This window comes from Homo sapiens, chromosome 2 (assembly GCF_000001405.40).
Source record: "Homo sapiens chromosome 2, GRCh38.p14 Primary Assembly".
Classification (NCBI taxonomy): domain Eukaryota; kingdom Metazoa; phylum Chordata; class Mammalia; order Primates; family Hominidae; genus Homo; species Homo sapiens.
In genome coordinates, this window is record NC_000002.12 from 148849934 (window position 1) to 149309112 (window position 459179).

Genomic DNA, 459179 nt, shown 5'->3' on the forward strand with positions numbered 1-459179 from the left:
GTGAGAGTGATCTACAGTCTGGTATTCTTGGTTTTCTACACCTGGCACAGGTCCTCCATCCTATGGATTAAGTCTGGATGGAAGAATAGAAGAGAGCTCATCAGGAATTTAGCTTCTTCAACTTGCAGTTGGAAGGGTTGAGAAATGCTGGTGGCCTGCCTTTTCCAGTGAGATATGATAACCATTGACTAGGCAGTGAGAGAAGAGGGAGCCCTGTCTTCTTGACCACATCTATTTGCAGTGGAGTTCTCATGGAGCTGAAATGGGGTAGAGAGAGGAAGGGCGACAGGAGACAGGCAAGGCTCAAATGCTACAGATTCTTATCGTTCTTATTGAGTTTTAACACATTTCTTTCAATAAATATTTCTTTATTTGTTCTATGCCCTTAGGACAATTTCCGGAGGCTTTAAATGGTTATTTTTCTGAAAATAGTTTTCACCAGCTTTGCTTGTTTTGCTGGAGAATGGGTCTGCAGAGCTCTGCATGCTACCAAACTGGAAGTGGCATTTCTGTCCAATCCTCCATTTTATCCTCCACTGATGAGGTGGTTTTCTTTGGGGCATTTGGATTGATATTGTTACTTTGTTTAGAAACTTTCAGAATTCCTGTGCCAGGAACCACTAGTTGAGATTTAATATCTATTTTCCCCTTCCTTCTTAAGCACAGAATCTCAATGTTATTTGGGACAGCAAGGTACCCAGCTAGAAGACTACAGCAGTGAGGTGTGCTTGTGTGAGTGAGTTCTGGCCAATGAGTTGTAAGGGGAAGTGTTGCCTGCATTTTGGAGGGGGCTGCGGAAAGGGAGCTGATTAGGTAGGATTGTGGCCCTTTGCCTTTCTTGTTGCCTAGCATGTGACCTTGAAGGCTGGTGTGCTAACAGTCATCTTGGACAACGAGGCAACCTTGAAAATGGAGGTTGCGCACTCAGGATGGCAGAGCAAAAATATAGAAAATCTTTTTGCATTGATTACTAGGTTCTTTGGGGGATGCCTGGAGATGCCATATCAGTCCTGGATCATGTTCTTATAAAGAGTATAAATCCTTCTATGTTTAAGCCACTATTTTTTCTGAAATGTCACCTCTCCTATGAAGTAATGCCTTATCTCTTGACAGTTAGAAATGGTTCCTTTGGCTTTTGAATTGTCATAAGTTACCTCTAATTCCCCATGGTACTGCTATATAACATTCTCGCTTGTATCGATGCTATTTGGATTTATGCTGTTAGGGAACCAGACGGCTAGCCTAATAAAATCTAGTGCAGATCCTCCAAGGCTGGCTCTGGGAGAGGAATCACCGAGTAGGGAGTGCTGGCTGGACCTCAAAGCCCTGACTCCTACTCTCAGTAAATGCTCCTACCACCTACAGGCTGGCCTCAGGGACCCTGCTTTACTTTTGAGGGTTCAGCCCAAGTACTATGACATATAACTCTTTACTTAATTCTATTTGACACAACTGAGAATAAGCTAGGAGATTATTGAAAGCTCAGGGTACAAGAGGGGGAAATAAACAAAGACAGTAAAATAACACTAGGTAATCAATCTTACTAGTCCTCTTTGGCTTGGGGTCCCTGCTGCACCCTTTACTGCTTCCACATAGCAGATCCCTTCTGTGCCTTGTCATCTCTAGATTCAGTGGCAAAACTGTTCAGATGAAGCCACCACATTATCTGAAAGCCTTCGGAATATGAAAATAGTGGGCATCTGCATCTGGCATGCCCAAGCTGAAACCTGGATCCTAGTACTTTTGAAAACTTGGTAATTAAGAAGATAAAAACAAGCAAACAACTCCTCTCATCTAAAATCTCCCTTCTTGAGGTAATTTATTTGGTCCTGGGATTCCATTCAGGGGGAAATTTTAGTTATGCAAATGTAGAGCAAAGATCCTCTTCTAAATGAAGGTGTTTGAGACTAGTTCCAAGGAGATAAACTTTCCTAGACTTTAAGATAATAATGTTGTCTTTGCAGAATGCTGAGTTGTGTCTTTGCAGACTTTTATTGCTTTTGGAGAAAATACTCTGAACTAAGGAGGGGGTCAGTAATGATGGAAAAGCTAGCACAGTGCCTGGGCCTTGGACTTATACAGAACCCCTATATTAATCAAAGGAATGGGAATTAGAAGATAATAGAACTGTTTTCATGGAAGAATTTGTGACACTCAGGGTTTAAGACAAATTTTTAGGGCAGATGACAAAGAGAGAGTAATAATAGCAATATATAATAATAATAGCGTGATGGTTAATACTGAGTGTCAACTTGATTGAATTGAAGGATGCAAAGTATTGATCCTGGTGTGTCTATAAGGGTGTTGCCAAAGGAGATTAACATTTGATTCAGTGGGCTGGGAAAGGCAGACCACCCTTAATGTGGGTGGGCACCACCTAATCAGCTGCCAGTGTAGTTAGAACATAAAGCAGACAGAAAAATGTGAAAAGGCTAGACTGGCTTAGCCTCCCAGCCTACTACGTCTTTCTCCCATGCTGGATGCTTCCTGCCCTTGAAAGTCAGACTCCAAGTTCTTCAGCTTTGGGACTCGGACTGGCTTCCTTGCTCCTCAGCTTGCAGATGGCCTATTGTGGGACTTTGTGATCATGCGAGTTAATACTGCTTAATAAACTCCTATATATATCCTATTAGTTCTGTCCCTCTAGAGAACCCCTACTAATACAAATAGCAAACACTTCTATAGTGCTTATTTCTTGCCAAGCATACTCTAAAACTTTAGGTATGTTAGCTCATTAATCCTCATAGTAACTTTGAGGTAGTACAAAGATTATTATCTCTATTTTACAGATGAGCAAATTGAGGCACAGAGAGGTTAGATAGATTGCCCAAAGTTACTCAGCTGTGCAGAAGTGGATCTGGGATTCAAACCCATGCAGCCTAGCTCCAGAGACTGGGCCTTTACTCTTCTGACTGTTCACTTAAGAAAAGTATCCCTTTCTCTCCACCTCTTTGTGAAACCCTGAATGTCTTAGTTTGTTTGGGCTGTTATAACAAAATACCATAAACTGGGTAGCTCATAAATAACAGAAATTTATTTCTCACCATTCTAGAGGCCAGAACATCCAAGATCAAGGCACCAGCAGATTTGGTGTCTGGTGAGGGCTTGCTTCCTCAAACACAGCGCCTTCTGTCTGTGTTCTCATATGATACAAGGGGCAAACAAACTCTCTTATGCTTATTTTATAAGCACACTAATCCCATTCATAAGTACTCCACTTCCATGACCTAATCACCTCCTAAAGGCCCCAGCCCTAACAGTATCACCTGGGGATTAGGTTTCAAATATGAATTTTAGGGGGATGCAGACATTCGCATTATAGCACCGAGGACTGACAGCTCTTGTCAATGGCATTCCAACTCCCTTATGAATATTCCTGATGAACAGAACGGCAGATGGTTTTCATCTATTTATTTTTCACCTGGTCACCTTATTGAACTCTCATATTAATTCTATTTGTCTTTCAGCTAACTCTCTGTGATTTGCAGTGGTGATGGAGGTAATCATCTTTCCCGCAATTATGCATAATCTGGCTTCCATTTTTTCCATAGCTGTGCCTCCCATTTCTGTTTGCTACCTTAGCACACCAGCTATAATTTATGGAATAATAAAAATGGAATTGGGTTTTCCAATGGTTCTCAACAGGATAAATATGACATCAGAGAATATAGGGGCAGAGTAAGTGGTGGAGAAGAAATTACAGTCATTTAGGTGTGATGTCATGATGGCTTAGTCTGGTATGATTGCTCAGGACATAAAAAGGGGGGATATACGGGAAAGATGCTTTAGATAAAGAAATTACTAGACTTGTGATGTGGGTGAGCAATAAAATAAATACATCTTCCCCAAAACCCACTGCTATACTGATGGTAACAATTTGTAACAGATGTTAGTATCCGTTGAAAACATATGGCTGGTCATCAACAGGAGGTAAGAGGAAGTAAATGAATCACAAGTCTCAGTTTTTGAGAGTATTAGTATATATATATAAAATCAAATCTCCATGGTGTGTGTGTGTGTGTGTGTGTGTGTGTATATACATATACATATATATATTTATTTATTTATAATCTCCATGGTTCATTCTTCACTTCCTGAGCTATTCAGTCCCATTCCTCTCTGCCTGCTCCAGACTCAAATCTTCTGTTTTTTTCCACAAAACCCACTCAGGGCCTTTGTGCATTCTGTTACCTGTTCTTCTACCAATCTTGGTTTAATGGCCCTAGTTCAGGGAGTCCTAGATTTCTTCAGCTCTTGGACCAGTACCAGTGGTGTCTTTTAGCATTCTGCACCCTTCTTTCCAAAGTACTCACCACAGTTGCGATATCTGCCACAGGTCCACTCCTCCGGATATTTGTGTCATTGTGTAATGTCTGTTTCCCTCACTGGACCATCAGCTCCAGAAGGGCATGGAGCAAGGCTGTATTAGTTTCTGCCATATCCCTTGTGCCTAGTACAGAGCCTGGCATACAGTACATAATCCATAAATGCTTGTTGAATGTACTCATTCAAAAACCTATCTTAAATAATTAGCACTTACACAGTGATTTTCTAGCTTATATACAGTAACATTTCATGTCTGCTGTGCCTCACCTGGTCCTGTGCATCAACTCTGTGAAAAATACAGATATGGGACATTTAGCTGATGTCTTATGGATGTATGGTATTTTCACCTGTGTCATCTCACTTAGTGCTCACTGAGACCCTTGCAGTTTATAGCCCAGCAGCCCTAAGCTCTGAATATGACATGCTCCTTACACATGTGGGTCCTTGTCTCTGCCGAGCATGTCCCACCATTGCAGATGTCATTGTGCCCCACCCAGACAGCCTTTCCCAGCCTGTGCACCTCTCCCCTAGCTGCTGGGAGCATTGACTGTTAACAGCTCCTAGCCGCTCCCTTCTCTAGAGAATTGTCCTCCACCAAAGAGCATAGAATGAAGTATCCCACCTGGGAGGGGGCAGCACATAGTCCATGACTGACTGACACAGGGGTACAGAAAGCCATCACTTGGCCTCGAGGAGATTGCTATGGTTTGAATGTGTCCCCTCCAAAATTCATGTGTCGAAACTTAATCCCCATTGTAGTGGTATTAAGAGGTGGGGCCTTTGGGATGTGATGAAGTCATAAGGGTTGTGCCTTCATAAATGGATTAGTGCCTGTGAAAGAGCTCAAGGTTGAAGGGATCACCCTCTCGCACTTTTGCCATATGAGGACACAGCATTCACCCCCCTTTCTTTGCCTTTCCATCCCTTCTGCCATGTGGGGACACAGCAAGAAGGCCCTTACCAGACACAAAACCTGCCAGTGCCTTGATCTTGGACTTCCTAGCCTCCACAACTATAAGAAATGAATTTCTGTTCCTTATGAATTACCCAGTCTGTGATATTGTGTTTTAGCAGCACAGATGGACTAAGATAGTGGGGAGCTTCCTCCTGGGCCTCCTGGAGAGCCCACACCCTCCCTGCCCTCTCCCACACTCCTGCTTCCCTGACTCTCCAATAGATGTCTCTGCAGGAATCCCCTTCTCAGGCTCTGCTGCTAGGAAGATCAACCTAAGATACATTGCCTTGTCCATCGTATGCACCTCTTGCCTGCCTGTAAAGCTTTCTCTGGCGATGTAAGACTGGCAAGTGCAGACAACATAGGAAGCACCCGGGGCCAAGTGGGTTCCTGCAGTCTGGCAGGTATGGAGGGAGTGCCATAGAGTGGGCATATATGAAAGCCACTCTGCCAGGGCCCAGAGCTGAGGAAACCAGCGCATGGCCTTCCCTGGGGCACTCAGGCATACACCACCACTCCTTGGTGAGCTGGCTCTCCTGATGCCAATACTCACTCCTTAGCCTTCCTTCCTTACTTCTAATGCCAGAAGAAAAAGTAGGGGGAGGCTTTGGGCTTTGGGTTCTATAGGGGCTTACAACAACAGGGCTTCATTTTCTCAAGTCCCACGGCCACTGGACCCTTGAAGTTTGGGCTTCTAGAGTGGCCCAGGGAGAAGGTGGAACTTTCTCCCACCTGCCCAAGGCTCACCTCCCTTTTCCAGGGCACTGACAGTAGACATGTGTGCCCCCTTCAACCCCACCACTCCCAGGGGACACCCTGCAAGTTTCCTGCAAGGTCATGGCCTTACCCTGTGACTGCCACAGGTCCACTCCTCCAGATATATGTAGGAAAGCCCAGAATTCATCTCAGAGATGAACACATACAATTTTTCCCGTCTTTGTTCCTGCACTAGATGGTAAACTCCAGGAAGGCAAGAATCATGTCTTGCTTACCTTAGTAGCTCCCATGGTAGCAAGAATATAATTTATTTTTCTGAATTGGAAGAGTCCTTAGAGAAATGTGGTATAATTTCCTAGGGCAAAGTCTTGTGCTCAATCTCATTAAATGAGTGAAGGCACATTTTCTTTTGAATAGGATCTTGCAATAACTTGAGTCAAAGCATATTAAAGTGGCTTTTTAGAGTCAATTTATATTTTTATGTATATTTTAGGGCAGGGAAGCCTATAGGTATCCTCAAACTCTATTAAATGAGAAGACACCTTTTGATGCTCTCTCTTGCCACTCTTACTCAGTATAGTATTGGGACAGGCAACAGAAAGAAATAAAGCACATCCAAATAGGAAGAGAGGAAGGCAAATCATCCCTGTTTGCAGTCGACATGATCCTATATATAGAAAACTCCACAGTCTTGGCCCAAAAGCTCCTTAAGCTGATTAACAACTTCAGCAAAGTCTCAGAATTAAAAAAAAATCAGTGCACAAAAATCACTACCATTCCTATACACCAACAATAGTCAAGCCAAAACAATTCCATTCATAACTGCCACAAAAAGAATAAAATACTAGGAATACAGCTAATCAGGGAGGTGAAAGATTTCTACAATGAGAACTACAAAACACTGCTCAAAGAAATCAGACAGGACACAAACAAAAGGAAAAACATTCCATGTTCAAGGAGAGGAAGAATCAATATTGTTAAAATGCCCATACTCCCCAAAGCAATTTATAGATTTAATGCTATTATTTTAAAAATAACATTGAGATTCCTTATAGTGCTAGAAAAAACTGTTTAAAAAATTCATATGCAACCAAAAAAGAGCTTGAATAGCCAAGGAAGTCCTAAGCAAAAGAGCAAAGCTAAAGACATCAGGTTACCTGACTTCAAACTATGCTACGGGGCTACAGTAACCAAAACAGCAGGGTACTTGTATGAAAACTGACACACAGACTAATAGAACAGAATAAAGAGCCCAGAACTAAAGCCACACACCTACAACTATCTGATATTTGGCAAATCTGACAAAAACAAGCAATGGGGAAAGCACTGTCTATTCAATAACTGGAGCTGGGATAGCTGGCTAGCCATATGTGGAAGATTGAAATTGGACCCCTTCCTTACACCATATACAAAAATTAACTCAAGATGGATTAAAGACTTAAATGTAAAACCCAAACATATAAAAACCCTAGGAGACAACCTAGGCAATACCATTCTGGACACAGGAATAGGCAAAGATTTCATAATGAAGACACCAAAAGCAATTGCAAGAAAAGCAAAAATTGGGATCTAATTTTCTCCAAAATTTTGTCTAAAAATTAGACAAATGGGATTTAATTAAACTAGAGAGCTTCTGCACAGCAAAAGAAACTATCAATAGAGTAGACAGAAAACCTACAGAATGGGAGAAAATTTTTGCAAACTATGCGTCTGATAAAGGTCTAATATCCAGCATCTATAGGGAACTTAAATTTACAAGGAAAAAACAACTCTGTTGAAAAGTGGGCAAAGAACATGAACCAACACTTCTCAAAAGAAGATACATGCAGCCAACAAGCATATGAAAAAGCTGAACATCACCAATCATTAGAGAAATGCAAGTCAAGACCATAATGTGATACCATCTCATGCCAGTAAGAATGGCTATTATTAAACAGTAAAAACAAAAAACAAAAAACAGGTGCTGGCGAGGTTGTGGAGAAAAAAGAAATGCTTATACACTATTGGTGGGAATGTAAATTAGTTCAACCATTGTGGAAAACAGTGTGGTGATTCCTCAAAGACCTAAAAACAGAAACACCATTTGACCCAGCAATCCCATTACTGGGTATATACCCAAAGGAATATCAATCATTCTATCATAAAGACACACCCACACGTATGTTCATCAGAGCACTATTCACAATAGTAAAGACCTAAGTCAACCTAAATGCTCATCAGTGGTAGACTGAATAGAGAGAATGTGGCACATACACACCATAGAATACTATCAGCCATACAGAAGAATGAGATCATGTCCCTTGCAGGAACATGGATGGAGCTAAAGGCCATTATCCTTAGCAAAGTAATGCAGGGAACAGAAAACCAAATACTGCATATTCTCACTTATAAATTGGTAGCTAAATGATGAGAACACATAAACAGATAGAGGGGAAAAATACACATTGGGGAGTTTCAGAGGGTGGAGAATGGGAGGAAGGAGAAGATCGGGAAAATAACTTATGGGTTCTAGGCTTAACACCTGGGCGATGAAATAATCTGTACAACAAACCCCCATGGCACAAGTTTACTTACGTAACCAACCTGCACATGTACCCCTGAACTTAAAAGTTAAATTTTAAAAAAGACATATTTTAAAAAAATCTATTACTAAGGCTTGCATGAAATTTTGAGATAGGAAGAGAATAGGCTACAAAGAGAGTACTGCAGGCAGAACCAGAACCTTTCACACAACCACCTCCCCATTACCCCTTCTGTTTTCCTTCCTTCCTTTTTTGCTCCCTCCCTCCCTCCCTCCCTCCCTCCCTCCCTTCCTTCCTTCCTTCCTTCTGTACATAGTTGCATGGATGTCTCCCATAAATGGTGTCCATGAGTCCACACCTGTTTTAGTCTGCTCAAATTGCCATAACAAAATATCTTCGACTGGGTGGCTTAAACCAAAGGAAGTTATTTTCTTACAGTTTGGGAGGCTGGAAGTCCAAGGTCAAGGTGCCAGCATGGTTAGTTTCTGGGGAGAGCCCTCTTCCTGGCTTGGAGAAGGTACCAGCTCACTGTGTCCTCACATGGCATGGAGAGAGAGAGGGAGCTTTCTCTCTTCTTATAAAGCCACAGCCCTATTAGATTAGGGCCCTTCCCTTAACTCATTGAACCTCAATTACCTCCCGTGGCTTGAAGATTAGGACTTCAACATATTATTTTAGAGGGGGAACATAATTTAGTCCATAACAACATCCTTTGCCCTAAAACTTTGTGGCTTGATTTGGCCAGTGTCAGCAAATGCAAAGCAGAGGTGTAAATGGTACAAGCACATTCCCACTTGACCTCCTGCACACTTGGGCTTGCTCACTCCTGCACCTCTACCTTGCCATGAGAACACATCTCAGCCAGCCTCATTGAGTGATGCGAGAGACATGTGGAGAAGAGCCAAGATCATCTTAGAACAAGCTGACGGGCCAGCTGATCCCCTAAAATGTGAGTGAGCCCAGCCAAGGTCACCTGAGCTGGGGCTTCTTCAGCAGAACTGCCCAGCTGACCCATGGATTGGTGAGAATAAAAAATGGTTGTTTCAGGACACTGAATTTTGGAGTGGTTCGTTACACAGCAATAGCTAACGAATATCCTTTCTCTGTTCCTTCTTTTTCTTTTTCAAAATATGTTTATGTGTATGTGTACCTTTTTTCTACATTTCTTCTGTTAGAGTTTAAGGACTGAATCATATCTCCAAATCTCCTTTAATTCCTGATCACCTGAACTAGAATGCTACCCTTAGTCCTCTCTAGCCTTTCACCTTTCTTTACTTTTCTTCATGGCATTTTTTGCCGCTTGACATACTATGTCATATGCTTACTTGTCCATTGTTTACCTCCTCCAGTAGAATGAAAGCCACATGAGGGCCTGGACCATGTCTGTCTTGTCAGTGTTGCATTCCCTGCATCTAGAACGTGTCTGGCACTTAGTAGGCACTTTATAGGTATCTGTGGAATGAATGAGTAAATGAGTGAATACATTTTTGGAAACACTAAAACAATGATATTTATTTGAGATGTGCTTGTATATGTTTATGTATATGTAAACTGAGTCCTTATGGCATGGATTAAATAGAGTAAAATAGAACCTAGGATTTAAGTTTTGGGGCTGGTGCTAGCATTTTGCTGAGGTACCGAGACGCATGCCAGTAAAAATTGACAAGGAAACAGCACAAACAGTTGGCTTTCACTAACCAGAATGAAGAGGATGAATGTTGCCAATGTGTGTATTGTAGGAGTAATAAGTCCTTCAAACGGGGCTGGGGAATTGTTTGCCAAGTGGGTTCAAGCTGTGGCCTTACCCACAACTATGTGCTTGTGTTAGCAGAATCTGGAAGCTTCACTATTTATGAAAGGATTGGGCTTTTTAAGTATTATTTATAACAATTCATCTCTTTTCTGAGTTAGAGTGTCTTATCCAATTAATTCATTGGTAATTCAATTACTCCCTCTCCTCTTAAAAGGGAGTGGGTCAGGCTGGGCACAGAGGCTTATGCCTGTAATCCCAGCACTTTGGGAGGCAGATCACTTGAGGCCAGGAGTTCAAGACCAGCCTGGCCGACATGGTGAAACCCCGTCTCTACTAAACATACAAAAAATTAGGCTGGGCGTGGTGGCTTATGCCTGTAATCCCAGCACTTTAGGAGGCTGAGGTGGGCAGATCACTAGGTCAGAAGTTCGAGACCATACTGGCTAACGTGGTGAAACCCCATCTCTACTAAAAATACCAAAAATTAGCCGGGCCTGGTGGCGGGCGCCTGTAGTCCCAGCTACTCGGGAGGCTGAGGCAGGAGAACCTGGGAGGCGGAGCTTGCAGTGAGCCGAGATCGCGCCACTGCACTCCAGCCTGAGCGACAGAGCGAGACTCTGTCTCAAAAAAAAAAAAAAAAGATACAAAAAATTAGCAAGGCATGGTAGCACATGCCTGTAGTCCCAGCTACCTGGGAGGATGAGTCGGGACAATGAGCTGTGATTGTGCCACTGCACTCCACCCTGGGCGATGAGACCTTGTCTCAATAAATAAATAAATAAATAAATAAATAAATAAATAAATAAATAAGGGAATGGGTCATTTAAGGGAAAATAAAGTCATGTTCAGAGTTCCAAGCCATCTGCAGTGCAGTGGGGCCAAGTGGTCAGCTGGCTTCCAAAGCAGAGGCTGCTGGTGGCAGGCTGGCCAATGGCCATATTAACGTTCTATGAGATCTGGATGTTACTGGCTGTCAGTAAGTAATTTGTGTGTGTCTTTGGGAGGTAGGGAATTGGCAGGGAGGAGTAGAAAGTAGGGGCATTCGACTCTGGTAGAATTGAATATGAAATGAGTGATATGGAGGACACCAAGTATTGAACGTTGCTGCATCAGCATCTGTTTCAGGAAGAATTCCACAGGGGAGAGGATGAGGTCTCTTTCATGCCTCCATTAATCCCCAAGTTTCATTCACAGCAACACCATGGTTGTTTTCCCTTTTCTGGACCTGCCTGTCCACCCTCCCCCAGCCCAATTCACTTGGTTAAACGAGTACTCATGACAGCCATGATTGCTGAACACGATTTTGCTCTTGGTTGGAGTTCATTTGTCCAACAGCGGCACCTGACCTGGGCTGAGACCATCGGAGTCCAGAAGTAAAACTGAAACTGAGAGAGAGAGAAAGAGAGAGCACACGTGCCCTTTCATAATTCTCCAAGGGGATAATTATCAGCTTTTTTTTTTTTCTCCTGAGCTCAGTTGCAGTCCAGCCTATTTCTTCAAGAATTATAATTAACTCCTCTCTGTTTTTTGCCTTAGCTAGCCTAAGTAGATTTCTCTTGTTTACAACCCAACACACCCGTATTATGCCCCTCCGTTGTTGCCATTCATGGTATACCAGTTCCATGCCCTGTGGGAGGTGCTGTCTCTGGCTTGAAAGCCAATGGGCCTCAAGTGTCAAAGAACAAAGGAGCCCAAAAGGCTGGAGCTATTCACCCAAGTCTCCAATTGGTAAGAAGGGCTACCTGCTTGGCTTTGCTGGACAGTGAGTCCAAGGGGAAGGGTCAGAGATCCCATGGAAAGAGTGATCAGAATCTCTCCAATTCTGTCCTTGAATTTCCAATCTCATTGGTGTTTCTAACTGTGCTTAGTAATCTTCATTTACCTGAGTACTCTTCTATTTACAAACTTTTAGTGACTTCCCACTGCTGGCTGAAGGCCACCCAGACACTGTGACCTGCTGTTTAAGGCTCTCAATGATTTGGCATGATTTTTCAGTTTTACTCCCTAGATGTCTCCACACAAATTTGTACCACTTTACCCCTAAGAGAACAAATGCTTGCATACCTGGTCCCTTTGCCATTTTGGGCAAGAAGTCTGTACCTGTAAATTTTTCAGGATTTTGATTTATGTTGCCCTCTCAGAAAAATTTTACAAACATACCCCGCTACCATAGGATAAGAGAAGGCTGCCTTCCTGGTATACTTTAGAACATCAAGCACTATTCTTTGTAATCTTTGCCAGTGGAATGGGTATTCCTTTGGTTACTAATGAGGCTGAATAGTTATTCATGTATTTCAGGATAATTCTTTTATGTATTGTGTTTTAATGGTCTTGGCTAGTTTTTCTACTGTGAATTTACAACTGTCATTTTTCTTGTGAGAATTCTTTTTTTTTTTTTTTTTTTGAGACAGAGTCTCTCTCTGTCACCAGGCTGGAGTGGAGTGGCATGATCTCAGCTCACTGCAAGCTCCGCCTCCTGGGTTCAAGCGATTCTCCTGACTCAGCCTCCGGAGTAGCTGGGATTACAGGCATGTGCCACCAAGCCCAGCTAATTGTATTTTTAGTAGAGGCGGGGTTTCACATGTTGGCCAGGATGATCTTGATCTCCTGACTTCGTGATCCACCTGCCTTGGCCTCCCAAAGTGCCGGGATTACAGATGTGAGCCACTGCGCCTGGCCGAGAATTCTTTATTAAAGATATCAACTCTTTGTCACATATGTTGCAGAAGCCATCCTTAACTGATTGTCTTATTTTACTATTGTGTATGGTTTTTGATGTATAGAACTTTATATTTTTAGGAGGGGTAATATATTGCTTTTTTCCTTTGATGGTTGCTATCTTGGGTTTTTGCTTAGAATGGCTGTTATTTCTCTTTTAATTTTGCTACAGCTTATCTTCCAGCTAGACTGAGGCTTTTTGAGGGAAGGGTTTATTTTGTTTCCAAAGTTGTATCCTTTGACTCTACTCTCTGCTCTATTTCAGTGTAAGTGATCCAGAAGGAACAACTAATTAACTTATTGGCTGCTGTGGCAGGCAGCTTTTTAAGATGCCCTGGATGATACATGACTCTTATTATTTACATCCTTGTGTGACCATTTCCCTCTGAATGTGTGCTAGACCAGTGACTTGCTTCTAATCAATGGAATATGGCAAAAATGATGGATGAGATTAAGCTATGAAGAACTGTGGTTTCTGTCTTATTCCCTTTTTTTTTTTTTAACCATGCAACAAAACGCTTATTAACATTTTGAGCAGGTTCAGCTATTACCGAAACTGGTAATTTATAAACTTAAATTGGGGCAAATGGCTTTAGTGCAGAGTAGTGCCATCACTTGTCACTACGAATGCAAGACTGAAGAATTAATAGCCACCCCTCAGATGGAGGACCAGGTGCAGGGCTGACTCTTTCTGAATGTTGTAGTCACAAACAGTGCAGCCATCTTCTAACTGCTTGCCTACAAAGATGAGACTGTGCTGGTCAGGGGGGATGCCCTCTTTAACATGGATCTTGGCCTTCACATTTTGGAGGATGTCACTTGGCTCCACCTCCAGGGTGATGGTCTTGCCGGTCAGGGTTTTCAGGAAGATTTGCATTTTGACCTCTTGGAGGATGCGAGGAAGCTGCAGATCACCAATCACATTCAGCCACTGGAATGCCTCCAGACGCTCGCCATTCAACAAGGCCATTCGCCACTCTGTTCCCTCTTTCTTACTTGTTCCTCATGATGCCTACAGCTGTGTGAGGCCCACATGATGAAGAACAGAGGGCAGCTTCTAGCCAACCCCCAGTGAGGAACTGAATTCTGCCAACAACCACATGAGTGACCTTGGAAGCACATCCTTCCCCTGCTGAGCTTTGAGACGACAGCAGACCTGGCGGCATGAGAGAGAACCTGAGCCCCAGGACCCAGAAACATGGTGCCCAGATTCCTGACCCAATATGAAATAACAAATGTTGTTTTAAGCTGCAAAGTGTTGGAGTAATTTGTTACATGGCAATAGATAATTAATACAAGTGTTTAGTTCTTCTAGTCTTTGGGTATTTTTCTTTCACTTCTGTTGAAGAAAACCCCATTCCATTTACTGCTTCAAAAAGTAAAGTGGAATCTCTACAGGGAACCCCATCAACTTTGGAAATCTCAAGTGTCTTTATGGAACATATTTACAAGCAACTGATTTGCTGAGGTTGCGGCTGTGTATTGCCATTGTGGGTAATGGAAAACATGTTTCTATTCATTTTTCCTTCCCACAGCCTCTGAGGAGGATGGAGCTGGTGACTACAGGAGACCCTTTAGTTTTGCTGAACACAGTGATAGGTTTGGGGCTGCAAACTTGGACAGAGCTGGGATACATGGACTGGCTCTGTCTGCATCTGGGAGGAAGAGTCCAGGGGAAGTCAGGACATGGGAGAGAAGAGTGATGTGGGATGTCAGGAGAGAAAGGGACCTTCTGTGGCTGCATGATGGGGATGGGACTCTGGAGACTGTGGGGTGTGCGATAGAAATCCCTCATCTGTGTTTCCTGGTGCATTTTAGTAAGTTTACATGACTTCTTAATACATCCCTGCAAGTGGATGTTTAGAAGAGCTACCAATGTTGAATTCTTATCCAAATGGGGGCATGAATGAATTAGACACAGTTTCTGGAAGATGAGGGAATAGCTGACATGCAGGTCATGCGGGGTCAGCCCTGAGGCAGGCAGGGGGCTTTGAAGCCCCTTGCCTCCTGTATCTCAGCTCCTCACTGGGCCCAGTGCCTCGTGCCTGCATGCTGCCCTGAGATTGCCAATGCTCATTCACAGGTGCCCTCACCCTACCACCAGGACACAGAGCTTGGCTTTTCTCCCTCCTTTCCTGTCCCTCCTTAGACTCAATGTTTTGCCGTCTTATTTTTCCAGAGCCCTGACTTTTTTTTTTCCAGTAAGAATGACTACCAAACTGGAGGTTTAATCTAGCAACATGAATCTCAGTCAATGTGTCAGCTCTCCTGGAAGAGAAAGGGCTTTTTCTTTCTGATCAGCTAACGTCATGCTAAAGGGATGTGATAATCTTTACTTCTTCCCCACTGAGGCTGGGTTATCTGGCCGTCTTGAACTGAGGTGACAACTTTTGAAAGACATCCAGATTTTCTACTCTATGGCAACAGATTATTTCTGCAAGTTTTAAAGGCATTTTTAAACATCTTTAAAACCATTTTTTATCTGCTCATTTGGTTTTTAATCTTCACTAGGGTCAGATATTTTTTGTACTTATAGGAATGGCGCTGGGCCCGGGCAATCAGAAATGATTAGACCCACATGGTAACCTGCAGACCCCAAGGTTTGAGTTAAATGGCTATCCCAGAGGCTGCCGAAGATGGGGAGCTGATGTGAAAATTGAAGCAATTACCCAGATCACTCAGGCAGAAGAATGTCTGAGGCTTTTTTTCCCTTGAACAATCCAGATAATTGCTTCAATTTACACTTCTTACTGGTGGTGGAGATGGGTACAGACATAGCTCTCCAGGAATGGGCTGAATAGAGGGAAACGGTGCTTGGAAAATGAGTCTGATAACTCAGGGGGAGAAAACACTGGGAAAAATTCACATGCTTCGGCCTTGATTTCTACCAGCCTCAAGCAAGTCAAAGTGAGACTGTTCATTGTTGCCTGAGTGATCTAGGTAATTCTCTATTTTGTGTTTCATCTTCACAACGAAGCTTTTCGGGCCGTGCAAGTGTTGCTGGTGGAGACAGCTGAATAAATCATGGCTGGGAACTTCAGGTTTGAGACCCTTACCCTGTGCTGGCTGGTGAGTTTCCCAGTTCATTAACCACTCTTGAAGGACCTGCAAATCCTTGCTGTGAGGAGGCCTTACAGGTCAGGAAGGAGAGGGGGCAGGTAGGCGCTCTCCTTGCAGAGCTTACTACACCTGTTAATGTAACTATGAGTAAAAATCAAGGTAGCAGGACTTCATGATTCCCTGAAGCAGATGGTTCATTTACTGAGACCCTCAGGGATTCATTTCTGCAACCGAAAATCCACATTTGTTAAAACAATGGAATGACGAATGTATCAAAGATTTATTGAGTTGCTACTTTGTGCCTGGCATTATGCCAGACCTTGGAATAATCACATAATTTCATATTAATACAGGATTTTTGTTTTCTTTTCTCGTGTTTTCTTGGTGGGGGTAGGGGAATGATTCGTTTGATCTCTTTACAGCCTCTTCCAGACTTTATTTCCAATGCATTTTCTCAAATATTTCTCTTTTCATTCTCACTTATCAAGAGTAGATAATATTTTTAGCACCGTTTCAACAGATGGGATAAAAAAATAAACATTCAGAGAAGTTCAGTACATTTTCCAAAGTCACAAAATTTGTTAGCAGCTGACCTGGAATGAAAAATAAAGGATCCTGAACCAAAGGCTCCATCTGCAATGCAACATCATTTCTTTCAGGTTCGTTACTGATTCATTTGTCTTTGCCATTATCATGATTGTGATGGATATGGATTGATCATCCAGAAAGTATTTATCAAGCATGTAAATAAGATATGATACCCACAACATAAAGAAGCAAGATACACACACACACACACACACACACCCCAACAGCATGAAGAATACTGTGAGGTGAAAAGAACTAGAGAAGAGTATTGGACAATATGAAAGTGATTGCAGGGCAGGCAGAAATCAGATGCTGAGTCACAGGGACCAACGACTTGAGAAGAAAGAGAGCCCTGTGGGCTAGAGCTGTTCAGAAAGATTCCTTTAAATTCTATTTTTTTTAAATTGTGGTAAAATACACACAACATAAAATTTACCGTTTAACCATCTTAAGGTGCACAATTCAGCGGCATTAAGTACATTCGCAACATCATGCAACCATCACCTCTATCTAGTTCCAGCACTTTCTCATTACCCCAGATGGAAACCTCTGTAATCAGGAAGATTTTGTAGAAAGTTTGGTAGAATCTTGAGGGATAGCTAAGATTTAGAGAGGCAGACAGGTGAGAGGAAATCCACAGGGCATATTAGAGTGTGAGCTGATAGCACATGTACAGTGTCTGGAGCATGGTGAGGACTGCAGGGCTTTGTGGAGGAGAGTGCTGTGCAGTAGGTTTGGGTGACTCCCATGGACTTTCCCTGTATAACAGCAGGTTTGCCTTTCCCTTTCTCTTTCAGGATCACCTTCCTTTAACATGTTCGGAGGAAGAAGCGTTGGTCTCACATCCTCCCAAGGGAAGCCCACCTCTCCTCTGTGGTTGCATTCAAAACCCTCTTTCAGCTTTGCTGTGGAATGGCTACTCTGTCTGATCTTATCACTGCTGCATCTCTGGGATTCTGGTCCTCCTGCAACACGATGCTGCTGTTGCTGCTGGCACCGCTGCCATGTCCATCTCAGCCAGGAGCTGGTGGGGCAGGAGACTGTTTTTGTCTTTGCCTTGGGCTGTAATTCCTTCAAGCACCACTGACAGACTGAGGGGTGCAGAGACTTCACTGGAGGAGACTTTATCATGGGGGAAAATCCTCAAAACTAGGTTCCATTTTTCACTTTTCCCAGAGTCCAAGGGTCCAGGATCATCCACAAGACACAATACTCCTCACCAGTACATTTTCTGGATGTTATTTATGGACCAATAAATTTTGAATTGACAGTGGCATCTAGATCAGTGCTGTTCAATAAAAATATCTCATGAGCTACATATGTAATTCAAACATTTCTGGAAGTCAATGTAAAAAAGGAAAAAGAAACACAGGTGATGTTTTATTCAATTATTTAATATATTTTATTTAACCCAATATATCCAAAGCATTTCCATTTCAACATGTAACCAATAAAAATAATTATTAATGAAATATTTTACAGTCATTTTCACACTGTCTTCAAAGTCCTGTTTGTATTTTACACTGACTGCTCATTTTGTTATGGACATTAAATTTTTATTAGAAATACTTGATCTGTGTTTAGATTTTATAAAATTTACAGTTGAAAATGTGGATTTACCAAGTTGTTCTAAACACACTTAAAAGTTTCCAATAACTCAATCAGGTATCACCTTCTAAATTTAAATTGTAATTAATTAAATGAAATAAAATGAAAAATTCAGTTTCTCAGTCATACTCAACCCATTTCAAGTGCTCAGTAGCTATTTGTGGCTAGTAGCTATTGTCTTGGACCATGCAGATCTAGAAAGTCTAAGACCAACAGCACCAACTAATTGCCACGATTATTTGATTTGCTTTGTGTCCAAAGATGATTCCAGGTTAGTCCAATGATAAAAATCCTTGGCTTGACCGTCAAGTTTTTTGCATGATTGGATCCTAAATTGCCTTTTGACTGAATTGCTTATTAATTCCACTCTAGTCACTCAGGCTTCCTCACTGTTTTTGGGCACGTAAACTTAACGTGCACTGTGACTCTTGCTGTCCTCCACCTTCAAGATTTAAAGAACAGGCAAGTTTATTGGCTCATGAACAAGAAGTCTAGAGCACAGTGGGCTTTGGTTTTGGTGGATCCCAGTGGCTTGATCATGTCACCAAGGACCCAGCCTCATGGTTTTTGTCATATGCATCTTTGGCTTCATCTCTGGTCTAGTTTTCCAAGAAGTCATAGAGTATTTCCTATAGCAATTGGAGCTGGATGTTATCCTCCAGCTGGAGATGGAAAGGCAGAGTAACACAATTTCTTTCCAAAAATTTGGCAAACTTTTCCTTTTGTCTCCTTGACATTTATCTTGCTCATCCCTGAACCAGTCACTGGGAAAAAGAATGGGGTGGTCACGTTTGACTGAGGCTAATCAAGACCCATTCTTGTATTTGGGAACAATTCTCCAAACCACATTCTTCCTACACAATAGGAGAAGGGGGAAACACATCATCTCAATAACCAAAACACCTCTTTTTGGTTTTTCACTTCTTTTATCTTTTTTTATTGTGGTAAAATAGATACAACATAAAATGTACCATTTTAACCATTTTAAAGTGTACGGTTCGGTGGCATTAACTATGATTACACTGTTATGCAGTCATCACCATCATCTATCTCTAGAATATTTTCCATCTTCCTGAACTGAAATTCCATACCCATTAAATAATAACTCCCCATTCCCTCTCCCTCCCGTATCCTGGCAACCACCATTCTACTTCCTGTCCCAGGAACTTGACTACTCTAGGTACCTCATGTAAGTGGACTCATATAGCATTTGCCCATTTGTGACTGGCTTATTTTCACTTAGCATAATGTCTTCAAGCTTCATCTATGTGGTAGCATAAGTTAGTACTTCTTTTTAGGGCTGAATAATATTCCATTGCATATATACACCACATTTTGTTTACCTATTCATCAGTTGATGGACATTTGGGTTGCTTCCATCTTTTGGCTATTGTGAATACTGCTGCTATGAACACAAGTGCACAGATACCTGTTTGAGTACCTGATTTCAATCTTTTTGGGGGTATATACCTAGAAGTAGAATTGCTGGATCATATGGAAATTCTATTTTTAATTTTTTGATGAACCACCATACTTTTTTCCATAGCAGTTGTACCATTTTACATTCCATTAACCATGCACAAGAGCTTTTATTTCTTCATGTCTTGGTCAACACTTCTTTTCTTTTCTTTCTTTCTTTTTTTTTTTTGGTAGTAGCCATTCTAATGGGTGTGAAGTGGTATCTCATTGTGATTTTGATTTGCATTTTCCTGATGATTAGTGATATTGCATACTTTTTATGTGCTTATTGGCTATTTGTATATCTTTTTTGAAAAAATGTCTTTTCAAGTCCTTTGCCCATTTTTTTTTAACAACTGGCGATCAATTTATTAAAATAGTTGACTTAAGCATCTCCAATGATGACTTCCACCTCAACTCCTGGCTCCATACTGATGGAAGTAATCTGCTTAATCTCAGAAGGGCTGTGCAAGTCAATGAGTTGCTTGTGGATTCTCATCTGGAAATGATCCCATGTCTTAGAACCTTCACCAAAAGGAGTTTTTCTTGTAGCGATTCTCGAAGTCTTAGTAGGCATTTGAACTGGTCCTTTCACTTTGAGATTCCTTTCCTTTGCTCCTCTGATCAAGTCAGCACACACCTCCTCCAGGGATTTTAAGCTGTGGCTCATAAACAGTGATTCGAATTCAGTGAATTGCCACCTCCGGCTCCAAGGGTGTTTTTCCAGTATCTTTAAAAGCCACAGCTGCTGCGTGGCTTCCTGACCGACTGGTTCCTTGGCGAGAGCAACAGCAGTGAGTCAGGAGCAGGAGCAGAAGCGGGCAGACCACAGCTCGGCACCACTTTCGACGGTGTCTTCCTCAAAGAGCTCTAACTTTTTTTTTTTTTTTTTTTTTTTTTTTTGAGACGGAGTCTCCCTCTGTAGCCCAGGCCGGAGTGCAGTGGCGTGATCTCAGCTCACTGTAACCTTTGCCTCCCAAGTTCAAGCGATTCTCCTGCCTCAGCCTCCCGAGTAGCTGGGATTATAGGCATGCACCACCACACCCGGCTGAAGTATTTTTAGTAAAGATGGGGTTTCACCATGTTGGCCAGGCTGGTCTGGAACTCCTGACCTCAAGTGATCCGCCCACTTTGGCCTTTCAAAATGCTTGGATTACAGGTGTGAGCCACTGCACCCTGCCCAAGAGCTCTAATTTTTAAATAGCTTATTTACAAAGCACTCTATGCTTCAGGTCAAACATTTGTCAAGCATCTGCAATATGCCAAGAACTATACAGATTTCATTACCTAATTTTAAAATTAAATTAAGACCCAGAGAGGTAATAGGATCTATATAAGAATGCTCGAAATAGTGAAAATAGCCCTGTATCTGGAGGTTTAGCTCTGCCACTATCATGATTTCTACTGTACAATATACCCATGCAAGTCACTTTAAATTATTTCATAGGTTAAAGGCCTTTTTACTAAAAAAGAAAGAAAAAATTTTAAATTAAGTCCTTACTCGTGCCAGGACCTGTGCTAAAGTGTGTGTGTGTGTGTGTGTGTGTGTGTGTATATATATAACGTTTCTCATTTAAATCTCCTGAAACCTCTGTAAGATAGGTTCTGTTATTATCCCCATTTTACAGATGGAAACATGAGCTTAGAAATGCTAAGTCACTAGCTAGAAATAATGCAGCTAGTAGGTGACAATTATTTGAATAGAGTCTGACATCAGAGACTGTACTCTTTAAAGCACACACACAGTATTTGGATACTCTTGTATCACAGATAATATAGGGAATTTCAACATGTAAAACAATTCAATTAGTTCACAATTTTAGTCAATTTGGTACATATCATTCACATGCTTATAAACAGAAAATAATAGGAAAAATCAGTCAACAAACACCTGGGGAGAGAGGGAAAAGGCAACTTCATTTCTCTTTTGATAGGATTCTAAATACCACAAATAGGAGAAAACAGCCAAATCAAAAGTTAGGAAATCTGTAACTTCAACCTTCATAAAGCGTAAAGTGTGTCTTTAAGAAGCAAAGATTTAGGGAAGTGCCATTTGGGCACCTCTCACTCTCAAAAATGAGAGAGCTGTTCTCCTTTTTCTTTTTTTTTTTTTTTGCGACAGAGTCTCATTCTGTCACCTAGGCTGGAGTGCAGTGGTGCGATCTTGGCTCACTGCAACCTCCGCCTCCCGGGTTCAAGTGATTCTCCTGACTCAGCCTCCTGAGTAGCTGGGATTACAGGCGCATGCCACCATGCCCGGCTAATTTTTGCATTTTTAGTACAGACAGGGTTTCACCATTCTGATCAGGCTGGTCTCAAACTTCTGACCTTGTGACCCACCTGCCTCGGCCTCCCAAAGTGCTGGGATTACAGGTGTGAGACACCGAGCCCGGCCCTGTTCTCCTTTTTCTTTCTTTTGCCTATTAAACCTCTGCTCTTAAAACGCACCTCCCCCTCTGGCCCTGCCCCCCCCCAAAAAAAGAGGCAAAGATTTAAAAAGTTAACAGGAAAAGACTACTTTATCACATTTAGCTTGAATGCTAAGTAGTAACATTTACTAAGGTCCACAGTTTACTGCTTACTACACAGTTTACCACTTTACTACACAATAACCCACCCTGGACTGATGGCTTCTTCAGGAACACTGAGAGAATGTAAAATACAGGAATCCTGATAATTCTGCATTCTTCGAGCAATCATTATAATCAAGCTGATGTTTTTATCCGTCATCATTGTGTATAGTTCCTTTGTTGTAATTGCTCCTTTCTCTTTGGTCTCACATTTTTTCACTCTTTTCACCATTGCTCTTTTGGGTTTTGTCTTTGGAATCCAATACATTCTCCAAAGAAACTTTAGCCAATGTGCCACCATCCTCTCTTCCTGTTTCCTGCCTTTTTTGTTGTAGTTGCTGTGCTTCCTTCTGCCTGTCCTTTTCCTCAAGTTATTTCCGGACTTCAGCTTCTTTATATCTTAGTTTAAGGCTCTCAGAGAGTCTTTCAGCTTCTTCAATGGCTTTTTTGATGTTTGCAGTTCCAAGTATTGAATGGACGTAATCCTCTTAGTGCTTATTTTCTCTGGTTTAACTTCTGTCTTCTTATTGAGGTCTTTTAGTGAAGAACTCAGGTAGAGTTCTTTAGGAACTAAAGCCACAGCAGGCATGGTGAATTATCTTTACTTTTCCACGTTCACGATAGATGCTATATTTCCTTAAAAGTAGTTTTTTCCGTGGCGTCGGGTGCGCTTCACTAACACCAGCCTTCTTGCCAAAGGCCCATCTCCCAAGAACTCGAGGGAGAATTAGCCTTGGCTACCAAGATGGAATCCAGCCCAGCTCATCATCCTTTGCCCATTTTTAAAATTTTTTTTTGGTTGTGAGTTATAGGTATTCTTTATATATTCTGTATATTAACTCCTTATCAGATGTATTATTTGCAAATTTTTTCCCATTTCATGAGCTGCCTTCTCACTCTGTTCATAGCATCCTTTGATGTGCAAAAGTTTTAATTTTGATGTAGTTAAATTTATCTGTTTTTTCTTCTGTTACCTATCTTTTTTTTTTTTTTCCCTGAGATGGAGACTCACTCTGTCGCCCAGGTTGGAGTGCAGAGGCACAATCCTGGCTCACTGCAATCTCTGCCTCCTGGGTTCAAGCGATTCTTCTGCCTCAGTCGCCAGATTAGCTGGAATTACAGGCACGTGCCACCATGCCTGGCTAATTTTTGTATTCTTAGTAGAGACCAGGTTTCACCAGGTTGGTCAGGCTGGTCTCAAACTCCTGACCTCAAGTGATCCACCCATCTCAGCCTCCCAAAGTGCTGGGATTAACATGCGTGAGCCACGGCGCCCGGCCTGTTACCTATCTTTTGGTGTCCCTTTTCAATTGTTTTGAATCCTACTTAGCCCATTTCCTATATTAAGCCTTCTCAGACAACACTGAGAACTTCATCCTCTGTACTCCCACTAGTTTCTAAGCTGCCTGAGGGCGATGACTTATTTTGCAACCTCCCTTCAAATGAGAGGCCCTACGTTATCTCCCTTGAAAAGGGTTCACTTAATAAATCTAAGTTTACAGAGTGACAGCAAATGCCATTTGCTCAGTTAATAGCTGATGAATGAACAGATGAACGAATGAATGATGACTGAACACAGTGACACACAGATACGTCTCTGTCCACTTGAGATAATCCTGACCTCCTCAGATAAACCAGTGTATGCAAGGTTCTGGGCATCTTCTGGTGGGCTCAGGGAAACTGAGAATTGGATTGTCCTCTCTAGTATATTATGAAGTTGATCATTTAAGATGATGGGTCTCTGAGCCAGAGCCTGAGAATTACTTAATTTAAAAACAGATGAGAAGGTGGCACCTGGGTCTTTTTAATCTACTTCCACTGCACATGAGGAGATGAAATAGAACTGGTACTACTTACAAGGGTTTATAAAAGTTGATTTTAGTAGGTCTGTCCTCTCAGCTAGGCAGAGAACACTTGTATTTTCAGGTATTACCCGAATTTAAGCAACAGATGTGTTCCTAAAATTAACTAACTTATTTGTTTTATGATCATTTGTTCAGCACCCAATAACATCTAACTTTCAAGAGCTTATCCTATATACATGTCAGGCACCGTGCTAGGTGCTTTAAAAGCATCTGTCTTTTAATTCCCCCAGAAATCACAAGATGATATTATTCCAATGACAGAGATGAGGAAACTGAGTCTTAAGGAAATTAAGACTTCTTAATTTCCTCCGCTCTTAATTTCCTCCGCCTGTTGGTCATACATCTAATAAGTGGCTGAGGTGGGATTCACACTCATGCATTGCTTCTTCCTAGGGTAGAATCCTTATTCAGTATGCTGCCCACTATGTGCTAGATGCTACAGACACAAAGATATCAAGCAGATATCACCACCCAAGTGCAGTGCTAGAGACAGGCACAGCAGATTAGGGGAACATCAAGGAGGGCCACCAACTCTTTATAGGTGTTTAGTGAGCTGGGAAAGTCTGAGGAAGGAGGGTTGAGCTAGGTCTTAGAGGAAAAGGAAGTTCTGGAAAAATAGAGTGGACACTCAGTTGTTCTGCCAGCCCGGCACCATGTCTGGGAATACCATCCCTCTTCTTTTGGGAACCTTCCCACCAAGGGATTCCTCCATAATCTTACAAAATCCCTGATTCTGGTTGATTGGTTTAGCACTAGATGCCAACCTAAACCAAGGCCAATCAAACCCAAACTCTGAACAGACATCCATCCTTATCTAGTGGTAGAAGTTGAAGGATGAAACCCAGGGGCTATTGGGAGCTGTTTCCCAAGTGATTTTCTTTTGGGATCAGGATGATCCAGACCCAGTTATCTAGAGATTTTAACCGGAAATATTGGATATGACCTCCATCCGGTTCCGGCTTGGGCAGCCAGACCGGACTTGCAGGCTCTTGGAGGTCGCATCCTGTCCTTCCCCCGGCAGGTAGAGTGACTACAAGTCCCGGGATGCGCAGCGCTCGGAGTCGGGCGGGGGCCGGGCGGACCTCTACGGTGACGTCACCGTCCCGGGGCGGGCCAGGGGAGGGCGGGGCGGAGGGGCGGGTCTCAAGGCGGCAGAGCGCGCTGGTGCTGATGCAGGATGGCTGAGCGCGCAGGAGCCCGGGAGGTCTGAGCCGGGCGAGGCTCGCTCCCTGCGCATCGCCTCCTCCGCCCGCCGCGTGGTCGCGGGCAGGTGGGCCGGGGGGCGCTGGGCAGGGGCGGGGCAGGGCCAGGGCAGGCCGGTCTGCAGCCGGAGGGGCCGGAGCGGAGAAGCTGCCCACCTTCCCGGGCTCGGAGCGGCCGGGGCTGCTCAGCCGGCCGGGCTCGCGATGACCTGCTGAGAAGCGTCGTCGGAGGCTGCAGGAGGCGGCCTAGCTGTGGGCGGTGCAGCTCGCGGCCTCCTCCCTCGTCGTTCCCGGCCCCGGCCCCCCACCCATCCCCGTGCCCCCTCCCTACCGCCGGCCGAGATGGCGGATCCAGCCGAATGCAGCATCAAAGTGATGTGCCGGTTCCGGCCCCTCAACGAAGCGGAGATCCTCCGCGGGGACAAATTCATCCCCAAATTTAAAGGCGATGAGACCGTGGTGATCGGGGTAAGTGGCTGGGGCGTCTGCCTTCCCTGCTGCTCCGCGCCGCAGCTGGGCGCCCCGACGCCCCAGACGCAGCGGAGGTGTTTAGGCCGCCCCCTCGGACATTCCCGCGGGGCTGGCCTCTCGGGTGGACCTGACCAGAGACCCCTCGCCCCGCGCACTATGGTTCCCTCCCGGGCGGGTGGAGAGGCGGCCGGGAGCGGCGGGCCGGGCGGGGGTGGCGGGGGTGGGGATGGGGGGCGAAGACGGGCTCGGCGCCGCCATTGTTCGCCGGGTGGGGGCCCGGGTGGGCCCATTGTTCCCCACGCTCGCCTCGCCGCGTGGGTAGTGTGTTCGGGTGACCCTCAAGCCGGGTGCCCAGGCCCCCTTTAAAGTGTGAGCTCTGCAACCCGCAAATGCTTCTGGGCATCAATCAATTCGATTTACCAAACGCCTTGCCTCTTCTTCTCACGACCCTAGCAAAAAAGAAAGAAAAAGGGGTACAGGAAAATTTCTAGTCGCGTCTCGGAGCTCCCGCGGCAGTGTAGACGCGGCTCCCCGCGGTGTTACACCTGGCTCCGCGCGCGGAAGGCGGAGGGTTGGGGGAGTACTGGTGGCCTCGGTGTCCCCTGGAGGCCTGGTGTGTCTCCCGCTTCCTCTCACGCCTGGCTGCCCTGGATGTGGAGTCCCGGCTTGATCCCTCCCCTCTGGGATGACCTCCCTCCCATGTCTGCAGACCCTCTGATGCGCCTCACGCTGGGTGGAGAGGAGGCTGTGTCCACATCTGTGGGGCGAGGGGGCTCAGAGCGCAGTAGCCCCCTGTGCCAAGAGCAGAAGTTACTTCGTGCGGCTCGGACCCCCCTCCCTCTCTATCTCCCTTCCCCACCTTTTCTCCCCCACCCCCTCCCCCTACTTAGCTCCCTCTCTGCAGCTGGGGCTGCTGGTAGGGGGAGGGAACACCAATGGATTGTAGTTCTTAAAGGAATCTGTCAGATGAAACAAACCAGCTCGGTCCCCCGCCCCTTCCCCGCCCGCTGTCCGTAGCGTGTGTGGCTGATGGTGCCCCCTTTGTATGCGAGCCGCGTGGGGAGGGACCGAGTTAATGGGAGCCTCCCGGTCCCCGCTGACACGTTCCTGGCAGCCTGCTCCAGGCTGCTGATGCAGCCTTCCCGTCCCCAGCATTGATTAAGTGATGTCATCCTGATCACTGAGCATGCTCCGACTAACCCCCTCCTCCCCTTCCTCCAGTGGCTGGTGTATTTAGGTCAAGTGATTGACAGGTGACAGTTTACCGAGGGTATTGCAGGAGTCCGCCTGGCCTTTCTCAAGCGCCAGAGGCCGACGTTTTCCAGCCCGGGCGGTCCCCAGCATCTTTGCCAAGGTTGTCTGCCGCAGTCGCAGCGAAGGGCCCTGGGGACCAGCAGGTGCCAGCTGTACCGTAAGGCGGGAGCTCTCCACGCTAGAGGAGCCTGGGCAAGGCTCTGGCCTCAGGGCTTTAACCTGTACCTGGCTTTAAAAGGCTGCTCCCTTTGACGACCTCTTCTCACCTCCCCATTTTCACAGTCATCAGGAACGTCTGACCTCCAAACGCTGTGTGGATGGGCGATCATTCTGCGAGCTGACCTATGAGGGCAGGAAAGCGGGGTTTTCTCTCTGTTTAGTGTTAAACTTGCAGAGAAGATATAAGCTACGATTATTGATGAGGAAGGAAATTCTGCAGTTAATGGCAGATAAGTGTTAGTGACATATACATAGGCAGTACCTGGGGCAGTTAGTGACTTATTTGGTTTACAGCTCTCAGCCAGTATCTGCCTACAGCCTGATCTGCTACTTTCTGAGCCAGGCTGTGGTTTAGATAGAGTGGGAGTTACTGGGGACATCTAGTCCCTGCCCCTTGGCTTGTAACAATTTTTAAACAAATAATTGTGCAGTACTGGAACATGTTCTGGCAACCCTATTTTTTTCCCAGAGGTTTTGAAGAGCCTGAAGAAGTTTTTCTTCTCCCCTCCTCCCTCCTCCCCCATCCCCTTTCCCCTCTCCCCTCTCCCTTCTCCTCCTCTTCTTCTTCCAGAACCAATGAAATGAAGTAATAAATCATCTTCCTTGACCTGTATGCAAGGCAGAGCTCCTTAATTTTAGAATTATCCTTCTTTAATATGACATTGCTATGAGTATATATTTCCTTATCTAAATAAACATATATTAGTGGCTAAACAAATTAAAACCAAGTCACCATATTAAATAAGAAGTTTAAATAAAAATCATAGATGTGAATATACACATTGCTTTTCAACCGTAAAGTAAGTTTTGCTCATCCTACTATAATCCTTTAATACAACAGTTTTCAGTTTTTCTAAGGTAAACTTTTTATTGAAATGAAGCATTCATATAGAAAACTGTTATCATAAGTATACAGTTGGATGACTTTTCATAAAGTAAATGCTCCCTGTAACCACCTCACAGACTAAGAAACAGACATTTTGGGACCCTAGAAATCCCCCTTGTGGCCCTTCCAGTCCCTAAATCCCCCTGCTTCAGGGTAACCATGATTCTCACTTCTGATGCTATTAGTTTTGCTTGTTTCTTTTTAACTTTATATTACATAAAACCATAGAGTATGTTCTCTTTTGTGTGTGGTTTCTTGGGATTAAGTGTTATGCTTGTCAAATTCATCCTCATTGTTTTGTAGTATTCCATGATATGAATATACTACAATTTGTCTACTGACTGTTGATGGATATTTGGATAGTTTCCGGTTTGGGGCTAATATGGCTAGTGCTGCTATGAACATTCGTTTATGTATATTTTGGTGAGTGCATGTACAGAATAGAAGACTGCCAGATACTGAAGGGTTTGGGAGTTGGGTTGGCATGTGCCAGGATCCTTCCCATTCCTAATTGATAATGTGGCACTAAAGGAAATGAGGGTTCTGGCAGTCTGTATCATGCCATATGCAATGAGTAGAATGGTCCCAAGTCAATTCAGTTGGAGCCGGCTGACATGGCTCAGTTGCAAGTGAAAACTGTCTGAGATGTACACAACCTTCCTTAGTTCTAGGGGCACAGACTGTGGATGACCAAAGAAGCCCAGATCATCCAGAAATATGTCACCTTCAAACAGAGACAAGTAAAGAATGAATTTTGGTGGAGTTATCTGTTAGTCCAAATTCAGAATCCCAGAAATTCTTTGTGTTTTTGAAACTGGGGTCATTTTTTCCCTTAAAGTTCTGTTTGTTATGGAGATATATTCCAAGAAAGAGATTTTACAGGTGGAGTTTCTAGATTTCTCTTTTATGAAAATGTCCTGTTTGGGAGAAATGTTCTCCATCACTCCTGCAGTTTTTCAGCTTTGTGCAAAGCTGTCTTTCTCTGACCACACCAGCCACAGTCTTTCCCCACTTTGAACTCCTATAGCATTTGTTTTGTATATGATCTCCCAAGTTTTTTGCCTTGGATTATTATTAGCTTTGGTCATATGCCTAATGACATTGTAAGCCATGTTTAGAGACAAGAACTGTGCATGTTTTGCTCCTTTATACTTCCCAGGGCTTTGTCTGTAGAAGGCACTTAGTAAATATTTATCGATCTCTCTGTGAATTCTGGAAACTTTACTTTGGTATATTTAACATAGTTTACAGAGTTTTTATTGGCCGTAGGCTGTGGGGAGTAGTTAAAAAATAATTTTAAAGATAAGTGCTGTTTCTCTGAGTGGGCCTGGTAAGATAGCATATATAATACTTAAAATGATATAAGAAAATTGGGAAAGAACTGCATTCAGCTTTGGCAAAAATTAGAAGAGCTAAAGATGCTGATGGTGAACTAGAAGTAGAGGGTGGGGGTGGGTAAGTGATTAGAAAAGAGGCTCCCTCCCATAACACATTAATTTTTCAGCAAAAATATTGGATTTACAGCATTTCTCAGAGTACTCCATTAGCTGCTAAAAGTCCTGGTGAGTCATCCATTACTTTGGGTTCTGCCTATTGGTTTTGAAGCAACTGTATTAATGGAAGCTCTCTGACATGGTGAGTTCTCAGTAAAGTTCTTTGAAATGGATTTTCACACTTCACTTTCCTCTTATTGGGCTTTTCTCTTGTTTGCAGTCCTGAGAAAGCAGGTCTTGTTAAAGATGAGTGCTTCCTCCTGAGGGCCTAAGAGCCAGAGCAAAACATCAGCCACAAACCCTAAGCTGGAAAGTGGCCCCAGTCTTCAGAAGCTTAGATTATTTCTTGGCAGTAGATGGATGGGGAAGGGGCCTGGAGACCAAATCCGCGCCTGAGTTAGGATTTTAGAGATTAAGTGAAGAAATACAGCTACACCTTAAAACTTTTCTTCTTTCCACAGTAATGGTCTTCCAAAGCAATAACATTAAAACAATTTTTTCAAATTTACACGCAGTAATACCACTTTTTTTTTTTTCTTTGAGACTGAGTCTTGCTCTGTCACCCAGGCTGGAGTGCAGTGGTGTGACCCTGGCTTATCGCAACCTCTGCCTCCTGGGTTCAAGCAATTCTCCTGCCTCAGCCTCCCAGGTAGCTGGGACTACAGGCGTGTGCCACCACATTCAGCTAATTTTTGTATTTTTAGTAGAGATGGGGTTTCACCATGTTGGCCAGGCTGGTCTTGAACTCCTGACTTCAGGTGATCCACCTGCCTTGGCCTCCCAAAGTGCTGGGATTATAGGCATGAGCCACCATGCTCGGCTTGTTTCCAGTTTGGTATGATTATGAATAAAGCTGCTATAAACCTTTGCATATAGGTTCTGTGTGAGTATACATTTTTATTTCTCTTGGGTAAATATCCAGGAATGGGATTGCTGGGTTGTAAAGTAACCATACGGTTAACTCTGTAAGAAACTGCCAAACTGTTTTCTAAAGTGGTTGTACCAATTTGCATTTCCATCTAAAAGCAGTAACATTTTAAACCAAAGTAAGTTTATTTAGTCACTTTGTCTAAGTGCATTCTAGTCTAGTAGTGTCAGGATGTATCAGTTCTTCATTCCTCTGTGCCCTAAATTCAGAGATGTTTATATCACCTGAAATGGGTTAGTGGTTTCCTTCACATGTACCCTGTGAAATCATGGACTGAGGGAACATCATAGAGAGCTGTAATCTGGCGTGTGTCACTGAGGCCACTCACTATTCACAGTAGGCACACAGTCAGTGAATGGGGTGGGTAGAGGTAGCAGGAAGGGTGAGACAAAACCGAGTGTAGATTCACTAGCTAAAAAAAAACCTAGTTTTTTTTTTTTTTTTTCAAGTTGCTGAGCTTTCCTGGGCATGAGTTTTCTTGTATTGAAAGTGCAGATAATAATTACTTACCTCACAGGGTCATTTGGATGAAATGAAATGAAGTGGTGAGAGAGTGTCTGGCACAGAGAAAATGCTCAATAGGCGCTGATTACCTCCTATGTCTCCTGTTCCCTTGGTGACCTTCCTCATGTCAACATTAGCTTTGGCCCCACAAATTAGTGCCCCTTCTGGCTATCCCCTGAAAACCCTTCTTGCATTACCATTTCTTAGGCATTTGTTCACCCCATTCTCCTGGTTGGAATACCCACTGTTTTCATCTATTTCTGGTATTTCTAACTATCCTTGAAGGCAAAACTCATATTTCATTTAGCTCTAGACTACGTTAGCTGTTCCTTTGTGATCATGCATGTTTGTGTGTGCGTGTGCGTGTGTATATCTTCCCATGTAGCTTTTTCTTTTTCTTTTTTTAATTAAATTTTTGTCTCCTTTACTGTAGTTGTGTAATTGCTTAGTAAATGTATCTTGACTGAAGGTTTTTTTTCCCCCTTTCCCTGCCTGAAATCACGACTCCATAAATGCCAATTTCTGCATTTCTGTAAATAACTTGGGTATCACTGGAGACTTCCCTCTGCCTCACCTGTGCTTGTCTGGCCCGACTCCCCTATTTAATGATGTTTTCCATTCTCAGCTCTTCTTCCCATTCACAGTTGGAAACCTCCCCCTACCTTTGATTTCCCTTTAGTCCTTACCTCTAAATCATCGTGGTGATTTAGAGGGTGAACTCACTGGAATGGGGATGCTTGCATGTGTAATCTTACTAAGAGCTAATAGAAAGGCTAGGACCAAACCTATTTGTTTATGGGGTGATGTGAGCCCGTCTAAACAGTTTCCCACCTGTGTCTACTTATGTAAAAAAAAGCAAAAACAAATTGCCTACTCCCTAATGGTTTCTCTTGAGTTCAAAAAAATAAAGCCCCTTGACAGATCCAGTCTCACCTTACTTTCTTCCAGGTTTTTTTTCATAAAGTTCTAATTTTGTGGCTGAGAAAGCTCTCCCCATAACCCATTTGCTGCACGTCAACCAAGTTCCTCTTAGTAGGAATTGAGTGGTTGAGTTTGAGGTTGTTTGTAAATATCATGGAGAACTCGGGAGAAAACTATTTTAGATTCACCGTGGCGTCTTCACAGCACCGAACCTGAGGGTGAGTCAGATAGCCAGGATGAACTCTGAGCTCTGAGCTCTGCCACTTCTTATCTGTGAGAACTTGGGCAAATTCCTAAACCACGCTGAGTTCCAGTTTTCTCACCCGTAAAATAGAGATAACAACACTCTCCACTGTCTAGGGCCGTTGTGTGCTAAGCCCAGTGGCTAGTCCACGGCAGGCATCCAGATAAGGCCCAGTAGTGCTTACTTCTCTACACTGTTGTCCGGCTGATTAATCTTGGGAAGGTGCAGACCCTTCAGAGGTTCCCCTGTGCCCTCAGGTTGGAAACCAGATGCTTCAGTAGGGGCATTCCAGGCCCTCCATACTGTGGGCCTGCCTACTCCCTAGCCTTACTCCTCACCCCATATTTCATCTGTGCTTCTGTTCCCCCTCAAGAAGATTAGGCTGCTCAATGCCCATCCCTTTTCCCTCAGCTGCTCACATCAACCCAAATGCCTGGGGAGACTGTCCTCAAAGCTCACCTGCATGGCCTGTGAGCTTTGGAAGGGCATCCATTCGCCTTTAGACTCTCAGCCCACAATACCTCCTCTGACACTTTTTCTGATCAGCCCCTGTCTCCCCATTCTGCCAGCCAGGTGGAATCAGCCCCTTCCCCCTAAGCATCACTGTACTTTGCCCTTCCCCAGTAGAGCATTTCATTTATTTGGTAAATCTGTCCTTTCCTCCAATTAGGCTGAAAACCTTGAGGGCAGGAAATTGTGTCCCATTTATTTCTGTCTCCAAGACCCGGAACAAGGCCTAGAACAGAGTAGTTGCTCAGTATAAGACGTCTTTTGAAAAAAGTGAAAGGGTGCTGACCCTCCTTGGCTGTCAGAGTTTGGGGTTATTTGCTTGGATTGTCACTTTGACCTCTGTCCAGCTCTGGCAATTTGTCTTTCCTCCTTTAGACATCTTTATGGTTTTGTTATTATTCTCTTAAAATAAATAGCTTCTTTTTGTATATGTGGGGGTCCCAATATGTTGCCTGCTCAGTGAAGAAAATTTAGACCATGCAAAAAATCATAAAGAAGGTAAAAATTACATTTTGGCCAGGCGCAGTGGCTCACACCTGTAATCCCAGCACTTTGGGAGGCCGAGGTGGGTGGATCATGAGGTCAGGAGATCGAGACCATCCTGGCTAACATGGTGAAACCCTGTCTCTACTAAAAATACAAAAAATTAGCCAGGCATGGTGGCGGGCACCTGTAGTCCCAGCTACTTGGGAGGCTGAGGCAGGAGAATGGTGTGAACCTGGGAGGTGGAGCTTGCAGTGAGCTGAGATCGTGCCACTGCACTCCAGCCTGGGCGAAAGAACGAGACTCTGTCTCAAAAAAAAAAAATTACATTTAATTTTACTAACCAGAAAACACGATAATTAACATTTTATTGTATATTCTAGTTCTTTTCTATTCTTACAACACACTTTGTTTTAAAACAAAGATATTTTATAAAATCTATTTTAAAACTGTTTTACTTAATAGTATAGTATACTAAACTAAATGCTGATGTCTGAAGTCTAATGTACTATACTTTTTCAGCATTCTAAAAGTTGCATATAATTTCATTATATGCCTAATCAATACTTTATTTCCTACTGATGGACCTTTGTTTTTCTGTTGGTTTTTTTTTCCTATTATAAACAAAGGCATGATATAAACAGTAGTCCACATACCTCCTTGTGGACTTGCCCAATTATTTTGTTAGAATACATTCCTAGAATTGAGATTACTGGGTAAAAGGATATACGAGATGATTTTAAGACACCCACCACAGTTTTTGAGAGGGAGCAATTTAGAAATAGCAAATTGTCTTCTGTTTTATAGTCTCACTTCTCTGCTCACCCCATGGAACTGCTGCCAGTTTGTCTCATAAAGCATCCCTTCATATTCGAGCTAAATTAAATTCTTACTGAGGGTATGTGCTTCGTCATGCACTGTTAACCCCCAGATCCGGAACATGGCAATGCCTTCAGACTTTTAATGTAAACCATAGGATTTTGTAGGCTGTCTTTTGTCAGTTTCAATATCCTAAAGGATGTTGTTTGTTGGAGGTGATCAAAAGCTAAATCTCTCTCTGGAGGCAGACAGAGACAGAGGCCAAGACTGTAGTCTTAGAGAAAAATAGGATGGATATACCCTTTCTTCTTGGTGCTCACATTGAATGGCCTGTGATATCTTCTGGGCAATGGTAAGCTGAGAAAGGAAAAAAACAGCCCCCTCAGAGAAGCCTTAGACAGGACTGCTTTTTCTCTCCCCCCTTGATTCCTAGACTCTTTTAGAAAATTTATTATATAAAATTTCAAACATACACCAAAGTAGAAAGAATAAAAAAAGTACTTATCAACCAGTTTTAACCATGATCAGCAAATGGCCAATCTTATTTTTTGTATACTCTCCTAACCTTTCTCTCCAACCTCACTAGATTGCTTTAAAGCGAAATCTTAACATCTCATATCTTTTGATCCACAAACTTCAATATGTATCTCTTTAATTTTAACATAACCACAATAACACTATCACACATAAAATATTAACAGTAATTCCTTACTATCAAATACCCAGGCAGTTCTACTTTTCTTCTTGCAGTTGGTTTGTTCAAATCAGAAGGCTAGGTACTGTTCATTTCCAGCAAGGAGAAAGAAATGCTCATACATGTTGACCTTGAAACAAGAGGAGCCTTTTGCCATGATAGACTTGTCTAGTGTAGAGTCAGGTGTGGTGGTAGAAGCACACACGGGGCCATCAGGGCTAAGCAAGATTCCCAGCCTATCCCCCCCTCACAATGGCCATGTCCTAATTGTTTTTTTTTTTTTTTTTGAGACGGATTCTCACTCTGTCTCCCAGGCTGGAGTGCAATGGCACGATCTTGGCTCACTGCAACCTCCGCCTCCACTCACTGCAACCTCCGCCTCCCAGGTTCAAGCAATTCTCAGCCTCCCTAGTAGCTGGGATTACAGGCGCGTGCCATCATGCTTGACTAATTTTTTGTATTTTAGTAGAGACGGGGTTTCACCATGTTGCCCAGGCTGGATTCAAACTCCTGAGCTCGAGCAATCCACCTGCCTTGGCCTCCCAAAGTGCTAGGATTATAGGCGTGAGCCACCGTGCCCGGCCCAGTCATATCCCAATTATCCTTTGTAATCCACCAGTGCCAGTGTGTCAGGGTCACCTGGAAAGCTATTTAAAGAGCTTCCTGCTCTGTGGCCTTCTCCCTGCTGCTGCTTCACCTTGCCTTAGCTTGTGTAAGCGTCAGGGAAACAGGCAAATGCGTCTCATTTGTCTTCAGAACCCTGTCTTATTAGATCGCCATCAACTACATTTGGAGCAATCCTCTTAAGTGTGTCTAGGTGTATTGCATATTACCTTTTCCGCCAGTGCATACCCATCCTTGATGTGAACTGAACGCTGGAAAATACGTCCACAGAGCTGAAAAGAAAGCATATATGTGAGAGCAGAATTCAGCACAACACAGTATTTTAACGAAAAAGGTTTGTAGTTCTCTTTTTATGTTTCATATTCCTCTTCTCATTAAAGAAAAACTTTTGAAGGGAGATGGAGTTGGAGGAAAAGTGCAAATAAAAAACAAACCCCGGTGATTTATGCCTTTAGCATCTTTGGCTGCAGGGTATGTTCTTAAGAGCTGCAGATCACTAATAGTATTTTAGAAGCATTTTATTTGAAGATGTTCGTTACACAATTCTGTATTGACACATGGTGGGACTCTTCCTTTGTCAGGCTTAGTCTTTTACTGGTCTCTCCCATTTCCAGGTCTTATTTTGCCAAGCAGTCGGCTTCAATTCTCTGAGGAGATTATATCATAGTTTTTCTCTGAACAACCTGTCTGGCACCTCACTCCTAAGAGATTATTGATTTTCACCTGGGAATCTGGGCACATAACAACTCCATCGATATTAGAAACTTTGGATAGTCATGGGGGAAGGGACTTTTGTTCCCCTTTTACAGCCACCTCTTGTCCCATAGTCAGGGACAAATGCCAATCTGGTCAGTATCCAAACCTCTTCCAGTCCTGGTTCCTGGTGGGCAGGATCCCGAGTGAGGCTGTCAGTTCCTTCCTGCATCTGCCCTCTGTGACAGGCTGACCTCTGTAGGGTCTGGTTTCCTGGGATGGCTTCCAGGGCCGACTTTTTTCTCTCCTCTCTGAATGCTGCTGAGGGGATAAGTTCAGCTGGCTCCACAGATTCAGGCCCAACTGGGCTGGTCTTAAGATTTAGAATAGGTTAGGCTGCAGGATGTTGGGTGGGAAGGTAAGGAAATGGGAAGACTCCACATAAGCCTCCTCACCTGGGTCTTTGGCCAGGTTCCGTATTGGGATGACAGGTTTGGGTGACCTACCTAGGTGGTGCTTGGATACCTGGAGTATCACTATTCTTGTGTAGATCAGACTTGCCCACCCAGCATGGAAGAGGCTGTTAGGGGAGGCTTCTGGCACTGGGTCCCTGGTACTAATGTCATCATGATAGCATCAAATCCCTCTAACTACTAATTGTTTGTTTATATGATATTTGTTGTAAAGTAGACTTTAGAAGGGAAGGAAGTAGTTAGCTGTTCCAGAATAATTAATTACTTCACTAAAAAACACAACCTGCTAATTATCTGTTCAAACAAGCGGGAGAAAAAACACCCAGACTCCCCTAGGATATATCCTAGAGTAACAGCACTTGCTTGCTCATGTGTTTTTTAAAATTTTCTTAATAAATATGGCTCTTGGTAAAGACTGGCTTGAGGATCTGTTTGAAACAATGTTTTCTGGTCTAGACATTTATCCAAAAGAGTTTGAAAGGGGGAAAATATACACCTCTTTGATAGCTACTTCCTTAGTAACATTGCGCTGTCCAAATGGTAGCTGCACGTGACTACTGGGCACCTGTAATGTAGGTAGTCAAATTGGGATAAGCAGTAGGTATAAAATAGCCATCAAATTTCAAAGACTTAGTACACAAAAAGTAAAATATTTTACTAATATTTAAAAATATTCATTACATGTTGAAATGATAGTATTTTGGATATGTTAGGTTAAGTAAGTTATTAATAAAATGAATTTCACCTCTTTCTTTGTACTTCTTTTAATGAGGCTGCTAGAAAATTTAAAATTACATGTGTGGCTCACATTTGTGGTTGGCATTGTATTTTTCTTGGACAGCACGGCTCTAACATTTAGATGTGATATTCTGATTTTTTTTTTTGCCTTTATTTCAGTTTCACTTTGATATATGGAGAGTCTATTGTGTGCTAAGCTCAGTCCTAAGCATCATGGATTTACTATGATAAGACAAGATCCCCGCTATCAATAACCTAAGTCCAATTGGGGGAAAGCAAATTTAAAAAAATCGCTTCGTATCAGTGCCCAAAGACAAGTGGAAAGAAAACATGGGTGGAGCCAAACAGAGAAAGCACATTCGATTCTATTCAGGGAAACCTCAGGCAGAGGGACAATTTGATTCTTACTTTGAAGCTGGGGTAGGAATCTGCTTAGAAAATGTAAAATTTGCTTTTTTTTTTTTTAAATTCAACTTCCATTTTCGATGGAGGGGGTACATGTGCAGGTTTGTTACTTGGGTATCTTGCACCCAGGCAGGGACCATAGTACCCAGTAGGTAGTTTTTCACCCTACGCCCCCTTCCCGCCCTCCCCACGCTAGTAGTACGCTTCGGTTACTTTGCACTTCTCCGTAGCTGCTTTACATGTTTGCGTTTTGAATGTTGTTGAGGAAAGATGCGAAAAAGAATGTGTGCTGGAGGCTGGACCCTCCCCGCCCCTATCACTACCCCTTACCCCCGCAGCAAGGGCTGCGACCCCGCGGGTCCCCGCTGAGCACCGCAGCAATTAAGTACGTGCAAGCCATTTGCGGCAGCGGGTTTGAGATGCGTTCGTAGTGGGTGACATTGAGAACCCCCAGAGGCGACACGGGCGCCTGGTCTCTGAGAGGTGGCATGCTGCCTGCCGCCCTGGTGCCTGGCTGCCCCGGAAGGGGCCCCCAGTCGCCGGCCCCGGGAAGGTGCTCCAGGCTCGCGGCTCCTCGGGGGTCGCCTCTGCAGGCGGCCTGTTTCCAATTTCCAGGCGAGGAGCGACGCCGTGATGCAAATCTGCCACTTACCTTCTGTCACCATTCTGTCGCTAACGCTAGGAATGATGAAACCTCCTGTTCTGGAAATGCATTTCCCTTTAGCACCAGCGCCTTCTAATGAGGTCCCTCTGCCCCGCAGGACAAAAGCGCCCATTAGGGGGCCCTGTGGTGGGAGGCGGCCACTCCGCTTGGCGCCGTGAGGGAAACCAAGGAAACCGTCTTTGTCGCTCACAGGTGCCTCTTTTTGTCCTGGCCTCTGCTTGTGGAAGAGGTCGCCTTGCAGGTGAAGGCCACACAGCTCTTTGGAGAAGGAGTCTGATTCTGTGCTGAAAAATCTCTCTTCCCAACCCCCACTCAGGTCTCTGTTGTCTGGGTTGGCACAGAATTGATTTTTTTCCTCCTTTGTAAGTGGCAAAAACGCTATGATGGTAACATGAAAGCAAGCAACAAACGCAGCCCTAATCTGCCCACCCTACATCTTCCATTTTATTTTTTCTATCCTCCTTTCTTCTTTTGGTTGGTGCTTAATATTAAAAAAAAAAAAGTATATCCAACCACAGATATACAGTTCTGCCTTTTTTTCCTTTTTACCTAAATATACTCCATAAACAGTTTCCATGTTGTGTAATATCTTCATGTTTCTACTTTTCAGTGATTGCTTAAATGTCCATTGGGCTGATAGGTCACAGTTCGCTAACCCATCTCATTGTTGTTCATTGGGATCTCCACTTTCCCTTACTCTAGGTGATGGGCTAATGAGCATCTGCATGCACAGAGCTGTGTTCTTTTGTTGAATTGTTTCTGGAGTATAAATTCTCCAGAAGCCAATTTCCTGGAACCAATGCTGTGAACATTTTAATTTGATCCTATGAAATATTATCCTATTGCTTTCCATACAGGGTCTACTGATTCCTACAACCATCAGGAATGTATGAGTGTCCCATCTGGTGGTTAATTCATTTTTTAAATAAAGGAGATGAATCACTTGAAAATATTTGGAGAGCAATGGTCTGGGATTCATGTATCTTAGAATTTTTTTCCCTGTCTTTTCCTCTGATATATTTGAATTGTAAACTAATTGTATAACTATTTAGCAAACTATTTTAACTTGGAATATTGTTGCCAGTCAGCACTCTGGGGGCCAGGCTGGTGGGAGGGGAGTCTCCTGGGCTATATAGAGGGAGGAAGGACTTGGAGGGGTTGCTGTACCCCACTCCCCAACATCCATCAATTGGTGGAGGAATTGGTTGGAGATGGTGATTTGCACTTGGGACTAACTCAGGGTTCTTCTCACATGCTCACAGATGTAATTATTTCTGCTATTGCATTGGATGAACTTCAGACCTTTGGTATCCCAATAGCAGCACCCATGGGGATCCGTTTCACTTAGATGATCCGGCACTATGTTTGACTGCTTCTGGTAGGAATCCATCCTTCTTCTGGGAGGTGTGGTGACACCACTTACAAGGCATTACTTCATGCTTTGATGGTTATGGATACTCAGGGATCCGCACGTCTTTAGTTCTGGAAGAGCTCAGCCACCAGGCACATCATCCTCTGGGCATCACTGGCAAGCCCAGGGGCTGGGACAGGAGAACCTGAGTAAGGTAAACAAAAGGAAAAGCAATATGAGGAGGAAATTACGGTGGAAAAAGAGAGGAAAGGAATGCTGTGGGCCCCCTTTCTGGGTGTGTTTGTTGTCTTACTTTAGAAGACACAGCATGTTTCCTTTTCTACAAAATTTATTTTGAGTACAAAATGCTGCTCTTTATTGCGTAGGTTTAGTCACTCAAATACAGAGGTCCTTTTTGGTGCCTTAACTATCATGTTGAGTACCATTTACTTAAGAAACTAACTGGTTTGTGAAAAATTTACCTATACTGCTGTTATACCTATTTATAAGCTATAAATAATAACTTTTAAAATGTTTAAATAGAGACACTTTTTGCATACAACTTAAAGAACACACAAGGCACAAAGAAAAAAGGAAAGATGGAATAACAGTTTCTACAGGGGAGAAAAGGTATTCAAGATGATCACTGTTCCAGCCTGGGAAAGATAGCAAGACCCTGCCTCTACAGAATATTTTTAAAAATTAGCCAGGTATGGTCGTGTGTACCTGTAGTGCCATCTGCTTGGGAGGCTGAAGCAGGAAGATCACTTGAGCCCAGGAATTGGAGGCTGCAGGTAGCTATGATTGCACCACTGCACTCCAGCCTGGGCAACAGAGCAAGACCCTGACTCTAAACAAAAAAAAGAGCAGTGATCACTTTGTGTGAAAGGACAAGGAAGCATGTGAGCCACTTTTGAGAGGCCTGAGTATAGAGGAGAGAGCAAGGTTGCTAGAAAGGAGGGGATTGGATGTGGAGGGGCTTGAAAGAGGGCTAGAGGAATTGAAATTTGATTTAGTTGAGTTGGTATTCCACTCTATCCTATAGCTGGATCAGAAATACTCCCATGAGACATTTCTCCTTAAATGTTGTGTCTTTTGACCTCAAATAACCCTTTTCAGGTTCCCATGAGGACGGGTACTGTTGAAGTTTGCATTTCACAGTTTTATGGCTGGTAGCCCAAATGAGTTTCAACTGTTACGTGTTCTTGACTTAGCATCCAAAAGGATAAATATATGAATATCTTATTTAATTAATAGTTGGAGGATGACATTGTTCTGGCTACTGGTTATCATATATATTATATATATAGATCACCAGATTTCAAGGAATTGATATATAATGAAGTATGCATAAATTAAGCCACATTTTAAAAGTAAAGTATAATAAAGTAATTTAAGGCATTTTTCTGTTGGTATAGATGTTCCCTGGAAGAATTTTGCATTGTGGGTCCCATTTGGGATATTGCATATTTCAGAGTCTCCTGAGTGTACAGTAGTAGTTTCATGTCTGTTGAACTTGCTTATCATTTTGAGGGAAGAGGTGGTAGAAAACAATCCTATAAATGGCTTAATATTGGCAAAATTCCTTTAGCACTAAATTTCCTTCCAGAAGATGTAATTTATTCAGGAAAGTGAATATGGAAAGTTGGAGAAAAGGTGCTTTTCAACGTGGATACTTAGGAGGACCATATTTAGAGAAAATCCTCCAACCTTTTTAAGGCTAAGGATTGCTTCTTCTTTTTTTTTTTATTATTATTTTTTTCCTATTCACGTCACCTCAAACCAGACACAAATCTAGGCATTAATGTGTGCACTATAAATATCAATTAGTCGAATGTCTTGATTAGCAGAACTGCAGACAATGTATGTATTACTGCTCTTCTCACAGACCTTTATGGGCCTATTTCATGCAGAGCAATTTTCTTCTTACACCAACAAAGTCATATTCTTCCTCGCTTGTGAAATATTGTAATTCTAACAGTGTAGTGACAACACTTAAATAAGTGCTTTACATATATGAAATCATTCATTTTATTTTTATTTTGTATTTATTTTTTGTTTTTTTGAGACAGAGTCTCACTCTTGTTGCCCAGGCTGGAGTGCAATGGCGTGATCTCTGCTCACTGCAACCTCCACCTCCCAGGTTCAAGCGATTTTCCTGCCTCAGCCTCCGAAGTAGCTGGGATTACAGGCATGCACCACCATGCCTGGCTAATTTTTGTATTTTTAGTAGAGGTGGGGTTTCACCATGTTGGTCAGGCTGGTCTCAAACTCCTGATCTCAGGTGATCCATCCCTCTTGGCCTCCCAAAGTGCTGGGATTATAGGCATGAGCCACTGCATCATTCATTTTAATCTTCAGTATGACCCTATGAGGTAACTGCTCTTGTCATTTTCCCTCTTGCCATTCTGCAAATGAGGAAACTTGGGCATAGAGAGGTTAAGCAAGTTGCTGAAGGTCACAGAAGAGTAAGTTGTGGATCCAGCATAGTGGGCTCCAGCATCCTTGCTTTTAACCATTTGCTATGTTGCACCTAAATTTTGGTTCATACCAGGAATTGAGAATGTTTGAGTGCACAGCATTTTCTAAACTAGAATTTCTCCGAGGCACTAGTTCTTTGAGATATTACCTGATAAAAGGATTTGATGTCAATCAAATGTGATAAGTGTTGCTCTCATTCTCTGCCTCTTGGAGGCTGCCTCTTTGAATCAGCAATCCTGCAGTAAATGGAATAAGCATACCTAGCTTTGTTGTTCCCATTAGCAACCGATTAGACTGAGACGTAAGTTTGGGAACGACTATAGGAGAAGAGAGCTGTAAACCTGGGCTATACTTAAAAGTGGAAGAATTTTTTCCATCTCTGTTGCTTGCCCTTGCATTCATCTCAAATTATGTATGAAGTCCCAATTGGCTTCTCTGTCATGCTGTGATTTCCATCTGAAAGGCTGTTTAGGACCTTCCATAGAATGCAGTGCCATTCCTCTCAGGGTGTGGTGCATTTACTTGGAAACCTCTTAGGCTACACTTATGAATGTTTAGATGTACTATTAATCCACATGGACCTGTCCACAGAGAAAGGATTATGATGCTTTTCTTGTAAAAACCTTTATTTAATCTCTATTCTTCTCTGTCTTAAAAATGGAGAGATTTATGTCTGCTTCTTAGATTTCTAAGTCCATCTGCTCATTCAGCCACACTGCTAAACTGTCTTCTAAAAAATTTTCAGTAGATTTTGAAAGATATATCATGAAGATAATTTTTTCTTCTTCAAATAATGACAGTTTTGTTTCCTTCTTTCCAGATGTAGACTTTTACTTTCTTTTTTCTTATCTTATTGCATTGGATTGGACCTGCAGGACAGTTTAAAATAAAATCAGTGATACTTAGAACCCTTGTCTCGTTCTTAATCTTAGAACAAGGTTTGCTTTACGTTTTTAGTAGATATTTATTGTCAAGATAAGAAAGTACAGTCTATACCTGGCTTGTTTTGTTTTTAATCACAAATGGATCCTGAAGACCTTGACTGGCTCTTGCTTGAATTGCAGTAGTCTTGGAATACAATTCCCTGTTTCCTTTCTACTCTTTGGTCTCTTTTGAACACTGTTGCTAAACTCTTCTTTCCAAAGTGCCACTCAGATTTATGCCAATTCTCTGCTCAAAAACATGTAAGGCTTTTCTTTTGCTCACTAAAATAAGTTTGAACTCCCCAACTTGGTTTCTGTGATTCAGCAAACCCCTCCACACTATGTTCCCTTTAGCCTTTTGCCTTGATGACTGTACTTCACTTCAGGACTCTGCCTTTCTCAAACCTAACTATCCATTGTGTCCTAAACTCAGTCTGCACGTTCACTCGTCCAAGCCTTTATTGATGAGGTTCCCTCTTCTTCGAGTGCCATTCCCATCTATCTGTGGCTGTAAATTTGTTCTCACCCTAGAAACTCACAGTGAGGTATTTCCATTTCTCTTTAGTCACTTCCTTCTTGGAATTATCCCACTTGGAGTGTGAGCTCCTCTCAGGTCAGGGTTTGCTTGATTTATTTTCATATTCTCAACACATGATTCCGAATGGGTACACATAATACATGATAAAATGAATGAATGAATGAATGAATGAATATTTCTTGTGGCACTTACATTCTCATTTTCATGATTATTTTTAGTCTCATTACCTCCCTACATCCCATTATCGCTTCCACCTGAGGACTAAAGAAGCTGCCTACATATTGCTTTTGTGCAATTCACCGTCTTTGGACCAAACTGCAAATGCAGGCATTTCTTAGGGGAGCACAATTCATTTATCTTACCTTCAAGCAACTCACTGTTTAGTAGAGGAGACAGATGGATAGAAGTGCACACACACACACCCCACCACACACACATACACACACTGGGAATACAGTACCACTGACAAGTGATTGAATAGTACTAAAGGATTATGGAGCATGAAACACCTTTAAGGGTGGGGCAAAGTGGTTTTGCAGTGGTTTCATAGTAGTTTGCAAAGTGGTTTCATTTTCCACAGAATGAAAATAGTTTTGTATTGAATATCCAAACTCCATTATCTTCTATCTAGTTATCCAGTTGGCAGTGCCAAAAGGAAAGAAATTAGAGATTCACTAAGTACAGAAAATGATTGCCTTGAAATGATTTCTCCTTCTACCAAAATATAGAAGCCACATGTACAAAACACTTTTCTCTTTTTGCAACTTGCTAGTCATAAAATTATTTTAATGTGAACTAAAAGCTGGCATCATAAAGAAAGTAAGGTCCAAGAAGTTCTAAATTGAAGACATTAGTATAAATGGACCACACTTAAAATTCTATTGATAGTCCTCAGCTCTGAAAGGGAAATGTCTGTAATTTACCTAAATTGCCTTGAAATGAAAAGAAATAAGAGACTTCCTTCCTTGGATGTCTGTTTCCTGGTGTTTTCCTTATAACCAGGCTATAACCAGTGATTGAATTATTATTACAACCCTGTAGCAATTATTTTCATTTCAAAAGAGGGCAAGTTATTTTCAGCCAAAGCTTACATTTCAAATAAGTTTAGTACAATATATATATATATATATAGGGTGGGAGGGAAGATTAAAGGAAGTATAAAAGTAATCACAAGTGTTCAGTAGTTTCTTTTTACTTTTTTTCTTTAATTTTCTTTCATTTTTATTCCAAATATTATATAAACATTTTAGGTTGATTTAAAAAAATTCAGGAAGTTAAGATTTGGAAAGTAGAAATGCTCCTTATCCCCTCTCCTCTCCCCAAGAATAAGTATGAACTGATGGGCGTTAGGTTATTCTAACACCTTACTTTTATAAATTCTATTCTAAAATACTTAATATATATAAAATAATATATATAAAACAAAAAATTATGAGATGTTCTAAAGAAATTAACACCCATGAGGCCACCTTTTGCTTAACATCACTTTACCAATATGCAACCCTCCCTTCATCTCAGCTGTTATCCCCCTCACTCTGAAGCAAGCACTCCCTGGAATTTTGCTTTTTTTGAGATGGAGTCTCTTCCCAGGCTGGAGTGCAATGGAGTAATCTCAGCTCACTTGCAACCTCCGCCTCCCGGGTTCAAGCGATTCTCATGCCTCAGCCCCCTGAGTAGCTGGGATTACAGGTGTGCACCACCACGCCCGGCTAATTTTTGTATTTTTAGTAGAAATGGGGTTTCACCATGTTGGCCAGGCTGGTCTCAAACTCCTAACCTCAAGTGATCCACCTGCCTCAGCCTCCCAAAGTCCTGGGATTACAGGTGTGAGCCACCGCACTTGGCCCTACTTTTATCATTCTCTATGGTTTTATGGCAAACATTTTTTTGGCCCTAAATGATAGATTGTTTACTTTTTTTTTTATCTTGAATCTCCAAAATATTTATAAAAATACTGTATATATTTGTCTGTGACTTACTCTTTTCTCTTAACATTTATGTTTCAAATGGTCAAAAAACATAGCTTACGTAAATTCTATTTAATATAACTAGCGTATTAGTTTGCTTGAACTGTCAAAACAAAATACTACAGACTCAGTGGCTTAAGCAACAGAAATTCATTTTCTCAGAGTTCTGGAAATTGAAAGCCCAAGATCGAGGTGCCAAGGTTGGTTTCTGGTGAGGGCTATCTTCCTGGCATGTAGATAGCCACCTTCTCACCGTGCATGTCCTCACATGCCTGCTTTTCTGTGTGACACACACACACACACACACACACACACACCCACAGAGATCTGGTGTCTCTTCCTCTTCTTATAAGGACATATGAATCCTATTGAGTCAGAGTCCCACCGTTATCACCTCATTTATCCTTAATTACCCCCCTGAAGGCCCTATCCCCAAATACAGTCACATTGGGTGTTAGGAATTTTGCTAACCTCCAATGTGGGGCTTCAACAGTTAAATTTTGGGGTGGACCCAGTTGTGTCTATAACGAGTAGCATATACTAAAGCCATTATATGCTGCAAGGGGGTTGAGAGATGTGAGAACTCAGACCCATCCTCTGAAGCCAGGAAACCCATCCTCAGCTCATGAAGGGTTTCCTGGCTTTTTCCAAATAACAAAGTTTAGATTCCCTAGAAGAGAGCTCTCAGCGAGCCCTCCTAGAGAGTGGCTTGTGTGAGCAGTGAACAACACATACGTGAGCTAAGCCTGCAAACAAAGGAGTAGAGAGGCCACGTCAGCAGCATGCCAGCTTTTCCTGGGGAGGAGTGGACATTATTGGACCTTGAAGCCTGAGTATTGGAAGATGCTTGGATATCCAGCTGCTTCTTTCACAATGGGGTGGATGGCTACATGAAAAGAATTCTACAGCAATCAGACCATTTCATGGACTGCCTCCCCTCTGGAGCATCACGATGCTGATGTGTATCCTGTTTTATTCAGTGAGAAAAGAGAATCCCAGGCGAATGTTTTGGTAAGGGATTGAGAGTGTACTGGAACAGAGAATGAAAGGGAGGTAATTCTCTTAGCATCATTATGCCTTGCTGGAACTGTCTGGGACAAAAGACAATAGAAACCTAAGAAGTTAAAAATTAGCCATTTGGAACTGAGTTTTTGGTAACTATCATCCTGTGAAAGGCTAGCCTATTCCAGAATTCTGTGATGAGAACGTTTTTAGTAGAGCAGCAGTTTTCCATTTGTTTTTGACTATGAGATCATGATCCTTCCTCTCTCTCTCTCTCTCTCTTTCTTTCTGATGGAGTCTCACTCTGTCACCCAGGCTGGAGTGCAGTGGTGTGATCTCAGGGCTCACTGCAGCCTCCAGCTCCCAGGTTCAGGCGATTCTCCTGCCTCAGCCTCCTGAATAGCTGGGATTACAGGCACTCACCACTACATCCGGCTAATTTTTGTATCTTTAGTAGAGATGGGGTTTCACGATGTTGGCCAGGCTGGTCTCAAACTCCTGACCTCAGGTGATCTGCCCGTCTTGGCCTCCCAAAGTGCTAGGATTATAGGCATGAGCCACTGCGCCCGGCCAAGATCATGATTCATTTTAACAAGAAATACAAATATATTGCAACTTAGCACACAGACACACATCTGAAATAATAGTTTTATGAAGTGACACTGTTAATATATGTGATGTCCTCTAATATTTTCTATTCTACTCTGTCTCATTTTATTTTTTAAAATGCTGCTTATGATCTACTAAGTTTAATTCATGAACCAGCACATAGTAGACTAGGGTTTCTTGAACTTTTGGGAGTTATTATAGCTTCCTTTCAAAAATTGAATTTTCCCTAGCTCATTTGAAGGGCTGAAGGACATCAAAATCTTATTTTTCAGCATTCTCTAGTCCTGCTCAGCTCAATGCTCCACCTCACAGACATTATAAAAGTATGCGATATTTATTAATGCAATAAATATTTTTGAGTCCCAGCTCTGGTCCAGACACTATGCTAGGTACCAGTGAAATAAATTTTCCAGATTAGTGGCATGTTTGTTAAGTGTGTATAGAATGCATTTAAAAATCATCCTGTGAGCCAGGTGATGTGGCTCACACCTGTAACTCCAGTACTTTGGGAGGCCAAGGCAGGTGGATCACTTGCAGTCAGGAGTTTGAGACCTGCCTGGCTGACATGGTAAAACCCTGTCTTTACTAAAAATACAAAAATTAGCTGGTTGTGGTAGTGTACACCTGTGGTCCCAGTTACTCAGGAGGCTGAGGCATGAGAATCACTTGAACCTGGAAGGCGGAGGTTATAGTGAACCGAGATCATGCCACTGTACTCCAGCCTGGCTGACAGAGTAAGACTCAGTCTCAAAAAAAAAAAAAAAAAAAAAAAAAAAAAAAAAAAAAAAATCATCCTGTGTGCTCCAGGGAGAGGTGGTGCTGGCTAGCAGAGAAAGCTCAGGGTTTGAGGGAGTGGAGAGGAGTTGAGCCCTGATTTGCACACTGTGCCTTCCTCCCATCAAAGACTGGCTCTAAGGCCTTCTGCATGTAGATCACTGTGGGAAGTCCTGTCTTTTTCCTAGCCCTCCCTTCCTGCCAAATGTCCTGTCTAGTCCACATAGGAATGGAGACCTTCAGGCACCTAGGGAGTGGAGAGTCCTAGATTGAGAGGCTCTCTCCAGTCTGAAAAAGCCAAAGTTGCCAGTTCCCTGCAGTAGAATAGGCAGGCTCATGTTGAATGTTACCACCAAACCAATCATTAAATGCAGAGGCCACAGAGCCCTGAACTGAGTATCTCATGAGACAATTCTCATTTCCTCTGTAGTAGGCAGAATAATGGCCCTGAAAGATGTCCACTTCTTAATCCCAGAACCCGAATATGTTATGTTGCATGACCAGTGGGAATTAAGGTTGCAGATGGAGTTATGGTTGTTAACCATTTGACCTTCAAATAAAGATTGTCTAGTGCAATCACAGGGATTCTTAAATGGGGAAGAAGGAAGCAGAAAAGTTGAAACCAAACTGATGGCCTCATGAGACTTGACGGGCCATTACTGCTTTAAGGATACAGAGGGGTCATGCGAGCCAAGGAATACAGGCGGCCGCTAGAAGCTGGCAAAGGCAGGAAAACGGAATCTCTCCTAGAGCCTCCAGGAAGAAAGCAGCTCTGCAGGCTTCTTGACATCAGCCCAGTGAGACTCAAGTTGGACCTCTGACATCCAGAACTGAAAGATAATAAAATTTTGTTGTCTTAAACCACTAAATTTCTGTTAATTTTTTATAGCAGCGAAAGGAAACGTCACCCTACTACATGGTATTATTTAATTTTTTTTACAAAGCAAACACAAGTTTTTACCAGAAGATATCTGTTCCTGTTAGAGAGCAGCAACGAATGTTCATGAGCTATTCTCTATGAAGAAAAACAGTAATATTTTGAAGGGTTTATGTTCACATTAATAACCAAACATCTAGCATTCAGAGAAAATTTTATATGAAATGGAGACATTATGTATATAATCTCTGCTAAAATAAGAATTGTATTAGGTGCTTGCTATATAGAATATTAATTAAATAGTATTTTTTTCAGAATTCAGATTAGCCTATATAGTTCTTTCGTCATCGAACACCTTTTAATCTTATTTTTTTAAGAGTCAGTGACAAAGCATAGAAAGCCATATCTTACTCTTTCCTTTTAATGTTATTTTTGTTTCAAGACTACTTGCTGCTTTATTGTTAAATACCATTGGCAATGTCAGCTTTTGGATTAACGAAAATGGAACAGGTGAAGTAAAGCAAATTAAAGAGATTTATTTTATTCTCTTAAATGAGAACATCTAGATGTGCTTATGCTTGGCATAAGAAAACAGCTGGGTCCAGGCGTGGTGGCTCATGCCTATAATCCCAGCACTTTGGGAGGCTGAGGAGGGTGAATCACCTAAGGTCAGGATTTCGAGACCAGCCTGGCCAACATGGCAAAACCCCATCTCTACTAAAAATACAAAAAATCAGCCGGGCGTGGTGGTGGGCGCCTGTAATCCCAGCCTCTTGGGAGGCTGAGGCAGGAGAATCGCTTGATTCCAGAAGGCAGAGGTTGCGGTGAGCCGAGGTCGCGCCACTGCTCTCCGCCTGGGCAACAAGAGCAGAACTCCATCTCAAAAAAAAAAAAAAAAAAAAAAAGAAAACAATTGGATAATTACTACTCCTCAGTTACCAACAGACTCCTTAAAAATGGTTGCAATAGATTTCCTCAGCCAAGTCATGGGTATTTCTTTCCTGAATTCCATGAGGTTGGGCTTTCCCTTCTCATATTTCTGTGTATGTCTCCTGTGTTCACAGCTGAATGTAGGGTATGCCTGGGCATTAAGGCAACAGAATGATTTCAGATCTCATGGAAAACAAGTGCTTGGCCACTTCATTCTGCCTAACTTTAAGCTCAGCTCAAACCGATGCAGAGACAATTAAGGTTGGTAGCTGCCCCAGAGTCGGGCTGCTTGGTCAGCTTTATTGAACTGTTTTTCTACTCTTCAGGTACCTTGTTTGATTGCTCTTGGAAAGCTATTTTGCTGATTTTGTGATTTTTTTTCCCCATTTGACTTCTATGCAGCTTAGTTTTCAGTATTCCCCAAAGATGTCTCTATTTTGCCAGTGCCTTCTATTTCTCAGACCTTGGAGCAGATGGTTTTCCTGATAATTTATCTCCCCCTTCATCCTTAAACACATATCATTGTGGACACTCTTTTCCAATAACCCACATTGCCTCACCATTTTCTATTTAAAGCTTACAGTCCAGTGATCTAGTCATGTAGGGAATGCCTATCTGTGATGGTTTTATGCTAAGCCCAAGAAAGGCCTCTGATTTGTTTTCAAAATCTTGGAAATCAAGTCTTAAAATGTTCCTCATTTTTTCCTTCCATGAGTGCAGACAGTCAGCTGACATAGGGGCCTCTCCCTCCCTGCCAACAGAACCCTGGGAATGGCTCTTTCTCATCCCACACTACCCTCGTTTGCCTCTTTACAAGCTTCCTGCCTCCTTTCTGACAGTTACTTTAATTGTAAAATGAAGTTTGCATTCAGTCATTCCCATAGCAACACTGGTCAGAGATCGACACCTTTACTCTCTAATTACAAACTGCCTTTGGGAAAGGGTTTGGCAAATATTTAATTGGTGCTTTGTACTGGAGATGCATTGGGGACAAAGAAATGGAGCTTGGGCTTACAGACCAGAGGGAGAAAGAGAAAATTTCAGAAGTGATTATGGTTCAGTGTTGGAAAGCAAGTGTAGGAGTGGGGCCACAAGGAGGGTACCTGGTCTAGAAGGGGGCAGGTAGGGTGGGGCAGGGACTTGTGTTGGAGGATTCTTCATAGAGAATAGCTCATGAACATTCGTTGCTGCTCTCTGACAGGAACAGAAATCTTAATATCATAAAATACAAAAAACCCCAACAAACCCACATTGCATTACAGTTACAGAAATAAAAATGGTGGTTGCTGAGATGCGGTTGACCAGAAAGGGACATGATACAAGTGCCCTGTTTAGTCTTAGGTGGTTGTTGCGAGATGTTGCGAGGATATCTAATTGTCAAAATCATCTAGTGGAATACTTCACATCTATACATCATTGTATGTAAATAAAAAATAAAGCAATATGAGAAAGCTTTCCATGTACTGATATATGGAAAAGTCTTCAAGATATATTAAGTGGAAGAAGCAAGGTGGAGGCAGGTATATATAACCTGCCACCTTTTGTAGCACAAAGAGGAACAATTAGGGATGTATGGTTGACTGCTTCTGTGTGCACAAAGAAAGAACTCTGGAGAGAGTGGTGAGGCACCAGCAGAAGTGTTGGGGCTGGGAGGTGGTGAGCAGCTGGCAGCTGCAGGAATAGAGGGCAGGGATGTGAGGGAGACGTTTCACTTTTATACTTTATACCTTTAAAAAATCCTTTATACTTTTTGGTATTTGAACTATATGAACATATTTCTCATTCAAGGAAAATAAAAAAAGAAAGCAATATGGAAACCGAACTAAGGAGATTTTAAACTGAGATATAAGATGCTTTCAATTATTCCCAATGACAGGCTATTTATCAATTTAATATTTTTAAGCAACTTCCTCCCATCAGTGCTCTGGGAACCAGCTGGGCAGATGTGGTACACCCATGTCAGATACCCCAGTGGCAGGCTCCTGTCACTGTAGCACTTGGTCCCTCCATCCCTCCCAGCCTTCCTAGCTCCTTGCTCCTGGAAACCTCCCCCCATCAATCTCTGACATTTCAGAGGAAATACTGTTTGTCACCTCTTAAGGAATCTGGAGGACGGCCTGTGAGATATGGCGTCAGTTACAGCCTCTTAAAGAGTCAATAGCCCCTGCAGAGGCCAGAACACTGGAACAAATGTAAGGAAGGTATAGTTTTTAAAGATTTTTGACTTGAATTAAATAGGATTGGTTACTTCTTGCCCCTCCCGAGGGTGGACTGTGCACAGAAGAGACCTCTTCACCGGGTTTGCTGCTCTTTTTCGCACTGTGAGTTGGGGTTCTAACAGTCAGCGTTGGTCCATAACAAAATGGAAATCCTTTCTTTCCCCTCCTGTTAATGCCCCCTGTCTGTGCAGTGACTGTGCAACCAGCACCTTTTGTGGTCGAATCAGCCAGCAGAAGTGCCCCTCGTGTTCCTGGATTCTCTCTTCTGTGGTTCCATTTCTTTGAGTCCTGGGTTCTCGCCCTGAATGGCTCAACAGGGGGAAAGGCAGACAGCTTCTTCGTGCCAGAAACATTTTTTTTTTTTTGAAATAGTGTCTTGCTCTGTTGCCCAGGCTGGAGTGCAGTGGTGCGATCTTGACTCACTGCAATCTCTGCCTCCCAGGTTCAAGTGATTCTCCTGCCTCAGCCCCCCAGGTAGCTGGGATTACAGGCACACGCCACCACGCCCAGATAATTTTTGTATTTTTAGGAGAGTCGGGGTTTCACCATGTTGGCCAGTCTGATCTCAAACTCCTGACCTCAAGTGATCCACCCACCTTGACCTCCCAAAGTGCTGGGATTACAGGCATGAGCCACTGCCCTCGGCCCAGGAACATCTGTAGTAAGTACTTTGCCATCTCTGTTCCTTCATATCTCTTCTTTCAAATGAGGATGCTGCTAGTTTTTCTTATGGGAGCCCAAGGAAAATTAGAATATTTTGTAGTGCTCGTGTATTCCTGCAAAGAGCATTTCACATTGGTTATGTTTTATAGCTTGGACCCTTTAAACCTTTTCCCTGCAACACACACAAGATGTATTATGTATTATATTCCTAGCTGTTTTAAATTCAAATGCCTAATCAAGAGAAGCTAAGTAAAATAATTCTTGGCCCCTGCTGAGTTTTAGTCCTGTGCCTCATTCTCTGCTTGCCTGCTTATTCCTCTAATTCCTAAATTCAACATTTATGCACAGGCAGTGGCTTCATGGAGCATTGGGTTGAGAGGGATTGTAAGGCTGCCCTTGAGCTGTACTTGGGCTCTGCAGGCAAGTGTGCTGTGGCTGAAGAGTGATGTCTGCTTGGGGAGACATCAGAAAGATGGGGAGCCTCGGTCTAGGTATTTGCCAAGGCTGCTTTGATAGTCCTACCCTAGATTTCATGGTATTCCATACACCTAGTGCTATTTACTAAGTGTATGCTCCATAAATAATGCTCATGTTGCCTTTAAAAACTTTGTCCTTCTGGAAGCATGATTATCTGTCATGTTAAATAAACAGGTCTGCCCACAAGAGCATGGCTACTGGCACTGAAGCTCATTCCAGCAGAATTTAAGTGTCATGATGCAAGGCACTCAGGTCTGTTTCCCGTGCCCTTCTCCCTCCTTGAAAGAACCTCAGCTAAACGCCTTTGCTTTATAGTTTTAGCTCCATGTGGCAGACATTGGAGACACCCTTTAACTGCTCCTTAGTGGATGCGAACACACCCTTACTGCTGTTTTTAGTGGCCCTGATGAGAACCTGGAAGTATTTCCAAGGCCCGTCATGCAGGTGTGGCTCACTGTCTGAAGCAGTAGTATCTGTGGCTAGATGCAGTGATCGAATGCCATGTGTCCAGGTAGTGTTCCAAGTGTTTTACATATATTGTTATTTCGTCCTCACAGAATCTTATGAGAGAGCTGCTGCAGTATTATTATCATCCTCACCTGAGCTCAGAGAGCTGCGATAACTTGCCCAAGGTCACATAGCTACTAAATTGTGAAGGCTGGTTTTTAGCTTAGGCAGTCTGAATTTAACCTGTTTAACCAGTGAAGTGCCTTGAGCACTTAACTAGAAGGCAGAGCCCTGTATGTTCTTGGGAAGTTATTTTTTTTCCCCTTTTTTCCCATCTATAAAATGAAGATTTGGGCAGGATGGTTTAGATTCCTCTGAGCCCTATCTTATTTGATTCTAAGTTACATGTTGAAGGTATCTTTGAGCCACTCTACTGCTACTCGCCATAAAATGTGATGAATAATGTATGTATGTGCTAGAGGTATACAGATTGAAGTGAAGACTTGAACCTTCTTAGCACACACCAGAATTATAGCTTGTCAAGAGCAAGAGATTTATTTTCCCAAACAATTAGAGGACACCAGTAATTATGTTTAATTACATGTTGAATGGTTTTCCTGTTGTGTCAACCCCATTGTCTTAATTGTGCTTAAGAGCAGCAGGCTATTATTTTGAGGTTTGTGAAGTTTAAAATTGCTGTGTCTCAGCATCGGGGGAGCACAAGCGTTAAGAGCACAGGCTCTGGCATCAGACGATCTGCAAATCCTGGATCTGCCACTTACAATAGATCCTTGGCAAGTTCCTTAACTTCTCTAATGGTTCCTCGTACTGGGAATAATAACAGCATCGATCTCACGAGTGTATTGTGAAGATTGAACAGCACATATATGAGGAGTGTCGTGCTGCGTTTGGCATGTAAACCTTTCAGATGTTGGCTATCATATTATTTATTATTATGGATTAGGCGTTGATGGTGGGCAGTCTCTGACATGTTCCAGGATCCAACCCTGATGGATAGAGCCATCTGGGGTAGATCTGGGCTCCAGCTTGGATGGATTGCTGCTGTTTGGTACTAGTTTTGACATTTAGGGTGTTTGTTGTCTATCTTGTTTCTAGTTTATGTCTGTAATCTCATTTTCTAAAAGCATGTGGAATGGAGCTAAGAAATACGGCAACCATTGAAAAAGTTACAATTGTTAAGTCCTCTGAAGAGAGTCACAGAGGAAGGAGAACTAACTCTAGTATTTAGTAGGAAAATTATCTTTGTAGTTGATAATTTTAGGCAGTACACAGCAGACATGGGCTTAGATAACATTGAATCAGGTAGTGGAAAGTTATTTTCATTTTATTCCTCTTTCAGCCCTTCTGAATCTACCAAAGACAAAGCTTCAGTTTGGTGCTAGTGTTTAATCTCTAATACTTTGGAATTTCCCTCTTAATAAAAGGAAAGAACAGGTCCTAGGCTTGGAGTCCTTGACATGCAATGTTTCTAGCTAGAGCTCATTAGTATTGCTTTGTTTTCATTGTATCTCTTTTTATTGCCTTCTGTTTATAGCATGTAATACTGATTTTTCACTTACAACAGTAATATAAAAGTTTCATTGAAAGTATATTTAAGGAAAAATAAGTTAATTAAAAAAATATTAAATTAAAGGTAGAGTGGATGGTACATGGTTATGACAAAAATTGTGATGGTGCCACCCAAATCCCTGAGTTAGGACACATTGGTTTAGAGAGGAAAAAAAGCACAAAAACTTAATGCTAGGGAAGGCCAATATTTAAAAAGAGAAATTAAAGAAGTTGGAGAAATTAAAGAAGGGGAGAAATCATTGCAGAAGTGGGAGGGGCAGATGCTTGGAGAGGGTGATAAAGGGATGGCAAAGGAGAGGCATTGGTTTGCTAAGGGGACAGCTGTGGGTGCCTTTGCTGCTTCCCATTTAGCAAAAAGACTGGCATAATGAGAAGTGAGAGGAAGGATGCTGGGAGTGTGTGCTACTTATTTCCAAAAAGCTTAGTGTGTGGTGATAGCACAGTGAGTTGAGGTAGAAGCAAGGTCGATGGCAGGTTTTTTGCTTTTAAGGATAGCACACATGTAGTCATGCTTTTAGCTAATGGAGGAAGCCTACGAGAAGGGAGAGATGGAGCCAGGGTCAAGGAGTGGGAGGATGGTATATTAGTCCACTTTCACACTGCTGAAAAAGACATGCCCGAGACTGGGTAATTTATAAAGAAAAAGAGGTTTAATGGACTTACAGTTCTGCATGGCTGGGGAGGCCTCGCAATCATGGTGGAAGGTGAAAGGCATGTCTTACACGATGGCAGGCCAAAAAAGAGAGCTTGTGCAGGGAAACTCCTCTCTGTAAACCCATCAGATCTTGTGAGACTTATTCACTGTCATGAGAACAGCACAGGAAAGACCCACCCCATGATTCAATTACCTCCCACAGGGTACCCCCATGACATGTGGGAATTATCGGAGCTACAATTCAAGATGAAATTTGGGTGGGGACACAGCCAAACCATATCAGATGGGTTTACCTAGGAGGGAGGGGAGAGAGAGTGAGACTCCCTTGGGGCCAGAGGGAAAAAGGGGAGGCAGAGGAAAGGGAAGGGAAGCTGCGTCTTCTCTTGCCAGTAAATTCAGCAAGTACATTTTAGCCAATTCGTGATGTCTAAATAATTCAGCAGAAAAAGAGGGTGAGGCGCAAGTATGAGTGCCTGGAGGGAACCAGGCTGTGAAAGTGGAGACTGAGGAATCTCAGGAAATACTGACTCATTGATCATAAGGAAGTCCCATGGGAGGGAGATGCCACAGTTGGCATCTAAGTAACTGATGTGCTTTACTGGAGGAAAGGCTTGGAGCTCAGGGCCTGACAGTGCTAGAAAACTGAGCAGGAGGACACAGTAGCTCATGCCTGTAATCGCAGCTAAGGTGGGAGTATTGCTTGAGCCCAGGACTTTGAGACCAGCCTGGGCAACATAGTGAGAACCCCATCTCTAAAAATAAAATAAAATAAAAATAATGAAGTCAGGCATGCTGGTGCATGTCTGTAATTCCAGCACTTTGGGAGGCTGAGGTGGGAGGATCGCTTGAGCTCAGGGGTTCGAGACCAGCCTGGGCAATGTGGTGAAACCCTGTGTCTACAAAAAATACAAAAATTACCTGGGTGTGGTGGTGCATGCCTGTAGTCCCAGCTCCTCAGTGGGGCTGAGGTGGGAGGATTGCTTGAGCCCAGGGGGTTGAGGCTATAGTGAGCTGAGATCATACCACTGCACTCCAGCCTGGGCGACAGAGCAAGACCCTGCCTCAAAATAAATAGATAAATTAATTAATTAAATTAAAATTAAAAGAATTAGCTGGGTGTGGTGGCATGTGTTTTGTAGTCCTAGCTACTCAGGATGCTGAGGTGGAAGGATCACTTGAGTCCAGAAGTTTGAGACTACAGTGAACTATGATCATTCAACTGCACTCCATCCTGGGCAACAGAGCAAGAATCCTGTCTCTAAAAACAGAAAAGAAAGAAAAAGAAAAAACTGAGAAGGACAATGAAGGTGGCAGCTGCTTTTCAGACCCAATCCAAGGGATTGGTCCAATGCTACCTGTTTTGGTCCCTCTTTGCTGCTGTCCTGTGAAGCTTCTTTAATTAAGAAAACACTGAGAGAGAGCAGTCCCCTGACAGTGGCTGACTGGCCATGTGGGGGGAAGTGACGTCACCTCCACCTGTGTCACAAGGACCGCCTCCTTGAGGATATGGCCTGTGAAGGACAGCCTGCAGTTACTTCAACTCTCCATTGTGAAGCACATGGGCTCCAGACGCAGTGGCATTAATGCACCCAGGTGTGGATTTATGGCCATGGAAAGGGCCCAGCACACTGCATGACCAGCTGCAAGCTTTGTGCATTAACCCAGGAGGCTGAAGTCTCTTCTGATCTTGCTCCCTGTAACCATATGTCCCTTAGATTTTATTCCTGGGTATATTGGATCATGGAGCTTGTGGGAGCAGAGCCATTTGCAGCAAATCTAATCTAGGAAGAAAAGGGAAGTCATTTTCAGCATATGGCTCCAAGCCTAGTGCTTCCTGACCTGAAATCCAGCCTGTGGGCATCAGGGGAAGAGTGGGAAGGAGGAGGTGAGGCGAGAGCATGTCTGAGTAGCTGACTGATGTGGAGCCAGCCTTTGTGGCCGAGGTGGCCCTGAAGGAAGGTGAGGGGCAGGGAGAAGAGAGTACCTACGTGTCCCTGACTCCTGCCTGACTCTGTGGCTCAGGGGCAGTCAAAGTGGTTAGCGACCCGGGACATACCCGGGACAGTCAACTGGGGCCGCCCAGCAGGCTGTCCAGAGTAAAAGCAATTCCCAGTCATTGGGGTCATCTGGAGATCTATGTTAGAGTCTCCAGACTGGGAGCCCCTGCTGTAGTCCTCGGGCTGTTCCTGTCTCAAATCTGTCCAGCCACTCGGTTGCTTTTGTCACTATTTATGTGAAAAGTTTTGGCTAGCCTGGATTTTCTTTTGTTTCAGCATTGCCCACAAACACCAATGTGGAATTAATCTGGAAAAGGCATCCCAATCTTTACCAGAGTTGAAAGTTGACCTTTTCAGGCAGCTCATATGATTACTTTTAGAAGCACTGTCAACATGCATTTTCCAAAGAAATGCATCAGAGACAGACTAGGTAGGTGAGTCCTGCCTCCCTCCCAGCAAGATCCCACAGTCTGCACATTCTTTATCTCTGTCTTCACCTGCCAGGCTGAGGGTGAAGGCCTTTTCTTCTACCATTAGGGATGATGGAGAACAGCTCTCTCCGTTTATTTAAAAAATATCCTGAATATGCTTTAATTAATCACTCTCAAAGATTTCTCTCCTCCAGACAAAATAAACCTAGGTTCATCCACTCTTGTTTGTTATTTCTAACCCTTTGGTCACCTTAAAGGGCCACCCTGACCTTAGCGTAGTAGGAGAGGGGTTATGGACATGGGCTCTTGTTCTATCCCATTCTTACTGGGTGGCCTTGTGCAAGTCATGTGGCCACTGCAGCCTCAGTTTCTCCAGTATTACCTACACCATGGGGTCATCCGAGGATTCAGTGAGACAGTTTCTCTAGCATGCTCCCCATTGTACCTGCTTTTAGCAGCCAGTAAATACTCTCTGTTACTCTCATTCCCCACTTTGCACTTAGAATCAGTCATAACTGTTTAGTGAGGTACTGATTAGCACTGCTAATATTCTGAATGCTTGCTTAAAATAGAAAAGAGTTACTTTCTATGAGACTTTGCATTTTTTAAAGCTGATTCTTTTTTAAAAAAATTAGACATCACTCTTACAGAATAATAAGATGGAATGAATCCGTGATGTTATCTACATGATGAGGCCAGTATGGCACAAAAGCAGTGAAGTCCCTGAAAATACCAGCCAAATTTCACCTGAGCATATATTATAGAGCTTTAAAGTACCTAGAAGAGAAAAACCGCTTCTTTCCCAGCTTCTTTGCCTCCCAGGCACCACATCACCACAGAGCAGCCAAAACAGAAACCAGATCAGGCCATTCATTTGCTTCAAGGTACGTTACACATGTATGTGCTACCGGGCTTTGCAGCACTGGGCTCTGCCTGGCTCTTCCCCCATCACCCCATTGTACCATTCTGCTCCTTGCTCTCTTCAAATACATCAGCCCACTTTCCAGCAGACCACGTGCTTCCCAGCTCAAGGTTTCACGCTTTTGGTCACCTCTGCCTGCAGTGCCCTGCCGCTGCTCTTCCCGCTGCTGGCAAGCCTCCAGGCTTCTGCTCTGAGGTCACATCCTGGGAGCCATCCTCCTTGACCCGCATATCACAACACTCAGAGGAGTCATCTTTGTTTTGATTGGTTGTTTATTGCTTGTCTCTCTCCACTCCCTCAGAATGAAAGCTTCGTAAAGACAAGGAAACTTGTGGCTCATCCCTGCTGGGTTCCCAGTGTTTTTGAACAGTACTTGGCACATGGAGGATTCTCAGTCAATATCTGTTGAATAAAGCAGTAAGACGAGAAACCCTAAATTTGTAAAACTGTAAGAAAGATGTTTAGTTGTGTGGGGCAGAGGGCTGATTATGCCAGTGTTCATGAGGATGTGGTAATTAATGCTGAGCAGAGTCTGAAAGAGAGCTCTCAGCACTATGGCTATAAGAAGGAAAATAACGTTTCTCTGCTCACAAGAGATGGGAATCACCTCAGTTGCAGAAATTTTAGATTTTGGTGGTTCTAGGTGAATTGGATATCTGTGATCGAGAGTCTTTAATGGTGGGAAATCATGAGCTCTGAAATCAGACCCTCCTGCCTCTCCTACTTATCGCTGTGCGACTATTATGTGTTGTCTCTGAACTCTGATTTCTCCATCTGTAAAATGGATATTATAATGCTAACCTTGGAGCACTGCTGTGGAGATTCATGGTAGTCTCTGCCTGGCACTTGGACCTGTTCAATAAGTGGCAGCTTTAATTTTGGAGTAAAATTTTAAAAATTCTATTAATTCAAAATGTGACATGAAAAATCCAATTTAATTAAACAGCTATTAATGTAAGCACTTTTAATACTTATCATAAATGCTGCAGGGAATCCAAAGATGGGTAAGATAGAAAACATGTCCTTAAATAACTAAAAATCTATAAAAGGGTAAGATAAGTTATAATGTTAATAACATATGTGCAATTTGTAATTTGCAATTTGTAAAGTAATTTTATATGCCTTTTATTATTTGTTCTCACAACTACCATGTGAAGCCAATGTAATACGTGCTTTGTGACCCTGTGCAAGCCATGGACATCTCTGAACCTGACCTTGTCACTTGTAAAATGAAGAGTGGCAATTACATTAAAGAATAGTTGTCAGCAATCTATGTTATGCCCCAGGTAAAACATAGGGTCTAGCATACAAGAGTCAGTCAAATATATTAGCCCTCTCTCACCCCAGTCTCTAACTCTGGATCCTGCATTTTTTCCATGACATGGTGCTTCCAGAGGAATGGGTAGTGTTTTGACAGATAACACGGTCAAATCATTGAGATGGCATTCTAGTTAGAGGGAATCGTCAGAGCAGTGAGGTCCAGTAGAGAAGGACATTCCTGTGGGGATTGGTAGGTCTGCTGTTGCACTAGGGGGATCATATACCATAGAGCATCCTAGCAAGCTCTTTTAGTTGCTGGGCCAGAGGCAGATGGATTTGGCAAAGGATGTGGAGCACATTGGAGAAAAGACAGACAAGTGGATCACTTAGAAGGCCCTTGTACAAGTCTAGGCAAAAAGTAGTAAGAATAGTTGAGACACAAAATGAGATAGATCAAAGAAATGAATGACCACTCTGTGGCAACTGATTGCATGATGGTGGTGAGGGACAACTGTGGGAGAGATAGCTCTGAGCTTTTTATCCTGGATGACTGGGGATAGTGAAAGGAAGAGGTGGAGGAGAAGGAGGCAGAGAAGACAGGCAGTAAGCTCTCTTTTCAACATATATTGTTTAGGGTACTTGGGGACATCTAATTGGAGGTTTTAATTAGATAGTTAACAATGTGGGTTTGGGACTCAGAGTTCAGGATGGACTTTGTTCGTCTTCTGCCTACAGCATGTGGCTAAAACTACAGGAATGTTTGTGCCTTTCCATGTGAGAGAGTATGGAAACGGAAGGTGCAAAAGAGAAGAGAAGAGGCCCAGTGAGAGATCTGGAGACATTCTTAAATTTGGAATTGGCAGGAAGGAGAAAAAGAAAAATTGGCAGTGACAGAGGAAAAGAAGGGGTCAAAGAGGAAGGAAGCTGAGCCAGAGAATGCAGCATCCAGGGGGGCTGCTGAGCAGAGTTTCCACAAGGCCGGGCTGGTGCACAATTCTACCCTTGTGAATATTGAGGATATTGCAGACCATCAAAGTGTCTTAGAATTGAAGATTAAGAGGCCATGAAGCCCTTTAAGAAGGCAGATGAATGAGAGCAAAAATTAGGTGGCAGGATGTGATGGGAGGGGTAAGGAAGTAGAGGCATGAGAAGACCAACCTTCTAAATAGTTTGATAGAGAAAGGGGTTAGAGCTGGGGCAGTAGTTTGAGGGAGGACAAAGAAAAAACTTAAGAGAATAAGAAAACATAAGCATGCTTTACATTGAAAGAAAGGAGCCTGTGAAGAGGTGGATATTGGAAGGAAATCTTGGATGAACCCAGGGCTCCCATCTTAAGGGAGAGGGTGCCAGTAAGTGGCCCTTCAGTACCTGAGCCTTGGTGTATATTAAACAATTATTACCCTAGATTGCTGGGCAAAAGCTGCTTTGGATAGTAGGTTTAAACTATTATCTGCTGGCCCATCCTAGGCTAGTTGTGAAGGAAATGACATTTGCCTGTGGTGCCATCTCCCTCATCACACTGATTTTTCCTGCTTGGCTTGGGAAACCCTTCCCTTCCTCCTGCCCCTCCCTCTTTCCTCCCCATCCCAACTTCACTGCTTAGAAATGAACAATTGGTTTATCTTGGTTCTATTAACTAACGAATCTGATAAGCTAATTGCTGCTCCTAGCAGAAGATTAGAGGGCTATTTTTGATAAATTAGCCTTCTGGAATCATAGTCTTCTTTTAAAAGTTATTGAGTCCATTAGTGGTTCAAATGGTGGAACTTCAAGTCAGGAAGCAGGGGCAGGGGCTGGCAGAAGGAAGTGTTGGGAGAGTTTGTTCTTCAAATTCCACATGTGTGTGGCCACCCAGCTCTTCCAATACCTAAGCGTTGAAAAATATGGTACCCTGTCCTCCAACTAAAATTAGAAATCTTTTAAAAGATGCAATGCTTGTGTGTCAACTACACTCAAAATCACTTTTTAAAGATTTTTGGCTTATAAAATTGTGGCTGAATTCAGCAACAAAAAGTTTTTAAAGAAAAAATTCTATGTGTGTATATATGTTGGAGTCAGGGTCTTGCTCTGTGGCCCAGGCCTTAGTGCAGTGGCATGATCGTAGTTCACTGAAGCCTCAAATTATTGGGCTCACATGATCCTCTCACCACAGCCTCCTGACTAGCTAGGACTAACAGGTGTGCACCACCACAACTGGCTAATTTTTAAAAAATATTTTATAGAGTTGGGGTCTTTCTGTGTTGCCTAGGCTGGTCTCAAACTCCTGGCCTCAAGTGATCTTCCCACTACGGGCTCCCAAAGTACTGGGATTACAGGTATGAGCTGTTGCACCTGGCCTGTATATATATTTTAGTGCTTCAAGTACTTCATCTGCCAGTTGGGCAACCCACCATTGCTACTGTGGGTCAAATGTCCCTTCTCCTGCATGACAACTGAGATGATGTACCCTGGGATGCATGAGCCTTGTGTAGCCCAAGTTCCAGATGGTCCATCTAGATGTAGTTGACTATTAAAGACCTATTTGGAGTTTGCATCCAGCAGCTCTCATTTATAGTGCTAGTGCACTATGTTTGAATGGGAGTGGCATGTTAAATACCCATTGTGATATAGACATCCTGAACTTAATGACTATTGCTAGTTTTGGTTAATGTAATTATACTCATTTGTGGAACATTTTCCTTGTAATTTATGGGAGTTATTTTATCCATAATATGTAGAAGCAAGCCATTGCACTCTAGGTTATATGGCATCATGTTCTAAACCCAAATGTGTGGAATTCTTAGAAAATCTATAGTTGAGGGAACAGTTACAAGATGCAATATGGTGTTATGGGTAGAAGGCTTGGCTGGGAACCAGAAATTCTGGATCCCAGTCTCAGCTCAAAGTTTTGCCTTCCACATGGCCATGGGAAGTTATTCTCCATTCCCAGAAAGTGAAGTTGATATTCTTGTCTGACCCCCAAAATCATGAGGAACAAATGGAACTGAGGGGCCTTAACTTATTATAAAAGTAAAATTGCTGCTCAATACATGGGATAATTATAATTATGTAAGCTGTTTCTGAAGAGTGAAAAAAAGTTAACAAATGTTAATTCTATTGGCAGTAAATATTTGCAGTGTTTTTCAGAAGCCTCTCTATGCATCATACTTAGCCAAGTGAAGGTCTGGGGAAAGCTTTTGTTTTTGATTTTTTAACTAAAGGGAAGAGAACTTTACATGTGTCACCACGTGTTCCCATGTTGGCAGCGCCATCATGAGACTCAGCGTAACTGGGAGAGGTTTGTCGAGCGGCAGTTTGACCGGATGGTACTGCACTGTGCCAGGAAGCCCCACCAGGGCGGTGTACCCCAGAGAGAAGGCTCAGTGCTATCCTTGTTATCTTCCATTTGGCGCAAGAGATCCTCCATTCTACCTTCTGTGAAATGGCTTTTTCACCTCCCATCCAGTGAAGAAGGTTTGTTTTTTTTTTCTTCAGACTTGACTTGGCAGAAAACTTGATCTGCTGAAATAACCATGGCAGCAATTTCTGCTCCTTCCTCTGAGTGCAGAGAACCCGGAGCTCTCTCCTGTTTACAGCTTACCTTCTCTCATGCTATAGGTCAAGGCAGAAGCCATTCTGACGGGAAATCACAGCATTCCTTACCGCTCATTATTGTGATAGCTTGTTAGAGCCAGAACTATTCAACCTTTGACTTTACAGAGAGGAAGAGGCTTAGAAAATATAGGTAAATTGATCAAGGTCTCAAAGCAGGTGAGGGGCCAGTTTCTGGACTAGAACCAGTTGCCTGACTTTTCCTCCTACCCCCTGTAGGTAAGGGTACACAGCAATCAAAGGCGAAAGAGCTTGGGGGTGGGAGAGAAAGGAGTTCACTGTATTTTGATCTGAAATGAAAATCACATACACATAAGAACCTTATTTTTGAGGCACAGGTTCCATTATTCTCTTTAACAGAAGTAACACTTCTGTCTTCTTTATGCCTGTTAGCCAGGCAATGATTCTGAATTTCTTCATTATCACTCGGGCAGTTTGCCTTCTCAGAATGTTCTTTTGTAGCTGTCTGTGATCTTGACAGTGTCTGTGTGTCCACACAGTGGGAATTTTGGCAGAAAGGAAAGAATTCTAGCCTGGTTTCCCGCAGGAAGGCTTACAAGATTCATTCTTGTGTGTTGCCTTTGTTCCTTCTCAATACGTGAAGTGGTTGGCATTGCCTTGGCAACTCCATTAGAAGCCAGTGGCTGCTTTGTGGACATTTGTTTCATTGCAGATTCTCCTGGGAGCAGCCTTGGCTTTGGCCGGAACTGGCACCAGCTGCTTTCCATGCCTTGGGGCATGGAGCCAGTGTGGGGAGGGGGAGGGCAATGTCCAGGGGCAGCTCTGGCTTAGCACTTATACTCCCAGTTACAGCGTCATCCCATGTAGACTGGGCAGGCAGTGGAGTGGAGAGGAGAATGGGGAGCTGGAGTAGAGGCTTCTGCTGACTGGAGATATCAGCATGGCCTTAGGGTCTCCCTGTGAGGCTGCCATTGCAAATGAGTAGACCCTGGAGAGGGTATAATGGTGATGGAAAAGAGCTGGTGGTCATTGCCAGGTATGGGATGTTTTGCCCCAATGTGCAAAGTGGGGTTTTTCCTGCCTTGGCAATTTGCAGGCCAGCTTCAGATAAATGGGAAGGTAGGTAATGGGGTAAAGAGGTAAAGGGGTGTAGAAAGACATAGTGACTTCAGGACTGCTAAAATCTTGGTGGGGAGTAAGAATGGTGGGAAATACGTGAAGTTTCTGACACACTGGAGAAATACAGTGTGCGTCTCCTGTATCGTACACCATTTGAGAGTGGCACCCTCCTCTAGCATCCCTGGGGCCCATCTGGCAGGTATTAGTCATCATTATGATCAACAGACATCTATTGAGCACCTGCCCTGCACCATTAAGGTGCTCTGCTAGGCCAGGGCCTTCAAGAGCCTTTGATGCTTCTAGAATTGTGTCAGTTAGAAACTGATAATTCCCTGGGTGGATGTGGCCCCGTGGGACCATTGCTTGGCAAGTGACCAGCAAGCATCCTTTTATGAAGGAAAAGGTGTACCCCCTTTCCAGGATAGTGTCCCAAAGCCCCAGCTTGTTGAATTTTAGCAAGGATTTCAATTTCCACTCAATTTGTTGGCTGAGCACCAACCAAATGTGATGGCTTCATATTTGACAGTGAAACCACCAGTCCAGATCTTTTAGGACCTACTGAATGAAAGAACTTTGGGAGCAAAATGTCTTGAATTTTGCCTTACTTGGGGCTCCCCCAGAAGCAGACCCTGAGGCAAGGATGGAAGTGCAGGTTTCTTTGGGAGATGATCCTAGGAAACACTGATGAAGAGTGAAGTGAGGCAGGGAAGCGAAGGACCCATATAGAGTGCGCCATCACGTGAGTTCCCACTAGGGGTAATGGGAGCCTCATCCCACTGGGGAGGTCTGGGTGCCAGTTTGGAATACATGCCTCAGGGTCACCCCTGCACTACCACCCCTGGGCATGGGAGCTAAAGTATTGACCCCCCAACTCTTAATAGCCATTGACTAAGAACTGCTGGGGTTGGTACCCACAACATCCCTTTGGCCTGTTGCGGGTGACCAAGAGGGCTCCAGCAGCCAGAAAAGCCTTCAGGTAGAGAGATGCAGGAGCTGACCATGAGAAGTTAGACTAGCCAGGCAGAGAGATGCAGGAGCTGACTGTGGGAGGTTAGACTAGCTTACATGGAAGTGGTGGAGAGTGAGAGGATAGTCAGGCCCCTGACAGCATCTGCTGCAGGTCTGCCATTTGTATTTTCACAGAAGTTTCCAGAGTCTCCAAAGCTGTAACAGTAAAGCTGGTGAGTGTACAAGTGCCTGTACCAGACATGGCTCCTTGCCTTTTGTGAATAGACTTTATGAATGAACATTGAAATTTTGTTTATTTTTAAAGAGTGCAGAGGATGGCCTTGAAACAGGGTAAATTTTTCTGGGGCTCTTGGAAATTAAATGGCCCCTGTGCTCTGTGGAGCTGAGCTCAGGAGTCACAGGCCTGGGGACCTGGAGGGGCCCAAGATGTGATTCAGCACTTAGGTGTCGTGAGGATAATAGGATGTCAAGTTCCTGAGCTGGTACATTGTGAATGACCGTCACTTTTTCATTTCACTTCATTTAGGGGATAACTGCTTGGTAAGTTTAGTGTAATGCAAATGCCTGATGTAGGTTGGTCACCAACTTTTTTTTTTTTTAAAAACAGAATGACACTGACCACATCTTGAGCAAAACTCTTTGTTCATTGGACTAATTAATTTTGTATTTGAAAATAATTTGGAATTGATTGGGAGGAAAGCAGGGGGAAAAAAGGACCAGAAATTCAGGCTTATTGTTTCCTTGACGTTTGGAGAGAGCAAGTGATTTTAAAGTGGAACTTCTAGAGCACTGGATAGGGAGGCAGGAGGTCTGGATGCGAGGCACACATCTGCTGCCTACCTAGCTGGCTGCACGCATGCCATCTACCCTCTCCTGATCTTTCTTTATTTATAAAACATGCTGATGGGTTGAAATGACCTGGAAGGACCTTTTGGCTCTGAAAAATTATACAATTTTAAAAATAACTTCAACTTTCCATAGCAAGCCTTGCATCTGTCTTTCCCTAGCCTCTGATTGGCCTTTGCCCATTTTTAATTCCTTCTGTTGAAAGGAATGCTTGCCATTGCATGCCCTCTGCTTTTTTTAATTTTTTATTTTTTTCCCCAATCTTGCCTTCTTCCCATATCTTCAGTTTTTCTTTCCTCAACGGTTTCATGTCAGCACTACCTTCATGGTTAACACTTTCTTGACTGCCACAGGCTACAGTAGGGATCTCTGTCTTTTGTTACCTCATAATCACTTTGCTTCAGTCTTTCATATTAGTCTTAGCATGTGTTATTGCGGATGTCTCCTGCTTTTCTGGCAAATCATAAGCTTTTTAGGAAACCAGTACTCCGTAAAGGAAGAACCCTTGAAGTAAGGGCCTGGCAGTTATTTCCCCTAAGTAATAGAGCAGATAATATGGCTTGGCCTTAGTTTTCCAGTTTGTAAAATGGGGATAATAATACCTAGCTCATAGAGTTCTTATGAGAATTAAATGGGCTAGAGTATAAAAGGGCATGGGTCATCGTGGTTGGTGATGGTGTTGGTGACAGTGTTAAGGTGACAGCACAGGCTGAAAGAACTTGTCATTTCTGTACTTTCAGGAATGAAATCATATAAGTGCCTGGAACACAGAGTTACTTATTGTTCTCCATAGTCAGTTCCTCTTCTGAATACAGTACTCCTCAGTGTCAGAAGGTAATTCCACAGAGTGAGTTTAAATCTCTCTGTGAAAATTTTAGCCTTTGCTTGTTTCTTTCTTGATAAAGAGAGCAGAAAAATCATTCAAATCATTGGCAGCCTTATGCTACAATTCGTCGTCAGTCTTAGAGCTTGTTATTGGATTACTTCTTAATGATCTCTTCTTGGGGATAATTAATTTCACTTTCCTTAACATCCCTCCTGGTGCCCATCTTCAAAACGTTTATGTGAATCTTTTGCTTTCTGTTGTCTCCCAGAGTAATATTCCTTCCAGGCTGGGAAACAGTTATTGGGTAATGGGTCAAATGTATTAATAGGCAGGCCATATGGTTCCCAGACACCTTGCATTCAACAATTTGATAGAGTTCTGGTGGTATGATTTTTTAAAAATTTAACTATAAAAGTGTAAGAACCATCTGCTGTTATTTTTTGTATGTGATCCTGGTAAATTATTAATTTTAGTTATACTGCTCCTATGTAATTAGCACTGTTCCACATGCAGGCTTCAAGGCAAAGCTTGTATACTTTATTTTCAGTAGTAATGTGTGTGGAATGTGTGTGTCTCATCCAGATTCCCTTCATAAATTGAAACAGGTTTGCCTACATGGGGTTAGGACTTGGGATTTATATGGCTTCTGTTTTAGCTGGTAAAATGCTATAATTGTAGTGGTTAATTAGATTGATTGATAATTAGTCACATACTAACTACTATGGAGCAAACTAATTCAGGTAATGTAATAGAGAGTGATACCTGGGTGGGGTTGGGGCTCCTAGGACCATGAAAACTTTCAGGGAAGGAGAAATTTGAATTGAGTTCTAAAGAGTAGTGATAAGGAGACAGGTAAATGAATATCTGCAGTGAGATAATTCTAAGGGAAAGGAAGAGTTAAGAGCAAAGGCTGTGAACTGGGGAATAAGCATCATACAGAGAAAAGTCCGTGGGGCCACACTGTAGTGAGATGGAGGATGATGCAGGCAGCTGAGGGCAAAGAGGGTCTAATCTAAGAATAATAGGAGCCTTTGGAAGGAATTAGGCAAGGAATTGGTATCTGATTTACAGTTTTAGGAAGCTCATTTTAGCTGCTAAGTGGAAATTTGATAGTTAGGAGCGAGAATTAAGGAAGGGAGACCAGTCAGGAGGTGATAGCTGTTGTGTAGAAGAGACTAATGGAGAAATGATGGACTAAGTTTGCATGGTATAGATGGTGAGAAGTGATAGGGTTTGGGATATAGTTTGGATATGGAATCTATGGGACATATTGAATGGTTCTTAGTTTTCAGTCTGAGTAACTAGGTGATTGGTGGTATAGTTCTTACTCAGATATGGAGGGCTTGATGGCTCTTTTTTGGTCAGTTAAATTTGAGATGGCTCATGGACACCTAAATGGAAATGTCTAGAGGACATGTGAATCTGGATGTTAGAAGAGAGATGAAGGCTGAAATATTCATTTAAATTACATGTAACTCAAGAGTGTAGACAGAAAGGAGGCAGAGGTCTGGGTCTTGAATACACCACCATTTAGAAGTTTGAAAGAAACGCCAGCAAAGGACATTGATGGAGGTAGCCAGAGAGGTTGGAGAGAGCCATGTGCTGCATAGACACCTGGAAGGGACTCGTGTCTCCAGAAGGAGTGACTGGTGACCTCATCATTAGGTTTCAAGTGTTAGTACCCAGAACCTGCATTAAATGTCATTTGAAAAGTGTATTCTGTAGCTGTAAACTCAGTGATGACTAGAGCAAGTTGGGCCCAGTGCATGCCTGGAGAAACCTTTAGCCATGGTGGAATAAAAAATGGGCAATCTTGCCTCCTTGGGGGCTACTGGGGAAGGGTCTTTGTTCAAGTCTCAATCAGGATTTGTGAGATTTTCATACCATTACTAAAGCAGCAAAGAGTAATTAGTGATTTTTTAAAATGGCAATTATCAATTATATATACAGCTGGTACAGCTATGCCCCAAGTCAGTTCTTTGAAAATATTCAATAACTAAATTCTGATCAATCTCTTCCGAGACTTTAAGGTTGACCTAAAATAAAAGCCTATAACTAACTCAGTGCAAGACAGGACACATAAAAATATTTACATTTTTAACTACATAACGTGTTAATCCTGACAAGATAGGTCTCATAACAAATCACTTTCTAAATTTTATCTTTTCTTAGTATCAATCATAATGACTTGAAGGCAACTTCTGTTTGGGAGTTAACTTTAGGTTATGAAGAATCGCTGTATTATCTGTTTGTCATTTGATAAATTATGTTATTTAAATGAGGAATAGAGATTTCTTGCTCTCTACTTCTCTTAAAGTGAAGGCATAATGCATTCTAATAAACATTTTAAACAGAAGGGCAAAACTGAGGAGTCCTTTTTTTTTTGTACCATGTGCTATAATTTAACAGGTCATTTTGTCTGCTGTATTAAGTGTATTTTCTCTAAAACCCAAAGCAGGATCAAGCTGTAAACAAGACGCTTTACTTTGGTGATTCTCATTGTTTGTATAAATAGGGGATTTGTTTTAAATTAAGCAAAGCTACATTTTTGTTCCAGAAAGTTCAATTGATAACAAATACCCAGACAAACTCTGCAAATATTTACTCTTACCTTTTACCTTACTGACATTTAGTTGAATTTTACAAATAGATAAAGCTTAATAAGCATGTAGTAGGCTGATAGTTGGCAATAGACTGTGGTGAGGAATAGTCTATTGGTTATTCAACCAAATCCTTGATTCACTAACTGAAGGAAACTTACTGCAAACAAAACATCAGAAAATGTTCTATTTCTATAATTTTAGCAGAATGACTCTGGTTCTGCTGCTTTGCATCAAAACAAAATTTTATAGTAACTGAAAATTCCCTATTTCTCTAAGACCAAATGGAAGTAGCTCCTTTACCTGGCTGGTGCTATCCAGTTTTCAAAGAGTAAAGCTTAAGGGCTAGGATTTTATCTCCAGTTCAGCTCTACCCAAGTAATAAATAAGTAGAACATTAAGCCATTCTGACAGCTGTGTACTTACTTTGTGTGAAGGTTATAGGATGTAACAAGCCTTGCTCTTGGATCCCTCATGAGCAATTATCTTTTCGAGGAGTCCCACTGTCCTTGGGTGGTTCCTGGTGTCCAGAGCCACACATAGGAGGGGCACAGTGGGAGAAAAGGAGGCTCTTGGCTCTGCTCTCTCCTCCCTCTCATCTTCTGCCCTCCCCTCTGCTATGTGGGGAACATGAAGATGAAGGGCCTCCTGAGTGAGTCCGGCTGTGGAAGAGGGTGAGCATGATTGCCTCCTGCCTGGGCGGTGGTGGTAGAGAAGAGGTGCCCTCAGGATGGGTTCTCCTAGGGAAGGGGCTGTGTCTGTCCCACCCACCACTTCCCCAGCACTCAGCACTGTGCCTGGCACCTAAATGCCCAGTAACTCCTTATTAAGCATACAGTGATTGGGCGTCAGGGCACATATAATGCACGGTGGAGTTTCTTCCCTTACCTCTACTAGTTATTTCCTTGAAACACACACATTTGAGCATCAAACCAAATCCCAAGACCACACACCTGGGGAAATCTCTTGATTTACTCTACAGAAGGGCTCTCTTTGTCTTGGAAGCCTCAACCCAGTTAAAACATCACTTGTGCATGAGAAAGAAAACACAGGAATTCTTTTGGACACAAAGCAATAATATCTTTCTAATAAGAGCAGCTACTTAAATCTGTTTGTCCCATCTTCCCATTGGCTAACATTTAAGCACATCACCTTGGCTAACTGTGCCCTGCATGAATTGGCTCCTGATTTTCTTGCCCTCCAGTTCCTTGAACAAACCAGGCCCTTTGCTGTCTGCTGGGCTTCTGCCTAGGATGCGCTTCTACAGCTCTTCAGGAGCCTCCATCTTCCCGATCCTGTAAAGATACACTTAAGTGGTCCTTCTTCACCAGGCTTTCCTTGCCCTCTCTAGCATTCCCTCTGTCCCACTGTTTTAAACCTAGGCATTTTGCGTTTTCCTATGTGTTTGCTTTCTTGCTTATTAGCTATCTGCTCAACTTAATTGAATGATTCACAAGAGCAAGACTGTTTTGTGATTTTTTTTTTCAGCATCTAGCCCAGTGCCAGGCTCTGTGTAAGTGCTCAGTAAATATTTGTTTGAATGAATGAATGAGTCTCAACCTACCCTTCATTTAAAAAGTGGTTCAATTTAAATTTTTTTAAAATCTCAGATTCTCAACATACAGTGCACATATACACAATGCATGTGTGGTTTATGCTGTAAAAATTCCCTGCTCTTGGTAATGAACTGCCTTAAAGAACAGGGTTGGTGACTTAGTGCCTATGGCCTAGCTACTAATGTTTGCGATTTTTTATTCCTAAACATCTAATGTGTTTTTTCCACCTTTTTCTTCCCTTTGTCTTTCTTTTTTAGCAAGGGAAGCCATATGTCTTCGACAGAGTGCTACCTCCCAACACGACCCAAGAGCAGGTTTACAATGCATGTGCGAAGCAAATTGTCAAAGGTAAGTGCTATTTCTTTATTTCCTCCTGGGCCATTCAGAGTAATTGAAAGCATTAAGTGATATTTGCAGCCTAGGAATCAATGTGCCTTGACTGTAAGCAGAGGCCTGCTAATTGGAAACACTGAATTCTATAGCCTCGGTTCTAGCCCTGATTTGCTATGATGTCAGGCAAATTATTTAATCTCTCTATTCTCCCTTTTCAAGGACATGTCTTTATTTCTTTTGCCACCTTTTTTATTTTGTCACCCAAAAGCTTAAAAGCAAGGTAAGCTGTGTTCACACTATTTCTGTAATAATTTTAAAACACTGGCTGCAGGTATGGAACCTCCTTTTTCCTTTGAAGGAGAAAATATATATTCCTGATGCTCCAGTTGTACATCTTTGGTTGATTTATTCTGTGTGTCTGTCTCCCTTTTACTAATATCTCTCAGCAAGAAGCCTTAAATATGGAAAATTTTTGCCATTTAGAAATTTTCTACAGTGTCATAAAATCACATTACCGTGTTGGTTATTGAGCTGGTCTTGCCATTCAGCATTCCTTAATTATGCTTTCTCCTAACCCATTTTCAACCATCCCACCCAGATCCTGACATTTATTCCTCCAAACAGGTAGCCTCAAGCCTACATTTACATCTTAGAGATCAGTCCTTTTCTCTAGGACTGGCATTGGCCCTGGAGGATTCATGTCAAAATAGCAGCAGGGAGATGAAGCAATTTGCACATTGCTCTACCTTGTCCTTTCAAATCAGGGGCAGGTTGAAGCTTGCATTGGCAGGCTTGCCATCTGGACAGAGCTGGGGGGCATCTCCTGCTACTTTGCTTTTCATCATCAAATCATTTCCTTCAAATGTGAATGCTGTGGCAATTGTGCTTTCAAATGTCTTGATGCTGCCCCCTGTATAGGCAGCTCTGGATTTAATAAGCAAGAAGTAAAAACAAAACTAAAAAAACCTACCATGTCACTTTGGATCTGCTTGTTTTTAGAAGCTGACTAACCTAAGTATTTGAAATTCATGAAAATCAGCTCTGGGTACATCTGTTCGTTTAATTCTGACCCTGGACACCTGTGTGGGAGATGCATGTCAGCATGTAATGTTCCTTGCTGAGGTGGATGGTTATTCACATTCTTGCTGCAGACATCAATTAATTTTGAAGGTCTTCACAGTGAGATTTTTATAGAAACCCAATGAGAAAAAAAATATGACTGAATTCGAGCTCTTTCTGAATTAATAGTATGGACCTATATCGGGTGGTAATTTTTATCTTCTCTCTGCTTTTACTCTTCTGCTTCTCTTTCTATCTAAACATGTTTTCTCTGTTTTTGCAGTATATCTTTCTTGGTTTGCTCCTACTCAGCCCTGCTCCCTATTATTCGACTCATTCATATATTTTTTATTAAAGTAAGATTAATCACATATGTGCCAAAATTTCTTTTTCTCTCCCCCTTCATTATCACAAACAAATAGTATTTACCACATGCTGTGCTAAACATGAGGGCCATTTAAATACATCCTGTCCTCTCTAAGCTGACATAATTAGAAATGGATGCACTCTGTTAAAAAAAAATCCTGTGATTAACAACCTGTAGTAATACTCTTTGAGTCTTTATTCACTAAAGAAGTTTGGGCCTCTTTCAATGTTCGGATTTCTCTACAGTATGAAATGTCAGAAATGGGCAGGTCTTGTGAAGATATGGCCTAACTCTGGATAACTTGAGACCCAATATGTAGTGAGCTATAAAGAAAACCATCTAGCAGAATAAAATCAGGCGCTGACATGATATGACTAACAGACATTTCTAGGGTACCATAAATATGTATGATCATACATACATGCCTTATTCTCCCTTAAAAAGGAATTGATGAAGGTCTGATTGGATTTCACAAATATCCACTGAGGCTAGTGTGAGAAGTGGCCATGTATTTCAGAATCAGTAAGCTAAAACATAGAGGTACAAGAAAGAACTCCTTGGAACAGATGATCAAGTATAGCTGAGGTATCTCTTGCCATGAGTAACCCTATTTAAATCAAGATTGGGAGGCGGTGCTGTGGAGCCCTTTTTTTCTAGAGGCTAATAATTAAATCAGATGATTTCCGAAGAGCACCATAGTCCCCGTGATTCCTGATAATGGGTGGACCAAGGAGCATTCCTTTCAAGTCCATCTAAACTCTTAATGATTTGGAGCATCTGGGAGGCTCCATTTAACTCGATGGCTTTATTCTCTCTCTGGTTTTTCATTCCCTACCACTTCACTGGGTTAAAAAAAATATATTTTAAATGTTTGTTTGTGGAGTCCTGGCATCTCTCATGCTCCCATCTTTGTCTGGTGTTTGTTTTTCAAAATTTTGCTTGAAAAAGCATGTAGAATTCTCCTCCATTTCTTCTCAAAGAGGTTGTAGGGTTTCTGACTACCAGCACAGTAAATGGGAAGGCTCCTTTGGACGCCTAGGAATTAAACACCATGGTAACTGGATGCTATTATTGAAGTACTGTAACTATGTCCCAGCCTACAGAAGCCACACCAATCATTTGCCTTCCAAATTAACTAGATACAGATGATCCAGATGCTAGAGAAGGGGAAATTTCTTGTTTTCCAGTTCTGATTCCTTTAAAATTCATTCATTCAGTTGTTTCTTTTAATCATTCATTTCTGTAAGTAGTAATAAGTACTTACCGTGGGGTAAGCAGTGCTGGGACTGGAGTCGCCATGCTATGTAAGACTGTCTGCAAGGAGCTTTGAGTACAGGGAAAGAGACAGATGTGTACATAATCATCACACACATAGGCATTATGTACTTTAGAAAGGGTGTATGCAAAATGCCACGGGAACACAGAAGAATGTCACTTGTATTGATTTTGATTGGGAGAGGGAGTGGAGAATTAAAGAAGGTTTCTCTGAAAGGTTGGGTCCTGAGGACTATAGAATATAGGAGGGTTGTACAAGCAGAGGGGATTTCAAAAGTAAAAGCATAAACACACAAATTCTGCTTGGACAACTTGGAGCGGCACAGGGTGCAGAGTGGCATTATGGGAGATGAGGCTGGGACATTTAGGCTGGAGCAATTTGATGGCAATGGATGGACTTTATCCTGCAGACAATGTGGACCCAATGAAGAGTGTTAAGCTTAGGATGACATTATCAGATCTGTTTTGTTATTATCTTATATATGACTCTGAAGAAAAAAAATATTTTTAGCTGTGACTTATCAGGCACTGTCTATATACTTGACATATGTTGTTGCATTTTAAATCATAACAACTTTCTGAAGGGTGAGCATTATTTTCCTCATTGTACAGAAGAGGAATTTGAGGCTCAGAGAAGTGAAGTAACTTGGCCAGGTTGGTTCGGGGGCCATGGACTGGGACTCAAGCCTGGGCTTGTCAGACTGACTGACTGATATTCTTCTGTACTCCCCTGCCCCCCTTTCCTGGTGGGCACACAGCTAGCATTTGATGACAATTATTTTATGAGTGGTCCCTGTTCTGTCAGGCCATATGGACTATTATCTAAGCATTGCAAAAGACAGGGCTAGGAATGGTGTGGGAGGAGGGTAGAGAAGAGGGGACAGGGATGGTGGCTCCTACACCTTGTGATGGCCCTGGTGGCCTGCCAGTGATGAGGTGCGTTTCCATTCTGAAGATGCAGCATGCCCTTGCCTGGGCACAGGGACTGCCCTTTAGGCTGGCCAGCCGGCATGCGGGCTGGCCTCAGGTAGTCAGCAGGACCGCCTCATCATCCTCTGATTATGGCCTACCTGAGTGGTTTGGTGACTGGTGAGGATGGCCTGTCAGCCACCATCACCAGAAACCCTACAGGCCCCCATTTCCCCTGGAGAGTCGGTAGGAAGCCCCATGCCTCCGTAGGACTACTGATGGGTAGGTATGATCACATCCTCCCCCAATTCTAATCTGAAGATGGCACTAACTCTTTTGCTTTAGCAAGACCTGGATTCAGAACTGAGCAAATGGGAGGCAAGGAGCATTTTAAGTATCTACTGCTATCCTTCCTCCTCCCCTGGGAGATGAGAAGGCTCTGGGCACCTGCAGTGGAAGCTCCTTCTGGGGTTCATGCGGCTGCGGGATGGAAGAGTGCTGTGGCCCCGGGGTGCGGCGGGCTATGCTGTACCAGTGGAGGTCACATCACACCAGGCACTAACACAAAGAAACTTTCTGTCTGCGGAGCGTGGCTGGCATGTGGAAACATTGTTTCTGCAGAGACTCTAAAACAAATGCATTCCGTGGGCCCAGGAGCGGGCACTGGACGTGATGAAAGTGCCTTTTGTGGGCGCTTCTGTGGGAGTCGGATGGAGGTTGGCGTGGCCCCCGCAGTGCGGAGCGCGGCCTGGCCTTTCCTGCTACGGCTCCCCCTCTGCCTGTGGTCGCGGTGGCCATAGAAACGCGCTGGGCTCCTGCTCCACTTCCTCTCTCTGCCTTCCCTCACCAGCAAATCAAAACATAGACTGAGCAAACAAACAACAAACAGAAAAGAAGCCCCCAAAACCTGGAGTTTCGAAGAAAATAGAGAACACTGGCTTCAAAGGGCCTTTTCGTTTAAATTACCTTCTAGTGCAGCAGGGAGCCGATAGAGGGCGACGTCGGCTCCCTTCGACCTTGATCGCTGGAGAGAGGTTCTGCAGCAGTGAATGAACTGTAACGTGATTGTAAATACTTTCAGTACTTTCAGGGCCGTGATTGTAAATACTTTCAGGGCCGAGTGGAGTTTGTTCTGGTGGGGTTTTATGTGTTCTCCTTTTCTTACAAAAAAAGAAGGAGAAAAAAAATAGTGTTCAGTGACGAAATGGCAGCAAGAAACAGATTCTCCAAGTACAGTCTTGCACGCTCCTCAGCTCCTTAGTCCAAAACAAGTGAAGCCACGGACGAGCTCTGGTTTTCAGGTGCTTGACCCAGTCCTTACTGGCAGGAGTTTCATGAGCAGCGATGGAGTAAGAGTTAGTGGGATTGTGCCTTCTGTTTAGTGATGGACCCAGAGGCGTGGATGAGACCCGGGAGGCCTCGGGTGTGGCCTAATTCAGGAGGAAGTTGAGCTCTGAGCTGTTTCCTTGGGTGTGGCCGGTTGCTCAGTACCACCTCCCTGGGGCCTCCTGCGTGGGAACATCGGCCCTTGCAGGGTGGCTAGCAGAGGTCAGGATGGCTGGACCCCTGGCCCTGGCAACTTCGGTGCTGTTCTAACACCTAGGCCGGTGGGTTCCAGAGTGTTTCATACACAGAGGCTTAAGACAAGGAAAGCCCTTTCAGGGTGTGTGTGTGTGTGTGTGTGTGTGTATAGGGGGGATGGTTAATTTCTAATAAATGGTAATTTCGAATAAATGGAAACTGTGATATTGTGATGTAGCCAGCATTCCAATAGGCTGGAGTTTTTTGTGTTATGAATATGGCATTTTTAAAGTTTGACCTAAGGGTGGGACCTTTTTCCTTTGGGTCCCTCAAAGCATATCATATTCATGTTAGTGTAGAGGTGCTCTGTCTGCTCTGGCCTAAGGAATCTTTTCTTGGAGTAAGTTGGCATTTTTGTGAAAACTGAAGCTTGAACCTCCAAACCTTACACTGACTACTTCAAGTTTTTGCTTCCCACTGTTAGCAGGGGAGCCATTAGCCGAAATCTGATATGTATGAACATTCTCTCTCCCTCCTCTTGCTCCCCCTCCTCTCTCTCCCTGTCCCTCCTCTCCCACCAACCCCCAATATAGCTTGATACAAACTCTTGAGGGCTGCTAGAATTAAAAAAAAATCCTGCCACTTAATTTTTCTTTTCTTACCTTCCTAAAATAACATATTGCTTTTTTGTTCTTATCCCAGTTCACACTTCAACAACCTCAGATCAGTCAAATGTTTATTAAAATTTTTTTAAAAAACATAACAAATCAGAATTGATATAGAAAAAAAATTCAAAAAAGCAAACCTATCAAAGCAAAACAAAAACAAACCAGCATCATAAAATTCAGAGAACCCCCTCTACCATGCTCCCAAAAGAAAAACTCTATTTAGAGCCTGAAGTAGATGGAGCTGATTGCCTGGCTTGGTTTTTTACATGACCCTGAATAGGACACCTCAGTGTGGGGTCCTTCTCCCTGCCTCTACAGCTTGTGCAAATGAAGACTTCCTCCCCTTATTCGGAATGGAGGATCAAGGATATTAATGATGCATTGTTCCTCTTCCAGTGATATTTGTGAGGATGAAGGAGGAAAGCAGGAGAGAAATGAGTGCTAAATATATTTTAATCACCTCTGCTGCTTTGAAAGAATTCCCACAGATAATCTTCAGCTCTTCAGCAAAAAGCAGCCTCCACCCTCGAGCCTCCCCTTGTCCCTGTGTGATGTGGCACCGACCTGCAGTGTGGAGGGGTTTGCACAGTGCTCTCATTGTGTAATTAAAAGAAATTTCCTGATGCTGATGGGCCTGGGCTGGCTTGTTAGCACTATCAGTGCAAACACAGAGACATTAAATTTAAGTGAGGGCCCGGCTAGTTTCTGGGCTGATTGGATTGTCATCCTGAGGCTCTGTTTATAGAGTGGGGCCCTTTTCCTCCCCCACCTCTGGACTCAAGGAGCTCTTGTGGGGCTTTCAGGAGAAACCTCCCCAAGGAGCTAGCCTGGGCCAGCGTTTAAACTGACCCAGATTAAATCTTCAGGAAAGAAATTCTGTTCTTCATCTCACTCCAGAAACAGGGCATAAGAATAATGTTTTCTTTTTCCCCCAACTGATCTCAAGAGATCAACTTATAGAAGAAAACTCAAATATCCTTCTACTAAAAAAAAGTTTTCTGCTCGATGTCTCTATCTTCCTTTTGATGTCATTGGGAGAAAGTGTGTCTGCCTCCTTCTTCATTAATGTATTCTGTGAAATGTGAGTCCATTTCTTTCCATTTGTAGAACAACAGAATTTTCTACTTAAAATTCACATGGAGTTGAAATATATCATTTGTATGAAAAATGAGATGGGCCATTTGGAAAATGTAATTTTAAAATATGCAACCTACACCAGCATATGATCAAAGTAATGAGTTAATTTTAATTTCTTTTTCTTGTTCACAGATGTCCTTGAAGGTTATAACGGGACGATTTTTGCGTATGGGCAGACTTCATCAGGAAAAACCCACACCATGGAGGTAAGATTACAATGTGCTCTAATGCGAATCTCTGAGATGACTGAATGGAACTGACGTTTCCAGCAAAACTTGAGGTGCATGTGGCTTTCTTTACTGGGAAATAGAGACGGTTATGTTTGGCCAATTAATTATGTCTTTGAGAAGTTTTAAAATAGCAGCAAAAAATAAAGTCTCAGGAATTCAGTATTTTAAAAAGTACTTTATTGATAACTTTGTGACAGTAACAATACATTCTATTCAGAAACAATCATTGATTAGCTAAGCAGTAGTGTGAACATCATTCTGGACTTCAGCCTCATTCTAACTGGGAAAGCCTGTTGGGAAAATCATTTACCCTGATGAAGGCCCCCGGGGAGGTTCGTCTCTTAGAATAAATAAAAAACTGTAGGTCAGAGATTTTTAAAAGTTGGCTTGTGGGCCACGTTCAGCCCACAGACATATTTTTGTTTGGACTGCACGGTATTTTTTTTTTTAATAGTAAGCAATGTTAAAAATTGGATGATTTCACACAATTCAAATTTTCCATCTTAGGTTGAATATTCTGAAGATCTGGCAGCACTGGGTGAATTTCACCATAATATAAAATTCAAGCTTCACTGTTCACTTCATTGTCCTGTTCACCTTTTTGTTAACATTTCTAGTGCAGGGAACAGCTGCTGTCACCTAGGAGAAGTTTGGTAAAATATTTGTTAGTATTTGTGAAAATGGTACCTGTGGTACTGGCTCTGGCCACCCCACGTACATGGGGCTGGACTCTCCATTGTACTCACACCCAGCCCACTTCATGCACACTGGGGTGAAGACGAACTTATATTTGGCATCCTTCCTTATTGACTTACATACCTGCTCCCTGAAGGCACTTCAGGGTATGACCCCAGCTCCAGTTGTTGGCTGTGGAATTTTGTGGCTTCAGTCTGTTTTCCAAACAAGGCAGGTCTGCAGACAAAATTGAACCTCTTTGCCTCCTCTTTTCCTTTTTTTTTTTTCTTTAAATCACCAAATCCTATAGGGCCTTCAGAGCCTGATAATTCTTCTAAAGGTGAGGCCCACTTGATAGGTAAGGAGAGGTGGTAAGCGTGGTTATTATAAGAAACTGCACAGAGGAAGTTTGGGGAATTCAGCAGCAGGGTAAGATGAATCCTTAATCCTTCCAGCTTAGTGTTTTTCATTTACGATGCCCTCCTGGGAATAGCACTGAGACGGCTGCTGCAGAATCGGTTTAGCTTATGAATCATTCCTATTGAAGAGGAGATTTCAAAGGCACGAGGCTAAAATCCTCAGGGCTCTGATGTTCTGCTCATACTGATTTCAAGTGTGGGGTACAGTGCCGGGGATCTCATTTCTGCGGTGTTGACTCTCTTTCACCTGTTTTGCTGAAGACAAAGTGGTTCAGAGACTGCACAGATTAAAGGAAGCATGAGGTTTATTTATCACTTCTTTCTGACTAAGCAGGTCTTTCCCCTGACACCTGAGTGGCATCAGCCCATCTTCTCCTCCTCTCACACTCTACTGCAGAACGTCTTGGAAACGCCACCCTGCTATCCTCACGCTCCTGTCCCGGCCCCTCGCCTTTCCCTCTCTTACTAGGCCCCCGACTCTTGACCTTGAGACTATAGAAAAGTTGCAGTTCTACATTTCCTGTGTCCCACCTAGTCCAGTACCTGTAGACAAAAACTCCCTCCTAGGTCAGATGACACTTGAAAGAGAGATACGGTGTCTAGTGAGGAATTCAATCAGTCTAGAGGTTTTTTTGTTTGTTTGTTTTGTTTTATTACCAAACTATATATAATGCCAAACAACAACAACAACAACAACAAAAACAAAAGCAACCTGCATTATTTAAAATCCCCCAAAATCTCTTGGAATGCTTACAATAGTGACCTTTTAAGCTTTGGGATTAGAAAATATAAGGTACTTGCTAAATGCCAGAAATTTAAGCTGTAAGACATCAAGAGAGAGAATGCTCCCCAGTGTAAAATCTTATTTCCGGAGAAGAGATGGATGTAGGGTGATGGCAAAGAGCTATGCCCGCCCTTTAAAACTAATATGGGAGGCCAGGCGTGGTGGCTTACACCTGTAATCCCAGCACATAGGTCAGGAGTTCGAGACCAGCCTGGCTAACATGGCGAAACCCCATCTCTACTAAAAATACAAAAAAATTAGCCAGGCGTGGTGGCGCACATTTGTAGTCTCAGCTACCCAGGAGGCTGATGCAGGAGAATTGTTTGAACTGTGGAGGCGAAGGTTGCAGTGAGCCAAGATTACACCACTGCGCTCCAGCCTGGGTGACAGAACAAGACTCCGTCTCAAAAAAAATAGTAATAATAAATAATAAAATTAAAAACCAAAACCAAAAACAAAAACTAATAGAAGAGATATTTTGCTAGAGGCTCTCAAGCCCTCTGTGTCTTACAGTGTAAACTTCACAATGCCTGACCAGTGAGGACTCATGGGGGACCTGAAAGGAACTGGGTTCTGGACAGGTTTCACCTCCGGTTGCCTCTTCATCTTTGTCAGTTTTAAAAGGTCAGTTGTAATGAGTTGCTTTCCTTTATTGTGACTTTTGCAGATCACATACTTGTGCCTACAGTTAGAAATAGTTGATGTGGATGGGAGTTTTTTCCTAGTGCCACCCACCCCCTCACTTAATCGAGTTCTTTCTGTAGGGTAATTATAGATTGGAGAAAAGGTAGGGGATATTTTCAGAGGAAGACAGAGGGAAGGAGGAGCCCTAAGCTGAAGTCATAGATACTGCGAGAGACCAAGAAATCCAGGATCCTGGAATGCAATTAAGTCAAAAAAGCCCTACAGGGTCTGCATTCTCTGAAAGGAGGATTTTATGTATTCAAATTACACATTGTGATCTTCCAAAGGCTTTCGGAAGGGGATGTTAACTCCCTGAGTGTCCCTGAGTGGAAAGAGAGGTCACATTTTAAAGATGTTTTTCACTTTAATCCCCCTATTTTTGGTCTGACATCCAGTGGTGATTCCATTACCTTGTATTGAGGGGAACAAACAGACAAGCCTACATAAAATTGGAAATATTAGCTTCTCAAGATGGAGCATTTAAGGTAGGTTTTCAGTAAATATATGACTCACTGGACAGTGTTAATGCTAAGCTCGGTGGACACCACCACACAGAAGGTCCTGGGCTTGTGCAGCCCATACCCAGGGTTGGCGCTGGGGAGGACACAGGGGGTTCCAGCTCCAGCTGAGGAAAAAGAGACTGTTCTTTTGTTCTGTGAGTGATGCTGGGAAGGGCCTCTCCTGGCCCCGTGCCCTCCTTTGTGATCCTCTTCTGCACACTGATATAGATGGATGGAGACACCTTGTGTTTTTTCTTTCTGCCCCAAGAGACGCTTGGAGGTCATCTGAATGGTACAGGCTTCCCAGCCGTCCCGCCAAGCCTGCCAAGTGATTTTGAACTAATCTGTCTGAACGCACGGTGCTCATGTGCTGACGGGCTGATGTCTTAAGTGTTTCAGGAAACTCTGCCCTGCTTGGGAGGTCAAGGAGGCAACTGGGGCTGGAACAAAGAGAGTCTTGTTTGGTGGCTGGTGGCCTGGGTCTTGTTTCTTCTTTCATATGTGCTCCTAAAAGATCACATTCCGTGGGAAAAGTTTGCGGATAGAATTATACAGGATGCAGTTATAAAGATCTTTCTCCTATTTGCTTTCCGGGAGAAACAAGGTGATGAGGCAGTGGATTTCTTTGCTCCCCAAGTTCATGTTTGATCCTTTAGCTAAAATACACTTTCACTGTTCTTTCTCAGTTCCTGTACTTGGTTCTCCCACTCGCCTTCTCCGCCCACATCCTCTCTACCCATCCCTAAACTTAACCATTCTTCAAGATTTGGTGTCCCTCAAGCAAGCCATCCCATATTACCCATTTTATTACTGGAAATCTGGGACATTTCTAGTCTCTGAATTTCTATAGCTCTCGGCTGTTATCCCACTTCTTACTGCCCGAGGCAACTGTGCATTGTGTGTCTGGGCTGCGCATCTCATCTGCAAGGGTCAGTGTAGAAGCAGTGAAGACCTCTAAGGAGCACCTCACTCTCATACACACACAGAAACAGCACACACCACATTCCACCCCCCCCACATACATCGTAAACACACACACAGACATATGCACACCACGCACATATACACACAGACACACCACACACCACATACCATACACCCCCACATACATTGTACATGCACACAGACATATGCATACCACACACGTATACACACACAGACACGTCACACACAGACATACCATACACCACTACCACACCCCACATACATTGTACACACACACAGACATATGCACACCACATACATATACACACAGACACATCACACACAGATGCACCACACACCACGCCTCCCACATACATCATACACACGCACACACATACATTCACGACACACCATATACCACATACCCCCCATATACATGATACACACACAGACATATGCACACCAAACACATGTACACACACAGACACACCACACACCATAATATACACACAGACACACCACACACAATATATCACACTCCTTAAATACATCATACACACACACAAACATGTACACACCACACATATACCCACACAGACACACTACACACCACATACCACACACCCTTCCACATACATCAGACACATACAGACATATACATACCACAGACATACCTCACACCACACATGGCCCTCACATACATCATAAACACACACAGACATATATATCACACACATACAGACACACCACATAACATACTGCACACGCATACATCATACACACACAGACATATACACATCACACACATATGCACACACAGACACACCACACATCACATACCACCCCTCCACATACATCATACATATACACACAGATATATACACACCACATACAAACACACCACACACCACACACTATATACCACACATGACCCCTACATAACATCATAAACATACAGAGATGTACACATCACACACATCCATATAGACACGCATACCACACACTATATACCACACCCCCACATACATCATACACACACAGACATACCATATACCAGATACCACACATTGTATGGCATACCCCCTACATACACACACACAGACACACCACACACACAGAGACACCCCCCACATATACATGCACACATACAGGCAGAACCCACATATATCACACACACAACACACACGCATACACACACACACACACACACTCTGCATACATCATACAGACACAGACACCACATATCACACATATACAATACACACACGCCACAGAATGCCACACAGCCACACACATCACAAGCACCCCCACACTCGCCACACTTCCTACATTCACGCTATAGCACATACCTGCACACATTCCCTACGTCCATCTCACACACATATAACCCCCACATCACACATATATGTAATACTCCACATACATCACACGCCCCCACACACGCAGACGTAGCCCTCACACCCCACACGTATATCACACACAGACATATACTACACACATCACACATCCATATGCTCCCCTAACACTACACACACACACACACGTGCACACTCCACATGCCCCTACATCCTCCCCTGCGTACACACACCTGCAGATTGTTTCGGCAGGCCCAGTTTGCTGCACATAAAGCCCTTACCACTCTTGGGCATCTGAGCTGGATCAAGCAGCCCAGCTCCTAGGCCTGTGGTAGATGTGGGTATGCTTCTGTTCCTGTGGGGATGGGAGGCATTATTATGAGAACACTCACTTTTCTCACATTGATTTTAGGGTGAGGACTTCAGAGAGACACAAAGTAGAGAGTGTCCTAGATTCATCTCTCGTTCTGCCTTGGTTCTTGCCCTGACAAAGGCAAACAAAGAGATGTCAGCACTTGTATAAGCCAGGAATCAATGGGGAGATAAATCCATTGAAAGGGAAAGCATCTAGGAAAATAGATTTGAGTCAATTATAAATGATTTTTGGATTATCAATCGTTCTTCTCTGGCTGTGGGCTACTGAGGAGAAGCTAAAGGATTATCATGAATTATTAAAAAGCTCTGGAGGGCTTTGGTAGGGGAGGTCTTTTGATTGGCTGAGTGGAGTCATGACATTTGGCCAGATGGAAATGATGTTCTCACCATAGGTATTGTTTCTGCCAATGATCTCCATGGTTCAGAGCATGTGGAGGTCCATTGTCTAATTTGTTACACATTTATGATGGAATGTACAGTTTAAAAGTTATCAAGATTTGAGATTGTCAGTCATTTGGCACTGTTTTCTTTCCTAAGATATATATTAATTGTCAGGGATAGAAATGTGTTTCAGTCTCTTCAGGTGAAATAAACTGCAATAATTTCTTCGTGAAAACCTGCTGTGAGCTGAGTGATATAATACTAACATTTATTTTAGCCCTTCTCATGTCACTAAGCACTTTATATATCCTATTTAACTTGAATTCTACAATAATTCTATGTAATAAATACTAAATCTTGTAAGCAATGGAGAGAAATATACATGCACTGGCCATCCCTATCTTTAGGAAGTATGCAGTCAAACTAAAAAACAAGAGCAATACATCAAACTATTTAGATTCTTAATAGATAAGGGCATTCCAGAGGAGTATCCATTTTTCCGGATGAGAGAGCTTTGCTGGAGGCCAGACTGCCGGACGTGGTGGCTCATGCCTGTAATCCCAGCACTCTGGGAAGCCAAGGTGGGTGGATCACTTTGAGCTCAGGAGTTGGAGACCAGCCTTGGCAACACTGCGAAACCTCATCTCTACAAAAAATACAAAAAATTAGCCAGCTGCGGTGGTGCACACCTGTAGTTCCAGCTACTAGGGAAGCTGAGGATCACTTGAGCCTGGGAAGTGGAGGTTGCAGTCAGCTAAGACTGCACCACTGCACTGCAGCCTGGGCAACAGAGTGAGACCTTGTCTCAAAAAACAAAAACAAACAAACAAAAAATCTGGAAAATCTCTGGATGTGTTGTTGGCACTGATCACTTTAAACCTGCAGACTGTGTGTTTGTTCACTGATGGATTGTTGAACACATATGAGAACTTAAGTGCTTATTTGACGGTGGGCTTAGGCAAAGGCTCTCTGGAGCTTGTGTGTTGCTTTCAATACTTCTGGAAGTCTTCATTAGGAGTTGCTGTCAGATCCTAAGGCATCTTTTCTAAAATCTTCAGGGGTGGCAAATTCTGGACCTTAAAAATGGATTTGGTAATATCCAAATAGCAGAAGAATTTACCTATCCCTATCCCCACCCACTTAGGTGAAATGAGTAAAGTAGAAAAGCGGGGAAAGAAGAATATAAGACGATCTTAAACATGGATTTAGGTATTAGAAACAGCTAAAAATTATTTGGAACAATTTGGCCTGGGAACCACAGATTTTTAAAAGAAGTTGATGAAATGTATTTTCTTGATTGATCTGTTAAATGATACTGAAAGTGTTGCCAGAATAAGGTTCTTAGAAATTTTGGAAAATTTTGGAAATCAGTTCTAGAGGTGATTTCATTAAACAAGATTGCCTTACTTGGAACTCCAGGCTCAGGTCAGTTTGTAAATACTCAAAACCCAAACCCATATATTCTCGTTCCTTCTCCTGCTCCCTTTTCCTCCTCCTCCTCACCCCACACTAGCCACATAGACTCTGATTTTGTTTCCTTGAGTGGCAGCTGGAGGCAATAATGTGGGGCCTCAGAACTTGGCAGAACAAGTGCTCCCCTGCTGGATAAACAGGCCAACACAATGAGTTTTTCCACCAACTTCTGGTCTGTTGGCAAGTCAGGTAGATGCCCAAGGGAGCTGGCAGGCACACGTGGGTGCTTCCTGCTCCACCGGGTTCTGTCTGAGGAACCCAGAGATGGTTCTCCCTCTCTCTCATGTGTCTCCCAGCATGCTTTAACTGCCCGTGTTTGTATTTTCGCCCACTAGGGGAAGCTGCATGACCCCCAGCTCATGGGGATCATCCCACGAATTGCCCATGATATCTTTGACCATATCTACTCCATGGATGAGAACCTGGAGTTTCACATAAAGGTACGTATTACTGATTGGTCCCCAGAGAAGACACTGGGCCCCAGATAACGTTTCTTATACCTCCTCCTTTCAAGAAGATATAAAAGATGATCCTACTAATTTAAATGACATTCTTGTGGTAAGCAGAGCCCTCTTTATTAGTGACCTAGGCTAACAGGTGTCTGGAGGGTTTGCTTGAAATATCCACATAATGAAAGCAAAAGCCTTCTTTAGGAGGAAATCATCTTGATTGTTGCCCAAATTCTACCCTTTATCCTCTGGATTTCTGTGGGTATGACTGAAATGTGTTTGTGTTTGGGTTAGGGCAGCATTTTCCAAAGTGTGTTCTGTGGAACACAGTCCCTTGTGTTATTAATGGTGGGCTAGCAGGGAAAAGGGCTGTAAGGCCAAATGAGCTGGGAAAATGCTTTCTTGAACAGTGTTAAGTTTATCACAGGTTTCAATATGCTCTGCAAAGGGGACATGCATTAGATTACATTTCCCAGCTTATTTGAATGTAGACACATTTCTCCTCCTAAGAGTATCACAGACTTGTGTTTTGAGCAGAGTGTCACAGAGCAGAACTCTGAGAAATGTTGGGAAGAGGAATTCTCTTCCTTTTTATCTTCCCCCTTGTATTTTGTTTTTGTTTTAAACCAAAACTTGTTATATGACTTAAATTGGCATTAAAAGAGAGATTTCTACTCTCTTACTGTAGCTGTTAAATAATCAAATTTGATAGTAGGGTATATTCATTGGAACACCTCTTTTGCAAGTGGCTGAAAGGCACTTGTTTAAGCAAATAGAGGATATTGTTTATAAGATACAGAATCTGACAGTGGGCATTTTGTGGAGGATGAAGTGTGGAGGGCAGGAAATCTAAGCCCTGTTTTTCTTTTTAAACTTTTTAAACAATTGAGATATTGTTCACATACCGCAAAATTCATCCTTTTAAAGTGTATAGTTTGATGGTTTTTAATATATTCCCAAAAGTGTACAATGATGATCCTTATCCTAATTCTTGAGCATATCGTCACCTCCAAAAGAAACCCCAAACCTGTTACAGTCCCTGCTTTTCTGCCCCCTTGCTTGACTTCTTTCTCTTGTTCTGGAGCATCTTTCTCTCTTTTTGGTGGGAGAAGGGGTTGGCAACATGGCAGCTGCTGCTCCACCATTCCCTTATTTCCAACTCTAAATTCCCTTGGGCAGGGACTCATTGGCCCAGCCTACATAGGTGCCCCCCTTGCCCGATGAGCTGTGTCCAGGATGCACATGCTGTCTGGGGGCCCCCACTGTGGCTGGGGAGGGTGAAGGGGCAGTTCTAAGAAGCCTCGCTAAGCAGATCTGCTAAGAGATTTCCCTTCAGGCTGGGATCTTAGTGCACCAGGCCCATCTGTTCAGAGATGAGGAAACGGAAGTTTAAAGATGCAGGGTTAGGCTGGGCACAGTGGCTCAGACCTGTAATCCCAGCACTTTGGGAGGTTGAGGCGGGCAGATTGCCTGAGGTCAGGAGTTCACGACCAGCCTGGCCAACATGGTGAAACCCTGTCTCAACTAAAAAAAAAAAATACAAAAAAAGTAGCCAGGCATGGTGGTGTGTGCCTATAATCCCAGCTACTCAGGAGGCTGAGGCACGAGAATCACTTGAACCTGGGAGGCAGAGGTTGCAGTGAGCTGAGATCACTCCACCACACTCTAGCCTGGGCGACAGAGAGAGATTCTGTCTTAAAAAAAAAAAAAAAAAAAGACGCAGAGTTACAAGGCCCAACTTAAACACCAAGTTATTGATAAAACTAAGAATAGACCCTAGGTCTGACCAACCGCACATGCGATACCTTTTCAATTATATTAAACTTCTCCCCTTACTACTGTATACCTTTCGTAAATGACATAAAAAGAAGGCACCAACTGTTTGCCCAACTATAAATTACATCTAGCAAATCACTTTTCCTTAGGATTCCTTTTGTTGGCTAAAGCCTGCTTCTCCTTCTTGCCAAGGTTCTTTATATCTAAGGATACAGAAGCTTGTTGCTTTGATGGGATCAAGATTTAGAAGCTTAGTGCTTCTTTAGGGCTGTTTGCATTTAAATAGCTTAAACTACTGCAGGGTTCTTATGTGATAATCCTGGAATAAGATGTTAAACCAATTACTGCCCTCAAAATAGGGTCTTGTGTTAGAATCTTATTAAGATAAAAACAGCCCTAGCATGAAGTTAGGGGAGGAGAGGAACAACACTCTTAAGTCTCTAGGGCTGAATTTTACAGTCTGGATTTCTGTGTTGCATTTGTACTTATGCTTACTTGTTTTATAAATAATAAGTGGGCAAATTAGTTGCTGACTACTTTGTATTCTGAACCGGATAGTGAGAGGCTAAATCAAGAAAAAGAGGACTGACTAAGGCAATATCGAAAATCTGCTCCTTAAATGAGTCCCACAGAGGTTTTAAACTTTATTTCTGAACGTCCTATTTCTTAATGCCAAACAATGCCTATTTATTTTTCTTCCGCCTAGTCTCACAAAGTATTTTAAATGACAAAACAACAAAATCACCACCCTCGCACACACACCAAAAGCAGAAATTAATGAAATCAGAATCCTGTTTCTACTTACATTAAATGTGAATATGATTCTAATTGCCAGATTTGCCAGTATCTAGTTTGTGACTTTTTTTTAGATGTAATTAATTTTCTCTGTAATCTATGGAAATAAGGCCATATGTTTAAGATCTCAAAAATAATAGACAAGTCTTAATGAACATCAGACAATTCTGAAATAAATAGAATGCGCTGAACCAGGGTGGAGTTGGCTGCAGGAAGGACTGGGTTAGAGATGTCCAGGATTGGAGGTCAGACAGACCCATAAGGATGTGGGGAGTGTGGCAGCATGAAAGATTAGAGAAAGCTGTAGGCGTGAGTCTTTCAAATGTCACATAAGTGTGTCCATGAGAGATGGGCCTCAGGGACAGGGAAGTCTGACAGGTGTTCAAGTAGGCAGATGTTGCTAGGGATACAGGCAGCCAGGAGAGATGCCCAGCAGTGGATTCCAGGGCTCAAGCTAGGACCCCACATCTCAGAGTAGCTGGGATGGTTCCAGTCAGGTAGTTCCAGACCGAGGCACATTAAGGATAATGGATCAGGGCTGAGTCAGAGCTGGGACCAGTGCTGGGTTAGAGTCTTTGCTTCCCCTTGACTGGTCCAGAGCTGGGATGTAGGGATGAGGTTTTACCTGAGTAGTCACATCCCAGCTTTACAACTTTACAACTGTTTTCCTTTCTGCCCACTCCCTTGTTTAGATTTCAAAAGCACTTATGAACATAGGGCAGATAAGTTTATTGGGTAGGCAGACAGCAGATGTAAACAGAGTACAGAATCCTAGAGGGGGATTTTTGACATCGTAAAGCCCTATGGCTTCATGTGACAGATGGTACAATTGAGGCCTAGGGTCTTGGTTATGTGTGAATTGAGTCCCTAAGACCACATATTTAGTTAAAGCAGGTCTCAGACATCAGCCAGCATAAGAATCGCCTGGGCAACTGAGAACCAGATTCCTAGTTCCTTTTATCTGGGATTCGGATTCAGCAGGACTGTAGTAGGGTTCAGGGTTCTGCAGTTCAAACAGGTTCTTAGGTGATGCTGATGAAGGTGGTGCTGTGGCTGAGCCTTGAGACTAATGGGAAGGCCTCCTTTTCTTCTCACAGTCTAACCATCTTTTATCAAGTCCCATTTTGTTCAGATCTTTCCTGGATGCACCAGAGCTGGCCACCATTACCAGCTCTTGCTCAGTTACCTTTCTGAGCTCTTGTAGTTCTAAACACACTGCCCTTGCCCTCTCCTGGCTTCTTGCATGTGAACATTTGGGCTAAGTCTCCTTCATGATACTGTCAGTATCATGCAATAAGGTGAGGCCTACTGAGTGTTTTCTAAGCGTGCTTGGTGCTCATCTAACTTAAAGCCTAGAGTCCTCCTGTAAGTGTCTAGCACATGATGTTAAGAACACTTGAATGACAACCAAAGGGAGCTGTGATGTGTGTAGGTGGAGAGTGGTCCACACTTAGGGAAGCGTAGAGCAAGCGGGAAGTAGGGGAATCCCAGTAGAGCTGGCCAGATTTTAAGTCTTCACTTTGAACCCCTCTTCTTACTCTTCTTAGCCATGCATGATGAAAGCTTTCATAAGTACTAATAATGGCATTTTTGAAATACACTGCGGCATGTCTATTCCAAGCTCAATTTGTTTTTAACTAGGTTTCCTATTTTGAGATCTACTTGGACAAAATAAGGGACTTACTTGATGGTAAGTAACCTCAGTGCTTGTCCTTTATTTGTTCTGTAACGAAAGTCCGGGGAGGTTGAAATGGTTTATCACACTTCTGCTTAAGGAATTAATGAAAATTTATAGAGATACTCTGTTGCCTTCAGGGTATATGTTTATTCTCAGCCAAGGCTTAAACTTGCATATTGCAAAGAGATTAGATTTGACTGTCTTTGTAACAAACTTCCATTTTTCCTCCAATATAGAGTCTTTAACTTTTATTTTCTTCTTTGCCTGCTGTCATTCTCATCTTTTTAGTATCCAAGACCAACTTGGCTGTTCATGAAGATAAAAACAGAGTCCCGTATGTAAAGGTATGAGGAAGATTTGATTGGTGATGCAATTAATTTCTCTCCAGTCTCTGTCATAATAATTATTACATAAGATGTGCAGAATATTATCTGTAAAGAGCATATAGGCATTTATTCAGGCTCCTTATATTTAATATTCATCTGGTTTTAAAAATTGACATTTACTTTCTTCAATTGTATCTTTCCTTTATGACATTATTATTTAATATTGTTCACATTTAAAGAGATTTTGATATTGAGTGCAACTGTTTTTACTTTGCAGTAACGCCTATTATAGCATTATCTGTGGAACATCAAAGTAGCTAATATTGGTGGCCATGATCATAAATAAATAAAGATAGAAGGCAAAGCAAAACTTCATCCATTTCTTCTTCTCTCATTGATTTTCTTCTTTGATTTTCTGTCTTCTTAAAGTGTTGCTGTTCAGTATGAATATGTACTCAAAAACCTAGGAAAATTTGACAGTTCTTTTTTTGGTTTACGTCTATATTTCCTAGGGCTTGCTCAGACTTCTCTTTAATGTAGAATTCAAGCCCTGGGCAAGGAGGAAAAGTTGTTGGATCGATATTTCAGCCTTTCTATTTATCTGCACCTCTAGAAGATAAACAGGAAAATGTTTCAGCCTTTCAAAATATTGTTGCTTTTCAACTCTTTCAGTGGTGAACCTGAACTGATTCTCTTCCAGGGGTGCACTGAGCGGTTTGTGTCGAGCCCTGAGGAAGTCATGGATGTAATAGATGAAGGCAAAGCAAACCGACACGTGGCTGTGACAAGTAAGCATGGTGGGGGTGTTTCCTCCCCTGCAGCTTGGGAGACAGATATCTGCCCACCAACCGAGGGGGGTGGGGAATTAGGTACAAATGAAAGAATGCATGGGAAGGTGATTAAAGAGCAGTGCTCGGACACAGACGCCAGGGTATGTGTGCTATGAGTATGTCTAGGCAGTCATGGGAAAGGGTGCCTTCTGCTGTCCACAGGACTCTGAGGTCTTGGAGATATTGGGTGAGACTTACTGGACCCTGATAACAGCCTAAGCCTGAACATTAGGAAAAATAAACAACCAGCCAACCAAAGGGAGGGAAAGAGTAAGCTCATCAGTTTATTTATTTTGATCATGTTATTGTTCAGGTTAAAAAAAAGTTCCAAACCAACAAATTCTATAATATGTTGCAGTCACACACATGGAAATAAACCATGTTGGATTTCTGCCTTCTGTAAAAAAGAAAAAGAAAGGGAAGAAGGAAGTCAGAAAGCAGAGCCAGGAGCTTTAGGGAAAGCCTTCCGATATGTTACTAGCAGACACATTCAGATCGGCTCATTGGCTCTGCAGTTCCTTCCTCAGTATGTTCATTGCATCTCAGGGAAGCAGTGCATATGGGATTTGGGCAGCAGAGGATCCGTGAAAAAAGACAGTTGTCTATCTTATTAAGAGGGATGTGGACAAATGACAGTGAGTTCATATGAACAGAAGCTGAGAGAACTAAGGGTTTATAGCTTGCATGAGGGAAAAAAATCTGGAGGAGGGTGTGTGGACAATGTAATATATCTTACCGTGTTGAAGGTGCTGACACTAAGAAAGAGGGTCAGCTTGTTCTGTTCCATCTCAATACTTAGAATACCCATGATTGTTGGAGCTCTAGGGAGGCAGATTTCGACCCCTGTGAGGAGAACTCTCCAACCCTTATAGCTGCCCCAAGTGCTGCCTGCTACCTAGAGAGGTAGTGAGTTCACTGTTATGTTGTAAAAGAGATTCAGGCATTGGTTTCCTGACTGGTCTAGGCTCTTTAAGTCTCTTCTACCCAAGACTCTCTGATTCTGTGGTCCAGAACTGTAATTCTCAACATTTTCTCTATCTGAGCAATGTATCAGATGATATTCATGTATATAGCAACTTTCATAGGTGAGCCTATTCCTGGATGAAATGTTGGTCAAGCTCCACTTCTTTTTCTCTTGCTTAAAACATGCACACATACCTGAAAGAATGTAAGACAGATATTCTTATAGTAGTAGCATCTCTCATTTACGTTATTCACTCTGTTTCTGAAGCTGTTTTTAATCACAAATTATTTATGGCATACCTGATAATCCATTTTGATGCCTTGGTTTGGAACTGCTAATCTAAAAAAAAATTGCTATTATTCTTATCATTCTGGTAAGGTTTTTCTTTATTATTGCAATAAAATATACTTAATATGAAATTTGCCATCTTAACCATTTTAAAGTGTGCATTTATGTGATGTTAAGTACCTTCACAATGTGTGCAATGTCACCACCTTCCATCTCTAGAACTTTATCTTCTCCAACCAAAACTCTGTACCCAATAAACACCAATTCTTTATTCTCCTCTTGCTCAACCTACTTTATCTCTATGAATTTGACTGCTCTAGGTACCTCATGTAAGTGGAATCATAAAGTGTTTGTCCTTTTGTGACTTATTTCACTTAGCATAATGTCTTCAAGTTTCATCCATGTGGTAGCAAGTGTCCTTCCTTTTTAAGGCTGAACAATATTCCATTGTATGTATATACAACATTTAAAAAATTCGTTTAACCATTAATGGACGCTTGGGTGGCTTCCACATTTTGGCAGTTGTGAATAATGCTGTTATGAACATAGGTGTGCAAACATCTATTTGAGTCCTTGATTTCAATTCTTTTGAGTATATATGCAGAAGTGGAATTTTCGGATCTCATGGTAATTCTACTTTCAATTTCTTGAGGAACCGCTACTATTTGCTATTATTACGATTTTCTATAGCAGCTGTACCATTTTCTATTCCTAACAGCAGTACATCAGAGTTTCCATTTCTCTATATCCTTGCCACTTGTTATTGTTATTATTTTTATAATAGCCATCCAAATGGTGTGAAGTGCTGTTTCATTGTGGTTTTGATTTGCATTTCCCTAATGATTAGTGATGTTCAGCATCTTTTCATGTGCTTATAGGCCATTTGTATATCTTCTTTGAGGAATGTCTATTCAAGGTCTGTATTTATTTTTTAATCAGGTTAATTTGTTGTTGTTGACTTGGAGTTCTCTATGTATTCTGGACATCAATCCCTTATTAGATATATGATTTATAAAATTTTCTTCTATTCCATGGATTGCTTTTTTACACTATTGATAGTGTCTTTTGATATAAAAGTTTTTAATTTTGATGAAGTGTCTATTTTTATTTTGTTGCTTGTGCTTTGGGTGTCATATCCAAGAAATTATTGCCAAGTCCAATGTCATGAAGCTTTTCTCCTGTGTTTTCTTCTAAGAGTTTTATAGTTTTAGTTTTTATATGTAGGTATTTGATCCTTTTGGAGTAAATTTTTGCATGTACTCTAAGGTAAGGGCCCAACATTAATATATTTTTTGCATGTAGCTATCCAGTTTTTCCAACACTATTTGTTGAAAAGACTGTTCTTTCCACATTAAATGGTCTTGACACTCTTGTTGAAAATTATTCAACCATATATGTGAGGATTTATTTCTGGGCCCTTTATTCTCTTCTGTTGATTTATATGTCTGTCTTTATGTCAATACCACACTGTTTTGATTCCTGTAGCTTTGTAGTAACTTTTATTTTTTATTTTTCCATAGGCTATTGGGGTACAGGTGGTATTTGGTTACATGAGTAAGTTCTTTAGTGCTAATTTGTGAGGTTTTGGTGCACCTATCACCCGAACTGTATGCACTGCACCCTATTTGTAGTCTCTTATCCCTCACCCTACTCCCACCCTTCCCCTCAAGTCCCCAAAGTCCATTATATTGTTGAAGTGTGAGACCTTCAACTCTGTTCTTATTTTTCAAGATTGTTTAGGCTATTTGGTATCCCTTGAGATTTCATATAAATTTTAGGATGGATTTTTCTGCTTCTATAAAATATGTCATTGAAATTTTGATAGAGATTGCCATGAATCTGTAGATTGCTTTGGGTAATACTGACAGCTTAATGATATTAAGTCTTTCAATCAATCCCTTTATTTGTGTCTTCTTTCATATCTTTCAGTCATGTTTTGTAGTTTCCAGTGTACAAGTCTTTCTCTTCTTTGGTTAAGTTTATTCCTAAGTAGTTTATTCTTTTTTTGCTATTATAAATAAGGTTGTTTTCTTAATTTTTTGGGTTGTTCATTGTTAGTATATAGAAATGCAACTGATTTTTTACATGTTGATTTTGTATCCTACAGCTTTGCTGAATTAATTATTAGTTCTAACAGTTTTTTAAAAATGAATCTTTAGGGCTTTTTACATATAATCTGGTAAGATGGTTTTGAGAAATGATTGCTGGTGAAGGCTGAATGGGATGGTTGCTGGGGTCTCTGTCTGCTTGGCAGACAAAGACGAGGATTTGCAAGGATTTTTATTTCCAGTACCCCATCTTAATGAAGCATATTTAATTTTTGAAACCTTCTTTGCTGTTAGCATAGGTTGTAGAAGTGTATGTCTTAATCCTTCCTTAGGAAAGTCTTAATCCTTGCTTAAGAAAGCTTATGATATTACTGATAAGGCAAGGCTTATGCACATGACTAAGATAGACTACATCATGTATTAATCATGATGAAGTCTGAGGAATTTAAAGTGAGGCAGGGGAGGAGGTAGTGAATTCTTCAAGGGGAAAGTCATGCTGGAGTAGGAATTTAGAGGATGGGGCTTCAGGTAGAGCTAGAAAATCTGATATCTTAAACTGTTGACTAAGATTTTTAGATTAACTTCTTTGCTCCTTGAAGACATTTAAAATCTTGTATTTCTAGAATGAGCATTGTTTTTCAGAAGAAACAGGGGTCTCAGATAATTTTTAGAATTGACTGGACTTACTTCAATGAAATGGATCTATTAGGCATGACTTGTTATGCTTTTTAAATGAGAGGATTGCTACCTAAACCTACATGTTCTTTGTAGAGCAGTAAACTATTTTCCTTTTCAGACATGAATGAACACAGCTCTAGAAGTCACAGTATCTTCCTGATAAATATTAAACAAGAGAATGTAGAGACTGAAAAAAAACTCAGTGGGAAACTTTATTTGGTTGATTTGGCTGGGAGCGAAAAGGTAATTTGTTCTTTATTTGTATTATCTATAATTTTCCCCTTTTATTTGCTTCATTGTGCAATGGTATAATTTTTATGCTTTTCTATTTTCCTGCTTTAAAGAGCTTTTAAAGTTTCTGAGGCTCTGCCAAGGTGTTATTACATTTAACCCTTTGTCCCTGCTTTCTTTTCTGGTCCTGAGGTCTCCTATTGGTGTCACAGGCAGGTGCTTTGCATGCCAACTCTGATTTATCCCTGATGGGCCCTTATGATGATATGAGGCAACAGTTGGTTTGACTTAGCCTGTGGCAGAGGCAGCTGCACACATGTGGGAGGGATATGAACTTCTGAGAAAAGAGAAAATCCCATGTTGTACCCGACTCTAATAGGCCAGGAACGAGCTTTGCCATTGGAATGTGGCAGTCCTGCCTCTGCAGGTTTGTTTTGCTGATAGAAGGTCTGGAACCTGGGGCGCTCCCTGCATTCCCTGGTTCTCCCAGCAGTAGGCATGGGCTGACGGTGTCCCATGTGGAAGGCCTTGGCTCTCTCATGAAGTGTGGCCTGTAATCAGCCTCAGCGGCAAGCCTTTACTGTTCTCTGGTTTTGTCCGGATTCTCTTTTGTCGTCTACACCCTGACCCATGCCCTCCCAGGCCCTGGCTGGGGCTGTACTCCAGAGCAATAGGCTTCCCAGAATCTCCAGTCTCACTTCCATAGCACCAGTGGAGGCTTCTGCTGCCACACCCTGTCTGGAGGCACTGACCTCCCTCGAGCAACATCATAGAGCAAGGCCATGTGCACAATGCCCTCTGGCCTCCATCATCACTGACATCATGCTGATTGTCCCCATGAAGGCCAGCCTTGAAGCTTGGTCAGTCTCCCTAACTGTATGATTGATCCCCACTTATTGCACTACATCACTGAGTTCCCGTATGCCAAGTTATGGCCACTTACATCCACGTGAGTAATGGTTACTTGGATTGTCCTCTAGTATGCATTTGTAAAACCTGAGCAGAAAGTCATCCGGGTATTTCTAGTTGGGAATCTAAAATTTTACTAGTATGGGGCCGGGTGCAGTGGCTCACGCCTGTAATCCCAGCACTTTGGGAGGCCGAGGTGGGCGGATCATGAGGTCAGGAGATCGAGACCATCCTGGCTAACATGGTGAAACCGTGTCTCAACTAAAAATTAAAAAAAAAAAAAAAAATTAGCCAGGCATGGTGGCGGGCACCTGTAGTCCCAGCTACTCGGGAGGCTGAGGCAGGAGAATGGCGTGAACCCGGGAGGCGGAGCTTGCAGTGAGCCGAGATCGTGCCACTGCACTCCAGCCTGGGTGACAGAGGGAGACTCTGTCTCAAAAAAAAAAAAAAAAATTTACTAGTACGGGCTTGTAACTTTAGTTAAACAGACGTACAACAGATGGAAATAATGGAGGATTATTGTTATTTAGAGCCTAAATACACCTGAAAACTGCTTAATACTGACAGACTGGAGTGGAGGCCTGCCTCTGCACAGTGTCAGTGGTTATTGCTAATGATATTTATGAGGTGTTTGAAATCATGTCCTTCACGTAGTTTCTTTTGCTCACACACACCTGTTTTCCTTTGCCCTAGATGTGTCCATATGACTGTGTCAGTGTGATCTTGTAGAAAAGAACTCTGGGCTTTAGTTCCCGTCTCCCCTGAATGGTGTTCTTCCCTTAGGCTGGCAGTTTGACATTTCTGGGGCTCAGTTTCCTGTCTGTCGAAGGAGGGTGATAGATGGTACCTGCCTTGTATATTTCATGGAGTTAAGATGCTCAAATAAGAAAGCATCTTAAAATAACAGTGCTTAAAATAACATAGACTGCTACTATTTGTGACCCATCAGCTACATGATTTCTCTATGTGTAAGCAGGGGTACCACACAAACAAGTCCAAGGGAGTTGAGAATCTATTCTATTTGGAAAGAAACCTCCCCCTGGACATGAATTCATTTCTGTCATCAGGAGTTTCTCCTTTATATGTGATTCGAATTTGCGTAGTTGAACATTGCTTCCCCACTTCCTTTCTTGAGAGAGCAGCTGCTCCCCCTGCATCGTTTGTCCAGTCAGCAGAGACATGAATCATGTTGAGTTCCCTTTTTTCTAGCATCTGTAAACTGCCCTCTACCTAGAATAAATGCTGTCAAGATGAAATTACCAGCAATAACGCAGCAAAGGAGAAACTATGCATGGTCCCTCTGGCTGCAGAGGAAAAAAGACAAATTTACGATGCAGTATACATTTGACTTTTCATTTCTCTCCCAAGTTTTTTGCTTTTTGGATATTTTTCATTTTTTCCTTGCTATGAGAATAAGTAGGGAAGGAACGGACTCTAGATAACCAACCCTACCGCCTCTAGTCATCTGCCTGAACTTGGAGCCCGTAACTTACATTTTTCCAATATGCCCATTCATTGTGGCTCAGGACAATATTTTCTCTTCATGCTTCCCTCTGGGCTCCCTTCGGCATGGGGACTGCGGCTCAGTCTCCCAGGGCCCGAGCTACCCATGGTGACAGCACTTCTGGAGCCTGGTTTCCCTGGATGGATGGCCCCTGGGGAAGCATCTGCAGCTCCACCATTTGAGGTATTTCAGCTATTCCACTAAAACCCAATTGAGAGGAAAATGATGGCAGGAGAGACCAAATCCCCAGCCTCATACACGAAGGATGGTTTTTTATCACTGTGGGTCTTCTCTACTTTTATTTTTCCTTGCTTTCCAGGAGGCTGTCCCCCTTTGCCCTCGTGTGAATTTGAAATTTCTACTTTGTGCTTCTGCCGTCCTGTGCTGCTCACTGCTTTCTTTTCTCTCTGGTAGGTCAGCAAAACTGGTGCCGAGGGAGCTGTTCTTGACGAAGCTAAAAATATCAATAAGTCTTTGTCTGCTCTTGGAAATGTGATCTCTGCTTTGGCAGAAGGGACAGTAAGTGATCCTGCCCCCATCTATTAAGTAATATTATGAGAAACCACCTTTTGGGGCCTCATAGTCCCTTTGCCACACACCCCAAAGGCTGGTTTGTTTTTCTGTTTGGAAGAGGACAGAGGGAATCCTGGCTATGGATGCCTGCTTGCTGGGAGTTCCCATCTACTAAAAAGTATGAATGGTGATGCTAATTTCCTATGACATAGGTCAAAGAATGGGCATTCTAAACTTTGGCAAGATCCAAAGACCCAGCCACAAATTCTTGTTTTACTCGGTTTCTAAGCTCAGTGTCTTCATCCCTGACTTGCTTGCCTCTGTGTTTTTCTCAGAATGGGCTGTCAAAACCAATACTTTTTCTTTTCCTAAATAGAAAACACATGTGCCATACCGGGACAGCAAGATGACTCGGATTCTTCAGGACTCTTTGGGTGGGAACTGCAGAACCACCATCGTCATTTGCTGTTCTCCTTCTGTCTTCAATGAGGCTGAGACCAAGTCCACACTGATGTTCGGACAGAGGTACGTGTGGTCTCTCAGGACCCATCCTCTGTGCTAGGTCTTGGGTCTTAAGAGTGAATGGCAAGGCTGGGTGCAATGGCTCACACCTGTAATCCCAGCACTTTGGGAGGCCAAGGCGGGTGGATTGCCTGAGGTCAGGAGTTTGAGACCAGCCTGGCCCACATGGTGAAACCCTGTCTCTACTAAAAATACAAAAATTAGCCGGCCGTGGTGGCATGCGCCTGTGGTCCCAGCTACTTGGGAGGCTGAGTCAGGAGAATTGCTTGAACTCAGGAGGTGGAGGTTGCAGTGAGCCAAGATCATACCACTGCACTCCAGCCTGGGCGACAGAGCGAGACTGTCTCAAAAAAAAAAAAAAAGAATAGTGAGTGGCAAGGGGCTATTGTCAGAGAATCACAAAGTAAGGGACAAACAGCCTTTTACTAAATTACATCTAGCAGGTGATATGTAAACTTGAGGCATCACTTATTGAAGCCAAAGCAATAATTATATTTTAAAATAATGGGCAAGAACATGCCAGTCAAATGTATGGTGTTTAAAACAAAACGGAACAACCAAACTCATTTCAGATGTGAATTGGAAATGCATTGGGGTGTTACTTTTGTTCTTCATGGCACTGGAGTCTACCTTTTAGGTTCATATTATTTCAAGTGTGTAAATCTCAAGATTGATAACTGCCTTTAGCTCCGGTATTTGCGATCCATTGCACAGTTGCTGATAAAACACCCAGAAAATTAGGTGAATGCAGAAGAGAGGTATAAAAGGAAAAGAAGGGGAAGGAATCTTTACCAGCACTGGAGGTAGGAGGTCTGGACTGTATGCTGAGAAGAGATGCAGATGACAGCTTCCTACTTTTAAAAATTCCCACATGAGACTTCCTAGATCCCTGGGAGGTGTCCATAGGTGGGCAGCAGGTACGACTCCATAATCGTAAAGCAAGAGTTACATGTGTGGTTTGGTTCATATCTTTTTTTCTTGTCACTTTCTTTTTTACCTACCCCCTCCCACTGTCCAAGGCCTGACCTCCTTCAGGCATGTTTCCTCAGTTCCAGTGTTTAGGTTCTATCCTTCAGCCCTCGTGCCTCAGTGTTCATTCCCAGAGTGCTTGCGGTTCTGTGGATTGGGCGATCTGAACATCTTCAGTGCTCAGCGAGCTCTGATGTTGGATGAGGGCTCAGAGGGCTGAGGTTGGATGTGGATTCTGCTGCCTTCGGTTTGTTTAATTCTGAACAATCATGTGATCTTTAGACAAGTCACCAGTGCTCTGTGGGCTTTAACTAGCTCATTTGTACATGGATGCACAGAGCACTTCCCTGCCTTCTCCCTGGGAGTGTGTGTTGTGTGGTTATGCCTAAGGAATAGTTTAAGATGAGAGAAAGGACAGATGGGGGTGGGCATTCTGTCTGGGAAATTGTTATGGCTTGTTTAAACTGCATTAAGCCCCAGTCATTTCCTGAGCCCTCAACAGAACATAGAATTACACAGCCGTGGCACCTGTGGGATGTCTAAATAAATAATAATTATATTGAAATGTTGTAGACCTAATATATCTTTTAAACTGGATTTGGGTCCTTTACTTCCTCCCAAATCGCTTCCTTGATTAGTTAAATGCTTAGGCCAAGGGGGTTGCAGTAGGATAACACCTACTTTCCTCAAGGGTCTCAGAAACCCACAAACCAGCATCTGCTTATGGAAAACAAGATCGCATCCTGCCCAGTGTCTTAAACTTGAGCTTTAACAATTTCCTCTGAAGACATGTTTGAGCAAACCAGCTCTAAGTGCATTTATAAAGGAAACATCTCTTCAAAAAAAATCCTTACCAGCAAAGCAAAAATATTCTGGCTCTTCTCAAGCCAGAGTCACCGTGGGGCATTGGCTATCTTTGCAAGGCCCAGTCACCTTGGGGCATTGCTGTTATCAGGAGGTATTTGCAGCTGTCTACAGGAAGCATTTTGAATATCAGTTAGTGTCTAATATATGTCAGGTGTGTCAAAATTATAGCACTTCTGACAGCAATTATCTCACCTTTGTACAGGGTATGAAATCAAGGCTTAGGTGCAAAGCCATTGGATACCATACCTGAGACCACACAGCCAGTAAGTGACTAAACATGTAGGATGTCCTAGGATGCAGTGTCTGAGCACAGCCCTTTGGGTCAGTAAGCCCAGTGTTGAAGCTAATTCTGCTATTGACCCATTCTCTTGTTTACCTCTCCCCTCTGAGCCCCAGTCTTCTCTCCCACAGAGAGATATATAATAATGCCTACTTTCAAGAATATTGGGAGGATTATATGAGTTGCTTCAGTTTTTACCTAGCACAAGGGCTGGCATGAGTCCAGGTAAAAAAGTCCGTGACCGATGGCAGGCTATCGGTGATTGCAAGTTCTGCTTTTCCTTCGTCTTAAATAATCTCACAGTATTGCGGCTTGAAAAGGTCATAGTAGTAGATGGGACTAGACTGAATATAATGCACTGTAAGGGACAGCACTGTCATATAAGGGAGAGGATTAAATAAAGTAGAATTAGAATTACATTTTGGGAATGAACAAATAAAAAATGCTGCAGGTAATTTGGGCTTCCAGGAAGTAAAAAGTAATATAAATTATGTTTTCAAATGAAATAGGTCGGTCTACATTCTTTTATCAGAGTCATCTAGATTCTGCTCTCTGTGACAGCAGGGACTGAGTTTGTCACAGACATTAGTTTCTCATCAACCACTGCACAACTAGTTCACAGTAGGTGGTCAATAAATAAATGCTTATCAAATGAATGAACAGATGAATCTAAAGCTTATTGTGTAAGGTTACTTGGAAAGTTAGGGCAGTTGCTGAACATTGATGCCATTACGTCCAGAAGTTTGGTTGGGTTTGGATCTGGTTTGCTTTCCAAACTATTATTGGAAATGTGTGAGGTTTCGTTCCTTTCCCTTTATCCCCAAGTTAGTTAATGGATTATTTAAGGATGCTGAGCTATTCTATGGGGCCAATACCTGCTGTATTGTTAAATATACTCATTGAACCCAATTATACAGCAGACACAAGACTGAACATCGGATTAGACATGGTATGTGATAGCTAATGAGATTAAGCACTTTGAACTCAGAAAAGACTGCCGGGCACATCCCAAATTCATTGTAATGAGTGTTCATTATATTCTTACTGCAGAGGTGGCCAAACCTTAGGGCAGCATGAGGTTCCTCCGTTATTCCTTTGTGGTTCTTTCAAGGACGTGAAGAGAGTACACGTTTGTTCTGCTTGACTGTACTGATGTTCTGAATAACACAGTGTAGTATGTGTTTCGAAGCAGTTCAATCTGCAGATCCCTGAAGGCACTCTACCAAGAGTCCTGTTAGCATTCTTCAGGATTATAGGTTAGATACTGGAATTTAAAGGGAAAAATTTACCATGTCTATTTCTATTTTTGTTTTTTAAATTATACTTTTAAGTTCTGGGATACATGGGCAGAACATGCAGGTTTGTTATATAGGTATACATGTGCTATGGTGGTTTGCTGCACCCATCAACCCGTCACCTACATTAGGTATTTCTCCTAATGCTATCCCTCCCCTAGCCCCCCACCCCCCGACAGGCCCCGATATGTGATCCATCCATGTGTTCTCATTGTTTAACTCCCACTTATGAGTGAGAACATGCGGTGTTTGGTTTTCTGTTCCTGTGTTAGTTTACTGAGAATGATGGTTTCCAGCATTCTGGTTCTTCCATTCAGTCGGGGTTGTTTCCTTTAGTTTCCTGAATGCCCAGCATCGTGCCATTAAAGAAGTAAGTGCTGTCTCCTGTGTTCTCAAAGAGCTTTTAATCTAGCTGAGGAGGCAGCACTTGAATTACGAGGCAGTAGAAAGTCAAAAAGCCAGACTCAAATTAGAGCACTTTTATTGATTCTTTTCTTCTGGCTTCCAGAATTCTATTTTGTAGTCTTTAATTACTCTTCTCAACTACTTTTACAGCGCTATTTGAAAAAGATATTTATGTTTTAGAAGTGTGAACTCAAATCACCCAATTGTGTTGGAAGCCTATTTAATGTACCTTGATTTGGGGTGGTAATAAAGGGAAAGAGGCCCTCTGAGGGGGCAGACCAATGTGGTTAGGAAGACCTGAATCGGCACATCTTTGGCACTGGGAGTTTTGATTGATCCAGCATGAATAATTTGAGGCTTTGTTTGTATGTTGAATGTGGAAGGAGAATTGATATCTTAGGGAAAGTAATAATCTTTTTTCTTTTCCTGATGTGCACTTAAAAAAGTCGTGTCATCATTTTAATTGTGTCATCTGCCAGTTTAGTGGTAGCTAGATTAGGCAGAGCCTGAATAGTGTGCATATGAAATTTATGTCACCAGAACATGAGAACACATTACCTACGAGAGTAGAATGAGCATTTTGGCCAAGGCAGACACTTGGCTACACTTTGACATGAAAGAAAAAAAGGCTTAAATCATTCCTGTTGGGGGGCCTGTTGCTGAAACACCAGTAGGGTTAATTTTTGCCCTTGGAGGGAAGAAATACTGTGGGTGACATACATTTAACTAGATGCCAAGTCCTTATCCATGTCATTTCTGAATGTTTCTCAGGAGACTAGAACTTTTTAAAGACACAAAATTTTCATTTCTCCCTCCTGCCCTCCCTCCTTCCCTCACAAGCAGGGAAATGGCCTCACCAGAAGCTGGGAAGGTGCTTTGGAGCAGTGGTCCTTTCAGAAGAAGGTTTGGGTGTTTTAGATGGGAACTAGGTCTCAGAGCAGATTGGAAGGTTAGTTTCTGATTAGTTTTATATGTCAGCTTGGCTAGGCCATAGTGCCCAGTTACTTAATCAAATACAAATCGAGGCGTTGCTGTGAAGGTACTTTGTAGAATATGCTTAGCACTTACAATCAGCTGACTTTAAGCAAGGCAGATTACTCTCAATAATAAGGGCGAGCATCATCCACTCAGTTAAAGGCCTTAAGAGCTAAAATGGAGGTTTCATGGAGAAGACAAAAATTGTGCTTCAGGATGGTAACATCAACTCCAGCCTCAGTTTGCAGCTGTCAGCCTGCCTTATGGCTTTCAAACTTGCCAGCCCCCATAGTCATGTGAGTCAGTTTCTTAAGTAAATAAAAGAGTGAGGTATATCATATATATGTATGTATGTATATATAGTAGGATTTTATATATACAATAGGATATATAATATATTATCTATATTTATCTATCATCTGTCTTTATCTTTCTCCTATTGGTTCTGTTTCTCTGGAGAGCTCTGATAGTGAAGAATGCTATACTCTCTATCCTCTCCTGCTCCCACAGTGGGAGAATCTCCGTTTCTGTCTCTCACACACCATTCACAGTGCAGAATCACACATGACAGATTTATTCTGTGTGCTGAAGGTGTGAGGTTGTCTAGAGCTCCTTATTCAAATGCCAGCACTATCCTGAACACCTGGTGAGAAAAGAAGGATGCTGAAATAAAAGGTATGAAGGTACCAAGAACAAATATCTTTGTGGTTATTCCAGGGAAGCCAAAGTAAACAGAAGAAACGCCAAAGGTAGGCACTCCTCGTGTCATTTAGAACTGACTGTGGCCAGGAAATATGAGTGTAGGAAACCACTGGGAAAGCAGGTGGGGATGAGACTCATCAGAATGCAGTGGTTCTAGGTCTTCTCCCCACTCAAGGAGGGCTTCGTTCAAGTGCCAACTTACGAGGGTGCCTTCAGTGTCATCACATGTGGGTGCTTAACCTCGGTGGTGGAGATGGGTAGCATCAGCAGTCTTGGAAGCTGGCCATGTGCTTCTGAAATGTAAACTGCAAATTCAGTGATGGAAGGATTGAGTGGTGCTGGGAAGAAAATAACAGAATGCTCGACAATGGGGAGGTAGTTTCCTCTTTCCATTCTTTAGTAGAATATATCTAAGAGAATCTTTACTGACTTAACTGTCTCTGTAGCAGTATCTAGATGGAAGATGTACTGTGGCCTCTGATCTTTGTCCACTAGGCTTGGTCTGCCTTTCCTAAGGGTGGTTAACATTCATTAGCTTTGAGGTCTTTAAAAAATTTGGTCCTGGTTCCCTCCCTGTGGGGAGAAGAGATTTTATACCTGGGGCATGCCTAGATCATATATCATTAAAGTAGTGCTTGACTTGAAGCAAGCCAAAACAAGGAAAAGATGCAAAACAGATTCCCTGATAATGGCATCCTCACAATTTGACTCAGTTTTAAAAGCAGGTCTTGCTGTTAGGGTATAAACTTAGGACTGAATTAAAGTTCTTTCCCAGAGTAGCCTTTGGTTAGGATTTTGCTCAGTTCCTGCTGCGGTTATAACTTGTGGAATAGACATTGATATCTGTATATACATTGAGGGCTCTGATTGAAAACCCTGAGAGTTTTTAGAAATGAAGAACCCACTTTTGTATTTCTTTGTGAATGATCAGGCCACTTTGGATTAATCAAATAGTATCACAGCCAGTTTCACCTTTAAAGAGGATGAGTGAGCAGTCAGTAAGTGGCTAGAATAAGGCTTCTATGGGTCATTGACTTGTTTCTCTATATCAAAGAGATAATGTCCTGGAACCATAAGGCTGGTTGGTATCACAATTGCTGTATATAGCTTCTGCTAGACAAAATCACAAAACCTGCCTTAAGAGCACTTCTTAATTTCTGCTGTCTTCTTGATTTTGTGTCTCCCTGTAAGCTACCTGAAGTTCTTTTGGAAACAAGGCTGAACAATAAATGCACACGTGTGGGCCTGTGCCCAAGTTCCGGATCATGTTCACTGGCAGCCTCACGCCCTAGATCCAAACCACAACAAGACAGCAGAACACTGTGTAACCGCATTGATGGCAACTAGCTAGATATTAACAAAGGAGGAAACTGATTTTTTTTTCTTTTTTTCCTCTGAAATCAGTTAAAGCTAATTAAGGGAAAGTGAATTTTGAATGTCCAAATAGAAAGAAGCTAGTGATCATTAGGCTCCTTCATTCTCTAAATTTGCCAAAGTTGATGGTAAAAAGAAAAAGAAATTGTAGATATTCTATATCCTTTTACTCTTAGTCTCTTGGGAGAATGAGAGACTGAGACCCTCTTTATTTCACTTTGCAAGATTGTTTTTAACATCCTAGATAGGAGAATGTTTGTTCTAGTAAAAAAAAAAAAAAAAAAAAAAAAACAATAAACCTCAGGGCACAAAAATTCAGTATCTCTCTTAGTAACCCTAGTTTATTCTGCATCTGGAAATTCTTGTATCTGACTTGATTTCTTTCTCCATCAGTTTGTTTTTCTTAACTCAATTTTTATTGAATATAATATAGTAAAATACATAAACTTAAGTGCATAACTAATTTTTTTTTATAAATATATATACACATGTGACCACCACCCAGGATCTTGGAAGCCTCTCTCTTTGACCCTCTCAGTCAACACCGAACTCTCAAGGGTAATTGTCACCCTAACTTCCATCAACATAGATTGTTATTGCCTGTCTTTGAATTATTTGAAAATGAAATCACCCAGTACTGTTTTGTATCTGGCTTCTTTCATACAGCGTTTTATCTGTGAACTTCATCTACATTGTTAGGTGTAGTAGTAGTTCATTTTTCACAGTTATATAGTATTCTATTGTATGAATATGGCTTATAGGTATCCATTCTATTGTTGATGGATATTTGGATTATTTTCATGTTGGGGTGATTATAAATAAAGTTACTATGACATTGGTTGTCATGCCTTTGGGTGAATATATGTCCTCATTTCTGTTAGGTGGGAGCAGGTCATAAGGTGTGAAATATTCTACTTTAGTAGATACTACTAAAGATTTTTCCAAAACGACAGTAATAATTCACACTCTCTCCAGTAGTAGTTGACTGTTATAGTCATTGCTCATTCTCAGCAACAGTTGGCATTATCAGTTTTAAATTTTTTAGCCATTCTATTGGGTGTGGGAAGGTATCTCATTGTAGTTTTAATTTGCATTCCCTGAAGGCTAATGATGTTAAACACCTTTTCAGGAGGTGTTTTATTGGCACTTCTTTTATAAAGTGCCTGTTCCAAGTCTTTGCCCAGTTTTTTCTTATTGATTTAAAGCAGTTATTTTGGGTAAGTCCTTTGTCAGGTATATGTATTTTATATATCTTCTCCCACCTTGTAACTTGCCTTTTAACTGTCTTAATGGTGGCTTCTAATGAAGACAAGTTTTTAATTTTAATGAAGTCAAATTTATTTTTTCTTTTATGTTCTATTTAAGAAATCTTTGGCCAGGCATGGTGGCTCATGCCTGCAATCCCAGCACTTTGGGAGGTTGAGGTAGGCGGATCACCAGAGGTCAGGATTTTGAGACCAGCCTGGCCAACATGGTGAAACCCTGTCTCTACTAAAAATACAAAAAAATTAGCTGGGCGTGGTGGCGGGCGCCTGTAGTCCCAGCTACTCGGGAGGCTGAGGCAGGAGAATCACTTGAACCCGGGAGGCAGAGGTTGCAGTGAGCCGAGATTGTGCCACTGCACTCCAGCCTGGGCAACAGAGTGAGACTCTGTCTCAAAAAAAAAAAAACTTTGCCTACCCCAAGGTCTTGAAGATACTGTCCTATATTTTCTGTGGAAGCTTTATTGTTTTACTTTTCACATTTATGTCTGGGATCTCTCTGGAACAGAATTTTTTACATGGTATTGGGGGTGAGGAATAAAGTTCCACTTCCCCTCAGTGCCATGTATTGAAAGGACTGCCCTTTCCACTCTTCTCTATGGACACTTTTGTCATAAGTCAGATGACTGTCATCTGAGTGCCTGTTTCTGGACAATTTATTCTGTTTTTATTCCAAGATTTCTGACAATTTGATCAGTTTTACTTTATAAGAAAGTGATGATGTTCAATCCTCTAACTTTGATCTTCAGAACTGTCCTTGCTATTCTTTTTTTTTTCATTTCTATTATAAATTTCAGAATCAGCTTGCCAATTTCTATACACATACACAAACCCCTTAGGGTTTTTTTGGGGGAAGGTGGGGATTACTTTAATTCTCTAGAGCAATTTTAGGAGAATTAACATCTTTCTCTCTCAGTGTAAGCTGATTTTTTCATATTCTACCTTTAGTGGATGTGAAGGCCCCGCTTGCCCCATTTGGGCTGAATGAAGTCTCGGGCTCCAGTGTGAGACACAGATTCCCACTGTTATTTGAGTTCCAAATGGAAGTTGGGTTGCGCATCTTTAGCTACTCCTCTGGATCTTTTCTGCACCATCTCTGTCCTGCTTTGTGACTTAGGAGGGTGACTGGTTTGGGCTCATGCAATGGGCTCCTTTTCCTCTGGCTTCCAGTTATGTTACACCCGTGGGGAAGGAACACAGGCAGGCGATCAGAAGGAGAGAAGAGCGTGAGGTCCGGGTATTTATTTCCTGGCTTCTTCCCTGCCAGATCATTTTGGGTTGGCTGTGTCCCTACCAATGGCTGTGACAATTCATACCTACCAGGCAATCTTTTCCTTCTAGCCTTCTCTCTCTGGCTCCCCTTCAGCTTAAGGGTAGTAATGGCTCCCCAGTCCCTAATGTGGGTACCACATTAACCCTTGTTATTTCCCAACACCTTTCCAAACCTTTGTTAAGCACTCTTCAAATCATGCAATTTGAGCAGGTGGTCTGTTTCCTTCCAGGACCCCGATTACTACAGAAGTGGGGATTTCCTAGGCAATTGTTAAAAGTATTTTGAGAATGAGGACCAGTTACACCAATGGTGATAACCTTGCTGAGTCTGCTCACAAAATATGCCTCTGGCTAAACCTGCCTGAGTATAGCATAGAGGCTTTAGCTTTCTCTTTCTGGTATCATGTGAAGTTATCAAGGGACTCTTTATGATTTAAAAAGTAAGATTAGTAGCCTTGAAGTGTGCCCTTAAGTGTCCATAAGCATTTTAGCCATGAGTTATTTTTCACTTTTTGCCTTACTAAGTTGATAATGGATGCTTGTAATGTTTGTGCTTGCATCTGAGAAGCATCCACAGTACTGCCTGAGGATGTCAGGAGGAGAGGTGAGAGTGTCAAACAGGACCAGACTTTAAAGTAGTAATAAAATTGCTGTTATTTGAAAAATTAGACTCAAAGCACTTCTAGGGATTGCAGCCTCAAGCTACAGTGAACAAGAGAGAGTTATCCTAATTCTTAAATGGAGTCTTACATTGAAGTTGTTAAACTCCTCTTTTGACAGTTGGGTTATTTAGTTGTCTGCTTTAGCAATGAATTTTTGGAATGACATCTGTAGTGCTGGTGAGGACTGCTGAATTTCTTGCACTGAAATAGAAATCAGGATGTCATTTGCTGACAACGGTAATTAACCCGAATCACAAATCAGATTGTGCTGGCAAATATGACGGTGTAAGAACTGTTGGAAGTTCAAAATGAAAAAGTCAATAGCAAATAAAACAGGATATCACATATTTTTTAATGAAGCTTTACCTTCTTGAAAGTAAGCCTAAGTGGAGTTTCCTTTTTAATTGGACAAGGCCACTTAGGTGTTCGTTTCTGTGCATGCTGAGCTGAGTCATGGCTTTTGTTTTTGGTATCACTTGGTGCAGCTACTGATTTGCTCTCCACAGTTGCCCCTTTGGGTTACTCTCCAGGTACATCCCTGTGGCATCTCAACCCCCCAGGCCATGTGCCCCAGAGATCGCATCATCTCTTATACTGGAAGTGGCAAAATGGTGGCCATTAGGCATGTTTGTTTGTCCCACACATTGTTTTTATAAATAGTTTAAAACTGGGAGACACAAATTAAAGAAAAAACAGTTTCTGATTTTTCTTGGAAAATAGGATGATCTGAATACTGTGGGGCCTCCTCACCGCATGGTGATGACGGGCTGTGATGGGGGGGGCGGGTGTGTGCTCAGCAGGGAGCCATGGTGTCCTCTGGCCAGCCTTACTCAGCTGTGGGACCCACCTGACCTATGAGGCATGTGTTGATGTGATAAATACATCAGGGGTGGTTTTGGGTACCACAGGTGAGGAAGAGAAATAATTGATTCTATTATTTCTGTCTGTGTATCATTGGTATAAGAAACTGCAGTCTCCAAGAGGACAGAGACCTCGTCTATCTGTCTTGGTGTACCCCAAATTCATAAATGTTAATTGAACTGAAAAGAACCTCAACTTAGGCAGGTAAATCTGGTGATGGTATGCAGGGGGCTTAAAGGAGGGTACTGAACATTTGAAAAAGGCTGTAACCATAAGGATGGCTGAGAACACAGACTAAGACAGTGGCAGAGGGAAGAGAGAAAGAGGAAACCCTGAGACAATTCGAATAAATGTTCATTAGATTTAGAGACCAGTGGGATGTGAAGGAGAAAAGGAAAGGATGAGCTTGAGGCCTCAAGGGTTAGTGGTGCCGTTAGTCCAATTAGGAGGATGGTTGGTGAAAGCCACAGGATCCCTTCTGCTTCCCTATTTCCAGTCTTTTGACATGAGGAATCTTGGGCTTAATCATATTGGTTTAGCTAATGGTAATAATTAGCTGAATTGTCCCCTTATGTTTTTAATCCCAGAGCTAAGACCATCAAGAATACAGTCTCTGTGAACCTAGAACTGACAGCAGAAGAATGGAAGAAGAAATATGAAAAAGAGAAAGAGAAAAACAAGACTTTGAAGAATGTTATCCAGCATCTGGAGATGGAGCTAAACAGGTGGAGGAATGGTAAGGAAAAGTAAGGAGGAAGAGTGAGGCATGAGTGTGTGCTTTTTTTATTTTTATTTTTTTTGAGACAGAGTCTCTCTCTGTCACTCAGGCTGGAGTGCAGTGGCGTGATCTTGGCTCACCGCAACCTCTGCCTCCAGGGTTCAAGCCATTCTCCTGGCTCAGCCTCCCGAGTAGCTGGGATTACAGGCGTGCACCACCACACCTGGCTAATTTTTGTAATTTTTTTTTTTTTTTTTAGTAGAGATGAGGTTTTACCATGTTGGCCAGGCTGGTCTTGAACTCCTGACCTCAAGTGATCCACCCACCTTGGCCTCCCAAAGTGCTGGGATTATAAACGTGAGCCACCGTGCCTGGCCGTGTGTGTGCTTTCTTTTTCTTGTGACTGTTGGCATCCTGGGAGACACTTGGGAAAGTTGGGGCAATGGTGCAGCTTGATTCCTCCTGGCAACAACCTGTATGAACAAGCAGATGTTTTCTTAGTCCCTAACACAGGCACCATCCCCATCCCATCACTTGGCTAGCATGCATTGTTAGTGTGGACCAGTGATTATCTGCAAGGCTGCCTTAATCTGCTTCCAATGAGATGCACTCTATCTAATATTGTAATAACTTGCTGGTACCCCTATTTGTAGGTTAGAGGAAAGTGCCTGAGACTTAGTGGCTCAGACTGCTTTTGACTTAAATGAAAAATGTCATTCTCTCCTATGTGAGTTTTATTACTGGTTTGGGGTTAAAAGTCTACCTCTGGCAAATACTTGCATTTTTTGGCTGAACTCATCTTCATGCCAGAAATATAGGGCTCTCAAAGGAGCCCTGTGCTAAAATGGAGTCTTAAAGGCTTGGTTCGTGACTCGTTTTCCTTCTTCCCCAAAACATTTTCTTTGGTTTGTTCTACTGGGAGAAAATATCTCAGAGAGCTGACATGCAGTGGGTGGGTGGGTTGTGGGTGAGGTGTTAAGAGGGGTTTCCAGATCTAAGTGCAGACAGATTATTTTAGTGATTTTAGCATTGTGACGTAGGTTAGAAGGTAGAAGGCTTTTTTTTTTTTTCTTTTTAACTAAAATAAGGCAGGTTGGTGTGTGTGTAGGGGAATGGCGGATAGTTGGAAGTTGTTCTTCAGGTCCTCTGCTGCTGTGTTCAGTATTTTAGGTGCTGCAGCTGTACCTCAGCTTTGGGTAAGGGTAGGAGCCCGGGGGCTGTTGTGCAGGATTGGGAGGTAATGCTGACTGTAACTGCAGCAGATTGTCTTGTGATTACACGTTTGCCACTGCTTTTTGCTAGTAAGGGTGGGGTGTCAATGAGCTATTGTTTAATAGAAAAACAATTACGTGGCAAACGAGAATTCAAGACAGGTTTCAAAAATGACCTAGTAGTCTAAATAACATGATTCTTTTATTTTTGAAAGATTTTCTAGCAGCACACGTGTTTGGAAAGCTACTAGAATAATTGAATAATTCAGCACCTGAGGCTGGTGGATGATTCTTTGCAATTTGGCAGGAATGGGAGAGTCGGGAGCAGTAGTTGGCAAGGTGGGGAGTAGCCATATGAAGTTTTATTTCGGGAATCCTCCAGGTCAGTTCTCTGTTGGGTGACCAGGACATTCAGTAAAGCCTTTTGGTAAAGGATTGGGGGTGCTGGCTTTAGAAACATTACAGGGTGGGCAATGAACCTTTTTTCCCCCATCATTTTGCATCTCTTGCCAAACTTTAACCTTGCAGTTCTCCATCCCTCATCAAATGCCATCCTCTGGGATCTGCCCATTGCCTTGTTTGCCTGACTCACCATCATGCTTAGCATCTTTTGGGCACTCAGTCCTGTTTTTGGCCTCTTTACTTGGACATCATTTTAACTGTCACTCTTCGAACACCTTGCGAATCTCCTTAGAAATGTACTGTTTTCTCCCAGCTCTTTGGGTGGCCGAGGTGGGCAGATCACCTGAGGTCGGGAGTTCGAGACCCGCCTGGCCAACATGGAGAAACCCTGTCTCTACTAAAAATACAAAATTAGCTAGGTGTGGTGGCGCATGCCTGTAATCCCAGCTACTCAGTAGGCTGAGGCAGGAGAATCGCTTGAACCCTGGAGGCGGAGGTTGCAGTGAGCCGAGAACCCACCATTGTACTCCAGCCTGGGCAAAAAGAGCAAAACTCCATCTCAAAAAAAAAAAAAAGAGAAAGAAATGTGCTGTTTTCTGTGCCCTCTTGGGTGAGATCCTACATGAGCCTTTAAGTTACATAATTTGGGGAAAATAATGTATGATGATATACTCTGGCACAGAGTAGACCTCCAATAAATGTATGGGAAGCAAACATATGCTTAATGCAGGTGCTGGAGATTAAAGGGTGGGCAGTCAGATGTGGTCTCTTCCCTCAGGACGGTCTGAGCGGGGAGGAAGGTAAATGCCAGTCCTCACCAATAAATGTATGATGGTAGTCCACGCTGCATACCAAGAAGTGAAAGCACAGGTGCCAAGAGTTATACAACAGGGGGCCCTGACCTTGACTGAGAAGCCAGTGAAGGGTTCCTTGAATATGCAATGTAGAGATTAGTATCTGTGAGAAGCGCAGTTAGCCAGGCAAAATAGGGGGCATGAGGTGAGGTGGGGGCTCCGAGAATGGAGGACATAGGCCAGCAGGGAGCACTGGCCTGAGATGGGCTCGAGGGATAGGCGGGGCTCTCCTGTCTTCAGGATTTTGGTCAAGGGTGTTAAGCTGCAAGTCATACCTTCGCATTTTTGAAGATCCATTGGCTGTATTGGAGAGTGGACTGCAGGTCGGAGAGGAGGGCTGGGAGCTGGGGTGGTCTTCCAGGGATGAGATGATGGTATTGAAGTGACAGGGTAGTAGGAAGGGAGAGAAATGGATGAACCTGAGAGATATTTAGGAGGAGAAATTAGCCGGGTGTGGTGAGGGGTTGGCTATGGGAGAGGGAGGTTTCAATGACAACTGTGTTTTCTGGCTTGCCGAGTTGGATGGAGGGTGAGACCATTCTCTAAGACTGGGGATGCTGGAGGAGAACCAGGGGTGAGGGAGGAGGGAGTTTAGGGTCCCCGTGGAACATCCAGGGGAACATTATTCAGATAAGAAGTTAGGTCTGAGGGTCTGGAGCTCAGAGGATCTGCTTGAGTTGGAGTCATCAGTCTTTTGGTAGTAATTGAAGGCATAGGTAGGTGTGAGGGCCCTTTGGACTACAGAGAAAGAAGAGAAGACAGAGAGAGTCTGAGAGGCCCCCAGCAACCCCATTGCCACGTCACCACTGGTTGTGATGGGAGAAGGGAATTGGAGGGATTCCGCAGAACTCTCCTTTCCTCCCCAGCTAACATTTGTATTTAAAGGTGATTTTTCTAGGGGCAAAGTTCTTAAAGGTAGAGAACTGACTTTAGTGATGTAAGTTTCAGGCGAGAAGGAGAGTAGTGAGGGGCAGTGAGGAGGTGGGGAGAGGTCCTTTGTCCCATGGAGGGGGCAGAGCTACCTCAAACAGTAACTCTGTGTCTCATGCTATGTGCCAGTGGACGTTACAGGGACAACAGACCAGGCCAGGCTTTTTGTTACATTCTGAGGCTGGGCATTTAATCCTCAAGTAGCTCTTGTGACCATGAATGACAGGTCTGAAAACGTCCCCAAGTGGATCAGTCTCTGGTAAAGCTGCGATCTGAACTGAGTGGGCCTGACTCTAAAGTTCATTCTCTTTCTACTGTCTGCACAGCCTGCTCATCAAGTTAGCAGAATGATTTGTGGGCAGGGCCAGTTAGATGAGTGTAATAAATATCACGCCAAAAAAAGGGGCACTGGAAGCCCTTCCATGGTCTCCCCACGTGTCAGTCCTAATTCTTCAGAGCAGAAGATAATGAGGGCATAGCTGGTGATAATGAGGGCATGGCTGGTGTGTGTAAACGTGAGAGCTGGGCTTTTGAGATGTGGACTGAAAAAGCAGAAGTGCCCTTCACTAAAACCAGAGTGGCAGGATATTGCCAACTTTCCTTTGAAACTTGACACGCACATTGGTTCTAAACTTACAGAAGGTGGCTACTTAGCTCCCCTCAACATTTCCTGGGTATTGATATTTCCACATGGCAGTCTCCACGAGTTAAAGAGGCCTTGTCAATTGTGTGCAGTCTCCTGGGAAAAAGATTTCTTTCTTTGCATGGTATTTATAATTTAAGAGTTTGGCTGCTATACTTCAGCTGCTGGAGAGCAAGGAAGGGGTATGTGTAGCAAAGTGTGTGTGTGTGTGTGCGCGCGCGCACACACACACATGCTTGTGCTTTTTCCTACTTGCTGTTACATAGAATGAAGTAACAATACAAAGGAGTAGGAAATCAACTACAGATCAGGTGCAGGCAGATAATGGAGATAACTGAAAAGAGGTAAGTTTGATCCAGCTGGCAGTGTTGGGACTGTGCCACAGGACAGGGCATGCCCTGCCTTATGTCATTCAAAATTGGTGAAATACTGCACTATTACATGCCTAGAGGTTGCTCTCGCCCTCCCCCACACCTCCACCTGTACCAATTTTCAACCCTTTGTAGCTTGATGCATGCTATAGATTGAATGTTTTGTGCCCATCCAAATTCATATGTTGAAATCTTAACCCCTAAGGTGGTGATAGTAGGAGGTGGGGCCTTTGGGAGGTGATTGGGTTCTGAGGATGGACTCTCATGAATGGCATTAGTGTCCTGTGAGTTCTGAGAGAGCTTCCTTCCCTCTGGTCTCCACTATGTAAGACTATAATGAGATGCCATCTGCAAACCCCGAAGAGGGCCCTTACCAAGTGCCAAGATCATGTTGGCACTCTGATCTTGGACTTCTAGCCTCCAGAACTGTAAGTAATAAATTCTTTATAAGCCACCCAGTCTATGGTACTTTCTTATAGCAGCTCCAGGTAAGACAGGGGCCACTTCAGAATGCAGGCCTAGCAGTTTTCTCCTCTGGGCACTGTTGAACCTTGATTCTCAGAAGGCGGCTTGTGGCTCATATCACATATACTACACTAAGCTTTAATTCCTTTCTGACATTGCCATGGAGGCAGGATAACTCCGGGCATGTGCATGTGGCTAAGGAGAGCCACCCACTGGCCTGGTTCCGTTCCCCAGGGTGCTAGTTAGGATCCTTGGATTGCAAACGACAGGAATTGACACTGCCTGGCTAAAGCAAAAAGAGAATGTGTTAGAAGGATACGAATGATTCGCAGACTCCAAAGCAGAGGCAACAGGCTCCGACAAGTGTAGGCTGGGGCTGCTTCAGGGATACAGGCAGCAGAGACAGGCAGGTCTCTTAAGTGGCCACACCTGGAATTAATGCTTTTTCCCTTCTGTATGTGATTATGTTGGAGAAGCAGAGGCCCAGGATAGAAGTGGGAATACTGTGCTTGCTGGTGTGCCTTGGCTGGGGAAGGGCAGGGCACTTTGATACATTGTCTGATGAAGACTGCATGCAGTTTAGGGGGCTAATTCCTTAAAAGGAAGTTGAGGTGCTATTTTCTAAGAATGGGTGTCGAGTGGCTGAAAAGCAACAAATGTTCACCACAATCTACTAGTGACATCTTGTGGGCCGATATCGATGGCTGGTCTTTCTTCGAATCTGGAGGCTCTGTTGGCTCTTTAGCCTCACGGAGATTTGTTCAGCCTGCTTGCTTAAGGAACAGATAGGATGGAGTGGGGCAGTTGCCAGAAAATGGAATTTTTTTTAAAGCTCTATTGCTTTGTTGCTCATATGTGCGGGAGAGACTCGAACAATCCTATATATGGAGATAGAGTTAAATAGTTGGATTCAGAGTGAATTACAGCTCCAGCTCATGCTAACCTCCTCCCAATCCATCAGGAAAACTCTTGACAGGAGGATGGGGAGGGCGGGGTGAAGTCTGGATGCATGGCTTCCTGTTGCTGCCAGGTCAGTCTTCACACATGCTGTCTTCTGATACTTTGAATTTTGCACTTGAAAAATAATTTTTTACAGTGATTTAAGTCAGAAAAAGGAGGACCTGAAAATCCAGGTGTCAGAACAAGGAAATGACCTGACAAACTGGTGTATCTGCAGATTTTCTTCTCTTGAATAATTGCCTATAAGATTAAAAAACAGTGGATATAGATTTACCTTATCTGCTGAAGTCATGCAAAGAAATGATTTCATCACAGGCTGAGAAAGTGTGGAAAAATCGGCAGTCTCTAACGCAGATTTGTTCATCCAGTTCAAAACCTGTGAGGCCAGCAGACATGGTTCAGTAACTAGCTAAATCTGTAGCCTCTAGTCTGATTTGGGGCTTTGTGGAACTTTGGGACCACCACAATTGGAACACAATTTGCTCTTTTAGCATTAAATCTTCGAAGATGCTGGCTCCCTTCTTAGATCCATGATTATAATGGACTCTCAGAAATTAGCATTTCATTGGAGCGATCTAATTTACTAGGCCCTCTGCTTGCTTTTGAGAACACAACCAAACTCTGTAATAGAAATACCGTCTGTCTACTAAGAGAATGTTGTGGCCTGTTCAGGTGGTCATGAATGTAAGGAGGATGCAGAGTCCCAGGTGACCAGTTTATTAGAAAATCGCTCTAGAAGGGATTAGAGGATGTTTTAAGCTGCTTACAGTGTTTTTAGGAATGAGGGTGAAAGATGCTATTTGCATGCAAAATAATCTCATAAAAGAATGATTTTTTTTTTTTAACATCACATTTATATAATGACATCTTGTAGCCAGCTGCTCTCACCCATCTGGCAACTTAAAGATTTCCTTTTAGTTTCTTTGATACAGAAATTACCTACCATTAGGTCTGCCACTGGGCCTATTTAATTGGAATTAAAAGAAAGCACCTCGTTTGCCAGATCTGCTGTGGTTCCTGGCGGAAGCTGTGAGTAACCAGCAAATCTCTGCTCTGGAGTTACTGAGAGAATGCAATTACCTTTCTGTGTTCTCCTGAGGCTTTAGGAACTCAACTTATGAAAAGGATAACTAGCTTGTTGCTATTTCATGTGTGAAGTTTTAATGAATTACTGGCAGTCTAATGGTTTTCTTTCTTTAAAAAAAAACCCAAAAACCTATTTTAGAAATTTTAATAGCCCTAATGAGAATTTTTGATTAGTGTGTCATTCTCATCTGTTGCCGTTGATGGATTTCTATTTTTTGTAGAAATGTTATTTACGCCCTCTGGGAGTTTTTATTTTATAATTAGAATGCTCTGTAAGCCTTATAGGTATGCTTCAGTGAATGCTCCTATGTAAACACAAATCTTTTTAGTCCTTAAAGGTAATTACATCTGACGATAGTAAATGCCAGGATGCTTATTTAAAGAAGGGGAAGGTTTCCAGTGTGTGTGTGTGTGTGTGTGTGTGTGTGTGTGTGTGTGTATGTGTGTGGGGAGGCCTTTCAGATGCTTTACAATATTATGAGCTCTTTTCCTATAGACAGCAGGTATAAGCCTCCGGGGCTAAACTAAGAGAAATCTGCTTTTAATGCAAAGAGGGAGACTCAAAATAGATGCTAATCTTCCTTTGGTGGTCTTTTTCTCCTTCTCCCACCATCAGAGTTCAGGGCGTTATTTCTCTAGGGTCTGTTTGCAGCTGTCTTCCTTGTTAGAATCAGTTATTCCATAATCACCATGTGGGGGCTTCTCCAGAGAATTGGTCCACTGCAGTGCAGGGAATATTCTCCATTAACGTGGTGAGATTGCCATGGAGACAGATAACCTAGTGTCAGGTCTTGCCTAGTGTTGGGAATTTACAATCCCCAGACGTGTTTGTGAGCTGGACAGTGTAGTTACCAGGACGCTTCTGGAAGTCATTTTCTCGGTCCTTTGAAGAGTAGTGGTGTTGGAAAACCTGCCCTTGGTTCCTCTCTGGGCAGGAGCTGGGCTGCTTTAGTTCCTGCGTGTTGCGGCTTTGTTCTTCTCCGTTGAAATGGCTGCTGTAAAAAATAATCCTTACTGCCTGACCTTTAGAATATAAACTGAAAAGAGCTGGTTGTTTAGATGTAGCTTTGTAGGAGACATGTTAATGCTTTGATTGAGAGAATTGTTCAAGAGAAACCACAAAGTCTGCTGTAGGTTTCAAATACTGTTTTAATAATAATAAAAATAAACCTGAAATGGACTTGCATGGCTATACCATGTTTTATTTTTGGAACTGAGCTCCAGCCATAAAATTATCGTAAAGATCTCAGAAACACAAATCACAGAATAAGTAAAAATAATAATTTATCTGCCAAGCCTACAAAGTTGCAAATTTGTCAGGGAGAGGAGGGGATAAGAGGTGGACTTTGAACAATATTGCCTTTTGTGCTTTTTACATATACTATCTTCATTTATCTTTAGAACAACCCTGTGATAAAGGCATTGTTATTTCTTCTCCCTTACAGAAAGGAAACCAAGAGGGTAAGCAGGAGATGGGCTTGTGATTAATGAGACCTGTTAAAAGGTACAATGTGGCTTTAGCATCCTGCCATAGCACTGGAGATGAGAGAGTCCCTTGACTACTTTCACAGTGCCTTACAGCAGCATTGGCTAGCTTGTTGAATCTCTGCCATCTGGGACAACCCTTCTACTTGGTGACGCTATCATTCCTTAATGGGAGAAGAGGGCAGCTTTAGGGGAAGTCAGGCCTGTGACTTTGGTTAGAACAGGTCACTTGCTGCTAAGGTTATAGAAGTCTATCCCCGGCCCCTGCCCACTCAGCTGAATCAAAACACACACTGGGCAGCTCCTTAGCTTACCCTAGCCTCATGATACCATTGCCTCTTTGGCCATTTGAAACCAAAGAACACAGGGAATATATCTCTTCCAGATGTTTTTGTATCTTACCTCTTTACTTGGAGTGAGTTGGCCTGTGGATAATATGACCATGTTCTGGTTGGTGTCTGGTCTGGTACAGCTAAGAATTTCATCTTTGTCATGCGTAAGCTGAAAGATTAAATTCATACTGTACTGGATTGCCCTGTTCCCAAATTTCAGAAGCTAGAGCTCAAAAATTAGAGATACAGTCACAATCCAAGAAGAGGAAGGATATTTACCAAAGTGTTAGTGGTGAATTTCTCTGGGGAAGGAACAGAATTAGAAGGGAGGGGTGAAGGAGGACTTTCAAGTTTTAGTTGTATACTCCACATTGCTTGAGTTGTTTATGTTAAGAATGTATCCTGAATTATTGTGTGATTAGAAAATCTGTCTGTCTGTCTGTCTGTCTGTCTATCTATCTATCTATCTATCTATCTATCTATCTATCTATCTATGTCTATCTATCTCTAATATGTTTAAGAAAAAAAAAGAACATGGTACAGCTTTTATAGCCCATGGATTTAGCAGACTGTAGAGAATATAGATCCTTTAATTGGATGAAATCCAGTCTGCACACTAAGGTTGTTGATGGATATTTTAAGCCAGGAATTGGAACTGAATGAAATATTGATTTGGTTCAGGTTCTGTTCAAAGGCTACTCTGATATTCTGGTTTTGTTTAAGGTCAATAATTTTAGAAAAAACGCTTAAGTATAGCAGTCTTGTTGGAAAAGGAAAAAGGGTTGGCTCAATTTTGTATTCAGCAAGGTAATAGTTTATTCTATGTTTTGCTTCAAGTTGCTGCTTCAAACGGAACTGTGATACAAAAGTGAAAGCATTGGGTGTTAATTTTACTTAACACGGAGGCCCCATGTAGTATTTTGTGGTTATGCAGTGAGATAATGGAGTCATAAGCAGCAGAACTAAACTATCACAGTGTTTTGTTTATATTGAGATAAATGTGTACAGTGTTCAGGTGGGTTCCTTGAAGCATGATATATATTGTTAATGAAGCCACAGATTGAAATCTCAGTTACTCTATTATTTATTTTTATTTATTTATTTATTTATTGAGACAAAGTCTTGCTCTTGGCACCCAGGCTGGAGTGCAATGGCGCGATCTCGGCTCATTGCAACCTTCGCCTCTCGGGTTCAAGCGACTCTTGTTCCTCAGCCTCCCAAATAGCTGGGATTACAGGTGTGCACCACCACACCCAGCCAATTTTTGTACAAATACTAAGTTTTGTATTTTTAGTAGAGATGGTATTTCACCATGTTAGCCAGGCTGGTCTCGAATTCCTGGCCTCAAGTTATCTGCTCGTCTTGGCCTGAGCCACTGTGCCCTGCCTTCTATCATGTATTTTTGAAAAACTCTCTGACTCAAGGCAGTTTTCCTGGGCAATTTTTACAAAATGGATTTTGTGGGCTGGGAACTGGGGTGAGGCTTGGAATACTGCAGACACTCTTACTACTGACTGTAGCAAGATGATTGTGGTGTTGATGGTAAACATTGTGATGGAAAAGTATGTTGGGTTTGGTTTTGCTTTCCAGGAAGATATTTGGGAGACTCAGTGGGGCCAGTAGTTTTCTTAGAATCCTTTTTATGCACTTTATGTCTTTGATGTTCTTGTTGGAGATAGCCATTGGCCAGCTTGCAAGCTGTACCATTTCTATCAATTTGATTGACAAATTTGGCAATTCTTCCTTTGAAGGCCCCAACAAATGCTACTCTGCAAACTGAGAAGTTGTAGGTAGGATCTCTGCAAGATAGTCTAGATTGGCTGCTTTTCTTTCCTAAGACTACCTGATATCACAGTAGGTTATTCTATTTGAACTTTCCAGCAGAGCCAATTAATTCTGGCTTCCTGGAGGAGACAGTGGTATTGAAATGTGAGCTTTTGCAGCTCTAGTCTTGGATCCAGGGCTACCCTGTCTTCTGACCTCAGATTTGGAGATTCTTGAATTCAGAGGATCTGAGCCTTAGAGTGTTCTATCAAACAATGCCAGTGTGTTTCTTTATTTGGCTGTTTCTATTAATGAAACAGTGACATAATTAATTCATAATTAGGATGCCTTAGAGGTCTGTTTCCTTTTTAATCAATCACTAGAGAGAATATGACTCTAGTAAAGCCCCAGGATATTCCTCAACTAAAGCAAAATGAATGTAAAGAATTTAGGCATCTCTGCAAGTTGGAGTAGCTTGGAACCAGTTTACTTCAGGGATGCATCTTGAGAGGGGAGGTTTTACATAGTTCTCTTTTTTCTTAGACTAGTTTTGGCCAATTAACTAAGACCTTTCTTGTCAAATAGAAGGAACACAAACTCTACCCACACTACAGCCCTTTATTGTGTCTTCTGTGTATTTTTCACCAGGACTGATTATTTTTGGTACTCTTCCTGGAGGGTTGCATACTCAATTTCTTTAATCCCCAACTCTGCTCGGCTATGTTTTGCAGGAGAAGCTGTGCCTGAGGATGAACAGATCAGTGCCAAGGACCAGAAGAACCTGGAGCCTTGTGATAACACCCCCATCATAGACAATATTGCTCCTGTTGTTGCTGGCATCTCTACAGAGGAGAAAGAGAAGTACGATGAGGAGATCTCCAGTCTCTACAGACAACTGGATGACAAGGTCTGTGGCCAGAGATTCATAGTTCTCATTCTGCTACAAAGATGAAAGATGGCAGGTCCCAGCTCCCTATGGGGCTGATGTAGGGCTACAGCCCGATCTTTGTTTCTGGTTTCCTAATACCTACCCTAGCACTTTGATGGTGCAGATTCAGGGAGTTTGATTCATGTGGAATAGAAATGTTAAAGGGAACTTGACTGAAAAAGCAGTGTGTTGGCCTAGATAGACAGGCGGGTGCTATTTAGAGTCTTGTCTTCTAGAAATTGGACTGGGCTGATTACTGCATGAAAGGTGGGGTGTGTGAGTGTCTATGATCTTTAAGTCTCCCTTTCTTCTCTGGGCCTATCCTTCACCTCTTGGAAACTCCAGCAGTAGCCTCAGCTAGGGGCAAGGGTTGTGACTCCCAGAATTCAAGCATGTACTTTAATCATATAACCATAAGGCCCTGGGATGAGAAATCGATAGCAGTGTGGTCTGATGGCTTCACCTAATTGGTGAAGCTCTTTTCACGGGTATATTCTTGAATGAAGTAGTTTGTACATGCTAATTGGGGATGTCCAATTTTATGACAAGCTTTTGGGACTCAAATAGTCATGTAAATGCACAAGTTGGCATAGAGGAAAAGAGGCCTTGGAGAACACTGGGAGAATCAATTAAAGGTTGGGTTAGGAATCCCAGAGGCATGAGAATTGAATTGATGTTTTATATGATCTTGGCATGTTGCCCTTGGAATATTCTAAATCCTTTCAGTTGATTTCATCAGGGTTGCTGATATTTTTAGCCTGATTTAATCTTTTCTATTGTGGTTCAGCTCAGAGTGCTTAGGGACACCTCTGGCTTGTATGAAGCAGCTTTGTTATGTTAACCTTGCCATTAATCTTACAGGCTTCTCTCTTTGAGGTAAAGCTCAGAGACTGGTATGACCTTTGCAAGCTGAATGTGACTGGTTGCCTTAAGGAAGCTAGTTCTGCTTGTTTGTGATTCCAAGAGCTTGCACTATAACCAAAGCTTTATTCTGGGGTCATCCTACTCTTCTGAAAACACATTTAATAAAATATTCGCACCCACGAGATGGGTTACTTGCCCTTTAGGCTCCACGCATACCGTTATCTTCCATTTCTATCTATGTATTTTATGCAAAACAAAGAGAAAAAGGAGATCAATAGTAAGTTAACAGTATATGCAATTTCTTGATTTCTCCAAGGAATTGCTATTGTTTAAACAGTAAAGAAGATTAGACCATATGCATTTTTTTTCCTCATTTTAGAACCAATGGGCTCATTTTTAGTAATCGCAGAGAATCCTGGGTGAGAGGGTGAGAAGCTGTTTCTGTGCTCAGTTCTCTATGAATAGACGCCTGCATGGCGGAATCGGGATCATTTACCTTGGCAGCACAGGGAACTTTCATTGATCCAAGAGAGAGACTTTAGAGTCTCAAATCAGACATACGAAATGTAGTGATTAGGACAGAGAGATGAAAATGCCATGTCCAAAGCATTCAGTTGGTAGCTGAAGAGCTGGCTTGAGAGTCTCCGTCTCCTGATGGTCAGCCTAGGCCATTTTGTTATGTCATTTTCCTACAGCATGTGCTTTGAAGATTCTGTAAGGCCCGCTGTTGGAGGCTAGTATTTGTGGTCCCTCACATGATGATGCTGAGAGACGTGGGAGAGGACTGAGCCTAGAAGCCTCAGCCTTAGGGGGCACCAGAGCTAATGGTTTGCCCTCAGTGACCCTTCCCAAAGACTGCCTGATTATGTCTTACCAACTGTCATTCTTAGGGGTCCTCCTCTGAAATGTTCTAGGAGGCACTTCCATGTTTCTGTTGATGTAGGTGGTTTGACGCTTGAAGAATACATGAGGTGGGATATGGCACCTTCTTAGTCTACTGAAAGGTAGAACAGGAGGTATTTAGGTTTGGGTGAGGCACTAGCCCAGGGTGGTTATGTGACTTACCCAAGTGTATATCACATATAGGTGGCAGAGCTAGGATGAAGTTACATATCTTCTGACTCCCACCCCAGTGCTCATCTCATTTTGCCCTCAGCCCTTTAAATGAGGACCTGGTCAACCTCAGTGAATCTATTTAGGGTGTGGAGGGAGAAAGACCACACGGTTTCCTCCCAGCTGTCCCTTCTGTTCCTCCGTGCTGCCCCGCCAGGGCTCCAAGCACAGGTACTCTCCCAAGGCTATGCTGTGTGATGGGAGAGCATGCACTGTGGACTCAGACCTGTAACAATGACACTGAGACCTGGGCAGACCTGTGACAATAATGCTGAGTCCTGGGCTGGCGCCTGGCCCTGCTGAAGGTGCTTTTTCTCATCTGTATCATGGGGCTTATATCTGTTAATTCAAAAGGCTGTGGTGAGGATTAAAAGTTTCTAGTACATTGCAGGTGCCCAGTAAATATTAGCTTCCTTCTTTCTCCTGGGCTGGGCTGGGCTCTGCTTACTTCCGTGTGTGGTGTGGAAGGGGTGGTGCCAAGGGGGCCACCAGCAGAGACACAATGTGAACAAGTTGGCGCTGGCACTCCTTGTCTCTTAGTCTCTGTCCCTCTACAGTACTGCTCTGCTCTTGGAGATCCTGACACGAACCAAGCTTAAGTAGAAATGAAAGTTGATTATTTTTATGCAGATTACCATTGCAATAAAAACATTTTTATACTTAAAGGTGAACAGTGACCTGTTGACAACTGAGGTTGACCAGTTTCTCATTTATAAGGGTGTGCATATTATTTTGTTTTATTTATTTATTTATTTATTTATTTATTTATTTATTTTTTGAGATGGAGTCTCGCTCTGTCACTCAGGCTGGAGTCCAGTGGTGCGACCTCAGTGCACTGCAACCTCTGCCTCCTGGGTTCAAGCAATTCTCCTGCCTCAGCCTCCTGAGTAGCTGGGACTACAGGCGCACACCACCACGCCTGGCTAATTTTTGTATTTTTAGTAGAGATGGGGCTTCACCATCTTGGCCAGGATGGTCTTGATTTCCTGACCTCGTGATCCACCTGCCTCGGCCTCCCAAAGTGCTGGGATTTCAGGCCTGAGCCACCACGCCTGGCCGCATGTTATTTTTTTTTTAATTTTTGAGATGGGGTCTTGTTCTGTTGCGCAGACTAGAGTGCAGTGGTGAAATCACAACTCACTGCAGCTTCAACCTTCCAGGCTCAAGCCATCCACCTGCCTCAGCCTCCTGAGTAGCTGGTACTACAGGCACATACCACCACACTCAGCTAATTTTTTTTTTTGTATGTTTTGTAGAGACGGAGATTTGCCATGTTGCTCAGGCTGGTCTCGGACTCCTGGGCTCAAGTGATCAAGCTGCCTTGGCCTCCCAAAGTGCTGGGATTATAGGCGTGAGCCACTGTAACTGGCCTTATGTTATTTCATGTATAAGAAAATTCAAGTATAAAATACTTTCTGAAAAGTGCTTTAAAATCTGTTATCCATGGACAAGATCTTTAGAACCGGCATCAGAGTGAGCGTGCTTATGCATGTTCTAAGAGATGCAGTTGAATGTGTAGATATAAGCACACCTTATTATTCTGGAGGTTTTGAAAGACTTTAAAAAAAATCACAGTAGAGCTCATTAATTCCTTAGATAAGTTGCCTTAATAAAGGGTAAATATAGTTTGGGAAATGTCTCTGATACAAGTGATCCACGTCTTCTGTAGTATCATCCTTGTTCTTCATCCTTCCCAGGTGGGGCCAGGGGCCCTTGGTTTTTCACTGTACCTTAAAAATCACTGCATCCCAGCTTGTCATCTGTTGGGAGGAAGCCTGCATCTTCAGGCTTTGAAATGAGCACAGCGTAAGGACAGAGTTCACTCCATTTCTCTCCTCTTGTGGTTTATATCACTTGTAGTGCTTGTCCATTTGTCCCAGGAGAAGAGATGGTGGCTCTCCGATGGTAAATTCTTTGAATCCTTTATGCTAAGTTGTCTAATATTTAAGTGCTCAGGAACATAAACACAAAATCGTTACTGGTAACTGACGTGCTAAGTTTATAAAGTAGAAGAGAAAATATATCTACAAAATAGTCTTCTAGTTGTAGAAGTGCCAGTTTTTGGAGGTTTCATTCTGGTATAATTTCCCTAATATGATTTGTGCAGGAAAATAGAACCATTAAAGAAACATTGGTGTAAAGGGTTCAGTAGAAACAGGATCTCTTTAAGTAGAAAAGCAAAGCCAAATGATGGTCTACATAAAGGACAAGGAGATTCAGATCCTGTATGGCTGATTTTAGAATTTTCTTTCTCCATGGAAAGCATTAGTTTGTGACATTAAATTAACATGATTCAAATGTATGCATAGATATCACCAAACAGGCTGGGGAATATCCCGTGGAACATTGAGGTTCTGTGACCCAGGCCCTTAAGTTTGGGTTAGATTTCACCCCTGGAAAAGGCAAAAGGCACAGTACAGGGTGTGTTTTTCTGGGCTGCTGATGAAAACACCTAGACAGGACCTGGCACGAAGAAGTGCCCAAGGATGCTCAATTGAATCTGACTCTGTTTGGTGTTTAGACCCTAGAAGCCAGGTTGTCATCTTCACAGGCTATGTTTCAAATTTTATTTGAAGTCGTGAAAATAATGCAGTGAAGACTGTGTTTTTTATGTAGTTAGGCATCATCTGCCTGCTGCTTTGCCTGCACTGGGGGTGGACTGAGTCTAAGGGGAGGTGGGGAGAGGTGGGCAGCGAATACCCTTGCTTTTGTGGCAGCAACACCTAGTGGCAGAAAAAGAGTGAGAAGAGCGAATTTGCCTTTCCCACTTCAGTGACAGCCCAGAAAGTAAGCATGAATGCTTCTGTCCCTCAGCTGCCCTGAGGTTTTTTTTTTTTTTTTTTTTTTTTTTTTAACTGTTAAGAAAATTAACTTCCAATCGAGAGGGAGGTCTTCCAATGCCAAATCTCCAGTTCATTTTTCTCTGGTCTGAGAGGTTTGAAGTGGAAACATTGGCTCTCCCTGCCGATCTGGTGGCAGCACTCCTGCTTACTGATGCATTTGACAAGATTTGGGATAATAACATATGACAGTGCAGCTAGGTAGAAATTCACTCCTTTATTTTTTGAATTAGGAATTTCACTGTTAGCATCTTTGAATTGGGAGGGATATCTCTAACGTCCCTTTCAGTTCCCAAACCGTAGATCTCTGATTTCTCAATGAGCAGGAATTGGGTTGAATGTGCAGGATATTATATTTCCAGAATAGTCAGCTGTTTCATCTGCTGAGAAAGGTGGGTGAGGAGGTATTTTAACTGAATGAGATCTCGGAATCTGTCTGTTTTCTGTGCAGTAACACCACACTATTCCTTCCTTCTTATCAGCAAGCTTATGGTAGCTGCCTGTCACTGGGAGACTGGGATATCAAAAATGACATAACTAACCAAAAAAACAAACATGATGTTTCGTTTCAGGATGATGAAATTAACCAGCAGAGCCAGCTGGCTGAAAAGCTGAAGCAACAGATGTTGGATCAGGATGAGGTAAAGAATGCAATATATTTTTTTTTCCACAAAGTTCTTCTATTACTCTTTGTTGTTGATGTTTGTTCCAGGAATTTAATTGGCATAGAAGCTTTTCATAATTACAGAATCATGTGGAAATTTCTTGGTAGATGTCCCTTCACTGCCTCTTACAAGCTGATTATCACTGAATTTAGAAAATAAATGTCTGACTTTCAAAAACCCCTGATGTTTTGAGATTGAGTAGCCAGTGGCTACAGTTCGTTCTGGAAGGGCAGAGACCTTTGGTTGGGTGATCAAGCAAGGATGATCCTTTTTTATTTTTATTTTTTTGAGACAGGGTCTCTCTGTTGTCCAGGCTGGAATGCAGTGGTGCAATCATGGCTCACTGCAACCTCCAGAGCTCAAATGATCTTCCCGCCTAAGACTCTCAAGTAGCTAAGACTACAAGAATGTGCCACCATACCTAGCTAATTTTTTAATATTTTGAGACAGAGTTTCTCTATGTTGGTCAGGGTGATCTTGAACTCCCGGCCTCTGGCTTGGCTCCTGCCTTGGCTCCCAAAGCACTGGGATTACAGGTGTGAGCCACTGCACCTGGCCTTGGGCAAGGATGATTCTGCCTCCTAATACCCAGCAATGCTGTGACCTGTTGTTTGAGTCCTACTTCAGTTTTGCAATCAGCTTGCTCAGATCTTTGATATACACCATGTTCTCCTGCTGTCCTGTAGGGATACACAAACAAAAACAAAACTAGAAGGTAGAGGAGGGGAAGGCAAAGAGAACGGGGCCCGAGTACTGCGTCAGCATGTTTGATACACTAAAAAGGAGGCAAATTGTTTTCAGTCTCTCCCCAAAGGCATTCAGTTCTTCAGCAAGTGTTTTTACTACATTGTGTGTTGCCAAGTATTTTACAAACAAGAACCTAAGCAAAGGATAGCCAGCCAACTTATCAAACATGCACAATTAATAATTCCCTTGCTGAGGACCGTTTAAGTGTTGTTTTCTTTTGTGCTTTAAGTTGCTTTCTGCTTCGTTGCTGAAATGCTATGGATTGGATCCCACTGTGCAATGACAGCAGGTGCCTGGGTTTCTGTCCTCAATCCCAGGCCTCTGTAGGCATAAAGGACTCTGTAACCATTTCCTTCCTCTTTGTTCCCTTTCATCTCTTTAGGACAATGATTACCTCCCCTGCCCAAACACTTCCCTTGGTAGGGAGATAATCTACACTTTTGTAATCAGGTGAACCATATTTCGTTGATCTCTCTCTCTTAGCTATAGTCGAGGCCTTCCATTTGCTTGAGTTTCCTGCCCTCTACCTCCCATTCTACTCCAGTTTCACCCACATTGGCACAGCTGCCTGGGATAAACTTTACTTCTTGTTACTGTTAAAACTCCTTAACATTTTTCTTTTTCTATACTATCAAGGCAGTATCTGTTCAATATAGGAAAATCAACTTAGGAACAAAGATAATGAGAGCGTCGGCAAGCCCAGACATTCGCTTTTAACTAAAGATACTGTTTGGGGTACATCCTTCTATATCTTCATGATGGATGTTAAAAAAAAGGTGACTGACCACTGTTGTATACTGTTTTAGTTGATTGTGAAGTCAACCAGTTTACAATGTGAAATCCTGATAACACTTAAAAATTATGTAAGTGTTATTCCTTGTCATTTCCTTGGAAACGACTCTCAGATCCTTTGCTTATTTATTTATTTATTTATTTATTTATTTATTTATTTATTTATTATTTAGACGAAGTCTTGCTCTGCTGCCCAGGCTGGAGTGCAGTGGCATCATCTCGGCTCACTACAACCTCTGCCTCCCAGGTTCAAGCTATTCTCCTGCCTCAGCTTCCCAAGTAGCTGGGATTATAGGTGTGCACCACCACACCCAGCTATTTTTTTTTTGTATTTTTAGTAGAGATGGGGTTTTGCCATATTGGCCAGGCTGTTTGTGAACTCTTGACCTCAGGTAATCCACCTGCCTCGGCCTCTCAAAGTGCTGAGATTACAGGCATGAGCCACTGCGCCTGGCCCCATCCTTTGCTTAAAATATGGAATAGCTATAAAATGCAGTGATTTTTTGATGTGTAATTCTTTCTTTGAGTTAAGGGTATACAGCTTTAAACTAACAACAACAACAACAAAACATACAAAACAAAACACATGCACACAAAACAGATTTTTGCAATAAGAACATATCTGTCTTTTTCTTTTATTTTTTTATCGTCTGGACCATACAGTGGGGTTTCCCATCATCCTGAACTTTTTCAACTTGTTTTCTTATATCTGGTTTTTAAATTACTTACTTTTGGATACAGCATAGAACATAAACATTTGAACATTAGATTCACAAGTTCCATGCCATCTCATTTCCCCAGCTTTTAGCTTCCACAAGAAGAGACTATGAGAAGATACAGGAGGAGCTGACACGTCTCCAGATTGAAAATGAGGCAGCCAAGGATGAGGTGAAAGAAGTTCTCCAGGCCCTGGAGGAGCTGGCTGTCAATTATGACCAGAAATCACAGGAAGTGGAGGATAAGACCCGGGCCAATGAGCAGCTGACAGACGAGCTGGCCCAGAAAACGGTTGGAGCATTTGTGTCTAGGGGGTGGGACTTCCTTGGCTGCCGTTCCTGTACTCATATTGATATTCATTGACAGACATGGTATAAGGAGGCAGTGGCTGAATAGTTATTCAGTGTTAGATGCATTCTCTGAGGTCCCTCCAACAATTGAAATACTTCGTGCAAGTGACTTTTGTTCACTCTTCCTGGAACTGCATATCATGACTGTTTTATATCCAGAGAATTAATAACATTAGTGGGGATGCTTTGTGGGAATAGTCAAAAGAGTGCAGACTTTGGAGCCAGAAAAGTCTTAGTTACAAGTCTGACTTCATAACTCTTAGACCTTAGCTGAGACAGTTAAGCTTTGTGAGTATTCATTCCCTTATCTGTAAAAATGGTGACGATCATATGCTGCTTGCATGGTGTGAGGATTAGTGACAGTTTATGTAAAGCACTTAGCACAGATCTGTGCATATGCTACGATATCAATACATACATCTCAAAGCATTGCTACTGGCAAGAGCAGGGTCCCATAGAAGGTATGGACTTCACTCTTCTTGCTTATACCCTCCTGAATGAATTCCATTCCCTCCCGTCAGCTTTTTGTCCTAGCTGTTACCTTCAGGAGCCTGGAACTAAGCTGCCCTTGTTTGTTTGTTTGCTGTTCTAAGCCAGTGCTTCAGCCTGCACATTCCCTTATTTCCAGATTCTCCAAATGAAAGATGCCATAGGTTCTGCAGTGAGCTAGCGGTAGCAGGAGCAGTGAATGTTTGGCATGGCGGGGTGGGATGTGTCCTTTTCTACCTGGAAAATGGGTGGTGGAGAAGCTGACTGGCTCTAACCTGCTATCCTTAGCACCTCTGCCCAATGGCCTGGTGTCCTGGGCTTGTGCCCAGCCTGCTTTGTGGAAAGCATCCAGTTTAAAAAGAAGTAGCAGATGGCGCAGGAGAGTGCTGGTCTGCTGACTGTGAGGCTGACAGGAAATGCTCCTCGCGGCATACATTCAGCTCCATGGAGGAAGACTTTTCTAGCAGCTTCCCAAGATGGGGACTACTGCCTCTGAGGATTTTAAAAACAAGATGACATAAGCAGTTGGCAATGCCAAACAAAATAAAACAAACTCATTCAGAAGTCACTTAGGAAAGGGGGCGACTTAGATTTTCTCTGCTTAGTGTTTTCTATGAGATTCTTTTAATTAGTCCTTCATGTTACTTGCTTCTTAAAACAATGAAACATTTTTCATAATACAGTTTTTAATTTGCCATGAAACCAAAGTATTACTAGATTGGTTTAGAAGACTATTATTAGACAGATTGTTTAAAAATGCTCTAGCTGCATATGGGAGAATTGTATAAATAGATAACTGTTTTACTGATGTTAAACGTTAGTTAAGAATACATACCTTTTGGCAAGATACATGAGGATGAAAAAGAGATGGGTTTATTAAAGTTTGACAAGAAAATAGAGCTTCTGCTATATAGTAAGAAACCAACTATTGAACGTAACCTAATTTTGAAAAAAGGTGAAGGGTGTTTAATTCAGCTTCACTCTGAAAATTGGAAGACTTTTTTTTTTGAAGTTGTTTTCTAAACTTATTAATGTTCTTCTGGGCCATCTATTCTAGACCCATCTGTCTTTATCAATTTAGGTGGGAATATGGAGGTGGCCCAGGGAGCAGGTTTGTTTAGGAGTGAAGGTGGGGACCCTTGCAGGTAAGTTTAGACCCTGAAATGAAACAGATAGGACTGACATAGAATATCTGGTAAGTAGGAAGATGCAATTACATGTTATAAATTTAAGGACTTCCTTTTTGGCTTAACTTATTTCCCTGACTTGGAAATTGTCATCTGATATGTAGACATATAATGTATCAGGCCATGTGATACAACTTGTTGATAAAGAGTTCCCCTTCTTATCCAAGAATGCAGTGCTATGCGAGAGTTTGCCTTAAAAGGATTCTTAGGTTGAAGTCATGTAAAAGAAATCCATTCTACATGATGGTGTTATTCTTTGTAATGTGGAGTGTATGAAATTGATGGGCAACCCTTTGAATTTGTTGTTGAAATTTGTTTTTCAGACTACATTGACAACCACACAGAGAGAGCTGAGCCAGCTACAAGAGCTTAGCAACCACCAGAAGAAAAGGGCAACTGAGATCCTGAATTTGCTGTTGAAAGATCTGGGGGAGATAGGTGGAATTATTGGCACCAATGATGTGAAAACTGTAAGCCAGCCCTTCTTTTATCCTCTCTACCTGCTCCTGTCAAGTTAGTAGGGTCTGTGCTTTACTCTTTTAAGCATTCAATGCTTAGCACTGTGCTTTGCATCTGCCATGTGCTGGTTAGTGTTTGAATGAATGAAAAAAGGGCTAATTGAATGACTGAGTGAATTGTTTGTTGGGGTGAGGAGGAGGAGAAAAAAAATTATCTTTCAAATCTAGGCAGTGTCTTCAAATGTTGGTTGGCTTTGTGTAAATTGGTTTATTTCTCAAATTGGTTTATTTCTCAACTTATTTCCTAATGTTGCAGAAGTTTGGAATTAAATAGCTTAAGCAACAGTTCTAGTCTCAGAATTGTGTTTTTCCTTTTCTGAAAGAACCCAGTGAAGTGAAAATTCTCCAAGTCAGTGTGAAAGTGATAGGATTCTAACAGTGGCTTAAGAAATAAAACCACATTTAATTATTCACAATATGAGAAGTCTAAAATCTTGCCACTCAGGGTGTGATCTGCCTCACCTGGGAGCTTATTGGAACTACAGCCTTTCAGGCCCCACCTCAGACCTATTGAATCAAAATCTGCACTTTAACAAGATTCTCCAGGTGATTCTTTATGCTTATTAAAGTTTGAGAAGCAAATTTTGTTTTGGTGCCATGGCTCAACAATGTCAAGTTCTCAGGCTTTTTCTCTGTTTCCTTTCTCCTGTCCTCAGCTTGTTTCCTTTTCATAATCCAGAGGATTATGCCTCATGGTAGCAAAATAGCTGCTGTAGTACCAATCATCACATCCTCACTCAACCACATCCAAGGCAGGATGGGCTGAAAAGGCCAACTTCTTTAATCCAGGAGGGAAACATATCCCAGAAGTCCCCAGGAGACATATCCTTACACTTCATTGGCCAGAACTGGATCACATGACCACTCCACATTTCTGGGAAAGCAAAGGGGACTGGGATTACTATAATTGGCATAGACCAATCATGATGAATCCCTTGGGGTTGTACATATTGGTGCTCTTGGTTATTTGTTTATTTATTTATTTATTTATTTTGAGACAAACTTTTGCTTTGTCACCCAGGCTGGAGTGCAGTGGCGCAATCTCAGCTCACTGCAACCTCTGCCTCCTGGGTTCAACCAATTCATGTGCCTCAGTCTGCCGAGTAGCTGGGATTACAGGCATGTGCCACCAGGCCCTGCTAATTTTTTTATTATTATTATTTTTTTAAGTGGAGATGGGGTTTCTCCATATTGGCCAGGCTGGTCTCGAATTCCTGGCCTCAAGTGATTCGCCTGCCTCTGCCTCCCAAAGTGCTGGGAATACAGGCGTGAGCCACCACACCTGGCCATTGGTGCTGTTGACAGCGAGAAAGTAAGAGATGTGGGGATAATAGGGGTGGTATAAAGTTGTCCAGAAACTAGGAATAGAAGGAAGAGATAGAGTTAAAAATGGTATCAGCCCAGAACAGGTAACAATTTGCTGGAATATAGAAAGGCTATTGTTGTTATTAACCAAAAAGACAGGGTAGAGACATTTTTAAAACAAAACAAAAAGCTTTATTGAGGTATAATTTACATAAAGCTGCACATATTTAAAGTATACAGTCTGAGAAATTTTGACGTATGTGTACAGTCATGAAACCATCAGCACCGTTAAGATAATGAATGTCCCCATCTCCCCCAAAAGTATGTGGGGGCAGTTTCTGGTCTCTCTATTTTGTTTCATGGATCAAATCTTCCTGCCAATACCACAATGTTTTGATCACCATAGCTTTATAATAATACAGCATCTTATACAAAGGAGTCATTGATGAATATATGTTGATTTTGTTGAGCTGGGGAATGGTATTACATTGCTTACCTTACATGTCACAATTCCCTGAAACCAAATTCTTTGAATTTAGCCATTTTATCTTTAAAAGGCTGAATTCTACATCAGTCTGCTTAGTGGGGACACTCAGGTCGTGAGCTGGGATTGTTAAATACTGGAAAATGCTCCCAAGATCAGGCTTCCTTTTGTAGACTATTTCTGGGAAATGTTGAAAGCCGTTTTTGGATGGTGTAACAGGTCCCAGCTTAGAGTACATGACCGCTCGTAAATGTAACCATTCTTTCATGGAACCTTTATTGTAACTGATTATTTCATAAATCCTTGTGAATGAATCTAATTCTAGCACAGACTTCTCAGATACTATAGAGTTAATCTTATTAAGCTTCAATTTGGTGATTTTATATTTGAAGATTTAATTTTTTGAACCATACATTGGTGTTGAGCAATAAAATTCGATGTGAGGTGATTAAATGGCCTCACAATATGAAGGTGGAGTTGATATATGGGAAGTTGATGCTTGCTGCTGATAACGATAAAGGAAGAAGGTATTTTTATGCTAAGTTCTAAAATAGAGCTGATGAAAATGCTAATGAAATCAGGAGTGTCTGGGTGCTTCAGTATTGAAAAAAGAGTCTTTACCTTTGGGAATCTGAACTATGATTGAGATTGAGATTGTTTTTAAATACTCAATTGGATATTTTTGAGATTATTTTTGGATTCCAGACATTGGATGTCCTAGTTAATTTCATTGATAGCCATCATTTCTATCATTCTGGTTTTTTTCATATAATTATGAGTTCATCATTAGGGTGATAAGAGCTAAGGGAGTAGTTGTATGACTTTGGATGAGTGACTGTACTTCTTTGGGCTTCATTTTTCTAATTTATAAAATGACAAGATAAGCTCAGACAGTATCAAAAATTGTCGGCTCAGAAATTACTTGACTTCTGCACATTTGTTTTAGATTTATCCTTATAGGTACAGGTACTTTTCTTATTGGTCATGACTATGAATTGATATAGTAATTCTTTTGATATAGGAAAATGAACAGATCAAGGGAATTTGTTTCAGTGGTTTTGTATTTTTATTCCTAAAATGCCATTTAATTTTCACAAGGTCCCTCCTGGTAGGGCTCTGGGATGGGGGAAAAATATGACTATTGGAGCCTTCCCCAGTCCACAGTTCTAGAATATGACAGCTCTGAAAAGCCAGAAAACAGAAAAACCCATATATCCCCAGCTCAATCATGTCTTGAAACATTTCCAGAGTCCAGTCATTTTGTTTCATCAACAAAACAAGATGAGTCCAGCATATAACAAGATGAGCCCAATGTTAACTTTATCGAAGTTTATGAGTGAGCCTTCTCTTCCTTTCATGTACTGGTGGCACTGAACTGTCAACAGAAGTATGATGAGGTCCATACATTTGGAAAGGAGAGCTTTATTTTTCATAATGGGTTGCAGCCTGCAGGGTGGCCACTCTTACAGGTTGGGAAGTGTAGCCTTTGGCCAGAAGCCAGAAAGAAGCACTTTGAGGATGGGAAGAATGACAGGGACTTATGTTTTTCACAGGGTGGCCAAATAAACTTATTCAACAGGTTACAGGAGGAGCTATGAAGATTCATGAAGGAGTGGCATGTGCATGTGTAGTAGGAAAACATGTATGCAACATGGGTCCCATGTTCACTTTTATTTGGAGACTTAACATTTAAATGTATTATAATTAGGCCCTGTACATCAAAGGGTGAAGCAGAGGATATGAAGGCTGTGTGCAGCCTTAGTAGCCTGGCCAGAACCAGAACCACTTCATGGTTGGTGGTCTCTCGTTGGGGAAGGAACTTTGGTTGGTGGTTGTGTTGAAATTGCAAAAGAGAGGGGCAGGGGCAGGCTGTGGTTATCAGCAGTGAAGCAGTGGAGTGAATATTTCAAAAGGGCTGGCTTCTGTTTAACCCTTGGGGAAGAAAGCCTAATGCTGATTGGCGAGGGAGGGTGTATGACCAGGCGTTTCCAACTTCCCAATCTGTCCTGGGCTGGAACTCGGTATTTAACATTTCTCTGGGGTCTCCTTGGCCACGAGGGGGTCTGTTCAGTCATTCGGGGGGTTAGGATTTTATTTGTATTTCTTGGGGCCTACCTTACCTTGCTACCTTCAAAGGAATTTAGCCAGAACCTGAATAGAAGTTGAGGTAGAGTAAATGAACTGAATTGGACTGGCTGCCTTATTTTCTTTTGGCCCACACTGACTTCTTTTTGTCCCATTCTAACTTTTATGACTTTAAATGTGAACATGCACCTTACTTACCTTGGGTGTGGCCTAGGAATGGCAGTAGTTCATCATCGTGCACAGCCACTCCATGCTTGAGAGATGGGGGTAGGGAGGTGGAGAGGTAGGGATGACTCCCTGTATAGGCAGGTAGAAGCAGCAGGCCACATCTTCCATAGATTTCATGACGGTGTGGTCTTTTCTCCTGGGTTGGTCATTGATACTGGATCCCATGGTCTAGTATGTACTACTGGGGGCATTATCAGACTCTGGGACAGTTATAAATAAAATTTCAGCAGCAAACTGATTTTTTTTTTTTTTAAATAACAGTGTCCTGAAATTACTGGAAACTTTTGAACATGAAACCACTAAATATATGAACTTTGTAGTGGTAAGAAACCTCACAGTTAAAACCCCTTTGTTAGGGGTATTGTTTTTATCCATCAGGCACAAACTCAAAATCTCCTTTTAGATCTCCAAGGACAGGAACTGGCTTCAGAAGTTATAGCTCTGGTTTGGGAGAAGAAATGTCTAGCTCTTATTTTGGAGGAAGCCCATCTTTATACATATCTATATTTTTACTCTTCCTCAATTTACATGGGATCTAGGCATAAAAGACAAAGTGTCCTACTTTGACAGACCTGGAAAAGAAGAGGAATTCATTCTCTTCCCAGGGTGCCAGAGCTTCTGGCTCAGCAGCGTTTTCCTACCAGGAGCTGGTGTAGGCTGTGAATTCCATGTGGAAGAGATGGGTTTTACTTTGTCTTTCTGCAGAGGCTGGACAAGATGTAAGATACACCTGGTCAGGCTCAGGAAGGTGTTTCTCATCCTTCTCCTACACTGGACTAAAGACAGTGGCAGAACACACTCAACTTAAAGATTGCATGCTTTTCTCACCCAGTGTCTCCATGCCATTAGAATAGAAAAGGAATATAGTGAGGAGTGGTTTTGGTAGGCAGATCTTTGGCAGTCGGAAGTAAAATGGGTTTAACAAGGACCTCCATGAAGGTAGAGTCAGAAATAGATACTTGTCAATTTTCTTGCTGTTGACATACATTCTGCAGTATTGTTGACACTGGAGTCACTTGACATGTACTATTGTTGAACTTTTTTAATTTTTAATTTTTATTTCAGTAGGTTTTTGGAGGACAGGTGGTGTTTGGTTACATGGATAAGTTCTTTAGTGGTGATTTCTGAGATTTTGGTGCACCCATCACCTAAGCAGTGTACACTGTACCCAGTGTGTGCTCTTTTATCCCTCACCCCACTTCCCACCCTTTCTTCCAAGTCCCCAAAGTCCATTGTATCATTCGTATGCCTTTGTGTCCTCATAGCTAGCTCCCACTTATGAGTGAGAATATACGATGTTTGGTTTTCCATTCTTGAGTTATTAATACTTCACTTAGAATAATAGTCTCCAATTCCACCCAGGTTGCTCCGAATGCCACTATTCCATTCCTTTTTATGGCTGGGTAGTATTCCATGATTTTACACACACACACACACACACACACACACACACCACATTTTCTTTATCTACTCATTGACTGATGGGCATTTGGGCTGGTTCCATATTTTTGCAATTGCAAATTGTGCTGCCGTAAACATGCACGTCTTTTTCATGTAATGACATCTTTTCTTTGGGTAGATACCCAGTAGTGGGATTGCTGGATTGAGTGGCATATCTACTTTTAGTTCTTTAAAGAATCTCCACACTGTTTTCCATAGTGGTTGTACTAGTTTACGTTCCCACCAGCAGTGTAAAAGCATTCCCTGTTCATCACTTCCATGCCAACATCTATTTTTTTTTATTTTTTTTATTATGGCCATTCTTGCAGAAGCAAGGTGGTTTCACATTGTGGTTTTGATTTGCATTTCACTGATAATTAATGATGTTGAGCCTTTTCTATATGTGTGTTGGCTATTTATATTGTTGTTGAATTCTTATGGTAAGGTTGATGCCAAACTACAGGCACTCAGCAGTTTCTAGTGTACTTCATATTTGCTACCAAATTTCAGGGCTGATACCTGGTTCCATTTTTTTAGCCCTCAAATGTTTACTGAACAGATAGTGATATGATGAGTGAATGACATCAATAACGACATAGGTGGGCACTCAGAGTGTACTGTGGAACATCAAAAAACCACGGTTGGAGTCATTGTCTTTCAACCAGTGGAAGCCTGTGTTTCTGCGCTGGATTCTGGACAGGGCTCTTTGTTTTCTCTTAAGGTGCTAGGCTGCACTCTGGTGGCTAAACAAAATATGCACACAGTTACTTGCTCATTTGGTCAATTGCTCTTAAAGACCATGTTTGCATTTCAGCGGATGGGTTTCTATCCCAAGTAGCTTGCTTCAACTTTTGTTTCAAGTAGAGCTTTGAAACTTAGAAACTAAATATAGATCATGCGGGAATGCTGGCTGTCAGAATCTTCTTTTCTAAGGTGGATTTAGACTGTTGTTCTCAGATGATCTTAAATAATGAGCTAGATTACTGTCTGTTTGGAAGGAACAGGTGTGAAAAGGCAAAGGAAAATAGACTGGTAGTAGTAATGAAAAGTTATGCTGAGAAACCTTCATCAAGAAGCCCTTTGGTAATTCATAGTACATTCTTATTTATTCGATTTTCTGTTTAATTGAGGACTACATAGAAACACCTTTTTATTTCAATCCTTGTTTATAGAAACATATTCAAGGCATTACACTACTTGTCTACCTGAATAAGCACACTATAGAGAACATTAATGAAGTTTTGATTTGAGTTTTTATAGGAATTCAGCATCACCTTTCGGAGCATTGGGTGTCGCTGCTGTTACAGAGATGTAAGGTGTAAGACATTGAATGGAATACCTTTTTGAAGTTATCTCCTTTTAAAAATCTTCAGTGTTTCTTCTTATGCTGTCATTTCTCTTTCTAAAAATTGATGGTAATGAAAAACCTAGTTAATTGAGGATTATATTTAGTAGGGGGTTTCAACTGAAAGTTTCACCTGAGGTGTAGGAGAACTTGGGGTTGAATGTTTAGTACTTTCCGCTTGTCCTTTAATTAGGATTCTGAACCAGAAATCCATGGACACCTTGGGGATCCAGGGGCAGGTTTCCAGGGAGTCCGTGAACCTATGGAAATTGTGGGCAACATTTGAGTGTGTCCCCTTCTTTGCTCAGTTGGCAGATGTGAATGGAGTCATTGAGGAGGAGTTTACCATGGCCCGCCTGTACATCAGCAAGATGAAGTCAGAGGTCAAGTCCCTGGTGAACCGCAGCAAACAGCTCGAGAGCGCCCAGATGGACTCCAACAGGAAGATGAATGCCAGCGAGCGGGAGCTGGCAGCCTGCCAGCTGCTCATCTCCCAGGTGGGCCCTTCCCTTCCCCATCATTGCACTCTTGTTGTCTTGAGATCTGCTCCCTCCATGCCCTTGCTGGTGCTGATGGTGCACCTTAGGCTTAGTTGAGGGACTGCTTTGTGTAAGCTTGGCCTCCCCAGGTGATGGCAGCCCAGGTCTATTCCTAGGGCTACATTTTGTTGTGTGAAATAGATGAATTCTGTTGAGTCCGTTCCCTTTTTCGAGGATATATCTATCTACCCATCCATAGATGGATGGCTAGCTAGCTAATGAATGTAAAAGATTGGGTGGAATCTCTAAAACTCCTGTAAGTAAGGCAATATTCCCTCATCTTTTAATCTCTACCATAGGTCCACTTTAATATGGAAAAACAGAAACTACTACTAATAGTAGTAGTAGCAGGTGGCATTTTATTGAGTGTTTACTATGTACCATACACTGTGCTAAGTACTTCACATGCATTTTCTCACTTAATCTGAAAAAAATCCTGGTAGGCAGGTTTTATTATTATTCCTCAGATAGGCAGCTGAGATTTAGACTAAATGTCTGTCCAAACACCTACAGCCCGTGAATGACAGAGCTAGGACTCAAAAAAATGTGTGTGAACCCAAAACCCATGTCTTCAAGGGCTTTTCAAGCCCGAGGGTACATTTCACTTGCCTATTGAGTAAGGCTGCTCTTCTTCCTATTGGAGTGGCATTTTCAGTTTAATAAGGTAGCTTCAGAAAACAGCAACCCAGTTTCTGGGCTACCACTGATATCTGAGCTTGGTATTTGGGTCTGACGTTTCCAGGAGGGGTCTAGTTGTATACTACTTGCTGCTTTATGCCAGGCATTAAAATAGGCTGTCATTTGGAGTAAACAGGAAACAGATACCAACATGGATTGGTGTGTCAAATAATACTGAGGCGGACAAAAGCACACTTTATTCTGGTATGCTTTTAACCATAATAATGTGTAATCATAGAAACATCTCCAACCTCTCTGTCTAAAATGGATCCACAAGGTTCCATTTTATAACCAGCATAATAAGCAGAAATGTATTGAAAAGATTATTCAGTGCTAATATGTGATAGTAAAATTGATATATTCATACATTGTTGATAAAAGTATAATTTGGTCAGTCCTTTTGGGAAGCACCGTGGAAATCAGAAACCATAAAAATGTAAGTATAATTTAGTCCAGTAATTTCACTGACAGTATTTTTCATTGTTAATGAAAATGAAAAAAATTTATTTCATATGGTATTCTCATTTCCTGATTAAAAATATTAAAAGCTTTTATGCAAGGTATTGAAGACAGTGTTATTTTGCATTATAATAAAATAAATTGCCCAAATATCCATTGATAGACTAATAAGATAAAGTTACATGGAATAATATTATGCAGCTCTTATAAAAAATGTAAAAACCTAGCCATTGGGAAAGTCTAATGGTATAAAGTTAAGTGAAAATGAAAATGCTGAGTTGGATTTATATTGTGCTTTGCATTCCTGCAGCTAAGACCAGGAATATCAGGGGGAAATAGTCCATAGATTGGTTTATGGTTTACACCACTTTTTCTGGATTTGCTTTAGAACTTTATTTTTTTATGATTATATAGTTGTTATTTATAAAAAATTAAAATAAAAATGATATGCATTAGGCAACAGTGTACCTCATCTGTGATTTCTAGGTCATCTATGATACCAAAAGCATGTGTTTTGGCCAGCCTGCCTCTAACATTTCGGGGCCAAGGCAAGGGTACTCATGGAGACCCCATGGCCTGCAGCCCACCCTCTTCTCTTTCAAGCTGGACATACCAGCTCCATGTCCAACTCCCTTTTGCACCCGGTGTGAACTGATGGAACTGTTAGATGCCGGCTGCCATTTGTTTAAATGGGTGAGGAAGAGGTAGTGCCAGCCCTGGCCTTCAGACCTGGAGTAGGAAGTTTCTAGGTCCCCAGTACTCTGAGGGTGGTCTATAGGGGACATAGGTTCAGATGGACATGTTCCTTTGGCCTGTGAACTCTTTGCTTAGTGGAGTAGGGTGTAGCCAGAGGAGGGCCCAGTGGGGTGCTCTGAATCGTCCAGGTCTCAGACTGACACTGACTTTGCTGTATGAGATCAGAGTCGAGAATATTATGATGTGTTGAGTTTAAAGAGTACCTGTTCTAAAGTTCTCTTTCTGCATCAGCAACAAACACAGCTTCCATTAGGTGGAGGTTTGCACTCTGCTACAATTCATGCATAGCAAAGATTCGACCATTATTTCCTGAGGTTCAAAAGTAACAGAAACCATGGCTGTTTATATTCTGATGTGATCTAAGGAATCTGACACAGTCTTTCCAGCTGAAATGCTATCTTCTTTGTTTACATTCATCCTCGTCACCAAAAACTGTGCTTATAAGATGACTGTTCCAACGGAGGAGTTGTGTTTTCTGGAGAGGTTATTTCATTAGATTAAAGCTCAGTCTCCAGGGTCTTCCTGCCTAAAGCTGAGCTCCCCAGATCTGGAGAGGGGAGTGTTCTGTATATATTTTCCATCTGCCTAGAAGTTACCACTGTCCCTGTTCAGCCAACAAGCTCTCATTCATCCATTCATTTCACGAATATTTATTAAGCACTTACCCTCATGGAGCTAGCAAGTAAAAAAGACAAGACAAATGATGTAGACATTAGGTGCTGTAAGAAAGTGTTGGGGCCTGAGTGATAAGGAGCTAGCCAAGGTAGTGTGTGTGTGTGGCATGTGGTGGGGTGGTGATGGTGGGGAGGGAAAGCTTCCAGGGAGAGGAAAATGCAAAGGCCCTGAGATGGGAATTGGTGTGTCTGAAGGACAGAAAAAGGGAAGACCTAATAATTGAATGGTGAAGATGGAATCCAGAGGTGCATGTTCAATGAATGAGGCCTTCAGCCCTGCACTTTTCCCAGCCCCTTTCTCTCATGCATGCTTTTCTCTGAGAAGGGAAACCAGCTCGGCCTTTGGCATCTCATGTTAACTGGATGGTGAGGAGGGGCCTGCCATGAGTGGTGTCTGTGGGGAATGAAGCCGAGAAGCACAGGGAGAAGCAGAGGTCTGTCTTGGTATGATTCTGAACACCAAGGCAAGGGTAAAATGGGCACCATTTGGTTGTGGCACTCAGAAAAGGGACTCAGGAACCCCTCCTCTCTCGCATTTTCCTACCAGACAATTCCAGGCCAGCCTGGATGACCACTTGCTAGTCATTCACTCTTCCTTTTTGCTTGTTTAAAGCACGAAGCCAAGATCAAGTCTCTGACAGACTACATGCAGAACATGGAACAGAAGAGGAGGCAGCTAGAAGAGTCCCAGGACTCGCTCAGCGAAGAGCTGGCAAAGCTCCGAGCCCAGGGTAAATATTTGACTAACGTGCAGGTGTCAAACACCTGGCCTGAGTCAGACAGCCTCTGGTTGGCTGGAATCATGATGTTTAGTTTCGTTCAGTTAAAGCATTTCTAGGTCTACTGCAAACAAAACCATAACTAGAAAAAAAGGAGCGATTTCTTTTCTTTCTTTCTTTCTTTTTTTTTTTTTAAGATGGAGTCTCGCTCTGTTGCCCAGGCTGAAGTGCGGTGGCATAATCTCAGTTCACTGCAACCTCCGCTTCCCGGTTCCAGCGATTCTCCTGCCTCAGCCTCCTGAGTAGCTGGGACTATAGATGCGTGTCACCACACCTGGCTAATTTTTGTATTTTTTAGTAGAGATGGGGTTTCACCATATTGGCCAGGCTGGTCTTGAACTCCTGACCTCGTGATCTGTCTACCTCAGCCTCCCAAAAGTACAAGAGTCAGCCACCGTGCCCAGCCTAAAAGGAGAGATTTCTGAGAGACCATCCCCACACTGAATCTGCTCATCTTCCCATTTCCTCACAGTCCACCCAGTTACCCAAATCAGAATCCCCTGCTCCCCACCTCCTGACTCTAGTTGGTCACCAGAGCCGGTCCATTTCACCTGCCAGAGGCCCCTCTGGTTCACTGTCCAGGTTAACTAAGGACTGTGGCTACATCCATCTACCCATGCCCACCCTCAGTCTGCTCTGGGCCAGCCACTGTGTGGCATCCTGAGGGATGATTCTAAAATTCACATTCTCTCTCTGTCCAAACGGACACTTCTAACCCTTCCATGGCATCCTGTTGCTCTTAATATAAAGTTTGAACTGCCGTGGCTTCCCTGGCACCCCCTTGAACAAGCTCTACCCTTTGCCAGCCAGCCTTGTGATCTCCTGAGCTTAGGGAAGTGCCTCGCACATAGGAAGCACTTCATAAATATTAATGAATATAAGCAGAAATTCAAGAGAAGGGTCTAGAAATGCAGAAAGTAGAACAGGATTAAGAATGTATGTGCCATGCAATGTGAAACTAGAACATATATATTATGGGTTGCAATGAAAATTGTTAGAATTTTCTCAGAAAGCCATTTGAAAATACATATTAATAACTGTAACATTTTTCATACCTTTTGATCATCACACCTCAGATATTCATTGCAGAATTTTAGATCAGCAAAAAAGAGGAAGCCATCTAAATGTCTAATAGTTAATACACTATGGCGTGTTATTTAATAGAACTTTTTCTTCACATGAAATACATGAAGGTGTGCAGCAATGTTTATGATGCAATGTTAGGTGAAAATCACAATATATCATTGTATTCTTACTATGGTTATAACTATTAAAAATGAATGGATGCAGCTGGGCACGGTGGCTCACGCCTGTAATCCCAGCACTTTGCGAGGCTGAGGCGGGCGGATCACGAGGTCAGGAGTTCGAGACCAGCCTGGCCAACATGGTGAAACCCTGTCTCTACTAAAAATACAAAAATTAGCAGGGTGTGGTGGCACACGCCTGTAATCCCAGCTACTCAGGAGGCTGAGGAAGGAGAATTGCTTGAATCCAGGAGGCGGAGGTTGTAATGAGCCGATATCGTGGCACTGCACTCCAGCCTGGGCGACAGAACAAGACTCCATCTTGAAAAAAAAGTGAATGGATGCTTGTGTTCCTAAAAATTCATATTTAAGATAAAAGTGGTTGTGATAGGGTAGTTGGGATTGGTGATGCTGTTATCAGTATTTATATCCTTTATTGTTGTTTTACAGTTTGCTCAGTAAATGCAATTTGTGTCAGACGCCAAGGCAAATTTAAAAAGAAAGAACATACCCACTCTCTGCTCTAACCTTGTAACATGTTCTTTGTGTGGTAACACATGGCATGTTAGGAGTAGGTGCACCATCAAAACTGCACATGGAAAATCATGTTTCTCTCTTGCATCCGGTGGTTCCTGCAGTGGGGCCACTGAGTTGAAATAAAATAGAGGCAAGAAAACCTGAAGTGGAACAGACTAGAGAGAAATAATGAATTGAATGTCACTGTCGTAAAGCACTCTGCCCCCTGGCACCCCAGCTCCCCAGCTGGGGCTGCCCATTGCACCTGGCTGGCATTTAGGGAGCACCATCGACCAAGCATATGCTGAGACAGGAGTGCCACACTGCAGCCCTGCCCCAAACATGGGGCCTTCTGGTTTAATCTCAAAAATGTTATGCTATCTTTCTGTTTCCCGTGTTCCCATCCTGGAAACAGAGTATGTTTTCCTGCCCCAGATTCTTAGAGAATAAACGCCTACCCATGGGAGGTAAATTAGGTCTTCCTAGAACTCCCATCATGGCATGGGTCCACAGGCCACCTAACAGTCACAGAGGGCTTTATCATCTGTAAGGCCCGTTCATGCACATGACCTTGGGCTGCTCACAGAGACCAGGTGGGAAACAAGCCCTCCCAGGTGTGCGGTGACATAAAGCCAGAGTGCAGTCCTAGGAGGGCCGCCCCCAGTGAGCATTGTCCCCCAGTAAGCATTGTCCCCTGCAGTTGTCGCGCTCCCCCGTGGAAGGAATGCTTCAGGAGGGGGCAGCCTTGGCTTTAGCCAGAAGTCCTTGCCTGTTCCTTTATGCCATGGTTGTAATTGCTGATATAAGCTGATGTTTCACTCTGTTGCCATTTTTCTTGCTTTTTGTTTTTTAATTTTTGCTTTTGGGTGTGAGTCCCACCAGTTAAGTCTTAAATCATCATTTAAAATTCAAAACAGAAAAAATGCACGAAGTCAGCTTCCAGGATAAGGAGAAGGAACATCTGACGCGGTTGCAGGATGCTGAAGAAATGAAGGTGTGTGTGGCTGCCCCTTCCATCAAGCCCAGTGTGCATTTGATGCATTTGGATTGGAAATGCTTGTTCTAGGAAAATCTGTCACCTTCAGATCCGTATATGGCAAGGGACAGGGGAGGGGCTGTTGTTGGGCATTCAGAGTCGATCTCAGAGTATAGCCTGGCTTAGAAATGAACAAGTCCAGAAACCCCAAGATGTCTGTAGAGAATGGTTAAGTTGCGTTAATACCTTTGTCTTCACCATTCCTGATGAAGAGGGAAAGGGTAGCACCCCCAATCACTGCATGGGCTCTTTTGTCGGAGTTAACTTCTAAGGATTTCTTCCTCCAACCTTTACGCAGAACACACCAAATTTGAGTTTCTATCTCAAACATAGAGATTTTTCTTTTGGTCACATTTTAAACTGTAAAGGAAAATTGATTGTGGAGTAAGACTTTTAGGTGAATAAAATGAGACAGGAGAAGATGTAGGATTTTGATTAGTTGTAGGCAAACTATGAGCCTCATTGAGTCAAGGTCCACAGTTAAAGACGTCCACGGCATGCCCTTGCTCCAGCCAGCAGAATAAAATCATGCGTCGTGGGAGTCCCTTTCCTGTTTTCAGAGTGCTGTTGCCAAAAGGTCTCCTTTGGACATCATCATAAATCTGTGCAGTGGGCAGGGCAGGGGCTTTTATCTCAGTTTTACATGTGAGGGAGTGCAGCTCACACAGGTTACAGGCTTATCTGGAGGTTACGTGGATAGGGAGAGGTTGGTGCCCTCTGACTGACCTGGCTGGAGAAGCTCAGGCTGGGCTGTAAAAGGTCAAGGGAACACTTTTTATTTAGTTGGTGGGCTAATTGGCTTCTAGGGCCAACTTGGTTTGATAACAGATCTTGGGTTTTGTTATCCCAATAAAGCAAGGCCGGGTCCTGGGGGCAAAACAGCCAGAAATGCCCCCAGTTTTGGGATCTGACATCTGAGGGACACAGGGAAGGAGGTAGGTCCAGATCCAGGGCTTGTCACAGAGTGGGCTGAGTGCCAACGAGTAGATGACATGTTTCTCTTGGCCTGGGATGCAGAAGGCGCTGGAGCAGCAGATGGAGAGCCACCGGGAAGCTCACCAGAAGCAGCTGTCCAGACTCCGAGACGAAATTGAGGAGAAGCAGAAAATCATTGATGAGATTCGGGAGTGAGTCGGCCCAGGGCACCAGGGGTGTGGGGGTGGTCATGCCTCGGTCCTCTTGGGGAAGCCTGGAAGGATGTGGCTCTTAGTCGAGGGCCCTGCTCACCTTGCCCTGTGGGCACTGCCCTGGTGACACAGCAGGCTGGGCGGGCTGCTTCCAAGGTCTGTTCTCCGATCTGGAGCTGAGCCTCCTGGAGCCCTGGCATGGCAGGTGGCAGGCGGGCCCAGCTGCCTCTCCTAGTCCCCGAGGGCCAGGGTCACATAGGTGATTCCGCTGGATGGACGCATGCCCCAGTAGATGGGGGGGAGCATCTGTAATGAAAGCACCAAAAAAAAAAAAAAAAAAGAAAAGAAAAGAAAAGAAAAAAAAAAAATTTGGTCCTGACTACAGGATTCTAGTAGGTTAATAAACACTCGAGAGAAGACAGCACCACCGCCTCCCCTTCTCCCCCTACACATACACGCTCACTGGGCAACCCAGCCACCTGGTTCCATGTGCTCACTTCTTAGGGCCCCACACTGTCATGTGTCTGTGCAGGTAGAGGTGCCAGTGACCTGTGGCACTGCCACCAGGATGGCATCATTGCAGTTTCTCTCAGGTGACACCCCCTCATGTTGTGCTCCTGCCTTGTCGCAGCCTCTGACATGCCCTCTGCTCCTTCAGAATAATGTTTTCAAATGCTCTGCATAAAAGACCTGGGATTACAAAGAAAACCAATTATATTGAAATGCTGACCTCCCCACCCCCACCCCACCCAGGGTCTACACTGTTCCCTCCCCTCCCGCTTTCTGTAGATGAAGAAACAGATTTCTATATGGGAAGCAAGGCGAAATGATTTACTTAAGGTCACATTGCTAAATAGGAATCAGATTGGAGTTAGACTTTAATTCTCCAGACTACTGATCCAAGTCCCTTTTCAATGTGTGTGAGCCGCTCGAAAGGTGCATTTGCATTTTAAAAGAGGAGAATGGTAACCCAAGCAAAAGTCTAAATGGTGTGACCCAGGCTCGGTGCCCAGTTCCTGAAGGAAGGCACTTAGCCTCCTCCCTCTTTTTCTCCTCTTCGGCCATCCCCTGCTGTTGCCATGTTGTGCTTTTCCCCTTCAGGGATATCTCACATTCGTTATTCTGATTAATCACCCTCACAGATTCGACTGGAAGGGAGGGGGAGGTTGGAGGGAAGGAAGAGGGAGAAAGAGGGTTGGTTGGTGAGTGAGTTAGGTGGAGGGGGAAGCTTCCCTGGCTTGTGCCTTTCAAATGGACTCTGGGTTTTCCTTCTGGTAGTGCATAGCTGTTCCTTTACAGGCGCTTAGGCGTGGCTCTAGGAAAGGTTTTATGAGTCCTGGGCTGATGTAAATGTTGACCAAACACCCTCAACCAGATGGCGAGTTTCTGTTTGCAGCAGAGCCCAGGCTGTCTTTTCTTCATAATTCTCTCTGTGCCCACTCCTCGAGGGCAGGAACTGTCCCTGTATCAGTGAGGCATTCGGACTTGGGAGATGTTTTTAGAACATCAGACCAGAAATGAGGGAAGGTGGAAATGGCCAAATCAGGTTCCCCAAGTGACTGCATGCCATCCGAGGGGCCGAGGAAGCAGAGTTCTTCTGACATGGGCTCTCTGTTTTAAAATATCAGCCCTTCTCCCATCTCATTATTTTTCCCCTGAAGCTCTTGCACAAGCAAACTATAAATACATCCTCAAAGCCTTATGTTTCATGACTCTTAGATGCACCCCAGAAATTAGTTTTCACTTGGGCACGGAGGAAGCTGTGAGGCTGTTCTGTGATCCCTCCAAATCCTGCAGAATTACTGCCTTTATTGTACAGAGCTAATAGGGTTGGAACAGAACCACGGTTTTAGCCTGATGACTCAGAATTTCAGACTGATGTGGAATATATTGCTTTTTCCTCTCAATTTCAGTTTGAATCAGAAACTGCAACTGGAACAGGAGAAGCTTAGTTCTGATTATAACAAGCTGAAAATAGAGGACCAAGAGAGAGAAATGAAGCTGGAAAAGCTCTTGTGAGTGCACTCTAAATATTTCCTCTATTTTCTCTCATCCCCATGATATTCTGGTTAGATTGGGCTAATTTAAAAACAGACAATGGCTATTTGTGTGCTTGTTGGTGGGTTTTGTTGATTTATCTGTGGATGCAAATAGTATCTGCTGAAATCTCTGAGTCCCCTGTGGTGGTCTATGGTTCCTTTTTGTTTTTCAGATTGCTCAACGATAAAAGGGAACAAGCCAGAGAAGACCTCAAAGGGCTGGAGGAGACAGTGGTATGTCAAGATATTTCCCGATTTATGTTTGTCTCCAAGACCGGATTCATTTGTGATTTGTCGGATTATTTCAAAATTTTATCCATGCACACCTTTCTGTGTAATGTTTTAGATAAGACATTCTATGGAAAAGTAGGATTTGTAGAATTTAGTCCTCAACTTTTCACAGAATCAGTCAACCAATCCATCTATCCTTAGAGCAGTAACCTGGAGCCCCTGAGTGAGGATTAAGCTGAATTGCAACTTAGCAATTTTACAGCCCTGCACTTTGTGACATACTTCCACTCAACATTCAACAGATATTTATTGAGCATCTCCTAACGGCTGGCATTCTTCAAGGTGCTTGAATATATCCATAAACAACAGAGATAAGATCCCTGTCCTCATGAAGCTTACCTTTAGCTGTGGGAGACGATAAACAGTAAGGAAACAAATCTTGCACTCTATCAGATTGCTATAGAATGTGCATAGGTTGGTGCCTGGGGGAGGCTCCATGAGGATGTGACCTTTGAGCAGGGACTCGAAGAAGGAGAAGAACTGAGCACAGAGATGTGTTGGGGAGAGCATTCCAGGCAGAGGCAACAGCTCATGCCAAGGCCCTGAGATAAGCCCGGGACTGTCCTGTTGGGGGCCAGCAGGGAGGTTTGTGTGGCTGCAGCTGAGGGAAGGACAGGGATATAAGGTGAGCACAGAGAGGTAAAGGCTTCAGTGATTCAGGCCAGGTAAAACCTTGAGACCTGCAGGGCTTTGGGTGGAGGAGTGATGGGCCCAACCTACCTTTGGAAGGGCTTGTTATTTGAAACCCTGGTTGGTTTTCTCTGTCGTGTGTCTGGGTTTGTTGGCATCATCTCCTCTGGTCGGCTTCCATTTCAGCTGCTCTGTGGGATAGCTGCCTGGCTCCGTGCCCCACAGCCTGCGCTTTAAGACAGACCATTCTAACATAGCCTCTCCATTTGGTGAAAACACGTTCAGGCATTTCACATGATTCAATGACAGAGAGAAACCGTTGGTTAGATACAGTCATCCATTTTGGCTCCGTTCATGGGTCATGTGGATCTGTGTGGGACTGATCCATCTTCAAGGACCTGGTGACCCCACATTGGTGGGAACTGGTTGCTTGGGTCTGGCCCTGAGATTGTGCTCTGGCCCATGGACTAGTCATATTTGTTGGACCTCAAAGCCAGGGAGAGGAAATGAGGGCACCAGCCATTGGAGACAGAAGATGCCTGTGTCCAAAGGGAGCTGGGCCTTTGGAGCATGGAGGAGGAGCCTGTGGAGGGGGCTGCTGCCGGGGAACCCGAAATGAAGCCATGAAATTGCTTCATCTACATCTGTTTTACCAGAGAAGTGATAATCCTAATTATAGATAATTATAGAAATTCAGAAAAATATTGAACATTAAAATTTCACTATATTTCTACCAGCCAGAGATCAGTGATATCAATGAAATATTTTGGGATGTTTTCTTCCTTTATATCCGTGAGCTCTCAGGCACTCTCACCCTACTGTCCCTAGCCATCCACGCTCTCTTTCAGTCTCACTCACACCTACAACTCAAGCATGTGAGCACATCATCACACACTCACACCGGGGCTCACAAGTCCCTTGCCCACACACGCAGTCAGCTGCTCACTCTCCTGTTCTCATGCCTCTGCGCAGCCGCACTCACTCCTGCATGCTCCTCCATACACAAGTACTTACAACACACACTCTTGCTCACACACAGAACATGCACACTTGCATTCACACACACAACTTGCATGCACACTAATGATCGTCCACACTTTCTCACTCGCACATTCACACAATCACTCTCGTGCAGTTCTCACCCTCACTCCCCTTGCTTGCCTTCACTCACACCCACACGCATGTTCACACTCCCTTGTACACTTACACAGATGCTGTCTCAGGACACTCCCCCTCACACGCACGCAGGCGCATTCACACCCGTCACTCATACACTCATTCACTGTCACAACCACCTCCGTTCACAGGCACACTCATTTCCATGCTCACGGACTCACATGCTTTCTCCTCTCATACACTCAGGAGTGTGATATTTAAAGAATGTTTCATCAGCTCTTTTGCCTTTTTTGAAGTTCGAGTGGTCTTTTGCGTCTTTTGAATGACGTATTTTCCTCACTAGCTCCTCCCGTCTCCCTGCTCGTCCGTTCTCTCTCCCACGCTGGGCGCGGTTCCATGCGCACCCTCCCAGGCTGCTCCCCGCTCTCACCCTCGCCCAGCCCATGCACGCGGACAGACACACTGGCTTCGTGGCACCCACATTCTCTCCCTCACTCTCACCACCCACACGCATCAAATGCACACTTTAAAAATCCAAGAGTGGAGCCCTGCAGTGTATGCCGTTTTAGACTCGGATGTTTTCACTCAGCCTTGGAATCCTCCCCGAGCCGTAAATGTTCTTCAGAAATAGACGCACTGTCCTTGGCTGACTGTTCTGCCGCCCTCCTCAGCGCAGGGCCCGTTCTGCCTCCTGGAGTGTTTGGGTGAGGTGGGCGGAGCATGGAGCCTGCTGGCCAGGGGGTGAATGCCCGGGAAGCCCGCTGCAGGAGACAGTGGTGGAAAAGGCCAACTGGCCGTCGGGGCATCCCTGGCCCCGGGCAGCTGACTGGCTGGAACAGGACACTGTCTGGGCTTTGGGGCGGGAGCCCTCCTCTGGGTGCGTTGATGAGACTTGTATTCCCTCCTTGCTGGTCCCACCCTTGCTGTCCACTGTGACAGGAAGCTGAGCCTTGAGCTTTGGCATGGAGAGTCACAACCTGTGATGTGAAGAGGGACATGTGTGGGGAGGCAGAGGGATGATAATGAATGTGATGGAGGAGAAAGCATTGCCACAGGAGGCTGAATGATAGTTGCCTAAGCACAGTGTGCATAAATAAAAGGGACAAGTGATTTTAAATGATTTATACTACCCTTCCCAAACTGTTTATTGTTGAATCTCCCTAAAAACAAACAAAATGAGAGAAAGTTGCCAAACTCAGGACTCTATATTTAGTATTTACACCCCAGGAGATGCCTGGGCCTTGGACAAAGAACTGTTCTCATTCCCCTTTGGTGTGGTGGTGTTTTTATGAAAAATGTAAACTGTGATTACGGTTCAATCAGTAATGAAACCACTGACAAGAAACAGAGAGAGTGCATGCAGGGTGGGCGCAGGTGTTAAGGAGCAGGGTATCTGGGCTGAGCTCCCTCCGGCAGGGCCTGGGACAGTGTGTCTGTAACAGAGTGAGTGCTGCACCCCTGCCCCTGGGCTGGAAGGCAGCACAGCCTCAAACAGGTCCTGTGTGCACATTATTCATAATCACAGATCCATTTGGTTTCCTGCAGAAAGTAATTTACCTCATCCGAGGACACAATTGACTTCAGGTGCTTCTTATTTCAACACAGAATTGGACCCAGTAATAAGACCTTAAATTAACAGAGAACCTTTATTGCAAGAAACTTAGTGTTTCCGTAGCTTTATAGTCTGTTTCTTCCTTTTAGATGTGAGCGTGTGTGAGTTGCATCCCTTGAAATTCTGTGTTAAAGTAGGTCAATTTAGACAAAGTTTGCATGCAGAATTTAGCTCTCTCCTCTTCCTCTATAGGAAAATATTTTGCAAGGAACTGATCATATTTCCTATGGTAAATACATGGAGACTTGAGCAGACAGAAATGTTTGATCTTCTGATCTTGTTAACAAAGATCACCAGATTTGGCTCAGGCTCTTGTCTCAGTAATCTAATTCCTAAGGTTTCATTTGTAGAAAATAATCCAAAATGAAGGGAAAAAATGCCCCCAAGATGACAGTGAAAGTTTTAACAACAACAATAAAAGGAAGCAATACAATCCTAATGAAAAAATGGCTTTTATGTTATGAAATATGCATCAATAAATTCATACTAGTCATCTTTATTGGGCACTTAATATGTGCCAGAAAATGTTCTAAGAACATTATAAGGTTCATCTCATTTGATCTTGACAGCAATGATAAGGCAACCACTGTTTTTATTCTCATGTTACCAATAAGAAAACTGAGGCACAGAAAGGTTAGATAACTTGCCCAGGGCCACCCAGGAGGAAAGTCCATGAAATGCCTCATCCGTAAGCTCAGTGACTTAAAACAAGCAAGTGTGTGGACTTGCGTCTGAAGCAGGTGTGGAGACAGGAAAAATGTGAGTCAGTTACGGTGAGATATTGTGGCTAACTTTTCATTTCAGCTTGTTGGTATTACATTGTAACATTTACATAATAAAAAAAAGAAAAAAGGAATTCACCCTGATACAACATAGCCCAGTAGGAATTTTTGTGAGGAAACCTTTGAATTTTTGTGGGTGAGGAAATGTGTGGTTCCACTGTGAGCAGATGGGCAGGCTTTGTTCTGGTTTACAATTTGTGGTCTGGGTTCTCAGGCTCTGCACCTCAAGGTGCTCCAGTAATGACACTAGGTCCAGGGGTGGGCATGGTCAGGGTGGGGGTGTCACAGGGAAGGGGGTGCACCAGCGGCGTCCATGGCAGGCTTGGGAAGTGTCGGGGGAATGATCTGGTGCCAAATGTGTCATAAATTCAGTGAATTGCTGCACTTAAGTGGCCTTTAAAAATCTCTTCCAGTCTAGAGAATTGCAGACACTGCACAACCTTCGGAAACTCTTTGTCCAGGATCTGACCACCCGAGTTAAAAAAGTGAGTTCTCTTTGTCTGAATGGGACTGAGAAGAAAATCAAAGATGGCAGGGAAGAATCATTTTCAGTTGAAATATCACTTGCTTAAGTCGGGGCTGGTTATGCTTAAAAATTAATTACTGCACACCAGAGAATGTTATTAAAAGAATGTGCTGGAGGCAAAAAATACTTGGTAACATTTTCCCATCTGATTTTTCCTTCTTGGTAAAAGGAAGTCAGAATACTTTCTCTGGCCTTCATTTCAAATGAACGCATATTTTTCTGGCCCCCACTGTGTGAGGGCAACTGCTCTTGACACAGAAACATTTAGAGCAGTCATTTCAGAAAGCATTGCCCAGAAGCCTGGAGAAGTCGGACAGAGAGAGCCTCTTATTTGTTTGTTAAAAGGCCATTAGGGGCTAGGTCAGAGTTTATAAAGCACGTCAACATCCAGTATTTTATTTGCTTTTCCCAGCAACCATGTAAGTGGTGCTTAGTGTTCCTGTTTCTGCAGATGTGGAGATAGGCTCAGATGTTAAATAACTTACCCAATATTGCACTGGTGGGAAGAGCCAGAGATAGGTCTGGAACCCAGGCCTGCGGGGTCTCTGGATCTGAGCTTCTTCCATCCTCGTGCTACAGCAGCAGTCTGGAGACACTCCATAATGGTGACTCCCCCAAACAGCTTGCAGAGGTTTAAGGAAGGAGTCTGTTTAAGAAAAGTGGGTGCATATGTGTGTAAATGTGTGTGCATATTTGAGTGTGTGTACGTGTGTGTGTGAATGTGTGTCAGTGTGAAGGAGCCAAGGGAAAGAGGTCAAATGTCTTACAAAGATAGAGTCGGGTCTGAGAGGGAGAGGGTTAATAGTGTAGATGGATGTATTAGATAGGCTTGCTAAGGAGGAGGGACACAAATTCCTAGAAGGGAGGAGTGGAGAAGTCAAGTTGGAAGGATCGGCAGGGAAATACATGCGGGTGGAAAGAAGTCACATTTGATGACTTGGGTCTTCTTGGTTTATGTGAAGGCTCAGTCCTTGGTGGGGAAGTAGGGAAGAGAATGGGAAACCCAAGGAGACTAGACATGGTTCAGGCTGCCAAGGTAGGGGATGTGCTATGGAAGAGTAGAAGGATTGCTGAGCAGTGGTGTTGGTGTTGAGTTAGAAGCATGGGCTTGGCGTGGCCCCTGACAGCATGGTTTAAGTGAGTTTCGAATCCTGGAAATGAAAATAAAGAAGGCAGAAAATGATGGGCAATTTCAAGGCCTGCATGGCAATGGCTAGGCGATTAGGTAGTAAGCACAGACCAAAACACAAATGACCATGGGGGCCTGGCCCTGGCAGGAGAGTGAAGCCAGAGCAAAGGTGATGGACAGGGAGGCTAGAGAGGGGAGGGCACCTGGCCAGAGGTTATGACATGGACTGAAAAGGTTCAGTCCGAGGAAGGAGGTGGAAGCCATGACCATACATGGGAGGCTGTGGTCCTAGGGAGGGTTAGGAGCTTGAGATCAGACTTCCAGATTTCATGATAGAAAACTCCCTAGGAAAGCCCTGCTTTTAGACCAGTGTTTTTCTGCCGGTGGTTCTCTGGCCATCAGCCTCAGCATCACCTAGGAAACTGTTTAGATATGCAAATTCTCATACCCCACCCCAGGTCCACTGAATCAGAGACTAGGGATGGGGCGTGGCAATCTAAGTCTCAACAAACCCTCCCCTGGAGAGCCCAGTGCTAAGGCTCAAATTTGGGGAGCTCAGTTTTAGACTGAAGAGCTGCAGGTTTGAGATGCTCATGTAGCCATTACCTTTGAGAAAAAGGATGATGATCTCTTCTATAATCAGACAGAGCAAACCTGCTTTTCCACCTTGGAACACTGGGATGTGTTAGGACCTGTACTTTCCAATTTATCTGTGCCACTCGGCTTGCCAGGAGTGCAGTGTTTTGCCAATTTCAAGATCTGATAAATTTCAAGAATTTACCCAGCACCCGGATGCTATGATTAATTTGAGCCTGGTTCATTAATTAATTTTATAGATTTGGAAGCTGAAGGGACAAGCAGAGGCCATTAAGACTTCCCAGTGGGACCATAGACACTTGCTTACAAGTTTGGTGACTTGTTGTCCCACCATGATGGCTGAAATCAAATTTAGGTCCTGGGTTTATGTTTTTGCAGTTGTTGTTTCTTAATGAGTTTTGGAATGCTTTCTTTTGAAAAGAAGTCTCTATTTACTACATGAAAGGCAGATGTATATTTTACTGAAGATAAATCATCTACAACTTTCAAAAGCAGATTTGAAGGAGTTTTTTTTTTTTAGCTCTCTAAAAATTAGCTCCTCAAATCGCTTTTCATACTAATAAGGGAAATTAATTGGGGGATTTCTTGAGTCTAAACTTTTAGAACCTCTATTTTCACTTTCAGAATACCCTTTGGTGGGAATGGGGATTTTTTTTTTCCATCCACATTATCCTGGGGCGGAGGGTGGGTGGGTGACAGCCTGTCCTGCTGACCCCTTGGTGTCAATGCAGAGTGTGGAGTTGGACAACGATGATGGAGGGGGCAGTGCTGCCCAGAAGCAGAAAATTTCCTTCTTGGAGAATAACCTGGAGCAGCTCACCAAAGTTCACAAGCAGGTAGGAGAGTTCTGCCCGCTCCCCTCTGATTCCCTCCTCTCTCCTGGAAAGAAGCCCCACCAGGTTTGGCCACAGTGTGCGGAGAAGGCACTGAGATTGAAGGTAAAAGAACTGTACACTATCAGAGGACATGAGGGCTGGAAAGGTCCTTACAAATCCTTTAGTTCTCAGTGACTTCCCGTATATATAAAGGACTTTCTTTTATCAAAGCCAAATATAACGCATAGGGTTTGAGCTCTCTGGGGTTGGAGAGGGAAGTGTTCAGAGGCCTGTCTTTTCATCCTGCCTCCACCCCTGACTTTGGACACCATCTAGCCTCTGTGTCTCCCATGACACCTCTGAGGTACCTCTGTGGACCTGAAAGTGGACACCACTGAGCTGGTTCAAGTCCTTTATTTTTACAGATGGGGAAACAGACTGGTGCCTTGCTTCATTGCACCGTGGGAGGACCGGGACTGGAACCAGCACCCTCTCTGCTCAGCTGCCCATTCCTAGCGATCTCAGATGCTCTCTCGGATGCCTGCGATGTGCTGGCATTTGTCTAGAGTGACAGAGAGTGATAACTGTGTCCAAACTCACCAGTGATTTCAGCAGGTCATTTGTCTTGGATACTTTCTTTTTAAATGTTGGTGTGTGCATGGCTGTTTTCCCTCTTTAGGAATTGGGATATGATGGAAACGGCCCAAGTTTTTAGACCACATGGCCGAGGAGATGTCATTTCTCTTTGACTTGTTAAGTCTTCTTCAATATTACTGATGATGGCATTTTTTCCCCAGAGAGAGGATGATAGATTCTAGATAGTTGAAGTCACTCAAACAAATTGTCGATGAGAAATACGAAAGCAGAAACTGTCAGGGAGCTTGAAATAGGGCTCTGAGATGCATTTTTAAAATTTATTTTTATTTATTTTTGTTTTTTTTAATGTTTTTTTTTTTTTTTTGAGGCAGAGTCTTGCTCTGTCGCCCAGGCTGGAGTGCAGTGGTGCGATCTCTGCTCAGTGCAACCTCTGCCTCCTGGGTTCAAGAGATTCTCCTGCCTCAGCCTCCCGAGTAGCTGGGATTACAGGTGCGCGCCACCACTCCTGGCTAATTTTTTTGTATTTTTAGTAGAGACAAGGTTTCACCATGTTGGTCAGGCTGGTCTTGAACCACTGACCTCGTGATCCGCCCACCTTGACCTCCCAAAGTGCTGGAATTACAGACGTGAGCCACTGCACCCAGCTGAAATGCATTATCTTATTCATGGATTGAACGAGCATTTATTAAAAATGTACTCTCTGCCAGGCACTAGAGCTGGTGCTAGGAGAACAAAGCAGGAGACCCAGCAGTAGCTCACTTTGGTGTAGCACTTTGTGATTTTCAAAACTCCCTCCATCCATCTGGGTCCCCTATTATGTAGTACACTTGTGTTATAGATGAGAAACTTGAGACTTGTGGTGGTCAAATGACTTACACCAAGTCAGATGGCCAGGACATAAAGAGCTGGCCCTTGAGCCCACTCCTACCTAGGGCTGGGCTGTTGCTTCTTCAATCAGCAAAAAGGCGCAGTCTCCTCCTCTTACCTTAGCCTCTGGATGTGTTGCAAAGCTGGGTCCAAACCCCATGCCAGTGTAAACAGCAGGTTCTGCATGGAAGGAAGCCCTCTGAGAGCTCAGGAACATGCTTGTTTTTCACTGAGTCCTTTCAAACCGACTTTAAGTGTTTCAGCTTTCTCATGCTAATTTAGTATTCTCATATGTGGTCGATTTTCTCACACAATCCCCCTTTCCTCTACACACACCCAAACAGAAGAGGAGGTAAATCCTGCCTCAGATGGAAAGTTTCTTGTGGTGGGAAATAGGTTTTAATTGTATCCCCACCCCACCGTTCCTTGCACCCTGTGAATCACGTGTTCAGGAACCTGGACCCCACAGTCTGAGTTTTCCTTTCCTTTCTGTGGTTGTACGGAGTGCCAAGGACAACCTAGCAGGGGCCACCTGTTCAGCAGCAGGGGCTGCTTCTGGCTGCTCTGGTTTGTGCAATGCTGCCTGCCTGGTAGTAACTCCCTTCCTTTATCCTCCTGCCCCAGCTGGTCCGGGACAACGCAGACCTGCGCTGTGAACTGCCCAAGCTGGAGAAGCGGCTGCGTGCCACGGCGGAGCGCGTCAAGGCTCTGGAGAGCGCGCTGAAGGAGGCCAAGGAGAACGCCATGCGGGACCGTAAGCGCTACCAGCAGGAGGTGGATCGTATCAAGGAGGCCGTGCGGGCCAAGAACATGGCCAGAAGGGCCCATTCAGCCCAGATCGGTACGTGCGTGCACAGTGGCGCCCGGGGTTTGAGAAGCTACTGCGGCCTCTCAGCTCAGATTTGCTAAAAGGTGAAGACAGCGCTGGCCCACTCTGGAACATCTGAAAGGCTGGGTTGGAGCCCGCAGGACGCAGCCCTCACCGCACCCTGTGCTCACCCTGTGGGAATGGGAATGTCAGGCGCCCCCGTTATCCTACTCTGAGATATTCCAGCATACATCGTGGTCTCAAAACTTCTGAGCTGGGCAGAGAGAAGCCAGCCAAGGCTGTAGGCCTAGGTCTTGGGCTATAAATGGGTACACTCTTAGAAATACTGGAATAGGAGGATATTTCTCTGCAAGGTGTGAAGGGCCCTGTGTTCTGCACCCGGTGGGAGCATGAAGGAGCCCATATGTAGCCAGAGCCCCAGGGAAAGCCTCCAAGTGCAGGTTTGGAAATACCCCTGGAAGAGCCAGGCTGGCATCCATGACAGGGTGTGGCTACAGGCTGGCACAGAACCTGGGGAGGTCTGGAGTCTCAGCCTCTTCAAGACCTGTATGGATTTGGGCATTTTGCCCATGTAGGAAATGAGGGTGTAGCCAGAGTCCTGGTTCCCAGGATAGCCATAGGGACAAAAACAATTTAGGAATATTCTCTAAACAGCTTCTTCTCCTTTTTTTTTTTTTTAAATTGAAACATCTCCAATAACATGTAATTTATTTCCCATCAGATATTGCTGTGTAGATGTATTGCAAACCAGCAGTTTCACGTTTCTAGTTTTAAATCATACCTTAGAATAGTGGTTCATTGCATGTGTAGGATTTCATACCCTTTGAGAATCTATTAAAAGCTATGGACCCTCTCCCCAGAAAACAGCATCACAGGCAGAATTCTGCATCCAATTTCAGGGGCTACACAGATATCCTTGAAAGTCATGGGGAACCTACGATCCATTTCAGATGAAACTGAAAATCTTTTTTTCTAACTTTTCTTGGCCCAAATTAGAAATGAGCTAATTGATGTTTAAGTTCTTTCTGTCCCCTAAATATTTGGATGCCTTGGATTTGCTAAGTATACTGATAGTTTTCCCATTTTCAGAGAGATCTGGTGGTTGATAAGAATTGTACTGTTGGTAAGAATTGTGACTTTTAGTTGTCACAGGTGACCTGTAGATATCAGGGTTGCTGTTAAGACTTTTCTAAATGTCTGTTCTCTCTTCTTTCTGTTGGTTGGATACAGCCAAGCCCATCCGCCCCGGACACTACCCGGCCTCATCTCCAACGGCCGTCCATGCCATTCGAGGGGGAGGAGGCAGCTCTTCAAATTCCACTCACTACCAGAAATAAATACAAAGTGAGTCCCATGTCAAGGGTGGTTTCTCTATCTGGAGGCAGAGGCTTCTTGCCTTTCCAAAGCCCCTGCCTGGCAGTGGACCTTGAGTAGAGAGGAGTTCTGCTCTACTCCAGCACACACCCTGGGGGTTCCAGGTAAACAGAGACCCAGACCTGTCCTCACTTAGTCCAGAGCCCTGGGGTCTTCTAGCTGAGGCTGTCTGGGGCCCATGGGACCTGGAGCCAGGCCCGGCCTAATCCCCTCCAGGGGTAGGGGTGGTGAGTGATTCAGCCGAGCTTTGTTTTGCCTGTGGGACTCCCCTCTTTAATTGGCATCCCAAAGGGCATTACCTGTTTGTCAACTGCTTTACCCACAGCAGACAGAAGTTGGGGGTTGCTTTAAGTCTCAGGAACAGAATATAAAGAAAGAGCCAGATAATAGAAAGTGATGTTTTTATGTTTACTATCTGAACTCAACAAGTGGGGATTTTAAGAAGATATCTAGATGAGTCCAGGATGCTTTTTTCTTTGAGATGGTGGTCTGCAAGCTTCTCTACCCACAACCCATGTGCACGACATTTCTCTCCCAGCAAAAAGAAAAGGAACGAGTGATATTCTTTCCAAAAGAGAAGAAGCAGAGAGCGAAAACTGTCATCCTGATGGAAATGGAGAAAAGAGGTTACTAGTTGGGCGGGCAGACAGATGACTAGGTGACCAGAAAACTTTGTTTAGATAAACTCTGACTTTGAACATGCAGATGGGAAGAGGTGGCTCTGAACATTGTCCTTGGACTCTAAGCCCTTGCTAGGGTAGCTGGCTCCCAAGGCAGGCAAGCATGCAAGGTGTGAAGCCTGGACCCCTCCTCATCCAGTCCTTTCTGCATCAAGGCAAGAAGGTGAGCAGGAGGGGCTGGAGCCATCACTCAGGGTCCCGGCATCGCCCAGGCATAGGCTAAAACTTCCAAGGGAAATGCTTTGGTAGTTGCCCCCACACAACTTTTACCTGTGCTGCCCCAGGCAGTGCCAACGAGCAGGCCAGGGGCTGGTCAGAGTAGTGGGAACAGGAGGGAAGGCGGAGGCAGCCCGCGGGCGGGCAGTGTGCCTGCCATCATCTGCCATCTTCTAGACAGGAAAATGGGAAATGGTCTTGGCGGTGGGCCACCCCATTCCTATCTAATCTCTGCTTCCAATCAGAAATAGAATGAAACTGGAAGTTAGAAAGTTGCTTTTGACTACATATTGTCAGTATCGAGGCTGATACCTGAAGGGAACTCTAAGATCCAGCTGGGCAGCTTAGAACAGAAAAGCCTGAAGCAGTGGTCATCGAACTTTGGTGGATGTGAGCATCCTTGAGCACCCAGAGGCCCAGGCTCCTTAGAAGAGGAAGGGCCTGGGCTTTGTTTGTCTTTTTAACCAAGTACTCCAGGTGATTCTGATATTCATCGAAGTTTGAAAACTCTCCATGGTTTATACAGGATGGCGGTTTACGTCTGTCTTATGTAAGGGAAATTTGAAGGTGGTACATCAGTAGTTAAGAATCTCCACAGTGAAAACAGAAACCTAGCCTCTTAACTAGGTTAAGCACGTGCCTGCCTCCTGAACTCAAGGCCAGCTCAAGGTCACCAAATGACTTCAGTTTCAGCCATCATGCCTACATTCCAACTTTAGCAACCAGAGAGGAAGCAGAGAAGAGGCAAAAGCAGCCGTCCTGAATGAATCTCCTTTAAGTAGCCTTCCTGAAGCCCCATGCAATGCTGATGCCTCCCTTTCCCTGGACAGCACTGAGCCACATGGCCACATCTAGCTGGAAAAGGTAGTCTTTTAGCTGGGCACATCACTACCCCAAAGAAAGGTAATGCTTTTAGAGCAAGGACAGGGAGAGTGGATGTTGAGGTGGGCAGCTGGCATACTGTGCATTATGGACCACCTAATATGCTGCAGCACTGGGCTAGATGTAATATAGGCATCACCTCATTTGATGAAAGCACACATAGAGGTGTATGTGTGTTTCCCAGCAAGGCCTTACTAAATATACTGGTCCAGGGATTCTGGGGTCCAGAGATTGTGCAGTGGGACAGTCACCTTCTTCATGGGTTCCAACAAAGGTCTGCCAGTCCCATATTTTATGTAGGCTCCAAACAACCAAATGCTGGCCATTCATCACCAGTGTAGCCTCTTCTCATACAGAAGAGTGAAAATCAGTAGGTCTGGGGAGACTTTCAAGACCTTCGGAGTGAAAGAACCACCCTCACCCATTGTGGCATTTTTTTTTAATTTTACTTTAAGTTCTGGGATACATGTGCTCAATGTCCAGGTTTGTCACATAAGTATACATGTGCCATGATGGTTTGCTGCACCCATCAACCCATCATCATCTTTTCGAGATGGAGTTTCACTCTTGTTGCCCAGGCTGGAGTGCAATGGCATGATCTTGGCTCACTGCATCCTCTGCCTCCTGGGTTCAAACGATTCTCCTGCCTCAGCCTCCCGAGTAGCTGGGATTACAGGCATGTGCCACCATGCCCAGCTAGTTTTTGTATTTTTAGTAGAGACAGGGTTTCACCATGTTGGCCAGGCTGGTCTTGAACTCCTAACTTCAAGTGATTCCCCCCACCTCAGCTTCCCAAAGTGCTGGGATTACAAGCGTGAGCTACTGCACCCAGCTGGCAATTTGTTTCTTTACTCAAAGTGTTACAAGTGGTTTTGATGGTTTTATCTGAATTCAGAGCCTCCTTGACATACCTTCTCCACACAGCTTCAGACACAGCTTCTGTAACTAGGTGCTTCTCTCACCAGGTTACAAAATAAACAGGCCCCCTCTTACAGCTCTCAGGATGGCAGTGTGGCTGAGGGGACTGGCATTGGACAAGGGACCTGGGTTCAGGTGTTAGGTCTTCCACTTCCTTCAAGTTACTTAAACTCAGGTCTGTTTCCTCATATATGAAATGGGGAAAATCTTTTATGTTGGTCATTGGCATTGACAGAAGGCTTAAATGAGGTCATGCTTCTAAGCCCATAACAATTGCTCAATAAAAATGTTAGCTGCTAGTATAGATGAGCACTGCAGAAGGTGGTAGTTGATACATGTTGGTTTATAGTGTCCTTTAATTCATATAGTTGTTACTAAATGGTTTTTAGTTCCTCTATAGCAATAAATCCTGGCGACTGGATAGGGAAGGCCTATTTCTAACTGAGTATCCTAGTTGTTGCTATGAACTGACATAAGGGCTTTTAAAGATAATATTGGCCGGGCATGGCGGGTCATGCCTGTAATCCCAGCACTTTGGGAAGCTGAGGTGGGCAGATCACTTTAGGTCAGGAGTTCAAGACCAGCCTGGCCAACATGGTGAAACATCCTTCCCTACTAAAAATAGAAAAATTAGCTGGGCGTAGACATGCACACCTGTAACCCTAGCTACTTGGGAGGTTGAAGTGGAGAATTGCTTGAACCCAGGAGGCAGAGGTTGCAGTGAGCCGAGATTGTGCCACTGCACTCCAGCCTAGGTGACAAAGTGAGAGCCTATCTAAAAAACATATATATATAATTTACTTATCTACAAGCTATGACTATTTTTAAGAAATGACTGGGCATTTGTCAGTGGAGATTAAAAAGGGGTAGTAATCAACAGATTCAGGAATTGCAATTGAAAAGTAAAGAAATGCTAAATCCTTTTTGAAAAGTAATTGAAAATATGGAATTCATTGCTTAGATGAGAGCAAAGCCTTTTTGAGACAGTCTTTCCTGACCTTTGGGATTTTCATTCTGAAGTATCTCTTCCCTGGGTAGAAATGATCTCAATTGTGTCTTCCCAGCCCTCCTGTGGAGTCAAAGCACATATTCTTACAGCTGGATATCTTTGGAATTTCCTTCTGCTTCATTTCAGGGTTCAAGAATTATAGCCATAATGAGTATTTTGGTTTATTCTCAAGGTTTCAGAGCCTATGAAGATGCCAATATACAAAAATCAAAAGAACCCAGGATAATGCTGGCTTTGATCTTATCTGGTTCAAATCCACAGGGGGCTGCCTCAGGAGGAGATGATCTTTTTCAAACCCCAGAGCTACATATGGGGCAGTGCAGTGCAACCATGTGACATTGGGCAAGTTACTTGATTTCTGTCAGCTTTAGGTTTCCTACCGGCTAAGTGGGATCAGGCATTGAGAGCCTAGCTCTGTACTTGGTTTCACAGTGAATCAGACAAGAAGGCTGTGTTCTTGTCCAGTGATATGCTTGTTAGGGGAAGATGGACAGAAAATAAGGTAACTTCAAGTAGTGGTAAGTGCTCAGAAGAAAACAAAAACAGGCTAATGGAATAGGAACACTGTTTTAGAAGAGGGGGTGACATTTAAGTTGAGAACTGAGTGATGAAAAATGCCAGGCACACAGCAACCTGGGAGAAAGTGGTTCGATGATCACTCAAAGGTAGGAATGAATGAGGGTTATTTGAGGAATGTTACCAAGGCTGATAAGGCAGTAGCTCATGGATCTGGGAGAACCCATCTTCATTAGAGTGGATGGGGAGGGAGTTGAGCCCAAGTAAATGAAGGTGTTGAAGCTGTGGGCAACTTAGATTGTAGCCTAGTGTGAGGGGCCACTGGGGCTGTGGGCGTGGAAGCAGTGGGAGCTGGTTCATGATTAGACAAGGCCACTCTGGGCTGGACCCTGAAGAAGGGGTAGGAATGGGGTAAGCACTGGGGGTTGCCTAGGGCGTCACTGTAGGTGGCCATGGGGGAGGGTCCGGTACCAGACCCAGGTGGTGGCAGCAGGGGAGAAGTGGCCTGAGTCAGTGCCTGCTTAGAGCTGATTCAGCTGTCAGGCTTACTGATGAGGGTTGAGAGCAAGAAGAGGAGGAAGGAAGGGAATCAAGGTAGTTCCTAGATTTTTGTGGGCTCTAGCAGTTAGGGAAACATTGGTCCCTTTTTAACCATGCCAGGGAAAATCGGGGGATGAGCAGGTTTTGTGGGAAAGCTTGGTTTCCATCATGTTGCTTATGTGCTGCCTCTCAGACATCCAGCTGAGCCCACCACGCAAGTGGGTGTGTGGAACAGGTGGCTGGATCCGTGGGTCTGGAGCACAGGAGAGAGGCTGAGGTGAGGCCAGGGCTGGAGAGTTGTGACTTGTAGATTGTGTTTATGGCCACAGGTCTGAAGGAGGCAACCTAGAGAAAAGGTGGGCACAGCAGAGAGGGGAGCTGAGGGGCGAGTTGGACCAGGCCCAGGCACTGGAAAATGGGAAGGCCAGAGAAAAGAGGTGGCACCAGCAGAGGGGCCTGAGGATCATGTGGGGGCACAGAGGTCAAGTGAAGACCTTGACCCTAGAAGGAAGGTGGTCAGCTCAGAGCTTGAGTAAGATGATGACAGAGACTGGGTGGTTGAAGAAGGCCAGGTGGCAGTGACCTTAGCATGGACTAGACAGACTAGGTGAGGAAATAGAGCCGGCAGCTGAACCCACTTTGGGGGTTTTATTTGAAGGAGATCAGAGAAATGGAGCGATGTGGTGGTAAGGTGGGGCTGCGTTGCTTTTCTGTTGTAAGATGGGAGATATTACAGCATAGTTGTGTGCGATGGTGATGGTATAGCTGAGCTGGGCAGAGGAGGAAGCACAGCTGTGGGTGGGCGGTAGATGGGGTGCATTGGGAGGCAAGATCCAGGTCACCTTAGAGCTTGTTTTCTCGTGCAGGCAAGAAGCCAGATGATCAGCTGAGAGAGAGGGAGGAAGCAGGGTCTCGCTCTTGAGACCAGAGACGGTGTAAAATCAACCTCTCAGGCAGTGCTGAGTCTTCTTTGCAGCCCCACACTTAATGTAGACACCTGATTAAACATCTGCCCAGCTCCCTCGTTTTGAGAGCCCTGGAGATCCACTTCCTTTCCAGGCAGTGCTTTGGCAAGCCAGGGGACTTGTTCAAATGTCTCCACCAGATGGCGCCAGTAGGGCATTGCTGAAACCTTAGATGTTTTCTGAAAGACGGAAGGCAGAATGGTCTTTTTTCTTGGTTTTCCTATATTTAGACCATTTTATCTCAAACTTGAGTAGTAAATAGAGTATTTTGAAAGGAATACAATTCTCACAGATCCCCAGAGTTGATTTAAATTATTTTATTATAATACAATTTGCACATTGTAAACAGTATACATTCCCTACTTACAGATCTTATACAACTGTCAAGTCAAAACAAATTTAGAAATTAAATCGAAATAAAACCACAAATAAAAAGTCCAAACCACCAAACTTCACATAATTTAATGAAAGAAGGGCTTTTTCTGAAAATAAAGAGCTAGGTGCAATGCGACCCCGGAGTGCGTTGCTTCTTGTAGAGTTTGGGATGCCTGTTTTTTGTGTGTCGTGGTGTGACTCAATTCTTTCACTCCTGTACTCCCAGCACTCTGAGAGGCTGAGGCAGCAGGATGGCTTGAGCTCAGGAGTTTGAGACAAGCCTGGACAACTTAGCAAGACCTTGTCTTTACTAAAAATAAAAAAATTAGCCAGGTGTGGTAGTGCATGCCTGTAGCTCCAGTGACTTGGAAGGGTGAGCTGGGAGGATCATTTCAGCTGGAGAGTTTGAGGCTGCAGTGAGCTGTGATCATGCCACCACACTCTAGCCTGGGTGACAGAGTGAGATTCTACCTCAAAAATAAATAAACAAATAAAAACAAATACATGAAGATTAGCCTAGTGCCTGGCACTGAACAAGCACTCCGTGCTCATCTGTGTTGTCCTCATCACCTGATCCTGTCTCCTCATTCTACATCCCAAAGAGGCGGGATGAGCTGTCAAGATCCCATAACTATGAGTGGTAGATCCTGGGCTAAGAGCGATGATCTTCTCTGCAACAGTTCTCAAAGTTCTTGGCCTTAGGACCTTTTCTCCTCTTAAAAAGGATCAATAGACTGGGTATGGTGGCTCACGCCTATAATCCCAGCACTTTGGGAGGCCAAGGCAGGAGGATCACTTGAGGCCAGGCGTTTGAAACCAGCCTTAGCGAGACTCTGTCTCAATAATAATAATAATAAAATAAAATAAATTAAAAATTAGCTAGGTATGGCAGCTTACGCCTGTAGTCCCAACCACTTGGGAGGCTGAGGTGGGAAATTGAGCCCAGTAATTTGAGGCTGTGGTGAGCCATGTTTGTGTCACTGCACTCTAGTCTGGGTGACAGAATGACAATCTTTCTCAAAAAAACAAACAAAAAAGGATCAATGAGTTTATATATATATATATGGGTTATATTTATTGATATGTATCATATTAGAAATTAAAGCAAAATATTTAGAATACTGCCGGGTTCATTTAAAAAATAGTAATAAGCCCATACATGTTACCACAAATGTGATTTGTAATGAAAATAACTATTTTCAAAACAAAAAATAGCCAAATGGCATTGTTTTACATTTTTGCAAATCTCTTTGATGCCTGGTTATTTAATAGATGGCAGCTGGATTCCCCCAGCTGTTTCTGCATTCTGTCTGTTGCGGTGTGCTGTTTTGGTTGAAGTATATAAAGATAATCCCCCTTTGTCACACCAGACAAGATTCTTGGCCATTGGACAGCTAAGAAAACTGTGGAATGGGGAAGTTGGGATCATAGTGCCCGTATCACAGGCTTGTCTGGGATTGAATGAGAGAATGTGAAAGAAGAGAGAAAAAAGTCTTAGAAGAATACCTGGCAAAAATTAGGCCCCCGTGCATGTTAGCTAATGTTAAAGTGGTCATGGGGACAGACCTGAAAAGACAGCTGAGGTGGGACTGCAGGGAGAGAGGACAGAAATAACTGTAGGTAGGTGCTGCTATGGCAGAGGACTTTGAAACTGGCAATCTCAACCCAAAGAAGGGAATTGTGGAGCACCCGGAGGCAAGAATTCCTGATTCCATCTACAGCACAGTAGGCTCCTCCACTTTAATACTCCTCAGCTTCATGGTTCTCAGAGTCATAAATTCAGAGCAACTAAAATTGTTCCTCCACAGCAGATTGTACCAAAGCTCCAATGAGATAAATCCACTTCTATTCAGCAGTGATAAGTAGAGTACAATTGGTAATTCTTATAATGTGGGGATTGAATTATAAAAAGGCAAAAGAAAAACTAAAACTATGTACTGTTTGGATTAAGCTTAAATCCACTGCAAGCAATTGCAAAAGCCCAAGTTGGGTGTGAAAACGGTCTCTAAATACTTCTTGCAAAACCCTTGTATAATTAACTTCCTTCATTAGCTTTCCCCACCCCTTCTAAAGAAAGGTGATTTTATTTCCTCCTAAATCTGGTCACACGTTGCCACTTTGAATTACCATCTCCAGTTTGGCAGAGTGCCAGGGGAAGTCCTAGAGCAGGTCAGTTGGTCCAGTCCCCTGCCTCTAAGTGAGTGAGTGGCTACTTGGAAGAGAGTCAACAGGACTGGGTTTTAAAGATTCTCCAGACTCCTCAGTCTCTCTGGGATTAGAACAGACAGAAATGCTTTATCTCAGGGCAAAACCATTTACCTTTAAAATTTATATCTATTTTCTCCCATGAATTTATCTAAGGATATGAAGATCCAGATAGTGGGAAGGATGGATGAGAGCATCCTGCTGGAATCCATGTTTCTTGGGCCTGCTGGAAAGACTTCTCAGCAGACAGGCCTGTAGAGATCCTTAACTGGGGATGAAGAGGAACGCTGCATCCTAGTAAAGAAAGGACCCTTCATTGGCAGAGTTCCTGTGCTTTTCCTCTCCTTTCTCACTCTCCTTGAGGTGACTAAACTAAGCAGGTGGGGCCTCCTTTGTGGCCCCGTGTTTCTTCCAAACTATGAGCCAAAACCTGCTGAATCTTGCCCAGCGGGGATCGGGGGCTTTGACTGAGAGGCCTTCCAGGGGGAAATTGTGTCACTTTATGGTCTGCTGGAGTTATTGAGGCCGCCCCATTGCATTTGTGTCTAGTGCTTGCTGTGTCAACACGGTTTGGCTGCAAACATTGCGTCAGGCCATAATCCCACAATCCAAGGTATGTGCTGGCACCTCTCTGCCTCCAGGCACGCAGAACGGCCATCTCATCCGACCAAGGGGATCTTATCTGACCAGGGGGATAGCGTGCGTGGAGAAATGAACCTGTGAGAAAGTGAAATGGCAGTTTCAGTGGTGGCATTCAGGCAGGCACTCCTATTGGTTTTCAGCTCAGAATGCATTTTAAATAACAACTATGACCATGCTTTTAGGTTTTTCACTTCTAATTCTGGCAATAAGCCCAAAATTTCACCAGAAAGGCCATGTTCTTCCCAAAGACATCTTACTCTCTGTGACTTCTAAAAATGACAGAAATATCACCCTCTAGGGTTGTTTAAGCCCTTCTTAGTTGTGTAGCTTTGCCACTGTGGGTGATTATACCAAATGAGTTCTGTGAATATTTTTTCTTGTCAGTGAAGAGGTGGTTTTGTTTTTGTTTTTGTTTTTTTGAGACTGAGTCTCACTCTGTCACCCAGGCTGGAGTGCAGCAGCATGATCTCGGCTCACTGCAACCTCTGCTTCCCAGGTTCAAGCGATTCTCCTGTTTCAGCCTCCCAAGTAGCTGGGACTACACATACAAGCCACCATGCCGGGCTAATTTTTGTATTTTTAGTAGAGATGGGGTTTCACCATGTTGGCTGGGCTGGTTTCAAACTCCTGACCTCGAGTGATCCACCCGCGTTGGCCTCCCAAACCAAAGTGCTGGGATTATAGGCATCAGCCACTGCACTTGGCCAAGAGGTGGTATTTTTAAAAAGAATGTGTTGTTCTGTTTTTTTTTTTCTATTCAGTTTCTGTTCCGTATTTCTTCTCCCTTTTTCACCCACTTTGCTTGTATCTGCTTTAATAACCCCTTTCTAGACTGAGAATTTTTCTATTTATATGTAACTTACATCCTGCTGATTTATGCAAAATATGTGAGGTTGCTTACAATATTATAACATATAAATCAGAAGAGTGAAGAAAAAAAAGAGCATGGTAGCGGGAATCTGAGATATTACCACAGTTGAGCACCAAATGTTGATATAAGCCTTCTAGAGGCAAAACAGAAAGCATAATGCATAATGTGTCAGGTTACAGAGGGCTTTTTTTTTTTTTTTTTTTAATCAAAAGAGAAGTTGGGCTTTTCTTAGTGGCTGTTGTATTTCCAGTACCAGGTAATTCCATGTATTTCTTAAGGATAAGGCTCTACCTCCCTCTTGTCATCCCTGTCCCCATCCCCTAGAGTACCATGAGCTCTGCACAAAACCTATAGTAAGATCTCAGAGCTAGGGCCTCCAGCCGGTGACAGGAAACAGAGCCTTTCAGTGTCTTCTGAAAGTTGAGCTTACTGATGTTGGGTGCAGGCTGACAGAGGCCATTCAGGCTGGTCTAGACGTTCATCCTGGAGATGCGCCCAGCACCAGCCGAACTTCTGGTGGGAAGTGGAATGAAATGGACAGGGGTGGTCTTTTGGAGAATCTTATTATCCGATGGAGACGAAGCATACCTTTGGGAACTGGGAACCTCTTTCTACAGAGAGTCTGGGTTAGGGGCCTTGTTGCACCTGCTTGCTATCCTAAGTGCAGGCAAATGAGAAATGTTTTAATTTCCCCCTAGGAATGAGAAAATGCATTATGTTACTCTGAATATCCATAGCCTCAACAGATACCGACTTATGGAAGAGAATGTTGAGACTGTCAGGACTAAATACTTAAAGCAAAATCAGGAAATCGGAGGTTGTGCTGTTCATGTGCCACTATCCACATGTGTCTTTTGAGCTCTCAAAATGTGGCTAAGTCCAAATTGAGATGGGCTGAAAGTGTAAAATATACACCAGATTGCAAACACTATTGTGTGAAAAAAAAAATCTCAGTAGTAATATTGTAATGTAAACGATCTCAACATGTAATACCAGTTACATGTTGAAATACTATTTAGGCTATATAAAATATATTACAATTAATCTTACCTATTTCTTTTCACTTTTTAATGTAGCCACTAGAGAATTTAAAATTAAATATGTGGCTTGGCCGGGCACGGTGGCTTATACCTGTAATCCCAGCACTTTGGGAGGCCGAGGTGGGTGGATCACCTGAGGTCAGGAATTTGAGACCAGCCTGGACAACATGGTGAAACACCGTCTCTACTAAAAATACAAAAATTAGCCGGGTGTGGTGGCAAACCCTTGTAATCCCAGCTACTTGGGAGGCTAAGGCAGAAGAATCACTTGAACCCGAGAGGCAGAGGTTGCAGTGAGTCGATATCGCGCCACTGCACCCCAGCCTGGGTGACAAGAGTGAAACTCCATCTCAAAAACAAACAAACAAAAAATATGTGGCTTGTGTTATATTTGTATCTGACAGCTCTGGTCTAAACATCTAGAATTAAACAAAACTTTTTTGAGGAGTAAATTTCTACTGTGTTTTCTAATTCCTATGTTCTCTCTTTGGTTCTCTTTCAACAGATATGACTCCACGTAGCATGTCAAGGACTACATTAATCACCAATTCCTTTATTTTTCCCCCCCTACAGTTTCCATTTTTTTTTTATACTTGCTTACTCCAGCCATCTGCAGTACACCAGTTTCAGGTCTTTTGAGCTGTGTAGAGTTTCTGTGTGTACAGATGTGTGCTCGGACTTTTCTCTTTTTGAGAAATCTGAAGGAGATGGTTGCAGAAGATCCACTTACTACTGAGAACCATTACCACCGACTCGGCCTCCGGGGTGTTGGGTGGTTTCTGGGTGGTTCCTGGAGCCTCCTCTGGGCAGTGCACTGTCCCATCTGTACGCCCTAATGTGCCATTCCCTAGAGGGGAACAACCAAGTGCCGTGGAGGCAGATGATCATGGTCTGCCTCAACTGTCTGGTTTCCTGTAAAATAAACACATTGTTTTATATTTTTAGGGAACAAAAAGTGCTGCTATAGGGTTCAAAGTTTTCCTTCTGAACACTTTTCCGAAACAAATTACCCCAAAGACACATTTTGAATATCCTGGTCACATCTTTGGATCTGTAAAATATACCTTTTAGTATGGCACCTGTTAAAATGCAAAGCAAATTTCTTTGGGGCAGAAAAACAATCTGACAGTAGCAGTGTAGAATTTGTTCATTCAAATACATCTGTGTAAATGCAAAAAGTCATAAAATTCACCTCCGAGCTGCTTGCTTTTGAACCTGCAGCAACTAGTCTTAGCCGGCCCGGTTTGAACATCGTTCTTTCAGAAGTGCTGAAAATGCTGCAAAGTTGGATAAGTGGAAATGTGGCTGCCCCTCTCCTCACTACTTCCTCTCTGATCGTTCTGAAGCTTGCATTGGGAATGGCTGCTTTCTCTAACCATTTTCAGCTTGAGTGGGTATTGCTGAAGAAATCCAACATCATTCCAGCAGTTGAAAAAGGAAGCCTTCGGGAGAAAGTGCTTGTCAAAATTTTGTTCTTTGTGCTTGTGTATGAGTAAGTTGCCATGAATAAGTTATTATTTTAACCCATAATTGGCGACTGTTTATATGAATTCTTTCTTTGGCACCAAATAGGTTTCATCTTCTTAGGCACAATTAGAAAAAATCCACATAGATGGATATTTTACATTTAGTTATTGCTTTATCCAAATACATGAATCTAAAGCTGAATCAACCCTTACTTCCAGTTGTGCTTATTAAGAAGATCAATTTCCAAGTAGTAAAGTTTTCAGGGAAACTGACTGTGCTGCTATTTGTTTTGACAAATTTGGGGGTAAGTCAATGACAACCAAACCAATCTCGGTGGAAACTCCTATCCTATCATGTTGTGTGCCCAAGATGAGTGAGCTGGCACTGTGCCCTGAAGCTTTCACCACTGTAATGAAATATATGCCAGGGGAGACTTTGGGCTTTTCTCATGACTGTGTGGGTCGAAGGTAGCTCAAGTGTGTGTGTGTGTGTGTGTGTGTGTGTGTGTGTGTGTGTGTGTGTATGTGTGTAAAGTGCTAAGAACTGTGCATTGACATCCAAACATTTCTTGTACAAAATTTCCCTAGCAAAGCAAACCTGCTTTGACTTAATTTATTTGTTAAATGTTGCACTTTGTTTATGTATGTTTTGTTTTTGGTGGGGAATAAGGAGAGAGAGGACGACAAATTCTATTGAAGTATTTATTTTGTGAAGATGGCAATTTTGCATTTGTTTAAATTTTTTTCATTCTTTAATTTTGTTATCAGTGCCAGCCCAATATACCTGCTCTACCATTATTTGCGGTCTGATAAAAGGGTCCTTGTGGGGCAGGTTTTGCAAAGCTTATCAGGTAATAACATATGCCACATAACCTTGTTGATATGTTTGCTTCTGATTTGGGAAGCTAAACATTGGTGTTTGAGAGGATTGCCAATTATTAATTGTCATTACCACTACTCTCCATTACTTTTTGTTTGGAAATTGAACAAAGGTCAGTAATGGTTTTTGGCTCTTGTTAATATCCATCATAAAATAGATTGTTTTAGATTCTTTCCAGGGTGATTTTTCCCTGGGTACCCCGTTTCTACTTCTAAAGAATTGCTTGGCACTTTCATGTTTCAAAGGGAAACATTCGCTTGTAGTTCCATTTTACTTGATCTCTACAAGGGACTGACAACATTTGCTTTACTTTTATTCACAGAGAAAGTTGGCTTTGATGTCTCTTAAAGATAATTCTGCTAGTTGCTGATCAGCCAGTCAGTTCACCTAGCTTCAATCTTTATAGGACTTCTAATCTAATTTTCCTATAGTGTGACTAAAAGGGAGGCAAATTATTGGAACGGATTATTCAAATGGATCCTTAAATATTGCTATGTATAATAAGCCAGTTATTATATCAGGACCATGTTCTCTGTAGGCCACTTTCTAAAAAAGCCACATATGTGCAATTTTCAGGTTTTTAGACTATTGCTCCCTGTACTTTAAATGTAAAAACCACACTTCTGAACAACTAAGCTCATGAATATGATTTTGGTTATATGCAGCTTTTGACTAGCATGTATTGTGTCTTTTTCTCCTCTATGAATAATTTTATATTTCATGCTACTTCTTGAAAGTTTACTCTTTGATGCTCTAAGAGAACAGCCAGATGGTTTATATGAATAATCTTTATCTGCAGGATGGTGGATTGGTAAATTAGGAGAATGTTGTTTGAGATATCAAGATTTATGTCTGGGAACTAAAATATATAATGCCAAATGTGTTTTTGTCAATTACTAGAGAATTCTGTGCAAACATATCATCTCTTCAAATGCTGCACACTTTGCTTTTGTTAAACAGCAGGTAGTAGACAGAACAATAACAGTTTCGCGTTAAGACTTTTAAAGGAAATAGAATCGTGATTAAGAAATCAGAATTTATAGATATATTGGGATAAATGAAGAAATAAAAATGTTTGTCTAGAATGTAGCATCTAGTGACTTTTTAAAGCCCTAACGTTTACATAAAGAAGCTCTAGTTCTTATAGAAATAACAAAGCAAATAAAAGTTCTTAACAATCCCCTCTTTCGAAGTGCATTTTTTTAAAGCAGGGCAGGAGACATTTGGACTCTAGCTATATGACATACTGGGAAAGGCAGAGGGTGGAGGGAAGATTTCACTTCATTGTCTAGCCCAGAATCTTGAGCAAGCTAAAGAAACCATCATAATCTAAAATTGCTTCATTTAACACTAACAATTTAGACTTTTTAAACCAAGCATTGAATAATGGCTGGATAACTGCCGAAGTAAGCGCCGCTCCATGAAGTCTGCTTACTTATTTAAAAATTGTGTATCAGTTTTAAATACTGTTCATTGTGTGCAGATATAAGGGGAATAGGGCATTCTGTAGAATTATACATGTCTAGTTTGTAAAGTGTGTCCTGTGTACTGCAGATGTGTGTTCTCTGGGCTTTATGTATCTGTACAGTAGCTTTCACATTAAAAAAATTGTGGACAAACTTGTCCGGGGGGTTTGAGGGGAGAATGGTGGTTTATATCAATAACGATGCTGTACTATAGTCCATGTAACAAAAGATCTGGAAGTCACCCTCCTCTGGCCCACGGAAAATTTTGGTAATCTTCTAGGTTCTAAAATGAAGATGTATGGGTACTCTGGCAGACTGCATGTTGTATAATTTGAAAAATACTAAAAGTGGAAAATAAAATTGAATTAAACTTTGGCTGGTCTGTTTCTCCTTATTTGAGCCACCCTGAAGGTATGGTCATTGGAGATGTCAGTGCCTGTGTGAGGATGAGCCATTTTCTGGCCTCAAAAGAGTTCACTTCAAGTGAGCAGGTGCCCCAATACACAGCATAAGCAAAGTCAACCTTGACCATTTTTGCTTTTACTTTGCTTAAATATCTGCTCTAATTTTTTTTTCATTTCAGAACTAAGAAAACTTGACATTTGTCACTTCAATTCTGAAAAGATAGCAGCTGTTGTAAAAAAAAAAGTGTCTTATTAGCTTTTTTAAAAAGTAGGATTGACTGAAAGCTCAATAGAGCAGTGTATTCACTGAATATCTGAATTTCTTCTTGCCTGAGAACGGCATTAATTCTCCACCAAATGAATTGGAGCCCTGTTTGCATATGTTGAAAGATTATCAGCATCTTTTGAGGATTGGGGTGTTTATATTCCTGTTTAACCTACTGATTCATAGCGTTAATGTACAGGTCTGAGATCTCGTGAGAGGACACCGGAGCATGAATCCTTTGGGGGCTAACCAGTGCCAGGACACAGGATAATTTTTTTTTCTGCTCTCATAACAAGGAGACTTCCCTACCTTAGGACACTAGAATCGTGTGACCATGCATGACATTGTGTATGTAAAGCATCCTCATTCTTGTGCTTGGTTTGATTAATGGTGCATGAGAGCCAGACAGTAAACCTCTTTCCCTTAATTGATTAAAAATGTAAAGGATAGATGTCAAGTGAATGTGTAATTAAGGGCACTGCAAATGGTGTGCTTTTATGCTGTCTTATCCATCTTTTTCGAAATTGTTATTCTCCCAAGAACTCTGAAGAAGTTTCCAGATATCAGATTGTTAAAAGTGACTTATGTAGTAAACTTCAAACGTGGTGGTTGAATATTCAGCTGATGCCTGTGTGTTTTAGATGGGAAAGCAGTTGTCTGAAAGAACCAGATTACAAAGCAAATTTCAATATCAATGGGAAATGACCCCCACAGATCCCAGAACACAGCAGCTCTGCGATGCAGTCAGACTGCGTTGATGCCAGTGTTCTCTTGGTTCCTGCAAGACTTTCTTGAGGTTTCTTGTTTCCGCAAGCTCTGAACTGGGCTCTGGCTTTGCCTCAGAAGCACAGAGCTGGAGCATCTGTGGGAGAAAGTGGAAATGGAGCAATAATCTGCAAAGGCAATTACTGGTGATGTGTGTATTGGCAGGTTTCATTCTAGCATTTGTGACAGGTCGTGTCTTGTTATTTGTCTTGTGTACATAATACACTGAACAGAGGTAGGAGTCACCTCTTGGATGACACATTAGTTGAAAATGTGGGCTAACTTGACAAAAGGCATCCTGAGCCATGGAATTTTCACTTTCCTTTTGGCGTTTGGTGGTTCTTCGTCCAATTTGCAAAGAAAACACAAATCTCTCTGTGGGGTTAGTTGGGTTCAAAATAATTTTTAAAAATCCCATACCAACCACTGTTGGTGGTCTTTCTGCCTCCATTACCCTGGATGGCAAAGGCTGGGATTCTCCATCTGCTTTGCTTCAACAGCAGTTTGTTCTGGACTTCCAGGAGGCCCTCTTTGCCGTCGAGCACCTTTTAACCCTTCACCCTTCCCCATGCCCAGATCACAAATGATTCTCATAGTATAGCTGTTCAAGATTTATCTACAACAATATTTTATTCCTTCAGAATGTAATTAGAGAAATTGACAAACTTGTTCTGGATGAAACGAAACAGCATCAGAATCTCGTAATGCTCAGAAAGCTGCAATAAGCAGTCAGCTATTTCCAGGGCACTATTCTGGCTGTGTGCCAGACACTGTTTTAAATGCTTTACATGTATTAATCCATCTAATCTTCCTAATAACCCCGTGAGGAATGCACCATTATCTCTCCTTTACAGGTAAGGAAACAGGCGCAGAGAGGTTAAGTAGCTTGCCCAAGGTCTCACAGCCGGCAAGAGGAGGCGCCAGGATTGAAACCCACACAGTCTGGTTCTAAGGTTCATGCTCTCAACAGGTAGTAATACTGCCTCTCTGAATAGTGATTGGGATATACATATATATGTGTGTGTGTACCTCTCTCACTCACTCTCTCTCTATAGTGGTAAGCAGCAGCCAACCTCAAAAACCCTTTTGTAAAGAATTTATACAAAGCTTTATGCCTTTGCAACTTCTCTGTGCTCTCCTTTCATTGGAATCTGAGACCTCGTTGTTATTTGAATTACTTTAAGCAATCAAATGCATCTAGGAAAGAAATAATAGTGAAGGAGGATGCCTCACAGCAAAGGTGCCTGATGACACTGAACTCTACAGGAAGGCTGCGTTTCAGTAGTGCCCTTGTCAGAATCTTTTTAATACATAGCATACTTAGAAGTGTAGCCATTACTCTGTCAGTTTTCAAATTATGTGTCATAAGAATTTAACTTATCCTCCATGTGGATTTTTTTTTCTTTAAGATGCTAATTCTCTCTGTCTGCATTAAAACATGTATAACCTATATTCTTCTGCTTCTTCAGTAAAAAGCTCTCAGTACTCTCTTGCCCCACCTGAAATGGCTCTCAGGGAAGGGCTGAGGGGCACTGGATGAGTTTCCTCTCATTCTGAGGGATGGGTGAGGCCTCAGACGAGGCTGTCCCCTACCTCACCTCTGGCCCCATCATGATTAATGGGATCTCGTTTTAGAGCTTTAGGTTTTAGAAAAAAGAAACATGCCAGTCATACCACACATGCATGTGCAAGTCCAACCACAGAAGGCTGAAAACAGTGGGGTTCCCTTACGAGCTCCTCCCTTTACCTGTGCCTCTCCTGTCTGAGGGTGTTCTGATGGGCTACCGGGGAGCAAGGCTGGTGGCAGATGTGTCTAGGTGACACGATGCTGACTCCATCAGCCAGCGTCCACCTGGCTGCCTGCCTGCAGACCGCAACCTCCAGCCCAGTGTCCTTGCTGCCCTGCAGCACCTTTCTGGGACCTACATGCAACAGCAAAATACCTCTGGAGTACTGGCTGGCAGGCAGTGGTACTACTGAGTAATTCCACATGGAAAGAATGATGCATGCGGGACCTGGATCCGACTCTCAACTTCCCATCCACCGGCTGGCTGGGGGATTGTGTTCCAGTGGTTTAACTATGCAGAGTCTCAGTGAGCTCATCTCCATACCTGAATTTAGCCCACGATGCTCCATTCTTCACAGTGCCTTTCAGGGATCAGATAAGAAACTGTAGGAAGACATTTTATAACAGTGCTACTCAAATATAAGGGATTGTTATTGTCAAAAACTTCCTAGGAGAATGTATGTTCATCTTGGACCCCAGCTATTGCCTTCTACCTAGCATCACCAATACTCAGAGTAGAAGAGGAAAGAATATGCGGAGACATTGGGAATTGTCTGATTCTACCCAGTGACATCAAATCTCTTTGTAGCTGTCCATGTAGGGTTCTTTCTTTTCCCACTCTCTTGGTCAGTTGGGGCTGCTATAACAAAGTGCCATAGACTGGGAGGCTTATAAACAACACACATCTAGTTTTCACAGTTTTGGAGGCTGGAAGTCCAAGTTCAGGGTGCCAGCCAGCGTGGTCAAATTCTGGTGAAGACTTCTTCCTGGTTGTGGACTCCTGACTTCTTGCTGTGTCCACACATGGTGGAAGGGAGGGGGAAGCTCTCTGGGGTCCCTTTTATAAGGGCACTGGACTTATTCATGACTAATGACTAATAAACTCATCGTGATGACCTAATCACCCCAAAAAGCTCTACCTGCTAATATCATCACATTGGATTAGGATTCCAGCATATTAATTTTGGGGAGACACAAACATCCATTTCATTGTACCCACTTCTCCACCCTCTTTCCTCTTGGGGGAAAACCCACTCTTAGGCTATTTCATGAGTAAGAGAATGTGACATACCCTCTGAAGTATGGTGCAGGGAATAGGGTTTCAGGCTAGTTTCCACACTCTATGCGTTGTGGCTTTTCACACCAGAGGGCTCAGGTAAGTGCCCTTCACTCAGTGTCCTGGTGCTGGATCATGAATCAAGTCCATTCAGTTTCCCATACGTGGAGGCAGAAGCCCGGTAATCAAGGTTAATGCTGAGAGACGAAATCCTGGCAGAATATTTGTAGGAGCTTAACAAGTTCCCCAAAGGGAGATTAGAGATGCTCAAGGAGTCACTTAGCCGAACCAGCACACAAAAGCACATTCGGCTTCTGCCAGCATCTGGAAACAAGGTGTCTGCTTCCCTTCCATAACCCAGGTATTGGAAAGTTCGTGTCCCAGCACACACAGCAGAGGCAGGAACCCACTGTTCAGTGCAAGCTGACTCTGTCCACATGTGGGCCTGCTGCTCCTAAATACCAGATGACTATGATCAGGGCCTCTGCTTTAAAAAGTTTTGTCTCCAGACTGTCATAAACCCATGAGAACATCAAAATCCAAAGAGTTGAAGTCACATGTTCAAGACTACTTTGTTCGTTTTGACTGCAGAGCTCAGGTTCCGTCTCTTACAGTCCTCTGCTTGTCCATCTCAGTGGTACGGATTGGAAGCTGCTGTAGAACCCCGCTCCCAATCTTCCCTGTGAGTTGTTGTCAACAAATAGTGCTTTGCAAATAGCTTTCCCTTTCATATATTGAACAAATAAATTGGAGAGTTCTTAAAGAAATAAAGAGTACATCACCAGGACTTAGAAGAGAAGACTATGAGGGACATTGGGAATCATCTAGTTCCACCCAGTGAAGTCAAATGACTCACCTTGCACCATGCACACCATCAGGAGAGAGCCCAAGCCCGGCGCGCCACCCGCTTCCTCAGGGCTCACTCTGCTGCATCAACCCTCAGCAGGCAAAGACCAAAGCTAGTCACAAGAATGGCACTGGCAATGCACCTTCCTGACTCCATTAGCCCAAATATTGACATTAGTTGTGTGGAAATGTTTTGCCACAGTCATCTGTTGAGTGAGTACTGTGTGGCAGGAGCCCTGTGATCAAGAGTGAACTTCAGCAGTGTAGACTGGAGTTCCAGTGGTTCCAACTCTTTCCTTATCCACTAAGTGCCTCAAACAAGTAACCTAACCTCTCTTAGTGTCGTGCCTGGCTCACAGTGCATTCTGGAATAGCTAGTCCTTCACATGCATTCTGGAATCTCTTACAAGGAATGAGTGAGGGTGGCACTGTTATTCACCCCAAATACAGATGAAAAAACTGAGGTGTGGAGATGTTAAATGAGTTGCCCAACATCACAAAGCAAGGTAGTGGTGGAGCTGGCTCCAGAGTCCACATTCTTAACCAAGAGGCTGAGCTCTCCTGGGGTCACATGGCTGCTGAGGAGTGCAGAGGGACTGGGTTCACATCCTGCCTCACTTCCTGAGCTGAGTTTCCTCCCAGATCTAAGCTGCTTCGTATGGAAGCAGCTGAAATTTTCATGTGATGAACTGAAAAAGCCTTCTGTAAAAACGTTAGTGTTCATTCATTATTTCAATAAATATTTGAGCACCTATCTTATACCAAAGATTGTTTTCAGAGCTGGAGAGAGATGTGAATAAGACAAGACAGAGTCTTCATTTCCTTAGAGGCAAATTATAAACAAATGAACAACACTTTCTAAAATGACTTCGTATATTCAAGTGCTGTGAAAAGAATAAACCAGGGTGCTGTGATGGCAAGTAACTCCAGTCTAGTTTTGACTGGGTGGTCAGGGAAGGCCTTAGTGAGTGAGGGAGCCAGCCATGCAGAGACTGGGAGACAGTTGCAAACAGATGAACAGCAACTGCAAAGTTCCTCAGGAAGGATTGTGCTTGGTGTGTTAGTGGTAATAGAACTCTGATTTTACACAGATAACATTCTCCACACTGGCATTTCTTTCCCTCATTTACCTATCAAAAGGACAATGAGGGCCAGGTGCGGTGGCTCACGCCTATAATGACAGCACTTTGGGAGGCCAAGGTGGTAGGATCACTTGAAGTCAGGAGTTCGAGACCAGCCTGGCCAACGTGGTGAAACTTCGTCTCTACTGAAAATACAAAAAAAAATTAGTTGGATGTGGTGGCACATGCCTGTAATCCCAGCTACTCGGGAGATTGAGGCAGGAGAATCGCTTGAACCCTGGAGGCGGAGTTTGCAGTGAGCTGAGATCGCGCTGTAGCATTCCAGCCTGGGCACCAGAGTGAGACTCTTTCTCAAAAAAAAAAAAAAAAAAAAAAAGACAATGAGTATGTTTGTGTTGCTTTCAGAAGTAAGAAGCAAATTGGAATAATCAACTTCTTCTTTCCTGGAAATACAATGCCAAAGGCATTTGCGCATTTTTGTGGCCAGCAATGTTGTGAGCAGACCCACACATCTGTAGCCCGCGCTTCAGTGCCTGCTCTGAAACCCAGGTAAAAGAGGACAATTTCATCCTGGCTGATGTGTTTTAAACAGCCAAGCAAATTCACGTGGATCCACAGGCCCCAAGAGTATAAAAAATAATAGAGGGGTAAATATGGAAAAGCTGATTTGCTGCCCAAACTCAGGGTCAAGCACAGGTCTGAGCAGGCCACCTGTATCTTTTTAGAATTGTCTTCTCAGTGAAATGGAGCTGCTGCTACCTGCCACCTTGGAAAAACTGCTTGCTGGCCTCGTACGTGAGGGGTATGCCCAACTCACTTTGGGGAGGTTATTTCAACTTTTTACTACATCAGGACTCTGCGACCGGTGAACATCAAAAACCCAAAGAAACACGCACATCCTTGCCTGCCCTTGGTAAGCCTGGAGAGAATTTCACTGGTCAATAACAGATGATTCTGAATTTTGCCTGATTATTCTGGAGCTGACATTTTTGGGTGTCACATTTAACATGGACATTTTTGAAGCATAACTTTGATAACCACTCTTGCTGAGGCAGCTGCCTGCCCTGTTCTTGCTTCAGATTCAGTTCCTGCTGAGATCTGCGTGGAAAGAAGTATTTCCCACTATGGGGCTCACACAACTAAATGGCACCACTGAAATTCCCTGTCAAGTCCCCTGGTTAGTGTCTAATTAGTGTGTGGCTTTAGGAAGTGGGACAACACATTTACATTTTTGCAGGCTGTTACCTGAACGTGATCGCTGAATAGCGTCAGCTGTTCAAATAGTAATGCTGCATACAATGAGAAATGTGAGAGGGTGTGTGTGTGTATGTGTGTGTGTGTGTGTGTAGGAGGACACACCCCCGCCCGCTGGCTGGAGTGAGGTATCTGCAATCCTGTGTCAACAGGGGTCTAGGCTTCCTTAAGATTTAAGCAGCTAACACAGAGGTGGCTGCACTGTTTTTTTTTTTTTGTGGGGGTCGGGTCGGGGGTGGGAATGGAGTCTCGCTCTGTTGCCCAGGCTGGAGTGCAGTGGTGCGATCTCAACTCACTGCAACCTCTGCCTCCCGGGTTCAAGCGCTTCTCCTCCCTCAGTCTCCTGAGTAGCTGGGATTATGGGCACCCGCCACCATGCCCTGCTAATTTTTGTATTTTTAGTAGAGAAGGGTTTTTGCCATGTTGCCTAGGCTGGTCTCAAACCCCTGACCTCAAGTGATCTGCCCGTCTTGGCCTCCCAAAGTGCTGGGGTTACAGGTGTGAGCCACTGTGCCTGGCCAGCTGCACTTCTTACTCTCCTCCTAAGAGAAGCCCGATTTTGTTTTCAGAGTGCTCCTTGTGTGAACTGGGGTTGTGGGAAGGAGTGACATTTCCCTTCCTTTGTTCAGACGGGGTGAAGACTTAACTTACAGGTAAGGGAGGCCCTTGACTGACGTGGGGTGGGAACTGTTTCGAGCTGTCCTTATCTCTGGGCCTGTTTCCTGACCTGTGAGATGGGCCTGTTTCCTGACCCGTGAAATGAGAAGGTTGGGTGGGATCAGTTTCCCAGGCTTGCCTGTGGTGAGTAGCCCCCGGAGTGCTCATTCAAAAGCCACTCTGCTCTCCCGAATGAGAATGTTTAGGAGTGAACTCTGTCATGAGCAGGCATCCAAGTGATCCTCCCCTTCAAGGATGTTTGGGAATGGTGGTCTGCACAGTCTCTAACAGATCTTCCAACTCCAAAACTCCTGTCCCGGCTATGTCTGGAAGGCAGTGACTCCTAACTATTCCTGAGACCCAAATGGCTTTGCAAGTCTTACAACAGCTGTGGATGTTCTGTTTAGTAAAAACGTATACAGACACAGAACTTCAAATTCAGTTGCAGGGTCTGTGGCTTTTGATTAAGAATTCCTACTTTAAGGTTAACCCTTGAAAGAGAATGTAAGCATTCACTTGAGCCAGGCATGAAGCAGCTGCTCACTAAAGGTCAGTTATTATGCTATTTCTGTGTCTCAGCTTTTCTATGAAATTCTCATATTGTTGTCTCATTGTATAGGTGAGGACACTGAGGCATAGAGAGATTAACATGCATTGTAAGTTGTGGCTGAATTTGAACTCAAACAGTCTGATTCCAGAGCCAGTGTGAACTTAAAATCTGGGCTGCCTGATAAAGTGGTTATCAGTTTTGCCTACTTGAATTCATGGCACTTTCTGCTCCTAATATTTCTGGCCACTTCCCTATACCTCCTTATATTAGTCATAATTAAGTAAGCAGCTACTATGGTATGAGGCCACCACTTCTCCTGTTGTCCTTCCCAGTTTCTCCCCAACCTCCCCTTTTCCCTAGTTTATAAGACAGGAGAAAAGGGAGAAAGCAAAAAGTTGGAAAGAAACAGAAGTAAGATAAATAGCTAGACGACCTTGGCACCACCACCTGGCCCTGGTGGTTAAAATAATAATAATATTAACCCCTGACCAAAACTACTGGTGTTATCTGTAAATTCCAGATGTTGTATGAGAAAGCACTGTAAAACTTTTTGTTCTGTTAGCTGATGTATGTAGCCCCCAGTTACGTTCCTCACGCTTACTTGATCTATTATGACTTTTTCATGTAGACCCCTTAGAGTTGTAAGCCCTTAAAAGGGCCAGGAATTTCTTTTTCGGGGAGCTCGGCTCTTAAGACATGAGTCTGCCGATGCTCCTGGCCAAATAAAAAAAACTCTTCCTTCTTTAATCTGGTGTCTGAGGAGTTTTCTCTGCGACTCGTCCTGCTACACTACTATGTGCCAGGAATGCTACACACATTGTCTCATTGAAAAATGTCCTCAGAAAATGATATACAGTATTTTTTATTTTATTTTATTTTTTTTGAGATGGAGTTTCACTGTTGTGGTCCAGGCTGGAGTGCAATGGCAGGATCTCGGCTCACTGCAACCTCTGCCTCCTGGGTTCAAGCAATTCTCCTGCCTCAGCCTCCCAAGTAACTGGGATTACAGGTGCCCGTCACCACGCCCGGCTAGATATACATTATTAATATACATGTTGAGTCCTAAGTAAAGACAGGAAAAATTAGGAAGGTAAATATATCCTAAGGCTCAGAAGTTTTTTGGATTGTTGCTTCTTTGGATAATTTATATTTCATTATATTATCAGAGAACTAGAGATAGAGCAGAAACTGAAGATTTTCTAGTTCAAATATCATTCTCCTAGAGACCAGTAGAGAATAGCAATAAATAGTTATTTGTAAAGATTAATTAATTCATTCTAGAGTCTTATGAAGTCTATCAGTGGTTTTGTCCCTATTTCCAGCATTTTAATGTTGATCAGAAGTGGGCTGGCTCTCTTTGCACTGCTAGGCAGAGCTACTGTTCACTGAGCAGGTGCTTTGTGCTGGCGCTGTGCTCAAGCACTTTACGTGGATTATTTAACTTAGCCACACAACAGTATCAGAACTTCTTATTTCAGATACCCCTTTTAAGCAAAAAACTTCAAACAGAGATCTTGTCTGATTTCATGGCTGCACATTTTCCAAGTAGGAAAAACACACAATTGAGGAACATGCCCAAGGCTGCTCAGCAAGCACAGGAGAGAGAGTGGGGTGGGGAGGGAGAGATCACGTGCAAGCAAGCAAGCACTGGGGCAGAACCTGTACCCTCCTGATGATTCTCAGGCCTGTCTGGGTGGCATCACTTAGCAGGCTGGCCCAGCCAAGATCACACGCACAGCAGCAGGATTTTAAATCACAGGGGATCACATGCTCTACTGACTGAAACCAACACAAAAAAAGGTCTAGGTCCATTTCATGTGAGTGAGACCCAGAGGTGCTCCTTTGCTCAGCCCTACCTGCTGGTGCAAGTGGCTGTCCCAAAGTGCAGGCCCCACCACAGCTCCACCCTGGGACACCAGATTCCCTGCCACCATAGAGGGAGTAGCAACTGAGGTAGGGCACACCTAGGTGGGGCATCCCATATAACCTTTTCTAGGTTGGCCTTGCCCAGTGTGACGTAGCCAGCCAGGTAACACCAGATCTGAAATACCCATATGTGCAGAACCCACTGAAGGGGTGGGGTGTCTAGACCTTAAGAGTGTTGGGCTTGTTGTCAGTGGAGGGGTGGAGCAGTCTTCTTGGCCCTGACCTCACCTTAATAGAGATCCTCCCATTTTGGCCTTGGAGGTTTAATATATAGTCACGGAAGTGTACTGAAATAGTCATAAGAAGGAATGTTCTCCATACAACTTTAAAGTTGTACAGTGCTTTCTGCAGTGAAATGAATTTTTTCACGGAATGGATTTTTTTAACGAGTCTTGAAATTAACATGTGAGGAGCAGCATGACACATTACCTCGTGTGTGTGTGTGTGTGTGTGTGTGTGTGTGTGTGTGTGTGTGAGTGAAGGCCATTTGTTAAATGGAACACCTAAAAATACCATTGTTTTTGTTTTTGCGGTTGTCAGGGGCCTCAATAAATGCAAGCTGGCTCAGGAGATGCTTGACCTCAGAGGTCTGGAAAGACAGATTAGAAGTCTCAGCAGAGGACCAAACCCAGACCCCACTTCTGCAGAAGTTCTGTACCCAGGTTTCCCCACTGCAGGCATAACCAGCAGCCCCTCAAAGGCCCCAGACCAGCCAACTGTCTTTAGAAATGCAGACCCAGGATCAGCTTTGCTACCAGCCATGGAATCTTGGGTCAGTGGCCCATACTCTGAGCTGTGTTTCCACAGTGCAAGGCTGGCCGGACAGTGTTTTATTTCAGAGTTCTCCTGTCTGTGGCATCTTCAGAAGTTAAAGATTTGCTTGACCACTATAAGGTGCCCTGGGAGTGTAGACCTCCCACATCCCAGCTGCCTGGCTGGCAGTGGGTGGGGAGTAAGCAGTAGAGAGAGGACAGGTGGCCCGGAATCTAACAGCTTGCCTCTGGATTCTCCCTAGTAAGCTTGGAATGATGCTGGAGCAGCTCTGGGCCGAGGGGACCAGTCTAACGCTGGACGCAAAAGACTGGGCGCCACCTAGTCTGTTCATCAGGTATTAAATGCCCTGAGTTTTCAAAGCTCTGGTGATTCAGTAGTGGACGGGTAAGGTTCCTGCCTCTCCTGGGGCTTACCGTCCAGGGGTGGGGAGGACGTCACTATATGAAATTATCTTATTTATAGCTTAATGTCATTATTTAAAAAGGGGGAGGGAATCACTTGACGGGTGGGCAAGGTGGGGACGGGGTTGGATGGAATGGTCAAAAAAGGTCTTTCAGAGTTCTTCCAATCCTGAACTAACTCACCTGCACCCTTGGCCCAATCATTTTCACTCCCGAGGGTCTGCACTCCTCGTTTCTACATTGGTTTTCTAGGAAGAAAGGGGTTGGACCCTCCCCTCTTTAAGCTGGGTGGGGTCCGAATCCCGTGCTTCTTTCACTTCCTGAGCCGGGCTGGCTGGGTGGGAACAGGCTCCTTGCCGCCTCCCCAGCGCTGGCCACTACCACACTGCCGCCCGCCTGGGCCTCCTTTCAACCTCGTGGTGGAGCCCTGCGGTTTCCCAGCGGAGCCGGGCCCGGGGCTGCTCCCTCGCGGGCGAGGCTCACCTGTCCCGGCCCGGCCCCCTCCCGCGCCCCAGGTGGTTCAGGGCAGGGAGGAGCCGCGCCCCGCCCCGCGCGGTAGCAGCCAACGCCGGCCCCAGGCGGGTGCGCTGGGAGCCTGGGCCGGGAGCCGGGTGAGGGCGCCGAGAGGCTCGGTGGGCGCGGGCGGCGAGGTGAGCTGGGCCAGCGCAGCAGGCGGGGGCGGTGGTGGGTTCGGGACGGCTCACCCCGCGCCGGAGCGAGTGCGGGGCCGCGCGACTGCGGCGGGAGATGCGCTGCGCCCCTTCTGGGCGCGCTGGGGCAGCCAGGAGCTCGCGGGGCCGCGGGGCCGCGGGGCCGCGGGGCCGCGGCGCAGTGGCGGGGTCGGGGTCTGGTCGCTGCCTCGAGGCGAGCAGCTGCCAACATCTGGACGGGACGGGAGCAGGGGGCCGGGGCAAGGCTGGAGCGGTGTGGGTCTCTAATCGTCCAGAGCCCTGCGGGGCCAGTGACTTCGGCAGAGCCGAGGGGAGAGGAGATACTGGGGGTCAAACTGCTGGAGAGAGCGCGGAGCTGGGGCTGGGGTTCAAGGCCGATCGTGGGGCCAAGAGCGAGCGTGCCAGCTCCAGTGTTTCCCCCTGCAGCGCTTCACGCGCGACCAGCTTGGGTGCCGCCGCTTCCCTTGCCCCGGCTCTTTACTTTTGTTGTTGAATAACCTACCTTACACATTGGTTAGTTACCTGGGGCTTCTCAAAAGCCGGGTCTGGAGGCTGCTCTGACTCCAGGGGGCTTGGGTTGTGAGGCTTCAGGTCTGTATGCCCTGTGGCGTTTGGGGGGAGCTGGTGGGTGGAGGGGTGCTGTCCACCTCCCAAGGCCAGGGGATCAGAGAGTGGGAAAAGTCTAGAATGCTATTTAAATTCCAGTAACTAGCTGTGTGACCTTGGGCAAGTTACTGAACTGCTCTGAGCCTCAGTTCCCTTAAAGTAAAATAGGTATTATTAATATTATAATCATTACAACAGACTTAGGTTATATGATGTTCATGGAGTACATAGCATACTGCTTGATTTTTCCCCCTTTGTGTTGATGTGGTGATGTGTGTGTTGTGGGGTGGGGGCATTCTTTCCCACCCTGACTTGTTCATGGTTAGGCTTCCTCCAGGATGCCTTACTTGCTGACAGCATCACAGAGGCCAAGATTAGGGCTGCCAGTGCACGGGCCCTGCAGATGGAGGGGGTGTTGTCAGACTGCCCTCATCATTACCCATCGTATTTGTCAGAATTGTTTTCTTTGGGTTGGGTTTTGGTCACTTGAAAATTGCCTTATACTATGTAGAAATTGATTGGGTCACATAAATGAAAAGGTCGAGGGTTTCAGTTTAAAGCTATAGCTAGTTCCAGAGGCTCATACAAGGTTCCAGGGCTAGTTCTCTCTCTTGTATATCTTAGCTGTTTTTCTCTCTGTGTTTACTGGTTCTTAGTATGGACGATAAATAGGACTTGCACCTTCAGGCTTATCTGCTCCTTCAGAGAGAGAGACAGAGACAAAGAGGGAGAGAGAGAATCCCATCTTCTCTATCCGTATAGCAGTCTCTCTCTGTCTCTCTCTCTCTCTCTCTTTTTTTTTTTTTCTTTTGAGACAGACTCTCACTCTGTCACCCAGGCTGGAGTGCAGTGGTGTGATCTCGGCTCACTGCATGCAACCTCCACCTCCCAGGTCCAAGCGATTATCCTGCCTCAGCCTCCCAAGTAGCTGGAGTTACAGGCGCCGGCCACCACGTGGGACTAATTTTTGTATTTTTAGTGGAGATGAGGTTTCACCATGTTGGCCAGGCTGGTCTCGAACTCCTAACCTCAAGTGATCTGCCCGTCTTGGCCTCCCAAAGTGCTGGGATTATAGGAGTGAGCCACTGCACCCGGCCCCTTATAGCAATCTTATTGACATACTGGACCAAAACAGAACCAAGCCATCTCAGCAGACAGGGAGAGGTTTACACAACAGGAATGGGCACATGACCGACTGTGATTGATAGACTGGCCCACCTCTGCTGCAAGGCATGTCGGTAGGGGGCGCAATTCCCAATGAGAAGTCTGACAAAACAGGACATGTTCATTTTACTATCTCTGTCTTTGCTCACCAGCGCCTAAAGGTAGTCTGCAGTAGAATGTAGACAGCCTGAGGGCCGTATTCCATCAGTCAAGTCTTCATCTAATGCATGGAGGGCATCCTGTGTGTCCATCTTTTCATTCATTGTTTTTTGTTTATTCATTCATTCGACATATAATAAATGCTCAACATATGCCAGGGCCTCTGCCAAGGGCGAAAATGCTTGCTTTTGAGAAGCTCACAGTCTAGTTGGAAAGACAGATATGAGGATAACATCGTCTAGGACTCATCTGTCTGGGGACGTAGTGAAGACTCCCCAAAGAAACTGTAGTTGAGCTTTGAATTGAAAATGAGCTCCAGCCTGGGCAGCAGAGCAAGACTCCGTCTCAAAAAAAAAAAAAAAAAAAAGAAAATGAGAAGGGCTGGTCTAGGAGAAAAATTCTAGGCCATGTGGTAGGATTCCAGAGGGACACTTTTTGTTGTAATATGTTTAGGTTACTCTACTTTCTTGCTTAGAACATCTGAAGGTAGGTCGTTCGAAGTGGCCACAGCTCTTTGGTGGCTTCTAGAAAATTATCTTCTTTTTCCAGGGTGACTAGAGCTCCATCATGCCTTCACATGACAACATCCAAAGCAGAAAAAAGAAGGCCGGGGCTTGCTGCTTAATCTTTCTCTAGATAATAAAGGACAAATTTTCCCCGAAGTTCCCCGCGTCACTGGCCAAAGTGGTCTAACGCTTACCCTGAAACCAGTCATTGGCAAAGGAGAAGAGGGGCCCATGATTGTTTTGCCCAAGCTATTTTCCGGAGCTGTAGGAGGGGCTCACCTACCTGAGCATCCATGCTCCATGTCTGAACACAATCAGAATTCTGTTAGCAAGGAGGAAAGTGAGACTGCCTGTTGGGCTGTTAGGTAGGCAACAAACTGTGTCTCCCAGAGGTGGGGACAGGTGATGCAAGGTCTGGCACAGATTGGTAATCAGAAGTCCAATACCATGGGAGATGCCTAGGGTGTGGCTGAGGGGAGGAAAGGAGCTGAGGTTGGAAAAGTAAGTAAAGACAGGACTACCCTGTATTAGATTCCATGGATGTCACTAAGAAGCATAGTAAATCTTGGTCCAATTCCTCAACAAGCTTACACCTGAAACCTGGAAAAGCTTCTCTGAGTTTTCCATACTCCCAATAGTAATAGCAACAGTGGCTCACTCTATGGTGGCAATTCTCAAGGGGTGGATTGGGGTGGAGGAGTTTCAGAAGAGTTTCAAACCCTGTGTAGTTTGAAAAGCCTCACATATGATTTTGCTGGGCACCCACTGCCTACCTTCCCCGGAAACTCCCTGTCCCTCTCTTGAGAACACTTAGTTGCTCTAAATCATGACTTTGTTTCAGTATTGTTAACTGTCTTCAAACTAACAGGCTGGGACTTGGTGAAGATGCAATTAATGGTAGATCCTGGACTAGTAAACAATTCTCCTGATGCTAAGTCCAAAGAGCGATAACTTTGGTAGTTGCATTTAGTAGGAAACCAGCCTCTACCATGAACTGCTTTGAAATCATGTATCCTATTTTCATCTGAAATGTGAAGTGAGTGCTGCACTTTGTTTCTGCTTTATATGGTAGACATTGGTGGACATTGGTGCTGGACTTTTGGAATCAGATTGGGCAACCAAGGATGCCGCTTCTCATGATCCTCTATCCTCAATATCTAGTTAGCAAAGAAATTGGCAAAAAGACATGATCACTAATGCTGGAAGAAAGCAGAAGTGGAGGGCAGCATATTTTCCTGTTTTCAGCAACAATACTGCCATGGGCTGGCCAGGATCACTGGAAGAATGTGAGGGAATGAGGTAGAGAGAAATGCCTTGGGCAGTCATTTATTTCACAAATATTTATTGAGCATCTACTGTGTGCCAGACACTGTTCTAGGTGCTGGGGATTGGAGCTTACAGTCTACTAGATGGAGACATTTATTTATGTTTTGTCTAATAAGTCAGGCGGTGAGAAGTACAGAAATAAAAAATAAAATAGATCCAGACAAGAGTGCAGTCATTAGAAACAAACTGGATATAGTGCTGGAAATCATGGCTTATTCTCTCTTGTTTCCAGCAGAGCTATATGGTCTAAGCAGGTAGGGTTTTGGGCAAAAAGGACAGGTGTTCATGTGGAAAAAGACAGTTAAATGTTAAATAACTCAATTTTATAGGATTTCTTTCATGCAGAATTTCTTTGATTGTTTGTTATAACTCACATTGTTCCTAAATATGATTTATAATGACTTACAAAAACATGGTACCAGGTCATGAGAAATAAATGTAGAAACATGAGCAAAGGGAAAATAAGGGTCATTTCTTTCATCATTATGTTCCAGAATTGTTTAGTTTTGGTAGCAGGGAAAGGAAGAAATACGGTGGTTACAAATGTGGTGATTCATGCTCAGGGTTCATTATTTAAAAGAAGAGAAAATAAATTTTGATGCCTCAGGAACTTGTACTTTCTTTTGGTGTTTAAAGAATCAATTTTATTTGATAGAAAAAGTGGTCTCTTTACTAAGGACTTGTATGAAATTTATCTCCTGAATTCAAAGAAAACTAACTTCTTTTGGGTCAATATAAAGTACACCAAAAGTTAACAGATCAAAAGTCCAATTCCAAAGTTAAATAATATGCTACAGATACAAATTGATGAGAGGTTATGTTTGGACCCATTACTGCCTGGAAAAAACAGAAACGCAAATAAAATTTTAAAGTGTTGAAGTGTTTTGCAGAGGTAATTTTAACTACTTGCTTTTATTGAGTTTTCTTGTTGTTCAGTACAATAATTTGGATATAAGTCTTGTGTCAGAAATGTAATTTGTAAATTACTTCTCCCAGCGACTGCCTTGTCATTTTTATTCCCTTAACAATGTCTTCTCAGAGCAAAAGTTTTAATTTTGATAAACCAGTTTATCGATTTTTTAATACATCCAACTTTTATTGTTGTATTGAGGAATTCTCTAACTAACCAAAAAGTCTTGAACATTTCTATTTTCTTCTAGAAGTTTCATGTTTTATGTTTTACACTTAGGTCTATGATCCATTTTACTTTAATTTTTGTATAAGGGATAAAGTATGAGTCAAAGGTATTTTCTTTTTGGTATGTGGGAGTCCAAATGTTCCAGCACCATTTGTTGAAATGACTGTCCTTTCTTCCCTTGAATTGTCTTAGAGCTTTTGTCACTAATCAATTAGCTAAAATGTAAGGGTTTATTACTAGACTCTCAATTCAGTTCCATTGATCTGTATGCTTACTTCATGCCAACACTACAGTATCTTGATTATTGTGGCTTTAGAATACATTTTGGAAGCACATAGTGTAGGCCCTCCAACTTTATTCTTTTTCAAAATTGCTATGACTCTTTTAGTTCTTTTGCCTTTCCATATGAATTCTAGAATTAGTTTGTCAATATCTACAAAAAAATCCTCCTAGGATTTTGAATGGAATTGTATTAAATCTACAGATTAATTTAGGAAGAATTGACATCTTTACATTATTGAGTTTTCTAGTTCATGAGCAGGGTATAACCATCCATTTATTTAAGTCTTTGATTTCTTCCATCAGCACTCTGTAGTTTTCAGGATATAGATCTTGCACATATTTTGTTAGATTTATACTTAGGTATTTCATTTTGGGGATTGCTGTTGTTGCTGGTATATAGAAATAGAATTTATTTTTGTGTGTTGGTATTGTATTCTGTGGCCTTGCTAAAGTTACTCATCTGTTTTAGGTGGGTCCTTTGTAGATTCTTTGGAATTTTCTACATAGACAATCATATTATCTGTGAATAGAGACAGTTTTATTTTTCCTTTCTAACCTAAATGCCGTGTCTTTCTTTCCTCCCTCCCTCCTTCTCTTCCTCCAACTTATTGCACTGGCTAAGAATTGCAGTACAATGTTGAATAGCAGTGATAAGAGAGAACATCCTTACTTTGTTTCTTATCATGGAGCAGGCAGCAATAAATCTTTCACTGTTAAGTATGATGTTAGTTGAGGTTTCTTGTAGATACAATATGATGTTAAGAAATTTCCTTTGTACTCCTAGTTTATTGACAGTGTTTTTTAAAATTATGGGTGGATTTTGAATTTTATTGAATGCTTTTTTTACCATCAACTGACAGAACCATATGAGTTTTCTTAATATTTAATATGGTGAATTGCACTGATTGATTTTCAAATGTTGAACCAGACTTACATTCTCTGGATAAATTCCACTTGGTTGTAATGTATTTTTGGAGGGGACTAGGTAGATTGGTATTATTTATTCCTTCAGTGTTTGGTAGAATTCTCTAGTGAAACCATTTGGTCCTAGAGTTTTCTTTGTTGGAAGGTTTTTAACACAAATTTAATTTTATAAATAGATATAGGACTATTCAGATTATCTATTTCTTCTTGATAAGTTTTGTTAGTTTCTATCTTTCAAAGATTCAGTCCACTTCACCTAAGTTGTCAAATTCATTGATACAGAATTTTTTGTGGTGTTCTTTTATTAGCCATTTATGTCTGAATGGTCAGTAATAATACTCCCTCTTTTATTCTTGACATTATTAACTTATGTCTTCAGTCTTTTTCTTGCTCAGTCTGTCTAGAGGTTTATCAATTTTACTGATCTCTTCAAAGATCCAGATTTTGGTTTAATTTTGTCTATTATTTTTCTGTTTTCAATTTAATTGATTTCTGCTCTTATTTTATTATTGCCTTCCTTGTCTTTGCTTAGGTTTAATGTACTCTTCTATTTTTTAAGGGATAAGCTTATATTACTGATTTTTGTTTTAATAGAAGTATTTAATGCTATACATTTCCCTCTAGGCCTTGCTTTAGCTGCATTATACAATTTTGAAATGTATATTTGAATTTTCACTTAGTTTAAATATTTTAACATTTCTTTTGAGACTACTTATTGACCCGTATGTTATTTTAAAGTATATCATTTAATTTTAAGATATTTGGGGATTTTCTAGAAGTTTTTCTGTTATTGATTTCTAGTTTAAATCTTTTATTATCCTAGAATATGACTTGCATGATTTCTGTTCTTTTAGATTTGTTCATATTTGTTTTATGACCCAGAATGTGGTTTATCTTGGTGAATTTCAATGCACACTTGAAAATATGTGTATTCTGCTATTGATGGGTGGGATGTTCCAGAAATATCAATTAGGTCAAGTTGCTTGATAGGGTTGTTCAGGTCTTCTGTGTTCTTATTAATTTTCTGCTTGTTTTCTCTATAACCAAGAGAGGAATGTTAGCATTTCCAGTTACAATTGTGGATGTATCTATTTTTCTTTTTACTCATATCACTTCTTACTTCATGTATTTTGACTCTATGTTGTTAAGTGCATACACATTTAGGGTTGTGATGTCCTCTTGGAGAACATCTTGATCCCTTTCTTATTATGTGATGTCCCTCTGTATTTCTGTTAATATTCCTTTTTCTGTAGTCTGCTTTGGGTGTTAATAATACAGATACTCCAGCTTTTTTTGGATTAATGTTTGCATTGTATATCTTTTTGTGTTCTTTTACTTTTAACCTATATTTAGGTTATAAAATAACCTGTATACTTAAGGTGGCTTTCTTGTGGCAACATATACTTGAGTCTTATTTTTTCAACTAATCTGACAATATCTGTCTGTTAACTGGTATGTTAGACCATTTACACTTGCTATGCTATTGATATGGCTTAATTATAATCTACCATCTTGCTAGTTGTTTTCTATTTGTTCTATCTGTTCTTTTTTTTTCTTGTTTCTTGAGCTTTTTTTGTTGTTGTTGTTGTTTATTTTGTTTTTTGAGATGGGGTCCCGCTCTGTCACCCAGGCCAGAGTACAGTGGCGCAATCTTGGCTTACTGTACCCTCGACCTCCTGGTCTTGAGCATTTTTTTATATTTTCCTTATCTCCACTATGGACTTCTTACCTATGCCTCTTTACATTTTTTTAGTGATTGCTCTAGAGTTAATAATATGTATCTTTAATTAATTAGAGTCTACTTTCAAGTAGTATTATACTGTTTCATTTGTAGTCTTATAGCAGTATATTTACAGTACTTCTCTTTTATGTTTTGTGCTATTGTTATTATCATTTTTTAATATCAGCTATAAATAAAAGATTTTTTGCTTTAGACCAGGGGTCAACAAACTTTTTCTGTAAAAAAGCCAGAAAGTAATTATTTTAGGCTTTGAGGCCATAGATGGTCTCTGTTGCATATACTTTTATTCTTAAACAATTCTTTACAAATGTATTTCAAAAAACATTCTTAGTTCATTGGTTATGCTAAAACAGACCAGGGGCTAGGTTTGGCTTGTAGGTTATAGTTTGCTTACTCCTGCTTTAGACATTCAGTTATCTTTTATAGCAATTAAAATTAAGAGAAAAAATAATTTTGTTTGATTTTCATTTATATCATTTCCATCATTGTTTTCTTTGTGTAGATCCAAGTTTTGGTCTGGCAACGCCTGGATAACTTAATTTAACATTTGTTGTAGTGTAGGTCTCCTGGCAATGAATTCTAAGTTTTTGTTTCTCTTTGATTTCTATTTTTCCTGCATCTTTGGGAGATATTTTACTGGGTATAAAATTCTGGGTTGACAGTTTTTACGCTTGATCTTAGCTAAAAGGCTGAGAAGCAATGGGTTGACAATTTAAAAAAAAAATTCAGGACTTTAAAAATGTTGCTTCATTCTCTTCTTGTATGCCTCTGACAAGAAGTCTTCTGTAATTCCTATCTTTGTTCCTTTTCATTTGATGTTTCATTTTTCTTTTGCTGCTTTCAAGATTTTATTTTTGTCTTTGGTTTTCAGCTCTTTGAATATGATATGCCTGGGAGTGTGTGTGTGTGTGTGTACATGTATGCATGCGTGCACACTCTTGATATTTATCATACCTGATGTTCTTGAGCTCCTTGGATCTGTGATTTGGTATCTGTCATTAATTTTGGAAAATTCTCAGCAATTATTTTTTCAAATATTTCTTCTGCCTATTTTCTTTCTTTTCTCCTGAAATTTCAGTTACACCTAGGTTTGAATTTATGATACAGTCCCACAGCTCTTGGGCACTCCATTCGTTTTTTGCTTGTTTTATTCATGTTTTTTCTCTTCTTATTTAGTTTGGGTAATTTCTACTGATCTATTTTCAAGTTCAATGATTTTTTCCTTTGCTGTATCAAGTCCACTGAAGAATGCCTGTTGAAAGCATCCTTTATTTGTTACTGTCTTTAGCCTTTCAAATATTTCCATTTGATTCTTTCCTGCAGTTTTTCTCTCTGATAACATTTTCCATTTAATCTTTCAGATTGTCTACCCTTTCCACTACGGACTTTTATAATTAATTTTGGTTATTTAAAATTCTTTGTCTGATAGCTTCAGCATCTAGGTCTGGTTCTATTCATTGCAATGTCTTTTCGCAGTATGATCTTTTCTTGCTTTTCTCATGCCCTATAATTTTTTTTTGTTGATAACTAGACATCTTATATAGGACATTAGATATGGAGATAGGCTTTATGCATGGGAATGGGCACGCCGTTCTCTTTTTACCAGGCCTTTAGTGTGAAGATTGATCAATCTAGTCAGAAGATGAACTGGGTTTGAGGGTTCTCATTCCTCTGGTTATTCTCAGTGTACCCCCAGACTTCAAATTCCTCTAGTGATGCCTTGTATTTAGGGTTGGAGCTGGCTTGCCAAAGGCCTTTGCCATTCCCATCTTTTGGTCTTCCTGTGGTACTGGGCCCCAGAGTGGTCTGTCTCCATGCTCTTTCAACTCTCCCAGTGGTAGTCCATTGTTATTTGTGACCCGATGCTTGTTAGTCAGTGTCCAGGTACATCTGCCTCAAGTAGACAAGTGCTCATGTCTTGTCTCTTCCTGCAAGTGCCTCTCTAGATTTTGGGCTAGTTTGTTCTCCTTTGCCTCAGTTTTCTCATGGATTTGAGAAGGTTATGATCTTGTGCTTTACCTGGCTTTTTATTTTTTGTAAGCATGGTAATAATGTTCTTTTCAGTTCTCTACATCCTGAGCAGAAATCAAAAGCCCTGATTTCATGTTTTCAAGCTCTTTCTTTTGGTGATCTTCTTGTAAAATACTGGTGTCGTTTCCCTTCCACTTATGCTTTATCAAATATAATTTACACATTTCATATGTATAAATCAGTGGTTCTCAGCCCTTACTTGGGAAGCATGAAAAGGAAACACAGATTTTGGGCCCCAGTGTTTCAATTAATATACGTCAGGATTAGGTATGGATATCGTTTATAAGCTCCCCAGGTGAGTCTGATATTCATCTGCATTGAAAGCTCCTGGTCTAAGTATCACTTTCAACCTTGCCTTTCACAGAGGTGTTATTCCAATGTAAATGGCCAAATGAAGTCTCAGCCTGTTTATGTCCACCCTATAGAATCAGTTCTCTCCTAATGTGCCTTCAGTGGTACACAGTGCCTGTGATCTAAACTGATAGTCTCTTAGAATGGGGAGAAAACTTAAGAGTTCTTCTCATTTCACTTTCAATGACTCTCTCATCATTGAAATGTACCCTTCTCTAATCTACCAGTTTGTGTAACTCACTACCTTGCAAATTGTTTTGAAATTAGTTTGCATGACTCAGTATATGAGCATGTGTGCATGCACATGCACACACACACACACATGCTCTCATACACGTGACACTTTATGAAACAGTAGTTACTCTTACAATAAGTCTTGTACCTCTAAATCAATTACATGATGCACCAATGTGTTGCTTCTTACAGTATGAAAAACACTCGTTCAGTCCATCTTCCAGTGGACAAGCTTTGGAAGGTTTCAAAACAGGTCCCTTAGTACCTCAGAGTGCTCTTGTGTCTGGTGTAAAGCTGATTCCTCCAGCAGTGTTTCCAGCTTCTTCACTACCCTGGCCAGTTTTATGCGCTAGATACTAGAGCCGGTGCTAGGTAACATGCCCAGGATTTCAGAGCTTATGGCTTGTTTGGGGACACATGACATGCAAGGTGAGTGTCAAAAAGTTATGTTGTGAGTAAGTGCTCTTAGAGGTCACAGATGAAAGAAAGATCAAACAGGTGGTCAGGAAAGACTTGATTGGGGCCTTGAAGGTAAGCATCAGATATGTATGGAGTGTAAGGTATTTGGGGATGGGGAGGATTCAGAGGGAGGAAAAAGCTATGTTAGCAGTCTCCCAACACCTTGGCTCTCTCTAGGAGTGACTTGGATTCACAGTAGCTAAGAGAATCTGTAGGCTAGATACAAAGGGGAAATCTAATTTGAATTGTTTCTATAGCAGAGGATAGGCAAAGTACACAGAAGGTACTAGACTCAACTCCCCATATTCCCCTTGCCCCCAGGTCAGAGTCTTCAGGGGCTGTGACTCTGACAAGCGTAGTTTGTATGTTGCTCTGGACTCTATTTCTTGTCATGGTGAGTGAGGTTCAGCTTGCAAGGGGTCAGTTCAAGGCTGGTAGATTTAAGACCTGCCTTTTTGTGACTTCTGTCAAGTTTTGGAGCAATCACCGATAGTTACTGGCCTAGTTTTGTCCACCTTTTCTTCTCGGGGGCCCTTAACCAGCTGTATTACTAAGAAATGTAATTCTCAAAGTATGCTACATCTACTGCTCTTCATGATCCATTTCACCCTGGAGACAGTCTTCTGAGCATTCTTGCTCATTGTGAAACCACGTCACCATCAAAATACTGCACAGAAGCCAGATATTACATCATTGGTATCGTGTTGAAAACATCTCCTGCATTTTGGGACTATTTCACTAGGGTGAAAAACAGAAAATGAAGTACATTACCGAAAAAATAGGCACGGTGTGTTTTATTTGTCTTTTAGTAAGGTATGGGAACCACAGTTTTTAGGCAACTACAGGAAAGTTAGAACAAAGATGAGGGCTGCAAGTAACCCACTGCTGTGCCAGCACCACAGAGGTGGTATTAGTGTTACTGAGAAATGTGCATTATACATTTCTCCTAGAATTTGGAGCTGGGATTGTAGTTTGTCTCTTGGGAAGAGCCAGTAGGTCAAACAGGGGACACCTCTGTTTTATATTTCTCTTTTTGCCTTGGCACCCAGGAAGCCCGGAGCTACAGTTGTAGTGATAATTTTATTTCAAGTTATAAGTTCAAAGATTTCCTGTCTTAATATGATTTCAACTTTTTAAAAACAATAACTTTTTTCTTATTACAAAGATGATATATATTCATTATAAAAGATGTATAAAATAACATGTTCACACCCCAACCAGATATTTTCCTACCACACAGAAATAGTCACGGTTTGCATTTTAATCTTAATCATTATAATTTATTCTAAACATATATGTATATATTTATACATATACATATATATTACAAAAATGAAATCTCTTTCACATTACAACTCATGTTTAAAACATAACATTTATCAACATTTTCTATGTCATTAAATATCCCTGAACAATATTATTATTATTATTATTTTTTTTGAGATGGAGTCTCGCTCTGTTGCCCAGGCTGGAGTGCAGTGGCACGAACTTGGCTCACTGTAAGCTCCGCCTCCTGGGTTCACACCGTTCTCCTGCTCAGCTTCCCGAATAGCTGGGACTACAGGCACCTGCCACCACGCCCGGCTAATTTTTTCTATTTTTTAGTAGAGATGGGGTTTCACCACGTTAGCCAGGATGGTCTCGATCTCCTGACCTCATGATCCACCCGCCTCGGCCTCCCAAAGTGCTGGGATTACAGGCGTGAGCCACCGCGCCCGGCCAACAACATTATTTTTAATGTATTTTGTATTTAATCATGAAGGTATATCTGTTGCTATACTTTCAGCTAGAATTCAGCTTTTTGCTATTATAAACAGCTCTGTCATATACATTCTGGTAGCTGAATCTCTGAGCACACCCATGATTATTTTAATAGAATAAGTTTCTAGAAATGACATAAGTGAGTAAAGGGCTATATATTATTATTATTATTTATTTTTGAGATGGAGTCTCACTCTGTTGCCGAGACTGAAGTGCAGTGGTGCAATCTTGGCTCACTGCAACCTCCTGCTCCTGGGTTTAAGCGATTCTCCTACCTCAGCCTCCTGTGTAGCTGGGATTTCAGGCATGTGCCACCATGCCCTGCTAATTTTTGTATTATTAGTAGAGACAGGGTTTCACCATGTTGGCCAGGCTGGTCTGGAACTTCTGACCTCAAGTGATCTGCCCGCCTAATCCCAGCACTTTGGGCTATATTATTTTTAAGGCTTTGGATATATATTTCCCATGTTGTCCTCCAGAAAGCATGAACTAATTTATTTTATCACCTGGGAATTTGAGAGTGCCTTTTCTCCTAAGCCTCATACAATACTAGGATTATTATTATTATTTTGAGATGGAGTCTCGCTCTGTCACTAGGCTGGAGTACAGTGGCACAGTGTTGGCTCACTGCAACCTCCGCCTCCTGGGTTCAAGTGATTCTTCTGCCTCAGCCTCCCGAGTAGCTGGAATTACAAGCACGCCCCACCACACCCAGCTAGTTTTTGTATTTTTAGTAGAGATAGGGGTTCACCATGTTGGCCAGGATGGTCTCGATCTCCTGACCTCATGATCCGCCCGCCTCAGCATCCCAAAGTGCTGGGATTACAGGTGTGAACCATGTGCCTTTCCAGGATTATTATTTTTTAAATCTATGTTAGGAGTCAGGACTTCTGGCTATGGCCAAATGAGGAGGTCAGCAAGTTCTCTTTCCCTGAAAGCTACTATAAATCTGGACAAAATGAACAGAAGCAGCCATTTTATCACTCTGGTAATCTATCAAAGGCATGCAACAACCTGAGAAGAATTTATTCGTGGAAAATTGCTGAACTTCAGGTAAGGACACTGGGAGTCTGTGGTCTTGTCTGGGGCTACTCCCTATTCCCCACCAACCACAGCTCGGTGGGTGCAGAGGTGTTGCCTGGGCAAAGGAGATGATGAACACCAGCCCCACTGCTGTCCAGATTGAAGGGACTTGCTCAATTTGCAGCATGCCAAGTGGGTGACTATGCCTGTGAGTGCTTTTTGAGTCCCCTTCTTCCCTGTTTTAGTTTACCTTGACTCTTTAAAAAAATAAAATAACAATGTTCTTTTATTCTAAACATTTATGTTTATTATGGAAAAAGGGGAAAATAAACATAAAGAGAAGAAAACGAGAAGCCCCCATAAGCCCATTTGGTGTCCATTCTTCTCTATTGGCTTGTTTCAATGGAGGCTTCTGCCTTGATGGAAATGCTGTCTGCCACCCCATACAGTAGCCACTGTTCTTGGGAGGCTATTGAGCACTTGACATGTGGAAAGTGCAACTGAAGAGTTGAATTTTTTAATTTTGATGAATTCTAATTAATTTGTATTTAAATATTCGCATGTGTCTACCAGCTAGTGTTGGACAGAATAGTTTTATGATTTCTATAATATGGAGGTATGATAGATACCTTTCATTCGTACATACATACATACATATGGAGGTAAGATAGATACATAGTTAAAAAAAACAAAATAGGATCATACTGCACATTGTGCTTTTATATTCCTTGTCTTGCTAACAGTATATCATAAACATAATTTTAATGACCGAATTGTATTCTGTTGAATGAATGTACCATAAATAGCTTAACAAAGTCTTCATTGTACCTTTAGGATATTTCCAATATTTTGATACTATAAACAACATTGCAGAGAACGTGTTTACAGCTAAAGTTGTAACATTCCTAATTATTTACTGAGGTTAAATTCTTAAATTTGAACTATTGGGTCAAATATAATACCCATTTTCAAACCTCTCTTCCAAGAAGTTCTATCACTGAACATTTTCATCAATAGTATATGAAAGTATCTCACTGTTATTATTTAATTGAGATATAATACACGTACCATAAAATGTACCTCTTTAAAGTATACGATTCAGTGGTTTCTGATATATTTAAAAAGTTGTGCAACCATCATCACTACCTAATTCCAGGAGGGTTTTATCACTCCAAAAAGAAATCTCATACCCATTAACAATTGCTTCCTGTTCCCACCTCCCCCCATTCCCTGGCAACCACTACTCCACTTTCTGTCTTGATGGATTTGCCTTTGCCTGCTCTGGACATTTCATATAGATAGAATCCTACAATATGTGGTCTCTTGTGTCTGGTTTCTTTCACTTGGCATATGCTTTCAAGGTTTGAGGTTCATAATGGTTTCAAGGTTATAACATAAGCCAGTACTTCATTCTTTTGATGGCTGAATAATATTCCGTTGTACGAATACACCACATTTTGTTTATCCATTTATCAGTTGATGGACATTTGGGTGGTTTTCACTTTTGACTATTACAAATAATGCTTCTGTAAGCATTCATGTATAAGTGTTTGTGTGGAATGTTTTCAGTTCTCTTGCATATACAATTAGGAGTATAATTGTTGGATCATATGGTAACTGTATGTTTAACCTTTCAGAAGTTGCCAGACTGTTTCCAAAGCAGCTGTGCCATTTTACATTCCCACAAGCAATGTATGAGGGTTCCAATTTTTCCATATTCTTGCTGATGATTTTTTTGTCAATCTTTTTGCCATAGTCATTCTGGTAGGTGTGAAGTAATATTTCTTTGTGGTTTTAATTTGCATTTTCCTAATAACTAATGTTGTTGGGAATTTTTTGATATGCTTACTGGCCATTTGTATATCTTCTTTGGAGAAATATCTGTTTAAATACTTTGCCATTTTAAGATTTTTTTGTCTTTTTATTCTAGAGTTATTATCTTGTTTTTACGTATTCTGGATAGTAGACCCTTATTGGATATAAGATTTGCAAATATTTTATTGCATTCTGTAAGCTGTCTTTTCATTCTCTTAGTAGTATCTTTTGAAACATGAAACACGAAAGGTTTTAATTTTGACCAGTGCAGTGGCTCACACCTGTAACCTGAGTAAGCCGAGGTGGCAGGATCACTTGAGATTAGAAATTCAAGACCAGCTTGGGCAATGCAGCAGATTCTGTCTCTACAAAAAAGAAAAAATAAAATTAGCTGGGCATCGTGGCGTGCACCTGCAGTTCCAGCTACCCAGGTGGCTGAGGCTGGAGAATCTCTTGAGCCCAGAAGTTTGAGACTGCAGTGAGCCATGATTGCACTATGGCACTCCAGCCTGAGTGACAGAGTGATACCCTATTTAAAAAAAAAAAAAAGTTTTTAGTTTCGATGAAGTCCTATTTATCTATTTTTTTTCTTTTTTTCGCTTGTGCTTTTGGCATCACATGTAAGAAACCATTGCTTAATCCAAGGTCACATAGGTTTCTTCTAAGAATTTTATAATTTCAGCTCTTCCATGTAGATATTTGATCTATTTTTAGTCAATTCTGTATAGAGTATGAGTTAGGAGTCCACATTTATTCTGTTGCATGTGGCTTCCCAGTTGTCCCAGCACTGTTTGTTGCCAAGAGTGTTCTTTCTGCCATTGAATTGTTTTGGCAACCTTGTCAAAAGTCAACTGACCATAAATACATGGCTTTATTTCTAGATTCTCAATTCTATTCCATTGATTTGTGCATCTGTCCTTGTTGGCAGTACCACAAAATATTGATTATTGTTGCTTTGTGAGAGTTTTGAAATTGAGAAGTATAAGTCTTCCAGCTTTTTTCTTCTTGTTCGGTGTTATTTTGGCTATTCTGGGTCCCTTCCATTTCCATGGATGAGCTTGTTAATTTCTACCAAAAAGGCCAGCTGGAATTGTGCTAGAGGTTGCACTGATTTTGTAAATCAATGTGAAGAGTATTGCCATCTTAACAATGTAAGTCTTCCAGTCATGAAAACCGGATGCTTTTCCGGTTATTTAGGTCTTCTTTCATTCCTTTCAATGATGTTTTATAATTTTCTGCTTACAAGTTATGCACTTCTCTCGTTAAATTGATTCCTGCTTTATCTTTTCTGATGCAGTGTAATGACATTGTCAGTTTCATTTTGGGGTTGTTCATTGGTAGTGCATAGGAATACAGTTAATTCTTGTGTTTCGATCTTGTATCCTGAAATCTTGCTGAACTTGTCAATTAACTCTAACAGTTTGCTGGTGAATTTATTAGGGTTTTCTACATACAAGATCATGTCATCTCCAAATGGAGGTAGTATTACTTCTTTCTTCCAATCTGAATGCCTTTTATTTCTTTTCCTTGCCTAATTGCCTTTGCTAGAAAAGACAGCACATAGTGCTGAGAGCAACATCCTTGTCTTGTTCTGTCTGACATTCCTGATCAGTGAGATGGCAAGTGTGATTTATGCTGTTTTTCTATGATCACTTTTATACTCTTAAGAATCTGAGTGATAGAGCAGGAGGTACGGGCTGATTTCTCCTAGGGAATATTTCCTTTGTCCTGTGCATAGGGAGGCTTGGCATAATGGCTACTAGAAAAGAAATATTTTAATTGAAGAACATATTCATGTAACACATAGGTGCCAAGGAGTTTGACTAACATTATCCAATATGTAAGTATTCAATATTTTGAATAAAATTTAAGTACTAGCCTTCTATCCTGCCTTTCCACAATTTGGGGTGCCCACTGTATGCTTCAGGTACTGTGCTGGGATCCCAAAGATGAATGAAACACAGGCCATGTCCCCAGGGTGCTCATGGAGGGGAGACACACAGGGATTAGGAAGTTTCATATTCTGGCAAGTGGTTTCCATTAAAGAGTAACCACTGTCAGAAGGAAACAGGTGACCAATGTGGGCTTCACCATCAGGATTTTGGGGTCTCAATGTGCTGTTGGAAGATTCACTTTCTACCTTGTAGAATCAAAGAATTGTAGAACTGGAGCCTTGGAAATCTTTTTTTCCAGTAAGTCCACATTTTCCAAGAGGAGGAACTGCTTACCTTATTTAACAATTCTTGTTCTCTCTCATCAGTAACTCTTATTTCTCTGAAATGTTTTATCTTACACACATGCATGCACATACATGCATGCACACACATACATACAACATCCTCTGTAGGGAGGCAATCTGTGTACAGCCCACTCTTGGCTCCATTTGTTGTGTCTGGTTTGGGTAATCTAACACCAGCCATGCGTTCATCTTCAATATGACTCGTCTAGGATTCCTGCTTCTCCTCACCTGCGAAGACTACTCAGCATTGTCCATAGATGCTTATGACCAGGAACTGACAAGGAGGGTACGTTATCCGACTCCACATCTGAGTTACCCAAAAGCTTTGGGGGTCCTTCCTGTTCTTATTAGTTGTATGTTCAACTTTCTTTGTAAAGAGCATACCCCATCTATTTAAAATTTGTCAATTCAGAGGATTAACTAGGATGCCTGCAAAGTCAAGCCTGTGTGCTTACTGCAAAGTCATCTTTCCAGAAAAGAGTGAAAGTAAAGCAATTACATAGGTCATACCTTAAAATGATTTATGTAGTTTTTTGATAAGTCAATTCAGACTCGTATGACTCATGTATTTTCATTTTTACTTTTCTATTTAAAAAGAAACTCTTTATTCTAGTTTTATTATATATTATTTATTATTAGGATGAAAATAACATCAGGTTACTTTTTATTATTCTATTGGCAAAATGGAATGCAAAACTTATGGTCTCAGGCTACAAAAGAAAATGAATTGTCTCCACAAACCTTTCAAGTTTAATTAACTTTTAAATAAATACAAAGTTCTAGTCTCCCACCCTGACCCTGCCCTGCACTTTTTTTTTTTAATTACAGTGCCTTTTTTCTTTTGATTATATGAAAGGGTGAGATAAGGATGTAAAAATGCTTTCGGGTTCACATTGTTTACTGCATATGATACAGCAGCCAATTCAATCAGAAGGGAAATAGGAAAATAACTACTCTATTTTTGCCTTGTAAGCGGTTTGTAAAGTCCCCTCCAGTCCCTACGATTAAATGTTGGCTTCTCTCTTGCAGCTCTCTAAAAGGAAATTAAAAGTGGAGCAAACAGCATTTCAAAACCAAACACAAATACTGTGTAGGGGCGAACCCAGCAAATGGAAGAATTACAGCATTGCAGGCAGTCCTTTAATTCAGTGCTGTAAGAAATGCAACAGAAGAGGAAAGGGGGTGGAAAGGGGATCCTGAGAAAGTTGCAGGTCATCGCAAGCCTCTGATTATTTGACCGTTTCAGGGGTGAGCTGGGGTGGGGATTGGTGGTCATAGCAGAGCTTTCCCTGTGATGTGTGATGAATGCATCCGTAAGACGTATTGTTACTCAGTTACTGTTTACCATAGCCTAAGCCCTAGAGTGGCCTGGAACTTGCTAATGGGGACCGAGGCAGGGAAAGTATGGAGGTCCATTCCTAGGAAATGGGTGGCATTCAACATGTAGAAGAAAGGGCATTTCGACTGGCAGCCAGGAACCTGAGTTCTGTTCTTGGTCCTTCTGCCTTCTGACTGTGTGACCTTGGATGAGTTACCTTGGATGAGTTGCCTTGGCCCTCTGAACCATAGTTTTCATATCTGCAAAATGCAGGTTTGGACTAAATGCGTGATTTTCCAACCAAATTCCCAAGCCTCCATCAAGCCATCTCAGAGGTTGTCCTTGCACCAACAACTGGGGTTCCTGGCCCCTACACTCCAATGGGAGCAGTCTCAGTTTCCTCTCCTATATTTATGCTTTTGTAAGCTTTTGTTTGAACAAAGTGAAAACTACTAGGTGCCCTGATCTCAAAGATCTCTTCTGATTCTTACATTCAGTTGTCTATAACTCTGCATTTTGGTACAAGCTTAATGTAAAAGAGACCAAGAAGCATCCATTATTCTGGGGCTCCCCATCTTTCTCAGGTAACACAAGCAAGGAATGTGTGTTTTCAGCAACAGAAACACTGCTCATTAGTGATTATGAGGCTGTCATTGGGACAGGAATTTGTGTTTATGGAGTCTCAGCCTCTGACTCTAGAAACAGTCCATTTCACTCTTTTATTTTATTTTATTTTTGAGATGGAGTTTTGCTCTTGTCCCGCAGGCTAGAATGCAGTGATGTCATCTCAGCTCACTACAACCTCCACCTCCCAGGTTCCAGCGATTCTCCTGCCTCAGCCTCCCTAGTAGCTGGGATGGCAGGCGTCTGCCACGACGCCCAGCTAATTTTTGTATTTTTAGTAGACATGGGGTTTCAGCATGTTGGCCAGGCTGGTCTTGAACTCCTAACCTCAGGTGATCCACTTGCCCTAGCCTCCCAAAGTGCTGGGATTACAGGCATGAGCCACAGCGCCCAGCCAGTCCATTTCACTCTTCTTGGATATAGTTCCCTTTATGCTTCGTGATTGAGATCTGTCTCTTGTAAGAGGCCTGGAGATGTGAGATTTTGAGGGCAGCCACGGTCTCCATCTTGTGCCCTGTTCAGCTCTCTGTAGGTATTGCCAGGCCACGGAGCCCTGTCTCTTTGAGGGAAGCCTGAGGGCATGGCAGTAATAACCACCTGTCAGCTGCACAGGATTCTGAGTGAGGGTTGGGCCTCCCCATGAGTCACTTGCTAGCTCCTGTTAAGTAAGTCTTTTCGACCCCATATCAAGTCCCTACCTCTCTGTTCCCTGTCATGGGAATCTTTTCCTTTCACTCCTTAATAATGTACATTCCTGTGCCACACACTTTCCTCCATTTCCTTTGGAAGCACAGTACAGGGACTTTTGCGTTGCCAGGAATGAATGTTTAGGAAGTAGGCCTTCAATTCCTTCCATGGTTCCAAGCCAATATAGTGCCTTTTGTCACTTGTCCCAAGACATTCTGTTGAACACATCAGCCTTGGCAGAGGAAACCGTTACGAAAGAAGGATTCCAACTGAAGAATATATAGCTGGAGACCCAGGGGTGTTGAGCAGTTTAATTAACGTTATTAGAAATGAAGACTTGGTTATTTTAAAATGAAATTTCAAATCTCCTGTCTCCGTATCCATTTCTTCATTACGGCGTTGTTCCGTTCACCTGCCTTTTAATGTAGCCAGTTTTTACTGCATTCTCACTATGGGAGCAGGCACCCTGCTGACCCTGGGCTGAAAGATGAACAGGTCTTAGGCCATGCTCTCAAGGGGCTTTCATCCTACTCAGACAAGAGCTGAGCAGACAGCCACAGCCTGGAGTCCTTAGTGCTCTGTAGAGAACTTTCTGGAGCCTGGGAGAACACTCAGAATAAAGCAGCCTGTGCACTTGCCTGGGGACAGGAAATGGTTCCTTCAGAAGTTTTCCCTGGGCCTGTGTCCCAGAAGGTGACCTAAAGGTGGTTCAGGCAGGAGTGGCTGGTGCAAAGGTGTGAGGGAGTTGGTGGATTTGGTAAACTGTAGGCTCAGCATGGTCGGAGCAGGCCTTGAGGGAGGGGTAGGGAGGGAGAAGGAGGAGGAGGAGGGGGCAGGAGTCAGGACAGGATAATCAGGCACTGAGCTATGCAGGGCCTTGACTACTGCACTAGTTACTAGTGCTGGTCAGGTCAGATGTTATCCAGAGGGCATGGGAACCCACAGCAAATGGTTAGGCAAGGTGGGCTAGGCACTTTGCAAGGCCATTTAGCACAGAAGTTACAAGCAACAGCTCCAGGTCCAGGTGACTGGGGTTCGAATCCTGCCTTGACCACTTTCCAACTGTGGGCAAGTTACTTAACTGTCTCTGCTGCTGTATCTTTAAAATAGGGATAAAAATCCTATCTGTCTTGTAGGGTTGTTATGAGCAATAACTAAGTAAATTCACCTAAACCTCTCATAACTACAGCACATACAAAAATCTAGTTATCCCTTTTCTGGGAAGGGGACATATCATATTTTCTATGAGCAATCTCCTACACTGTGTATTAGTTAACTGGTGTAATAATACCATGTAAAAATACTGTAAAACACAGTGGCTTAAAACAACAATTATTTATTATTACTCCTGCATTTGTGAGTTTCCTGGGGTTTGGCTGAGACCTGGCTGGACATGCAGTTTGGGACCCAAGCTGAGGGCAGTGGCATCCCAGGGCAGCTTCCCAAGGCAGTGGTACAGCTGTCAGGGGTAAGAGGAAACTTGCAATCCTCTTAAGGTCTAGGCTCCCACCCAGCAAAGCCCAGAATTATATTGCTCTCCTATAGTAGGAGGAGCTACAGAGTCACTTCCAAAAGGGTAGGAGCACAGGGAGAGGTGAAGGATCAGGGTCAACATTATGGGGCACAGGCTGCATTTAATGTCTCCTGATCTGCATCTTTGTAGCTTCCCAGAGGGAGCTTCCATGAGGGGCACTCGACACCCACCTTGGGCATGCTTGGTACCCCAAGGGTCTGGTTTCAATTAGTGACCTTCCTACAGTCATTTAGAACTTAACCTTTGGGCCTAGCAAATGTGTTCTTTCTCTTGCTTTCAGAGCCTTTGAGAGAGAAGGGAAAATATGCTAGTGTGGATTTGGATCTAGACTCTGTGGAATGAGGTGAGGATGGTGGTATCTCCAGTAATACTTAATGGAAAGCTTGGAGATGAGCAGAGGTGTTTCAGCAGGCATGCTCTGTAGCCTTTCTCAGACTTAGCAGGCTGCAGTGCATTTTTTTTTTTTTTTTGAGACAGGGTCTTGCTCTGTCCCACAGGATGGAGTGCAGTGGAGCCATCATAGCTCATTGCAGCCTTGACCTCCTGGGCTCCAGCGATCCTTGCAGTGCATTCTTGAACATGGTTTGTCATGAATGTAAATTGCTATAAGACTTAATGTTTAGATTTAGTAATAAAATATGTGTCTGTTTATATGTGTTTTTAGGTGACTCTATTCCAATATAATTGAAGGAATTGCATTTTTGGTGGATTCCTTGGGGTTTTCTTTCTTCTCCCTGGTAGCCCCCTGTGAGGCAAGCCTGACTCTCAAGTTGTCACCCTAGACAAATGCTGGGAGAAAGGACAGGGGGAGGCAGCCCAGTTAGTATTTATTGGTGTGCAACTCTACCTCTCAGTTCTCCTGGATTCCCCGGGGCTTTGGAGGATGGGGGCAGTGATGGAAGGAGTCAAATACCATTCTTTTGCCAGCATGTAAAATAATCTCCCTCCTTTTCCCTGGATTCCTTATGCTGTATGACAAACATATCCATTCTTCCCAGACAGAAAAGAGAGAAATGGGGACAGGCAAGACATTCTTATAGGGTATACTTTTCTATTTTACATTTGAGAATATAAGTACATTATAAAAGTAAGCATCAAATTTCTTATAATGATAGTTATTTATTAGGTTAAAAAGTTAAACATTATCTCTAAAATTACACCTAATAATTAAGTGTAAGATTAAATTGAGCATTTTTTCAGGGATAGGAAGGAGAAACATCGTAGAATCTTTTTTTTTTTTTTGAGATGGAGTTTCATTCTTGCTGCCCAGGCTGGAGTAAAAATGGCGCAATCCCAGCTCTGCGCCATCTCAGCTCACCACAAACTCCGCCTTCCCGGGTTCAAGCAATTCTCCTGCCTCAGCCTCCCGAGTAGCTGGGATTACAGGCATGTGCCACTACGCCAGGCTAATTTTGTATTTTTAGTAGAGACGGGGTTTCTCCATGTTGGTCAGGCTGGTATCGAACTCCCAACCTCAGGTGATCCACCTGCCTCGGCCTCCCAAAGTGCTGGGATTACAGGCGTGAGCCACCGCGCCCGGCAGAATCTTTTGGATAACAAAAACAGCACTGAAAATAACATGTAAAATATGTAGCAGTGTGATTGGCATCTAGAAGATGCTCAGTAAATTGTAGCATTGATGATGATCACGATGATGGCAGTGCTTTCTCTAGCCCATTTATCAGAGAAGGGGATTAAAAGCAGAGATTACAAAGTTGAGGACTTCATCAACTCTGTTGCTCCAGAGGAACCTCTCTCAGGCATTCCTTCCCTACATGGAAAAGCAACAGGAAAATGAACCCAGAAAAGCTTACGTTATAAAATCAAGCCAAATGTATACCTGAGAAGTGATGATTTTTTTTTTCTTAAAGTAGTTGCTTCTAAAAGGCATAATTCAAAATAACCACGACAAGAATAGACATGCAGAAATCTTAAAGGTGCAATGTTATTTTGTTGAGTAAAAAATAGGGCCAGATAATGACAAATCGTTGCTATGCAAATGAAAAGAAAGATCATCATGTCCTGTGCTTCAGGGTGTGAATTGATGGCAAAAATCTGTCTGTATTAGTCAGTAGGGGAGATGAATTCAGATGAAAGCTTTCAGTGATACATGTTCTTTTTTTTTTTTTTTTTTTTTTGGTTAAGTATCATTTGTGGCTGAAGTCCTGAAATAGTTGTCTAATGGCAGATTTTCCTGAGTGTCCCCTGTAAGCAAGGCTCGGTAAAGAAGGAGCTGCAAGGTTCACCAAGTCCCTCCTTCCCTTTCTCCCTCTCTCTCTCTCTTCCTTCCTTCCCTATTAAGCACAGCCTTTGCATTTCAGGAACTTATATCTTAATGGGAATGGCAAGATGCAGACATTAGAAACCTAACAAGTGCAAATTTATATGGTACATTTCGTGTATGTCAGGTTTGTAATATATCTGGAGGAAAAATCAGTAGAGTGAAAACGATGGTGCCAAATCTTGACCAAATTAAACAATGAGTTTTACTTCTTTACTTTTATTTTTTTCGGGCCAAGGGGTGTTATTTTCAGTTGTTTCAGGGACAGAATAACATTGCCACCCAAGAAGTAGCCCCGCCCCATAACACTATTGAATTCAAGCAGTAGTTGATGACTCAGCTACCATATACTTATATACCCTACAATTACATCGTCAAAGTCTTCCCCTAAATAGGAAGGACTGATTTTAACAGGAATTCTTAGCTGATTGATGCTCCACTGAGGTGGAAATGGCTTGATGATGATTTGATTTGTTGATAATGTCTGACTGAGATTTCTTAAAAAGCTGCCATGTATATTTGGGTTTTTACTTTGAGTTGTTTATGTCTTATATTTTAAAAGTGAATTAGGATAATTTGCCAACTACATGTAGCTAAAGTTTTCAAAATAAAGTAGTGAGAAAGGATTATTTAACACAGGGGTTGAACATAATAAAGTATCAATTTAGAACCCACTAAACATGCCATATCCCAGAAATAAATTCCAAAGGGTTGAATATTGCAAATCAAATTATAGAAAAAGTAGCCGGAAACATAATATGTATTAGGTTTGCACAGGAACAACAATTTCTGTGGCTTTAAAGCAAAAGAAGCAACTAGCAAGGAAAAAAACAAACAAGTTTGAATATTTTAATTTAAAACTTCTATATAAAAGACTGGGACAATTCACAGTAAATTTGTGACACATAAATGATTAACAATATGTTATAACTGGAATATATTGCTAACTCAAATGCAGAAGAAAAGGGCAAGGGCCATAGCAGATAGATGCGGAATTTAATAGCTACCATTTATTGAATATTTTTCCATGCCCATATAGACTTACAAAATCTGATTATACTGATTGTTTTTTATACAAAATGTTTTGTAACCAGCTTTTCTGATATAGCAGCACAGACTTTGACACTAACTAGTCTTCTAAAACATAGTTTTAGAAGTACAGCCCTATTTTGCTTATGTTTCCAATGCTGGATATTAAGGTTATGGAAAACTAACTTAGGGTGAATTTTCTAGTATCTTTTCTACTTATGAAGTCATGATTAGAGTTATGGTTATGGACACTCCCTTGAATGAATCAATGATTTACAAAGAAGCACATTCAATACCGCTTTTATCAACAGTTTTATAGGTAGCATTTGCCACTAAAACCTGTTTTAACAAAAGAGAAAATATCATTTGAGATCCCATACTTTTGACAACATGTCACCAGTTATCTTTAAAGGCCTCAGTAAAAGAGACATGTTAATTACAATTCCTGTGAGCATCTTGAGGATAGCAATGACTATAGTATTATATTAGGACACTTTGTCAAGCATGTCATTCCCTTATCTTGCTTTTATAGCAGAGGAAATAAAGGCACTAGAGACATATCTTTGAGGTCACACAACAAGTTAACAGTAGATAAACATTAGAACCGGCAGCTCCAGAATTCCCACTGCATGTAATTAGCTCACTGCAGGCAGGAAATGACAGCACTGGGAATAAATGGCAGATGTGGCGTTTGGGGACCTGGAGGCTGGTGGGAATTCTCTGTGCTCATCTGAATGGTTAATTAAGTTAGTTCCTCTCAGGGGCTGTCACTGCCTGGAACGTGGAGGCCTCTCAGCCAGGTACCTTCTTCCTTAGGGTGTAAGGAAACATGATGGTCACCTTCTGGTGCTTTGGTTGGCTGGCCTGGTACAGGAGTTTGAGTGGGGCCTCAGTAATTTCTTAGGCACTGCAGTCTATTACTGAGGTTTTATGGAGTTTCTGAGTATGATTTTTGGCATTGATTCCCAGAGGACTGCGATGTGTCTGAGGAGTGCATGGTTGGGAGTAAAAGGGCAGGGACTGCCTGAACTGTTTTGAAGTTCACCCTCCCTCCCTCTTGGGCAGCTCATGAAGTGTATGTCTGCCTTCTTTTGTCTCCTTACGAGTGATAGATACTGAATTCATGGACTACCTCCTATTCTTAGACATCCAACAAAATCATTGTAGGAAACAATGTGTGTTTGAAAACTACTGTCAAAAGACTTGCTAAGTGTATGGAGAATTCTAGGGAGGGCAGAGGCAGTCTGCCAAGTTGATCCAAAGGCTGGTCCCATCAGATGCTGTAACAAGCTCGTTAGTCCTGGAATCATGATTATCTTAATTTCATTGGCCCCCTAGTAAGGACATGACTAAGCATTTAATCACCAAGGGTTGATCAGAGAGAAATGAATCTGTGCTCCTGCTTTAGAACTCTGAAAGAAGGTGGAATCTTCAGTTCACTTTCTCTTCTGCCCAATCTAGAGTAAGCGTGGCATGCTTCCTGGGAGAGAACCCGAGCTAGACTCCAGTTACTTCCTGCTGCATCAAACCTGGTTACTCAAAGTGAGCCTGGTTGATTGGCAGCATCAGTACTACTTGAGAGCTTGTTAAAATGCAGATTATCAGGTTCTATCACCTGTGGGGGTCTTTTGTGTTGTGTGTTCCAATACAACTTATTTATTTATTTATTTTTGAGGCAAGGTCTTGCTCTGATGCCCAGGTTGAAGTGCAGTAGCACTATCTCTGCTCACTGCAATCTCCACCTCCCAGGCTCAAGCAGTCCTCTTGCCTCAGCCTCCCAAGTAGCTGGGACTACAGGGGCATGCCACTGTGTCTGGCCCTTTTTTTTTGTATTTTTCATAGAGACTAGTTTTCGCCTTGTTACTCAGGCTGGTTTGTAACTCCTGAACTCAAGAGATCTGCCCACCTTGGCTTCCCAAAGTGTCGGGATTACGAGTCTGAGCTACCGCACTCGGCCCTAATAAAATTTTATTTACAAAAATAGGCTGCTAGTTCATGGGCTGTAGTTCAGTGGCCCATGGCACAGATTGGGCAGTACCAGTTTTGGCTACCCATTTGTGTCTTGTGTCTAGAGACACTATGTTCTATTAACCATTATTTGTTTCCTTTTTTTTTTCAAATTTATTATTTTTTTAATTCTACTTTAAGTTTTAGGGTACATGTGCACAACGTACAGGTTTGTTACATATGTATACATGTGCCATGTTGGTGTGCTGCATCCATTAACTTGTCATTTACATTAGATATATCTCCTAATGCTATCCCTCCCCCGTCCCCCCACCCCACAACAGGCCCCGGTGTGTGATGTTCCCCTTCCTGTGTCCATGTGTTGTCACTGTTCAATTCCAACCTATGAGTGAGAACATGCAGTGTTTGGTTTTTTGTCCTTGGGATAGTTTGCTGAGAATGATGGTTTCCAGCTTCATCCATGTCCCTACAAAGGACATGAACTCATCATTTTTTATGGCTGCATGGTATTCCATGGTGTATATGTGCCACATTTTCTTAATCCAGTCTATCATTGTTGGACATTTAGGTTGGTTCCAATGTTATGCCATATACATAACAGTTGCTCAAAAACATTTATTAACTTCAAATTTAATAAATATTTTTGAGCAACTGTTGTGTATATGGCATAACATACTCCATGCTACCTTTGATTCCTTCTTCACCCTCCAACATTCTCCCTTCTCTTCTCTTCTCTGCACTACTTCCTCTCTTTTCTCATTTGCTCTCATCCTCTATTTATTATTCCTTGGTTTCTTTTATTTTAGATTTAGGGGGTATATGTGCAAGTTTGTTACATGGGTATACTGTATGATGCTGAGGTTTGGGGTACAATTGATCTTGTCACCCAGATAGTGAGGATAGTACCCAATAGTTAGCTTTTCAACCTTTGCACCCCTTCCTTCCACTCCCCTTTAGTAGTCCTGTGTCTATTGTAGCTATCTTTACTTCCATGAGTACCCAATGTTTAGGTCTCACTTCTAAGAGAGAATATGTGGTATTTGGTTTCCTGTTCCATGTTAATTTGCTTAGGACAATGGCTTCTAGCCACATCCATGTTCCTGCAGAGGACATGATTTCCTTATTTTTTATGGCTGCCTACTATTCCTATCACCTGTATTTCAACACACTCTGCAGGTGGTTCTTATGCCTGCTTCAGTTTGAGAAGCGCTGCTACATAATATGTAAATGGTTTATCTGGGAAAGGTGGCATGATCAGTTGTGAATGCTTTTTCCTGATCATATTTTATATTTATTCATTATGATCCTTAATAAATATTTTAATCTTTGAATGTTTTAATAATTTAAACATCTTTTAAAAAGTTGTTTTCCATTATAAATTAATTTTCCATTATAAATTAATACATGCTATGAGAGCTTCAGAAAACACAGAAAAGTGAAAAGTAAAAAGCAATTTACCCCTCTAGTATATTTATTGATAAGATTTGAAAAGTATGTATATTTTTTCCTATCTTTTCTGTGTATAATTTTTTAAAACTTTGTTTTTTTTTTCTGATTGTAGGCATTATATATTATCCTCATAGGGCTATAAAGTGATACTATATAGTCTTTGCTTTTTTCCTTTGGTTTAAGGGAATGCTCTTAGATAATCTTTGTCTTAAAAGAAAATTTTTTCTCTAATTTTTATTTAAATTTTATATAATTTAGGAAGATTCCTGGTATAATCATTAATGTCTCAAATAGTTATTTTACAGTCCAAATGGAGAATTTATTATCTTCTTAGTGCAACAGAAAAATTTAATTTACTACTCACTGGTAGCATGTATTCTGTATTATATGTGAATCTTCTTTGACCAAAACTTTCTAGAGGGTAGAAAAGCTTTTGCTTTGGAAGAATGCGTGACCACCCTCCTCTCAAACTGGCCTGATAGGAGGGGAGAGGGAGGGAATGATCTCAACAGAAAGTCCTGTTTTTCTAAGGTGAGTGGGGAACACCTCACCACTGTGAAGATGGAGGTTTTTGTTTTTCGGGCTTCTTTATTGAGACTGGAAAAGTCTTTGCCCAAATCTCTGCTTTTTTAGGCAGTTTGAGAAGAAATCAGCATGTAATTTTTAACCTTTGTAGAATAACTGGCTTCTGTGTTTGAGGTAGGGCAGGAGAAGTCTGGCCATGATTTTTCCTGTAGCCACTTTACCATGCTTTGTTTTGGAATACATCATTGCCCTCAATAATGCAGAATGTATTATGTTAAATGAAAAACTTGGTGCATTTCTTATGTCCACGAGTTAGACTCTTTCTCCAAGTCTAGTTGTTCCAAGAGTAATTGATACAACTTACCATTGAGAGGAACACAGTTCAGAAACTAAAGTAGCAAACAAGTATTTCTGAATTTTCAAGCTTCATTTGCATCTTTCAGAGAACATTAGTAACACTTTCTTTTTGAGTTAATATTTTATTGTCACGCAGATGGCAGTTGGGTATATAGTCTCCATACTTTATACTTTTTATAAATAAAAAATTACAAATTTTAAATAGCCAATGGTTGGTTATGTTTTCAGAAAACATGATTAGACTAATTCATTAGTGGTGGCTTCAAGATTTTCCTTATTATTATAGCTCCAGAAAATTCACCTACCTTTTGTCCCTTCTTAAAAAACTAGGTTGGCATGCATTTGACTTCACACTCTGAAGCAACATCCTGACAGTCATCCACATCTACTTCAAGGGATATCATGTTAGAATACTTTTCAGAGAGGGAATGAAACAAAGGCTCGATCATTTTGCAAGGCCCACATCATGTGCCTGAGAAGTCAACTACTCCAGGTTTATCGCCTGCAGCCTCCAAGGCTTCCTGAAAAGCAAACTTCTGCTCAATTTGCTTCACCATTTTGGCTGATGGGGTCTTCTAAGAAACATTTCTAAAAATTATCTCGTCCGTCTCTTGTTCCACACTGTTCCAGATCACTTCTTAAAACTCATTTTTACTTCCCTGTCCATACCTTTCTGAAGTTTCAACTGCTTTCCCCCAACCCCCACCCCGAAGTTCTTTATTATGTAGACTTTTTTTTTTTTTTCAGTTTTGGTATAACTTGCAATCAAGGAGAGCCAGAAAAGTGACTCAGCCACAGGAATTTGTCCATTTTGTGGGTGGGCTGGTGGGGGTGGCCTTGGGAGAACTTGATGGAGGCAGAATTATGACTAGTCATTAATAATCATAACTTTTTTTTACATTTTTAGTTTTTCTTATCATTACACAAAATATCCATGTAACATAATAACTAGTTTTTGTTACACAGGACATGCCTTGTAGTTGTGCTTTTTGCCTTGGCGACATAGACTGTGTATACCTAAGAACAGCAGAGTGACTGCGGTGGAATTGTTTATGAATGTTTCGTAATGGAAAACTGTTTCTGTGATAAATGAAACTGGGTTGGTTAGGATTGAATAGAATTGGAAGATAGCAGATCTTAAGGTACCACCCCAAACCCTGCTGTGTCACAGATTTTGGCTGATAGCATCTTATTTATGTTGAGAAGCTGGTTGGGCAGGAAGGATGTGTGGTCTGGATACTGCATGAGCCAGCTTGGCATTTAAATTTGCCAAAGACTTTGAAGCATTGCCACATTAAAAAAAAGTCCCTGTGGTAAATTTCAACATTCCTGTCTCCTATAACTCTGCATGTTATTATTTTTAGCCAGCATGACATCTTTCCACAGCATCACCGAGTGCCCAGTTGTCCATAGTGCTGAGCAGTGTCCACTACTCAGTGTGAGGCCTGGTTCCAGTCCTGCAGAAGCTTACACTCAAAGCCATGAACAGTTTTCTTTTTATTAATAGAAGCTTAAGAGCTTTCCCCAGACAAATATGTTGGCTAGCTGTACAACTTTTTTTTTTTTTTTAATTGCAGAGATGGGTGGTGTGTGTGTGTGTACGTGTGTGTGTATGTGAATCATTTTCTTGAAATACATAAATTCTTAGAAAAATAATGGCTGGAGAGTTGTGAGTAAATGAAAATTTGGTAAACAGGTGGCTTTTCTGTGATGAATAAAAATGCATATGTTTTGGAAGCAAGGCACTATAGGTTCTTGCTCCCTGCTTCTCTTGGGGCGTATTCCTTCCATGTCTCCCAGTGAGCACCAGGCTTCACCACACTGGCCTCCTTAATGTTCCCTAACACGCCAGCCATGCTCTGCCACAGGACGTTGGCATTTCAATTTTCTCCCCCTGCAAGACTCTTCCCCGCTAACCTAGAAGGCTGGCTTTCTCACTTTCTTCAAATAGTGGCTTCTCCCTGAGGATGTTTTTGGTTACCCATCTACAAGTTTATTCCTTCTGCTGGGGCTTTGGGATTTCATATTCTGCTTCTTAATTTTTCTTCTCTTTAGCGCTTATTAATATCTAACACACTATAAAATTTTAACCTCTTTATTTTATTGATCTCCTTCCCCCCTCATATAACCTTCCTAAGACTATGGTAATTGTATTTTCGATGGTATTCCCAGTGCCTGGAAGAGTGCCTGGATCATCATAAGTGCTCAATAAATAATGGCTGAATGGAAGGAGGGAAGGAAGAAAGGTTGTGAATGACTCTTGTTGGCTTCTAGTCATCATAACTGACCTTCTCCATAATTAGACAACCCATTGTAAGCTAGCAATCAGCTTATTCACTGTATAGAACAGCCTGTGATTTTTGAGGTCAATTTTGAGGTGTTCTGGCAGGCTTCTTGGTTGGTAATCATAGGAAGTAAACTCTCATTAGTATCTGGTGTATAGAGGCATGTTCTGTGAAACCAGTAAACACCTCTCTCTCTACATGATTCTACTATTTCATACATTTCCAAGAAGTCAACAGGTAGTAACAGATGCAGCCTGATTGATTTCTGGAAGGGAAATGACAGAGCATATTCGCCGTGGGATAGGTAAATGGAATCCTTGGCACTGAGATTCCATTATCTTTTGTCTACCGATAAAAGGTGTATGATTTACTTATCATTTAGTTCCACACCCGGCATTAGTAGGACTGATAGGTGAGGGGCTAGGAGGAGAGGGACTCCTGCGTGGCTTTGTAAATAGCGATAAAGCAGTGGGAATGTAAAACGCGGCTTGGCAGGGTCTGCCTGGGATTTTGCTGAGTCCATAGCAATACTTAATTAACTGTGCAAACATTCTATTCAAGATAAGACTATAACAGTTGCCTTGGGGAAAATTCTTTTAGTCAATATTTGTTTGATCTTTTGTATAGTATTTTGGCTTTGCTGTTCATGCTATAGCAAAGCTCCTGTTACAAATGCCGTTTTCAGGGATTTGCTGTATTTGCATACCAGGTCAGTCCTGGGAGAGGTAAAGGATGGGAATCACTGTTTAAATAGAGGTTCCAAGGGCTTTCAAACAAATCTTTGAAAGTTGAAATACTTTGTATCAATCGGTTGTCAAATAATTATTAAAAACCTGGATTAAGTACTCTGGGAAATCTCAAAATCTAGGATAAGATCTTTGCCTTCAGTTTGCTTATACTCTAGCTATAGAAATAGGACTCGAATCAGTAGATATAATAGAAGATGCATACACTAAATAATAACAATGGCTGTGATTTCCTAGACACTTAACAAGGACTGAGCACTGTCCTAGTACTTTTCTAAGCATGAATTAACTCATTTAAATCCCCTAGTAGTCCAACGAGGCAGGCGCTTTTGGTTAGTGTGAAGTTTTGTACAGAATAAACAATGTCATTTGGAGAAAGAGAAGACCAGGGAATCAAAGAGCCACGAAGGAAAACTTCAAGGACAAGGTCTCTCAGTCCAGATTTTAAAGATTGGGAGGCAAATGGCTTGCAATGGGAAGAAGAAAAAGGGCATAATGGCATTGGTTGTTTTGCTGGTAACATTCCTTTTCTCTCTTGAAAGTTGTTTTACCCCCCTTTTTTTTTGAGACAGAGTCTTGCTTTGTCACCCAAGCTGGACTACAGTGGCGCAATCTCATTTCACTACAACCTCTGCCTCCCAGGTTCACATGAGTCTCCTGCCTCAGCCTCCTGAGTAGTTGGGATTACAGGCACACACCACTACACCTGGCTAATTTTTGTATTTTTGGTAGAGACAGAGTTTTGCCATGTTGGCCGGGCTGGTCTTGAACTCCTGATCTCAAGTGATCTGCCCTCCTCAGTCTCCCTATGTTTTACCATTTCTTGACTTTCAGCACATGTGCCTCTGGTGAAGAGGATAATAAACAAACACATAAGTAAACATACAGGATGTCAATGTAATAAATGCTATGAAGGATAACACAGGAATGGGAGAATGCTAGGGTGGTTATTTTATTTTAGTTTAGTTTCTTGACTTTCAGCACATGTGCCTCTGGTGAAGAGGATAATAAACAAACACGTAAGTAAACATACAGGATGTCAATGTAATAAATGCTATGAAGGATAACACAGGAAAGGGAGAATGCTAGGGTGGTTATTTTTATTTTATTTTATTTTATTTTATTTTATTTTATTTTATTTTATTTTATTTCATTTTATTTTATTTTTTTGAGACACAGTTTCACTCTGTTGCCCAGGCTGGAGTGCAGTGGCATGATTTCAGCTCACTGCAGCCTCTGCCTCCAAGGTTTAAGCGATTCTTGTGCCTCAGCCTCCCCGGTAGCTGGGATTACAGGTGAGTGCCACCATGCCTGGCTAATTTTTGTGTTTTTAGTAGAGATGGGGTTTCACCATGTTGGCCAGGCTGGTCTCGAACTCCTGACCTCAAGTGATCTGCCCAGCTTGGTCTCCCAAAGGGCTAGGATTACAGGTTTGAGGCACCATGCCTGGCCTGGATTTGCAATTTTAAATAGGGTGGTCAGGAAAGCCTGAGACATTTGAGTGAAGATGGAAGGAGGAGAGAGAAAATGCTTTGAAGGTACTTATGGGGAGAGATTTCTAGGCAGAGGGAACAGCAAGTGCAAAGGCCCTGGGATGGGAACTTAACCTCATTTATTAAAGGAACACCAAGGAGGCCAGAATGGCTGGAGAATAGTGAGCAGGGGGAATGGTAAGAGGTGATGTCTTCATGGGTAATGCATGCCCAGTCACTGCTGGGTTTAATGATGATGATAATGGTGAGGTAGGCAGAGCTGTTTAGAGTTTTTTGAGTAGAATGGCAGGCTGGCAGCTGTCACTGCTTTCTGCAACCCTGTGCAGTTGTAGCTTCTCTTGCTTTTCACTAGCAGGCCCAGCCCAGTATATCTCTTGGTCTCTGACCCATTGCTGATGTGGGCAGAGGCACCCTGACAGCTTCACACCCATTAGCTGGCAGGTAGAAAACCAGCTGAAGCCCTGAGTGAGAGAAGGCATGTGCCCTGAATGACACCCTTGTTTCCACCCTCATGGTGTTTTCTTGGTCCGTGTTTCTGAGTTTCTTCTTTGATTTCCTGCTGTTACTGATATGCCAGCTGGGTCCTGGGATCTGCCTTGTTCTTGCTGTCTTCCTGTCCAAGCCCACTGCCGTGATGCTGGGAAGCAATGTTGGTTCTGGTCTGTGTCCTGCAGCTGTTTGGGGCTCTGTGCTGAGTAGAGCATTAGGAAGATCCGTTGTGCTGCTGAGGCCCCCTTTTCTTCCACTCGGTGCTTTTGCTTATCCTCCTACCACTGCTGTGTCTCCTTGGATGACAGACTTGGGGACCCAAGTGGGCATGGGTGCCTGCACTTCTATAGGTACCTGCTGGACCATCGCCAAAACTCTGCAGGCAGGGTGATGCACTCAGATTCTCTCCAGCCTGGATTTGCCTGTCTCTGATCCTTTCCCTTTAGCCCATGTTGCTGATCCTCTGAGTTACAAGCAGAAGCTCAATGAGAGAGGGAGAGGACAGCAACCTCGGGTGAGGGCGTGGAGACCCAGACCAGGGTGACGGCTGTACGAAAGGAGAAGGAGGACAGAAGTGATGGGTCTGGGGAAGGAAGCCTCAACAGACCGTGCTCCATTGGCTTATGGAGACTCAATAGAAAATCAGAGCCCATACAAGCATCTAAGGATCAATATTAATCCAGAAGTTGCAAATGCAACGAGTGCTTTCAGAGGATCTTATAGCCAAGACATGGCCAAGTTACGTAAAGAAGGTGTCTGCTGTGGAGCCCTGTGAATGTCCAGCTGGGGTGGGTCAATGTGGGTTCAGGTCAGAGGCTCAAGTGAATGTTTACTCAAAGGGTCGACCACAGGGCCACTTTTGTGATGGCACACGTGCACACACATGCATACACGCATGCATGCACACACACACACACACACACGCACATGTGCTCTCTCACTTATTCTCTCCTTTTGTTTTTGATTTTAGTTGCAGTTACTTCTAGATAGATCTAAAACATCAACTTTAATGCCATTAATAGGAATAATTATAGCACATATCAGCCTGATTCTCCAACCTACAGAGCAGAGGTTGAGTTAGTGATAGGATGATAGGTGATAGGAAGTTCTCTGAGGTTTTCTCCCTGCTTCCAGCAACACGAACCTGACTTCTAAGGGCACGCACAAAGGCTTTTGGCAATCAACTGTGAATCAAGGTGTGCTGATGGGCCCTTCCAGCCTCAGAGAAGAGTAATTGGGGTGAAAAAATGTTATTATAATAAAACTATAATATTGCTGTGATTCTAGAAGGTAGCTAAATGAAGGGAGGTTCCCTCTTTGAAGAAAAATGTGAACTAAGTGGTTTCTCTGGGCCTACCACTTACTTTCCTGGGAAAAGGATTAATTTGAGTTAACATTTATTGAGCTTCCAGAATATCCTATGAAATGCTTTAAAAGTTTAAAATACAATTTTTTTTCTGAATCGGTAATTGACTCATATGCTTCAACATTTAAAGGCAACAAAAGAATGTACAGTGAGAATCCCCCACCCCATTTTTCCTCCTCCAGGCAGCTAGTTTTTTTCTGCAAGGCAACCCATATTAGCAGTGTCATATATATTTTGTTAATATACAATATAGTGTGCTCAGTCAGTGTTAATAATCTTAAAGAAAACAAAATGCCTTTTCTCTTTTTAAGGACTTCGTATTTCATAAAACATGGTGAGCCAATCAGTCATATGGAGCTGTATTTTAGAAACTTTTATTATAAATCCAGTGAGTATATAATTCCTAGATGCTCCATTAACTTTATGCTTTTGATTTTTAAATTCAGAAATCTTCCTTCTCCTCTATTTCCCTCCCATTTTATAAACTGTTCTCAAATCTTTGGCACTCACTGTTGCTTCCTTATGGGGCAGTGCCAGCGCTGATTGGATAAGTAGTAAACAAATATTATAGTAATAGAAAAATGTAGACACAGACAATCAAGTGTAGATTGACTGTTTCTATTTAGATGGGTCTATATGTTTATGGCTGTGGTTTGACGTGGTGTTTTGCAGTGTGTATATTTTACTGAACACATTTCTGGCCAATTTAGACTTAATGTGTATGTTTGCATTAAATCTGTTCATGTGATGAAGTTAAATAGTTCATAAGATACTGAGACAAACAGCAACCAACAAATCATGCTTTTAAACTCTTTAAAAGTTGTCAAACTTCTCTTGGAGAAAAGAAAAAAGAAAACTCATTTATTTTTTGTAAGTGAAGGAATAGAGGGCAGAAGTTAGAAGAACCTATAACTAATGTGCATAGTTTGACTATGACCTGGGTTTGACTCCAGGTTTGTGGAAAATCTTAACAAAAAGAAAAGTATAAAGTTGGTCATATGACAATCCTAGTTTTGTTTTTCTGTGGTAGATGCCTAATAAATGCTTCTGATCACTAAATGTCATATATTCTGAAAAGTAGGTAAGATAAACAGATATGTAATCCATATAATTTTAAAAACAATGTTAGCAGAATACTTTTCTGCTTGTGTTCGGCAGTGTTGGTGGATGAGTAAAAACATGCCGAGACAAAAGCAAAGACAAAAAGCCTCAGAAACTATGGCCAGTGCTACGGCTGATGAGGCAGGAGGCTGACGGAGTTTGAGGCCAATCTAGGAGAGAGGGAGGATCCAGAGGAGCGGGAGAATGGGTTTTGAGTTTAGGAACGTGAACTGTCAGGATTTAACACTGGAGTAATCCAGAGGCGCGGGAGAATGGGTTTTGAATATCGGAAAGTGAAACGTCAGGATTTAACACTGGAGTAACTTAATAGCTACCAGAGTAGCACTAGAGTAACTTACTAGCTTTCCTGCAGCCTGGGGAGGTGAGGGCTTTCTCTCCTGGCATGCCTTATATAGCAGCCTGGACAGACTAGATTAACTTTGCAAATATGATCCCTTTGTATTTGGAAACCTTATTTTTATACATTTTGATTTTCTTCTTAAAGAGAATGCAGCATATAATAAGAAGTGATAACTATAGTTTAAAATAATTTACCCAGGACTCTGAGAGAACAGCTCTTGGAAGTGTTAGTTTTCAGCCTAACTCTAGAAATCTATTTCCAAGGGAATGGTTGACACACAGAAAAAGATTTGTCATAAGATGTTCTGTAATTCATAATAAAGAAAAACTGAAAGTGAGTTATTTGTCTAACAAGAAGGGAATGGATAAGGAAATGGTAGTACTATGTCCATTTTATCAGTAAAATAATATTTAGGGTATGTTTTCAGTTAGGTATGAGGCACAGTAAAATTCTGTGAAAAAAAGACAAGAAGAGAATGTTAATGCTGGTTGTGTATATGTGATGAAATTTTAAAAAAACTGTTCTGGATCTAATATATGGGCTATAATGTGGATATATTACCTTAAAAGGTAGAGGGAAAAAATCATCACTAAAAAAGACCAAGAGTTGAAAGTGGATGGAAAACTTGGTTGCCTTCATTCAGTGGAGGTTGTTATGAATGTTTTAAACCTCAGCTGTTCAGGCATTTTTGTAAATTCCTTGGCTGTGTAGTGCCAAGGTTAAGATGTGCTGGGGTTAGAGTTGGTTCTGTGGGGAGGAGGAGGAAACTCTTAGTAGGGAGAAGTGAAAACATTCCTAACCCAGTAGGTGCAGGGTTTGTAGCCCCGCAGCCCCACATGCACTCCTGGTATTTGTAATTTGCAGTGATGACAAACTGTGCCTCTGGCCATAGCCGAACTGCTGTCTGTTAGAATGCATGGCCATGGACGACTTGGTGACCAGTGGCCTGTAAAATGCCACAGAACGCCCTGGCAGCTAATTTTTAATTCCCAGGAAGTTGCTTGCAACTTTGCAAAGATAAGGCAAAAGATCAGACTGGGGACATGCCCAGAGCACAGGCAGCCCCCAGTCAGGTCTTTGTAGAAAGCTCTGGAGAGCAGTGAAACTTACTCGCTTTCCTGCAGCCTGGGGAAGTGAGTGCTTTGTTTTCTGGCATACCTTAAATAACTGCCTGGACATGATTGATTAACTCTGCAAATATGATCCCTTTGCATTTGAAAACCTTATTTTTATACATTTTGATTTTTGTTTTTCTTAAAGACAATGTGGCATGTAATAAGTGATAACTATAACTATGGTTTAATTTCTTTTTGTAATTTCCACAGGACTCTGCTGGAGCAGGACTTCAGAGTGTTTGTTTTCAGCCTGCTTTTAAAGTGATTTGAAGAGAGTGGCTTTGAAGGTTTCCATCCTTACTTTTTCATGTATAGTATCTTGTTCTTTAAAATTAGTGAGCTGGGCACATCCACATAAACACATACAGTTATAATTGCCCCAATTTTAAGCTCACTTTTGCCACAGTGAAAACTCAACACCATTAGCACAGTGAGCCAGCTCTGATTCTCTGAAGTGCTGGGCATCTTTTTAATGGACAAATTGCAAATTTACTAATGTAAAAACTGAAGTTAATCACACTGGCATCTATTCTTCCAATTTGTCATTTGGCTGAAAGTGATCTGATGTCATTCAGAAAGAAAGTGAGTTGGAATGGCATCAAGTCCTGATGGTGTAGCTTTGGGCTGAAGCTGAGTTTTCCTCCATGAAGCAACTGCTGCTGTTTCCTGGAGGGCAGACTTTGTTAACGTGTCTGTGTCTGAATTGCTCAGAATCTTAGGATTCACTTGAGGAATGTGACAGTCAACACTGTTAATTCACCTGGTAGGCTGAGGATGTCAGGTCACAGTGCCACACTGTCAGGCCAGGGGTCACAGTGCCACATTGTCAGCCCAGGGGAGGGTTCCTGAATGACTGAGGGAATCCCATTTGTAGCAGCAGAAGAAACGCCGCCATCACCTTGCACCCTTGCCTCCCTTGAGAAGGCACCATGACCTCTGCACAGAGGCCTGAACATTTCCTGCTATAATGGGGTCTTTATTTGTGTTTGCTTTTGCTTCCCTTCCCATTCATGAAATGTTCTGTACATATAACATCTGAGTATTTTGGAGAGCATAATCTCTTCCTGTAAACCAGTGGCTTAAAACCTGGGGTTGCCAGCCAGTATAATGAATACAGTCTCTGAAGTTACCTGGTCCTTTGGGGGTTAAATCAGTGACCTTGGTTTTCTCAAGCTATAACTTTGTCTCCTTCCATGGTTGCCACATAACACAAGGGGAAACACTCTTCCAATACAGTGTACCTAAGAGGAACTCATTTCAAAGATAGCTATGGAGGTCTGTCTCGTTTTAAAATTTGAAAGAACAAATAGAAATTTCTAAGATTATTGTCACTGAATTTTCACTTTTATGAGACTGACTTTCTCCCTACTGTGCTTATGAGGCACCTAATTTCTACCTTAAAAGACCAACCTATACAGCCAGCATGGTGGCTCATGCCTGTAGTCCCAGCAGCTTCAGAAGCTGAGATGGGAGGATTGCTCAAGCCCTGGAGTTCGAGAGCAGCCTGAGCAACATAGCAAGACCCCCATCTCTAAAACATTTATAAAAATTAGCAGGGTGTGGTAGCTTGTGTCTGTAGTCCCATCTACTCGGGAGGCTGAGGCAGAGGATCACTTGAGCCCAGGGGTTTGAGGATGCAGTGAGCTATGATCATGCCACTGCACTCCAGCCTGGGGCAACAGAGTGAGATCCTGTCTTTTTTTTTTTTTTAAATGCTTATTTAAAATGCCATTACTTACTTAGTAAAATGCCATTTCTATTCAAATTAAAAAAAAAAAAAAGACCAGCAAATATTACCATGGTGTGAATTACCTCTGAAGTCTAGTTTGTGAGCTCAACTCTAAGCTCTGTGAGGGCGGGGCTGGTGTCTGTTTTGTTCTCCAAGGGTCTAACTTTGGACTGGTATCCAGCTTATGGCAGGTACTTAGTTAATGTCTCTCAAATGAGAGCATTTCTGTTTCATAAAATGTAACTCTAGCTGTACTGTTCTGGCTAATACTAAATCGAATCTAGATGTTACTATGTTTAATGTAATTTGGACTTCTGCCATACCTGATCCATAATAACCAGAGATCAATTCATAAAATCCTAACATAAAATCTAACATTGATCACTTTTAGAGGTTCCTTTTTATTTTCTGTGGCTGCATTTGAAATGGACACTGTCGTGCAAGGTTTTTGCTGGACTGCTGTTTTTGGAAGACAGTGTAGATTAATTCTATATTAAAGTTCAGAAGTGATTCCGAACTACCAGCCACCCTTGAAGTCTCATTACTTATTAAAATGCCATTTCTATTCGTATTCTCTTTTTTTTCTTGCCTCATTTTCAGTAACTACATTCTTTTTAGCAGATTCAGGCGTTTGAAGAATAATTCATTCTCGCAGTGGGAATTACAAGTCTATGGGGGAAGGTGTGCTGGTGTTGGCTTAGATTTCTAGGGTTAGAAGGCATCTTCCGGGATGTGCTTTAGCCCCCAGAGTTCCCTTTAGACAGGAGCATCTTAAACCAACCCACCCAGAGGGGTTAGCAGACCTCCGGAAAAGGGGATTTTGTCATTTCTTTCATTCTCGCAACCTTTTGTAACAAAATTTATCTCATTCCTGAATTCTAAACTGGGTGGCTTTGTGATCTAAGGCAATCTGCTTTATTTATCTGCACTTCTTTCCCGATTTCTGAGATAAGGATAGCACCGCTTTGTTTACCAACATTGCCAAAGGGGACTATGTAAGTATATTTTTGTTAAGAGTTGCCATAACAGAGTAACAAACTGGTGGCTTAAGCAACAGAAATTTATCATCTCACTGTTCTGGATGCTAGACTGAAATCAAGGTGATGGCAAGGCTGGGCTCGCTTGAAGGCACTAAGGAAGGAACTGTTCCAGGCCTCTCTCCTGGCTTCTGGTACTTCCTATGCTTGTGGCCGCATAACTTTATAACTTGTGGTGTTCTCCCTGTGTGTGTGTCTGTGTCTGAATTTACCCTTCTGTGAGGCCACCAGTCGTGTTGGATCAGTGCCCATCCTACTCCAGTATGACCTCATTTAACTAATTACATCTGCAATGGACCTGTTTCCAAATTCTGATGAGGTACTGAGGGTTACAACTATAACATGTACATTTTGTGGGGGGAGCACAATTTAATCTATAACAGTAGGCAAGAAGGTCACATAGAATTGGGAGGTCTGATGTAGCAGGCTGTTCTATTTCTCTCAAGTTCTCTATTCTTTCTCACTTTTAAGAATCCAGTATATTAGCTGGGGGTGGTGGCTCACGCCTGTAATCCCAGCACTTTGGGAGGCCAAGGTGGGCGGATCACCTGAGGTCAGGAGTTTGAGACCAGCCTGGACAACATGGTGAAACCCCGACTCTACTAAAAGTACAAAAATCAGCCAGGTGTGGTGGCGTGCACCTGTAGTACCAGCTACTAGGGAGACTGAGACAGGAGAATGGCTTGAACCTGGGAGGTGGAGGTTGCAGTGAGCCAAGATCGTGCCACTGCACTCCAGCCTGGGTAACAGAGCAAGACTCTATCTCAAAAAAAAAAAAAAAAAAAAAAAAAACCACACAAAAAAATTCAGTATATTAGGCAATGCCAACCTAGGACACAGATTTGTTGTCTGACTGGGATCCTGTTTATAAAGAGTAGATGGGAGTTAACTTATATGAAGTCAGTTTAAGTCATGATGTCCTTGCATAGGACGTTTGTAACCTCTAGGTCCTTTCCTGAATTTAGTTGCTACTGTGGAAAGGTGACTGGATCTGGGCCTGGTGCTGTAAACAGATGCAGACAGTTGGCTCTGTCAGAGGACTGCTGGGCCTTGTTTGTTTACTGACTTCTTGAGATCTCAGATAGAAGACATAATAGAAGATCAAAGGCCTTTGTAATTACTTCCCCTAGTAATTGTTGCTAATGCCTGCAGGGTTATTTGTAAGGCTGTGGCAGGGGCTGTGTCTAATTTCACTTTACATACAGACTAGATGTTGGTTCCCAATTGCCTTGAGCTCTTCACTTTCTTTAAGTTGATGATTTTAGGTAATACCACCATTTCTGAGGTTGTTTCAGAAACAGAAGTCAGAGTTCTCTTGGTGTAGGGATATTAAATTGTTTTCATATTTTGAATTAAACTTTTATTGAAGTATAGATCTGGAAATTTAATCTAGATATTACTGATATTTAATGTAAAGCTCGTTGGCTGAGCCTGCTTGGGTACAGCCAAAATTCAGGCCTCCCTTACAACCCCATTGCCTGTAGGAAACAAGGAACTCAGTGTGTGGAACAGCTTTCTGTGTATAGATAGAGGCATACAGTTTAATGAGTTCTCACACAGAACGTATCTGGATCAAGAAACAGAACCTGACCAGCAAGCCTCTCTGTCATGCCCTTCCTGATCCCTACACCCTCCTCACTATTCTGAAGTCTATCAGCATCAAGTTTTTTTGTTTGATTTGGATTTTATGTACACATTTTAAAACACATTTAATTTTTTTTAGCTAAAAAATTAAATAAATATCATATAGCCCTAGAGTATGTACTTTTTAGTGTCTGACTTCTTTAGGTCAACATTATATGAGGCTTCACCCATGTTGTTGCCTATAGTGAGAGTTCATTTATCCCAATGGTTGTATGGTATTCCAGTGAAGACTTCCTGTTTGAGTAATGCAAAATCCTGTCTTCTATGTAGGTATTGTGTAGTGAAGTACTGGAGTCACTTTCCACATGGTTTCCCACACTTCTTTTTTACACATGTTCATGTTGCTGCTCTCACAGATTCAAATGCCTAACTTCCTCGATGTTTGCAGGTTTCCCCACCCCACTTTATTCTCTCCCCATGGGATATTTGAAGCTTATTTTCTCCCCCTTAATATCTGTCTGCTGTAACTCTGAGCAGGGAAACATCTGGTTAAGTCTTTTGAACTTTCTGACATTAATGTGAAAAGAGAGATATGAGCACTGGCAAAATGGCCGATTAGGGAGGCCCTGGGAGGAACAGCTGGATTAGGTCATAGATCTTCACCTCTCCTGCTTTCACTGCCATGATAGACAAAACCTACGTCAGGAAGCAAGCTGTGATTTTGACTGTGATATATTCTTTCTCATGATAAATGATTATAGATGCCTAGACATGCAAGAATTTGAAAGGGGCTTGCATTAATGGTTTTTAGGAGAGAAATAGAGAAGTTCTTCCCACCCCCAGTACCAATTCCTGCTTTTTCTAGCAAAGATGACTTAGCATTCTGAATGTAAATTTTATTGCAATTTTTTTTGCCTTTGCCGACAGTGTTTTCCATTCAGTACTTGATAGTATTACTTAGTGATACTATGGTAAAGATTAACCCCATCTGGAAATCCATGAATTACGGTAAATGTGAGGCACTTAGAATGGTGTCTGGCATGTAATGAGTACTGAAGAACTGTGGTTGGCACTGTTATTATTTGAAATCATTTGGGGCTCCTCTTGTGGCAGTGGAGGGCCCAGGCTGGGTGGACTTCCATTGTGTGGTTAATAATCACGATGTAGTAAGGCAGCTGGAAAAGCTTGTCAGCGGAACCTGACTGGGTACAGCCATAATTCAGGCCTCCCTTTCTACCCCATTGCCTGTAGGAAATAAGGAATTCAGGGTGTGGAACAGCTTTCTCACTGACTCCCTGGCTGCACCTGGGTGTGCCTCTGGACAGGAAACCTGATGCCAGCATGGAGAGCAGATGCTCCTGCTGTCAGATAATGAAGCCAACGCAAAAATCCACGTCTCCAGGCTAAAGTCTGGAGAGGCTGAATAAAGTACCCTTGAATGGGAATAAAATGTCACAGGGGGGCATACCTGCAGAGCAGTTTCTAAAAAAGGAAAGCGCTTCATGCATACCATGGCCGTGTGCTGCAGCAGCATACAGTTAGCATTTTGCTGTGTCTGCTCTTCTGTCTCGCTCTCTAAGTTTCAGACATCATAGCATTTCACCCCTAAATACTTGAGATGCATCGCCTGAGGACATTCTCCCTACATTACCATAATGCAATATTGTACCTAAGAAAGTTTACAATGATTCTGTTTCACACTTATCTAATAATATCTAGCACATTTTCGAATTTCCCTGCTTATTTGAAAACATCTTATAGCTTTTTTCCAACACTGGGATAAAATCAAGATTCATGCATTGCATTTGGTTATTCTTCTTTAAGCAGTAACAGTCTCTACACCTTCTTTTTGAACTTTTTGAAGAGTCTAGCCTAGCTGTTTTAAAGAACGCCCCACATTATGGGTTTCTTGATGGTTTCTTTGCATGTCATTTACTTGTTTCTCTATCCTTTGTATTTCCTGTAAACTGGAAGCTAGGTTTACAGGCGTGAGTAGATTCAGGTTAAACATTTTTTGCCAAAGCTACTTCATAGGTGATGCTGTGAAGTTCGTATGGCACGATGTGCTGCTGTCTCAATATTACTGATGTTGAGCTGATGACTAGTGGATCTTTCCGCTGTAGAAGTACACTTTAGGCCGGGTGCAGTGGCTCATGTCTGTAATCTCAGCAGTTTGGGAGGCCAAGGAGGGTGGATCACAAGGTCAGCAGTTCGAGACCATCCTGGCTAACACGGTGAAACCCTGTGTCTACTAAAATAAAAAAACAAAAAACAACAAAGAACAAAAACAAAACAAACAAAAAAAAACCGGGCGTAGTGGCATGCGCCTGTAGTCCCAGCTGAGGCAGGAGAATCACTTGAACCAGGAGGCAGAGGTTGCAGTGAGCCAAGATTGCACTGCTGCACTCCTGCCTGGGCGACAGAGCGAGACTCCATCTCAAAAATAAAATAAAATAAAATAAAACACTTTTAATTGCAGTTAGTAATAGTTTGTGGGGTGATATTTTGCAAAGTGCAAATATGCTGTTTCCCAACAACTTTCCAACCCTGTTTTTAAGTTTCCTTTGAGTCAATTAGCCTGTATTAGCTACTCCACTAGAGTTGCAAAATTAAGATTTTGTAATTCTTTCACTCCTTCTACCTTGAGTTACTGGCATTCCTCTGTAAAGAAGAGTTTTCCTCACTCATCCTTTTTCTGAGTATCACTATGGAGTCATGATTTTTATTTATTTAATATTTATGACAGTTACAGGCATTATTATTTTTGACACTCTACTTGTCCTTCAAATTGAGCCCCTGTGACAAACAGTGCCTTGTTTTCTGGCACCATCACATGTCCTGGGCTCATCTTACACATTTCCATCCCAGGCCTGAAATCAGTTGTTACTCCAAGAATCCCTGGGTATATTTTGTGGAGAATGCATTAAGAAACCCAGATGTAGATGCCAGGTAGGCTTGTTGCTAGCAGGAGTCATTATAGGTTTGTTCAATGGACAGAGGTAGGAAATATATTTTTAAAAAACATGAGTTCATTCATATTTTAAAATCTAAGATTTTACGAGGAATGTTCAGATTAATAAGGACATTCTGTTGACCTGTGGTGTTATGTGAGCTGTTCCTTCTGCATCTTTTCCCCTCTTAGTCCACCTTTCCCATAGACTCTTAGCCTTGTCTGCCCTTGAGTTTCTTCTGTGATTCATTTTGTCTCAAAGTTAGTTGTGGAATTCTTGGTTCTCAAAGTCAGCCTAACTGTGATTTAGTGTTAGTGACTGGGAAAGAGTAGCCACAGACAGACAAGGATACCAACTCCAGAAGAAGTACAGACTAGATCTCAAGGATATGGGAGGCAACAACAGCAAAAACAACAAAAATTGCTTACCAGTTAGTATGTGCCAGCCAGCATCTCACGCTCTCTGAGCTGTTCGTGCATTGATCCTCTTGGCCACCCTCTGACACAGGTGCTGATGTGTCATACTCCCCATACCGATGAGAAAGCTGAGCCACCGTGAGGTTGTCCATTGCCCAGTTACACATCTCAGACTTGCCAGAGCTGGGCTTGCAAACAGGCCATCTGTGTTTGCAGTCCATGGGCCTAACCCCACATGTTCGTGCCCTTCAGTATCCCCAGAGAGCATGCCTTTGTGTGGCCTGCTGTTCATCTCTTTATGTGCCAGGTCCATCTGCTACCTGTCCTTTTCACCCTGCGTTGGTGGCAATGCCCTTGCAGTAGGAACCCAAACCCAAAACTCCAAAGAAATGAAGGGAAGACTTTGGCCCCCTGCCGAGTGGGAAGGGGTGGCTTAATAGAATTGTTTATTTTTTTCCAGTTTTGACTTTTCTTTGGGGTTTCTTTTGCCTTTGAGGAAGTTGAGTTAGGTAATTGACAAGTTCTGCTTGCATAAGAGTTGAGTCCTTTAAAGTAGTTTCTTAACTGTTGGCAACAAGCTTAAAGACTGGAATGTCCCAGCAATGGGCTGTGGATGTGGAGAGTTAGTTCTCTTTAAGAATCAACATTCTTTGAGCCAGTTATAACATTGTAGAATTTAAGAAAGAATTTGGTGATGAATAAATATTGCTAAAGTGAAGAGGAGACTGAAGAATTCTTCTAGTAACTTGTATGTTAAGGTAACTTTTCTTAATAAGTTTTTGTGTGATTTGAAGCGTTATCCTTTCTCCAACTTTTCTATCACTAATATGGAAGAAGAATGATCACAGACTAGTAGGAGAGGATGGGAAGGCGCCCTTTGCTCAGAAGGCTGATCAGTGAGGACTGGGATTACCTGCAAGAAGAAGTTAGGCTATCAATGCCTCAATTACTAAAGGCAACAGGAGAAAGGTGCATTAAAAACAACTCCATCAAAATCCAGAGCATTGCCAGGCGGAAGGCTCAGCCTTTTCAATGCATGGATGCACTTTTGATGAAGTGTTTTGACCAGGATGGAATACAGCCCATTTTCTTCTTCCAAAATCAAAGGTTTCTAGAATGTACTCCCCCACTGCTGTACACATAAACACTTCCCCAATGTGCATTCATGCCAGTGTAAAACAGCCTATCAACATTTGCATACATTTCATAATAATAAAATCAAAGGAGGCTACATCTAGAAAAAAGAAAGCAGCCATCCATTCTTCCCCTGATCAGAAAGGCAAGGAGAAGAGTGGGCTGGTCTTTGGACTTGTGGATATTGGGTCTCGTTTCATAGCAGCCTTCACCTCCCCAGTCCTCATCCTGCTCTTCCAGACTGAAGAAGGGAGAAGGAGCTGCAGGAAGTTGAGCAGCCGTGGTCCCATGAGCTTCAAAGTATCACAAAGAGATAATTTTAAATCTGGTGCTACTCTCTCCTTCCTTTTGCTGAGTCTTACTCCAGGGTGTCAACTTTGAGCAAGGCTGGCCTCCCATCAGAGCCAGGACAAAGGGTAAGGGGTGATACGCTGTCCTAGGGAAGGTATTGGAAGAACAAAGACAGCTTCCCTTTTTTCTATGGGGAGGTGTATTAGTTTGCTAGAGCTGCCATGGCAAAATATCACAGACCCAGTGCCCTAAACAATAAAAATTTATTTTTTCACAATTCTGAGGCTGGGAGTCCAAGATTAAGGTGATGGCAGGGTCGGTTTCCTCTGAGGGCTGTGAGGGAGGGATCTCTTCCAGGCCTCTCTCCCAGGCTTCCACATGGCTGTCTTTTCTCTGTGTCTTCACATCAACTTCTCTCTGAAACCATCTGTGTCCAAATTTTCTTTTTGTTAAATAAGGATATCCGCCATCTTGCATTAAAGCCTACTCTAATGAGTTTGTTTTAATGTAATTACCCGTTAAAGACCCTATCTCCTCTTAATGAAGTAAGAAGGTATTTTTTTTTTTAAAAAAACCCTATCTCCAAATACAGTTATATTCTGAGGCACTTGGGTATTAGGACTTCAACATGTGAATTTTGGGGGCATACAATCAGCTCATAACAGGAGCTAAAGAAACATATCCTATTCTTTGTTTCAAATATTAAAAATCATGAATACACTTGTAACGTTACACTGTTAAAAGCAAGTTTCCTAAACAGTGCTCTGGTGTGCCACTTTCCCTTCTCCCTTCCCCTGAAGAAAAGTATCAGAAATAAGAAGAGCAATCGTAAAGTTAAGGAGTCATCTATAATAATTGAGTTTAGTGAGAAAAAAATACCTCATGCTCTCCTTTTCTTCTGCAATTTTTTAGATTTTTACGTATGTAAAGGAAGCAGTCATTAAATATTCTTTAATAGTTGTAATATGGTTGAGTTTGACGGCTCATGCCTGTAATCCCAGTGCTTTGGGAGGCTGAGGCAGGAGGATTGCTTGAACCTAGAAGTTCAAGGCTGCAGTGAGCTGTAATTATGTCGCCGCACTCTAGCCTGGGCAACAGAGTGTGACTGTCTAAAAAAAAAAATTATTCTTCTCCAACAGGCAGATTGTGTATTTGTTGTGCAAATTCTACCATATCTGAGGCACTTTGCCAGAATTTTGCCCACCTACTAACAGGTACTCACAGTTACTTGGTGCAGCTAGCAGAATCGGGACCTGGTGCACCAAGGAAATTCTATAGCCTCTCAGCCTAGCCCACCTGCATCAGAATCAAATGCAATGCTCTAAAATATGTTCATCCCTGGGCCCTATGCCGTGCATCTACTGAATCAGAGCCTATGTAAACAGAGTCCAGGAATTTGCATTTTCAACATGTGCCTCAGGAGTTTTTAGGCAAATGAAATTTGAAAATTACTGCTTTATTGGCAGGGTTTATAATTCTGGGCCACCACTAGGGGGTAACGCTCATCTCACATCTCTCTTTGCAGGTAAAGAATTTAGTGCTCTGGTTTCTGGTCCCTTTCAACTCCCATCCACATTCGGCCTTCATAAACACAGGATTCGTATCTCCTTGCTCCCTCCCCTCCAGTAACCCCCTCCTGTTGCTCCCCCCACCCAACTTTATGTCCCCTACTGTCCACTGTTGGAATTGTTATGTTCTCTGTGGGTGTCAAGTATGTCCCAAGCTTCTTCTCTGTGATGGTGAGTGGCTTCTAGAACCTTCTAAGACATCTAGAAAACAGACTAACCTATAACTCTCTCAGAGGTTTTCTTTGAACTGTTTAGGATTTAGGGATGTTTTCTTAATTGCTTGTGATCTGTGTTTTCAGTGTAGGCTAGGGTACAACAATCCAGAATATAGTTAGGCTGGCAGGGGGAGGAAAACCCAAACAGATACCTTCATATCATACATGTTCTTTTGTCCAAGTGTTTTGATTTTCTAGTTTCAAAATTTAGTTATGGGAACGTGTGGCTGTCTTCTTAATTTGGTTGCTTCTTTCTTCTTTGGACCAAGGATTACCTGGAAAGTGCTGCTCTCCAGGAGCAAGTCCCAGCCACACTGTCTTTTCTCCTGCCTCTTGCTGGTGATGCCCATTCCACTTTTAATGGTGTAGGTACACAATAATTTCTGCACAGCTCTACCACATGACAGCCCTCCTAAAAGTTTATCACAAAGGAATTCTAAGCACATACAATAACATTCAATGAAATTTAAATGCAATAATAAGAGATTTAGTGGTAGGACCATTGTGCAATGACTAAACAAAACGTTGTGGCATTGACAACTTAGAGGATTTTTGCAGTAGTATTTAACTTTGTTAGGGCCAAGAGACACAGGAGAAATAAAGTTTGTGAAATTCTCCTGTTAAAGGTTTCATAAAATACACAATTTGAGCCTTTGAGAAGAAAAGGGGAGACAGTACTCCCCTTTTAGTGGGGGCTAAAAGCACAGTTTTTGGAATGAAGACTGGACAGAGCTACCACATACTTCCTTTTGAAGAGTTCTCAAACACTCAGTTTCCTCTTCCTCAAAATGATGATAATATTAGTACCCAATGTAATGAGGATGAAAAGATAGAATACATGTAAAGTGTGTAGTATAGTGCCTAGTGTACTATAGATGAATTTGTGTGCAAGTTCAGACTTCTGTGAATGTTATTTTTCAATATTGAAAGAGTCATTTGACATGTGGTGGAACATGAAAGAGTGTTTCAAACATGGATGAACATTCCAGGAAATTAGTTCATCTTCTGTTGTATAGAAATCTATGGTGAGTCAAAGTTGGGGTTGACTAACCTATTTGATTTCACATTAGAAGGGGCCAGTTGGCATGCTGGGTTAAGGATGGGGAGGCTGCTTCTGGATGCAGTGGGAAGTGCTGGGATTAGCTGGGTCTGCAGGTTCTGGAGGGATGATTGGTAACATACATTCCATGCATTTGCCAGCCCTCTACTCTATCTCATAGCTAAGCTCTTTAATCTAGTAATGTTTTCTTCCATTCCTTTTTATGCTTAATATGGACAAAAGAATCTGTAAAATAGTTAAAATACTCAAATCTGATGTTAACATATTTTCAGGGATGATCAATTCATACTCTGTGTATTTATTGTTTGAAAATATTATGCTTCAATGGATATGGTAGAAAATTTAAGGAAAGCATTCATTTTAAATAAATAGAGGAAGTAAATTTCTGACAGCTTCTTTTGTCTATTAACAATTCCTGGTTTTCTGTGTACTGGTTGGTTTTAATTGTTGCTGTGCAGTCTTGTTCATCCTGTAGCTGTAAGGCATTTTAAAGTATTTATTTCAAAATATTTCAATGGTTCAATAAAAAAGCATTAACAAAGTAAATCTATTTAAAAATCAAAACTGCTTAATTGTGCAGAGGCTGGGTGGGTGAGTGTTTGGAACATTGTTATTGCAGCCAAATGTTTATTTTTCACAGCTGTGGTACAAATCTTGGCCCTCTGTGCTCAGATCTTACCTCACGTTCTTCCTCTATTAAATGCATCTAAGAGTGTGTGATGGGGATGGAGACAACCTATTCTGGGAACCCAAAATCTATGGCTCTGCATTGATTTCTGTATTGGAAGGGTCAGTAAATTTTGTATTTCTCTCTGTGTGTCTTTCCATTACTTTACTGCAGTGAGGATTTTGTGTCATCACGAGATGTTGAATTAATGATAGCAGGTGATATCCTTAAGAAAGACTTTGTATTTCAGAAATATGTGAATTCATCTTTTGAAGGGCATAAATCCAGCTTAACCATGAACATAATATAGACTTACATACAATTATATTCCCTTTTTGGCAAGTGGACTGATTTTCCAAGAATGGTTCCGATATAATTTTCAACTGAACAGAGGGTCATGGTGACTTACATGGCAGAATGAAATCAATGTGCACTTAAATAATACAATTGAATCAGCTTTTCTGGATCACTCCATTCCATTTTAGAATTCTTTTCTTTGGGCTCAGGAGAGAGAGGTCAGAGGTATTCATAGAATGTTAGGGAATGATCTTTATTAATATTGTCAATACTCTTAGCCTGTTCCTCCAGGATTGTTCATGTTAAACCAGACTTACCAAAGTTCTGTTTATAAGAATTACATAAATGGAGATATATAATATCTTTTAGTTATTTTGAATGAATGCCACTTTTCTTAAAAAAAAACCTCAGACTCCTAGGGGTGATAACTCAGGCAGAGGACCCAAAGATATTGGTTACATTAAGCAAATAGAAGGGTCTTAAATCTTTAAAAACTTGATATAAGAGCAATAAGCATTTGTCTTTATTCACTTAATTATTTAACAGATTTCTACTAAGTGACAGGCATTGATCATTTTGAAATCACAAGGGTATAAAACCACAGCATTTGGCAATGTTGTTCGTTAAGCATAGAAAGAGCTACAACAGTGATTCACATGCACACTTTTCCCATGAGTTTTGTGTGGTTACTTTTTTTTGAATTTGTTCTGGTCCATTCAAATTATTCTGAAAATACGTGAGTGCCCTGCATTAAAAACAATGTTCAAAGTGTGATTATACACAGACTAAAGTAGGTCTCACTTCTTGATGTCTTATGTCTATTAAGATAGAATGCAGTAGCATTAGCTTTGGGGGAACTCTTGATTTACACTGAACTTTGCAATAAAATGAAACCTTATCAGATATATTTTCATGTGTATAATTCTGTTTATTCTATTTTGTTGCTGCCTCTGTGAAATCGGGGTTTTGGATCTAAGTAAAGGACCTAAATGAAATGAAGGACTTTACTTTTGTCTTTATTTTAATATATATAAATTTATGTGTAAAGATTACATAAAATAAAAAGGTTATGTATAAAGATTGAAAGAGATTATATATAAAGATTATTTATATAGAATACATATATATTTATATATATAAAGAGTGAAGATTTGGACCATTATTCTAGCCTATTGAGAGCCTTCAGATCTTGCTCTGGAATACCACATTTATTTTACTCTCTTAGTGTCAGGTCTTTGGTATTTTTTAATAACCATGCCAACAAAGTCCTCATTCATATTTCTGAGTAGGACAAATCCAAGGACAAAGTAATGAACAATACCTCTCACTACTTCCCTTGGGTTTATATTCATCATGATTGGCATTCTTTTTTTTTTTAAGTAGGTACAAATCTGCAAATCTACCTAAGTATACTACAGTCCAGTTTATATTCTTCTTGTCATCAACTTATTTATCCATCATTCCACCCATAAACCAATCAACATTTATGAGATGTCTCCTGTGAATCACATACTGTGCCACTTTTTGAAATAAAATGTAGAGAAGTTACAGGCCTTTGTAGAAGAGAAAGTGGCATAAAAGGATAATTTTAAGATATGTGACAAATTTAAGCCAGTTTTGAGGACTACTGCTATAGATATAATTTATTTAAGATGGAGGTTTTCTGGCAAGGTGGGATGTGATTCTATGGGAATCTGGGCTGCTGGTGATAGTTCTTGTGAACAACTGTGTTGTCCAGATTGGGCTGCGGGTGGAAGGGTGGGTGGGGAGTGTGGGAAGGAAGGAGAGGAAGAGAGAGGGAGAGAGTACAAGCCTAATAGACTGGGAGAAATGTAGCTATCAGAGGAGTAGAGGTCTTAATATGTGTCAGGGCGGAGAGTGAGAAAGCTGGAAAGATAGGAAATGGGGATTGGTGGTTGTGATTGTGGTGATGGGGGGGGAATTTTAGATGTCAAAGATGAAGACAGGGTTTAATGTGTGGATAGGGGAGACGATGGAAGAGCTGGAGGGGAAGTGGAAGTCTCAGCATTGAGGATGTAGAATAATTATTATGCAGGGGTGCTGAGTAGGCTCTGTGAATGTGGTGAGAGTTGCCTTAGACTTGGGATGTCATGAAGACCACAGGCCAGGTATCAGTGAGTATGTGGAAGTGACTAGGCGATCTTTATAAAACAAGACAGGCGTAAAATCTGGAAGTAGCCCAAGGAGTAACATATTCACATCTGAGACAGAGATTGTGAGTTGACTTTCCATATCTGCTCTTCCTTAAAAATATAAGCATAATTTTTAGCTGAGCACATGGCCACCCAGAGCAAGACTACATTTCTCAGACCACCTTGCAACTAGTGTGACCATGTGACTAAATTCTGTCTAATAGAGTATAAGTGGATGTGGCACATGCACCTGACACAAAGCCTCCTTAAAGAGAGAAAAAACAAGCCCTTTGTCTTCTTGCTAACTTCAATATGTTTATGCTCTCTTGTAAAGTGACAGCCTTCTTGTACCATGAGGCAGAGGGCCCTGCTCAGGATGGTGGACCAGTAAGATAACAGTAACCTGGGTTCCTCCTGAGTTTGTGAAGCCCACCTCAAGGTATTTTTTATTTTTATGTGTGAGAGAAATACATTGTCTTATCTTCTAAAGCCATTGCTATCTTGGGGATTCTGTCACTCACAGACAGACTAATCCACATGTCTTGGATTGGGAGGAGGGAATAGTTGGCATCAGCAGGGGAATAGGCAATATCTCTAACAGGCAGTCAGATTTCAGTTTAAGTCAGAAGTTGGAAACAGTATTCTGAGAAGAGCTATAGATGCTTAAGGGCTGTTTGACCTGGAACAAGGCTGTCAGAAGGTACAGTGGAAAGGTTTGGAGGGCAGGGAGCAGAGGAAGACAGTTGCCAGGGAGAACAAGGATGAGGAAGAGCGTTTGGGAATGCATAGGTAGGAATTTACATTTTTGGCAACGATCAAAGGAGTGGGGATGTGTCGCATTGGTGGTGGAGGCTAGTCTCCAAGATTCAAGCAGATGTTTGATGTAGTTTGTATTGGTCCAGATGCATATGTGGAGGAAAGGCCTGTTGGTGCTGGAGCCAGGGCAGGAATAGGCCCTGGTCTAAAGGGACCCCACAATAAACTGTCAGATGTCCTGCAAGTATTTCCATTAATAAGACTGGGCACAGTATTCGAAAAGGAAGTAAGAGTAGTCTACTGTCCATCATTCTGAGACAATCCATGGTGGTTTCTGATGATTTTTACGTTTCTCTAAGTGCCCATGGGCCATCTCTTTAAACATCAAATTCAGGAATTTTCCTTTGGATTTGAGATTTTGAGCTGTACTTGTTCACTATCTGGACAGAACTGGGTCTCTTTATTACCTATTTCTACATATATGTTCCAGCATCACATTGTCTTCATTACCTGTGATCGTTAGAAACAATTTGTGGTTTTCTGTTCCCCCTAGAATTTTCTTCTGCATTTCTTGCATATATTCAGAATCTGCATTTTATTTTGCTTATTCAGCTCTTATCTTTGAATAATCTGATTTTTTTTCCAATTTATGATGGTTACTTTAAATTATTTTCTCACATTTACTCCCAGCTCTTCTACCAGTTTGGTGATGCATTCGCTTCTTCATCTGTAATTCTTATTAACACTTTGAAACTCCTTTACATCAATTTTGTCTTTATAATTATAATGGAACAAGAGTTTTCTTGACTTTTCTTTTTTGGTTCCTGATGTATTCCAATAGAATATGACTTTGATATTATGGAATGGATAGAAAGTGGTGGAACAAGAAATGGATAAATAAGCATAGTATAATAAATGAGAAGAGTTTCTCCAGCAAAGAAGAAAATAATTATCTACTTAATTTTTGGTACTGGTTTAATTATTTTTGGTCCCTATGTATGAATGAATAGACATAATAAATAGTTTATAGAGTAAAACTTTTGTTTCCTTTCTAAATGCTTAAGAAAGGATTCGACTATCGGCATGCAATTTTACTAAATAAATGTGAGTGAATGACATAGGAATGATTGAACTCTGGAAAAAATTTGAAAAATTGAACAAAGCCTTGTAACTTAGTTTCTGGAATGCCAGGGACATGATATAATCTTGGGGAAAACATTGTGTGCATAAAGATCATAATTAGATTTGCTAAACCAAGTATCTAAAGGATTGGCTGAAAAATCCTCCTGAACCCCAGGCTGGTGGAAATGAACAGGTCGTCGGGAGACTGCTGCCCTGTGGTTAACCACTTAGGGATTAGGTTCTGGATGTGGTGCCTGTTAGAGCAGTAGAGTAATTATGCATTTCCTGTAAGACTGGGATTCTTGAGAGCATTCATTAGCTCTTAGACAGATTCTTCTCTGTGAAGAAGAATAAACAAAAATAGATTTTACTTTAAAAATATTTAAAACTAAATAGTTATAGAAAATATGAACCTAAGCACCATTAGCATTCCCAAATTTCATTTCTCATCCTTGTCAATAGATAGATCTGACTTGTTACTCAAAATCCCTGCCATATTGTGGCTGCTTTGTATGCTTGGCATTGCTTTGCTTCTTATCAAAGGAATTTTAAGGAGGATGAGGCATGTATGAAATAGCAACTCCAACAGTTGCTATCAAAACAATAAGAAATTATTGTTGTATCATTATTCTGGCTTGTCATGGAATTTTTAATGTTTAAGAATTTTGATTTTACAAGCTTATGGCATGGAAACCATAGTTAATATATTAAAATAAAGGTGGCCGGGAGTGGTGGCTCACGCCTGTAATCAATCCCAGCACTTTGGGAGGTCGAGGTGGGTGGATCACCTGAGGTCAGGAGTTCGTAACCAGCCTGGCCAACATGGTGAAACCTCGTCTCTACTAAAAATATAAAAATTAGCCGGGGATGGTGGCAGGTGCCTGTAATCTCAGCTACTCAGGAGGCTGAGGCGAGAGAATCGCTTGAACCCGGGAGGCAGAGGTTGCAGTGAGCTGAGATTGCGTCATTGCACTCCAGCCTGAGAAACAAGAGCAAAACTCCATATTTAAATAAAAAAATAAAATAAAATAAAGGCAAAAGTTGGAAGGACTTTTTTAAAAGGGTAGTATGCAGTCCATCCATTGTGATACTGTGCTCTCAGATAAATACAGTTGAAGACGTTTAATTCTCACAGTGAAAATTAGTAAGAGTGTAGCTGTTTTTTTCCCCCACATGGGAGTTTGGTTAAGCATAGGAATACTTAGAAATTTGTATGCACTTAGATCAAACAATAAAAATTATTTACTCTTAGCTAATCTAGTTAATTATTGCTTTATGTTTGGTGCTGAAGCTGTTGGATTCTTTGGGGCTGGAGACAGGGAGTGAGAACAAAACCATGAACTAGGCCATGTGAGAGAGCACAGGATGGAGCAAGAGATCTCAAGTAAGTGAAAGGGAGAGGGTGCAGGTGTGATGCAAGGGGGTGAGAGAGTGAGCCAGGGAGGGTGTTGGAAGGAGGGAGAGAGAGAAAGAGGCAGGAGACAGAAAGTGGGAGACAGGAGACAGAGAAAGAGATGGGAGACAGAGGGAGATAGGAGACAAGAGAGACAGGAGACAGATAGACAGAGAGACCATAGGCAGACAGACAGAGAGATGGGAGACAGAGACACACAGAGAAAGATGCACACACAGACAGAGAGAGGGACAGAGAGAGAAAGAGACACATTCAGAGAAGAACAGTGAGAGAGAAAGAGAGACAGGAGACACAGACACACACAGAAAGACCCATGTAGAGAGACAGAGGGAGGCACGGAGAGAGACAGAGACACACACAGAGATACACAGAAAGAGACAGTGATGAGAGAGACACTACCAGAAGACAGAGAAGAGAGAATGGCTCACAGAGAGAGACAAACAGGAAAAGAGAGACAAAGATAGATAAAGAGATACAGAAAGAGACACGGAGAGACTGAGACACAGAGAGAAAAAGAGAGAGAGACACACACAGAGAAATAGAGAAGGTACAAAACAAGCATTAGAACCAGTCGGGAGGGACAGGGAGAGAGAGAAAAATGGGCAGTAGGATGTCAGGTCTGAGGAGGTCATGTGTTTGTGATGGCGTGAGGTAACTGCTTGAATTCCCTCTTTGTGAGTTATCACCGCACAAATGTAAGTTTGTTGAATGTTAGTTATTGAATAGAAAATCATTTGAGAGACAAGTAGCAAATATACCCTATGGGTTAAATTTCTTTAGTTTCCACTTAGTCCATGTTTTCAGATCCTGAATTGGGTCCTGAGCCACATTAATCATTACTTAATATTAATATGGAAATGAGTTTACTCTGTTGTAAGTCCCAGTTTCAATCAGTAAGTAATTATGAAAAGCAGTCTTAAAGATGCTGTGAAAGGGTGTTGCTTTTCAGGCAATAATTAAACCTCTGAATATCCCTGGGTGGTTGATTTTTTTTCTCTTCTTAGTTGTCTTTTTCCTAAGCTTACTTTCTGCAGGTGGGAAAAGATAAGTTGCTGACTGAGGGATTCATTAGTTGCGGGTAGGTAAAGGTCTCATCAAGAGCAGAAGGGAACAAACAAAATGTTTTAGAGCTCAAGATGAAGAAAAAGAAAGATCAGCTGCTTTTTCCTGGCCCAACGGAAATAATTTTTTAAAAGTGTGAATAGAACCTTTAAAACTCCAGTTGTTTTTATAGGAATATTTTTGAGCCACTTCTCAAAATGTGGAGCTAAATCTCCATTCTCAATGGGAGGCATCCAAACATGCTTGCCTATTTCAGTTTCTGGCCAATAGTAAACATGTGCTCAAAAATAGTAACATTATTATTATGCATAAAACGCCCTAGGAGCTGTGCATTATTAGAGAAGTGGATCCTGAAAGACCTGTAGGCACGCTGCTCCCATGGCACCATGTGCCACTGTCTTCTGCGCCTGCCCTGCACCGCCACCCCTGCGAAGAGAACCTCTCCTACTGGAAGTGCAGGGCAAAGCCACTTTGAAAGTCCTTAAAGTATGAGGCCTTCAAGAACAAGATGCAGACAATGGGAACGTTCTTCAACTTTTTAACTGCTTAAATTGCAGTCTTCCCAACAGGATGCTAGGGAGGAACATCCTTTTGTGTACACCATACCTGGAAACACATTGTGGAGGGAAGTAGGGTTGCCAGATAAATGCCAGGACACCCAATTAAACCCGAATTACAGTAAATAGCAACTAAAAAATTATTTATTGTTTTCCTGAAATTCAGATTTGACTGAGCATCCTGTATTTTTATTTGCTGAACTAGCAACTCAGGGAGAGTCACCTCCGTTGGGGGCTGCTGGGCCCTAACAGTCTCAGCCAGGTAGGAGTTAAATGTGCCATCCCTAGCCTGTAACACGTTCCTCTGGTCTAGGATCCTTGTACTCTCTTTTGGAAGATAGAGTAGATGTAATCAGGCATAATTATAAAAGAAAGAAAGCAGAGTTTTTGGATTCGATATTATCAGAGATTTATACGAAGTTACAGAGTAGGCAATAAAAAAATCTTAAATACATTCAATTGCTTTAGCAGCTTTGGGAAAAGTCAATGGCTGTTGATCCATCAGTTGGAAATATGAATGTGCTTGAATCTAAACATCAACAGATTTTTTTGGGGTATTTTTGTCATTCCATCATGTACTCAAATGATTTTTAATGCATAGACATATAGTGTATTTAGTGAGGAAATAGAAGGTAATATAATAGAAAAATAATCATTGAGTGAAATACTACACTTTTTTATTACTTTGGACAGTATCTTTTAAAGATCTTGCAAATAAAAATTGTGAATAATTACTTACTTGTTATAACTTTGTCTTTTGTTCACTTTTTGAGGTGGAAAATCCTACGAGATAATAGACCCAGCTCTCATGTGCTCCCTGAATGATTTCAGCACACCTTTTTGAGCAAGTGCCTATGTTTATACATTCTGAGTTCAATTTTGAATCTCTAAGACTTAAATTTTCTTAAGTTTCTCTAACTTTTACATTCTTAGACTGAATCTGATCCATGTTGTTGAAATCTGCTTTCTCCACGTGAGTTATATAGGATATGACCAAGGAGATTTTAAAAAATGGCTTTGGGCCGAGTGTGGTAGCTCATGCCTGTAATCCCAGCACTTTGGGAGGCTGAAGAGGGTGGGTAAACTGAGGTCAGGAGTTCAAGACCAGCCTGGGAAACATGGTGAAACCCTGTCTCTACTAAAAATACGAAAAAATTAGCTGGGTGTGGTGGCAGGCGCCTGTAATCCCAGCTACTCTGGAGGCTGAGGCAGGAGAATCGCTTGAACCTGGGAGGTGGAGGTTGCAGTGAGCTGAGATCGTGCCATTGAACTCCAGCCTGGGTGACAAGAGTGAAACTCTGTCTCAAAAAAAAAAAAAAAAAAAAAAGAAAAAAATGGCTTTGGTTTCTTGTATTGCTTCTGTAAGTTAAGCTTATCTATTGCATGAGTACATTGGAACTTTGTTTTATGTATCTACTTACGTATATATACATGTGCTTTTTCTTTTTTTTTTTTTTTATCACACTGCCTTGCAGTGGAAAGTTTAAGACAAATGCATGATGACGGGACTTTGATGCACTGCCACATCCTGCACTTTTACAAGGCTCCCAAATGCCTTTCCCACATATTGAACTGTCACAGTAATGATCAGTGGCTTAGAATGCTTCCTGAATTCCTGACCAGCTGCCAAAACAATTGCTTAAGTAAATGTTTCCTGATGTCCAATGACCATTAACACCCTCCATATATAACTGTTGATGAACTGAACTTTTGAAGGTCTACTGCCCATTCTTAGTGAAATCTGCAAAATAAACAAGCTTTGCTGGTGTGGCCCATTGGACTAGGGAGGATAGGTAAATCTCTTCAGAGAGGGACACAGGCACTTGTCTTAAATCTGTTTCTTCACAGACCAGAGTAGGTCTCTGAACTGCCAGATAAATGCCAGGTCACCCAGTTAAACCCGAATTACAGTAAATAACAACTAAAAAAATTATATGTTGTTTATAATTCAGATTTTACTGAGCATCCTATATTTTTATTTGCTAAACTAGCAACTCAGAGAGAGTCACCTCCACTGGGGACTGCCAGACCCTTACAGTCTCAGCTGGGCAGTAGTTAAATGTGTCATCCCCAGGCTGTGACAAGTTCCTTGGGCCTAGGATCCTTGTACCTAGGATCCTTGGTCCCCTCGTACCTAGGATCCTTGGTCCCCTCATGGTAGGGTCACAGCAGGGCCAGCAGGAGGCAATCCGTGTTCTGAGATCCTCATGCCTGGAACCCAGTGGAACTCTAAGACTGTCAAATACCACATTCTCTGTATAATGAAGTGAGTCCCAATAACCAGGAGGTAGCTAGGTCTGTCTTCGGCCTCCAAGAGTTCTCAAAAACCTTGTCCATGGCACCAGGGCAATGCCTGGTCTAGGGTCAAATGCCTTCTTTTCTAGTGGGCTGAAATTCATGCATACAAGTTTTAAACCCAGAGAGACCTTTAAAACCCTGTTTGTCCCAGAACTGAAAATAGAACTAGCACTTAAGGTGAGACTATTGTCTATGATATTGACTATGATGAGAGTTAGACCATTCGTAAGCTTGTTGACATAGCAGTGTGATATTTAAAAACTAGGCAGCCAGGGGCTTTGGTTAGGAAGTGTTTTCTGTGGTCACACAGGCCTCACAGAGCTGTTCTGGGCAGCCTGAGGGGTCTCATCATTGTTTCAGTGATGCTGTTCTGAATGAGCAGTTTGTCCTCATCATGTTCAGTTTCATGTTTTTGTTCTAAAGAGAACATTTATACCAACTTATTTCCTCTTAGGAAAAGATTGATTTTTGATGCTGGCCAGGGGCAGCTGGGGAGAGATGGGCTGTGGTAGAGTACATGATGGTCTAAACTGGGTCATCCTGTATTTTCAAGTTATCATCGAACATAGCCCCTTGTCTTTTGGTCCCAGGTGTAACCCCAGAATCCTTCTTAACTCAGTGTTCAAAGCAGTCACTCCTCATCACTTGGCATTGGCTCATGAACTGATGCCGGTTTGACACTTTTGGTTTGGGAGGATTATTTTTTCTCCTTCCTTCTTTCAAAATTAGTATTCAAAAGCAGCCCCTTTTGGATCTTCTAAAAGCATAAGTTAGGTTGGTATCCTTTGGCTTTGACAAAAAAAAAAAAAAAAAAAAAAAAAGCCCGGGCTGGAGTCAGAAGGGTCCATTTGTCTCTGGGTATGGGGCATTGTTTTAGTAGGGATTGGCACAGAGGACCTTTGCTTTTATCCTCTGGATCCCCTTGCCCTGTCACCAATGGGTATGGGTCCTAAGACTGAGTAGAGGACCTTTTAGATTTACCTTCAAAGAGGGTTAACTAGTCAATGCTCCTGTGCTTGGACAAGGTTAGTTCCTTCTCATCAATCCCTTCAACTCCCACTGGTCTTTATGAACCAAGTCTGTCTTATTTATGTGGACTTGTTAAGTTGGTGGCTTTATGTAAGCTATTGTAAAAGGCTAAACAAATTCACCTTTGAACTTATGTTTTAGAATCCTCTTTTAAAAATTATCATGCAGGCTGAGCTGTGAGTGACCTAGAATTCAAAGTGTAAGAAGCAAAACAAATTTTTAAAAATCTGCTTCCTGTCTGTGCTAATATAACCCAGCCCCTCCTGCCGTCAGCTGTCTGTGGCATTTTTAATCCACCTCTTGTTGCTGGAACCAACCCTTGTCAATGTTCTAATCTTGCAGGTCAGAGCTGTGTCTTCAGACAGTCAGAATGCGTTTACTTAAACAATAGACCCTCTTGTTGTCAGTTCTGCTGCTTTCAATAATTTACCTTGACTCGATGTTCACCAGTGTGTGCCTTCGGCAAAAGAGGCATACCTCCAAATTCAGCTGATTACTCAGCTATTCAATATCAGCGCGACTGAAGGGAACCTAGCCATCTCCATGAAGGGGTGCTTCTCCGCCAGAGCCAGTCTCCAATGTAGCAGGTGACAAGGCGAGCAGGAATGAGCCCAAACCAGGGAACATCTGGAACCCTCAAGGGAACTGCGAATGCTTCGTTTTTCTCCAGTAGAATCCCCTTCTGCATCCCTGTATTGAGCAACTGCACTCACCAAAGGCAGAAAATAGAAAGGAATTGGGGTGGGACATCACAGCCCTAAAAAGCCCTAAAAGACACTGAATTATGAATTTATAGTAACTAGTGAAAATGCTGCGGCTTAAGTAATGCTTGGCAAACCATCATGTATAGTTGTGTCTATTGATCACTGCCCAAGGGCACCAGCCAAGAGCTGAAGGGGGGCCAAGATCCACCTCATGTGCTGTCTGGCAGAAGGCTATGTTGGCCTGGAGCAAGGGAGGCCCTTTCAAATACTCCCACAGGCACCGTCCTCTCTCCAAACCTTGAACACAGCAGGGCTCATCTGCCCAGAGTGGGCACTTTTTTCATTTGGACAAAGGTGCCATATGGGCTAGTGGGGCCCTGATGCTTACAACCAGGTCCTCAGAGTAGGTCAGACTTTTATGTGAACTCTGAATGCATCTTGGCCTCAAGGCTCAGAAAGACAGGCTCTCAATGAGATATCAGAGGCAGGAACTCTGATGGCTTGAGATGATTTCAGGTGGTGCCCACTCAGCACATGTAACCAGTTACTCTCTTTTTAAAACTCTTTCAGTCCCATTCATTAGTTAAGAAGAAAGTAAAGTACCCCTTTGTTAAAAAGGGATATCAGCAAGCGGTAGAGATACCTTAATTAGACATACCAGCCACAAAGAGAGAGCTGCACGTAGACCCAGAGGCTTCTGGGAAATTCCATAGGCATTTACTCACAGCTTTAATGTTCATTGTATTTCTTTTTAGAATTACCTTCTCCCTTTACCAAGGGCTACTGGCTTCCTATTTAAAGAAGTAAAGGCACATTGAAAAGATAAATTAATATATAAAATGAATGAATCACTTTAAAAAAGTAGTTCATAAATAATAATGATGGGCCACCTTCATTGTTTTAATCAAATCCAAGTTACTACTGGCACAGCTGAATTTAGGAAACAGTGAGTTAGTATAAAGAGACACAGTGAGACGGAACTATTGAGAGTGAGGAAGAGAGGCCTCCACAGTAATACAGGATTCTGACAACTTCTGCTAAGAAGCAAATAAAAGGGAACATTTGTACTGTTGTTGGAGGGATTTGGGGTTCAGATGCACAAATATGCCTGTGTGTCTGTTGTTTGTATGCTTGTTCCATAAGCAAAAGCTGAGGAATCAATTGGGGGATTTTGAATTCCTGAGGGTGGGACCAGAAGATGTAGGAGGGAGGGCAGCTATTTGGAAGTCAAGTGATTGGCCCCATATTTTTTCTGCAAGGAAGAGTTTGTTTTTTTGTTTTTGTTTTTTGTTTTGAGACAGAGTCTCTTTCTGTCACCCAGGCTGGAATGTAGTGGTACGATCTCAGCTCACTGCAACCTCCACCTCCTGGGTTGAAGCGATTCTCCTGTCTCAGCCTCCCAAGTCACTGGGATTAAAGGTGCCCGCCACCATACCTGGCTTATTTTTGTATTTGTTTTGTAGAGACAGGGTTTTGCCATGTTGGCCAGGCTGGTCTCAAACTCCTGACCTCAAGTTATCCACCCGCCTTGGCCTCCAAAACCCACCATGCCCAGCCAAGGAAGAAATTTCCAGAAAGGGAACACATCTATTAATACTTGACTCAGGGTCCTTTTATATGTCCCTCTGTGTCCGTGTCCTTCACTGTCTCTCAGTCTTCCCACACATGAATATACTTCTATGTACACATACACCACCCAGTCCACCTGTGGTTCAAATCTGCTGTCTCCCTTGAACTGTTTCCTGCAGAAGTCATGCTGTATCATGACAGGCATGACAAAGGGAACTCAAGGCATTGTTTTCAGTCCTCTTTAGATGAAATAACACATTCAGCAGTTGGCACAAACATGGTGGAGATGAGTGCAGTGACAGCGTTGCATGGTATCTAGTGGCAACGTTAACTTATGTTTACATGAAGAAGAAAAGTGTCCTCTGATATAATCTCAGAAAACTGCTGCCACAGGCTTTTGAAACAATTAGTTTAGACTATTTCACAGAACATTAAGCTTAACAATGTCAGTCTGTTCCTAAATGCTGTTCAAGAAAATTTTTGCAATGAGGCCAAAATTTAGGTTGGCAAAGGGCACCGTCAAATAGGCAATCTCATCTGATTATTTATAAACAGCTTTTTTGAGATACAATTGACCTACAATAAACTGTACATATTTAAAGTGTACAGTTTGCTAAGTTTGGACATATGTAGTATAGATCTGTGAAATTATCACCTCAATCAAGATAATGAACACATTCATCACCCCCAAATGTTTTCTCTTGCCCCTTGGAAATCTCTACCTCCCACCCATCTCTGCCTGCCCTGTTGCCCAGGCAGGGAAGTACTTTCTGCCAGTATAATTTGCATTTTGTCTGGCTTCTTTCACTCAGCATCATTTTTGTGATGTTCATACACGTTGTGCATATCTTTTTTTTTTTTTTTTTTTTTTTGAGACGGAATCTTTCTCTCTTGCCCAGGCTGGAGTGCAGTGGCATGATCTCAGATCACCGCAACTTCTGGCTCCCGGGTGCAAGCAATTCTCCTGCCTCAGCCTCCTAAGTAGCTGGTATTACAGGCTCATGCTGCCACACCCAGCTAATTTTTTATATTTTTGTTAGAGATGGGGTTTCACCATGTTGGTCAGGCTGGTCTCAAACTCCTGACCTCAAGTAATCTGTCCACTTCGGCCTCCCAAATTGCTGGGATTACAGGTGTGAGCCACCGCACCTGGCCATGTATATCATTATTTTTACTGCTGAATAACTATCCATTGTATCGTTATGCCCACAATCTGTTTATCCATTTGCCTGTTGATGGACATTTGGGTTGGCTTTAGTTTTGAGCTATTACAAAGAAAGCTTGTATGAACATTTGTGTACAGATCTTTGTATGGATATATGTTTTCTTTTCTGTTGGGTAAACAGCTAGGAGTGCAATGGCTGGAACATTTGGTAGTTGTGTAGACAGTGTTTTTCAAACACTGATATGATTTCATGTTCCCATAAGCAATGTATGAGAGTTCTAGTTACTCTGCATCCTCACCAACACCCAGTATGTTAGCTATTTTATCTTGTGGGTTTAAGAGATAAAATGGCTAACATACCGTGTGTTGGTAAGGTTGCATCTCCCAACTGAGTAATGATGTTAATCATTCTTTATGTGTTATTCATCATTTATATACCATTTCCTTTGGTGAGGTGTCTGCCCATTTAAAAATTTGGATTGTTTTCTCATTATTTGTTTTGAGCATTCTTATATATTCTGTATGCAAATTCTCTATCAGATAGATACTTTGCAAATCTTTTATTATAATCTGTGGCTTGTCTTTTTATTCTCTTAACAATGTCTTTCAAAGAAGTGAATAATTAAATATTGATGAAATTTATCAAAATTTTTACTGGATCTTGCTTTTAGTGTTATATGTAAGAAATCTTTGCCTAACCCAAAGTCATAAAGATTTTCTCCTATATTTTCTTCCAGAAGTTTTATAATTTCAGGTTTTACTTTTGTGTCTATGATCCATATTCACTTATTGTTTTTCTTAGTTGGAATTTAATTAAGAAAGTTTAAAATTTATAATTGACACATAATTATGCATATTTATGGGGTACGATGTGATGTTTCAATGCATGTATATATAGTGTAAAGATCAAATTGGGATAATTATCATATCCATAACTTTAAACAATTATCATTCCTCTGAATGGTTCAACTTTTTGTGAATATACATCCAATTGCTCCAGCACCATTGCTGAAAAGTCTATCCTTTTCTCCATTGAATGGCCATTGCACATTTGTCAAGAATCAGTCATTTGTATATTTGTTAATATATGTCTATTTCTTGACCCTATTCTGTTCCATGGACCCATGTGCCACCCTTGTCTTGATTACTGCAGCTATGTGATAAGTCTTAAAATCAAGTGGTTGATTTGGCTATTCTGGGTCCTTTTGCATTTTGATATGGATTTTGGAATAAGAATCAGCCTGTTGCTTTCTACAAAATAAAAAGCTCACTGGGATTTTGATTGTATGGTGTATATAATGATTAAGGGAGAATTGCAATTTTAATATAATAATATGTGTCTTCCAATCCATGAACAATGCAGTAACTCAGCATTTATTTAAGTTTTCTTTACGTTGTTTCAGCAATGTTGTGTAGTGAATAATTCTTTCACATTATTGTCAGATTTACCCCTCAATGTTTCCATTTTCTGTGGTATTTATAAATAATAATGGCTGAAAATTTTTTTAATTCCTGATTGTTGCTGGTATGTAGAAATACAGTTGATTTTTGTGTATTTATCTTACTGCATCCTACAGACTGACTAAAGTCATTTAGTAGTACTAGTAGCTTTTTTGATGCTTCCATCAGATTTTCTACATAGATTATTATGGCATGCTCCAATAAAGATAGTTTTACTTCTGTCTGGATGGCTTTTGTTTCTTTGTCTTGACTTATTGCACTGGCTAGATCCTCCTGTGCAATACTGAACAGAATGGTGAGAGCAGACATCTTTGTTTCTCCTCATAAGGGAAAGCATTCAATCTTTCACTATTAAATAGTATATTAACTGTAGGTTTTTCATAGATACTGTACTCTATCAGGTCCAAAAATCCCATTCTATTTGTAGTTTGCTGAGAGTTTTTATTGGGAATGGATATTGAATTTTGCCAAATTATTTTCCTGTGTCTCTTGAGATAATCATATGGTTTTTCTTTTTAAGTTTGTTAATATGGTAAATTACACTGACTTTTTTTCATGAATTTTAAACCAACCTTGCATTCCTGTAGTAAAACCTATGTGTTCATGATATATTGTTTTATGTATTGTTAGATTCAATTTGCAAAAATTTGTTTTGAATTTTTGCATCTATGTTCATGAGGAATATTGGTTTGCAATTTTCTTTTATTATAATGTATATTTCTGCTTTTGGTATTAGAGTAGTGCTGATTTCATGGAATAAGTATTTCTCCATTTTAATTTTCTGGAAGTTTATATACAGTTGGTATTATTTCTTCCTTACATTTGGTAGAATTTGCCAGTGAAGACATCTTGGTCTGGTGTTTTCTTCATGGGAAGATTTTTAACTACAAATACAATTGCTCTAATAGATGTAGGGCTATTCAAAGGTTGCCAGTTTTTCTTGAGTAAGCTTTGGTAGATTGTACCTTTTAAGTATTTTTATATTTAATCTATGTTTTTGAAATTACTGGTATAAAGTTGTTTATAATATTCCCTTACTGCATTTCTAATATCTGTAGAATATGTTATGTTGTCAACTGTTTCCTTCCTCCTTTTTGATATTGATAATTTGTGTTTTTTTCCTTATTTTCCTAATCAATCTGTATGGAAGGTTATGAAATGATTGATCTCAAAGAACCATCTTTTGGTTTTGTTTATTTTCTCTATTGTTTTTCTGCTTTCTATTTTATTTATTTCTGCTTTGTCCTTTTTAATTTCGTTTCTTCTGCCTATTTTGGGGGCTAATTCCTCCCCTCTTTTTTTTACTCTCTTAAAGTAGAAGCTGAGGTAATTGATTTGAGAACTTTTTTTTCAATACCAATACAGCAGTCCCCCCTTATCTGCAGGGGATGTGCTCCAAGGCCCCCAGTGGATTCTTGAAACCATGGATAGTGCGGAACCCTATATACACTATGTTTTTCATTATACATACGCACCTATGATAAAGTTTAAGTTATAATTAGGCACAATAAGAGATTAACAACAATAACTAATAATAGAACAATTATAAGAATATACTATAATTAAAGTTATGTAAATGTGGTCTTTCTTAAAATATCTTATTGTGCTGTACTCACCCTTTTTCTTCTTGTGATGATGTGAGGTGATAAAATGCCTATATGATGAGATACCACAGTAATCAATCAGATAACTGAGAAGGATACTAAGTGACTAATGGACAGGTAGTATACACAGTGTGGATATGTGGGACAAAGCGATGTTTTACCTTCCTGGTGGGATGAAGCTGGACCGTGTGATATTTCATCACTCTACTCAGAACAGCATGCCATTGAAAACTTATGAATTGTTTACTCCTGGAATTTTTCATTTAATATTTTTAGATCACAGTTGACCACGAGTAACTGAAACTACAGAAAGTGAACCTGAGGATAAGGGGGGACTACTGCATAGATATTTAGTACTGTAAAATTATTCCCAAGTGCTGCGTTAGCAATATCCCACAAACTCTGATATGACATGTTTTGATTTCTATTTAATTCAGAACAATTTTAAATTTTATTTTAAACTTCCTCTTTGATGCCTGGTTTATGTAGATGTGTTGCTTCATTTCCAAATATTTGGGGGTTTCCTAGCTGTCTTTCTGTAACTGATTTCTGGTTTAACTCTATTATATTCAAAGAACATATTTTCTATGACTTGAATGTTTTAAATCTATTTACCTGTGTTTTGGCAGAAAATATATTCCATCTTGGTAACTGTCCACTTGTGTGTAAAAATAATGTGTATTCTGCTTTGAAAGGGTGGAGGGATCTATAACTGCCAGTTAAATCAAGTTAGTTGATAGTATATCCTTACTAATTGTTTTTCTACTTGTTCTATCAATTATTGAAAGAGGGGTATTTACATTTCAATTATAATGGTAGATTTATTTATTTCCATCCCCTTTGATATGGTTTGGCTGTGTCCCCACCCACATCTCACCTTGAATTCCCATGTGTTGTGAGAGGGACCCTGTGGGAGGTAATTGAATCATGGGGGCAAGTCTTTCCTGTGCTGTTCTCTTGATAGTAAGTCTCACAAGATCTGATGGTTTAATAAAGAAGAGTTCCCTTGCACAAGCTCTGTCTGTTTGCCTGCTGCCATCTATGTAAGACATGACTTGCTCCTCCTTGCCTTCCACCATGATTGTAAGGCTCCCCCAGCCACGTGGAACTGTAAGTCCATTAAACCTCTTTCTTTTGTACATTGTCCAGTCTCAGGTATGTCTTAATCAGCAGCATGAAAACAGACTAATACACCCTTGCAGTTCAATGAGTTTTTGTTTCACATATTTCAAAGCTCTGTTTTTAGGTTCATAAATGTTTAGGATTGTTATATCCTCTTTATCTTTATGAAATGGCTATTTTCATCCCTGAAATTCTTTGTTGCCCTCAAATATATACTGCCTAATGTTCATGTTGTCACTCCAGTTTGTTTGTTGACTAGTGACAGAATTGTGAATCTTTTACCTTCATTCTATTTTTAACCTGTTTATGTTTACGTTTAAAGTGTGTTTCCTATAGGCAGCATATGATTGGATCTTTCTTTTTTAGTTAGCTGACAACTTTTGACTTTCAGCACAGGTGTTAGAACACATATTGAATGTTATTTTTGATGTGTTTAAGTTTTTCATCTTGCTATTTATTTTATAATCACCCCCTTTTGTTCTTTGTTCCCCTTTCCTTATTTTTCTGGCTTCTTTTGGATTGAGTTTTTAAAAAATAATTCCATTTTAGCTTGTTTATTGGCTGATTAGTTATGCCTGTTTGTTTTATTTTAATGGTTGCTTTAGAGTTTATAGCATACATCTTTAACTTACCATTGTCTACCTTAAAGTGATATTATTTCACTTCACTTAGAGTATAAATTCCTTCTCCCTGCCCCTAGCCTTTATACTATTTTTTGTCATCATATATTTTACTTGTACATATGTAAGGGTCCCCACAATACATTCTTGTTTTTGTTTAAACAGTCAGATATTTATTAAAAAGAGTTAAATAATAAGAAAAAATATTACGCATTTATCTATGTGGTTACAATTTCTGGTACTTTTCATTCCTTTATGTAGATTCATATGTCCACTTGGTGTCAGTTTATTTTAAATTGAAAGACTTCCTTTGATAGTTCTTGTGGTGCAGAACTTAAAGCTTTTGTATCATACGTCTGAAAGTCTTCATTTCACTTAGGTTTTTGAAATACACGTTAGGTTGATAGTTTTTCTTTTTTCTTTCAGCACTTTAAAGATGTTGTTCTGCCATCTTCTTGCTTGCATTGTTTCTGATAAGAAATCTGTTGTCCTCCTGATCTTTGTTCCTCTGTGCACAATTTGCCCTTTTCTCTGGCTACTTTTTAATTCTTTTTTTAATCACTGGCTTTGAGCAGTTTTATTATTGTGTGCCTTGCTGTAGTTTTATTCATGTTTCTTGTGCACAAGGTTCATTTACTGTCTCAAATCTGTAAGTTTATAATATTCATCAAATTGGAAACATTTTAACTTATGTATCTTCAAATATTTTTTCTGTTCCCCGTTCTCAGTTCTTAAGATAATTCCAATTACATGTAGTATTTTAGGCTGCTTAAAGTTGTCCTTCAGTTCACTTATGTTCCCTTTATTTATTTATGTATTTATTATTTATTTTTTTGAGATGAAGTCTGGCTTTGTCACCCAGGCTGTAGTGCAGTGTCATGATCTCGGCTAACTGCAAACTCCGCCTCCCAGGTTCAAGCGATTATCCTTCCTCAGCCTCCTGAGTAGCTGGGATTACAGCTGCATGCCACCATGCCCAGCTAATTTTTGTATTTTAATAGAGATGGGGTTTCACCATATTGGTCAGGCTGGTCTCGAACTCCTGACCTCAAGTTATACACCCATCTCGGCCTCCCAAAGTGCTGGGATTACAGGCATGAGCCACCGTACCCGGCCACGTTCTTTTCTTTTAAAAAGATTCTTTTCCTTCTCTGTTTTATTTTGGATGGTTTCTATGACTATATTGTGAAGTCATCTCATCTTTTGTTCTGCAATATCTAATTACCCATTAATCCCATCCAATGTATTTTTTAACTTAGACATTGCAGGGTTTTTTAATTTGCAAATGTTTGATTTGGGGCTGTACTTTTTCATATATATTTCTACTTAACTTTTCAAAATATAGGGAGTACAGTTATAATAGTTTCAATGCCTTTGTCTGATAATTCTAACATCTGTATCTGTTCTGGGTGGTTTTGATTCATTTTCTCTTTTCATTATGGTTGCATTTTTCTGCTTCTTATCATGCCTACTAATCTTTGCTTGGATGCCAGATATTGTGAATTTTACTTTGTTGGGTGCTGTATATTTTTGCATTCCTGTAAATATTCTTGAACCTTGTTTTAGGATGCAGTTAAATTTCTTGGAAATCTTGACATTCTTTTAATGTTTGCTAGGCAGGATCATAGCAGCATTTAGTCTAGGGCTTAGTACTCCCCAATATTGAGGGAAGTCCTTTCTGAGTACCGTATCATAAGACCTATGAGTTATGAGGTTTTTCAATCTGACTACTGAAAATGACAACCTTACTTATTATGTAATTCCATTTTAATGTAAAAATATACATAGATTAGAGATGTGTTTCGTTTATTCAATGACTGTTTTTTGAATATGGACAATGTGAAAGATATCAAATATAGAATAGCAAATAAAGCAAAATCTTTCCTCTCAAAGAGTTTATATTCTATGTCTGGAGACAGACAATAGTTCTGTATCAGGTAGTAATATGTACTTTGAAGAAAAATAAGGCAGAGTAAAAGGAGAGAACAATGGGGAGTGGAATAGGATGCAGTACTCTATATGTGTCTGGGAAGAACTCTCGAAAAGGTGATATTGAAGCAGAGACTAGAATAAAGTGAAGTAGTGTGGCTGGTAGCTATCTGGTGGAAGGACACTACAGGTAAATGACGAAGTGCTGAGGTAGAATAATAGGAGGAGAGCATGGTCTTAGCATTTGTGAGGATGGGCAAGGAGGCTAGTGTGTTGGGGTGTACTGAGAAAGTAAGGGAGAGAATAGTAGGAGGTGAGGTCAGAGGGACCCCCAGGAGGATGGGGGATCACGTAAGGTTTTGCTGAAGGTGGTAAGAACTGTAGATTTTATTAAAAGGGGGATGGAAACCATTTAGTGGTTTTGAGAAAAGTAATGGCATGACCTGACTTACCTTTTTAAAGGGTATCTTTTTTGCTTTGTGGAGAATTGACTATAGGTAAAGGGTAGAGCAGGGAGACCAAGTTGGAAGTTACTATAGTCTTCCAGGCCTAAGGAGTTGGTAGTGGTGAAGGTGATGAAAAATCAGTCTGATTTGGGATATATTTAGAAGTTAGAGCTAGCAGCATTTGCTGATGAATTAGATGGTGGGATGGGGGTGGGGAGAGAGAGCTTAAGAGTGATTTCAAGGTTTTATTATTGTTGTGTGTCTCTTCATCTGACATTTACTGGGATGGAGAAGATTGGGAGTGGAGAATTAGAAGTTCAGTTTTGACATGGTGAGTTTGAGATTTTCTATAAAGTGTTAAGGAGGCAGTTGGACACACACATCTGAAGTTCAGGGGAAAAGTCTAGCCTAGAGACATAAATTTGAGTGTCATCAGCATATAGAAGGCATTTAAAGGTTAGGTCTGGATGAGACCACATAGAAAGTAAGTATAGATAGAGAATGAGAGATGACTAAAGATTGGGGTTGTCCAACATTTAAAAGTCAGGAAGATGAGGAAGAGCCATTAAAGGAGACCAAGAAGAAATGGCCAAACAGGCACGATGAGATCCAAGACAGTGATATCCTAGGAGCCAAGAGAAGAAAGTGTTTCAAGAAAGAGGATGTGATATACTATGTCAATTGCTGCTCAAAGTTGAGGAAAATAAGGTCTTAGAACTAACTTTGGGATTTGACAATGTGGAAGACATTGGGACCTTGACAAGGGCAGTCCGGTTGAAGTGGTAAGAATGAAAGTCTGATTGGAGTGGATTCAAGAGAGAATGGAGGAGAGGAAGTGGCAACAGTGAGCATAAGCAGCTGTTGAAGTTGTGTTGTAAAGGGGAACACAAAAATGGGTTGTAAGGAGATGCATGTCTGACAGACTTAGGTGTCTTAGAGGAGATATGAAAAAAAGTTCCCTGTAGTTACCTCTGAAAGACAGATTGAGTGGACCTTGGTATGGAGAGGATAGAGGAAAATTGTACTTTGCCCTTTATAACTTTATATGCTGTTTGATTTTTTTTCCCAATCAAGTTGCAGTACTCTTGTTCAGATGCAATCCTCACAAGGTTTAATATGTGAAAATACATACAAAGATAGAATATGGTATACATAGTACGTTTAGGTTAAACAAACAAAAAGCTATGCAGAGAAAAGACAGGAAGAAACTCATAAAGCCTTAAAAATAATATTATATGGTAGAAATAGAATGAGTTTTGGAATCTGGAAGTACTTGGGACTAAAATCTGGCTCGCATATACATCCCTTAATGTCTCTCACCCTTGGTTTCCTTTTTTGTAATATGTATATAAAAATACTACCATCATTAATGGTTAGTATGAGGTTTAAGTGGAATGACTTAAATGTTAAGTGCCTGAAAATTAGTAGGTTCTTGGGTCATTATATTATTCCTTCAAACTTTTTGTCTCTTTTAAAAGGGACAAAAATATTCATACATTACTAGTGTAATTAATTATTGAAAACGAACTGGGACAACTGTTGCTGAAATGTTAGCAGTGTTTGGTTCTAGGTGATGGGAATATAACTGATGGTTATTTTCCATTCAGTATAGTTTCTGTGTTTGTAGAAACAATAAGCCAAAATAAACAAAGAGTTCCTTTAAATAGAAACACCAGGTGATATGTATTTTTTCTGCCCAGTTTACTGACTTGTTGAACAGGAGAAGAAGGCAGATAGAAGGTATGGTAGGAGAGGAATGAAAGTTTACATGGTACCTACCATCGGCAAAATCAGGTGGAGAAAATGGAATGCATCAGAAAAATAAATTAATGAAAATGTGTTTTTATTTATAGATATCCTTTAAGGTTTCATCTGCTCCCTAAGTTGTACCTCAGCATGGACCTTTAGATTTGTAAGGAGGTTGGCTTGTAAAGTCTTAGTTTTTCTATTGTCTTTGTGTCATTATTTATAGAGTTCCCTTTCACTTTCAGAGGTGTCCTAGTTTGGAGGTTGAAGTATGTGATCCCCCTACTTAAAGGATGTGGAATGCTTAAAAGTTTTCAAAGGACTCAATAATGCTCTTGGATGGTTTTGCTCAAAGACTTGTGTTTTATGATGGGGAAAAGGATGGAAGGATATCAAGATCAACTTTCAGATGTAAAATTCTGAGATGAAGTCAAGAAAGATAAATAGCATTTGAGATGGGAAGAGACTCTACTGCAAAGTTTTCTGTCCTGGCTAAGTGGGCAGTATAACGTTGGGCTCTTCATATATACCAGGGGGAACAATATTAAGTGAAATACATTGCAATCTGTAAGGCACTATGCAAATGTAAGGTGCTTTCATGTGTATATGCTGTTCCATTTGAGTCTCACTATAGTCTCTAGTGGGTTTTAAAAAAATAGATCTAGAAATTGCTAGTAATTGATCAATCTGGGAATAAAACCCAGATTTCATGCTGTTTTAATTGGAACACTCATCTGGAACCTTCTCCACACTCTCTGGGCAGGGCTTTTTCTGACTACCACAAAAACTGAGTTCAGTTGGCTTCCTGGAGTGAACTGCATGGTTACTTTTCAGGAGATGAAATTATCTTCACTACATTAAGTGCCTTTGCTATGTAAGGTATTGACAAGATGGTGTAGAGTTTTGGACTGAAAACGCTTGTCCATTTCTAAGATGGAATATTAGGTGGTTGACAACTGTTAGATTTGGGTATGTGCCATTTATCTTGACATTGGACATTCCATTCCTTCCTCTTTCCCTCTGAAAGCTCAATAAAGCAAAGGGAAGGGAATCTGTGGACAGAACTTCAAGGACTTGACCTGATACTAGTTGAGGCTCTTGTTTGGTACTTTACTCACATACCAGCCTCTAAATTAAGGATTCAAGTATGGAATTTAAGAATTGAAAAAAAATAAGAGCTTATAGCTAATCACTCTTTCAACTCTTTTTCTGAGTGCACAACCTTTGGAGAAAAGTCTTATCATTATAAGTAATGCTTTTATCTCAATGCCAAGTGGTATTTCATTTTGACCTAGGAATCTAGGATATACATTTCTTTTGGAAAAGTGTTAGCATTTTGTGCTGCTGAATTAAATCACTCATGATAAAGGAAACCCCCAGTGCAGTTCTTCCCTGCTACCCTAAAACCATATCAAGACCCCACATATCTGAGAGAAGGAAATTGTACCTTAAGGCTTAACACAGAAGTCATGAAGACTGGTTTCCATTAGAGCTGGGCTGTCAGCAGCCTCCAAATTAAAACTGTTGGAAATGTTGAAATTTGAAGTTCAGTGTTAACATGAAGGGGGTTCACACACTACTGTTCTAAGGGCTAATCTTTAGTGATAGATGCAGAGACAGGAGATTCAAGTGTTCTTAGGAAAACCCAAGCGTTCTTCCATCCTAAGCCTTTCTGGCTTTCATTTTAACGTCAACCAGTCATTGCCAAGACTATGTCTGAAAGGACTAATTCTAGCTATTTCAAAGGGTCTTCTTTGTCTAATGTTCTTAGAAAATCATGTAATATTCTATTATGTGATATTTTAGATATACCATAATGACTACAGATATCAGTGATCCTCATTTTCCCCCTAGTTAATGTCAACATGGACTTGTGGAAAGAAAGCTCATAAAGCTGGAAGGCAATCCTCACTATAGTGATTTAAATTATTATTATTATTTTGAGATGGAGTCTCGCTCTGTTGCCCAGGCTGGAGTGCAGTGGCATGGTCTCGGCTCACTGCAGCCTCTGCCTCCAGGTTCAATTGATTCTCCTGCCTCAGCCTCCCAAGCGTCTGGGATTACAGGCGCTCGCCACTACATCCAGCTAATTTTTGTCTTTTTAGTAGAGATGGGGTTTCACCATGTTGGCCAGGCTGGTCTTGAACTCCTGACCTCAAGTGATCCTCTCGCCTCGGCCTCCCAAAGTGCTGGGATTACAGGTGTGAGCCACCATGCCCAGCCTACAGTGATTTAAATAAATATTACCACTAATTAGATAAGTTGTTTAAACTTTTGATGCTTCAATTGCCACATCTGTAAATGGAAATTCTAAGCAGTTTTCTATCTACCTTATTGGAATGTTTTCATGGTCAAATGGATAATTAGATGTCAGATCCTTTGAAAAACTAGAATCCTGATTATAGTAGAAACTTAGAATGCTCACCCATGTCTGGTTTATCTTAATGGGAAGATTCCTCTTCCTGATTCCCCTTGCAATTGAACAGGTCTTATGATTCTTGCTGGCCATCGAGTTGTGCTTGAACATGAGCCACTTTTGAGCCAGATCACTTAATTGCTTATGTGAGACCTGTTAGGACTCTCTTCCTCTGCTGTGGTGATTGTGGAAATGTTTAGAGTTGGGAATGTTTCACAGTTTAGAACTATCTGGAAGCTAAGATAACACATGGAAGATATTTATCCAGAAGAGGTGACTAGACCCACCGTAGGCTTTGAGGAAGCAAGAAATAGACCAATATATCAGTCTCCTCTTATCCATGGTTTCACTTTCCAAGGTTTCGATTACCTACGGTCAGCCTCAGTCTGAAAATATTAAATGGAAAATTCCAGAAATAAACAATTTATAAATGTTAAATTGTAGGCAGTTCTGAATAGTGTGACACAACCTCTCACTGTCACGAGTCATTTCTTTGTTCAGCTTTTGTACATGCTTTATATGCGACCTGCCTGTAGGCATCTTGGTTATCAGATCTACTGAGACCGTATTGCAGTGCTTGTGTTCAAGTTAACAGTAGCCTAACATTATGTCACAAAGCCTATGTCATTTACCTCATTCCATCTCATCATGTAGGCATTTTATCATCTCACATCATCACAAGAAAGTTGAGTATAGTACAATAAGATATTTTGAGAGAGCCCATATTCACATAACTTTTATTACAGTGTATTGTTATACTTGTTCTATTTAATTATTGCTTTAAATATTTTATTGTGCCTAATTTCTAAATTAAACTTTATCATAGGTATGTATCTATAGGACAAAACATAGTATATGTAGGGTTTGGTACTATCTGCAGTTCCAGGCATCCAGTGAGCATCTTGGAATGTCTCTGACAAAGAGAGGGGAGATCTACTGTACTGTGTCAGATCACTGAGATTGAGGGGTTGTTATGGCAGCAGAACCTAGCTTAACCATACTGCTGTAGGTATAAAGAATTCTTAAAATTGTTAATTGTGATTATTAGTGAGATATCTCCTAACCCTCTGCTAATATTTACTACTAATTTGCTGTTGTGCCATTTTCTGACACCTATTCGATTTGAATCTGACCACTTTGACCCTTTTCTCATCCCCCCACACCCAAGAATCTCTCGTGTCCTGGAAGTAACCTGAAGGAAGGAACTGTATTAGCAGTTATGACATGTTGGCAGTTACAACATAAAAGGATGGAAGCTAAATTCAAGAAGTACTGTGCCTGACATATAATGGGCACTCAGCAAACATTTGTTGACAATAGGAAGAGAAATTGGATGAGATGTGGCTGCTACCAGTGATTTCATGTGGCAAAATCTAATAAATGTTTAGTTCTCATCTTCCTTGACCTTGTAAACAGGGTTTGGAGCTTTTCACCACTCTCTCTTTCTCAAAACTCTTTGATCCTTGGCTTCCTGGACATCAGAAGCTTCTAGTTTCCCCCCTATCCTAGTAGCCACTGCTTGGTCTCCTTTGCAGAATCCCCGTCTTCCTAATATCTAAATACTCTAGTGCCCTAGAGCTCAGTCTTTGGGCCCCTTCTTGTTTATTTGAATCTCTCAGTCTTGTCTGCTGTTTTATTATTGAGTGATTTCCTTTTATTGATTTATACATTCTCTTTTTTATGGAGAGTAGTAACCCTCAGTCTATCCTACATTGCTGATAATTTTCCTCATTTGTTATTAGATTTTTACTTTATAGTTTTTAATATACTACATATTTACTATATTTATAGTTTTTCATAGACAATGTACATTTTTATATAATCATATATGTCATTCATCTTTTTTTTTTTTTGAGACTTTTTGAGTCTCCCTCTGTCGCTCAGGCAAGAGTGAAGTGGTTTGATCTTGGCTCACTGATATCTCTGCCTCCCGGGTTCAAGTGATTCTCGTGCCTCAGCCCCCTGAGTAGCTGGGGCTACAGGCGAGCACCACCATGCCTAGCTAATTTTTATATTTTTAGTAGAGATGGGGTTTCGCCATGTTAGTCAGGCTGGTCTCAAACTCTGGATCTCAAGTGATCAGTCCACCTTAGCCTCCCAAAGTGCTGGGTTAAGGCTTTTGGAATTAGTGTGGCATTTTGGGGATTTGTCAATGTGTGAAGTGGTTATGCTTAATATATGTACCTGGTCTGTATATTAAGGCCACTTTCCTTTGTATAGCAGGACCTTGTTGCTCATCTGTCATTTTTGTCCATGTTCTTTGGGTTATGTAGCTATATGGTGAGGGGTCAAGTTGTTCCAATTTAGTCTTGCCAAATTATCCTTGTTATTATAATAATCATCTATTGCTATGTAACAAAGTACTCCAAAATTTAGTGTTGTAAAGCACCAATAATCATTTATTATCTTTCATGGTTTCTCTGAATTCAGGAATTCAGAAGTGGCTTGGCTGGGCAGTTCTGGATTAGGGTCTCTCACCAGGTTGTAGTCACGTCTAGGCTAGGGCTGTGGTCATCTGAAGGCTGGAGGATTTATTTCTAAGCTGGCAGTTGGTGTTAGCAAATTGGTCCTTCTCCATGTGGATCTCTTTGAGTGTCCTCATGATGTGGTGCTTGGCTTTCCCCAGAGCAAGTAATCCAAGAGACCAAGACAGAAACTCCAATGTCTTTTATGACAGCCTCAAAGTTCCAGTCATCATTTCCACCTCATTCTATTGGCTGCATAAGAGACTAGCCAGGCTTCAGTGTGTGTGCTGGGGCTGGGGCGGCTACATAGCTGTGACTACCAGGGGGTGCAGTCTCTGGGGACCACCACTACCGAGGCTGGGTACCATGGTAACCAAAGAGCACTTTTTATTTGAGATGTTTTCTTGGGTTTGATATATACTTTTAAACTGAGAATACAGGAATGCCAACTGATAAATACTGGATTTTTACAAAGCACAGTTAACTTTACATTCTGTTAAGCAGAAAGAAAATGCATGAGTTTTTGCAGACTATTTGCTCGAGTAAGGCTCTCAGGGCAGAGGACACTTGAGATTGCCTTGATGCAGTTCCTTCTGGTACACTTTTTGGGGCTAATATTGTTCTTGATTTTCTGCATCCTCCATCTGTCTCTGAATCCAAATATTTTGAAGAAAACAAATCAGAGGGAGGCAAGAAAATGTTCAAGACAGAGTAGAAATAGCTGCTAATAACAGCAATAACTACTTTATTTCTTGAGTGCTTGCTATGTGCCAGATATGTCTCAGACCTTTTACATAAGTGATATGTTACTTAGCTCTTCCACTGACCCCATTTTAACTATGACAAAACTGATTCTCGGAGTAATTTATTCAAGATCATGTAGTGAATGGTTGGGCTGAAATTTGAACCCAGGTCTGTCTGTTTCTAAAGGCTGTGGTTAATCTACTGCCTCTCACTGTATCCCATTAATATAAACACACAAACACAATGTTTGGGCATCAGAAAGTTGAAAAGCGGTAGAGTTGTGTATTACCTGGAAGGATCTGTCAAAGGTAAAAAATGCAGGAAAATGTAATCCCAGATACAAAAATACTCTGAAACTGAAAAGTGCTTTATAAATGTAAGGTGGCAGTGTTCTTAATATTATTCAGCTCAGAGAAGTAAGAAAATGAATCATGTATAATTCCTTTATTTCTTTTCACTCAGATTATCGCGGAACACCTGCCCATTAATCTTGACCCTGTTAAAACAATAACTGCCTATCCAGGTAATACATTGGAGTTAATGTGTAATTAAAGAAAATTATTATCACTTGGCTATGAAATGGGAATGGCAATATTTCAAGTTAATATGTATTTTAGACCAATAAATGTTTTAGTTTAAAAAAACTCTGCTGAAATGTACAATTTACAAAGATATCAAACCATCAGTTTAAAATTAAAGCGTAAGAAGCTTTATGTCTGTAAATGTGTTTTGTTGTAATGTCAATATGATATCATAATTGTCTTCCACACGAAGACATTGTCTTTCTGACAACCACTGTTTAAAGAAAATAGACCTTGGGAATGGGGAAAGTACATTTCTCTTGGATTTTCCTGTCTTTTGACATGTACCTTTGTGACGTGAACACATTAACGATGAACTCAGTTGACGGTCTTGAGGGTGAGGGATGATATGTAGCCTTCATTACATTGCCTTGGCTCCGGGCCCGTAGGCACCAGCAGCAAGAGCTTTGATTTCATTTTAAAAGGAGTTAGAAGAATGTGAAGAAGGTCATGGCCATCAATCTGTTATCACTCTGCTAGATAGGATCTCTTTAAGGAGGAGCATGAAACATATTCTAAAAGCTCCAGTGAAGGCCCCCAAATGGCGATGTTCATCCTACCGCTTCCTAGTGAAAGTGTGCAATCTCTGAAACAGAGCTCACAAGCACTGAACAACAACAAATAGTCTAAGGAAATGCTTTCATTTTAAATTGTCCCAGCTAGAGCCAGCATATATAGACAGTAGGTATAGTGAGGCATGTGGATGAAAGCAAAAAAAAAAATTTTGCACTCCTGTTAGCTTTATTAAATGTACATTATTGTGAGTGGGTCAGTAGCCATCCTACTGCAGAGAAAAGGAATGGAGACTGAAGTTAAATGTTCTGCTTAAGGCTACTTATTGATTGGAAGGCAGGGTATAGTCTTGGGGAGCCCTGAGCTCCTAGAATGCACCTCTGCTGTCACAAGCTATAGCCATGTGGTCTGTGAATATTATGTCCTTTGTTTTATTTCTTTTGTTTCATTTTTAAGGATATTTTAGAAGAGAAATTTACAGTACTTAGAATTTTGAGTTCTCCAATATAGGATTTAGTTTTGTGAAATGTCATCTAACTTTTAGGGACATGCATGTATATACACATATATATATATGTGTATATATATGTGTATATATATATGTGTATATATATATGTGTGTGTGTGTATATATATATATATATATATATTTTTTTTTTTTTTTTTTTGAGATGGAGTCTTGCTATCTCCCAGGCTGGAGTGCAGTGGCGCGATCTCGGCTCACTGCAAGCTTCGCCTCCCAGGTTCATGCCATTCTCCTGCCTCAGCCTCCCAAGTAGCTGGGACTACAGGCGCCCGCCACCACACATGCCTAATTTTTTTGTATTTTTAGTAGAGACGGGGTTTCACCGGGTTAGCCAGGATGGTCTCTATCTCCTGACCTCATGATCCGCCCGCCTCAGCCTCCCAAAGTGCTGGGATTACAGGCATGAGTCACGGCGCCTGGCTGCATATATATTTTTACATAATTAAAATTCTGATGCACGTCCAAATATGTGTTCTATTTATCATTATTAATATAAACATTTTTTGCTACTATGCTACAAAGTCTTTTTTTTTTTTTTTTTTTTTGTGAGACAGCGTCTTGCTCTGTCACCCAGCCTGGAGTGGGCAGTGGCGTGATCTCGGCTCATTGCAACCTCTACCTCCCAAGATCAGGTGATCCGCCTGCCTCAGCTTCCCAAGTAACTGGGACTACAGGTGTGCACCACCATACCTGGCTAATTTTTGTATTTTCAGTAGAGACAGGGTTTCACCATGTTGGCCAGGCTGGTCTCAAACTCCTAACCTCAAGTGATCCACCTGCTTTAGCCTCCCAAAGTGCTGCGATTACAGGTATGAGCGACCCCGCCTGGCAAAGTCTTAATGATATTTCAAGGTGGCATCATAGTTCATTAAGTTGATATGTCATAATTTAACAATTCCCATCCCATTGGACATATAGGTTGTTTCTAAAATTTCCTCTGCTGTAGATGACATGATACTAGTTTTCTTCATGAAGATAGCTTTTTTATTTCCTAAGGTATTGTTTTCTGAAGCTAAATTTTTTCAAGAGTGGATTTAGAGGGTCCAGTTCGCTTTTGTTTTTTATGCAATTCATCTTAATGGGTTTGCTTCCCTGAGGGATGGTGAGTGCTTTTTCTACTTTTTTATGTGATTAATTTTCAAAACTCTAATCTGCATTTAGGAGTTCACATAGAGCTGATTTGACTGACCAAATCTGATGATTGTTGCAGTCCCAGCAGAACACAGAATTCACCCCATTGGTTCAAATGAAGAGGATGTCATGAAGGGCTATAGTCACAGAAGTGTGTGCAGGGTTAAAGAGCAAACAAGGGACTCCAACAGTGGAAAGTCATGTCCAGCTCTGGGCTGAAGGGATGAGAGAGGAACATAGTGTTTCATGAGGGCTCATAGCCAGTCCTGGGCTGAAGGGGTGGTAGAAGGAAGTAATGTTCCATGAGCACTTAGAGCTGCAGCCACAGAGAAGCAGGACCTGCCGGGGCCAGGGCTGTGGAAGGACACAGCTTTCACCAGAGATGCTGCAGTGAAGCACCCAAGGATTGGAGGGAACACCTCAACCTCCTGTTCCTCTCTCCCTCCAGTCTCATGCTAGTGCCTCCCACTGACAGAACCCAACCAAAAGTCACCTGGCACAGGACCCTGGGTGGTGCTGCCTTCAGGAGTCACCCTCCTGGAGCACAGAGCAAGGCCAATAATGGATCCAGTGCTGGTGGAGGTGAAGGGGCAAATGGAAAAACCCCAAACGAGAAAGAAACAGACCAAAACAAACTATCACCATAATTGTGGAAGTTTGTTTCAGTAGCAGCACTAGGGACCCATTTAGTGGAATCTCAAGCATGGTTCATATTTCACACCCCTCTGGACTGCAGTCCAGAAAGGCCTTAAATATTGCATCCATTTTACCATGAAAACTGGGTCACAGTGGGAGAGCTGGGAGCTCCCGAAAGAGCACTCAGCACTGCCGAGATCGTGTCACAAGTCTGTGGGTGCTGTGCTTGCTCTGTGGCCATCTTTCTAGTCATCTTGTGTTAGCTCTGATTTTATTCTTTATAATAGCTGTTTCAGTTCTGCTCCAGCTCCTAACCCCACCCCTCCAGGTTTTGATGGAGGCATGTTTCTCATTTCTTTTTTTCTTTTTTTTAAAAATTATTATTTTTTCTTTTTCTTTTTTTTTATTATACTTTAAGTTCTAGGGTACATGTGCACAATGTGCAGGTTTGGTACATATGTATACATGTTCCATGTTGGTGTGCTGCACCCATTAACTCGTCATTTACATTAGTTATTCCTCCTAATGCTATCCCTCCCCCCTCCCCCCACCCCATGACAGGCCCTGGTGTGTGATGTCCCCCACCCTGTGTCCAAGTGTTCTCATTGTTCAATTCCCACCTGTGAGTGAGAGCATGTTTCTCATTTCAGTACATACTCAGGGCAGCTTGTCTGTGTAACCACATGGTCACCAGACAGCATTCCACAGGGCGGTTTCTCACTTTGGGGGCTGAGGGCCTCTGAACATTTATGGACTTTGGGGATTTGTGAGTCCTCTATACAGATTTTCACATGTTGCTTTTATTTGGATGGCAATAAAAATTTAAGATAGGCATATTCTGGATCATTTGGATGACTACCTTATAACTGAGTACTGTGACATGGTTTCCGTGTCTGCATCTACATTAGGTTTGTGTTCAAATTAGTGTCAAGCAGGACCACTTTCAATGTGGAGTGTTCTTAAGAAAAAATCACGGTAGATTTAGTTTGATCCCAGAGCACTGTTTACATTCAAAGAGCAAATGCCCACACAGAAGGCTGATGAAGAAAGGTTTCACAGTAGTTCCAGAAGGGAAGGTGGCAGGAGGATTCAGTCATCACATGGAACAGGAGTAAATGCTTGCTGAGCTCCAGAGAATCCATGCCACAGTGATCAGTACCATACAGCTCCTCATTTGGGCAGCAGTGTGGTTTCAGCAGAACATCATTCAGCATGTTAAATTAATCCTTTTAACTTAACTTGAATGCTATTGGCTTTATGGTTTTGGTTGTATTTATTTATGCATGTTCTGTGGTGTTGGTAGATGAAGGGTAGTATGTCTAAGGATTTTGGGCCTGGTTTTATGTTGATTGTTTTCTAAGTAACACCCTAATAATGATAATTAGAGTTAACATTATGGGAATTCAAGGGAAGATCTTTAAAAAAAGATCTGTACGTAACTAAAGTTGGACAATTACTACGCGGAGGAAAGGGCACTGAACTGATAATTTTGGCCTTTGTGTCCTCTTCATGAGAAAAGGAAAGAAAAGAGAAGGGAGGGAGGAAGAAAAGAACAATTTAAAAATGCTGTACACGCCTGTGATCCCAGCACTTTGGGAGGCCGAGGCAGGCAGATCACGAGGTCAAGAGATCGAGACCATCCTGGCCAACATGGTGAAACCCTGTCCCTACTAAAAATACAAAAATTAACCGGGCATGGTGGCACGCACCCCCAGCTACTCACTCGGGAGGCTGAGGCAGGAGAATCGCTTGAACCCAGGAGGCAGAGGTTGCAGTGAGCTGAGATTGCGCCACTGCACTCCAGCCTGGCCGACAGAGAGAGACTTCGTCTCTAAATACATACATAAATAATAATTTAAAAATGCTGTAAAAGACCACAGTTCTTCACCGCAAGAATTCGTGAAGTTTTGGATGATTTAGCAGCACATATTTAGGAAATGTAATACTCACCTGATGTTATCCAGGAAGGCCCCCCGGGCTCCTTTGCTGTATGCTTTTCTAGTTAAGGACCCACTCCTGTGGAATCCAAGGGCCATTCTTCCTATTTTTACTGTAACCAAACAGCATACTGAACTCTCATAGATATTTACTCACTCATTTTCTGAAGTACTAATTCCCTTTGTTGAAAATATTAAAGAATGTCTTGTCCTTTTAATTCCTCACTGCACTAACCCCTCCAAGAATATGGCTTATAAATACAACACTTCTTGGGGGATGCCAATATATAGTCCTTTCTGGGGCCGAGACCAACTACCTTGTAATTATCAATGACGGTTGTTCCACTGGGCAGAGAACATTATCTCCTCTTTGCATATAGCAGATAATTGTTATCAATGCTCAGGGCAATTATGTGCATGTGGAAAACCCACGTAAAGGTGTGTTTAGTGATAAGTGCGTGGTCTGTTTTTTTGGCAGGGGTTCTGAAACCCGTGATGTTAAGTGGGCATCACACGATACAACGAACAGGTGTGCATGCTGGAGTAGCTCAGCATTCTCAACTAGGGTTGTCCTCAGCAACCCACGAGAGTAGCATCACTTCTAACAGTCCTGAAGTTGCATTAGCCGGGCAACTATTAGCCGTTATTGCCACTGCTCACTAATCCCTCTAATGGAGTTCATCAGAAATAGAGCCCATGAAAATATTAGATAGTTCATAAATAATTTGGAACTGGCACTTAAATGTGTTATGCATTTTTTTTCCCCGGCCAACAGACCTTTCTACTTGCTTGCTTTAGGATTACGTAAAAAGGAGCCCGAATTCTACAAGTTAGGTTCCAATTGCAGTGTTGCTCATCCCCAACTCTTTTCCCACCTCCCGCTCCCTGTACCAACCCCACTGTCCAAGTTATCAGGGAATGTGATGAAGAAATGGCCACAAGAAGCTTCTGTAGGTCATTTTCCTACAGCCCAACATTCAGGTAGACCCAGGCTCAGCAACCAGGTTACAAAGAAGCCTTTGAAGGATGATCTTTCTGTGATTTATTATTTTCTAAGAAGCAAGTTGGTGTGGATCGATGTGGTCAGACTGCATCTAGCAGAAAAATTCCAGGAGGAAATTGGGTTCTCCCAGTCAAACAGAAACTTTTCATGTTGCCTCATTTCCGCCATCCCAAACCTCTGGATTGGTAAAACCCAGGAACTCAAACACATCTTACCTCCCAGTCAGTGCTGTAACGTCACAAATCACTAATCTCCAACCCTGTTTGCCAAAGTCAAACAACGCCTGGCCCCGACAAAGCCCTTCACAAACAAAGCCACACCTGGCCTGCAAGTTAGGATAAGTAGATTACTCTCTAGACACAGCTGAAAGTTTAAGCTGCCAAAACACTCTTTCCTCTTCCTGGAGGGTTTTTCTTTGCTCTAAGCCCCTCTTCCACCCAGGGAAGCCACCCTGCCTCCAGGGGCCATGGAATTCTCTGGAGAATTTAATTCTGTCAGGAAACAAGTCAACCTCTCCCCCATCACAAATGTGGAGGACAGGCTTGGCTGGAGTGGATTAGGTTAGGAGGGAAAGTGGTGAGGAAGTCCTGGCTTGAGGTCTTGGTGGATTAGGTCTATGATACCACTTTCTCCCACTGTGAATAAAGTTGGTATCCTAACCCCATTTCCAAAGAACTCAGGCATCTTCGAGTACCTTAACTCCAATCACTCTCTCTTGAATTATATGCTATTGTTGCCTGATATTTTAGTTCTGACTCCTTTTACCATCACAGTGTAAATATTTTTTGTTTTACAGAGACGTTTTAAAAATACTCATTTAAGATTACCTACCTATATACCAACTTTTCTAATCCTTGACATTCCTTATCTCCTCCTTCCTAAAGTAAGGTCTTTAGATATTCTTTTGAAGTTTTGTTGATAGTAAACTCCTCTGTTTTTGTGTATAAGAAAATATATTTCTTTCTCATTCTTAAAAAATTTCCTCATTGGGTGTTCTAGTTAAGACTTATTTTCTCCTACCACTTTGAAGATAACTACTGTCAGTTTATAAGTAAATAAGTACAACTGACCCTTGAACTTGAGAAGAGATGCTTAAACTCTTCATAATTAAACAAATGCAAGTGAAAATGAAAAGAAGATAACTACTATCTTCTGACTTCAGTGTGGCTGCTGAGAAATTAGCTGTCAGTCTAATTGCTGACCTCTTTTCTGGCTGCCTTCATAATATTGTGGTTGCTTTTGGTATTCTGTAGTATCATTTCAGTGTCTCTAGATGTGGAATATAGTTGACTCTCGGACAATGGTGGGCTTAGGGGTGCTGACCCCTCTGCATGGTTGAAAATCCATGTATGATTTCTAACTCCCCCAAAACTTAACTACTTAATAGCCTACTGTTGGCCAGAAGCCTTACCAATAAACAGTCAATGCATACTTATTTTGTATGTTATATGTATTATATGTTGTATTCTTACAATAAGGTGAGCCAGAGAAAAGAAAATGCTATTACAAAAATCATAAGGAAGAGAAAATATATTTACCATTGATAAAGTGAAAAGTACGGATAAAGGTCCTCATCCTTGTCATCTTTACATTGAGTCAGCTGAGGAGGAAAAGAAAGAGGAGGGGTGGGTCTTGCATCTCAAGGGTGGGAGAGGCAGAAGAAAATCCATGTATAAGTGTATCCACACAGTTCAAACCTGTGTCGTTCAAGGGTCAACCATGCTTTTGATTTCTTCTGCCTGGGATATAGGGTGTCTCTGCATCTTTGGATTGGTGTCTATCACCAGTTCTAGAGAAACCCTGGCCATTGTGTCACAAAATTACCTCTCCTCCATTCTCTATTCTCTCCTTCTAGGACGTCCATTAGACTTGTGTTCAACCTTTTTCTTCTGTGCTTCATGCCTCTTAATACCCTTTTAATAATTTCCATATCTTTATCTTTCTCTCTGTACTGCCTTCTGGTCATTTTTTTTTTTTTCATAAGCTTTGTCAGGTCAGTAATTCTCTATTCAGCTATATAAATCTGTGGTTTAATCCGTCCATTGAGTTTTCAGTTTTAATGATTTTATACTGTTGTTGTTTTGTAATTCTCTATGGCTAGTTTGCAAATCTTTCTGGTCATTTTCTTAAAGTCTCTTTTTGTTTGTTCATTTTAATATTTCATATTTTATTATATGAAATATTTTATATATAGTAATATTCTATGTCTGAGAATACTGGATATTTGGTAATTGAGGGTGTAATTCTGTTGTTTATCATTTATGCTCACTCTCATTTACATTGTTTTGTTTTCTTATGTTTTGAGAAATTATTTGTGTGAGCTTATATTTGATAAAATTTAACAGTATCGAGGGCTCAAACTGAGAACTTTCCTCCAGAGAAGATTGAAATTTCTTGTGTCCTGGAACTTGGGATCAGGACTGATCTGGGACTGCATTAGTAACCTTTAAGGATCTTGACTTATTGCCCAAGTCTCGGGTTCAGCTGCCCCACCATGGGAGGGTCCCAGCGCTCAGTCTCTGGTTCCAGAGGACTTAGCAGCACCTGCTCCCAGGGCTACCCTGACTTCTGTGTGTGCTTTCCACTTACTATTTTGATTTTATATTTCCTTCCTTTCCTCCCCTCTTCCTTGTATATATGTATGCATGTGTGTATCTATGTACTTTCTTGGGACATTTTCTTTAATTTTTTGGTGGTCATAAATGCATTATAAGATTGTTGTATTTCCCCAGGATCCTGTTATACTGTAGCAGGAAGACCTTGCAGAATATGTGCTAGGAGCAGAAAAATGGATCTCTTATAGAATACCCCCAGTTCCTTGTCTCCTTTCAGTTACAGCTAACTTGGGCCTAAGTGTCAAATGAGACCTGGAACTACTCTACTCTTGGTTTATGGGGTATAATGGTGCCCTAATACCCAGCACAATTTCACATTCTACCTATTAATCTTTTTTGTTGGACTGATCACCTTGAGGTCATTGGCCAGAGATGTGTCTTCAAAATATAGTACTGCATAGGTAAATGATGATTTTTTTTTTTAAAAAAGAAACAAATTAGACCCCATATTTGGTTATTCAACTCGTTTAAAAGATGTTTTCAGCTAACATATATCATTTACATGATTTCTTAAAAGAAAAAACATAACCTATTGCTTCTAAAATCTTTTTGTTTTTTCTTCTTGGAAATGATGTTGCCATCATTTGCTTCTTGAAAATCAAGCTTGAGTCTAATATTTCTTTTTGTACCTAGTCACATCTGTCATGTAACAAACTTTACTGGAATTGAATTGCATTTTCTAGATGGTTTGACAGAGACCTGGAAATGGCATTTAGGGATGTTCCATCAAATAGCATTTTAAATCTCCTGACAGGTCAGTCTTTAATTAGTAGAGCAGGTTATTTGGTTCAAATTATAGATCCAAATCATGGACTTTAGGGATACTTTCTGAAAACTGCTTCCTTGTTCTAGTTCTAATCATTGGCACTGCATTTGTTCCACATTACTGTTGAGCAGTTACTGTAATTAGATGAGAGAGTCTCACAAGGATGGAAGTTGGAGATAGAACTGGGTTTTATTTGGTGTTAATCAAGACAGTCTTTAGTGTTTTTGTCTCACCTGGATAGAGACTATTGAAAGAAATGTGTAAGGCACTAAGCATTTCCTAATGAATGGTGGTAAGAGGGTCTTTGAATGTGAACATTTCCTAAATTTTATCTCTCAAAAAATAACCTTACAAAACAAGTCAAAATTTCTTAGGGAAATTACAGAGCCTTTGTATCAACAAAATAGCAACAGGATGCATTGTAGAATGTTATGCATCTGTTCATTGCTCAGATGCATAAGGAATACCAGTAAAGAACATATCACCTACTTTTTCTTTGCTTTTGAGAGACTGCTCTATTTTTTATCTTGCCTAGTGTTCTGATCCCCTTGGTTGTAACCATAAGAAAATCTGATGAGAATTATGTAGGCCATCTGCCCTAACTTCACAAATGAGAGAAAAGGAGACTTTACCTGGGGAACCTCATCTCTTTTCTGATGAAAAATGATGAGTAACCCGTGATTGCTTGAAATACAATGTTGAATGGGTGAATAACAAAGGGCATGTGAGATTTGTGGGGTTGCTTGCATGCTTCCTAAAACTCAGCATATATGGCACATCCTTTAAACAGAAAAAGGTCCTCTGCTGGTTATCTGCCAGGGACATGCAAGGGAAGAATGACCAAAATCCATATGTTTAGGACAGTTCTTGAGAAAGTCATCTCCTATAGACTTTTAAGATGCTAATAAGAAAACAAATAAATTTAAGAGCTATAGCGGGTGAAGTTACTTAGGGTATAAATGATTTCGACAAGCTTGGGAATTTACAAAATATAGGAAGCAGGATGTTTCTTGAGAGTGTGGCCTAAAACACTTTGGACAAATGCCAGGCCTAGGCTAACCTCTGAATATGTGTCCCAACCCATACTTTAGGGAACCCCTCCTCAAACTCTCTATCTGAAAATCTCATCTTTGGGATGGATGCAGTGAACTCCTTCCTGCTGAAGTATAAATGACTAATAAGCTTTGTGGATTTCCTCCTCGTGGTTTATAACTGGAGATAATCTTTAAGTCAACGGAATGCAGCCTCAGTTGTGTACTAGCCAACTGTATCTCCTTGGAGGAAGTGGTGAGGAGTTCTAAGTGCTATTTAGAGTTATAATGCTTTTCCTGTGGTGTATGCAGCATTCCCAGCTGCTGGTGCTAAGATGAGGTAGGTAAGACTTATGGTGGACTTTATGCAGACTTCTTGATGGGGCTTTGTAGGCAGAGCAGAGAGCCTGTGTAACTCATCTTTGTATTGTTCATTTCTAATTCAATGCCTGGTGCAAGATAGAAACTCTGTAAGTATTGGCTGTTGAATGGAGGTCAGCCTGGGACCTGCCAACAAGGCGTGGTGTCTGGGAAGGAAGAAGGAGGAGGTATATACGCAGGTGCCTGGACTTCTGCTTCCACTTCATCCCAGGTCCTCACCTTTCGTCCAGGAGCCTGGGTACTGCAGGCTTTGTGCTCCAGTTAAGTGGGTACACCCGCCTCTTTCTGGTAGGCCCCTAAGAGGCCAACTTGACCAGAACGCTGAACGGCAGCTTTTCTCCCTCCAACTCTTAAGTCTCTGTGATTTTCTGAGCCTTGGATTCATCAGGGCACAGAAGGAAGATTTGTTCCCCCATGAGGCTGTTGCTGAGGACAGTTTGTGCCAATCTACTGATCTGTCCCCCAGCCTTTGCTCTTAAAATGGCAAATTTCCAGATGTATGACGTTTTTATTATTCTAGGGGAAAAAGCTCTTTAAATGCCTTTTGAAGGGGAGGAGAAGAGAAGTCGCTAGTTTAATTTGGACAGAGTGGTTTGGCTTGGGTCCTATAGCCATATCATAATGAGTCTTTATTTAGGCACACATCCATGGAGTAATTAATCCAGGAGGGGCAAAAGCTAGTTTTTTATCTTAGGTACCTGACAAATTCTGTTTTATACCTGGAGGTAAAGTTGAAGATGCATGTTCACAACCAAAAACTTCTGCATCTAAAAGAGGGTATTAGGCCTTGTCCCACTAACTTACAGCAGAGCTGGATTAAGTGATTTTCTGTGACTGGGGAAAGGAGTGTTGACTGCATTCTCCTTCCTAATTCTTGCAGACACTAAAAATGTGTATCCATTCCATCTATGTCCTGCCAAATCTTTCTACCCAAGGACAAGAGGCCACTGTACAAAATCTGGTCTTTCTTGTACCTGGTTTGTGGTTAGGAAAGGTTATTGAGCCTAAGGATCTCTTTATGATGTGTCCCCAGCCTAAAACCCCCTACTTACTTAAAATCCCTTTATCCCAAATGTCTATAATATCAGTCATAATGATACCTTTTCATGTTCATTTGTTTAGATATGCCACACTTCTGCCTGCTGTTGGCAACCCTCCTGGACTAGGCTGCTCTTGTTAATCACATGGATGTTGTGAGTATTATATTCACAAGTGGATGTAGAGAAGATATTTTTATTTAACTATAAATGCTTACCACATGAGCTACTCATGCTTCGCAAAAATATATTAAACATTTGTGATCTGGAGTTTCATTAATCTCAGGGATTATGCTGCTTGTTCATTGGTTAAATAATGTGGTTTCAGTATCTTCCCCTAATCATATTGACTTTTTATGAAAGAACTTTTGACACAAAGCTGTGTCTCAGAATGTTTTGATGTAAAGGTAGCTGCTGATCTTAATTTGCAATTGTGGATTCATTTCATCTTGTATGCTTTTATGTTATAGGTTCCTTAAGGTTGCCAGCATGAAAGTGCTTCAGATGGCTTTGAGTCCTAATCTTGTGGTTCTGTTCACTGAAGATAAGCAGCAATTTTTTGATTATTTTATTTTCCTATGGATTGCCAATAGGTCTAAATAACCTCCTTAGTTGTACTGGCAGGACCAAGTAAAAAGACAAGGGATGAAAAGGAGGGAAGGAAAAAAAGGAAAGAAAGAGAGAAAGAGCGAGGAAATATGAGAAAGAAAAAGAGGAGGGAAAGAGGAAAGAGAGAATTGTCTTGGGAAGGTGATATAGGCCACTAATTACTTTAGAGCTGCAAGCCTCCTGCACAATAATTTATTTGTAAGAAAGGGCCCATCTTCAGAATCCCAAAAGAAAGTATATACGTGGACCTGTGTGGTTGGTCAGCACCACTTCTCTCCTCCCTAAGTTTAATGATCAAAGGATGGAAAAGCTGTCAGATCCCTTCCTGGATCTTAAGTCAGTCTCTTGTGTGACTGACTTGAAGAGTCACAATGAAAATTTCCAAACATAAAGCAAAGGACATCTGACCAGCAAAGTCTTTGGGAGCTAAAACAGAATGAGAGGCTAGAAAGAATTGATGATGAAAATACTTCTGTCAAAGAGAGAAGCATCTTAGAAAAGTCCACAGAACCACAGAATCTTAGACAGCACTCTCAGGTGATCATTTTAGTCTTGTCATTTGTGCTTTATTTATGGAGAAACTGAGACCGGGAGAGGGGAAAAGACATGCCAAAGCTAACACAGTATGGGGCTGAGCAAAGCCATGCATCCTGGGTCCATGCTCCCTTTTTTAAAAGAAACACTCATAGGCAAGTCAGGGCTGGTTGCATAGAATCAAATGAAATAGGGCAGACAGAATTTATTTCATTGAATGCTTAAAGAAGAGCCGTGCCTAGAATGAAGTTTATTTTTTTGAGGTTTTGAAAATGTAAATTTTCCAGGGCCATGCCAGATTCCCTGTGTGCAACAAATAGAAGCAGCATTCTAGATGGAACCCAGGGAGCCTGGGACAGATTTACAAAGGGTTCATGTAGAAATGGACTCACCTTTCATGTACCATGATTTGGTTTCGGTTTGGGCAAAAGGAAAGGGACATAGAAAAGTACATAGGTTAATGACAAGTGGAACATGATTGCTTAGGCCCTTTCTCTAGGAAAGGGGTTAGATGCAGCTCGATTTCTCAATCTCTGGCAGCTCTAGTGGGTGTGGGGCCAAAGCCCAACATTTTGGCTCCCTCTCCTTTTCTGCAGATGGAAGTGAAATGAACTCATTGGCAGCTACACACCGAGAAGGAGAAAGGCTTTGAAGCCTTTTTAGTGCTACTTAGCAAGGAGATGTACTGCTAAAGACTGGGGACAACTTATTTCCATTTTACAGATGTGCAGTTTGTTAACTGTGCTTGGCCCTGCCCCATTAAATTAGCTTTCCACTCTTGGTAGCTTGTTGAATGAATTGCTAGGGCTCTGCTTCATTGCTGCTTGGCAGGCAGTTTAGTAGAACACTTTGGTAGCAAGCACCAACACAGAATTCTGAGACTTAGATTGTTTCAAAGTCTGTCCAAAGCCCTCAGTTTCTGAGAACTGATGCTATTATTTATTTACTTATTTAAAAATTTTTTTCTATGGTGCATTTCATTGTAGCAACAGACCAAGAACAATTATGGATCAGGAACTGTAGTACTTATTTAATTATATTTCAGAGTTTTGTTTTTACTAGGTTCTAGATCTCCAGTGAATTATGTGGCCCACAGCCTCTCATTTCTATGTGCATCTGGGTTGCTTCCTCTTTAGCCAGACTTAAGATTTAAAGGGTCCCACAGACTCATATTCAGGAAATTGAATGTCTTTGGCTAGAGCGATTCTAAACTGCAAAGTAGTCTTGGGAAACTGGGCCTCTGTAGTCAGTTTAATGAGGTACTAAAACCCAGGAAAGGTACTAAGGCTCTGTGGTCAGTTTAATGAGGTACTAAGACCCAGGAAAAGTACTAAGCCTCTGTGGTTAGTTTAATGAGATACTAAGACCCAGGAAAGTTACTAAGACCCAGTGGTTATCAATAAAACAATATATTCATTAGTATAGTTTCATTGATAATTAGTGGATCTTAGTACCTTTCCTTCCTCCCTGTCCTTTGACTTTAGGTGCTGGAAAGGGAGGCAGTGTAGCCAGAGTAAATCTGTTTCACTTCAAGATCACAACTAGGCATTGGTATTGATTTCTCCTCCCTTTGGGAATATCTTAGAGAACAGTCTTGGGAACCATGAAGAGCTGGGCATCTTTCAAGAGTATCAGAACCACTAAGTCGAAATACATTCACATGTCGGCTTGTAAGGTATAATCCTAGATGTATTACTGCAAGATTAGCAGAACTTCTTGGCACTTGCTTCAGTTGGCTTTGACTTTTTGTAGAGTGCTTTTCTCTGCTAGAATCAGGGAGAAGGGAAGGTGAGAGAATGTTCTTTCTACCTTCATTCAGTGTACTTCAGTGTCAGTATGGAGATACACAGGAGAATGTGTGTGAGCTAAAAGAGTGAAATAAAGAAAATCCATTTAGCAAATATTTATTGAATGCCTTCTTGGTGCCAGATGCTGTAGTTACAGCAGTGAACAAGCCATGGTTCCTGTTCTCTGGGGATATGTTATATTGAGGGGAGAGGAAAGACCAACAAGCAATATATTTCTAGTGGTGGCAAGTGCTATGCGAAAACAAATAAATGAAGGAAGGAAGGTTAGGAAGAAGGAAGGAAGAGTAAGCAAAGCAAGCCAGCAGGGAAGGGGGCTGGGGAATGCTGGCGGTATTATTTTATGAAGTGTCGTTCTGAGAAGGGGACGTACAGCGGAGACCTGAAGAAAGGAGAGAGAGAGAGCCCCATGTACTTGAGCTGGAGAAGGATCAGGCAGAGGGCTTAGTGGGATGGAGTCAGCTTATCCCTATGCTCTTCTCTGCAGTCACATCTTACTACCTTGGCTGCTTCTGATTTACAAGTTGGCTATTCTCATTTTAACCATAGTTTTATGAGGTGGCTGCTATAGAATTATGCCTAGATTGTACTTTATTAAAGCAGTTGTTGTTGTTGTCAAGCACCAAATTCATTATATTTCGATTACATGGAATTCTGATTTTTTAGAAAGCCACAGAAAAGACTCCAGCCTACTAAACTCTTTATCGCTTCTAAGGTATCTGTAGGCCTGGAAAACTATTCCTTGGGGGATGGGAATGCTTATATAAATGTAGAGTTGTTTTACTGCCCCTGCAATTCAGATCGCTAGAGAGTATTCATCTGAAATAAAAGTAGGTTTGCTTAAGATAGATTTGAATCAATGATATAACTTGAAGTTATGCCAACAACCCCATTCTCTCACAGTATATGATGTGGCAGAGGGAAAAGTTGGTATGGGAGGAGGCAAAGGAATGCAAGAGCTTTGCATTAGCCAAATTTGGAAGCAAGCCAGGATCCATCCTGAGACCACGTAGTCAATCTGGGTTGTCAATCACTGTCTACCAGCCCAGGGCTACTTGATCAAGATCTTTGGAACTGGTGTGCTGGAACAAAGAGTAGCGAGGCATGCAAGGTTAAGAGCATGCTATATTCATAAAATAATATTTTAAAACCAAAGTTATCTTAGAATCATGGGAAATATTTAAAGCAACCATCAACTCTTTGAAGATTATTTGTAGGGCCGGGCACAGTGGCTTATGCCTGTAATCCCAGCACTTTGGGAGGCTGAGGCAGGTGGATCACTTGAGGTCAGGAGTTCAAGACCAGCCTGGCCGACATGATGAAACCCCATCTCTACTAAAAATACAAAAATTAGCCGGGTGTGGTGAGGCACGCCTGTAATCCTAGCTACTTAGGAGGCTGAGACACAACAATTGCTTGAACCCGGGAGACGGAGGTTGTAGTGAGCCAAGATTGTTCCACTGCTCTCCAGCCTGGGTGACAGAGCAAGACTCTGTCTCAAATTAAAAAAAAAAAAAAAAATAGATTACTTGCAGTTGTGTCTGATTTTCCCAGGGTCCCTTTGTAATGTCAATTGTAAACTATTTTTTTTGTAAGTTTTGAGAATTCCTTTAGGTTAAAAGGATATTGTTTAATGAGCTTTGTGTGCATATTTAAATATGTGTATGTATGAATAAAGAAATGTGTATTTTTGGCCAGGCACGGTGACTCACGCTTGTAACCCCAGCACTTTGGAAGGCCAAGGCGGGTGGATCACCTGAGGTCAGGAGTTCGAGACCAGCCTGGCCAACATGGTGAAACCCCATCTCTACTAAAAATACAAAAATAAGCCAGGGGTGGTGGCAGGCACCGGTAATCCCAGCTACTCAGGAGGCTGAGGCAGGAGAATCGCTTGAACCTGGGAGGCGGAGCCTGCTGTGAGCCAAGATCATGCCACTGCACTCCAGCCTGGGCAACAGAGGGAGACCATGTCTCAAAAAAAAAAAAAAAAAAAAAAAAAAAGTGTGTTTTTTTCCAAACTATTTCTGTGGAGGTCTAAAATATTTTTAAAGAAAGAATTAAGAAGCCTCAGAAGTCAATGAGAGATACTTTATTAAGAACCAGAGCTGATACCTTATGTCACATTAAGGGGACATTTTCCTTGATTCTCCCTGCCATCCCTCCCCATGCCAGGCTGGGAGTGGTACTCTTTCTTTGTGTTCCCAGAGTATCCCATGAATGCCTAATCATAGTCATCGCTACCTGCTAATTCATATCTTTCCATGGCTTTCTGGAGGGCTGACACTGTGTCCTTGAGCTTAAAATTACCAGCAGTTTGCATGGGGGCTGACATGTAATAGCGGCTCCATATATGTTTATTGAATACCTAGAAGAATGAATTAGTTATTAAGATTTATATCTTATTCAGAACATTCTGGCAACCAAAGCAAAAAGAAAAATGTATTAGTTTCACTGTTTCCTATGCATTTAAGTCTAAACAGAGCATTACTTCAGAAGTTACATTTTTCTCCCCTTGGTGCTAAGTGCCTGAAAGTATTTATCTGATGAAACAGTGAGTTTCATAAGAAGCATTATTTTCAATATTTCATAAGCTACCAGTGCCCTGGACTAAATGAAAGAATTACCGTGGCTTTTGGTAGAAGCTTACAGCCAGAGGCCAACTCCAGCATCCAGAGACTCCGAGTCTTCATTAGCTTCTTAGGAGATTCGCTGTTACAACGCCTCATTCCCAGATGGCAGTGGGTCACCAGCCATCTTATTTTATGCCACTGGATTTTATTTTCATGATTGCAACTCTCTAATAGATATTCTACTGAAAGATTTTACTGTGTTCATAGGCTGAAGCATTAAGTGAAGTGTGTGATTTAAGGAAAAACACCCAATAGAAAACAAATTGTAAGGGTGTTGCAGTTAGTTTAGAAGGATATGGCTCCTCCAAATTCTGCAGAGGCATTTGTCCTTGCTGACTTATAAGCTTTGTGAGAAAATAATTATTTCGTGAAAAAAATGTGAATACTGGTCAAAGTAAGCTAATGAATATTGGCCTAATTAAAAAATGTTTTTAGGCAGCTTATTCTATGAAGAGGGAACAGTGCTAAGGAGTACAAAGATGTAGTTGCTGAAGGAAAGAAGATTGATTGGTTTTTGCTCTGTATATATGGGCCAAGATAGAGAAAGAGGACAGAGAGGAAAATTAAAAATCCTTTGATCCAGCAACAATAATTCTTCATTTAAATGTTTTGGATGGATGCATTTCCTTTTAAGTTGGATAATAAATTAGTAGAGAAAGGCAATGAGTAGTTGTGTTCTGAATCCCAAGGCAGTCTAAGGAGAGTGAAGGCAGCAGACATTTATTGAGCATCTGCTATTTTCTAGGCATTGTGTAAAGGACTTTAGGTATTGTTTTTCTTTGAACTCTTATAGTAATCCTGTGAGTCAAAGAGGGGGAACTGGATGAGTGAGGTTAATTAAATTGTTAAGATCATGCAGTTAGTGTATATATCAAAGCCATGATTGAATCCACTTAAGTGTGTTCCAAAGCTCAGGCTGTTATTATTTTATTTTTAAGATACTCCAGTGGTTTCCCATTTACAAGTAAGGGACCCACAGGAGCTTCAGAGAGATTGCAAAGGGTTCATTTAAGGGTATATCTGGCTTATCTATGCATAAGAAAATATGTGTCTCTGAAATTATATGTACATCTCTATTTCAAAAACATGTAGGCATTTCAAAATTTACCAATTAAAATTTTATTCAAAAACATTTTGTCTGGAATATAAATTCAACAAGAGCAGAGATTTTTGTATATTTTATGTGATACAACTCATGTGCTTAGAACCATGCTCAGCATAGCAGATGCTCAATAAATATTTGTGCATACAAGAGTGAAACAATCATTATAGTTCTTTAAATATGCCAGGGCTTATTTAATCAAATTTTTGTTAGTAGACATTTAGATTGTTTTCATTTTTTCTTTCATAAACAACACATCTGTACTATAAATAAGTCTCTATACATATAACTTTGCACCTTACAAATAAATATTCTATTATTTCATTATAATAGATTGCTGGAAGTAAACTTGCTGGGTCAAAGGAATACATATTTTAAATTTTAATACAATCTTTCTGGGGCAATTTGGTATGATGTATCAATGCCATTACCTGTAGTGCCATATAAAATTATCTGTTTCACATCCACCTGGCTGACATTAGGAGTTAATCTTTTCACTCTTTATAAAGTATCATTAAATTCCAAGATTCAGAAGGCTTATTGCTTCCTCCAAGTTTCTATTTATCCTTCTTATAAGCTAGAGTAATATCCTGTGGCTTCTTTCCTCCTGAGTTGAAGGAGTTTGTGTGATGACATTTTTCAATGAAATTACTTTTTTAAAAAACACAAATTATGTTCTCTTTTCTACTCTCTGAACTCCTGTTTGAATATATGGATTCAGACTCTTGTCATTGGTAAATATGAACCTAGGGAGGGAAAGGAAGTCTGGAATTAGTTGCACATTATTAGCAGGTGGAATCTGACCACTTGCTGAGAAACAATTTATGTATTGCTGTACTCCATGTGATTTCTTGTTCCAGGCCCAACCAGTTTGAATGAATGTGACTCCATAGTATGTTCATGTTGGCTGTTAAAGATGTAGAGAAGGAGCTACTGACTTTTATCTTTGCCACATAAGCAGGTGCAGATGTGGATGGGAAAATCCATGTGTGACCAACAGATCTTTCCACCTAGCAAATAAAGAAAAGAGCACTGGCCTTTTGCATGGGTTTTCAGCAGAGGAGGTTTTCTTTTTTTAAGTAGACACAGGGTCTTGCTCTGTCACCCAGGCTGGAGTGCAGTGGTATGATTATAGCTCACTGTATCATCGAACTCCTGGGCTCAAGCAATCCTGTCACCTCAGGCTCCCAAGTGGCTAAGACTATAGGTATGTGTACCACACTCGGCCCATTTTTAATATTTTTGTAGAGACAGAGCCTTGCTATATTACCCAGGCTAGTCTTGAACTCCTGAACTCCTGCCTCAAGCAATCCTCCTACCTTGGCCTCCCAAAGTGCTAGGATTACACAGATGTGAGCCACTGCACATGGCCATCAGCAGAGGACTTTAAGAACACACAGAAGCATATGTTCAACATTCTCCAAAACAATTTTTGCAGTGTTATATTTTCTAAAGTAATGTTCTCTTCTGTCTTATGCACATGAAAACTACGTGAACTGGTATATTCCTCTTGCTGTTTACTAGGAAGTTCAGAACCAAATGTAAATCTTAATAACTCATTCATTCATTTATTCAATGAGGATACATGGAAACCCTGTGACATGTAGCACCGTGAAGTGCTGGCAGTCCTGAACTCAAGGCCACAGTGTCAGCCTTCCAGCAAGGTGGTTCGAGTTCCAACTCGGGAAGGAATGGTTTATTGCCTCCTGGAGCCCCTATGCTTTGGATGCTTGCCCTGGAAGGGGAGAGCATGGCTTTTCCATGAAACATAACCCGTTCTCCACTCAGCTTATTAGCAATAGAAAGGGGGCAGCTCATATTCCTCTCAGGTGTCGTCAAAGGCTGCTGTTGTCCAAGGGTGAAGGCCCCTTGGTAGCTTGATTAGCACACAGCTTGGCCTGTGCTGATTTTCAGATGGAGACCATCAGATATAATCTGCCGCTTCATTAGGTTGACACTCTTCCTGCCCCCTCTTGTAATAATGTCACCAGAGCACTTAATAATTTTAGGTAAAGGCTGTAAGCATACACTTCAGAGGCAACCTAGGGTCGGCGGTGACAGATGCTAGCAAGGCAAATCTTTTCTCATTCCTCATTTAAACAGCAAGGCACTGTTTAAAATATAACAAGCAAAGAGGTATCATAATGGGGAAAGTTTAAGTATTAGAGGAGCAGAACTTACAGCAACATAACTACTTTAAAACAAATATCTTATTCAAATTTGCCGTGTTTCAAGATCAAGGGGGCCATGAAATAAATTGGATGATTATTACAGACTTAAAGAAGAGAACTTGTTTATCTTAGAGAAGAGAAGGCAGAGAGAGGCCCTTAAGTATTTGAAGATAGGTAATATGGACATAGTTGTGAACTCCTCTCCATTTCCCATGAAAATTAGAGACATATGTCTTACATTTGTTCAAGAAGGAATTAGGTTAGACTATAAGAAGAACTTTCTAGGGACTGGAAAAGCCCATGGGTGGGAAGAAAAGAAGACTCACCTCTTTTTAAAATTTCTTGCTTCCTTCCTTTTTTGTTGTTGTGTGGGGGTGGATTTTTTTTTCTTTACTGGAACTGAATTCCAGAAGTAATTTATTGGCCTGACACCAGGCTGTGTATAAATTCACAAACGTATATAACCTGCTCCCAGAGGACCATGTGCATGTGGGAGGGATTGGACAGATTGTTCTATATTTCCTGGGTGACAGGCTGTGGTGGGAAAGGGCTGGGGACCCTGAGTGTTTGGCTTGTAGCCTACACCTAACACCAGCTTTTCTTGGTCAGTGCTGGTGATGCCAAGGCAACGAGCGAGCTTGTGGTTCAGCGCTTTGCATGATGTGGGGCTCCCTTAAAGAACCAAAGTGTGGGGAGAGTGCCTTCAGGGCAGGGCTGCTGGGAAGTGGCAGGGCGAGGAGGCTTCCTTCTGTCCCCATGATTCCCTCACATAGGGTAGTGCTAAGCGAGGTCCAGAGAAGGTAAATGGGAGAAGTCTCATAAAGAGTTGAACTTGTAGGAATCAGGGGTGCCCGTTCAGCATGGCAATTGAATCCTTGATCCTCAGGGAGTTAGCTAGATCCGACTCACACCTGCTGGACCGTGAGAGCCAATGTCCCTCCCACACTCTTAGATTCAAATAATCTCTTTAAGCTTATCCTTGCATTTAGAATGCCAGTACTTTTGTAGCATTGGTGTTGTATTCCCCACACTGGCTGAAAGAAGGTTTTCCCTCACTTTTATGATTGGGTCACCAAGGAAATAAATGCCTGGTGAATTTCCACAAAATCCAGCATCGTGGCATAAATTCTTTCTCTCCATCTTGAATTTTCTTTCTCCAGAGAGAAAACTTTTCTCCATTTGTCCCATCTTTGATCGTTCGTTAGGCATAAAAGGAGAGAGGAAGCTGCAGTTTGCAAAAATAAACACTTTAGAAGGGATTTGGCCAAAACATAAAACAATGTTTACATTTCCCATCTGCAAATTTTATGATAGAGGCACATATTTATTTGGTGCCTACTGTGTGCTATAGGTACTGATAGATAACAGTAAATAAAGTCCCTGTTCTCATGGAACTTACCTTCTAATGTGAGAGGCCAACAAAAATCATCAGGTGGTGGTAAGTGATGAAAAAAGCACTAAAACCAGGTAAGAAAATAGAGATTGATAGGGTAGAATATTCTTTAGATAACCTGGTCAGGGCAGGCTTTTGTGACTAAGTGACGTTTGGGCAGAGAGCTGAGTGAATGCAGGGAGTAAGCCATGTGACTGTCTGGGGCAGAGCATTCCAGGAAATGGGAACCATGCGTGCAAAGTCCTGAGGCAGGGCCACAATTGTACTTGGTGCATCCGCGTGGAGTACAGGGGGGAGAGAAATCAGGGAGGTAGCCTGATTTAAAGTTGTTTGGTGTGTCTTTTCATCTTCTGTATTTTTTGTATATTTTCTATCATTTTGTTCTGTTATTCTGGAAATGTCGTTAGGAATTACATAGCAATGAATCAGATTTGTAAAGCCATTCAACATTTTGCATTCCAAGTGAATTTAATGGGTCCATAGTTTCTGAATTACTGATATATTGAATTTTTTCTGCCTTGTTATTTTGTATTTGTTATATGAAATCTTTCTTACTTTTTTTCTTTTTATTTACTATTAAAAAAATTCCAACCTCCTGTTGGATTATCAAGTTTTCTCTTATTCTTCTTTTACCCCCTGTACCTAATTGGAAGCTGTATTAATTTTAATTTCCCAGGGCAACTATAACAAAGTAATACAAGCCGGATGGCTCAGAACAACAGAAATTTATTGTCTCATAGTCCTGGAGGTTAGAAGTCTGAAATCAAGGTGTCAGCAAGGCCATGCTTCCTCTAAGATCTGTAGAGAAATCTTTCTTCTCCTCTTTCAAGCTTCTGGTGGCTTGCTTGCAGTCTTTGGTGTTCCCTGGTTTGCAGCTGCATAACTCGAGTCTTGTCTGCACAGTGAGTTAGTAGCTGCTGGAGAGAAAATAGTACTAATTTGGAATTCTCACACCTGTACGGTTATAATAGTTAACTGATAACATCGAGACTTGGTCTGCTATCATTTACCTTATGGATTCCTGTATATGCAACCCTGCCCATGCTGCATATTAGAAACTTCTGCTCAGCTTTTAAAAAATACTGGTGTTCTGGCCAACTTCACTTAAGACCAGTTAAATTCGAATCTTGGTTGGCGTGGCTCTGGGCAATGGCGTTTATTAAAAGCTCCCCGGGTGACTTCATCACCCAGCCAGGATGCAGACCCATCGTGGGGAGACAATCTGGACAAATGTGTATTGAGCGCTGGCTGAGTGCAGCCAGCCCTGCACTGGGCTTGGGAGGTGCACCCGAAGAAGACCCATGGAGCACCCATCTTGCTTTTTCCAGGAATGGGGTCCTGTAGCATTTATTGAGGGTCTTACACCAGGGGCTCAGTTAATATTTGTTAATTGGTTGATTGAATTGCAGATCACTGATAAGGGGCCTGGGATACGAGTGAAAGAAGTGTTGAGTGAGAAGGGAATTGGAGAGTGCCAGCCAAGTATTAAATTAGGGGAACAGGACAGGAGATACCGCATCCTTAAAATGCAAACTTTGTTTTTGCCACTTTCTTTTGTGTGTGTTGTATATAATGCTTATCAACCTCTCCCCCCATAGACAACTTTTTCTTATCTCCTGTCTTTAAAAAAAAAAGTTTTAATTTTAGAGACAGGGTCTCACTATTTTGCCCAGGCTGGCCTTGAACTCCTGGTCTCAAGTGATCCTTCCATCTTAGCCCCGTGAGCAGCTGGGACTACAAGTGCATGCCACTACGCCCGGTTTCCTGCCCTCTTGAACTAAGTATTTTTTTAATCGACTTTTTCCTTCTTCACCTGATTACAAGCTACGTATCTTAATTGTATTCTTTAGGGAGTAACCTTCGTTTTAGAAATTAATAAACTTTTACTTTAGAATAGTTATAGATATATGGAGAAGTTGAAAAGATAGTACAAAGAGTTCACATATACCCCACACTCAGTTTCTGCTATTATTCACATCTTACATCAGTTTGGCACATTTTTTACAATTAATGAGGCAATAATGATACATTATTATTAGTTAACATGCATAATCATTCAGATTTCCTTAGTTCTTTTCCTTTTGTCCATTATCTCTCCCACTATCCCATCTATGATATTACATGTATGCACTACACTTTCAAAAATATGCATAAATCCATTTATTTCCCAGCAAAGTTTAACTTAATTGGCAGCTTTCTATTTGTATAAGATGAGACCATTAACACACTCTAATTCCCCTTTGTTTTTCCATCTCAACTTCTTGGCTCGTTGTATGTAAATTTTGGTTCCAACTTTTTTTTTTTAGGACAATGAGTTTATGATCTGGGCAGGGACCTTCGGTGAGAAATGGCAGTTCTTCTTGGTCTTCCTATGCTGAGGATGTGAGAGAAAACTACAAGACTACGCCATGTTTTTACTATACCGTTTGAAAAGTTTAGAAATTTGTGTTCTAACATTGCAACATGTGACGCAAAAAAAAAAAAAAAAAAAATCACACCACCATCACCCTAAAACAATGACAAGGGAAATTAGCTATGGGTGACAATAACTTGTCTTATCAATCTCAGCAGATCTCTCCTTCCAATTGTCTCTTCTGAGGAGCATAAAGACAGAATCATCACGAGATGCAGTAAATAACCCCCACAGAGTTTAATTGTTTTTAAATTGCAATTATAACTAATTAAATGCTAAGATGTGAACAGCTGCACAAGAATATTTAACAGATTTCTTGGCATCATCCCCACTTTTAATATTACTTTTAAAAGGCTAGCTATGGAAATAAGTAGTGAGTGGTTATTTTATGCTTTTCACATCAGAAACTGAAAAAACAACCTGAAAGTTGGCAAAGAAAGGATTCTGTGGTTTTTCTAAGTCTCTCAAGCCAGTGGACAGCCACGGCACTCAGCATAATTGGGTAAGTGTGGTCAGCAAGTCCTGAGAGATGAGATGAGATCAGTTCAAACTGCATGATAAGGGAGGTCTTTGTGGTGGATTCTTTCATCTAACATACATATATTCAGCTTTGACTGTGTACTTATCATTGTGTTAGAACTGGGGTCCCAGGGCAAAATAAATGATGACTTCTGCCTCAGAGGGGCTTATAGTATGATGGTGGAGATGGTCTGGTTCATCAGTGGCTTCAGCTTAATGCAGAGGATGGCAAACTATGGCCTGAAGCCAGCCTGCCAGTTTCTGTATGGCCTACAAGCTCAGAATGATTTGTATGAAGAAAAAAGAAAACAAGAATGGGGGTGGGGTCTTTGGGCACTGACTTTTTTGGCATTTCTGTCCAAAGTAGAGCCTCTATCTGGCCCTTTAGATGAAAGACTAGTTTTTTTTGTTTGTTTTTGTTTGTTTGTTTGTTTTCGAGACAGAGTCTCCCCCTGTCACCCAGGCTGGAATGCAGTGGCGTGATCTTGGCTCACTGTACTTTCCACCTCCCAGGTTCAAGCGAGTCTCCTGCCTTAGCCTCCCAAATAGCTGGGATTACAGGCACCCGCCACCACGCCTGGCTAATTTTTGTATTTTTAGTACAGACAAGGTTTCACCATGTTGGCCCTACTGGTTTTGAACTCCTGGGCTCAAGTCATCCGCCCACCTCAGCCTCCCAAAGTGCTGGGATTACAAGCATGAGCCATGGTGCCTGACCAAGACTAGTAGTATTTTGTAAGTAAGGATCACAGCATACTCATGAGGCTAGGACAGCAAAATCTTACTGGGGAAATCAGAGAAGTCACCCCCAGAAGAGGAGATACTATAGGAACAAACATTTAATGGCTTTTCCACTTGACGTGCCTTCAAATACAGCAAATTTCACATCTTCCACCCCTGATTTGTATTGAATTTGTTCTTTCCACTGTTCCCTATGAAACGTGGTGTCAACTGCTCTACTTGTTACTGCCCATTGATTGTGTTCCTTACTATGAAATCTACGGATGGGGCTTCAGAGGTCCTGAGAACCCCCTAAACTGAGAGTGTACAGATTCATATGTGCATATTTTTTCTGGGAAGAGGGGTTCATAGCCTCGCTCAGATTCTTTAAGTGGTCCGTCATTTGAAAATGTTGAGAAACACAGTTTTAAATTAGGCTTCTTGGAATTAAAATCAGTACCACTGATGGTGGGTTCTGACTAGAGCAGATTCAAGCAGAGGGATTATGAGTTTCCTTCTGTTAGTCCAGGTCAAATTTCCAATAGCTTCATCCATTCACAGCATATTTAGAGAGAAACCCTTCTCAAACTACTGGATTGTGTGCTTGGACGATACATGCAGTTGCGCTCTTGAGGGGACCTGGGATATTAGAGGATATTTGCCTGGATGCTCAAGAGAGCAGAGTCTGAGAAAAAGATTAAGATACTAACAGTTTACTTGGAAGACACAAGCCCGGGTGCGAGAGTGAGGGAAAACAGAAGTGAGACACAGGGGAAGATACGGTGAACACACTGGGATGCTTTATTGTGCTGACTGATGCCTTCCGGCAAGCCTGAAGAACCACATCTGTCTCTTCTGCAACTAATGCAGGAGGGTCACAAGGAAGGGCCACATGTTGAAACAGCCCATAGAAGAGAGAAAGAGGGGGTGGATGGATCTGCCAGCCTCCCTCCCTTCTCCCTTTTAACATCAGCAAAATTTTGTCCTATGAGCAGCTAATACTACTTCACTTGAAGTTGGCATCCTCCACCCCTCAGAGACTTCTCAGGAAGCTCTGTGGTGTGGTATTCTGGTCAATGCAAAACAGAGTGGTGACCCAGTGAAAGTGAGGGTGCCAGTCAAAAGAAAGAGAAATAAAAGCAATGCTTTAAGGAATCTGGGAAGGTGCACAAGGTTTGTTCCTCCTAGTAGGGGAGGCAGCAGACCTCTGAAGAAACAACAGGCAACAGTTGGGAGAAAGGAACTTCTGGGCAGAGGAAACATGTGACCGGAGGTGAAAACTGGAGAAGATAAGGTGTGCAAACTAGGGCAGGGAAGAAGACAGTTCTGCTGAGATAGTGTGTTCATGCCTCCATCTGCATGTCCATCTGATATTCATTAAGCTTCTATTCTGTGCCAATGACAATATGAGTGAACAAAAACAGAAATGGTCCTACCCTCGCAGAGCTTACAGTGCAAGAGACAGATATTAATCATGTAATTATACAAGCACGTGCAAAATTGCAATGACGTGGCGTGCTCATGGGGGAATGAAGAGTGGACTGTTCTGTGAACCTTTATTAGGTGGAGTTAATCATGGTGAGAGAGGCCAGGCTCTCCAGGCTGAGTGGTGCATGCACTGAGATAGACAGGAAGACTAAGAGTTAATAGCAAGTGAAAGGGAGGAAGGGGCACTGTAGGGGGGGATGCCATATCCAGAGGCTCTGCGGAAGGATGGAGCATGGCAAATACGAACCTCAGAAAGAAGACTGTGTGGCCAGAGCCAACAGAGGATGAGGGAGAATGGCAGGATGGGAGGTAGGCAGCAGGGCTGGGCCACGCCAGGCTGTGTGAAAGGAGTTTGCATTTGTCTGAGGAGCAGTGGGAGCCTTTGGATGCATTTATGTAGATAAGTATTATAATCAGGTTAGGGGTCATTTGGGAAGACCCAGTAAAGAGAACCCCTAGATATTAAAGACCCTCTCAGTTTAGACAGTCTTGGCCGAACTATGGCTATTGGGGGCCACTCCTCAGAGACCCCAAATATTAACAACCCCAAGGATGTGTGAAGGAAAAGCAACTCCAGGAGAATTCCGATAGTAACAAACAATAGGCACTGGAGACTTTAGGGGCTGGTAGCTGTGGGATTAGAAGACCCTTGCGCTTACCTGCCGGAACATATTTCAAACACTGTAGAATCTTCTACAAATTTTATTATTTTTTATTTCTTCACAACACTGTCAGGGCACAAGAAAGTCGAGGTGCACACATGGAAAGTCTAGAATTGAATCACGAATACGGGTGCCCTCCTGAGGCCTCATCCCTCCAGTGGGATTGCTGGGGATGGTCAGGTGAAGGGCTCCTCCCACACAGTCTAAGACTCCAGGGCGGAGAAGCACAACCCCAGCTTCTCAGCGGTTCCCAGAGCGTTGACTCAGATTCTCTTTGAGCCTTGCTTTGCCCAAGGCCCTGATGTCTACTCTGCTTCCAGGAGGCTTGGGGGTAGTTGTGTGGCCTCAAACTCTACGTGTTCAAAAGAAAACAAAAACAAAACAAAAAACGAAGCAGAAATCCATGGTGAAGCAATTTGAGGAGGAAGAGCTATTATCAATCCAACTACTAATTTACCTTTAACTTGTGATAAAGAGGGTAACCCAAGTCATTAATCCAGAGGAGGGTATCTCTGAAGGACAGGCTTTTCTGCCTCTTGAAAAGCTTTGAAAGGAATTTAAATTAATTCTTATCTGATAAGGATTTATTTGTGTATTGTGACTACCTCCAGTCAGATCATACTGTGTGATGCTTTGTTTGAGGGTTTGTTTGTTTTTTTGTTTTTTGTTTGTTTGTTTGTTTGTTTTTGAGATAGGGCCTTGCTCTGTCACACAGGCTGGAGTGCAGTGGCACAGTTTCAGTTCACTGCAGCCTCTACCTTCCAGGTTCAAGTGATTCTCCCCCTGCAGCCTCTGGAGTAGCTGGGATTACAGATGAGCGCCACCACGCCCGGCTAATTTTTGTATTTTTAGTAGAGACAGGGTTTCACCACGTTTGCCAGGCTGGTCTCGAACTCCTGACCACAGGTGATGCACTCATCTTGGCCTCCCAAAGTGCTGGGATTATAGGTGTGAGCCACTGCGCCCAGCCTTGTGTGATGCTTTGGTGTGACTATAAGAAGCTTCAAGATTGAGTAGGGCAGGCTTGGCTGATTGGCTGATTGCAAATTTATGCACATGGGCCTGTGTGTGTGTGTGTGTGTGTGTGTGTGTGTGTGTATAGTCAGAGATGATGGTAGTCATGTGTTCTGAGCTATGGGTAGTTTCCATTCTTCTTCTGTTTTCAGGATATTTCAAGATGGCTGTAGGAACAAGTTTCTCTTGACCCATTTGCCTGTCAATTCAGTACACAATCAGGCAAAGGAAATATCTCTATGCAATATTCCAGTGCCTCCTGTTCTATGGAATGCCCTGCATTTTCCTTTCTGAATTGAGCAGCTGCATGTGAAAATTGATTTAACATGTCAAATCTTGGATATTTCTTCTAAAAGCTTTTAGGTGAACCCTTGCTTAGTAATTCTAAACTGTGTTACATCTTCCCAGGGAAAAGAAATGCAGGACTTCACAGTTGGATTTGGACAAATTGGAGGCTTTTAGGAAAGTCATAAAAGTGATTAAGGGCTGGAGGGAGTGACTGACAAGAGATTAAAGGAGTGAAATTCGGATCTTTGCCAAACTACAGATGTTGGGGGAGCAGAGGGCAAAACACTTAGAAGATCATAAAATGCTGGGGAAGGAAGAGGGGCTGTTTCAAGGCTCTTAACCTCTTTTTGGCTCATGGACCTTTTGCAAATTCATAGTAGCTCTGAACCATCTCCTTAGAGGGATGTCCAGGCTCATACATTTTTGGCCTGTCTCTTTTCTCACTCTAGTTTCCAGACGTGTGGTGTTATCACGTAAGTCAGAAATGGCCAGCCCTTTTGCTTTTTCAGTAGAAGTTAGAAATATAGACTTTAGTGTGAATTTTTCCATTTAAAAAACTGTGCTGGCCAAATTAAACCCCTCTCTGTGCCCTCTAGATTGCCAGTTTGCCTCCTCTTGTTGAGGGCAGTGCTGAGGAAGGCTGGATGCAATGGCTCACAGGTGTGACACGAGTGCTTGGCTGACTGCAAAGAGTAGGATTATGGGACAGTGGACGAACAAGTGTTTTACAGACTTCTACAGCCTGCAGTCTTATTGAGCAAACAGTAGCTGCAACACTGAATCAAATACATACCTGGAAATGATGCTAAGTGCTGTGAAGAGGTGGTGAGTGCTGTGTACGAGGGAGAGTACCCAGGGAACTAACCGAAGCAGAAGGGGGCATGGAAAGACCTCTAAGAAAGCAGCTAACCTGAAACCTGAAGGATACATTGACAAGGGGTGCGGGGAGGAAGAACATTCCAGGCATTTGGAGTTACGCAAGAATGACCAGAGTTCTATTAGGTTGATGAAAAAATAATTGCAGTTTTCACCATTAAAAGTAATGGCAAAACTGCAATTACTTTTGCACCAACCTAATAGAAAGAACTTGAACATTTATGTGTCTTCACATGTTATTTTCTTCATTTACAGGTAAAAACAGAGCCCGAACCAAGAAACTAAGCTCTCTTGAAAGATTTCCAAGAGTTAATTTTGTGTGTGATTTTGTATGCTATTTTTCTTTCATTCATAGTTTATTGAGCATAAATTAGTCTCCTCCTGTACTCAAATCCTACACACACACACACACGCACACCCCTATGTCCTGTCTGCATAGTAATTGCTGGCCCTATTCATCTTAGCTGATTTTTCAAACATTCAACTTAGATTTTTAAAATTACTACTGAATGCAAATCCCTGTAAAAGATACAAAGGAAGTACCTGCCTTTGAGGAATTTATATTCCAAGCGGCCAGGGAAGACTTCTGCACAAGAAACAAGAATGTATCACATGCACCATAACGTGTGTTCCTTGATTAAATTCTTTTCTCACCCTCCCCGACCCTGCTTCATTCCCTGTGTATAACCTCCCCTACTTCTAACTGTAGAAGAACATCTTGAACTTTCCTTCATATCGTCTATCCTCAGAAAGTATCCATGAATCAATCCTTCCCCTTTCTTTATCTCCATGCAACCTCTAAAGGGCATATAATAGAAGCCTTATGATCCACATCCTTTAGTCCTGCTCTGTAGAGACCACCTTCCTTTATTGTTGTAGCTGTTTCTTTTGGTATTGACCTCTGCATTTCTAAATAACATGCGTATACCACTCTTTCTTGTCTTATCAGTTTGGGATGTTATCTATGACCTTTTGTTATATCAAAAGGCTCTAGTTAAATTAGTGGTAACAATTGACATTATTATGATTCTGCAATTTTGCCACTGCTTACCCAACATGTACTGTGATCACCTACTCCCTTCTTGTATATCTTCTCACTGTACCTAGAGGTTATTATTGACTGAGCATATGTAAACCTCATTGCTATAAGCAGCTTGGAGCCCTGAATCTTCTTGCGTTAATGTGGATGGGTTGCTCTGTATGCTTGGTGTGGAGCTGTTGTATTGCTATTTCCCTTTGTGGTGGTTCTTTGTTCTGATATTCTTGTTTTCTGAATCCATCATCCTCTTTCTTTGCTTACTCGTTTGTTTTGCTGGTGCACACCCTCTGATTTCTTCATGTGCATCTTTTAATAGGAAGTCAAATTCTTGATCCTTTGCATATATAAAAGTGTCTTTAATTCTGTATCAGCAAAATTATCTCTCAAGTTTAAGGGTTGAACAAAGAGTGAAATTGTTTGTTTGTTTGTTTGTTTTTAGGATTTTATAGTTACTTTCCATGCTTTTCTATATATGTGGCTGTGGAAAAGTCTGATGTCATTTTGGTTTGTGATCTTTTATTTGTAATTTTTTCCCCTTCTTCTCCAGAAACTTTTAGCATTTTCTCTGGTTCTGAAATTTCACAATAATGTACATGTATTTTTTCATTCATTTTGCTGGGCCTTCTCTCAGCCCTTTCAAACTGGAGACTCATGTACTTTAGTCGTAAAAAATTAAAAATATATATTTATTTGATTATTTCTTTCCTTGTATTTTTCTTCCCTTTGTTTATTTCTAGAACTCATTTGGCTCGTGTACTGATCTTCTGTGCCTTTATCATTTCCCTTCACAAATATTTCTACTTTCTGAAAGATTTCTTTGACTTCATCTTTAACCCTTCTACTGATTTTTTTAAATTTTCTAATAACTTCTTTTTACTTCTAAGAGTCCTACCCTATTCTCATTATTCTTTTTACAAAGAAATATTGCATCTGTAAAACAATAACCCGATGACATTTTTATCTTTTGAGAAAAAAATACAGTTTTTGTATTCCTTATTGTCTCTGAGGTCAATGTATTGTTTGTTATTTTTGGCCCCACTTTTTCACGTGGGAGGTTTGCCTCCAATGTCTGGTGATCCTGGGCTGTCTTTAAGCTGAAAGTTCAGTATGAATGGGTGGGGCTCTCCTGTAGGCGCTGGGTGGTGGGTATATATGGTGTCCTCTGGGGCACTGTAGTTTCTCCGGAGAAGAATTCTCCAGTCTCCTGGAGGAGGGAGGCCGGGTGTGAAGGAGGACACAGGGAGAAGGCCTGTGTTTCTGCAGCTGTTATAGGTGCAGGGTGCTTCAGTATTCAGACTGTGGCTGAATCTCCCAGTTCTCAGTCTCATACTTTATCCACTGCTCCATTTTGCCTGATGCTTTCAAGTCCAGAGAACTCTCCAGTTAAATTTTTCCAAATGAGGAAGCTGTAGTCTTCCGTAGGATCAGTGCCATGCCATATAGGGCTCAGGAGATGCTCTGGAGGTCTAAGTTATTCTGTCTACTTTTTAAAAATCACCTTGTTTTCAACCTAAGATTCACCGCTGCCTTTTTGCCGATGGATGTCCTTAGGTGCCAAACTCCTCAGGGATTCTATAGAACAAGTTAGCTTGCTTCTGGGTGTGTTGTTAGCAAGCTGTTGGAGAATGGAGAAGTGTTGTATTGTTATTTGTACTTTTCTGTATATATTAAGCAATTTGGAAACTCTCCAGGTGATTCTGATGTACATCCCAGCTTGGTTTCTGCGGTGCTGTGTAAATGATCATCTGAAAATGCAGATGAGGCTATATCACACCTCAGCTCCAAAGCCTTCCATGGCTCCCATCTCCTGTAGACTCAATTTCAAATTCCTTATTGTGATATTCCAGATGCTGGCCTCACTTTCTAGCCTTGCCTTCCACTACTCACCATTCTGTGCTTTTTACAGATGCTTTTGGTTCTGTATTTAACTCTTTTCCCTCACTCTCCGACATTTGCTCATCAAAATATTGTTTTTCCTCAAGATCTATTTTAAGTTCTACCTCCTTCATAAAACTCCTCTCTTTTCAAAAGCTTTCTTTTCTGTGCTGCCTACAGAATTTCTTTTATGTTTCTTTTATGATACTTAGAATATTATGGTATAGGTCATTGTTATTCACTTTTATGCTTATCTCATTATCCCCTATCACCAAACGCAGGCTCCTTAAACACAAGGATTGTATTATTCACCTATTCTATATATCTTTTATTGATCAAATATTTATGAGTACATGTCATATGCAAGGCCCTGTGCTAGATCATGGGGTATGTACGTAACTAAAGCAGAGTTCTGTTACCTGGGGTCCTGGTTACCCCAGAAAGGGGCTCTTTCCTATTCATTTTCATGAAGCCAACACACAAAACCAAAAGTGAGTGTCAAGCGCTGCAGGCTTTAGTCAATGGCTATGGAATTGGACAAGTGGGAATGTAGCTCACAAATCAACTTCTTGGTTGCTAAGAACTGGGAAGTTACAGACGTAGGGCATCCTTAATGAAGGGGCTGGGCGTTAAGGACAATGGGAGGCATATTCATGCTTTTTCTTAGAAAGGGATAAAGATTTTCTAGGAATCAAAGAGTTTCCTTTATTTTATCCTCTCTTGGTCTCATGCAGTCATTGCCATGGTAATTGTCAACTGTCTTGGCACTGGTGGGAGTGTCATTCAGTATGGAAATTGGATTATAATGAAGCTAGAGTTTCTTCAGAGGTTGAGTAAGCTGCCTAAGAAGGAACTTCTGACCACAGACATCCTGTTTCCTAAAAATAAGCAGGGTTAAAGCTCAGTAGGAATTTAGCTATGTTGCATAAACATTGCATTGGGCAACAAAAGTGGGGTAGGGGTCCAGCTAAGTCACCTGGGCATTGCAGTGGGTAACAGTTCCATCTATATTCTGCCATGAGGCTTATGGCAAGTGCTCTAAGGAAGCACTAAGTCCCCTAATGGAGCAGTAAGTACCCTAAGGAAGGGGAAAACAAGACTCCCTAATCTGTCAAGCATGCTGTTAAATTTTAAAAGGAGGAATCCAGTGTGGTTGATAAAAGCTGAACAGGGTCTTATAGGTAAGTTGTTTTGAGCTGGGCTTTTCTGTGTAAGATATTAACAAGGCACACGGGTTGAGATAAGGGCTTCTTGAATTAATGAATAAATCCCAGGCAGAGTCCTCTAAGACTTGGAGGCTCTATTTAAGGACAGTCAGTAATCTGTTTTGACCAGGGCTTGGACCAAATGGAGGACGGCAGTGGAAAATAAGCTTGGGAGAGGGATTTGGGACCCATTCTAGTGGACCTGGGTGCTTGGTTGTAAATAGATTGGGTTTTATTTGGTTCAATGCCACTGAAAGCTTGTGGACAGTGTCGTGGGATGGTCAGGATCTGTTTAAGGCAGACATGTGGTATGATCAGTAAAGGAAACTGGGAGAATAGTTAAGAAGAAGTCTTGGCTGGGCGCGGTGGCTCATGCCTGTAATCCCATCACTTTGGGAGGCCGAGGCGGGCGAATCACGAGATCAGGAGATTGAGACCATCCTGGCCAACATCATGAAACACGGTCTCTACTAAAATACAAAAAATTAGCCAGGCATGATGGTGCGTTCCTGTAGCTCCAGCTACTCGGGAGGCTGAAGCAGGGGAATCACTTGAACCCAGGAGGCGGAGATTGCAGTGAGCCGAGATCGTGCCACTGCACTCCAGCCTGGCAACAGAGTGAGACTCTGTCTCAAAAGAAAAAAAAAAAAGAAGAAGTCTTTACCTGGTCCAAGACAGGTGATCCAAGCTGGGGCCAGGGTGATCGTGACGGCAGGCATGGAAAAGAGAGGACAGACATGATAACTTTTGCAGGGCACAGCTGATGCACTTGTCCTTCATTACTGTGGATTATGGAATTTATTGGCATTGGGGAGCAACAAGGTGAGAGCCCTTGAAGATGACTCAAGAATTCAGCCTGGCTCCTGACTAGGAGGATGGTGATTCTAATAATGAAGAGAATGGGGAAGAAGATGGAGTTTTGTGGTAAAGATGATGTCTTCTCATTTTGAATATTATAGTGGATTTGTATTTCCCCCATCCCCCCACCCCCCAAAAAAATCCAAGTTCCAACCCCTAGTACCTTTGCAGATGTAATTAAGAATCTCAGGATGAGCTCATCCTGGATTGAATGTGGACTCTAGGTCCAATGACTGTTATCCTTATAAGAGAAAGGAAGGAACACACAGACACAAGGGGAAGGGCATGTGAAGAAAAGGCAGAGATTGGAGTTATGCAGCCAAAGCATGGCAATGATTGCTAGAACTACCAGAAACTAGGAGGAGAGAGGGCTGGAACACACCTTCCTCAGAGCCTCCAGAGTGAACCAACCCTGCCAGCATCTTTGACTATGGCCTTCTGGCCCTTCAGAAATGTGAGAATCGATTTATGTTGTTTTAAGCCACCATTTTTTTTTGTAATTTATTATAGCAGACCTAGGAAACTAATTCAGATTATGTTCAGATTTAAACATACAGCACAAGAATTTACCAACCAGCTCCATCCTAAACTTTTGTTATTTTATGTGATCCACTGAAAAGATAGATATTCATTGAGAATATCCTGTTGCTGATGTTGGCAACATTTGGTGATGGGGATGGGGTGGGGTGGGGTGGTGTGGGGAGAGTGGCGGAGTGGTGTTATTGAAAAATGAGACAGGTACAGTAGATTTGCTTCCCTACAGGAAAAACTATTTCAAAAGCAAGAAGCAATCAGTAATTGAGCATTCACTGAGTTTCTATTTTGTGTCCAATGCTATATGCTAGGGACCGAAAGAGATACAAGATAATATGATTCCATATGGACTCGCGAAATACTCACAATCCAATAATTGAAACAAAACCATTTAGTAAAGCTAATACATAACCAATTGATAAGGGAAGTAAGGAATATTGAACTGCATATGGAAGCTTTGTTTCTTTTTTATTAATTGGATACTTGAATTTTTTAAAAAATTTACCATCGAGTTTGAGATTCTGTTACAAAGTCACTCAGTGTCAAGGGTATGTTCCTTGATCCCTTAAAGTAAAATTACCTCTTTGCTTGAGGCATGATGCATGCTGAATTACCACAAGAGCCCTGGAACTTACAGGCTGAGAAATCATCCTTTTGCTTCTCCCTTCCTTGCTAGGAAAATGCTCTGCAGCCCGCAGAATCAGCAGCAGGCAGAAGCACAATCACCCTCTGGTTATGGGAACTGAAAGCATTCATGGACTGTCTTATCTAAATGGTTTGACAAGTTCTCTATTCACCTGGCCAATTGCATCAGGCCCTCTCCTTTTCCTTCCACTGCTGAAACTTGGCAGGTGCAAGTGTCAGTATTGCCCTGCGGCTGGAATGTGCCCTGGACAAGAACTCCCAGCCCATCACTGCAGCCTGGAGAGAACCAAGGGCCTTGTTTGCTGCCCCAGGGAGTGCTGCAGGGCATTACTTCTAATAGCAAAGGAAATTTCATATTCATTTGTGGATACTTCTGGGCAAAGCTGCACTCAGCTTGTATTGGCTTTGTCCGGAGGCTGGTGAGCAAGACCAGGGAGTCTAATGGATCTGGAACATGAGGACAGGCTAAGTGATCCCTCATTCTACCACTGTCACTTGTGACTTGCCTCCCAACAGTCCATTTTATTTTGCTCTCCCTCTGAATACACTGCAATCCCCTTTGAGCCACAGGATTGGGAGTCAGGCCTAATGCCTGCCTATGCTATAGGTCAAACATTGTCTGTGGAGGCTGTAGAAATTAAACTATGGTGTTCATGCCTCTCAGCACTAACAAAGGACATCAATCACTTCTCCTGTGTGAACTCTTCCAGTGAAGGAAAAAGCGATTATTTATGAATCAAGCCTTGAGGCAACTGGAAGTCTTTTTGTTGCTGGTAATCTCTTACTCTGGACTTGCTTCTGTAATGTGCAAGGATTTTTACCCCTACTCTTCCTTTTCTTTTCAGAAAGAGAGGAAATTGTGATTGGTTAAGGCATCTGAGCCAGCCTGGGTGTCAAGTAAGAGAAATGAGGACATGATTTCTGGAAACAGCATCCCAAAGATGCTGTTTGCAGTGGAACCTCTAGTCAGCACAGAGCATTTGAGAAGGGTGCAGAATGGTGTCATGCTATGGTGATCAGAGGGCATGGGGAAGGCAGTGGTCTCCTGTTTCAGAGTCGGGATCTTCAGGAAGTTTATGAGGTGTTCCTGTTTGTGACTTTCTTTGGATTTAGAGATTACCCTGCTTGGGGATAAGGGAATGAATGACAGTGAGGTCCTTGAGTAGGTCACAGAGTGTCCCCGTGACCTTTCCAGACTTTTCCCTGGGAATCCTGGCAATCCTGGAGGGGAAAGATTAAGGGGAGGTGTCTTAGCTCAGCCTTCCATAACAAAGCACCACAGATGATGTGGCTTAAACAAGAGAAATTTGTTTTCTCACACTTCTGGAGGCTGGAAGTTCAAAATCAAGGTGTCAGCAAGGTTGGGTCTTTCTGAGGCCTGTCTGCATAGCCTGTGGATGGTCTTCTCCCTGTGTCTTCCTATTTTCTTCCATCTGTATGTACGTGTCCCGATTTCTTCTTATAAGGTCACCAGTCACCTATTGGATTGGATTAGGGCCTACCCATATGACCTCATTTTAAATTAATTACCTCTTAAGACTCTCCAGATACATCACATTCTGAGGTACTAGGGATTAGGACCTCAACATATGAATCTGGTGTGGTGTGGTTGGGGTACACAGTTCAGCCCACAACAGAAGGGAATTGTCATTCTACAAATTCAAGTTCAATTTCATAACTGATAAAACTTGATTGCCTTATTGGGGTTCTTACCTTTGAGAATTGGATTCAGGCTAATGGGACTATTTTAGGGGAAGTGGGGGTGTGGTTGTACATCAGAAAGGCCTGAATTAACTTAATCACACTTGGAGGGTAGGAATGGTATTCACAGTTAAAAGTTTAGCTCTCAAATTTTGCGTCTCATCTATCCAGAATGTGTATTACTGATGTCCTGAGATGGGGTAAGTAATTACTTCGGACAGAGAGCTGAGTGCCTTTTTCATTCTGAGGGCTCCTGATTAGGCTAGCTTGAGATCCTTTGTATTAGCATCCTAGTTTCAGCCTGTCGGGGGCCGGCTTCTGCAGCCTATGGGAATGTCTCCTGTTTTAGAGGCAAAGGACTGCTTACTTATATACTAAAAAGAACAATCTTAACAGTATTCATTTTGTCTTTAAAAAAAAACCTATTGCTCTAGAAGTCAGTCTAAAAACACACAGGAGGAACTCAAGACTTAATTCTCTATAGTTTTCTACAAGAGCTTTTGTTGTTTAAATGACATGTTCCCAACTAACTGAACACAAAAGTAGTGAATGAACTTCAACTCAGCCAAGTGCTAACAATCTGCGATGACAGCAGATCCTCCCAGCTGAGACGTTTATGCTGAACAAAGTGGCCTGAATCCTTTATGGCTATTGATTTTGCTTGCAATTCCCTTGCCAGTGTGCAAAAATGGTTGTTTTTTGTTGACTTTCTCTGGACATCTTTTGATGACTCACACTGTGCCAGCTTTGTGAACTCGGGTGTGCATTGACATGCCTGCTTCATGCCATCTGCTCTTCCATACACGTTGAAGGTGAAGACCAGCAGTGGAGCCTCTCCCCTTTTCTTTCAACTATTAGATTCTCTTGCTGAGAGCTGTGTTCTTCTGAGGACCTATGTTTGCACACGGAAGCCTGGTTACCTTATTTATATACCCTAGAAATGAAAAACTTTTGGGTGATATTTTACCTGCGGGGATAGAAACCGATGCTTCAGGTTACTGCAGTATCTGACTTCTTGACATCAGCTTTTTGACAGAAGCTCATTATCACTGGGTCGGGGGTCAGGAATGACACATTCTAAGCTTTAGCCACATGGTATGAAGAGTTACACGTAGCAGGGGATATTGTAGTCTCGCTTCAGCTTTAAATATGAAGAACATTAATTAAGATTGGGGTGGGGAGATTTACCAAACCCTTAGGGAAGAAAAACTATTTAACAGACTTTTGTTTTCTTGCTGCTACTACTGATTCTGAAACTAGGATTTGTATAATTAACTGGTTTCTTGTGGAGTAACTCTTCTACCTCTTACATATGGTTCTTAAGAATGTAGCTAATATTTTAAAAAGACTTTTCACACCGTAAGTACTCTATAATTACTCGGTGAATTAACTATATAAAAATTGATTCCAGGGTAAACAAAATGTGGTATATACTTACAATGGAATATTATTCAGCCATAAAAAGGAATGATATTCTGATACATACTACCACATGGATGAAACTTGAAAACAATGTGTTAAGTAAAATAAGCCAGACACAAGAAAGGATAAATATTGTATGATTCCATTTATATGACGTACCTAGAATAGTCAAACTCAAAGAGACAGAAGGTAGAATAGAGGTTACCAGGGGCTGAGGGTAGAGGAAATGGGGAATTAGCATTTAAAGGGTACAAAGTTTCTGTTTCAGACGACAAAAAAGTTATGGGAATGGATCATGGTGATGGTTATACAACACTGTGAATGTACTGAATGCCACTGAATTAGACACTTTAAAAATGGTTAAAATGATAAACTTTTCATTATGCTCGTTTTACCATAATAAAAAAGTTTTAAAATATTGATTCCAATGCAGAAAGCATATTTGAGACTTATACACATACAAACATATAAAATTTAAACTTTGTATTCCTTAGACATATATTACTTGAGCTTAAAAACCTGCCTGAGGGCAGTTTTTCTATGGATTTCCTACTAATCAGCAATAGAGAAAACTTCTACTCCAGGCTGTTGCCAGGACTGTAGTCTCAGACAGTTGTAGCCCAATTCCTACCCAACTTTTTATTGGAAGAAATAATAACATTTATGGGAAATAACTCAAAGGATATGGAGTTCATTAGTTTTTCCAGAAATTCTAACTTTTATCCCTGGATCAGGCCAGATAATCAGATTTTTATGTTTTTTTTTCCTTGCCAGATCACTTTAGTGTGTTGTACTTTGGTGTCGTATTTCATGTTGTGGGATGCAGTAAGAAGACATTATAGGAGACTCCCTACTGTGTATACTTAGAGACATTGTTAATTAATTACTCTCCTCTTCCTCCCCAAATGTGGATGATAAAGGATCCTTTGAGGTAGGGAAGGTTAACACCTTGGAAGAAATTTCTCAATGACACAAAGCTAACACTCTTGAGGAGTATGTGTATGGTATTTTATATTTTGTTCAATGTGACCATAGTGTGTCTATTTTCTTCTTTGCTTTGGCTACTAGCATGCTCAGAGCCTAATTTTTGAACCACATCAAGTAATAATTACCTTACAACATACATTTCTGTGGACTTTTTCTCATGTTCTTACAGCCTCTTTTTATGTTGTCTTCTCTACATAGTATATATGTTTTGTAAATGAACTCATTCTTTTTTGAAATTAGATGGCATACTAGTACTAATTAGGGTTCTTCAGAGAACCCTGCCCGAGAGAGCATATGTGTGCGTGTGTGTGTGTGTGTGTGTGTGTGTGTGTGTGTGTATAGAAAGAGAGAGAGAGTAGGGGCAAGGGGATTTATTTTAAGGAATTTTCTCATACAATTGTGGGGCTTGGCAAGTATGAGATTCATAGGGCAGGCTACCAGGTTGGAGATCCAAGGAAGAGTTATTGTTGCAATCTTGAGTCCAAAGAGAGGCTGGAGGCAAAATTTCTTCTTGGGGGACCTCAGTCTTTTTTCTTAAAGCCTCGACTGATCAAATAAGGCTCACTCACATTATGAAAGGTAATTTGCTTTATTCAAAAGCTACTGATTTAAATGCTAATCACATATAAAAAATACCTTCTTGGCATGGACTGATGTCTGACCAAACAGCGGGCCACCATAGCCTAGCCAAGTTGATGTATAAAATTAGCTATCACATTAGTCAGGTGTGGTGGTACATGCCTGAAGTCCCAACTACTCAAGAGGCTAAGATGGGAGGATCGCTTGAGCCCAAGAATTTGAGACTACAGTGAGCTATGATCATACCATTGTATTCTAGCCTGGGCCAGAGTGAGATCCCATCTCTTACCAAAAAAAAAGGTATAAATATATAATAGAATTTTCTTAAAATTGGGCATAATTTTTGTCTTTTATATTTGCTCATTTGAATGCATATAGGGAAACATTCCAGTTCCCTCCCACCTCCTCATCTGGGTTCAAGACTCATGTTGTCATTATTTCATCAGCTGGTAGGGCTGTCTTCCAAACCAGGTTAAATGGCACAGAGTCTTCATTGTGGATGTGTTGAATGTGTGAATGCTACGGCCTGCCAAATACCCTGATATATGCCAGTGTTGTAGAGAGTTCTGCCAGCTCTTTGGTAAGCAGCCATTTTTGTGGAGGGATGTGATGAGGTGTATGATTTCACCAATTATTACCATTCTTAATTAGATGGGGCCCAGGTGTGTGTTAATAAAACGCTAGCTCACACTCTCTGTAATGTTAATGGCCCCACCTTGACTTGATTCCAGGGATTTCATGCATTTGATATTGTTCAATTGACTGTATTGCTGTTCTATTCTGAAACATCTCCAAACATCCAGAAACCTGCCTTTTGTTAGAAAACATTCCAGTTGTTCAAGAACGTTACTCATCGTCAGCAGTGGCTCTTTCCTTATCTTTTTTTATCTCTGGTAGGCTGATTACTCTGAGTGCAAACCTTTTCACTGTTCCAGAGAGGAGCCTGACAACCACATTCTCCTTCTCAAGGTAAGAATGGCAGCTGTTACAACAGCCCTCGGCTTTTCATTTGGGAGCTCTGGTTAAGTTGTTGGGAATGGACTCCTGAAAGTCCCGGGACCCTGTGTTTTTCCCATCTCCTTGGCAGTTTGCCAGGTTTCCCATCCTAAGCCCTCACTGCTCACTGTGATCCTGCGGTTTGGAAGCCTGGCTTGTGCTTAAGTTACAATTCTGGTGAACCAAAAAGGGGAGTCCCCATGCTCAGCGAATGGTTGGTAGATCAAAGACTTCTCTGCTTACCACAGAAGCTAATTTGGTCAATTGAAAGAGAACTTCCTCAGAGTAATCTTCTCAGTGACAGATGGGGGTGCGTCGGGGGTGTGGAGCAATGTTCAAAAGTGTCTGCATTAAGTGAAATACATTGCCGAATACACTTAGAACATGTGTGCACTAATTATTGAGCATTTGTAGTTACAGAATCTTTGCATGTTAAGCCTTAGAAAATATTTACTGATCTAAAACAGGACGAGAGTGTTACCCCAACAAAGAAGAGAGACAGCATAGATGGACGTGGGCACATTGAAAGTTATGTGTTTAATTGATGATTGCTTTTTACTTGATGCATTTTGTCTTTTGGTTTTAGGTGTGGTGCTTACTGCGCAGGCTGACCAGGTTAGTGTGTCAGGCCTGATTCCATTTTTTTAGGTGAAGACATCAAATCAGAGGTTTGGTTTTTCTGAGGGCAGGTGGCAAATGCCAAGGAATGCCTGTGTGAGGCTTCGGGGACTGGGCCTGGTTGTCTCATGGTCTTCTTCTTGGCTATCAAGGCTATCAACTACCAGCCCAGAGGCCTTCTGCCTGTCAAACAGGCCTCCCACTTTGCATCTGATGGCTGGAAGAGAGGGAGGAAACATGCAAAGGAAATTGCTTAAGATTATGAGCTGATCTGGCCAGGGCCATGTTTATGTTCCTGTTTCTTGCCTAAAGAGCAGATTGAATTATTAGCACCTGTGTTTGTTAATGATAATTATATGTTTCAAGTACAAAGCAGAATTCTGTAAAATATCTACTAAGATGCCTTTCTAAATGGATAACATTTTATGACCCTAATAAGGCCCAAGACAACAAGCAGGAATTTATATATTATCATCACTCTTTTCCCCGGGGCATATTGGGTGGAATGTGAGCTGTAACTTCAACTTAAGAATCTGCTAGTAAGAAACCCAGAGGACTTGAGGATCAGAGGAATGACGGTCTAGTCATAAGACATATGGGAACATTGGGTCATTTTCCAAAGCAAGGAAACGTAATTCATTGTTAGTAACAGTGTTAAACAGTGTCAGGATCATCATCATCATGATCACCGTGGTGATAAAATGTAACTCTATTATTAACCATCTCTATCACCACCATCACTACAGGTAACATTTGTTTGTTCTTACTGTCTACCAGGCAACACCCTAAGCATTTTGCATGCATTCTCTCACTCAATCTGCACAGCATTCCTGTAAGGAAGGGTCTATTAATATCCACCTTTTATAGTTGAGGAAACTGAGGCTTACCTAAGAGATTAGGTAAGTTGCCCAAAGTTAGACAAGCTAAAAGGTGGCAGAACTGGAATGTAACCCATTGAACAGCACTGAATGGGGCCAACCCATGTGGAGTATTTACGGCTGTGCTTTACTCGATGTCCACACTCACCCCTGCTTGCATTCCCTTTTGTCCTGACCACCACCTACTGTTGACACTCTAGCTATCTCTTCTGCATGAAGGTAGCCAAAAAATTCAAGAGCATTTAAGTAGTTCAAGATCGTTAAAGCATATTTGGCCTATGGAGAACAGCAGAAAGAATTAAGAGTAAAAATCACCCAATTTTAAAAGGTGCCAGTTGTAGTCATGAACACTTTAGTGTATTTTGCTGTTGTTTTCCCCTTTGTATTTACTTTTTTCACATAGTCTCTATGTACTTAAGTTTTGAACTTTAAACGTAACCAAGTCGTTTCTTGCGCTTTTGCCTGTTTTAATGGCTGCTGAGTACTCTATTAAATGTGTATGGTTAGAGAGCCTTAAGTCTACTCCACAAGAAGTTATATCCTTGACTTGCTCCTACGTGATAAGTGCGGAGTTTCTGCTCACCATATGTGATAGCTAATTTCTGTTTTCTGGGCAACTGGGTTGGAATTGTGGGGTGCCTGCATCCCCTCACATTTTAAATACCTTGCATCTTGAGAGGGGTCTCTGTGGGGGGTGGGGCAGGAGTCCTGCTTGCCTGGAGCCCAGATTCAGCTCTGTGCCAAAACTAGCTGTAAGTTACTTTATTTTATGGCATCTTCATCTGTGAACATCTCATCAGCTCTGTAATTCCACACAGTCAGGAGTTTTCTGAACTCTCTTGATTCATAACCTGAGGAGTTTCAATAGATGCAGCAATTTTGGTTGAGCTCAGTGGAGTTACTCTGAGATGCTTTAAGCAGGGAATTTTGTTTTTCAAGATGATCAGACCTGTAAGCTCTTGGAAGGAGAGGGTCTTACTTTTATATAATTCTTGCCATTCCCGCCTCTGCACCCTCAACAAACTTCTTCCTCCATGCTGACATACCCACAAAATAGATAGTACAAGGTATGAAATCAACAAACAGAAGAACAAACAAGTAATGCACAGACAAAGGCTACCGGGCTTGTGTAAGAACCTTTAGCATCATGGCTGTCCAGCTTATCAAATAATTGAGTAAGATTGTTTTCATTTCAATGTGTTAGCTTTGTTTATAACAAATGGGGACTTAAGCCTCCAGATCCTCTCATCATATATTTCAGAGTAATTTCCCTATAAAGTTGGGTATCAGTTCTTCCCTCAGGTTACAGGTGAGGGAACACTGATTTATGGAACTTGCTATTTTTTCCCCCTGTGTCCTGGAGTGAAGTAACCTTTTGCTTAGGTCACAGTAAAATCAAAGCTTAGAATGTAATCATTCTCTTGTTTTGGGAAGGGAAGACTTTTGCTCTAACCTGGGGGGTCAACAATTGGGTCTATGAAATAAACTGACAACAGGCAGATTAACAGGAGAAAAGGTATGCAAATTTATTATATGCATGAGTGCATCATAGGAAAGAAAGTGAATATCCAAAGACATAGTCAGATTTAGGAGCTCATATATTCTCTTCGTAAGAGAGAGAGGAGGAAGGACGTAGGCAAATAAGAGAAGAGTAAATGATTTTTTGGGAAGATGAATGGGCCCTCAGAAGAATAGATCGGAGATACGGTAGTTTGTGACAGAGTTTGTCTGGGTGGGGTGTGTGTTCTAGTTTCCTTACCGGTGATAAGATTTAATCTCCTCTGGTTGATGAAACTTCTGTGGAGGGAATTGATGACAACCTAGTTTCTTTTGGAGCATCTGTCTGTCTTTAGGCAGATAAGGGGAGCTCAGAGCAAGCCTCTCTCTGCACTTGCTGTTTTTCAAATGCCTTCAGCTCAAAATAATCATACTAATACAGTGTGTTTTGGGGTGGCATATCCTGAAGTCCTTCACTTGCTTTTACCAGCAGAATAAAATGAAGGCATTCTGGGCTTCCTGCATTCTTGGAGCCACATATCTGGACCATGGATATGACATGATTGGTTCTGACTGGCTCCCCTGATTCTCCCTTAGTGATGCTGATCTTGAATTTTGTGACTCATGCCATGAAGGTGTCTACCCACACTGTTGTGCAATATCCAAGACCTGTGGAATAACACTGCTTCCAAGGAAGCCAAATTCAGGCATTTCTGGCTTTGTATTCTATTGCAGACTAAAAGGAACAAACAAAATCCTGTATTCCCACGATATCCCTCTACAAGGATCTAACTTGGCACCCTACCTTGGTGCTGAAAGCTTGCCTCCATCTTCCCAAATTTGATCACTAATTGGTCTTAGCTTTTTCCAAGTGAATGTGCTGCCTCACTGGCCCTAGGTGGGTGATATAAGAGCTTGGAAACACCTTGTGATGGTTGGTAAACCTGCTGGCAAGTGGCCTGGTTTTATGTGTGTGTGTTTGAAATACTATTGATAATAAATCCTCATTTGTATCAGTGAGGGCTCTGCATCAGTTATCTATTGCACAACAAACCACCTCATACATAGTGGCTTAAAACAACAGCTGTTTAATTTGCTCATGATTCTGTGGGTCAGCAATTTGGGCACTTTTGCTAATATTGCCATTTGGGCTCAGCTGGGTGGTTCTTCTGTTAGTTTCACCTGGGGTCACTCATGCCCCTGTGCTCAGCTGGTACCTTGGAGCTAGGTGATCTAGGGGATCTCAGCTGAGATGACTCATTTCTGCCACATGGTCTGCCCCTCCAATAGCCTAGCTCAGCCTCCTTGACATGACAGAACTTTCTGGCAAGAGGACAAGAGCAAAAACTATAAGCTTGAAGCCTAAACTCAGAAATTACGTAGCCTCTCTTCTGCCACATTCTGTTGGTCAAAGAAAGCTATAGGACCAGCCCAGATTCAAGGGGAGGGCATTGGAAATAGACTCCACCTCTAACTTGGAGTAGCTGCAAAGAATGCATGGCCATTTTAAATTTATTGCAGGCTCTTAACTTTGTTATAAAAGCAATCTGAAATTACTTTAAAATTATTTTGTCATTTAAAAATCCTGGAATAGGGATGGTCTTGTCAGCCCATCTGAGAGGAGTCTGGAAAGTGGAGGTCTTCAGTAATGTACCTAAGAATATAATAAAGTTAATAACAACACAAGCAGGCACTAATATTGTTTTTACTATATGCCCAGCACTATATGGAGTCCTTTAGATATCATAACTCATTTGGTCATTACAAAATCTTATGAATAGGTGTTATTTTTATCCCTAACTTATAGGTGAGAAAACTGAGGCACAGAGCGGTTAAGCAACTTCCCTCGAAGTCATACAGCTAAGTCGTAGACCTGGGATTCCACTCCAGGAGGTCAGGCTTCAGAGTCTGCATGTTAACCCTAATGCTTCTCAAGTTAATGGAAATTACATCTTTCTGACTCCTAGCAGAGTTCTCTCTTGGACTGTGTGGTTTTTCTAGAGACAGGGGGATTGGCTATTTAGAGATGGTTGCTAGGCCTTCCTGGGTACACCCAAGTGACCAAAAATGGTTCTGTCACATTATAGGAGACCCTAATTAGATGTAATAAAGACACTTATTATCCCATGGAACACACAGTAATTCTCCTGAGCCCAACAGTATTTCCTGGGGGTAGGGGTGGAGGTAGAGGGTTCTTATTCTTCTCTTTGGTTGGCAGGCATTTGAAGAATGAGGATATTTAATAACGCCCTCTATAACCTTTCAGGTAGCCTCTTATTTTTTGGTTTCAAGTAATCAGAAAGACTTAGCCTCAAAGAAAAAAATGTTGTGTTTATTTAGCTTTTTGTTTAAGGACTATCCCAAGGAAAGGGTGGGTTGATAGCCTTTTTAATCTAGGGTTTGTTGAACTCAATTAAGTCCAGTGTCCAGGTAGAACAGGTGGTTTATCTAAGAAAAATGACAAATTTTGCTGACATTTTTGAGGTCACCCTTGCAGCCATGAATAAAGTGGCTCATAGTACCAATATGAGTTACAATAAGAAGTTACTTAACCTCTCTGTGCCTCAGTTTTCTAATCTATAAATTAGGGACCCTTTCTGTTTGAGGGGCATGGCACATTTAGGAGCCAGGACTAGACTTGCGTCTCCAGGATGGTCATATCTCACTCTCCATTTAGCTATGGAGTGGGGGAGAGACTGCCAATCTAAGGCTTAAGGGAAGTCACTCTGGCTGTCTAGCATCTTATCTCCCTTAAATCCCATCCTTGTCTCTTGACTCTACAACTGGCCTCCTTCTGACACCCTCATCGTCTTATGTGGGCTCAGGTTGGCATCAATGTCTGTTGCATTGCTACCGAGAGTGTTTGCTACAACTTTGCACTCATGAGAATTTGCATGTTCACCCTAATATGGACTCCAGCTAGAATCTGAGCTGGAAAATGGGCAATCTGGACATGCATGGTCCCACCAGAGAGGAGAGATCACAGGATGGGGACTAGGGAGACCCAAGCTGCAGACTGCCCCGCCCCTTCCATCATTGCTCACCTTCCCACACCAAAAACTTCTCAGGACAGCTTTCTTGCTTGTCAACCACGACATCCTAGGGTTATTTTCCCCATACCAGTGGAAACCCTGTTACCTTCATAATCTTTTCCTTCAACTAATCTTGAAGAGTTTATAATCCTCTTCTGCATTAAGTGTTTTTTTTTTTTCTCTTGTGGATGCTCACTTTCCTCGTTTCTTATTCAAACCAGCTGGGACAGTTTATCCCCTAGCATAGAAATGAAAACCTGACAGGCAGGTCTCTGCAGTCGAGATTGGGCTGGTTCTCTCTCCAAACAGTATTTTACTGTTGGCTGCTGCAGTTGAATAGCTCAGCCTGCCATTATGACAGAATGGCCCAGGACAGACTACAGGCAGGAAGCGTCTTTTGTTTCAGGGGGCTTTGGAGCTGTTTTTTCCCTGCCATAAACTTAATTGCTTTCTGTGATATATCTGGCAAACCTACCACTGTCCTTTTTGCTGCCTCCTGCTTGGTCAATCAGGACTACCAAAGCCTGCAGCTTTGCTTTTTAGGAGGTTTGGTTGATTAACATGAGTTTGCCTTTGGCTTTTGCTAACATTGCCTTTTTTGGGGCACTAGTGGTGCCCAGGAGAAGGATGTGAGTGTGGTACGTGTGTGGGGAGGTATAGATGAGAGACAGCTGGGTCTTCTGGGACAGTGGGGGAGCAGGCTCAGAAAATTGTGGTTCACCACAGGGTCCTCACGTGCATGAGTAAGTCATCCTCCTTCCTGAAAGGGAGGTTTTATTCACCTTATCACCATAGAGGATGTTTCAGATGTGGCAATTCCTTTAAGTCACTGCAATTTTGACTCACCCTAGGATTTCTGGGTTTAATTGCTCCCCTTTCTTGTTGGTTTTATGACCAGTGTTGCAGGAAAGACAATACTTGAAAGTCTGTGGAAGCCCCTTCTTTTTATATTTTTCTTTGCAGTGACGATGATTGCTTAACAATAATAAACATAGAGGTTTTTTTATGTTTTTTGTTTTTGTTTTTGTTTTTTTAAAAAGACCTTTGGGCCAGGTGTGGTGGCTCATGCCTGTAAACTTTGGAAGGCCTTGGCAAGTGGATCACTTGAGGTCAGGAGTTCAAGACCAGCATGGCAAACATGTCAAAACCCAATCTCTACAAGAAATACAAAAATTAGCCAGACGCAGGGGCATTTGCCTGTAGTCTCAGCTACTCAGGAGGCTGAGGCAGGAGAGTTGCTAGAACGGGGGAGGCGGAGTTTGCAGTGAGCCAAGAGATTGCACCACTGCACTGTAGCCTGGGCAACAGAGTGAGGCTCTGTCTCAAAAAAAAAAAAAAAAAAAAAAAAGAACCTTGCTCTAGGCTGGTTCCTGGTGAGGAAGAGGAGCTGGGGATGGTGCTTTCAATGGTTAAAGGCATATTTACACATTTGCACATGTGCCCGTCAGGTTCCAGTCCACAGTAGCAGCCACTTTAGCAACGTTCTCATAATCCTCAGTGGCACCTTCTTTAAAGCTTGTTATCAACAATCCAACCAAAGCATCACATTCCAAATTTAACTTTAACCTGCCCTTGAAATTTCATCCTTAGAAAGTCTTTCTAGAATGGAGATGAAAACCTCTTCTGTGTCTAAATACGACAAGCCCATGCCTGATTTGCCTGTTCTCACCATGGTCATTTCCATATTTAAGCTGTGAATATTGAGTTCTGTCTGCTATCAGCTGTGGCTCCCCATGCCTGTTCTCTGAATGTAGGTCTTGCTAGAACAAAAAGGGTAAAGGTTGTTATTCCTGGATGGCAGATCTATGTAACCACCAGTGTGGTGCCACCAGATAGACAATGAATGAATGTGTTTGGACAATAATATAACCTGCAGCACACACTCTGATCATAGGGGCCTAGCTTCTCTTTTGCATTAAGCCTCAGGTATTCTTTGATCAAGTGTGTGGTCAAGTCTTTGTAAGTTTACTTTGGGGCCTTAGCAGTATACCCAAACAGATTGTTGCCAAAATCACACATGGTATGAGCCTATTTAGGTATTATCTAACAGAACTCTAATGGGCAACAATTATGTAGACAGTTACTTGTCATCTATTAAATCAGTGTATTTTCTATAGGTTTTTAAATAGTGCTTCATTTGTAATTAAACTGTATTTTAACATATCCCCTCAAAAAGGGTAAATTTGAGTAATGCACTATGGAAATGGTAAGGAGATTCAGATTAATTAGGAAATGATTAATTCAGATTAATTAGGAAATACCCTAATTCATGCATGGACCCGCTCTTGGGGGTCTAGGTGAGAGACCTAGCTGTCTCTCACCTGTCCATCTTCAACACACACATCACACTCATGTCCTTCTCTTGGACATGTCTCTTCCCCAAAACAGGCAATGTTAGCAAAAGCCAAAGGCAAACTCATGTTAATTAACTAAACCTACTAAAAAGCAAAGCTGGCAGGCATTTGTAGTCCTGATTGACTAAACAGGAGGAAGTGTTACTCTGGTAGTCTGATTGGAGCATGACTTTGAAGGGGATAAGGTTCTCAATTGTCAAGTCTTTAAACTGGACTGCCATTTTAGAGGCTTTTACTGTTCCTTGTCAACATATGTGTTTGGCTTGTTTCAAAAAGACACTGCATTAGTTGTATACAAGGGATTCCTAAAATAACCAAGGGAGTGACCTAAGAGAGACAACCAGCTAGTGTTCCCATAGGATTTTTCTCCTGAAACTGAAGTTACAAATCTCTTCTCTTCCATTTTTCACCTATCAGTCGATCCCTGTTATCACCAGAGGCCAGATGGATAGTTCTGGGGATTGTCTTCCTTGAGTTGTGAGCTGAAATGCAGACTTTAAATACAGGGTTTTAAGATGTTAGGGAGGAAAGCGACATTGATTTATTTGTTCTGTTCCCTGCCAGCCTGAGAAACCTGTCCCGCCAGGTAATGAACAACTGTTCTTATCCTAACTAGCAACTTCAAGAGAACGATTACTCATCCCATCATTACCACTCCCCCTGAGTCATCCAGGCTGGTACATTTTGGTTTCCACTGAATAAAAATCTCCAGGCAATGGGAGTCTAGGGCCAAGGTTTCTGTTTAGTAATATGAATTATATAAATGTGCCTTGGACATGGAAGCTGTGGATCCTTCTGGAAAGATATTTCATAGGCCCAGGTCTTCAGCCATGTCTCTATTTGAAAAATTGTATTGGTCAGTATTGCCAAAAGTGGCCATCTTAATGGTCAGTACAGAATGATACAGCTAATCTGGTTGATCACAAGGGCAAAGATACAGCTATGAAAATGGATAGTTATTTGCCTGTACCTCTTGCTTGTAATTTCATAGTCATGTTGCATGTTAACCACTCAGTATTCATGGGGGATTTTAGTAAACCTTTTTTCAGGCCTTGTTCTTGTGACAGTGCTGAGAGGGCTTTCACACTTGACATATGCCATCATAGATGAGGACTATTGAAAGGCAGCTGGAGTCATTTCCATTTTACAAATACCATCTGTCTTCTATCACGTCACTGTTCTCTGTGCTATATTCTGTTCTCTGTGCTATGTCCTGTTGTGCCTGATTTGGGAGACAAATGTGAGACTGGATTGTCCTGGATTAAATTTGGATGTATGGGTAGTTATAGAAATCAATATTGATAGGCATGTGTGTTCAGTTCATTTCAAGGTTTAGTTTATTTCAAAAGTCTTAATATTTATATTTATTACAGATCTAGAGACACATAGCTTTGAGTAGGAGCTGTATTTTGAAACATTATGGTTTATGGGAAAACCTGGCATGTAGAAAATCAAAAGAAAGTACTCAAGGCAGAATGCTGAATGTAAGTTTGTGGGTTAATAGAAAATCCTACCTTTTTTCTACAAATTCCCAACTAATCCTTCCTAGGTTTAAATAAAACCAACAGTCACTATTCTAACAGCTATTCTGTCACCTTTCTTTGTCTTCAGGCACTTGAAATACATCATTAAACAACACAGAATTAATCCCAGGCCCTTTAGACTTTATACAGAGCTTCTTGGGGCAGGAACTTTATCTTCTTCATCTTGAATCCTGAGAACTAAGAAAAATAAATGTTTTATAAGCAGGCATGTATGAAATAATTAGTAGCTGTGAAAATAAAACAAGTGGTGATCCTGAAGCCCTGGCAGTTTGACAGCATGTCCTGTCGGGTCAGTGTGAGATAGGACCTGGTTGCAGGTGGGAGCAGCCACTCTGGGACTCTCAGATAAGGCCTGAATGGAAAGGCAATAATGTGTGCCCGGGAGCAGATTGACTTTACCATTGCCTGCGATTCCTGTGTGAAATAGGAAGGCTCAACCCAGGCAAATGCTAAGGAAGCAACACCAAGTCTTTTATTACTGTCCACAACATTTATAGCCAAGTCCTATTCCATGCCCTTCTCCTTGAGGCATTCTGACAGTCATTTTAATGATTTATTTTCTTTTTCATTATCAAAAAACAAATAACATATTTTATTACCTTTTGTGTAGACTTGATGTCTTTCTCTTCATTTCATCAGTATCTGGGTCTGCAAAATTCCCCTTCCCTTTCAATTTTTATAACTCAAGGATAGGAATTCTGTTTTTCTCATTCCTTACGTGAGAGCTCTTTTTTGAAGTCTGATTTTTTTTTTTTGATCCTATATCCCCAGCCTATTTTCTTGTTGTTACTTTATATCTGTGAGTGGGATAGGTGGAGAGGAAAGGAGTATATGGAAAGGGGGACTCAAGAAAGGCCACATCTTTACAATAACATATGGATGGCAGGGAAAGGTTTTGAATAAGAAAAACATTTTTTCAATGCTCTTCTCCACTATTTAAAGATGTAAGAACATTGGCGCTATGCTGCTGAAGATGTTCTGTTGGTTTAGGGAGAAAACACTCTACTACTGAAATTTGCTCTGTGATTTCTTTCCTAGGATCTACAATAAAAACCAATGATCTATGTGAGAGCCCATGGCATTGTGATTCCCCTCCATCCTGAATTGCATGTCTTCAATTCAAGCACCCTGCTTTGTGGCTCCCAGGCCCCTGGTTTCTACCCTCTGCCCTTTTGGCTCATTTCCTCCTCATTTTCCGTATGCCTCTGTATTAGTTTGTTATCATGCTGCTACTAAAGATATACTGAGACTGGGTAATTTACAAAGGAAAGAGGTTTAATTGACTCACAGTTCAGCATGGCTGGGGAGGCCTCAGGAAACTTACAATCATGGCAGAAGGGGAAGCAAACATGTCCTTCTTCACATGGCGGCAGGAAGAAGAAGAATGAGCAAAAGGGGGAGAAGCCCCTTATAAACTTATTAGACCGTATGAGAATTCACTCACTATCACAAGAATAGCAGCATGGGGATAGCCACCCCCGTGATTCAATTACCTTCTACTGGGTCTCTCCCATGTCATGTGAGGATTATGGAAACTACAATGAGATTTGGGTGGGGACACAGCCAAACCATATCACCCTCCTTACATTAAGGTATCAGCAGCAGGATCTCCTCCTTCAGACCAGTCATCATGGGCTTCAAAACCTACCCGACCACATGCGTGGATTTGTAAGGGCAAAGCTCTTCTTGGAGAGGTGATTTCAGGTCAGAGTTGATGCAGGATGAGATTATGCCTTGTTCAGTGGTACAACCAGGACATCTGTTCTGTGGACCTCCTAATCAGAACTGGATGTACTATTCCAATGGTGATCACACTCATCATGATGGTCTGGGATGCCCAGATAGTTAGTAAAACATTATTTCTGGGTGTGTCTGTGAGGATGTTTCTAGAAGAGATGAGCTAAACTTTAATTGGTAGATGGCCCTCTTCTATGTAGGTGGGTACTGTCCAATCCATTAAGGGCCTGAACAGAACGAAAAGGCAGAGGAGGATTGAATTAGCTCTCTCTGCCTGACTGCTTGAGCTGAGACATGGATGTTCTGCCTTCAGTGCTCCTGGTTCTCAGGCCTTCAGACTCTGACTGGAATCAACACCATTAGCTCCCAGCTCTCCAGGTCTTCAAACTATACCACCAGCTTGCAGATGGGGCTTTTTGGCCTTTCTAATATCATAAGCCAATACCTTTTAATAAGCATATATATATATATATATGCGCTTATATATATGTGTGTGTACATATATGTATATATATTCACATATTTATATATATGTTCTATGGGTTGAATTTCTCTGGAAAAACCTGACTAATACAATCGTGAAGAAGAATTTTGTTTGATTCAGGATGAGGTTCAGTTGTGCATTAGTTTCTTTAAGCAGCAGCACTATTACTGTGTTTTTTTTTTTAAAAAAAGACATGGTGTTTGTAATTACTTATAATTCATATAGACGAATTGCTAACTAGCAAGGTCTTGGTTATTCTTTGCCCGTTCTGTTGATTATTTGAACCATAAGTTTATATTTAACATCTTGTTGATTTCAGCTTGATGCTTTAGTCTGTCAGGCCTTTTTTTTTTTTTTTTTTTTGCATCTTGATTCTGCTATGAAACATAGTAGCTGCCATTCCTGGCTTTGTGCCATCAGTAAGTTTGATAAAATGTCTTCTTATCTTCATTCAAGTAATTCATTCATTCAAGTAATTGATAAAAATGTTAACTACAATAAATGACAGAGTTCCGCAGGATACTATTAGCACATTTAGGGTTGAGACTCATCTATTAAAAAAATTATTTGGCAGCTTATAATTTGCTATCATTTCCCTAAGGATAGAATATTCTATTTATTGCTTTGCCAAAATCTAGGTTGTGTATGGAACTCTACTGATGTAATATCTTGTAACCATGTCACAAAAGAAGGGAGATTTGTTTGGCTTGACTTTACGTTATGATACACATCCTGGACCTAACTAATCACTTCCTTTTTTTTCTGTTTGCTTACAAACCAGCTACTTATCTGCACATTAATCTACACCTTTATTTATTAATTCAGAGATTTGTTTATTTGTGAATGTTCAGTGTCATGTCTAGTACTCAGTTTACAAGACATGGTTCCTGCTTTCAGAAACCTTATAGTCTAATTCTGTGAAGAATGTCAATGATAGTTTAATGGGAATAGTATTGAATCTATAAATTGCTTTGGGCAGTACGGCCATTTTCACAATATTGATGCCTCCTTTCCATGACCATGGAATGTTTTTCCATTTATTTGTGTCATCTCTGATTTCTTTGAGCAGTGGTTTGTAGTTCTCATTGAAGAGGTCCTTCACTTCCCTTATTAGCTGTATTCCTAGATATTTTATTCTTTTTGTGGCAATCGTGAATGGGAGTTCATTCATGATTTGGCTCTCAGCTTGGTGTAAAGGAATGCTTGTGCTTTTTGCACATTGATTTTGCATCCTGAGAATTTGCTGAAGTTGCTTATCAGCTAAAGAAGCTTTTGGGCTGAGATGATGGTGTTTTCTAGAAAAAGGATTGTGTCATCTGCCAACAAAGATAGTTTGATATCCTCCCTTCCTATTTGAATACCATTTATTTCTTTCTCTTGCCTGATTGCCCTGGCCAGAACTTCCAATACTATGTTAAATAGGAGTGGTGAGAGAGGGCATCCTTGTCTTGTGCTAGTTTTCAAAGAGAATGCTTCCAGCTTTTGCCCATTCAGTATGATATTGGCTGTGGGTTTGTCATATATGGCTCTTATTATTTTGAGATATGGTCCTTTAATACCTAGTTTATTGAGAGTTTTTAACATGAAGGATGTTGAATTTTATCAAAGGCCTTTTCTGCATCTATTGAGATAACCATGTAGTTTTTGTCTTTAGTTCTGTTTATATGATGAATCGCATTAATTGATTTGTGTATGTTGAACCAACCTTGCATCCTAGGGATGAAGTCTGTTGTTCGTGGTGGATTAGCTTTTTGATGTGCTGCTGGATTCCTGTCAGAGGTTGGGGGGGTGGGAGGAGGGAGAGAATCAGGAAGAATATGGATACTGGGCTTAATACCTTATGAATGGATGATCTGTGCCGCAAACCACCATGGCACACGTTTACCTGTGTAACAAACCTGCACATCCTGCACATGTACCCCTGAACCTAAGATAAGAGTTGGAAATAAAAAAAAATTTATAGTCTAGTGAAGGGAAGAGATATATAATTATAATACTCTGTGAATAATCTCTTTAATCTCTCTCTCTCTCTCTCTCTCTCTCTCTCTCTCTCTCTGTGTGTGTGTGTGTGTGTGTGTGTAGTCAGGTGTCACTTAATGACAAGAATATATTCTGATAAATGCATCATTAAGGCATTTCATCATTGTGCAAACATCATAGAGTGCACTCACACAAACCTAGATGGTACAACCTACGATACTCCCATGCTATATGTTATAGCCTATTCCTCCTAGGGCTACAATCCTATACAGCATGTTACTCTACTGAATACTGTGGGAAGCTGTAACACAGTGGAAAGTATTTGGGCATCCAAATATATCTAAACATGAAAGAAGTACAATAAAAATACTGTATGAAAGATAAAAAATGGTACACCTGTATAGGGCATTTACCATGAATAGAACTTGCAGGACTGGAAGTTGCTCTGGGTGAGTGAGTGAGTGGTAAGTGAATGTGAAGGCCTGGGACATTACTGTAGACTTTAAAAACACTATACTTAGGCTACACTAAATTTATTAAAAATATTTTTCTTTTTTTATTAACTAATTTTAGTTTACTGTAACTCTTTATAAACTGAAAGATTTTTAACTTTTTCACAGTTAAGTAATAACATTTAGCTTAAAACACATTTTGCAGATATACAAAAATATTTTTTCTTTACATCCTTATTCTATCAGCCTTTTTTCTATTTTTAAAATTTTTAATTTTTAATTTTTTTTTTTTTTTACTTTTTAAACTTTTGTCTTAAAAACTAAGACACAAACACACACATTAGCCTAAGCCTACACAGGGTCAGGATCATCAATATCACTGTCTTCCACCTCCACATCTTGTCCCACTGGAAGGTCTTCAGGGGCAATAACATGCATGGAGCTGACATCTCCTATGATAACAATGCTTTCTTCTGGAATACCTCCTGAAGGACCTGTCTGAGGCTGTATACAGTTCACTTTTTAAAACAAATAAATAAAAGTATACTCTAAAATAATAATAAAATATAGTAAATACATCAGCCAGTAACATAGTCATTTATTATCAGGTATTATGTACTATACTTAATTGTCTGTGCTATAGCTTTATACAACAAGCAGCACAGTAAGTTTGTTTACACCAGCATCACCACAAACATGTTAGCAATGCACTGTGCTATGATGTTATGACTATGAAGTCAATAAGGGATAGGAATTTTTCAGCTCCATTCTCATCTTGTAGGACCACTGTTGTGTATGCTGTTCATCCTTGACTAAAACATCATTATGCGGCATGTGACTGTATGTGCGTGTGTGCACACAGATGTGTGTGTTTGTGTTACTTGTATAATAAAGATGGAGTTTTATAAACATAAAAGAGTAAATAATACCTAGTAAAGATGTGTCCAAGAGAGCAGACAACCACCTGGTGAGCTCAGGACAAGTTAAGTAAAATTTGAGCTGGGCCTTACAGAATAAGGAGTCGATCATTAGTTTCAGAAAGTGTGGCAGGGTATTGCAAGAAAGGAATAAAACCTCCATTGATAAGTTGTCTGGAGCTGGACTCCAGATGCCTGCAAAGACCCCTCTGCCTGCCCCCATGACATCCTAACCCCTGACCTGTGGCTTGTACTTGGTCATGTTATCTACTGACTTTCTTGCCCTTTCCTCAACCATTTGATTCACAGACTTCCAAACTGTGTCTGATGTTTTACTTTGGTGGGGCCTTCAGGCTAAACAGGTGACTACAGGCAGTTGATAAGACCTGCCTGAGGGCCATCTATATGCTAGCATGGTAGCCACCCCAAAGACTACAGAAGGCAGTGGATTTGGTTCTAAAAGACGTCCCATGCAGCCATATAGAATGCATACCTGACAAACTTTAAAATTAGAGTAGCAGCTATGCTTTAAACCAATAATAACTCTGCTAAAAAGTGCCTCTCCCCATACACACACCCACCATCCCCATGTCCCTGGTCATCTAAACATCCTCACTTTGAAATGTCTTACCTGCTTTCATCCTCAGTTGAATTGTTTATGAAGATTTGAAGTGGATCAATTCAGCTGTGTTTGCATTCTGTAGGGCATGAAAAATGGTGTTTCAGTTATTATTGTGGTGAACTGAGGAACCAAATGCGCAGTCTGGGTTTTTAGATTGCAGGTGGAATTGGCAGCATCTGTGGTTAGAGAAATGGCCCCCAAACACGTGAACTGGGTAAATTTGATTAGCGTTGCATGGAGAGAGCCTGGAACATCCCAATGCCATTCTTCAAATGCATTTCCAGCTACTCATTTGGTGGGGAAATGCTTTTATTTTTCCATTGTTGGATCTCTGTTTCCATCAAATATGTAGCCATGTGGCTAAGGTGGTAACTAACAAAGCTGGCTGGGGTTATGTTTTTAGTATCTTGGCAGTAAAGAGAGATGTTTATTTGGTTACCTTAGCTCTGCTCCCATTTGGCTATTTCCTTCTGTCTCTTATTCCCCTTCACTTTGTTTCTTTGGCAGCCAGTAGCATTGCTCTTTGTAAAGAAAATGGATGTAAATTACCAGGGGAAATGAAACAACTCATACATTGATTTTTGGCTTAGAGGCCCGACATTTTGGGAGTCAACAGCAGGATGCTTTGCTTTGGGATCTGCAAGGGATTGGAGTAGATGGCTAATGCTCTGTGGGCAAATCTCATGCCTGCCAGGTGCTTCTTCATTATCCCTTCCATGCAATGAGCAACTTTAGCAGGCGATGTGCAGAGACTGTTTATAGGACTGATGGTGGTTCACGAAATCTGCTGCCCAAACAAGAGAGCTCAAACTGCATCTTCTCCTTACACAACCTGGCACTGTATCCCTTCTGCAAGAGTTTTTTTTTTTTTTTTTTGTACTATTGAAAGTGAATAGAACTGGAAGTAAGGTAATGTTTATTGAGCACTTATTATATGCTAGGCATTGTAAAACACACTTTGTACTTAATTAATGTAATTTTCACTGTATTTTTTATAATTTACTCTGTACTATATCCCTAACATTTAAGTATTACTGTCCTGATTTATAGAAGAGAAAATTGAGATTCCAAGAAGTATTTTTTTTTTCAGGTTAAACAGTTCCTAATAGTTCTTAAGTTGAGGATCTCAGAAAAATATCCTTGACTCCAATTAAATCTAAAATACACTAAGTCTTAAGACTAACTCGTGTTCCATTAGGGGCCAGAGGTTTAAATACTCAGGCTGAGAAGCAATTAGGCTTCCAGCACAGCCTTTCCATGTGGATTCAGCATATAGACAGTGTCCATTGTTCTTTCCTCTATCGCCATCCAATAATGTCAGGGCTTTCATATTTAGTTTTCATCTTTTAGAAATTTATTTTAAAGTATTATAAAGACAACATCTTATCACCACTGTGATCTAGATGTCCGTGCAAAATTAACTAAAAGTCAGTTTCCTATCACTTTACTCCCCCCACCCCCGTGAAACTGAACAGTGCTACCTGAACATTCTGTCCTTTCAGCTGACAACAAACAACGAAGTGACGGAGGCCATGCAGTGTGTAGTCCCTGTTCACAGAGCAGAGCCTGTCAAAGTCAAGGGACTCTGCATCTCCATCAACTTCAGACACTGGCAGCCTAACTCACCTTGCTTTTGAAATTTTGTTTTCCGTTAAACTTGAGAAATGCCTTTAATGCTTTCTTCCTGATACTAATACATTGTAGACATGATCTTCTAAGCCTAATGGCTGTTTTATGAGCTCCTGGAAACCAGTCAGTGGTATATATTCTTCTCTTTCTCAACAAATGATGCATCCCTGTACTTACTCTAGCCAGTGGGTCTTGTCAATAAATCTGTCAAAGGCCAGGCCAGTCTGCACAAACATGCTCTCCACCTTCCCCGATGGAATGAGAGGCGGCCATTTAGAGCTTGGTGGGATGGAGATTGCTTTTTAAAATCAAGCTCAAGAATAAAAGTATATATCAATTTTCATTTCTGTCTACTACCGTCGTCATGAGATTACTTATTTTTCCTTCATTAGCCAATTTGTAGATTGCCAAGTTTGGGAGTGGGGAAAGAAAGTCGCAGCGGTACACACTGACTTCAGAATCACCAACTAGCTGCAGGCAGGAGACGAGTGCATGCTGGCTGGCCTGCTCCCACCTCCCACAGTGATGCTGAAGTGCTAGTCCTTCAGGAGGAACCCAAAGGGAGGCTTGTGTATTGAGTTATCAGGCTGGGGACCTGAGAGCCTCAATTTCTCCTGGCATAATGATGAGTCTTCAACGTGAATTAGAAAGCTCTGCAGTTATGCAGATAATTTTCAGAGACGGCACACACAGTGTTTTAACCCTCAAACCAAGTCTACCAATCTCAGTAACTCTTAGTAGCTATCTGGCAGTGCCGATGACGATGATAAAATCTGTAGCCTTTATGTTGGTGAATTACTTATGATGTATAGAGAGCTGTGTGACTTATTTTAAGGAGATTTTATATTCCTAACAGGGGTGATTAAAAAGACAGACTCTATAGCTCAGATCAGTATATGTGCCACAAACGTGTTTTTCCATCCATATTTCTAACTGGGATGTTTCTGTTAACAGTGTTGGTGAGTGCCTGAAGGTCATTTTGATTTATTATTTTTTAAACCAGGCATTCAGAATATCCAGGAGTTAATCAGTTCGCAGAGACCTGCTAATTCATAACTTACAGTCTCTTGCCACTAATGTCACTGCCAGCAAAGTCACAGTCCCCTCAGCATCCTCCATCTTGAAAGGGTGACGTGCCGCCCTGCCAGCGGAAAGCTTACCTGGCACTGTTGGTTTGTGTATCATCCACATTCTCCCCAGTTTTTCTAAATTAACAATAGGAAGCATAGCTGGTTTAGGAATTCTTTTAGTTAGATTAGGTAATTCACAAAACTGGTAGGAAATCGTTCAACCTAAGTTAAAACCAAAACAGCCATATCTTCAGGAGACATTTTCTATAAAATTTTATCACTTTTATTTATTTTATTTTTCCTGACAATAATGAAAGGAAATGTCAGAAATGGAAAGTTTGTCCCTTTGTAACTGGCGAGAAACTGGGTTTGTGTTTGCCTAACTTTTCTCCTGGAAGATTTAATCAGTATTTGCTGTCAAAGAAGAGAAATGCTCTAGCATCTGCGAAGACACTTTGTCTGTCTCGATAAACATAGTTAAGGTGACGGTATGCCTTATGTGAAAAGGTGTGGGGAATACTTTTTTAGGATTCGAATACAAAAAGACAGATTTACTAGGGGCTCTACTGGGTTTTTTTCTCCCTAAACTTCCTGATTCAGCGGGCAGTGAAGGAGCTGGTACAATGTTATATGCTGTTATACAAGTGAAACCAGCTGGATTTAATGATTCCCTGCTTCTGGGTCATAATTCTTTGGTAACTGCGAGAATTCCAAACTTGCAGCACTTCTTTGTCTTCCCCAGGGCACAACAGCCCTTTTCTTAAGGTGGTTTTTGTTGGTGGTGGTGGAGGTGGATTTTTATTTTGTTTTGGCCTTAGTCTTAGCCCCCCAGAGGAGACTGAAGTGAGGAAAAAAAGAAATTATGAAGTGTTGAACTATGAATGAGTCAGAGGAAGTATTAACTAGACCCTCTTTCCTACTGGAAGCATCCTAAGCTTAATTTGTGGGCAGGAGGCTCAGCCCTGGAACAGGCTCCCGGTCTCACTTCTGGCGATCTGAGGCCCAGCCTCGCTGCCTGTGGCCGGGAGCTGTGTCCTGATCCTTGATCCTGGCTGTGTGTGCTGTCCTGGTTAGGACATCTGAGAACCGGCTCTGCCACAGGCACAAAAAGGACCCGGAAAGAATCCTGGCCCTGGGGCTTCAAAGTACACGAACTGATTTTTGTTCTTTCAGTCCTCAGTTGCCCAATTTGATGTACTTTAAAAAGGCCTCTCAGTGGGCCTCACCTGCTCTGTGACCTTGGACCAGGCCCTGTACTTCTCTGGTCCTGCTTCCCAATCTGTCTGTGGCTGGGGATGGACTAGATTGTTGGCTTTTCAGATGTGTTAAGCTATGGAAGCCTTTACCCAAATAAAATTTTGTCAAAGATCCTAAAAGGAGCAATTTTATAAAATCAAATCTATTCTCATTTAAATGGGGGTGAGGGACCCAGAGTACCTACCCCACACCCCTCTCAATTCCCCTTCATCTGTTGGAACTCCAGCAGGGTTGTGGGGCCCCCATCCATTCCAGTCTAATAATAGACTGGCTGAGTTCAGGAAGTCACATTAAATGGAGGCCTGAAAATGCAGGTAATTTTACCTTTGTTAATCCTGAATCCTGGAGACGGCGTATCTTATAGGTTTTAAGCGAACCAACCTAAAATGGCTTAATCCATGTTAAGTTTGTAAACACCAAATCCCCTATCCCTTGTAGCCAGAGTCGTTCAGCTTTGCTGTTGTTCAGTGACATGAGATGACAGATGCATCTGTGATGAATTCTGCCAGGATACCCACCTTAATATCTCAGAACTACATCAGGCCCCCAGCCACTCTCTGCTGGATTCCAGAAACCCAGACTCTTTGCCTCCCACCTTCCATCCCTTGAACCCATCTAGCACAGGAGAACACTGTATCAACTTCCTTAAACTTTGCATTGATCTTGGCAGTCTCCTTTGCAAAAAAGTCTCATTGCTTGAAAGACTCTAACTCAACTCCTGACTTTCTGAATCCTCCATGGATAATTCCATTTTCCTATCATACCCTGTTTTCCTTCTAATACACTTCCTTCTAATACATAATCCATTTCACGAAATCATTCTTCTAGTCTCTGCCTCTAAACCTGTGGTCATGCTCTTTGCCCCTGCCACTATTTGCCTTTCCCCATGAAAATCTTACATCCTATTTTTCATTCAACAATATCCTTTACAGTTCACCCTCCAAATTCTTCTTTCTTCTCCCTCCCATGGCAAGGAAAAGGCAGCATGGTATGGCAGCAAGATTATGGAACCAGGAGAGAGCACCATGGCTGCCGTCTGGAATTCTGCCGTGTATCTGCAGGGTGCCCTTGCCTAAGCCCCTTGACCTCTTTGGTTATAGTTTCCTCATCTGTAAGTGGCGTTAATAATATCTCCCTCACCTACCTCACCATGTGGTTGTAAGAGTCAAAGAGGTATTGTGTGTGAATGCATTTCATCTAATTTAAGCACCTTATATTTTTAAATTTTTGTTATTTAATAGTAAGGTATGTATGAGGTATAATCATAATCATTTTCTGTACCCTATAGCACTCATTTTAATTCTTTATTATATGCTGCCCTGTGCTTACTCCAGTTATTTAATGCATCATCAGTTTTTTGGGTCGAAGAGTTTTCATATAGTTTAAAACTCCATGGTGGTTATCACAGTGTTGACCACACAATACGTACTTCGTATAGATCTGTTTAATAGAACTTTGATTTCTGATATCCTCCAACACCTACTATTTTTGGTGTGCTGGCAGTAGCAGCCATTTAATCATCAGATAAATACTTGAAGTTTTGGCAATCCTCCCACAGCAAGATTGAAATTCTAAGGATTTAAAACAGACATGGAAGACCTTAAGAAGCAGCGTAAATAAGTTGCTTGGGTGAGATACTCTCTTGAAAATTAATTCAAGTGGAACTCAGTCCTAGGACTGGTTAGAATGAGTCCAGCTGTCAGTCCCTTGAATCAGCACTGCCTCTCTAAAGCTCTGTGGATGCTCACAACCAACAAGGAGAAAGTCCCCTTCAGTAGGAATGAATCTCAGACTGTCAGGATATACTGTTATTTACTGAAGGGGCTGCTTCAGAAATAGCAAAATTGCCCTTCAATAGGGTCAAGGGATTATGTATTTTAATAGCCCACATTACTTTGCATTCCACTTTTTCCTAGTCAAATACTTTCCATGAGAAAATGTTCCTGTATTAAGTTATGTCCATTATAAAAGTGAGTGCTCTTAGTGCTTCAGTAAGTGGATGGCAAATACTTCTTCATGTAAGTGGAAATTATTTCATTTTGGATCACAGAGAAATATACCATTTTTTTTAGATAACTAGAATATCTTTAGGAAAATAAGGTGAACATGTGATAAATTCTTATCAGGGAAACAGGCATTCTGGGTACCACTTAATACACTGAAGATTTAATTTGCAAAGGATAAGTTGGTGATCAGTAAAATTTAATTTTTTTCCCTTTCAAGCTTGATGTATCTACTGTACCTTATGCTTCTGGAAGAAGTAAACTTTGTTGGAAGGGTGAAATTTCTAAACCAGAAATGGAGATAGAAGAGCTATGGAGTTTGCTGGAAATCCTCTAAGTAGGAGATTGCCCAATTCCTAGTTTAGGGTGCGTAGACTGAGCCTCAGCAAGATACCTGGTCATACTGCAAACCTAAGCACTTGTCTGTACCCATCCATTTATTCTGATGACATCTGCAGAAAATCCTAACCAGTGTGCTTGCTTTCTTTTTTGTTTTTTTAAGAAAATAATTTTTTTTTCCTGAGACATTTGTTCTATGTGGCCAATCTACAATGTGTATAGATTTGTTTTCTGCAGATGTGCTTATTTCTGGGAACATCTCTGCATGGTTTCAGCATAAATAATATGCTTCCTTACCTACTATAAGCTACAGAAATTACTGGCATTTTAGAATACATGTAGTAGAGTTAGTAATGCTTCATAACTCATTGTCCCTATAGCAACGGCCACAGGTTTGCAGTTTGTACGTGGACTGCCTTCATCACTATATTCAAATCACTTTAGGACATGGGCCATGTCTTACTTAAATTTTTATTTCTAGTTCCTCATATAGCGCACAGTAAGTGCTCAAGAATGTTTATTCAATGAATAAAAGAGGAAAATACATACATATACATATATGTGTATGTGTATGTGTGTGTGTGTGTGTATATATATATATATATGCCTGTATTTTCAGTTTTAAAACTTTATTTGGCCAGGCGCAGTGGCTCATGCCTGTAATTGCAGCACTTTGGGAGGCCGAGGTGGGTGGATCACCTGAGGTTGGGAGTTTGAGACCAGCCTGACTAACATGGAGAAACTCCATCTCTACTAAAAATACAAAATTAGCCGGGCATGGTGGCGCATGCCTGTGATCCCAGCTACTCGGGAGGCTGAGGCAGGAGAATCACTTGAACCCAAGAGGTGGAGGTTGCAGTGAGCCAAGATTGAGCCATTGCACTCCAGCAACAAGAGTGAAACTCCATCTCAAAAAAAAAAAAAGTTTATTTGATTAATGCTTCCTCCACTAAGAGAAATTCCACAGGTAAATTTGGATTGATGATGCCAAAACATGGCTTTTCTAATCCAGTGTGCAACATAATTACTTACATGTAAGGAAGCCAAGGACATGGGATACATTCATCAATGTGTGGCCATGGAGCAGCTGTGAACTTTGCCAAGTTTTCTTACATCTGTCCTTCTGCAGGGCCCAGGGACCTCAGCCTCATAAAGAAACTCTTGAACCATCTCTCAGTTTTCTTTCATGAGCTACCATTGCCAAAATGTGTAGAAAGTTAAGTAGAAGCATAAGAAGGGAGAGCAATATTTTGATATACCACTACCTAGTAGGCCTCATTAAGGTGTTATATTCCTGAAGTTCTAGAATTTTCCCTGAAGAATTTTATAACCAAATAAAGCTTGTTAGAATGTTGATTGTTGCTTGGCTGTTGTTTTCCTGATGGAAGTTTGTGATTTGACATCAGCTTGGTACTTTTCTTCTGCACTCCAACCTCTGTCTCTTTCTCTTGCTTTGTCATACAGACTTGTCACCTCTGACTGTTTTGAGTTAATGGTGAGAAACCAGATATGCATTGCTGTCAGGTGTGTATGGAGTGGTGGCCATGTGGCTTAGAACACTCCTAAGTCTCTGTCTTCTCAGTGTTCTCATTTAAATGTAGTACGCGATAGGCATGTTCCCTGTACAAGCATTTTTTTTCCTTATTAAATCCTTTGTCCCATAAAGTGCCTCTTAAAAGAAAATATGACTTTGCTTTCTCTTCTTTGTTCATTCCAAGATATTCAGCAAACATTTGAGCCTCTGCTCCATGTCAGGCTCATTTCTAGGGATGAAAGATTACTCCTGCCATCAGGGAGCTCAAATGTGGTAAGAGAGGGAGACCGGCATCTCCTCCTATACACATATTCTTCTTCCTGTTGAAGAATCTGGCACCATGCCCAACTGTTGCATGGGCTTCTGGGGCACTCAGGGATTAAAGGCAAGATTTTTTTCAGTGGACCAATTAAAGAAATTGAAGAATAATAAGGGTCTGAAGCCCAAAACTAGAACAATCTCACATTAAGCTGGTGAAATAGCAGCAGTGATTGCCATCTGCTGACACACCACCCACCGGTAGGAAGCAAGAGTTCTAGGCCAGTCAGGCCTCCTGTGAGCTGGGAACCTATCCCTGATTAGAGTAATTAGAGCGACTCCCTGAGCTGGCTTATAATTTGCTTAATCACACTTATTTCACTGAACTATGGTTTTGGCATAGGTGGTTTTAGTGGGGAAAAATGCAAGGTTTGGAGAAAAAGGAAAGTAAGCAATTAGGGAAAAGGAATTCCAATTGATTCTCCTCCCTAGTCAGTTTGGGGTTGGCAGAAAGGGAGGCAAATGACATGAATGACCACACGTAAGTAGAAGGAGGCTGATTTGGAAAATACAGGCCTACCTTGTTTTATTGCATTTGGCTTTATTGCACTTCACAAAGATTGCATTTTCTGCAAATGGAAGGTTTATGGAAAGGTTTAAGCAAGTCAATCAGTGCTGTTTTTCCAACAGCGTGTGCTCACTTTGTGTCTCTTCATCACATTTTGGTACTTCTCACAATATTTCAAACTTCCTCATTATTATTATACCTGTTATGGTGATCTGTGATTAGTGATCTTTGATGTTACTATTGTAATTGTTTGGGGGCACCATGAAATATACCCATATAAGGTGGTGAACTTGATCCATCAATGCTGTGGATGTTCTGACCGTACCAGTGATTGATCATTCCCTCATCTCTCTTCCCCTCCTTGGGCTTCCCTATTCCTTGAGACATACACTATTGAAATTAGTTCAATTAATAACCCTATGGCCTCTAAGTGTTCAAGTGAAAGGAGGAGTCACATATCTCTCACTTTAAATCGAAAGCTAGAAATGATTAGTCTTACTGAGGAAGGCGTGTCAAAAGCGGAGACAGGCTGAAAGCTCGGCCTCTTGTGCCAAACAGCCAAGTTGAGAATACAAGGGAGAAGTTCTTGAAGGAAATTAAAAGTGCTACTCCAGTGAACTCATGAATGATAAGAAAACAAAACAGCCTTATTGCTAATACAGAAAAAGTGTGAGTGGTCTGGATAGAAGACCAAACTAACCACAGCATTCCCTTAAACCAAAGCCTAATCCAGAGCAAGGCCCTAGCTCTCTTCAATTCTGTAAAGGCTGAGAGAGGTGAGGAAGCTGCAGAAGAAGACTTTGAAACTAGCAGAGGTGGGTTCATGAGGATGAAGGAAAGAAGCCATGCCCATAACATAAAAGTGCAAGGTGAAGCAGGAGGTGCTGATGAAGAAGCTGCAGCAAGTGATCCAGAAGATCTAGCTAAGATCATTGATGAAGGTAGTTACACTAAACAACAGTTTTTTGTTTGTTTGTTTGTTTGTTTAGAAAAAAGTCTCACTCTGTCACTCAGGCTGGAGTGCAGTGGTGTGATCATGGCTCACAGCAGCCTCAACTTTCTGGACTCAAGTAAGCCTCTTGCCTCAGCCTCCTGAGTAGCTAGGATTTAGAATATTTCAGAAACTTAGTTGGTAAAACAGTGACAGGGTTTGAGAGGATTGGCTCCAATTTTGAAAAATGTTCTATGGGTAAAATGCTATTAACCAGTATCACATGCTACAGAGAAATCTTTGATGAAGGGAAGACTCAATTGATGTAGCAAACTTTATTGATGACTTAAGAAATTTCCACAGCCACCCCAACCTTTAGCAACCACCACCCTGATGAGTCAGCAGCCATTAACATTAAGGCAGGACCCTCCACCAGCAAAAAGATTATGACTTGCTTAAGGCTCAGATGATAGGTAGCATTTTAAAATATTTTAAAATTAAGGTAGGTACAACTTAATAGACTCCAGTATAGTGTAAACATAACTTTTGTCTGCACCAGGAAACTAAAACATTTGTGTGACTTGCTGTATTGCAGTAGTCTGGAATCAAACCCACAATATCTCTGAGGTATGCCTGTAGGTCCTTTGAGTCTTGTTTTTTGAGAGTTACTGAGATCACAAAAGGAAGCAGCTGGTAATTTCCAGAAACATGTTTGTATAAGCCCAGAATTTGAATAATGCACTAAATGAAGTGTATTGCATATATTTAATTATTTATGCCCAAATGGCTATCATTTCTGAGCCTGCTCTGCCATGGTCCCATGACTTGATACAATTGTTATAAGATTATTATTTTCTAGATGTGAAAGGCATTGTACAGAAGAAGATGAGAATCACAGTAAACCAAACAAAGGAAATGCAGAAGAGATATTTTCAGCTGAATATTGGAAAGTAAGATTCCCTGCGAGCAGGATCTCAGGCAACGTCAATGAACAACATGAAGCCTGACACATTGTAGGTGCCCCGTAAATATTGGTTGAGTAACTGAATAAACGTATTTAGTAACTTAAGCAGGCTTGTCCAATCTTTTGGATTCTGTGGGCCACATTAGAAGAAGAGCTATCTTGGACCACACATAAAATACGCTAACACTAATGATAGCTGATAAGCTGAAAAAAAGAAGTGCAAAAGAAAATCTCAAAATGTTTTAAGAAAGTTTACAAAATTTGTGTTTGGCCGCATTCAAAGCCTTCCTGGGCTGCATGCAGCCTGTGGGCCATGGGTTGGACGAGCTTGCCTTAGAGGGTATAAATTGGATTATTTTATGAAATTAATTAAAATGTGGCTTTTAGGTAAGGAAAATGTAAGGAAAGAAATGAATGGGTGAAGATTTTGAATGTGGCAAAGCATATTTTTCAAAGTTTTAGCTGGGAAAACATTAGTTATTCTCATTTCCCATCAGGGACACAGTTTGGTTCCATTTTCTTCCCTAAGATTCAATGACTAGGGAAGCATTTTTGTAAAATTGTCTTTTCCTGGGTACAGCATTCCTAGTTTCTTTTGCTCACCTGTATGGATGTTGTGAAGAGACAGTATAGGAGAGAGACAAGTGCACATTTAAACTACTGATTATAAACATTATTTTCTCTCATTTACTTCTAGATCATGAATTTAATATCCCCCCTGTGATGCAAAGTAGAGACTCAGAGGTGTCAGATTCTGGAGGCTAATTGGAGGCCTTGTTTTTTCACTTATAAATAGGCCCTACCTTGGATCTCTTCTAAACTCTCTTGTCAAGCCATGGGCTGGTTGGTTCTGACTTTATCTGAATGTGATGTCTTCCTCTGCTCCCATGTTCTAAGCCCTTGCACCGAGGGTGGGGAAAAGGATTGACATTCTCCACCTAACCCCAGCCCAGAGTCATTACTCATTCAGGATGTGATGAATAAATATTGCCTTTGAGGAAGACATACAAATTTGCCAAAGAAAGGAATGCAGTTCTGGGACCTCCTAGCTACAGGATTATGTAAATCACTCAACACCCAGTAAAGTTGAGATTGTGAAAGTCAATAATTTTCCATTTGTATTACAGCTAATTAGTCTAAGGAAAATGGTGACAGAGGATATATTCCGTAACGTCTCAGGAGGTCGCCTGGCTCCAGAGAGGTAGTTTTAAACATACTTACCTCTAAGATGTTTCATGTGGGTAGCTAGTATTTATGGAGTTCTTCCTGTCTTCCAGGCATTAGTCTAAGTGCCTTAAGACAAATGAACTCACTCACTCGAGGTCATTGTTTTCTATTATTTTGTCATTTTCACAATGAGGAAACTGAGGCACTGAGAGATTCAATAACTTGCCCAATGTTATACTCTTAACTTTTAAGACCTGATTCTACATGTAAGGAAACTGAAATGCTGAGAAATAGCCCAGGTGTGCCAAAATATTTAGCTTTTTCACTAAGCTAAATAACAAGAATTTCCCCCTTACTATATATGTACAAGGGACCATTGCCTCCTTTCCTATTGGAGTGGATGGTAGCCCCCTCTTCCTATGAAGACTTCATGCCAGGGGCTAAAGAGTGAGAATTCTCAGGCCTCCTCCTCTTGCCTACTCAGCAGCCTGAAATCTGGGGTCCCAGAACCTCAAATGTAGTCGTGGGAGATATGGAGCTATTTTTAATATTTCAAAAAGCATAAAATAAATTGTCTATTCAAGGGCAATAAAACAATATGGGCTAATGAGGGTATAAAAACAATTTTTTTGATTTGTCCAAAATTATATATATATATATATATATATATACACACACATATGTATATATGTATATATCATGTTAAATAGTAATTTAGTTATCTCATGTGGATCACTTTTTACGGCAATTATGTGTTTTTAATCTTAAAAATGGATAATGAATTATCTTCTACATAGAGTTTAGATAAATCCTTCTAAACATGGAATCTGAAGTTAGGAGTAGGGGCAAGATAGAAATAGAGCTGGGGGACAAAAAAGTTGGTGCCTGTTGGTCTGTAGAGTAAGGGAGAAGTGCTGCTAATAGCCAGCACATCACAACACTATATACATAAATGGAAATAAACCTGTTGGGGAAGCAAGGCAATGCTTCCTGGCTGTTGATCTTCCTTACCTTCATTCTTAATCAGCTTTTATTTAGACAACTGTGAATGTGCTCTTAGCAGGATCTCAGGGGACTTTACCAGTGCAGTTTGCAAAATGTAATTAGGATGGTGAATTGTCAGGTACCCCTATGCCCACCTCCAAATGATGCATTTCAAAGCCAAACAAAAATGCTATTTTGTACCATCTGCTGTTTGAATTTTTCAAGTCATTGGTCCATTAGAGAGAACTATTGAGCTTTAACCATAAACTATAGAGCCAATTGAATTGTTTTGTTTTAATTTAATTTTTGAATGAGTCATGCATTCACATGGATTATAAATCAAAACAGTGAAATGAGTTATACTCTGAGAAGTCCCTTTCTCACTTCTGTTCCCTTGTACTATAATTTTTTTATCCCTGGCTCTCTACCTGTAGGCCATTGCTTTTATTAGTTTCCTAGGTATTCTTACTGAGTATATTTATCCATATATGAGTAAACACATATAGTGTTTTTCATACTGTTCCCTCTCTAACACAATAGGTAACATATGAGGTAACATTGGTAACACAATAGGTAATGTGTGTGTGTGTGCACGCACGTGCGTGTGTGTGTCTCTGTGTGTGTGCACGTATCTATATTCCTTTTAATGGACACTTGGGTTGTTTTCAGACATTTACTATTACACACAGTGCTACAATGATATCATGCCAATGTATCATTGTACATGTATGCAAGTCTACCTGTAGAATAAAACTAGAGTAGGATTTTTGGGGTCAAGGGTAAGTACATCTAAAATTTTAATAATGTTGTCAAATTGCTCCATAGGGTTTGTATTCCCCCAAGCAATATATGAAAATTTCCTGTGGTCTTCTCAAAAGGAGAGTGTTAAGAAAACATGTTCATGTATCAGCTTGGCCAAAATTTAGAAGTTATAAAGTACAATTTTCATTTTCATTTCTCCTATTCAAAAGATGCTCAGCTGTTCTCATGACATTTAAGGGCCATTTGGTGGATTTTTCTATGAAATGTGTATTAATTTTCTTTGCCAATTTTTCTATTGGATTTCTGATAATTTTCTTATGATTTCTAGTAGCTATTTCCATATTAGTGAGATTATCTATTGTTTTAAATGTGATAGGAGTTGAAAATATTTTCTTCAAGTTATATGTTTCTTAACTTTGCTTATGAGTTTTTTGTTATACATACAGAAGTTGTCTAATATAGTTGAATTTATCAAACTTTAATTTTATACTTTCTGTGTTTTGAATCATGGTTAGAAAGACCTTTCCCTACTCCAAGAAAGTCACTCATATTTTCTTCTGGCACTAAAAAAAATACATTTTATCATGAACAATTTTAAGCTTATACAAATAGAGAAAATAGTACAATAGACCCCAGCTACCCATCATTCAGCCTCAACAATTAAGAATATTTTGCCAATCTTATTTTATCTATTTTCTCACTCATTTTGAGAATGCTTAGAGCAAACTCCAGATATATTATTTTCTTCATAAGTGCATCTCTATATGTAGCAATAATATGTAAGGATGGACTTTTTAGAATATATCCTCTAAACAATTAAGATAACAACAATTCTTTAAAACTTAATTAAATAATGTAAAATTATTTAATAAAATTATTCTTGTTCAAATATTCTTTTTGGAAATGTTTATGGCTTTGTTTTTGTGTGTATAGTATGAGGTATGTATCCAACCATATTTTTTTCCTGGCCACTCACTTGTCCCAACTCAACTTCTTTAAGTATATCCCTGCTTCACTAGATTATGTTTGTGATATAACAAATTCTTATATGTATTTGAGTCTATGTCTGGACCGTCTATTCTGTTTCATTTGTCTGTCTGCTCATATGCTAGTCCTGTCTATACTGTTTTAATTATTGGCACATTACAGAGTTTCACTATTAGGACTAGTCATTCTCCAAATGAAATAGTAAATTACCTACTCCAACTCATACTATATAAAAATTGAAAAAATTATAATTTACAATGCAGCCTTTTCAGGTCAGGGAGAGGCCTGGTGATTTAGAAACTGGCAATAGAGAAATGGGAGTCAAATATGTGACAGTGAATGTGATCCCTAACGAAAGTACTAGTAATAGCATCCTGCTATTATATAGTTATATATTAGTTATATCCTAATATACCATGAGAAAGTAAATAGTAATAACATAAAAGCCTGAAGCTTGGGGCAGGCAGGAGGAGGAAGAGGAGCCAGCAAAGGAAAAAGGACACTGTTTTGGTGGTTGAATTGGAAATCACCAATGCTGGTTCTTCTTCAGCAAAGTGAGAAAGGTCTAGGGTAGAGATGGCTGAAATATTTGCTTTATGCCATTCTCTGGGGAGCTTGCAGAGAAGCAAGGCCTAGGTAAAGCGTGTTAAGGAGGGCTATGCTATCATCCTGCTCCAGGCAGATCACAGGTCTGGACAGGCAGCAACCCTGAACCTCAAGCCTGCCGGTGGGCTGGCTTGTGCCTCTGAAGACGTTAGAGTTAACCTCACTGTATGCTTCCCAGGAAGACAGATGAAGATGTATTTTTCTCAGCCTTCTTTCCAGGAAACAGTATTAAATTTACCTAACGACATATTTTTGTCGGGAAGAAACTAAGAGAAGTGGCTTCCTTTTTGTTTTTCTTGGATACTTTGATATTGGCAAAGAAGCGGCTTCTAATACCAACTTATTGTAGGAAAGACATCTCAAGTGTTTGGCAGGGGCAAGTCTTTTTTTTTTTTTTTTTTAATTCTCATATCTCCTAGACTCTGTCTATGTTTTCACCAAAGCCCAGAGAATGATCAGATGGTCAAAGCATGGTGAAAGGTGGAGGAATGGCCTGGGATTGGTATATCATGACTTCATTCCCCTGCAGACACCCTTAATTACCCTTGGCACAGCTTGTAACCTCCTCATCCCCAATTTCCTCCTTATACCCTGGAGATGATCACACCACCCTTACCTCACAGGGATGTGGAGAGGATTAATTAGTTTCGGATGGGAAAGTTCTTTGAAGATGAATCATGGAGTATAGTGAATGTGCTAATTTGAGCCCTCTTAGCCCTCAAGTTGGAATAACTGCCCACTGCCCAAATGCAGACACTAAAGGGTAAATGCAAATTGATCTGCCTCAGAGCCAGGGGAGTGGGCTTTGCAAACTGAAGAGAATGGTGAAGTCAACCTCAATCAAGCATTTATTCAATGATTACGTTGGGCAGTCTCTGGGGGGCTTTTGGGGAGTGTTAAGTGGGGGAGTGATGAGCCCTGAAGTACATGTGCTGTGCTCGCTTCTGGAGTGATTATTACCCACAGCAGAAGACAGTTGCCAGACTTGTGAGTCTGTGGATTAGAAGTCATCTTTGCCATCAGTGGATGTGAGCTGGGCATCGGGTACAGTGGGCTCCACATCCCATACACTGTGAACAATTAGGGTCATCGGTGCTTCCCCAGGCCTCTCACCTTCCAGATGGTCACCTCACCAAGTACTTTGGCCAGTCTCTTAGGCACTTGTAGTGAGAAGAATCTCTGCATTCATTAATAATAAAAAAGGAATAAAAAACAGAAGAATCCTTTTTCTTGGCCTCTTTCAGTTCTGTTGTTACATGCCACTACTTTTAAAGGTACATCCAAGGTGTGGTTTTTTCAAAACACAAGCTAAAAGGGGCTATTTTAGGCATTATCAAAGAACACTTTCTCTAGGAGTCTTATGGTCTGGAAATCAGTACAGAATATGAATGAGATCTCAATGTGTGTTTCCAGCTGAACTTCTTTTTTAAACACTTTTTTTCTCTTTGAGGTGACCTTGAGTGAGGGTAGCAGGGAGTAGAAGAGGGGGAAGAGGAAATAAAATTGATTAAGAAAGGTGGGTACGAGTAAATTTGGAAGGTGCAGGAAAGGGCTTCCCTGGACACAAGAGGCTCCTGAGAACATTATTCCAGTGAGAAGGTCTGGGACTGTGGAAGATGAGAGGCCACCAGAATAATAAGCAGACAGCAGTTCAGGAGTAGCTTCTTAATTTAAGTGAGAAGCCTTTTGTCAAGTAGGAATCTAGTGTTGTTTCTTGAAATACTAGATCTTAGAAAGGAAACTGTAGGGCCAAGCATCATCACACAAATAGAGGAATCCAGGTTTCAGTGAATTTATTATATTCAAATAAACTTACATTTCCATGTAGATATTGATAGGTATAATATTGCAATAAAAGAGTACAGCCCAGAATATAGTATAGCCTCAGTGGGCTTCAGCGCTATGTCCATACCAACATGTGTCCATCTTTCTGAGCCCTTTTATTGAAGTTCAAGGATCTTGCCCATCTCTCTCTGCTTATTTAATGATGTGCTTTAGTGATGGTAGAAGCAGAAAAAGCTAAATTTTGGGGAGGGTGGTGACATTTGTATGAAATTATAAAATATTCTTCAGCTAGCTCTATCTTCTGGTATACTGCTCATTAATATTCTCATTTTCTTACTAATGTCTTTCTTCTTACCCTGATTGGTTTGTAGCATAAATCTAGTTGTTGGTTTCCTATAACTTAATGGATCATAACAATTGCCCTTACACTTCATAGTAAAGAGGCTACTCTTTATTCGTTGCAACATTGCCTGTAATACCTCTGCTAAAACAAGCCATAATGCTTTGGTCCAGAGTGGCTCTTTTCCTGGTGTTTCTAGCCTAGATTCAAGACTCAGTTGGGGTCATGGCAGAAACCACCTGGTATAAACAACCTGGCATTATTTAAGAGAGTTAATAAAGGGACTGTTTACAATGATGTGGGCCAGATTTAGAGGTAGTAGCAGATTCCAGTGCTAGCAGCAGAGAAAATCATTTCTGCTGTATTGTATTATAGGCCTAGAAGACAAGATGAGAAAACAGTTACCAGAATCTAGGAGATGGTAGCTGCAGAGTTGGCCACCTGCTAGGAGCTGTGGGACATGATGATAACCTGATGGGGAGGGAGTCAGGGGAATAAATACCCAGTCTCACTGTCTTTCCATCTGCCAGTCTACCAGCACCTGCTATTGGCCAAACCAAACCAGCAGCCAGTGGAAAGGGAACTATGTGAGCATTCTTTAGCTCAGCTTCCCAGAGCACAGTGTAGGGTGGAGAGGGATAGAGGGTGTTTCTGGAGAAGCAAAGAGGGAAGCCAAGGAGAGTTCATTTCCCTTTCACCGACTGGGATAGCTTGGGAAGGTGGTGTGATTGTAGTGTATTTCAAGCCCCACACAGTGTGTGTTGAATCACAGGTGAATGTACTAGGCCGTTGTTGAACAGACCTTCAGTTGCTGAAAATGGAGTTCTCATAATTTCCACGTGGGTAACTTAAAAGAAGAATGTTGTTAAAAGATTGTTACAAAACTTAAAACATTGTTCACTTAAATGAACAATCAAAATAGAAATGGCAATTCTGTTGGCAAAAAAGGTGAAAAGTCATTTTTTTAAAATTTGCAATATCTGCAAGCGTATGAGGTCTGTGTTCACTTAGAGACCTTCAGCCCATCTCCAAACATAGACTGGGCCTTCTCTGCCCAACCCATTGCTAAGCAAGGAAGGACAGTCTGTGTCCACAAGCAAACTCCAAGCTTTCTTCAGGCTAGAGACCAACTCATGGGCTGGAGTAGGCATGGAAAGATTTTGTGAATGAAAAATATATGAACTGGACCTTCAAAGCAGAATGGGAAGTATGACACACACTTGAGGCAATAAAACAATGATACGAATGAAAGCACAGAGCCTGTTGCTTTTTAAAGCAAATGCTATGAGAACTACTGCGTGTTATTTATGAGTATAGGCAAATCATATAGATTTACCAGAAGGCTGATAAATGGAAATGCTCCAGTGAAGCCTAAATACTGCTCTCACATGTATGTTAGAGTAGTTTTCTTAAAATTGGTCTTCAGAGGAATTTTACATTCTGCTGTCATATGTGCTCAGATAATCATAGAATTTGAGAGCTGAAAATATGTATATTGAATTTCAGTCTTAAATCTTGTCAGCTATTGTATGGCCTTAATGATATTGGCCTGTATGATCATCCATAGAGGAACAATAAATCTCTGTATTGAGCTTTCTAAGTGATTTAATAATTTGACAAAAATGGAAATAGATAGGGGCTTATTTTTTATTCTCCTTTAATTTGCATAAAACTCTCTGCAATATAGGTATTTGATATCTCTATTTTACTGATAGGGAAACAGTCTCAGAGCAATCCAGTGATCAGCTAGAGGCAGTAGATCCTGGACAGAGCTAGAATTTGCCCCCAGGCCTGAGTGCCTCCAGAGGCCGGTTTCTCCCCATTATACTAGGCAGCATTTACACTTGACTTTACCCTTGTGGGACCATGAACCGTATCGTGAACCATTTAATGTAGTTTTTCATTTTGCAATTAAAACACTATTTAACATACATAATTTTTCAGTTTCCAGGGAATATGAAATTATGCACATATATATCTTTATATATGTACATTTCCTTCTGCTCCAAGTGGTAATAGTGGCAATTTATGGAGCAAGTGACACGCTGTAACTTTGTTATATATTCAGAATGCAGAAATTTTTTATTAGTATTGCTTTTATAAGCTTGTCAGCTTCCAGAGAGTTCTTTGAATAATCTGTTCTGGATTTTGTGACTATGCAAAAGTCAGCATGATATTCTTTGCCATAGCATGCAGTTTATTGTTCGTTTTTAAATGCCCTCCTGTTTCAAAATGATAGATATCTACAAACATGTTCTTTACTTGGGTAATATATTTCTAGATGTGGATTCAAGAATAAAGTTGAGTGAGTGGGGGCTTTATAAACAATGGTCAGCGACATGAAACCCTAGGACAGAAGTAAAAAGACAGGACAGATGCATAGTAACAATTCTGCATCGTGCAGCTCTCCCAGTTGAAAGATAACCATGTGGGTGCTGAAGGCAGTTGAGATTATAGGGAATACTGTCTCCTAAACAGAGTTCTAGGGACAATTTTACAATCTGGCACACAGTGCTTAAGCAATGAATTCATTCAATAAAATATATGTATGTCTGTGTATATGCACATATACACATATCCAAACACACATATACAGAGACATTTCTCAAGTGAGAAACACATCTGTATGAAAACTTTATTTTTACGATCATTTTTCTATGTCAGCTGAGGCTAAACGAAGTCAAAAAGTGCTAGCCATCACCTTACACACCGAGTGACCCTGAATGCTAAATTTCCTCAACTGAATGCCACGTATTAGAGTGCATTTGTGGCATGATACACTCCTCCACTCAACCAATGTCGAGTAATGGACTGTTAGCCAGCTGCAGGACATTTCAGCCTCCATTTCTCTTAAGAGAGCTTTGATTGGTTATTAAAAGAAATGAGTTCAATAAAGAGAGCAGCTCTCCTGCAGAACTTCTGTCCACCTATATCTTTCTCTCAAGTATAAAGACACTCCTCTCCCATGGAAAAGAAAAACAAATCTTTCATTTATATACCTGATAGCAGAAGGGTCTGTATAGAATTACCTTTCCATGTTATGTCCTTGGCTTTTTTAAAGAAATGGTCAGGCTAGACACGGTGGCTCATGCCTGTAATCCCAGCACTTTGGGAGACCGAGGCGGGCAGATCACAAGGTCAAGAGATCGAGACCATCCTGGCCAACATGGTGAAACCCCGTCTCTACTAAAAATACAAAAATTAGCTGAGCGTGGTGGCACACGCCTATAGTCCCAGCTACTCAGGAGGCTGAGGCAGGAGAATCGCTTGAACCTGGGAGGTGGAGGTTGCAGTGAGCCGAGATCGCACCACTGCACTCAAGCCTGATGATAGAGCGAGACTCTGTCTCAAGAAAAATAAATAAATGGCCAAATGATGGATGCATCTGGAGGTCCTCAAAACGAATTTCAGGTGTTATTCATATGTTGCTTGGTGCCCCCTATATTGTAGCTGGTATGACTCATTAATTAGAGAATTAAGTATCAGGAAGAGTTATCTTTTCTCAAATAATGAGAATCAGTGCGTCCCATGTCTCCCCTGGCTTCTAGGAAGTACAGAGCAAAGGGAAATGCACAGCTGAGTGCTTCGTTCATGGAAGGGGTTAGGATCTTTGCTATCCTCTCATCCAGTATGGGTTTTATTCAGTATTTTAAGAGCTTTAATGCATACATGACTTGGCATAAGCCTCCTAAAAATCATTTATGGAAACAAACAGGGTAAAAATTATTTCACCTGTGTGAAGGAGACTCTCAAATGTGATCAACGCACTTATTAGGTTCCTACCATTTGTCCAAATAGTTGGATAAGACATGGCAAACCAATCTTGATTCTTTTTAAAGGGAGTTTCTAATTCCTAAACATCTAAGCTTTTCTTTTTTTTTTTTTCTTTTCTTTTTTGTGAGACAGAGTCTCGCTCTGTCACCCAGGCTAGAGTGCAGTGGCATGACCTCGGCTCACTGCAATCCCCGCCTCCTAGGTTCAAGTGATTCTCCTGCCTCAGCCTCCTGAGTAGCTGGGATTACAGGCACGTGCCACCAGCCGAGCTAATTTTTGTATTTTTTAAGTAAAGACAGGGTTTCACCATGTTGGTCAGGCTGGTCTCGAACTCTTGATCTCATGATCTGCCCACCTTGGCCTCCCAAAGTGCTGGGATTACAGGCATGAGCCACCGCGCCTCACTGCTTTTAAATTTTTTCTATGTGGAGCTCTTACCATGTTACCTTTCTGGTGTCATGAAAGCCTTCTCCAGAAAGGTATAAAATCCTGTCTTTGACAGAAATGTAGTTGAAGAGCTGTTACCTTAGAAGAGTCTTTTAGGTTTTTCTTAAAATTTGAATCACATTTAAAAAGATGTCTTTAAAATTGATTAGACTGTTTCTCCACCCAAATTATACACTTATGGGCCATGTATTAATTCATGATTAGATTGAAAATTGATTTGCATAATGAAATTATTTTAACATCAGTGCTGCTTTAGACATTCTCTTTGATCAGGTTGCATGTAGTAGAAAAAGCTTCTGTCTTTGGCATTGCAAAATATACAGCTTTATACTTAAAAAATGAGTTACTTATTTCTGATGAGTTTTTGATCCTATGCTTGATGAGATTTTTTGTAAGTTTAGATTATTTAAAGCAGTACAGCAGGAATCTGAAATGTGATGGGACTGCTGTATTACATTTATGACTCTTTATGGAATAACTAGAATTCTTCATTAATCTCTTTCCATAAAAATTACAGAATATTAGAAGTGGAAGGGACCTTGGCAGTCATTCATTCCAACTTTCCCTTGGTTGCAATAGAGAGAATTTCTAAATCTTAAGAAATCAGTGCACAGAACTCAATCCTGTTGACCAGATTTACTCCAGCCAGTATGCGATGAAGCTGAACATTTATGCCACTTGATCTGATCTCTATTCTGCTGCTAATGATGTCTAAAGCAAGGGCGAAGGAGGGAGAAATGCGGGAAGCAGGCACCTAAGATTTCTTGAACCCCATCTAAGTAAAATGTATTTTACTTATGTAATTGTGCTCAATCCACACCACAACTTAGAAGTTTCCTGTGTGACTCTAAGACTCACTTTTCTTACTGGCAAATGGGCACAGTATTTCTTAACTCTGTGGTCACCTGATTGGTAAATGTAGAACCAGAATTTTCTTCTAGGTATTTCTGAACCTAAAGCTCATTGTTATTCCTCCTCTCAAAGATGATTGTATTAATTCTTGTCAGTCACATCTTACCAGTGGCTCATATTGACTTTTGGTCCCAATAATTTTTGAGCGCACAAGGACGGTGTGCTCAGTACAGTACCTGGTACAAATGCATGACTTATAATTGCACTACTTTCAAGGTTTGGACAAGCTATAGTGAAGGCTGAGGCTGAATCATGATTTTATTTTTTCCTATTGAATGTTGTTATCCAAGAGTAAAGTCTGTTGTGCTCTATAGAGATCTAATCGTCAGATCAAGATGATGGGGTTGATTGTAAGCTCAACTTCTCTCTCCTATTCTGCTTCAGGCACATAGAATGCTAGCTTAAATATATTAAAATTAAAATAATTCATATTTAAACTTGTGGGGGAAAACAACACTCCATGTACCAGAAATAGAGAACCTATTGGCAAAGAGAAATTGAAGCCGTAGGAACTGGGTTCCCAACGCCCAGGGAAGGTTAGGAACTGAAGCCTCAGTTCCCTTGCAAGGAAGGGAGTGAGCACCTGGTCTTGACTAAGCCCCACCTGTGTTCTTCCTAAATTTAATGGGAACCAAAATATCTCCAGTTGCCAACCTGGCCTAACAGCCAGAAGCAAGTAAATGGTAAACTTTTCTGGCCAATTTCCCTTTGGAGGAGGAGTCTTTTTGTCTGTTCCATTCTTTCTGAGTAAAACTTCTGCTCTCATTTTGAATTTCCACTTTGCCTTCTATTCTTTTTACAAGGGAAGCCAGGCCTGTTAAAGATGTCATTAAAGTGTCTTACTGTGAGATAAGTGGTGCTTGCAGGAAGGTGTGAATGTGAGTGTTGATAGGCATGTTGGACTTAGTAGAGCTGTTCCCCTTACATTATGTATTTCATTTATTTTATTGGCAGCTGAAGTTGGCCTTGTGCTTGCTGACTCATTTTTAGCAATTGTGCAAGAAATGGCAGCATTTGCCACCTTTGTTTAGTCTCTTCTTTTTCAAATCACCTTTCATCATTTCTTTATCATCTTTGGACACCCTGCCAATTCTTTACTGCCCACAACTTTTGTCTTGCTTACTAGCTAAGGCACTCTTTATAGGTCATAGCTAATGAGGTTGGCTCTATTCCATAAAGTATCTACTGAGTATCTAGCATGCACTGAGCATGGCCTGGGGAATATAACAAAAAAAAAATGTGGGTCATTTTCCTACCTCAAAAGAGTTTATGATGTCAAAGATGTGCTGCTTCCTGAAGACCCCGTCAACTTTCTGTCTTTTCCCTGGAAGTGTAAAATGCCACACGTTGGATGAGATGATTATCCGAGCTCAGACTTGGGAAATAGTCATGCTTCTGGACCAAGTGCCAGGTAAGTCCTTGATTCTGGTCAGTAATAGGCCAAAGTCTCAGGTGGGGTTTCCTAAATTTACAAATCTGGCTACCTGCCATTCTCTGGAAGCCTGAGAGTTGCCCATCCCTTCTGTATCCCTATAAATATGCCTTGCAGAAATCCCTTCCTTCTGGCAAAGAAGCACTCTGCATTCTGGAGCAAGTATTAATGTATCTTCCGAAGGGAGGACTCATAAAACACAGGAAAAATCAGTACCATAGGTGAGGGATTTCTGACCAGGCCTACTATGTAGGAAAGATGGATGAAGGTAATAAGCTCTGTGTTGGGAAAAATGTTTTGAGCTACGCTTGAAGTCACGATACCTAATATCTATGTGGAACTTTTTCCCTTAGTGTCAAAATATGAAAATGTCTAAGTCACAGGAAGCCAAATTATTATAGCCATATTCTGAAACAGCAAGAAGTCGCTCTTAACCATTATGTGGGTCTCTACAATCGATTATGTGGATTCCTTTGAGATACTCCACCCAGAGGGAAAACATGTCTAGACACATAATTTTGCAAATAACCTGAAGACGCTCATAGGTCACCTGTCTTCACATATGAAGAAGTAACACTGCTCTATGTGATGGCTTAGGACAAAATAACCTGAATGGCTTAATCTCATCCATATAAAAGATTTCTCCCCCTCTGGAGCAAAATATAAGCTCTATTGTGACCTTGATCTGCCACAAAGACTGCAATGAAAGCCTACTCAGCAAAGTCTCAGCAGATAATTTTTAGTTCAGAGTCTCTGTGAAATGATTCTAATGTAAAACAACTGTCAGCTACTATAGTTAGTCATTTACTTTTTCATTATCCTAATGTGTTTGAGTTGTGAAAAATAAAAGTCATGTTAACACAAACATACACACTGAAGAATAGATATAGATAGATATAGGTGCTCAGGAAGAAGTGGTAGATGGTAATAGATTAGAAAACATGCTCTGGAAATAGAAGACATTTTTATTTAGTACTTTCCTCACTTGACAGGCAAAACTTTGGCAGTTTTGCAGAATTTTGATAGAATAAGTCTATGCTGTTTTAGTTAAAAATGGAAATGAAAATACATTTTGTCTATATGGAAGCAATTTTTGGTATACTTCTCGTTAGTTTTCAAGTTTAGCAGGCTAGGCTGTGCTATGTGGAAGTTTTTTGAGAGGATGCTATGTTCTGAGCAGTGTGCTGGGATCATTACATATGTTGCTGCTAAACCACGGTTTCCTCACTTGTACAATGATAATGGCACTAGGGTTCCTACAGTGCTATTTTGAAGGATGGAAAAACCAGAAAGAAGCCTAATCCTTGTGCTTGTTTTCAATCAGTTGTTTTTAAGTTGTCTATCATTTATTCTTAGAGAGACCTTTGCAGTGTATCTGAATTCCATATTCCTCTATGTTCACTATCATTTATATCCCTTTATTTCAGGAACTAGAGATAAGACTAGGAATCTGGGACCAATTACTTGACAGAGAAAAAGCATTCTTGGCATTTTTCACAATTAGATGGTCTAAATTCAAAAATTTCTTGATTTTGCTGGACTCAAAATTCTTGCTATGGCCTGTAAGCATCTGTGTGATCTGGTCCCACCGACTCCCTGACTGTCCAGTCCCCTCCTTCGTGTTCCAGCCACACTGGCTGCTTTTTTTGAGTTCCCCCATGAGGCAAGCTTCTTCCCATCTTAGGACCTTGGTTACTTTTCCCTTGATTCTTTGCTTGGCTGATTCTTTCCCATCATTTAATTTACCTGTTCGAATGTCAACTACTCAGAGAGACATACTGGGTCCTTGTCTGTGTAAAGTAGCACCTGCTATTCACCATCGTCTCACCTTATTGTGTTTCCTTCATGAAACTTATGACTATCTGAAATTATGTTTTGCCCGCATGTATTGCCTGTTTTCTCCCTCTAAAATGCAATTTGCATTAGAGTCAAGACCTTGTTGGGGAGTCAGCGATAACAATAACTTGTTATTTATTAGGTATCAATAACAACATGTTGAATGAATGAATGGGCTTTTGTCTCACACTGAGATTACATGAGGAAAACCAAACTTCTTACTTGTGATACCAAACTGGGGATTTGTTCATAATAGTAAGTGCTTACTTAGTAAAAATTAGCAAAATTCCACACACGTAACTCATTTAAGTACTTTACAGGCATTAATTTAATTCCTACAACCCTATGAAATGGGTATTATTACTCCCATTTTATAGATGCAAAAATTTTGGTACAGGGAAGTTAAGGAACTTGCACCAAATAGCAGTTTTGGATACAGGTATTTGAGCCAATGCTCTTTACTATTGAGTAGAAAGTGCTCAATAAATAGAGCTTTAACCATGTGCTCAGCACATGCACTCAGCGCGTGCAAACTATGTGCTTAGCTTCCCTATGCACTGGGTCATTCAGTCCTCACTCCAAAACTATGAGGTAAGTACTATCCTATGCTTGTTCTAGAGATGAGGAAGCCAAGACTTGGAAACCTTCAGCAACTTGTCTAAGGTCCCATAGTTGCTTAGTAGTGAAAAAGAGATTTGAATGTAGATAACGTGACACTGAAACCTGTATCTTAGGCCTTCTCTCCATATTATAAGAACACTTGAATATTGCTACTGGAACATAGTCCTTCTGAGACTGTGAAAAAGGGATTAGTCTCCCCCACACAAAGGGTCTCCACTGGTATAAAGAAGGGTATAATAATGACTATGGAATAGACCAACTCAGAGAAATGAATAGGAGAAGCAGAATCTGTATCAGTACAACCACTTGACTGTAAGGGATAATATTATTTGCTAACTGTCCATTTCTTCAGAAAGAGCATAAGAATGGAATTTAGAAATCCAATAACTGAAAGGTCAATCTTGGTTTCTAAAATGAACCAGGAAAGAATTATATATATTTGTATATATCACTAGGTATGATTATGTACATGAGCTATAATGCAGTGTAGAAAGTTTAGCTATTGTTTTTTGAAACATACTCACAAAAGTGGTTGCTGTTTTATAACTCTGCTGTTGTTTTATAACTCTTAGTACTTTCTTAGCAGCTCAGTTCTATCAGTGGCAAACACCATCGATAGGGATGATAGGATGTTGTGGCTATGTATTGTCTAATAATTTAGTTCCATCCCCATGGGAAGGCCTTATTAGTGACACATGCAAAATCAGTATACCCACAATAAGAGAGGGAAGAAAATTCCTAGAATCTATGCATTATTGCTCTGGGTTCAAACAAAACGTGCATGTGAAGGATTATGCTTGTATATGCAGAGATCAAACCTTTTTCCTTTGAAATATTCCCTAAACCCATTGAAACCAGTTGATTCAGCAAGAAGGAGTTCAGCCAATATTATTGAACTCTAGTATTCCAGTATTTTCACAGAACTTTTATGATGAGTTCTTTTATGTACACAATCCTATGTGATCCTTTCTGAACCCACATTTGACGCTCACATTTACCTAAATATGTGGGCAGTGTAGGTATTATTAAGCCACATTACAGATGAGGAAATTGAGGTTAATAGAGTTTCAAGAGCTTGCCCAAGGTCAGGCAGCTAATAAATAGCAGAGCCAGCACCTGAACCAAAGTCTTCGGGTTCCCGGTTACATACTTTTTCTGCTGCCCACACCTCCTCCTTGTCAAAGGAAACCTGTCAGTGGTGACATTATAAATTTTCTTGCTACCAGTTCTGCCTCTGGGGAAGTAGAGCCAGGGGGCTTAAGATGTCATATCTTTTACTCAGTGCTATGTGCCTGTCTGTCATTTTGTTGGGATTTTCCCCTGCCTACTTGAAGTCTATAAATGCGGTGAGTAGTATTTGTGGACCAGGACTAACATTATATGGTTGTCAGCTTTTCAGACAACTTTTATTCTGTTTCCTCTAGAGCCTCCTGGCAGCTTCTTGTGCCCAGGGTGACAGAAACAGGAGGGGCTGGCAGTTCACAACGACTCTTGTCTCTCTTCTCAATGTCGGTGTGCTCTAGGATCTGGCAGAGATTTTATTTCTCAGACTCCTTGTCCTTTCCCCTGCTGTCCTTCTCACTGCTCCCAGTTTTATTGTTTCTTCTAGGTTTTGAAAGAGTTGCAAAATTTATCAAATGCAAATGTTGACTCAAGGAATGGAACTGACAGATAGGTGGTCCAGTGACTTTGGCTCAACATGCCTCAGAACCACGGTTGATTTGAGAAATCCAGTGATTCAGCACAGAGGAAACCAGCTAGCCGCAGTCACTGAGGGAATGGGGTGCAGCCAGGCCAGCTCTGCCTGCTTGTCCTTCCTGAACTCAAAAGGCCATCGAGTGTTCTGCTAAAGCCCACCTGGCTAGTGCAGAGGCCTGACCAGTAGAAGGAGGTCATTACTTACCTTTCATTTGATCAAAAACAATGCAATTTACTCGCAGGTCCTGGCCCTACACAACAGGTAGATGGTTGGATATATTTGGATAATGGAGCTTTCCAAACAGAAGCAAAACACAAACCCACTGATGTAAAATATAAAGAAACTGAACCAGTGTGTCTTTTCACCATAGATATAAGAGTTCGGACCGCCCAGCACACAAGGTCAGCATGCTGCTCCTCTGTCACGCTCTCGCTATAGCTGTTGTCCAGATCGTTATCTTCTCAGAAAGCTGGGCATTTGCCAAGAACATCAACTTCTATAATGTGAGGCCTCCTCTCGACCGTAAGTAGTGGTGGTTGCCATCCTAGTTCATGGCTGTGGGGCCAGAGTGTTAATATGAAGCCCCCTTTTCCATTTATTGTAACTTCGTCTTTCCCAGAACATTTGTTTTATCCCTAGAATAAAACAGAAAGTCTCCATTACTTCTATGGGTAAGCATATGGTAAGTGAAATTTTCTCCATTTCCTTAAAATGGTCTGGCTTCCTGCTGAAGTTTTAAAAGCATTCTTGTTTTAAAAAAAACTTTTGGAGCACTGTTCCTAATCATGGCATAGTAGAGGAAATTCATTGTTCTTTGTCTGTCTTCCCTGGAGAAGGAAATTGGCTGTTGCATGTTTCTGCATAAATGATCTATTAATTCTTTCAAATGGCCATTAACAATTTTGAAAACAGATTTGTATGTTTGAAATTTGGAGGGAAATATCACCTGGATTTTCATTACTACCGCGCGTAATCACCATTAGCAAAGGTTACATAAGACTCAACTTTTCCACTAATAGTTTAAAGATAGGCAAATATTAGTAACACATACAGGATATATATGTTAATACATTTTACATACATATGTCTAGATATGTGTTTGTATACATATGTCATTAACCCTCCTTTCTTTTCAGACAAGTAAAACGTCTTTGATATACTTTATTAGAGAGTGATTCTTATAAATAAAAAATTATTTGGTATACATGTGGGTACCTGTAGTTCCCACGCCTGGAAGAGTATCAGAATCATGATGAAAGGATTTTTAACTGCATATCCCTAATCACTTCTCCAGAGATTTAACAGTCAAGAGGGTGAGATGCAGAATATATTTATATCTTTTTTCTCTGCTTTTCTTTTTTAAGAAGCTCTTCTGATACGGTTGATACATGGTCAGGTGTGAGAACCCCCTCTTCTTATACTACTCATAAATGAGATCTGTATCATTACTGTTCTTTACTTTGTGCTTTATTATTTGGGACAGTCATCTCTGTGTGTGTGTGCATATATACACATGTATACTATAGACATGTACATATACTTACATATACTACACATACACACCTTGAACTACCATTATACATTTCTAAATTGGTAATAATTGTATACTGATAGCTGAAAGACATGGCACAGACATCATTTTCATAGACCCTAACTTCTCTGCAAATTTTGAAATTTTTAAGCTTAGTACAATTTTATGATGAGAAAAAAATCATTTTAAAAAAGACAAAAAAGTAATTCATGTTCATTATAGAAAATTCCAAAGAGACGGAAAACATATAGAAGAAAATAAAATTCATTCATAACCTCAAGATTCAAAGGAGCTTTTCTTTTGGAATATTTCCTTCCAGTATTTTTTCTATGTATGTGTATTTACATATGTGATATACTGAGATCGTACAAATGTAGTTTACACAGTTTTTCCCTCTTTATACATATTTTGAATATTTTCCAATGTCTTTGAAGATAGTTTAATGTCTTCTACATTTAAAAAAATCATAAGGCTGGTCTGTAGCTTATTTCACTATTCCCCCACACTTTATATCAGAAAGAAAAAGAAATCACAAGCAAACTAAATGTTAAATAATTCTTCATTGAAAATCGTTTTAAATTCACTATTTCTTCAATTGGCTAATGACCTTAGAATAGATTTCCTGGAATTGGAATTACTAAATCAAAAAGGTTGTGCCAATTTATACTTTAACCATTTACCTACCAGCATTGACTGTAAGTATTTTTTAACTGTACTGATTTAATTGGTTAAAATGGATGTCATTATTTATTTTCCTGCTGATACACTTTTGAACATAGGCAAAACTGAAATATATTCTCAGTATTTAACTTCTTGTCCTCCAAACTTTAGCTTTTGATATTTTGTTCTTGTTTTGTGCTACCATACATATCCTCCCCTTTATCTGAAATGCCCACTGCTTTCTGGTTTTCACCCCATCTTCTAGTTATATTACTAAGATGGTTACTGTGTTACTAATAGAATGAAGAGAATGAAACAGTGTCTTTGTCTTAGGAAAATGGGAGAATTGAAAGTTTTACACAGGGTCCTATACCTGGTCTACACAGAAATGTCAAATTATTTTATTTTTTTCTTCTTGTCCGCTAAAATTACAAGATACAAGGCCAAAAGAAAAAAAAAAGGCATAAAGACAAGTTGCTCTCAGTCCAGACTACCAGCAACTCAGAAATTCTTCTTTCCATAACAAACTGGCCTAATTATAAGGGCTTAAGAATTACTATCATCCTCATATTAAATGTTATATTCCTGGCCAAGGTCTAATGTTGTGATAATTGACATATATCAGATGAGATTACATGTTTGAGGTTAAATGTAGCTGTACTGGAAGTGCATATGGACAGAAACCAGCATGATTTGACGTGCTAGAGACTACAAGGTATTTTCTTGCAACTTCCCATTTAATCCTCATTATACCTCTGCAAGTCATGGGGATCTTCATTATTAATATAAATATTATTATATCTTAGAATTTTAAAAAATCACACAACTAATCTGTGGGGAGAACAGAATTCAAACTCAGGTTAATCTGACTCCAGTTCTTTTCAGGGATGACACGTGTGTTCCAATACCTCTACTGCCCTCATCTACCCCCTCAACCCCTACTTATTCCCAAATTATAAATGATAATAGAACAATACTATGCATCTTTCAAAGTAGCTGTGGGACCACTTTCATCACTCTATAGTGGCAATTCTTAGAAGACATATTTAAACAAAAGGGAATAAAGAAAATTCCCCAAAAGCCTGATGAGTAAATCTAGCTCTCTAGAAACAGTAATTGTAAGGATGAAAGCTTATAAGTTTTGTTTCATCTGTTAAAGTTGCTCATTTTGTACCATGTTTGATGTTCGAAATTTTTGTCTTCTGTAGCTTACTGTTTCACTTTGCTTTTTTCTTTAAAGCTACACCATTTCCAAATAGCTTCAAGTGCTTTACTTGTGAAAACGCAGGGGATAATTATAACTGCAATCGATGGGCAGAAGACAAATGGTGTCCACAAAGTAAGTGTGCTGAGTTTGGAAGACTTCTGTGATCTCATTTCATTTGAATCTCTCCTGACTTGATGATGTTCTTTAGGAATCAGATGTATTTTTTTCTGAGACTATCCGGACATCAGACTATATTGAGAGTTCTTGGAAACTGGTGTCAAAGACTCTAACTGAAGTTGAGTACCTTAAGGAAGAATTTCTTAAATGTTATTTACCAGGGAGAACACATAGACCACAATATTAAGTCATTCTCAGAATTTCAGAAATACTTGATTATACCTCTAGAAAAGTCATACTTACCATCTCAACAAAGGATGATTTCTATACTCTTGAGATACATTGATATTTGGGAAACTCATTCATTCATTTAACAAACTTCCAAGTATCTTTTTAGTTTGTTTAGTTTACAGATATATCCCAGTGCCTAATCCAGTGCCTGGCCCATGTTTACTCAGTAAATATTTGCTGACAGAATGAATGGAAGCCTCTGATTAGATAGTCAGGGAAATCTTCTCTGAGAACTGTACCTTAGAACTACGACCTGAGTGACCATAGCAAGCTGCCACGTGGAGATCTGTGGGAAGAACATACTGGAAAGAGGGAATCGCAAATGCAGAGTTTTCAAGGGTGATAGTTGGCTTGGCCTCTTCAATGAACAGGAAGGAGACTGGCTGCAGAGGCTTAGTGGGAGATGGAGGAAGGATCCGAGAGGGAAGCAAGGGCCAGGATATGCAGGAGCTTCTTTTTTCTAATAATTTGGATTTTATTGTAAAGGTGGTGAGAAGGCGGTAGGGAGTTTTAAGCTAGGGAATACATAGCAGTTGTGTTCCAAAATATTGCTCTGGCTGCTGTGTGGAGAATGGAGGGTTGGGGACAAGAGTAGGAGGGAACGCCAAATGAGGACTCTCATCTTCAGACAGAAGATGAGAATTTGGACTAGGTTGGTAGGAGCAGAGGAGGTGGGGAGGTGAATGATTGAATGCATATGAACTTGGAAGTAAAGCAGACAGAATGTGCTGATGGATGAATTGAAATGTTAAAACCCTACTTAGGAGATCGGGTTGTTCAGATTTTAGGATGTACTGTTTTTTAGGTTTTTCAGATATAAGAGGCCAAGAAAAAAAAACTCTTACAGAATTAGAGATAACTAGTTTTGGTCTACTGTTACCCGGAATCTTTTGGAAATTCCAGTACCACATTATTTATAGCAGTGGCATAGCTTTACCTCTTCCAGTTACAGCCAATGTGTGGAGCCAATAAATACTAATCCAATAAATACATTGGAGACCTCTACTATGCCTGAGAATCGTATGCCATAAATTAGCACAAATGGCCGTGGCATCCATGTGGACAGTGTTTTTTGTTATTTATTTTCAAGAATAATTAATTAACAAAATATGTTTTTCTTGAGGTTCTTTTACATTTCTGTCAAGGGATCATCCTTAAGTTGTGTGTGCGCTTATGAGTGTATGTGCATGCATGATTGTATGTATTTGGGGATTTATTTCTACATTTTCAACAGAAATTTATCTTTGTTATTTCAAAGTTTTCAAGGTTTGTTGATGCTTCTCTTTACTAATTTATTTCAGAGAGTATCATCCTTTAACAATTTGCTTTAAGTTGCCTTGAAAGCTGGGCAGCAAGGGTTAGAACAGTAGTAAACTGCGGCACTGATGTCCAACCTGGTAGGCCTTATCTTCATGGCTCATGCTATTGTTTTGAATTGTACCAAAACACTGCTCCTTCTAGGTCTGTACATAATGCTCCAACTTGTCATTAGTTGACCAAAGCCATCTTAGCATGCAGGCAAAGAAGATGCATGGCTGTTTCTGGGCTTTAGGATTTCTTCTCTGTTGAAACATGGCTGAACCAAAGGAGAAGCTGCAGCTTTCCACCACCAAGAAAACATCAGAGATGGGAAGGGTGGAAGAGAGTCTGCTCTGCCAAGTCCACCTGAGAGGCTGACTCTTAATGGGCTCAATACGGAATGGCCCTGCATTCCAGCATGGCATGATAGGACATTCTTACTATAGGCCAGGCAGGTCCCAAAGATACTAACCACCTGGAATTCTAATTGAGGGTGTAACTTCTTACTTTTCACTTTGTCATTTCAGGGAGTGATAGTCAACCATTTCTCGGGGCAAATAGGCCTACGGCTATTGTTCTTTGTCATCTCAGATTTCCTTTTTACTTTACAGCTTCACTTCTGTGGTCTGTTGGTGTTGTTAAAAGAAGTCTTCTGTGTAACAGGATATGACAAGAATGACATTTCTTGTTTTATTTACCCCGGCTTTTATGCTGACTTTTTAGGGCTGCCTTAGCATGTGTCCCGTTCTGTATGAACACATGCAGCCACCAGTTTTCGATTCTTCTTTGTTTAGAGTGGAAATTGAAATGTTTTCTCCAGAACTTTTAGCGGCTCCCTTTCCTTTTGAATCTGGAAGTCAGCTACTCTTGTAGGACACTCTACATTATATCACTGTATTAGTCCGTTCTTGCATTGCTATAAAGAAACACCTGAGACTGGGTCATTTATAAAGAAAAGAGATTTAATTGGCTTACGGTTCCATAGGCTGTTCAGGAAGCATGATGCTGGCGTCTTCTTGGCTTCTGGGGAGGGCTCAGGAAACTTACAATCATGGCAGAAGGCAAAGAGGGAATGAGGCATCTCACATGGTGGTTGCAGGAGCAAGAAAGAGAGGGGGGAGGTGCTACACAGTTTTAGACAAGCAGATCTCATGAGAACTCACTATCACAAGAACAGCACTAAGGGGATGGCACTAAACCATTCATGAAGGATCCACCCCCATGATTTAATCACCTCCCCTCTCCAACATGGGGGCTCACAGTTTGATATGAGATTTGGGTGAGACACAGACTCAAACCATATCAATTGCCACGTGGTTTAATATTAAGTATACTGAGGAGTAGAATAATGTTCTGGTTAAGAGTGCAAGCCCTAGGAAAACTACTGGGTTAGAATCCTACTTTTCACCATTTTCTTTCTCTGTGACCATGGGCAAGAAATTGTCCTCAGTTTACCAGTAAAATGAGGCTTACCTTAATATGACTTACCTTAAGGCTTATGGTGAAGATTGAATGCTTGAACACAAGTTATAGGAGTACCTGGCTGATAGTGCACACTCAGTATGGGTTTGCTACTGTTTGTATTATGTAAAGCTTATCACAACCCTATCAAAGCATCAAGACACTTATTATCTATCATTTTACTAAAACCAAAAAAAAAAAAATGAGCTCAGAAGATCTACCATGACTTGCTCACCTATGACAAAGGCAGTTCCATAAGCCCAGTCTTCTCAGCTTTAGTCCAATTTTTTTCCCATTCTATGACATTGCTGTTGTAGTCTCTGATCAGTAAACTAAGAAGCATTTCATTGGCCTCTGGTATAAAAGAGACACAGAACCAAAGAATAATGTCCTAGGATATTGAATGAAACTTCTTCAAAGAACCCTAAGTAATAAAATGTGAGTGGTTAAAACCTTAAGGATAATTCTGGGTAGAAATGAGGTACTGTAGATAGCTGGGTAGAAATGAGGTACTGTAGATAAGCAGGAGGTGGTGGGTGGGAAACAGAGAAAGTAAAAGAGGAGGAAAAAAAATGGAAATACATGGATGAGAAAAGTCTAACATGTTGGTAGGATTAGAACCAGAATAGAAATTATTAGGTTGGTGCAGCCGGGCGCGGTGGCTCACGCCTGTAATCCCAGCACTTTGGGAGGCCGAGGCGGGCGGATCATGAGGTCAGGAGATCGAGGTCATCCTGGCTAACATGGTCAAACCCCGTCTCTACTAAAAATCAAAAAAAAAAAATTAGCCAGGCGTGGTGGCGGGTGCCTGTAGTCCCAGCTACTCAGGAGGTTGAGGAAGGAGAATGGTGTGAACCCGGGAGGCAGGGCTTGCAGTGAGCCGAGATCACGCCACTGCACTCCAGCCTGGGGACAGAGTAAGACTCCGTCTCAAAAAAAAAAAAAAAAAAAAAAAAGAAATTATTAGGTTGGTGCAAAATGAATTGCGGGTTTTACAATTTAATAAATGAGTGAAAAAGGTGATTGTGATGTATAATTCGAAGCACCTGCTTTTCACCCCAGCTCACCACATGGCCTATTAGTATACAAGAGAAAAATGATGAGTAATGAAACAACTGTATAATGAAACAACTGTTCTGACCCATTGCGTTTTACCATCACAATTTTCATTTTATTTTAGATTTCGAGAACGTGCTTCAGAGGGAGAGAGAGGGCCAGAGACATAAATATTTTCATATCAAATGAGCAGACCCATGTTTTGATAAAATGCTTGCAGTTTTTCCTCAGCTCTAACTGAAACCACAGGATGAGCGCCCATTTACGTTCATTTTCAAAACACATATGTTCTTCAGAAGCTGGTGTCCTTTGAAAAATATCACCTAGAAACTTCAGAGTTCACTGCTATGAAATGTCTTGCCTAAAAACCCCAGGACTGGCCTGAATTTGAGTCCTTTCTGCATTAATTGTTAAGAGATCTCTTTTGTAATATGGATATTGAAATTACCTTGTTTCTTGGTTTTGTTTTTTGTTTCCTCTTGCCTAGATACACAGTACTGTTTGACAGTTCATCACTTCACCAGCCACGGAAGAAGCACATCCATCACCAAAAAGTGTGCCTCCAGAAGTGAATGTCATTTTGTCGGTTGCCACCACAGCCGAGATTCTGAACATACGGTAAGGATCGTGTGTGTGTGTTATTGTCTAAACTTTCATCCTAGTAATGTAAGTCGTAGATCAAAGGAGAGGCAGGAAGGATAGTAATATGTGGACCATGTTTACATTTTGAGGAAAGACTCCATACAAAGATAAAATGGAGACCAAAGAACAGACTCCATACAAAGGTAAAATGGAGACCAAAGAACAGAGACTCCATACAAAGATAAAATGGAGACCAAAGAACAGACTCCATACAAAGATAAAATGGAGACCAAAGAACAGAGACTCCGTACAAACATAAAATGGAGACCAAAGAAATGAAGGAACCCTTGTCTTATTCACTGCTTCTGCTTAGATGAGGAAGGGAGTCTGAAGGATTAGCCTCAGTTTAATATGATGAACTGTAGATACCTTTTAGATCAATTGATGGCTTTAACGTTCTCATTCTATCATTCTAAATGAGCATTTCACTCCTTTATATGCCTGGAATTCTGAAATGCTTAAGAAAGAATTACTTGAAAATATGTTCATTTCATGAGGTTTTAGAATTTGATTTACCCTGTAATAAGTACAGAAAATGATTCTCATATCAGTGGCTTTTAACTCTAGCTACACAAGAATCACCTGGGTAGCTTTTACAAGCTCTGCTTGTTGTTGAGGGATGCAGGCCGGCAGGCTCTCCAGACCAGTTGAAATGGAACCTCAGGGTAAGGTCCTGGGTGTCAGGATCTTTTTAAAAAGTTCCCCGAGGTGATTCTGATGTGCAGCCAGGGTTGAGAACCACTGATATGGATGCCTAGAGTTGATGCCTTTATCATACCTAGTCATCCTGGAAGCCTCTATGAATGGCTGGGTTTATCAGGTTGAGACATTGTACCTGGCACGGTTTGGTATTACCTGAAAACATCCCCTGAAAACACCAGTTAGGGACAAGCCTTTATTTTTTCTTACACCACTCAGCAACCATAATTAGTAAACCATTGTTGCTGTAATGATAAGAATCAGGTGTTAGCATAGACAATAGAGAGTCATTATTATCCCCTAACAAGTAGCACTGAGAAAGAAAATCAATGACTAATCCGAAAGGTTCCTAGCTTTCATTTTTGTCTGAGTGTTTTCCCTTACAAACCTTTAGAAGATTTGTGGACTCAATCAAGCACTCTTATGCAGTTTCTCTTCCTCTTTGCCTTGCTAATGCTTGGATTTGATGCAGATAAATCACAGTTAGGATAAAAGACTTTCAGCATGGTTTTTCCCTTCCATTCTATTGGCATTGGTGGGGGAAGGGTACCCAAGAGCCTAGATGATGCAAAATTGGATAACCAACTCCAATTGTCTGTCTTCAGATAGAGCTCAAGAAGCCTTTGTTTTATCTTTCTTTCTTTTGCCCCTTCCCTCTTCTATTATTCACTGTCATTTCCTCTCTCCTTTTTTGTAACAGGAGTGTAGGTCTTGCTGTGAAGGAATGATCTGCAATGTAGAATTACCCACCAATCACACTAATGCAGTGTTTGCCGTAATGCACGCTCAGAGAACATCTGGCAGCAGTGCCCCCACACTCTACCTACCAGTGCTTGCCTGGGTCTTTGTGCTTCCATTGCTGTGATGCCACCATTCCTAGGAGAGGCAGAGACCAGCCTCTAAAGCACAAGCCAAAAACTGTGTGAACGGTGAACTTTGGAGTGAAGATCAATCTTGCACTTGGTGAAGAGTGCACATTGGACCTCAAGGCGAAAGCCAGTGGTTTGCTTGGATAAAATGTTCCCGCATGAGGCCACAGGACTGAGGATGGGAATTTGGCAGGGCCTGAGAAGATGGTCTGACTTCCAGGCTTCCTGGTCAAAGAGAGCTACGTTTGGGCAGTTCTGCAGAGAGGATCCTGGCAACTAGTCCCACCTGACTAGGCCTTTAGCTGAAAGGATTTCTTGACCTCCTTGACTGCCTCAGAGGCTGCCAGGTCAAACCCTCTTGTTTATGTGATTAGCTCAGAGCATCTCTATGAAATCTAACCCTTCCCCTCATGAGAAAGCAGTTTTCCCCACCAACAGCATAGTCAATGAGAAAGGCAACTGTACGAAGAAAACTTCCAGTGGAACTAATATGAAATCTATTTGCAAATTATGGGGGGAAATAAAGCTTTTAAATTATACAATGTAAATGCATGCTTGTGTGTTTCTTGACTGATGTGGAGACCTCTGGTGAAACAGTTACCAGGGTCATAAAATAGACATTTGTGTCCATGAACCGTTGGTGATATGTGTTAAACTATAAAATTTGATGCTGAAGCTATTTAGCTTTTTTCTTTTGGGGGAGAGATGCATTTTAGGATGTTAATACAAACTTAGTGAATTGAGAATATCTGGGAAGCCTCCCTGATAAAGGAAGATGACACCTTGTCATATGATGCACCCTCAGCAGTAGTAGCTTCAAAAGTTCTAGTCACAGAAAGTGGCAAGGGGGGGTCCATTTTCCTCCTTCAGTCATATTCTCTATGCATGCCATGTCTACCAAGAGAACTTCTGTAAATACATGCTAAATGTTTGGTCCCATTCTCTTCTCTTTCCACTTACAGTGCAATCTCTGAATTTCAAATGAGCATCTTCTTCCTGTTTCTAGAATTCTGATTTCCTGCCTTCAGTCACACTTTGGGATGACTTTTAAACTCTCTGCCCTTGTATTTATAGTGATGAGCTAATGGAATGGGTTTTTCCCCCCAATTAAATATCCATCATTAGAATGCTGGGTGCCCTTGTAGGCTCTAGGTATTAATGATGCTATCCTTGCCATATGGGCTCACCTATGACATGAGTTGGCAAATTATGGCCCACAGGCCAAATACATTCCACCACCCATTTTTGTGAATAAGTTTTTATTAAAACACAGCCATGGCCACTTGTTTATGTATTGTGTGTGTCTCCTTTTGTGCTATAATGGCAGGGTTGCAGAGATGCAGCAGAGACTGCATAGTCTGCAAAGTCTAAAAGCTTTACTATCTTGCCCTTTTCAGGAAAAATTTGCTGACCCCTAACCTATGGGATGTCAAGACTGCTTAAGGAGAAAGCCACTTTCTTTGCAGGCACCATGTTGCTAATGGTGGTTACTCAGCCTGAGCAATGGTTGGCCAAATCACTTCCCTTGTTTTCTTTGTCTTCTGAGTCAGTGAATTTGTCTTCTGTTTTGATTGTTTCATGTATTTGATTCCATCTTGTAGTTATGTACTGATGTCAGGGGCTGAGCTGTATTTATGTTTCTTCTCATCCTTGACACACTGGGAGCATTTCATCTTAAGGCTCCTTAGCGTCCTATCAAACAGGGAGGGGGCAGACATCATTATCTCCCTGTCTCTGGCCCAAACTTAGACTCACTTGGTAGCATCAGTTTTGAAGCCTAATGTAGATTTATCCTATCTTTCACTCAGCATCTTGAAGTATTTGCATTTTCATAGCTTATACTTGTTTGAAAATAATTATATATGGCTTCACTTGGAAATTTTAATGGCATCTTTGGCATCTTTTTATTCCCCAGGGTTTCTTTTGACTGTGTAATTGACAAATTGTCTGGTAAAAAACCATTAGCAGACAGCACTTTTTTTTCTCTGATTTTGTTTCTGCTGTATAGATTAATGAAGTTTCTTTTGTGTGTGTTTTTTTCTTTCCTGAGGAAATATCTTAATTTTCTCTTCTTCACCCTGAACATCAAGTTCATATGGATTTCACGTCTCACCTCCATTCCCTTAAGCATTTAAAATCGGGGTATGTTGAGCAAAGGAGGGAGTGCAAAGGAAACAAACTTCTGGTAAAGGCAGCTGAGTGAACAGGGGATTATGAATAAAAATATGGGATTCCCCACCAAATTTGAATTTCAGATAAAATCAAATAATTTTTTGTGTAAGTTATTCATGAACTCACAAGATGGGCTTGTCTAAGGAAATGGTTTCAAATCCTTGTAATAAATCTGAATCTTCTGAGTAACTCCAAAACAAAACAAGTTCCCAGGACATTCTGGAGATGTTGATTCAGTAGCTCTGAGGTGAAGCTCAAGCCTACCCCAATAGCTGAAAGTTAAATTTAAACAAACAAAAGCTCTCGGGTGATGATAATGCTTATCCAGGTGTTACCTCTGATGTGAGAGGATCATTCCTTCTTCTGAAGCCTGCTCCTTGGCCACATAATAGGTATGCTAATAAGTAATAAACACATACACAAGCAACCACGGTTACAGGCATAGCTCTAAAAGTGTGGCCCCACAGCGTCACCTGGAAACTTGTTAGAAATGCAAATCTCAGACTCCATCTCAGACCTATTAAATCAGAAACTCTGCAGGTTCAACCGGTGATTTAACAAGGTCTCCAGGTGCTTCTGATGCATGTGAAAGTTTAAGAACCCCTGGACCAGATAGAAGTGCTCCCTAAAAGTCTTCAGTAAATGTGTCCCTGGTATCTGCATGATTGCTTGGGGGATATTGTAAAAAAAAAAAAAAAAAGAAAGAAAAAAATGAACCTGGGCCCCAACTTCAAAGTTAGATTCTCTGCGTTGAGTCAAAAAATGTGTAGTTTAAAAAAAATTCCTCAAATGATTCTGAAGCACAGCCACTTTGGGTGCCACCAAAGGAAATAATAAAAGATGGAAATGATGTTGGTGATCAGAAGGCCCAGACTCCAAAACCTGACCTTTGAGTTCTAATCTGAAAGCCCTATGTACTTTAAGTTAACTCTGTGGTATCTTCAATGTAATTTAAAAACTAGAATGCAAAAAATAAATTCAATCATTAGAGTCCACTGCATAGATATTTAAAGTCCATTGCATAGGGACCTGGGATGGCCAAGCATCCCAGGCCTCAGATTAATTTAATTTGCCCCTAGTGAGTAAGAAAATGAGAAATACTTTGGTGTCAAAATGTCCAATGAGAATCACAGTAGTGGAGTGAGGAAAGACGGGGAACATGTAGATTTGTTAGTATAAAAGAGACAAGGGGATTAGCTATGAATATGAGCAAGATCTGAGGGAATGGCCTGTCAAAGGTCCACTTTGAATAGATCTACATTCTAGAATAAACTTTGAATTCCATCCATCAATCATTCCTTGAAAAAAAAAGTTACCTAACACCTTTCCCCACCCACGTGTAAATGCTCCCTAAATTCAATTCTGAGTGAAAGCAGTCAGAAATTATCGGCATTACTTTCTATACAATCTGCATTCTGTCATGTCAATCACTGGGTAAAATATATTTCATAAGAAAAAGGAAGAAAATGAAGGTGGGTTGGTTTCTCTTTCTCACTGGAAAGGAACTTATGAAGCCATGCAAAGCATGAAATGAACAATGAGGACACGCATGGACATGGGAGATGAGGTGTGGCATGAAATCGGGAAACTATGTTTTACATTCGTGAAATCATCCCTAGGTGAAACTTGTGATATGTAGCTCACCAGTTACAAAGTTTGCTATGACCTTTGGATCTTGGACATTTTATTCTATTTTATTTTATTGCATCATTATGTGTTGTCAACTATAGGATTTGTAGAGGGTTACATGGTGATACTGATTGTGTCTGGGTGCAGATCATGCCAGAAGACAAAGGCTAACAAATGGGCAAAGGTGAAAGTCCAAGAAACTGAAAAACAGTTGTGATTTGAGTCCACCTTTAGTCACAGTTTCTCTACTGTGTATCTGAAACAGTGCAGCATCTTTCTGTTACTCTTCCCACTCCCCTCTCATCTTCACAATTCTGTCTCCTGCCCAGCCCCCCTCACTCCTTGCCTTGGCTTCTATTTCATCAGATGCTGAGACTGGAAGCTGAGCTGTCTTTAGGGTGATCCAGAGTTGAGATCATTCTGGTTGGGGCTGTGAAAAATAGGGCTTCTGCAGCTCAATGCCGGAAGTACTATTTAGCAGGTCTGAGAATCTTCATTTTTAACAAGCATCTGATTCTGATATTGATGATTCTCACCCTGGTAGTCTTAGGGCATCATTTTTTAGAAAAAAATAACCCAGGCCCTCAACATAAGGCTGCAGAGCTCTGTGTTGAGAGCTCACAGTCTCCTAAGCCACCACACAAGGACTTTTTTAGTTCAGGAAAATTGGTTCCAGCTAAGGGTCTGGGAGCACGTGGAGGACATTGTGGATTGGCAGAGCTGCCACGTTGAGAATGGCCCTGAATTGCCTAGGACAAATGGGAGCTCCAGGAAGGGATTCTGGGTCCCCTTCCAGGCAAGCAGGATGTCAAGGGCTCTGAGCACTGACTTGAATCCCTGGGCATCATAGCTGAGTGCGGCAGTAAGAAGCCATGCAAAGCAATGGGCAAGGTGAGCCCATCCACAGGGCCTAAGTGCAGACTCAAAATCAGTTCCAATGCAAATATTTTCCAAAAGAGGACAGGCAACACAGGGCAAGCAAGTCTTGAAGATAAACTCTGATTAGATTTGTGAGGATCCTCAGTCAGGGAGGGCATCTCTTTTAGAGGGCTGTAGCCATCAGATAACTTCAACTACAAATAACAGAGTCCCAAATTGGCATAAATGAATTTCTTGGCTTACATTACTGGAGGTTCAGAGAGAGAGGGCTTCAAGGTGGACTTAGTCCAGTGGTTCCAGCCCCATCCTGTGCTGTTCTATTGGTTCTCCCTTGCCTCATATCCTTTGGTAACTAGATGGCTATAGCAGGGCCATACTGCCTACCCAGTGTCCAGGGAAACAGGCAGGGGGATGCTTCTGGAAGCTCTCCAAGAAAAGGTCTAAAGGCCTTTACCCAGCTTTCCAGCAAATCACAAGCCAGAAAGCTGTGGTCACCCTTGGCTTACTTCAGCCAAAGGAAGCTCAGTGTCCCTGAGGCATGTGTGGTGCACGGTGGAGGCTAGATATCTGAACAAAGCAGGCACGAGAAAGGAGGCAGAAAGAAATGCATCTAGATAAGCAGCCAGAACTGTCTGCTACAGATTCCCACAATGTGAGGCTGTGTGGAGGCCATTGTTAAGATGGCTGAGGCAATGCTATCATGTCAGAGATAAGAGAGGGGGCCTTTGTCTTTGAGAGCTGCATGGACTTGCCTGAAGCACACAGCTAGCAAGAAGCAGACACAGACAGAGAAGCTCCCGTGACTACTGTAATTCCCATTGTGCTCTCTTGTGATTAATGTACATTGTAAATCTGCAAGAGCATGCAGCACTTCCCAAACTATTCCATGAGAGGAACATTGCTTCACCAAACATCTGGTTTCCACAGAATACACTTTTGTGTACACAACCTTACAAATGTAGAGAGGTATGAGGGGAAACCTGCAAAACATGGGGGTGGGTAAGACATTGACTCCTAAAACACATGGTATATCCTAGGTACTTAATAAATGCATGCTGAATGAATAAACCTTAAACATTCAGAAACACTCACTTCTCCAAGATCATAGGCTCCTACCTGTACAGACCTGTTGCCATCATCCTCAGGTGAGCAGAAGCAGAAAATGTAAAAACTGCCTTAAAAAGGGGAAGCTTCAAATACTTTTTCTTTGGTTTTGTCCTTATGTTTGTTCACTGTTCAGTGTCTAGAATGGATATTAATCCAACTCATGCCCACCACTCCGTAGGGCTCAACTGTAAGTCAATCAAGAAGTCAATGGTTCCTGAAGATGGTATGTTCTTGTTTCTTCTCTTTGAGTATGTCTTCTGAAGAATTCTCTGAAGTTGTCAGTCATTTGTTATTTCTGTATATTACTAGATTTACTATGCAATCAATCTTGAGTCAGAGATGAGTCCTGAATATTAAGATTTATCCTCATTGTAACTAATAAATTTAAACCAAAATTAATTCATTCATGGACTGAGAGAATGCCTTTTTGTCAGAGATCTGGACAGATCCTCAAGGAAAGTCCTTTTATATCTTATCCAACAAAGGAAATGAATATATAATTAAGTGGAAATGTAAAATAAGGAATAATGCAGTATTTTAACTAACATAGGTAAACTCACTGATATGATTTGGTTTGGCTCTGTGTCCCCACCCAAATCTCGTCTCGAATTGTAATCCCCACTTGTGGGGGGAGGGACCTGTAATCCCCAGGTGTCGAGGGAGGGAGGTGACTGGATTGTGAGGGTGGTTTTCGCTGTTCTCATGATACCGAGTGAGTTCTCACGAGATCTGATAGCTTTAAAAGCGGCAGTTTCCCCTGCTCTTTGCTCTCCTGCTGTCTTGAGAAGAAGATGCCTGCTTCCCCTTCCACCACGATTGTAAGTTTTCTGAGGCCTCCCCAGGCATGCCAAACTGTGAGCCAGCTAAACTTCTTTCCTTTATAAATTACCCAGTCTCGGATATTTCTTTTTAGCAGTGTGAAAACAGACGAGTACACCCGCATTTGTTTTGGTGGTAGTTTTTCTTACAATTAATCCTAAATTGAATGTCAAACATTGATTTTGGAGGATGTTTTTTTCAGCAGTATTTAGGATCTGGCACTTTTCTACTTTCCTGGCTTTAAGAATTCAGGAATTGAAGAAAGACAAGGGAAAGATTTTTTATTATAATTGTAATAATGTCTCATTTTTAAGTGTGTAAGGGCAAGGAACTATTATTTGACTGATAGAATAGATTAGTGGAATAATTCGACATGACTTCCGTATTTTTCTTTTTAATGTAAAGTTTCAAAATGAAAAGTGAGTTTAACTAAGTGGAAAGATAATCCATGATTAAATAAGATAATGAAGCAGATATTGCAAACAAATGAACATGGTTAAAAACTTAAAGCTCATGATTAGAGAGAAAACAGTCAAATAGTTTAAGGCAAAACTTTGACGGATTATTGAAGGAAAAAAAAAGCAAAAATGCTAGATTTTATCTACTTTTTGAGTGAGGCAAGGGATAAGGCTAATCTTCCCGGTTTCATTATCAGCTGCTCTGGAAATGCAATTACCTGAAGTGGTTTGATGTCCCTTGTCAGATGTGGGTAAGTGTTTGTGCTAACGATGCAAGGACAGCACTGTGGTATGTGGGATGCAGTTCCCAGGGCGCACGTGCAGAATCCTAATAAGCATTTAATTCTTTTACTCAGCGAAGCCCGCAGTGCCTTGAGGGGAAGTGTAATCGGAGATTTGCACAGATGAGAAAGAAAACCACACGGACGGAGGGGCTTGGCAATGCCTGCTCTCTTGAGATCTCTGCTAGGGTTCAGCAGTGCCTTAAATCTAGGGGTCAAGCCTGGCCCAGTAGTTTACCCTTAGGGAGCAAGCTTTGGCTCTTGCAGCTCTGTTCTGAGAGTTTATAAGTAGCTAGGGTTTGAATGACTGATGCCCTAACGTGCTAGATGCTTGGTTCAGAGTAGGTGTTTGGGATCAAGTAGTTGAATGAGAGTAGCTTACTACTTGTGTTTTTCTTGAATGGAGGAAGGGTGGATGGTGTTGTGTAGGTCAATAGGTGTGAAGGTGAGTAATTTATAAGATGTGAATAGGAAATGGTTTTGCAATCTCATGTATTATCCCATTTGAGAGGCAGGTTCTTCCCGCTCCCAGTTTTGCCCCATGTAACTGAAGTTCTGCCTTTTTATGATACATTTCTAAGACTCTGTAATTTTAGCCAACTTTTGACATATTCATCCTTTGTAGTTAGCAGTTAGAAACCAAACTCTGTGGAATCCTTAATAAAGATGAACAGGCAGAAGAACAGGAAGAACAGAGAAAGAAGCCTAGAGTCTAACAGTCATCAAATCCTGTAACTCAGTCCTTGAAGAAGTGAACATGGCTTGGGCATATGATGAGATATGACTATAAACAAAAAACTGGGCACAGAGGGTCTTTAGCTCCCTCTTCCTACCACCTCCCACCATGCCCAGCACTGGTTTCTGTACTAAGCCAACAGGCAAACCATGGCTTTGCCCCAAAATAAATATCTGTTTGAATTGAATCCATGAAATATTTTTTCACAAAGTACTTAACTCATCAGCATTTGATTTCCCATTTGTACTTATTATTTATTCTCCATCTCCCTCCTAGGCATTGCAGGAGGATCAAGTAATGACTATTTTAAGTATCTGGTAGTCAGCAAGTGCTGCAAAACAACTACAAACTTAAATTATTTCCATTTCATTTTAAATTGGTTATATTTTATTCACTACCTTTTATATATTCTGTGGTTTTGATGTCACTAAGATGCCCCTTCCACACTCCATTAAATTGACTTCATTTTCTTGACAATGAGATTTCCATTTAGTTTTCATCAACTGCTTAGATTTCCTCATCTTCAAATGCCTCATTTTCAAAAGCAATAGGAAGTCTATGCTTCATACTATATAATGTGCAAGGCTTCCATTTAATGAATTGTTTGGCTAATTTTTTTAGGCAAATAAGCACATTAATTTGTACAAGCTATTAATACCAATTATTAATGCTTTTCATTTTGTTGGTTTCAGCAATCTCTGCATGACACATACTGCAACAAAATGGAAATTGATTTCACCAAGTTTGGCAACTCTGCAGTGTCTTGTAACCTTTGCAACGATGCTTATTTGAAAGGCTGGGTTTAATTATCCTTCTTTTGCCTGCTTCTCAAGATGTTGATGGGTAACAGTTCTATTGCACTTGACAGTTAAAAGTAAATTCATCTGGAGTGTTCCTACACTGTCCTTGATGCTTGTTATATAAGGAGACTTTAATATGCCCACCAGAAAAGCATTAGCCCAGCTTATCTGAGTCTTAGTTTTTATATGTGGGGAAAAAAGAAAGCGAGTCTCTCAGCTACAAGGCAATGTAGAAACCAGGCCTCCTGGGCAGAACAGAATGTGGTTTAGCCAGTTCTCTCTGAGACTAGAACTAAAGGCCCACTGGGATTCAAGACCCTTATAAAGCAGAAGAGCTTGGATCTTCTCTCTACTGCAGTATCTTTAATGTGACTTTCCAATTATACTTCCTTTTGGTGTCTTCTCATTTTATCCCTCCTCCCAGGAACTGGCTCCCTGACCCTCTTTCTGTGATGTAGCTTCTGCTTATTCAGATGTTCAAATCCCTCATGACTCTGGCTTTTTTGGCACTTGTCACTTTTTTGTCTTACACTCTTTCTGCATTTGTTCCTACTGCATAATTTGATTTGCTCTGCACTTTCTTGTTTTGGAAGTCATTTCCACTCTAGGCTCCCACAGAGGACCCTGTCCAGCCTAGAAGCTGGCTGCCTCTGCTCCAGGAAACTGTGGTCCAATAGCAGGGATAATAGCATGGCTTACAGTCGAGGGGGTATGGGTCCCTGGTGTTGCCTACAGCAGCTAGGTGGGCAATTTCCTTTAAAAGTGGCTGTGGGCAGGTTAGGTATTGTGATTGGCCAGCACCCCAAATAATATGTGGGGACACACCCTTGAGGGACTTTTTAAAGCTAAATGTGGCAATGTGGAAACACCTTTCTCTCTTGATCTCTCTTTTCATTTCCATACTCAAACCTTTCCTATCTTCAAATTTATTCTATCAGCATTTGAATTTCAAGTAATAAGACCGTGACTTGCCAGCTATCAGATTTTCAGTGACTTGAAACTTTGAAGATAAGTACTGGTGGGGAATGCTCTTTGTTCCATTGCTCTGGCCTGTGGCCCTATCTTTATACAAGGGTAAAATCAACACCTAGTCATGAAATGGAGCAAGAGGCTGCAAGTCCGGGGTTACCCTGCCTGGGATAGAGAATTAGAACATGTGAGATTATTTATATGTACAGTGACTAATTAACTCTTGAGGCAGTGCAGTCCGTCTTGGATGCATTCGAGTCGTAACTCACTGCATATTTGCTGGGGTTTCTGTTATGCTGATGTAATATTAATTGGTTTTTCCAAGCCTTCATTGAACCAGCAGACAGATGTGGTTCCAGTTTTGGAGACTTATGATCTAAATATCCTAATGCAGCATTTCTAATTTCCTGCTGATCTTGCTGGAAGATCTGTCTAATGAAAAACTGGCTAGATTGCTTAAATTTGCTTTAAGAAAGAATATGAAAGTAAGGAATAAACAAGATAGCTTTTATGTGGTCAATATTCAATTAGATCTTTTGGTCTTTATCCTGAATTTTTTGATGGTAAGGTTGTATTTCTTTAATATTCAAGTAGAATTTATGTATCCTAGGGGCAAATTTCTGAGAAACATTTGAGACTGCAAGATAACCACATTTTAAAAAAAATCAAGCCACAGGGGTAAAGGTATTTAGTAAAATGATAGAAATAATAAAAGCCAAAACCTGATTAAAAATGCAAGTATGCTTTAGTGGAGCTTCAGGACAAGGTCCTGAGGAACAGCCTGGATTCTCAAAGCCAAGTTTGCACTGGAAATGCTCTCATCACCATTTCTTATTTCCAGAGGGCATGCTCTCTTTCTGCCCCCTACCATGATATTACAAGGTCTCCATGTCGTTAAACACTGGGCATGCCTGGCTGGGCTCCCTCATTCTCCCTGGCCCTGCTCTCCCTTGTAATAGATGAGGGTCCTCCCTGCCCTTTGGATTTGCCAATGGGTATGGAGTAGCTGGCAGTTCAAGTGGAGGTCTCACATAATCCTGGTTTTCTGGATCATTTGATTTATTTAAGTACCTATGATGCCAAGGTCCCTGGGCATTCTTCCAACCAACTGCTTATGTTACCATAAATAATGTCAGCTCTGGGACTCAACTGAATTAGGCCAAAGGCCGGCTACAGGGTTGTCTCTCATGTTTCTTGAAGGTCAAGATATTTGGATTATCAGTGTATAAGGGCTTCTTCAGAAATTGCCCTAATATAAAAATTTCAGAAACATAGTCTTATTCAATATTCAATTTTTAATGCATGTCAGTATTCTACATGTAGGTTTTGTTTTGGTTGGTGTAGAGAAGGGGGCCCTAGAAATCGATGTGGAGGAGAGCTAGAATTTAACATCCATGGATTAACCCTAATGGATTTACATTAAAAAGCAAAGTCCAACAGGCTGATGTCCAAGTGGCAGAAAAGCATTCAGAGATTGATGAATTACATTTTGAAATGTCAAAATCGAGGAGAAATTCAAGGTGTTTGAAAATTCAAATTCCATAAAATTTGCCCCTGGACCCTAATGATTAATGTAAACACATCAGTCTAGTTAAAATGAACAAATCATTAACCTTGGTCATTGCAATAAACTAGAACTGTAATCAATAAATGATATTTATTCTTTCCTGCCAAATAGTTGGGAGATGAGAAATGTCTGGGCAATATTTGCAATGCACTCTCAAGAGAAGGAGAGGTCACTTCTGGCTAGCCTGCTACCAAAGGAGTGTCTCGGGGAATCTGGTGCCATCATCACACAGAACAAATAGATTCCCGCTGTACATAACTGAAGACTTCCGTGAATGGTCAGCCACGACCACATTAAAAGGACCTGCGGACTAACAACCAAAAAGTGATTCTTGTCGTTTCTAAAAACTGTCCTGAAGTGCTGTTTTCTGTAGGAACTGGTTCCCTGGGTCTTTTTGCTCTGTTTTCTCCATTATTTAAACACACTGTCTTCTGTTCTCCTGCTGTTTGCTTCTGTTAACACCACTCAGGACTTAGAGAGCAGGGCATGGCCTCCCCTACATTAATCCTCTCTCTTAACCTCTGCTAGCTAAGACTGCACTGCAAAGTTTGAACACAACTTTACTGAAGCTTAGGTCATCTTGAAGAAGTAGAGCACAAAATAACTGACCACGGATTCATAAAGTGGTTGCACAGGGTCACTGTACAGAGCCCTGGCACCCCCGGCCTGCCTCCCTGTGCCAACAGCCAGCTAACAATTCCTACCCATTTGCCACTACTCCTCCCTTTAGGCTAAATTAACTTTAGCCTAAAACTGCCTCTTTACACATTGTAAAGGTTTCTTCATACATAGTGAACTGTAACCTAACTGGATATGTAAACAGACTGTAATCTACTCTTGTGCCAATCACTGAGTTTTGGCCAATCACAAGTGGCCAACTGTTCAAATCATGTTGAAGTAAGGCAAAGTCTGATTTGGCTAATCTGGCTGTTTCTGTACTTCACTTCCATTTTCTGAACATTGCTTTCCTTTTCCTGTGCATAAATCTTCTTCGACCACGCAGCAGGGCTGGTCTCTCCGAACTTGTTTCGGGAGGCTGTTCAACTCACAAATCGTTCTTGCTCAGTTAAACTCTGTTAAATTTAATTTGTCTAAGGGTTTTTTTTTTTTCACCCCTAACCACCAGGAATTTATTGAACATTTTAATGCTTTAATTATTTGAAGTTCCATCTGTATCTGACACAGAAAATAAAAGGAGTTTCTTCCCCTTTGGGTTTATAGCCTGTCTCTCAGGCCTCTGTTCCTACTCTAGAAGCTGCCTCATCTCAGTATGACTGCATTGGAATATCTACTTCATCCAAGAGACCCACCTCCCACCCTGAGGGTACATTATGGCCTCTTTACCTCAAAAATGATTATACAAAAAATAAGACTGAAAAACATACTGATGTTGGACCACACTTTGACCTATTAGAGATGTAGTTAATTTGGGATAGTGGTAGAAAAAGAAAGATACAAAAGTTAGCAGAAGAAGTAAGGGACAGAAATTATGTTTGGAGTTATTGTCTTTCAATACAGGTTATCAGATATTTTTCCATTCTGACAACAGCTAGTTGGTTCTCTAAGTTTGTTTCACCAGTCTGGATGGACTCTGTCAAATGTTTTTGTGTGGAATGAAAAGGCATTTTGCCTGAGCTGTGTTGTTTCCCTTCCTGGCATGCGTAGTATTGGTGTTGCCTTGCTGGGAGAAGTCTTGTGCATGTGTGTGCATGTATATATGGGTATGCAAGTATGGTTGCATGTATGTGCATGTGCGTGAGTGTGTGTGTCCTTGAGTGTGTGGTGGATAATTCTTCAGTGAATTCTTGGTAGGCCTAGCAAAAGACGCCCATTTTGCACTTAACATAGTGAGTTCATCTTTGCTTCTCACTATGCTAAAAGCAAAAATGGACTTTTTTTTAGAAGTAGATGCCATTCATTGGCTATAATAGTTGTCACCAGTTTGCTTTTACCCAATAAACTGAACACATTACTTATAGGATAGAAAATGTGGTAGCTTACACAGACATTTTCGGGTAGCTCATTCATTTGCTCAATAAATATTTCAAGACCTGATAGAGTTGAGTCTAGTAGGATGCCAGATGTGCAAATAGATTAAATAGAAGCATCCCTCTTCACAGTGTAGGCTTGTTTCAGTTTTGTTTCCCCCAAAGCAAACCCTGAGGCAAGGATTTGGGTACAAGTTATTTTTTTTTTGTCCCATCTCTGTCTCTCTTTGTTTGAGGGGAAAAAAGTCATAGGCAGTACCATGAGAGAGTGAGGAAGCAAGATAGGGTAGGGAAGAAAGGATATGGCAAATGAGTAGGTTACTGCCATGGGCATCTGAGGCTCAGTCTTCCTGGGATCTTTTGAGATACTGTGGACCACACCTACGAACTGTCTTCTTGAGAAGCAAGAAAGATGAAGCATTTATCCACCAATTCCCAAAGGGCTGAGGGTTGCTTCTGGGTTGTTAAATCCCAATTTTTCTGGGCTGCTGTTCACTGGCTGAACATGCTCCTATGGCTCCTTCTAGAGATAGAGTGAGAGAGAGAAAGAAAGAGAGAAAGATAAAGGGGATTGAGGGGAGAGACAGAAAGAGCTGCAGGCACTTTGGTGTGTGCTGAAACTGTCTGCATGTGACCTCTGGGTTGGCTAAGGGCAACAATTGCTTCACCTCAAGGCATAGAACAGCAGCTCCTTACTTTTAATATTCACATTAAATGTCATGGAGTCCCATTCTGTCTATCACAAATAATATCATTCTTCCCTCCTTGATATTCTCCTTCTTGGAATTTTTCTAAGAACTCCAGCAGTGTCCGCACCATCTTAGGATCTAGGCCTAATTTGATACCATCTTTTACTGACAGAAATCCAGGAAACCTTCTCAGTCAGCTAATAGTCCTCTTATTTTTTGGTAGTTGCTGCCTTTATGCTGCTGAAACACTGACTTTAGGCCATCAGGTGCCATGCCAGCCCGTGGACGGAAGCCCTGCAGTGATGTGACACTAAAGTCCAGTCGCTTGGCAGCGTGGGGTGACATACACTCACTAAAGAAGAAAATGTGGGTGATCTAGGACCACTGACCATATCAGTAGTCCTGGGTTTAAGGTGAAAGTCTTTATCTTCAATTATTTTGCTCATTTAAAGTCATTTCAAGCTTTCCCAGAATTGGACTTCCAAAGTTACTAGCTACTTTAGGTCTTAAATACAAACATTGCTCCAGGCATTTCTATGATGTGATGGCAGATAGATGAGTCTGAGGGGTTTCTAATCTTGGCTAAAGACTACATCTGGAAAGAGCCCTTCTTCTCCTACCTCTTTGTCTAAGCTCTTGAGATCAAATTTGGTCCCTGGCTCTCCAGTCTCAAGACCTGACATTGTTTTCTTGCCCCAGGTAAACGGCATAACTTTCAAGGTAAACCATAATCTTCTCACAGCTTTCTGTGTCTCACAGAGATGCATCAAAAAAGAAGTACAATGAAGTTAACTACATACCTTCCAAGACCAATTCTTACTATTCCTTCTGCATGGAATGTTTTTCCCTTTACCCAAGAAAGTTCCAAGACTATGAGAGAGCCTGGAAGTTACGGGTGAGGGTGGGAATGGGGGAATAAATGAGGAGACATATAAAGAGACATATAAATTAAGATAACTCCTTCAGAGACTAAATAAAGAGAAAGTTAAAAAGAGAGCTGGAGAGAGAGAGGCAGAAAGAAAGGCAGAGGCACAGAAGAAAAGGAAAGAAGTAAAGAGCATATTTTTTGTAAATCTTCACTGTAATGAGAAAAACAGAACTCATATATGAAAAATCTTAATGTCCACAAAGGAAATACATAAACCAGTACAAAGTACTATGGCTGCACAGGGCCATGCAGGGAATAGTTCAGGGATCACAGGTGTGTGGTAGGGCACAATAAGTGTATTTCCATTGCTACTATTTGGGCAGATTCATTATATCGTTTTTGGAGACAAAGTCTGGGTGTTTTCCTTTAAGAGGGCTTGTGCAGGGGAACTCCCCTTTGTAAAACCATCAGATCTCCTGAAACTTATTCACTATCATGAGGACAACACAGGAAAAACCTGCCCCCATGATTCAGTTGCCTCCCACCAGATCCTTCGCACGACAAGTGGGGATTATGGGAGTTACAATTCAAGATGAGATTTGGGTGGCGACACAGGGACACAGTCAAACCATATCAGTGTATGAGATTATCATCTTATTGTGTTACCTTTGTGTAATGGATTTTGCTCTAAAAATGATGCCACAGTTTGCTTGTTTAGCTTACAAGCATGAAGGAGGCTGGGATAATTTCCTAAGGAGCTGTGCTGGACATGCTGAGTTCAAGTTCTAACATCCATGTTCCTCTTCAATATTACTTCATTTGATCCAAAATCTGGAGAGTGTTGAAATTTCTCCAGACTACATTTGTAAACCACATTTGAGTGTAATAATCCCATTGCAAAAAGTACATGCTTCTGCTTTGTTCATGATCAAACTCAGATGCATGCTGATTGATAAAAAAAAGTTCTAAGATTAATTTCTTCTGTAAATTGAAAAATAATTTCCATCTATACATTTACACAAGTTATTATGTTGAGTTGATTTAGGTATAGTTGGTGAATACCAAAGCTAGATAGAAATATGACATGAATTTTGCAAAAAATATTTGGGCAGAGTAGATATTGCTATTGAGGTAGAGTTTATCATCAGCCTATCCACGCCTATGTCAGAGACCTTTGGGAGAACTGCATATGGTTTGTGCAAATCATTTTGAGCTGAAAGCAGCTAAATGTGCAATCCATTGTTCTAGAACTATATTCATACTCTCCAAGGAACCTTCAAAACTTCTACCATGTTTCATTCGTGTTTATTTCTGTTCTTCCGATAGTCCCACTCTTTTTTCCAGGTATCCATCATCACCTGGACTATTTTCTGCATTGATTGGTACATGTCCTATTTTCTCCCTGCTCCAAAGTTCTTCCTTTGGTATAAAGTGGTATCCGGTTTATCTTTAGATTCATAGACTTTCTCACCTTTCTGAGCACTATTGATGCCCTAACATCTCAGTTCCTTGACTGTCTCAGCCACAGACTTCTCCCAAAGTTCTAGCCAAAAGGAAAAGCTGCCAAATTAAAACTCTCAGTTTTGAACATCATACCCTTTGATAACTCTCAACTCTACAGAAAGCTCACTGGAACTAAAGGGTACAATAACTGAAATTAAAAACTGTGTCAACCCTTTTATAATAGCTGCAAATAATAATAATGATACTTAGAAATACACCTAACCAAGGAGTGGAAAGACCTCTACAAGGAAAACTACAAAACACTGCTGAAAGAAATCATAGATAACATAAACAAATGGAAACAGCCCATTCTCATGGATGGTTACAATCAATATTGTGAAAATGACCATACTGCCAAAAGCAATCTACAAATTCAATGCAATGCCCATCAAAATACCACCATCATTCTTCACAGAATTAGAAAAAACAGCTCTAAAATTTATATGGAGCTAAAGAAGAGCCCACATAGCCAAAGCAAGACTAAACTAAAAGAACAAATCTGGAGGCATCACACTACCTGATTTCAAACTATACATAAGTGCATAGTCACCAGAACAGCATGGTACTGGTTAAAAATAGGCACATAGACCAATGGAACAGAAGACAGAACCCAGAAATAAATCCAAATACTTACAGCCAACTGGTCTTTGACAAAGCAAACAAAAACATAAAGTGGGGAAAGGACACCCTTTTCAACAAATGGTGCTGGGATAATTGGCTAGCCACATGTAGGAAAATGAAACTGGATCCTCTTCTCTCACCTTATACAAAAATCAACTCAAGATGGACTAAGGACTTAAATCTAAGACCTGAAACTATAAAATTTCTAGAAGATAACATTGGAAAAACCCTTCTAGACATTGGCTTAGGCAATGATTTCATGACCAAGAACCCAAAAGCAAACGCAATAAAAACAAAGATAAATAGCTGGGACCTAATAAAACTAAAGAGCTTCTGCAAGGCAAAATGAACAGCAGAGTAAACAGACAACCCAAAGAGAGGGAGAAAATCTTCACAATCTATACATCTGATGAAGAACTAATATCCAGAATCTACAACAAACTTAAATCAGTAAGAAAAAAACAAACGATCCCTCAAAAAGTGGGCTAAAGACATGAATAGACAATTCTCAAAAGAAGATATACAAATGGCCAACAAACATGTGAAAAAATGCTCAACATCACTAATGATCTGGGAAATCAAATCAAAACCACAATGTGATACCACCTCACTCCTGCAAGAATGGCCATAAAGAAATAAAAAAGCAGTAGATGTTGTCATGGATGCGGTGAGCAGTGAACTGTACAGCCACTATGGAAAACAGTGTGGAGATTCCTTAAAGAACTAAAAGTAGAATTACCACTTGATCCAGCAATCCCACTACTGAGATTCTACCCGGAGGAAAAGAAGTCATTATTCAAAAAAGATCCTTGCACACACATGTTTATAGCAGCACCATTCACAATAGGAAAATCGTGGAACTAACTCAAATGCCCATCAATGTCAGTGGATAAAGAAACTGTGATATATATATATATATATATATATATATATATATATATATATATATAGATGGAATACTACACAGCCATAAAAAGGAATGAATTAACAGCATTTGCAGTGACCTGGATGAGATTGGAGACTATTATTCGAAGTGAAGTAACTCAGGAATGGAAAACCAAACATTGTATGTTCTCACTGATACATGAGAGCTAAGCTATGAAGAGAAGACACAAAGGCATAAAGAATGATACAATGGACTTTGGGAACTTGGGGGGAAGTGTGGGAGGAGGCAATGGATAAAAGACTACATATATGGTGCAATGTATACTGCTCGGGTGACGAGTCCACCAAAATCTCACAAATCACCACTAAATAACTTATGTAACCAAATACCACCTGTACCCCAATAACTTATGGAAAAAAAAAGAAATTTCATGATTAAACAACAACAAAAAAGAAAGTGCTGAGAGAGAGAGAGAAACCAAACTTCTCTATTCAGTATTCTATATCTAGTGGATGAAATAAAGACATTTTCATACAAGTTAAAGGTGAGAGAACTTGTAGCCAGCAGAACTGTACCATAAGAAAAGCTAAAAGCTTCAGACTAGGAGAAATGAAACTGTATGGAAATTTGAATCTATACAAAGGAATGAGAAGTACATAATGACAAATGCATAAAATGTATAAATATACAGGTATGGTTGATGGGACCTAATTAACTAAAAAACTTCTGCACAGCAAAATAAATAATCAGCAGAGTCAACAGATAAGCCACAGAATGGGAGAAAATATTCACAAAGTATGCATCTAACTAGTATCCAGAATCTACATAACACTCAAACAAATCAGCCAGTTAAAAACAAATAATGCCGTCAAAAAGTAGGCAAAGGACATGAATAGACAATTCTCAAAAGATATGCAAACAGCCAACAAATACATGAAAAAGTGCTCAACATCATTAATCATCAGGGAAATGCAAATTAAAACCACAATGAGATACCACCTTACTCCTGCAAGAATGGTCGTAATTAAAAAGTCAAAAAAACAATAGATGTTGGCATGGATGTGGTGAAAGGGGAACATTTTTACACTGCTGGTGGAAATGTAAATTAGTACAACCACTGTGGAAAACAGTATGGAGATTCCTTAAAGAACTAGAAGTAGAACTACTACTTGATCCAGCAATTCCACTATTGGGTATCTACCCAAAGAAACAAAAATTATTTTGTGAAAAAGACACATGCACATGCATGTTTATAGGAACACAATTTGCACTTGCAAAGAAATGGAGCCAACCTAAGTGTCCATTAACCAATGAGTGGATAAAGAAAATATGGTATATATTCACCATGGAATGCTACTCAGCCATGAAAATGAATGAAATAATGTCTTTTGCAGCAACTTGGATGGAGCTGGAGGCCATTATTCTAAGTGAAGTAACTCATACATGGAAAATCAAAAATCATATGTTCTCACTTATAAGTGGGAGTTAAGCTATGAGGACACAAAGGCATAAGAATGATACACTGGACTTTGGGGGCTTGACGGGGAAGGTTGGGAGTTAAGGGATAAAAGACTACATATTGGATACAGTGTATACTGACTCAGTGATAGGTGCACTGAAATCTCAGAAATCACCACTAAATAACTTTTCCATGTAACCATGAAACACCTGTTTCCCCAAAAATGATTGAAATAAAAAAGCTAAAAATAAGTCTTGCTGAGATTTTGATAGAAATTGCAATAAACCTGAATATCTAACTGGGGGGGAAAACAAAAAGAAATTAAACATTCTAGTGTTTCTGGATCAAAAATATATAATGTTGAGGTTTTGAAGAATATGCTTCCTATACAATTTTCTAAATATATATGGATTCTGTTATAATTGAGATAATATTATAGATTTTATTCTATAACCTTTCCTCAATTACTATAATAGGAAAGGATTATATTCAATATCACTGACTTTACTTACACAATGGGTTTAGTGGCTGTGTAGTATTTTGTTCTATGGATATTGAACAATATACATAATCTATCACCTAAACAAAAGAATATGATTTTCCCTTCTAATTTTCTGAAAAGACATCTGACTATTTAAAAGCAAAAACAGGCTGGGCACAGTGGCTCACACCTGTGATCCCAGAACTTTGAGAGGCTGAGATGGGTAGATCACTTGAGGTCAGGAGTTCGAGACCAGCCTGGCTAACATGGTGAAACCCTGTTTCTACTAAAAATACAAAAATAAATTAGCTGAGTGTGGTGGTGAGCACCTGTAATCCCAGCTACTATGGAGGCTGAGGCAGGAGAATCACTTGAACTCGGGAGGTGGAGGTTGCAGTGAGCCGAGATCATGCCACTGCACTCCAGCCTGTGAGACAGAGCAAGACTCTGTCTCAAAAGTAAAAAAATAAATTAATTAACTAAAAGCAAAAAAGTAACATTTTAAGGTGGGGTTTATAATGAATATAGAAGGAAAAGAGAGGACACTTCCCCCCAAGTTCCCAGTGGCACATAGGATGAATGGGAAGGCCAGTAGAATTACACTGTGGTAAACTTTTCCGTTTGTGAATGGGAAACAGAAGTGTGAAGTAAGGACTGTGAGGAAGGAAATGCCAGGTAAGGAGTGTGAAGTGTCAGAGATGAAGTGTAAAGGGATACAGTATAAACTCTAAAGAGCAGCCAGCGTTGAAAAGCTGCTCTCCCCTAGGTGGTTGGATCTACTTCCAAGGCTTTACAAGTTATCTCTATGTTGCTATGCTTTTAAATACATCATTTTAAAAGTGAACGCACACTTTCAAAGTGAATTAATGAATAGGCTGAGCCCACACAGAATAATGTCATATCCTTCTCTTCCTTGGCATGGCATTTTCCCTCTATTACAGTCTCCTCCTCTAGCCTCTGAGAGCATGAGAGCATCCTAAAACAAATACCCTTGAAGTTTTCTCTAAAAGCAAAACAAAACAAGGTGACATGGAAACCAAACCCAAATACAGTAGTGGGGAAAGGTAGATGATGATCCTTTTAGGAATGCCTCAGATTTTTATTTGTTCAGGATTTATGAATTTGTAATTATTTCTATGATTGCACAAAGGCTTATACTTATAACCCTTGAATCCAATTAAAAGTTGAGACTATTTAGAATATCAGATATATATATTTGTAAGTTTAACCATAAGAAAAACTCTTATTAAAATTTCACTATATAGAACCTGGCTTCTAGGTTTTCCTTTTATGCTTCTAAGATAATAAATGTGGCAATGGTTTATTCATTCAATAAATATTTATTGAATGCTTACTATATTCCAGGCAGTGCTCTCAGGTGCTGAGCATACAGCAATGAACAAGTCAAAGTCCTTGCTTTATGGAATTTATCTTCTAGTACCGGGAGACAGTAAGCAAGCAGACAATTCAGGAAGAAATATTGCCAGGAAGAAAAAGCAATATGAAGGGAATGAAGAGGAGGGAAGTGTGTGTTGAGTGATCGAGGGGACCTGTTTTAGAGAGGGGTTCAGCAAAGGCCTCTTTGAAGATGTGACATTTGATCAGAGGCCATTAAGGTATTTTGCCTTGAAGTCTACTTGTCTTATATTTTATTTCCAAGCAGTCATAGATTGGATTTTCTGGAAGCAGAAGCTGAAACAGACTTCGAGGTGCACAGTGTTAACTAGGGATCAACTCCTGTGAGAGGAAGGGCAGGGGGAGCAGGATTGGGCAGAGGAAGATGTCGAAGGGTCATGCCTTGGCTAATCTGTGTCTGTCACACAGGTCTGATTTAAAAAACATTTTCCTGGTAATAGCCTTGTTCATCTAAAAGTTCAAGTAATCAATTATACTGTTAAGTAAGTTTGAATAAATACTTAATAAATATTAACTATGTACTAAGCACTCTGATAAGAACTGGGCAGGAAGGAGAAGGAGAAATTCTGTCCTCACGGAGCCCTCATGTCCAGAGTGATAAGGTGTATGCAAATGATTTCAATTCAATGTGGAAACTGTATTTAAAGGGGCTCACCATGCATGAGAGGGCATGCTTAAATGATTTACCTGGAAGTAAGTTTTGTAGCTAACTGACCTGGTAGGCTCATTGGTATGCAGTCTTCCTCAAAAATCAAGTATTCCACTGGCACAATCTTAAGGTTATATTTTGGAAGCAGCAGAAAGTTGATAGACCTTGCTCTCAGAATAGCCCAGATCGAGGACATCTCTTCCACACTTTATCAGTCAGGACTCTGGGACTTCAGCTGATGGGTTTTGGGAACATTTGAACATTTAATGGATAAATAAAACTTTCTTTCAAGTAAGAGAATAGGCCTGTATTATTTTTCCACTTAAGCCCTCATAGTTACAGCTGTATACAGTGCATAGAAAAATAATTTCCCTACCTTCAAGAGATTTTTCTGTAAAGGAGCAATACATAGATACTTGGAAGATATTTATATGTTACAACATAGTATATATAATTTATTTGTATTCAACTAATGTCTAAACATTCTGTTAAAGAGGATCAAAGAGAGAACCCTTTCCAATGTAAGATAAAAGAAAACTGGAAAGTCTAATGAAATGAAAAAAAGTGAAGACAAAAGTTGAATAGGAAATAAACCTACTGAAGAGAACCCCATAACATTTTCATTTAGAAAAATACAGATGTTTTATTTCAGAATAAGAATATATCAACAATATAATTATTGTGACTATTAGATTTTATGCATTTATTTTTCTTTATGCAAATAACATACTTGTTGAAGAACCCTAGGAATAGTTGAAAAGGAGAAAGAAATATTAGTACTACCTACAGTACTAATATTCACACCTCAAGAATACTATTGCCGTATTTCTGTGTATCGTATTTTTTTCCATTTAACTTTAAAAACTTAGCATCTTTTCATATCACTATATAATACTGGGGTGAAAGGGGATCTCACGTTCTAGGACAGGAGAGTCACATAGAAGCAGAGAAGCTTTATTTCAGTAGCTTTGAGTGTGAAGGATGATTTTGCTATGAAGTTCTTAAATTAAATGTTAGTGTTGCTAGCTCAGAGCACCCCAATCTATAGGAGAGACTTATTTTATATCCAGAAGAGGACAGAGTGAGCTTGTATACTGAGAACAATTTTAGTTTTTTAGGGAATTTATTTCTTGTTATTGGAGTTATTTTACTTTCCAATCCTTTCCCCTTGGGTGATGACTTAGGTGTGCCTTTCCTGAGAATCACCATTGAGGCCTGGGAAGTGTGGGGCAAATCATCCATTGTCTGACGGAATTTGTCCTCTGACTAAAATTATCTGCCCATTTGCTAAGTAATTTACAATTTTAGGCTACACAAATGAGGCATGTTAAAAGCAAACAAGCAAAACATGTCCCTGTGGCTTTTTGAGGCCATTGCTGAATAAGAAAAATTGTACCTGCATCTGTTTGACTGTTTGTCAATCCTCTAATATGCTTGGACAGGATCCTAACTGCATTTCACTTTGGTGCTTTTCCTGGGATGGCATGTTTGATACGCAATCTCTGCATGAGAAACTGCAAAGCAAAGAAATCAGCTAAGCCTTCCAAGGTGGAAGGTGGACTTTGTGATACTCATAGGGTTCAACCTGAGATCTTAGTAGGAGACTGTACCAAATTCACTTTGCAATATACTGAAGGAAAATTCTTTTGTCTAACAGGTACAAAACAGCCCCTTTCCTTTCCCCCCACCCCATCATTATGGCAATAATTTAAATTCAGAAAGCTGCTATTCCTGAAAAGCACTTCTCTATTTAGTATCTTCTTCATTACATCATTTCTTGTTGTTGCGTGAAAAAAAAAATGAGCCATGAAGGAGACCACTGCTAAGGCATGAATTTTGTTTAATTCATGAGAAATATGATGTTTTTTAATGTTTGAATTGACTTCTTTTTTGTTTTTAACTAATTCAATGTGGCTGAAAATAATAGTGAAATACTAGTGCTCATGTGAAAAAAATGAACTAGACTGATTAGGAGAGAATATACACAACCGTCAGGAAGCATGTTCACGAGAGTACCAATTTTCCTTGGTAAACGCCCACAGAAGCCAAAGTAGAGTTGGGGCTCTCTGTTTTCTGAGGCGCATTATACATTTATGGAAAGAGAGGTGTTGGCCAGGTGCAGTGGCTCCTTCTGGTAATCCCAGCACATTGGGAGACTGAGGCAGGAGGATCACATGGGTCAGAAGTTTGAGACTAGCCTGGGCAACATAATGAGATCCCATCTCTACAAAAAATACAAAAATTAGCTGGGTATAGTAGCACGTGCCTGTAGTCCAAGCTACTTGGGAGGCTGAGGCAGGAGGATCCCTTCAGCCCAGGAGTTCGAGTTTGCAGTGAGCCATGATCGTGCCGCTGCACTCCAGTCCGGGTGACAGAGCGAGACCCAATCTCAAAAAAATGCAAATGAGTAAGAAAGAATGGTGCCTCTTTACCACACACTAAAAACTAAGTAGAAGTCATCTGTTTAGAATGATGGGGTTATGATTATTTTAAAAATGGAGAACTTGTCTGGTTTCTATTGCCTTCTACTTAATTAGAAGTTTTCTGTATTTCACAAGCTGAGAGGATCAGTAGTTGACATATAGGTTAACTTCTTGTTTTCAGGGATCTTGGAACTGATGCTCTTAGAGGTGTGGCGATTAAGTCAGAGTTCTTCCTGAGTGACCAGCATCATCCCTGAACATGTACGCATGCAAGTAAATGCATCCTACAGCATTCTCTTTGTGACCATTTTCTCTAGCCAATGGTCTTTGTAATCTCAACTTCCCTTCTTATGTCAGGCCTCAGACTTAAGTAAATGTAAAAATGTTTCTCTTCATTGCCAATCATTCCAGATAGGAATGAAGATTTAATAATAGAAATCTAAGCGTTAATAGTATTATTTTAATCCTGAATATAAAAGCCTTGGCTTTTGGACCTTAACCACCATACTTTATAAATGTGAAGGGAAGTCAAGATCTGACAGCAAGTATTTCCCTTTGGTTGTGAACATATTGAAGTCGAATTGGTTCAGTGCCCTCAGCATTTAGTTTTTAAGGCATGTTATATACATGTTCACACCATAAGAAACAAAGTCTTAGAACAGAATGTTGATTTTATGTTTTCAGATGGCATAGATGCCATCAGAAAAGGACAACAAAGATGTTAATTGCACATCTGTTTGACTGCTTCCAACCTTTTCAATAACCTTTTGGGACTTTGATGCTTTTTGGTTTAAAGTTGCATCAAATGATTTTTTTAAATGGGATGGTTAGAGGTTATATAAGAGGCAATATTTTATTGTTATGACTTGGAGAATGACACTAGAATAAAATCTTAAAATATTTATTCTGTAATTCTCAACTTTGAGACTATAAATGCCATTCAACCTGACAGTGAGAGGGAAATGTGTCTCTGCTTGCCTGCATGTGCATACAGGTGCTTTGGGCTACGGAATGAATGTCCACTTGGAACAGGAATTAAAAGAAATTAAAGAATGTATAAGCAAAAACTCAGTTGTATGTAAGAAAACCCAATTCCCCCTGAAGAAGAGAAAGAACTGGAGTCCTTTAAAATTAACTGCCTGTTTTTCTGTGGCTAGTGAGCCTTATCTTTCCCTGTCTCAGGCATTGTGAAGACTCTGTTTCTCTAGCTGTGCAGCTGCAAAGTCGCTAAACAGATAATCTCAATTCATAAAGCATGTTGTTCCTTAAAAAGTAAGAAATAATGTAATGCATGTCTTAATTGAATAACTGTCTTCGTTTCTTGCTTCTGTAATACGCTTCCCCCTGCACAAATCTCCCCCCGCCCCACAAAATGCTTAAAAGGTAGCTTGACTCTTTGTTCGGGGCTCAGTCCTTTGGATGTTAATTCGACTGGGTCGGTGCACCTAAATAATTAAATAATTCCTCCTCAACCCCTTGGTCTCTCTGATTCCATAATTATCCCGCTGCACACTCACTGAAAAGCCAAGTGCAGGCATTGCCAAAGATAGGGTACTGCTCTTCACACTCTGAGAATACTAACTCAAATGGGACAGTAGAGGGTTTTGTGTCTAATAATGGGATATGGGAGGATTTAAGCCAGGAGGAAGGATGGTTACCACCATCAAAGATCTATCTCTCCCTCCTACAGCTTTGTTCTCAGAAAAGCAGGCAACCTTTTTTATTTCTAAGACTTGAAGAACAAATTCAGTTCATTATCATAGACCCGGACTGAGAGCTGGGATTATGGTGTATACAGTTTGTTGCCTACTCAACAGCAAATCCATCTTCTTCCTTGCTGACAGAAGCCTATATAGGTGACAAAGTGCTCGGAGAAGGAGTGCCCCCTTCAAACTCCCAGGGATTCTGGGAAATGCTTTTGTCCCTAATAAGTAGGGCGAGCATATATCCCAATTTTCCTGGGATAGCACTGGTTTATGTGTATTGTTCTGGTATAATTATGAATAGTGCTTCATTCACTTTTAAATATATTCTAGCTTGTGTTGGTGTGGAGGTGATGAAAAGGGAACACTTTTACACTGCTGGTAGGAATGCCACTATGGAAAAGAGTATAGAGATTGCTTAAAGAACTGAAAGTTGGCCGGGCGCGGTGGCTCACGCCTGTAATCCCAGCACTTTGGGAGGCCGAGGCGGGCGGATCACGAGGTCAGGAGATCGAGACCATCCTGGCTAACACGGTGAAACCCCGTCTCTACTAAAAATACAAAAAAATTAGCCGGGCGTGGTAGCGGGCACCTGTAGTCCCAGCTACTCGGGAGGCTGAGGCAGGAGAATGGCGTGAACCCGGGAGGCGGAGCTTGCAGTGAGCCAAGATCGCGCCACTGCACTCCAGCCTGGGCGACAGAGCGAGACTCCGTCTCAAAAAAAAAAAAAAAAGGACTGAAAGTAGAACTACCATTCAATCCAGCAATCCCACTACTGGGTATCTACCCAGAGGAAAAGAAGTCATTATGTCAAAAAGACACATACAAATGCTTATTTATAGCAGTTCACAATTGCAAAGATATGAAATCAATCTATGTGCCCATCAACCAACAAGTGGATAAAGAAAATGTAGTATATACACACCATGGAATGCCACTCAGCCACAAAAAGGAAAGAAATAATGTCTTTTGCAGCAACTTGGATGGAGCTAGAGGCCATTATTCTAAGTGAAGTAAATCAGGAATGGAAAACCAAACATAATATGTTCTCACTTATAAGTGGGAGCTAAGCAATGAGGATATAAGAATGCATAAGAATGATATAATGGGCTCTGTGGACTCAGTGGGGATGGTTGGGGATGGGGGATAAAAGACTACATATTGGGTACAGTGTACATTGCCTGGGTGAGGGGTGCACTAAAATCTCAGAAGTCACCACTAAAGAATTTATCCAAGTAACCAAAACCCACCTGTACCCCAGAAACTATTGAAATGAGAAATTAAATAAAATAGATAAAATAAAAATAGTCTAGTTTGAATGACAAATCGTATGATTTTCTCTGCCTCCAGTAATGTAAAGTGATTGTATGATGATTGGAGCTCAATCATTGAACTATTGTATGACTATGAAGATAAGTGCCAATAAAGAATCAGATCTAGAGCCAACTGATTCTGGAAGTTCAGTGGCTCTGGATTTGATGGTGAAAGTAAAGACTTGTTTTTCTCATTTACTTTCAGAAGAACATTCTGTTACTTGTAGGAAGGGTAGGAAGGAAAGGAGAAACAGGAATAAGGCCTTTCCATGAACTTTTACTCAGCAGTAGACAGACCATGGTTCTTCTATTTTTTTACCATTCTCGTTCAACCAAATGTAATTTCCAGAATTCCTAAAGAGGAAACATGGAGAAAATAATAAAAAATATAAATCAGAAATCTTACCCAAAATGATTCAAAATCTGCCATTACTCCTGCAAAGTGATGAGTCAGTATCACCCCTGCCCCTGTTGTCACCAGATGGGTCTGGGGACTCAATAATTTGACTTTTATATCACTGAAAGTGGCTGGGTTCAAAATTCACATTTTCTTTATAGATATGACATTCGTGGTGTGCTATTTCAGTCGTGGATATTTTGTTTAAAAACTCTGAAAATTATTCTTGATTCTCTTTAAATTATATTGAAAAGAGAATACATTTCCATTTACTTTCTTGAAATCACTTTAGAAAAACGATGAGTGAAACAGAGAATTTCCAGATGGTTTTTGTTGAAAAAATGACTTGTTATCTAACTAATCTATGTTCAGCCAAAGCAAATGAAAATCCATTTAAAATTATTTTAGTATTGATACCAAACACCAAATTGTTCATGTCTCTTCCAGTATATATATTGATAAAAATCTATTATAACTTATGAAGCAGACCTACTGCCTTTCAAGAAAGAAACATACACAGGGAGAGGATCAACACATACATAGCTATGTCTGGCACATTATTCAATGAGGCACTTCCTTTTTGACTTTCTTCATTACAGTGTTATTAGATAATGATGTAGTTCTATGGGGTTTTGGTTTGATAGGAACTGGACACTTACAAGGTAGTTTTATTTCCATTGCTTTGGATAGTGCATCTTTTCTGGCTTTGTCTCTTTAGAAAAACAATGTTCTTTTTCTTGCTCCTTCTCCAAAAGTCCATAGAAGGTACTGTACTTATGGCCAATTGAAGAGTGCTAGGTCCATCCTTGGGTCATTGATTTGTCTGAATTAGTTCAATGCTGTTATATATCTGTAGTAATCTGCATCAGGGAAAGAATTAGCTTCCAAGTACAACTTCTTCTCTTCCTTCTGTTGGGTCCTATGACCATCTTGGGCTTACCTCTGTGGCAGAAGCATGGACATTGTAGTTGACAGCTCTACCAAGACTATGTGGTGTGAAGAGAATACTTAACACCTGACACTCCTACTAGCAACATATAAAAGTGCTCATCTCCCTGTACACTTGCAACAGTGATTATTGCTTTTTTGCATCCCAATGGCAAAGATTTTAAAAAATTGGTATCTCATTTCTGTTTTAATTTTATTTCTTTAATGCAGAGGGTGTATTTTTTGCTATTTCTCTTCTTTTTAAAAATGGCCCATTCCTATCTTTTCCCTTTCCACCAGAGTGTATTTTTTTTTTCAGCTTGAATTTCTTTGCAACAAAAACTTGTGTATGTGTGTGTGTGCTTAAGACAGTGGTCCTAATTTGGGCTTGGGGTTGAGGAAATAATGTCAGAATCATCTCACCTCCATGTCAATATGGCTGATGAGGAAAAGGAAGCCGAATATTAATATTTTGAAAAAACAGGATATTCTGGTACCCTAGCTAATTAATTAACTCAACCATTCACTCATTTGTGCAGTCATTTCACAAATACTTATTGAGTGCCTACTGTTTTAGGCACTGTTCTAGGACCTGGAGCCACAGCTGCAGTGAGACAACACCGCTGCCTGCATGGAGCTTGCATTGCAGTGGAGAAAATATGTGACAACCAGCACATGACAATGAGCACTGTGAAAAAAATATAGCAGAGTAAAAGAATAAAATGTGACAGTGGTGGGAAATTTAAATACCACGGTCTTAGCCTCACCATAAATGTTAGATAGCCTTTTGGACAAAGAAGGAATAGTTATCCTTTGGCAACCCTTCCCTTCTTCTTTTCCTCCCTCCCTTCTGCTTTTCCCTCCTCCCTCTTTCTTCCCTTTGCAACTGCAGTTAGGACAAGTAAGGCAGATGCAGTGAAAAGATCTAAGGTTTTTTTGTTTTTTTTTTTCTTTTTCTTCGTGGAAAAGCCTATTCCTGGTGAATATTTTATCATTCCCTTCAAGGAGACAGTTCAACCTTGGTGAAATTGGCTTATACTTGAGATGAATAGATGTCTTTTAGGTCCCATCAGCTCTCTTTCTTCATTGCCCAATTCTCAAAGGTGACTGAGGTATGCACAGAGTATTCCATGACCTCAGAACTTTCGCATTAACACGCTTGGCTAACAAGCTTTTTCTTGGCCTGTGTGTGTTGGCTTATCTCCATTTTTGAATAGAGGAGTAATTAATTTTCAAGCGTTCTTGATTCAGTCACAGAGCTAATGATGTTGAGCATAAAAATACTTCTTCTAAAATGAAATTTATGCCAGTTCACTTCTGTCCAGCAGTTCTTCACTATCAAGCTTCTTTTTTCAGCTTGTTTCAAATTAAGCCTTTTAAACTCTCCTTGTCCTCATTTGAGCCTGTTTTAGAGGAGCAGTCTTGGAGCAACATTGTCATAGTGACCCTCACTTATCTTACCAATTCAGTTCAAAGCTTCTAATTTAGTGGACTCTGTTTATGAGTATTTGTATACATTAGCATAATGTTCTCGGTGACTCCTTGGCCCTTAACTTTTCCTCTGAAAATTTAAGTACCTCTTTCTTGAGATTTCTGTAGACCAGTATCTGGGCATTTGTAATGGTCCTTTAAAATTAAAGTACAATTCATATATTAACATTAAATAAGTGGCTGGCACACTAATCCCATTGTCTTTTTACTTGAGAAGAGAGAATAATAGTGAAAAAATAAAGTAACAAATATAAAGACATCGAATATGCCTGCCTACATATTTGCTTGCTAGCAATATCTTCAGTGCAATAGAATCACATGCTCATGCAGCAGGGAAGTGGGACAAAAGGAGGGATTCCTTCTGTTCCTTTCTTTGTACCAAAACTTTAGGTCAAGTGTTTTTTCCAATTACTCTTTTAATTGTAATTATTTACATTCAAATGTTGATTACCAATGCTAAGGGTGGCAGATTATTTAGGAGTGTCCCTAATCCAAAATTGACTTCAATTTAGCTTTGAAATGCACTTTGGTGCTTTAATTTTAAGATGGGATCATGAAGATTCATAATATTTCACACAACATGTGGTATCTATTTCAATTACTTAAGGAAGTAAGTAAGCTGAAAAGCGGGTAGTAATGTGTTCAGAGTGTGGACAGCATCAGACATACCAGAATTCTCATCAAGACTATGCCATTGTAGAAAAAAAAGTGACCTCAGGAATGGTGATAGTACTTATCTCATCAGATATTTGAAAGGATTAAAAGAGAGAAAAGCATGTAATCACTTAGCAAGGGGCTCAGTACATGATAAGCTTCCAATGTGAATTATTATTATTGTACTATTTGAATGCATCAACTATTGGATGTATGTATTGGATTTTTGAAATGTCAGACAAGGTTTCATGTCAAAATCTTTTAAAAATGTATTATCATAGGCTTTGGAAAATATGTTATCAAGGATAAGAAACCAGACGAATGCCAGTAAATGTAAACTAAGAACTACATAAGTACTTCTCTGGATCAGCAAGGCCAAATGTGAGGTCGTGTAGGAGCTGGTGCTGGGCCTATACATTTTTATGTCTTTTATAATTGTTTTGAAGGCAGGAGAACAGAAGTTGCCAACTTTGCAAAAATACTCAAGAAACTCTAGGAATGTCTAGTAGCTATTTTTTTTTTTTTTTTTTTTTTTTTTTTAGAAAGCTAACATAAGGATCTGTTCTGGAGTGTTTCAAAATGAGGCAGATGAGCTTCAATGTGGCAAATACAAATAATGCATTTTTTATAACATGTATGAAAGGTGAGCTAACAGCTTTGGTGCAGGCCAACCAGACTGGTTGCTGTCTTCCTTAAAGCTGCCAAAAAGGCCTAGGAAAGGCTGGGCAAGAGATGGAGGGAGGCTCCTCAATGCAGAGTTTCCCCCCCTCCTATGTAATCACTGCACATTGTGAACTTAGGAAAAACATAATGAATGTGGACCCAGTCCAAAGAAGGCAGCAAAACTGATCAGGAAGCCGGAAGAACATGTATAAAAAGAAACTCCAATGCTGGCGTTTCATCAGCAGCGTCTGAAACCTTAGAAATGTTGAAGCTGGGAATATTCAGAGAGAATATACCAAACACATTAACACAATTATTAAATATGAAAATGAATTTGTTGATTAAATTTTGGCCTATTAAGATAGGTGGGATACTCCTCAAGGTTTAAAAGAGATTGTTAGTACATATGAAAAAAAGAAATAGTTTCAGAGCAATAATGAATATATGAAACTTATCAAATCAAATAAATAAAAATAATGTAACTTAAAGATGGTAATAATGAATTATTAGATTAGAGCTTCAGATCATGTTATTTGGACAAAAGAAGGAAGTTTAACTTAATGATAATGCCCCAGTTGGCAACTTCAACACATGGTTTCATTTTCTTCGTTTCATTATAGGAAAATTAGATTGAATTGTTCATCAGTCCTATACAGTAAGGCAATGTCTCCTTTTTTTAATGTGTTAGTCAATTTGATAAATGTATTGTATTCTTTTATGAGATGGTCAGTCGGGTGTGGCCATAAGAAGAGATATAGGAGAAGCTCAGGAAAACAAAGTCTGTTATGCTTACAGATCCTGAAGACAAGAGGAACGTCATGCCACACCACACAAGGCCACGTGAGAAAGACACCAGGTGGTCAGAAGGAAGAAGAGTTTAGGCCACTGCCTTTATTGTGGTTCCCCAGAAAAAGGCAAGGCAGGGCCAGGTAAATAGTTTTGGACTGGCTAGCTTGAATAATTTCCTCAGGCTTTGGACTTAGGTGTGGTGCCTAGTTATCTGGCACCTGGCCTGGGGATGATCAGACAAAAGAATATTACCCGCTGGGGTGTATGGCCAGATAGAGGAGGTGTGGCTCCGGATTGGTTAGTTTGCACATATATGTGACACAGGCTGGGCCCTTTGCTACCTGTAAGAACTGACCAGCCCCAAGAAGGGCAGCTTCTCACTAGCCAGGAAGATTTTTTAAGATGTCAAAACATAAAATACAGAAAATTAAAAAAGAAATTTGCAATAAGGTAAAAAATCTATTTTGATAAAAATTTTAATTGAAATATAATATGCATATAGAAATATGCACGAATCAAAGTGTTTGATGAATTAGCACAAAGTTAACACACTCACATACTACCATCTAGATCAGGAAATTGAACATTCCCAGCATCCCAAAACGTCACTGACACCTTCCCAATCCCTATACCCTTCTTCCCCCTGCCCTTTCCCCAGCCAAAGGTGACCACTGTCATAACCTCCCATACCATAGATTAAGCTGCCCTATTTTTGAGCTTCTTACAAAAGCAATTATATGGTATATATTCTTTATTTGTCTGACTTTATTCAAAATTATGTTTGGGAGATTCATTTATATTGTATACTGTGGTAGTTTATTCATTTTTATTGCTGGTTATTATTCCTTTATATGAATATACCATAATTTATCCATTCCAATAGTGGACATTTGGGTCATTTCCACCTTGGGGCCATTAGGAACGAAGCTACCATTGCTATCTTGTATGTGTGTTTTGGTGCACATTTAAAGACTGTCGAGTATACACCTAGGAGATGGATTCAGAGAGCACAGGGTATGCCTGTAATGAACAAATTTTGGAAAAAAGATAGAAAAATTCTGCAAGTTCCTTTCTCTACATCAACTCCTCAATGTTTTCTGCATGTTGGAAACTATCTTTTCTGCCAAACGAAGCAAGGAACTGACCTTTACTTCTGGGTCAATACTAAAAGGAGAAACACGCATTCTGAAGCTGCTGGGTGTCATGGCTTATTGGGCAGTTTCAGACCCTTAGAATTTAGTAACTCTGTGAATCTCCATGAAAGGTGCTGCTTTCATGGCACCTGCCTTCCTCAGGCTGCAGAATTTGCTTTCACATGTGGATAAAGCTTCTTCGCATTAACAACTCTGTAACATCTGGAAGTGGACTTTGATATTTTCCTTTGCTAATAGATACTGTCTAATGAAGGATGAATTGCAACCTGACGTTTTCTGAGACTTCAGGTGGGGCTGCCTGGTACATTGCTTTATTAATGTTAGATGATTGGAATTTTTGGATCTGCACCTAGGGGACACTCAAGGGTTTAGAGTAGAAGGTATGGGTGCTATCCTTTCACTGACTGTTTGAATGCAAACAAAGTGCTGCTTTTGTAAAACATTTAACATCCCAAAGAAAGGATTCAGTCAGCACCCCTTCATTGAGTACGTCTGATTCCCGCAAGATTGATATGACTTGCGTATTCCGCAGAGACCTCATTTAGCCTTTACATTGTGTTTGGTTACGTATGGAAACATAGTGCCAAACTTAATTTCGTATCTGCAATTTTTGAGCACTTGCTGAGTGTTTTATGTGTATGACCTCATTGGCTTTTCCAAACAACCCTATGAGTAAGATGCTACTATTTTCTTATAAATGGAACAATGAAGACTTATAACAGTGAAGTACCAATGGTAAGTTAAGTGGCCCTCATTGGAGGCAGATTCAGAACTCAAATGCAAGTTTTCATGAATTCTACTACTGAAATTGTGGGCCATTTTGTATACATTCTCCTTGCTCCCTACTGGACTGTTTTGGTCTTTGATTTGTGATCAATCTAGTGTTACTTCTTGGTTAGTAAGTTGGCAGGCTTCAGGTCTCTGTCCTGTAGGAGTATTTTCATCATTACTGTCTTCCTTCAGTTATGGCCTCAGAATTCTCTCAGCCAAGGAGGTGGGTACTGTCTCTGCTCCCAAGCCCATTAGATTATATTCTGGCACTTTTGCGCAAGGGTATACCCAGCACATAGATTTTCCTCTAAAGCTTTCTGTTTATTGGTTGATATTTGAATACCAATGCTCGTTCAGGAACCATGCTGCAAACTATGGCATGTTGATGGTTTGCAATGCCATAGTTATTTTACATGGCATGTTAATACCTGAGAATGGTGTATAATGTTAAATGGAAAAGACAGAATATAAAGTGGCATGCTACAGCTAATTCTAATTAAAGATTTGTGCCTGTACATTAATAAAGACTGGAAGATAGTTTTCATAAGGCTGGTATTAATCATTTACTATAGTCTTCATTGTGTGCTAAGTTGCTTAAGTTAAAAGAACTAATAAATAATAGACTGATTTGGAAAAGTGATGTAAAAATAATTGAAAGAGAACATAAACCAAGGATCATAAGTGGTAATTATACTAATTCCTTCTTTGAAATCACATTTACAGTTTATAAAGTATATGCACATACATTTTCTTATTGGAGGCTCCTAACAATGAAATAGGGGAAAAGGTATCTGCCCTATTTTATAGAGGAAGGATTTGAGATTTAGAGAAGTTGTTTGATTTGCCCTGGGTCACAAGTGGTAGGACAAGGATTTAGGCCCAGAATTTTTGTATTTTTGAGAGGGAGTCTCACTCTGTCACCCAAGCTGGAGTGCAATGGTGCGATCTTGGCTCACGGCAACCTCTGCCTCCCAGGTTCAAGCGATTCTCCTGCCTCTGCCTCCCAAGTAGCTGGGATTACAGGTGTGTGCCACCACGCCTGGCTAATTTTTGTATTTTTAGTAGAGACGGAGTTTCACCATGTTGGCCAGGCTGGTTTTGAACCCCTGACCTCAGGTGATCTGCTCACCTCTGCCTCCCAAAATGCTGGGATTACAGGCATGAACCACTGCACCCAGGCTGGCCCAGATTTTATCATATCATGTTGCTTTCTTTTTTACCAGAGGACAGAGCTACTAGCATTGGCTGCATAGCAGTAAACTTATATGCCATATGATAGCCATTAAAATTTAAAACCAAATCAGCATTTGCAAACCACATCTTCAAAGCCATCTTCATCTAAGAAATTCTGGCCAGTTACACACCTCTAACCAAACCTCAATCCAATAAATTACTTAAGCTGTGAAGAAGAAAAAATATAATGTGACCTAAATCCAATCTTCCTTAATCCATTCTTTTGGGCAATAAAATAAATTCTCAAGTGTATGGTAGGTTTCACTTTCTTCCCTTTAAAAACTTTTTAAATTTTTTAAAAATTGTGGTAAAATCCAAGTAACATAAAAATTTTCCTTCTTACCAATTTTTAAGCGTATAATCTAATGATACATTAAGTGCATTCACATTGTTGTGCCACCAATGTCTAGAACTCTCTTCATCTTTAAAAGGGGAAGTTGGTACCCATTAAATCACTACTGCCCATTTGTTTTCCCTTCCCTGCAGGCCCTTGCAACTACCATTCTTTCTGTCTCTATGACTTTGACTACCCTAGGTGCCTAATATAAGTGAAATCATATGCTATTTTTCTTTTGTGACTAGCTTATTTCATTTAGCATAATGTCCTCATGTTTAATCCATTGTATCATGTATCAGGATTGCCTTCCTTTTTAAGGCTACACAATATGCCATTGTATGCATGTACCATATTTTGTTTATTCATTCATCTGTTGATGGACATTTGCATTGCTTCCACCTTTTGGGCATTCTGACTAATGCTGCTATGAACATGAATATACAAATATCTTTTTGAGATCCTGCTTTCAACTCTTTGGGGGTGTATATGCAGAAGTGCAATTGCCAGATCATGTGGTCATTCTATTTTCAGTTTTTGGAGGAACTGCTATATATACAGTTTTTCATAGTGCCTGCACCATTTCCACCGACAGGAAATGAGGTTTCCAATCTTTTCTTATCCTTGCCAACATTTGTTATTTTGTATATTTTTATAGTGATCATCCTATGGCTATGAGGTGATATTTCATTTGCTTTTGATTTGCATTTTCCTAATGATTAGTGATTTTTTTTGCAAGTGGTAAAACTATTTGAAATCTTTTTCTTTTTTTTTTAAATTATACTTTAAGTTCTGGGATACATGTGCAGAATGTGCAGGTTTGTTCCATAGGTATATGTGCACCATGCTGGTTTGCTGCACCCATCAACCCATCATCTACATTAGGTATTTCTCCTAATGCTATCCCTCCCCTTGTCTCCCACCCTCTGACAGGCCCCAGTGTGTGATGTTCCCCTCCCTGTGCCCATATGTTCTCATTGTTCAGCTCCCACGTATGAGTGAGAACATGCAGTGTTTGGTTTTCTGTTCTTGTGGTAGTTTGCTGAGAATGATGGTTTCCAGTTTCATCCATGTCCTTGCAAAGGACATGAACCCATTCTTTTTTATGGCTGCATAGTATTCCATGTGGATATGTGCCACATTTTCTTTATCCAGTCTAACATTGATGGGCATTTGGGTTGGTTCCAAGTCTTTGCTATTGTGAACAGCGCTGCAATAAACATACCTGTGCGTGTGTTTTTATAGTAGAATGATTTATAATCCTTTGGTTATATACCCAGTAATGGGATTACTGGGTCAAATGGTATTTCTAGTTCTAGATCCTTGAGGAATCACCACACTGTCTTCCATAAGGGTTGAAGTAATTTACACTCCCACCAACAATGTAAAAGTGTTCCTATTTCTCCACATCCTCACCAGCATCTGTTGTTTCCTGACTTTTTAATGATGGCCGTTCTAACTGGTGTGAGATGGTATCTCAATGTGGTTTGATTTGCATTTCTCTAATGACCAGTGATGATGAGCTTTGTTTCATATGTTTGTTGCCCACATAAATGTCTTCTTTTAAGAAGTGTCTGTTCATATCCTTTGCCACTTTTTGATAGGGTTGTTCATTTTTTCTTGTAAATTTGTTTAAGTTCTTTGTAGATTCTGGATATTAGCCCTTTGTCAGATGGATAGATTGCAAAAATTTTCTCCTTTTCTGAAGGTTGCCTGTTCACTCTGATGATAGTTTCTTTTGCTGTGCAGAAGCTCTTTAGTTAAATTAGATCCCATTTGTCAATTTTGGCTTTTGTTGCTATTGCTTTTTGTATTTTAGTCATGAAGTCTTTGCCCATGCCTATGTCCTGAATAGTATTGCCTAGGTTTTCTTCTAGGGCTTTTATGGTTTTAGGTCTTACAGTTAAATCTTTAATCCATGCTGGGTTAAATTTTGTGCAAGTTGTAAGGAAGGGGTCCAGTTTCAGTTTTCTGCATATGGCTAGCCAGTTTTCCCAATACCATTTATTAAATAGGGAATCCTTTTCCCATTGCTTGTTTTTGTCAGGTTTGTCAAACATCAAGTGGTTGTAGATGTGTGGTGTTATTTCTGAGGCCTCTGTTCTGTTCCATTGGTCTATATATTTGTTTTGGTATCAGTACCATGCTGTTTTGGTTACTGTAGCCTGGTAGTGTAGTTTGAAGTCAGGTACCTGGATGCCTCCAGCTTTGTTCTTTTTGCTTAGGATTGCCTTGGCTATATGGGCTGTTTTTTGGTTCCATATGAAATTTAAAGTAGTTTTTATCTAATTTTGTGAAGAAAATCCATGGTAGCTTCATGGGCATAGTATTAAATCTATAAATTACTTTGGGTAGTATGGCCATTTTCATGATATTGATTCTTTCTATCCATGAGCATGGAATGTTTTTCTGTTTGTTTGTGTCCTCTCTTATTTCCCTGAGCAGTGGTTTGTAGTTCTCCTTGAAGTGGTCCTTCACATCCCTTGTAAGTTGTATTCCTAAGTATTTTATTCTCTTTGTAGCAATTGTGAATGGGAGTTTGCTCATGATTTGGCTCTCTGTTTGTCTATTATTGGTGTATAGGAACACTTGTGACTTTTGAACATTGATTTTGTATCCTGAGAATTTGCTGAAGTTGCTCATCAGCTTAAGGAGTTTTTGGGCTGAGATGATGGGGTTATCTGCAAACAGAGATAATTTGACTTCCTCTCTTCCTGTTTGAATACGTCTTATTTCCTTCTCTTACCTGATTTCCCTGGCCAGAATTTCCAATACTATATTGAATAGGAGTGGTGAGAGAGGGCATCCTTGTCTTGTGCCGGTTTTCAAAGGGAATGCTTCCAGCTTTTGCCCATTCAGTATGACATTGGCTGTGGGTTTGTCATAAATAGCTCTTGTTATTTTGAGATATGTTCCATCAATATCTAGTTTATTGAGTGTTTTTAGCATGAAGGGGTGTTGAATTTTATTGAAGGCCTTTTCTGCATCTATTGAGATAATCATGTGGTTTTTGTCATTGGTTCTGTTTATGTGATGGATTATGTTTATTGATTTGCATATGTTGAACCAGCCTTGCATCCCAGAGATGAAGCCGACTTGATGGTGGTGGATAAGCTTTTTAATGTGCTGCTGGATTTGGTTTGCCAGACTTTTATTGAGGATTTTTGCATTGATGTTCATTGGGGATATTGGCCCGAAATTTTCTTTTTTGTTGTGTCTCTGCCAGGTTTTGGTATCAGGATGATGCTGGCCTCATAAAATGAGTTAGGGAGGGGTCCCTCTTTTTCTGTTGTTTGGAATGTTTCAGAAGGAATGGTACCAGCTCCTCTTTGTACCTCTGGTAGAAGTCAGCTGTGAATTCGTCTGTCCTGGACTTTTTTGGTTTGGTAGGCTATTAATTACTGCCTCAATTTCAGAACTTGTTATTGGTCTATTCAGGGGTTCGACTTCTTCCTGGTTTAGTCTTGGGAGGGTGTATGTGTCCAGGAATTTGTCCATTTCTTCTAAATTTTCTAGTTTATTTGCATAGAGATGTTTATAGTATTCTCTGATGGTAGTTTGTATTTCTGTGGGATCAGTTGTGATATCCCCTTTATCATTTTTTATTGTGCTATTTGATTCTTCTCTCTTTTCTTCTTTATTAGTCTGGCTAGCGGTCCATCTATTTTGTTAAAAGATTACCAAAATAGCTCCTGGATTCATTGATTTTATGAAGGGTTTTTTGTGTGTCTATTTCCTTCAGTTCTGCTCTGATCTTAGTTATTTCTTGCCTTCTGCTAGCTTTTGAATGTGTTTACTCTTGCTTCTCTAGTTCTTTTAATTGTGATGTTAGTCTTGGGAGGGTGTATGTGTCCAGGAATTGCCCATTTCTTCTAGATTTTCTAGTTTATTTGCATAGAGGTGTTTATAGTGTTCTTTGATGGTAGTTTGTATTTCTGTGGGATCAGTTATGGTATTCCCTTTATCATTTTTTATTGTGCAATTTGATTCTTCTCTCTTTTCTTCTTTATTAGTCTGGCTAGTGGTCCATCTATTTTGTTAATCTTTTTGAAAAAACAGCTCCTGGATTCATTGATTTTGTGAAGGGTTTTTTGTGTCTCTATTTCCTTCAGTTCTGCTCTGATCTTAGTTATTTCTTGCCTTCTGCTAGCTTTCGAATGTGTTTGCTCTTGCTTCTCTAGTTCTTTTAATTGTGATGTTAGGGTGTCGATTTAGATCTTTCCCACTTTCTAATGTGGGTATTTAGTGCTATAAATTTCCCTCTACACACTGCTTTAGCTGTGTCCCAGAGATTCTGGTATGTTGTGTCTTTGTTCTCATTGGTTTCAAAGAACTTATTTATTTCTGCCTTAATTTCATTATTTACCCAGTAGTCACGCAGGAGCAGGTTGCTCAGTTTCCATGTAGTTGTGAGGTTTTGAGTGATTTTCTTAATCCTGAGTTCTAATTTTATTGCACTGTGGTTTGGGAGATTGTTTCTTATGAAATCCCTTTTTTTTTTTTTTTTTTTTTTTGCCTTTGCTGAGGAGTGTTTTACTTCCAATTGTATGGTTGATTTTATATTTTAGAATAAGTGCTATGTCATGCTAAGAACAATGTATATTCTGTTGATTTAGGGTGGAGAGTTCTGTAGATGTCTATTAAGTCCACTTGGTCCAGAGCTGAGTTCAAGTCCTGGATATCCTTGTAAATTTTCTGTCTGGTTGATCTGTCTAATATTGACAGCGGGGTGTTAAAGTCTCCCACTATTATTGTGTGGAAGTCTAAGTCTCCTTGTAGGTCTCTAAGAACTTGCTTTATGAATCTGGATGCTCCTGTATTGACTTTATATATATTTAGGATAGTTAGCCCTTCTTGTTGCATTCATCCCTCTACCATTATGTAATGCCTTTCTTTGCCTGTTTTGATCTTTGTTGGTTTAAAGTCTGTTTTGTCAGAGACTAGGATTGCAATCCTCCTTTTTTTTTTTCTTTCCATTTGCTTGGTAAATCTTCCTCCATCCCTTTATTTTGAGCCCATGTGTGTCTTTGCACCTGAGATGGGTCTCCTGAATACAGCACACCAATGGGTCTTGACTCTTTATCCAGTTTGCTGGTATGTGCCTTTTAATTGGGGCATTAGCCCATTTACCTTTAAGGTTAATATTGTTATATGTGAATTTGATCCTGTCATTATGATGGTAGCTGGTTATTTTGCGCATTAGTTGATGCAGTTTCTTCATCGTGTTGAAGGTCTTTACATTTTGATTTGTTTTGCCGTGGCTGGTACCAGTTTTTCCCTTCCATATTTAGTGCTTCTTTCAGGAGTTTTGTAAGGCAGGCCTGGTAGTGACAAAATCCCTCAGCATCTGCTTTTCTGGAAATGATTTTATTTCTCCTTCACTTATGAAGCTTAGTTTGGCTGGATATGAAATTCTGGGTTGAAAATTCTTTTCTTTAAGAATACTGAATGTTGGCCCCCACTCTCTTCTGATTTGTAGGGTTTCTGCAGAGAGGTAAACTGACCTTTCTATCTGGCTGCCCTTAACATTTTTTCCTTCATTTCAACCTTAGTGAATCTGACGATTATGTGTCTTGTGGTTGCCCTTCTCGAGGAGTATCTTTGTGGTGTTCTCTGTAGTTCCTGAATTGGAATGTTGGCCTATCTTGCTAGGTTGGGGAAGTTCTCCTGGATAATATCCTGAAGTGTGTTTTCCAACTTGCTTCCATTCTCCCTGCCATTTTCAGGTACACCAATCAAATGTAGGTTTGGTCATTTCACATAGTCCCATATTTCTTGGAGGCTTTGTTTGTTTCTTTTCATTCTTTTTTCTCTAATCTTTTCTTCATGCTTTATTTCATTAATTTAATCTTCAGTTTCTGATATCCTTACTTCTGCTTGATCGATTTGGCTATTGATACTTGTGTATGCTTCCAACGTTCTCGTGCTGTGTTTTTCAGCTCCATCAGGTCACTTATGTTCTTCTCTAAACTGGTTATTTGAATTAGCAATTCCTCTAACCTTTTATCAAAGTTCTTAGCTTCCTTGCATTGGGTTAGAACATGCTCCTTTAGCTCAGAGGAGTTTGTTATTACCCACCTTCTGAAACCTACTTCTGTCAATTCATCAAACTCATTCTCTGTACAGTTTTGTTCCCTTGTTGGTGAGGAGTTGTGATCCTTTGGAGGAGAAGAGGCATTCTGGCTTTTGGAATTTTCAGCCTTTTTGTGCTTTTTTTTTTTTTTCCATCTTGGTGGATTTATCTACCTTTGGTCTTTGCTGTCAGTGACCTTTGCATTGAGTTTTTGTGTGGTTATCCTTTTTGTTAATGTTGATGCTACTGCTTTCTGTTGGCTAGTTTTTCTTCTAACTGTCCGGCACCTCTTTTGCAGGTCTGCTGGAGTTTTCTGGGGGTCCACTCCAGACCCTGTTTGCCTGGTTATCACCAGTGGAGGTTGCAGAACAGCAAAGATTGCTGCCTGCTCCTTCCTCTGGAAGATTCATCCCAGAGAGGCACCAGCCAGAGGCCATTCGGAGCTGTCCTGTATGAGGTGTCTGTCGACCTCTGCTGGGAGGTGTCTCCCAGTCAGGAGGCATGGGGGTCAGGGACCCACTTGAGGAGGCAGTCTGTCCCTTAGCAGAGCTTGAGTGCTGTGCTGGGAGATCTACTGCTATCTTCAGAGCTGGCAGGCAGGAATGTTTAAGTCTGCTGAAGCTGTGCCCACAGCCACCCCTTCCCCCAGGTGCTCTGTCTCAGGGGGATGGGAGTTTTATCTATTAGCCCCTGACTGGGGCTGCTGCTTTTTTTTTCAGAGATCCCTTGCCCAGAGAGGAGGAATCTAGAGAAGCAGTCTGGCTACAGGGGCTTTAGGGGGCTGTGGTGGGCTCCACCCAGTCTGAATTTCCAGGAGGCTTTGTTTACACTGTGAGGGGAAAACCACCTACTCAAGTCTCAGTAATGGCAGATGTCCCTCCCCTTACCAAACTTGAGAGTCCCAGGTTGACTTCAGACTGCTGTGCTGTCAGTGAAAATTTCAAGCCAGTGGATCTTAGCTAGCTAGGTTCTGTGGGGGTGGGATCTGCTGAGCAAGACTACTTGGCTCCCTGGCTTCAGCCCCCTTTCCAGGGGAGTGAACAGTTCTGTCTCACTGACATTCCAGGCGCCACTGGTATACAAAAAAACCCTGCAGCTAGCTCGGTGTCTGCCTGAACAGCCACCCCGTTTTGTGCTTGAAACCCAGGACCCTGGTGGTGTAGGCACCCGAGGGAATCTCCTGGTCTGTGGGTTGCGAAGACCTTGGGAAAAGTGTAGTATTTGGGCCAGAAAGCACCATCCCTATGGCAGAGTCCCTCATGGCTTCCCTTGGCTAGGGGAGGGAGTTCCCCAACCTCTTGTACTTCCTGAGTGAGGTGATGCCCCACCCTGCTTCTGCTCACTCTCCATGGGCTGTACCCAGTGTCTAGCCAGTCCCAGTGAGATGAACCGGGTACCTCAGTTAGAAATGCAGAAATCACCCACCTTCTGTGTTGGTCTCGCTGGGAGCTACAGACTAAAGCTGTTCCTATTTGGCCATCTTGCCCAGGAATAGTTAGTGACGATAAGCATCTTTTCATGTGCTTGTTGGTCATTTGTATATATTTTTGGAGAAACATCTATTCACATTCTTTGCTCATTTTTTAGTCTAGTTGGGTTTTTTGTTATTGAGTTATAGGGGTTCTTTATATATTCTGGGTATGAATCCCTTATCAGAATATACAATTTGCAAATATTTTCTCCCATTTCATAAGTTGCCTTTTCACTCTGTTGATTGTGTCCTTTGATGCTCTGAAGTTTTAAGTTTTGATGTGGTTACATTTTTCTTCGCTAGTTTTTGGCTTACATTCCCTTTGAGAAATTAATAAAATAAATAGACCATCTCCCAAGAAAAATAAAACAGATACATTTGAATGAAATCTCATATGCTAGCTCATGATGTTTTCTGATTCCCTGGCATCTATCCAGCGGGCTCTAGGGAAGTTTTTGTTGTTTGTCTGCTGAGTTTACAATGACTTGGCTGGAGTTAGGCACAGATGCTGGGTGCTGGAGAGACAGCACCTATTCTTCTGTGCTCTGAATCCAGACCTGCTTGATTCCAGACTCTGCCCTTGTATTTCCTCTAGTGGAGAAAAGGTAGGTCTGCAGTTCTTGTAATGACAGGAATTGAACTAGAGTGGCAAAAAGGAAGGTGTAGATTTGTGTAGGTGGTGGCTGAGTATGTGTGTGGGTGTGGAGTGGGAGTGTTAGAGGAGTGGAGGTAGGCAGGAATGGTATTGCCTGTTAGGAAAGTGGCTGTTCCTAAGGAGTGGTGTTAAGGTCAAGGTCCAACCAGAATAATGGAAACCATTGTGAGCACTTAAAACAGAGGGAATTTGATTCAGGGGATTGATTTCACAAAAGATGGAAGAGGCTGAAAAACCAACCAGGGAGTGGACTGCCAAGCCAGAGTTCTGTCTAAAGCAGAAGAGTAGAGGGGAAAGAGTCCAAAGCAGATAGGAAAGGGGAGAAACATACTGGCATCTCCTTCCTCCAGACAGTAGTGTCTTCTATTGGCCAACCCAGCCAGAAGCCAACTGACCTGGGAACCAGGGAAACAGAACAGAGTGGGGAAAGGGCAAGGAATCAATCTAAGGCAAACAGAACCAGAATGGCAACGTGTACTCGGTACCGCTGTGCTATGGGATACCAACAATACTCTCCTGCTTTATTTGGAGGATCCTACCTGTTTTTGTGCATGCCATCTGCTGGCCTTGGCAGTATCTCTTGAAATCTGCTGACTAAGCTTTATGGCTTAGGCTGCTATCAGTTGGAAGGGATATGACTGTCCTCCTTAGGTTCCACCAAGGCTGTGAAAATTTGGAACTAGGGTAGATAGGGCAGCTGGAAGACAAAGGAGTGGTAAGCAGCCGAATGGCCAAACTCATGACCTTGGCTGAACAATGCAATTAAGTGATTTATGGGAATAAGTCTGGCCAGTTAGTTTAAGAAGGTTAAGAAAAGGATGCCTTTCATAATGCACCCAAGGAAGCCAAGGTGGGGAATCTTAAAACTAGTAATTTTGAAATGACGCCTTCCTCTTTTGCACACAATGAAAACAAAGGCTTATTTTTCACTTTACTTTCTTGTGTGTATGTTTTCTTACATATAGCCCTTAAGTGGAGTGAGACACAATGGCTTACAAAAAACACTTCAAAAATAAATGTACTTTAGTACATTTTAGAGAATGGAGAGAAGTGATAAGATGGGAAATGGAAGAGAAAGGGAAAACAGCCAAGAAAAGGAGCAAAGAGAGCAACATAAAAGTATATTTTTTTAAAGGAAAGAGGTAACGGGAGAGTCAAGGTATTACATGGAAGATAAATATGGAGAAAAATGAGAGAGTCGAGAGAAAGGGGGAGATGGGTTACAGAGAAGCAGAGGCATTTTGAAGGAATCTTTAGTTGTGGTTCACTATCAGGTACATTAAACAAGGCATTTAAAGTTTTGATTCTGTGGATATTCAAATTTCACAAGTCTAGCTCTCTTCTGTAATCTGTGAGCCACTTGCTTCTTAGATTCAGCCGGGATGAAGTGGTATAGTTGTAGCAGCTGCTGTAATATTGAGTTCTTAGATGGTCTTAGCCCAGAGGTACACGTGCCCACCCAGCCCTTTTTGCTCCTGATGTCTCAGCCCCTTCTCAGGAACCAAACTCCTCACTGTCAATGACCAAAGGGTTAATCCCTGGACCAGCAGAGTATTCAGATCCCTGCTTCAGGGATCCATGATGATTGGTTGGCAAACATTTTGAATGTCACCCCTGTGTTAATGGGGTTGTCACTACACCCAGCACTGAAGGATTATTCTCTAGGTTTCAGCTGTACTGATAAAAATTTTGTCATCTGGTTGGCTGGAAGAAATGAGGACAAGGATTAGATGTGGTTTGAAGGCCAGCCTTCCTGACTCTAGCTTAAATGAAAGAGAAAAATTAACTCAATGATGCAGATATTTCCCAGATGTCAGTATAACTTTGGGATTAGATTGCTATGTGTGTCTGGGGCACCCTGCCTAGTAAGTAGCTAAGGTGAAAAATAATACTTCAGTTGAGCATAGAACTTTGGCAGTGTCGTATCTGAACAACAACTTGACCCCATCTTATGTGGTGATTTGATCTCTTTAAAAGATTCAAGCTATTGATCAAAACTCTTAAACAGAAATTTGCTCAACAGAGTTCCAAATCTGGGATAAGCATACATTAAGAGTTGGATCACAGGTTGTCGGTATGCCTTGAAAACCCCATACCAAATTCAGATATGGCTTAGTGTGTGGGGGGTGTGGGGCGGGGGGTGAGGGGGTGCTTGGCCACCAGTTACCTTTTCCCTCTGCTGCTAGCTGTGTATTATGAGTAAAAACTTACAGTTATTAGTATTTCAGTAGACTCAAACCCCAGCACTTTCATATAGTCACAACTCCCTAGTACTAGGATGTTTGGGATCTTAAATTTACACTCTCAGTTTTTTATTTATGTATTTTTTTCCCAGAAGTTATCACTTTTTTTACTTGATGCCCCAAATTTACTTTAAGAGTTTAATTGCTAGTTTTGCTAAGATATTTTATCCTTTCTCTGAGAAGCACCTGGGTTATTTATTTCCTTACTGCTTCCTTTTTCTTCAATGAAATATTTTTTCCCTAGTCAAGTAGTTCTGTTTTCTGTCCATGCTGTGATAATGGGAGAGAAATCTTGAACTATGTTCTTTTGAACAGAAGTGACTTTCTTCTGGGATGTGAGCTACAATTGGCCTTTTCCCTGCAGCATGGGAGCACAAGCCTTAGGACAGCTTTCTCTGGGCGTTCAACATCCTTTCTGGTGAATCCTGGCAGCAGCAGCAACAGCAGTAGTTTGGGGATATTTCCCACCCACTATTGAGTGGGTTATATTAGCACCAATAAAAAGGAAATTCCAAGAGCACAGTTGGATCACATTGCACCATTTCTTTGTTATTTACTTGACGGCCTTCTCTCTTAATCCTATTGGCCAATCTTCATGAACATTTGCCCAGCCTTCCCTTAGAGAATGAGCTGTTTGAAAACTCACCTTGTTCTGTTCTTCTGGAAGGGGATTTTTGGGAAGATAAAAATGAGGGACACTAAACTACAAACTTAGCCTCTCTACAAACTGAGCCTGACACCTGCCTCATGCACTGTTCTTTCTGGCAGGAAATTGAGAAGGCTGTGGTAGCCCGAAAACGGTGAGACACTGAGAGACACTGGGAGACCTCACTGTGGAAATGCCTCTGACTGTGTTTAGCTGTGCAGGTCACAGATTAGCAGGTTGCAGTGGTTTCTAGGAGGCCTGGGCTTTCTGCAGAGGAGGCCCTGCTGAGAGAACAGCTGAAGTTTGCCCCCAAGATCAGAGAGCAAGCTTGTTTAGGTTAAGGCTTCAAAGTACCAGCTTTTATTACATTTTAATGATCAGAGTCATATTTTATTCATAGGGCTCAAGCTGAGCACCCCGGAGTTAGTAAAGCACAAGGTTTCTATTTCATACTCAGGCCAGTCTACGAAAAAGTTTGAAATAGAAGGAAGCTTGGGGATTTGGCCTCATTATTTAAAAATGAACATAAAGGATTTGCTGAACACTGACAATAAAATATCCAGGATAACAGACTTATTATGTAGCTTTCCATGGTTTATGTTGAAGACGTAAATAAGTCACATCTTGTTTGCTAGAGAACTAACCTTTCATTAACTTGTATTTCCACACCTTCACAATACACCTCTAGCAGAAATGCAACTCTTGCTGGAATTCCTCTCCAAGTATGAAAATTTGAGAACATTCTCTGTGTTTTACTTTTGCTTTCTGAAAAAAAAAAAGAAAAGTAAAAAAGAGAAGCATTGGATTGTGCTCCATTTTTACACATAATATGGAGAAGATTGAGTGAGGTTCTAATACATTTTGTAGGAGAGAATGAAGAAGAATTTAATTTCCTTTTTACCCTGCTGCTAGATGCGAGTAATGATACAGGGTGATTAACTTTTATGTTGCTGGAGCATTTTCACATGAAAGTCATTTTCAAAGAAACAGCAAGTAAGCCTGGTAATTGAGAGAGAGTTTAAAGCACTTTCAAAGTGACCTCTGTGTTTTGGGGGATATTAGGATGACACCAATGGTGGGTGAGACTCAGAGGTATAATTGAAATCAGTTGTGAAAGATTTATCTGTAAATCCACCTTCAACCCTCTGACCAAAAGATAAAGCCCTAATTGTGGCCAATGTTGACTTTTCTCTTTTTCACTTTTTGCAGCTGTATTTGGAGATAAAAGGACACTTCTAGAAGAAACTTCGGGTTAATCATGATAACAGTTGTTCAACATCAATTCAGCATCGTCAGTTTTCCATGATCTGCCTTAATTCAGGGTCATATTCCTGCATATTTGGCAGATTCCCTACAATTATGGAATGAATATATAAATGAGTAAAGAGAAGGGAACATGAGCAAAATACTTCCTAATAGCAGATAATCCAAAAGCCATTTTTCTTGGACGTTGCAAAACATTATACGGCTTTCTTTTTTCTGGTGTAGATTTACTTCCTTAATTACATTTTGTTTGGGTTAATACTAAAGTTCATGTTTTTATTTTTGCACTTTCACACTAATTTTGTGAATTTACAAATGTACAGGGTGCTGAATAGCAAGAAAACATCAAGAGTAGACTAAAAATGTCCCAGTAATAATTCTTAAGGGGGTAATCCAGTTAATTTTTCTAAATGACAACAATATGTTATTTATGTATTTTACCATCCCTGGTCCCCCTAAAAATTGGGACTTCAACAGTAAGAGCTATTTCATATGCATATTATCAATATTTTGCCTGAAAAAAAGGTACATTTAATGTACATGTTTTTAAACTGTTTTTTGTAGATTTCTTGAGTCTTGAAACACTGTAGTTTTGGAGATTCATCTGTTTAGATGACAATAGGTCCCACTCTTAAGTTTCAGGTTTCTTAAAAAGTATTTTTTATGGGTACATAGTAGGTATATATATATTTTGGGAGTAGGTAGATATTTTGATACAGGCATACGATGTGTAATAATCACATCAGGGTAAATGAGGTATTCATCACACAAGCATTCATCATTTCTTTGTGTTATGGACATTCCAGCTGAATTTCAAGCTTCAGTTTTCTTATTTGTGAAATGGAAATACTAAGGAGGTTGTTGCGAGGATTAAAGGAGGTAATCTACACAAGATATTTAGACAGTTGTGGCCTCACTATAAATGGTCAACACTATTGGGTATTTTTCATTATTACTATTGCTATGTGCTCTGCATTGTAAATTAGCATCAACTTCTGCTTTCTTATAAAACTGTTAGTGGCTGGGATATCTTCATCAATGCTAAGCACACAGGCTAATGGTTCACAAACATTTCACCACTAAAGAGCTCTCCATATCTCATAACACAATAAATGAACTCTTTTTATTAATTTTGAAACATTAATCAAAGATGTTTAACTGCTAATTGGAGCTTCTGACTGATGTGACATAGTCAGTGTTACAACAGATTGATATAATTCCTGCTATTTGGCAAACTAATACATACTTTCTTTTAGGCTTTAAACACTTCAACTTATAGATCAAAGACCTAATTATTACATGCTGTAGATACAACCATATTTAAAGACCCTGATTTTTCTGTTCTTTTGCATTTCTCTAGGGCGTAACATTGGACTGAAAAGGGTATATAGCAATAAATAGTTCAACAACTTTAACAGATGGGGACACTGAGGCCCAAAATGGTCATGTGGTTAGAGGCAGAGTCGAGACTAGGATAAGATCTCCTGATCCCAGGTACTACACTTTTCCCAAGATGCCACATAAATCTCCACATAAAGGCAACCTAAATCATCCTGTGATATCTTAGCATGTTTTTTATTCAGAAGGTAGAGAATTAAGGTTCTTTGCCCGTAACAAGGATAATAGCCAATAGTTGAGTAGTTCCTATGTTATCAGTTAATACGCTAAGTGCTTTATAAACATGATCTCATTAAATGTTCATAGGAAATTTAGAAGGTAGTTAATAATAGTATCCCTATATTACAGTTAAGGTAAGGCTCAGGGAGAATAGGAGCTCAGATTGCAAATTGGGAGCCTGGATTCAAAATGAGGTAGCCATGACTCTAGAATAGTGTAGGCCCTGCTGTTTGACCACTCCACTGAACTGCCTCCACATCCTTATCTGTGCAGCAACGACATGGAAGACAATGTTTGGTGTCTATAGCTGTTTGTCTTAGTGAGTTTGGGCTGCTATAACAAATTATCATAGACTGGGTGACTTAAACTGCAGATATTTATTTCTCATCATTCTGGAGGCTGGGAGTCTGAAACCAGGGCGCCAGCATGGCCAGGTTCTGGTGAGGGCTTGCTTTTTGGATTGCAAATCGCCATCTTCTTGTGTCCTTACAGAGTGGAAAGAAGACCAGAGAGATCTCTGGCATCCCTTTTAAAAGGATGCAAATTCCATCATGAAGGCTCCATCCTCATGACTTAATTACCTCCCAAGGCCCTTACTCCTAATACCATAACATAGGGGGTTATGATTTCAACATAAAAATGGTATATAAATACATTCAGTCCATAGCACTGTTTATTTCAAGGAACTTAGGCCAATTGCATAAATGAGGACAAAGCCATGGATTCCAGGCTGTAAACACCAAGGAACTTTTATCTACTCCATGTTCATGGTCTGCATTCTTAGCTTAAGCTACTTGTCTTATAAGTGTAGTCTTGGGTTAATGGAAACCCAGTGAAAATACTGCTTCATCAATAAAAATCTTTCTCTACTTCTGTACTTTTAACTGGCAAATTTAACCATTCAGGGGCCAAGAAGGGGGCTAGGAAGACTATAACATTACCTAGATAGTAGTCATAAATCCCATGTCCACGTGCCTCTTTATTTAGGAGAGTCTCTCTAATACCCACTCTTGGCAGACATATTTCCTTCATGCATTGCCTTTGCGTGTTCTTTGTCCATTTTTCATTTGGATGATTTTTATATCGAATTTTTAAGCATACTAAACTCGTTAATCCTTAGGCTGCCATAAACGTATAGCTATTTTTCTGTTTATTGCCTTATAATTTTATTCATCCTAAACAGATAAAATTGTTACATTTTTATGTTATAAATCAATTATCTTTTTCTTTATTTCTGCTTGAGTATGATAGAAAGTACACCTCCATCCCAATAATATATTAATAGTCACCTATATTGTTCTATTATTTTTATGGTGTCTTTTTTGGTACATTTAAAACTTTAATCAACTTGGAATTCATTTTGGTATAAATAGGGAGACGTCTTTATTTTTCCTAAATTATCAATCTTTTAACCCTACCTATGTAGTAAATAATCCACCCCCTTTGCACTTATTTAAAATATTTAAAATTCTTATATATGCATTTTCTTCTTCAATTTCTATGCTGTATTAATGAATACATTTCTTCATCAATATTATACTAGTTTCAATTATTGTTGAATATGCACTTAATTTACACAATGCTTGACTGGGTTTCTAGTTTCCTGGCCCTTAGCAAATTATAGGAAGTAACCCCAAGGGTCTTGGAAGCATGAATATATCAAGAAATGATTTCGTGGAATATTATTCAGTCTTAGAAAAAAACAAGGAAATCCTGCCATTTGTGACAACATAGATGTACATGGAAGACGTTATGCCAAGTGAAATAAGCCTGACACAGAAAGACAAATATCTCAAGATCTCACTTATGTGTGGAATTTAAAAATGTCAAACTCTTAGAATCAAGAGAGTAATAGTAGAGTTACCAGGTTCTGGGGGTGAAAGGAACAGGGAGATATTGGTCAAAGGGGGCCAAAATTTCAGTTATGCAAGATGATGAAGTTGTAGAGATCCAATGTATGGCATGGTAATTATAGTTAACAACACTGTACTATATGCTTGAAATTTGCTAAGAGGGTAGATCTTCAATGTTCTCTACACACACACAAAAGGTAACTATGTGAGGTGATGATATGTTAATTAGCTTGTTTGTGGTAATCATGTCAAAATGTATATATCTACTAAAACATCATGTTGTACATTCTAAATATATACAATTTTTATCTACCAATTATATCTTGATAAAGCTGGAAAAATAGAAATAATTGTGATCAGCTTGACTACAAGGTGAGAGACAGAAAACATAACAACATAGTCTTGGAAATTCAATAAAAATTATTTGGGATTACTTAATAAAAGTCAAACTTCTTTAAAGAGCTCCAAAACCTCTGAGACTTTCACTAAGTTATTGATATTCATAAAGAATTCAGTCTATAAAAAATAAGCATTCACATATTCTTAGAATCAGAGCCTGTCTCTCAGACTGAACTGGGTTATTGTGAAGAATGGAGAAAACCCAGACCCTGTTCTACCAGCTGGATGTTATGTAGTAAATTTCAGCCCTTACTTGTGATCTGTTCAAAATATAGAAGAACTAAAAAGGAATACAAATTTAAATCAGCTCGCAAAATAACTGAGCCAATTACTTAGGAAGTGTGCATTCTTCTCTTTGGAAAACTGCTTGTGGAACATGCAAATTTTGTAATATTGTTCTTCATCATGCATAACTACCTAAATCAGGTTATACCTTAGGTACAACTGAGAAAGGTAAAATCTTGGAAGAAATAGCTCTGACGTATCTATAAACACTAATTCTGCCTTTTCTATAAATTCTTCCCTCTCACCCCCAACATCTCGAGATCTAAGAAGAAGTAACAGTACCTAAGAGGGCTTAGGAGGCTCACACTCTGCTTGTGGGTTCTCTCGATTGCTTTGAGGAGAATCCTGTGATAGCACAGGAGAATAGGGAGGAAAACTGCTTATGTGGAAGACAGGGAGGACGACTTTGACCAGCTGTACAGAGTAGATTTATTTTAAAATCAAATTACTTTTTATTCAATAAGACATAATAGAATTTTAACAGCTTGATGAGTTTTAATAAGTGTGTATACCCATATAAGTAACACCCAAACCAAGATAGAGAACGTTTCTGTAACCTCAAAGCATTCTCTCATGTTATTTCCTGTCAACCCTATCTAACTAAAGAGGTAATAATCACGCTCCTGATTTTCTAACATTAGAAGTTAGTTTTCTCTGTTTTTATAATTCATACGAATGGAATCTTATTATAGTATGTACTTTTTTTGGCCTGACTTCTTTCAGTCAGCAAAATGTTTTTAATATGCATCCATATTGTTACATGAGTCAATAATTTGTTCCTTTGTATTGGTGAGTATAATTTCATTGTATGAATATTTCACACTTGTTTTATCCATGAACATATTCATGCACATTTGGGTTATTTCTAGAGTCTGGCATCTTTCCTAACATTTGGTATTAACAGCCAACATTTAATTTTAGCTATACTATGAAGCACAAAAACCATATGTTTATTTCAATTGATGCTGAAAAAGCATTTTATAAAATTCAACATCCTTGTATGATAAAATTCCTTAACAAACTGGGTATAAAAAGAACACACCTCAACACAATAAAAGCCATATACAACTGACCCACAGCTAGTATCATACTGAATAGGGAAAAACTGAAAGCCTTTTATCTAAGATCTGGAACAAGACAAGGATGCCCACTTTCACCACTATTATTCAACGTAGTACTAGAATTCTTAGCTACAGCAATCAGACAAGAGAAAGATATAAAGGGCACCCAGTTAGAAAGGAAGAAGTCAAATTATTTTTGTTTGCAGGTGATATAATCTTATATTTGAAAAAAACTTAATACGTCACTGAAAAATTATTAGAACAGATAAACAAATTCAGTGAAGTTGCAGGTAAAAAAATCAACATACAAAAATCAGCAGCATTTCTATCTGCAAGAAGTGAACAATCTGAAAAAGGAATCAAGATGGTCAGGTGCGATGGCTCATGCCTATAATCCCAGCACTTTGGGAGGCCGAGGTGGGCAGATCACTTGAGGTCAGGAGTTCAAGACTAGCCTGGCCAACATGGTGAAACCCCATCTCTACTAAAAATACAAAATTAGCTGGGTGTGATAGCGTGTGCCTGTGGTCTCAGCTACTCAGGAGGCTGAGGCAGGAGAATCACCTGAACCTGGGAGGCAGAGGCTTCAGTGAGCCAAGATTGTGCCACTGCACTCCAGCCTGGGCAACAGAGTGAGACTCCATCACAGAAAGAAAGAAAGAAAAGAAAGAAAGAAATTCCACTTATGATAGCTACAAATAAAATAAAATACCTAGGAATAAATGTAACCAAATAAGTGAAAGATTTCTACAATGAAAACTGTAAAACATTAATATAATAAATTGAGGAAGACAGAAAAATGGAAAGATATCCCATGTTCAGGAATTAGAAGAATCAATGTTGTTAAAATGTCCATATTACTCAAAGCAGCCTACAGATTCAATGCAATCACTATCAAAATACCAATGATATTCTTCACAAAAATAGAAAAAATAATCTTGAAATTTATATGGAATTACAAGAGACCCAAAATAGCCAAAGCCATCCCAAGCAAAAAGAACAAAACTGGAGGAATTACATCATCTGACTTCAAATTATATTACAGAGCTACAGTAACCAAAACAGCATGGTAATGACATAAAAGTAGACACATACACCAATGGAAAAGAAGTAGAAACCCAGAAATCATATACTTACAGTAAACTAATTTTCAACAAAGTTGCCAAGAACATACATTGGAGAAATGACAGTCTCTTCAATAAATAGTGCTGAGAAAACTGGTTATCCATATGCAGAAAAATAAAGCTAAATCTCTATCATATATAAAAATTAAATCAAAATGGGTTAAAGACTTAAATCTAAGACCTGAAACTATGAAACTACTAAAAGAAAACATCAGGGAAGCTCTCCAAGATATTGGTTTTAGCAAATATTTTTGAGTAATACCCCAAAAGCACAGGCAACCGATGCAAAAATGAACAGATAGGATTACAAGTTAACAAGCTTCTGCACAGCAAAGGAAACAATCATCAAAGTGAAGAGACAACTCACAGAATGGGAGAAAATATTTGCTAACTATCCGTCTGACACTGAATTAATAACCAGAACATATAAGGACCTCAAACAACTCAATAGGAAAAAATCTAATAATCCAATTTAAAAATGGGCAAAAGATCTGAATAGATATTTCTCAAAAGAAGACACACAAATGGTGAAAAGCTATATGAAAAGATGCTGAACATTATTGCCCATCAGAGAAATGTAAATCAAAACTACAATGAATTTCATCTCACCCCAGTAAAAATGATTTTTATCCAAAAGATAGGCAATAACAAATACTGGCAAGGATGTGGAGAAAATAGAACCCTCATACACTGTTCGTGGGAATGACAATTAGTAAAACTACTATGGAGAACAGGATGGAGGTTCTTCAAAACACTAAAAATTGAACTACCATATGATCCAGCAACCCCACTGGATATATCCAGAAGAAAAGAAATCAGTGTATCAAAGTGATATCTGCACTCCCACATTTATTATTTATGCCCACTGGATATATCCGAAAGAAAAGAAATCCGTATATCGAAGTGATATCTGCACTCTCACATTTATTGCAGCACTATTAGGAATAGCCAAGATTTGGAATCAACCTAAGCATCCATCAACAGACAAATGGATAAAGAAAATGTGGTACATATACACAATGGAGTATTATTCAGCCATAAAAAGAATCAGACCTGGTCATTTGCAACAACATAGGTGGAACTGGAGGAGATTATGTTAAGTGAGATAAGCCAGGCACAGAAAGACAAAGTTGGCATGTTCTAACTCATTTGTGGGAGTTCAAACTTAGAACAATTGAACTCATGGAGAAAGAATAAAATGATGGTTACCAGAGTCTAGGAAGAGTAGTTGGGAATGGGAGATGAGGATGGCTAATGGGCACAAAAATATAGTATAGTCAGATACAGTAAACAAGATCTAGTATCTGATAGCACAACAGGGTGACTACAGTCAGCAAAAATTTGTTGTACATTTTAGAATAACTGGGAGTACAATTGGAATGTTTGTAACACAAACGATGAATGCTTAAGGTGATGGATGCCCCATTTACTTTGATGTGATTATTTACACATTGTATGCCTATATCAAGATATCTTATATACACCATGTACCCATAAATGTTAAAAATTAACTGTTTTAAAAAAGTTTGATTATAGCTATTCTAATGGGTTTGAAGTAGTAACTCATGGGTGTTATAATTGCACTTTCTTGATGACGAATGATGCTGAGCACATTTTTTGGTGCTTATTGATTATTTTTATATCTTTTTAAATGAAGTGACTATTCAAGAGTTCTGTACAAAAATGTGGTTGTCATTTTATTATTGATTTTTAAGAGATCTCTATATATTTTGGAGGCATGCTGTTTATCAGATATGTTGAAAATATTTTGTCATTCTGAGACTTAATTTTTTAGAAGAACATTAAAATTCTGACGAAATTTGAGTTGTGAATTTTCCACACTACACTTGGTGTTTCTTTTGGTGTCCAGTCTAATAAATCTGCCTACTTCAAGGTGGTGCAGGTATTCTCCCATGTTTCTTCTAAAAGTTTTTAATTTTAGTCTTCTACAATTAGATGTATAATCCATTTCAAATTAATGTATATGTGTGGTGTTAGGTAGGAACCCAAGTTTACTTTTTTCTACGTAAACTTCTGCTGGAAGTGGTTCCAGCAGAAACTATTGAAAATATCATTTCCCTATTTAATTATTTTAATTATTTGTTAAAAATGGTTATTAATGTGAGGGGTTGTTTCTGGATTTTTCTGCAAAACTCCAGACTCATATCCAAATGCCCTACTTGACATTGTCCGTTGTGTCTAATAGATATCTCAAGTTAAACATATTCCCAGACTGTGCTCCTTCCTCCCCTTAAAATTTCTTCTACATGTGGTCTTCTCCATCTCAATTTATCATATTTCCGTTCTTCCAATCATTCAAGCTAAAAATCTTGGCGTCATTATGGATACTCTTTCTTGCATCCTACACCAATTCCATCAGCAAGTCTACTTTCAAAATACATCGAGAATGTAATCACTTCCCTGGCCACACCATCTCCCACCCAGATGACTATACTGATCTCTGTCCCCACCCTTTACCCCAGAGTCTATTTTCAGCAGCTGGAGTTTCAAGACCTTTTGAAAACTTAAGTCAAATTATTCTTCCGCTCAAAACACTGGAGGGACTTTCCCTTGGTTCAGAGGAAAGGTCAAGGTCCTGAAAATAACCTTCATATCCTACAAACCTTTTCTGACCTCATTTCCTACCACTCCCTTCCATCTTATTCATCACAATCCCCTTCCCTGCTGCTGTTCCTTGATGGCAGGTGAGGTTCTACCTACCTCAGGGCCTTTATGGTGCTGTTTCCTCTGCCTGGAATGGGCTTTCTCCATTATTCTATATTCCTTCTCCTGCATTTCCTTCATGTCTTTGATTGCTGTGATCTTTTCTAATTGGGTCTTGAGATCTCTCTCTTGAGAGTCGCCATAAGCCCAGATAGTCACTCTCCGGGACAGACTGTTGGGGAGGGGACTAGGTTCCCGTGTGTGTGTGTCGGGTGAAATGCAATGAGGTGGTGAAACAAAAGGCATGAAACAGAATAAATTTATTATGCACATCACTCAGAGAGGTTAGGGATGCTGATGTGAGGAATCCAACGGTGGTAGGGAGTGCAGCTGGGGTGAGAGAGAGAGAGAACCTGTGGAACTATGCCTTTCTCAAGGTCCATGGTATTATTCCTTAGGCTTTCCTTCATGTGTTGTGGATTGGTTAGTTTAAGGAAAACATGCGCAAGGCGGGAACTTATTGACATGACTCTGGCGTTGGCCATTAGGTTTTTATCACGATCAGCAGCTTTGGGTAGTGTTGAGTTTTGGGTCAGTGAAATGATGAATAAGTGGGCTGTCCAAAAACAACCACATGGGGAGGGGAAGTTTTAACCAGGGCAAGGGTGACAGGGTACACCTGGAATTCAACAACTTATATCAGGCCTAAAATTGGATACCCAGGCAACAACTATATTAAACAAATGTATGACATTAATCAAACGTCACTTTACCAGCGAGGGTTTGCCTGACTACTTACTGAAAAGTATACCCCCACCAAGCCACCCAGTACTTGTTACCTTTTACTATCTTACATAAAGCATTTTGTTTGTTTGTTTATCTGAATGTAAGCCTCTACTACAATATAAGCTTTATGAGAACAGGGATGTTTTTCCTGTTTTATGTCCTGCTATTTACTCAGCATCTAGAACAATTCCTGGCACAAAGTAGGCACCCATAGATATTTGTTAAATAAACAGGCTAATTCCTTCCCTTCAGGGCTTGAGAGGTGTTTTGGGAGGATGAAAATAAAGACTAAGATGGAAACAAATTTGTTATTAGTCTTGAAATTCTTAGCCCTTGTCAGCATCACTTTGGGGTCTAATTTTTTAAAAACATGCAACAACTGAAAATCCAGAAAGTACAATATCCTTCCACAAAGCCCCCTCTGCCCCTTTCCTAGAAGAAACCTTACTTATGTAATTAAGAAGAATACACATGTATGAAACACATTTTAGAAATACTTTCAACTAAAAAAATTGACATCTTAAAGTTTTAATACAGAATTAGGCTTAGGTACTTATGAAATACATTGTATTTCCAAACAATGAGCAAAAAAAGGGGCTATTGTATGCATTCAATAAATTTAGATAGCTTCTCATAATAAAACACTTGCCATGTCCCAGAAGATGTGCTCAGGTTTTTACATGTATGATCTCATTCAATTCCCACAACAATATTATTAGACCATAGTACTATAATTCTATGCATTTTATTGTTGAGGAATCTGGGACTTAAAGAGTTTAAGTAATTTGACAGAACTCACCAGCTATGCCTATACATTTCCTCAAGAGCATCACACTGGAAAATAAACCTTTTGCTTTATTCCCAATGCTGACTGCATAATTAAGAGCCTCTTTAAAACTCCTGTCCTAAGTTAGAATACAGCCAGTCCTAGACTGGTTAAGGCTATTGTTAGAGATTTTGTATTTGTTGACAAACTTCTGGACCCCACTTTCCCCTACCAGAGAAGATGTTGTGTAATAACACGAATAGCAACTTTAGGATTATTTTGTTACCATCCAAATACTCCAAAACGAAATTCCCCTTGGCACTCTGAAGCTCTAGAAAGATTAATTTCTACCCACAGATCTCCAGATTCATATACAGTTGAATAAAAAGATTCACGAGTTTCAAGAGGGAAAAAAATTTCAAAGACCTGGTTTTGGCCTAGCTCTGCAGCTTTAAGATTTGTATTAAAGACCATCCCCCTGCAATCACACACTTACATAAGCAAAAACATGTTTCACATAAGCCTAGAAACAGTCCTGGTGTTACAGGGAAGCTATTGGGCATTGTGAGACTGAGCAAACGTGCCCTCTGTGAAAGCGGGAATTAGTCTCGTGTTGTGGTCCTCTTTAAAGCTGCTGAATCGCCCTTGGGAATTTCAATGCTGTAACCCTCTACTTGGTACCCTGATATTATCATTTTCTGATCTTTGCAGCCTTGAGTCACCTTGCCCACAGGTACGGGTAAGTCTCTCTTGAGAATCTAAACTCTCTGCTTCTACACAAGGAGAATAGAAACTTTTCCAGTTAGTTCATTGACACCTGATGATCTCCCGTTAGTTCCTAAAGTCCAGAAATTACTCATGCTTTACTTCTTCAAGACCCTTGTTCCAGTAAGGGTAACACTGGTTTAACCCCTTTTCCATAAGTTTCCTCCCTTCTTTCCCCTTCCTTCTCCTCCTCATCCCTCTTAGGTCCATTACTGACACTCAGTTTCCTGGCAGGACAGCTTCCTCTACCTTCTCCAGGCTACCTGGTGTCTTTGATCTTTAGGCTCTGGCTGTCTATCAGCAGTTCATTCGATCATATGCACATCCAGTTATACAACAGGAGTAGGATGTGGAGAAGGCTTTAAATCAAGGCAGCCACATGGCATTGGCTCAGATCTGGGACTTAGGCTATATAGCAAAGACTCATATGGAACCCAAAGAGAGAACCAACCTAATCAGAGTGAAGGTTTTGTGCTGAGGAACAGTGAGAAAGGAGTGTGATGGGAGCGGGGCATGATTTCTGAGAGCTCAGCAGTTAGAGGAATTTCATATTTGATGAAACAGGTAGAAATTGGAAATGCTTGTTCAAGGGGGTAAAAGGATGAAAGCAAAGCTTTAAAAAGATTACAGTGGTTATTTTGGTATGTCGGATGAATTAGACGCAGAGAGAGGAAGGTTTTACAGCAATAAAAGAATAAAAATCCGTGGACCAAGTTTGTGGGAATGGACTGAAGGAGGCAAAACCAAAAAAAAAAAAAATCTATAAAGGAAGAACAAATAAGAGATAATGACAGGCAGAATTTTTTTTTTTTTTTTTTTTTTTGAGACGGAGTCTCGCTCTGTTGCCCAGGCTGGAGTGCAGTGGCGCGATCTCGGCTCACTGCAAGCTCCGCCTCCCGAGTTCACGCCATTCTCCTGCCTCAGCCTCCCGAGTAGCTGGGACTACAGGCACCTGCCACCACGCCCGGCTAATATTTTTTTTTTTTTTTAGTAGAGATGGGGTTTCACCGTGTTAGCCAGGATGGTCTCGATCTCCTGACCTCGTGATCCGCCCGCCTCGGCCTCCCAAAGTGCTGGGAATACAGGCATGAGCCACCACGCCCGGCCGACAGGCAGAATTTATGTGCTTAACAGCTGGGAGAAAATGAAGACATGTAGTCGAAAATCCAGATGCTTTCAAATATATATTCAATTATTTAACGTTAGATGAATCATAGAGATAAATTTTAAAAGTTTTTTTAAATTTTCTAATGGTTGATGCTTATTTTGTAGATACAAATATGCTATATATACTCAGAGTCAACAATGTTTAAGAACAAGCTAATAGTTTTTGGCTTGGTTCAAGGAGCTAGGTGTTGGTGATACTAAGTTATAAGAATAGTATGAATAGAGATCTAAATAAACTTTAGGAATTAAAGGTAACAAATGATTTTATAAGAAGTTTTTCTAGCATGAACACTTACAGAATGACTTGCTTGCCCCAGCTCGCCTGGGAATAATATATGGTGAGCCATTACCAAAAAGTGTGAATTGTATTTATTATTCTGGCTTGGGGAGAAGGTTGGTTGGTAGGTCTTGTTCTTTTGTTTCTTGAAAGGTAGAATTGGTTTAGAGACAGAATAATATATTGTAGACAAAGCAGCTATTCTGAAGTCAGGCTGGCGTGGGCACTAATTCCATCTGCTATTTAGCAGCTATGTAATTTGTGCAAAGTCGCTTCACCTGTGAGGTGGTCGATTTCCTATTTGCAAAATAGGAATAATAGTACATACTTCATGAGTCTGTTTGCAGTAATTAAATGAGTTAATGTGGTATAATGACAGATGCAGGGAAGGCACTCAGTAAATGCTAGTTCCCTTCACTGGAAAACATCAAGAAAGGTTCATTTGCTCAGCCAAGAACTAGAAAGTTATCTTGATTAAACCTTAGGGAACTCGTGTAGAATTTATTGGGTGTCAGAAAAATGTGTGTGTAACCAGTGCTACCTGACTTTTGTCAAATTACTGTAACGTGTTGACTCTAGTAGACAAGCAAGGACAAAGAGATGACATAAAATATCCGTTACTCTTAAAGAAAAGTAGGAAACTAATCAAGGAAGTCAACTGAAAGAATAAATTATAATTCCATCCCAAGTTTGGGCAGATTTATTTCCATTTTTGAAGGAAAGTAGTTGTATCAGTGAATAGATGGAAGGGTCAACAATACAAAGATGAAGAAGGGACCAAATCATAGTAATGGGGCAATAAATCCAGAGCATCTGAGAAAGCCAGAAACAAAAATATAAAAATCTACAAAAGTCATATGTCTGACTTTGTTTTTGAAGCAGATGTTATTGTGGATAGATGGCAAATCCTCAGCACAACGTGAATAATTGTGTCTTTTGCTGCATAGGAAATGCTGATTTATTATTTGGGAGATTTTTATTAAGAAATTTAATCTAAGTTTGGTAGAAAACAAGGACAAGTGATTAATAATCAAACTGAAGGATGAAAAAAGGGACAAAGCAAGTTTAAATAAAGGAGTAAAAATAAGGCAGAAACTTATTTAAGGAATCCAGGCTAAATTATGACCTTCAAGCCTGCATAAGTAGCTCTAAACAAGAATAGCAATTAGTGAGGTAATGGCCTAATATTTAGGAAACCAATAACTTTTCTTCTGTATGTATTCTGGGGGTATACATACCAGCACAATGATATAAAATAATTAGTTGTTAAAACTGAATGAGTTTTACCTTAAAGTCAGGACAAAAATAAGCCAAACAGCTCATGCATATACGTATAGTTTGTGTCATTTAATTTGTACATGAATCCAGCTTGGAAAAAAAAAGGAGCAACACTAAATGACTACGGGAAGTCTGTAGGAAACTACAGAAGCAGAACATAATAGGAATGGTGAAGACAGTAAAGAAATTTAAGAAGGAACAATTCCTGGAAGACATTTTAAGTCTGAGATGTGATCCCTGATGTTGTATACATCAAGGGAGGAAGTCAATGTTACCCTCTGAGAAAGGCAGATGAGGGCCAAGGAATGGAAGATAATGATTTGTGAAGATTTTATGGAAAATAGTACAATTGAATGTTCTTTGAGAGCAGAGATCATCAACAGTATGTGCTTGGTGTCTCATTTGGTGTTTTTTGAATAATCCTAATTCTAGAAATTAAAACTGAAAGGAGATGGTATGGAGTAGAAAAAAAACTGTAGTTCTCTATTATTTAAATAATTTTTTTTTATGATGCCACCTACATGTTTAAACCAAGTCTTGGGAACTCAACTCTCTGATATTTCCAGATTCTTGCTTTATGCTATTGGTATGTTTCTTTTTCTACTTTTTGTCCACATGAGACTGAAAAATTGATTAAGAGAATCACTGTTTAGACAAATACTTGTGGAGTTGTTCACAAATGTGGTGCCACGCCTGTGACAAGGTTTGCTTTTAGAATTTAAGCATGCAATTAGTAAGGGAAGAATATGGAAGGTGCTGAGGAGTTAATCATAAATGGGCTTAGTGAACACCAAATGAGTGGCTCTCAATATCTGCCTTCGTCATGCCATGTGAAGGACGTTGAGCTACAGGCACTTACACCAACCTCTGGTACCTTCACTTCTCATCCCCCCACCATCTAATCTTTTAACGTTTCATGCACTGACCCACAGGCAGGGTAGGAAGTCATGGGGAGCCACAGGTAAACCCCTCCCAGGTAAGAGAAAATTGACTTTAACAATCAGAGTCAACTTCTAGCTCACAAAGTTTATGGACATTAACCTAGTTCAAGACCAAACCCTCAAAAGAGTTTAGTTGAAACCACCTCATACAACTTTTAAGAGAAGTTGGGAAGCCAGGTCTGAAGAGATTTCATGATGGATGATAAAACAGTGCCTTACACAGCCCTAAGGAAAGCAAGTGAAATATCTGACATGAGAACCATCACTGTGTGCACTTAAAAGGGAGCAATGAAAATCACCCCACAAACTCCAGGAGATGCGGTTGTGGTTTAATGGCTTGTTTATGATGTTACACGGTCAGTCACGTTGACTCTGCCCACAGTTATCGTCATTATACAGAGAAACTCAGCAAATGAATTCTTCTCAGTGGAGAAACAAACTCTTTTGCCAAATGGGGTAGTAGTTTATCTGTCATCGAGTTGCTGAAACCAATCATTATTTTTAGGACTGCTGAAATTATTTAGGAATTCCTTGTTCCTGGGTAGACAGACCTGAAACTTTCAGCTGACCTTCACCACTTCTACTATTAGGACCGTAAATCTCCCCTGAAGGCAGACAGCACTTGGGTAATTTCAGAGAGGGCAAAGGAACAGAATTATAGGTTGTCTGGGAAGGGTTGAAAGATTAGACCTCTGGAGAAAAAAATAAAATGAATCACGTTGAAGAGTAACTATTTCTTAGGGTCAAAGTTTAAATGTCTGTAATCAGTGTTTTAGTTTCACTTGCTGCTAAGATAATTAATGCTCTCAGGTCTTGGATTAATTGAAAATAAAGCATTACATTTAGAACAGATAATATTTATTTCAAAAAACAAAGAGAACACTCATTAAAAAAAAACCCTGCCTATGAGTCATTAAAAACATGAAGACACAAATGATCTAACTTTACTTTTCTGAAATGAGTAATTTTCCTTTTCTTTAATTAATTATAAAATCACACAATAGATTTCTTTAAAACAAGAATGGTAAACTAATATTAGGGTAGCTCCTCAACTTCTTTTTTTTAAATGCCTCTTTCTGCATGTAGCTTAATTTGTATTCTGTCTAAAGCTTTCATTTAAAGAGCCACAGAAGATTTTGGAAGAAATTATAGGCTTCTGATCCTACTGTCTAGGAAGGTAGTTGTAGGCCCTGTGCTTAAGGCAACTTTGAAGGAATGTATGTCATGTGTGATCTTGTGTACACATGACTTAATCAACTGAATGGTGTGTTAAAATTGCTTTTGTACTCAGCAGCAAGTATGCCAGCATTGCATGTTTAACAATTCACTTAAATATTAAATATTTCTGATTTAAAAAAAATTAACACAATGTGCAATAATTGGGGAGAAAGCATATAAAATATTTTGTTATATCAGAAATTCTTGTTATAGACAGATGTTTCTGTAGTCTGCCTACAATATGGGTATTTGAATCCTAGTTTTCTCTTTTCATCTGATTCAGTTATACTGGGAAGAAGATAGCGTGAACATTAGGGCTTGGGAATGGGAAAATTTTAAAATTCAAATCTTCCAGATATCACATCAAGAATTCTGTAAGTACTTGAAAGCAGTTTGATATTGCACATAAAAAAAGTATAAAGTGGAAATGAAGTAGAAATCCATGACAAAGGAAGACACCGGTGAATCAGAGAGAGATGCAAAAACATGATTATTTTCAGGTGCTTGCTGAGAGTCAGTTTCACTGAAGAACAGTGGGCGTCTTCGTGGCTGGCTCATCCCAATCACTTCTATTGACAAGCAGGCTCTATTGCACCTGGGAGAGGTGGCTCTATCTGTTTCTCTGATAGAGAAATAGTTCTTCAACTGGCAAGTAATTCTTTAACTTTGACTCAGTTTCCTCATTATTCAACTTCTCAGAGCAATTGCGCCTTCAAATGTCATGTGGGAAATTGCAGTGAAAATAAAATCTCTCGTTCTTACTATTGGTCTCTAAAGTGCTGTTAATCACTCCTTCTAAGCCAGGAAAGCTTAGGGAATGGTGGCCTTGATCAGAATCAAGTTAGCTGCTCCTGTAACAACGCTGGTTTTTTTTTTTTTGTTGTTGTTGTTGTTTGTTTGTTTGTTTTTGAGATGGAATCTCCTGCTATCATCCAGACAGGAATGCAGTGGCATGATCTTGGCTTACTGCAACCTCCGCCTCCCGGGTTCAAGAGATTCTCCTACCTCAGCCTCCAGAATAGCTGTGATTACAGGCACGTGCCACCACGCCTGGCTAATTTTTGATATTTTTAGTAGAGACGGGGTTTCACTATGTTGGCCAGGCTGGTCTTGAACTCCTGACCTCAGGTAATCAGCCCGCCTCGGCCTCCCAAATGTGCTGGGATTATAGGCGTGAGCCACCGCACGCAGCCCAACCTTGGGTTCTAACGAGATCTTTCAGGACCCTAAGAAGGGCCCTGACATCTAGTGTATCACCACCAAGACCAGGTAGATCAGAAGCAATTATGTGGATAAAGCTAAAACACAACCCAAAACAACAAACAAAAACAAAAACACACTACATTCCAAACAAAAAACAAAAACAAAAACCTTCATTTCTGCTAATTTTATCAGCTATCTTGAAAGAAACAATCTTTTTTCCATTATTGTTATATCACTTGGGTTCTTTGCCTTGCTTATGTTCACATTTTTCTTAAAAATGAGCTCTCTGGCATCTTAATTTTAAGGACTAGTGGCCAAAGTAGAAGTTTTGGGAGGCCCCAGAGCAGAGCTATTTCCTTGTGTGAAGACCCACCTCCGGGGAAAGACTGCCCACACAGTGACCCAAACCCAGCCATAATGAAATAGCCAGATGTCTGCAATGATCTCAGCCCATCCACAGGTTTAAATTGTTGCTTGAATGTGTTCGGGTTTGGTTGGCTGGGCTCGTCATGTGTTTCTTGTTCTACTCTAACTCTTACTTCATCTTGTTATTATAATAATCTTCCAAAGAGCATTGTACTTCCAAGAATCTAGGTTAGATCTCTGGCTCTGAGTGACTTGATCAACACGCAAGTTATGTTTGTTTGAAAATTGCAGAGTTAAGCTCTCTATGCTTGTTAGAGCTAATTGTACATGGATACTTTTTTTTTTCTTTTTTTTTGAGACAGAGTCTTGCTCTGTTGCCCAGGCTGGAGTGCAGTGGCACGATCTCGGCTCACTGCAACCTCTGCCTCCTGGGTTCAAGCTCCCACCTCAGCCTCCCGATGGCTGGGACTACAGGTGCCACACCACCGTGCCCAGCTAATTTTTGTATTTTTCAGTAGAGACAGGGTTTCACCATGTTGGCCAGACTGGTCTCGAACTCCTGACCTCAGGTGATCCGCCCACCTCGGCCTCCAAAGTGCTGGGATTACAGGCATGAGCCACTGTGCCCGGCCCATGGATACTTTTTGTGTGTGGTGCCTGAAGCCCCATGCTAGGCATGGGATGATATTTAAATCTTTTGATAGCATGATTACTGAAGATTTAAAAGTGATTAGAAAGACTGCCCATGACCATCAGTTCATCGACAACACTGAAGGAAGCTTGCTTTCTTAAAGGCATAGAACCGTGTGGCAAGAACTCGCAACTACTGATGTTTAGAGATCTGCTGGAATGGGTAAACTGTCTCCCTTCCCAGAGCGGTGGATAATGTCATTTGTCTGCCTGTGGGTCTTTAATTATGGAGAGGCTGCTCAGTGCACCCCAATGGCCTTACTGCCTGCTCTTTCCAATTAATTTTGAAGTTATAACCCAAGTCAAGGGCTATTTCAGTGTGACCCTGAGGTTACTTTAGTTTCCCATTTGTATTTAAGTAAATAACTGTGATCAGTAATTTCCCTCTGGAACTGTTAGAGTATGGCAATTACATGAAATTTGCTTGGCTGTTGCATGCATGCCTAGAGTTAGAAGTAAGTGCATAAGGCACTTGGAATGATAATTTTTAAGATACGCATGAGCCCCTCAATAGTTCTGTGTTCTCTCTCTGGCTCATCAACAGTCCCATTGTCACTTTTAACTGCATAGACTCAAGAAGATACTGTACATGGAGTGTATATTCTTTTAACCCACAGAGAAGAAATGGTTTCTATTTTCTCCCACTTAGTTGAAACCATATATTTTCTCTGTGTACAAAAGCTAACACTTGGGCAATATTTTCTTGCTTGACTTTTTTTTTCTTTGCTGAAACAATATATTGATATTTCTAAAGTAAACTATGTTGTAGTTGGCTAGGAGACAGGCTGAATTTTGGAAATGAATTAAATAAAGTGTTATGTCTGAGTAACCACTTAGAAAAGTATTCACATTCTCAACAGCTCTTAAGGAAAGGCAATACATAATCAATAATGATGTACCGTTTGGTTCTTCTGAAAACCAAACCCTCCGTGTAGGGAATGCACTGATTTCTGAGAAATCAATGGACATTAATTTTATAGAACCACAAGTCAAATTTATAACAAGTGGAGAGAAATAAAAATCTTGACACATCAACTTCCTAGAAATAGGATAAATGTTTGATTATGCAGTCTGTTTTGTTATACCATAGAAATTCTAGAAGGTCCTGTGTTCTAGAATACAAATAGTGCTACAGAGTTTCATGACGACTAAATGATACACTGATGTTATAAGGTCTAACAAGTTAAGAAATGATAAAATACGACAAAGTAGATAAAATAGGCAATAAAGTAGAAAGGTTCAAAATTTGCTAATAAAAAAGCTGTCAAATTTTCACTATGCAACTTAATCACTATTAGACATTGACAAGTCCCTTAATATTCCTGAACTTCAGTTTTTTCATTTATAAAATAGAGATCCCAATACTTTACTCCAGTCACAAGGTTACTGGGAGGATGAATAAAATATTCATGATAGTGTATTATAAATCATAATATGCAATGCAAATGCTTATATATTCTAACAACATTTAATATGTGGCAAAGGTTCTTTAAGGATTGTAACCTTTGCTATCACTTTAAAGAGTTTACTGGAGTGCTGGTCTTGGAAGCTCACATTTTAAATTTTCTTCATAGATATTTATGTCTATAATTTGCATCAATGGTCAACAGAAGAATTGTGACAAATAATCTAAATAGCTCAGCTTCTCATAAATGTGGATAACAGATGTGGATAATAGCTTCTCATAGATATGGAGAAGAGCTAGTTCAATAAGCTTTTCTGCACATATATTCTTTTTGAAGAGAAATCAAAATAGAAAGCTATTAAATGAGCAAATGTGCTAGATCTCCATGGGGCAAATGGAAAGACCAGTGAGCACAGTATAAAGAGGCTGATGGTGTCTTTCATGTCCTGGCATTACCTTGCTGTGTGACTTTTTCCAAATCTCTTCTGATTCCAGTTTCCTGTGGAGCCTGATGAAAACAGGGGACCACAACTACGGAGAGGCTATTTGGGAATAATTTACCAGGGAAGGAGTGAAGGGGAAAGAGTCAGCAAGGATATGGCCTAGGAAAAGTGGACCCTTGGCCTGATTCACTGGCACCTCTGGCATAAAACACTCAAGAGCACTTTCCCCTTGGAAGAGGGGAGGGCAGAAGAGACTGGAGAAGGGGCAGCTGTGAGCTCTTAGGAGGCAATAGCAAGCGATACTCACAGCTGGGGTGGCGTGCACAGGCCCAGTAAAGAGAATGGAGGTGGGGCACCAAATCACATCTATGACAAACAGGCCATACATTTTTTTGTGAAGAGCTTTCTAACAAAAAGACATGTAAATGTGCATTATGAACAAATGACCCCAGACAGTTGCTTTCTCCATCTTTGTTGAACCCCTGTGGACTTTACTTTGCACAGCAAAAGAAACTACCATCAGAGTGAACAGGCAACCTACAGAATGGGAGAAAATTTTTGCAACCTACTCGTCTGACAAAGGGCTAATATCCAGAATCTACAATGAACTCAAACAAATTTACAAGAAAAAAACAAACAACCCCATCAAAAAGTGGGCGAAGAATATGAACAGACATTTCTCAAAAGAAGACATTTATGCAGCCAAAAAACACATGAGAAAATGCTCACCATCACTGGCCATCAGAGAAATGCAAATCCAAACCACAATGAGATACCATCTCACACCAGTTAGAATGGCGATCATTAAAAAGTCAGGAAACAACAGGTGCTGGAGAGGATGTGGAGAAATAGGAACACTTTTACACTGTTGGTGAGACTGTAAACTAGTTCAACCATTGTGGAAGACAGTGTGGCTATTCCTCAAGGATCTAGAACTAGAAATACCATTTGACCCATCCATCCCATTACTGGGTGTATACACAAAGGATTATAAATCATGCTGCTATAAAGACACATGCACATGTATGTTTATTGCAGCACTATTCACAATAGCAAAGACTTGGAACCAACCCAAATGTCCAACAATGACAGACTGGATTAAGAAAATGTGGCACATATACACCATGGAATACTATGCAGCCATAAAAAAGGATGATTTCATGTCCTTTGTAGAGACATGGATGAAGCTGGAAACCATCATTCTCAGCAAACTATTGCAAGGACAAAAAACCAAACACTGCATGTTCTCACTCATAGGTGGGAATTGAACAATGAGAACACATGGACACAGGAAGGGGAACATCGTGCTCTGGGGACTGTTGTGGGGTGGGGGAAGTGGGGAGGGATAGCTTTAGGAGATATACCTAATGCTAAATGACAAGTTAATGGCTGCAGCACACCAACATGGCACATGTATACATATGTAACAAACCTGCACATTGTGCACATGTACCCTAAAACTTAGAGTATAATAATAATAAAATTAAAAAAAAGAAAATATGAAACAAAGAAATAAACACTGTAAACCCCCCCCACCAAAAAAAAATCGGGTGGTAGGTTTACCTTCTTCATGCACATCCACCCTAATGGTAACTTTAGTAATAATATCACCTTGCCTTACAGGATAGACTCCAAGGAAAAGTCTACATTGCAAAAAAAATGCTAAGTTGATTTAAATGGCTTTCACAACTAAGATTCTCCTTTTTTTGTGTTCTCCCTTTTTTGCTTCTCCTTTTTGTGTTACCTTCCCATTCCCCATTTTCCATAAATATCAGGTTTGCTCTTTGACTGTCTAGGGCCAGCAGGATGAAAAGCTGTTATCAAAAACTAAGTATCGAGCATTTAATCATGTAAATTCCAGACCAAAATATGTAACCAATAGTTGATAAAAACTTAGAGTGGCCTTTCTCAAAGAGAGTCTTTCACTCTCCAAAAGATTTCCAGAAACAAAGATTTATGAAGCTAAATAATGTATGAGATATGCTGCACATTTCATTCCCATTGGGAGCTTCATCAGACACTTTGTAATTATTTAGTTTTTGGTTTACTGCTTATTGTCTGCCCGCCACTTGTTTGTGAGTACTGCAAGTGTGGGTGTCTGTCCTATTCATCATATCACTAGCCAGGTCCAGAACCTGGCTCATCACATAACTCTCAATAATTATTTGTTAAAAAAATTGTGTACATACTACAGTTTTGAAAATTTCTTGAGTAAAGAGTTCTGTTTGGTGTGTTGATCCAGAGTTTAATATGTTAATCCAGTGTTTCCCAAATGAATGTATGCACAAGAAATTCTCCTCTCCCCAAACACGCCCCCCTGCACACAGAGCACCCATCTGGAATATATTTGGGGAAATACTATCTTAGAGCCAGAAAAGACAGTTCAATAGAGGGTGGCATTTTGTGTTAGTCTAGATGGTGATTGTGTTGGTCATTCACCTTTTGCCCTTCCTCAAATCCATTCTCTACCCTCCTCTATCCTGACCTCCACAGGCTCCATCATCTGGGTTCCATTGCCCTCTCGTTTCCGGTTGGACTTGGCCAATGGGAAACAATGCAAGAGATGGAAGAGCAGGAAGACAGAGGTCAGAGTATGTCTTCCCTGCTCCCTTTGCTTGGAACTGCAGCCCTAGCGGTAGCTGCATCCCTCCCTGATGATCGTGCCTCCCCAGCAAACCCCCTTACTCTCTTTCGGCTCTCCCAGGATCCAATGACATGCATCTTCCCTCACTCTGTCAGGGCTTAGGTCTCAGGGTGGTAATGACTTGCCCTGGTACCATCCTTGGAATCCTCAGCTTTGCCTGTAGGTTTCCTTGATCACACCCAAGCCTCTGCAAAAATTTCTTTCATTACAGTCTCTTCAGAAACCCCATCAGAGCATGCCTTCTATTTTCTGTGGGTCCCAACTAACACAGGGATAGCTTCTTCAGTCTGAAATGAAATACCAAGAGGAAACTGAACATCTTCCTGGCAGAAACAGAGCTTCATATAGTGGTTTTGTTATTTTGATTAAAGTTTTATGAATTCTCAAAATCTCATCCACACCTCTACAAGTTAGTAAAGAAATAAACCCCAGAATCAGATATAATACTCTTATGAGTTATCCATCTTATTAGTTCACAGCTGGGAGGTAAACTATGTATGAGATAGTTTTAATCTATTCCTCACACAGATTTTGAGCTTTAAAGAAAATAGGAACTTATTCCACAGAGCCATCAATCATCATTTTTAATATAGTTCAGGACACTGTGGGCACTCACTGCACGTTAATTCAATTCTTATATTCATTTAGATGATGGTCACAGCTGCTGAGAGTAGACGAAGTGGAGGCACATCCATTAGCTTCAGACAAAAGGATAACATTTGGCAGCACTGTGAACAAAGGCAAAGAGGAACACATTTGTGAAAAGAAGTGACCAGTTCACAGGTGTAATGTTTAGCATTTTTTATGTGATAAGAAGCCTGAAATAATGTACTTAACGTTTTATTATTGTAAACTTGGCAATAATTAAGATCTATCCAGTGGTGGTAGAATAATACCTAATATTACCTAGTAATACCTAAGAGCATATGCCCTATAAATAGGGGTGGTTTTTGTAACTGCGTGAAGTGTTGGTTTTCTAATGAGCTTTAGTAGGTTTATTTGCCTTGGAAATCAATGGAGATGGGACACTGAAAATCAAATGATGTCATAAAACAAAATTCCCTAAGAGGCATGGAGAGAAAACTCCGCATTCTGATGATGGGAGTGTAGAAATCCATTGCCTTGCACAGGCCCCTAATGGATCCTATGAGCAGTAGGAGGGGGTTATGACTAGAGAAGATGCAGACATAGGCCTGTCCCTGCAAGTTAGTTCCCTGAGCTGGTCAGTAATAACCTACTATAACCTCAAAGAGCCTCCAGCAGCATCAGTATAAATACTTGACTGTCCATGGAGAGTTGGTCTTTTCCATCAAACATTTTGAGAGGAGTAAAGCCAATATAACCACTGCTTTTTTTTCTGAGCTCTTTTGCTCATTCCTCTATCCTTGATCTTAGTCCATTTCTTCTTGGCATAGTTTCTATCATCTTGGAAATTATTTTGCAGGATGAAACAGTTGCTTTTTAGTTGTGTGGGTCTTTGATAAGGGTTGTGTGTTTCCCTTCTGTGGAACTGGTTCATAGGATTGCAGGCTAAACCTGCTTAGGCAGCTAAACTTCTGATGAAAATAATGATAACTCAGTTCTGTTTTTTTCTTATAATTATTTGTTTTAATAATCACTGCTCATATGCTTATCTTCTTCTCAAAGTATTATGTCCTTGAAAACCTGTCTACAATCTCTGTCTTGTCCTAGGAGCTGACTCTTCCCAGGATGACTGAGAGTGGAAACAACCAGTCCCCCAGGGAAGGCCCAACCCTGACTTTTTATCTCCACTGAAAAATGATATCAGAATACATAGGTGTGGCCAGGTGCTCATGTCTGTAATCCCAGCACTTTGGGAGGCTGAGGCGGGTGGATTGCTTCGAGCCCAGACAACATGCTGAAACCCCATCTCTGCAAAAAATACAAAACTTAGCTGGGCGTGGTGGCCTGCACCTGTAGTCCCAGGTACGAGGTTGGGGTGGGGGTGGGAGGGTTGCTAAGGCAACGGGAGAATCACCTGAGCTTGGCGAAGTTGAGGCTGCAGTGAGCCCTGATCTCATCATGCTACTGCACTCCATCCTAGGCGACAAAGTGAGACCCTGTCTAAAAAAAAAAAAAAAAAAACAACTGTATTTCTCTAAGTCTGAGTTATTCAGTCTAAATACCATGTGTAATATATACAGTCAAGGTTAAGTTTTATCCAGCCTGGTCCAGAACTGACCACAGCTACTTCTCATGAATGAGTTTAGGACCTAGGCTTGCACCACCACTCTTGCTTCATACTTTGAGGTTCCAGCCCCTTACCTCGCCAGTTTTTGCTGCTTCTCACGTAGGTAAGTTTTGAACCATTTAACGATGTATAGCCAGAACATTTCACAACCCTTATATTTCTAGTAATGGTATCTATCATTTACGTAAATCAATGGTTGGTTCTTTTAGTTTCCCCAGATCAAACCATCTAAGTGGATCCAAGTCTCCAACTCTTCCCTGGTGAAAGCAGCTGTGTTTATTCATTCCTAGTATCTCCATTAAGATGTCAAAGATTCTGTAGACAAGCTTCAGAGTATAAACCCAGGGTACTGCATTTAATGTGCCAACCTAGCCCTTGAAAAAAATCCAGGTAGATCATGGCAAATTATGATTGACCACTGTAAGCTTAATCAAGTAGTAGCCTCAATCACAGCAGCTGTGCTGAATGCAGTGTCATATCAGTGTTGATATGTTCTAGAACATATCTACATAGCATCTCACACTTGGGAACTTGGTATGTGACTATTTATTTGGCATATATACCCTTCAGGTTGCACCAGGAATTAGGATCAAAAGCAGCTTCCAGTCACCTGGGATGAACAGTCGTACTCAGTCAGAGCCTCACCCCAGGGTGATGTTTACTGCTCTTTGACAGAATATAATCCAAAGGATCTTGGTTATCTTGACATTCCACAGAACATCATACTAATCCACTGCTTCCTAGGCATTTTGGTGCCTCCTGCCAGAGGTCTAGCAGGCAGAGAAAGGAGTTCTTAAAGTCACTTGCTGACACTGACATTTTGAGGGGTTAGGGTGTCTGCTACAGCATGGGAGCTGGGAAGAGGCCATCTGACATATAAGAGGTTCCCCGGGGAAACTCTTAGTACTTCCCTACAATAAGACATCATGGAAGGACGCCCCTCCCATGCTCCTGGGACCTCAATATGCCCTTACATTTCCACAGCTTTCTATTGCAAGACCTGCAAGACTTTCTTCTGGCTGAGTGTTTTTTGTTCTTGCCAGGGGTGGGGTGGGGTGGTGGGGGGCTGAAATCATTCTTGGTCAATGCATGGGTCAGGCCAATATGCCAGGGAGCCCATGCTCCCCGAAGCAGCTCTCAACCTGTGCTAGATTGGAGTTAGTGGGCAAATACCCCAACTTCTTCTCCCTTGGACTGGAACCAAATGGTGCTATGGAAAAGCAACTGCTACAGAAGGTTAGAATGGGAATAATCACAATGACTAGATAGGAAAGGCTTCACAGAAGAGGTGAAACTTTATCTTTTTTTAAAAAGACCAGATTTTGACAGGCAGCTAAGAGAAGGGAGTACATTAGATAAAAGGGAAGATACAGGCAAAGGTCTAGGACTATAATAGCTTTATTTTATACCAAGCAGAATAAACTAATATTTATTATTCTCCCTTCTATGTACCAAGCACTGTCTAGGTCATTAACCTACTTTTTTAGGGGGAAAGAAGAACAATTTTGAGTAGAGGAGCTTTCAAAATATATTAGAAATATGGCCAGCAAATTTGGATTCCAGCAACAAGAGTTTGAAGAATATTGGTGGGATTTGAATAGTGGAAGTGAAATATACAACCTCTTAGAGGTTAATTTGACAGCATGAGTAGCAAAGACTGGAGTAAAAAGATATTGGAGAGTGGAAAACTAATTGGGAGACCTTTGCAATAAACCAGATAAGTTATAACATGATGAGAGCCTCACTAGGACAAAGGCCATGTGAGATGGATAAGAATGTTCAGACATGAGACTGTCAAAAATATGCAAAGGGAAGAGGGAGAAATTAAGGATGTCCTGCTTGGTGGTGGAGGGAGGGGTGGAGGGAGAGACATTAAATGACAGAGAAAGAATCAGTAGTCTGGAAGGTAGAAGAAATTATTAACTTACTTCTCCACACCTCTCTTCCTTTTGCTGTAAACCTTTCCAGCTGGGAGCTTGTGAAACCTAATGCCAAAATCAGTGTTTGTGTACTGGATTCACCAGGGGAGAAAATGTTGAATCAGATTCTCAGCCTGCCTGAGCCTCCTACCTTTTGTATTCTTCATGTATCATAATATTTAATAAAAGGGAAACTGTAGTCTTTAATTCTCATTCCAATTTGCTGTCCTCGTGGAGAATCTTATTTTCACAACAGCAGGGATTGTACACATCCTAAATTTGGAATTTCTCGACTCTCATCAGGATAAGTCATATCTTTAATGGTTCTTAAGTATAGTGTTTGGGAATTTAATTATATTATGCAAAATTAGTAAACAGCTATTTCAAGACAGGGCTGATTAAAATGAATCTGCAAGGTATGGTATTTATTAGTATATTTTCAAAACTAAGTGATACAGTTTCCGAGCTCTTGAAGTTGAAAAATGAGTGGCGCCTACAAAACAATATAACGGGTATGATGGCTGGTGTTTAAGTTTCAGTGAAACAGTTGTTTTGACAATTTCCTATGGAACCGATTAGCTCCTTGAGGGGCTGGCTGAGATAGACACCTGCACTCTACCTTTTCCCCGCGTCACTTACATAGCCCTGTGTGTGTTTCTCACCTATTCTGGACTTTTTGTTCCTTTTCACATCGTTAGATGTCTTGTCTGCTGAAAGAGATTCCCAGCACTATGAGGATGGCTATGGTCAAAGGACTGGGGCACTGTGGAGGAAAGATGATAACCACAAGTGCTAAAAATAAGACGGATCTTTCATCAGCAGGCTGATGGCTCAACTGTCTGCTGGTCCTTTGGCTAAAGACATGGGGATCACCCCTCTGTGATGAGGTCACTATGTGCTAAAGGAGGCCCTTGGCTACTGTGTGCCTTACAGAATTCCATACATTCCTCTCTTAAGTTTCTTTGTTTGTGAAAATAAGGTGCCAGGTGCAATATATTCTAAAATCCTTTTCTCATTCTCCCTCTGTTTGTATGTTGTCCCTATCTTTATGTTCTTTCCTGTTTTTAAGGGATTCTGAAGCAAAGTCACTTATATGCTTAATACCAGATCATGTATAGCCTATGAAATCTGCCTTGATCTCCAAGATTGATTTTTAACAGGATTCCACAGTCAGGCTGCTGTTCCAGAGACCAACTGGCTGAGATATCAGCTGGACCTGATTACAAACTTTTGGAGTCAGATGATATCTCAAGATCATCACCAACAGTACTTTCTTTCTGTCTTTGGCCACCCTGAATATTACACGCAAACACTCATGTCACTTTGATCATATGTAGATCCTCTGGTATTCTGCTTTAGGGAAAGTAGTCGCTGTTAGCTCAGAACTCATTCATATTTAAAAATATGGATCCTCTGGATAGAAATTTAATTTAGAAGAAATAATAGAGGACAAACTGAAAATCTGTGATTTTTTTTTTATGGACACCTTTTCCCCCTTGCATTTTAAATTCTAGTCTGTGACTAGCCTTTGTTTCTCCCTTGGCACTGAAGGGAATGACATCGTCTTAGGTTGTATCTCTCAGGGCCTCAGCTCTAGGAATTATTTCTGTATCTTGCAGAAACCATGGACACTTCTATTATTTATGGTATATTTTCAATTGTGTGCCAGCTCCTCGGTTATTTTGGAATCAACACATTTTAACCTTGTTTCTGCTTCTTGTCATCCCTTTTCTTCTTTTAATAAGGGACATACACTTCTTTTTTGGCAGTTCAACATGATTTTCCTTCAGGACCTACCTGCGTAGAGGGGCTGTCTAATTGCATTATCTCCCCTCCTCTGGTACCCAGCTCAGGTTGGCCAAAATACCCCATCTCGTTAGCCTGAACCCTGATTGGTTCAGGTGAGGGTATGTGACCTAAATCAAACCACTCCTAAAGCCTCTCTGGGATTTTTCTTGGAGGTTTTAGGAAAGTGGCCCTTTCTTATACTTCATCTGGAATTGCTAGCTGTAAAGAGACTAAAACTTAAGACTTGCAAGGACCCATCTTTGCCACAACATGGGAGAATCTGCCTAAGAAAAAAGCCAGCACAAAGAATAACAAAGCCAGGAGAGAGGGGTGGGGAAGCTGCATGGAGTGCTTGAGATATTTGAGCCCCAGGCTTCTAGCTTTTCTAGGCCAATGGGCCAAAAAAATTCCCATTCCTGCATAAGCTAGTTAAGTTGGATTTCTGCCACAGCATCTTAAGGGTTTCTGACAAAAATACAAACACAAAATGCCAGTTATAGTAAAAAATGTCACCTTAAACAAGAAAAGTTCTCACTAGCCTATAACCAGAAATATAATTCCACAGATATTAAGTAATGAATGAATGAGAGAGGCTAGATTCTTGTTATATCCAGAAGGTGGGGACATGAAACCAAAGTATCTCCAATTTCTAGTTTCTCCAGTCTAAGGCCCACCTCCCCAAACATTACTTCCTTTTCTAGAAGCAGCCTATTTCTGAGACAGTGAACAGTGGAAATGGCTTCTCCTGTGGAAGACGCCCACCCCATCCACAAGAACAAGGTGTTGCTCACTGGTCCCAGCAGGCTGATGGCTCAGCACATACTGGTTAATAATGCATTCAGCCTTTAACAACATCTTGTGTAGGACAGTGCCCGACCAGTCCAGTCCAGTTGAGTTGCTTTTGTTAGTGTCTCTCTTCCAGCAAGAGATGAAGATCACTCCTTAACCTATGACATTCCTTAACTTATGGCACTTAATGCTGCCTAGTTAACACACCCCTTAACAGTGACTAGAATTCAGCTGAAAGTCTGGCTCTGCTGCTAAGCAGCTATTTGATTGGTGCAAAAGTAGCTATTGGGTTGACGCCATTACTTTTAATTTCAAAAACTGCAGTTACTTTTGTACCAACCTAATAAATCACATTTTAAGAGTAACTCAGCCACCAGAGTGAGACACTGTCTAAAAAAAAAGAAAAAAGAGTAGCTCAGCCACTCTGAGTTTTGTTTTATTCAAATATAAAATGGGGCAAACAGAGTACTTACCTCACAGACATGTCAAAAGATGAACTGAGACACTAACTATCAGGTTCTTAGCCTAGTGCCTGACTTGTAATAAGTTCTCTACATAATATAACTAGATAATGGTAGCCTCTGCTATTGACTTTCTACAGTCCTCATTGCCTCAGTGAGCTTCTATTTACAAAAGAATGTACCCAGGCCTTTTGAAGAACAAGAGACAATTGCAGGCAAAGTACAATATACCACCTACCTGATAAAATACTTGTGCCCTAACCCATAAAAAAGAGTGAGGAAAATTGTTTGCAAAGACATCCCTCTGCTTTAATTATTCTTAATGGTTCAGATTACCTGGAGCACTTAGCATCCTGACTAAAGTATGTATATTTAGCTCAATGAGGACTTCAAAGTTTTCCCAAACAAAACTTGGTAAGAACCTGATTTACTTATGTGAGAGCAAAGGTCCTCTTCTAATAGTTCTCCCAAATTGAGAAAACTGCCTTCCCCAAGATTAAAACAATCTACTACCCTTTGAGAAACAGAACACTTTTTTTTGCAATCATTAAGACATTTTCTTTAACTTCTATCCATCCCAGTTTCAAAAGTCTTTGCTAGGGCACTCTGTCCCGTGACATTTAAATCATTATCAGTTTAAATCACAATGATAAGCAATATGTTGTTGTTGTTGTTGTTGGAAGGATGGAGATAGTTGGATGGGTGAGCTTGTTTATTATCCACTGGCACAGCGGGAGGTACCAGATTTACATTTTATTTGGGAATAAAGAAGGTGCCATCTCTGCACTCATGAAGCTTACAGTCTAGTGGGTGGGTAAGTAAGCAAATATGTACATATGAAGTGCTGGAAAGTAAACAGTGTACAGTGATAGAGAGTAAAGGGAATGGGGGACAGTATTTAAACATGGTGGTCAAGACATGGTTCCCTAAGGAGGAGACATTTAAGTTGGTCCCTGAAGGATTAGAAGGAGCAGGGAAGAGAAAACAGAATGTTTCTGGACATAGAAAAGACTCAGCATTTTCAAGGAAGTGAAGGGAAGCAAGGTATAGAGGGAGAAGGGGAGAGTAGCGAGAGGCAGGAGTCAAATATGCAGACACTTGCAGATGCTTGAATTCTATTCTAAATACAATTAGAAGACATTGGAGTCTTCTTTTACACTGCCATTTACACAGTTCAGGTACTTTTAATCAGAGTTATGATTTTAAAAGACTATTTAGGATTCCATATGAGAGTTGATTGGAGGAGGCAAAATTATAAAGAAGGGAGAACAGAGGAGAGGCTTTTGTAGTGGTTCAAGTGAAAGATGGTGGTAACTTGGTCGGGTGGTAAAATGTAGAGACCAAGAGATGTAGACCATTTGAGACGTGTCTTGAAGGTAAAATAGTTCTTAGTGGTTGATATGTTGCAGGGTGTGAGGGACAGAGGGATGAAGAATAACTCCTAAGTCTCTGCCTTACGCCACTGGGGGCCTGGCATGCCTTCTATTGAGATAGAGAAGACTGGGGAAGGAAAAGTTTTTGAGAGGAGGGAGTGGGAAATAAAGTGAGTTCAGTTTTAAACATGACAACTTTCAGATACTAACAAGATATTCACATAGAGGTTGTCATGTAGCAGGTTAATATTCCAGTAAGGAATTCAGGGCTTGGAGACAGACATTTGAGAAACATCATCAGATTGGTATTTAAAGTCCTGTAGCTGGATGAGATCACCTGGGGACAAGGTAGAGAAGGATCAAGGATCAAGCAGATCAAGGATCAAGCCTTGGGAACCCTCATAATTAATGGAGAGGTAAAGGAAGAGAAGTTGGCCAAAGAGACTGCAGAGGAGCCACCAAGGAGGAAGGAAGAAAACCTAGAAAATGCAGGCTTATAAAGGCCAAGGCAAGAATATATACAGAAGAAGAAGTACTCAACTGTGAGAGATCTGGAAGAAAAATCTCAAAGAAGGGATGGTTTGCTATGTGGGGGAGAATAAGTAATATCTTTTCTCCACCCATCACTAGGTTCGTGGTTAAGACCCCTGTAATAAAAGACAGATTAATAAGAGGAAAGCATACACATTTATTTAAGATAAGTGTTACATAATATGGGATCCTTCAGAAATGTAGACTCAACGAAACAGTGAAATTGCGTATTTTTAATGCTTCAGTTTGATGAAGAGTACACAGTCACGCAGACATATGATTGAACCAAAGGGGTATGATCTAATGGTACTAAACTGGAAGAACTTGGCAAGGCCTGTTTCCTCAGATTCTTCTGTGTCCTCATGTCTTCCTTCATGGATAAGAATGTTAACAAAGGTCTTAAGACCTACTTTGTGGAAGAAGGGAGAGAGAAGGTCAGAGAGTGACCTTCCTGCTTCTGTGATTTTCTCAATATCTTTCAGCTTCAAATATTCAGTATGCCCAGGCACCACAATTTGGGGTAGCATGTTCTGAGCCCTGTTAACTACATGAAGATGAGAAATGACCTGGACAAGGTTGTTTTGGTGGAGTAGAAGGGACAGATAGCATGCTGGGTTATAAGTGAGTGGGAGATGAGAAAGTGGAGACAGCACACTCAGAAAATATCTCAGGGACTTGGTAAAGGGAATTAGGAAAAGGGAGTAGTCATTGGAAATGAGTGTTTGGTTTTCTTAGATAGAAAGTATCAGACACTATTAGTTTACTGATAGGAATCAATTATTGTATTACTAGGGGAAAAGCAAATGACGACTTAGAAGAACGAGGATGACCAAAGGCATGATGTTCTTAAGAAGGAATAAGTCAAGAGTAGTGCTTTCAAGTGTTTGTGTACATAAACACAGAAAACACCTGGGGAGCTTGTTAAATGGCAGATTGTGAGGCTGTAGGTGTATGATGGGGCCTGAGAGTCTGCATTTCTTGCATTTTTCCCAGGTGATGGTGATGCTGGTGCTGCCAGTCCACAGACCACTTTGAGTAGCAAGGGTAGTGCATAAAGGGTTATGCCTTTAATTGAAGAAATGACATTTCTTCAGTTGCCAGAGGAGGGAAGTCAGAGAAGATGGGTAGCTGTGGAGGTGGCAGGGATGGGGGCAGTTACCTGATAGTTTCTAGTTGCTAAGTAAACTCTGAGAGTGAAGGAGGGGGAAGTTGAATAAGACATTTGAGAAGATAAAGGCATAAAAGCTCTCTTAGAGAATACAAATGTAAGCCCTAAAGAAACATAACTAGATTTGGGGGCAAAGTTCAGGACCCATTTGAGGTTTTCCACTATGACTTAACATGAAACCAATCTACAATATTTAGCAGCTTGGGTGCCTACAAGAAGAGGATGGTTGGATCTCTCACTATTATTGAGGTTTTACCAATTGATTGTGAAAGAGGGAGTGAGGGGTTAAAGAGGGGAAGGGGGTCTTTTCAAAAATTATTATAACAATGACCATGGAATCTAAACTTAACTAGAATGGAAGTGCCCTTATTGTTCTTGCCACATGTGTGTCAGTTGAGATAGGAACATTAATTTCTGTGTAGAGACATGTCAAAGTTATTCTGGAAAAAAATACTGGCTCATTATACAAGACATGCTATTATCTTAAAAACAAAAGCACTAATTCTAATCGAGAAATGAGAGGTATCAGATAGCTTTGGTTTTTCTGTTATTCCTGTGTATTTGTTAAGAATATATTTAGGTATAAGAGCAGATTTCTCAACAAATATTAGCCTCAGAGCATCTAACATAACAAAAAATCTAGAACCATTGCTGTTGTTCTTTTAAATAGTTAATAACACCATGCTGGATCCAATCTCTTTGTGTACTTTTTGTCCTCCTAGTCATTACCTCCTGCTTTCAAGATGGCTGCTGCTGCTCCAGACAGCCCTCCTGTGTTCAAGTCAAATTAAAGGAGGAGAGGATGATGCTAACTGTGATTGTCTCTTTTTATCAGAGCTATAAAAGCTTTTCCAGAAAGCCCCAGCAGATTTCCACTTACATTTCATTGGCTGGTCATCATTATGCAAGGGAGGTGGGTGAAATGAATATTTAACTTTTCTACTCTCTATGATAGAGGTTGACAGGGGGAAAAAGTGTTGCGAATGGGTGTGAATCAGCCCACCTACAATATCTGTTTGATTCAGGGCTGGCTGGAGAGTTTAAGTATCTCTGTTTTAGAGCAATCACTCCACCAATAATATCCAATTATATTAAATACACTGTGCTTAATAATAAATAAAGAACTGCCTTCTCTTCCACTTGGCTTTTCTGCTCTCAGCTAGCAATAAGGTCTGTGTTTGAGAAGGAATATGGAATATACTGAGAACTTTTATTCTCTGGGCTTGCAATGGCTCTCTCATCTGGCTTACCTTCCCAAGATAATTCAGTGCTTGTTTAGGAGAAAAATAAAAAGTGAAGAACAACTATGTTGAATTCTAGGGAAGCACTCAATTCTGGATCATCTACCAGAACATGATTTGTTTAAGGATTATACATATTGGAAGGGGAAAGCTACTAACTTCAACTAAATCCTGTGTTCTTATTCCTGAGAGTAATTCACAGGGGTTCTTGGCAGAAAATAGAGGAGTTCTATTACTTCTCAACCAGGTTATTTGAAAGCTGTGTTCTATAATTCACAGGCAGAGAAATGCCTTTAATTCAATGCCATGATAATATAAGACTTTAAGGAATTTTGAGGAATTGTGAGGAAATCACCAGAAAAGCCAAATACATGAACACCAGTTATATTAGCAGAGTCTCTGGGACAAAGCCTCTTACACAAAGCACATGAGGCTCCACATCCAAATGGAAGTGGGAAAGGGGAAAGGGAGACCCTCCCCTTTTATAAAATCAAATCCCCTTTTATGGATTTGATTCTCCACTTGGTTGCTGTTGGTGTATAGAAGAGCTACTGATTTTTGTACATTAATCTTGTATCTGAAAACTTTGCTGAATTCTTTGATCAGTTCTAAGAGCTTTCTGGAGGAGTTCTTAGGGTTTTCAAGGTAAACGATCAGATTGTCAGCAGTGACAGTTTGACTGCCTCTTTACCGATTTGGATGTCCTTTATTTCTTTCTCTTGTCTGTTTCCTCTGGCTAGGACTTCCACTACTATATTGAAGAGGAGTAGTGAGAATGGACATCCTTATCTTGTTCCAGTTCTCAGAGGGAATGCGTTTAACTTTTCCCCATTCAGTATTATGTTGGCTGTGGTTTTGTCATAGATGGCTTTTAATACATTGAGGTATGTCTCTTGTATGCTGATTTTGCTGAGAGTTTTAATCAAAAAGTGATGCTGGATTTTGTCAAATGCTTTTTCTGCATCTATTGAGATGATCATGTGATTTTTGTTTTTAATTCTGTTTATGTGGCGTATCACATTTATTGACTTGCATATGTTAAACCATCTCTGCATCCCTGGTATGAAATCCACATGATCATGGTGGAATATCTTTTTGATATGTTTTTGGATTCAGTTGGCCAGTATTTTGTTAAGGATTTTAGCATCTATGTTCATCAAAGATATCAGTCTGTAGTTTTCTTTTTTGGTTATATCCTTTCCTGGTTTTGGTATTAGGGTGACGCTGGCTTCATAAAAGGAATTAGGGAGCATTCCTTCTTTATCCTGTGGAATAGTGTCAAAAGGATTGCTACCAATTCTTCTTTGAATATCTGGTAGAATTCTGCCGTGAATCCACCTGGTCCTGGACTTTTTCCTATTGGTAATTTTTAAATTACCATTTCAATCTTACTGCTTATAATTGGTCTGTTCAGGGTATCTAATTCTTCCTGAATTAAGCTAGAGGGTTGTATTTTTCAGAAATTTATAGATCTCTTCTAGGTTTTCTAGTTTATGTGCATAAAGGTGTTCATAATAGCCTTGAAAGATCTTTTGTATTTCAGTGGTGTCAGTTGTAGTATCTCCTGTTTTGTTTCTTAGTGAGGTTATTTGGATTTTCTCTCTTCTCTGTTAATCTTGCTAATGAACTATCAATTTTATTTATCTTTTCAAAGAACCAACTTTTTGTTTCATTTATCTTTTGCAATTTTTTGTTTGTTCATTTCAATTTCATTTATTTCTGCTCAGATATTGGTAATTTTCTTTCTTCTGCTGGGTTTGAGTTTGGTTTGTTCTTGTTTCTCTAGTTCCTTGAGGTGCGACCTTAGAATGTCAGTGTGTGCTCTTTCAGTCTTTTTGAAGTAGGTGTTTAGGGCTATGAACTTCCCTCTTAGCACCGCCTTTGCTGTATCCCAGAGGTTTTGGCCAGTTGTGTCATTATTGTCATTCAGTTTGAAGAATTGTTTAATTTTCATCTTGATTTTGTTTTTGACTCAATGCTCATTCAGGAGCAGGTTATTTAATTTCTATGTATTTGCATGATTCTGAAGGTTCCTTTTGGAGTTGATTTCCAGTTTTATTCCACTGTGGTCTGAAACAGTGCTTGATATAATTTCAATTTTCTTAAATTTATTGAGGCTCCTTTTATGGCCTATCATGTGGTCTATCTTGGAGAAAGTTCCATGTGCTGTTGAATAGAATGTGTATTTTGTGGTTGTTGGATGAAATGTTTTGTATATATCTGTTAAGTCCATTTGTTCCAAGGTATAGTTTAAATCCATTGTTTCTTTGTTGACTTTCTGTCTTGATCACCTGTCTAGTGGTGTCAGTGGAGTATTGAAGTCCCCCCACTACAATTGTGCTGCTGTCTATATCATTTCTTAGGTCTATTAGTAATTGATTTATAAATTTGGAAGCTCCAGTGTTAGGTGCATATATGTTTAGGACTGTGATATTTTCCTGTTGGACAAGGCCTTTTACCATTATATAATGTCCCTCTTTATCTCTTTTAACTGCTGTTGTTTTAAAATTTGTATTGTCTGACGTAAGAATAGCTACCCCTGCTTGCTTTTGGTGTCCATTTGCATGAAATTCCCTTTTCCACCCCTTTACTTTAATTTTATATGAGTCCTTATGTGTTAGGTGAGTCTCCTGAAGGCAGCAGATAGTTGGTTGGTGAGTTCTTATGCATTTTGTGGTACTTTATCTTTCAGTGGAGCATTTAGGCCATTTACATTCAATGTTAATATTGAAATCTTAGGTGCCATTGTATTCATTGTGCTCTTTGTTGCCTGTGTACTTTGTTTTTTTTGTTTTTCATTTTTACTTTTTAACATGTATTTTTGTTTTATAGGTCCTGTGTGATTTATGCTTTAAAGAGGTTCTGTTTTGATGTGTTTCTAGGATTTATTTCAAGATTTAGAGCTCCTTTAGCAGTTCTTGTAGTGGTAGCTTGGTAATGGCAAATTCTCTCAGCATTTGTTTGTCTGAAAATGACTGTATCTTTCCTTCATATATGATGCTTAGTTTTGCTCAATACAAAATTCTTGGTGATAATTGTTTTGTTTGAGGAGGCTGAAAATAGGGCCCCAATCCCTTCTAGCTTGTAGGGTTTCTGCTGAGAAATCTGCTGTTAATCTGATAGGTTTCCCTTTATAGGTTACCTGGTGCTTCTGTTTCACAGCTCTTAAGATTCTTTCCTTTGTCTTAACTTTGGATAGCCTGATGACAATGTGCCTAGGCAAAGACTTTTTTTGCGATGAATTTTCCAGGTGTTCTTTGTGCTTCTTGTATTTGGATATCTAGGTCTCTAGAAAGACCGGGAAGTTTTCCTCAATTATTCCCCCAAATATGTTTTCCCAACTTTTAGAATTATCTTCTTCCTCAGGAACACCAATTTTTCTTAGGTTTGGCCATTTTACATAATCCCAGAGTTCTTGGAGCCTTGTTCATATTTTCTTATTCTTCTTTGTCTTTTTGGATTGGGTTAATTCAGAGACCTTGTCTTTGGGCTCTGAATTTCTTTCTTCTACTTGTTCAATTCTATTGCTGAGACTTTCCAGAACATTTCACATTTCTAAAAGTGTGTCCAAAGTTTCCAGAATTTTTTATTTTTTTTCTTTAAGCTATTTATTTCCTTGAATATTTCTCCCTTTACTTCTTGTATAATTTTTTGGATTTCCTTTCATTGGGCTTCATCTTTCTCTGGCCCCTCCCTAATTAGCTTAATACCTAACCTCCGGAATTCTTTTTCAGGTAAATCAGGATTTCTTCTTGGTTTGGATCCATTGCTGGTGAACTAGTATGATTTGTTGGGGGTGTTGAGGAGCCTTGTTTTTTTATATTACCACAGTTGGTTTTCTGCTTTCCTCTCATTTGGGTAGGCTCTGTCAGAGGAAAGGTCTAGGGCTGAAGGCTGTTGTTCAGTTTCTTTTGTCCCATGGGGTGTTCTCTTGATGTAGTACTCTCCTTTTTTCCCCATAGATGTGGTTTCCTGTGAACTGAACTGCAGTGATTATTGCCTCTCTTCTGAGTCTAGCCACCCAGCAAGTCTACCCAGCTCTGGGCTGGTACTGGGGTTGTCTGCACAGAGTCTTGTGATATGAATCGTCTATGGGTCTCTCAGCCATGGATACCTGCTCCTGTTCCATTGGAGGTGGTGGAGGGTGCAATGGACTCCATGAGGGTCCTTAGCTTTGGTGGTTTAATGCTCTATTTTTGTACTGGTTGGCCTCCTGCCAGGAGGTGGCACTTTCCAGAAAGCATTAGCTGTAGTAGTATGAAGAGGGACCGGTAGTTAGTGGGACCCTAGAACTCCCAAGATTATATGCCTTTTGTCTTCTGCTACCAGGATGCATAGGAAAGGACCATCAGGTGGGGGTAGGGCTAGGCGTGTCTGAGCTCAGACCCTCCTTGGGCTGGTCTTGCTGTGGCTGCTGTGGGGGATGGGGGTGAGATTCCCAGGTTACTGGAGTTTTGTACCTGGGAGGATTATGACTGTCTCTGCTGAGTTGTGCAGGTTGTCAGGGAAGTAGGGAAAGCCAGCAGTCACAGGTCTTACCTAGCTCCCATGCAAACTGAAGGGCCAGCAGATTGGACACAGCAGGATAGAGAGACACTGTAGCCCCCACCACAACAGCCCTGAGGTCTGTTTCCAGGCAGAGGATGTGATGGGCTTGAAAACTTGCTCTGGGCTACCCGCCTTCCAGATGCAAAAGTAAAGGGCTTGGTTCTTCCCCTGCCTGTGGAGTCTGCACACTGGATTTACACCTTCCCCTGAGTTCTGGCCAGGAGGCTTCTCGTCCTGTAAAAATTGTCACAAAGTTCAGCTAGAGATTTCCTTCTCCCTGTGGAGTTTTACCCCTTGCTCCTCTGGTCACCCTCCTGATGGATCCCTGTGGTGCCAGGCAGGAATGGCCTGCTAGGGGATACAGTGAGCTCCCAGTGCCTTTCTGCTGCTTCTTCTATCCATGTATTCCACTAGGCTTTCTAAATTGATTCAGCTCCAGGTAAAGTCAGAAACTTCTCCCACAAACCGACCTTCAGCTTTTCCAGTGGGGCTGTGTGTTTGGGAGAGGAGGGTCTCCCTTTTATAATAGGGGATTTGATTCCCACTGTGTCATTTCATATCTCCTTTGCATATACTATTATACTTAGAGTGCTGTATCATGCAGGGTCCCAACAGGGAACAGGCGGTGTACCCAGAAAGGTAATGGAAGGTGGTAAAGGGATTCTCTGTAGAGACGTGGGCAGGATTAATGAAGCCAGTAAGGGAAGGTGACTAACCTGGGGCCAGCAACAGCAGGCAGCTGCCAACCTTGGCCCCTTCTAGTAACTGTTTCCTTCTCTTGCTAGAACTTGGGAGGGAGTCCTTGTCAGATGGAAGAACAAAGCTACTATCAAACTGGACAGAGAGGGAGGTGGAGGAAAAAATATCTCTCTTTTCTCTTGCTGGCACCTCCCCTCAGAAATGCAAACCTGAAAGGCAGGGAACAAGAGGGAACGCAGTCCATAGAAGCCAAACTCGCAGGATACTGAGTAGGGAGAAGCCTGGAGATTATGCTGGGCATTCTCCATTTTCCCTTACAGATCCAAATGCCCTGCCTCCCGTCTGTTGTCCTAGCAAATTTATTGTCACCTATTATACCCTGTGTAGCTCATCCACTATGCCACCTTCTGTAACTTCTCACCAGCCCCTTTGCTTCTCCCTACACATGTCCATACCTCTCTGTGACATTGACCACCTCACATCCCATCATTGCTTAATAGATTAGTGCCCTGCTAACCTGTGAGATTGTTGAGATCAGAGACTACACCATATTTATTTTGGTGTATGTATTTCTATATTCTCAACCCCTGGCCTACTGTCAGACATATTATTATATGTTCGATAAATGTTTGATGAATTAAGAAACATGGAAGCATATGAACTAAAGAGGCCCCCAAAGATGTATCTACTGAAACATAACTCTGTCAGCACTCCTTTACAAACAACGAAGACTGCATTCATTGGGACTAAGATTGAAGTGTTATATATGGGCCAGGCAAGGTGGCTCATGCCTGTAGTCCCAGCACGTTGAGAGGCTGAGGTGGAGGTCAGGAGTTCGAGACTAGCCTAGCCAACATAGAGAAACCCTGTCTCTACTAAAAGTAGAAAAATCAGTCGGGCATGGTGCCAGGCGCCTGTAACCTCAGCTACTCAGTAGACTGAGGCAGGAAAATTGCTTGAACCTGGGAGGCGGAGGTTGCAGTGAGCCGAGATCTCACCACTGCATTCCAGCCTGGCTGACAGAACAAGACTGCCTCAAACAAAACAAAAACAAACAGAAAACCCCAAATGTTATATATGTAACTTGTTAAGTCCCACACTTCATAAAGTGAGAGGTGTCACATTTATAGAAATAGCTGGAATCTCAATGCTCCAAAGCCCCTGCCTGCCTAATTGAAAATGTCATCTCCTCTCCCCGAAGACAGTGGAGAATCCCTAAGTGTGCCTACAGGTGTATTCTGAATGATTCTAGCTTCCTCCTTACCCTTCCTCTAGGATTTAGGGGTTCAGCATGGAGTCAGTCCCCTCCAGGAGTCCCAGGTTGGGTATCATCTCCCAGTGGATGCAGTTTGCAGAACTTTCATCTTTCTGCTGCCACTTGGCCGCCCACTAGATACTGCCCTTGCTGCTACCCATATTACTGTCAGTTTTCCTCTAGACTGACTGTGTCTGCACCACCACAGGACACTGATCAAGCTTGAGCCTGCTGACTACACCGCTGATCATACCTGGCCTGCCCTAGAAACCACTGGCCTCCATGCTGTCAAGAGGTTCCTGTTCCACAGCTCCTGACTTCCTCTAATTCACCAATTGCCACTACTGCTCTTCCCCATCATTCACTAGGAAAGTACTTTCTCCTTGCCTGACCAGATTTTTCAGAAGGGCCTCCTATAGCAGAGCTGTAGGGCCTCTAAAGACAAAGTTCTCTATTCCCCATTCCTCTCTTTTGCAGAGCTCCCAGGCATTCTGGGGTTGGGGTTATATCTGGGTGGGTACGTGAGGGCCTTAATCCCCACTCAGAACTAAAGTGTCAATCCTTCTTGCTTAGTTAGCCTCCTTGAGAGGTTTCATCTTTCAAGATGACTTTTCTCCAGGGGTCCATGTTCCGTTTCTTATAGCTTGCTTCTCTTTGAAAATACTTAGTCCATCCAATGGGTCTATAATGTCTGAAGCCACATTATACAGAGGATGCAAGTTCTTTGACATATGTCTTCAAGTTTCCATAAAGTTCAAGTAAAATTAGTGGGGATCTCTTTTAAATATCTTCAAGTACTCTAGGTTAATTTAAAAATTCAGTTAATATCTACAGCAGGGGGCTTTCTGCTTAGAAAACCGAAGAGACTTTTAGGAAGTTGTATTGTTTAACCTCACACTCTACACAAAGAGTCTCACACCCAGTCCAGACAAGATACCCAGTGGTATCTGGGAGGAACAGCACTTTTTGATTCTACACATGAAACATTAGTGATTTTATTTGTCAGTAGGCCATGGCCAGGCCTGCTACAAACCCAGTGATGCAGTAAGTGATAGAACTTAGAAGCAGAGTGGTGCTGCAAGAAATTCCTAATCATTTTTTTAAAAAATTAACCGATCATGATGGCATACACTAGTAGCTATACTCCTAGCTACACGGGAGGCTGATGCAGGAGGATTGCTTGAGCCCAGGAGTTTGAGGCTGCAATGAGATACGATTGTGCCATAATAGGATGGCACTTGTATGGGTATTTGACCCAGGCCAGGGCACTCCTGAATAATAAATCTATAAACCCATAGGTCTTGTGTTCTAACACAGCAGAGTCCTCACTCCAGTGGAACACTGAATTTTACAGAAGGAACTGGAGAATGACAACTGGAGAATGACAAAATGGCATTCTTTATCTTGTTTTTTGTTTAATTTTTAGTTTGGAAACAGGGTCTTGCTCTGTCATCCAGGCTGGAGTGCAGTGAGCTATGATTATGTCACTTGAACTCCAGGGCTCAAGTGATCCTTCTGCCTCAGTGTCCCAAGTAGCTGGGACTACAGGCACATGCCATCATGGTGGCTAATTTTTAGAAATATTTACAGAGACGGGGTCTTGCTATGTTGTCCAGGCTGGTCTCAAACTCCTGGCCTCAAGCAATCCTCCCACATTGGCCCCTCTAAACACTAGGATTACAGGCATGAGCCACCACACCCAGCTAATCTTGTATATGTTATGTGCACTGCTTGTTTGCTGGTTCGGTGGGCAAGAGAAGTGAAAGTCAACTTAAACTGAGGCAGATTCATCATTCGTGCCTTGATTTATTCATCTATAAACTGGAAATGACAATCATGTCTTTCCTAGAGTGTCATTTAGATGATTGAATGATTTAACATACATAAGGAACTTGGAACAGTGTTTGGAAGTTAATTAATACTATCTACATATTTGCTATTATTTTTACCATTATGACTGTTACTACTACTACTATTATACTTATTTCTAACTTTCATCAAAATAGTGCCTTGGACCTAAACGAGGGATTCAATAAACATCTGTTGAAATGTTTTATGAAGGAAGGAAGATGAGGGCAGTTAGATGGTAGATGATAAGACTTCTGGTCTCTATCATAAAATGATACTAATTTTTAGCCCAAGAAACCAGAGTGAATGAGGAAACTGTACGTGAATACATTAGAGAGAAACAGAGGCTATCTTCTTGTTCCCTAATTTAGATGACAGCCATTTGTATTCAGAGAAATTAAGTCCTGGTGCTGTCACTTGATGGATCACCAAAAATCCTCTAGAGTGGTGACTTTCGCACCTCCAATCCTGCAATTACTTGAAGGCTCATATGGGCTACTCCGGTGGGGAAGGGAAGCCCTGCTAATGAGACCCCTAACTCAGCCAGTGTCACTCTGCTTTCAGCTGCTTTATATATAGTGGTTTCACTGCTTTAAAAATGTTCTCCAAAATCACTGTACTAGATGAATCAAGAAAAGAAAACATGCACCTACCTTTAAGGATTTCTAGTTCAGCCAACCCAGACCTGTCACATCATGATATTTTCTGGTAGGTCTGAGTGGGATGATGTGTGAATTGTCCCCTGAGTTGAAAGCCAAGAAAACAACATGCTTTTCTAAAGACCTTTCTTTCTGCCTTCTCCCCACTTTTTATTTCTTGTCATCCTTTCATGCACCAGTTATGCTATGTATTTTCTTTTTATGCTTTTATGGCTGCTGGGGTTACTTTTGGAGGGATACCATAAGACAGTGAAGAAATTAATGCAACAGGGGACTTCAAGCAGAAAAATCCATCTGACCTGGTGACAGTTGGTAAGCATTAGAGAAAATCTCATTTACTTGAGAACCATAACTTTGGCAATTTCATTTCGGCTTACTTCACTGCCCTTCCCAAAGTTCTGGTTCAATCAAAGAGAGGAGGAAAAAGTAACTTTGCTGAACTTGGTCACAGAGAGACTTTGAAGCCGACTGCAAGACTGTCCAGGAGAAAGGAACTGTAAGAAAAATATCTCATGGTTGTTGGTCTAAATCTGACTTCCTGATGCTCTGTTCCATTTTAATGAAAATTTTAAGCCGTGTCCCAGATTTTCCTTTTTAGCTGATGGATGGGGAGTATTGCTCCATAAGAAGGCACAAATTCTTTCTGCCTTTTTCTACTTTCAGTTGCTTTATTGGGTGCTTTATCTCAACCACTTACAATTGTTTTATGTTGAAGGCTATATTCCAGTTCATCTTGAAATGGAATGTGCTATTATAATGGGCTAGGCCAAGGAAGAATGTCTTTCTCAAGAGAGGAAAAGTGGAATTTGTCAGTGATGCAAACCAGACAGGAAGGGAAGGAAGGAAACTCTAGTTATTCACAAAAGGGTACGAGGATGATGAAAACTGAGCCCGACAGATTCCATCAGCGACTGGGGTCATCAGCCCGCAATTCAGTGATCTTGTCAACTAATCACAGGGCAGATACAACCCGGGGTCTGCTCTGGGCTGTGTACTGTTCTGTGCTTTGAAGATAGTGACAGGCAGTAAGGGTTTCATCAGGCAGAGTCATGAAGCCTCTCCCTGGGGAAGACCTTTGACCTGGTTCCTGTTTTCTGTATCCTTAGTTTTCCACCTACTCCAAATTTGACTCTTCCGAACATGCCTGAGGAATGGTTCCATCCTTCTTAATCTGATTAGTCTAATCAAAGACTCAAATTGGAAACTAAAAGAATTCCCTAAGAGAAAGTTCATTTTATCCTCACTCTCCTATGATGTCCCTATCTTTCTGGGGCATTGCATTTTTCTGACTAGTTTACTAGGAGCGACTTAAAAAAAAATGGATTTTATAACCAAAAAATCTAATATTTTGTAGTGCCTCTGAGGTAACATCTAATTTAGGAGGAAAGAAACTAAGAAATAATCCAATTTTGTTTCATTTTTGATGTGTGATTTAAACCTGAGAGTCAACCAATTATTGATCATTTAATCAGGTATTTATGCCTATGTTAGTCATTATAGCATGCCAAATAGTTTCAATACTCTTTGTTCACAAGAAGTTTAAAATTTAGTTGGGGAGACAAAATAATCTGAAATAGCAATTAGTGAGAAGACAATGTGATAATTAACTATATTTTATATTGACAAAACAGAGTGCTAAAGAGTCAAGTCCAGAGAACAAAGTGGAGTAGAATGAGGTGTTAATTGCATAGTATAGATTAGAAACGAAGAAGCAGTTGCAGAGAGATGATTAGGGCACAGCTTTGTTAGGTAACTACGGAGGAGGCAGCTCTTAGGCAGCATTTAAAAAATCTTGTTCTTGGTTGTATTGCATTGTTCTGGGACTACTTCATGATTGTTGATATCAGATCCTATTAGTTACTCTAGTGTCAGGGAAGAAAAGGCATATACCAATAGAGCTGTGATGTGTTAGGCTGAATTTGAGGGTTATGGGGAAGAGTTACCATGGGGAAGGGAGTGCTAATTTAAGCTTTTACCTGGTAGCTTTTATCCCACTGACTAAATTCATTCTCTCCTAAATATGTTTTCTAGCTTTTCCTAAAATGTCTAACAATGTTCATGGAGACTAATGACGGGGCTTTTAAATAGAGTAGATTCCATTACATGATTTCCTTTACCATCAATCCTGTTACTATTTTATGTGGCACAGTGGTGGGGTCTTCATGTCACGCACTCTAAACCCTGAGGTGTGTTAGCATTTTCTTGTTTGTTATGAAGATCCTGCTTCAGCTGCTTTGCACTCTTTTTATTGAGGAAGCTGAAGGAGCTGACAAGATGAGTGACAGTGTGTGAGGAGACCTCTCTTGCTCTTCTGCAGAGGTCACATTGGTTAATGCCTAATGCTACCTACAAAACACCAAGGGCTTATCTCTTATACTAGTCCTTTCTTACACTATCTCATCTTATTCCTGTGGGCATCTATTCCAGCAGAGGCTTCCTGGTAAGCTTGGGTTTATTACAAAGAATCCAATGGGTTTTCTGTAAAAGTCATAATTAATCTTACATTTCCAATTTGTGAACTGGTTGGAAACAAAGTTGCTTACATGCTTTTATTTATCTGAAACTGTTAAAACACATGCAGCTTATTCGATGAGCTGCCAGGGACCACCAGTGTTCTTTAGACCACACTATAAAAAACACTGCTTTTGGTCCATTGAGAAAATGGGCTGCATTGTCTGAAAAGAGAACAAGATGGGGACTTGGTGCTGTTTAGGTGGAAGAGGAAAGGGGCTAAATAGGAAAAACAAACTGTTTTTATCTACTTTCACAACACTT

The 459179-nt window shown here is 41.1% G+C and overlaps 2 protein-coding genes, 5 long non-coding RNA genes and 4 pseudogenes across 43 annotated transcripts, besides 21 other annotated features; 4 read left to right on the forward strand and 7 right to left on the reverse strand.

Moving 5' to 3' along the window:
- The first annotated feature begins 5152 nt into the window (after positions 1-5152).
- Positions 5153-9569, forward strand: LOC101928526 (uncharacterized). Its single transcript, XR_244868.1, has 2 exons — positions 5153-7911; positions 9266-9569. It is a non-coding gene; the product is annotated as an uncharacterized LOC101928526 (long non-coding RNA).
- UBBP3 (ubiquitin B pseudogene 3) lies at positions 13494-13901 on the reverse strand (annotated as a pseudogene).
- Positions 20055-20573, reverse strand: RPS20P13 (ribosomal protein S20 pseudogene 13; annotated as a pseudogene).
- On the reverse strand, positions 22323-23039 carry USP8P2 (USP8 pseudogene 2; annotated as a pseudogene).
- KIF5C-AS1 (KIF5C antisense RNA 1) lies at positions 23064-45081 on the reverse strand. Its single transcript, XR_001739733.2, has 4 exons — positions 38354-45081; positions 35602-35664; positions 27079-27409; positions 23064-26262 (listed from the first exon to the last, which is right to left on the reverse strand). It is a non-coding gene; the product is annotated as a KIF5C antisense RNA 1 (long non-coding RNA).
- Positions 25118-25587: a silencer, noted in NCBI's record as "silent region_12001". NCBI's record gives its function as "represses an Ori minimal core promoter by ATAC-STARR-seq in GM12878 lymphoblastoid cells {active_cell/tissue: GM12878}" and the evidence as "EXISTENCE:reporter gene assay evidence [ECO:0000049][PMID:35858748]".
- KIF5C (kinesin family member 5C) lies at positions 25294-176826 on the forward strand. Of its 5 annotated transcripts, none has more exons than NM_004522.3 (26): positions 25294-25810; positions 72204-72294; positions 79348-79421; positions 87351-87455; positions 91677-91725; positions 92002-92057; positions 92740-92827; positions 96966-97090; positions 99906-100010; positions 100381-100529; positions 112038-112186; positions 123403-123578; positions 128989-129057; positions 131422-131628; positions 133687-133833; positions 141077-141265; positions 144488-144605; positions 147331-147407; positions 148467-148576; positions 150490-150591; positions 150789-150849; positions 155460-155531; positions 158030-158134; positions 160202-160418; positions 161637-161750; positions 173145-176826. In NM_004522.3, exons 1-25 carry the CDS (start codon positions 25685-25687, stop codon positions 161741-161743), a joined length of 2874 nt encoding a protein of 957 aa, NP_004513.1. In that variant the 5' UTR covers positions 25294-25684; the 3' UTR covers positions 161744-161750; positions 173145-176826. The 5 variants fall into 5 exon arrangements, 4 of the variants coding, with proteins under 4 accessions (NP_004513.1, XP_016859551.1, XP_011509459.1 ...); XM_017004062.2 differs by lacking the exon at positions 173145-176826 and adding an exon at positions 170243-171119; NR_111932.2 differs by lacking the exons at positions 25294-25810; positions 72204-72294; positions 79348-79421; ... (3 more) ...; positions 92740-92827; positions 96966-97090 and adding exons at positions 97942-98027; positions 170243-170449.
- Positions 25960-26538: an enhancer, noted in NCBI's record as "H3K27ac-H3K4me1 hESC enhancer chr2:149633462-149634040 (GRCh37/hg19 assembly coordinates)". NCBI's record gives its function as "activates a minimal SCP1, AML or CMV promoter by ChIP-STARR-seq in primed H9 embryonic stem cells {active_cell/tissue: H9 hESC(primed)}" and the evidence as "EXISTENCE:reporter gene assay evidence [ECO:0000049][PMID:30033119]".
- Positions 26539-27118: an enhancer, noted in NCBI's record as "H3K27ac-H3K4me1 hESC enhancer chr2:149634041-149634620 (GRCh37/hg19 assembly coordinates)". NCBI's record gives its function as "activates a minimal SCP1, AML or CMV promoter by ChIP-STARR-seq in primed H9 embryonic stem cells {active_cell/tissue: H9 hESC(primed)}" and the evidence as "EXISTENCE:reporter gene assay evidence [ECO:0000049][PMID:30033119]".
- Positions 38272-38867: an enhancer, noted in NCBI's record as "H3K4me1 hESC enhancer chr2:149645774-149646369 (GRCh37/hg19 assembly coordinates)". NCBI's record gives its function as "activates a minimal SCP1, AML or CMV promoter by ChIP-STARR-seq in primed H9 embryonic stem cells {active_cell/tissue: H9 hESC(primed)}" and the evidence as "EXISTENCE:reporter gene assay evidence [ECO:0000049][PMID:30033119]".
- Positions 59247-59541: a silencer, noted in NCBI's record as "tiled region #1843; HepG2 Repressive non-DNase unmatched - State 20:ReprD, and K562 Repressive non-DNase unmatched - State 20:ReprD". NCBI's record gives its function as "represses a minimal TATA promoter and a strong SV40 promoter by Sharpr-MPRA in HepG2 and K562 cells {active_cell/tissue: HepG2 | K562}" and the evidence as "EXISTENCE:reporter gene assay evidence [ECO:0000049][PMID:27701403]".
- On the reverse strand, positions 59473-77316 carry LOC101928553 (uncharacterized). 2 transcript variants are annotated; one of them, NR_187658.1, is made up of 3 exons: positions 76856-77316; positions 70817-71052; positions 59473-59620 (listed from the first exon to the last, which is right to left on the reverse strand). It is a non-coding gene; the product is annotated as an uncharacterized LOC101928553 (long non-coding RNA). The 2 variants fall into 2 exon arrangements; NR_187659.1 differs by lacking the exon at positions 70817-71052.
- Positions 76066-76690: an enhancer, noted in NCBI's record as "H3K27ac-H3K4me1 hESC enhancer chr2:149683568-149684192 (GRCh37/hg19 assembly coordinates)". NCBI's record gives its function as "activates a minimal SCP1, AML or CMV promoter by ChIP-STARR-seq in naive and primed H9 embryonic stem cells {active_cell/tissue: H9 hESC(naive and primed)}" and the evidence as "EXISTENCE:reporter gene assay evidence [ECO:0000049][PMID:30033119]".
- Positions 117102-117396: a silencer, noted in NCBI's record as "tiled region #9639; K562 Repressive non-DNase unmatched - State 10:DNaseD". NCBI's record gives its function as "represses a minimal TATA promoter and a strong SV40 promoter by Sharpr-MPRA in K562 cells {active_cell/tissue: K562}" and the evidence as "EXISTENCE:reporter gene assay evidence [ECO:0000049][PMID:27701403]".
- Positions 124008-124844: an enhancer, noted in NCBI's record as "OCT4-NANOG hESC enhancer chr2:149830455-149831291 (GRCh37/hg19 assembly coordinates)". NCBI's record gives its function as "activates a minimal SCP1, AML or CMV promoter by ChIP-STARR-seq in naive and primed H9 embryonic stem cells {active_cell/tissue: H9 hESC(naive and primed)}" and the evidence as "EXISTENCE:reporter gene assay evidence [ECO:0000049][PMID:30033119]".
- Positions 149338-150271: an enhancer, noted in NCBI's record as "NANOG-H3K27ac-H3K4me1 hESC enhancer chr2:149855785-149856718 (GRCh37/hg19 assembly coordinates)". NCBI's record gives its function as "activates a minimal SCP1, AML or CMV promoter by ChIP-STARR-seq in primed H9 embryonic stem cells {active_cell/tissue: H9 hESC(primed)}" and the evidence as "EXISTENCE:reporter gene assay evidence [ECO:0000049][PMID:30033119]".
- Positions 149542-149836: a silencer, noted in NCBI's record as "tiled region #317; K562 Repressive non-DNase unmatched - State 21:Repr". NCBI's record gives its function as "represses a minimal TATA promoter and a strong SV40 promoter by Sharpr-MPRA in K562 cells {active_cell/tissue: K562}" and the evidence as "EXISTENCE:reporter gene assay evidence [ECO:0000049][PMID:27701403]".
- Positions 150272-151203: an enhancer, noted in NCBI's record as "OCT4-NANOG-H3K27ac-H3K4me1 hESC enhancer chr2:149856719-149857650 (GRCh37/hg19 assembly coordinates)". NCBI's record gives its function as "activates a minimal SCP1, AML or CMV promoter by ChIP-STARR-seq in primed H9 embryonic stem cells {active_cell/tissue: H9 hESC(primed)}" and the evidence as "EXISTENCE:reporter gene assay evidence [ECO:0000049][PMID:30033119]".
- Positions 177403-178052: an enhancer, noted in NCBI's record as "NANOG hESC enhancer chr2:149883850-149884499 (GRCh37/hg19 assembly coordinates)". NCBI's record gives its function as "activates a minimal SCP1, AML or CMV promoter by ChIP-STARR-seq in naive H9 embryonic stem cells {active_cell/tissue: H9 hESC(naive)}" and the evidence as "EXISTENCE:reporter gene assay evidence [ECO:0000049][PMID:30033119]".
- Positions 187836-187895: an enhancer, noted in NCBI's record as "active region_16622". NCBI's record gives its function as "activates an Ori minimal core promoter by ATAC-STARR-seq in GM12878 lymphoblastoid cells {active_cell/tissue: GM12878}" and the evidence as "EXISTENCE:reporter gene assay evidence [ECO:0000049][PMID:35858748]".
- Positions 188519-188858: a silencer, noted in NCBI's record as "silent region_12002". NCBI's record gives its function as "represses an Ori minimal core promoter by ATAC-STARR-seq in GM12878 lymphoblastoid cells {active_cell/tissue: GM12878}" and the evidence as "EXISTENCE:reporter gene assay evidence [ECO:0000049][PMID:35858748]".
- LYPD6B (LY6/PLAUR domain containing 6B) lies at positions 188766-365329 on the forward strand. 30 transcript variants are annotated; one of them, XM_047443416.1, is made up of 12 exons: positions 268241-268332; positions 269170-269230; positions 280950-281020; positions 303961-304131; positions 310831-310902; positions 311516-311544; positions 337493-337646; positions 338725-338798; positions 355320-355471; positions 358381-358479; positions 363059-363189; positions 364613-365329. In XM_047443416.1, exons 8-12 carry the CDS (start codon positions 338743-338745, stop codon positions 364775-364777), a joined length of 603 nt encoding a protein of 200 aa, XP_047299372.1. In that variant the 5' UTR covers positions 268241-268332; positions 269170-269230; positions 280950-281020; positions 303961-304131; positions 310831-310902; positions 311516-311544; positions 337493-337646; positions 338725-338742; the 3' UTR covers positions 364778-365329. The 30 variants fall into 30 exon arrangements, with proteins under 30 accessions (XP_047299360.1, XP_047299367.1, XP_047299361.1 ...); XM_047443406.1 differs by lacking the exons at positions 337493-337646; positions 338725-338798 and adding an exon at positions 306090-306233; XM_047443414.1 differs by lacking the exon at positions 311516-311544.
- Positions 188869-189028: a silencer, noted in NCBI's record as "silent region_12003". NCBI's record gives its function as "represses an Ori minimal core promoter by ATAC-STARR-seq in GM12878 lymphoblastoid cells {active_cell/tissue: GM12878}" and the evidence as "EXISTENCE:reporter gene assay evidence [ECO:0000049][PMID:35858748]".
- Positions 189109-189158: an enhancer, noted in NCBI's record as "active region_16623". NCBI's record gives its function as "activates an Ori minimal core promoter by ATAC-STARR-seq in GM12878 lymphoblastoid cells {active_cell/tissue: GM12878}" and the evidence as "EXISTENCE:reporter gene assay evidence [ECO:0000049][PMID:35858748]".
- Positions 189199-189258: an enhancer, noted in NCBI's record as "active region_16624". NCBI's record gives its function as "activates an Ori minimal core promoter by ATAC-STARR-seq in GM12878 lymphoblastoid cells {active_cell/tissue: GM12878}" and the evidence as "EXISTENCE:reporter gene assay evidence [ECO:0000049][PMID:35858748]".
- Positions 199319-199528: an enhancer, noted in NCBI's record as "active region_16625". NCBI's record gives its function as "activates an Ori minimal core promoter by ATAC-STARR-seq in GM12878 lymphoblastoid cells {active_cell/tissue: GM12878}" and the evidence as "EXISTENCE:reporter gene assay evidence [ECO:0000049][PMID:35858748]".
- TXNP5 (thioredoxin pseudogene 5) lies at positions 218502-218994 on the reverse strand (annotated as a pseudogene).
- Positions 230932-231524: an enhancer, noted in NCBI's record as "OCT4-NANOG hESC enhancer chr2:149937379-149937971 (GRCh37/hg19 assembly coordinates)". NCBI's record gives its function as "activates a minimal SCP1, AML or CMV promoter by ChIP-STARR-seq in naive H9 embryonic stem cells {active_cell/tissue: H9 hESC(naive)}" and the evidence as "EXISTENCE:reporter gene assay evidence [ECO:0000049][PMID:30033119]".
- On the reverse strand, positions 324805-334462 carry LOC105373677 (uncharacterized). 2 transcript variants are annotated; one of them, XR_007087264.1, is made up of 4 exons: positions 334375-334452; positions 327484-327565; positions 327054-327120; positions 324805-324843 (listed from the first exon to the last, which is right to left on the reverse strand). It is a non-coding gene; the product is annotated as an uncharacterized LOC105373677 (long non-coding RNA). The 2 variants fall into 2 exon arrangements; XR_923458.3 differs by lacking the exon at positions 327484-327565 and having other exon boundaries at positions 334375-334462.
- Positions 335314-335483: an enhancer, noted in NCBI's record as "experimental_53218 CRE fragment used in MPRA reporter constructs". NCBI's record gives its function as "activates a minimal promoter by MPRAs in K562 erythroleukemia cells, with activity observed for both the introgressed and non-introgressed 2:150041846 variant alleles {active_cell/tissue: K562}" and the evidence as "EXISTENCE:reporter gene assay evidence [ECO:0000049][PMID:34662402]".
- Positions 373747-374248: an enhancer, noted in NCBI's record as "NANOG hESC enhancer chr2:150080194-150080695 (GRCh37/hg19 assembly coordinates)". NCBI's record gives its function as "activates a minimal SCP1, AML or CMV promoter by ChIP-STARR-seq in primed H9 embryonic stem cells {active_cell/tissue: H9 hESC(primed)}" and the evidence as "EXISTENCE:reporter gene assay evidence [ECO:0000049][PMID:30033119]".
- On the forward strand, positions 437819-440251 carry LOC105373679 (uncharacterized). 2 transcript variants are annotated; one of them, XR_923461.3, is made up of 3 exons: positions 437819-437860; positions 438079-438228; positions 440094-440251. It is a non-coding gene; the product is annotated as an uncharacterized LOC105373679 (long non-coding RNA). The 2 variants fall into 2 exon arrangements; XR_007087265.1 differs by lacking the exon at positions 437819-437860 and having other exon boundaries at positions 438015-438228.
- The last annotated feature ends 18928 nt before the right edge of the window (positions 440252-459179 follow it).

What these genes read in the sequence shown, in the direction of transcription:
- LYPD6B (XM_047443404.1), top strand. An exon ending in ACGGCACTCAGCATAATTGG is followed by an intron (nt 294,024 to 310,830) that starts GTAAGTGTGGTC and finishes TATCTCTGGTAG; the next exon opens with GCTGATTACTCTGAGTGCAA. An exon ending in TGTGAGGCCTCCTCTCGACC is followed by an intron (nt 355,472 to 358,380) that starts GTAAGTAGTGGT and finishes TTTTCTTTAAAG; the next exon opens with CTACACCATTTCCAAATAGC.
- KIF5C (NM_004522.3), top strand. Translation starts at nt 25,685, where the DNA reads ATGGCGGATCCAGCCGAATGCAGCATCAAAGTGATGTGCCGGTTCCGG. An exon ending in TGCGAAGCAAATTGTCAAAG is followed by an intron (nt 72,295 to 79,347) that starts GTAAGTGCTATT and finishes TCTTGTTCACAG; the next exon opens with ATGTCCTTGAAGGTTATAAC. An exon ending in ATGAAGCTGGAAAAGCTCTT is followed by an intron (nt 150,592 to 150,788) that starts GTGAGTGCACTC and finishes TTTGTTTTTCAG; the next exon opens with ATTGCTCAACGATAAAAGGG.